At 40.3% G+C, this 543247-nt stretch overlaps 8 protein-coding genes and 4 long non-coding RNA genes across 21 annotated transcripts; 6 read left to right on the top strand and 6 right to left on the bottom strand.

The window, feature by feature from the left end:
• Nucleotides 1–49844: 49844 nt before the first annotated feature.
• LOC136014359 (uncharacterized) lies at nt 49845–51643 on the top strand. Of its 2 annotated transcripts, none has more exons than XR_010612655.1 (3): nt 49845–50016; nt 50163–50351; nt 51054–51643. It is a non-coding gene; the product is annotated as an uncharacterized LOC136014359 (long non-coding RNA). The 2 variants fall into 2 exon arrangements; XR_010612656.1 differs by having other exon boundaries at nt 50517–51643.
• Nucleotides 51644–85565: 33922 nt separating this feature from the next.
• ARMC2 (armadillo repeat containing 2) lies at nt 85566–149030 on the top strand. Its single transcript, XM_065681102.1, has 19 exons — nt 85566–85648; nt 90299–90520; nt 91848–91920; nt 94433–94601; nt 95911–96118; nt 99300–99350; nt 108975–109045; nt 112458–112550; nt 113560–113735; nt 115096–115198; nt 117747–117967; nt 122354–122499; nt 124656–124755; nt 136516–136837; nt 138358–138480; nt 140346–140459; nt 141798–141930; nt 144119–144276; nt 148592–149030. The coding sequence occupies exons 2-19, from the start codon at nt 90303–90305 to the stop codon at nt 148726–148728; spliced, it is 2616 nt and encodes an 871-aa protein (XP_065537174.1). The 5' UTR covers nt 85566–85648; nt 90299–90302; the 3' UTR covers nt 148729–149030.
• A 2615-nt stretch (nt 149031–151645) lies between these two features.
• SESN1 (sestrin 1) lies at nt 151646–230930 on the bottom strand. Of its 6 annotated transcripts, none has more exons than XM_065681095.1 (11): nt 230241–230930; nt 160801–160866; nt 159683–159883; nt 158449–158631; nt 157462–157704; nt 156073–156220; nt 155155–155267; nt 154728–154918; nt 154335–154479; nt 153142–153195; nt 151646–152757 (listed from the first exon to the last, which is right to left on the bottom strand). In XM_065681095.1, exons 1-11 carry the CDS (start codon nt 230520–230522, stop codon nt 152671–152673), a joined length of 1713 nt encoding a protein of 570 aa, XP_065537167.1. In that variant the 5' UTR covers nt 230523–230930; the 3' UTR covers nt 151646–152670. The 6 variants fall into 6 exon arrangements, with proteins under 6 accessions (XP_065537167.1, XP_065537172.1, XP_065537173.1 ...); XM_065681100.1 differs by lacking the exon at nt 230241–230930 and adding an exon at nt 167842–168014; XM_065681101.1 differs by lacking the exon at nt 230241–230930 and adding an exon at nt 166758–166834.
• A 187-nt stretch (nt 230931–231117) lies between these two features.
• Nucleotides 231118–255062, top strand: CEP57L1 (centrosomal protein 57 like 1). Its single transcript, XM_065679133.1, has 12 exons — nt 231118–231210; nt 241683–241790; nt 243794–243938; nt 245455–245634; nt 246218–246339; nt 246755–246871; nt 247164–247241; nt 248987–249085; nt 249825–249902; nt 250008–250243; nt 252431–252575; nt 254580–255062. Exons 3-12 carry the CDS (start codon nt 243797–243799, stop codon nt 254796–254798), a joined length of 1416 nt encoding a protein of 471 aa, XP_065535205.1. The 5' UTR covers nt 231118–231210; nt 241683–241790; nt 243794–243796; the 3' UTR covers nt 254799–255062.
• A 24585-nt stretch (nt 255063–279647) lies between these two features.
• LOC136014357 (uncharacterized) lies at nt 279648–329921 on the bottom strand. Its single transcript, XR_010612654.1, has 4 exons — nt 329774–329921; nt 294239–294317; nt 280880–281083; nt 279648–279720 (listed from the first exon to the last, which is right to left on the bottom strand). It is a non-coding gene; the product is annotated as an uncharacterized LOC136014357 (long non-coding RNA).
• LOC136014355 (uncharacterized) lies at nt 298391–321397 on the top strand. The gene is made up of 4 exons (XR_010612652.1): nt 298391–298551; nt 313378–313534; nt 318358–318475; nt 319013–321397. It is a non-coding gene; the product is annotated as an uncharacterized LOC136014355 (long non-coding RNA).
• On the top strand, nt 299692–303479 carry LOC136014356 (uncharacterized). Its single transcript, XR_010612653.1, has 3 exons — nt 299692–299772; nt 302303–302449; nt 302632–303479. It is a non-coding gene; the product is annotated as an uncharacterized LOC136014356 (long non-coding RNA).
• Nucleotides 329922–353154: 23233 nt separating the features above from the next.
• On the bottom strand, nt 353155–364863 carry CD164 (CD164 molecule). 2 transcript variants are annotated; one of them, XM_065681090.1, is made up of 6 exons: nt 364633–364863; nt 361992–362075; nt 360522–360599; nt 358326–358472; nt 357118–357198; nt 353155–356211 (listed from the first exon to the last, which is right to left on the bottom strand). In XM_065681090.1, exons 1-6 carry the CDS (start codon nt 364742–364744, stop codon nt 356051–356053), a joined length of 663 nt encoding a protein of 220 aa, XP_065537162.1. In that variant the 5' UTR covers nt 364745–364863; the 3' UTR covers nt 353155–356050. The 2 variants fall into 2 exon arrangements, with proteins under 2 accessions (XP_065537162.1, XP_065537164.1); XM_065681092.1 differs by having other exon boundaries at nt 357118–357201; nt 364633–364862.
• Nucleotides 364864–372089: 7226 nt separating this feature from the next.
• Nucleotides 372090–382127, bottom strand: PPIL6 (peptidylprolyl isomerase like 6). Its single transcript, XM_065681094.1, has 8 exons — nt 381875–382127; nt 380497–380592; nt 379869–380057; nt 378926–378988; nt 378610–378757; nt 377299–377355; nt 373709–373844; nt 372090–372261 (listed from the first exon to the last, which is right to left on the bottom strand). Exons 1-8 carry the CDS (start codon nt 381953–381955, stop codon nt 372150–372152), a joined length of 882 nt encoding a protein of 293 aa, XP_065537166.1. The 5' UTR covers nt 381956–382127; the 3' UTR covers nt 372090–372149.
• A 2422-nt stretch (nt 382128–384549) lies between these two features.
• Nucleotides 384550–398420, bottom strand: ZBTB24 (zinc finger and BTB domain containing 24). 3 transcript variants are annotated; one of them, XM_065681088.1, is made up of 7 exons: nt 398315–398420; nt 394970–395969; nt 394411–394578; nt 394169–394252; nt 393389–393472; nt 391256–391337; nt 384550–390648 (listed from the first exon to the last, which is right to left on the bottom strand). In XM_065681088.1, exons 2-7 carry the CDS (start codon nt 395940–395942, stop codon nt 389835–389837), a joined length of 2205 nt encoding a protein of 734 aa, XP_065537160.1. In that variant the 5' UTR covers nt 395943–395969; nt 398315–398420; the 3' UTR covers nt 384550–389834. The 3 variants fall into 3 exon arrangements, with proteins under 3 accessions (XP_065537160.1, XP_065537159.1, XP_065537161.1); XM_065681087.1 differs by lacking the exon at nt 398315–398420 and adding an exon at nt 398240–398290; XM_065681089.1 differs by lacking the exon at nt 398315–398420 and adding an exon at nt 398209–398287.
• An 86-nt stretch (nt 398421–398506) lies between these two features.
• Nucleotides 398507–471562, bottom strand: AK9 (adenylate kinase 9). The gene is made up of 36 exons (XM_065681093.1): nt 471440–471562; nt 469699–469832; nt 466596–466659; nt 462630–462682; nt 462449–462545; nt 457243–457355; nt 451413–451592; nt 450401–450526; nt 448218–448292; nt 446151–446249; nt 444150–444289; nt 443885–444065; nt 443289–443427; nt 441679–441806; nt 440829–440985; nt 438037–438145; nt 437566–437636; nt 427051–427257; nt 425985–426103; nt 424820–425032; nt 423957–424226; nt 420302–420420; nt 418700–418919; nt 416732–416794; nt 414907–415095; nt 412592–412810; nt 409593–409806; nt 408461–408662; nt 407136–407282; nt 405323–405543; nt 403982–404178; nt 403394–403563; nt 402589–402687; nt 402405–402507; nt 401750–401864; nt 398507–398842 (listed from the first exon to the last, which is right to left on the bottom strand). The coding sequence occupies exons 2-36, from the start codon at nt 469813–469815 to the stop codon at nt 398640–398642; spliced, it is 5139 nt and encodes a 1712-aa protein (XP_065537165.1). The 5' UTR covers nt 469816–469832; nt 471440–471562; the 3' UTR covers nt 398507–398639.
• On the top strand, nt 471091–539104 carry FIG4 (FIG4 phosphoinositide 5-phosphatase). Its single transcript, XM_065681086.1, has 23 exons — nt 471091–471345; nt 481148–481246; nt 482277–482400; nt 485190–485346; nt 486544–486594; nt 488587–488735; nt 491446–491574; nt 493120–493220; nt 493641–493803; nt 494433–494530; nt 496769–496902; nt 498795–498911; nt 499358–499403; nt 500634–500782; nt 504660–504826; nt 510846–510984; nt 514626–514684; nt 515672–515819; nt 516683–516766; nt 519461–519656; nt 522138–522220; nt 526600–526689; nt 537631–539104. The coding sequence occupies exons 1-23, from the start codon at nt 471280–471282 to the stop codon at nt 537806–537808; spliced, it is 2727 nt and encodes a 908-aa protein (XP_065537158.1). The 5' UTR covers nt 471091–471279; the 3' UTR covers nt 537809–539104.
• Nucleotides 539105–543247: the final 4143 nt, after the last annotated feature.

Raw genomic sequence — 543247 nt, 5'->3', positions numbered from 1 at the left:
CTCCCACCCTGATGGGAAGCCACAGATGTATATGGGGGTTTCAGAGTCGTTTTTCAAGAGCAAATGATACTTTGCAGAAAGAGGAGACTCTCCTTGCAGCAGGGAGGGGGTTCCCATGACCCCAGCGGGATGACCGCTGTGTCAGCCGGGCAAAGCCTGTGGGAGCGTTGCGCCCGGGTACTGCAGCATAAAGAGCTGCTTGGGGATATCCCTTGTTTAACATAGCCAAAGCTCTTCAAGCCTTGTCCTAACTAGAGATAGCCTGAAACATTACAACATCCAGTCAGGAAATAGCCTTTGACCAAGATAAAACAGTGCAGAAGCCTGCTGGAGTCAGACGGTGCTTGTCCAGCAGCAATTACAGCTGCTCCTTTGAAATGAAGCTGCTTTGCTTCATTTCTCTAAAGGCTCCTGCAGCAACGCTCTGGCAGGGAAGGACCTGTGTCCTCCACCTCATTGGCATCACCCCAGTGGTATTTAGGACAAACAATGAGAGCGTTTGGCCCAGTGAGGTGCCTGGTGGAAGCTTTGACCTGAATTTAGGCAGAAGCAGCAGTAGCAACGATGAGCTGATCAAATCCTTTGTGAGTTTTGTGCTGAACCGACTTGGTTGTGTTGTGCAATGCCTTAGTTGTGACCTTCAGTTCACCGGCCTTGGAATAGATCATTCTTATCTTCCAGTGTACTTTCAAAATAAGTCCAAACATTTTAAACTTCTCCAAGTTGTCCCAGAAGACAAAAGGCTTTTCTTGCTGCTGCTGAGACTGGTGAGGCAACCGAGAGCTATTCTGGGAGCTCCCCACCACATATGCTGAGTTGCAAGTTCAACCAGACCAGGGAAAACAGTGTTTTACAGCGCTTGTTTGGCTACCGCTGCCAAGGAAGTTTGGGGTGCTCCAAGAAGACGGAGATAAGCAAATCTGGGAGGCTGCCTCTTCTTCTGGTGGAGTCATCACGACTGGTATCTCCCTGTTCAAAAGAAGGACTTGTTGCGTGAAGTGGAGCCCGAGCCAGATGCAGCAGATAACCGCTCTTGCCAGCGCGCAGATTCATCCCCTGCCAGCGACTTCTGCAGTGTCTCATCGCTCTCTGTTTGCCTGACCCAGCCCACAGAGCTTTTTTTCCCACCGGCTTTGCCTGTGGAGCTTTTTTAAAAGTTAAAATACTTTTATCGTGTAAACACAGAGCCCAGAAAATTCCATTAGAGAGAAACCAAGAAACGCTCTTTTTCTCTTCTACTGCCGTCTCAGTCGTTGGAAAACTTTGGGATTCTCTGACAAAATTCAGAAACTCTGGGCTGGAATTTTTATCTCTGCACTTGGATTTTCTTTTCATACTAATGACACCAGTAGTTCTGCATGTGCCACAACATTTACTTATTAGAACAAAGCGTCTCCTGCTTTTATTGTCTGATGCTTTGATGACATACCAAGGAACCCATTTAATCTAGAAAATGAGATAAAATGTCTCGATTCAGTAGGAACAATTGGCCTAAATGAAGGTAACTGTTGTAACATTCTTTGAATGTTACATTATGCCATGCAGCCTTAAAGATATCTATATCCTGTGAATGGCATGCTGTGAAGTGGAGGGAAACAGTAAAAATATATGACATTTCGTAAAAATCTTTCCAACTTCTGAGACATACGATCCTGAATGGCTTTAAACTGACAGAGGGTAGATTTATATTAGATAGAAAGAAGAAGTTCCTCACTGTGAGGGTGCTGAGGCACTGGCACAGGTTGTCCAGAGAGCTGTGGCTGCCCCATTCCTGGCAGTGTTCAAGGCCAGGTTGGATGGGGCTTTGAGCAACCTGGTCTAATGGAAGGTGTCCCTGCCCATGGCAGGGGGTTGGAACTGGGTGAGCTTTAAAGTCCCTTCTAATCCAAACCATTCTGTGATCCCTGCTCTGCCTCAGTTTTCACCCTCTTTTAAGTGATAACCTTAAACTTTGGTTTTGATGACTTCAAAGCACAAGGCAATGATTCTCAAGTGCTGCCTTTCCCTGGTGCTGAGCGTTGCTGTGATGCTGACAGGCTGTGCATGCTACCCTGCTTTGCACACCCAGATGGGCACTGAGGCAGCTGCCAGCACCGTGCCATGTGGCACCATGTGCGCATCAGGCTTTGGCTCTGTTTCATGCCCTGGGGGCCACTGTAAGCCCTGTAAGATGTTCGGGCTGATGCAATGAGGTGCCAAGGCAAGAGGATGGGGAGGATGTTAGTGGGAGCAAAGTACAGCGGATGCCAGCACACTGCTCTGGTATTCATGTGTTGCTTGGGACCTTTCTAAAGCTTCTGCTGCTGCACGAACAACAGATCCTTCTGTTTGTAACCACCTTGGAAAAGGGCAGTATTAGGAAGTGCTAGTTAAGAAACACAGTGTATTCTACCTCTGACCTCCAAAGCAGAAATGGAGGAAAGCTGCATTGCCATGGCCACCTCGGAGGTCCTCTCTGGGGAGCTGCAGAGGATGCTGCTGCTGACACCTGCCCTTCCTGAAAGGTGAGGTCCAGCCTTTCCAAGCCTCTGCTGTGAACAGCAGGCCTGGTGTCTGGGCATCCTTTCATGTCACATTTGTGGTTTCAGTAGGAAATTCATACTTCGCGAGCTCTTATTTTAAATCTCTGTATGCTCCTCTTACTTAAGGCTATCCAGGCTTGTACACCACTGACTAAGTTCATGGATGAATGTCCTGGAGAAAAGTCAGTGCTTAGAAAGCAACTCATAAAAGACATAAAATAATAAACTCCCAAACTTAGTCCTTTTACTCATTAAATGAAACCCATTGTCGTTCACACTTCTCTTGAGAATCATACTCGCAATATCAAACTGTGTTATCAGCCTCAGTGTGCATCTGTTAAGCAGAATTTATGGTGAGGCTGTCTCATTTGTACAGAAGTTTTGCTATGCACTGCCACTCAGCCTAGCAGACTCCTATGGAAAAGCCACAATTTAAGTCAAAACTCTGCTGTGCCTGAATGGTTATAAAATTACAGGGCCTTCCAGAGCTAGGAGATATCAAAGTCTCTTCCTAGAGAAGGCAGCTACCCTTCAAGTGTCTGCTCTGAAGCTTCTGGCCCTAGGACTACAGCTGGAAGGAGAAGGTAGCACAGGGGAAGAAGGTCAGGGTGGATGTACAGGGGGTCTTCACTTTGCAGCTGAGCTTGCTCTGCAGTCCAGGTAAGGTGGGCTACCTTGTTGTCACCAAAGGGTCAGTGCTAACTAGATTACCACGGAATAGGAGCGGTTATGTGGGAACTTACCCTGGAGTAACACAGGGTATTGCTTCCCTTTATCTCCTCGGTAGCAAGTACTGCAGGGTGAGCACAATTCACTCTGTTTTTCACTAGAGGACATCCCAGGGACGAGTCATCTGCAGAAAGTGCCCTGAATTGCTGGGGCTTGAGGGACTTGGCTGAATCTGTCGACACATTTCCAGCCTCTTCAAGCTCCTGCCTGGATAGCTTTGTTTTTCCAGAGCCCCTTCACCTGACCTTGCCGAAGCTGCGTTCCTTTCCTGAGACGGGCCTCGGGGACAATGACATAATGTTGCTGCTAGCGGGAGCCTCTCGTGGTTTGGTTTACCCACACAAATGCATGTGTGGGGAGCGGGGGGGGGCTGCTCCCACCTTACCTGTCTCGTGGCCCATGCGTCTGAGTGGGCTTCTGTGATTCTCTGTGTGTGCAGAGAGAATGTCAAGAGATCTGAACACACAGGAATGGCAAATAAGGTGGCACATGAAAAAGGCCTAACAAGATGCTGTCCTTTAAATGATAGGTTGCCATGGGGGCTCCTGAACCGCTCCTTCATGCCCTTCAATCATTCTTCGATCTGTGTCTGAAGTCACCAGTGTTTCTCATTGCTGTCAGCAGTTGTCTTTCTTTGTAACTTTTGATCCCCGTGAGCCTTTCTTTGAAGTCTTTTACCCTTTTTTTTCATTCTGACTCCTTTGCATTCTCTGTTTTTCCAAGGCCAGGTATTGAAATGTTTGTGGGGTCAGGAATGCCACTTGTGGATATGATTATTTTTAATGATGTTTTTATACAAGCAGGAAAGCCAGGTAACAGTTCTCTGACAGCAGCTCATTGCCAGTACAACTCACTCCATTACAGCTACGCTGGCAAGAAGCGCTCTTTGTTTTGCTGCTTCAAGCTACATCTGAGTCTGCAGGCACAGTTTGCTGGTCTAGCTACGCCAGCCACCTTTTCCTAACACAGGCTAAACCTTGAACATTGCTTCCTGTGGAAGAGCGAGTTTGCAGCCAATGTGAACTGGTGGCTGCGTTAAAAGGTCTGCTAAGGTCAGGAGATGCAGAGCTGAGAGTAAGTACAAATGGCTTGTGGACCTATTACCAAGTGCAGCTGCTCAAAGGGACATGAGCGCACCACTTCAGAGCAAACCACTACAGCCAAAGGAATGGGGAAAAAATGATTGCTCTTTTTAAAGTGTTCCCCTTTGTTCATGCTCTGCCGAGTCTTTCTGTGAGAGATGGGTATGATGAAGTATGTTCATACAGCCTAGATGCAGCCTAGAACAACCATCTAGGGAGCTGGTTGTGGTGCCTGCCCTCTGGCAGTGCTGGTGCTTGTGACTTGTCATACTTCCCTGGGCCTTAATCACTGAATAGTTTGGGTCGAAGGGGTCTTAAGACCATCTGATTCCAACCTCCCTCTGCAAAATAGAACTGAAAAACTCTGCTTATTTTTCCTCTTGAAAGTTAACAGAATTTGAACATTTTATGCTGATCACCACATCCCTACACTGGCAAAAGGTTTGTCTGTTTCTTTTCCCCTGTAATTGACAGTCCTCTGTGGATACATGTTCAGCATTTCAAGACTAACTTAAAGGTCAAATTTATGATGCGGGCAGATTGGATGAGCTCATGGTTGAGGAAAGACCACCTAAAGGTGACTTGTCTAACATACCTGTACCCACACACAGGGCACATGCACGTGTCTCTTTGGTCTAGCTTTGTCACAGACATCACCTGTGTACCAAGAGTCTCAGGACGAAGGTGCACCAGAAGTGTTATCAGTGGGTTGAGTGTGGCACCTGGAACATAAGATAATAGTGAGGGTCTGACCAAGGGAGGTGTATTCAGAAATGGATAGAGCAGAGTTTCTTTCTTCTGACCCCTCTTATCTGAAATCTTTATTACACCAAACTGCTGGAACACCTTGTTTGTGTTTCTGCAGTTCACTCCCAAATCCAGTGTACCCAGGCATGGGTCTGTGCCGCACCAGAGCCCTACATCGCACTGCACATGTCTGTGTATCAGCATCAGCTGATAACTGTACTGAAACAAACCCTGGGGACCCTCGCGCCCCACACATGGGACAGTCATCTGTAAACGATGGCCTGTAACCCCCATGTACCCTGGGCATGTACTCAGCTTCTTCACACAAAATTGAGGTACAAAACTCAAACTGTGATAAAGCTGTAGGCGCAGGTGAAGGTGTGAACTGAGGAGGGGAGGTGCATAACTTCCCCCAGTTAAAATCAGTGCGTTCAGTGGCATCCTCTCCACCCTATGTGGTAGCACGTTACAGGATGCAGACTCTCCTGCTGGGAAGCGGTGATCCGCTGGAAGTCCCTTTCCCCAGGGGATTTCTCTGCTGTGTCCCACAGACTTTTTGGCTGAGTGCTACTTTCCATCCCCTGCACCCTCCTCCTGCCATAGCCACAAGTGGTGGCCACAGGAGAGGAATTTGGAGGCGGAAACTGGTTCTCCACCGAGACACCTCAGCAACTATCGGCTCTCGCACATGTGTTCCCGAAGCGGGACCTGCTCGCTATCTCCCCTCCCATCCTCCTCCAGGACCCTAATCTCACGCCACACTTGTCCCCCTGGTACCTGCAGGGCCGGCCCTACCCAGCCTTGGCTGGGTGCCCACGGAAACCCCAAAGCTGCCAGCAGCCTCTGCCTGCTGTGGGGTCAGCCATCGCCGCGGCAGGAGGACACGTGTCTCGCACCCCAGGCAAGGCCCTTGTGCGGAGCAGGGAGTGACACCATGTGCTGCCGCAGGGAGCTGGGAGGGAAAACCAGCCGTCCAGCAGACAAGTGCTAAGGAGCGATGGACGCCCCAAGAGGGTGTGAGCAGCATCACTGGAAAAGGTGCTGTGGGTGCTGAGCTAGAAACCCTCTGAGCTCCTGCTGCGGTGTTACAGCACTGGGGCAGCCCCGAAGGCTGGGTCCAGCCTGAAGAAGAGCAACAAAAGTGAGCAGGGTCAGCAAAAATGGGGGCCTATTGGAGAAGGCTGATTTTATTTGTTAGAACAGGTTGAGAGGGGACACAAACTGCCCTTCACGTGGAAGATTGCTAACTGAACCCCTTCCTGCCCACTGTGGAGAGGACATGGCTGTGTTTCATCTCCAACAAATGTTCTCTTAGCTACAAGGGTAATTAGCACATTTCCTAGACGTGTGAACTTTTCTTCATTAAGGGTGGTTTGGGGAGCAAAATGTTTCCCTGGAATTTCCTTGGCCCTGCCTCCGAGCAGGAGGATGCTCTCCTGAGGTCCCTTCTCACTCTATGCTCCTTGGAGTGTTAAGACAGCTTTAAAAACAAACAAAAGCACGAAGGCGCCTGCCCTTTCCTACCTGAGGCGCAGGTCTCTTTGTGCAGTAGAAAACTGTTCTCTCTCCTCCCGGTTTGAGTGTAGCCGCTATTGAGCAATGTTGTCCCAGTGTGTTGGTGCATGAACCAGGGTGTGCCCCAGACCCCGAGAGGTATTGATGCAGTGAAACCGCCTGCTAGATGTCTGCTCTTTGGTTCCTTCTGCTCTCAAAAAGCATCTCCCTTTGCCCCCGGGGAAGCTGTGCCGTGTCCTGACTTGTCCTCTAGGTGCCATAGATGTTTCTCTCGCCCATTCCTGGTGAGGCTCAAAGCTCTGAGGAGATGCCCTCCCCCACGGGTTAACTTCTGCTGATGCAAACCAGTGCAGAAAGCACTCCTCTTGAAGCGCCACACGCCTTGACATCTGTCGACCCGTCTTGTGGCTGGATGCCTGCAAGGCAAGGTCTGAAGGACCCGAAGTATAAATACAGGTAAAAAGGCAGATGTTTCTGCAGTGGGTCAAGCTCATTTCAGAGTAGCCAGTTTCCCCTGCTGAGGGCATGTGTTGGCCTTCCTGGTAGGGACAAGAAACTGGATCAGAAGAAGATGTAAGCATCAAAGCCCCGTTGACCATGAGCAGCGGGGCTGGCATAGGCAAGGATGTGGGAGACATGGCAGGAAGAAGCAGCTTTGGATGAGCACTTGCTTATTAGTAAACCCAGTAGCTGGAGAAAGACTCAGCCTAAAGCCATTTGGGGTATCCCTGTTGCTGCTGCCAGGGCACCAAGGCTGGTGTCTGGGAGGGCGTCCCTCTGGGGCTGGAGGAGCCAGACAGCCCATGCTGGCAACCATGGGCAAGACCTGGGCACCTGAGTGCTTGTGTGATGGGCTGTGCCAGAGGACAGCAGGGATGCTCGTCGGTGGGATCAGCCTCTTCTCCTGCTGGCAAAGAAGAGCAGCCACTGCCTCCTTGCCCTGGAGGCAATGGAGCTGCTGGCAATGGAGCCAGCAGCACCACACACATGCCCACAACAGGGTCCCAGCATAGCCAGCCAGTAACTCATACTGGACTTGGGCTCCCAGACAGAAACAACAAACCACTGTGTGTTCGATGTTTACATTAGATGTTTATTTTACAGTTCATTTCACAATCCGTTTCTCTTCTCCCTTTGCCAGGAGTTGATTTATGGTGCTGCAGATCCTATCTGCCTGCCCTGCCCAAAGCATGGGCTTGGAGAAAAACCTCATAGGGAGGGTCTTTCCTTGTCGTTGTTGCTGCTTTGTTTACAACTGTCTTTACCTGAGCTAAACTAGGGTGGTTTCTTCCAAATAGCCATGAATTATTCTCTTACTTCCCTGTGCTTGTGTTGGTGTTATGAGGGATGGGTGGCTCAGGGTCTCTGAAGAAAACAAGAGCAAAGCATCACGGGCAAGAGGCTGTCCTGAGCTCCCCTCTGGCTCACTTCTCCCCTGGCTGGACTGGTGAGGTGTTGAGGACTCCCGACGTGCTGTGGCACTACAGACCCTGTGCCCCATCCGCTGTGCCCTCCCTATGACAAGATGCCCTTCCTGGCCATGGGACAAGGCCCTGGGCTGCTAGGATGGTCAATGACTGCAGGAGATAGCTGGTCCCTGCCTGTGTCATAAGGGACTGTTGGGCTGCTGGGGTTAACCAGGATAACTTGCTCCATGGCACATTTAAATGTCGATTTTTGTGTCTGAGCGGTCCTGGGGAAGGTGGTTTAGCCTCGCTGGGTTAGTCAGGGCCTTTGCTCCGCAGCTGAATGTCCAAAAGAAATGTGCCATGGTTTAGGGAGCGAATAAGAGATCAGACGTGAATATCTGGTGGGAAATCCCTGGGTAAAGCTTGGCCTTCCTTGCTGGCTGCATGCTTTGGAGAAGGATTCACTGGGTGCTCCCCATGAATAACTGGACCCAACCTAAAAGCAGAAGGAAGTGTATTTAAAAAAACAGAGGTGTGGTAATGACACTGTCGTGTTCTAAGTGCGTTGTGTAAGCCATGAGGTGTGCGTGGCTCCTGAAGAGCCTGCTCCCAGTCGCGGCCAAAGCACTCCTTGAAAACAATGATAAAATCCTAAGAAGCTGACTGGCTACGGGGTTTGTTCCTGTTCCCCATGGAAATGGTACTCACCACAAGCAAATGTGTATTTCTGTGTGCTGAATTCTCATGTGATGGACACGGTGGCTTCTGTACAGCCAATGCAAAAGCTGTGAAAGGAGATTTCTTTCCTTCCAGTTTTCCTTATCACCACTGTTTGCCCTGACTACGGCGATGTGGATGGCTAGCAAGAAAACACGAGTTTCATGTACAGGGCACTGAGGATCTGTGATTGCTTAAATTAATAGCTAGAGAAGTGTCTCCCCACAAACTTGTTTAGCAATTCACACCTTTCAAATTGCAGTGGTACCAAGTGGGGGGTTTAATCTTGACAAATTGCTTTCATGTCCTACTTGGTGCGAACTAGAGTCTAAAAGAAGGGAACTGATTTGGCAATACATGCTTTCGAGCTCTAGCTCGTTGGTCTGAATTTAGCCTATTCCTGCCCTGGTAACTTGTTGAAGGCAAGATAAAAAGACCTTCTTTATTCTCCTTTCCTACAAAAAGCATATGTACTTTTCTTTAGCCGTGGAACGATTCTTTCTTATCTGTAATAATTCTGAAGCCACTGGAGAATGATGTTGGAAATAGAGAAATGAAACGGTTTTGTGCGCTTTTGTGCACACGAGGATTAAATACTTAAAAGGAAGATCCGCTACATTTCACCTTTTTATATGTCAATAACACATCCAAACAGTACATTAAAGAATAACAATCCAACTCTGTGAGTATAAAAATTGACCCTAGATTAGCCAAAATTGTATCTGATGAGCCCAAATAGAACCTAACCCATTTGCATCAATACTGTGAAGCTAGCATAGGGCTTGGGGGTTTCTTTTCCTCTGGTTGAAACTGAGCGGTTTAGGACAGGCGGCAAGGCTCACACTGCTTGGAAGCCTGCATGCAGACATTCCTAAAACCTTGTAAGCAAGTCAAAGGTTGAACTGAAAAGCTGAGGGGCAGGAGCACAACTGAGGGCAAGGATGATTTCTGCAGGGTGATCAGGAGGTGCATTTCGTAAGAGAGAAACCTTGTCCCTGGATAACTTTCCATAGCGAGCACCCTTGAACCGAGCCTTGCAGCCTCTGTCTTGCAACAGAAGTTATGCAGAGAGTTTGTCTCCTGTCTGAACTGTTCCCCCTGCAAGAGGGCCATGAAGCCTCAAGGGAAAGACCCAGCCCCTGGGGACTCCTGCTGACCCCTCCTCGCCCGTCTGTTGTCCCCCGCAGGGTACCCTGGCACTGCAGAGGTGCTGTGGGTACTCTAGCACTGCAGCGTCACCACAGACAGCCCAGCACTGCAGAGGTGCCAGGGGTGCCCCCCAGAATTGCCCATAACTTCTCCCGCCTGGTGTAAACTCTGCCCAAGAGGCATCGGCAGAACATGGGCTTCCTCCTTGCAAGCCTGCCTTCATGTGGAGCAGAAGTGGAGAGGTTGTCCCCGTCACCTCCTGCCAGCCTTGCCTGCCCAACCAAACTCAAAATCCCAAGGGAAAAGATTTCACTGGTATTTTGCCAACGTCCTTCCTCTGGTTTTGCTGAACTCGTTTCTTGGTCTGTTGGCTAAGGTCAGGCATAGTACAACCTGGTCCCATCCTCTGCTCCTCAGGAGGAAACAAGAAGGGTTGCGAACAGAGTTGAGAACCCTTGTTTATATTATTTTGTGATTTCTCGGCAATCTTCAGTGAAGTACAGCAGCCCATGAACTGAAAGTAACCCAAGGAAAGCAATTAGTAAAGGGCCTGTCAATGTACGCAATGGGGACTGAAACATGGCGAATGTAACTCTGCTGGAAAGAATGGAGACATAGCTGCTGGGGCCTGGGTTTCTTCAGTTTGTAAGTCGAATTCAGTGCCCAGCCAGTATGTCCAGCTCCCACGTCCTGAACAGTTTGGCTCCTGAAGCCCTGCTCCTTGCAGTAGGCTCTGTAGGTTTGGGTGTGCAGTTTTTCCCCACAACAGTTCTCGTGGTTCATGAGGAAGGAATTGCCAGCACTTTATTCCACCACACGTCCCAGGAACGCGGTATAGGATTAAGGCAAGTCTGCAATGTATCTTTAGAGCAGTTTGTACTTAGCGGTGCAATGCCTGTAGTATTTATGCAGGTAAAGATTCCCCTAAGTGTACGTGCTAGACATAGGACATGAGCACAGGGCTCTCCCAGCATCACCATAGGAAGGTACCCAGTGCAACATCAACAGGGCAGCCGACAGCACATCCCAGGGAAGGGCAGCTTCGTGCTATATTGCCATCTCAGGGGTCTGCCACAGGGTAAACCGTGAGAGCTCTGGACCACCGACACGCAGAGCAGATGTAATGGAGCAAACTGCTGGCATAAAAAGAGCTGCTGCTCTTTATTCGGCATCCAGAAATGGCCTCTGAAATCAGGAAGGGATGGATCAGAGATCTGTGGAGTGCTACTTTTTCTTGCTGATTGCAGGGGACTGCTCTAATAGGACTGCTGAATGTTGATAAGGGCTGTTATAGTGAGGGAAGCCAACTGATAGGAGAAGACATGTATTTTTGTGTCCTGTTTCAAGCCATTTAATACTGTTGGGGGGGTGTGCGGTGTGAACAGGAGCAAAAGTTGGGTTAAAAGATGCCCTTTATATTAAAGGAACCTACCTGAACTCACTTTCCTGTAGCTTAAATGAGAAAGTGGGTTAAATTAGTTCTGATAAAGCATTAACTGCATGAGGTATGTTCACAGACGGGAAAAGTGCAAATTTCTGCCACAGCTCTGCCCCTGCAGCCTTTTGGATTCGGGGTGGGTTTTGTATGGCCTCCTGTAGGACTGCACTCCAGGCTTTTCCCAAATAATAGCATCAATTGTAAGAAGCTGCATGAGGATTCTGCATTCCTGCTAACCCAGAGACAGGGATGCCAAACTTGATTCATTGCAGATGATTTGATTCACCTTTTATTGAGTCTGCGGAAGGCTATTGAACCGACTCACACACCCTTTCTGTGTTTCAAAGACCAGAGGTGTTTTTTACCCGATCCCTCCCTCCCCTTTCCCTCAGAGCGCAGAAAGCTGCAATTACAGGCAGCTTTCAAGGCTGGCAGCCCTCGCTAACAGCCAGGACTTGTTGGGGCGCAGAGTGGAGGAACTGAATTGCACTTGGACCAGAATGAAAGCCATTTCAAATGGTGCCATTCAACCCCCTAGGGCTGGGACCTCCCCTTATCTCTGGATGTGCACGCTCAGAGGCCAGGATTCAGCCCATCGTTCAGGTTGTAATCACTTGCTCCTCTGCTGTGGGGAACAAATACCTATATATGTGTGTGTGTGTGTATATATATATGTATATATATATGTATCTATCTCAAACATATATATATATGTATAACATATATGCATTTCCATGTCCTCTGCCAGCACCCCTACCCCCCTGGTCATGCCTCCCTGTGCAAACCAGGAAAGGGTAACATTTGCATGAAAACCCTCAGGGACTGGGTGATCACAGAGATCCTCACGTCCTGCCAAGCTTGACCAAAACCAGCCAACGGTTTCACAAGGTTCTATACAGGGAACGTCTGAGCTTATGCGTCTTGAACCTGTAGAGAACTGAGCTCGAACAAATCCTGAGCTGACGATGAAATTTCTTCACTTGTCTGCTGTTCCCCTGCAGCTCTTCAGAGGGGACTTGGGCCTTTCCACGGCTTTTTTTAAGCCCTCCCAGAAGCCTAACCTAAAGTACTTGAATATGCTTGCAAGATGGTGTTCTTCCCCAGGAGGCTATGGTAGCATTAGCATGTGGCAACATCTAGTGAAGAGCACGCAGAGGGCATTGCTGGAGGAAAGGGGAAAGGCATCGTGTGTGATTTCTGGTCTTGCCGGTGAACCTCAGGGACTTCCATTAGAAGGCTTGTTCTTAAAATGTTACTGTGATGAGGTGGCTCCCTTGTGTAGGACTCACCTCCTGGCTCTGAGGTTCCTGGATCTAGATTTGATCCTGGCTGTACTGCTGGGTGCTTCACGATGTCAGACTTGTCTCCGGAAGGGAAGGGCTGCCTCTGGCGCTGCAGGCAGCTCTGCCCCCTACAATTTGGGGAGATAGCTCATTTTTACACTACTGCACTATGTCGGGAGCGGGGGGGGAGGAGGATTTTTCCTCCTTTAGAGGCGATTCTGGGACTTTCTGTGGCATGAGGGCTGGCAGCTTTCTGCCTTGGCTCGCAGGGTTGTTAGTGTTATTAATGGTCATAAAGTTACTGCACCCTTTCCTAATATCGGTTGACTTTGGACTTGGAGCCAGTGCTACCCTTTGCATGTTAGCATTTCACAAGGACTTCAGATGCTGGCAGTGAGAGCTGCTATGAACTAATCTGGGCAGCAAGTTACGGCGTTGCTTCACTCAAGTTTTTCCACGTGTTGACTTGAGGATCAGCTTCTATGTGGCTCCGCTGTGTGTAAATGCGAGAGTTCATTTTTTCCCCTGCACTTGTTGTGACTGAGCTTGAAAAGTTGGTTCCTCTGGAAGCCGCCCTGCTTCAGGTTTTGCTAAAGTGAACTTTTCTTTCCAGGCAAGCGGAGTACTGGGCTGAGATTCACCTTTGTGATTCAATCCTTCCGCTCGCAGCCCTTTCTTCCTGTTGGCATGAGGCTGAGGTGACACGAAGGAGAGGCGATTCCCTTCAAAGAAAAAGCAAAAAGTTCTTCTAAGAAGGCCCAAAATACCTATGGCCCGAAAGCTCCTGCAGGAATCAAGTTATGGTGCATGTCTGGGGCAGGGAATACCAGGTAGATGTACCCCATACATCTTCACCTGTGCACATCTCCTTTCGTGATCCTTCACCCAGAGCTGTATTTTAATATTGCAACTGAAGACATGCATTTAATTGCTGTGGTGCCTATAAGAAACTACAGGCTCCTCTGAAGTCCTCTGAAACTGAGATGTTTCGCAATGCCTGAAGAGGTAATTTGCATTGAGAATCAATATGCTAATTGTTGTGTCAACACTTACTGTTTTGGCGTGTTTCTCGGCTTCTTGTCCCAGGGTATACAGCCGCGTACGGTCCCAGCTCATCTGCGAGATGTACGATGTGCCTTGGCTCTGCGACAGTCACAAGACTTGTTAAAAGAGATGCAAACTGAGGGAGACCGGCACAGTTTGTACTGTCTTATCCAGCCTAGCTTTATTCTGTCAGGGAACATCAATTAAATCAGATTAAGAAATTAGGGAGCTTTTGTCTAGCCGGGAAGTTAAATAAATATTGATTAAATAAAATGATCGTTAAACAGATGAGTCAAAATAACTACCATACCAATCCGTGTGGTTTATATAACGTCAAGTGCTGTTGGATTACAAGTGTCAAATATGGGCCCAAAGATGTTCTCCTTTTTCGCTGTATTTACTCTGGAGATGGTTGTGCCCTGAGTCAGGGACCAGGAATAGCCGTGCCCGGCACTGCGCTACCTCACAACGAAAAGGTGAGCTTTGCCTCGGGGCTTCTTCTGCAGCCTGAAGGCTGTTTGGGACACCGGGGCAGGGCACACGGGAGGAGCATGAGAAACAGGCGGACAGTAGGGCTTTTAACATCGCGGCTCCCAGCATGGAACAGCATAAACACAGGATGCACACTACGTGTGGCTGCAGCATGCTGGGCCGCACAGTTTGTGCTGTGTAATACTCCGTGACAGGGTTGAGAACCATCGAGGTCAGCCAAAACGGTCCTGGGAGCAACCAGAAAACACCAGCTCTCTGCTAGACTTGCTAGCCGCTCGGTGGTAACCAGTAACTAAATTGCATAGGAAGGATTGTAACGCAAACTTGGATTACGCTTCCAGCCTTTGTAAAGAAGTGCTTGCTGTAAGGGCTATGTATACGTTTGAGGCATGGGGAAGGCCACTGAAATGAAAAAGTGCTGTGGGTCGGGATAAGCAGCTGTGCAGGGAGAATGTGTCTCTTTACCCACCCTCAGCTTCTCTGGGTACATTGAAAACTGGTGCAGGCCAAAGGAACAGGTAAACACGTGGGAGCTCCTCGCTGTCCAAGTGTTCACAGCACAAATGAGAGTGGCTAGAGCCCAGATGGCCACTGCAAGCTTTCTGGCAGATCAGTTTGCATCTGGTTGTTGCCCCCTCACCTGGGAAAAAGGCTGCTGGATTATTGCTTTTCCAGACAGCGGCTAACCCAATAGCACACAACCAAGTCTGACCCCTCACTGGGCTCAGAGATGCTTATCAAGCACTGTTACACATCCCTGCAGCAACAAAATGGCTCTTAAACCCACCATCTGTATGTCCTCCCTGGGATATACAAGTATCTACTCTGGATCCCAGTCACGGAGGGCCAGGGACTGGTGGTGGGGTGGGTGATGCTGGGTCAGCCACACACCCTCTCTGGGTCTGGTCCAGCACAAGAAGAATAGTTATTCATTCTCTCTACTGCAAAGGTAAAAAGCAAAAGCTAGGAAGGGGTTATGGTCTATTGGTATTTACAAATAATTTTCAGGTACTATTTCTGTAAGTCTCTGTGACGAAGAACTAGGAAGAAAAGTGCTTGCAAACGGTGCTACTCCCCACCTCAGGCAGCCTTCAAAGCCTTTGTTTTTACTCCCACAAGTAGCTCTAGTTTTACTGTACCAAGGCTGCCAAGGACCTTCAGAGCCTGATGACAGCCTTTTCGTTTGAAGAAGCACATTTTTGGATGGGTTTTCTCCTAAAAGGTGAGAGACGACACACACGCAGGGTGAAGCGAACCTGGAGATGTCCTGCCCTGCTGCTGGCTCATCTCCTGGGCTTTTTTCTGTTTTGTTTTGGGTTTGTTTTACTAGCAAATTTCAGGGCTACACGTGTTAGGCTTGTGTTCTAACACCTCCCCTAATATTTCTGCTTTGAATGTCAGCTTTTCGCTTTCCCATGCTAGCTACTATCAGATAACTGAGCTTAACAGAGGTTTCTTTCATTAGCTGTAACTTAGTAGAAGAGCACTGAACTCTGGGTATTCCTGACAAGTCCCACTCAAAACACGGCCGTGCGTTCACTTATTTACCTGCAGGAATTAACCTCAGCCTCCCCGCTGCCCCTGGTGAGCAGCTCTGCCTGCGGGACCCTTCCAGCAGCGGCTCTTGCAGGTGGGCACAAGGGCTCACAAAGCAGAAATGCCTTTTGGCCCCAGGGGTGTCAATAGGTCTGCTCAGCTATGCCAAGTGTAGTCATGCATTGTAAGTTTCTTCCTGAACCAGGGTCTTGATTCTTGTGCCATTTTAATGGAACAAAGAGGTCGGATTATTTATAGGTCGGTCGCCTTTGTATGCGTGCAGCTAGCAATGCCTTCAGTGCTCTAGTTCCTGGGACTCTTTTTCCCTCTGGCTCTTAAGTCTCAGCTATTCTCTCCTAATGCAATAACAGTAATTATCCTATCGCTGGCCACTGCAGCACCCTCCATTAGCACCCGCCTCACCTAGTGTACAGCACAGGCTGGGAGCCAGGTAAAGCCTGTGTAATTTATAGCTCATCAGAGAAGCCAACCAGCCCACGGTCTTCCTGTTTTGTAAAGAGACAGACCTATCACCTAGACACCGCTGCGATGGGTGCGCTGGGAAGGCAGGAAGATAAAAGTAGTGCACAGGCAAGCTCTGGCCCCATCTCTGTTTGTGTTCTCTGTTGTTTCATCCAGGCATGCAGTCAAGCAAAATCGATGCAGCCAGAAGACAATATTGACGTGGTTTTTGCTCCCCAGTAGACCCGTGACATTTCACAATGTAATTGTTGTTTCATATTTGGCTGCTGAGAACAGAACAAGAGACGTAGAGCTGGCCCTGCTAAGTTTTCATCTAAGGCCAGGATTCAGCACAAGGATGACCTCGTACATGTTTTATTTGATTGCTGTCCTATAGCATCCTATAGGGCATGCTGGATGGTGCACAGACTGACTTTACAGCTTCTTCAGTCCTTCTATGTTTTCAGGGTACCTATAGCTCCTTTGGGCTGAAATTGCCACCTAATCCTCTGGTACATGGCTTGATCTCAAAACTGCAGAAAAGGGACCGAATGAAGAGAAAAACAAACTGCTTTGAAGGGACAGGGGAGTTCGGCTCCCAGCTGTCTTTCTGCCACCAAATCGCTTGGCCTGGGGCATCCTGGGGCCATCTGAAAACAAGACCCTGATTGTGTTCTGGCCTAACATCCTGCTCTTTTTATGGAGAATTTCTATTTCACTCTCCTCACCCAGGAAAGTGCTGTGCCTACAACAGCAAGTTGCTGCCTGTAGGGGACTTTTGTGCATCTCCCCCAAACCGAGCACGGACACTCTGTTGGGTGACTCGAACCATCAGCAGGCACCCTGACAGTCCAGCGTCCCATCTCAGGCACCAAAGAACTGCTGTCACTGTCAAAGATGATGCTTTCAAAAATGTAACCAAAAAGAAAGCCAGGCTCTATAAATAAAAGGCTGGACGGGGCTTTGAGCAACCTGGTCTAGTAGAAGTTGTCCAGGCACATCACAGTGGGTTGCAACTAGATTGTCTTTAAGGCCCCTTCCAACTGAAGCCATTCTATGGTTCTGTGAAATTCTGCCCCGTGGTAGCACTTGTGAGACATCTGCTCTTGGAAGGAAAAGTTATTTTTCTGTAGCTGCTAAGCCGACCCATTGAGCAGGAATTGGAGGGCAGAGCTGATTGATGTGGTTAGATGAAATGAGAGCAGATCTTGAGAGAATCACTGCTGACGCAGATCCCAGCCTCATGCAGGCAAGGCCAGATAGTCCTTTGTGCAGAGGATGCAACATGAACCTATCTGCACTGAGAGATTGGTCAAGGAAAATCTTCTCCAACACCATTTGGGCTTGGTAGCTCTAGGCAGTGAGGAGTATTTTCCACCATGCCTTAGAATACTTCGGGCTGATAACCATGCATTTCCAGCATTAGAGTGTCTGGCAATGTTTCACTGAGAAGATCTTGCACTTAAGATAGTCACACACGGCCTCTGAAAGTCAGCAGGAGCAAAGCTGCAGGGTCAGAAATACACTTTGTCTTTGTTCCTTTAACTGCTGCTCGTGTTTTTGACTGAGATAAGAACTCTTGGGAATTATTCATGTCTTCATTCAGTGCTTTGGCGATCTGAGGAGACTGCATTACTTGATTATGCTTCAGCTAGCACTGCTAGGGCACAAATATTCTTGGATTTGACAACCAACAAATGTCTTCATCAGGGAACTTGTACAAGGTGATGTTGTTTTGATGTGCAATTAAGTTACGAGGGATCTAGTCACAGAGCAGAGCTTTGAACTGAGTAGCTTTCGCTGTTTGAAGCAAATAGGGGAATAAACACAAATACATTTGCATCTGAGACTCTGTTTGCCAGAGGGCAAACTGATCAAGTGGGGGATACTCCTCAGCAAAGCTGGCTCAAGTGGAGAGGTGGAGGCATGAGTGCAGGGGAGGTACAGGCGTGGAGGTGAGGGGTCCCACTCCCTGCCTGCTCACTCCACGTGTCCATGGAGCTCAGTCCTCTGGTTAGTCCTGGGGAGCCTTGGGAAGGCTGTTAGGAAGACACAAGGGTTCACAGGCTGCAGAAAGAGGACCAGATCATTTAGAGGCTAAGAAATGCCAGTGGAACTGTCAAAAACAGCTGAAACTTGCAAAGTATTCCAGAGAAAAAAAAAAAGGGAACAAATTCTTCAAACCTCAGTGTAAGAAAGCAAGAAAAATAGAGTCAGGCTGCTGTGCAGTAAATGAGATTGAAGATAATCTAGGCATGGACTACAATCAAAAGAGCATTTTACCTCTGTTCTCCTTTACGGAAGACAAATCCTAGGGGCAAAAGCAGGGTGGTTAATGGGAACAGGGAGATGGAAATGGAATTGCTACTGTGCTCCAAGAGCAGACTGCGTTCCTCTTGGGGGGCAGTCCATGTCTGTTCAGGAGTTCTGGGAAGACCAGCGTGTGAGGTGGCCCGTCTAATAGCAACTATGTTCCTATGCATCCACCAAGTCAGTGAGGGACCCCATGGCTGCAGAATATCCATTGCAATGCGTCTGGTTGTGCAGGGTTAAAAAATAATCCAGCCAACCATTGTCCTTGTAGCTCCGACCTCACTGGTATGCGGGGCTTTGGAGCATGCCTTGAAGGTTAATTAAAAATGCAAAGGCACATCGAAATGGGATGAAATGCAACGAGAGCTGCATCCTGCCAGACTAACCTGATGGTTCTCTTTGATAAAACAATTATTTTTCCAGACAGGTAATATCTGCCAGATTTCCTTTATCTCGACTACTTTAATGTACTTGCTATGATGTCAAATGTGAAACTGATGTTGCAGGAGACAAAATAGATTAGTAGAGGAATTGCGTTGTTGGTAAGAAGAGGAGACAATGAGTGCTGAGGATGGAGATCTCAGGCCAGGAAGAGTTATCTAGGAGAGCTCTTCAAACAGGAGTTCTGGGACCAGTTTTGCTTCAGTGTTTGCATTAATGGCACACTCCTGACCCATGCGAGCATTGCGCTAATGAAATGTGCTGCACAAAGCTGTGACGCATTGCTGGCATGGAGGTGGTTTGCAGGCCAGGCAGAACGAGTGGGGCACCTCAAGAACGGCCGTAATAAAAGGAGGATGACATTCAAGTAAAAGACAAAGAGTCTTGGAGGTGAAAACCGGTGTCAGGGGTGACTTTTGTTATTAACAGGGAGTGAGTCAGTTGGGAAAATAATTGAGGGAAAAAGAAAAATCAGCATTAAATAGTCACAGAAGAGTTGTGCGTTGCCAGCTCGATCCTTGTGTTGCATCTATTTCCAGTTGAGATGAGAAAATATTAGTGCCAGAACACATGCCCCAGATCAACTCTCCTCCTTTCCTGCCCCTCCTTTTGGGGAAGATGCATTAGCAGCAGAGCAGCTGCAGAGAAGAGCTACAAGGGAGACCAGGGAACCAGAGATCCTCTCTTCGAGGATGCCACAGGAAGGTCCTGGAGCATATGTGTGTGGTGATGGGGATGGAGTTCGACAGAGCAAGTACTGTCCTGCAGTCTTGGGTTTAAGTATCCAAACGCCACCTGCACGGTGCTGCTGTTGCCTAAAGCCAGCTCACAGCCCTCTGCTAGCTGAGAGCACACTCACATTTGTTTTCTTTGGATGAGGGGCAAAAGCAGTCCCCTGGGGCAAGCGGCATAGGTTGGGTTGGGTAGAGGCTGGACCAGCTCAGTGGTCTCCCAGAGCTTTGGTACCCCATGAAGCGCCGGTGCAATGTCTCACACTCTGCCCAGGGAGTTACCAGCCCTTCCACCAGCACCTCGTGCTGCAGCCTGGCTCAGCCCGTGCCAGCGACAGTGTGCCATGAGGAGCGGCTCCAGTTGCATGCAATTACCTTTGCTTTAATATTTTTCCTCAAAGCTTGGAAAAGCAACTGAAAGCTGAATAAAAACAACGGCCTGTCTGTGCGATTCACAGCCAGAGCGATAAACCGCACATTGCTCTGCCCAGCAATTACCAGAGGTTTTTCTGCATGTGTTGTGGTGAAGGGAATTTTCAGGAGGGCCCCAGATGGAGGCTGAACAAACAGGTATGAACACAGTCCAACTGTCTCGTCATGCCTTAAGCCGGTCAGACATGGAGCAAACTGGGCCTGGAAGCCGCATTGCCACCTTTGCTGAAGACGCTGTTGGAGTGATGCTGTTGCTGGGGGCTGTCAGATAAGGCCCAGCAAGTTGCTAAGAGTAATGGTTTCCACCCGAGTTTGTCACCCCAATACTCAGGTCAGCAAAGGGAGCAGAGGCGCTTGGGGCTGCTGAGACTGGGCTGCAGGGCTGTGCCCTCTGTGGAGTCATTGCACGGTTATGTTTCTTTGGCTTCCCTAGGAGCTAATGTTGTCTCTATTATTGATGCCTTTCTAAAGAGGGGTGAGAGGGAAAGGCAGAATGTGAGAGCAGGGTAAATAAGAAAGAGAAGAGCTGGATGCCCACGCGAAAACGCAAGGATTGAAAGTGGAGGGTCTTAAAATCTGTGCAAGGCTCACACGGCATCTGCAGGTTTGGCAAAGCAGCCAGGAGGGCTCCTGCTCCTGTCGTGAGAGCAGCCGGGAGCAGGGCAGGACTCTCCCACCGGGAACCCCGGCAGCCTGTTGATAAACACGGCGGTGTCGAGAAGCTAAGTCAAATACAATTATTAAACTGATTATTCATACTGCATTCTGCTCGCTGTGGGAAGATACTCCTTTTGGGGTTAGGTTTATGGGCCACACAGATTGTCACAGTGAATCTAATTAGCAAAAGAAATCCAAATGGAACAATGACTGGTAATTGTTGTTAATGATGCAAGCGTATTATAAAATGAAACTTTGGGTTGCAAGCAGCACTGAAAGGCAAATGAACATTAACAGTTGTTCGCTGTATGTCCCTGCCTCACTGATGTCAAGTGTGGTTAAGATGAGCTTCCACATATAAACCAGCAGTGACTTGCCAAATGCTTCCCAGCGGCCACTGGAATAAAATGCTGCAAGAAATTAATGACCTGCAGAGCTTTTTTAGGAGAGGTGGTCTGGAACTGGTGAACGGGCTGAAAGCTATCCCCTGCCTTGCTTTCACCAAAGCAAACCTCAGCTGCTTCCAGAGCTGAACTGAAAAACAGGATCCTTTTCACTTGCACGGTCTCTGGATTGTGCCTCCCGCCTGGGAGTCAGACCATCCCAGGCTCCCCAGCTGTTGGTGCTGCTCTTGGCATGCCGCTCCAGCTCCACCAAGCAAGTGTGGGGCGGGCCGCCATCCAAATATTTTGGATTAAATTTGGATCGTGAATTATGCAATGCACACAGACGCACACGCACAAAACCTACATTGTTCTGCTGCCGGAGGTGGGCACGCAGGCCTCCCAACCGTATGGCAAGCTGTGCGGCTGAATTCATTGGAAAGATGTGGTCGAGAGCCTGCATTTTGGTTAGCAGCCCCCAAACTGGAGTGCTGATGACTGGTACCCTCAGTCTGCGGAAACTGCGATGCTTTAACAGCCAGTGGAACTGGGACAGCTCATAGCAGTTGTGGATTTGATCCAGCACTGAGCTCCAGCTTTCACATGGGATGGCCCTGGTCCCATGCCTTGTTTCTCTCTTTCTAGCTTTCAGAATGTTTTGGACTGGTCTTCAGTTAAAGTCCTATCTATTCCTCTGTTTTTTTGTGTATGATGGGTTTGTAAGAGGTGAATTGCATAGAAATGTTGTTGAGAAAGGTGGCTCCAGCTATATAATTTTGTTTTCAGATATTAAACACAAGTTAGCTGGGTTTTTTGGCAATACTGTGAATGTAACTCTGATGGGAAGCCTGGACAGTTGAAACATTTTCTGCTTATTCATCCTTCCAAATGTGTGTGGGCAAGACAACCTGGTACAGACAGAAATGCAGACTCTCCCTTACATTGTTTTACATTTTCTGTGGCATAAAAGAGGAGACTTATAACGGCCAAGTGCGGGCAGGAAAGCGGAAGGAAGAATGTGAGAGCGGGAGTTTTAAGACCATAGCACCAGCTAAAACCTCCTTACCTGCAGACCACTGCGCCCTCGACCAGAATGTGCCAGCTGGCTGTTAAATATCACTTCATTGATAGAGTGTTGGAGCTTTGGAGATGGAGCTGAGCGCTCAGATAAATGAAAATGTTTTCATTAAAAGAGAAAAAAAAAAGTTTATACTAACAGTTGTAGAACTTGAATCAAAACAAATAAAAGAGCTGGCAAAAGCTAATGCAGATACTTCTGCTTGAAATAGCATTAAAGAATGGTCTGAGACAGCTGGTTTCTTATAAAAAGCCTCAAAATTGTAACAATCAATCATTTTCATTAAATAGGTTCATCGGCATTTTTTAAAACCGAGAGAAAAGAAACCTTTCTTCTGTGTAGTCCTCCTTCTCCCGCTGCAGGTTTGAGTCATTATAATGAGTCCATTGATAGGCACTCAGTTTTGCCAAGGACGCATAAGGTTAAAAATTGAAAAGCTGTGAAAGTCCTCAGTACATGTAGTATATATTAAAGACTTTGAGGTTTTCCAATGACTGGCATAGAAGCTTTTTTCATATATCCAAATTCATACATAGAAAAGTATTTTCCACAGCTACCAGTGTCATCATAACTTCGTTTTTGTCTCTTAAAAATAATGATGAGATTTGACTTTTTCTATGCTTCTATTTTTACAGGAGTATAAATGGTGATTTTTTTTTTTCCTATTTCTCTTTGCTATTCAGATGTGCCAAGGAATTTCAAAGGAAAACAAAACTTTGCCATTCAAAACAAAATTCCTACGGTGTCAGGCACCCCTTGTTTCAAACATCAGGAGTGGATTGTTTCTTCGTAAATGATTAGAATTAAAGAATGCAGAAATCCAAATTCTCCATTTTTGCAGATTTTCAAAACTCAGTGGAACAAAGCACTGAAGAGCCTGCACTAGCGAGGAAGCCGGTCCAGCTCCAAGCAGGGTGTTGTACCACATAAGCGCCAGAGGTCCATTCCAACCCAAACTATGCCATGATTCTGAAATCAGATTTTCGCAGATTTCAGTATATTCCTTCTAGTCTTATTTGATTCCAGAGTTCTTCCAGTGAAGATTTGAATGCTTTTTTGTTGTCATCAGAACCTGGGTCAGAGTTCATTTATTTCTTCATTATTATCAGTTACAATAAATAAATCTGTCACCTTTAACTGGAAGGCTAAGGAATGATTAAAAGTTACAAAGAGACCTCTTGGTATCCCTTTAACAGACTGAACAAATGCTCAAGAGAAATCTTCACAAACCATTTTGCTAATTCATTTACAAGTACTGCGTAAGATGGCATAACAGAACCAGCAAGATATCTCTGATCATATTATAACCAAGCTTTATTCTGTAACAGCTTCGATATACTAACAAAAACCTTATGTCTTTATTGCCAAAAACCAGCACACTGTGTCTAACTTAAATTGCCTGGTGTTTTAAATATACTTTCACAGGCAAATCTCTGTAAAACAAGTTTCTCACATATATGCCTCGAAATTATCAATGAATGGAACATTTAAGAATACAAGAATGGGCAGAGTGTGACAGTATGGGCTCCCCAGTACAGAGCAAGACTTTTTTTTGCAATAACTTAAAGAAAACACAGTATACCTCACATAAAATCCCCCAAATACCCAAGAAGATTGTCTTATTTATTCTAGAATCCATGAACCTGCACAGGTAGAAATAGTTTATTTTGTTAAGCCATAACCTTCCAAGCCTTAGCATGGCAGCTGTGGGTTTTCAGGAACTAGAAGTATCCCACCTGTGACTCTAGTGATGGAGAATGGCTCTCAGTAGCACAAAGACTCGTTATCAGAAGGTTAGAGGGCAAAAATGGCAGTTGCATTTGTTGATTTAAACTGCTTCATCACTTTTTTCCTTGATGTACACTTGATGCTATTCTAAGGCATTGTCCAATGTCAGTGTCCGCTCCTCCTTTTTGTCCACGTTTCTTCTTCTCCATTCATTCGCTTCCCTAAGGGCTGATGTTCTGTCTTGTCTTTTAGTACGGAACTAGACGAGGCAGCAGCAGGAGGTGAAAAAACAGATGCTATCCAGGTGGATGTGAGAAAATATTCTCCCAGCATGTGAACATGGAAGCATGAGAGGAGATCTGCATCAGAGCAGGATGAGGTTTACGGCATCCAGATTACACCTGTGCTGTTGGACATTCATTCACCTCCTGAAAAACACTGATGAAGAAAAACCCCAAAGTGTTCTAACCTCATCTCCCTAATGCAATAAACCTTCTTAACCTTACAAAATGTGATTATTAAAGAAGAAAGAATTCCACCTACTTTACTTATTATGTATAATTTACATACTACCCCATCCTTCCAGTGCAGGTTAGTAATATTTAAAGGGCACTGAAATACGATAATAACAAGTCCTATGCTTGCTGATATATTATGATATGAAATGCATCCCATTAGTCACTTTGTATCTGAAAGGCAGGAAAATATCTACCTAGCAACAGTGAGGCTTTTAGGATTAAAAAAAAATATTTGGCAGGCAGTAGGCGTGCTGAACTACGCCAGGAAGAACTCAACCGGAGGCTTCTGAAGGCAACAGGAGCATAAATAAGTTGCCACCAGTGTTGCCCACCACAGAGCTGGAAGACAGTTCAAAGCTCTCTAACCTGAAGGAGCAGAAGACAAGTGAAGGGCAGCCCAGTGGCAGCCGTGTGTGGAGATCTCTGGGAGGAAGCATCGCCCTCCAAAGCTGCAGAGAGAAATGTAGCAGCAGACGCTACGGCTCACCTGATCCCCACTGTGCCATTATGCGGGCCACAAAGATGCCGTCTCAATTTTGTAGTTTAGAAAACAGATCCACCACCAGAAAGGCTCTATTAATTATGGGGGCAGTGAGAGAGATGGAGAGGTTCTTGCCAAGTCTTTCCTTTTTTTCCTCTTACATAAGTGCCTAGCTGGTGCAAGAGATGTGTCATGGTTTAAGCCCAGGCTGTAAATCAGAACCACGCAGCCCTCTCGCTCACTCCCCCCCCTTCCCCCCACCCCCACTCCCAGAGGAACGGGGAGGAGAATCAGGAGAATGTAACTCCCATGGGTTGAGATAGGAACAGCCCAGTAACTAAGGTATGACACAGATCACTGCTACTGCCACCATTAATAATAATGATAAGGGAAATAACAGGGGAAGAGAATACAATACCACCCGCCGACATGTAGCCTGATTGAGCACCGACTGATACCTAGTCCAACCCTGCGGTCCCTGGCCCTTCCGGGTAACTCCCAGTTACATCCTGGGCATGCCGTGCTGTGGTATGGAATACCTCTTTGGTCAGTTTGGGTCAGGTGTCCTGTCTCTGCTTCCTCCCAGCCTCCCCTCCTCCCTGGCAGAGCATGAGACTCACAAAGTCCTTGGTCAGAGTAAACATGACTTAGCAACAACTAAAACCATCGGTGTTATCAGCGCTGTTCCCAGGCTGAAAGTCAAAACCACAGCACTGCACCAGTTACTAAGGAGAAAAAATGACTGCTACTGCTGAACCCAGGACAAGATGCTACCACTGGAAAATGGAGCAAGCAGAACACTTTCATTTTGGACACAAAGCAAGCCAGACAAAGGAAAGGAACTTTCCCTGTTTGTTTATATCATTAACTACCTAGATTGTTTTTTCTGTCACCTGTAATTTATCCAGACACAGCAATGTTCTTGATGGGCCAGGCAAAACCTTTTTCCAAGAGGACAATGTTTCAATCACATTAAAATTTCCATTTGATTCTTTTCCTCCGGAGGAGGAGCTCTTTTAGCAGAACAGGAGTAAGCAACCAGCAACCTCCTTGCATAGCTCAAGAGCAGCACACTGAAAACAGGCAGCGATACTTCATTTCCCAGGTGCATCCAAGTCCAGGACGAGGGATTTCAGAAGGCAGCCAGGGAACTTCTGCAGGCTTTGAGGAAGATCCAGAATCTTCTGCCTCAGAAGGACGTGTGCCTCACCCTCACAGCACATTCACAGCAAGTCATCCTAAAATGAAGATTGGGAAATTGCTTTTCCACCTGTGAAGTGACACTGCTTTGACATCTGACCATGATGGGTAAAATGAGCAAAATGAATACAAGTGAGCATAGTGAATGCACGTGACTCCTCGCTCCGGCTTCTGGAGGGAGCTGGTTTCCTTACAGGACAATATTTCTGCTGCACAGAGAAGACCACCAGAGGAAGGAGGTCTGAGGAAGGACAAGCCTTGTCAGCCCCCACCTTGTTGAAGAGGCAGGCAGCCCACAGGAGTCAATGTTTCTGCCTTCTGCCTACGAGCCATTACATGGACATTGCTGGACATCTCTGGCTGTTCGTCTGGAGGAATGGATCACATCCTCAGCTGGGACTCACCAACAAGACGTTTGCCTTATTTTATTAGTGGTGAGTGACAATATCTGCGTCAAAACTTCAGGAAAGACTATGCACTGCCCAAGACAGCAGAAGGGTAGCTCTGAGCTGGGTGTTCAGCAAAGGAACACCATCCGTGCCTCCTGCAGCTTGTCCCCCAAATGGCTTCCAGAACAAACAGCACTGTGGTACTCCCATGAAGGGTGCCAGCAAGCAAAACAGTGCTGGGCAGTGGAAAGAGGTTTGCTGCTGGTTATCTAAGAAGCCTTCAGATGCTTTGCTCCTTATTCCCGTCTACTGGAGATGGTGCTGAGGCTGATAAACTTCTGCCTGGAGTAAAAGTCTTCCCACCCTTTACATTAAACAGAGCCCACTTTACTCTAGTTTGGGGACAAGCCATAAGCCATAATTTGAGGACAGCTAAAATTGCTGTGAACTTCCCTTCTGCTCAGCTCAGTCTTTGTGTTTCCTATCATGAATTAGGTAGGGCAAACGAAGCCAGACAAAACAAGGGCTGAAACCTGCCATCAGAGCTCAGCCCCATCACACAACCAGTGCCCGAGGCTGGAATTCGATCATGGGGAAGCTAATAATAACAACACACGGCAAAGAACAGAGTACTTTGCTGCTGTTGCTGAAAGCATGAAAAATACCATCTTCATTTAGAGACTTATTATGGCATATTATGGCAGGGCTTGCTGTTAAATGTGGAGCGAGGTAGAAGTGCTACGCTACGGTATGTGCTCTGATTGCAATAATAACATAAAAAACCAATAAACCAACCTTCTAAAACTCACAGAATGTCACAGAGTGGTTGAGGCTGGAAGGGGCCACGGGGGTCATCTGGTCCAACCTCCCTGCCCAAGCAGGGTCACCTTGAGCCCACTGCTCAGGACTGTGTCCAGGCAGCTCATAAATACCTCCAGGCAAGGAGACTCCGCAACCTCTCTGAGCAACCTTCTCCAATTATCGGTCACCCTCACAGCAAAGAACTTCCTCATGGTCAGGTGGAACTTCCTGTGGTTTAGTTTATGCCAATCGCCTCTCATCCTATTGCCTGGCACGACCAAGAGGAGCCTGACCAAAATACAGTTTGAAGAAAAGAAAGGATGTTCTGCTGTTTATTCAACAATCAAAGCAAAAAAAGCTATGACATACACAAAATACTCTCTCTTTAAAGTGACCGAATATAAACTAAAATGAATCGTTACTTTTCTGCCTCTGAAAACCTGTTCAATGTCCCTGCGGCCTGCAGAATATTCCACACAAGTGCTTGAAATCTTTTTCAGATTTTTCATAGTACTGGACTTGTCCTTTTCATCAAATTTCATGCTTAAAACATAACAAAGCTCACAGCCAAAGGAACACAGGCACTGCAAAAGCCTGGTGGTACTCCATAGCTTTCATTTGAGGCATTGCAGCCAGCTTGGTTAGGGGTACCAGAGGTGGGAGCACACATGTGGGTCCCACCATCTGCTCGTGTGCTGCTCCGGCTGGGAAAGCAGAGGTGGGCTGCAGACCTGCTGGAGGCTCTGGTGGTTAAAGGAAGATTTCGGATTCAGAAGGACCGGAATCCCTTGCTCCTCGCTGCCCTCAGCTACCTGTCAGACCAGAAACAGGCGAGGTGGAGAAACTTAGGCATACCCTGGAGTTGCTGTTGACTGACATCCCTCAGGACCATCACCTGTACTCTGTAGGCACCAGGGCACCCCAGTGCCAAGCTGGAATCAGACTGCTCTTTGCTCTTCCACGGCATCTCCTGTAGCACCATGTAAAACCACCGTGGTACAGGAGCAGGCTGCACCACCACCACTAGCAGAACAGTCAGAGCCTTCCACACGCATCCTTGGAGGTCACCTGTATTTCATTTAACAGGAGCTTATAATTACTATCCAGTAGGAGGGTTTCTTAGCAAAATACTAGAAAAATCCTAAATTTGGCTGGAAGATGATCAGCCTTTTCTGTTTGCCGTTACTTGGTAGAGAGATTATGCTCAGGAGTCATAAACCATTCTCCAGCAAGGAAGGAATGTTTTGGATTTCCAGCATTAATGCTTGTAAGAAATCATTTGGCTGTCACTAACGTTATGTAAATAGATGGTTCATGTTTATACTCTACAAAATGCATTTACAAGAAAAAGGCTGACTAATTCAGAGGTCACCTTCTAATTCAAGGTTAGTACTTAACAGGGGTATTTTTAGCCACCAAAGGCTAAATGAAAACCATGTGCTGTAACCTACCTTTATGTAGTTACTGATATAAAGAGGGTGGAAGCAGTTTTGCTATCAAACTTGATGCCACTCTGTAAGGAGTGAAACAAATCATCCCACAGAAGCTTTTACACAAGGACACGCACATCAGGACTGCCTGACCTAGAAAGTGTGAAGTGCTCAAGTACACGAAAGTCACCTTTCAGTGACCTGTCGCTGTTATGGTCTTGATTTCACAGGAACACATTGCAATAAAAAGCCGTTTAATCAACAAATCATCCTCTTCATTAGGAAGAGTAATTGGCCACAGGGAAAAACAAGTGATCAACACGATATTTGATTCTCTTTCAGGTGTTTGGATATCCCAGTCACGGTGCAGGAGGTGAGGCCCATTAACTCCCCTAGACCCACAGTAGGTGGTGATACTGAAGATGGGTGCCAAATTTCTGAAAACTGTCAGGTGCCCAAATTTGTACCAACGGTTTATTCTCCCTTCCAACCATTTGTTTGTCATGACTTGAAAATCACCTGGCGTTTAAAGGCTCACTTCAAGCGGAAATAAAAACTGAAGCCCGCTCGTTATTAGCTTCTCAAGTAAAACTTGAAGTTTACCCAATACCTTCTTAAAATGTTTTGCCTGGAGAGAGTGGGAGCGTTCACCTGAAAACCCGAGCAGAATGTCAGTGATTCTACTCAACTGCAGTGCAGCTGAGTACAGTGTTTCTGTTCAGCCCCATAAGCACGCTCCCAGACAATTTGAGGTGTGAGATGTATCTGGCCCCATCTCTCAATCCGCCTGTGTCTAAGAGATATTTGGCCCAGGGCTGTGAATGCAGGTCAGGGAGATAAAAGCCCAAGAAGATGCAGTGCTTGTCAAGCGGTGGGACTGCAGCATGCGGGCATTGTGCCCCCATGCAGAGCCAGCCAGACCAGGAGCTTCCCAACTCCTCCGCCACTGAGCTGTGGACCTTCTGGGGTCATGTATCCTCCCTCACAGTTCCCAAACAACATGTCTAGAGCTTACTGCTGCAGAAGAAATCCTTCAGTTTATGAATGGAGTATTCGGTTGTGCAGCATTCTTCCACAGAGCTAGCCAGCTCAGAGAGCTGATTTCTTTCTGGCAAAATCACTCTGATTATCTGAAATAATCTGCTAACTTTGGAGTATAAGATATAAGCTGAATTATGAAATAAACAAATGTTTGAACTTCATTGCCCCAGTAACAACAGTAATACACTTACATATCACAGTGGGTGACGTGTATAACACAGACTACTAGTGCTGCAAGGAAATACAAATAACGGCTAACTATAGGATGCGTCTTCAATTCAGAGAAGACCAGGAAATAAAGAGGATTCATTTATTTAACTGCTGCAGGCAGGGGCAGCATGGGCATAGGGTTGCTGTATACGGGGCTGGGTTTGCCGTGCCGGTTGCATGCTCCCACCCAGGTCCAGAAGGCTCCCCTGCCCCTCATGAGACTGGAAGGGCAGTGAGAGGATCAAGCCTGTGTCTACAGCCTGTAGCCAGTGCAGGGTGGATATGGCAAATGAGTTTCCCAAGTGCTGGGTATTTGTGTTACCTGGAGATGCACCTTGCCCAAAGTAGAAATAAGACCTGGGGCTCTTGGTTTAAGGAATTCTCTCTTATTTCCCAAATCCTCTTTTATTTCAGGCATTACATCCATATGGTACCTTTAAACCCAAAAGCTCCTAAATTTATTTACAAACTGAGCCATCACCAAAATGCAAAAAGATATATTTTAAATATAAGCCCAGACTAGAGATGGTGAAATGAGAAGAACTGCAGTTAGGTTCATTTCAAACGCAAAACTTTAGTATCCAAAAATGGTGACCACACACTTTAATAATAGGTTCAGTACTGCCTGTAGGTCTGGCACAGTGTGCAGGGGTGTACTGACCCATCAGAGAGTGGGAATAATCAGGATTATTATAACCTGACGTTGAGTCTATGTAACTTTAATCTATCGCATTGCATCTGTACCTGGATTCTGACGATGACTGTAGTGGTAACACGCCTTCCGAGAGGCAAGGTATGCAGTCTGGAAAGAAAAAACTTTAGGTTTTTGCATTAAGTGGAGAAATGGTTTTGAATGGATCAGCCAAGATAGCAATAATTGCCACAAGGCTTAATGTAGTTTGTGCAGAAAATGTTTCTGAATTGCTTATGGTTGATTGTCAGATGTAAGAGCAGACAAACTGAGCAGCTTGTGAAAATAATCTCAGCATAGCTTCCAACAACAGAAGCTGAACTTTTTTGTTGCTAAGAAATGTGAAATTATAAAAAATGGTAATACCAGTTGCTGCAGAACCAACAAAAGCATAAAATATCGTTAGATGCAATCATTCATTATGCATCATCTGATTAAAAGAACGTGCTAAGTAGCATTTTCCAAGACTTGCCCTTAGATAAAATGATACATTTTGGCAGAAAAGGTCTTCTGTATTGACACGTACAAAGTGAAGCTCTTTGCAAATTGAGAAAACAGTTTTAAAAACTTTGCTGAAAAGAGCATATTTTCCCCGCTGTTCACTAGAGACTCGAGTCATATTAAAACACTTCCAAAGGTTTTCATTATCCGAAAGGGGACTAATCAGTTGTTTTTCTGAGCATTTTCAATGTGGTAATAACACAATGTTAGGAAGTTTGGAAAAAAAAAACAAACCCAACCTAGAATACAACCAAATTAATTTGGTTTCAAAACTACCCGTATTTGGAGATGCCAGCGTTAACTTTGGGAGATGCTACTTTCTAAACAGAGAAAAATGAAAAATGAGAATGAGTGATTGCTGCCAGCTAACTGTTGAAAACATATATATTGCATACATCTATAATAGATGATCATTTAATCTTCACTTAATCTTGAGGGTTCTGCATAGCTTTCAATCATTTAGGGGTTTTTTCATCTCTCCAAATGTCAGAATTAGCAGCGTCAATCCAACAATAAGGCATGCCCTCACATGACAGTTTATCCCTACACCCTAAAGTTGAAAGTAAAATGTTTTCCAGCTAATAAAAGTTATTTTTGTCCAGTAGTTAAGAATTGCTCAATTGCCATTTTAAAATTCCTTAAGGATGAGAAAGACAGTGATGAAGGAAAGATGTTCTCAGTGACTGAATACTCCTTATCTTCATCTCATGCTGTGCTAAAAGTTTGACTGTTCTAATTTTAAAGCTATCTAATCTTTTATGTGCTAAAGCATATGAAATCATGCATTATCAGAAGTACGAATTACAAGAAGGGTTCATTTATTTGGTGTTATATATAACTTTTATCTAAAATGCATGTGGTTAAAAGTTTTTCATTTAGTAATACTCATTAAGCCTCAAACTTTTCTTTCAGAGAACAAAACTGCTTTAACCTGGTTCAGATATTTTATATGGGGGAAAAAAGTTACTTTTTTACAAAGTCTTATAAGCATTAGTGAATGTTTTGATGCTTGACAATGAGTTGGATGTGAATCCTGTGTATAAAGGATGTTCATTACTGGGAGATCCATTCAAGTGAGTGTACAGGCCTCAGGAGTCTCACACTGGGAAACAGTTACATATTCTTTCTTCAGAAATGCAAGCTTTTCAACTTCTTAGAACATGTGGAATATGTTAGATTCATTTCACTGTTCCATCTGAGCGAGGCATGTATGAATATTTTGTTTGTATACACATGGTTGGAAAGATTGCAGGAATATATTAAAGGCAAACTCCACTAAAGGCTGAGCTTACAATTTAAAGTGTTTTTAATTGTAGAAGAAGTAGTTTCATCAATTGATGTTTTAAAGTTGTGCTTAAATGCTACAATGATGCTTATCAGTTTACCAATAAACTGAAGCTTAGCAGAGTGGAAGGCCGCGCTTGAGAGCAGTGGACATTTCCACCTTGAAGAAAATCAGACAACACTTGAAAGGCAAAATAGCGTTTCCCCGAAGTGTTGCTTAAAATAACGTTCTGAACTCCTATCCAACCACCCTGCCCAGAAATGATGCTTTCAGGACAGATGGTTGGTTCTACAATGAAAACACAGTTCGAGTCTGCACCCATGCTTTTAGTTAAGGCTTAGGACTTGGGAGTTTGGTTTTTGTTTTCAAGTGTCACTAAATCTTTCTCCCTGCCCCTCCACTGCTAGATTAGTTATTTTCTGTGCAAGGGCCCTTCTTTCAAAGTCCTCCATTATTCTGTTTTGACCATACTGGGGAACTTATCCAAGTCAACAAAAAGGCAGCCTTTATCACAGAGAGGCTGTTCATGAAGTGGATAGTTTCATACATTACTGGGGGAGAATTGCCTTAACATTGCCTATTCACACTGATGTGCCAGGTGCATCCACTTACATGGCTCAAAACACTGCTACCACCACATCCTGCGCTGCCAAGACCATTATGTACTCTGAGTGATGGAGCAAGAGGCAGGACTTAGATCTTCTTTGCTGGGAAGTGCAGGGAGAGAGAAGTGATCTTTGTCTCAACAAAAAAAGGCAAACCTGCTGTAGGGAGCCTTTTAACTCTCTGCAGGTCTGCAACTGTGAGAGCTTCGGAAGATGGGGAGGAAAACAACATGAGTTTAGAGTAAGACTCTGCTCTGCATCACTGCCCCGAGATACTGTAAAGAGGACAAAGGGAAACTGGGATATAAATAGAGAATGACATTTTCCTTGCATTGTCCACAATGAATACATTTGTACATGAACAAAATCGTTGGAACGAGACAACATGCATGCCTGATGTTGAAGAAAAGCCTGTTTGTGCTTAGTACATTGGAGACATTGTTCGAAAATAGTTCATCCTTTTGTAAATATTGCCTCGGTATTGGTGCCAGGGTCACTGCTGCTTTGCGCTAGCAGCTGAGTGAGTATCAGTCATGCACATGCTGCTGGGAGAAATTTTAATACGGGCACCACATTTAAAAGGAGAAAATTATCCTCCTAAGGACAGTCCCATGCACTTGTAGCTAATACTCCCTGCTTTCCTCTTCTTCCTGTTTCTTCGGAACTTACTTACCCTGTTTTTCCTTACACCTAAAGGGTCCCTGGGAAATAAAACTTGCCCTATTCCTCAGGTGCTGCTTGTATGCGCACAAAAAGCAAATGCCCTTTGCAAACAAAACCCTGATCAGTGGAAGCTTTGCCTTTGTTTTTCATCTGTACTGGTACAGCTACAGCAGGTCCAGGCTATGCTCCCTCCTTGTGCAAGGCGGCTGATGTCAGCTGAGCGGCGCCGAGTTGAAGATCTTGGCTCTTTGGTTTGTTTGCTTGTTTTCTGGAAAGACATTTATGTGGCAACGCTTTCTTTTTCCTCCAGAAGTTTTGAGAATCCAGCAAAACAAATACTTGTATCTCATGCAAAACAAAACTTGTGAATGAGTAAAATATGTTCTGCACTCACTGAAAGCCTCCTTGTATCCCTGAGCAGAAGGCAAATCTGATGAACAAGATACTTTTGTATTCATCCCCACACCCAGCTTTTTTGGCATGAAATATAGAAAAAAAAAAAACCCAGAGTTCATTAACATACTGAGATAATGGACCACAACTTGTCTTTCAGTATGCTTGTGCAGCTTCACCGTTATTAGTAAGAACAAATGGGTGCAAATGAGGCAGACTTTAACCATCAAATAAAAAAACCTCTTCCAGTGATGCATCACATCAAAACACTTGTGATCCCAACAAATTGGGCAGCCTCCCTTTAGTCAGTAGGAAAAAACGGGCTTTCTGGAGCACAACTCCCATGACCTACTTCAGATCCCTAGTTCAGGGTGAGATGACCCGGTGCTTATTTCTCTCACACGAACATAAGGGGAGTTCAGAGAAGAAGAGGCGTGCGCTGTGGATGTTTAAAGGTGAGTGTGGTGAATCCAAATATTTTTGTTAACAGATCTGTATGAAGAGCTTTTAGCAGCAGCTATAGCCTTGGATGAATACTTAAATAAAACTGAGAATAATACTAAGAGAAGAACAATTGCTCCAAACAAGAATGTGGCTGTTGAGATTTCCAACGGACCATGGTTAGTCTGGCAGGTAATTCTTACTGCTAGACTATTAGTTTAAAAAGCCTTTAACTAATATGCTGGGTTTGGCAATCCGGGAATCATGCAGGTGGGAGGGACCACAACGGACCATGATGGATGGCAGAGTTAGTCCAGTCTTGGGTGTGCCACCTGAGACCTGCTTTCAGAAAAGTCATTGGAAATGGAAGGGTTTTAACTGAATAGTCTTTGGGTGACCCCCAACAGATGACTGCTGGTTGTAGGTGGCCTTGGCCTCTTCTTGAGCCCCAGCTATCCACACCCAATGGGGCTGGTTTAACAATAATACAAAATAGAATTTTATACAATTTGATTCAAACAATATTATCATTTTTCATATTTCCTTGTTGTCCAAAAAGCAAAGTTAACACTCTTACACGTGCACCTTGTATTAGATTTGCATCTATTTTGTCTCATTTTGGATATGCCATGCTGCCCTCATTTCCCTGCCTGATTAGGAATGGGCTTTTATTTCCTGAAAACCACCTGCTCCAGAAAGGAAATGAATGTATTTGTAAACTGAGGATACTGTTCCACATCAAGATAATCTGCAACCTGAAACTACAGAAGTTGCAGGGCCCTGCAGTATGCCATGCTCGCAGGCAAATACAGTTATCCCTATGATACTGACAAATAAATCAGGGGAAAGTGAACTACTGACTTGCCCAGAAAGTAGTCAATGGAAGAGCTGAAAATTATACCTTTAAAAAGTGCTATGATGTTCAGGCAATTTTCAAAACGTTTCTCTGCCTTAAAGAAGGTATAGTTCAAGTTCAAACGAGATGTGGTAGGAGCTATTGTACCAGGCTTATGCAGCATCTGACGATAATGATGCCACACATCCTGAAGATTACTATATTCTGCGACTCTGCTTTTATCTCTGCAGCCATGCTGCAAGGTTAAAAAGTGGCACCCTTCAAATCAGGCCTCTAGATTTTGCAGTTGGCAGTGGGAGTTTCATTAAGCTCCCTGACAGAACAGCAATGTGGTATTTGTATTTCAGCAGGCATTGCACCCAGTTTGAAGTTAAGTCGTGTTGCACTCACCCACCTTCACCTGGGCAAAAGGGCCAGGTGCTCAGTCTGCTCCCAGTTGGTGGGACAGGGCTCAGGGGACACAAGTCCTGCTCTGTTGCTGGCCTGCTGTGTGATGGCAGACAGCTTCTTCAAGAGCCCTCTGGAAGGAAAAAGACCATGGCCTAGATGGGCACCACAGGAACCTCAGTTTCTGAGGAAGTACATATACTTCAGTTCAATGACTGCTTTTTGTGCATTTGACCTCTGCCCAGGTTTATGGCTCAGATGTGCCCTTCTGGGCATCCACTGCTCAGGTAGACTTTGTCATATTACCACTTTCATTGAAATTGCTTAACTGATTGCTGTTTCCTAAAACCAAGAAAAATAATCTATAGGTCAAGGATGAATGTCCAAAGACTGTAGTAATCAATTAATAGAAAATTTATTTAATATCTGATAACAATGATGTACTGGAAATTAATCCATCATGTGTTGCTTCAGGCTTTCCTGATAAATACCTTAATGCAGTCAATTTTCATGTCTTCTAATTCAGGTCTGCCAGGAGCTATTTGAATTTTGTGGAATATTTGATATTTGTCTGCAAAACAGTTGCATCTATTTAATTTCTGTTTTCCAGAAGCAATGCCGTGCCCCCCCCCCCCCCCCCCCCCGACAAAGACATTTATGTGCTTTCACACATATAAGCTTAAACTAACAATGGTGATAAGTATAGAACTGGAAGAAAAGGAGACCACTAAAATTCATATTTTGTGTGGGTTTTTTCATTATTATTACAAAAACCCGTTCTAGTTTCACTGCAATAGTTGATGAATGGATTTTTTTCTTTTCTATTCTAGATTGGTTACGAACTTTTCTGAACTAAGTTTTTGAGAAGGCTGCTCAAAGCCAACTACACTACCCAAACAGCTCGTGTTTGAGCTTTGAAACACCTTGGGTCCTCATTTCAGTGTAGCTCCCTGCACGTTTTCCAGCACTATAATTGGGCCGGGATTCCATCCTACCTGGGTCAATGGTTCAAAAAGAATAAGAAAATCTAGGGGTCAAAGGAAAACAAAATGTTTTTGTAGTAAAATTATGTTGACTAGAAATGTGAATTTAAATGAGAACTAGAATCCATTTCTCTAGCTAATCACTGTTGTGATTGGCTTTCATATGTGGTAGAACTCGGCAGACTTTGAACATAAAATTTGTCTATTTGTGTGTTTGTACATTTTATACATTTGTATATTTTATTTGTATATTATTTAAGTAAAATTTATGTGTATATATATCTGTATAAAAGAAAAGGAGTAAAAAAGTTCCTCCATCCCAGCAGAAAACAGCACATCAAAAAGTTGCCGTTTTAGAAGTGTGGATCGATTACTCAAAGAAATAGATGACTGAGTAGTCAAGGAGACAGTACACTAATTGTAAATAGGCATAGTTCTCTTTCCTAGCTGCTCTCTGCAATGGGTACAGAGCCTTGACTTTGCACCGTATTTCTGATAAGAAGAAAGGAAGTTAATCTGTATCTTCACAGGACAGAATAATAACAAACCATTGTGATACAATGGAGTTATTTCAAAATACAGTTTCTCTCAGTATTGTGTGGTTTCTTCATAGACCATAAATAGGGAGTTAAATATAAATATTCAAGAGAAAGTACTGTCAACAAAGGAACATCCTACACCTTGGGCGTGATTTAAAGTAAATGTATTAATAGGATTCTAGCAGTAGCCTATACTACAAAGTTTTACTACTGTCTTTAGATGACAATCTGACATCAAAAACACCATATATTATTAATTGCAATTTGCTTTTATCATCCAGGTGTCCCACTTCAGACCAGGGACCTTTCCTCTAGGCACTGTGAAAATTCATTAGAAATGTGTCTGGAGAGATTAAGATGAGTACCTGGCTACATCTTGGCCTTGATTGCAAAAGAGCACACTGTCAAGCATCTTAATAACATATTTACTGGGTTCAATTAGATGCTAGAGAACAAAATTGATCACCACGCCTGAAAATATTTGCTGCTGCCTTAAAGTGGTGAAAAGTGTTACCATCCATCATTTATATGGCAGACCCACTGGCTGAGCACCAGTTCTCACAATCACTCTTCATGCCTTGCAGAGGAGATGGTAAGTGCATCCAGCCCTGCTTCCTCGTCGTCTTCAGTTTTCCACACATACCTGAGCAGCACAGATGAGGAAGGCTTTTGGAGTCAGAAACAAAAGCCTTTCGAAACAAATATCCCATCCCTGTCCATTTGGTTAATGACCGCAATGTTTTTTAACCAGTTCTCTCAAGTCAAATCAAGCTCCATCTTGTCCTGAACAGCTTTCTGCACATGATTACATTTCACATTTCCTGAGCACAGGTGACCCAGATCACAAATGATACTGGTCTGGAAAGCAGATACTGGTAATCCCGCATATGCACTTGCTACTCCCTGCACCTGCATCTGCTTCTTTCCCAGCTGCATCCCTCCAGTGCCCCACAGCGTCATCCTGTGACCTTTGGAGATCCTCCTGTCTGTCTAGGAGAATCTCACTTGTAAACTCCCATCTGTAGCTGAAACTCCTCCTAGTTCCTTAGTGTGCAGATATGGGCTTTAATTAATTTTCACCTGCTTTTATTGATGCAGTGGACACTACCATCCGCTTCCACTCTTCTATACTGCCACCGACTCCCAGCTCTTGCCTTGTTAGCAGATTTCTCCTGTACAGCTGATACATGGATTGTGTTGGTGGTACAGGTCACTCATAAATACATTAAATAATCCTGATCTCTGAGGTACTCCTGGTTGCTTCATTTAGGAAACCATGTCAACAGAGTCTGCCATCACATCTCATCTGCCCAATGTTTTCTGTGTGTGTGTAACAACCCCACTCTCTCCTGCTTACTGATGATTTTTAGTGCCGCATTGTAACAACTGCTTTACCATTATTAATAGATTTGATCTAGGAGGACAAAAGAGTGAAAGACAGGTGAAAATAAGGGCCAAACTATAATCTGATTATTCTACATACTCATATTCTACAGACTCACCTTCATTACTCCTTAGCGTGTTTCCAGCAGCGCAAGGGCTACTCTCTCACATTGTTTCTTTTCTTCTTGGCCTTTCTGAAGGTGGGGGAGAACCCTGTGAAGTGAACTGTTGTTTTCTTTTGGTACAGTGAGTTTTGTTTGTTTGTTTGTCTGATATTGGCTTTCTAACTTTGATTTTGTAATGTTTTGCAAACAAACACGTTGCCATGCATTGATGTTCAAGGCAGCCAGGCCAAAGAAACATGTACAAGATTTGGATAAGTGTTAGAAAAGTTTTAATAGCACCATAATCAGGTTGGGTTTTTTAAAATGTTGTTCCCATTCCCTTTCTTTGTAACTCCTAAGGTTTTGCTTGCGTTTTGAACCACTGCCAAGCAGAACATTGATGCTTTTGTGGAAGCATCCATTACAGCCCCATGACACTGCTCCGGAAGGGTACAGCCAGCTGAGACCCCATCATTTCCCCCTGTGTATCACAGTGCAGTTATCTGTGCTGAGGTTCTGCTGTTATGTGTTGCTTAGTCACTCAGCTTCATGGTGTATTCCCTTGTCCTGCCTTTGTGTTGACAGTAATCTGTGCAACTTTCATTCATGCCCCTTCCCAGAACATTTCTGAGCACACTGGTCGAGGAACTCTGCGGTTTGTCTCCCGTCACCATGAATAGTGAGCATTCAGTTCTGTCCTTTGGTTCCTCTCTTTTCATATGTCATTTGTCCACATGCGAAGCTGCCTCTTGGCCCATGCAGCTTAATTTCTTTGAGTGCCTCTCCCTATACAGAGGGACTTGAGGCATTGCTTCCCTTCACAAAAGCTGCCTGTTTCTTGCCCTAATCACACTTGCCCGTTTGTTCACTAACTCTTTTCTGAACTAGTTCACCTGGCTTGGCCATCAGGCCTAATAGTCTGTAGTTACCTGTATCCTTCTCTAGAGCCATTGCTAAAAATTAGTGCCACGTGAGCCAGTAAATTTTCCTTCCAACTCATTTTTTATATAGCAAATGGTGTTTTTACATATATAACCTGCCAGATAGGCATTCTTTTCTATTCATTTTCTTCATTTGGGTGTAGCTTCAGGTTTTCGAAGGATGCCTTGTAACCTGCAGGAGCCTTACCCAAGTTGTTTAGCTATGCTCTCTTTCTTTTAAAGTCTTTATAAAACCTCCAAGATATAACCAGCCCTTGGTGGACAGGTTAAGAAGTGAGGTGTGAAAATCCTGGAAGAATAAATTGCAGGATTTAAAGGCTTTTATGTCTATGGTCTTCTCATCTACATGCTAAAGTCTCCAAGAAAATCCATGTTTCCCTACCAACTCTGCGAATGAGCTTTTCCGTGAATCCTTTAGATGGAGGCGAAATGGCAAAAAAAAAAAAAAAAAAGACCAAAAAAAAAAAAAGACATTTTTAAAAGCCACCAAACCCTACTTTTCTACATCAAGGAAATGAGTTGACCAAACCTGACTGGACTTCAGGAAATCATTTGTTCATACGCTACTTGGAAAGCAAGACAAACAAACTAAACCTGAGACAGCAATTACTAAATTAACTCTTAATATGAATAAATGCTTGCAAAGTAGTTTTGAAGGGGAAGGCTCAGGCTAGAGAAAAGTAGATAGTGGACTTCCTTAAAGAATGATTCTAGACAGATCTTACTCATTATTTTCACAGACTACCTTAACCTAGGAATGATCAGCCAACGACACAAAGGTATTGTTTGCACAAAGTGGGGCTGGAATATCAAATAACGAAGGGCTCTAAAGTGATTTTACATGATGGGCTTGACTCACTATCCTGGAACTCAGCATACAGCGAATCTAGCAAAAGTTCTTCAGTACGGTATTTTCGCTATAAACCTCAGTGATCGGGTTTCTACAGAAGTAAAATATATCAAATAAAATTGCTATATAAGAATACCACAATACAAATTTTATACAGCAAGTTCCGAGGGAAGACAAAGAAAAGAAAGAAGAATAGGGTTTTGCTTATTGAATTAGACAGTCATTGTGTTATTTAACTTCCAGAAACACAACCACCGAAATCCTCTAGATTCTTCTCTAAAAAGCCAAATTAAAATCTGATTTTTACATGTTATTCAAGAGTGCCACACAACTCTCACAAATCCTGCTCTCCCGCCAGTTTCACAGGCACGTCCTGCAAACTGCAGATTAACCTACAGGATCAATGGAAACAATACAATGCGACACCGAGTCCATCTCCCCTGTTGATCCTGGAAAAATAACTCAGAATTTGGCCTCTTGCTCCCAGAGCTGTCGAATGAAGCCAGTGCAGGACAGGGAGTCAGAAGTCCTGTACAACTTTCTGAAGGCTTACCTGAAATAACACACCGTGTTGTGCCTGAGGTAACATAATACAAGAGACAACTCTGTTCCATGAGCCAAACTTGCTCACCTGTAAAGCCCTGTGCCGTATCATGTGCATGTGGCAGCTCACGTCCGTAGCTGTGCAAAACATAGTGATTGCTGAACAAATCTGGACATGCCAGAAAATTCACGGGAAGCCCATGCCTTGGATGAAACTGATGACACCCTTATGAAAAAGCCTTTTGACACCTGTGTCGTGCAATACCAGTGTAACAGTGCAAGGGTCAAGGTCACAAACTCGGAACAAAGAAAAAGAACTTGTGCTATCAGCATCCACAAAAAAAGGTAAGTTGGGTGCTTCGCTCAGTCCTCAAGGCCCATGAGATGTTGCTAGCAGGTAGCTCTGAATATAAACATAATTTAAAAAAAGCAAATATATCAGTTGTTGTATATCTGGCAGGGATGGGAAGGCACTTATGCCACCATGAGAGGCCCCGGTGACAGCTTATCTGGAGTATGGTATCTCCTTCTAACTCTGCATGTTAAAAGAGATTTACTGAAATTGGAAAAGGTGCAAAGGAGGGTTAGAAGAATGGTCAGGGAAAAGCACCCTCATCTACAACAGGTACTGCATGGCTGTTTTGGCTGAACAGAAGCTGAGCAGGTTTCAACAGTAACTTATGAAAGCTCAAGGGGTGACAGATTGGAAAGGACTTTACACTGGGAGAGAGAAATGGTGTTTAAACTGAAGTCAAACACCTCGCAGAACATAAAGTGTTCAGCTGGTCATGATACACATTATCTGAAATCTTTAACCATCCAGAGGAGTAGAAAATGAGGAGCAACCTCACGACAAGGGTATCCTCAAGATGGAGCCTGGTATCTCTGCACGGAAGTTGAACAGTGCAACACAGCTGCCTGCAGTAGCTGGGATCAGGCCTGATGGCTGAGGCAGTCCTCTCGCCTACATCAAGGTCAGAGCTGACTAGGAAAGCTCTGATTTTCAAAATGCATTATCAAATTTACACATTTGTCACCAGCCAGTTTATCACCACCTGCTATCTTTTATTCAGTAGTGTTACACAAGAGTATAAATTAACATGGAGTGCAATCCTCCTAATTATTACAGTTGGGGAACAAATGGGCTGTGCATATGCAAGTGTCTAATTAGTCATGTCGTGGTTGCATGTGTGTGGAAATACCCTGTTTGACTATGAAATCATGCTGCCTGCTTTGGCTTATACAATGATGTGTGTTGCTGTGACTCTTGCACAAGGAGAATTAAGCCTCCTGTTTTAATAATACTGCTCAATTCTGCGCCCTTAATCTTGCATCACAGTGAAACATGGTAGCAGCAACGCATAATTGTATATTTTTCCAATTTTCCATTTTGTAAAATGGTAGCTCCTGACCTCTGCTAAATGTGTACAGTGGCCTACCTTGACATAATACTAATCTTAACTGAAAAGAGTTCCAGTGTAGCTGTAATGGTAAAAAATAATATGACCTCACCTACTCAGGAATTTCAGTTTTCAGCCTTCTTTTCTCAGAACACCACTATCATCTTAATACATCACGTGTGTAGCCTCACAAGATCTGTTTGGTTTAGATCGAGATGACTTGGCCTTATTAGCTCCTTCTATCCCCTTCAGTTTTGCTGGGGTCCCAGGTGCCTCCTTAGCCGTATTACAAAAGGAAATCCCCATAAACTGCATAAAGCCCTAAAAAAAGCTGAGGGCAAAACTGAGTGAATCTCTGCTCTCACAGACAAGAGTCCTCCCCTCGTGCAGTGCTGCAGTGGGTTCAATGGCAGCTCTGCAAAGAGAAAGAGAAACACAGCCCACAGGTTTTGCTCGCTCTCCGTGTCTGAAACCTCACCCAGGCAACATCTTCTGTATTTGCTCCGTGTCTAAAGGAGTTTATTGCTGGGATTTCCAGGACAGACTGATGTCCCTGTAGTGCTTGTGTAATTTACAGATAATGGGTGCCAAAACAAAAATGCAGTTTGGAGGACTGGGTGCAGTACAGGGTCATGTTCTCTAGTGAAATACTTGCCTTTCTGCTCAATTTGTAGGCGCACTTGCTCATTTCTGAATTATCACTGTTTCAGTTGGATGAAAGTCAGCACTGGACACACAAAAAAATGATTTGCATGGTTTTAAAAATACCTGGATCTTTTCTCCAGAATATGACAATTCCTTTTGCTTATATACATAGCAATTCAGATTCCTCCCAATTACTAATTAATTTTAGGGTTGATTTTATCTCCTTTTCCCTCTCCAAACACACAGACATGCATATACTTACGTACATGCACATACGCATACCCCATCAAAATTATTTCAGCCCAAGTATGAATGCCATGAACGGAAAGTTTGGCATCCCTACTACAGTGAAAGCTGACTGCCACCTATGGGCAAGAGCTCATGTTAACATATTTTTAGGTAAAATTTCAATATTATTCTTTGTAATAAATTCAATTTGTAATTATCTAGCAGGACAGAGTTTTGATTTGTTTGCTATATAGTTTGTCATCAACCAGTGCTTATCCTCTGAAAGCTGGGTATTAAACCCAACTCTCTTACGAAGGAGCATCAGCTTTACGATGAGTAAAAAAAAATGGGGTATGACGTTCCTATTTTTCTTATTCTAAATAAGGAATACACAGAAGTACGTTAATTCCCTGTGCAAACAAAAAAGACTCAATGCTACACAGCAAGGTGCATCATATTACATAATGCTGTATTTAACGATTACTATAAAGTTTAGCCATCTCGAGGTTTTAATATTTTGCTTGCTGCTTTCTTTTACTAAACACATACAAATAGCTTGGCTATGCAGTCTCATGAAAATGTGTACATAATCAGTATGTCATAGAAATTTACTATTCAAAATCTTTCATTTTTCAGAGTAACTGCAAAGCTAACGGGGGGAAGGAAGACAGTAGAAAAATATATGGCTTGATTATGTAAGCCTCAATTTTTCTGATTATCAGTCTATGTAGCATTTACTTAGAAAACTCAAAAGGAAGTACAAGTTGAAAAGCCAAACTTATTGTATCAGAAATATGTGTCCTGATTCAGCCTTCAGGTACTTAAAAGCAAACAGTCTGACAGTTCTGAATATTTGAGTACCGAAGAGAAAAATGCTAGATTACAGCTGCTATAGCACAGAAAGCTGTATTACAATGGACATCGCTATCTATTTCTCAGAAATGCCATAGGTAAAAATGGCTGGAAGTCTAACAAATTAATGCATATATTTCAGTTTGGAAAAAAATCATCTTGCTCCAGTAAACAGAAGCTAATTGTAGCCTTTGTATTTCTCCTTTTTGGGGCAGGGTCATAACATTTCTGAAGGAAAAGAGACAGAAATAAATTTACAAAAGGGAAAATAACATTAAAAAGCAACTGATACAAACTAAAATGAGTCTGATATTCATTTTTTTAAAACCTCTTTTTTAAGTAATCTTATTCTCGGGCCTTCTTATTCATACTCCATAAAATATGATAATCAGCCCATCTAAAAAATCTGAAGTAAACATTACACTAGTGCTTGCCTCGTGCATTTTCACTAGGTTTATATTACTAAACTCATGCTATAGACTTATGAAATACTGTAAAAGCAGTCATTAAATGCCACTTCAGTATTAGAGGTTATCACATCAACATCTATGATTTCATGCTTGCTCCGATAGCATCGGTACCATTTATAATCTATGTAATTCAGATGTTTATGGTAAAATATTTGTGCTTCGTAGACAAAAGCATCTTGTATTTAAAATAACTCTGCTCCACAGCAATATATTTGTGATGTATTTTCCTTCTTACTTCTGATCTGACATATTTTAAACACCACAAAAAAATGGCATTCTCCAATTTACTTCCTTGCATCCACTTTCGCTACCGAATCAAGCTGTCGACCGTCCAGTAGCATTTCCCATATTGAAAATAGCCTTGTATTTTCAAACCACAGTTTAAAGTTAACCCATTTAGTCTCCTTGGATGGGAACTTCATATCACACAGAAATTACTCCTTATCATGTTTGATGAATCCAGCTTAAAATAAAACATGAGAACTGCATGAACATCTGTGACAAATGACTTGTCTCAGCCATTCTGCTCTTTCTTACTTAATCTCCCACTGGAGTACAATTTAGTAGGTATGCTATTTTATAGTGCAGACCTCCTGCCACCACCACACTGCTTGCAAAAGAAATAACAAAAATATTTCCCATGTGTCATACTGAAACCTAAAGAGAATATATAGCTGATCCTTTCAAAATAATTACAAGTATTTGTAACTATTACAAAAGGGAAATAAACAAATAAGCTATTACCCTCAAATTTACAAAAGCAACAAAAAGGTAAAGATAATGTAAAAATGCAATAGAAGATGGATAAACTAATAGATCTATTAGTGGAACATGAATCAAACCCCTCCTTTCCTGGTGACACATCGCTGAGCTACTACTTGTACACTTCTACAAGTATAAAATGAGAGAAAAAAAAATTCTTATTTTTTCAGTATATGAAATTTTGAGATATTCCTATTTCAGGATCTTTATAACTGCGGCCTTGTTTAAGGACAGGGTACTTGGAAAGATCTCCATGATTTGGAAAGCCGAGACAGGTTTCTCCTGATTTTTTTTTCCACCGATGTGCTCTGTGTTTGATAGAGGAAAAGTAAAACAACAAAACCACAAATCAGGCAGTGCACCTAATTCTCTACAGTGCTTGTCGTTAATTTTATGCCTTTACAAAAAAGACGGGGAAAATTCCACTTCCCAAACAAAGAAATACAGAACATCATAACATAACAACTTTAAAAGATGATTCTTTCTGTTCTATATAGATGTCTCATCAATTTCACTTAAATGCTGCTTATCCTGTATCACATATATTTTACTATAAATAATAGTACTTAATGCCTATATGGATTTTTTTTTTATCTAATAGCTTTTCTAGAACGGTCACAGATTTTCTACTATGCTATGTATTTTTTCAGTATCTAGTTACATGCCTGCATTTTCCAATGGACATTCACAATATTACTGCATTCTGGTCTATTCCACCGTGCTTTGACTCTGGAGAAGTGCGTTCAGATACTCATAGTGTAATATGCTTATAGAAACAACCAAACAAAAAACCAGATTACCTTGCGATATACTGGAATGAATGGGACTTTCTTCTAATGGGGGGAAAGCTGCTTGTTTATAATAATTTAGTTTATAGTTGAGAGAGGGAGCAACGCACCTGGAACTGACTCACTGTAAATGCCAGAAATACAAGGAGCTTCACAAAAAGTCCATGGTTACCTTGTTTTTTAAGTAACCATGCAAGGCTGACAGCTATTAACAGTAGCAAGGACTTGCATAACGAGGACTTGAAGGAAGCACTATCCATGCTGGAGTGATTTGAAGAGAACGAAGGCACGCATTTCTTTATGATGCATTATGTAACAACATAGAGGGCAATCTGAGGCATTGAAAAAAATACAGGACCCACATTTCAGCTTATACTTGTTTGTCACATGAATATTTAATAGTGCTTATACTCTGAGGCTTGTAAAACACCTAACTTAGGAACGTTATCCAGTACAAATGAGTTTGAAATGATTTAATGACATATTTTGTGGTTTGCACATCTTTAGAAAAAATATAATAGGTCCCACGATTAATTTTCTCCAAACTTCTGCAAATCATGAAGTCTCAGATAAAATAAAATTGTCAAAATCAGTGATAGCTGGACGTTCTGGTTCACATTAGTGTGAAGAGAAAACTGCTGTTGAGCTGACACATTGATAGATTATGAGTTCTGCTGAAGAATAGCTAAAAACGGTGATTCAATCTTGTCACTACTATATAAGAATAACAGAAGTGGAGATGGTACTCATGATATCGAGTCTTTTATCAAAACCCTAAAGGGTTCTGGTACATCGGACACATTCTCTTCCTGAGAGCTTCTGGCTCTAAAAAATACCGGTGTAAGTAAATGAAAATAAATTGGCCTAGTAAAAGAAAAAAAGGATCAGCTTGTGCACTAAATCTATTTAAACATGAAAATAAAGATCGGATTGTAAAAATACAATCGTTTAAGGGGTATTTTCCTCTTCCTCCTTTTTTTTTTTTTTTTTTTTACAATAGAGCTACAGAGATATTGGCCTTGTAATGATGAAATGGAGAGCTAGGAGGATTATGAAACACAAGTAACATGAAGGGCAAATGTGACTGGAAGAGAGGGAAAACATTATTCCAATTATTTAAAATTTAGCTGGGTTAGTTTCTTAACTAACTTTAATCAACACAGAAATCAGTAAGGTGATACAGGTTCACCCAAGACCTATCTAGCATGTAAGATAATGCAGACCATCATCTTCTGTTACGACAATAAACACAAACACATGGGGAGCATCATGTTTTCTAAACAGCTCCTTAATTTTTAGATATGCAAAAGAGAACTTTTAAAAGAGGCGTCTTAAGTGCTTCTGCTGTTCTAGCCCTGGTCCTCTGCTTATACTGAAGTCAGGTGTAAACACTGACTTTAGTCCCTCAGTGCTTCATACTTCTCTGTGCTGCCTGCAAAGCACCACAGAAGGCTTAAGATGGAGGGAACAGGGCCTTGGTGGTTTGTGCCTTCCCACGGACATCACCAAATGTGCTTACTTCCGATTCATCCAAGGAGTTCTGCAACAACAGAAGGCAAAACAAGGCTGCACAGTCCTCGTCCTTCACTGAGAGAGGTAACAGGTAAGGAGAAGGAGGAAACAGTAACGGGGAGGGGGGAGGTGGGGGAGGTGGGGGGGTGGGGGGGGTGGGGGTGATGTGTTCTTATGACAAGCTTCCCTCTCCCAAAGGGAAAAACCTTGACACAAACTTCATCACATCACACAAATATACATAGGTAGGCACCTCAGATTCCTGGTAACTCGGTGGTTTTGTTTCAGGGAAGGGTAAAGTACTCTTTTTATTTTTGCTTTTAGCAGGGCTTCTATAGTAAGTACTTGCAGCTTCTCCTACAATAATTAATGTTTCACGTTGCATAGGAATTTTTTTATCTAAAAAAATCTACCCAGCAAAACTGTGACTTAAGTTTTGCTCTTAATTTGAGGATAAATGGGGAAGAGGGGAAGAAAAGCAGCAAGGCAGGAAGTTCATCACCTTGTTCTAAAACATAGGCAGAAACCGAGATTAAATCCAAGAGATGGCTCAATCCTGCTCTGTTTTGCCTGCAGTTCTTACACACATATTTGCCTTTTGAGTATGCATGCCAACATCTTCAGGATATTCAGGCAACGTATTAACACATTGTGGATAAGGCAAAGAAACAAGTCAGAAATATTTGGAGGGTGTGAAGCAGTAAACAGTAACCATGTAGAAATGTTTTAAGCAATCCCGTTACGGCTTGATGGCACAGTGGAAGCTCCTTTCAAGCTTGTAAGCTTGGCAGCAAAAGAAATGAGTTCTTTTTTTCAGATTTTGGAATGTAACTGAATTTTGGTTGTTCCACAGTGCTATGCAGCTCTTAAGCATAAGAGCTGTTACAGATGAAAGTCTGCTTTTAGGACAGGCCCCGCAGTGACAGGCTGCGGCATGGCAGGGAGAGACCCAGGTAATTCTGGCGACGCTCGACCCAGCAGGTATCCAACTCGCCTCACTTAGGGATCTCATTTTCGTCACACTACATCTCGCCACCGCACAAGGCAAAGGAGAAGAGGCTATTCCATCTCCCCGTGCAGCACCAGGCCCAATATCCGCATATTAATTTATTATTTATTTATTTTCCCTCTCCAAACAGCACATCTACACAGCGGTGTTTACCTATTTGCCCGAGCCGTGGCTGCCATGCAACCTATCTGTGCGGCCGGCCGCAGACCCTGCGTTCACCGGAGCGTTGCCGAAGAGGAAACCCCCGTCCCCGGCTCCTGGCGAGCAGCTCTCCCTCAGCGGCGGCGGCGGCGGCGGCGGCGGCGGCGGGGCGACGGGCAGCGTCCATTGCGGCTCGGCGGGGAGCAAACATCCACGGGCTCCGGCTGCGTGCGGGGCACCCAGCCCCTCTCCGTCTCTTTGCCTCCCTCCCCTAACACCATCACTACCATCACCAGGTGCGTTTCTCTCTCACACCGTCTTCATCCCTGTGCCGTCTGTGCCCGCCAAGCCCCCGCAGCCCGGCGAGTCCCCCGGCCCCTCTCTCCCTTTCTAAGCTTTTCCCGGGGAAGCAGCGCAGCCGAGAGGACCTCCTCTCTGCCCGATGCCCGCCCTGCATTCCACCTCCCCTGAAGCCCTTAAAACAAAGGCGAAAACTGCTACTTTCCATGCTCTCCCCACCGTGCTACGCGGCTGGCCGCAGCAGCTGGCCTAGCAGGGATGAAAACCAAGGGGGGTTAAGGCAAGGGAGCGCACCCAGCCCGCCCCACGGCCGATCCCCATCCCCGGCCGGCGGCAGGATGCAGCTCTGCCCGCACACCTGACAGCGCGCCGCGCCGCGATGTATTTCCCTCCCTTAGCGACAGGGGAGGGGCGCGGCGGCAGCGGCCCTGCCATTGGCGGAGGGGAGAGGCGCGGCGCGGCCATAGGCTGCCACCGCCGCCAATGGGGTGCGCTGTATCCGGGAGGCAGGGGGCTGCGGTGCTATTTAAATCCATCCCGGTGATGTCAGCGGGGCTGGCGGTTGGCGGCGGGGAGGAGGAGGTGGTGCGGTGTGGGGGAGCGGGGCGGCCGTGGCTGCGCCTGTCAGGCCGCGTTAAGCAAGGGGCGGGAGGGGAGCGAGGAGCGGCCCTGCCGAAACATCCCCGCGTTACGGGATTCGGCAGCCCCCTGGCCGCTGGGCCGCTTGCTCCGTACCACTGAGCGCCCGTGTGGGTTAATTCTGGGGTGTTGGCAGAGCACAGGCAGGTGGGCTTGGTGGTTGTGGAATTTTATGCGAAGCCACCTCTTGAAGAGGAGGCAAAAGGGCTGCTTTCTGCATTAATACTTCTGCAACTGCTTGTGGGAGGGGTTACCTCACGGTACCTTTCTACGCTGCTCTGATTCACTTCTAGGGCCTCCCCATGGACTGCAGAAGCAATTAAGTGCATTGAATTTCATCCTCTGCACCATGCCGTCAGGAAGACACGCTGTGCTGGAGCTGCCTGGCTTTGACCCAGAGGGAGTGCCACAGGGGGGAAATCCCCAACGGGTGGCACTGGTTTAAAGGTGCATGTTTGGTCCACAAAGCATGGCAATAGTAGGTACAGACATTTGGCTAATTTTCCTTCTGCATTTCTGATTGTAGTTACAGCAGGTCATGTCCAGGTTGCCAGATTAGCATTAACAAGTCCAAGGAGGACTTTCAGGTGCTAAAACTTGATAGATGCTTCTGGCCACAAGTGGTCTGTTTTTGATTGTCTCCCCAGCACAGCAGTCACAGATAGAGTCAAAATATTGTAATGTTACAACAGAAGAAGATAAGGGAAACCAAGATCCAAATGCACCAGTCTGTCTTGGTAGAAAATGTAATTTGCTGTGTTCTTCAGTTTGCTGGGGACCTGTCCAGAAGCTCAACTTGTTGAGCTGAATGAAGGCTGAAAAGCAGGATTAAAGTCAACTTGTTTGACTTGAGGTATGTAATCATCCTGTCTGCAGCCCAATGTCCGATACCGAAATGCAGGCATCTCCCATCATACAGTGGTGTGTCACTTGTGATGGGAGTGCACACAAACATCAGGTAACACACTGCAAGTTTTTCTCAGTTTGCAGATGGATGTGTGCTATGACCATAGGTTTTGGTCTGTAACTACAGGTGTTTTGGTTGCCAAAAAGTGTGTATTCAGTTATATGGCTGCAGAAGGACATATGGTGTGGGGATCTGTGGAGGTGGTTCCTTAAAACCAATGCTGGGGTATGGTAAGCTGAACACAGGATGTTACTGACCTGAACATTTCTGGTGGCAGAGAAGATTTATCATGAGGAAATTGGGACTGGAAACCAGGAAGAAGGAAGTTGCTGACAACCAGGGGACTGAAGGTCTCAACAGCTTCCCAACAGGACAGCAGGAGCAAACAATCTATGCTGGTTTGTGGTGGAGTTTCATAAACTCACAGTCACGATAAGTATGAGAAGGCAGATTTGACCTAATACTTAGCAATTAAAGCTGGAGTGAGGAGCTGGTATCCCCAAGGAAGAATGAAAAGCCCTGACTAATGTGTGAAGGAGCTGCCATTAAAATGATGTTTCATCATGGTGGCAGGATGTGGCAGCAGGAAGCAGACATCAGAGGAAGGCTGACTGTGGAGGTAGCTTCTGAGTGGGGAGGGGAAGGCATGTCATAACTTTGGGTCCTCAAGGTGAATTTGATTTTCTTTTAAGGATGTTCTTTCACTGAGAGTCAGATGGAAGAATCTGAAAGCCCCTTTCAGGAACTCATTCTGTGCCTTTTCAGTCCCGCTGGCATTTCCTTGCTTTTTCCTATTTGTAAAGCTGCTTGGAATAAAGATTACCTCATTACACTCAGTATGCTGTTAACGTATTGTATTTGTCTATTAATGCCACAATCCAGATTTTCTGAGTTGCTTGCAAGGGTCAGAAAATATATATATATTTATTTATTTTGTTGTTGTTGTTATTTTGATTGAACTTTATCCGAATCTGGCTGTGTTACTTCTAGGGTGACGTGGTGTCATGGTTTAAACCCAACCACAAAGCTAGTTCACTCACTTCCCCCCCCCCTTTTCTTTTTTCTCCCTCTTTCTTTCCTTCCCCCACAACCGACCCTCCCTGCTCCTGGAGGGATGGGGAGGAGAATTGAGAGAATGCAACTCCCACGGGTTGAGATAAGAACAGCCCAGTAACTAAGGTATAACACAAATCACTGCTGCTACCACCAATAATAATAATGATTAAGGAAATAACAAGAGGAAAGAATACAACACCTCAACACCAGCCGACCAATAACTTGCCCCACTCCCCCCAGCTGAACACTGACCGATACCTCATCCAACCCTGCGGTCCCTAGCCCTTCCAGGTAACTCCCTGTTACATCCTGGGCATGCCTTGCTGTGGTATGGAATACCTCTTTGGCTAGTTTGGGTCAGGTGTCCTGTCTCTGCTTCCTCCCAGCCTCCCCTCCTCTCTGGCAGAGCATGAGACTCACAAAGTCCTTGGTCAGACTAAACATTTGAGCAGCAGCTAAAAACATTGGTGTTATCAGCAGTGTTCCTAGGCCAAAAGTCAAAACACAGTGCTGCACCAGCTACTAAGGGGAAAAATAACTGCTACTGCTGAACCCAGGACACTTGGGTAAGTGTCAGCTTCCTCTAAATTATCAGATCAGTATTAACAAGAGATTAAAAGCTGGCCAGAGGTGTTTGCGGTGGTCCTGCTCCAGACATGCTCACATGCTTGGAACTCAGCCTGGAGAAGAGAAGGCCCAGGGGACCTTAAAGCAGCCTTCCAGTACTAAAGGGGCTGACAAGAAACCTGGAGAGGGGCTTTTTCAAGAGCATGTAGTGACAGGACAAGGGGAAATGGCTTTAAATTGACAAAGGGCAGATTTAGATTAGATAGTAGGAAGAAGTTCTTCGCTGTGAGGGTGGCGAGGCACTGGCACAGGTTGCCCGGGGAAGCTATGGATGCCTCATCCCTGGCAGTGTTCAAGGCCAGGTTGGATGTGGCTTTGAGCAACCTGGTCCAGTGGGAGGTGTCCCTGCACGGGGCAGGGAGCTTGGAGCTAGATGATCTTTAAGGTCCTTTCCAACCCAAAACCATTCTATGGTTCTATAATCTTATGATCAGATTTGTATTGAGAAGAAAATTTTTCACCCAAATGCAACTTAGGCCATTGGATTTTGGGTGAAAAGTGGGAGGCATTCGCTCTCCTCTGCAAGACAGAACATGATTTGCTTTGTAAAATGAATGTGAGTATTTTGGGAGAGGAACTGCTGGAATGGACCTTGGCCATTTGGCCCTTGGCCTGGAGTAATACAAACCTGAAGTTTATTTTGGGGTGTATTAATATATGTGAGTAGAAAAAGGAAGGTCACTGAATCTTTCTGGATTTCATAGCTATGGCATAAACTTCCTGGGATAGAAAGGAATGTGAATAGTTCATCTGGCCCATCCTGTGATTTTACTACCATAAAGCAAGATGCAATCTCCTTATTTCTTTTCTGGTAAATATCCCAGTTATGCAAAGATCTTCAGGGACAGCATTTTATAATCTCCTCAGGCATCTCTTCTAGTGCTCCACTTTCCTTAGTATAGGACAGTTTTCTGTTGCCTCCAATTAGAAACTCCTTAGGTGCAGTTTAACCCCATTACTTCTTGCTGTGTCCATGTAGAGAACAGATCTTTCCCATTGTACCATAGAATTTATGTATTTTGAAGACTAAGCATGTGTACCTTCAGTCTTCTCTCTTAATCTGTTCAGCTTTTGATCATCAGTAATTTTTTCTAGTTGTCTTCATGAGACCCTGGGAGACTGCAGTCCCTGACCCCTCCTCATTTTCAGTCCTACATATCTGTTTAAGAAATGTCTGGAGAAAGAAGGCAAGTAGTGATGTCAACATTTCCTCATAGTCCTTCTTTTTTGTCCTGAACAACCATGGTGAATGAACAACATTAGTGTCAGGTGAAATTTACAGCTTCTAGGAAAGGAGTACACACTGCAGTGGAAGATGGATGGATGGTGCTGAAGTGGTGACACCAGCTCAAAAGAGGGACACAGGGGCAGCTGGCTGATAAACGAATTTGTGCAGCTCCCATGAAAAAGAAGGACCAAACCCCAGCAAAACCCTGACTTTAGGATGCTTAAGGAAAGGGGATGCTGAATGATGAACAATAAAATGTTACTGTAAATGACACTCATTGGAAATCATGGTGTGTTGCAGCACCTCAACTCCAGAGTTTCAGAGAGTGTGCAAAGATTGCTGCTAAAGCTGAGTAAACTGAGGCACAGCGAAACTGGGAGACAAGCGAGTGACTTGAAGTTTAGACAAGGTGGAACTGGAAATCCCCTCCCAGTCTTGACACTACTGCTTCCTGGCCAGTCTTTAGAAATCCTTCTGGCTTCAGGCTAGTAGTACATGATACCATGGTTTGTGTGTGGGGTTTTTTTGTTGTTGTTGTGAAGAACACATTCTGCACAAGGGTCTGTCTATAATACTGTGTCCGTTTCAGCTGAATTATCATTGATAAAAATCTATTTTAAATGTTCTGGTCAGGACTAGTGAAACTTTTCAGTTTTTAAATGTGTTTCATGTCCAAAATCCCTCTTAAATAATTAGCAAGTGCTGTAAGCATTACTGCATATTTTATATTTCATCTGCCTGGAAGAAATGGACAGTTCTGTTGCTACAGTTTAACTGCAATTTATTTTGTGATACTCTCACTGCTGGAAGAGAGACTTCATAGTTCATTTGTTTTACACCTGATTATTTGAAGAATGGGGATGGACAGAAAACATGTTTAACCACAACTTTTCTTCTACTCCAAGTCCCAGCAGACATTTGAGTTTATAAAGAAAAAATCCGCACAAGCTGAGAATGTGAAAACCAGAGAGCGAGTGGTTCGACAGCACAGAGGACTGCAGTGCTGGCTCTTATTTTCTTGGCTGGCATTGGCTATGATGGTTTATTTATTTTACCTTTGACATAGCCTTAGTCCACATTTCAATGTAAATTTTTCTCAGGTGGCAAAAAAAAGATAATCATCACTGCAGCTGCTATTGCATGAATTAGTCTTAGGTACCAATGGGCACTCATTGTGTTTAAAATTAAGAATTTGGCACAAAAAGCTGTTCAGATTTAACCTTTTCCTCACAGAAATGGATTTACAAATGATTCCTTTTATGAAATAAAAGATAAGATCATCTTTGAATTAATTTTGGTGATCAGATCTGTGTTCCTCAGGTTCTTTGAAGAATAGTTTATGTCAGAAGCATGTTCCTGGCTCTGCTGTGGGCAATTCTGTACATCTAGGTGCTATACCATCAGGCCTTGCAAAGCTACACAGGATGGTAACTGTCACTTCTGTTTTCCTAGAGAGTTGTTTTGTCCTGCCTTCAAGACAAAGTTTTGTAATTGGCAGCACCATTCCTGAAGGAATAAAATGCTTCTTTATGTGTGTTGGACCTAACAGCCCCCCTGGCAGTCAGCGGGAGGCTTCAGTATGCCAAAAAAAATGCAGACGTGGGCTCTTCAGCCTGAAGAGGTTGCCCTAGATTAGAGAGTACAGACAAATGTTGATTAACTAAATGTGCCTACAATACACAAAAGTTCTCCTAGAGTATGAGCTAACTTCTAAGCTTTCTCCTCTGGTGTAGCACCAGTAGCTCAGAGCTCTAAGCAGTCCTCTGTTCAATTTCACAGCCAATGCTTAGGTAGCAGATCTAGTTCGTTTTCTAAGATATGTGATATAGAAGGCCACATCAGCTTCTTCCACAGTGTTGCCTAGTGAGTACTTGCAGCAGGCATCTTGTGAAGCCTTTGGAAAATGTCTCTTCCAGCTTGCCAGAGACAAACACGTAGGATGCTGGTGACTGCCTGGGATTACAAAGAGGATGGCTGCACTAGTACTCAGTGGTCAATTAAAGGCCAGATCAGGCTAATGAGGATTGCAGGGAAAAGATCAAGAACTTGAATAAAGCTAGTTCTCCATTCTGGCAATCAAACAGGGGAAATGTGTGTTTTCTTGCAGCCCTGCTGAGGCTTGTAAAAGTTCTTCCATCTCTAAAATATTACTAAGACTGATGCCAATGAAAATAACACACAGAAACATTTTTAACTTTTATGCCACTCATTTGCAATTCAAGTATGGTGAACTCCTGCGTGCTGATGTGGAGGGAGCAGAATAGAACAGGCCAGTCTACGAAGTCTGAAGGGATTATTTACCATCACTGAGACTCAAAGGATTTTTAAATGTTATTGATCAGTATTCCTAAAATGGACTGAATTGTAGCTTTCCTGTTGTGATAAAGCTGTGTGACTAACATTTTGATTATTTTGTCTGTTAATAGCTTGGGACAGCATCTCAAAAGGCAGGGGACACCAAATAAGGCAATAAGAATGTGCTCAAAATAGCCCAGGGAGGTATTTTATGTATTTTTTCCTAGGTACAGTATTCCTAAGGCAGTACAAAATTTCATTATTTCATGAAACTTCTCTATACATATATAACAATGTCTGGTTTGTTAAGTATTGGGCTGTTTGGGCAACTACTCTTAGATTTGGGATGATCATTTTAGTAGGTAATACTAATCTCTGCACAATTTTCCATAAAGAGCAGGGAACTTGAGAGGAATGGCCTTTTATAATGAAGGGGGAAGCTTGTCAGCTGAATTTCATGTATATGGAGTAGTTTTGTTTTTAAAAACTAGCTCTCACATTTCAGAGTTGCCTTCCTTCTCTCCCCAGTCCTGAAGAACAGCCTATTCAGTAGCTAGCATGAAATTTTAAGTCCAGAGATGACTGTTCCAGTAAATACCAGCGTGACATTAAATGTAAGTTCTTGCTTAAAATATCTGCAATAAAGCCTAGATCCTATAGATATGTATGTGTATGTGTTGGTACTAGAGTATGATCTAGGTAGGGTTTAAGCACCACATTCCAAAAAAGCAAATTCATTTAAACCACTTGTCACCTCTTCATCATCTGAGCATATGCAGACACCTACCATCTTTGTGACGGCTTACTGAAGAAAGCTGCATCTTTGGCATACATGGAGTTTACAGAGTTCAGCACAGAGCTATTTCCAGTCAAGAATGCAAACCAGCAGAGATGGCTATTGTCCACCTCTTGTCCCATGGTCACCAATAGAGGCCTTGCTGAGGAAATGAGACTTTCGGCACTCTCAGTCAATTCCTGCTTACTAAATAAGAAATATCACCCTAGTGGCATAAGTGAAATCATGACACAGCCTCTTACATAGTCTTCAGAGTTGATTTTCATTCTCTGCCATGCTTGCATGGGACTTTTCTATAACCACTTAAAATGCTCTATTTCTCTGGTTTCTGTGGAATTCCTGGTTTGGAGTAAGAAAAGGGGTAATTTTAACACAAGAACTGAAATTGTGTCTGACTTCTGAGTAGACAGACAGAGTGCTATTACCTTAGGTCTTTAATTTCTGAGATAAAAAGTATACACCTTCACTCTGGTACGCATACTCTACTTCAACTTCTCTTGCATCCTTTGAATAATTATTCTGTTAGGAGTTGTAAGTTACATAGTGCTTTTCAATTTATACAATTCAGCATGCAGAAGTGTGTATCAAATTTATGGGCTGAAATGGAATCATCAACCATTCACAAGGCAACACCTGTAAGAAGAAGCATTCACAGGGCATTTCTTGTCCTGAGCAACACAGAACACTGAGCAGCTACTGGGTTAACTTGTTAACGCAAACCAAAAGCCCCTGGAGCGAATCCAGTGTTACTTATCTGTTCAAGGGCTGTGCCCATGTGTTTGGTTGGTATCATGTTTTGGTTTTGTTTTTCCAAGGGAATTATAATTCATTTGCACAAACAATCCTGGTCCATAATGAATATACATACCAGGATTTATAACAGATAAATTAAAGGATATGTGCTCATGAGACAGGAAGGCATGCAGAAGTAGAAAGGATAAGAAGTACCCTTTTCATGCTGTCTGATAAGAATGATCACTTAGAGCAGAATATAATTTTCATTTCTAATTTATCCAAATAGCTACATCAAAAAAGGAAAACAAATAGGCATTTATGGACACACTGATGTCACAAAGTGCTTTGGTATCCTGCTTTTGTACAATGCATTCGATATCTGGTAGGTAACGTACAGCACCAAAGTGCACAGCATTCATAAAGATGTCATTAAAGAATGTGACAGTCTAGGCTGCAGGATAAAATAAGAAAAAGCACGGTCGCACTTAATCATTTGCTTGAATCTTGCATGACTTTTTCCAGGGTAAATAAAATAAAGACTGTTAAGCAGAAACCGTGTCTGATGGCAAGTCAGCTGCTGCTCAAAAAAAGAAATGAAGCTCTGCATGGTGTCCTCAAAAAAATGAGAGCCAGGAAGAAGTTGTGATCTGCAGAGAGCTGAGGGCACATGTTACTCTTTAATTTAGGTAAATTTAATTTACCAGTAAATCAGCTATGATAAGATGTTGGGGAGAGATAACCATGTTGTAGGTGTGGGTGGTAATAACATGCACAGCAAAACAAGCTGGTTGGGTATGTGGAGAAACGTGTTGCTGGAAAATCTTGTAAGACTTTTCATACTAGCTGCAGTATCATATATTAACTTGTGTCACATGCTGTTGATCAGGCAGAATTCAAATGCTAACTTCTATTTTCTGCTAACTCTAACTTCTACTTTTTGCCTGTTATGACTACACAGTGCCGTTTCATGGCAATTCGGAAGTTATTTGAAGGACTCTGAGGAAGGGAGTCTGAATGGCATGCAGCACTGGAATGGACACAGCAACAGCTGGAAGGTGCAAGGATTCATCGGAGCAGAAGGCAATGGAGAGAGGCAGAAGTGAAAAAGCTTGGAGTGCAAAGATGGAACAAAAGTGTATCATTATGGTATAGTTTAAGACCCCACCTAGGGATACTAGTACCTGTGGGAAGCTGTAGAGTTTATCAGTGCTCTTTGCTTAGCATGGCGGACCTGCTTATCTAATAATTTTCTCTAGTATTTCTAGAATACAAGTAATGTGCAAGCTGTACTGCAATGTGGACACAGCAGTACAGGCAGTTCAGCTGCTGGGATCTGCAGATGCTGATCCCCCTAATTTGGTATGTGGCTGGCAGGAAGGGAGGAAGCTTAGTAAAGGACAGCCACGGCATACTTGGTTCTGTGGTTCAAACAGCTATAACTGTCAAACAATAGTGTTGCTTGTTTGGGAGTTAGCTTGGGTTAAATCTCTTCAGACCTACTTGCCTAGGGCAAGCCTCCAGGCTGGAATGCTGTTAGGAATTTGCAGCTTAAAGCGCCTTGGCAGCAGTTGCCATTTTTCAGCTTCTGTGGCAGTGGAGCAGGTTCCTGAGAGTCAGAAGGGAAATCTCAGAGAGTATTTGTGAGACATCTGGGAGATGTGTGTGCGGATGGAATCTGGGAGAAGCCAGCAGGGTGTCATGTATCTGTGGCAGACCTGGTAGGAGGGGGAGACTGTACTCAGCCTCTTTTCCATTTCTCAACCTGCCCTGTTTCTTCCTCCCAGGGGTGGCTCCTCATGTTCTTGGAGTTTCAGATTGTTTCCAAAGTCTATAACTGTCTCCTTCCCACCTTATAGCTGCCTTCCTCTATCAACTCAATTCTGCCAAGAAAAAAAAACCTCCTCATGGCTTTGCTGTAGCCTCTATCCTCTGCTGATAAGAGGACGATGCTGGTGTGACTCATGTTACAAAACAAAGAGGGGGCAGAAGGTGGGTGAGGATTATTTAGGCCAGAACAGCAGGTTCTATCTCCCATAGCACAGGCAAAGGAAGTTTTCAGCTGCCCCTACCTTGTCTTGGTCTGCTGAACTGACATCACTCAAGTAGTCCTGCTGATGTTAAAGGCCCACAGTTTGACCTTCATTATGTTGTTACATAGTTGTAAGGGATGTAGGTTTTGTTAGGTAAAGCATGACAGGTGAAGTTTTATGAAGAAAACATAACTGGTGGAAATAACAGAACTAACCTAATACAATAATACGTGCCCAGTCACTTGCTACATCCATCATCAAGCAACACTTCAGAGCAGATTACCAAGTAAAGATCAGCCAACTTGGATGGTGGTCTCTACGTCAGCCTGAAGGACAGTAATACAACCCTGCCTTCAAGGACACCTGACCACGGAGGACTTTCAGGAACATCTGGGACCAAGCTTGCATAGTTGGAACTAGCACACTTGGCACCACTCTTCCTGACTAGTGTCAACCACCAGTTCTGTTAGCAAAGAAGGGGGAAGTAGAGATAACCACTTTTCTGTAAATCTGTAGAGCTCTTTGCATTATTAATCACTCTTTCACAGAAGTAATGAATATCCACACTCCTACACATACATCCAGTTATATATAATAATTAATGCATGCATTTAGCTCATCCTGACCTAAACCACAAGATGCCAAAGTCTTTTGAGTCAGTTTAAGCCTGCCTTGTAAGTTTCTAAACCAAGGTCAATTAATGGTATGTATTTCCTGCACACTCTCTCCAAGCTCCTCTCCCAGTTTCTGCCCTTCAAAGTCTGTTTCCCAGTGCAGTGATACTCAGACAGGATCATAGCTCAATGGGGACTGTGACCTGGCGGGCACAGTAGTCTCTTTTGTTTCCACACCTTGGAGTGCATGTAGAGGTTACATGCATGCAACTTTGTGTCTAGCTAAAATGAGCAAGGCTGAGTGTGTATGGATGGAGTAAAAACATTTTCCTCTTTATTCCAGATCTGATTTCTGTCCAAAATAATTTCTTGGCCAGTTGACCTATCCACCCCATTGTCCTCTGTTTCCTCACATAAATAAACCACAGTTCTCTGTGTTTCTTGCAAGCTATGCTGACTTAGATGACTAATAATCTCTTTATTCAGGTGTTGCCTTTGGTTTCCTCAGGGTCCTCATATTCCTGCAGTGTGTAAAACTGGCTGATTCTTCCCCTAAGTTATCCCTAAAATAGTTCAGTCTTCTCAAATAATTTAAACTTATCTGGACTTTTTCCATCACATAGCTTTACTAAGGAAAGTCAGTTTCAATGGTCTGAGAAGCCTTTTGTTCCCTCTCCTGGTTTTCAAGGAAGCTGGTTCCTATCTTTACTCAGCCAATGCTTGCATACTGCTTTCACTATGTGAGTTTCAACTCATGCTCCAAAATGCTTTCTTCCTCACTAGTCTTGAAGTCTAAGTAGTCCTTCACAAACATGTATGGTAGACCACTTTAAATGTTACCTTTTTGCAGACACTCTCCAAAACTGCCAACTGCCTGTCATGATAGGAATCTAGTAGCAGACATTCTGGGATTTATACTTACCATCATAGCCACTCCTTCATAAATACCATCTCTCTCTCTCTGCATTCACCTCTATTTTTCCTAATAATTAGATTGCAAAATCTCTGTGAATGTTGTCATTTTGCTCAGTATTTAGAGAAACATCTAATGCCATTGGCTTATCATTCATGACTGAATTCCTAGATATTACAGAAATATGCATATTTTTTACTTTATGTATTCATTTTAAAATAACAGTGATTTTAGAGAGTATTTTAAGAGATTTTTATGGAATATTCCTGAGAGAAAAATCAAACTTACTGGTTCAGGATTCTATTCACAAAACTTTTTCTCCATTGCTCAAATTGCCATGGAGTCCCTCCTCTTACCTTGTTTGTAAACCCAGCACTTTTAGTGTTTATCTGGGCCCTCACCTAAGACCATAAACCAGATCAACCTTCACTGCAAGAATGCTGTGATATCAGGGCAGAGCAGTTTCAAAACCTCAGTAACTCTGTATTCTTTCAGATACTTAAAGTAATAGATTTTCTAAGCTGTATAATCTCACCAGATTCTTAAAGAACACCATCTGGCTGAGCCATCACAAAGTCCAAGAATACCCTCCCCCTCCCAAAAAAATGCAAGATGTTTTTTGTGGCATGATCATTGAATGTATTTTTACAATTAAAGGAATTTAATAATGTATTTGAAGATGAAGGACAAGACAACTAAGAAAGGAGATTGTGGGATTTACCTCTGGAAATATCTGAAAATCCCAGACCTGATGGGAATGTGGAACTTGAGCAATGCTTGTCCTTTGTTCCCCCAGCTCAGGAGTACCATTCTTCCAGCACTAGAGCCAAAAATCATAATACAGATCTCTGGATGTACCATGGGAATAACAGGGCAGGATACAGAAATTAAATTTTTACTTCTGACCAAGTCCCACTCTGTTTAGTGCTTGCCTGAATTTAATCTTACTAGCAGTAGGTTTGATGATAAAGATGATCTTTCTCATCAACCTTCTTTCTACTGAACTATGGCTTTCCTGTATCCTGCAAGCCTGTAAGTCACAGCCCAAGCTTTAGTCATGCTGCATCAGCGGCCTGGTTTATATTAAGATCCCTCATAGATGAGAAAAGCACTCAGCGTGTAGGGGAACCTAAGGCTCCATTAAAGCCTTATTGTGTGTTACTGCACATTTAAGATGATCTGCAGTGCTCATCTGGATGAGATATGCTACATCCTACCCGTGTGTTGGCTTGTTTTACCAATGAAAACCCCTTTTATTTTTGTGTGCTCTCATTATTTTCCATCAAAGAAATTTTGTTAGTATACTCAAGTTTCTGATGAGGTAAGAGACAAAATCTGTGGGTCAGTAACTGTTTGAAACCTATGCAGAAATGGATAAATGTACAATTTTTTAATCTTTTCACCACAGAGATTTGTTACAGTTTCACTGGTGCTGGTCTTTTATTACTACTTATATTGAAAAGGTGAAGAATATGGTGAGGTTGATACTAAGTTATTTAGGATACTAAAGTAAAAAGCCAGCTGTAAAGTGTTGCAGAAGGACACCACAAAAAGCTGAATGAAAAAAGAGCTGACAAAATTAGGTTTATTTAAGAAAATCTTAACTTTTCAATAGACTAATGGTTTCTAAACTAACATTTGCCATTCAAGAAAGAGGCCATGGAATCATTTTGACCAGTTTGATTAAAATAGTCACAGTTGAAAAGCAAATCCCAAAGAAAGAAATTGAGAATAAACAAAAAACACTGATATAGCACTGTACTTTTCTCTATCTCTTACTTCTCTAGGTTACAAGACAGAGCAAGAGGAATGATCAAAGGTGTGGAACTTTCCCATATGAGGAATGAAAAGTAAGCAGACTAAGATGTTTCTGTTTGGAGAATGGGTAACTGAGGGGCTACTATGAAATAAACCTATGAAAATGGTGACTGGTATTAGGGCAAACAGGGAGCAATCATGCACGGCTTCTCACAACAAAAGAACTGAGTGGAGTCTATAAAATTCTCATTTGGCAGGTTCAAAACACAAGGAAGTAATTTTTCCTGTAATGTACAATTGGATGTAGAATACATATACTGTTACGGTAACAAAAAAGGGAATGGGTTAAAAAAGGAGTCAGAGCAATCTCAGAGGCCTATCAAAGACTATTATACAGTGGTCCAGAAAGAAATCCCCAGCTTGGTACTATTGGGTGCTACAGAATATGCCCTGGAAAGAATCAATTTAGATGTCTAATAAGCTTTTCATAAGCACCTACAATTGGCCACTGTGGGAAAGAGGGAACCAAGCTACAAAGACCTTTGGTCTGTCCAAGTACAGACATCTCAACTTTTACTTTCCAAACAGAATAAATGAATTTAATGAGGCTTCTAATATCAACCACATAATGTGAGGCTAGCATAGGTGAAAGATATTTCAGATATTATATTTAGTTCCATATTGCCTTGATAACAGCAATGATATATATCCAAAGGGCATTACTGGGCATCCTTCAAGTGGCACTGGTCATATGCCATGAAGGCAACAAGCCTACATATGAGTCCAGAGCTCGTTCTCCTGGTAAACACCATGCCATATGTTTTTATCAGGCACTAATTTGGGGGAGAATTAATCTTTATATAGTTATTATGTTAGAGTGTCCTAGTTATGTCAAAGTATAGAGCTGGGGGCTCCTTTATTTATACAAATATTGCTGAACATTTAATTTCAGATTCTTAGTCTGCTAGGTAATAAAAAATGACTACCCACCAAACCTGTAGCATTAAATGGAGACTGTATTTTTGACAGATCATCAGAGAGGGGTGAATACTACTGAAACTGCTTTGTCTCTCAGCAATGCCTCCTTAAAAACAGCTTCCTCTGAACACATTTTTCTATTTTATTGAGAAAAGGAAATACGGTATTAGAAATCAATGTTTTTAAAGGGTAATTTAAAGAAATCTAATCTTGGCAGATGCTGAAATATTTTCAATTTACAACAAATAGTATTTCTGTCATCCAGTCAGCTTTTTAAAATTAGACCATTACTCCTTGATAAGTTAATTACAAAACAGAAAGAGACTCAACCAATATAAAAAAAGTATTAATGAAAGTATAGAGCACACATCTAAAATCTGCTTTTACTGATTTATTGTTGAGATTTTATTTTTTATATGAAAGACCTTGTCTCCAATGTCTTAAGTCATAGTAAAAAATGCTCAATTTTTCACCCAATCACAACTAATTTTTTACACTGGTACACTGATGGACTATTGTTTTTCTGTGCTACCATCCGTTATAAAAAGTGACAGCATCATAATTGAAGTTATTTAAAATATGGTGCATTTAGATAATGCACTACTTCAGTATAAATATGACTACATAGGAAATGCTGCTACTGGAAATCGCTAGGATGAGCTACCGAAATGGAACTGTTGCTCAGCAGGCTGGGACCGGTGCTGTTTAATATTTTCATCAATGACCTGGATGAGGGAACTGAGTGCACCCTCAGCAAGTTTGCTGATGACACAAAACTGGGAGGAGTGGCTGACACACCAGAGGACTGTGCTGCCATTCAGCGAGACCTGGACAGGCTGGAGAGTTGGGCGGGGAGAAACTTGATGAAATTTAACAAGGGCAAGTGTAGAGTCTTGCATCTGGGGAAGAACAACCCCATGTACCAGTACAGGTTGGGGGTTGACCTGCTGGAAAGTAGTGAAGGGGAAAGGGACCTGGGGGTCCTGGTGGATAGGAGGATGACCATGAGCCAGCAATGTGCTCTTGTGGCCAAGAAGGCAAATGGCATCTTAGGGTGCATTAGAAAGGGAGTGGTTAGTAGGTCAAGAGAGGTTCTCCTCCCCCTCTACTCAGCCTTGGTGAGGCCGCATCTGGAATATTGCGTCCAGTTCTGGGCCCCTCTGTTCAAGAAGGACAGGGAATTGCTTGAAGGAGTCCAGCGCAGAGCCACAAAGATGATTAAGGGAGTGGAACATCTCCCTTATGAGGAGAGGCTGAGGGAGCTGGGTCTCTTTAGCTTGCAAAAGAGGAGACTGAGGGGTGACCTCATCAATGTTTACAAATATGTGAAGGGTAGGTGTCAGGATGATGGAGCTAGGCTTTTTTCAGTGATATCCAGTGATAGGACAAGGGGCAATGGGTGTAAACTGGAACATAGGAAGTTCCACGTTAACATCAGGAAGAACTTCTTTACTGTAAGAGTGACAGAGCACTGGAACAGGTTGCCCAGGGGGGTTGTGGAGTCTCCTACACTGGAGATATTCAAGGCCCGCCTGGACAAGTTCCTGTGTGATGTACTGTAGGTTACCCTGCTCTTGCAGGGGGGTTGGACTAGATGATCTTTTTAGGTCCCTTCCAACCCTTGGGATTCTGTGATTCTGTGATTCCTCCTGGGGTAGGAAATGAAAAATATCAGAAATTCCTTCAAAATGCAAAATGAGAAGAGAATTGAAGGAACATTTTTTGTTGCATCTAAGGCCTGGTCATCTTTAGTCAAATTTTTACGCCAGATACTCAGTATCAAATGCTACAGTTACACACTGCACAGACACTTAGGCTCCATGCAGAAATGGGAAACATGGAAAATGCTTCAACTGGGTTGAAATATCCCCAGGCCTATCAGCTGAATTCTGGTCTCATTGAAATCCTTGGCAAGTCTTTCAGTCCAATGAAGTCACAATTCCACCTGAAGGATTTTGGGTAGACACAACAACAAAAAAAAAAAAAAAAAAAAAAAAAAAAAAAAAAGCATTGGGTGATTCACTTGGTAAAATCTTACCAAGGATGTCTCCCTAACTGTGCTGCATGGCTGCATTTTCTGCTTCTTACAGGAAGAACCAGCCAAAGTGCCCAGTGGAAATCCTTCCTGGTTATGTTTGAGGTCCCAAGTGTGCCTGATCCAAAGTCATGGCAAGTATCAGTCTAATAATTTAACAGTATGAATAGTGGCAAAACAGAACCCAGACTAAATGCCCTGTCCCTGATTAGTTTACAAGTATAGAAATTGTACCACAGAGTGAACTGTCCTGGCAACCTTTTTTGGAGCCCATCACTTAGCAATGCGTGCTGACTGGTAAACCCACTTCAACTAAAATACTATTTAGACTCAAATGAGTGGAATAAAATATAATGGAAGAGGAAAAGGTTTTAAGCCTTAACTAAAATATCAATACATATCTTCCTTACCCCAAAATGTTAGTGTCCTGAAGTGAAGAGGCAGATTTAGCCTTTTCAGATACTGTACAGTTTTGTATAAACACCACTCCCATAACATAGATTGGTTATCTTTGCCATTATTTTCTGTAGCTCCACAACAGCTGGCACACATAACAGAAGCTGATAATATCTCCTTGCATCTATTTAATTGCATACATAGTCCCGTAACAGCCCTCTGAGTTCATGGGGAATGATCTTAGCTCCAGTCAGTGTTTAATTTTCTGGCCTGTATTTCAGCAAAATGTATTTCAGCCCAGTATATCAATCTTCGAGTGCTTCCATGCTGCACATTTTTCCCTCTTGACTGAAGCCAGATCTACAACATCATCTGCATCAGGTTGCTGATTTTATTTTCAACACTTACAATGGCTCAGTTGGTCAAGAAGTGGTCAGAGTTTCATGTAGACAAGGTTGTGTGACCTCAACAAGGGCAAGCCAAGATTGTGATAATGGCGGCTGCTGCTGCTACATTGGCTGTGTTATAGTTAGAACAGACTGGAATGGAATGGACAAGACTAGAGTAACTATTTCAGTTGGAAGGAACCTACAGTGATCATCGAGTCTAACTACCTAATCAATTCAGCACTGACCAAAAGCTTAAACATGTTATTAAAGGCATTGTCCAAATGCCTTTTAAACACTGGCAAGCTTGGGGCATCAATTGCCTTTCTAGGAAGCCTATTCCACTGTTTGACCACACTCTCATAGAGAAATGCCTCCTAATGTCAAGTTTGACCTTCCCCTGATGCAGCTTTGAAGCCATTCCCATGCATCTTATCACTGGGTACCAGGGAGAAGAGCTCAGCACCTCCCTCTCTCCTTCCCCCCCTCAGGAAGCTGTAGAGAGCAATGAGGTTGCCCCTCAACCTCCTTTTCTCCAAACTAGACAAGCCCAAAGTCCTCAGCTGCTCCTCATAGGACATTCCTTCCAGACCTGTCACCAGCTTTGCTGCTCATCTCTGGATGCATTTTGACTACCTTCACCTCCTCCTTTATTGATGGGGCCAGAACTCCACACAGTATTCCAGGTGAGGCCATACCAACACTGAATGCAGTGGGATAATCTCCTCTTTTGACTGGCTGTTTATATTGTGATGCTTGCCAAGATGTGGTTTGCTTTCTTGGCTGTCAGGGCACACTGCTGCCCCATATTGAGCCTGCTGTCGACCAGCAATCCCAAATCCCTTTCTGCAGGGCTTCTTGCCAGACACTCCTTTCCCATTTTATACCTGTACCCAGCATTACTCCATCCTAGATACAGAGTATGGCATTTGGACTTGTTAAATTTCATCTCATTAAACACAGCCCAGTGTTCCAATTTATCTAGATCCCTTTGCAAGGCCTCCTGTCCTTCAAGAGTCAAAAGCACATCCCAGTTTGGTACTATCAGCAAACTTGCAAATGGTGCATTCATGCATTCAATACCTGCATCCAGATCACTGATAAATATAACGAACAGAACTAACCATAGAATTGAACCCTGAAAAACACCACTGGTGACTGATCACTAGTCAGATGTAGCCCCACTAAATTCAACACCAGGTAACATCATAAGAAATTTTAAAGAAAAAATGCTTGCGATTTCTATACTTCAAAGACAATTAAAAAAAAAAGGCATAGGATACAGTAAAAAAAAAACCTTCAGTGTATACTGTGTCGTAATTTTTTAACTACATGTGAAGATGTGAAGTCTCCTTTACACAAGGTTTTGTATATTACTCCTCACATCAGTACTATCTCAGACATAACAACCACCTAAAAAATGCAGTATTACTCACCTTCCTAAACATGGAGCAAAATTGAGGCAGACAATGGCCTTCATCTCTATCCGCCTCTCCCTTTTGATGAACAGCAATACAGGTACCACTGTAAAGTTTGTAACTTGATACTGTTGAACGAGAATGAACAAAGGGAAGCAATTATGTCCACTATCAGGAAGTATATGAGTATAGTGTCCAGAATCAGCTCCAGATCCAGGATGTATCTTAGATACAAGGAAGAAGTTCTTTACTGTGAGGGTGCTGAGGCACTGGAATGGGTTGCCCAAAGAAGTGGTGAATGCTCCATCCCTGGCAGTGTTCAAGGCTGGGTTGCCTTTGGCAACATGGTCTAGATAAGGTGTCCCTGCCCACGGCAGTGGGGATGGATCTAGATGATCTTAAGGTCCTTTCCAACCCTAACCATTCTATGATTCTATGATTGACAGTCTGACCATTTCTTTAAAAGTTGTATAGCAGGTGAACATCATTTACCATGTTCTCCTGTAATCATGCAGGTAACTAAGCAGCACATCCAAGGTGAGTCCAGGGAGCCCTTAAAATTAAATCCCTGAGCCTCACAGTGGTATTGTAATTACCTGACTTTCTTATTAGTTTTATTTGTTTTATTGCAGCTGTCCTGTGCCCTAGGGATAACAAACCATAATTTGACACAAAATACTTAGAATTGTTTATTACTAAGATGAGGGCCGATTTTAATTTTCCCAGACTACATGCTCTTTCTTTCCTTTGCTTTTAATCAAAGCAAAATACTCATGGCAGTGACACACAAAGTAATAATGTTTACCCCTTCTATTTAGAGGGAAAACCTGTCTGGTGATCTTTATTTTCACCTTACAAAGTGACATAGTCTAAGTACCCTGAAGGACAGGCATGTTAGCTCTGCAGTTTTGATTTGGCCTTTTTCCAGGTTAGACCATTTTTTAAACATCACTAATTACCACTGCAGAACAATTTGTATTTTGATATAAATGAAATCACTTTATTTAAGTGCAAACTTTAATTTTCACAGAGGAAAAATGGAAGTCAGAAGTTCTGTATGAAAAATAAACATAAGCTATACTGAAAATTGGACTTTGGATCATTATTCATTCGTTCACATTAGTGTGCAATAGGGAAGTTACTGTTAGCATGACAGCAGAGTTCTGAATCCAGGTTCCAGTTCTGTCACCTCCTTATGGCTTTTCAGCAGGAGTTTCTTCAGTTGCTCCACCACGTTGGGGCAATATGCAAGGTCAAGTGGGGAGCGTCACAGAAGACCTGTGTTAGGGATTGTGTCTGGCCTGGGAGAATGTAGTCGCCCAAGCTAAGTCCATTATCATGGGCTGCATTTGACTCTTGTGGTATTTATCATAGTTATTAATGCACAGACTCAAAAGGTCAAGTGACTCTCATGACATTCTCAGCTTTCATTTGAGGAAAAATGTGTCCCTAGCCTTGTACTTCTGGAGAAAAGATACAAAGGTTTAAGGAGTAGAAGAATACTTAAAAAGCAAACACGAAAAGACACAATAAACATGAAGAATTTTTTATCTGAAATTATGATCTGAGGGGCAAATTCATGATTTTTGAATGTCAGGGATAGGAAAGATTAGAACGGACAATAGCCCTGATGGACGGGGTAGAGCAGTTGATGTCATCTTACCTGGACTTGTGCAAAGCGTTCAACACTGTCCCACACAACATCCTTGTCTCTAAATTGGAGAGAGATCAGTTTGATAGATGGACCACTCAGTGGATAAAGAACTGGCTGGACGCAAGTTCCAGCGTGGACACACGCAAAGAGTTGTGGTCAATGGCTCAATGTCCGGCTGGAGACCAGTAACGAGTGGTGTCCCTCAGGGATCAGTGTTGGGACCGGTCTTGTTCAACATCTTTGTCGGTGACATGGATGGTGGGATTGCGTGCATCCTCAGCAAGTTTGCCGATGACACCAAGCTGTGTGGTTCAGTTGATACGCTGGAGGGAAGGGATGCCATCCAGAGGGACCTTGACATGCTTGTGAGGTGGGCTGATGCCAAGTTTAACCATGCCAAGTGCAAGGTTCTACACCTGGGTTGGAGCAATCCCAGGCACAGCTACAGGTTGGGCAGAGAAGAGATTCAGAGCAGCCCTGCAGAGAAGGACTTGGGGGAGTTGGTCGATGAGAAAATGAACATGAGTTAGCTGCAGTGTGCGCTTGCAGCCCAGAAAGCCAACTGTATCCTGGGCTTCAACAAAAGAAGCGTGACCAGCAGGTCGAAGGAGGTGATCCTGCCCCTCTACTCTGCTCTCATGAGACTTCACTTGGAGAATTCTGTGCAGTTCTGGTGTCCTCAACATGAAAAGGAACTGCTGGAACAAGTCCAGAGGAGGGCCACGAGGATGATCAGGGGACTGGAGCACCTCCCGTATGAAGATAGGCTGAGAAAGCTGGGGCTGTTCAGCCTGGAGAAGAGAAGGCTGCGTGGAGACCTCATAGAAGCCTTCCAGTGTCTGAAGGGGGCCTATAGGGATGCTAGGGAGGGACTCTTCATTAGGGACTGTAGTGATAGGACAAGGGGTAACAGTTTAAAACTTAAACAGGGGAAGTTTAGATTAGATATAAGGAAGAAATTCTTTCCTGTTAGGGTGGTGAGGTATTGAAATGGGTTGCCCAGGGAGGTTGTGAATGCTCCATCCCTGGCAGTGTTCAAGGCCAGGTTTGATGAAGCCTTGGGTGGGATGGTTTAGTGTGAGGTGTGCCTGTCTATGGCAGGGGAGTTGGAACTAGATGATCTTAAGGTCCTTTCCAACCCTAACTATTCTATGATTCTATGATAGAAAAAGGTGTGGAGGAATCTTCCAAAAGAAGATTTGCCACATGTTTAAAACATGGGATGATATTTTATTGCTGTTGATGAAAGAAAATAAGAAACCAGTCAAGGCAAGATAAAGAATCCATGCACTGTTGTAGGCTATGATCTTTCTGATTGTTATCTCTCTTTAGTCAGTTAGAATTTTACTGACCAGTAACTTGACCCTTGTTGTTGCAAAGTACATCCACAAAAGCCACATCTGTTCATGTAACACAGAATTTCTCTTCCACAAGGTCCTTGAGACCTGCTTCAGGGCTGGCACCTCCTACCAATTGAAGATGTTTAATTTCATTTTTAAAATGTAACCAGATTTTACATAATATATGATGGGGCTCTGCTCAGTTTCATTAACAATGATCATTGTTAATTAATGATGATTAACAATAGCCAGGCCTGAAATGGGGGAGGAATGGCTCTGCTGCCTGCATCGTCTGCAATAACCCAGAGGATCTCTATCTGCCAGCCTTTGCTGGAGGAAGGTTTCAGTCCTCACGTCCAATTGGAATGAAGGTGACACAGTGGGGAATCAAAACTGTGGCTGCACATCCCACTTCTGGCTTTGAATTATTGCACTGGCATTCAAGAGATGGGACAGTCTTCATCTTCTACTGTGTATTCTAATATATCCTTACTGCGTGATGATGGGGGGTATTATTATTATTTATTTTTTAATTCCTGTGCTTGAGGGATTTTTTGTGGTTGTTTTTTTTTTTTTTTTTTTTTTATAGATTCCACATTTAATTTGCAGTTTGAACTTCCTGGGACTAGAAAATGTATTCTTTTATTAGCACTTAACATCGCTGCCAGCGTATGAAGAGAGAACTTCTCTATTGAACTTGATGGCTCCAAAATTCCCTTTTGATTAGCTAGCCAGTGGTCAGATTTTCAAGGGAAGGGCACAGTTGCTTCAGAAACGATGTCTATTGGTTTTTCATAGATATCTTTCATAAGCCTGACAGGAAAAACCTCAATATCTGGGAAGAATTGTCTTCTAAAAATTATAAAATTAGAAAATTTGCTCTAAGTGACCAATACATTCTTATTTTTCACCTTGAACCCAGCTGAGGTTTAGCTTCATTTGTTTGCTTCATCTATCACTTGCAGACTAGTAACGCCCTGGAGTCCAGTCACAGCTAGTTCTTCACAATGTCAGATGATATATGAACACACTAGCAGAATGATGCTCCATCCCAAAGATGACATAGAATTGTTGTTAAACACAGTCCTAAAGATGCCTAGACACCCGAGGAAGTAGAAGTGTTGGTCAATACACTACATCACCATAAAACATGATAGGCTGGCTTTAGCTTGGCAGTAAGTTATCTTTTGTCACATATTTGTAGTTGCACCAGTAAAGTATTTCCATCTCACATTTCTTAATGTTATGTTGTTCTGCTTGTATCACAGCTGAAGACTGTTAAAAAGTATTTATAAGCCTACTGAACAAAACTTCTTGTATTTTTCCCTTGTGTGGGCTTGCTCCAGGAGCAGTGAGTAGAGAGCTGAAAGGTAGAAAAGCACTGTCTAAAAAAGTGGTGAGATAAATAAGTCAGCTAAAAGAAATACCAGAGATTTAAACCCCTCCCACCTAGAAATGCTGTTTCTTGTACCTTCAGTTTCCTCTGCTTCTCACAGTCTGTCCTACCAAATATACTTGCCTTTCAAAGTTACCCTGGTTTCGGAATGAAGGTGCCAGCAGCTGCAAGATTCCAGAGGGTGTGATTATCTTATTTCCTGTCTGTTGGCTATGTTTAAACATATGCCAAACTGGAAAGGTAATATTTCTAGTGTGACTCTGGAGTACACTTAATGATAGTCTTGTTAGTGACTGACCTCCTGTACCTACAGAGATTAAACATCTTGGACAAATTTTCATTGCTTGAATCTGTGCCAAATCCTTTTAATGCATGAAGGACTTGATCACTTTTAAACCAGCAGTATAGAGCAAACGAGGTTCTGTCATTTGATGCCCAGAGGCCTGCTTGATTTTTGCAGTTAAGAAACAGAAATTCATAATCATTATGGGAATAGCAAAAGAACATGTATCTGCACAGATCTTTGTTGATAATCTAATCTGATTGCAAAGTGCATCCTGCCTGGGCCAGGCTGAGTGACACTGCAGCAGGCAGTGGTACACAGTCATGCTACCTTGCATAATGAAAATACTTTATCTGAGTTCAATCTGTCTATGCATCAGAAGCATAACCTCAGCTTTCAAAATAAGGGATATACTTTTAAAGTATTTATATTGTGGAAATTAAAGTAAATTAGACCATGTTGTAGTGTTGGTTTTAGCAACTTGCACTTACTCTACTTCCATCAAATTTAGACTTAAATGTAGCTGAAAAACCTTATTAGATCTATAACAGGGCTATCTTTAGGGCTCTTTTTATCCAACACTGACTTAGCATTTCACGGCATCTGGCAATGCTAGCCTTTCTGATTATATTGAACCTTGCTGAATGGGAATTTTTGTATCATTTATGAGCACTTCTTTGCTCTGCCTGTATTCTGTATCTTCCCAGGGATGATGACAGGTGATGTCTCAAAAGATAAGTAATCCTCCACTACATACCGTCTGCCTACAGTAAGTTCCCTAGATGTTCTACATGAGGTTCTCCAGGAAAATTCATCATGGCATGTTACCTACTTTATTTATCCATGCCACCTGATACACCTACTATAAATAGCTGTTCTTAGATGACGGAGTCTTTTCGTCTCACATGTGTCAGTCTGCAGGACCTAATTCTGTAACTGATTTTACAACATTGGAGACTCATAAGATGAATGGGCTGCATTCCAATACTAACAAAACGTGAAATTGTATCCTCTAGGAATATTTTGATGATTTAAAAAATCCTAAGGATAGATGTCATTTAGAAGGAAAAAGAAAGGGGAGGAATTCCATCCCCCCTTTCACACTTATTTCTTCACCATATTTCCTTTTATCACTTCTATACTCAGGTAATCTTTGTGTCACAAAATTAATTTTGCCATTTTGTGCATTTTTTTTTCTTCTTTACTTTTGTGTAGTCGTTGTGGCTTAACCCAGCAGGCAGCTAAAAACCACATAGCCACTCACTTCCTTCCCCTCTCAGTGGGATGGGGGAGAGAACTGGGGAAAAAAAGTAAAGTTTGTGGGTTGAGATAAAGGCAGTCTAATGGGACAGAAAATGAACGGGGAAAAATAATAATAGAATTAGAGTATAGAATATATAGAACATAGAATACGTAGAATATAGAATATAGAAACAAGTGATGCACAATGCAATTGCTCACCCCCTGCTGACCGTCACACCCAGCCAGTCCCTGAGCAGCAGCCCCTGCCTGGCTTTCTGCAGAGTGTATATGCCGAGCATGACACCACATGGTATGGAATATCTCTTTGGTCACTTGGGGTCAGCTGTCCTAGTTGAGTCTCCTCTCAGCTTTTTGTGCCCTTCAGCCTACCTGCTGTCAGGGCAGCATGGAAGCTGAAGAGTATCCTGACCACTGCTTATCAACAACTAGAACACTGGTGTGTTATCAACATTGTTCTCATCCTAAATCCAAAACACAGCACTGTACCAGCTACTAAGAAGAAAATTAACTATCCCAGCCAAAACCAGCACAATATTCTATGTTACACTACCCCTATGTGAGAGAATATTTCTACTTATTTCCAGGTATTTTCTGTATTTTTATTATTAATAAGAATGAGATTGGAACCAAATTCAGCATCAAACAATGTCTGATCAGCAATCTTAGTATTTGTGATAAGAATGGGCAGATAACAATTCAATTCTGAAGGAGAGGTTAACTATTACAAAATTTTGTGCACACCCTGGACCTTCCTTGGTACCTTAAGTAGAAAAAGTACATGACTGAATGTAACCTAGCTTCTCACCACTAGAATGGTTTTCCTTACAGTATGACTGAAGGCTGCGCTGACAGGAGGCCACATTAAAGTTTGCAAAACCTGAGCTTGTGGTTTAACATTGACAGTAAATCCCCTGCGCACTATGACAGAAATGATGGCCCAGATCGTAGTTTGCATAGGGACAAGGACAACATTAAAAATAATTCACCCAACCCTTCCTTTCTGTACTCAGGGGCAGGTTGTAGAACACAAGAAGAGTTGAAAAACAGTGGCTGCAAAAATCCAAACCAGCCCAACCTATCTTTGGAGGTGGTGCTGAGCAGGCCAGCAGGGTGCAAAAGGAGGTGGGCTTGGCACAAGTATGAAGAGAGCACATGTACAACAGTCACAAGGTCATGCAAATACTACTCAAATACCTATGCATATCTGAGCTTCAGCTGCTGCCAGAAAGTGCTTTTTTGTCACTGTAATTCTACAGGTAGAATTATATTTTTACATATAGGATGGAATCACGCCCCACATGCAGGTTCTTGTTTCAAGGTAACAATGAATGTCTTCTTCCTTCGTTCATTTATCATGGAATGGAAGTGTCCACTCAGGGAGCTTTACATTCATAAATATACTGCTAGATTTTTACTGGTTCATTTTCAGCGTAGGCAAGTCCTAAAACCACTACTTGATAAAAAAACTTGAGGAAGAACAGGAATTGATGCTGGGATGTCCTGGGGATGTTACCTTCTTATGTAGAATCCATTGCTGTGTACGGATGAATCTGGACATTACACAAAATACTGTCAGCAATGAAACACAGTGTTTAGCAATTTAGGAAAGACATGTGAGGCAATAGAAAAGAATTCAGAAAAGCAACAAAGATGGTAGACACATGGTTGTGTGTTTCACAAACACTTAGCTCTCTTAAAATAACACGGAAGGAAGAAAGAAAAGCCAGAAAATTATATATCAGCAGTACTATTTCTAAAAATAATGGTTTTCAAACTTTTCCATGAGGCATTAACAGCTCTTTAAGGGATAATCTTTATTGCTTTGTAATGTACAAAGCAATAAACAGCTGCCTAGATTGATTAATAGCCAAAGCAAAGTTGAGGCATGTAATCAATCTAAAAAGCCATTTATTGTGAGTATACTACAAAGCAATAGAGATTATTGCTGTTGCACAACAAACCATAACAGAGAAAACACACAGACACACACACACACACAAAGCGAAAACAGTTGTTTTCTGTTCAAGGCTCATAGTGCTACACTGCCTCTTTTCTCAGCTTTCAAATGGCAATCCATTTGAGTAAGGCAGGCAACTGGCCTTACAGCAAGCAATCTGCTGGCAAAACGAATACCCTAAAAACTTCAGTGTTACCTGAGGGAGAAATAATATCTGGGTTTTTTTTAGTTTCTATAATTAGAAATACAAAATTCCACAGGTATTAATCTTGTCCTTGGAACTGGTACTGCTATCCATATTACCAAGTAAAACAAAGAACTGGCTCACCAACTGAAAAATTACTTAAATTTATGCTAATGCAGAGCTTGTTTAGAAATGAAGGCTATTTACTTTTGCTTTTTTTATGAATGGCTACTAAATCACTTCAAAGTTTTCACAGGAATACTGAATGGGACAAGTGGGTCTGAGCTCCAGCTATTTCGGGCAACTGCCTCACCCCATTCTTTTTATACAACTTTAATACAGCTCTTGATATATTTCAGGTTTTGCCTCCTCCAGTGTTCCAGGGAGGCTGTTTCAGAATTCTAAGTCTCCAGTGCTTTTAAACCTTTAAAAAATTTTGCATTTCCAGGTCAGATAATGCCCATTTGTTCCTGAATCAACACTGTCTTCTAGCGTAAACTGCTCTTTATCTTCTTTAAAGGGATTATATGGAGAGAGCCTCTCCCCCTTCACTTTGGCAGAAAAAACTGTGCCACTGTAGCCTTATGCCACAGTAGGCTTGTGCCTTGATCATTCTCGTCTAGCACCCATCCCCATCTTAATTCCTCTCACCTGAACACAGATGCTCTAGATGGCACTGAGTTCCAGAGGGGCTCTCAGCACTGCCTTCTCCAGTCACACTCACCTACCGGAAATAATTTCACCCAGTAAACCCAAGGTTCAAATTCGCCTTTTTCACATTCCCTTAGCATACGAAGCCAGTGGTCAAATTGCACTTCCAGGCACAACTTGCATATTTCTGTTTCTGAACTGATGACCTTGCAGCTTATAACAGAAATTTGTGTTAGTTCACAAGGGCACACACTTGCTATTTACACTATTAAGTTTCATTCAATTTCTATTACTCTAGTTCTCAAGGTTACTCAGTTTTTCCCGTATCACATTGCCATCCCCTTCCATACTAATCATGTCTCCCATTTTCTTGTCATCAGCAGATTTCATTAGCAAACTCCTTCTTCCTATTTTAAGGTAATGAATAAGAATACACCAGTATCCTTGAGCATAGTAAAATATCATTCAACGCCAGGTATCACAATAGCAGGAAGTGCATTCTTCAATTTCACACTTGCAGGAAAAATACAATTCAGCTGAGTGAAAATTAAATTTCATATCCTAGTGGATATAAACTTTCCAACCTCTTGCCTTTGCAAATCTGAACTCTTTCACACCTGAAATATTACTTGAAATTTAATAACACCTACTTAAAATATTAGAATAAGAATTTTCATAATTCTAAGTATGGCATATTGTATTCCGTAATTCCATACCTCTTTACAGCTAAAATTTGGACTGTATAAATTGTACTCACGGTGTAGTGATCACTTTGCTGGTTTCTAAGCATTTAACTCTGGTACTTAGAATATTTGTTTTAAAGTTACTTATACTGTAGCAGTCAATTTTACCCTCTAGCCGCTCTCATATTTAATTTCTTTTGATTTTCATACTATTCCAGCAAATAACAGCCTTCCTGGAACAGATGATCCCCACACTTAAGATCACATTCTCTGTGAATTCCTGTTCTCTGTGGGTCTGAAAGATCACATGTCCTCATTTTGCCACTTTGGGCTGCCATACCATTCTTCTCGCAGGGTACACTGGGCCCAGATTCATGACCTTCTTAGCCCTTCTCTACTTCTTACCGCTTTTTTCCAGCTGGAGAGTTCAGTATCAGCAAAATCAATCAAAATATCTCAATACTGATCAGCGATATTTCTTTTTTCCTGTTAGTATTTTATTTGCAAAATGACTGTCACTGCTGTACATGATCTTTTGTCAAAAATGTTGAAGTTCCACTTACAGCAATCAAACTGAAGTTTGTACCTGTCTCACTACATGTGTCTAGTGCTGCATTTGTGTTGCTGATCAATCTGAAAAGAGTGTAAGATTACTTTTTTTTTCCCCAACAAAGTGTAGACAGAGGCCTTTTATCATTTAGCAGAAAATGACCTACTGGAAGCTGGGTTTGCTGCATCGGCATAGCACTGCAGAGATGGGACTGCTGGTGATGAGACAGGAGTAAGCCAAGTAAGACGGATGGACGCACAGCAGCCTAGTGAGAAGTGCTGTGTAACATCAGTGTAACTGGACCTATGAAGAAGACCCCTGCAGATCAACTGTTGAATATCAAGAGTTTCTCCTAGCAGAACTTCTGACAGTAAAACTGCATTGTTCAGACACGGCCAGCAGCAGAAGCATACAGAGGAGATATGGCCTGCACTGGCCTGGGTGTTGGTGAGGAGAGGGGCAGCTGGGCTCTCCCCTTACCTCTTGCACTGCTGCCACTGTGCAAGCAGCCACCAGGATGCCTGCTCATGAGATGCACTGAGGCATCATGCCCTGAGTGCTACACATAGCACTGTTACTGCTGCTGCTGGCCTTGTTTGACCTAGAAAGTTTTACTGGCAGAAGTTCTGCTGGCATGTGCTACCGACATAGCTGTTTCGGCAGGATGTGTTCACGTTTGGCTGGTTTTTAAAGATGCAGTATGTCCCCAGAGCATTGGGCTTTTATCAGCAAAAGAAGTCTGGCATTATGGCAGGCTAGCCCTGAATACCTTGTGTCATGTTTGGTAGACTGCCTTCTGTTAATTTATTGCTGCATATTGTGGAGCAGCCGTTGTATACTGTGAGTTACAATTTCACATCACAAAGTCTGTGTCAATATTGGGTCAGATTTTAAAAAACTTCTATCTTTCACAATAACCTATTTTTATATGTATTGTTCCTCCACATTGCAGATTTCTCACTGCCAGAAACCTAGAATATATCAAACAGCAGAGCTCTTTTGTTCATTTAGGGCAGATGAAAGGATTCTTCCATATCTAAAGAGCAACCCAAAATATTGGGTACTGTGGACAAGTGCAACAGAGAGACAATGAATGGTAGCTAACTATTTGCAGTAAGTATTTGCTAAACTACAAGAACAAATTGTAGCTTTCAGTCATACTGTGAACAATTTCAGAGTTGAATGTCAAGTTTGTGTTAACCTCATAACTCATTCACCCTAAGTCACAAGCTGTTTTGAAAGGAGACCCTGGAGGAATAGGTGGTGCCAGCTTTTTGAAAAGCTGTTCCGATCTGGGCATTTTGGCATTATTTGGGGTGCTCAGTCTCCAGGGAGCTACACAAAATTAAGTATTTCCTGCTGCATGGTCTTTTCGTGCTGGGCAATGTACTGGAAATATGAGATATACCTGACACAATGAGCTTTGCTAACTGTGGTGGAACAGCAAATAAGGTTTGTGTCCAATTTGGTCCCACCTTGCTTTGAATACAAAAAATGAAAGCAGTGCTTCTCCATGGTAATCTCTAGACAGTATGTTACATGAATGTTGTTTGGGAGAAAGCCCATACTTCTCTCCCCATCTATACTGTTGTTATTAATAGTTACAAAGCCAACTCTGGTAACAGAGACGAGGCAGCTCTGGTTGGAAAGGTGTTTGTAAAAACAAAACCCCTGTAACTGAAAGAAAAAAAAAGCAACAGAAATAGCCACCGAACCAGAAAACTCTAATTTAGTGGTCTCCTACAAAAAACAATGAAGGGTCTCAGTGGGTACCTTCATTTACTGAGCAAAGTTTTATCCCGTTGCCTGAATTCAGCACAAAGCAGTGCTTTAGTGCTTTTTTTCCAATGACATTTCCAGATATTACACACAAATGCATTCCTTCTATCATATATGTAGAATAGATAGCTGGAAAATACATAGAGCTTGGAGACCATATGCATGCATGGAACCTGATGGCCTGAACTGCATAACCACATGTGTAATATGAGTTCCCAAACAATGAGTCTGACACGTTATCGACATGCAGCACCTCTGGTCTGCAGGCAGTCTGTATACATACAGTAAGTACAAATGTGTTCTGGACAGGTCCAGTTTATCACATATTCACAGATACTCTGCTTAGCACATGCAAAGAAGGTCTGGCATGACTGTATGCACTGTGCTGCACATGGACTGAGACTGCTGTTTTAGATTTCCTGGATATAAGTCAGGAATTCACATTTCTATGGTGCTATTTATTCACTCATTTGGTTCCACTGTCTCTAAAAATCATCTAAAGTAATTTGGGGTTTTTCCAATGATGCTGCATGTTATTGGTTTTAAAGCAATACAATGAATGTGCTCACTCACTGCTTTGCAATAGCTTCTGCTCTGTGAAAGTTTTGGTTTCGACTTTGACTTTTGGCAAATACTGACATTTCAGTACTCTTAATATACTCTTAATATACTTTTAATATTCGCCCCCCCCCCCCAGCAGTTGGCTGATACAGTTTGAGAAGAGAATGTGGCAGGAGGAAAAGTCAAAGAATGCCTATGCGAAAGAAACCCTGCAAAAGTAAGATCACTATGTTAATACACCAGCCCTATTACACTGATTTCCCGTCCTCAATTCGCTATGTGTGTTCAGCGAGCTCCCTAAGGGGTTCTGTATCTCAGTAGTTTTGACTCCATCCCTGTCTGTTCCTCAAAATCTCTTTTATTAAGCCAGTTCTTGGTATCCTTCATAAGCTTATGTGAATGATAGCAGTATACCAGCTCAGTATGTTCCCTGCAATGAACACACAACCATCAAAAGGCATGCACAATAAACCAGTCCTAAAAGGAACACCTTGGACCTCTAAACTTAAGGTTGTGTCCTGCGAGAAAATAAACCACCTTTTCTTCTTTACCTGGCACTGGGTCTTATCTCTGCTTTTACACTTTACATTGGATTGTGGCTTCCATGAGCTTCACATTTTCTTTCCATACCTATTTTTTATTGAGAAAAGGCTGTTTCCTCAAGCATCCATTAGAGGTCTGCCTGTAGAAATTTGGGTTTTAAATTAAGCAGCAGCACCAAAGTCATGTGGAGTCCTGTCAGTCTAGTCGGGTCAAAAGGCAGACTAGAAGAAAAGCAGGTATTCTGCTAACACGCCAGGGATTTCCAGTCACTCGCAGAGGCAGCAGAATTAACAGGAAATCAATGAAAGCAGTCATTGATGTAGGGACAATTGCATAGTGGGTGTGAGGCTGGTAGATTGCTTACAATGCTTAGTTGGTACAAGAAGTCCTTGCATGCTGTGTGTCAGCACAAACGTACCAACTGAAAGGTATTTCACCCAGGAAGCCAGCACAACTACATCAGGAAATCTTAGGGGTTTACTGATGGGACTGAACAGTGAGCATGGAGGGAATCAAGAGCTGGTCAGAGTGAAGGTAAGGTGCAGAGTTTGCAGGATGCTGGCACAGTGACCATATCACACTGAGCAACGCAAATCAGACATGGCAATTTCCAAAATCTTAAATTTCAGCCAAATCCGAGTAAGACTTTAAGGAATAAAAAAAATAAAAAAATAAAAAAAATCTATCACACAATATTTAAGGTTGGAAGGGACCTCCAGAGATCATCTAATCCAACCCCTTTGCTCAAAGCAGTCAACTAGAGCAGGTCACTCAGGGACTTTTTCAACCAGATTTTGAATACCTCCAAAGATGGAGACCTCTATGAGCAACCTGTTCCAGTGTCTGACCATCCTTACCACAGAAATTTGTTCTGTTTAAATGGAGTTTCTTGTATTTCCATTTGTGTCTACTGCCTCCTGTCCTATCACTGGACTCCACCAAGATGTCTGACTCTATCTTCATTGCACCCTTCAGATATTTATACACACAGGTAAGATCCCATCCAGAGCCTTCTCTTTTCTGAGCTAAACAGTCCCAGCTCTCTCAGCCTTTCCTCATACTAAAGACAGTCCAGTCCTTTAGTCATCTTAGTGGTCCTTCACTGGGCTTACTCCAGCATGTCTGTGTCTTTGTTGTATGGGTAAGTCTGGTCTCAGCACTCCAGCTGTGTCCTCACCAGTGCTGCGCAAAGAAAAGGTGCTCCTTCCACCTCCTGGCAATGGTCTTCCTAATGCAACCCAGGAGGCTGCTGGCCACCTTTGAACATTGCTGGCTTATGTTCAACTTGGTGTCAACTGGGATCCCCAGGTCTTTTTCTGCCAACCTCTTTTCCAGCCAATTAGCCCCTCACATGTACTGGTGCATGGGGTTATTCCTCCCCAGGTGCAGGGCATTACATTTCCCTTTGCTGAGATTCTGAAGATCCCTCTTGGCCCAGTTTTCCAGCCTGCCAAAGTCCCTCTGAATGGCAGCTCAACAATCTGGGGTAACAGCTACTCCACCCAGTTTTGCATCATAAGCAATCTTGCACACTGCTGATGACCGGCCTCCAGCTGCATTTTGTGCTGCTGATCTCAATCCTTTGAGCTCTGCAGTTTGGCCAAATTTCATCCAGCTCACTATCCACTTAAATGGCCAATACTCCACCAGTTTGTCTGTGTGGATGTAATGGGAGACAGTCAAAAGCCTTAACTAACATAAACAGCATACACCACTCTCCCATAACCCACCAACTGGTCATCTCATCATATAACCAGTGCTCTTTTCCGGTCACAGATTTCCCTGCTGCACATAGTGGAGATCTTCATAAACCTGTCTGATTGAAACTTACTAGGCCATGTAGTACAGGAGTTGTTTCTAACTGCTGTTACATGAACTACTTCACCTGCCTTTGTAATGAGCTATGAGTGATATGAAACACAGAGCTTACTTAACAGCACATACCAGATGGCCTATGCAAAGTTGAATATGACAGGAACATTTTTGTCCAGATTGGGGGTGGGACTGTTGTTTCATTTTGAAAAAAGAGGAAAGAAATAGGGGATTGCACTGCCACTTGTGTTGATGAAATTGCACTGGAGGCTGCTCTTAACAGGTCAGCAGCAAGAAGCAGCAAGTATGATAAACGAACACTTGGCAGGCAAAGTGTTTAACACTGTTAACTAATTCTGAATTGCACTGAAATATAGGCCTTGTATGCTTAGATATCCAAATAAGTTTCATTTTGAGACAGATTTAAGTTCGCTAAACTGAAAATGGAGACTGGATAGCAGCACAAAATCCCTTTCATGATTTTCAAATCTGAAAAATAATCTGAATGAATATGACATAACTGAGTACTTGTGTTATTTCATTAGTTAGACAGAACTGCTCAGAACACACTGCTTTCACCTCAGCAATCTCTTGAGCTAACACTGCTTGCCTAGACCAAATCAGTTTATGTGTTTTGATGATACTTCCATTCTAAAGCAGTGTTATTGCGAACAAGGAGATTTAATTAAGTATCTGGATTTCAAATAGGTGCCAAGAGAGTTCATGCAATAAAAAGCCCATGAGAAAAGGGATTTAAGTGAGAAAGTTATAACAGTTGAGACACAGCAGAGAAGCAGCACAAAAAAAAAAAAAAATATTTGCTGTAACTGCCAAAGCTCAGAAAATGAATAAAAAATTAACTCTTCAATTTGATGACTTAGAAAATAGAGGGGAAATAATGTGCATATGAAAAGGATTAAAGAAGATGCCAAGAAGGAAGGCTTAGTGGGTTTAACTGGGTGGATTTAAAATTTGTTTAAAGTATGATGAGATGATAACAGCTAAAAGAGCTCCAAACTGGCTTTACCAGGAAATAGATCTACACATTTTTCTGTGAAACTTCACTTGTATTACCTCAATAGTAGAAAGGTTCAGAAGAAAACAACAGAGAATGAGCTAACTGTGACTGATCTGAAAATAGCGTGCATGCACATGAACACATTCTCTTGGCTTTTGAGGAAGAATGTACAAAGAAAAGCAAGTACAATACTAACAGGGTTTTCATTACTTCTGAGGTATTGAGGTATTGAACTTGGCTGCAGAAGAAAGAGGACTAGATGTCTAATAATTAGAGATAATGTAGAAGCTAGCAGAGATAATGGCATGTGTCATGTAAACTGGGTAGGGTTACACACAGGGATCTTTTTACTGCTATCATAATGCCTGTCAAAATCAAAAGAGGAACTGTAAGAGGACATTCTTCTAGAAGAAAGGGGCATAACAGATGTATAACAGCATTCAGAAAGACAAATTAAATTTAAAATGTCCACAGGGCTCTTGTCTAACAAACATGAGGAAGCAAAAGTTATGATGTTTGTAAGCAATTAGCAAAAGGAACTTCAAATCAGAAATATATGTGTATTTACATACAAATATATACACAAGATGAATTTATTCTGAGAGTGCTTTCAGATATATCATAAGTATGTTATAAAGGAACCACAGAAGAAGGTTGTTCAGATGGAGCTGTATTTGTTGCGGCTTTCTATTATTCACACAAGGCAATAATCACCCTCCTATAGCAGTTTTTAGATAAATTCAAAATGCATTCAGAGATGGTGAACAAAGACTGTCTTTGTCAGTCATGAACAACTCACTTGCCACAACAGATCCATCTTGCTTGTTGTTACACATCTGGAGACTTCCTGACACAGGCCACAATCGCATTCCCCATCCCTGAAGTGGAAGGCATGCGAGGGAGCAGTTCCGCAAGTGTCTGGTGCACCTGGGCAATGGGAGCCAAATCCTGGAGGTGGCTGCATCTTTGGTAGGACCTTGCTCAGAAGGCACCTTGGGGGAGACACTGCAGGTGACCCCCTTGTGCCATGCCAACAAAGTTCTCCAGCCTGTGGGGATGATTTGTGAGGAACACTGCTACGGACATTGTGAAAATGGCCGCCCAGAGAACCGAAGGGGAGCAGGAGATGCGATAGCACTTGTGCCCTGGTAGGAAGCCATCAAGATGAGGGATCCGACCCTCGATGCCTAACCAGCGGGACCCAGGGAAGAGGTTTTGTGCCAGCTGCTACACTGTGCCCAGCTCATAGAATGGTTTGTGTTGGAAGGGACTTAGAGATCATCTAGTTTCAATCCCCTGCCATGGGCAGGGACAGCTTCCACTAGAGCTGGTTGCTTAAAGTCCCTTCCAACCTGGCCTTGAACACTGCCAGCGATGGGGCACCCACAGCTTCTCTGGGCAACCTGTGCCCATGCCTCATTGTCCCCCAGTTTTGTTTTACTGTGACAAACTTTCAACATCGCTGTGTCCACTCCGTAAATCAGACCTGAGAGAGAAGGTGTCATAACGGGTCACATCCAGCATTTCCGAGTAACTTTTGTCATCCTTAACCCAGGGTTTTGCCACCTGCTCCTACACTCCAAACGCGAGCCAGGACAGCGCAGAAGTGCCCTCCAACTGAAAGCCACCATTCTACAGGCCAAGGCTGCAACAGAGCCCCTCGCTGCCATCACCCCTGGGCGCGCAAACCCCACACCGAACAACCACGGCAGCATCGCCGCAACGTTACCACAAGTCCACCCGGGCCTGCGCCGAGCTGCGCATGCGCCTGCAGGTGTCTGCGCAGGCGCCCTGGCGGCTCCGGACTCCCCGACCCTGACCCTGCAGGTGCGGCTAAGGGGAGTTAGCGGCGCGTACCGGTACCGGCACTGGCGTTGCTGTCTCTCTCGGCGGAGGTGAGTGAGGGACCCGCTCGGCCCCGGCGCGCTGCCAGGTAGGGCCGCTCTCCTCCCTCTGCTCGGCGGCCATGGTGTGTACTGTTGCCATGGGAACCGCGAGTGCTGCTGCTGCTGCCGGGCGCGGCGTGGCGGGTGAGGGCTAGCAGGGTCCCGCCGCTGGGGAGGGCGTGTCGGCGGCACCGTTAGGCAGCAGGCCCCGCGGTCAGCGCCCGGTGCCGGCGGCAGCCCTGCCCTGCCCCGCCCCGCCCCGCCCGCCGGTAATGCTCGTCCTCGGGGGTGCCCCCTCGCCGCGGGGCGCGGAGGCCCGGGCTGGGGCGTGCGGCAAGTCGGCCGGAAAGGGAGACCCTGCGTTCGGTTTACCGGCAGCTTGCTGTCCACCGCGTCCGGGAGAGTCGTTTGCCGGGCTTGGTTTGGTTACTCCGCAAAGCGCCAGTCAGCGTGTGCTCCACGGTGCTGCTTACTTGGAACGTGGTATCTAAGGGCTGAAAACCTTGCTCTGTTTATTGGGGCTGTAGGCGCAATTTCTCATTACTTTGTCCTCGTTTCTTTCTGATAGTGATTGCTGCAAAATTTCACCATGCTGAAACCGTGACTGGTAGCTCACTGATGTTTAAAATTGTATCTAATAATACCCATTCTTAGTTCACTCTTACTAAACCTGTGTTTGGGTGCTAACTTTTCTAGAGATTTGCTTGGGAAGACAAAAGCTGGGTTCAGATGTTGGTGAGCAGAGTGTTCAGGGCTCGAGTGCAGGGTTTCTCCTCACTGTACGTGGTGATTGCAAGTATACCCACTCTATGCAGTAGCAATTAAGCGACACTGGTTTTGTGATGGGAGATAGGATGCCAGAGTCAGTGTGGTGCCGCATCTGGTGTCATCAGCCGTGCTTCTCTTATGTGCTGGTGGGCCCCAGGTAAGTGTTCAATGGGTGCAGCATCTCACGAGGACTAATTCCATGTTCTCTGATCCTGTACCCCTGTCTACTGCTTTCAAGCCCTCCTGTACAGAGAAGACCAGTCCTCTGGAGTAAACAAATGGGGAAGAAAAGGCAAGAACTTAAGTATGGCATTTCTGACACTGTTGTAATATTCTTACTTCCAGTTGAGTCAGAAAAGAGCTGTTCATGTGCATGAGTTAAAAGGTACCTGGGGAACAGTAACAGCAGTGGGCGATAAGATCTGTGTGTACCAATTATGCTGTTCCCATTGGCACTGTGACATTCCCTTTATCTGTCCCCTGCTATGACTGGGGAGCAAAATGGGAACAATAACGGGTTTTCAAGAAGAAGCACTAAGAATTAGAATTATTTCTGATTTGCAGTTGGGATACTTTATTTAAAGGATAGAGTTTGTGGAAAAAAATAGAAATTCTTACAAATAAATACAAAGGTAGAACTAGGCTTGTATAAGCAATGAAAGCCAAAGGTAAAACCAGATTGTACGCTGCTCAGCCAGCCCAGTAGTTTCCCGTCCACTCTTGTGCTGCTTCTTTATCCTGTACTTCTACTTTCTGCTTGTCGCACTCATTTGTTGCACCTTAATTTAAAATGGTATTTGGCATTGAGATTGAATGATTCAGGTCCTTATGCTCATCAAAATCAAGAAAGCTTCTGGTGACTGGAGGGTTTTTCCTGTATGCACAGATCTAGGTGGTAGTTTTCTAGGAGCAGAACTGGTGTGATATAGCTGAAGGGGCTTCCTCAAAGCTTCTGGGGTGTGGGATGCTGAAGAGCAGATGAAGCTTCTCTGTTGAGGGCTGCTGCAGCAGAGCAATTGCTTCATGCTTGAGTGAGTCAGCCTTAGGCCTACAAGAAAGATGCAGAAGGACTTATGAGAGCAAGTAGGAATAGAACAAGGGACAATGGTTCTAAATTGAAAGAGGGTAGATTTAGATTAGTTATTAGGGTGAAATTCTTTATTGTGAGGGTGGTGAGGCACTGGCACAGGTTGCCCAGAGAAGCTGTGGCTGCTCCATCCCTGGCAGTGTTCAAGGCCAGGCTGGGTGCGGCTTTGAGCAACCTGGTCTAGTGGAAGGTGTCCCTGCCTGTGGCAAGGGGTTGCAACTGGGTGAGCTTTAAGTTCTATTTGAACCCAAACTATTCTATGGTTTCAAAACAGTACAAATTTTCTTTCTCTAGCTGTCTTTTGAGAAAGAGACAGTGATTGCACAGTGATGGCACAGCAGCCAGACTCATTCAGATAAAAAAAAATTACTTATAGATCCTTCATGTTTGCAAGAAAGAGTAAGCTTTCTTGCCCTATCATATGTATCTACACATCTCATTTTGTGACACTGCTGACTTGTTATTCTGTGTTCTGTTACATTTTATGGCTAATAATTATGGGATATCTATGAATGATATATTTGTGTCGTATCACTGCCTCAATTCCGAGTGTGTCTAATTACGCCGAAATGACGAGGTGTTAATGCTGTCATCGATTCGGCGCTGTCCCAAGCTCTGCTCGGTGCCGCCCCCCGGTGATAGCTCCCACTCGGCTCTGCTCTCGGTGCCGGGAGCCGGAGGCTGCCCTCCGCCTGCGCCGGGGGAGGCCGCTCCGCGCCTCTCCACTCAAGTATCAATGCAGCAGTGAGCTCAGTCCAGCATCCGAACTAGGCCACAGGTTCCCTGTGCGACTTAAATTGTTTAAACTTTGTTTTTAATGGATTGGAAGGGTGACTAACAGGGCCCAAATAGTAAGACTTCACTAGTTAAGCTCATAGCAAAGCTCTTGTGACAGTTAAAAAGAAATAGGTAAGAGATGAAAGCTTCAACAAAAAGTTGTTATAATGGAAGCTTGATCTTAACTGTGGCAAATAAGTGTACTTCTAGGATAGAAAATTTGCAGTGGACAGTAGAATTAACAAAACCTTATGCTGATAGTATCAGTGATGTATCAGAAACACATCCTATGTCTCAGGTTGTTTCTTAGTTTAACTGTGAGGTACATGTATGTAAATCCCATAAAATATGTTTCAGTGTCAGAGCACAGAGATTTTAAGAACAGTGCCCTTCAGAGATTAAATGTAAGATAGTTGATTACTTGAGAAGATTTATTTTAAATTTTAGCAAGGTGGATGGAAATATATAGACCAGAAAAGAATATTTGTGAATTAATTCAATTTATGATTTGTAGAATCATGTTAACTATGGTTTAGTGTTTATTCATAGCTGTTGTTTCTACATCTGCTTGATACTAATAGTGTCAGACATATGGCCTATGCGGAAGACCTTCCACGTAAAGGTCAAAATCTTGACTCCCAGTAGCTGGGAGAATAAGGAATAGAAACCTGCCTTCCCTGTTCGGTGAGGAATGGCTGTTTAATTGCTCCAGACAGACTGCTGCAGTGGAATTCCTTACTTAGCTCTTCTGAATCATGTTGTAACAGAGGGAAGAGTAGGGAGCATAAGGAGCCAAATTCAGTCACAGAGATGTATCAATGGTAGTCAGAAAGATTAAAAACACTGATAGGCTCAGGCTCCTGTTCTGTTCCTGTGTTTTGTAATTGTGCACCTTTTAGTGAAAGAGGTTGGTGCACTGCTTCTTAGCTTCCAATTTTATCTTGTGTAGTTCAGCTGAAGGTGTTCAGTTGTGTATTAATTAAAGAAACTGTGCCAGAATGTACAGACTCTCAAAGAAAGATCAGAGGCAATTGGACATGTGAAAATGCAGAACAGGAAGAAGTGAACCAAGAAACTAGAGAAATAGGGTTATTTTTTTCCCCCCATAGTTTAGAAATAACAGAGATATTGGTGTCTGATCTACTGTCGGTTCATTGTCATAAATTATGTGAGAGAATAGAAATTACCAGATGGTCTGAGTCACAGGCAGTGCAGAGACATATTTTTCTTTTTAGGTAAGTTTGAAAAGCATAAGAGGAATTTTGAATGGTTTAAGGCTTATGATGAATTTTCTGTAAAATGACAAGGATGGTATCTGCAGAGAACTGCACCAGGATAGTGATTGATTTTGGAGGGCTCCAGAGACAATGAAGCAAGTCTTTCACTGCCCACTGCATTTACTAGAAGATGCAGCAGGACAGAACACTGATTGAAAGTTTGGGTTGACAATTTATCTTATTTTAGTGTTAAGTTCATTTGCATGTGCTTGAGGGTAGGTTGGGGAGGTGTTTCTCTCAGATTGGATTGCTTATTCTTCCTTGTCTCTGCGTATTGGTTACTGATAACTGTGCTTCTGTTACTGAGAATAGTACCTCTTTGACTTATTAGGAAACTGCCCTTGGTCAGGTCAATAACTTGCATTTGATTTCCTAAGTTCATTGGAAAGGAAGTGTCTCTTTACAGCGTATTACTGAATTCCTGTTGTGGCTATGATGGTTTATAAGTAATCAGGTGTTAAGAAACAGATTTTCTGTAGTATTGGAAGTATTCTGTAGTATTGGAAACTACATTTGGCCCAGAAAGCACTGTGGTACTGAGTGTGGTGTACTTCAGCTTCCTCTGAAAAACGGAAGGTCCTTCATGTCAGATGCTTTCTGCTCTTCAGTGTTTTCCTACAGAACTGAGAAATAGTGCAGGACTGTCTAGAATTTTGTTATAGTATCCTTTTTAACTGCACTGTGGGAGCATGACCTTTGATGAACTAATAATTTGTCATTTTGAACTAGCATTATATTCTGTGCCTTCCATATATGCTGTAGTGTTCTTCCTGTACACTACTTTACAGAGGAATGCAAGCTTCAAAGAATAAAAATACAGAAGAGGCAGAACCATTCTACGAGCTTTCAGTGCCAAAGCAGAAGACTAGTTCTGAGATTATAAATGAAGCCAGAAATTTTCTACAAACACTAAGAACTCAGAGACCATTTACACCTACAGAAGAACAAAGGAGACTTTTTGGATCTGAATCCTCACGAGCTCCTCAAAGTAGACCCCCTTCAGTTTTTAGGTACTGTGGCTTTAAGGTTTTTTTTTTTTTCCAAGTATGCTTTAACAGTAAGAGATTTGAGTCTGTAATTATGTTTCCGGTGAATTTTTTTCCCTGTATTAATCTGTATTCCTAATCCTTCGCCACCTTCTAATGATCATTACTGTTGGTGTTAATCTACATGTCCAGGAAGTTCCTGTGGATTAGAGGTACCAGAGGCAGTCTTGACGGTAGTTTTGTATGTAAAGAGTAGTATAAGAAAATAGTAACTCACTTTTTTCTTAAGGCAATGTATGTTTTTAATATATGTTTCAATTTTTTCCCTGTGAAAAAAAATGAAACTGAGAAAGCTTGCTTGTTTCCACACAAACTGTATGCTAGATCTTTTTTTCAGAGCTTTCTCAGGTATTTTTAATCATAAATTGTAGGTCTTGAAGTTTGAAATGCTCATTTTTAATCAAAATTTATACTACTTCAGAATTATTCGTGTGGCATTTTGTTAAGTACTATAATTCACAGCTCAATAAATCTGTCTCTTGTGACAAAAGAGAAAAAAAATTGTATATTGGGCTTTTAAAATCCATTTTCACAGTTATTTTTTTAGCTCCCGATACATGCCCATTCTGTAGTGACTGTAGGGAGGAGATATGGACTGTATGCATAATGTTAGGTGTCAAGCATGCCAGAAAGGATACTGAAACTTGTTGGAAAAGCCATACAAGTAAGTCAGTGTCCATGCTGTTTTCATGGCAGCATGACTTCAGGCACTCAATATATCTGATACTCCTTACTGCATCGTGTTGTGTCCTCAGAGGAGGTGAGAGCCTGAGAGTAACTTTATGTTTGTTGGTGACCAGGTAATGAGATCCCTCTGGCTGACATCCATGCTTGTTCTGCCTGTGCTTCTCCTGTGTACAGGAAGGAGCATGCTTATGCCTGCACAAACCTGGGGTTTCTGCCCTGTGGTGTTCTGCAGCTTGTGTCAGGTAGCTTGGGCACTAACCACAGTTAGTTTGTGGGTGGATTTAGGCTTGTGTTAGAGAATTGTTATAGATGTGTATGAAATAAGCCGTGTGATGGCAGGTGTGCAGGCGACCTTTTAATTCTTCTCCCTTGGTGCCGCTGGATTCCCACATATCAAAGTTAAATAGAATTCATGGAAGAAGAGTGATAAAGTGCTCTGTCAGTCTTCCTTTCTTCTTCCTTTTCGCCATATTCATTGGCAAATACAAGAAGCAGTAATAAAATAAAAACAAACCAACCAAAAGACCCCACCAAAACCAAAATCCCCAAAACACACAACGTTGGATCTGCTTTATTCATATTATGTTTAATTTCTTTATACTAGTCTTCATGCATCCAGTTTTGATTTGGCTGAATCAAGACCGGTGTCTGGTGTTCGTCTTAGCCCACTAAAACATGTAAGTACTTGTTCCAGAGTTCGAGGATTCCAGGTGAGAGAAAACGAGAGACAAATAGAGAACTCGCAACTTGTTTATTAATATAGGAAAATACAGAGATAGTAAAGGATATGGTCAAGGATACTTCTGATGTTTGGTTATCTTACCAACCCCAAGGACCCTGTTAAGACGATCAGGAAACCAGCTCTGAGAATCATTGCAGTGCAAGGTGGCAGTCTTAACCTTAGCGGCCATCCCTGCGGAGACAACATTGACCTGGGTGGTATAAGGTTCTGCCTCCCCTACATGGCATGAGGTTCAGGCTTTTATACTGACAAAAATGCACACTCGTTCCAACTCAGGGGGCCAGCCTAAGTCGGAAGAAGTGGCCAGCAATATCTAGAAAGGTCTCCAAGGGTCGAGACTTTTCCCGGGATTTCTAAAGCGGAACCTTATGGGTATGGACCAAAGCTGGCCTTTCCAGGGAGCAGCCAAAGCAGGACTCTCTGGGAAGAAGTCAAAGTGGGCAAACAGTACTCTTCTATCTTTGTGTGTTCACCATGAACATTAACAAGAATCAGAAGATGGATCCTTGAGTCAGCTTTCTTGTGTAAGATTACTAAAATAGAAAAAGGTCATGAGCATCAACATGAGCCAGCAATGTACCCTTGCCACTAAAAAGATGGCTAATGGTATTCTGGGCTGCATTGGGAGGAGTGTTGCCAGCAAGTTGCCACACCTGGAGTGCTGGGTTCAGTTCTGGGCTCCCCATTAAAAGAGAGACATATAGCTACTGGAAGAAATCCAATGAAGGGCTACAAAGATGATGAAAAAAGATGATGAAAGGCCTGGACCAAGGCTGGGAGGGCTGGGAACGTACTATCTAGAAAAGAGAAGGCTCAGGGGGATCTTGTACATGTATACCCAAAAGGAAAGTAAAAAAAGAAAAAAAAAACCAAAACCAACAAAGAGAGGGGGGAAGAGGGACAGAGGCAGTGTTTTCTTTCAGTGACAGAACCAGGGGCATGAACTGAAACACAGGAGGTACCCTTCAAACTTCAGGAAACACTTTTTCTGCCATGCGAGTGACAAAGCACTTGCACAGGTTGCTCAGAGATCTTCAAATCTTCCTGGACGTGGTCCTGAGCAACTGGCTCTGGGTGTCCTACCTGAGCAGGGGGCTTGAGCAAGATAACCTTCAGAAATCCCTTCCAGCCTCAACTGTGCTGTGGTTCTGTGATCAACGACTTGAAAGTAACTAGATTGATTGTGCTTTCTATTTGACTTGCACATCTATAAAATGTAATGATTGTAGTGTATTTAAAAACAAAGAGAAGTACTTGTAAATTTTTTCCCCCTCTGTGAAAGATTTTATTTTTTTTTTCAATTTATAAGCATATCTTCTGTTTCAAATTTTTTTACGTTTAATCTTTAAATATAAGATTGAGTCATGATCATTTGTTTAGTACCTGAGAGAACAGAGCATGCTAAAACAGGTAAGTATGCTTGCTGCATATATTGTTCAAGATAGTATTCTTTAGGAAATTAGGGAGGGGAAATCTAAGAAATGTTATACTTCAATAATTTTGATAAGGTAACATGTTTATGTGAATAAAATTTAAAAATTATGACCATACTTAGATTAAATGTATCTGCAGTTGTATTTAGTAAGTGGTGTTAAGTTTCCATGTATCTTGTGCATGATAGTGGAAGAGTATCTGTTAAGACCAATGCAAAACCTGCCTTTTCTACTTTACCAGTGGAGAGAAGTTAGTACATTGTAAATGAAGAGCTTGTGTTAGTCACGGTGGCTGTGTGGAGTGCATCTCACCGGTTTGCTAATGGGGAGAGCTCTGGAGGATTGGACTGGAGACTTTTGAATGGATCCTTTATTGTAAGGAAATTGGTAGAGAGCCTTGATCTTAGAAGGCAATGTCTTTATTTAGGGCAAAAGAAGTGTTCTATACCAGAGGTTCAGGGCCTTGGCACATCCTCAAATGCAAGGTACTGACATAAATAAAGCTGGAACTTGCATGTATCTGGATCTGCATGATTTGTTTTAGTGTGATAGGAAGTGGTACATGTGGTATGGACAGATTTGAAGTGTTTTGGAAATACTAGTTTAATGCTCAAAACCAAATCATGAAGAACAAATATGCCTCAAGAATTGTTAGTACAAGTCTTTGGAACAACATTATTTTAGATTTTACTTTTTTTTTTTTTTGCAAATAATCATACTGCAGATGATGCTAAATGAGTATTTATGAGGGAAATAAATGTTCCTGAGTTTCAGTTGCTCTACTCAGGCTAGTTTTTGTTTGTTTTCTGCCCCTCCCTGAATATTTGCTTTTAAATGACTTTCTGTAGTGATAAAAGGTAGTGGAATCTATATGAAAATTTCTTAATGAACAAATCTATAATACTTCTATCTGTCCTATTCTGAACATAATTTTTTGTGTAAATAATTTGCATTTTTTGCTTACTTGAAAGCGAAATTATCTGTGCTTTTATTAAAAAGTTGTCTTTGTCACAGAAACCGGTAGCAGTCACTTCTGCCAAAGGTGAAGATTCTTCCATTTCCTTTCCAAAAACTCTTGCTGATGCTGCAGAGATCAGAAAAGTCAGCAATGCCCGGGCACGCTTATTTAGAAGAACTTCTTGGGGAAATTTCCTCTCTGCTAAAACGCTGCCTCCTCATCAGAGTAAGAATATTTTAATATATATTATTTCCTAGAAAAATAACTGTGTGATTGGTTTTAATATTGTTACTTACATGAATTAGTCTATTAAATGACCTGCCTGTCCTTTCGTAAATTTAAAAATGACTTAAATGGCTTTAAGGCAGTTTTGAAAATATGATTTAAAAAATTATACTGGCTTTCACTTCTGAAAGTGAGTTGAAAGCTGCTCGTGCCTTTTTTTTTTTTTTTTTCCTATAGGTTTCTAAGTAATGGAATTTTTACTGGAAGTTTTCTTCAATGGGTAAAATTAATATTAACTGCTGAAATGTTTAAAGAGATAATGAAATGGCATCCTTTAAGGAGATTCCTGATGGATTATTGAGTGTAAAGGAGGAGTAAAAAGAAATGATATGTCTTGACAGACTTCCAGCTACATTGCATTTGTTGTTAAGAGTTTTGTTAGTGGAGACTTAATAAAGGTCACAGAACATGGACTTCAAAAGTAATTTTTTGCAGATGGAAATGTCTTGACATCTTTGTTTCCTGCACATTGGCTCATCATAAAATGTGCTGGAAATCTGTCTTTAATGAAGACTTATTTGTAATAATGACAATTCTTACATGGCTTGGGATTGTTACTTTACATGATAAACTGAGTATCTCACTTATCTACTGCAAAATAAGTCTTACACAAAAGTACTAAATTTTACTTTATTATTGTGTACATATTCTATAGATGTATATTTAGTAGTTTATGCAGTTTATCGTATATGTAGTTTAATCTATTAGCCTGAATAAGTTGATGTTACTAACTGAAGAAGTTGAGAACCTAATATACCTATAGCCTGAGTTTCCCCTCTTCTCGAGAGATCATGCAAATATTTATGTAAGGCTTTTTGGGCATGTTCTTGTCACGTGTAGATACCATGGTACAATAGTAACAGCTACTTTTTGATTGAGTTCCTTCATAATGTTTAGATCCTGAAATATAATAACTTTTTTCACATGGTACAATCCACCTATCTCTAAAAGGAAAATTAAAAAAATGATTAAAGAAAAAAAATGTTAAAACACAAAATGGAATGCCCATGGCAGGGGGATTGGAACTAGATGATCTTAAGGTCATTTCCAACCCTAAATATTCTATGATTCTATGGAAGGACTTAACAACTTTATACTTTGCTCTAATTATTCTTAAGCTTTCTCACTTTTTAAACTGATACAAGCACATTTAATGTAATATGACAAACAGTAGTTCATTTTAGCTCTGTCTTGTGTATTTATTGTGTATGAGTACTTCTACAAAATGTATTCTCTTTGGTTATTTCAGAGGAAGAGAAGCTAGATTCTCAACAACCAGCTATGATGAATAATCTTTGCAGGACTAATAATGACTGCTTAGCAGAGCAAAGGTCAAACACACCATGGAATGGTGAAAGCAGACAATTAATTTGTAATGAGCATATCAGCGGATTGGAAAGTAGAGACTTTGTAAGAGGGACAGCTGGAAAACTTTTGTTTCAAATGGGAGGAGAAAGGTCAGTATTGACTGAGTATAGTAATGTGCGCCTTCCGCACAACCCTCTTCCTATATATTTAGGTTTTTAAGTATCAAATGGGAGGAGAAAGGTCAGTATTGACTGAGTATAGTAATGTGCGCCTTCCGCACAACCCTCTTCCTATATATTTAGGTTTTTAAGTATCAAAATGTTTAAAATTGATGGGATTTGAAGGTAGCACTATTCATGCATTACAACAAAACTATGTTTAGGTTATTAATAAAAAAAATAAATCTTTACACTTCTGTTCTTAAGAAGTTTCTACACTCAAAAGACTTGATTTGTCCAAAAAATTGTTGGTAGTAAGTTGCATGATGTGAAATAACTTTGTTTGATCGTTAACATTTTGAAATTCAGTTATCTTGTAATTGCATATAGAATGCTCAAGTTTGATTTCAGTGTGCTTGCTCTTACAGTTCAAGCCTGTTGTTTTAAGGTACTATACATTCTTCCTTTAGCTCCACAGATGAGTAGAGCTGTGTTTTCAGTTCTGGTATTGGGGAAATACATGATCATACACAAAAATCAGGCTTAAACTCATTGCCAATACAGACAGATTTTTTTTGTGGCTTTGAATTTTTTTAGTTCTTTTTTTTTTTGATGACCAAACAGGCATGAGTGATTGATGAGATGCATGTACATGCTTGAATCTGAACCTAGGTCATTACATCCATTCTGCAATTCATAATTGAGTCTTTTTTTTTTCCTTTTTTTTTTTTTTCCTTTTGATTCAGATCTGAATTCTTGCACAGGAAGAAATAGTCCGTGGCACTATGTTCAGCAGGTGTATCAGTTGCTGCATTATTAGTTGGATGAACAACTGTTTTGTGCTAATAACATTGACAGAACTAACAATCTCTACAACAAAGAATAAATAGCAGTTTATTTTCAAAACGCATCCTATAAGTACTTGGTCAATGTTAAATGTAAATATTTGCCCATACATATTTTCTTTCTAGCATGCATGTATGCTTAGGAAAAAATTATTTACCTGGATATTTTAAACACCTTTGGTATTAATGAGTAGATTCTTAGCTTTATAAAATGAAATGTCTTTCATTTGCTAACTTGTTGATAGTATTGTATAGTTTAGAGGATGTTGCCCGTTGAGGCTCTTACAGCAAATGATACATAGCAGAGCTATTGTAGCACTCTTCCTGTATATTAAGCTGAAAGAGGACTTAAGAAAAGACTTGTAGGAGCAAAGAAAAAGTTTCTTGAGTATGGAGGGAGAGAAAATGGTTTTATTTTCATAAACCCAGCAATGAAAAATGTGGGTGAAGGACACATTTCTCTACTGACATATTCTTAGGAACAGGTGGAGAAAAAAAGAGAAAGGCCTGTTAGCAAAAAGACTGCTTGTTGCAACATGAGGTCTTATAGGACATTTTCTATTCTGTTTCTTTGTGTAAGAGGAATTTTAGAAAATATATGAGGAGTTAAAAGGGGAAAATGATATATTTTCAATTTTATATTCTTCAAGTACCATTATGGATATTTGAAGAATATTTTGTCAAGCTTTGTTTTGCATAACCTCTGTTGGCTTAATTTCTTTTTGACCTGTTTACTCACTTTCCTGACTCTTAAGATGATAGCTAAAATAATAATGATTCTAACCATAAAAGATGGATTGTTAATGCATGTAGCATTATGCATGGATTGTTAATGCATGTTATGTCCATGTTTGAACTAGGGAGAATACTTCTGTAAGTAGTTGGATCTCACTTAAATTAGTTCTCAAATTACTGGCCTTAAGATAATAAAATATTTTCCAATTCTGTTCTGACTATTTTTCTCAAAATAGAAGAGCAACATACTATTCCTCCCTCTTCCTGTGTTGGATGCAAGATCTGTATTTTTGAATGGTGCTTTACCTTCTCCTGCAAGTTATGCATGCTTTCTGCAGACTTGAGACAGAGATTATTTTTGCCGATGTTGCCTGTGCTGCTTTATACCCTTGTGCCAAATATCACTAGCAACATTTAGGTGCTCATATGGCTTAGACTACCAAACATACCTGCAGTGCTGCAGTATGCACAAAAATAATACAAATGCTTTCCCTTTAGTAAAGACAAAAATTCTTCAGGCAGATCCTGATCGATATTCTTTTCCGAGTTCAGAGATGCCATTTCTTGTCTGACAGGGTAGTTGAAAGATACCATAAACCTATCCTTCAGTATAGTTCACCGAGTTTGGTCTTGCAGGAGTTGTCTATAAAAGGTTCCAGTACCATAGAGGTGTTATTGCAGTAGCAGAGTTTTGTCATTCTTTCTCAGTATAACATATTTACAGGTACTAGATGATTGCTCTGATTAGATTGCTCCTATGTCATAAATACTTGAGGCATCTTGTATGAAATTTAAAGATACTTCTATTTAAAATGCATTGTATTCAGGAGTAATAGGATGAAGGCTTAAAGGAATGTGAAAACTTGTATCACCTGGAGTCCTGTCATTCTCCATGTGAAGCAGTTGTCAGCCTCAGTTCTGTATCCTAGTGATTTAAAATCCTTGCAGGAATTAAGAAGGAGAATTATAGAAACAGTACACTTCGTGCAGGAGAAGGTGCATGAGGCTCCTTACTTCCCTTTCCCCACAGTTCCTATATATGTACCAAAATAACTTTTCCAATAAAGCTGTTTGGTTTTTTTAATTATTTTTTTCTGATGGAACTGTAGAGCATGCCAAAATATCATGGTGATTCTTGCCTTTAATGCTATTACTAGTATTTCAAAAAGAACAGAAGGGGCGTATTCCACAAAGTGACTTGCTCACTTTCCATCTTGGATTCTTTTGTTGTCCCAAGGACTGATGAAGAGATGAGCAGTGCTGATGAAATCACTGCTGCTTTATAAAGATACTGAGGGGTGAAGGGGAGAGAGGAGGAGAAGAGAAAAAGACCTTTTGAGGAGAAGAGTTATTCATCATTTTGTCTGCAATTCTGTTTTTCAAATAGCCATCTAGTTAGAATAGGTAGATTAATTGAAGTAGATTGAATTTATTGACATGTTGCCTCAGGAAAGCAAGGAGCAATTTCTGACAACCATAAGGAAACTAAGTTTTGTTTATATCTTCATCCAGCCATTGTGCCTTGCCATCTATTGTGATTGCTATAGAAATGAAAGTTCTAAAATGTTTTCTGCATTCATATATTTCAACAGAAGTGTCAACAGTGATGGCAGATTTGCTGATGAAGAGCAACAGTTTCCCTGGTGAGAAAAAATGAATTTTATTCCTTTTTTTTTTTTTTTTGTCTTCCAATTTTTCAATGTTCTGAAAGCTTAGATGTCGTTGCAGGACTCTGTAGATACACAGGTGCCTTTGGTGAGGAAAAGCTTGGTGGCAAACAGTTGATTCCCAAGTGGCCTGCTCTACACTTTCTCTAAAGTGTATAAATATCTATGTATATAAAGTCTATAAATATCTGCCAAAGGATTAGAAGGTGCTGTAAAGAAGATATACTATGCCCTGTTGTCTTTCACCGTTGCTGTCCATGTTAAATGCCTGTTTGACAGATTCCTTGGGAACTACTTCCATAGGACTAGTTTCTCTTTTTTTTTTTTTTTGTGCCTTTTATAGTTTTGGAATGGTTCAGTAGAAAATGATAAAAGCAGGGGACAAGTGATTACTGGAAATCACTTCTGTCTGATTGCTTAAATGAGCTTCACATCTGTGCCCGAAATATTCATTCACCCTCTCCTCAAAGAAAAGGATTCCTATGGAGGCGGTAGATTTCTTTCCTGAAGGGAACACCCATTCTGTTTTGCTCTGAAATGAATGACATGGTGTGGACATTAGTTTGTTGTGTGGTTTAGTTAATATTGCTGCAAAGTCTCCAGACTCCTTTCAGGATTTGTCTTATTATGTATATTCACAATTTTTGGAGTTCTCATGAAGACATGGAAATGGGAAATTAATCTACTCCTAACTAATCTTTCTCTATTTCTGCCTCAGTTCCACTAGCTATTGAGGCCACTAATTTAAGAAAGAAACAATTGAGTGGTGGCAAAGCTGTCACAGGTAGAGCCTTCTGCATTGTTTTCCAAGGACATATGACACCTGTCCTAAGAAGGTACTTATGTAGGGTTAGGGAACACTGATAGAAAATTGGGAATGAAGAATTCTTTTTTCATAATTTTCTTTGGACTTCTGAAGAAAAGAGCAATAGGTAGCTGTTATCTCTGGTCTCTTCACTTGTGAAATAGCGGAGTTTAGGCTCACTTCTACTGCCTATGACAAAGGGAGTCTCTCCACTGTAGTCATTAATTTCAGGATAAGGCCGTTGGTGTCCAAGTGTGGGAGATCTAGATCTTGAGAGCCCTAATTGCCAATTGAATTTATCCAGTGATAGGACAAGGGGCAATGGGTGTAAACTGGAACATAGGAAGTTCCACGTTAACATCAGGAAGAACTTCTTTACTGTAAGAGTGACAGAGCACTGGAACAGGTTGCCCAGGGGGGTTGTGGAGTCTCCTACACTGGAGATATTCAAGGCCCGCCTGGACAAGTTCCTGTGTGATGTACTGTAGGTTACCCTGCTCTTGCAGGGGGGTTGGACTAGATGATCTTTTTAGGTCCCTTCCAACCCTTGGGATTCTGTGATTCTGTGAATGGCAATTGTAGAATGGGAAAGTGTGCCTTGCAAGGGGAAAAGAAGGAATGCCAGTTCAGTCTAGGTATAATAATGATGGATTTAGATTGAATTTTTGTTTAGAATGAGAATGCATATTCAAATTAGGAAGATGAAGATGCTGTGGTTTTCAGACTCAAATATATTTAGGCTAGTATTTTAGGTGGTTTTTATCGTTAGAATTAGGCTGTCAGTTGGCTGCTTGCTTAGAGATACTCCGCCACAAATAGATATTGTTACTGTTTTCTGTATTAGGCAGAAGATGCAAAGAAGAAAAAAGGATAAGGATATAGGTTTTTAATCAACCTCTATTATTCTTTTAAGCCATACTATTTAACATGTGCATGAAGTTCTTCATCAACAGCCTGTATAAATAAAATTCTATATTCTTTTTATCACTGGAGCTGTCATAGGTAATGGACTATGCCCATGTTTGTGTTCATAGAGAAATTGTTATTTGCTCATCTTTAGGATGACTCAGAGTGTAGTTGGACTATTTGTCAATGTATTTTTGCAAATTATGTTGCCTTTCTACTATTTATCCTTTCTCGTATCAGTGGTATCAGTCTCAGTTATAGTTTTCACTTCCTTTGTTTTTGTCTTTTCTGGTGGTGTTACTAATGATATAATCCTCTATAATTCCTCAAGTAATTTCAGGACATCTATATTATCAGTTTTTAAATTATTTGCATGCTTTTGAAAAACTGAGAAACAGGACTGACTAGAGGTTTGTGTAATTGGTTTAATACTTTAATTCATATTTCTTTTAGCTGCTGCAAGTGCTTTACTATGTATCCATTGTTTTCTGAAAGGAAAATAGTTAACACCACCCCCCCCCCCCAAAAAAAAAAATAAATCAAGCTGTCTGAGAAAATTAATTGCAGCCTCTCTTACTTGTTCCAGCTCTACATCTGACTCTTCTCCTTTGCCTTGGGTTCTTCCACCATCCTATGCCCTGCTGCTGACTCAGGATCTGCTGCATCTTGCTCTTATTCCCAGGATCACCATTAGTTTCTTTTAACTTTCCCTGGAGATGTCATTCTTCTTTTTGAGATGAAGCTGCTGAGTCTGGCTGTGCCCTGATAAACTTGATTATGCCTTATGCATCTTTGTACTGTGCTCCTGCCAAGAGATGTGATGGGCAGGTCATGAGACCACAGTTGTGAATAATTTAGAAAAATTACAACTGACAGAATATAAGCAACCCGTTGTCTCATACACCAGAGGGTTGTGCAGCCATCCAGAAGGATCTCAATAGACTGGAGAAATGGATTGACAGGAACCTGATGCAGCTTAACAAGGGCAAGTGCAAAGTCCTGCACCTGTGGAGGAACACCCCCAGGCACCAGTATATACTGGGGGACATCCATCTGGGAAGTAGCTTTGGGGAAAAAGACCTCAGGGTCCTAGTGGACACCAAGTTCATAGAACAGCTCAGGATGGAAGGGACCTCAGAAGATCATGTGGTCCAATCTGTTGGGGAAAAGGGAGCCTAGATGAGATTATCTAGCACCTTATTCATTTACATCTTGAAAGTTTCCAGCATATGTGAAGTGCTGGGTCCAGTTCTGGATTCCCCAGTGCAACAGAGATACAGAGCAGCTGGAAAGAGTCCAGCTACAATGGAGTCCTTCATATGAGGAAAGGCTGGGAGAGCTGGGACTGTTTAATTTGAAGAAGAAAAGGCTCAGAAGGCATCTTATCAATGAATATAAATACGTGAAGGGAGGGTGCATTATGACACCCTCATTAATTGTGTGGCAAGTGCTTTTCCTTCTGTCCCATGGCAGACACTCAAAAGAATTAAAAATAGCTGGTTACCTGTTAATATTCCTTTTAGAGACTTATTGGTTGAGACTTCCACTTTCATAAGTACTTTCCTTGTAGCTTTTCCCTTTGTAGTCCATACAGAATTTGGGAATCTTTGATTGAAAGGAAAATACACAACTGCTTAAATAGCTAAATGATTCTTATCAATAGAAGGTATGCCATCCTGGATACTGCTGTCATTAAAAATAGATGTAGTCACACTATAAATATACATGTCAGTAACATCTCAAAGAAGCGTCTTTCTAAATGACATACCTGTTTTGTGATTATGCATAGTCGGGGGGACTGAGCTGTGATCTAGTCTGAAAGAACACCTTTGTGCTTAGTAGTCCCTTGACACATCCAGCTTGCCTGAGCCAGGCCCCCAGGATCTTCTTAGCATTGCTCTAAATCTCTTCTTGATTTTTTTTTTTTGGGTGTAGATACATCATGTCTGGCTTTCCAATGCACACAACGTATGTTTGTAAAATCAGATGTTTGGTGCTTGTATTTATGTATAAACAGTCTGCATCTTTTACATACTGCAGCGTCTAGGCTGTTTTTAGAGCCTTGTGAGAAGTTGGAAATTGTTCTCCTAGACATTTGAAGACCTGAAAACATTGATATATCAATGATCCAAAGTAAAATTTGTAAAAATTTGAGTCGCATCTTGGAGTTTTAAATCAACTAGAAGAAAGGAATGATGTGGGGGCTGAAGGAGGTGGAATGAAGAAAAATACAGTGGGGAGAAATTAAGTGACTATAGGGGGGAAAATAGAAGAAAGTAGAGTGGAGGAATGCATCAAAGTGAAAAATGTGAAGGCAGAAACTGAAGAAAACTGAAGGTAGGGCAGTCCAACAGCATGCTCTATTGGCTGGAGGCATCTCAGAAGCTGTTAGAAGGCACTAAGAAATGTGGACTTTCAGCATGACCTGTTACAGCCTTTGTATGTTTTTGTTATGTAAATGGCTAGTGTACTTTTAGATAAAGTATCATTGGTTTTGTTTGCTTTATTAAATAAAGATGAAAAATAAAAGGGCTCTAAGGACAAACAATGAAACTATTAGGGGCTTAGATTTGCTTATGAGTAAGTAACTTAGGAGATTAGAATTGTGGTTCTATAGATACAAAAAATGCTCTGCCGTTATGAATGTGCTGAAATTGTATTTGCGTAATTGCAGTTTTCTGACTTAGAAAAAGGGCATCAAAGAAATAAGAGGAAATTGAGAGACAATAAATGCCTTATAAACTTATTTAAAAATAAACTGAATCCCACCCCAAACCAAATATTACTTTACTTTAGAAAATGCTACTAGAAGTTAGCAATGAGGCCAGCATTTTATCGAGAACAGATGGATGATAAGAGATCTTTCACGTGGTGGCAACACAGACTAAGGCTTCTTATCAGGAAGGAACTTCTGAAGAGGTTTTTCTGTGTCTGTACTTTCCAGTCTTATGTCTTCTTCTGATACAGTAAAAAGAGGTAGCTGAAGACAGGCTTTTGGGCTAATTAGACCATCCTCTGTTTTGTATTTGAAAAAAAAGTTTCTAAATGTAAATTTCAGTATTATTGTAGTTTAAGCAGGTGACTCCTTCAGGAGGCAGCGTGCGGTGTGTTTTTTCCAACTATCTCCAAGTTAACCTTTTCTGGTTTAAGTGTTGCTGATGTTTGAGATTTACTGCTATTTGGAAAATTTTGTGTGAAACTCACTGAGAGAAAATGGTGTTTTTGTTAGCCTCCATGAAGTCCTTGGATGTTAAGCCTAATACTCGTTTTATTTCTGTCAGTGGAAAGCAGTTTGGTGCTTCTGATGTCTTCAACCACCTCCTCCTCACCCCCCAAAGAAGTTGCTTTAGTCATGTAGAAATTGCCATCAAAAGATGCCTATAAATATAAATACAGATGCAGAGCACCTTATTATCTTCTGTATCACAAAACTGGTGATTAATTTTAATTTTCTATTTAAAAGTGGAGAAGAAATCTATTTCCAGACATCAGCTATTTTCTACTGTATATGGCTTCCTCATAGTATTTACTCAGGGCATGCTGTGTACCATCTGCATGTGAGTAGCACTCTGCCTTTGTAAGAGTCTCCCCAAACTCTTTTTAAGAGTTTACATAGGATAGTCCTAGTTCCTCTCTCTGCTTTGATAGAGAGTCCACACGTTTGGTTTATGTGGGTGCAAGAGGGTCATAATCTCTGGAGAAGCAAAGTCATGTGAGATCTTGGTACTTGCAGAAGTAGATAGTATGGGGCTTATGGACTTTTCCATACCTACTGCTCATTCCCCATTACTCCTACTCTTCTCTTTGAAAACTAACTCCATATTCTTCATCCTTTATTGCACTGTTTCCATTAACTGTGCTCCCCTGTTCTTCTCCCACTTCCATATTTTCGAGTTTTGCTTCCCAAAGTTGTAATAATATGTAGGTGTTACGAGAACTACTTTGAGTTCTCTTTTCTTTCTAGTTAAGCTTTGCTACCTCACTGATCAAAAGTGCTTGCTAGAGACAGTTCTGCAGAGAAGCATTAACTTGTTAACATTAGGCTTTGTGTCCCTCTTAACTGGTAACTAAATAATCCATGGGGCACCAGGGCTACATCTGTACTAATAATTAATAAAAATTAAACAAAGGAGTTAGTTTCTGGCTTGGTGGCCACCTGCTGTGTCATGGGTTATGTTACAGTGAAAGTATTTTTAACCCCCTCCCTACCACACAGAAGTAGGAATGTCCCTGCCTCTGCTTGTCTGTGCCCTATGCCCAAGTATTTGTCAAGGAAAGTGCTACCTTTCTTGGGCCAAAACTGCACCAAGGGCCATGTGAAGGGTCTAACTGTATGTAAGGCTGTGTGGGCCAAAATTCAGGCCCACTCCCAGACTCTGCTTTACAAGTAAAGAGGTAGCCAGGTTCTCAGATGTTTAAGGCTCTGCATTGTGAGGGAAGAGCCCAAACACTGTTCTTCTGTTGGGATCTTATACAGATGTTTGTGAATCAGACCTTGCTGTTGTGTGCAGCTTCTTGGAGAGAAATAGCCCAACTCTTTGCCTCTGCAATGCAATTGTATTTTTCCCTGGAATACCACTGAAGGTGAGAGTTTGCAGATTTACTATTAACATACGGCTCGTGGCAGGAACAAGTAAACGTCTAAACACACAGAGTTTCTGAAGGAGTGCCGCTTTCACTTAATTATGCTTTCTTTCACCAGGGAAAAATACTGAACACACGTATTTGGTCTGGCTGAAATGGAGTTAATTTTCCACACAGCAGCCTTCATACTGCTGTACTTTGTATTGGTAGCTAGAAAGGTGCTGGTGACACATTACTATTACGGCACAGCATTAAGGCTGTCTCTTCAGCGTTCCTCCCTCACCAGTAGGTTGGGAGGTGGGCAAGGTCTTGGTGGGGGACATAGGCAGGACAGCTGACCCAAACTGACCAAAGGGATTTTCCATACCATACCATGTCTTAAGCAATAAGAGAGAGACAGGAGGAGGAGTAGGGATATTTGTTATTATATTGCTTGTCTTCCAGAGCAACCTAAAGTCCTAATTCCCAGGAAGTGGCTGGATATTGCCTTCTGATGGGAAGTAGAGAAAAAACATTTTGTTTTCCTTCCCTTCCATGTGCAGCCTTTTATTTCACTTTATTAAACTGCCTTTATCTTTACCCATGAGGGTTTTTTCCACCTTATTTTCTCCCCGTTGTTCTGCTGAGGAGGGCAGTAATAGAGTTGCTTGGTGGGCACCTGGAGTCCAGCTAAGGTCAACCCAGCACAGCACTCTACTGCAGCCCTGGCTCGCCTTCTTTTGGGAAGTCCTCATGGTCTGTGTCCATTCAGGAAAGCAGTGTTCCACACAGGGGCTGCTATGATCTCCCTTATATGAGAAGGATAGAGATGATCCAGTTGCTAAGTTCTTCTTTCTCTATAAATCATCAGAGCCTCTGTCGGTTCATTTCTTATCAGATGATCAGATTTCTGCCAATTGACTTTGTTTCCAAGGCAACCACTCTCTTGACAAGCCAGTTCCCTTCAATAGTAGGTAACTTATTTTTTAGAGTAGGTTGATTACATTTTAACTGCATAGTTCTTAACAAGATATTGCTGCTTAAGTTTCAGCCTTGCATGCAAGTGAAAAGATAACAAAGATGCAAAAGTCTCTGTAGCTAAAATGGAATTGACAGCATGGTTAAGATACATAGAGGGATTTTATTATCTTCACGAAACTCATAAATTGTACATAATTCCTAAAGATAAGCCTGCTCACCAGTCATTCTCATTTATGGTTGTGTTCAGTATATTCTGGTTTTTCGAAAATAATGAGAGTTCCAGTTAAGCTGTTTAACTTACGAGGATGCTTCCCAAAAGTACAGATAGTTCTGTAAATACCAGCAATCTGCTTTCCTACTTGCATAGGCCTCTAAACTGGGTGATACTGGTGTTTAAGAGATAATAGGTTCCAACCAGCATTTATTTATTTTTTTTTTTACCCATTTCAGACTTTTACATGGTCTTGCCCTTCACCTCATGTATGTGGTGTTTCTCTGTGATAAGTGTTCAGGTTACCACATCCTTTGCTTCTGTCTTTTCTATTCGTCTACTTTTGTTTCTTGCAAAACTGGTAGGATTGTCTTTGTTGAGGTTTCTTAGATTCAGCCTTTGGATTTCTATCTTGCGGGAAGAGGCACAGGCAGGATATAGTTACAAAGCGCTTTTTTTCTGAGGAAAGCAAACTCAAACATCCATATTCATATAGGTAGATAGCACCATCATGCCTACATAAAATTCTGAATAATCTGATTTCGTAATATATCTGGGTTAGGATGAGGTGCCTGAATTTGTTTTTTCTCTTGCTTATCTAGTGTCCTTTCAGGTTGTAGTCTTGATTTCACGGATGGATGAACCTCGTACAATAATTTCTTAAACTTCTGAAGTTTGTAGGACAGGTTATTCGCATAAATGGAACCAAATTTTGCTTTATATTAATAGGCCAAACTGTATTTAATGTGTGCTATAGAAATCCTCTCTATTACAAATGTCAGTCTATTATTTTTTTACTATTTTTTTTTAAGCATTGCTTCCCCAGCAGGGTAGAAATTGCCATGTATGAGCTGAAATAATCTCCAGGTAGTTTTGAGAAAGCATTTGGGTTTTGGAATGCTTAAATTCTGTTGTAAAAAGAAAGCATTATTCACTGTCAGTGATGTTAATGAAGCAAGGGTTCCTTTGTAATGTGATTGCTTGGGAAATTTTTGACTGATCATAGTGAGCTATCCAGTCCCTTTTGTTAGGGAAGTGATCTTATAAGAGCTTTGTCTTTTATTTTGTCTCCATCTGTTGATAGGATGACTTACATCTTCTGTCTGGACTGGCAGACAGGATTTAGGCGCCAATCCAGCAAATCACTTAAACAACAGTTTAGCTTTAAGCCTTATAGAAACTAAATTAACAGGTAAAAAAACCCCACCAAAAACCAAAAAACACCAAAACTGAAAAAAAAACCCACTGCTAGCACACAACTGTTATCTTTAGAAGGAAATTTAGGAGACTAGGTTTTATTGGTACATGAACTATAAATAGAATTAAAAGGGTTAAACATACACTGAAAATAGAAAAGGTAGATTAAGACCTTTGTCTTTAGTACAGAATTTAAAGGAGGAGGGACCCCTGTTTAATAGCAAAGAGAGTCTCTATCTGATGTATTTCTTTAGGTCAGTGCTGCTTGAGTGTGTACCTAGGCAAATAGAGTAGGTTTATCATAATGTATGTGGTAGTTTCCTCTGGCCCAGCTAGCAAAAACTGTTGCTTTACAAAGAAATGACAACATACCTTTTTCTTGCACTAACAGAATTAGTGACCACTACTCAACAGTAGTTCACAGGCAAACCTGGATATTCTAGTATTTACATTAAAGGTTGCTGAAGTGTTTGTTTCTTTGCAAATTATTCTCATAATATCTTTCAAAAGTGTTAACTCTATCAGAAGAAATCACTGTCCTTGTGAATGGATGAACTTGCAAGTTTTAAGCTAGTTGAATTTATATTCATTTAATAAACTGATGATAAACCAAAAATCTGGTCTGAATTTAGTTTAGTTTAGCTTTCAGATTTATTGTACAAGTGTAAATGCTTTAGGTTTTGTGTTCTATAACGGTGACCTCTTGTGGTGAAAATATGTCGGTATTTCTGAAGGAGCTTTCTGTACTATATACTGGAGGAAGTTGTATTTATTGTCATTTTTGATGAGTAGATAGCCTACTAATTTAGTAAAATAACTTATAATCTTCTACAATTAGTTACTAATATGCAGATCTCATACTGAGTGCATATGAAGGAAGAAGCATTTTGAGCACTGTATTCTAATATACATTGTGTGTCTCTACTTTATCCTTTAGTGAGCAGATGAAAAAGCCAGGCACAAGTCCGTCACAGCCAAGAAGTACAGGCTGGAAGGGAAGAGAAACAGGTACTTCATAAGGCATTTCAATCTCCAGTCGAAAAAAATGTGAATTAAAGTAAAATAGAAATAATCTAATTTTTGTGATTTGAAGATCTTTTCCTTCTGTATTCACAGAACAATATTTTAGGTTTTCTAGGTGTATGTGGTTTTTTACCATTATTGGAAAAGAGAAACAATATTCAAGAGATCTTGACTCAAAATCTGTTGCTTTTTTCCCTCTTATTTTTCTCATATGTAGGCTTAAGAATTTGTCAGTCCGTTAACACCTTGTTTGCCCATTGCTTTTTGTAAACAGGCATAGTTGCGCAGAAACTAATGAAGTCATGCCAGGCAATATTGTTTGAAGATAGAGATTCTGCATTGCCCTGTAGGGATGCATTTTGCTGATTTTACATAACAGATTTTAATTAATTTTTCTTCATAGCTAGCACATTTCATACATGGCAAGTGCCTATTTGAGAGTCTGGTATGGAAAGCTGAAGTTTCTGCTCTGCTATTATTATGCTTTATTACTGTTTTTCTAGAACTGAGAAGATGCATTATTCTGGATCATTCTGGCGAAGGCTGAGAATATTTACATGTCATGGGAGTTAGTATTCTGTGGGGCTGTATTTTCTCTCTTTATAGGTCTTTTAATTTATTTGTGCTGTTTTATTGGTGCTATTGAAGATATAATATGTATTATTAGGATTGTTTCTTTTTTATAACATTATGTAGCTTCCTTAGCTTGTGCATACTTCATCTTTAATCCCAGGATAAACAGTGGGATAGCAGTAGGAATTCTCAATCATTTCTTCTCTATAGTTGGGTCCGGAGGGAGTGTTCATTTTCTGATGTGATTTATGTTTATACTTTCACATTTTAGAGAGGAGGTAGACTGTTTTAATATAGATATATTCATAGCCACTCAGTATTCCGTGAAAAGGCTAAACGTGATAAGTCAGGCAGCACACAGCTTTTGAAACTCGGTGTTGCTAAGGCTCTTGTATTTACATGCTAAAAACAGCAACCAATAAATGTAGACTGATTAGTGAGTTGGGTTGTTGTTTTTTTTTTTTTGACCAGAATGCAAAGCTGTGGTTAACCTATGAAAAACTGAGACAACGAACTTCAACTTGCTGAATGCTTTTGCTTGAATATTTTTGCTGTTGAGTTGTGATTCACTCAATCAGAAAGTTCAGGGCAGCTTCTGCAGTATCTTAAATGCAGCTTGTGCTGTAACTTTTCATCAGCACCTTAAAAATCTCCCAGGACTGAGCCATGTGCAAGTTTACAATTTCTTAATGTTGCCTTTTTTCATAATAATGTATTTTCTGATTATTCTTATTGCTAGGATTAATATTTTTTAGTAAAAGCTGATTGTTTGTTTTCCTAATTACAACAAAAGCTGTTACAACTTTTAGATTGCTATATTTTTCTGATGAATGTGAGGCAAGCGCAGCAGTGGCACAAAAAATCAGTTCTTTTAGTTCTGAACTAAAAATTGAATGGCTTTGTTTGGTTGGTTTATTTGTTTGGTTGGTTGTTTTTTTAAATTTTTTTCTAGTAAGGAGTGTGGTTGTATCTGCAAATGCATATGTGAGCTATTCTATTTCTTGCTTAATAAAGTTAAGCATGTGCATACTTAGAAAGTGAGTCCCATCTTTTAGTTTGAGAGGTAGCTACAAATTGGAAAGAAAGTAAATAATTGAGTCAATATGTGGGTTTTGTGGCAGGAAGGAACAGAGCAAACTAATCTAGTGTTCTCACTTTAGCTGTGCTGTTATATTATCCAGAGCTGAACTTTCACTTCATTGTAAATGCTGCGTGGTGTTTTATTAATTAAGCTACTCATTGATCTAAATAAGACTATTAACTCTCAATCTAGAAAATGGGAAAGGTCTGCAAAATAAGTAGTATTACCTAATAACATGTATTTACGCTAATACGTATATATGCACAAACCAATAATCTATGGCTATTGTAATAACATACTTACATAGTTATTACTTGTGAAACAGCAGCAGTTTTTTATAATCTGATGAAATAGATACAATTGATAGATTAATTCTGTGTAAAATATAGGTAGACAGTTAAAGTTAATAAGGATTAAGTTAATACAGTCTTGATTTTTTTTTTTTTAAGAACAAGCTTTTAAAATAGGAAGGTTTTAATTGTTTCAGTATTCCAAGAAACAACTCAGTAATTTTTTCAAGTTCTGTGACTGTTCTTGTGATGCAAACCTCTGAATGTGAGTGTTCTCATGTAGAGCATTCTCTCAGTATTTTCTGTGTTAATGATTATATTAAGAATTTACATTGTTATTTAAATGCAGGAGTTAGTGATGAACAGTAGGAAACACTTCCTTCTGACAAATCTGTCACTTAATGTATATATTCTAGTCTTAATGGTTTTCTTCATGTTATTTAGTGGAGCTGTGTGACTCTTACTTCCCTATTAAAAAGACAAAAAACCAAACCAAACAAACCAAACCCTATCTTAACTTGCAGGCAACCAAAGTTGTTGTCATTAAGGAACTTAACCTAATCCTGAACTCCAAAAATATGCCTACATACCCCTTGTAAGCACTTGTTAGATCCTTTAAAACTCAAGTTCTGCAGAAACTCTGGTTCTGTAGTGGGCCAATGGGCAAGACCAGGATTCTGCCACTTCACGTAGTGCCATGTGAATGTGAAAAGCATGTTCAGCAAGTTGGAATAATTCCCAGTGATAAGGAGGGAAACATGCATTTTACAAAATCTAGCTAAGAAGTTCTCAAAACTAATTGCATGAAGTGATTAGAATTTTAACAGGATGTAGTAAGACTGTTTTTTCTCTAACTGACCAGAATCTTAGTTAATGAAGCTTAATGTAATATTGTGCATGTGTACTAGGTAAAATTGTACAATCCTGGAGGATTGCCCCTACTATGGATGTTTTCTAACACAGAATAAGTTGTCATGTGGACACAGAGCTGAAAAGTAGCAGGACATGTTGATGTATAAGTAGCCATTACCTTCCAATTCAGCAATCAAATGAAACAACATCAGTAAACAAAACCAGATCTAGCTTTACAGTACAGCTTTACATATCACGGCCAGGTTGGATGAAGCCTTGTGCTGGATGGTTTAGTGAGAGGTGTCCCTGTCCATGGCAGGGGGGTTGGAACTAGATGATCTTGAGGTCCTTTCCAACCCTAACCATTCTATGATTCTATGATCACAACATTTATCCATCTAGTTTTGTTAGAAACTTGTTTTTGAGAAAACGCAAATAAAACCAAAAGCTTGAAGAGGCAGAATAACCTAGAATATAGCAAAATGTGACATTTTTTGATTATTTCTTTTTTCTGACTGATGAGTGAAGTATTTGTAGCTATTTGTGTAAAAGTTGAAACCTTTGCTGAATATGTGCTTTTGTTTTGGATGTATTTTGTTAGGCTTACAAGTTGAAACAGGAATAAATAAATCAGAAGAGGAAGAAATCTTTTGGCATGTAAAGGTTCTACCAATTCTTCATGAACTGGAAAAAGGTAGGTAACTGTTGTTGAAAAGGTGTATTTTCTATACTGTTTCCTGCATGAAACATGGGACTCATTTGTGTTTACTACAAAAGGATAGCAGTGGTTGAACTATGTAGCCGTTTATGCTTTCATATGTTCTGTGACTTTGCAGTGTAAAACTGGCCTGGGTACCTCTCTCTAGTTGGCCCTGGTTGAGCAAGGGGATTGGACTGGATGACCTCCAGATGTCCCTTCCAACCTCAACCATTCAGTGATTCTATAAAAAAAATAAAATACAGTACTGGTTTAGAGAAGACCTTGTCTTGTAAGAAAAGAAAGAAAAAAACCCCAACCAAATCTCTTGAATTTTAAAAATAGGCAAGACTTTTTCTTTTTCCTGTAAAGCAAACATGTACATGATTGCATTGTGTTGAGATGCAGATGTGTAATAATTTACTGCAGGTTTTATTTTTGTATTTTTTAAATAGTGTCTGAGGGACTCTGGTAAAGAGGTAGATGACTTTCTTATCAGTAGCCAAACAGTCCACTCAGATATATCTTGCACCTCTACTATTCATTGGAAAGTTGTAATGAATTTTTACATTCACTTTTTCTTAATCCCAGCAAGGTTTCACATATTAGTTTATGCATGTAGACAGAAAAATATTCCTTAACTGCAACTTTTTCACATGACATGTTTGGTGGAGCTTTTTAAAGAATATGTTCAGTAACAGTTTCCTGATAGGTATTTAGTCAGTGTGATTATTAAGCATTAAAGGTGAGTTTCATTTTAGGTTTAGGTATCATTTTGGCTTTGTGATTGCTTGGCTTGAGTTTTTTGTTTTTGTAAGAGCAGAATAAAACTGTTTCTGAGAATCACATCATTTTAAGAGATTCATTGGGTGCCTTATTTTTGTTGTTGTGTGTGCAACCCATTCTTTCTTTTGTTCTGTTTCTTTGTCTATTGAGATGTTCTGAAAAAGGTTGTACTGATCTTTATTTTTTCATTTTTGTCTCCCTTCCCACTCCCTTCAAATAGAAGACAATGTAGAAAATCTTTGTCTGGCTTGCACCAAGCTCTATCAAGCCCTGAATGAAGAAAATATGCTTGGAAAAAGATTTAAAAGAAGAAATATGCTTCTGAAGATATTATATAAACTTGTAGACATTGATTCAGACCCACTTTGCCTAAAGCTGGCAAAGATTATTCTGTCTGTAAGTGTTTTAAAATGTTGTTTGTTAGAATATGAAGTTCAAAATCATGAACTACAACTTGCATTTAATTTTCATTTCATATTTTTAAACTGTGTCTAAACTAATCCTTTCCTAAGCACTATTTCTTGCCACACAGATACTAGGCTCCTAGTCATCCAGATCAACACTTGTTGGAGCCTATTTTTTGCAAAGAAATTGCATCTGTGGGAGGAAGGATATACGTAAAATAGAATTACTGGTGTATGTTGGCAGGAATATTGCTTAGGCATGGAAAAGGGACAGTGTCCTAAGCCGGGATACGCATGCAGGGATTTAAACAAAACAATAATTAAAAAAATTACACATGAAAATGGGTCATAGAATAATGGTTTTGATTGGAAAGGACCTTAAAGATCACCTAGTCCCAACCCCCCGTGATGGGCAGGGACACCTTCCACTAGACCAGGTTGCTCAATGACACATCCAGCCTGGCCTTGGACAATTCCAGGGCTGAAACTTAGTTCTTTTAATAGCATCTTGACCATATTGAACATATGTATTTGAACACGACAAAATTGTTCTTTTAGAAAGTAGGTATAATTATCTCTTTTCTCTAGTATTTCAATTTAAAACTCTCAGTTAATTGGTACTCTTGAACGTATTGGTTCAGCTTCTAAGTATGTATGGACAGTCCCTGGTGAAAGGATACTAGCTAGCACAATATGTGTGTGTGTCTGTTGGGGGGAGGGTATGTGTTTCCTCTGAGAGGTATATGTGTTATTTTTATCAGACGATATAATTATAAATTTAAATACTACATAGATGTCAAGTGGTGCTTATTAAAAAAAAAAGTTCTGTCACAGACATTTTTCTGTGGTATATTTTAAAAATCATTAACAAGATAAAAAATTGTCCTTTTCATGATCTCTCAATGGCCATTAGTACATCATAATACTGTGTTTTCTGAGATTTGAGAACAACTTTCATTATGACGTGTTGTTGCACTGGAGTTCCTTATGCATGTCCATAGATGACAGACCAGTGAATATGTGCAGAATTTCTTTGTAAGAGTGAATTACAGAAAAAAATCTGCCAGTTATTAATATACTGCAGAGAATACATTAGAAGTTTTTATATCATCTGTTATTTTAAAGTCAGCCAGCACAGTTTGCTAAAGAGAGCTTAAACTAGCTAGGTTTCAGAGTCCTGTAATTCTGCAAACTTGACAGTTTGGCTGAGTGTGCTCTCAGGGTTTCGGTTAGAATTTAGTAGTTCTGTGAGAACACAAGTTGGCCATGGTGTCTGAACTTGTAAAATGTTATGGTACATTTTTGTGTGTAGATACTGGTTGTGATTTTTATGTGTTTTGCATGATTTACAGATGAAAGTGGACGGAAAAAATCTTCTCAGTGTTTGCAAGCTTGCATTTAAAATTTGCAGGAATGAAAAAAATGATTGCATTGTTCAAAATGACGGTTTATTGGGTATGTATTCTGTTCTTGCATGTAAGTTAGGGGTTGAAATGCAGTAGTCAGATCTTTCAAGAAACATTCTCAGAGTTAACTTAGTCATGCATTAAAAATTGCTTACTGCATCAAACTAACAGTCCATCTAGTCCAGTATTCTGTGTCTAATGATGGTGACAGGGAATGCTCTTTAGGGAGAGTATGGAAGCCCACGTGTTTTCTCTGATCCATTCCCCTTGTACTATCACAGCATCTAGAATTGTTATGTTGTATTAGGGACATTAGATGGTGCATCCTTGCCTAATCCTTCTGAGCTTCTGTTTATAGACCTCTTGTTCATTAATTTGCTAATTCGTTTTTGAACTTTCTGCTTCTGTCTGTCTCTACAATCTCATAGAGCAGTAAGTTTCAGAAGTTCTCTGTCTGCTGTTTCAAACCTATCTACTTTTCATTATGCCCCTGCTAAATCAGTTTTGCATGATTTAGAAGAGTTTCTACAGTCAACTGACCTTCCACCTTCATGTGATATGACTGCAGTTTACCAAATCATATCTTTGCCTTCTCCTTTTCAGACTTGGGCATCTCAGCCTTTTAGATGTCTCTTTGAAATAGTATTGTGTCATTCTCTTGGTTGTTTTAGTAGCCCTTTTCTGTAACTTCTCCAAGAAGTTACAGAATCTTCATCCAGAATCTACATCCTGATCCTTCTTGAGATATACAGAACAAAGCTGTCCATAGAAGTCAGAATGTGTCTTTACCAATTTTTATACAAGTGAAATAATGCTGTCTGTGTTGTTGGCCATCATTGGGAGGGGTATTGAGAGCAATCGTTGCCTTTCTAGCTGCCTCTGCATGTTTAGCTGATAGTTTTGGAGAATTGGCAGCAGTGGCTTTAAGATCTCTTTTGTTATTGTAACTGCATTTATATCATACACACACACCTTACAAATACCAGGAAAATGACAGTCTGTGAATGATACTCAGTATCAATTGGTGGTCATTCCTTCCATTAAAACTTCACTATGTTTTATTAATGTAGACTTTGACTTTGCAAATAATCTTTTTTTTTTGTAGCATGTGCATAAGTTAAAGCATGTGTGTATATCTGCTGTTGAGAGTGTTCACGGTCTTAGAGTTTAGTATGTAAGTGTTGTCAGAGATAAAGACCAGATAAACCTTTCCAGCAGTAAGATCAACAGGAAAGGACTTGGAGAAAAGAGAACAGCTCAGGTTGCTCAACTGACTTTGAATGCTGAGAACTACAGTTTTGTAGAGATGAGCATCATAAAAAAATATGGACGAGCTGAGTGGCTATGTCTGTTTAAGCACTGGGTTTTTTGCTCTCATTTCCATCTTTCCTCACTTTTCTTTCACTTGCTCATCTTTCCCTGGATTTTAAAACTAGTGAAGGAAAGAGGCTTTTGGTAGGGGTTTTCTTGTTTGTTTATTCAGTCCACATTTTTGACCCACCTTACCCAGGCTGAAGACATGGACCTCAACATAATCTGGGTTGTCATCATAATTGAGATTCCTTATATTCAATTTGTTTCTCTGGCCCTGTGAACCATTTATGTGCATCTGGAGTAGCTCCAGTAGAAGAAAGAAATTGTTTGTTCTAAAATAAACAACTACTGTTCAAGACCCAATCTGATACTGAGCAGAACAGGAACCTGAAACTGATTTCTCACATTGCCACAGCGCACTTGATTTAGCCAACCACTAGGCATTTGATGAAAGTGGGAGTTGGAGCAAGAGCCTAGAGTGTGTGTACTTCAACCATATGCACCCATGTACTTGGAGAAAGTTTCAGCTTGAGACTGAAAAAACTTTAGAAATCTCTTAAGTTTAATGAGGTGGGAAATTGTTGTTATTCAGCTGGATGGAACACAGGAAGCAGGAGTAAATATCAGTTTCAATCAGTTACTAGAAATTATTAAAAATTAAAAAATGGGATAGGATTACTTATTTAAGATACACCTACCAAATTCAGAATGTCTGACTGTGAAAGATGCATTGGGCTTGAGCTAACAGCTGTTAATTTTAACATTTCAAATACCTGACAGTGGTAGCATAAAGCAAAACCTTTACAGTAACTTTACCTACATAGAAAGTAAATCTAAAAAGGCTATGAACAGAATTCAGATGTGAGATTTCAGTTAGACACCTGTGCTTTTTAGTGCTCCATTTGAGAAGTTTAAGACATTTGACTTTTAAGAAAGTAGTAGAATAAACCTCTCAAGAATGTCTGAAGTTTAGTACTTAGAAGATTACACACGCACACACACACGCTTTTGCAAATCTTGACTGATTTTCAGTGTTTACTGCTATGTGTGTACAGCTGGTGCTGATTCTTGAAGCCTGAGAGAACAGAAGTCAGGCCCATTCTCTTGTTCATCAATAATTGTTTCTTGGTTTCAATCCAAATGCCCAAGTTTTCTGGCCCACTTATTAGAAATGTAACAGTTCAATCTGAGTTTTTATCCCAGTTGTTAATCTCTTCAGTAACGTGACTGTATCAAATATAAATGTTAATATTAGGCTTTCTGAATAATTATTTTCCTTTTAGATTGTTTGTTGGAGGCTCTGAGAACCGAAGATCTACAAAAAAACAATGAAGCTCTCTTGTATTGCATGGGAGCTATAAAATTCATGTCTGGAAATGCAGTACTCCTTAATGAAATGGTGAAAAAAGGAGCTGTTGAAATGTTGCTGCAATTAATGAAGCAGATTAATAATATAAGAGAAAATGACAGATATTTCTCCAACTTGGGGCACCTATTAGTCCAGGTTAGCATTTACTTTTATTTCTAAAAGTACACACTTAAAAAGTAAATTCGAAATTTAATTAAAGGTGATAAGATAACCCTGTGTGCCACAGACAGAGTTGTACCTGTGTTTGAATAGTCCTTAAGAAGTTTACATGAAGTTGTTCAGGACCTAAATTTAGTTATCATAGGTATTTTTGTGTAGTCAGTTTTAAAGGCTTTAGAAATTTTGAAGTTAACAAGTATTTTTATGTACATAATAAACCAGTTTCTTCTTATTACTTTATGGTGCTGTTAATAATATGGATATTATAGTAAACAGATAAAAATGTTTTCCCTGTCTAAATTCTTTAAACTGAAGTAGTAAATACAAACTGGTTTTACAATACTTTGGGAGGTGACAAAACACTTTTTATGACAAGAATAATATATTTCAAAGAATGCATAGGAAAATATAACTGTTTCTCTGACAAAGTGTTTTTGAAGAACTGATTTAAGGAAAAGGTATCTGTAAAAGCCAACACTTTTTGAATAATTTTGAAGGCAGCAGGCTCAAAACTATCTTTTCCCATATAAGGTACTTTGATGAGGTAGTGGATGAGATGTAGCTGAATCTTAAGGTATGTATAGGATGTAGGGTTTTTTTGTATTTGTCAAGGATTTGTCTGGTAGGTTCCTGGCATTTGTTGCTGAAATTATTGAAGTAAAAAGCAGCGAGTGGTATAATTGTAAGGTTTTGGGGGACTTCATAGGAAAATACACTGAACAACTTACTGAGGTCGTGTTTACATTCAATTTCTCTATGAATTATGCCAGGTTTTTTTCGTTCTCTGCTAATTTACAAGCAAGACATTTTACGCTACTTGAAATTATTTGAGAAACAGTTTACATCATCAAGTTACTATTACTGGTTTTTGTCTGTTTATTTTAGTGGAGCTATGAGGTGTGTCTCTCCAGGATAGTCATAAACCAAACTGGGAGATGCTAGAAAGTGCTGAATGAAATGGGAGATGCTAGAAAACGCTGAATGAAATTATGTGGCTTAGTACATACGTTTGGCTAAGAAAGTCCCAAAGTGGCAAATCGCTGAAGATTGGAAGAATATTTGATGAGACTAGAAATTTTGTGCTTGTCATGTTTCTGTTTTCTTTCCTATGTGGTCCTGTCATCATTAAATTCCTATATAAATCACAAAATTATCTTTTACACACTTCTGTTTTTAGAATGGGAATGTTAACTTTCTTGTGGCACTGTGAATTCTCCAAACAATTCTCCCCCTGAAAGACGGTAGATTGAGATTAGATATTAGGAAGAAGTTCTTTACTGTGAGGGTGGTGAGGCACTGGCACACGTTGCCCAGAGAAGCTGTGGCTGCTCCATCCCTCACAGTGTTCAAGGCCAGATTGGATGTGGCATTGAGAAACTTGGTCTAGTGGAAGGTGTCCCTGCTCGTGGGAGGAGGATTGGAACTAGATGATCTTTCAGGTCCTTTCCAACCATAATCATTTCATGATTCTATGATTTATAAAATCATCTATAGTAGTGCAGATACTTAAGTTTTTCTTCCTCCTGTGAGAAAAGCAGTACTTCCTGCTGCTATGTGACTTTTTCATATCAGTTTACATTAATGTGCACCATTTCTTACATGTGAGTTAATTGTTCAGTCCTTATAGACAGGCATGGGAATAGTTCTGTCTTCAGGTATATAGTATTGAAGTAAGTTTTGTTTGCGATTTATGTTTTCTGAATAAAGGAAATTTTTGTGGCATACTTAAACTTGTAGCAAAAGATCAAATATCCGGTGGCATACAGAAAATGATGAATAAATACAAGTCTCCAGGAATAAAGAGAAAATTATATTGGAGGAGAAAACATCTTAAATAGTCATAGTGGTCTCTGAGGGAGGCTCTGCCATCTTTTAATGTTGGTGACTGAAGGAGCTCAGTTAACGGGTACCAACTTTCTGTTCTGTAACTGTATAATTGCACAATCACCAGATGGCAGTGTTACACATAATCTCGCCAGGTCCTTTTTGTGGGAACAATCTCCCTCTCTGATTTCTTCAGTGTTACTCAACAGATTTTATGTAGAAATTCCACAATACAACAATAAAAATATTTGTAATAATAATTATTTTTCCTTAAGAGAGGACATGAAACCAAGATCATTTTTGACTCGTGTTACATTGCTTCACTTAATAGTCTGATTATATTTGTATGAAATACGGTAATGCTTATTCAAAAGCCAAGGCTTTTGAAGTGTTGCTGACAAGACTTAACAAGTATTCCATGTTCTTTAATTGAAAAGCACTTACAAAGTCTTCTCCTTTAAAAATAGCATTTGTCTGCTATGAAAATTTTCTGTTTGGGTGAATTTGATCTTTTGCATGGCAACATAAGGATTAGGGCTGGTGAGGATTACTAGAGCCAATTGTTATGCATTTCTTCCTGAATCATGGCATCTGCTTGAAGCAATCAGAGTTATCTCTGGAATTCACTTGCTGTCTGGCTAGCTTCTATTACTTTTTAATGTGTACTCTTCAAATTTCACTTGCGTACTTAGCTGTTCTTTTGAATCTCATTGTCTTGCACATTTAAATGTATACATTATTTTGCATTGCTTTTCCTTTCCAACTTTTTATTGCGAAGTTTAGCTAGACCTCAACAAGTATCATCCTAAGCTGAATATGAACGTCTTGTATGTGAGCGTTGAATGGAGTCTTCTGTGTCTATTCCATTTGGCAGGAGTTAGTCTGCTAAAACTTCTGAATAGCGAAGTATATATTGGAACATTTTTATTTTAAAATATTTCTCCAGTATTGTGTTGATTTTTGAAGCATTATGACTTGTGTTTATGCTTGTGAATGCATATCTAGAAATGTATTTTTTGCAGTTGTTCAGTTGAAATAACAAGAAACTCCAGGTGTCTTTGTAAAGTATGAGCAATATGAAGCAAATGGCTTCCACTGATTCAGTTTCTGTTTATTCTGAAGATAATGTGCATTTCATATTTAGTTCTGAAGCTAAACCCATTTATGTATCACGTTCACATTGTATCACTACTTCCCCCACACACCTTGCTTCTCTCATTTTGACACATTGTTCCTTCTCCCATTCCTCCATCACAGAACATTGAGCAGTAACTGAAGACATACACACTTTCATCAAATTTGTTGAAGCAGGACAGTGAATATTAAAGCAGTTTGAGAAGGGGCAGAGTAGTGCGTAAAATCCTATGAGCAAAAGCTCCTCAAACACAGCAACTTAACCTGCTCTTTGCCAGATTTTTCCTTTGAAATTAACAATTACATGTAACTGCACAGGAGGTCCAATTCAGTGATAAAATACTTAATTTCTAGAGGTTTTTTTGTCATAACAAAAAATTTAAACAAGCAGCTTTTGTGTATTATCAGGCTACATTTAAAACCAAATTGAAGTTAAATAACTTGCTCCTAGAATAAAGAAAATGTGAAAAATTCCCATATTCACAGAGATTAAATGGCTTCACAGTAATTTTACAGTAAATTCTGGTTTCGTTCAACCATTAACTTGCATGCTGTTGCCTGTCTGACCTTGCCATTTGAATACCCTTACCTTGGAAGAGAACAGGAACACTTCAAAATATGCAATAGATTATTCATTTTGCATATATCTAACCTACAAGTGATTAGATATTTTATGCTTAAAACGTCTTGAAATAGAACAATATCTTCTGAAAATATTTTGTTTTCTCCAAAATAAACTTGAGGACTTAAGCTTTTCATTTTTGTACTGTTCAAATAGTAAATTTATCTTGATTAACTTCTAAAATTTTAGATAACAATAAATTTTATTGCCTTTTAAAATAAATTTAACGTAGTTTGCAATTTACAGTTATTATAAATATATTATCAAATATATAATATATAGTTATATATACACTATATAACTGATATATATAACTGATATTTTATATATTATATATTATAATATATAATTATATGATATAATATACAACGTATATATTGTCAAAGGATTACTTTGTAAGACTTCAATGTAAATTTGCAAATTTGGACATTTTGCAAAAAGTCACTTTATCCACAGCATTTAACCTAATTTCCAATTGGTATATGCTTGTATAGATGCATACAAGATTTTAAAACGTATGGAAGTTCATGTTTCCCTTAGAGAAGGAGGCTGCATGCAGGGAAAGGCCAGTATCAAGCTTTCATTTTCAAGCACACAATTTTGTTACTCGCACATTTCCTTTTACAATTTATTGGTAGATACATCCCTGCAGAATGTTAGCAGAGCGTTCAGACTGCCTTAGACATTACGCGTGAGACGTGAGCTTTATTAAGTTTTCGGAACAGCGTGGATTCTGCTGTAAGCAGCTGTGATTAATAAATCTTCAAATACTGTGTTTGCAGCTGACAGCTACCTTGCGAAACTTGGCTGACTTGGCTCCGGCGAGACGCCAGCTCATTCGCAGTGGTGCAGTCTCTGAGCTCTGTGTGGCGCTAGAGCAGCGCATGAGGGATAAGGATGTGTGCACCTACATTGTCAGGATATTCAGGTATGTGTAGAACGTAGTCGTGTTTCTTCGTGCAGTGGAGTTGGTGTTACTGCTTCGAGTGACCCCGCTAAAATTGGAAGATTTACATTAAATTGTTTTCTTAAAAGCTCTGTGTAGATCTTAATGATTTTGTACAGTAATTGTGTCCTGGTAGAATTGTTTAATTATAGCCATACAAACTTGGATTCGTTATCCCTGTGAAAAATGTTTTGTTGTGTTGTGTCATTTTCTGATAAATTCTATAAATTCTGATCAAGTTTTTTTAAGTACTGTTTCTTATATTTTAAAGCTACATACATTTTATGTTAGGCCGTGTTTAATAAAAATAATGAGATCAATTACACAAGCTTAAATTGCATCAGGGACTGTGTTTTATGAAATAAAATGCAAAAGAGAGAAAATGTGACCAGTGTTCATTGTTCTGAGCTGTCAGAGGGTGTTTGAGATTAATCTGTGGGATCAGGGCTTGAGTGTGCAGATGGAAGCGCTGAAAGAATCTCCATTTTATGAGCAACTCAGTGGCTGCTTCCCAAGATGTGTTTTTTTAGAGGGAGATGAGTAGGAGTGAATCACCCCAAGAGATCCTTTTGTAGTCTGAATAGCTTCTCAATCAAAAATCTTCCAGCTACCAAGCACCAGCTTGCAGTATCCAATGCTAAATGAAGTTGCAAACAGTTTAAAGATTTTGAAGAAGCTGTGAAAGTAGTAATTTCAGGAGGAGCTGGGTTATAAGCATAGTTTATGAATGCTGCTCTGGATGAAATGTTTAACATTGCTGCTTTGTTACTGTATTGAGTCATGTCACCTGTGGCTCCGTGTTCATTGAGATTCTGCTATGGACTGCTTTTCCTGTTCAGCCCCTCCAAATTATCCATCGCATTCTCCTTGCTAGCTGAGATTGAGTTGGGCTTGGAAGAGCAGCTACATAAAGGGGTGTCATTCCTTCTTCCTCTCCACAGCTAAAACCAGGCAAATCTTGTCCTTTGCTGTACCTGTAAAGCATGTGAATTGCTTCCACAGTTCAAAGCCACATTGTCCACATCTGTCTCTCTAATTTTATTCCTAAAAATAAGTTGAGTTCTGGCAACAAATTACACTACTTTGAGCATATTTAGTTCTTCTAAGGAGAGAGCATTTCTTTTACTTGGAAAATGCCATGGAAAGTGGGGTAATGGGTTTGTACTTGTAATCAATGTCGATATTTATACTGTAATTCTGACAAGGACATTTATTTGATCTAGCATTCAATATGGAGCAAAAGCTATTGGTCTTATTTAAAGTTTCCTACTGTTTCACTATTTTTTTCTTAAGTTTAGTGAACTGCATGCTCCAAGGATACAAATTAGCTATAAAATCAGTGTAATTAGCTTCCTGGAAATTGCAGTCACATTACAAAAAATAATGTACCTTACAGAGCACAGATTTGAGTTCTGTTTTGTCTTCTAGTAATACAGCATGATTATTCTTTTCTCTCAGTCAGTTTACTTTAGGTAGCTTCCTTGTAGAGAATATGTTCCATCTGTTAGATGATTCATTTCTCCAAGTCTGTAGGTCTTGTTGTAATTGGTTGTAATTGAACATCAGCACAGTTATTTGCTGGTTTTGACTTTACGGGAAGTAAGAAGTTGTCCTAGTTTGTTCTGTCGTTGCAGTATTTCTTGTATGACCAAAGCACGTCCAATTCTCTGTTTTTGTAATGGTCAAGGTGAGCAGTGTAGGACAGCAGCAGCTGTTAGGGAATGCACAGGGATAAAATTGCAACTGCACAAAGGCGCATTCTTCATATTTGCTGGTGAGAGATGTGTTCTGTCAGTGCTGGGCTCCACGAGGTGTGCATTAGGAAGGGACCCTTTATTTCCTCTCTTGTCTGACTTTCTATGTCATCTTGAAATGACAGTTCTGCCATTTAACACTAAGAATACACATACTGTGCCCATATGGCAAGCAGGTTGGGAAGCTTCTTATGTTCACTTTTTCCTGTAATTCACTGTGGCATGGGTAGCTAGACTTCTCTCCTAGAAGTCAGTGTTGGCATTCATTTCATTTGTTGGAAAATACAGCTCTGAGAGTCAAAAGTAGAGTGATTTTTTTAAAAGGATCTTTTATGGGAAAAAAATGCTTTCATTCATGTCTGTTGTATTTTTGTATCTTTGTAGCAAACTTTCTTCCTACAATGATTTCTGCGCAGCTTTAGCAGACTGCTCCAGATGTTATGTCTTATTTTTAGCCCTACTAAACAAACACCAGAAACAGCAGGTCAGTTTTTAAATCTCTTGATTTTTATATATTAATCCTTGGATGTGTCTGTGTATTATTGTGTATAAGCTTGTTTTCAGTGACCTACTTCTATGCATTTACCAAATGAAAATTTTACGTGGTTGACGTAAATAATTGAAATGAAATAATTTAGATTAAAAATCCAAAGCAATACAGAGGACAGACAGTTGATTAACTTGTCTATCCTTTGCATGTGTAGAAAGCAAATTGTTTATCTGAGTATTTAATAATAGGAAATTACTGGGATTTCTCCTGCCCTCCTTCTCTCCAAAATGAGTGTGGGTTTTTCAGAGTTAAGCAGTCTGAAATCAGAGGAAAGTTTTTTCCTTGATAACTGCATTAAGGTATCAGAATGTATCATCTACCAGAGAAAACCATATGCCTAGGATAGTGCATTTGAAACATTCACCTAGAAATAAATGTTTAAGTTTTGACCCTCAGGGGTCAGATGTTGCTATATTGTCCTGCTGTATCAGTGATCTTTCCTATGTTTACTGGAGCACCAGGCTCAGGGGGTTTGATGTAGAATCATGGTTTTAAAGACCGCCACATAGGTAAGAGTGGTGTTCCCCATGTATGGCAAACGACTTAGCTCTATTGCCAGGTCAGATTTAAGAAGAAAACAATTTTTATGTAAAGCATAGATGCTCAAAGGTGGAATGAGGTTTCAAAACATAGAACCTTAAATTATATTCAGGTTAGTCTTAAAAGTAAGGAACTTTCTTGGCTGCTCCAGCATCTAAATTAGCTTGAGGACATTTGGTTATCCTATACAATTTCTCCCAGGGTTAGTAATTCCTGAAGAATTGTTGAAAGGAGGTCTTCCGTGCTGCTATTGTTAAAGGCAGAAGGTAACCAGATCAGCTACGCTGAACAATCTGTTCTCTCTCTTGCCAAATACAAAAATAATTTCTCCCTTTCCTGTTTACCTGCATCCCTGGTTTTGGTGGTAACACTCATGGAAAAGGAACAAAGATGAAGTTGTTTCTATTCTTCTAAATGCCTGTCGATTAACATTTCTTCAGCGTATCTGAGTATTTCTAGGTTCAGGCTGCTCTTGGATTGTATGGTCTTCAAAGACACTTTAGTTAAAAATGCTATGTAAATGCTATGTAAATAATATGAGAAATATTAAAGGTGTGATATTTTGCTAGATTTATAGGGTTTTTTTCTTGTGAGCACTGTATTAAAAACTCAGCAAATGATGGGACTGGGAATAAATAGCTTAAATCGAATTAAATCTTCCTCTCAGTCTTCATCTGTAATTTTAAGGGGAAGTTTTCTAGGCCTCTGAGATAACAGTTTTGCGTTACAACAAATTGTAGGCTCATACATAAATTCAAATCATTTGTTGCCAGATAGTGCTGAGAATTTAGCTTCTCATTTGTCTACTTTATTAAGTGGTCCTAAAATACATCATTCTTCACTAGATTAGCATTGCTTTTTGTGTTAAACTGTCAGCTGTTTTATCAAAATACAAGTTAGTAAAGAAATAGCTCATGTATTAAAAAAACCTTAGTTATTATGTTGTGATGATTATATGTGCAGTCTTCAGAATAATTATTTCTTGCTGCAGTTTTTAAACACGCATGCAACTGTCAGTTGTCAGCTTAGTGAAGCCCTGCAGAAACAAGAAGAGGGACATAGATAATGTAATGCGCCACTTTTTTCTGTAGTATATAATAAACACTTGAGCTGTGAGGAGTGCAAATGTTTTTCCTGAGGTGTAGTTGGCACTGCTAATCTTTCTTTTAAAATGCTGACAGCTAGTGAGTTATAGCATGAGTTGGGATCTGTTGAAAGGAAAGCAAGTAACAGCAGCGTGAGTAAAATTGCTGGGGAAGAAGCAAAGAGAAGGATAAATCAGTATTATTAACTCAAAGCATTAAAAATCCTCAGGACTAAGAACCAGTATGTTAAGAAAGGAAGTGTGTTTTCTGTATTTTCAGGTTGCAGAGTTTATGGGATCAGGTTTTTTTGCTAGCAGTCATGGCAGCAGAAATCTAATGGGAAAAAATAAAAGAAAATGAGCATTCAGACTTTCTCATAAGCGTGACTTTAAAAATAAGCATTAAAGCTTGTGAAAATGAAAATGTGAGCACTGGAAATAGGATTAATGACTTGCTCCCATACCACTCACTGAATTCCACAGCTGCCACCCAAATAGTGTCTGTTTTTCTCACCACACTGCAGTTTCAGCTCTATTCTTTTTTTTTTTTTTCTTTTCCTCAGCTCATTTTCTCTTGGGTAAAAGAGTCAGAAGGAATGGGAGAGTAGTAATTTAACTCTGAGAAAGACTTTTTGGGAAATGGAGTTGGCAAGACTTACTAAATTCATGTGTAATTCCTTGGGTAAGGAAGGATTGGAAAAGCTGGATCTGCAAGGTAGGACTTGAGTATTCAGCAGTGCTTGTCTACACATCTGAAGTACATATTCTGTTGGACTTCACTTGTCAACTTGGGGTTGGTTTTGTGACTTACATGTGTGGAATAATAAAAAACCCCTTGGTAGTTGTCACATGCTGTGAAACCTGTCAGAGGTGTTCTTGTAGAGCCTCTACCTTGAGGGTGAGCTTTGCATGCTTCTGTTTCTAGTCAGCATTGTAGGCTTTTGCCCATCTCCAGAAATCTTTTAACGAGATGCTGTTCCCCTTTCCCAGATCATAATCATCTCTAAGCTTTTCAGATAAGCTATATAAAGGATGACTTTCCCAGGCTGTGGTTAATGTCATAAGTCACAAGGAAGCCATGCTTTTGGAACAGGGAGATTGCCTAAACAGGGCAGTAGCTTCTGACACTACCCAAGCTTATGCGGCCTTCTGTGGCCCTGCCAGCTTCAGTGTACTCTTTTATCAGTGTACAGTTAGGAATCTGTTTTCAATCGTAAGTGCATAAACACAGGGTGTGCTGCTAATATTTGCATAGAGGAAATCTTGTCCCTGTTGTATACAAAAGCCCCTTTATTCTTTAGTGTAGCCTACTTTTTAATTAGGAAACGTTTGTAAATATCTGACAACGCTGGATGCAACAACTGCCTATTCAGCAAAAGAATAATCACATTAGGTCACGTGGAAGATTCATCCAGCCTACTATTCATACTCAGCAGTGGTGAAAATCAGGTGCCTAAAGAACAGTAAAAACAGAGCAAGCACATGTGGAACTTCCACTTCCTGTGTATACTTAACCAAACCTCCAGCTCTTTCCAGTTTGGAAACTTCCTCAGCCAGCTGTAGATTTGTGTGTATGCAATAAACCTCAATTGACTTCCATGAAATTTGACAGTCTCTCCTCTGCCCCAAAGAAACTTCTAACATGTTAACCATCCATTGGCAAGGAGTTGTCATAGCAACTGTCAATTGCACAAATAATTCCTTTTGCTTGTTTTGAATTTGGCCTTTACTGTCTTTATTTGATACCCTCAGGTTCTTGTATTGAAAAATTGGTAAATATTTAATCCTATCATTCACTTCACAGCACCTTTGACTTTCTAGACTTTTATCATATCCTCTCTGAGTTGCCTGTTTTCCAGGCTGAAGGGCCCTTGCTTAGTTAAGAGTCCTTGCTTCCGTAGTACTTTCTGATACAGAAGCTATTCCATACCATTGTGCATCTGTGTTGCTTTTCTCAGAACTTCTTACAATCCTGATTCCTGTATCTTTATTTTTGAGATGAGGTAACCAGAACAGGGCAATTAAGATGTGGCCATATCATAGATTTACATGCCTTCGCAAGTTTATTTCCCAAAAATTCCCAGTAGTTTATTTGCTTTATTTATCTCCTGTGAGCATTAAACCCCCATGTGGAATCTGTCATTGTCCCTAAGATTGCTCTCCAGGAGGTTATGGTTGGTTCAAAGGCTGTAATTTTATAAATGAAGGTATGTCTAGTCTATGTTTTTCCACATGCATTGTTTCATGTTTATCTGCATTTAAATTTCATCTGCTGTTTTATTACCAGTTGACTACAAATCCTTTTTCTGCTCTTCAGTCAGCCTTCATCTTTGCTGCTTTGAATATCTCAACATCAGCAGCAAACTCTCCCATGAAAAATATTTTTTCCTTTTGAAAGCAGACACACCACAAGTGCTTTCATGAAGGAGAATATCGTAGAATCACAGAATGGGTTAAAGCTTATCCAGTTCCAACTTTGCTGCCCTGGGCAGGGGCACCTTCCACTAGACCAGATTGCTCAAAGCCCCATCCAACCTCGCCTTGAACACTGCCAGCAATGGGGCAGCCATGGATTCTCTGGGCAACCTGTGCCAGTGCCTCACCACCCTCACAGGGAAGAACTTCTTCCTAATACATAATCTCAGTCTACTCTCTTTCAGTTTAAAGCCATTCTCCCTTGTTTTATCACTACATGCCCTTGTAGAAAGTCCCTCTTCAGGTTTCTTGTAGGTCCCCTTTAGGTACCGGAAGCTGCTCTAAGGTCTCCCTGGAGCCTTCTCTTCTCCAGGCTGAACAAGCCCAGCTCTCTCAGCCTGTCTTCATAGGAGAGGTGCTCCAGCCCTCAGAGCAACTTAGTGGCCCACCTCTGGACTTGCTCCAACAGGCCTATGTCCCCCTATGTTCGGGGCCTCAGGGCTGAATGCAGTGCTCCAGGTGGGGTCTCATGAGAGAGGCACAGAGTGGAAGAATCACCTCCTTTGACCTTCAGGTCACACTCCTTTTGATGTAACCCAGGACATGGTTGGCTTTCTGGGCTGCAGACTCACACTGCTGGCTCATTTTGGGCTTCTCATCAACCAACACCCCCAAGTCCTTATCCTAATGCTCTCAATCCATTCTCTGCGCAGCCTGTATTTGTGTGTGGCCCACCTCTCAAGCATGTCAGGGTCCCTCTGGATGGCATCCTTCCCCTCTGGTGTGTCAACTGCATCACACAGCTAGGTGTCATTGGTTAACTTGCTGAGGGTGCACTTGATCTCAATGTCCATGTTGCTGACAAAGATGTTAAACAGTGCTGGTCTCAGGAACCAGCCCTTGAGGAATGCCACTCATCATTGGTCTCCACTTGTATATCGAGCCATTGACCACAGCTCTCTGCATGTGGCCATCCAGCCAGTTCCTTAGCCACTGAGTGGTCCATCTGTCAAATCCATGTCTTTCCAGTTTAGAGAAAAGGATGTCGTGTGGGACAGTGTCAAATGTTTGCACAAGTACAGGTAGATGAAATCAGTTGCTCTTCCCTTATCCACCAAGCACTGTAACCCTGTCTAAGAAGGCCACCAAATTTGATAGTCAGCTTATCAAAGCAAAGAACTCATTTTTCTTCTCTGTAGTGACATTTTCCTTTCTGAGTGTTTCTGTCTCATCCTGATCATCAATTAGTTCTGCAGATTCTGGACAACTTCCTGGTCCTGGTACGTTTGAAAAGATTTGTTATTGGTTTTGCATCTCTTGCATCAGCTAGTAGAACTGCACTAATTTACAATTCTGATTTGCATGTTGCTTTACCTGTTTGAGTTAACAATCAGTTTGTCAGAAACAATTTATTAAATGAAGACTAGACTGATGTTGTCTTGGCATCCTCTCTAAGGATATGTCCTCATTTATTGGGTTCACTGACTGTTCCTGGATTTGCTCAGCTTTCTTCCCAAGTGCATGTACCAGGTAGCAGGTCCTAAATAAATTTATAGTATTCTGTGAGCGTGCAGGCTTCTGCTTGTGAGGCTTTTTCTTGCCTCCCTCCAAGAGAAAGACTCATTTCAGGGCTGTTGAATGTCCTTTTTGCTCTTAGGATTGCTGCAATGGGAAAGGTTGTCACAGATGGGGCCTGAAATGCATAGAATTTCCCCACAGGTGGGGCCTGTAAAGGCAAAGAATTTCTCCACTTTGTTTCTGGCTTTATTTGTTAGATGAAGGCTTATCTGCTTGCATTGACTAGCCTTACTGGCTGGTTTTTGGCTGGTTTGTGAAGAATTCTGTGATGAGCTCCCAGGAACGCTGTCTGTTTGTCAGTCATATAACATGTCACCCAAAGCAGCCACAAGCTCTTAACAACAGAGGCTAGTGCTGCAGCTATGTTTAGCTCAGATATACATGTTTCCTTTGGAAGTGCTGTGGTAGTATTATTGGTACTCTGCTCAGTGACGCCATAGTCTTATGAGATATGAATGAAGCCTTTTTTAATTACTGTTATCTTTATTGGGGGTGGTGGTGATGTTTCTGTATCCATAGTTTGCATTTAAAGAAATGGCCATCATTGGCTAATGCAAGTATTCTTTGTGTTTCGGTTACTTATTTTTCCCCTCTGTGCCGTCCCTCATTTGGGCTCAGGGCAGCTGTTTGTGTGACAGAGTGATACATCATGCCACAGAACTGATCCAGCTTCCAGTAACTTTAAAACTGGAAAAAACACCCAATCCCAGTCCTTTCCTGGATAATCGCATCTTGCTTTCCAGTGTAGTTTGCTGAACAGCCACACAAATAGCTCCTTCTTCACAGATGCTGAGGAAACAATATGGGAGAGGAACCAAGCTGTGAATGGAGGGTGGGTGCTATTTATGCCACCACTTCTGTTGAATGCTTGTCAAGATAAGCTCACGAAGAACTTACATAGGTAATGTGTTCTTTTCTCTTGCGTTTACAAATACATATTTTCAGTTGCATTCCGCCTTGCCCAATATTATAATAGTGCCTTGGATACTGAAAAAAAGCTATGAAGGGAACATAGTAATTTTCCTCTGTTATGTGTATGCACATGCATATTCATAACTCATAATTCATTCTCTCTGAATTAACTGTGTTTTCAAAAGGAATTAACCATTTTAGGATAAATATTCTGACAACTCTGAAGGAATTTTCCTGCTGATAAGTCTGAATAAACACAGAAGGTCACTCTTTCCCTATAGAATGATTTATGACAGTATGCTCAGCTGATGGTGTATTTGCATCTTCCTAATACTTTGATTGTGGCGGTTTTGTTGTTTTGGGTTTGGTTTTTGTTGTTGGGTTTTGGATTTTTTTGTGTGTGTGTGAAAGAAAAGGCAAAGGTGGTAAGGAAAATTCAGAATATGTGGTATGTACTCTGAATATAAAATGACCAGGAATGCAGAACTCAAAAGTTTGTGGTCAAGCAGTCTGCACTGGCATATATCATAAGAAACCTGCTGTTCTGATATATCAAAAGATACAAGAAAATTAATGTAATTACCAGATCAGTAAACATTAGAATATCAAATAAAAATAAGTAGATATTAGTGCTTGGTAGGACAGACGCTTTCACTAAAATATTTTGCCTTAGTTTTTTGGTATTAATTTCTGCAAAACGTTGAAAGATTTGGAACAGCTCTGAAAAGAGTTAAAATAATGATGTGTTAAAAAGACCCCAAGATTTAATCAAATTAATTTATTGGTGACAAAAGTCAGACCATTAGCAAGTTGTCTATTAGTAGAATGCACAAGGAGGACATTTCTGTTAGTAGACTGTTCTATAGGAAAAAAGGGAAAAAGAGAGAGTGGCTGAAGCTGTACAAATTTAAACTAGTAATAAGAATAATGATTTTAATGAGGGAGATCAGTAATCACTCGAGCAATACTATGGGGAGATAACAGTTTTCCACTTCTTTTTCAATTTGTGATTTCTGAAATGTGTTTTTAGAGAGTGTATGTTGCTTTTCAAATGTTGTTTTGGTGACAATTTGAGTGCTTTTCTTCATTTCCACATGTCCTCAAACAAACGTAAGTGCACGAAGTTCTTCATTGGTAAAAATCACTAAGTGCAGTTGAACCCTTTTCTGAAAAGTCTAACTAAATAGATTATATTTTGGGGATGTATGAAATTATAGGGTAGGGTCCTAATTGTGGTGCCTGATACACCGAGATATAACTATGTTCTTGTAATGGCCTCTTCTCAAATTCATTCATATTTGCAGGGGAGAGAGTACTTTACTGGCAAAGTACTCCCTGCTATCACTGTGGACTAGCTTCTCTCTGCTCCTTATTTCAGGTCCCACAGTCAAGAACTTCATTTGCTTTTGATACTTCCAATGTATTTTACATCCTAGTCCACCCCTCCTTTTTTTTTCTTGAAACTGAGTTTCATTTTGACTCATTTGTTATTTCTGGACTTGACCAGGAATTTTCACAGCCAGTTTGTCACTTCAAGATGAATCCTAACTGTGTTTGTAAGAGATTAGCTCCAGGATGCCATAACTACTGTTATTTTGTCTGTAAGCAGACTATCAGAACCTGCAAGGAAAACTCTCAAGTTTTCTTTCCAAGGTACATAATAAGGCAGAAATACAAATTTGAAAATGAAGTGTAAATTAGATTTGAATGAGAAGCAGTTCATACTGAATTTTGGCTACCTCCATTGAAGTCTGTGTAACATGGAAAGCACATTTCATTTGGAGATGGAGATTGAATAGGAACTCGGCTCCTGACATCTGAATATTTCTCTTTTTCACACTACTCCTCCCTTTTTGAGGGTGCAGCCACCCTAACAACTAACAACAGACTAACAACTAACCAGACTAAGGACAGGTACTTGGCCAACTTGTACAGACTCTAGAATGGAGTCCCCTCCCTTATTTATCTTGTTTAGTTAGAAATTGCTGATCTAATTGTCTTTCCTTTCCTACTGAGAAGCAAACCTGTGTTATTTGTATCTCTGTTCATCATGCTTTACACTGAAAGGCAGGTACACTTTCAATTGCCAATATAAACTGCTGTCAAGTTCTGTGACTCAGCAAGTACATTGGGTACCTTAGCTACTAGGGCAGTGCAAGTAACAGATTTTTAAAGTAGATAAGCAAAGAAATCTTTCATTTCAGTGATCAAATGTATATGTTCCAGTTGTCAGAAACATAGGAATGAAATGCTGATGAAATATATGGTGCCATTACCACTTCAGAAACAAAAATATCACAGTGGCTTTGCAGATTGGAAGCAAAGAAAAAAAATCAGTTCTCTTTCTCAAGCTTTTCTTGACTTGTTTCTTCAAATTTGTATAAGTGAAACTATGTGGTCTCATATATAACCTTCCAGTCAGGTTTTGGTGCACACTCTGGACAGCATGTCTCGCATGAATGCCTCCTTATAAAAAGAGGAAATGGCTGAGTGTAATTCCTGTCTTTAATCTGTCTTTAATGGCCTACATGTTAAAACCTCCAAATTATATAAATGAATGTAATAAATGTCATTTGTCTGTAAGTATGCAAGAATGTCTGAAATTCCATATGCAGTTAATATTCCAAACATTTAGAGATGCATAATAATCTCATTTATTGTACTGATTTTTTTTTTCACTGTGTACAGAAAGGCCTGTGGGCCTTGTACAGGTTTAGTCTTGCAAGCAGTTTCAGAATGCCATTCATCTTTACATGAATTTCTTCACACAGCAATTCTAAGCTGGTGTTTCTTACTCTTGTAGTGCTTACTAATGAGCATTAAAAAAATATATAGCCAAAAATAATACAAAACCTTAAGTATGATACTACTCAGGAGAAGTTGTACCAGCTTTTCTCTTTGACTCTGCAAGTGAAATTTTCACTGCAAGATAATGAAGCTTTGGTAATGTGCTATTAAAATTGGATGTGCTTAGCTAAAAAGAAGTACTTTATAAGTTTGTTTTGCTAGCCTGTAGGTGGAAAGCACAGTTGAGATCACACTTCTCAAAATATCAGTTGATTGCTGTACAGTACCTGTTTGTCTGTTTTCTGATTGGGTAGAGCTGTTGCTGGGCTGATACTGTTTTGACCAAAATTAGAAAGTCAATATAAACGAGTCAAACTAGACTGCCTGCTCTTTTCAGTTCTCTCTTCTGATTCATCAGTTGTTTGTTTCAAATTCTTACATCCTTTGTGAGCTGGGGGTTGTGCCAGCAAAGGTGAAAGCTGTTAGTGGTTAGTCAGTAAGAATGTTCATAGGAATTTGTCTCGATGACATTTAGATGCTAGCAAAAATATGGTGCCTAGTTAAAAAAAATAAGTGGGTCCTGTGGAATGATCATATTAAATACAGGAAAGTGAGAAACTTTTCCTTACTTAGGCAACTGCCTGCTCCTCATATTCAGGGATAGCATTCATCTTCTTTACCCTGTGATTTTGTGCCTCCTTGTCTCACCTAAGAGGATGTTATTGCCAATGTCTTATGGCAGAGGCTTAAGACCTGAAACGTATTGATAAAAGGCATGTATGAAAGAAGGATTCACTGCTGACACATCTCTTTTTTCCTTCAATATTAGTATCTATACTTGAACAAGTTAGGCTGTGCCTGGTTAGGTTATGTTGTTAGTACCAGGGAGGATTAGGATGTCTGTCAATATAATTATATTTGAAGATAACTAGCATGTTAATTGTTTAGTGAAATTCTGGGTTAGTGGAAGTACAGCACTTTAGCAGCCAAGAGTGGATGGTTGTGCTGTACTTGAAGAAATGTTGTTACTTTACCTGTACTGTTAAAATAAAGCTATGGACTTTTCTTTTGGGAAATGAGTAGGTTTTGATGCAAGTGACAGAGGAAATGTTGTAAGAAGTTTATACTTAGGTCAGTTCAGACTTCAAAATTGTATTTTTTTTCTTCTGTACAGGTGGGTAAGAAAAAGATGGGCATGTTGTTGAATACTGTTTCTCGGTATTCATGTCCCAAATGAAGCAACAAGAGATGTAATTCTGTATTCCACTGAAAGGCAGAGATAGAAAGTGCTTTAAGAGAGCAGCTTGGTTAAATCGTAAGATCGAGATACTATACAAAAATAGGAATAGGTCTCATTTAGCAATCGTAAGAATAAAAGGGTAGCAAGAACACATAAAATCATCATCAGAAAAGAAAAAGCACAAAATGAGATGCGACTTGAGAAAGAAACACAATAGCTTTGTATGGTACATTACTTGTGAAAAGAAAATAAGGAAATAATTGCTGCAGTGTTCAGATGATTATTGACAGATGCCACTGTGAATAGTGAAGTGTGGAATGCCTTTTTTTGCTTCTTTTTCTGAAGGGGTTAAGTATGATCAAATGATTAATCTCTACTTCAGCCTGAGTTCTTTTCTCACTAGAAAATGAGCTGAAGCATAATTAAGTGTCTTCAAACCAGCTAGGCCTGATGAAAGTTACCCTTTGATGCTTAAAAAAGGACAGAAAGGTTAATGTCTCTGGGATTCTTGTAAAGTTGTGTAGGATTGCAAGTTTGTAGGGCTCCTGTCTTTAAAAGAGGAAAGAGGAGAAATTGGGGTCTAACAAACCAGGCAATTTAGATTACATTTCTGGTAAAAATCTGGAAAAAATAATTCAGCTATCTGTAAGACTTAACAAGGAAATAAGTAAGAGCTAACATGGATTTAACAAATCAAGGGGAAGTAGTTTAACCTCTGCAATGGGTAACCGGCCTAGAGAAGAGAAGGTCATGGTCTTTGGCCATCCCAACTGACACTTGCTTACTTGAAAGATTAATAAGGTCTGGCCTGTATTATTATTCTAGTTATATAAAGTGCTGGTTTAAGATGTTTTAGGATTACTGTGGGCTTGGTAAAAATAGATGACCTTTACTAAGTATATCCCATTAGTAACAACCCCAATTCTGTTAGTTCTGTCAGATGTTTTTGATTTCTTCTGTAAACCGGTTTATGAAAAATAGTAGCATAAAAATTATTTCTAGTTGCTGTATTTGGCATTCCTTCAGTTGTTCTGGACCTGTTACTAAGTGAATTGTGAAGCAAATTAAGTAGTATCTTCTTTTTAAGCAGCTAATAGCTTGTGATGTTTTCTGTGTAATATGGTTTGGTTTATTGCAGGATTTGGTTATCCGTATTCTCTTCATTCTTGGTAATTTAACAGCAAAGAATGACCAGCCCCGTGAGCAATTTTTTCAAGAAAAAGGAAGCATTAGCACCTTGATATCATTATTCAAAGCCTACCATGAACTTGATTTGAATACACAGAAATGGTACCGAGAAAAAGGAAGGGAAGAAAAAAACCAACCAAAGCGTCCTTCAGAAGCAGAAGATATTCTGATAAAACTGATAAGAGTGCTGGCCAATCTCTCTGTTCATCCCAGCATAGGAGCAGCTCTGGCAGTTGCCCATCATGTTGTAGAATTGCTTGTTACAGTACTAGGTAATAAAATCTATGTTGTGTTTGTTACCTTTGTTCAGTCTATAAGAAGAGTTTAGGATTTTTCTACTTGACCTTCTTGGATCACTTTTCACTATGGATCAACACACAAGTTGATCCGTAACTAAATTGGTTCCATTGCTAAATAACAAAGTCAATCTGCTGATATTCATAACCTGTTTTATATAGGAAGCCTGTTTGAGACAGTGGAGGTGTTGCCGCTTTGCTACTGACTTTTCAGTTTCTGGGGAAAGATGTAGAAACATTCAATTCAGTGATTAGATTTGCAGATATGATCATTAGGGAGGAGTAAACAAATTTTACTTTAAATACATCTCTCAGAGTTCATATATAAGGGAAGTCTGTTCTTATCAGGGGCTACACTGATGTGTTTGGTAATAGTTGTCTTTTTTTAGGTTTGCAGGTTTTGTGACTGTTCTGGATTGAGTATTCTTTTTGTACCCATAACTTTCAGCCTCTTCTTTTTCAAATTTCCAACCTTTTATCTCTTTCAGGCAGAAGAAAATGGCCCTTTCCCCACAAACGGAGGCTTAGGCCTGCAGTTCCTTTAGCACTTACCGATCCCATTGTAAATCTAATTACAGGCTAGGACTGTGTAGCCTTTTCTCCCCATAGTTTAGCAGTGACAGGATGCATCACAAATAACTTAGTGTATTTTAGGATGTGATGAGAGCATTAAATATTATGCAAAGACAATCAACCTTATTATATGCTAGCTTACAAGTCTTAACCACCAGACATGGTGAGTTAAAGAAGGCAGACTTACAATTTTGTCTGTTCTGTCTTAATCCGTGTAGGAGCTTCCTGCATTGGAACTGTGTTAATCATTAAGTGCTTTTGAGCCTCAAAGCTTCTCTCTGCCACCCTCCCCTCTTCTTGAGCACTGTATCAGTTTATTACCAAATGTTCTCTCTGCCTATGAACTTAACCTTCTTTTTATTTCCTTCACTCTTGGTTTCTGAGGCCAGAAACCTCAGATAAATTGGTATACATGACTTTCAGACTTGCTGATGTAGTCTTTACACTGGTTAACATTCTGTTAGGAACTCTGAGAGAAAGAATCTTTCAAAATACTGTTAATTTCTTTTCCCCTCCAATTTTTCATGGTACCTGACACTTCAGTATAACAATCCTTGGTATTTGTCTATGACTGTCACACAGGCCTATTTCTGCATGTGGATTCTCCTCAGTTCCATCTTAAAATAGCAAATAGAATCTGTAAAATGTCTTAACTAAGTAGATTCTAAACCGTGTTGCCTTAGTCACAATGATTTCTGCAGATGAAGAGCTGGAAAGAGTGACTTTATATTGCCAGTTTTGGATCAGCTGTTCCTGTTAGCTTCTGCCATGTTACTGCAAAACAGAATAGTTGTCTGTAATAGTGGCCATGTAAACTATGATTTAGCTCGCTTCCGAGATATAATGTACAGCTAAGTTAGACTCATCTCTGTGTATCTGCATATGCATATGTTCATGTTTGTTGGGGTTTTTTTCACTCTCAGAATACAAGTCAGTTGATGAGTGTGAGGAGTTGGTCATCAATGCTGCAGTGACAATCAACAATTTATCCTACTACAAAGTGAAGAGTTCTGCTGTTCAAGAGAAAAAGCTACACATTGCTGAAAGTAAGGACTTTTAAATTAATACTTTATGTATAGGTTTTTGAAAGTGAAAATATTTTGACACTACAGGAAATAAAGACACTGCTAGTGTTTGGTGGTATCATATTGCATGAATGTAAACTTCATAGGACTAAACTCTTCCCATAATGATTTCTCATTCTTTTGGAACGTAGTTCTACGACTTGTCTGAAAACAGCTAAGTTGTTGACAAAACCACTTCTTTTACTTCCTGAAAGGAATCTGCCATATTGTTTTCTGTTCAGCAATTTTGCTAGGCTTGTTCAAAACCCATATGCCTGAGCCAAAATAATCATGTTACTTTTTACTTCTTATCAGAGTATAGTAAAAGTTTTGGGTTTTTTTTCTTCTTAATATCTTCTAGACCTGCAAAATCTGATTTATGTCTATTTCTGGCTCATAAATCCATTGGCAGTATAGGAGTTGTGTGATTCTCTCACCTCTGACAGTAGTAGACAATAGTCATATTTTAGCGATGTGTAGGAACTGCATCTGAGTTCTGGGACTCGTGTTACTGTTACACAGAAGGTAGAGTCTATGTCTTGCATATCTTTCTGTCTAAATAGACAAAACAAGGGGGAGAGATGGAGCGTGAAATTTGCCCAACAGGTAGAATGAAGAGTAGAAAAAAATATTCTGTCAACCTAGTGCCCTGACTGGTAGACATCAGAATCTCTTTAGGTAACATTCTGCTGTTCCGTCGTGAGTCATTTTATCACCCCTAAGCCAGCTGTCTCTTATTGCTACGTGGAGAAATGTGGAAACAAATGACTTCTCTGCCTGCCCCATTTGCTCTCCCTCTCCTGATTTTATTGTTAGCCTGTGGAAACAGCCCCATCACTTTTCTCTGCCTGAACTGAGGAGAGAGAAAGCCTGTTGATGGGAGACCAGCAGGCTTCCTCCTCCAGGAGATGTTTTGGGAATACTTGCTGTTTGATACAAATGGTGGATCCCAAAGAGAAGAAAGGAATCATTTCAGATGTCTCTTTAAGAGACATCAAGGCATGTTCAGTATTGCAACATTCAAAGATGGAAATAATGGAAGTGAAGTCAAATCTTTTCCTAGGATTTTTCTTTCTCTCACTTTTCTGTGGTAGAAGAGTTAAAGGTTGACTGATTTGAGTCCTTTACATTATAAACTGGTTTCAATGGTTCACTTCATGCTCATAGGAGAGTGATAAATGTAACTCCTCTGACACTGCTCGTTGCTGTGCATCAAAAACCTACATTAGTAGCTTTTCCTAGGAGGTACTGAAGGTCTTATTCTATCTGCTGAAGACATACACTAGTCATATGTGTAACCACTAAGCAGAAAAGCAGCAAGCAAGTAAATGCTTCAGACAAGGGGCAATATTAAGTAGCCCTGTTCAGAGAAAATGTATTTGCTTGTTATAGGAGCACTGAGCTAAAGTCAGAGAATAATTTGAGTTTTAGGAGACATCCCACCATAAGACCATCTGTTCAGGATCTAAATCAATTCTCTTATATATTACAACATTTTTTTTCTTCTTTGTCTTCCTGGATTTTCACATAAGCCCACTCAGAACTGTATAGCAAAACTGGCTCCCATTATTACCACTGTGTGTAGGCTGTCTTCATAACTCCTCATTTGTTCCTTTGCGTTTAGCCCCATATTGGAGCTCTTTGTCTCATCTTCAAAGCCCTACACAATTTAGCTCTTGTTCTACCATCAGCTCACCCCCTTCACTGCAGCCAGGCGATACATAACTGTTCCCATGTATTACATTTATTGCTGTTGCTGTTTGTGTTTTATATTTATTGATAAAAAGCCAAGCACATGGTTGTGGTATACAACTAATTGTTTTTTTTATTCCTCTGCAAACCAATAGTGCTTTTAAAGCTGTTAATGAGCAACAGTATGGATGGAGTTGTGGAGGCTGTGAGAGCATTTGGCAATCTTTCCCAGTATCATGAGATCTGTGACTTCATCATACAGAAAAAGAGTGAGTTACTTTTGCATTTGTAGGAGTCCTGTTTTTAAATGTCCATAGTTCTAAAAAGGGAGGATTGTTAATAAGCTGTCTTAGTTCAAGGGTAGAAGCAATCTTCTCTGATGTTTTGCAAAATTAGGCAAATGTTAGAATCCAATCACAGGCATTATAAACACCCTTTTATTTCAGTTTCATTAAAACAGAAATAGTGGAGTAGGAAAAATATGCCATGGTGCCCTTTCTCCTTCAGTTTTTCAAATCCTGCAGGTTAGTAGTGGTATGATATAAATGAAAATCCAACCAAATTCTCATTTAGGCTCATAATCACAGTTCAACAGCTTGTTAGCACTTTGTAATATGCATTTAAGATGTTCAACTGTCTCAACAAAGACATCTCCTGTTTGCCTCTGGGTGGAGTAGGATACAAGTCTTCTCAAGCCTCTTTGATTTTGGGTATCTGAAGAGCCTTGGGAAAAATGGCAATTGCTTGGTATCCACAGAGGATGTGCCATAAGTTTAATTAAACACCAGTTCACACGTACCTGTCAGTGCTGAAATTGAGGTGATACGCAACAATACACAACTCCTGCTTTGAAGGGTGGACGTATTACTGACTTTGGAGGAGAAGGTATCTGCAAAGGGCAAATTGACAATATCTGGTTGCTGATGAGCTGTCTCAGGCAAAGAACTGAGTTTTCCAACTAGGACTGTGGTATCAATGTGCCAAGCTGAGGAACAGCTGAGAGGCTGCCTCTCCATTAGGCAAGACTGAGTCCCTCGCTGGGGTTGCCTTTTACTGCCTCCTGAGTTCAGTGTCAGCAAGTGCTGCAAGATGCTGCATGTCTAGTGTCTGATTCTTGCCTGTCTCCTGCAGGAGCTCCAGGCTGCAGCACTTCCAGCTGGGCTTGGTGCAGTGTAGGGCAACCTGGCCACTCGCAGAGGTGAGAATGTCCCTCTGGGAGTACCAAATGCCGAATCCCAGCAGTTTCTGCTGACTGCAATGGAAAGGAGGGTCATACTTTTAAGAAATAAGGTGTAATTAATTTTGCCAATTTAATTTCTTCTGATTGGGTTTTCACATTGTGTCAGTGTATTTTTATAACTGTGACTCTGTATGTGATTTATTGAAGAAAGCTGGTGTTCAGCATGATGAAATAATCATGGCTGTTACAATGGGTCATGTGCCTACTCTACAAATGTCACAGTAGTATACTACAAGGTTAAATTTTGGGGTAGGGCACCCTGCATTTGACTGCTTTCTGAGTATACATGTTTAATAAGGATGTTGTAATGCCACTTGTAACATAAGTCCATCTTTCCAGTAATACTGTCTCCTCCTTTACAATACAGTACACAAGTTCATGATTGCTTTGCTTGATGCCAAAAAACAAGATGTCTGTTTTTCTGCCTGTGGAGTTCTGCTCAATCTCACAGTAGATAAGAACAAACGAGCATTTCTGATGGAGGAAGGAGGAATTGGAAAGTAAGTTCCTGATTATGTTTATGAAAAAAGGCAATTTTGAGCAGTTTGGCCGAAGAGTTTCAATCAGATTCTTATTTTTTAACTGGGGCAAATAACTTCTAATAAGGATATATACTAAATAGATCATCAGCATCTAATACTCTTCAAGAGCCTTTCATCTTTTTTCCTATGTTGTTTTGCAAAAGTATTAGAATGGTTTAGCCTACTGCAGAGCCAAACCCCATAAAATAATCTCCCAATGATCCTCCTGATAGATACAGCAGAGGAGAGTACCATACAACAAAGCAACTAAGGCATGGCTTATGCTTGACTTAACTGGATCCTATGTGGACTACAGTTAATAGGCACCATTAATGTGTATCATCTGTTGTAAGGGTGAAGATTACTTCAGGAACTAGGATATCCCATATGGTCTCTTGCAGTTTTTGTAACTACTTAGTATTGCAGGGAAAACTACCAGATGTGGCCAAGCTCAGCAGAATAACTCAAGTTTAAGGCACTTTTATTATAAGGGGTATTAGGTCTTGAAAACCCACTGTGGATGCAACACTTGTAGCCTTGATGTTCAGATAATAGCAGATCCAGCTTAACTGGAGCAACGTCAAAGATCATGTTGCTGTGCTTGTAAAGCAGTTGATACAACTTACGTTTATGCAACCGTACGCCTAACTTTGAAATGCTTTCTTGCTCATACATCATATAATTACTTTTTATTGCAATATAAACTATGCATAGTATGCTCATCCTTCCTTCCCATGTTCTAGTTACCAGACCAAATATAAAGCTGAAAAAGAAGAATAAAAATGTTAGAGGCAAATTGAATAATAAATGTGAGAAATTTATATTCTGTCAAATACAGAACTTTCTGTACTCTCTCTGAAGATTCGTGAAGAAGGAAGGGGAAAAAAGTAACACTATGAAATAAATCTAGAGAATTTGGAAGTGATTGTTAAGGAGGTCACCCTGACTATGCCAAACTGGCTCTGTGGATTTTTGAAAATGAGGTTATTGTATTAATATATGGTAGCCCTAATAAAACATGGAATTAGTCTCATCAGAGAGTTAAACTTAAAAAAGAAAAATAGGGCAAATCCATTTGGCTTTTCATTGTATGCCTCCCGGTCTTCCACAGTGCCTGCCTTCAGAGAGGAGAGAAAGAGCAAACCTCTTTTGGTTGCTTTTCAATTACTGCTATTTTCAGCCATACCCGAATGTAATAGTTATCCCGCGTTCCCTTTACTAATCACCAGATGATAAATCTCACAGTGCAGCAGAAAGAGAAGGTCGTAGGGTTGGGGAAAAGAGCAGCAGTGAAGGGTTACTATTATGAGAGGTCACTAGGGACACCAAGTGAAAAACAACATTTACTTCTGCTGCCCTGGGACTTGTGAACACTGCTGTTTGGTAATGGGAATTCTGGATAGCTGGTGCAGGCATAAAAGTTACAGCTTAATTTCAGAGTCCTGCTTATTATCGAGCCTGCCTTTGATACTTGCAAGGAAATGAGACTGGGAGTAAGGTCAAGAACCTAATGGTCCTTAATAAAACTGGCATTCCCAGTGGACGGGAGGAGCACAGGTTGAGGAAATACAATAAAGGGCGAGATCTGCAGAACAGTCAGGCTTCACTGAATGTTAAAGGTAATTCTGTGAGTCATGGAAGTAGTAAATTCCTTTGGATTTGTCTTCTGGTCAGATCCTCTGATGTGTAATAAGCTGGATATTCTGACCAAAGCTTTTTCTGCATTCATACCGTCTGTTGCAGACGAATTCTTGGTGCCTGATGAGGTTTGGCTCCCATTGCAGTCTGTGCTCTACTGGTAGCCATGGATTTGGGATGGTTACAGACAGTCATGAAATCTGATAGAACTTTAGTGTCTTTGAAATGGTTACATTTGTGATGTGTGTGATTGGAATTGGTCATTTGGGTTAAAACGTTCTAGGGGATAGACAGATACAGGCAGGCAAACGCACATACGTGTAGACAAAAGGCACGTTCACATCCCTAGGGAACTAGACTAAATGGAAAGGAGAAGTTACTCAGGGAGAAAGTAGCATCTTAAGTTTATTAATAGAGAATTTTTCTGCAGACTTCCATGGAGTCTGCATACATTTCTAGACTACCAGATTTTGAAGGGCTTAGAAGAAAACTACATGGAGCAAAACACTGGTTTTTTTTATACCAACAGGTTAGTTGACTGTTTACAAGACTTTGGGCCATCAGACTGGCAGCTGGCTTGTTTGATATGCAAAACCCTGTGGAACTACAGTGAAAACATCACAAGTTTGGCCTCATGCTTTGGAGAAGATACTGAGACGTTGCTGGTGCTGCTCAGATCACTCTTAGGTGAGATTCATAATCTTGGTCTCTTTTCCTTAATAAAGGAAATAAATAGAGCAAAATCAAGGCAGTATTCTTTTGGGTGGGAAGTCTGTCATGCAGCTTTAAGTGGTTGGCTGGTGTGGACTATCCCAGCAGTACACTGGTTCATTGCCATTCAGCACATTCCCCCAGATCTTACGGATTGCCAAGGTGGAATTGGCTGTTGTCACTCCCCACTATAGTTTGTCTAGTTAGCATGCTGCTAATGCTTGTCACCAGCTGCCTTTTTGCCTGCTTGAGCCAACTATCCCATAGACCTTCAGTGCAAAACATACTTTTCATTGGATGTGGGCCCTTCTGGCCTCAAAGCACTGCAGGTATTGACAGAAGCAGGGGCTCAGCTGTGATGCACCTGGTTACCGCACAGCACGCACAGGGAATGTGGCTTTTCCCCTCAGCCTAAGGGTTGAGTGGTAAAACAGGCTGAGCTTGCTGCTCAGCCCCTTGGCCGCCCTCCTTTCCCGTCATCATCTCCTTGTGGGCAAGGACAACGTCTTGAGAATTTCTCATCTGCTCCCTAAAGCAAGGGAGGCTGTGCCTCTTCACAGACACAGGCTGGAAGGTGCCCACAAGTGAATGTTAAGACCCTGATTTGCTTACCCACTTGGATCTTTTCATCTGCACATTTGTGTTTGCTTCAAATTTTACAGAGTTTAATTGCTATGTAATAGTTCTATATAGTCACTATATACGCAGTTTTTTTCCTTTATGAGCACTGCTTTGGATATGATTTTATTTTGGGTAGGCCAGTTGCAACTATCTTTTAGAACAAGATCTTTAAAATGTAAATGAAATTGAAGCAAACCTTAACTAATTTTGATTTTATATGAATTGGAAATTTAATGAAGATGTATGTATGCTTGCTGTGGAGAAGGCTGTGTTAGTCAGACCCAGACAGAAAGTGAAATCCCAGTGGTCTGGTTTGGTTCTAGACAATCAGAAAAGTGGGCGGATTTGTGAGGCCAGAATTACTGTTATTCTTGTTGTAACCTTTCCTTGCGTTACATTCCTTGCTTTGATGGAACATATCTTAATGTGAGCAGTAATTCCATCTATCTGTCTGAAAATCCTGTGTTTCAGGATCATTAGTGCACTTTTTAACATTCTGAAACAGAACTGCACACTTTACAGCCACTGTCATGCTTGAATTTTCTGGCATGCAGCAAGAAATATATGTCTTTGTCCAGGAAAGTTCTTACTTATTTTTGGCTCTGCATTTAACACTGCTTATTCCAGCAGTTAATTTGATTGCAGAATCTAGGCTGAGTAGTAATTGGAAGTCTCATTAACTGGTACAGCTTTAGTGAACTGGAAGTTCACGTAGAATTGCAGTTGCAATTGTAATGCAACTGTAATGACAATTAATTAAAACTAGGTCACAATTAAATGAGAAGGCAAGTCTGTCTCCACACTGCTCTGAAGAATAGCTGTAGAAAAAGTGCGTCTTATTGGATCTGGTTCTTCTATGTGTTAAGAGCCAACAAATTTTAGTAATAGCAGCTGGTTAATATTGTCCTACATCTTCCTCCTCCCATTGTATCCAGTAACAGCCTTGAACCGTCTTTGCTCTGATTCTATCATTCAGGAAGCAGGAGGCAACTGCTGACAGTCAGTGGACTGTACTTAAGCATCAGCACGCCCTCAGGAAACGGAAAAAGTGGAGCATGGCACAGCAGACACCTCACTTCACCTGCTGTGCTTGGCCTTGTCCCCTTTGTTTTCCGTTCCCCTGCCTGGCACAAGATGACAAAAGATACGAGGGAGCCAAAAGGGAGTGGAAATAGCTTCAAAAGATGTTGGGCCCAAGAAAGGTTGGACAAAAGGCACCCTTTGTTTTTCTTTTTTCCTGTCTGGTCCCAGCAGCTGAGATGCAGTGGCACTGCTTTTCAGTGACGCTATCATTTTCACAGCTGCAGGCTGGTGTTTCCAGGCCCCTGGCAGCAGCTTTGCTTTGCCCCTGTCCCTCAGGAGCAGCAGTGGAGATGAGCCTCTGTCTTGAGAACATTATTCTCTTTGGTTGTTCAGTGAAATCTCCTTTCTACCTCTCTTTTTTCCAGACCTTCTGTTCACCTTTACTTGCACTATCAATTCAAGGGGGTTATTTTGGACTCTCAGTACACATGAACTCTTACATGGCAGGATACCAGCTTCCAGGGCTTCCTGGCCCCTGTCTTGCCAGAGTTATAGGGATGGGTAGCCCTTGCAGGCAGTCTGTACTCTGGCTCTGTGCTTCCCTCATAGCGTGCGGACCGCATGTGCTTGTCTCACTCCTGGGCTCGCAGCCAAGTTCATATGCTGTTTGGCCAGTACCCAATTTTGCTAGTTTTGAGGAGGGTCGTGGGAGAATTAAATTCTCCAAGGATGCACAGCTTAGATGTGGGACACTGGGCCTTGCCTATCCCGTCTTACTTTCATTCTACTTTGGGAGATAGACAGACATACTGTTTTGGTTCCACATTTCAGCTTTTGAACTGGTTCTGACCCTTGTTCTGGTAGACTCGAATTCCTGACCTCAGTGATTCCATTAAATATTCAATCAACTTCTGGGGGGCACAGCTGTATCATAAAAGAGATTAATGTCTTTTGCTCCATGTTTGAAGATAGTTACTTTGGCTAGAACAATCATTCAGGAGTAGGCAAAGCAATTCTCCCTGAAAACAAAACCCATAATCCTTTATCTTCCTCTCACTTCTCTGCTGCTGAGATTCATTTTAGGTATGTTGGGTCGTGCTGTTAAATGGGACAAGAGGTACTGGAGCACAGGTTGCAGTAAGAAAAATTTCTATTAAATATTAGGAAGTTTCCACCATGGCAGGGGCCAAGCACTGTTACTTGCTGCCCAGAAAGGCTGTGGAATCTTCATCCTCAGACATACTCAGTACTCAACAGTGCATAGACCAGAGCATCCTGATCTCTGGTGGCTCTGCTCCAGAGGATCATTTGGGTTGGACAGAACCTATGATGTATCAAATATAGATCTGGTATCTGAGGCTGGATTTTATCTCTGATTACTGGGTTTCTTCCTGCAGAGGTATAAGTCTTCTTTCTTGAAATACTTTCTTTTTCCCTCTTTATCACAGAAATCCTCCATATGGCATCTTCTCCTTATGCAGAACCCCTTTTGGAACCTACCTCACAATCAGCATCTCTTTAATTTTGCTCATTTAGACACACTGTAGTGGCATAGAAGTCACGTATTGTTTGCAGTTACTGGTAACTGTCTGTGGAATGGAGCCCATCTCTATGCCAAAGTAACATCATCTCTTCTTTCATAGCCGTGGCAGCTCAGGCCATATGCTCTGCATAGGCACCTTGGCATTTGCTTAAATGGGGATAATTGCTGTTTGAGCATCTGTCTTCTACACAAAGTTTGACTTAAACTTGGAGCTGAAGATTCCCATATTTTATCTTCAGAGTTGTCTTTTACCTGCTGTCAATGTGCAGTGAGCTCCCCTTACAGCATTATTTATTGAACAGATTCACAGTCTAGGACAAAGATAAGTCAGAGTGCCCATTGGGTGCAGGGTTGTATCTTCATTTTAGGAACATTTATGGCCTTAAGGCTGTCAAATAGCCGCCTTCTAAACTGTATGAAAACATTTGTTCAGTGTTACCAGTCAGGAGCAAGCTCCGGGTTGCAGACTGGTTTCTTCTTTTCAGTGAGGGTTTGTTTCTGTGTTTCATCCAATGCTATGTGAAGTGGATGTGGAATAACGAGTGATGACCTCCTGTCATTCCTAACATGGCTTATCTCTCAAGAGTATCCTACTACTTTAATTATGAAGTTTGTGAGGAAGAGGGGGCATCAGTGATACAGTAACTAGTGTGTGGTTAAGTTTTTTAAGTATAATAGTAAATACAATTTGAAAGTCTTAATGAACCAGATTAGCAGAGCAATTTGTGACATGAAAAACATAGTGGTAGTCAGATTAACTGATTGCTTACATTAGCAAAATTGCTGTGGGTCATGTTAAAACTCCAGTAGTTTCCAGGCTGACAGCCACAGTAAATGCTTGATATTGGGGATACAGTTTAGCTACACCTATGAGGTGTGAGAATAAAAAGAACTTGCAGTCTCCTTTTTACCATGTTACTGACCTTAACCTCCTGTATTTTCAGTTAAGTCCCTCAGATAGTGATGCTTAGTTTGTCTTCCACATAGAGTTGTCTTGAATCCACCAACATACACAAATGCCAAGTTATATGTGCTGTGGCCATAAAGTACATAGTTGGGAATATTTTTACTCGGAACTGCTGATGGTATTTTCTTTGATTACAGATGCAGAACTAGTGCTGGATTACAGCCTCGACGGAGATGTAAGGGACTACCACAAACTGTATTGGGAAAGAGAGTTCAAGCCTGTGGCAGAAAAACTTCTTGATAGAATTCAAAATCATCAGTCCTTCCACCTGTGACTGGCTATTACTCCATTTTAATCAGTCATATTTTTTTGGTGCTATAGATTGACCAGCTTTACATTTCTAATATACCTGTACTTTGCCATTGGTAAGTATATTGGACAGTGTGGCAATTTAATTTTTAAGAAGTCAGTAAAGCCTGGCATTTATATACTGGATCCTACCTGTTGAGAAGCTTGCATCCAGTTTTTGCATGTGTAATTACTTTTTACAAGGTATTTAAGCTGATGAAGCAGCTGCTCGGTGTGATCTGTCTATTAATTGCATAGTTTCTTGGCTGGGAAAATGAAACGAAACTACTTGCTGAACGTTTCATTTTTAAAAGGTAAATTACCACTGAGTGGTACCAGTGGGCCTCTGTGGTACCAAAAATGCTGTGCACTGTAAAAGTGTGTTACGTGCTTGGAATCGCAGCTTGCCTACAGGCTTTGACACACTTTTACTTTCTATGAATTCTCCAGCAAGAGTAACCCAAATGCACTCTGCTCTTAAATCCTGAGCTTCATTCTCCAGATCAAGTGCTGCCCATGGCCAGGGGGAAAGCTGCTTCCTTTTTCTTTGCAAAATCCCCCTTTCTCTACCTGATACTGTGTGGCTCGGGTATCTTAGCTCCTGCCTTGGTGGTTGTGGGATGTAGGTCCAGCTGTGTTGGAAAGAGGCTTTTCTGAATTGGGACTTCAAGTCTTAAGGCAAAACACCCCTATCCCTGATGTAAGTGAAGATTTTAGGTAGTCTGGTGTGTTGTTCTTTCAGCTGTTGCCACGTTCCCAGGCCTGTGTGCCTGTACTGCTCAGACTGTCTTGGCCAGCCATCTCCCCTGGGCTCATGTTTCCATCCACAGGGCACAAAAAGGCTTTGCATCCTTCACGTTCCTTCTGACTGATGCTGTCTTATTGCTAAGTTTTCATCCTTTCAGAGTGTAGAAGTCCCTGCTTGTTGCTTGTGTAATTGCGTTGCTCAGCAGGTGCATCACTGGCCTCAAGCATTAACAGCCTGACTGGCTAGAGAAAGCTTCACAGACCTGACCCATTTGCTTCTTTTCTGACTGCAGATCACTAAGAACAAACCACTGAGCAGGGGCTGCTGGGCTGCTGGCTGTGATCCTGAGGGTCAGCAGCCTCGTGTTGTGCTGTGTGCATCAGGAGAGCAAGTCTTCCCCTGGCAATCCCCTCAGAGAGGCTGGAGGAATTGGTTTGAGGCAGCAATTTGGAGCTCCCTCAGTGGCATTGCTGTAGCTTTGACATTGCCTGGACCTCTGCTTCCAGGTGAGGAGATGAAGCGAGGAGGCTGGGAAGCACAGCTGTAGTAGAAGGGCAGGGAAACTTTCTTCGTAGTTTAGGTCCCTGCTTGTCAGGGACTTTGCTGTTAATGGGACAGGGCGGACAGATTTCATGGTCCTGGTTTTGGGAGTGGTGCAGAGGCTCTGTAAGAGGTGCTTGGTAGTCATCAGGGCTTACAGCCTGCAGGGGAGGCCAGCCCATACCAGTGGCCAAAGCAGCCCTGTGGCTTCTCCCTCCTGCCCTGCTGTCACACACGGCTGCTGTTGCCACTGGTTGCCACTGTACTTAACAGCTTTGGCTTGGTTGCTTTTGCTTAGCACCACAGACGCCTCAGCATGGAAAATGCCCAACCATCTTCAGGCCCTTTCTCCAAAGTAAGCAGCATGGTGTGTAGTTAGGGTTAGCTGCAGGTTGTGGTTACTGCTGCGGTTGAAAATGTGACCGTATGAAGCCACTGGCACACACATGCTGCAGTGTTTGCTGCTTGAGAAGGCAGAGTGTGTCTGCAGGTACCTGCATTTGCCTGGATAGCACAAGACAGAAACAGCCAGTTCAGGCTTCTCAGAAAATTTCCTGTCAGCCTTTGACCACCCCCAAAAAGCAACCAGAGTATCAGGTGCTTCAGAAACTCCACTTACAAACTGGAGAGGCATTGCTGAGTCCTTAGGCAGGCAGAGCTTAGCTTTATGCTGTGGCCTTACACAGGAAAGTTTTGCTCTGGCTGTGGAAAATTAAAAATCCTGCATTTTTAGTTAAGAGGAAACAGCAGATGCTTCCTGTTAGTCACATTTTTTGACAGTTTATTAATCTTTCTCCCCTCGATCTTTTTAGATATTTTAGCTTCTTGGACTGTAAACTTAAAACTGTTCTCAGAATGTTCTGTATTCAGAGCAACCAGTCTGAGCTAACTGAGAACCAGGCCAAGGGACAGGAATCTTAATTTCATTCTGCTGGTGGACTTGGGAAAATCTGTTTCTTTCCTGCCCTATGGATAAGGCTCCTTCCTGTAAGCAGGTGGGGTTTCTACACTTACAGGGTAACCCCCATCACAGCCAGCAGTAGGAGCGTGTCCAAAAGGCTTTGTCACTCACTTGTGGCAAACCCTCCTGCTGCCTGCTACCTCTTGCCATAAAATCCTCAGGGTAGCTGCTCAGACCTGGTTGTCCTTCCAATGGCAAATGCCCTTCTGGCACCAGGCTATGGAAATCAGCAGCCAAAGATGGAGCTAAGTTCACTACAAGAGAATTTTAAAATCAGTTTAATTCAATTCTTAAAATAATATTTAGAGCTGGTTATTGAAAATAGGTGACTATATAAATATACAGTTGTAATCTCTGCCCATTACCTGGGAGGAAAGAGAAAACCCAGTATGACAGAGTATTCCTCAACACAGGGTTGAAGACTATGGGAAGCATGAAAACACTGTAATAAGAGATTTAGATCTTCACTCAAACTATGTTTTTTTAAAACTGTGTTTTCTCCCATCATTTTAGACTCAACTGCACAAAATCTCCTTTTGCCATTTTCAGCAGGTTTCCTCAGTTACCAACAGTTTACAATGGTCTCTGAACCGTTTCTGAGTATACCAGCAAGAACGGAAGTGCAAAGTTCAACCACGAGGAAACGCCAAGAGAAAAAGTTGTTACCTTTATTTAAAAAATACCAGTAATACTGACAAATTTAAAAAGCAATTCACACTCATACAAAAGTATTCATGTGTTCTCCAAACCCACGGTGTATTAAACGTCAGCATTGTAATCATGTTTTGATTTGCTAAAAATAGATGGGTTTAGCCTAGTTATTTAAGCAACTGCAAAAATCAGTAAGACCAGCATTGGGCACGTAATACAGTAGGACTGTTTGGCAGCCTAGAACACATTCCCACACCTGTCCTAGCTCCTCCTTGATTATCCTTGACAAACAGGATGAGGAGCCACTCGACACTTTGCGCAGTTCCATCTCGAGAGAGCTCTGAGGACACGAGTCCCCTGCTTCCCACAGGAAGCCCATTGCACTTTGGAGCTCACCACACTATGCTGGGCAGCTGTCCCTTAGCACTTTAAGGCTAAACTATTAGAGAAAACTGACTGCTATCTTTCAAATGATCAGTGTGGACACAAGAGGTTTCGTTCTGATTAAAGAAGAAATCTAAATAACAAGGCTTTTCGAAACCACACACAAGGAAGGCTCAGACAATAGCAGTGCTCACTTTCACTTGTAGCTTAACTGGAACAGCCCGGGGCTGTTCGCTTCACCAGCACAAATAGCAGCATCAAGATTTTTCTAAAATTATTCTCATAGGGAAAGCAAATGTCATCAAGTCCCACTTTGTTCACGCTCCAACTCCCATAGGATTTGCCTTAACACAAGATCTATGCATCTATCGGTTGCTATATTGCCACAAGTTCACAGGGAGTCCTGTGCTGTCTAAAGCCAAAATACCAGGAGCAGGCAGCACTGCCACACACCCCTGTTTTTTCAACTGCCAAGCGTTCACTGCCGAGCAGCAGCAGTGATATTCCAAACACGGAAATAGGTGAAACTAAAGGAGTTATGGCACAATGGGCATTGTAACTTAGAGCTACCATTGGTCCTGAGGCTTCGTATCTTCCTCTGCCACGCTGCAGAACATTCCAACATCGACAGGCAGCTGGAGATATCAGGTCATATAGCGAGTAATAGCTCTCAGAGCATAAAGTAGTTCGGCTTGCATCCGAGCTTCTACCAGAAGCAAATTTACATGGACCTTTAGGAAAGAAAACAAGCTGCACTTTAATGGTGTGCTCACAGCGAAAGCATGGCTTTGGGGCTGTGGGTTTCCTATTAGCAGCAGCAGTGGGGCAGCACTTTGTGTTTTGGCTACCCAGATAATTAGTTCTATCTGTAAAGCTTGCTGAGGGAGCAAAGACTGAGCAAACATGTCTGTATCGGGTCACAGAGACCCTTAAGCGGGGCAGGGTCACAGGAAGAGGCAGTCCCCTTTAACAGACCAACTGGTTTAGCTGGAAAAAACAGAGCAGCTTTCAAACACACAAGCCCTTCTGCAGCAGCAGATTGTGCACAGCTTGGAAATAATTGTTCAAATTTAGCTTAAAAGTTAATCAATTAAAGGCAAAAGGGTAGTTGGTACCTGTGGAGCACAGGGGGTTGTTAACAAAGGAGGAGGTGATAAGGTCGTTTGCCCCTGTGGGACAGAGAGAAACACACAGGTAATTATCACCTGAACAGGATGGAGTGGTGAGCTGAGATGAAGCACAAGATAACATGCCATAAAATTATTGTCTTTATTGAGACAGTAGCTTTTGCAGGTAAGAAATGAAGTTCCCCAGGTCATGTCCTCCATGTCTTTACTGTGTTTCTTTGAGGATGATATCAGAAATTGTGTGGGGAAGAAGGTGAAGAATACTCTCTCACTGACAGCAGGTCAGCTGTGAGTTTGTTGTGGCATGGAATGGCTGCATGTGCTGCCTTCCATGAGGATGGATGGTGATGGCATTCAGTGACATGTCCATGTATGGTCTTTGGATTTTGATGGCTTTGGAGATGCAAAGTTTGGGGCTTTAAGGATTTGTGTGCTTGAAAAGCTTTTAGTCTTAACTAAAACACACGTATAGTATTTCACTTGAACAACCTTAAATCAATGTGGTTATAGTACCCTATTATAACTGGGTACCTCTAAACTATTTTCACAAGTTTAGCCTTTCACAAGTTTGGCCTTTCACAAATAGAGCCTCCAATGATATGAGCACTGAGTAAGGCACATTTATGTCTCAGCACTGTATCAGCATTCATTTTTAAGTGGGGCTTTTCTTCCAGAGAAGTTCTGGAGAATATGAACTTGATGGAGCAGATATCCTGAGAGTTAACAGCACAACATATTTCTGGGAGGTGCAATTCAGACTGTCACACAGCAGCAGGACTTTAGGCTTTAACACGAAGTAACAGCTTTGGGCCATTCAGACTAAAAACAATCACTGGACTGCAAAGACCCTGGGCCAGGATGGTGGCTGCTCTGGGTCTGAGGGCCTCACATCACCTCACAGCCTTTCTGGGGCACAGGAGCTAACAGCCAAGGGGAATGCTGCGCCACTTAGGTTTTATCCTCCCATACAGTTCAGAGCTTGTGCAGTCTGTGTCAGCTGTTTGCTTGCAAGCATGCAGTAGGAAATAAATTATTTCGGCCTAGGAAGTACTATAGCTCCTAAAGAATTTACTGGATCTGAGCAGAACCCCATTAACACCAGCTAAAAGCCTCAATGCTACTTGGGTGACTGTGGCTGTTAAGTGTGGCAAGTGGACCTACAGTTCATATGCAAACCATACCTTCTCAGAGTGTTCAAACTGCCTCCAGAAGCTATCATACATTCTTTTTGTGGTCTTTTCAGGAGTGCAAACCACAGTCTTGATATAAACTTTAAAGCTGCGGTCCAACAACTGATTAATTTCACCGTAGTCATAATCATCGTATCTGTTCAGAAAGAAAGAAAAACACTTTCATTTTCCAGAGCGAGTTACATCACTTGCAGTGGTTTTAAGTTCCTATGGCAAAATAAATTACTGTGTAATTTGTACCCTCTGTCCCTCTCCCATAGACAAAATTATGTTTAAAAATACCTGCATGTTTGCTATAACTAACTTTGCTTCAATCTGATAAAGAACAAAAGGCCAGTGCTAAAAAGTGATGTGTTTGCTTAGAACAGAAGCAGTAAAACTGACCTTATTCCAAACATACAATGAATATAGTTCCAAATAGCTCGTCGTAGCATTGAGGTATCCACATCTTTGTGCATGGCCATGGTGTTGTAAGTCAGATTATAAGCAATGTGAAACTTCTCATCAAGTAGTTGTCCCACATCTGGGTAAAGACGATTAACCAAGGAATAGCCATGGTCTTCCCAGGAATAATCCTTAAAATAAGTAAAAATGGAGAATGGAGCATTTCAGAAATTAACTTGTGCACACCTAGCACTTTACTGCAATTTATCTTGGGGCAGGTGATCTGTGGGGGGTGTTCATTTGCTTGCTTTGAGCCTTTGCATCCAGGGGGCACTAAGTTACAGCCTGGCAATGTCCAGGTTTGGCATCTGGTACAACAAACTGACAGCACCCTAAGCCTCCTGAGAGCAGCCCCCGGCCTTGTTACCTGAACACGAAAGGTGGGCACGTGCATCCCATGTCTGGAGAAGTCTTTGTAACCATAGCTGGTGTCCTCAAAGTGGCGAGACACATCTCTTGCAGGTGCTGATTCTTCATCTTCTGTAAATTCAAACAGAATTTCACACAATTTCAGTAAGAACAGACTGGACATGTACTAGCAGAACTCTTGCAGAAGAATGGGGGTCTCTGTGCTCTAAACTCACACTTTCCCTGGCCTACCTGTATTACAAGCTTTTGTTACAGCTCAGTGTCACTGCAGCTCTGGGTTTTTGAGGCAACTCCAGAAAAAACACTGATTCTTTCTTACAAACACCTCTTTCCCCCTTCTTTTGTCTGCCATTCTTCATCCTGTCCCCTATGTCTAGGGGACGCTTTGCTCCTAGCTCAAGAGGTCTGTGAAAATGTCAAGGGAAAAGCTCTTATTCCAGAACACAGACCTCTGAGACTTCCACACCAAGTTTATTTCAGAGGGAACTGCTGAAGAGTGAGCAACCCTAAACTTGCAAGAGATTAAGTACTGTCTCACAGTTGTCTGGAAAGCAACCTTTCACACGCTCTAATAGCTGCTCGTTGTAAGGGCTTCTTTTTACAGTGTCTTGTGATATTTTTAAATCTCTTGCAATCTCTCTCTCTTGAGATTCTATTTCTGTTGGAAATTTCTATTAAACATAATATTGGCCAGTGGGTGTTACAGCGTTTTTGAGAGAGGCCACAGATCTTGGCACTGCTTTGCTCTGAGGCATTCTCGAAAGAAAACAAGGCACCCCCAACCTTCATCCCTTCAAAGAAACTGTGGTGGATTTGACACATCTAATAACATTCCCCCCCCCGCCTTTTGTGGTAGTATTTCGTCAAGTGATTTGGGAAAGTCTAAGTACATACACACACACTGCAGCTGTTCTACCTGAAGAACAGACGAACATGCTCTCTCTCTTCTCCCTTTCAAAACGCGTAGCCATCTCTTCCTGGCTGGCTTCCTCTTCATCTCTACACTCTTGTAGCTGCTTCATTTTCTCCATTAGAGCTTCAACTTCACAGACAGACTCTGTAGACTTGAAAAGGAGTGAGAAGCATTTTATTTCCATGTCCCAAGAACTGTGACAGAAATCATCAGGAAATCGGATTAAAACACAACTTACATCCTTCAGTTACATCTTCAAGTACTGAGTTCCTGAGGAAAACAGTTCTCAAAAGAAATCTGTACTGACCCAATGTTCACATTTAGTCATTATCTTTTCTCAATTAGATCCCTGGTATTTTTTTAGCATATTTTTAGCTTCACAGCTTTTGGGAACAAGTGGTTCTCACACTAAAATTAATTTCTCTTACTTCATCTAAATGTTTAATAACTGAAAACCAAGGAGCTGTAACAGAAATTCTGATAGAGGAAGTAACCACAATTTACTGCCCAACTGAATTTTCCCTCCTCTCTGCTCACAACGAAACATATTGAAGGAAAAAGGAAGAGTGAGTGTAGAGGCAGATTTAACAAAGCCTCAAAGGAAAGCTAGTGCAAGATAACTGTATTTCACAAGAGCTCTTTCAACACCACGACACACTGTTAATTCAACATCTGGCCTTGTAAAAATCCATCAATACATAGCAAAGTCATCTCCAGTCTATACACTTCTGCCCCTTTCCCCTCTGACTTTTGCAGTTTGCTCCTTCAGAGAAGCAGCAAGCTCCAGCAAGTAACATTTAAATGCCACCCACAGCACTGCAATGACCTCTCACAGCAGGGAACCTGCACTGACGATACCCTGTTACTGCTGTTCTTCAGCCAACGCTTGGTTCACATTGTGCTCTTCACTAAGTGGAAGCAAGTACAAATCAGCTAGCACAACTGCTGCAGGCAGGGAATTTGCATTTAGGGACAGAGAATTTGGCGTGGTATGTGGTGTGATGTATCACAAAAACCTCACGGCAACAAAGTCAAAGACCGGAATCAAAGGGAGAGCCAACTTTCTCCGGCACCCATGGAACAAGCACTACTGCTCAGAATATACATAACAAACTGGCTGAGATCTGGAGTGATCTCAGTTTGTTAGTATGAATGACAAGAGACCAGAAAAATAGACAACTTAGAGACTGTATCTTTGTCTGGCCCTTTGGTAATTCCCCCTAGTTTAGCAGTGTCATTATAGCTTCTCCTAAATATGTTCTGGCTGGTACTCATGTGGATTAGGTTCATCGACCCCACTCTCACTGAATGCTGACAGGCACCCTCCATGTATTAAGTTTACAAAGAAACTACTGCAACTCAACAAGACTGCTTGTGCAGACAGGTACTTACTGGAATACTTCCAGTTGGGCTGGCATGAATTTCATCCACCCCGTGGTAACCATTTGTAATATCACACATGCAGTAGTTACTGACAGAAGGGGGCCTGAAGGTGTGACCCCCTTCACAGTCGATCTCTGGGCTGATTCCACAACCAAACGTGAAGGAAGCAAGGGAGTGGTAATGTGTAAGGAGAACGACTGCATGGATGAGCTCTGCCAGGGACCAGCTGTTCTCTTCGGTCTTCAAAAGTTGCTTTAAAAATAACACAAGTATTAAAGTCATTCAAATGATTCCACCTTAATGCAGTTTATCAACACAGTTCTTTACTAGGTAGAATTATTTCTCCAATGTCCGCACATGCTTCCTAACCCTCTGCTGCCAGTAGCATGCTCAGTGCCCTCACCAGGAGACCTGCCAGCCATAGACTCATGTGGTTGAGCCACAAAGGAGATGGCTTCTCTCCCCTCTCTGGCCTTCAGCTATTCAACCAGTTGGGGTTTTCACTTTGCACCATATGGTTTGTACAGGGGCCAGACTGACTGACATCAGAAATTTCACACCTCTGGTGGAAGAAGGAACCACAACAGTTGCATGTTTCTTCAACGGGCCTTTACAGTCTCAGCAAACCCTGGCAACTCCTTGTGCACCAGCTGTGTGAAAACTCAGCACCAGGGCTGGGCTCCCTCCATCATGTCCCTGTGGGTGGTGGAATGCTCTATATTTGACAAGAAGCTTCAAGCCCCAACTTCCCCTTCAGGCAGGAAAGAGTGGGAGGTTTGGGGCCTTCTGGTGGAGCGCACGCCCTCCCCCCTGGCCCAGCACCCTGCCTCACATGAGCTGTACAAGGGCACAATATCGCACAGTATCACAGTAATACAACACTGAAAGCCAGTATCACAGAACATCATTCACCCTGACTGGTTCTTAACCCTAAGAATCTGTGATTGCATTACTGATAACTAAGGGTACACTCACATTACCGCATGGAAGATTTACCTCAATATGCTCCTTGGTGATAAGCCAGGGTCGGTGAGCCAACATTTTGTTCAATTCTCCTAAATTTTGCAGTTTTTGAGGTGCATTTTCTAGACCATTCAACCATTTAGGGTCTCCACCGACATGAAGGAAGTCATTCACATGGAGGTTAACAAGGTAAGAGCACTGGTGTCGTGCTGCAGCCTAGAAAGGGAAAGGCAGTTGTGATACTGAAAACAGTTACAGTAAGTTGGTGCTTTATGACAAATACCACAAGTCATTGTTTCCTCAAAATATTCAAGAATAAGACTTGCAGTGATCAAAGGTTGAAGTAAGAACAAGTTGAGATTAACAGATCAGCCTGTTTTGATTATTGTTCTCACAACGTAATTATTCCTCATTCCTCACACATTATAACTATGCTGGCTACAGATGCAACGTGCCTGTATCCAGGGAGAAGCACAGACACAGCTTTATGGTGTGACCTGAAGTAAGCAATCCATACTGCACAGTACTGCCCAGGGGAAGAAGCAAAGCTGCCTCCTCCAGGTGTATCTTCACCAGCAAAAACAAAAGCAGGTTTCAGAACACATACAAGCAAGAAAGACTCAGGGCAGCTTTTCAGCAAAGAGCAGACCCAGTGTCATTCATTCAAAAAGAAACAATCACAGAATCCTAGAATGGTTTGTGGTGAAAGGGACCTTAAAGCTCATCTAGTTCCAAGCCCCTGCCATGGGCAGGGACACCTCCCACTGGACCACTTTACTCATATTAGGACACAGCCCAAGATTTTAATTCAACTTCAGCGAGCAAAGACCACTGAACTGGCAGATTGCAAGTTATGAAATCAACCACTTCTGGCAGAAAACTTGCTTAGAATGTAGAGGTTCAGAAACAGATGATGGGATGGACTATCTAGTTAGAGGGAGGTGTATTCGACAGGACACATACACAAAAAAGCCTTCCTGAAAAAGATTCTGAGATACTAAGGAAATCAAAATGAAAGAATTGTCTTATTTTTTAACAGGTTTGTTTCCCCCCCTCTTTCTCACAGTCCCACAAAAACTATGAACAAAAAGTGCTGCTCTTATGAAACAATTTGTAAACCAGACACAAACAAACCTACTCTGCTTTTCCCCTTAGCTCCTGATGAAATGCCTCTCCAACTAGAAACTGCAAAACACAGTAATCATTGCTATTAAACAAGACCCGACTGTTGCCAAAGCGGCTCTTGCTGCTTTCTGTTCCAGCATACCATTATCCCGATGTAGTGTCGGTAATGAAGCGGGAGCGGGCCATCCATTTGCAGCAGATAGTGCTGAGTTTTTAGAAAGCTCTCAAGATACTGGGGGTGGAAAACCATCACCAAGGTAACGTTGTCCAACCGGCCCAGCGCAGCGAAAGAATCCGCAAACAGTGCGTGCATCGTGGCGTCTTCGTTTCCCACCTGGATTGTCTGAGTGAACAGAAAGAGCAATCAGTAATGCTGTCAAAGAAGTACCAGAAAAATAGCAAATACATAAATTAGCCACAGCATCCCAGAGATCCTGGTGAAAGAAATTGTGTTACAAATCTGTTAATGGCATTAAATCAGTGCGCATAAGGCAAGGCATATAAAATCCCTTTAATACCTCTCATTTAGGAGATCACAAATGGTTTTATCAGCAAAAGGAGGTGTTTGGCTTTACACTTTCTTTTGTACAGCACTGACTTCTCATTTTTAACTGTCTCCACTTTCTTCAGTGCCCCTATTTGATCTAACTTAGTTTATTAAACAACAAAAAGCTAACTGAATAATCCTTTTTACTATGGGGAAAAGAAGGAAAGAAGCAAAAAAGCTACGATGCCAAGAGAGAGAAATAAAAGGAAATTGAAACTTTAGGTTCTAAAATTCCTAGAAAACCACAAGCATATTACTAATGTTTCCCCTGCTCCAAATTCTCTTACCAGATGATCCCAAGAGAAGCACCAGAAACACTCAGCCACAACACTCTGACACTTCTCAGATTATTCAGAACGGTAGAGGCAGCTCAAGATAAAGCAGCCCCAGAGCAGGGGGCAGGTGCTTTGTAGACCAGTAGGAAACTACATCCGGGTGTTCACAGGGAAACAGACACTTAAAGCAAACAGTATTGGGTTTCTCTTACGCTAGATAGCAGTGTTAAAGGAATCATAACTTTTCCAAAGCTCCCCAGGGCTCTCGCTGCTTCTGTACACTGGAACCATGGCCAAAGTCTCACCAGGACTGAATGTGATCACAAGTGAAAATCTTTGACAGCTCAGCAGCTGTCCTGAAACCAAGTGTGGGTTACTACTAAAAGGGTGTTCCTTAAAAGCATAAAGTTCACTGTGTACTTGAAAACATTACCACACCTCCTTCTCCGGGATGAATCTGCTTGGTCCGTGTCCCAGTGGTCTAGGAATTCTTACTCCAAGTTCCTAGAAAAGAAAATTACACCATCTCAGCATTTAGTTATAAACAGCTTTTAGCTGTGGCTGCTAGAAGGAAAAGAGTTCTGCATTCAGAGCTGGGCTTATCTGGGTACTAGTGGTACTCTTACACGGGTACTTCTACTAGTACCGTTTGTACAAACACAAATCATGTTTTATACAAGTGCTTTATAATTAGCCACACTTGTTTACGGTGTACTCCCCACTCCAGCAACAAAAACCGCAACAACAAAGGCCCTGCCAACCGAAGCAAACACACGCAAATTCATATGCACACTACAGCCTGGTTCACAGAAAATTCTGCATCGAGCATATTTTGGCAGGGTGTCCAGGACAAGGAGTTCAGTACACAGCCGTCTGCTGTGTGGTTATGCCACTGATACAAAACGAGACTGGTGTGTGTGTGTGTGTGTGTGTGTGTACATCCGCAGTACACCAGCACATAACACTCTGTGCATCTGTCAGGAAATAGAACAGCTGTAACCCTAATCAGATTTCTTTTTCCCAACCTCAAAGAGCTCTTAAACTGCTGAAAGTACCTGATCTACATTTGCATCTGCTTCTTTTCAAGACAGGATAAAAAGCTATTCACACTGGGAGGGAGGAAGGGGGTTTTGCTCAATCAGAACAGCAGCAGCCATGCTATGGCCAAGTTGCCTTGCAGATGAAAGGGAGGCTGAATAGGATACTCCTCCAGCAAGTTCTCTACTTGCCCTCTCCTTTGGCTAGATGAAGCTTTCTGCAAGCCTACAGTACCTTGGGCCCTTCCTGTAGCCAAGGAGCAAACTGCATAAAAGACAAAGACTTGGGTGCATTTGTGTCCCGCCTGTTAAACCATTCTGCTTGGAAGGGTGGGAGCCATGGGCCCAAGAGCAGCTTCTGTATTTGGCATGATCAGCCGTCACAGAAGACCCAGCAGGGTCCATGGTGCATGTACCAAAGCAGGACATGGCCTCACCTTGCATAGTCACACGTGCCCACCTCCCCATCACCACAGAGGCTCACTCCTTCATGTGCACAGCACTTGCTGCAAGCCAGCTCGACTGTGGGGACTGGTCCCCAGGCAGTGGCATGGCTTCCCCAGGAAAGATGGGAGCTCCCAATGGGGCAAGCTGATGGCACAGTGCTCTTAAAGACGGATGGAGACCTGGGATTAAAGCTGAGGATAGAGCTAAGTGCTAAACACTAGGCTACACATAAACTAACAGTCTGGGATACTTATCTGTTCTTCTCTCTTCCCTGGTCACCTTTTAAAACCTATCCATTGCCACCATTCCATAGCCTCCACACATCATCTTCTGATGATACCAACTCCATCCAGGTTCTCAACTGGGTTTAGGTTAATAAATATCTTGTATGGAGCATTGAGCCAGTTCAGGCCATGTAGAGCACAGGGACTCCTTCAGCTGCTTTAGGCCTCAAGAGCAAACCAAGTCCCTAAACGCTGACTGCAGTTTTTAACCTTGCTACATAGGCAAAGGCTGTTGTAACAAGCAATACCAGCTGCGCTCACTATTGCACTTCTTCTGTCTCAGCTGAGGTTTCTATTTGCACGAGAAGCAGTTTTATTAATCAGTTACTGTTCCCTGAACTTTCCCCTAAGATTAAAAACCAGCTTCAGAGAGCCAGAAACAATCATAGCAGATCTAAGGCAGAACTGCTGAAGCCCATCAGAGTCTGTCAGTCTCCTTAAATCCTAAGTGAGATGCCTTCATTTCTCAAGTCTTACTTGGATAAAGTGAGATCAAAGGGCAGCTCTCACTGCTTGTCTTTTCAGATTCTCCCTGGGACAATAATGTTTGTGATGTAGCTTTATCCTGCTGAGGGTCCCAACATCCACAAACAGATTCTGCCTGCCAACTAAGTCTCTAGTAATGTCACTCATAGGATGTATTTTTCATCTTAAAACCACCTTCTCTCCTCAAAGCCCTAGCACAGTACTTATCTCGGCTACAAGTACACCAGCAAATTAGAGAAACATCTTACATCCAAATGACAGCAAGGGAAAAAAGTCTGTACACGTCATTTAACTTAGCAGATGTCTGCAGTTGCCTGCAAATGAGGCTCTCCAACAGAAATACCTTGAAGTTTAATCCTTGAACACGTTTCAATCTTCTTTCCCAGAACAATTATAGGAAGAAAAAACCAAACCAGAACAACAGCAGAAGATTAAGAACCTGCTATCAGCAGGCTGCTGTGTTTTGCCTCACAATCTAAAATACATCAGTACCAATACACTTTGCATTTTTTAAAACCTTGCAGAAGTCAAACTACTCCGATTACACTGTATCTAACAGGTTACATTACTGAAGTAACCAAACCCTCTCTGCAAAGGGACTTAAAGAGGTTTTTAAGGATTGAGTGAGTTCCATCCCCCTCATGGCACCAGCCTAGCACCGGAGGCACCTGGGTTCACCTCTCTGTTTTGACTTAGACCTTGCCAGGGATCTGTGAAGATGCTCCTCAGTTTCCCATCTGCAAAACGTTTCTTCCAGAGGGTGCTCAGAACAGATTCTTATTGTGAGGCCCACGGTTACCACAGTCATGAGAGCTGTATAAAATCTGGCCCTTTGGAAAGCGTCTGAAAATCGTTATTCTTAGAAGCTGTGGCAGACCTTTTAACAAGTGCTTGCCCTCTTTTTCAGAAGCAGCATTTAATCAAATTCTCCTAGTACTAGAGAAATAGCAGATACCTCTGGGTGCCCCCAGTATCCCAACAATTCAAATACTATATAGACATAATACTCAAAACAGTGCTAGAAGTATCTTCCCTTAATTTTGAACATATTTCTATGCTCCATGTTGTCCTTCACTAATCAATCCATCTTCCAAATACACTCAAGAATCACCACTCTCCAGCTTTCCGTCTCCAAGGCAATACCCAAATCCTGACCAGCCATACCACCAGGTCTCTCTCCAGCACCTTCCCCATGAAGAAGCACCCGGGACACCAACAAGGACTTGGCAAAGCAGCTGGGGGGGGGGGGGGGGACTGGGGCAAGCAGCAGTTGTAAGCAAACAGAATCTATTTTGGTTATTAAAGAAGCACCTTCCATGTGATTCCAGACCAGGGAGTCGGACACCAAAGTGACCTACTTAGTGCCATGTTTTCTGCATCAAAATTCTCCTGGCTTCGTTCCTTCCCCTTCTTAGCCTTGCCCCTCCACCTCCATTCGGTCTAGAAACTCTGCAGCTGGATACAGCTCCAAGCTCAGCAGAAAACCAACCACAAGTGAGGTGACAACAGCAACAATAATAACAATGACAACAACAACAATACATCAGAGGCACTCCATCTTCAACGCCAGAACATAAAACTCAGATGACTGCAAAGCTGAGCACCAAGGGTAGAAGAGATTCTACTTTCAGCACCCAGAAGTTCTTGGCTAATGGAGGAAGCTGGACCTCGCCAGCTGGCAATCCACTCCACTGCCCACTTCCCAAAGGTACCTTGACAGAGAAGCAAGACTTTAGCCATACAAATGCATCACTGTGCTGGCAGAGACACTCGAGAATCACAGAAAAGCCTCCTCTTTGCTCTTCTGTGATGTAACTTCTATTTCTCTACAGCTACTATTATTACCTCCATGGGTCCTGTGGTCACCAGATACCTACAGTTTCTGAATCTACACATCCCTCATCACTGCCCTATCTGAGCACCTCACCTCATGCATTTAATTCATGCAACAATCCTGAGGCAGGGCAAGAGTATTACCTGCCATTAAAAAAACCCCACACCTGAGAAACATAAACACTACATGTCTATCAGAGGCTGCTACAGAAGACTGGCGGCTGGAGCTGAGCTCTCTCAAGTCGTGGGCTAATGCCCTAACCACCAGGCAGTGTGTCTTTTCAGAGACTTCTCAGCCAGGAAATATGCTTTATGCAAATCTGCACCAAGAAACAGCTCTGGAGGGCTGAGACAGAAGAGTTAATGAGACCAGTCTGCAAACTTCATTATGTACTTCCCAGTCACCATTCTGCCCCACCAGTCTGGCCCTCTTACGGTACGTCCAACTTCACAATGACAACCAGACCCAAAATCTGTATTGCATGCACATATGCACTCAGAGAAGACCACTCTAAAGCCACAAAGACATACAAACTCACTCTACTTACTTACAGCTGTTCTGTATCTTAAGACTCTGTCAATCAAGACCACTTTCAGGTAACTTTTTTAAGTGCCTTGACAAGAGCAGGATTCCCATGGAATTTAAGTAACAGTTGAACTGCAAACGCTTAGAAGAGCTCACCTCTTCAAGTGACAGAATACCATCTCCTTTGGTTCTGAACCTCTTCAAAATATAAGTGAAGAAAACAAAAAAAGGCACCTTTAAACAGACACCCAATATCAGAAATTCCACCTAAGAACACTGGAGCCAAGTTAAGCAACATGGCAAGATGCAGGATCTCTAGATCAGGAACAGTTCCCTACCTCAGGCACAGCTCTTGCTCCATGGGGCACCTAAACTGCATTTTCAGACCCCTGTTCCTCTCCACTGCTGACTCCTGGCAGCCAGAGCTCTTCCCACAAAACCTCTCCCAAACTCTTGAGTGTTGTCAGATGAGTATGGGGACTTGTACCAAACTGTTACTTTTCAGTCATTTGGGATTCAGGAGCTGAGCACCAGCTATGAACCACAACCTTCAAACTGCTTCCCTGGTGTTAGCACAGTGAGTCATTTTGCTCCCCTCAAGTACAGTCAGTACCAATATCAAATGTTATCTCCCAGAGAAACTTATTTACATACTTACTTAAGCCTCCTCTAAGTGCAGAAGAACATTTTATCATAGACAAGCCACAGGCAAAGTGAAAATACAATTATCAATTCACTAAACCACATTCGGATTAACATCTTCATCTGAATCATCTGCGTCCCCACTAAGCATTAAATACTGCTAGAGCCAAACAAAATTATATGAAAATCATGCCCTTATGCAATATAAAACAATCTAAAGGAAGGAAACAGAGAAGGGAAATTAGGTTGAGGGGACCTTTTTTGGAGGTAACATTTTCCCAGACAACATAATCTAAATGCATTCCTGCCCAAGCTTAGGGTTAAGAAAGGCACAATGAGCTGTGGCTTACAAACTCTTCCAATATAATCTCCTAGTAGAATAACCTCCTCCCCAAAAATAAATGTGCCAGCGCTGAAAATTCAGCTTAGTGTGTACTACGATGAATCTGAAGCTGACATAAAAAAAAACAACTTAGAGCTTTATATGCTTGTAAGACAAAATGTCCCAAACCACCCAAGGCAGGCTTTGGCACTTACCAGTCTAAGAGGCCTTGTGCTGCTGCTGCTTCACTCACTGTGTCTGGTTCCTATTTCCCCTTTAAAGGTCACCAACAGCAAAACCTCACTGTGGTGACACAGGCTACAGATCTGGACTTTTCTTGTTTAGAATCGAAGTGGCAAGTGATTCATCACTAAACTGATACATACTCAGCTCAAAAGCTGTTATCTTCAGTTCTGCTAAAGGCTCAGCCTATCATTCAGCTGAAGCACTGGACATGTCCACACTTGCACTGATCTTAAGAAGTGACAGCAAGTACTCCCTCTCTGTTACAAAGCACTTTGTTCCCCAGACCTACTGCTCTTTACCAAGATTAGAGCACAGCAAACATTGAACTGTTGCTGTTTCACAGAGAATACATTATTCTTACATGAATTTAAATACATAAATGACTCCAATTTAAATACCAGTAAGTGTACTTTCTCTGAGCATCTCAAAGTCCTTTGAAATACCAGGTTTTAAAAACATCCCCAACCAGTTTGTGTGATTTGATTCAAGACAGAAATCAAGGTGACTGTGTGCCCACGGTCACACACCCTGTTCACAATGGCAGGAATAAAAGCAAAGCCCAGGCTCCTCACCCTCAAACTCCAGCACCTCTTCTCTGGCCAGCTTCTGGCACCGAGCAGTACGAGCAGGTCCAACTGGAGCAGTCTCAAGTGCTACCTATTCTTCCTTAGCAGTAATAGCTCTTCCTGAAGTGGTTTTGTGACACAACTGCCTAGACACCACAACCCAATTTACTTTTGATATGAGCTCACTGAAACCAAGAGGGTGAATTTCAATGATTGGTGCTTGGCTTTTCTATATGCCAATTCTGTAATATGCATAATGACAGAAAAAGTATTAAAGGGGAAGAGATTTAGAAGACACACCTGCAATGTCCATGCCATCAACACTGTTTAAATGACAATAGATCAGTGACACAGAACAAGTTTAAACATGACAGTTACAGTATGCACTATGTAGACTGCACTGCTGGGTCATGTCAAAGCAAAGCCGTGTGTATCTAAGAGTACCAGATCTATACAAACAAGAAAAAGAGGATTTAAAAATATCTTTTAAAAGAAAAATCTTAACGTCGTGACACTAAGAAACTTACAAAAGAGATCCAAATCAGCACTTGAATTCCTGTCCAAAATGCTATTGACTTGCCTTTGTTTGCAGTTACAGCAAGCTCTTATCAGAAACACAACGCCGGCCCCACTGTTTCAAAAGCATAACCCAAGTCTGCGCAAGAACGAAATAAATACCGGGCAATTCATAGGCAAAAAGTACTTGGATGAGCCTAAAACCCCAGCAGACACCCCACCACCAGAGGCGGTGCACAGCCCTTCTGGGACCAGGTGGCAGAGGGGAGGCTAACGACAGCATCCGCACTGGTACTGCAGGCAGCAGCTGGATGTCCCCCAGGAGGGAGCTACAAAGGACCTGCAGATCCCCTAAAGTCACCTCCTGTTGCAGTGAACGTCCTCAGGGGTCGAGCGAGGAGCCCGCAAGGAAGCGCTCCCCCTGCCTCCCAGCTCGCTGCAGGGGGGCCCCGCCCCACTTCCAGCAGGGATCTCTCCCTGGGGATGAATCCGGACAGAAGGAACCACCGACCATGCCGGGGGGTCCAGCCATGCAGGGGTGCCCCGCGGCCCAACCCCTCTCCCCCCTCAGTACCTGCTGCTGGGGGCCCGACCTCGCCGCCCTCACGCCAGCGCTGCGGGGCGAGGGCCGGGCACCCTCCCCTCGCACCCCACGGCAGCTCCACCGCACGGCCCGGCACCGCCGGCACGGAACTGGCCCTCGGCTCCCCGCCCGGCGGCCCGGCCTCCTGCCCACCCCGCGGGAGGAGCGGCGCGCAGGGCACTGCCCCGACGGGGCGGGGCGCAGTGGAGCGGGAGCTGCGTGCGGGCGGTTGCGCCGTTTTCCAGCTGCGGGAGCCTCAACACGTTTCCCGGACAGGAAAATAAGCCCCGGTTCAGAGCCGGCCGGAGGGCAGGGCTGAGGCGAGGGGTGCCTCTCCCTCCATGGAACCCCGCTCTCCTCAGCTCCCCTGCGCTTCCGGCACGGAGCAAATCCTCGGACAACCTTTCCCCCTCTCCCCTGTTCCTTATGCAAGAGTTTCTACCTTCTCTTTAAGCAACAACGTAATTATGGGTTTTAAACTGAGAAATCGCAGGAGGTTAACGTTTTGTAGCTATCTGTGTGACTAAGTGTGCTGCTGCAGACATCTGGCCTCCTGCCTATTCCCAAGATCATAACAGTCCTGGGCAAACATATGTTTTGCAATCTCGTCAGCAAAACACTCAGCCTTTGTTTGCAGCAGGCTGTACTCCTCTCGCTGACCCCCCAGGGCTGTAAACTCTGCCAGATGCCTTACATCTCCCACCTCTTTTTGCTCTGGGGTTTTATGGCACCAATTATTCCAAAAGAAACAAGCCCCCTGAGCTGTCCTGTGTGATTCTGTTGTTTTGGGGGTTTTCCCTTCCTCAGCAATGTAAGATTTAGAAAGCTACATTTTGTTAGATCACTTTCCTTTAAATATTTTGAATGGAAATAAACTCCCATAGACCACAAGACGAGAACTTAGGTTGCATTTTTGATGGGAGTACAGCTCTGAACCCCTGAACACACTCATATGGGGGAGGAAGGCCTCTGTCTGCAATTCAGGCAGCTCATTTTCAAGTCCTACCAAGCTATCTAACAACCAAGCAGGGAAATTCCATGACACTGAACTTTACACTTCCGTTAAATGTAAAACTGAGCACTGAAAAATTGTTTACAGGCTGTTCCTGTTAGGGGTGTAAGAACCTTGCAGTGAAGCACAGAAAACACCGAGGACAGTGCTGTCAGGGGAATGTGGCAACATGACTCGAGGCAGCAGTTCTGCACATTTCTAATGCTAAAGCTTTAAAGGCTTCCTTTCCTCTCCACTTTCTAAATACCACCACCAACCACTCTGGGCTATACAATTAACTTGGTGAGCCAAGGGCTACTCTACTTCTGAAGGCTTAGCAGCAGCTATGAGGTTAAATTAGCTAGGGATGCCCAGGTATCACAGCTCCGTACCTGGGGCCTTGGCTTTAAGCTGGTAAGTCTTTCCAGAAGAAATGAAGTGTGCTTTACACCTGCTTGTACTTCAGAAAATGCTTACCAGAAGCATGGAAAAAGAAGAATGTGATACTGGCAAGGAAGGTTGCACTTTGTGAGGTAATAAAATAAACTAATGAAGAACACTGTTTCATTCCCACCAACTACTTCCTTACTTCAGGCCAAGACATAACAAAACTAGAAGGAATGGGCTCCTTTTGCTACACAGGCAAAGAACTGGCTTGTGCTCTGAGAAACTGTTGAAAAAGAGTAACTCCCTGGAAGCTGAAATGCAAGATGCCGCCTCACCATAAACAGTCTTCCCAGATGTCAGCTGAAAGGCCACCCCTTCCATGAACCCGTTAACACCTTTGGAAGGAAGGGGCAGGAGAGGGAGGGCAGCACTCTCACAGTTCCCAGAAGTGTTTTTCCCCACTGTGATGGCTTGCCCTGCCTAGATATTAGTTTTGGAAGCCTGTTTATGTTAACATTTGTTGCTATACAAAGAACCTTGGCAGATACAGATTTTTCTCTGACATGTTCCAAGGGAAATTCTCTTGCATTAACCAACTCAAAAGCAGAAGGTAGAGAATCATACCGCGTTCTTTGCTTGCTGCATCAGGATAAATGAAGGCAGTGACAGCACATCAGAAAAAGCAGGTACAAAGGGGAAGAGGAAGTTGCACAGCCATAGCAAACAAATAATAATGCTCTTAAAAGCTCTCCCATATGGCCTGAGTACACAAGCTCTGCTCAGGCCCCAGGTATTTCTCTGCCATCTCATCACCCCACTCCGCTGCATGTTCTCCACCCCAGCCCTCACACCACTACTTCCAAGGTGCGACTCCTTCAAATGGAAGAACACGCAAAACTGAAGTACTGCTCATCTATAAATTAGTACACAACTGGAGACTGAAATTATTTCCTCTTGGGGGCTAGTAAGACAAGCTACAGGAGCACCTTCCTGAGGGCATTATGGTCTGACACCTGCACAAAGCTCATTTGGGTACTAACAAGTGCAGACCCCAGTGCTGCCAGGAGATATGCGGAGAGACCTATGGTACTGTTTGCATAACTTGAGTGTTCCCCTGGGGAAACACAACGGTATGTTTGACCATGTATCGATGCAAGTAAACAGAGATCTAGTAAAATGCTCATTAAGGAAACAAACAGCAGCAAATGTTTAGCATGACAATATCGATAGATACCAATTTTCCTTTCACCCAGAAAGAGCATAGGATAGATACACATGAAGTCACCTAAAGCAAACACCACCTAAAACATGGAAATGTACTCTTTCATAGCAGGCACTTCCATAAAAGCTGCTTGCATAAAGGGATGACATTTAATGTCTGTGCAATCCAAGTGAAGTCATCAGAAACGCAGTTTTTCCTTATTGCTACAGTTAAAGAAACGTCCTGGTGAAACTAAAAGAAGACCAACCAGTTACAATGTGAAAAGCCTGATCCTGCATAATCATATGTCTGTACTTAGCCACTGTAACTGGAATAGTTCCATTTCAGTCCAATTGGGTGACTTATTTGAGTCAAGTGCAGCACAAACAAATGACTGTGAAGAACTGGCAAGCCAAGGTCTTAAATTCTTTCCATAGAAAAGCTATCCAAGCAGGAGCACTCAAAATGCCTGTTACTGCAATGCCCTGGACATCAAATTAATATCCCAGCGGATGATCAGACAGTCCTTTCCCAGGAACATTTACAAGTAAAACCAGATAATTCTTTGGGGCTCTGAGCTACCCCATTTGCATTAGTTTGTAGGACTAGATTTCTCTCTTGTGGTTTCATAGGGTAGTGCCAGCTGTGGCAAGATGTAGCAAGCTCAGCAGAATGGATGTAAATACCAGCATTCACATCCAAATGTTTTTGAACCCCCCCGAGATGAGAGAGGGCCCCTAAGGGCTGCTAGGGCATGGTGTCTCCCATGGCAACTAGCCCTCCAGCTGAAGAGGTTACTCATACTAACCTGAGTGTCAGTGCTCCTCGGGGAGAACAAGTCTCTCTCCTAAGACCTGCCCACCCAGCTGCTGCAAACAGCACGCCGTATTGCACAGTCAGAGTAAGCAAATGGAGGGCTATTTTGGGTTGGGTTTTCTTTGATTGTTTGGGGTTTTTTTAAATTGTTTGACTTTTTTTGATACACAGAGATTAGGTACTGCTAACAGTGACCAGATCTCAAGGGACGTAACTCCTAGCCAAGCAGCCGCAATAAAAGCATAGGGGCAAGAATCAATTCAACCAGAACAGCTCAAGCAGCTCCACTTAATAGGTTGCCTTAGTGAAGTCATCAGGTGTTTCAGCAATGACTAAGCAGCCCCACACTAGCCACTGTGAACACTTCCCTGTGGATTCCTCTCATTCCAAGCTGTCCACAGCCACTACCCTTTTCATCATGGATTTCAAATGTATCTCCTAATCTTTTCTGTACTATACACCTGTTATTTCTAAAACAGTAAAAATCTTTATCGTGATAACAATATGGCAGGCACAGCAATCAAACCATTCATTACAGTGATGAAAGAATTTAAATTAAATAGAATGTACCATCCTAGTATGCAGGGTCAGTAGTTCAAAGCATTCTTGATTTAACCTTAACAATCTGATCTGTCAGTCTTCAAAAAACTCACTCTATTATTAGAATTAGTACATAATTCTGGGAGGAGGATAAACTGTGTTCTCTGTACACTTCAAATTCTTGCTGTATGTGTCAAAAAGGATCAGCACTTAGGAAGGGCATTGCACCCGATACCTTTATAATAATAACAAAACCAAGTTGTTTAGCAGAATGGAGGGCTGACAACTGGCCACATCAGGAAATAAGTTTAAACCAATATACAGAAGTTTTCCTTTTATAGTCTCTTGGATTGCAAGGCTGGCTAAGACTGAACTTTTTACAATATTTAGAGATTATATTTATTGCCAGTTCTTTGAACATTATCCATCCTTGAAATGCTGTTTTTCTGTTTCTAGGTCTTTCTTACGTGCTGCTTTCTTAATGGCCGCACCTTCAGCTTTAATGGGCAAATGACTTCCAAGTAATTAAGGTGGTTTGTGAATAATTACACATCAGGTCATTCCTAGCCCACTGTATCCCCACTGAAAGAGACAGCATCTTTCCTCTCAAAGTTGCAAAAGGCTGTAAAACTCGGTTGTTATATCTGAGCTGTTCTCATAGCTGACTTCAACTTGCCAAGCAAGCTCCGAGAACTCCAGTGAACTGAACTATCTGCTGTTCCCTGAACTATCTGCTTCATCACTCAGGACTCATCCCCCAAAATAGTCATTCTTCTGGTAACTTCTGCCTTTAAAATTCCTACAGCTCACCCCCACCTCTAAACCACACATTGTTTTGTTTCTTCTCTCCCTAAAGCTTGCGCAAATTTAACATTCCCTTCTGCAGTTATTAGCTAGAAGAAGTACTAAGTTCAATTTAAGGAGCTGTAAGAGGCTGAGATCTTAAGATTATTCATGCTTTGGCAAGGACACAAAAACAGACTTATGGTTTCTCAGACTACTACAAATAGGTAGATGAAAGATGCATATCTGAAGTTTAGTAGATTGAAAGAATGTCTTCCAAGATTATTCTCACTCCTTTTTATAAGGGTACACAGCTCCTCCGAGGCTGATAAACAGCAGCTAAACTATGGAAGTTGTTTGTCTGGCACACTGTGAGTAGCCAGTATTAGAGAAGTGGATTCTTCTGCTTGTGTTCTGAGGTGGCCCCAGGCACACACACTATGCAGGAATACCCTGGTTAACCACTCCCCCCAGACCCAGCTCCCTCAGAACGAATGTCCATATTCACTAGTTTCAAAACTGACCATGGTAACTCACAGGTACCTTCTGATCTTTTGGTATCTAGAACGTGTATGGAGAGGGGATCAGTTGTCTATAGCTGCAGATTGCCACTCTCTGGAGAACAGGACATTTGCAGGCTGCCAGCCACTCTGCAGTCTCCCTCAGTATTAAATAAACATTAAGGATAAAGAAAACTGGTTTAACCTTATTAGAAGAGTATATCTGGAGTTCAGTCAAGAAAAACAAAATTTAACATAGTTTATAGGTGTCTAAAACTGCCTTGGCCTAAAGAGGTCTCCCCTCTTCCCTTCAGTTAGCAAACTGCTAACACCAATGCCCAAGGCATTTTGCACAGCTCCTTGGAGCTGGGATCCATTTTACTATCTTTTCTCGGGCCCTCTCTCCCCAGGACGAATACTGAAAAGGGACAAATATCCTTTATCAGCTGAGTGAAATTTCACCTTCGGGAACTTACTGCAACTCCTAGTCCTCAAAATTGACCCAGTTAAGAGCAATGAGACAATGCAATCCCTTACTTTCTATGTTGCCTGGAATGCTGTCTGACTGTGCTTCACCCCTGCTGTGGAAAGATGCTGTTGGAAGGCCTGTCCTACAAGCATGGAGGTTGTCTTACCACTCTGGGCAATCCACTGCAAACAAAACCTTTTACACAATGCAAGTATCTGCCTTCGTGGGAAAGGAAGGCCAGCTGAATCATCTCTATGTGAGTTTAAGGCTTCTGGGTTTTTTAAACTGCATTTGACCTTGGAAATAATCTTTACATATAAGGAGATGAAAAAGCAATGAAATGTATCTCCTTATTAGCTTCTGACAGAAACCTGACACAACAGCAAGCACACAGGGAAACAAATGCCTTCAGCAGTACCGGTATGTTAACACCTCGCTTACCGGAATTGGGCAAAACCATCATATTTGAAAAATCATGGCAGTCAGGTGAAGTTCCCAACGACTGGAAAAAGGGAAATATAACCCCCATTTTCAAGAAGGGGAAAATGGAAGACCCGGGGAATTACAGACCAGTCAGTCTCACCTCTGTGCCTGGCAACATCTTGGAGCACATTCTCCTGGAAGGCATGCTAAGGCACATGAAAAACAACAAGGTGCTTGGTGACAGCCAGCATGGCTTCACTAAGGGGAAATCCTGCCTGACCAATCTGGTGGCCTTCTATGATGGGGCCATGGAACTGATGGAGAGGGGCAGAGCAGCTGATGTCATCCACCTGGACTTGTGCAAAGCGTTTGACACTGTCCCACACGACATCCTTGTCTCTAAATTGGAGAGAAATCAACTTGATAGGTGGACCACTCGGTGGATAAAGAACTGGCTGGATGGCCGCACACAAAGAGTTGTGGTCAATGGCTCAAGGTCCAGCTGGGGACCAGTAACGAGTGGTGTCCCTCAGGGATCGGTGTTGGGACCGGTCTTGTTTAGCATCTTCGTCGCTGACATGGACAGTGGGATTGAGTGTGCCCTCAGCAAGTTTGCCGATGACACCAAGCTGTGTGGTGCGGTTGATATCCTGGAGGGAAGGGATGCCATCCAGAGGGACCTCAACACACTTGTGAGGTGGGCTGATGCCAACCTTATGAAGTTCAACCACGACAAGTGCAAGGTCCTACACCTGGGTCAGAGCAATCCCAGGCACAGCTACAGATTGGGCAAAGAAGAGATTCAGAGCGGCCCTGCGGAGAAGGACTTGGGGGTGTTGGTCGATGAGAAAATGAACATGAGCCAGCTGCAGTGTGCGCTCGCAGCCCAGAAAGCCAACCGTATCCTGGGCTGCATCAAAAGGAGCGTGACCAACAGGGCGAAGGAGGTGATCCTGCCCCTCTACTCTGCTCTTGTGAGACCTCACCTGGAGTATTGTGTGCAGTTCTGGTGTCCTCAACATAAAAAGGACATGGAACTGCTGGAACAAGTCCAGAGGAGGGCCACGAGGATGATGAGGGGACTGGAGCACCTCCCGTATGAAGACAGGCTGAGGAAGTTGGGGCTGTTCAGCCTGGAGAAGAGAAGGCTGCATGGAGACCTCATAGCAGCCTTCCAGTATCTGACGGGGATCTATAGGGATGCTGGGGATGGACTACTCATTAGGGACTGTAGTGACAGGACAAGGGGTAACGGGATAAAACTTAAACAGGGGAAGTTTAGATTGGATATAAGGAGGAAATTCTTTACTGTAAGGGTGGTGAGGCATTGGAATGAGTTGCCCAAAGTTGTGTACTCCACCCCCGGCGGTGTACCCCATCCCTGGCAGTGTTCAAGGCCAGGCTGGACAGAGCCTTGGGTGGGATGGTTTAGTGTGAGGTGTCCCTGTCCATGGCAGGGGGTTTGGAACTAAATGATCTTAAGGTCCTTTCCAACCCTAACCATTCTATGATTCTATGACAGCAAATGACCCAGAGCTGCATTGCAGTGAGTTACACTGAGAATGCAGGAAATGCTGGACGAGTGTCTTGTGGGGAAGTTGCAAGTAAAACCTACTTTCACGCTCTGGTACAGACAGACATCCAACCCAGAAGCTGTTCTCCTCACCAAAAGCATTTTGTGATCTTTACCCTTAAGGGCTCAGGTATATTTCTAGAAAATTTACTGAAACTCTGACCTGAGGTTCAGGCCTGACTTGGTTTTGTATGTACAATAAAGAAAAAGCTTATTTCTGCAGAGCCTTCACCAAGGAACAAACTAGCAACTTATAAAATGCTTGGTTAGACTTTAAGTCAGCCTTTAATCTCACATATATACACACTACAGCCAAAACCTAAGCAACTTTTTCTTTTTTAAATAATTGTTTTCCCCATGAAAAGACAAGTAAGAAGAAGAGAATGCAACAAAGGCATGGCATGTCATTTAATGCACTTCAAGAAGACTCACAGCTATTTTTCTATAGCTTGCTTCTTACAGTGAGATAAAATCAAGTGAAATATTACTAAATTAACATGGCAAATACCACTAGAGATTCGTGAACCTTTATATCAATTACTGCAGTTCGGGGAACTGTTTTGTGGCTTTCTTCTTACACTTGCCACTTTCAAGCGCATGCTCAGCGTGCCTCAGAGCAGCAGACAAGGGGAAAAAAGAAAAGAAAAATCAGGGGGTTTTTTTCCTGTTTTTACAGTCTAGCTGTGACCCAAATAATAGATGTTAGTTATCTGAGTTTGTGAGTTTTGGAAAACCAACAATGTTGTTGTTTTATTAGGGGAAGATATCCAAATACCTATAAAGCTCTATTCCCCTTCTGTAATGACCTATCTTGATGGCAAGTTTGCAAGTTCCTTGAGACAATCTCTCTCCATAGCTGTTTCATATATAGAGCCAAGAATAATAATATCATAGGATTTATCAACTCCTCTAGAACATTATCTTGGCAAAAAGTTAAGTACAACAGTAAGTAACATTATCCTAGAAGAGTAAACCACATCACTGATTTAATGATAGCAGTTAAGAAAACAGATCATCCTCTAGGTACTACTATTCAACACCTGGTTGTCATGAATTAAGGAGGTAATACCAGATCCGCCATTTTTGTATCAAATCTGGGTTTTTTCACTTTTATATTCCAACCCATGCAGACCTCTGCTTGAGAAGAAGCATTAACACCTCCCCTACATCCCCCCAAAAAACCCCATGAACAACATGTTAATCATGTATTTTTTGCCATTTTTGGGGAGTTATTACTAATGTTTTCTTTAAGTTCAGACAGTGCTGTAATCTTCATTCTTCCTGATTTGAGAAGATGACATGGCTAAGACACTTTGACCTGAATCAGCCTTTGCTTTCTAAAACAGCCTTTGCTTTTTTTTTTTCTGAAAAAAGCCTTGCTTTCCTGCTGATACAAATTCTAAAAGATCTCGTCTTCTATTAAGCAATCAAGACCACTTCCCAGACTGGGTTTTACTATTTTAATGCTCGCATTAATATGCTGTTTCTTTCTGTAAGTTGAAAGGACACTGACATGTGCCCAGGGGTACATCAGGAAGCAAAGCCCCTCTGCCCATCATGAGCCACCCCTGCCTTGTGATCCGCAGTAGTGGTAGCCAACACTGCTCCTACAAGCCCCAGGGTGGGCACAGCAAGCTGCAGTGCCGCTAGCAACATGTGCTTCAAGGACATTGTACATGTGCCCTGTTTAACACAGCACAACTTCTGCATCCTCCCAAGTACTGAAGTAGCTTGGAGCTTAGAGAGCTCCCTCAACACCACTGGGATAAGCTGGCCTGCCTTCATGCTGCCTGCAGGTCCACTTCCTTGTCCTCCAACCCCCACTGCCAGCCTGGTGCTTTTCCACTGTCCACAGAGGCTTTGGGTCTCTGCAGGACAACTGTAAAATCGCAGGGAGATCTCTGCAGGTGAGCTGCTGGGGATCTCAATAAACCCACAAACTTTTGTGCACTTTGCAATGCTGCTGTCTGCAATGGTGACCTCCAGACAGTGGAACTGCTAATACCTTCCCCCACCTACCTTCTCAAAAGTATATTTGCTAGAGAAACTAAGTCTAAACAGGCTTGAAACCAATTCTGGCACTTTCTGCTCAAATACTGTTAAGTGTCTTTGTTTGTTTTGATTTTTTTTAAAGTTAACCACAATATTGGAACTTAGCCTTAAATCTACTGTTTGTTAACAATCAGAATTTTAAATCAACCACTTGCTATTGTGAGAGAGGAAAGGCCACCTACTGTTGCTGGACCACCCTGACTACTTACTGTACAGCATTTTAAACATGCAATACTTCAGAAGTCCTGGGAAAGGCCAGCACTGTATGTGTAGCCCCTCAGATTCAAATGCGCCGAAACCACATACAAAATACTCACAGAAGTATGCTGCAGAAGACACAATGCTCTCAGATTTCCATAGCAGAAGCAATATTTTGCAATCGAGCTAGCATTAAATCCTGATTTATAGCAGTTTTCAAATGTCAGTAACAAAGTACAATAAACAAAAAATGCACACAAACCACAGTAAACACACAGAAATTTTAGTAAGTATTAAAATAGGGATAATGTCCTTAAATAAGGGGTTTGGTGCTTTCAGTTGACATTTGAGCTTATAAATCTGTTTTACCGGATACGAAGCTATAGCAAACACCTTCTCCTTTTGTCAGTAAAACTACAAATCCATACCTGTCCCCCTGTTTATCACCAGTGAGACAATTACTCTCTAACTGCTTAGCAGGGATTCCAAAGTCAACAAAACAAGGCAACAAATGAAAACCTGGGCAGAACCGGGCAACATTTCCACTACCAGTGTAAATGCAAGAATGATCACTGAAGTCTATAAACTGAACTACTAGCAAAAAACTCTGGTTCATTTGCTGACATGCCTTAATTACTAACAGCAGCAGAGAGGATGATTTCTCTTTATCAGAGTGTGTTTGAGAAGTCTTCTTGAGAAGTCCTCCTCTTGAGGGAGACTACCACAAAAATAATTCATTCTATTATTTTTGTAAAGATAAATTTAATTATACCTTAATGTGAAATGTGACTTCAAAGAAATTTGCAGGTACTGTCGTGCTCTGCTAAAGCTGGTACGGCTGAGGCTTAACCAAGTTTGGATCATAGCCACCAAGGGCCAGAGACCAACCCCTAGAGTCTGGAGTTGTCAAGGATCACTGCACAATGGCCAAAAAGCAAACAAGACTGGGATGAGTCCAGAATAAAGCATTTTGGTGAGCTTAGAGCTGAGGATCACAGAGAAACCAGAGCTAGTATATGCATTAGGATTTGAAGTGGTGAAGACAGGCAGGGCATGGTTTGGGCATTGGGCTAGGGAGAGAGAGGACTCCTGAGTATCATCTGCCTATATTTAAGCTTAAGCCTGGTGGGAGTCATTTTGTTCAGGCAAGGTGTTTGCATGTCCACAGCCAGCAGGTGAAGTTTAGAGTTGCACTAATCAGGATCCAGAAAGGGAGGTTCAGCTATGGAAAATGAGAGGGGTCCCTGGGCCCTTCTTGTTGTTTCCAAGAGGCTGATTCTCTGCTCTGTAAGAATAAATAAATAAAACCCTGTGACCCTGAATTTATATTTCAATATCATCTGTATTCTTTCTTTCACGTGCAAGGGCCAAGTTTTCTACAGTAAATTTGTTCTCAGGGCTATAGAAGATTAATGGAGCATTACACACACAAGCAGGCACTTTCTTAATAGCTGTCCTGCATTAATTATTTTGTTGAAATACAATCAAGAGATTGCTGGAAGGGAATGTTTTATGCTAGGGTCACTTGAGACTTCAGGTTGTTCCTGGCAGCACATTGTGCTGGCTGAGGGAAATGGTCCTGTAGAAGCAACCAAAATTCATCATCTGACCACGCCTAAGCTGACCTCAACAGGAGAGAAAGATAACCCCCATATAAACTTGTACAGCAAATAGGTTAGGAGTGGAGGACTGTGCCCTGTTTCCCATGACACAGCAACTGGACAAATTCTTCTAACGATTCTGAACCTTTCTAAAACACAGCTGCTCTGAGGGGCAGACAGAAGAAAGCAGCTAGTAGGCAAGCTAGGGAGTTGATTCACAGGGAGAAACTCAGTAAATGGAATCACTGGATAGGGGGTCTGCATTGCTGGATGGGAATGTGGGCATAGCATATATACATGGCGTTAAATCAACAAATTTTGAAGAAATATGAAAAGTAGCTGTGGTGCATCCAGAACACGTCTCACTGGGCAGTGACCTCTCAAGTATTGCATGTATAATAGATCTGAACCTGACCCAAACGGATCAGACACCTGTGTGTACACACACAGCATTCATTTTACACTGTGTAGCTAGCCACCAGAAGCCCCACATGACCACATTCTTTCTTATACTTGTCTATACAGTCTTCCAGGAGCAGAGGAGAGGGCAGGGGTGGAAGGGACAGGAATGTGTGTGGGTAATGACAGCACTATTTATGTAGTCCTAAAACCAGACTAACGCTCTGCATGGGTACTCACTGATTAAAAAAAACCCAGACAACTCCCTGCTCTGCCTCATAACAAGGCAGACGTTCACATAAAACAAAACACACATTTAGATTTTTGGCTCAATATTCTTGCCTCTGAATTGTTGTTCTACATATCAACAAATGATCCTTTGTTTTAAGAAAGCCTTACCGGCCACAAGTTTCCCAAAACAGGGACAGTACATTCTCAAGCACTGACAGGCCTGCCTGGTAATAAGCAACAAGCATGTATGGGATAGATGGCACAAATCCAGGTCTGAGTATAAAGGAATCACAAGCATACTCTGCAAGAGAGAGGGTGAATTAAGAAGGCATCTGGATACAAGAACGACAGAAGGGTACTGGCCACAGTTATCCTACACCCCTGCTATGCTGCCTGGCGTGCTTGTTGACATTTATGTGGCTATTAAAAAAGAGAGAACAACCACAAACAAGTCACAATGCAAATTTTTTTCTAAAAGCACAACACTAAGGAACATCAGGCACAGAGGGGTCCAATCCAGTTTAAAGCAATCAGCTTATGTTGAGAGACACTGGCTAACAATTCTTAGTCAACAATAGCTGAAAACATACTCAATCCCAAGCACCTAGAGCATGGGAAGGACTGCAGCCTATTTAAAAGTCAGTAATATCATCAAGAGGTGTAGCAGAAAGAGAGGTCTGAACTTTGCAAGTAAATGTCTTTTCCGCTCCTCTTTAGAAGAAACTCTCTTGATGGGAGTTGTCCAATTTAACGTCATTGAATTTGAGTATCCTACTAAATTCTCAACTGAACTATGTATGGTTAAAATTTTTATTTCTGTAAAATACAAGAATATAACTGGGTTTTTTTTGTGATCAGTTTGTTGACAGAATAAAGCAACAACACTTTACAGTATAGTTTTCAAACAGTAAATAAAACCTCTGAAAGCAAATTTATTTTCAGCAAATTATCAACTAAATGTTAATGGCATTTATCCTGCTATTTTGATCACTATCAGATTTGAAGGAATACAGCTCCATCCATTTTTCCCCATATGTTTTATACAAGTCTCTCCCTGAATATGTTTTCCTCCTCTCCTCACACAAAACTTCCACCAACTGCTGGAGAAGCTATGCAATTGCATTTGACACTAATGTGAACTTCCTGATCAGATCATCTACAACCTTCAGCCCATGTTCCCAGTTGTCTCAGGGGGCAAAGGGAGTGGGCAGCTGCTCAAAGTTTGCAACTAACAGGGCATTGTGAAAAGAACATGAAGGCAGCTAGAGTCAACAACTGAGGTTTGAAGATTTAAGGGAACTGCCCAGAGAAACAAGCACATATTTTTAGTCTGGTAACAACCTCAGTCATTACATAAGTGTATCATTACCCTGGAAAGCACACAGGTCTTGTGGTGGAAGGGTGCTTCATCTCCATGGCTTGCTGCTTACATGCAACAGTTTACATCAAGCAGGGCATCCTATCTTAGGTGCTGTTAAACCAGCGTGAAAACTTACTGAAACAGTGTTGCAATTAATGTGAAAAGTGGCTGGGGAAAGACCCAGAAAGAAATTTTCCAAGATTTTCAGTTAACTTCTAAGTGACACTTCTAAGGATCAGCTCGTCTGTTCCATCTTGAGAAACTTTTCCAGCCCTTTTTTCTTTGCCCAGTATTTTTGCAAAATGGCTAGTACAGCCAAACACATGCAGGAGACTCTGAAGAGTGCACACTAAAAGACATTTCAGCAGGACTCTAGGTTCATGACCTATTTGAAATAAAGGAAATCTGCTTAAATATGAATCAAATGTAGATACTGAAACTCCTTACATTTAGATTACATTGACCAATGTGCCTATTCCTTCATACACGTGTACAGGTAAGGCTTGTACACTAAGTTCTTCCCTGACAGGGAGCCCATTCAGCAAATACAGTCACAAAATTCAGTTACTGAAGGCAATACCTAAAAAGATGAGAATGTACAGAGAACACCTGGGTTTTTAGATGCAGATCAGTGCACACTAATCACAATTCAGTCACAAGCTGACTTTCTTCTTCCAAGCCGGGGCTCCCTCCTCCCTACAACATCGCCCCTTAATTTCTCTCACTCTTCCACCTTCCCCACCATTACTTGTCTGTTTAAATGCAAAGAACCAGACATTACTGTAGAGTGAATCTGATTTCCTTATTACCCTATCTTAAAAATTACTTACTGTCAGCCTGGCTGGGCTGTAACTAACTGAATAGTGCTCTGGATCTGTACAGCAGCTCTGCCTGCTTGTCTGACTCTAGACACTAATACGATGAGCACCAGTGATTACTTAGTGGTGCCATGCGCAGAACAGTGGATGTTCTCCCTGGAGAACATGCGCTAGTTCCAGCAAAGACCTTCTTTTATGGTATGCAAAAATCTGATTTCTGCTAAGTTACAGGTTGCTGCTATTTCCAAAAGACCTCTAGCTCTGCAAGAGCGGATGGCTTTGCTGACAGCTTGCTATCAAAGCCACTTGCAGGCTGTAAATGTCTGAACTGCCCCAGGAAAAATAAAGTCTGGCAGAAGTTACTGGGGCTTGATCTTATTACGCACCTGAAACTTGCATGAGTTCGCTGAGTGCAGACTGAGTTTCAACTAGCGCCACACCGCAACTTCCTTCTACCTCTGAACTCAGAGGGTAGAGGTTGAAAACTCTCTCTGTACATCATACCCAGTAAAAGAAAACAGGCTGCAACTCCAGGCTAGTGCCTGACAGCTGGACTCACTGGTCATTAAGGACAGGGGAGTGCAAAGCTGGAAAAGGCAGTTTCTGGAAATGAAGGATGGAAACCAGAGGCTTAGGTAGGGAAAGTAAGAAATAAAATCTGGGGCTAAGGACTCCTAGGGAAAAGCATCCCCCTACTTGTCTGGCTTAGGGACAGCCCCCTTAGTATAGGGACTCACCCAGGACTGCAGCTTCATAAATTGCTCACCATAATGCATAAATGGTCATCATCAGCAATGAGCAGAAACCACATCTCTCAGACTAAAAGCTATTTTCATGGGGTGAGGTTTGGTATGGGATCCAATTTCATTTCAAACAGTGAAAGTTCATACAGTCATTTCATGGAAAACATGGGTTACCTGAGTTAGTGACCAAACTGCAAAAAAATCCTTCCCAACGGCCTGAGAGCTTTGCTGCATAACCTCTGCAGAGGGATTCAATTCTTATAATTGAACTTTCAAGTTTTAGTATTAAGCAGAGCTGCTAGCAAACAGAAACACACAAATTTGATGTGAAAATAAAATGGTAGCCTATCTGTTCCTTCCACTGCAGCTACTTTAGTTGTTTTCTCTTTTTGGACAAACACTACCCCAAACTTGGGACAATTCCAGCTGGTTTTGTCAGTGGATCATACAGCAGCAGTTAGATACAAAAACTAGTCTCCAGTATAACTCTATGGACTTTATTATAATTTCCTTCTAAAATCAGCAGCATTATTTAGAGACAGCTTTATATGTTATTAAATCTATAGCATCTGAGAAGGAAAATCCAGGTGCCTGCCTTTATTTTTCCTCTTCAGAAAAAGTAGAATAAATTACAAAAAGCATCTATTTTTCACCCAGATTTTTCAGAATTGACTTTGCAGTTAACACTACAGGCCAGTGCTAAAAGATGTAGGAGCACCTGTTAACACCATTTAACAAAACCAATTAAATCCCAAAGTAAAGAAGGACTCAAAGTCTTTCAGTAGGCAAGCAATAGTGGACAGCTGGCAACACGAAGAGAGTTAATGAATACAGCGGCATTCAGCAGCAATTTCAAAACTGTCTGCTTGGGTAAGGCTGAGTTATTAAAAAAATCTCCATTTATAAACAGTGTTGATGGGATTTAAGCAGCCTGTGTAAGAAGGATTAAAAGTCAATTGAAAAGCCCTGTACAGATAAGAAAGCAAAAAGAAACTGTGCCCTTGAATTCTGTACATACTGTTTAACCTTATCTCTGTTTCAGTCTCTTGGCACACAGCATGGGTAAAAGAGGCTGCCTTATGCACAGCTGGTGAGGTGGGCTCTGTGTTAGAGCTATTCAATGCTTGTACAGTGCTTTATGCTATATTGTTCCTCACACCCCACCTCCCCCTTTAAAGCTGTATACATTTATCCTCCCCACCAGGTACAGCTAGCAGATACCAAGTAGAGAAATAAATTGTAAGAGTCTGTCCAGGCATGCTATCACAATTAGGTGTTTTCCCTCCTTTATGTAACAGATGATCTTGCTATTCTCTGTTAAACTTTTATAACTGTACACCTTCAATATAACTAGTGTAAATATTGACAGTGGGAAGGCAAGTGGGGGTTTCTGGGAGGAGGAGGAGGAGCTGGTGGGAGATGAGAACTGGGCTTTAAGGGTTTTTTTTCTTCTTGCCTCCAAAGTATCCTGGAACATTCTGCTTTACACAAAAGTTATTATGGTTTTTAATTTATATATCACTTCTTAGAATAAGACAACAGACAAACACACAACTAGCTCTTTTCATTCATTAACCCCTCCCCTATCCTTTCTCATCTTCCCATCATCCAAACTCCAGCCTATTCTGGTAATCTAAGTTGCCTATTTCTGATGTGCCTTTTGTAAGACAGCCAAAGCTAAAGAGCATTCAAGGTGAAAATTTACAATACCACGTCTTGTCTTGGTTTCCCTAGCCAGTAACATAGCCTAACATTTGATTTGCTTCCCTCAGTCTTGCCCAGGATACAATAAGAGCTTTATGAAAAAGCTCTGTAAGAATTTGGGCCATTGATTTGAACAAGGACTATTTAGACTTGACACACAGCACCAAAGAGAACTGCTCAACAAGACAGCTCTGGAAGCAGTATTACCATTTCAGTGCAGGGCTAGGGAGCAAAGCTGGACAGCTTCTGGGACCTGAGGTTATCTCTTGATGCAGTCCTTTACCACACTGCACCAGCCTGTCAGAGCTAGTTCAGGTGTGTCCAACACAACACCACAAAACATGTTGTAAACATACTCTGATTACTTATCTGTGATATTTATCAGCCTATGCTTTTTCCAAGGGATCGCGCAAACTATTACATAAACATAACCAGAGTATTACTTGCAGAAGGGGACAGCTATTCTATTGGGAAGTAGAGTCATAGTTAAGAAACCAACAAACAAGACACAGATATTGGGAGTACATTGCCTCCATGCAAATTTAGGGTGGAAATGAAGAACATCAATATACAATAGCCCTAAGGAGATTCAAATAGCTAATCAGCTTACTTGCTGGTTTTGTATAAACCACAAAAAACACACAAATGCTGTAGGACATACGCTTTCCTAACTCTTACGGCTGCAAAGTTAATCTTTAAAATGCAATTTTACTGTAAGTCAGCACAACCCCATTTCCACTAGTCTGCTAGAGCATGAAACTGCCATGATAGCAGCAAACTTCTCGCTCTCCCTTGCCTTCATGTAAGTGAGAAAGCTAAAGCCCTAGTACAAATACTGTTTGATGAATATCTCCAACAGATTTCATCATACAGTTATCTGGTTACTGTATGCTCTCTGTATTCATGAGTTCTCCTCCTTGTATTTTGCAAATATGGTTTTATGTCCTGCAGAGTAAGAAGGATATTGTCATTCAAAACACATTTGTGACTACTCATTTTGCAGAAATGTTTTCATTGTCTAGTTATTACTCTGGATGATATACCCAGGGAATCCCCACCAAGGACATGGAAATAAACACAGCAAAAGCAATCCCTCTTCAAAGCTCATAATTCTTCTATACAGCTTCTACTGCTGAAAAAGGTGGAGTTTCTCTGTACTTATTTCTGTTTGGGCTGCAAAGTCAGCATAGATAAGATAGTTGGGTCTTCCTATTTATTAGTGCCCCAACCTGTTTATATGACAACAAAAAGGCCTGGACTGCCATTTTAGAAGGGCTATGAAAGATGGGGTGAACCTTAAACACTGAAAAAAACACCTTGTATCTGAATATACTCAGGCAGCTGCCTTACTGAAACTCCTTACGAGTATTAGTCACAGGTCCCCTGCCTCAGTGCACGTAGTTAGAGAATTATGATCTAAAAAAGTGCAGTTTGGCTCCCTCACTGTAACCTCATGATGTTATTTGGGCATATTTATGAATAGCCAGATCTCCATGTAGCAGAGCTGCTAATAGCATGGCATGTACCAATCACACTGCAAAGCAAGTGATCTCACCTAGGCAGCTTGTGTAAACATATCACAGCCACACAAATATGACAAGCTTCTGAGTGTACTTAAGGTTATTCTATGAAGAATATTTATTGTGTTGCCTTGAAACATATAAGCAGGGCTTTTGGGGGGTTTCTCCTCCCCTACCTCCCCGCAAATCTTCTGTAAAGAAAATTTACAGAAACAACAAAAATTCCTTCAAAGAAGGGGTTTGCTATTGCAGTAATTTAGCATACCATACTTTGAAGAATAACTTTTCTAAACAGTATGTCCCAACTCAGAAATCTTGCTCTCTGAATACCTATTTCCATTAAGAAGTATTCTGCTGCTATACGCAAGAACTGACAGCAATTCAGAGTGTCCCGTTTGAATAAATGTACACTGCTGGAACAGGATGGAGTCTCCCCATTAATACATTTTGGAGAAGTACTCTTTAAAGCTCCTTGGACACGACAGTGAAACCGAACGTAAGTTCTGACAGAAAAAAAAGTTCAAACAGTTTGAAGGAAGTTATTGGTATTTGTGTACCTTATTCCTTAACCCAATAGATATTACTTGTTGGCAAACTGACAGGAAAATCAAGTCTTTGGTTATTTGCAAGGTCTATCAGAAAGTGACTAAAACCCAAGAATGGGTAGATTCAGTTCTAGTGGTCTCACACAGAAACAGCTAAATTCCAGTTCTGCCCAAATTACAAGAGGGTAAATCCTATTTGCCTGCATTTAGGCTCCACTATACTATGTCTTCCATTAATAATACTTAGAGCAGAACTTATTTCATGTGGAGCAGCATTCTAGAACATAAGTTCCATAGAAATAAATACGAAGATCACTGAATATGAAATTTCTGGCTTGCAAAATATTTACCAAATAAACCTGTAAATAAGGTTTATTTTTAAATAATGTATTTCATTAGATCAACTAATGCAGCTGGAAAACTACAGGGGGCAAGCTCTACTTCAGATCAGGCTTAAAACCTTATCTACTTTTATTAATTGTAGGAGCTCATCTAAGTAAAGCCACTACCTCTCCCCACAAGTCTGATTTGCTGTTATCACAGCTACAACTCTATTTTTATTTGAAGAAGAACGAACGAATTTAGAACACTTGCTAAGAGGTTTTAGTTGTTTTTTCTCCCTACGAAAATAGCAATTCTTTCCTTAAAGGCTCTACTGATACAAATATCAGAGCAGGAGAAGAAATACTGGTCAGACAATTAATTCTAGACATGCATTCTCAGCATTAAATGGGATTTCAGAGAAAAACTCTGTAGCAGCCAAGTGATAGCGAGGTTTAGCCAACAGCTTTGCTATTTTTCAGACAACTTTGTAAAGTGAGCAGCTATTTAGTTTCACTACGTAGTTATTGTAGTTATGAATATAACCCCTATTTCCCCTTTTATTTGTCAATCAGTGCTAGGTTTTCTTCTCTGTTAAACTGGCTGTTCATTCATCATTATGGCTCAGTTTGAGGCAACGATCAGGAACTTCAATCTACATGGAATAATTTCCCATGCAGATGAAGTCTTAGAAAGACATTTTTCCCTACTTATAAGTTTATAATCTCATTTGAAAGCAGCAGAAAGAAAACATCATGCTACAGCAGTTACCACAGTGGGAAACCCAGTCAATGACAACTTCTAGGAGCTGCTATAACATAATAGCAATAAATGAAAACTAGGGAAAAAGACTGAAATCTGTTATTTGTCAAATTATATGAATTAGTACACTAATCCATGACGGCAAAATGTCTGCATATGTAATCAAATGCAATGTGAAATCCCACTCTACAAATACCTGATAGAGATTTATTACTATGATTATTATTGTCCTCTTTAAATATGTTAATCTTATTTATAAAGCACTGTACTGAAGCTCAGAGCTTACTTTATCACGAGAGGCAATTCTTTTTCCACAGTTTAAGTCTAAAAGAGTCCTTTTACATCTGCTTTAAAATATATTTGTGTTCAAGCAGCATTATTTGATTGCCCTTACACAATATCTCAGTAATTCCATATGAAATATACTGCGCCCATTAACAAAGGGGTTTTTAAAAGTTTTATACAATTTTACAGCTGGGCTTGCAAATTTGTCCAGGTCCAAAAGTCTAAAGTGCAAATGTACAGAGTGAAGTCCTACACTTACTGTGCCAGTGCAAAAATGTGTCTGAACACAAGCCAGCTCCAGTGCAGGAACTGTATCACCATGACACTGTTTTCACCATTTCAGAGCTAATAAACCCTGCCTCTTAATGTGAGAAACAGGTCTATGCCTCCTGGAAGACACCCAATCATTATGAAGGTCAAGTTACATCCAGATACATACTTGTAGTATCACTCTGCTCAGATCAGTAACAACCATACAAAACTAGAAATTATATCGGATTTCAAGCAGCTAAAATGGCTTTGCTGATGCTGCTTAATCCTGGATCACCACCTGATTCATTCTTACTCTACTAGAGAGTTCACAAACTAACAAGAGTCAAAAGCGAGTATTCATGCAAATTGGTATGCTCAGAAAATAACTATACTGAGAGATGAGACAAGATTCATTGAGAAAGCAGTCTTTTCTAGCCTCAACTATATGCAGTATTTGTAGTTAAAACTGCTACCAGTTATTTAAAATGGGTTTGGTTAAACTGTCACAAACTATATGTGTACCTTTTTAAACACTGTTTACAAGCGGCTTAAGAAAGAGATAAAACCAAATCAATAGGAAGCTTTTATAAACCAGTGTACATTTATTTACATCAGGATTCAAACCAGCCTGTGTATCCCTGATGAGCTGGGTTATGTATGGAACAACATTTGTAAAACAGACTACTGACAAAGCTATGCAAATGGCTGCTGTTGTTCTCGCAGTACTGTCAACTCAGCTTGGGAACAGCTACTGCTGTGGTTTCCTTGTGAAAGTCTAAGCACTTTACAATCTGATAAGAGACACTGTAGGAGTATATACCATAATAAAGACAGAAATTCAGTTTCAACTCTTCATCCTCATACATACACTAGGATAACAAAAGCTCCTTATGACATATGTGCAAGTTATTCTGCGCTTTAAACATGAAAACTGCAAGTCTGAAGCTTAAGTATTTGAACTTGACACTGCCTGTAAGTACTGAATGAGCCAAGCAAGATATCAAATTTTGGCCCTTTCCAGCTTCAGACATTTATGAAAAGTTTAGCTTCCAAATTAGCAAATTTAAATATGCATAATCCACATATCTGCATGTTACTTACCTATAATTCAGAATCAGGTACAGTTCTCTGTAACAGCATTCAAAAAATTCTGCTGGATTACTGATGCCAACTTATTGTTGAAATGTTAATTTCATACAGAGAGTATAAATGGCAGAGGACAGAGTGGAAACACAAGAATCACTCACTCAGCCCTTACTTGGTCATCCACAGAGTTTGCATGCTGGAGACACAGCCTTCTTTACTTCTCAAATATGGTAATATACCCTCTAAAACAAAAAACACATTACCTGAACTGTAATAATATGGTTTCAGAGAGATGCATAAGGAAAGCATGAAGGGGAAGTGGCTCTCTCCACTGTGTGTCTTCAGGTACACGGAGAAAGTTCTGGAACTGACAAATCATAAACCTCAAAACCAAAGAAACCTGCTTGCTGCATAGGCTGTGTGATAACAGCTCAAAATGATACATTTTGGTATATTCTGTAATTAACCTCTGTCTACAATAACACCTGTATAACATGAATACTTCAATGCATGTCATTTTTCATAACAATAATTGGCAGGGAGACACTGGTTATGTTACTCCAAAAATGCACGCTACATGGCTTAATGAGACTAGCAAAAAAAAGCTTAAATAGATCTGCAACAGTCTTTAAAGTAGTCAAGAAAGCCTCCCCTTTCCAAAACAAAACAAAAAAAAAAAGGCAGAGGTAAAGGATGCTTTATTTGCTAAGCTTGGAAATTCTGGTCTTGTCTACCTGAGCCACTGGAGAATGAGCACAGCTACACTGCAATTTTAAGCAAATAAAACTCTGGTCATAAAATATAGTGTGTATCACCACGCTTGGCATGACTCATTCCTTTTGAAACTGTGCCTTAACACCTAAAAGGCCCTGCCAATCAGCTTGTTTCCAGGAATACCATCTTTTTTGTACACCTGCCTAATGGCTTACAAGTAGGTTTTGTTTGCAATGAGAAAAGCCCAAGCTGTAGCACAGGTCTGCCTTTCAGGGCAAGCTCCTTCCAGTCATATGACACAGACATACAAGAGTAAGCATCTCTGGTTTAAATGGTAGCCTTGTTGACAAGGCACTTTACTCCAGACTCTTTGGTCCTCTGGTCCGGTCTTAGGCCATATGACTTGACTGCCAGAGACTAATACTCATCTTGATAAGCACAAGGAGAAAAACTGAAATAAAGAGTGGCTACAAAAGGATTTCATTCTGGATTAAAAGGGGATTTACAGAAAAGGAAGGAGAAAGGAATCACTGGTAAACTGTGCTTCTGTTAAGAAAAGATTATTTTCTTTTTTACTTTGTGTCACAGAATCACAGAATGGTTTGGATTGGAAGGGACCTTAAAGATCATCTAGTTCCAAACCCCTGCCATGGGCAGGGACACCTTCCACTAGACAAGGTTGTTCAAAGCCACATCCAACCTGGCCTCGAACACTGCCAGGGATAGGGCAGCCACAGGTTCTCTGGAACAGCCAGCTGTTCCACTGCCTCACCACCCTCCCAGTAAAGAGCTAGTTAATAAACAGAAAAATATTACAAAGATTAGAGGTAAAATACACAGACATATCTAAAATATTTAAATGTGCTTACAGTTTTATTGAGTTTAAATTAGCATGATGCAACCATTCAAAGGGAACTTTCTTCCTGACTTTGAACAGGACATTTCTCTTTTCATTTTCAACTTAATCAGACAAAGATTGTCAAAGTCTATCACCATGAAAATTTAGCTGTCTTTCAAATTCTGAAATAAACATTCACCTTTTCAAATATGTCTGAACACACACACACACACGCACACACACACACAACCCCCTACCTCTTTAAATAGCTTGAAAGATTCACCTTAATTAATTTGATTACAAATTACTGGGACTTTGGTAAATAATTCACAGCTATTTCATAAACAGAGGGACTAGTGCCCTGCTTAAATGCTATTCATAAATTGAGAAGACCTTCTTCCACAAAAATGGCTAAAAACACTTGTATTTCAGAGATCCTGCTTTAAACCTTTTGTGTTAACTGTAACATAATGTGTCAGTATGTGTGTACACAATATGCATGTTTTAAATAAAAGCATTTTCCTGACAGGGAAACTGGTCTCAGCTACAAAAGCCATAGCAGACTTCCTGCTCTTTCATTAGTCCTAAATGAGAAGTCAAGGCAAATAAAAAAAGAGTGTGTGTTGCTGCTTCTCCAGGAAAACTTTGGTACAAGCCAGTTAAAGAGTTTCAAGTTAAAAAGTATCAAGGCCAAGCTAACTTGATATTATCTTAATAAAAATCCTTGCCTTCTGCCTTGTCTTATGGATCTTATGCCCATATTCCAATTAGAAACAACATTATCCTTGCCTGCTGATCATATGTCTATATTGTTAACAGTCAAAAATAGCTTGAATTATTTGGTACAGCTGCTATTTCCATTAACATATGCAATTAGGACCTCACAAGATGTTGTGACATAGGCAACGCATAGACATATGGCTATATATAGGAAAGGTGATTGTTTGTTCTACCTGATATTCCTACTTTCATGCATTTTAGATCGAATTACCTTTCTAGGCACTATAAATGCACAGTAGAGCCTGATTTTCAGTTCCCGATGTTCTTTTTGGAGATGTTCTTAGGGATGCTGAGGAGGGACTTCATCAGGGACTGTAGTGACAGGACAAGGGGTAATGGGTTAAAACTTAAACAGGGGAAGTTTAGATTGGATATAAGGAGGAAATTCTTTCCTGTTAGGGTGGTGAGGCACTGGAATCGGTTGCCCAGGGAGGTTGTGAGTGCTCCATCCCTGGCAGTGTTCAAAGCCAGGTTGGATGAAGCCTTGGGTGGGATGGTTTAGTGTGAGGTGTCCCTGTCTACGGCAGGGGGGTTGGAACTGGATGATCTTGAGGTCCTTTCCAACCCTAACTATTCTATGATTCTATTCTATGATTCTATATCATGGAAAACCCACTTACATCGCCCTGAAAGGTGAAAGACTGCCAAAAACTCAAATTCAGAAGGTCCAGTATTTCAGCATCTATTGTCCTTCTAACCCAGAATTAAAAGCAAATATTTTTTTAATAATATTTTTAAATTATCTCATTTGGAAATGAGATAATAAGTGGAATGGAAAATAACAAAAAGGTAACAGCACTCATACAAAACCATCTGAACTTCCTTTTCTAACCCTCAGAGCTCAACATCAACACAAACTGTCAGAATAGAAGACAGAAAGTCAGGCTAGAGAGAACTGAAATAATCTTTTTAATTGGCTGTGATTCTTTAATTTCACCTTAAACATATAAAGAATTGACTGAAGTGGCAAGTGTTATTTTCAAGAAGTACCCAAAGAAACAAGAAACATGGTATTTTTATTTAAAGAAGGAAACAAAAAGGGAACCAGTTCTGCCAGCTGAATTTCAATTCCTGAAAAAAAAATGGAACAACAAAAAAAAAAAAAAAAAAAACACAACCAAAAATTTGGCAAAACAGCTTGTAAGAGCCTGGACAATAATTGCAACTTAAGGAAAGCCAAAAATCAGTTTGACATGCATGTTGAGGACAGGTCCTCAACAAATTTTTCTACCTTCCTTTTTTCAACAGGAAGATACTAGTATATGTTACAAGTATGACCATAACTCTTTTTGATGAAACTACAGCACTATGAACACAAAACTGTTGAATGCTCAATGGCTCACTGCCACCATGACAGGACATAGCACATGGGATTCCAAAGCAAATGCCCACTAAATGTGGTTCTACATAGAATGGCAGCTTGAATTATAGTCAAGAGAATGATTAAATTTATGAACCCGTAATACAAAGTCTGTAAAGACTGAGGGAACCTGAGAGGACATACTTGGAACTTCTAAAGGTTCTTGAAAAATTAGGGAAATGTTCTAAAATCATCTAAAAAAGAGAACACAGTTCTTCGGGAAGATATTTAAATTATTACTCTGGTAGAAATTATGAACTATACAAAGATAAGAAAGGGTAACAAGATGTAAGAGACATCTGGCTTTGAAAAGAATTAAGGGTATAAAGGATTATGGCATCATGAGGTCAACATGAAACAAACAATCAACAAAACTTTAATATGATTCATGCACAGTAATTTAGCTTGCGAGACAGGGGAAGCAAACCTTTCTGTTCTACTCTGCAGGAACACCCCATCGTTGGTCAACACATATCAAAGTTATCAACTGAATGCTGTCCTCCGCATTCTCACCAACAAAAACAGTCAGATGCCCAGAAAAGGTAACTTGAAAGACTAGGAAAAGGGAGTAAAGCATCCCTGGCAGTGTTCAAGGCCAGGCTGGATGGGGCCTTGAGCAACCTGATGTAATGGGAGGTGTCCCTGCTCATGGCAGGGGGTTGGAAGCAGATGATCGGAAGGTCCTCTCCAACCCCAACCATTCTAGGATTCTGCGATTTTTTATAAGCAAAACCAACACAATGACATTTGATCTAAGGAAGAGGAGACTGAGAAGAAAGATTGATTCTTGACTGCTGCTAGTCTTTAAAACAAGCAGCTAAACTTCTCATGCACAACTTAGATGTGATAATTGGTTCTTCCCCGCTGAATCTTGATAGATGTAACAGATCTCTAAAGATCCTTCCCTGTTCTGTGGGTTCTATACAGCTAGCTATCACACACATAAGGACAAAATAAATAATCAACATGTCCATATGGGAAAGTAATTTTGAAATCACTGTCTCCAAAAAGAACATTGGGAACTGCAAATCAGGCTCTACTGTGCATTTATAGTGCTTAGAAGGGTAATTTGATCTAAAATGCACGAAAGTAGGAATATCAGGTAGAACAAACAATCACCTTTCCTATATACACTATGTTGATCTGACTTTTTAAGAATAGGATGACTTTTCTGGTGTTAAAACTATCTGGAAGTACTGGAAAGATTTTAATGGCTCTTGTTCGCTTGATAAAGAAAAGGGCCCCTTAATACACAGGTTAAAAACCTCAGTCTAGGCAAATTCTGAAAGAGAAAGTTGAGAGATTACTTCATTTTTTTCACATATATGGACATATATATTTATATACATACATACTCCTAAGACTCATTAAGATGTCTGAAAAGGAGAAAAAGACGGGGGTGGGGGTGGGGGAAGAAAAGGTTTTTTTTTTTTAGGTTCATAGATCAGCTCATAGAAAACTACAATGAACGGAGACTGACATCACACGAACATATCTTGCAGGGATATCATTTCCTATCAGCAAGAACAATTAAACTCTGAAAGCTCTTACTACAGGAAATGGACATCACTGCTTCAATTTTTTAAGGTTAGATATTTTTCAGAAAGATATTCTTATATTCAGCTTTTGGGAGAAAAACAAAACTCCATAGCTTCCATATACAAAACATCGAATCAGATTATCACAATTCTCTAACATGGCTTAGCAGCCTCACAACATCTTTCCCTCAGCTATTCCATTAGATACTTCCTAGTGTATTCATTTTGCAGCAGAAGAGAACTAAAGGAACTGAATACAAAAGTGACCTGAAGCAGAAATAGGTAGAAAGAATACTTTAGGGTACCTCAAAGGCAATAGCCATATAAAAATCATTCCTTAAATTCCACAAAGAAAGGAACTTTTAAGACTTGGCAAGTAGAAAACTCAAAAGGCCAAGAGAAAAGATGCAAGGAGAAAAACAAACATAGCGGGAAGAAGATGCCCACTGTCTATCAGGGAAGAAATGGTGAGTTGCCTCCTGAAAAGGCTCAGGGCACGAAATATGTGCAAAAAGAAATTAAACTAATGTGGTCCCAAAGGCTATGAAAAAAAAAATAAAATTACACTTTTCCTAAAAGCTGCTTGACATGTTCCATGTTAATTGTACCTGAGGCTTTCTGTTGTTCCTCCATAAGCTCAAACTTGCCTGATAAAGCAGTTCCAAAGTCACTTTGCTTTCAGGAATGTCACAAAAAGCAAGCAGGCATTTTATTGTTATTGCTGTACTGACTAATCCATGTCTAAGCCTACCCTGTACATTACATACAGTCAGCGTTTACATTTTAATTACTGTACAAGCTGTTCCAAAGGAATCTTTCCCTTCCCTATAGTAACAACCAGGAAATAAATTTCCAATAATAGACTGTGTTTCCAAGTGTGGTTATTCGTCATGACAATTTAACCTTCAGGCCATCCTAACAAGTACTGCTAGAACAAATTCTCCCAGCAATGCACCAAGTCGTACTCCAAAACACTGTCAAGGCTGCTACTGGATCCTCAGCAGAACACTTCAGCAATGTAACTAATTCATGCTGCCTATCTGCTAAAGAAAATTTAAGATTGCTAGCACAGCTGGACCTTTTCTGTGACAGCAAAATAGCATATCTGACATTATAACTTACAGGTCCCAGGCTTAAGGTCTCAATATTTTTGCCACTAAGTTGTCATAAAAAAATTAATAATAATGACATTTTGTATGTCAAAATAAATTATAAAGTGATTGGAAATCAGAACCTAAGTTAAATATAACTAATTTTTAAAAATTGAGACATTACTGTAGAAAGGATTCCTTAAAATCTAATAACATGAGAGATTAAGCTGCAAACACATATATGACTCCAGAGTACCCAGACATTTACTTATAGAACAGAAGAGGAGAACCTTAGGACTCTTTTGCTGTTTTGCAAGACATGTCAGAGTAAGCTAAGTTGAGAGAGACAGAATACACTCATACTCTATAGCCATGAATAAATATATTTGTGATGTTGAAAGAAATCAAGCCATATATACACTTAAATTAAATTACAGTTAGTGTGCTGAAGCTTGGACAGAACATTCAGAAAGGAGTCCTAAGGGATGATGACATGGGGAGCAGAGTGTCCCCAAACATAAGAATGAAAGGATGTTATAATATAGGGTTATCAAGCTTTCAGAGACTGCTAAGAGATGCAGGGGAATGCAGGAGGGACATACGAAGATAAGGAGCCACCGACAGGGTTAAGTGTGGTACATGTTAGATGAGAAATCAGCTACGGAAAGAACTTTGTGATCTGGAGCTGAAGTCATGTGGAGGAAAATAACACGAGATCGCAAATTTCTTCAGAGTAAAATTGTGATTTCATAATACAAGCCAGGCCTATGGTTGTCTTACATCAATCTCAGTAATAAAATATTTAGGATTTGGAATCATATGCATATCTACCACATCTTTCTAAAACAGTGCTATAAATCCACAGAACAGAGGGTGATCTGGAAAGGTGCCCTTCAAAAAAACAGGCCTAGAACAGCTCAATCCTGAAGTCTCATTTCTGCCTGAATAAAATTCTAAGTTCATGGAACTCAGAAAATATAAAAGAAATATAAAAGCTTGTTCTATATGTGATATGGAAATAACAATGTGGAGTTTAAATATGTAAAGAAATATATATATACATTTATTTATATATATATGTAAGAAATTATAATATATGTAAGAAATTATAATACGGCACACATCACTGACCTGAATTAATGAAGAGAATGAAAATGTCATCAGCAAGGCATACAAGAAAAGAACAAGCTGACTATGCTAAAGCACTTCTGGAGCTGAGCCATCTAACAAACACGGGAAACATTCTGGGAGATAAAACGCTCTACCAAGCATACTGAGACAAAGGGTTTGTTTATAAGGTGGAGATTTTTCACAGTATTTTAAGGTAGGTTCTGCTCCTCTTTTCAATGTTTTGGTTACTTTACAGCCACTTCAACAGCTTTCAGTTTAATATTATGAATTCCTAAAACTGCAAGATTATCACAACCTCTGAAATCCTGCTTTTAAATGTTCATAACACTTTAACTGAACTTCAGATATCTTATAGACAGTGCTTCCTACGCAGAACAACAGTGTGGTATCACTAAAGCAGAAGCCTGAGTGATAGTACAGCAAATGACATTAAAAGCAAAGCATCACTTTCTGAGGTATTTTGGATAATTGCTTTTAAATGTAGATATTTAACATTAGTTCATATTAACTGGACTCCAATTAAATGCTGTAAATATTCTTATTTTATTTTTAAGCTGAAGGCTGAATTTTAAATTCTTGCTAACTTATTATCCAGAGGATGCATTAGCAGCAATACCTCCTTACTGAACTATGACATATACATATTACAGGGTATTTGTCAGCATATTAGAAGTACTTATCAGCTGAACAGGCCAACCAGGAGTTGTCTGCTTTGGTCAAGACTTAATTTTCACATGGAAGCTAAGAACATATGCAGCCTACCTGGGAAGAACAACTCTAAACTTTGCAAAACAGTCAGGCTATTGGTTTATTTTTTACCCCAGTATCTGTACCAATGCCAACACTGCATAGGTGTTCCCTAGTCAAACTACTTCAACCAGCCAATATAAAATTCCTGGGAGATCAAATGCTCGGTCCTACAGAATCCAGAGCAGGTATGAGTTTTTTTACGTAACATAAAATTCATGTTGCAATGCTGTTATACTAGGAAGCAAACATTCCACATACTTTTCCTAATACTGAGTCTGTGGACAAAGAAGCAGTACTGTATTGTACTGTATAATACTGTATAGGCTTGTATTTTAATTGCTACTACAAAACCATTCAGCTTACCATTTATTGATTCATAGTGCTCTGATAGTCCTAGGAGAGGTTGTAACATATTCATATTTCTGATTTTCATATGTAAATTAGATTTTTAAAATAGGGCTTAATTACAACTTAAATTCCCCCTCCTTCCCCATGATGAAGAGATACAGTACACAGCTTTTACTGTAGGATAAAGCTGATGAAAATGATTAAAATAGAACTTGCTGTACAGTTGCTCAGAACCGTGCTCTTGTTTTCTGCAGCTTCAGCATTTCCAGAACTTGCAGGAAGGCATAAATAGACTACAACAATGAAACAGAGCTCCACCAGTGAGCTGAGACAATGTACGCAAATACAGGAACTTCCCTTTTTCGACTTTTGATAGTCCCTAACCCATATAATATCCTTCATCAAAAAGTTTAGAAGATACAATCTGGACAGGGGAAAATGCTAAACTCACCCTTGACTAAAATTTTAGTTTATATTCTAGAATTTAACTGGGCAGTGATTGTGGTGAGGATCACATTTCCTGTGTAACTGAAGAGAATGTCAAACCTCAAGGGGACATAATTCAGGTTGCATGAATGATTTCAAACACAAACAGCACCCTGCATAAAACCCCACTAAGCTGCAATCCTGGAAACTGTGGCACAATGCTGCTGCCCCATGGTACAGGGATAACTTTATTCACAAATAGAAGTTTCTTTACACATCACAGGCTCTTAGGCTCCAGAAGTTTTGGTGAACAGCAATTTTATACCCATATTCTAACTGTAATTTTACCCCATTTCACCTCCAGGGGAAAGGAAAATCTACCATGACTACATGACTAGACTGCAGATTTGTGGACAGAGCCATTTTACCCTCCTACACCTCCACTCTCACAACTAATCTGACAGATGCCTCCTATTCCTAGGCAATACCCATAACATGCTGTTTTCATGGGCATGTGACTGTGCAAAGGGAAATCCTTCTTTTTAATGTTTATACCCCTGAGAAATCTGAGTGGTAGTCATGGTAAAAAAAAACAAAAACCAAAAGGCCTCTTGTGTAGTGCAACTGCTGCCTTCAAATATCAAAAATCTGCTGCAAAAAATGGACAGATTCTCTCAAAGTCATAACAATCCTTTCCAAGGAAAGGTTAGGGCATATCTAGAGAGATTTTGCATATAATGTTACCTCAGCAATACAAAACAATGCTAATTTAGAAAGAGATACAGATATAGCTATAACCCCCAAATTTATAGTAACAAGAAGACATAAGTACTTCTATTGCTACAGTTTATAGCTGTGGATAAAACGGAGAATTTGTGATGCTGACATTTTAGACTGACAGAAACATTTCTGAGCATTATAAATAAAACAGGTAAAAAAATAGGTAAAAATTGTAAAAAAAAAGGGGGGGGGCAAAACCCAAGAAGCAATAGAAGTTGCAAAAACACTGAAACCTACCTTGATGCAAGGTGATTTCCATCTTCTATTTGATCTATAAGCCAGCCAACCAACTCAATTTACTGAATCATGCATTTTCCTCTAAATCAAACCCTACTCAGTGCTTTTTCCATCCCTGATTTAGCGGCCTCAAATGTTAGATTACTCGCTTGTAATGTATCTTTTTGCTTCAAGTCCTTCTTTACTCTTAAGTACACTTACTTCAGGGGATTTTATTCTTTTCCTTCAGTTTTTTTCAATACAGAGAGGTTACAGCCACCTGTCTGCATAAGTAAAAACAGAGAAGAGGGGGTTTATGCTACAGTGTTTGGAGTGTTTACAGTGACTGAACAAACTGTTTACATATATTTGCCTTAGTTTCCACTTGAAGCAGAATGGTATAACTCAGTCCAATCCCTCTGTGCAAGAGTCAATTATTTATCAGCTTCCTGTTGGCAAAGATTACTTTCACCTCTTATTCTAAGGCACTGAGGGTACCAAGGTGTTTCCTGCTTTGTCATTTATCAGAGCAGGCTTATGATTTATTTTAACAAGAAACAAAAGGCTATCACAGAAAGTGTAATGCCCCACAGTACAAGGAATATAATTCTAATAACTACCAAGGCAAGCTTCTAACTCCAAATGTTCTCCTACCAAAGCAAGAGCTGTTAATGCATGCTTATCCACAGCATTGTACAGACTGCTGGTATATTCAGGCATTACTTCCCCCCTCTCCATTCTCCCCAGTGGGAATGTTCACAGTATTATGAATAAGTTACACCTAACCCCATAGAGATAACTCACAGTTTTATTTTTGTGTGCATACACACATGTGCGCACACATGTACAAACACTCCACACCATGTTACTAAAACTCAGGGTTTCTCCTGTCAGGTCTCACCTTCTAAAAGGTGTGTACATGCTGTTCCAAAAGCTAGCCTGAAGAAATTAACTCTTCTATGGCTTCCACCTCCATTTCTAGATTAAGATTCTTCATTCGGCTAATGAAGCTAATGCTTTGGTTAAGCTTTGAAATTGGTACCACACATCTACTATGAAGTCACTAAAGATTTGATAAAATCTATTTCTTTATTTAGCTTTTAGTTGCTGACACAACAGATATCTTCCTAATTCCTCCAGGAGACATGTAATTAAATTCCAGAATTCATTAAATGTTTGTGCTTTGCCTATTGCCTGGGCTGCATGACAAAAGATCCTGAATAAGAGAGCACAACTGAAGCTAAACATTTCCCTCATTCAAGGATAAAATTCTGTCCTCTATCTTCTAGAAGAAATCCCAACTTTTTTAAAAAATTCACCTCTTCCTTGAAGATTTAAAAGAAGAAACTTACACACAAGAGGACTTTGCACTTTTTTCCTCTTAATTTTATCTTTATTATTTGTAAACTACTGCACCCTCTCAGCATAAGGAATTAATCAGTTCTCTGAGCTACCCAACCAATCCACTTTGTTTTCCCACCCAAGCATCTGTACTTGCCGTTCCCCATCTGCTGTTCTTACTCTTGAGTTAGCTTACCATATCAACCGCTGCAACTTCCTTTACAGTTTCACAATAGATGGGTGCTTTCCTGAATGAGGATGCCTTCCATCTTTTCTATCACTCCATCTTTTCCTCATGACTAAACTGAGGTGATAAGACAAAACACATTATACAGAGGCTTGTTCATCTCTTTTGTTTAAACGTGGGTAAGTCAGGCATGCCAGTTTTTCCAAGATTAAAATTAAGATATTAAAAAATTAAGACAAATGCAAAGACAAGCCAAGAGCAAGGACTCAAAATATACATACATACACATCTATATAAAAAAATATATAATATATAAAACCATATATATGCTACATTTGTTCTAAAGCAGACTATGGAGAAGGCCATTTAGAGTCAACATGAACACATTCCTCCAAACCACTGTAACAGTCGTTAAACATTTACTTGGTTTTGCCTGTGTGCAGTGTTACTCAATTGGCCATTTCCATTTCATTTAATAACATAAATGTGATGAAATGCTACAGAACCCAGTGTTGTCAATTCATAACACATTTTAGTCATATATGCATTGCCCAGGTTAGAAAAACCTGCAAATGTAAGAATCTTACAGGAATAAAGAAATTACTGTAGTATATACATCCCACAGGCTGAAGAACCAGAAGGAAATAAAACCTAGAAGTCTCACTGTTTTAGGAGGCTGCTGGGAGCCAAGACCAGACTAAGAGGTCAGACTGAGGAACAGAGGTTTCCCTACAGCAGAGTCAACAGCTTCAAAACCAAACCACTTTAACATTTTATCATAGTGATCTGACATTAAAATGGAAGACTTAAAATAATTTTCTTAGAGTAAAACAAATGTAAGTAATTCCTGGTTTTCTTGCATCTATGGACATGGCCAAAATCTGACATGCATTTCTCGGGGAAGGAAAAAAACCTTTTAAAAGAAAGCATCTCATTTTGCCTGCAATGCTCATTTCGCTACCACCCAGTAATGCCACTGAGAGCTCTTTATTCTTCCAAATTAGGAGGAGTCAGAGAAATACTGTTCCTGTTCTCAACACTACTGATTTAATAATGTGCCATACCACTACTTCACTATTCTATTCCACCCTGGCTCTCTGTTTAGTTTAAATATTTTCCCTCCTTCTGGTCATCCTTGCCCCACTCCTCCATTCACCCTTCTTGTTATTCTATTTTTTCATTTTATTAACTAGAATACACCTTGCGTTACATTAATTGTTAACGATGCTTCTTTATTTCACGCTTTGCTGTTTGACCAAGAATGGAACAGAAAGATCTGAGTAGTAAACACAGAGCACAGCCCACCACATATGTAAACCGAGAATTTGTTTTCCCTTACATGCCTGTCTTGCACTTGTCAGTACAAAACGCCATCTGTGATCCAATCACACTTTTTGAAGCTCTCTGCTACCAGCTTCCAGTTTTATTAACCAACTTATATTTGCAACCAGCAAATATTTTCTGAGGTTAAGAAAGTGTCATTTAAAATAACAAAATAAGAACTTTGAGGATTTCCTCACTAGTTTTTTTAAGCCTAGAAAGAAAACTTGAAGCCTAGATTCATACTTCAAGCTTACCAAGACCTAAGTTATGCAAACATAATGCTGGTAAATTAACAAAGCCCTAAATAGTTTTATCAGCAGTAAAGCATAGCTATAAAAAGTTTTTCTCAAGAGTCCCTACAGCTTACATGAAAAAAAAAAAAAATAGGGATGCGGTAAGCAGCAAGAGAAGCCCCTTTCTTTAAGCCGGTCTTCAGGAACCTTTGCATCAGCTAACAAGCTTCCCTCCTTCACATAGCTATCCTTAATTACACTAATTTAAGGATTTCCAGTCACCAGTTATTAAATTGAGCATAAAAGAAATAAGGTTGCTAGCTCTCCCATTCTATCCAACAGGAAAAATACTTTCTCTATAGCAAAAGTCACTTCTCACTTCTGGTTGTTAGATAGCTTGTAATTAGCAACAACAAATTAGAAATCACAAATACCATTCCCATTCTACTCCTCCATTTGTAGCTGCTGAATTAAATATTTATTTACTTCTTCAGCTTCTAAGGAAATCTCAGTCACTTTTCCGGGTTAAGAATTTAAACAAAGACACTTGTGCATCGCAATTTAGAATCTCTTTGCTGGTAATTCCTCCATAAGCACAGGTGTTATTTCCTCATCACTTCACTCCAAAGAGCAAGGAATTTTAATGGGATAATGTGGAAGCTTATAAAACCATCACTGAGGGTGCAAATATTTAAGAATGGAATGCTCACTACTGGTTAAACAGCACCAATAATGTAACAAGGCTAATCTTTTGAAAATCTTAAAACATTGATTCTATTCAGATGAGGAAAATGTATGTGCTTAACCAAAAGCTGATTGGCAATTTAAATATTACCAATTACTACCTTTATCCATATTTAAATACAACAGAAGCAAAACCAGTTATTCAGGGTGGATGGTGGGGGCGCTGAACTGGGGTTTAAAGAGCTTTCTGGCAGTCAGTTTCTCTTGTCTTTAATCTTCCCTCTGGATCCATTTCTGTTCTCATTCTCCTGTGTATCTTTCCTCTTCCTTCTGAAGACAATAACCCCTATGGTCAATGTTCCTGTATTTTATGCTTGTTCAAACCCTTGCTACTTGATAAACCCCACAAGTTCCTGCTTCACAAACTAGCTTTTCACAGCCTTCTGGTTCTGCATGCATCTCATCTGAACCACAACAAAAATCCTCTCTACTTTCTATATAATTTTCTTCCCTTTTTTTTTTTTTTTTTTTTGAGAAGAAGTAGGTTAATGAGTTCTGATGTAATTAGTTATGGTAGATACTCCATCAGCTGGAACATGCACTGCAGTTTATCAAATCTCTCTTAATACAGTTATGGTCTGAAGTTACTGTACAAAGGACTTCACAGGGTTTTACATCCTTAATTGTTCTTTTTTTTTGGGGGGGGGGGGGTGGACGCAGCAGCAGCAGTCACAGCTCACTAAAACATAATCAGGAATGGTAACTCGGTATTTACAGGAACAATGAAAGACCTTATTGCAAGTAAATAAACAAAATTTTACAGAACAGACATAAAAACAGTTTTAAATGAATAACTGCTTTCAGTATAAGCTGAAGTCAGTACATTATGAAATCTGAAAAACAACTTTCAGCTCTAGTTAAGACACAGGAAAGTTCTTCAATACCATACATACCCACCCAGCAAAATACAAAACAGATCTAGACAACTCACACAGGCCCCACTGTACTCAGACGAAAAAAACAAAACCACCCCAAAAATAACCCCCCCTGAACTCAGTCTACTCATTTAGCTCAAGCATTACAGCTGTTACAAAGCGGTTAACTGTGCTCATTCAAGTTTATTTGGATATTAAATGCAAGATAAAAGATCTCTAGATGAAACGTAAAAGATCATATCTTATTTTTAGGAGATAAACAGATTCGAGAGGTGTGTTCCAGCCCAGCCAATCCCGAGGCTGTTGTGCAGCTCTGCCACCTCTCTAAGCCCAATCGCAGCTCTGAAGGGGAAACTCGGCTTTGCTGTTTGTCTCAGCCGTGCTGATGATGAATGGCTGCTTCAGGGGTAGAGATCAAGCTGTGTGGTAAATCTTTCTATTTATTCCATTTGCCTTTCTATTTTAAACAGCTGCAGTGGTCTGTCTGGCACCCTGCATTAAGTACATGTGAATTTCATAAGAGAAAACATTTATGTAAGTGAAACATGGCTTTAATTTGTCCTCTCATTCTCAAACTGAACACTGGAACTTCTGTAAGCAGCTGTGGAAATTTACTATTATTTTGTATCCACCTTCCAGAAAAGGTATAGCATAACATAGCTTGATTGTACAGTTTTTAAAAGGTCAGCTTTGAAGTGATAGCAGGTTTTAAGATGATGGTGTTCTCCACCTTTCTTCCTCCTGCCACTGCGACTTTGCAATATGACTTTTAAGATGGCAGGAGAAATAACATGCAAGCAGAGTATGTTTATTAGAGTATGCCCTTCAAATAGACAAAGACCTAACATACAAGCCTTGCTTATCTTCCAGTTGTGCTGAGGTTGTGCTAGCATAATATATGCCAATTGAGCCTGGCACCAAAGGTCACCATTTTAAAGGAATGCTTTACACAAAAAGCTACTACTGATTTCTAAACTGAAGAGACTAGCAAACACACAGAGACAAGCAATGGGGTTTTTCATTTGTTTTGAAACACCACTCTTGACTTCAGTTAAGACCAAACTTTCTGGCCAGATTACAGTTCAGCCAAATCCTGCTTTCTCTTATAATCTCAGTATGTTGTTCTTTGTATCCTGACTTCTCAAAGCTAGTTAACATTTCAGTGGCCAACAAAAAAAGCTCAGTGCCTTGATGGAAATATCTAGCTTAGCACCAATTTCAAATGTTTTAGGATTCTAAGGAAAGCAAGTGCAAGCACATATTGATTCAAAGCCTGTAAAATGGTTATTTTCACCTCCTTTTATTAATCATACTTTAGTTCTCTCCCCCAACTTCCATTCAGTTTCTTTGAAAGCTTGAACATGTTTAGTCACTTACGAATTAAAGCAAATTAAAAGTGAATGAAAGTAAATTAAAAGTGAAATGCCAATAAATTGAAATGAAAAAGCAAATAGCAGCACTGTAGGTTTTCTGTTCATAATATCAAAAGAAATTATTACATCTCTTATTTGAGATAACTTCCACCAAATTCCATCTATCTGTAACTTTGTTCTGTTTTCTTAAGCACAGTAGTATATAAAACTTCTCTGGAAATACTGCAGTGTCAAGTAGACATTTCTCTAACTTTATCCAAGCAGCTTTTCGTATAACTTAAAATTACTGTAAAGTTCCAAGAGTGTTAATTCCATTTTACAGATAAGCAAGCCGAAATAGGGCTATTAATTCATCCAAGATCACACAGCAAATCGGTGAGTGACAGGGCCAGGAACAGAACTCATCTGTACACCCAGGCCAGTCTCAGAACTGTTATGCCCATTTCAGTATTACTAAAGAAGCAGAAGGTACATTTCTGGGGAGAAAAGCCAGGGGAAGATTTCTTAGTAAGGAGTCTGGAGAAGCCAGTGAGAACACTGATGTATCAAGTCCTTGAGAGATCAAAGTCTCCATTATACTTCCAGTCCCTTCTTACAACAAACCAACACACTGAAGTATCTTTCAACAGGACACATGAATGGGAATGTAACACCAAGCTGGCAAAGCCCTCAGAAGTTACAATACGATCCTAAAGGTTACCTACAACAGCTTTGATTACCAGAATTTGCAGCTGACAAGTTCATAGATTCACTGTAAAACTTTGCAAACACAATGACTGAACAACAAAATAACCACAACCCCAGTGCTAATCTCTTAGGAAGAAATCAAAATAATTTCATTAGAGAATTGTCTGTTTGTACAGTTTACATTACAGTATCATGTAAGTTTCATTTTAGAAAGTATTTTAATCTTTAAATCAGTTTTAAGATTGTTCAAGGAATTTAGCACCTTCAAGAACAATTCCAGGACAGGGATTGCATTCTGTGTTCAGACAGGCAAACTAAAAATTTTGAATGATATTCTAATGGTAAGACAAAACACAGTTAAGTCATGCTACCAAGGGGTTTTTGTTTGGTTCACCAGTAAGCATTGGAGAAATAGCGCAAAAAAGCTCTGCACAAGCATCTTGAATAAAACACAAAGTAACCTAGCAGGAAAACAAACAAAAACCCAAAACACACACAACTAAAAATGTACTACTACGTTTGTCTGCTTTCAGCCCTTAGAGCTGTGTTGTCATGCTCCGTCAAGGAGCTGCAACTAAATTGTGACTTCATTCTTTCATTTTGGATTTCAGACAGTTAAACTTTGTTTGCTTTATTTCCTCACACACACACCCCCACTCCCATGTCTTGCCCCAGCAATACCTCTTCTGTTATGCTACCATGCGTCAGAGGGATGCGTTACTGCAGCCACGCATCCTGTATGATGCAAGTATGTGCAATCTGGAAGGACTGTTATTGATATAGGCCCAGTATGTTATGTGCTTTATAGGCACACAAAGTTAGACAGATTCTGTCTGAACAGTCAACACAAAAATCAATAGCCTCATGTAGTAAGTGCCAGTAAAAGCTGAACAGATGTTTAAAAAACAATGTTTTGATTTCATGACACATCAGTTGGCAGCATGAAATACTGTAGGAAAATAGTAAGATGATGGCAGAGTTGTAAAGAAGAGCAATGAGAAGTCTTGATGAGAGACAAGGGAACAGAAAGACTGAAAGAAGTTCAGCTTAGGATACTCTAACTATGGTAGTCACCAAGCACAGGCATGAATTTGATCTATGCACAGACTGCTAAGATGGAAAATGGAGTCTGCAAATCAAAAATAAGAGATGGTGTACCTCAAAGAAAATTAATATGGAAAACATTGATAAGTTTGATGGTGTAAAGTGCAAAAAAGGGCTAATGATATGATTTTATTTGGCAGTTGATACAAAATGGGCATTAGGGTTATGATTCACTACTTGGTTGTCTTAACACTGAATGAACATCTTTCTCCCTGACATTTTGTAATTGGACTATTAAAAGGCTAAAACAGGCAAAAAGGTTTCCAAAAAGTTCTCTACAGAAATCTGATATTTCATGGGGCACTTTTCAAGGACAAGAACACCAAACAATCAGCCAGGGGTGTCTCAATTCTAAAGCAACATTTATCATGTTACTAGCAGCTATACTTTTTCCTCATACCTTTTCCTACTGGCCCATTTAAACACTCCCATGAAACTCTAACTTAGTGAAAAATGCTGGTTAGTTTTTAATATATTCTCAAAGCTTTATGTTCTCACAGCCTTTATAGAGTACAGAATTTTCTGAAAGGGGAAACCTAAGGGTACCAGTTAAAGACAGATAACCCTGAACAAGCTTCCAAAAAACCTTCCTAACTTCACATGCTACTGTGTTGATCCCCCTCACTCTTTCCCCCTCCAGAAACAGTAACTAGACTTGCTCAGCTCCATCTTTGTAGAAGCCAGTAGGATGCATTACAATCCCTGCTTGATTCTGAGCACTATTCCACCAGCACTGTTGGACAAGGCTCCAAACTCACATGAAGCAATGGGCCCAAAAGCCTCTGTCTTCCAAAAGGCTGGATCTTGAGCCAGAAGTGCAAACTGCTGGACTGTCATAAACTGAAAACAGCATCTCAAATTCTTCTACCCTAAGTAAGAAAAGGAATTACTAAAAGGAATGAGGTTTTTAGAGCATGGACCATCTCCTCATTCTGTGAAACCTTATGCCAAAGTTAATGTCTGGTTTCCCCTTCAGCTTATAAAATAATTCTTCTAAAAGTTAAAGCTCATAAGCCAGCATTCAGACAATGTAAACTGTAGGAGCCCCGAGAGCTTTTTTACTCTTTCCTTACATCTCTGCTATTTCTGGGCTCTGTTTGGTCCAGGCAGAGGTCTAACTACAGTCACTCAAGTCGCTATAGATCACCCTCTACCCAAACAACTGGGTCTAATAGACAAGGCCTGACTGAGCAAGATCTTAGGACCACAGTGAAACAAGCCAATGTGGAACAGGTTAATTAATATACATTGTCTAGGCTGGGGAGATTCCAAGGTTTCCAGCAGGAAGAAATCAAGCAGTGGATCATTACACAAGCACAATGTCATTAGATTCTACTTTGCACAAACTGCTGCATTCCCTGGTACCGCATGCTAGGCGTAAAAATCCACAAGCAAAGGACTGAATGGAGTCTGTCCCTGCTTTCAAGGATACTGATAACTTAAAAAGAAGGCTACTGAGTTTTGTTTTCCTCTGGTTTTGTTGCTTGTTTCTCCATTTGATATTTGAAGATTAAAACTTTACAGAAGAGGGAAGGACTCACCGCAAAGGAAGCCTGCTAACCTGACAACAGGCCAGCCTTTAGTTTTATGCTAGCTATTCCAGAAACAAAAAACCCTGCACCATTTTGAAGTTCTGTATGTATAACTCTAGGCTTCTGAACATTCATAAAAGCTTTTACAACTAGGAGGTCACTAAACAGTCACCCCAGGAACTGTGTAACTAATTCATGTCACTTGGGGAGGTGAGGGAAACTACTAGCCCAGTCTTGTGGAAAAACAGGGAAAGAAGCAGCCATCATCTGCCACCTTCTTTAATCTACTGCCAATAGATTAAACCAATAATTATCTACAGTACCACTTGATGTTTGGCATTTGCTACATTTCCTTCCTCTTCAAAAATCTTTTAAGAAGAAGTTTTGAAAGTGATAGAATATATGCCTTAGCATGCAGGCATGTTTTAACACAGAAGGCAAAGTAAGCATTAATAAGAAGGCGCTGTTACCAGAGTGAGTTCACACAACTGCAAACAATCAATTTACTACAGTCTTCTGAGTTAGATCTTGTCGCTGCAGCCACAACTACTGACAGTGTGCTCCCTGATTGACATGTTTTACACAGTAAATCAGACAAGTCAGTTTTTACAGATGAGCTACTCAGAAGTGCATGGTAATTTAGTTCACGTGCAGTCATGTGAAGTTACCCTAAAATCAGAAGGCTTGAGTATGAAGTGTTGCAGCATACCCTGTGAGTCAGGTCACAGATTTTCACAGTACTGTTCACAGAATCTCTGGCATTTCAGGATGCTCATGGCCATCCACTATGAACAAGATTCAACTGCACACAGATTTATGTTTGAATGAAGTTCTGTTAAACAGAGTTGAAGCACAGTGTCACTAAAGAAGCATCTCCTATTGTTTGAGATAATTAGGGGATAAGAAACAGGAAGGCCTCTGCACATTTAATATATGTTATTATGCCATCTAGTTGCATGTCTGCTAGAGGCTTACTTCATTTGGCCTGAATACAAACTTGGAAGAACTTCAGGTTCTTTTAATGGTAATGATCTAATTCCTGTACAGTACAGTCAAGTAAAAAAGCCTGGCATGGGAAAACTTAAATAGCAACAAGAATATACATTTCTTTTCAATAAGAATTTAAGCTTCACTCTATTAAAAATCAACAGAGTGTACAGTACTTGCTGACACTATTTTGCTCTTCCTCCAGACTGTTCTGCTGGTTCTGTAAGCCTGTTAGCTGCAGCAGTGCAGGTTACACACATCTTGTTGCACCTGGGTTCTGAAAGCAAGTTGCAAATCCACCTGAGACCAATTATTTACTATCCAAGGTGCCAAACTTTACTATGAAGTCTTACATTTTAAAGAACTATTTTTCTTTTCATTCAATGTAAATTTATAGATCATAACATTTTTCTCCAAAACTAAAGATAAAGAAAACTCACAAAATATTCAAGAGATACCCAGTTCTAGTTCAAACCTTCACTACAAGCTTGTAGAGCTATTCAAGTACAAAGGAATAATGAAACCACAGTGCCCTCAAGTGTGGGGGGATGTGAACTGGAAGAAGGCTAGAGATCTACTGGGAAGGGAAAAGCTCTCAAATCTTCAGAAGGAACCTTGACTGAAGAAAAACCTGCTTACTTGAACAGGGGAACACCACAAAGGTAGTTTAATAATGTAGTGTAGTAGCCTTTAAATGGTATTTAAAGGAAGAAATATCTTAGTGGAAGGCCAAATTTTACCCTGCAGAAATAAGTCCAATGATGCTCAAGACAACAACACTTCAGTGCCTGCATCTCTTGGCAAAGATCACACTTTGGTCTATCAACAAGAAACACATAAGTTATATTTATTTTAGTTATATAACAATTGAGGTGGACGGTACACCTTAACTAGCACTCACAAAAACCTGTAGGTCAAGTTAGAAGCCACCTAAATTAGCCAACACCACCCACCAGAAGGCACCTGTTTCTGTTCAAGACCACAACCTCAAGACCAGAGACTGGCTTTCTCACCTCAGCTATTACATCACTTAAACAAGACAGAGCCCAAGTTCAACTCATTAATAAGCCTGCGGTGATTTCAGCTTCCCCTGCCTAAACAAAGTTAAGCTATTTAATGATGGCAACACTGTCAGCACTTCTAACTGCACTAGTCCTGCTTTAGATGTAATCCTCAAGGTGCTCACTGGCCCAGAAGTGAGCACAAAAGCTAGTCCAATTCTCTTGTCTTGGGAGCCCAGGCATGCATGAGGCATGACTTTGAATCACCTCAGGCAGAAAAGGTGCTGAACCTAGAGTCCTCACTCTTTGGGAATGCTCTAACCACTATGCTATTACTCAGGAGTGGGAGGGGTAGCTCTGGTTTGTTTTGTGCAAAGCCCATCTGATAGTTCTTCAATAAACACACTGCGAGAACACTATGTTCTGTGAGCTCTGAGAGGAGATAGAGAGGGAAACATTTAATCTCTGGATCCAGAGCAAGTTTGAGCATAGGTGTGGAACTGTTGCCCACTTTCAAAACTCAAATGCTCTTACACATGGCTGAACATCTGATGGAGTTGTGCCTAGCTGCTCACTGACTTTACTTACGGGGTTAGAAGAATCCTGAGTTTTGAAGCTCTGAGTTGGGACATAAACACAAGCTTTCTGAATTCAGCTACAGTCTTTGGGCTGCAGAATTGTCTTTCAGAGACTTAGTGAAAACCAGGACCTTTGCCTTGATGAGTAATTACCATACAGGACAAAGGAATCCCCATGTTGCTGACTGTAAGTGCCACAAATCTTAAGGTATCTTATTCCATTAAAAAAACAAACCAACCCTGTATTATAAAAGCATCGCGTTTGGAAAGCATGCCATTCTGATGCTAGGAACTACCAGAAGTTGAGTCTGCCTAGATGATTCCAGCTTTCAAGTTTACATTCTATTATTACAGGGAAATCTTCTGTTGGGGTTACCTTTTCCTACAGTTCCACCTGTTGCAGAACCTCACCTCTTACGGTTACCATGAGCTATGTACCACAAACAAAGCAGGGACAAATCGGTCAGTGAAAACACTGCACACTAAGGTCACAATCATGATCTAAATGTACACCAAGTGGCTGAATTACCATTCAAATTATCTTAGGAGGCTATACAATGCACATCCAGAGCTGTAAGAAGTATTACAGTATTGTGTATGAAAATGCCTCAAAGATAGAAGCTGTGTAACTCTTTCAGTTGCATATATGCATGAATTGAAGCAATTTGAAGAGTATTTTCATCTAAGAGGCCACAAGCTCCAACACTTCACCCTCCTTCCCCCCTTCTTTAATTCAAAACACCACCTGTATTCGGATACATTAGAGCCTGGTAGTGAAACTTTCAGCATATATGCAGTCTGGTGGGGCACTGCTACAGCCACAGCTTAATTGAGTAGAACACCCTTCTACCTGCAGCAGGAGAGAAGCTAAAATGCAGCACAGCAGCCAGTAAATTTTACTGTGCAAGGTCCCTTTTAGCATGCCCGAGCAAGTCCTTTGTAATGGACCACAGTCACAGAGCAAATAATGTAGTTTCTTCTAGCAAGCGTGAACTGCCAATGACAAAGAATTACCTTTTCCACTATCTTTCTTTATAATAGGAGACAATAAACAGTATTTAAATAGGTTTTTCCAAAACTCAGCCTGGACAATGCAGTGGTTTTACTCTGCTTGTAATGGGGGGGGGGGGGGGGGGGGGGGGGGGAGCGAGCAAACAGCAACACTACCACACAACACATGATTTGATTTTACAGGTAATAGAGTTCAGCAGAAAAATTGATTTTATTCTAGAGATAGCTTAAACTCATTCACTGGTTAAGTTTTGCTTAATATGAACTAAAAAGTCCCAAAACATTAAATGTCAGCCCACTCCCCTCAACCAGAATCTATGCTTTTGTAATCTGTCAGTTTAAAGTATTAGTTAGCTGCCATATGCTAATCTAAAACTCTTCACTGGTAAATTCATTATTAAAGTTAGGAGCTACCTAATTTCTCAGAGAATTTCATTTCCCCCTCTTACTAGATCACTCAGAAAAAGAAAACAGACTGATTATGGCTATTATTGTCTTCTAGTACCTATGCTAATATTTTCTGACTGTCAGGATAGAACAACATTCTATCATGTTGTTGCCATGGCCAGCAACAGAAGACACCATCATACATACTCAGAAGACTGATTTTCTTCACAGACATCTTTTTGAGTCCCAACAGTTTCAACTATTAAAATGTCACTATGATTGGGAAGGATGCTTATTTTGTTTGGGTTTGGTGGATCTTTTGTTTGTTTTATAATATATGGGAATGCATGTCTCCTGTGTTCAGAAGAGGAATATGGGAATGCATGTCTCCTGCTGTTATGTGCATTATTTCATTTTTGTTTTTAAAACACATATTGATGCAATATCTAATAACACTACAGAGATAAATTTAGGAAGTGTCCATCGAAGATAAATTCCTTATAAAACAGAGCTACCGAGAGTCAGGAATTAAAATGGAAATAGGCATGCAATTTGAATATAACCGTGAGCATTCATAACTACAGATATATGAAGTGCTACAATGATCTGGTTCACCTACTATCACAAACTTCTTATTCACTCATTACACCTCTTTTCCCTTCCCAACAACTGTATCACTCATCATTGCTTTCATAACTAGGCAGTCACTCAGTTACAATTATGTAATTTTTAAAGAAAACCAGTAATATATCATCACCAACAAAAAATACATGAAGTCTCCCCCCAGTGTTCCTTCAAATTCATTACATCTTTCTGCAGTGGGTGCATCAGCTTCAGTTCACTTAGATCCCCTACACATTAAAACAAACCTATGTAAGAAACAAAAGGATCTGGATACTATCCAAAGAAAATGGTTTGCTCCAGTACAGCTTGGAATCTAAAAAACTGCTATTCCTTTCTCCAAGAAGCGTGGCAGAGCTGAACTGTAGCAGCTTGTCATCTCAAGACTGCTGTCTGCTATCAAACCCTTTCCATGTGGAATTCTGTGAAACATGTTCAAGTGAGCAGAAGTTTTCTTAAGCTAAATTAACTGCAAGCACTGGCATGGACTTTTTATCTATTCACTGCTATGGTAACTGGCATATCTGGTAGCCAATTTGGTCCTGAAAACATTGCACCTGCATTCACATGACATTACATTTAACCTCCTAGGCCCTGCTAAAAGGTACCCCACTACACAAATAAACACACTGTGCTTCCAGGCTCATTATGGCATATTCAAAACCTTCTTCCTACATCTTCTCTACTCACAATATAACTTCACAGATTAAGAGACAACTGTGACTGTCAGCTTGGCAAAGGGAGCGCAGAACTTATGGCCACAAAAGGTCCAGGAAACCTGTAAGAGGAAACACACAATTGTTCATAATAAAAGGAAGTACTAATAACATTTTGAAATGGAATCATGCAGCAGGGTATCAAGATGCTTTTGGACTAACCAACTAGCACAGAGCCTCAATCCTGCAAACATGTATATGCTTCACTCTACCACACGAGCAGACCTGTTAATTCAGGGCTGCTCACAGTAAAAAAAAAAAAATTAAGCAGTTGTGATTTTTTTCAGGATAATGTGAAAATTGTCTGAAGTACACAACATTTTTATGAAGTACCTGTTGGTTTATGAAGAAATCTGTTAGTTTATTTTTCATCCATAGTTCTTTGATCGTCAGATGATAATAATGTAACTACCCGTAATAAACTGTTCCCACTGCAAATGTGAGAGTAGGTGGCCAAACAACTATTGCTAAAACCACAAATACTCCAGGTCAAAATTAAAATATCTATGTAAAACAAACAAACAAAAAAAAGCCATTCACAACAAAGTTCTAATTAAATAGATATGTTTAATATCATAGTACGGGATATAGGGAAAGAAACCTTTCATCTGAATAAATTAAAAATGCTTTGCCCTTGTGGTACAAGAAAATCCTGACCTATTTCTATAGTACAAGATAACATTTTTTTCCTCTCTCCAAAAAAAGAAAAAGATCCCAGTAGCTGAACTTTAAACAAGCCATATAAACATAGAATTGTAGAATAGTTAGGGTTGGAAAAGACCTTAAGATCATCTAGTTCCAACTCCCCTGCCATGGGCAGGGACACCTCACACTAAACCATCCCACCCAAGGCTTCGTCCAACCTGGCCTTGAACACTGCCAGGGATGGAACATTCACAGCCTCCCTGCACAACCCATTCCAGTGCCTCACCACCCTCACAGTAAAGAACTTCCTCCTTATATCCAATCTAAACTTCCCCTGTTTAAGTTTGAATGCATTACCCCTTGTCCTATCACGACACTCCATAACGAAGAGTCCCTTCCCAGCATCCTTATAGGCCCCCTTCAGATACTAGTTTTCTGAAGTTCATGTATTTAGAAGTGTTCTAAAAAAGAAACAGGAGATAAATACTGAACATTATAATTGGCAAAATAATTTTAGCATGTTTCAATCTTCACCAAGATCAGCATGCCTCATTAATTTAAAAAATAATTTACAACTACTTTGTCAGGTAAAATCCTTCATCCCACCTCATTGTGCCTTAGAAACTTCCTCACCACTTTGGCTTTAATATAAAGTACTTTTGCACTGAGGAAAATTAATTTCACTTTAGAGAAAAACATGAAATTTATACTGCTTGAGAATATCTACCTTGTCTATTCAACTGCCCTCTCAAGTCAGTGATGGGAGAGGGGCAAAGCACGGACTAGAATACAAGACTTCAATGCTCACAGTTTCTGGCTATTCTAAGTCTATTTTTCTGTTGTAGTCTTCACAGGACTTTCACTTGTTACTGAGAAGACCTTCCCATGCAAGCCCTTTGTCAAAAGCAACATGTTTTCACATAAAACATGATGATATACTGATCATCTTTGAAACAACCAAGCAAACACTGATATCCCAGCAAATTCTAAACTTCACTTTCTAAAATCACACCAAAGAAATAGCTGAAACACTGTGGTAGGCTGACCCTGGCTAGAAACTAGGTGTCCACCAAAGCCACTCTATCACTCCTGTCCTCAGCTGGACAGGGGAGAGAAAATATAACAAAAGGCTCAGGGATCAAGATAAGGACAGGAGGAGATCACTCAACAATTAATGTCAGAGGCAAAACAAGACCTGACTTGGGGAAATTACAATCACATCAGAGTAGGATAATGAGACAATGAAACCAAATCTTGAAACACCTTCTCCCCCTCCCTCCCCTCCCTCCTTCCCAAGCTCAACTTCACTCCCAGTTTCTCAACCCCTCCCCTGCAGTGGTGTAGGGGGACAGGGAATGAGGGTTGTCATCAGTTCATCACAGGTTGTCTCTGCTGCTCCTTCCTCCTCAGGGGAGGACTCCTCTCACTCCTTCTCTGCTCCAGCATGGGGTCCCTCCCATGAACTTCATCAACATAGTCCTTCCCATGAGGTGGAGTTCTTGAACTGCTCCAGTGTGCCCCCCTTCCACAGGATGCTGCCTTCAGTAACAGTCTGCTCCAGTGTGGATCCCCCACAGGGTCACAAATCCTGCAGCAAATCTGCTCCAGTGTGGGCTCCTCTCTCCATGGGGCCACAGGTCTTGCCAGGACCGTGCTCTAGCATGGGCTTCCCACGGGGTCACAGCCTCCTTCGGGCATCCCCCTTCCCCAGTGTGGGGTCCTCCAAGGGATGCAGCTTGAGATCTGCTCCCTGGTGAACCTCCACAGACTGCAGGGGCACAGCCTGCCTCAGCATGGTCTGCAGGGGAATCTCCACTCTGGCACCTCCTGCCCTCCTTCTGCACTGACGCCGAGGTCTGCAGGGCTGTTGCTCTCACATATTCTCACTACAGCTGCTCAAGGCTTTTTTCCCCTTCTTAACTCTGTTATCCCAGAGGCCCTACCACCGTCACTCATGGGCTTGGCCTTGGCCAGCAGCAGGTTGGTGTTGGAGCCGTACGGCATTGGCTCTGTTGGACATGGGGGAAACTCTAGCAGCTTCTCACAGAAGCCACCCCTATAGTCATGTCGCCCCCCTTCCCCCTTCCCTGCTACAAAAACCTTGCCACACAAACCAAATTCAAATACAGAGAAAGGGGTACAGGGGAATCAATTCAATAACCAGCCCCACATGCCTCCTAGGCTTAGTTCTACTATGAGAGAAATAAGAAACTGTTTTAAGACATTTCTAGAGCTTCATAATTTGCTCCAATAAGAATTAAGAATTCACTAAGAATTTAGAGTTCGTTCTTAGATCATCTGCCTCTTACCATATTGTATATGCTTAACAACAACTTACAGCACATGCCATTTCCAAACTGATTATCTTTTACATTTCTTGAAAGTTTGGGACAACAAAGGAACCAAATGCTTTTTGCTAGTCCTACTTAGCTTGATTGTCTATTCTGTTATTTGTAAACAAATATTCAAATATTATATGGAGGAACTATTTAAAGATTAGTATTAATTTTTCTGCTGAAGTTATGGAAACACTCACATGATGATACAGATTTGTATATTTGTATACCTGATGGTATCTCCTCATAGCTGCCTAAGCCAACTACACATAAAGAAAAATACAACCCAAACCAAAAGCCCCCCCCAAAAAACCCCACCACAAATAAACAAACAAACAACTGAGGTTTTTTGTAATGAAATTTAACTCCTTTGGAAAAAATATAGCATACCCAGTTAGTCCTAACAGAACTGGCAACAAATGAACTATTTTCAGCAGCAGCAAGTGACAGGATGTGTCTTAGTTCCAAATTTGCCAAGCTCTAGACAGCAGAGCCCACTATGCTTGATCCTATATAGTTCCATTCAGTTCAGGACCACTGCAGCCAAGGTGAGACTGTAACATCCAAGGGACTAATTCACAGCTTAAATATGCTTGGCAAATCTAGAAAAAGTTTTGGAGTAACTCAGAAGAAAATATCTTTCTCCCTAGCCTATCCCTCCACAATAACAAGCTATTTAGCAAGTGCACCGAGACAAATTTTAAGCCATTGCAGACAACGCCAATCTGGCCGGATTTCTGCTTTGGCTGGACTGCTAATGCATGAGGGACTGGATGAACGCAACAAAGGTCACCCTAACAGATTACCACTCTGGCATCTGGCCCATTTGATCTCCCACCAAGATACCTTTCTGGCAACTTCTGTGTGCAAATATGAAATAAGAGATGTAAGGTGTTGCTACTGCAGAATCTCCACGTACAGACTAGACTTCTTCACACAGGTTATACTAGTGAAGGATGACCTGGGTTGCACCCAAGCAGTATCTTCAGCACAAGGCTTTCACTGAAACATACTGCTTTGGATGTCCCATGACTGCAACCCTGAATAAAGTGCAAATGCTGTTACAACTGCCAGCTGAAACCTGCCATTACAAACCAGGGTTAAACGGGGCTAGCACTTAAGAGTCAGCTGTCATTGCTGCATTGATGGATTTGCAACGGTATTCTGGTTTATCAGTAAGAGGTAAGCACTGAGGCATCTAGGTAACAGGTACAGAATAACAAAGGTCCCAAACAGGCCCTAGACAGCACACCATTTAGTCCTGAAATTGAGAAGTTACAAGGATTTAGGGATATGTCTACATTTTGCCCATTTACTTCAGAGAAAGCTTCTCAGGTTGCATAATAAGCATTTACAAGAACTCAGAAATTTCTGATGAGCTGCACTGAAATGAGCTGTTTCAACCAACATGAAAAAAATCTGAAGTCTTATTTCTGAGGTGTGGGTACTTCAAAGGCCCATTTCGTCCAGATTTTTCCTCTGTAGTCATGCAAGTCTACAATTACAGTAAATTTTTAAGTTAACTGTAAAGTTTTCTCAGAAAAAAAAAAAAAAAAAGTATTTTTGACCAGTATTTTACCTTAATGCCATTTCTGTTTATTTAACTAACACTGTTACTGAAGTATATATGCCACCACAGATCTATTTGGAAGTTTACCAATATTAAAAATTAAAACCCAAGAATCTTTCCTTCCTGACTGAACACATTAACTGGAAGGACTTCGTGCCTTGCTTCATATGTTAAGTTACTTCTTAAAAAAACCCAATTCCTCCATCTGGTCTGCCCCCTACATAAAATCTGATGCTATATCTCAGAAGACATGTTTATTCCCGAAGTCATCTTTAAACAGACGATTTGAAAGTGTACATCTATAGAAATCCTCAGTTTCCCAACCCCATCAAGAACAGGCTAGGGAGTTGATATTAAAATCTGAATTTATTATTTGTAAATTACTTTGGATTTTTTAACCTTAAGGACACTTTCAAAGTATTTTTTTAGAAACTATTTTTTGAGGGAACAGCAAGTAATTCAGCTTTCACATGAGATTTTCAGAAGAATCTTCTTAATCATTTTACCATGATTAATCTTCATGCATGAAGATTTATTACTACTGGGAACTAATTTTGAGACATGTGGCTACGCCACCCCAGAATATCCGAGATACAGGAATTATACCTCTCCACAAACTTGCAAATCTATGAGATACATTGCATTGCTGAGCCCTCTAACGCAGACCTCTGGCTCTGAGAGGAGGAACATGGGTGTAAGCCACATACATAGGAAGCACATCACAGCCTGTCATTATAAAATTAATTCTTGCACTAGAAGCACCATGAAGCAGCCATATTTTCCACTGGCCCTAGATGCAATGAATGATTTTCACCCTGGATTCAGAGTCTATGAAGACTGCACTTCCCCCAAGTCTCTAATAGCACTGTGAGCAAACACACTAGCTAACTCTAAAAGTAGAAAAAACCACAAACCAACCTATGCTTCAGTATCAGGTATTCATTTAATGCATAAGCAATAACAAGTTAACTACTACCTTTAGAATCTAAAATTTCAAGGTATTTTACACTATGCAATACAATCAGTACTTTCTGCATTAAAAAACACAGCTTTTATTCCTGGTGAAACCTTACCCAAATACTTGAATCCTTTAACAGAAATGTCTGACACCAAGTAATGAAAGAAAGAGAAGCATTTGACCTTTCGGATCTACACATACTCTTCTTCTGACAGATTCCAGAAAATATCAGCCAAGCAGAGTTGCCATGTTCTGAACAGTTAGAAAAGCGGAACACTAGAAGCCAAGATACCAATATGTCGTCTAAAAGCCAGACAAAAACATTTCCATTTGGCTTCTTTTTCTCCACCCTGGAACAGAATAGTAGCAATAAAAATGTCAAAATAAAGCTTTTCTTATAGAAAATTATTTAAATATTAATTTCTAGGTAAATATAAGCAACTTTTATAAACATAGCTCTTTTTAAAAAAAAAAAAAGTAATCAAGGTAAAGTTACAATGCTTTCAAATCCTTTTCTGTAACACAAATGGGAAGGACAAAATGGATACATATGAAGTTAGCTCAAATTGTTTCCTGATAAGGACTTATCTTCATAACATGATGAGCTTCAGAAATCCTTGCATGCACAGCAGCTGCCAATTATTTAGTACTGTTAAACAGACATAAGTTGGCACTCAGCACTGATTTGAAATTCAAAGAAATATAAAGTTTTTCTTAAACTTTTTTTCTCTTCAGTCTTTCTACATGGAAATCAGTGCAAATCTAGATTAGAACTAAAACTGAAATAAATAGAAAATCCAAACAAACAGTTTAATCTAAGTGGAATGTGCTGTTGGCAAACAGGCTGCATTTTAAAGCTAAAAGTTTTGTTGCACCAAAACACCCAGGAACAGTGGAGGCTCAGCAACAAGCTGCAATGGAAAAAAGTCTTTCAGAAAAGAGGTTCCCTTCCTCCTCCAAAAAAAAAAAGTGCACAGGAAACGCTTAAGAAGTTCCAAGTAAGTTTCCATTTTCGACGTTGTTCCTCCTTTGAACAAATATCGTATTATTCCATGTTTACTCTATATGAGCTAAGGAATCCTTGACTAAAATACCTATTTTTGAAGAACAGCTGTTTAATCAAATAGCAATTAAATAGCAAGCAAGAATATGCCAAGCAGAACTAAGAGCTGTTACTTTGAATCTCAAAAGAGGCTCACAGAGCCAAGCAGATATTTACAAAGACAAAAGACCTGCGACTGCAGAAAATTTATTACTGACTCCAGAAAGCATAGAAAATTTAAGTTACAATTTCAAATTCATTTACAGTAAAAAACAACCGCATGTTTTCACAGAAGCACTGTGCTTTCCTTTAGCACTATGGCTGGATTGAAAGTAAATTCTTGTAGCTGCACAGAAGGAAGACTTACATCAGATTACATAAGTAGCAGTATGTGTTCTAGCATCACCTCTATTTTTAAAATACCAGCCCGGTATATTTTGGGGTAATATTCAGGCACTAATACACAACACTGGGTGATACTTTTGACCCAAAATGACTTGAAAGAACAAGCTTGGTTTCTACATAATGCTGGAGTAAGGAAAATGGTTAATTGTTTACTAGGTTTAAATATAACTAAACCAGTTCACCTTCCCAACCCAGCTTTTGGCAGCAATCTAGTATAAGCTTTCCAGAAGAAAACACAAAGAAAAAAAATAAAGTCAAAATAATTGGAAACATCATGAAAGTGGTAAACAAGAAAAAAACCACCACTTAACTTTTTGGATTTAATTCATGTATATAGCTCCAAGTGAAGATTTCCATGTTTCACTTGATTTTTGGAGAGAGAGCTAAGCTTCCCCCTTTCCTCCCCCCTTAAACTGTAAACAACTTACTGGAATAGAAAACCATACTGACAGCAAACCATATTTTTGGAAATTTAAACACTCAGTATCCACGGGAAAATATACTCAAGCCTTCAAAACTATTTTTCTGTCCCACAATGGTATATTCAGTACTTTTCCACTATGTTTATTTTAAAAGGAGAAACCCTGACCTGGAGAAAAAGTCAAGAGTATGATGACAAAACAGCAAGTATTTCTTCAATGATCACTTCACACTTGTCACAGTAGGACAATATCATTTTCTTTTAAACAATGTGCTTTGGTCAAGCTAATGGAAGATGTATTTTACACAACCTAGAAGTCCATACTTTTTTTTTTTTAGTTAATATTTGGCATATTGCATGCTAATTTCTAAACCTTTCCAAATTCTTAGTGGTTTTCACTTTGTTTGAACATCTAAAGATGAGTAAAATTTCTCCTTATGTTAGCAAAAAGCATGCAAATGCATGCTAACGGCCCAAAAGGAAGACAATTATTTATATACTAAATAGGAAAAACAAATAGTAAATTTTTTTATTTATTTTTTTTTTAGAAAATCAAAAAATGTTGGCTTTTTGGCAACTGAAAGCAGAGCAGAACTTTTATCAAAATCAATGCAAGGAGAGGAAAAATCCCTGCTACCCATACACCACTATTATCAGAGTGAGAAAAATAATTTTAAGATAAGGGACTAAATTGACACTGCAATACATAAGACTGGAAGGGATCATCTCCAGCTATGAGTTTAAAAGAACAGCTAGCTTTTAGAATTACCTCTAGAAAGAGAGGCAGAATAAAATAATCTAAACCAGAGCTGGTGTGATTCAGCAACTGTTAGATCAGGAGAACAGATGCTGTTATTTACAAAATGCATTCAAGCTGAAGCATTTCTTGTTTCTATAGATTTCTAGATATTACCTCCTATGGAAAAACAAAAAAAAAAATCAGGAAACAAACCTTTTGTTTCATGTAAGCCACTAATGCACATCCTACAGCTGCTTACCACATTAATAAACAGTAAGAGATTAGGAAATGTTTGTGTTCCATTTCTTCAGTTTAAAACATTTCTATGAAGTAAAAAATAAAAATCAATGCAGCCACATTATCAAATGTGTGCTTCATTCTTTGCTTCTTTTAAAAGTAAAAATTCTAGTTATGATGTTCATCAGAATCACATAAACCCATAAATTATGTTACCCCAAATAACCATAAGAAAATGTTGACTAAGCAATGCTCATTTCCATATACAAATGGCATACAGCTAGCATGGAAAATTATGGAAAGGCTCCAAACACAGAACCAGCATTAGAAGCGACTCAGCTATCTTACTACACATCATTTTGAGAACCTTCTGGTTTCAAGCAACTCTTTATTCCAACCAAAATGTTCTCAGGTTCAAGCAATTCTGCAGTTGACAAGCTCAATGAAAGAAATTTTCCCTTCATCTCTCTCAACTAACAGACTGAAACCCTCAGAAAAGTGGCAAGTAGGCTGAAGGAGGGAGGAGACAGATAGGGAAATCTAAAGACTACTGACAATTCCATCCTTTTTTTAAATATGCTCACAACCCTGCTCAGAACATTCCCTGACATGTCAAGATTAAGTCTTCTTCCTTAACTTCTCCAGCCAGCCGCACCCCAACACATGTGATATTGACCCATCATCAAAACATGTTTACAATAAATACTGCAGAGAGGCAATTATTTTTGTAGCCTGGCAGAAGCTTTAAATAAGACTGATCACTTAAGTGCATCATGTCATTACCTCGGTAGCTCTCCTGATATTAAGAACAAGAGTATCTGAACAACAAAAAAAACCCCACCATAACAAACGTTTTTTAAATTAGCAGTCTGTCAATGACATGTGGCCTTTGAAGGGAGCACCCTACAGTACATAATAAACCCATTCCACCTAAGGGCTGGAAGAGACAGAACACACTTCTGCTCTGAAGTGACCTCACAATAAGGAAAAAAAAGAAAAGAGGGGTCTTTATTCACTTTACGTAACATTGCTATGGGAAACAGAAAATTTGCATTGTGTAAGGACAGTAGTCAACTTCCAGATGGATCAGATTCACCACCACCGGCAAGAATACTATATTGGAATTCATAGGCTTGAATAGACTATAAATTTCATCTGAGACACAAGATGACTGATCAGCAGTAGGCATCACAGGGGAACATCACTGTCACGCATTAGGACCCAGTCAAATTAACTGAGAAAAATCCCACAACCTAACAGATCTGCCTAGCTACAGATTCCAAAGTTCACTAAAGAAAGTTACTTCCGTTGTGCAGGAAAGCTAAAAGACAGAGTCATGAGGTCATTTATCATAGATTATGCCAAAAGCAGGCTAAAGATCTGGAAAGTTAGCCAGACTCCTGTAATACTGGACTAATCAAAATAAACCATTTGAGAGTAAGGAGCCTATCTGAGTTTCATTCTTACTGCTCTTAAGAAGGATGCACCACAGAGCTCACACATGGAGCATAGATAAAGCAAAGAGAAACTAAACTTCATTGTGAGAAAATCTAGCAATGAAACAGAAAAGTAACCCCTATTTTATCTTTTATGGACATGCACAAGTGAATTACTACCTCCTCTCCTCGTAGAGGCTTTATTTGTCCCACACACTGTGATGGAGGAAGAGGACAGGATGCTTGCTCTGGCTGTGCCTTCCCATGTCACATTTTAGCATGTCTTCCTATCCTTTCTGGATGCTCATTTAATTTAAAACCATACAAATATTGTGCCAGGATTAGGAAAGGTAAGGCTTTTCCACTCCATGTCCCCTGCCAAACAAGCCTCGGTCACAGGTAGTACCCAAAGGTCATAATAATATTTGGCTGCTGATATGACCCCTCTTGTTACCTGCCATAGAGCCCTCTGCAAACTATGGGATTCTGTTACATTTATCCACTAGACCAGTAGGCCTAAGAAAACAAGAGGGTACTCAAAGTCCTCCCCAGCCCACCTGCTGCTTTTTAGTAAGAGACAGCAGTTATAGACCACAAGTTCGAGTGCTACATATTGGGTAAATACAGTCTCAGAGATCAAAGGGAAAGAGAGCACTTAGTGAGTCCCTCCAAGCAGTTACCAACACAAAACACAGGAAAAGAGGCTGGAAGGAAATATCATCCAGTCAGCAATGTTCTGCCTTTCCCAGGGAGAGATCAAATAAGCATATCACTCCTGCCTGATGTTTAAGAACAGTTTAGACAAGGGTTCTAGTGATGAACATGACTGGATAGCCTATGCCATCATCTTACTATGCTAAGCCTTGAAATTTTGCCACAAATGTCTAACCCAAGTCTTGCTGGAATTCAGATCAATAATCTTTCATTCTAGTTTCTTTCCTTTTTGCAGCAGTCTTTTCATCCCCTTCATCCCCCATTTATTTGGAACATACTATGTTAGCCTCCTTTTTAGCTGACCATACCATCATCACTTTTCTTCAAACTTTCCTCAGAAAAAAAACCCAGAGGTCTAGAAGATATGATCCAAGCTCTCATTAACTATTAACATAACTTTAAACTCTATGGCTGCTGTCCAGTATTCTTACTCTCCACCCAGCTTGTAATCTGCAATTCAACAAGTGCAAACCTTTGTTAATCAAGATCATGCTGGACAAGACCTTGTAGAGTTTGTACCAATCGCTTGTTACCTGACCTTGCTTACTCTCTGAGGATAGTTTTCCAGCTAAGTTTGCTTGCTACACAGTAGTTTCTAGATCATAATTCCTTAGCTTGTTAATGAGAATACCATGTTAATATTGAGGACCCCAGTATATAAAAATATTAATGTTATAGCATCTCTCTGTACCACAAGGCCTGTTACTCCACCATAGAAATAAAAGAAATGCTGGATTTAAAATAATTTATCTTGAATATGTCTGTTCTGGTTGTTGCTCAACTTCTTTTTCTAGGCACTAAAAAAGTGTTTCATCACTGCTCCAGTATTTTTCTTTGAGCTAAAGTTAAAAAACATCAGTTTAGTAAAGACACATAAATTTTTTTCATTCCAATTTGCTTCTTGCTGATGATCTTACTAGCAGGGAACAGTCTGTTTAATGGCTCTTCTGCAGTTGTGACATTTCCAGTCTTTCTTTTTCTGTATCTTTTTTAATGGTCATAGCATTAAAAACTAGGAAGAGGAAATACCACATCAGGCAGTGTTCAAGGCCAGGCTGGACAAAGCCTTGGGTGAGATGGTTTAGTGTGAGGTGTCCCTGCCCATGGCAGGGGGGGTTGGAACTAGATGATCTTAAGGTCCTTTCCAACCGTAACTATTCTATGATTCCCCTTCATCCCATCCCTTTTATCCCATACTGAAGAGATATGCACCATTATTCTTTTTGAGTCTGCTACTTCCCTCCACTATCTTGAAATTGCTATCCACTATATGAGATTGCTTCAGATAGTTGTTTCGGGGTTTGGGGTTTTTTGTTTGTTTGTCTGTTTTATTTTTTTGTTTGGTTCTTGTTCGGTTTTTTTTAAGCACCTCAGAACGAATTTCATCAGGCCTTAACAGACTGAAAATCTTGTTTATCCAAGCAACCCACAGGTTTTTTCCCCCCCTAGCCTAGGAGAGTATTTATACTTTTATCATGACTGTTAACTACAATGGCTGGATTAACCATTTCAGAGAACATTTTAATCACCTCAGCATTGTCTGTTAATCCATTAACATGAGGATCTTTTATTTCTTGCTTTCTTCCAATATCCCTTTTAGCTACACCTCATTATTTGACTGTTCCAGTTTTGTTCACGCATCCTCATGCACTTCGTGTGCATCTTCATGCACTTCATGTGCATCTTCAGCCAAACACTGGTTCCCATTTCCTGTACGTTTCTGGTGTTTATGTCAATGAAGATCAACAGAGATCAATAGAGAGCAACGGTCTTTTTCATTACCAATTCCCCCCCCCCCAATGAAAATCTCTGGTACTATTACAGTACTTCTCAAAGAGGTTGAGACCAGTTTCTTTCTTCCTTATATTTGGCCCCAGTCAAGCTTTCCATGCCAAATTCTGAGCTTTTTGACATTTGTGGGTTTTATTTTACTATCTGTCATCTTTTCTTTTCCTATGTAGTTTAGCATCCTGTCAATCCCGCAGAACCTCTCTTCCATCTATGCATTCTCTTTGTTAACCTAAAATACCATCAATTTACTTACTTCAGCAGAGCAATATGATCTGCTCAGCCTTTACCAAAAGACATTGGATAGTTATGACAGATTTTAAGTAGCAGATCTCACATTTTCAATGATTCTTCTCTCCAGTTACTGACATACACCATGTATTTATATCCCAGTCACACACATCTACTTGACCTGATTGAGACTGCTCAGAATATTTTTAATGATCACATGTTAAGACCTTCCACTGCTGTTCATTTCCCATATACCTGTTAATGTGCAGGCACCTAGCATGCTAGGTGGAATGAACCGCTGTTCTGCAAGGTCATAAGCAATATGCTGTAAATGCGTACAAAATACCACATGTGCTAGAAGTTAGCAAAAAGCTATGAGATATATTTGGGGGTTTAGCTCAAAAAATATTGTCATATGCAAACATTCAAACTCTTTTCACTTGGTTAACACGTTGCTGTTGAAGTACCTATATACATATGTGCTCTTCAGCAACCTCACTGTTATTAATAGAAAGTTTCAAGAAAGTTTCAATTAGGAACAAGGGGGCTTGGGGCTAGTTTGCTGATACTGTTTTTGTAATAATTCTTACAAAAACAACTTCTCTAATCTAAATGAGAGATATATTTTCTCAGGCTAAGAAAAATATATTATTATATATATAGCCTGCAATAAGAAACTCATTATCCTCAATACAGGTCAAAACAACAGGAATTTACGTTAAATAATAATTTATTTTTGTAGATTTTTATACTATGGTAGTATTGGAAGTAATACCAGGCATTACTATTTGTTAACAATGACATTAATACTACTATATATTGCTACTTATTAACAGCAAAGAAGAAAGTTGCACACTTAGGATTCCGCCATATTCCAGAGGAATTTTTCTCAAAAAGAAAGAGACTACAGGAAAGACAGGCTTAGAGCTATGCTGTGCTGACAGTGGCTGCCACCAAGCCTGCAGTTTACACCAGCCACATAAGGCATTGTACCACCTTGCTCCAGACACAAAGCTGCAAAACCACCAGCAGCATAGTTGCTCATGGAATATTATTTATTTAGCTCAACAGACAGGAGGGCAGTAGCCCCAGAAAGAAACAGCTGTCAGACCACATGGAAAATTCAGTTTTTTAATTTCCTCACTGACCTATCCTGGATGCAGGGCAGAAAGATGAAGAAAGCACATTTTACAATTCTCCATTTCATAGGGTGTGGGGTGTCAGTCTAAGCTCAGATGACCAGTCCGAGTTGGACCATCCCACAGGCCAGAGGAGGAGGGCAGGACAAGTTCCTAGGAGAATCTTTGGGTACAGAGTTGTCTCTCCTGCTCTGGGCTCTATGTCATTGAATAACTTGGAAGACAGTAGTAAGGTTTAGACATAATGGTACATATTGCTGTGAACTTGAAGATTGTTTTGTACTCCAAAACAGGGAGATAAGGTAGTACAAGTCAGTCCTTTAAGTATGGATACTGTTCTGAATAGAATTTCACATTTTTATAATGTCACTAAGCTATTTACCTTTAAAATCACTGCTGAAGGCCATGAGTTCTATGGGATAATTATATTTAATTTAATAGTTTGCTTTATCCACCATCTTCATTGCAGAGATTTGAATAAAATTCCTCTTGGCCATGAAATCAACAGAAAACCATTTCAAGCCTGACAGTAGCCCACAGCATCCAAAATGGAATACTTGGATGGGATTATTTCTTCCACAAATATGGGTCCAAAGATTACAATGAAAATTTAATGTATGAGTACCGCCATAAAAACTAAAACTTGCCGTTCTATATTCAAAGAATATAGAATACTTCTCTCTTAGATCTACTCCTAAAGAGAAGAGTTACAAAAGCAGTTTTTCAAGATTTTTCTTAAGGTAATGATGTATTTCATTTTATTTTGCTTAACTTGTTGTTAAACCTTTACTGCAATTGGTATGTACACAATTGGTTTCATATTTATTATATCTTTCCATTTAGTTTCACTAATCAAGCTGGGTATGAGCACAGGATTTGAATTTGCTTTATCAAGATGGACTTCTTTACTGCCGGAACTTTTTGACCTATTTAAAAAAAAAGCTAGTAACAAAGTTCCTAAACAAGACTAATAGTTGAACATGCCAGTAACTTCATATATAAAAATGTGGAAAGGGAGTCATTACATCATGTATTCTGACCTCCTCCAAGAGTTACGTGAGAGATCACCACCTGCTTGGCCTTTGAATAGGCTCTGATAACTTGTACCCGATAAAGGCAAATCTTCCCTTAGCAGTCTGTTCACTGATATCATTCTCACTGCTAATGGGCTCACTTCCCATTTGAATCTTTAATAGGGAAGATGCTGATGCAAAAGTGCCAGATTAAGTTTTCAACTTAAAGTTTTTGCTTGCTTGTTCTTGTTTTGGTCTTTTTCTTCTGTTGATTTGGAGTTTTTAAAGAAAAGCAGTACAGCTGTGAAGACTTTCACACAAACCATATACTGTGTTTGTAGCTTCCACTGGCAAAATCTGCTTTGAGGAAAATGCCCCAATACAGCATTTTCAGATTTTCTCTGAACCACCTCAAAATAGGACAGAGCAAATATGAATCTATGCATCTCAAGTTCCTTTAAAATACTAATATATATAAGAATACATGTATATAAGTGTATCTAATGTTTTATATTTAATACATATTTGTGTACATCATATATAATATATTCATAATGGTTTTATATATTTTATTTTTCACTTAGATTCCCCTGTATTAGACCTGTTAGTGTTCAGGGAGAAAAAGCACAATAGTGGGAATCAGGCACTTAACTCTGAGAACAGCTCTATGTATCCACTTGTGATTAAAAGATACCAGAATTTCCTTTTCCTACTCTGCAGCAAGTGGTATTGTTGGCAGTGCTGGGGACCCGTTGATACAAGCCCTTCACCAGAATTTCAAAACCGGCACAAAAACTTTAGGTGAGCACGAGAACTGCAATGCAAGTAACTATAATTAGACTGTAACAGTGGAAGAGTACAAAGTAACATTTATTTTTGTTAGCATAAAAGGTCAGTAAATGTAATCCTCTATTGGATAGACAGCCTACAAGCTATAAACAAAATATTTTTGATATTGCCGATTCCAGTGGAGAAAATATTTATCAAGAAACAACAAAAAGGGAATTTTTACATGCTCTGCCTTAATAGTCTTGAAGCTGACACAGCTTTTAAAAGCTAAAAAAACTTCCCATACCGATTTACATTTTTAATTGACCACCTCGAACGTTTATACCCAAATCTTTCCTGCTTTTGTCTTAAAGCAAGCTGGTCACATCACAACACTGGTCGTACAGACCAAAACCAGAGCACTACAGTTCTCATTTTAGCGCTCCCTTCGGAAGCCCCGAAGACCAGCTACTTTCCAGCCATTCATCGCTAAATCCTCTCCGCGGGATTACACTCAAAAACTTGACGCTTCCCCTCCGCTTTTTAATGTTTTCCCAACTGTTTCTTCGCGAAGGAAGGAGAAGAGAAGGGGGGCAGTTAGCACGTATTACTGCACTAATCAATCGGACCAGCCCGGGTCAGGCGCCCACCTCTTTGCACAGCTGAAAGCCGAGAGCGCCCAGTCCCACGGCGGAGGTGGGGTTTGCCGTGCTTACCTGCACCCCGCTGAGGATCGCTTCGCTCTTCTCCCTCACGTCGGGGAAGGGGCAGCGCTTGGAGAGCATGAGCAGGCGGGCCAGCACCTCGCTCAGCCCGTCGCGGGCGGCGGGAACCAGGAGCCCGTCGGCGGCCCGGGTAGGCGGCACCGCCGCCGCAGGAGCGATGGTCTCGCTACGGCGGAGAACGGCTTGCCCGATGGTGTCCAAGGCGGCGGCGCGGGCGGCAGCGTCGCGGCTGCACAGCCCGTCCCAGCGCACTTCACCTTCCCGCTCCTCCATGGGGCCGCCGGGCTGCTTCCCCAACGCCTCCTCAGCAGCCCCGACGCGGCCGCCCCATGGCGGTCTCCCGGCAGCAGCCAACCTGCGCACAGAGACGACAAACACGGCGGCGAGAGGAGATACCTCTGCCTGCACCGCATAGGGGCAGAGCGGGAGGGAGCTCCCTCAGCCCCGGCCGGCGCCCGCGCCAACCGCCGGCCACCGACGCCGGGGCTGCCGAGCGAGCAACGCCGCTGGCGCTTCACCTCTCCCGGCGGTGAGCGGGGCAGCCACCACCCCGCGGCGCCGGCGGCTCCTCCTTCCAGCCCCAGGCATGGAGGGAAGGGGACGGCCCCAGCCCTGCCTCTCCGCTGCGGGGCGGCCCCCTCAATCCTCCCCGCCGGGCCGGCACAGACCCCCGACGAACCCCTCAACCGGAGCGGGGAGGGGGCAGAGAGGGATGGCCGGGAACCCACATGACGGATGTGCCCACTCGCCAACCACCCTTCAGCACTCGCTGCCGGCAGCCCAATCGCAGCGGGGAGCACCAGCTCCTGAAGGGGGTGTTGGGATGTGTAGTCCGGCTAAAGGGCGGCCCTGCCCCCGACGTGGAGAACTACGCGTCCCGGCGGGCAGCGCGCAGCGGGCCCGAGCCGAGCCGAAATTGCCACCGCCTCCCGGTGTCAGCGCCCGGGGCTGCCGAGGGAGGGTAAGAGGGAGCGGTCGCCGCCGCTTCTGCGCAGGCTGTGCCCGTGCTGGTGTTTCGTTTTGTGTGTGTTGCACTGCAACAGGTTATCGAGAGCAGATACCTGGCTGGCTGCAGCCGGGAGTAAAGCAATGCCGGTGGTGGGCTTGCCTCAGAAATTTGCATTGGCAAAAAATGCAGGAGACGCGTGGTTAGAGCCACTGCAGAGGCTTGTCGGGTGTGGGCTTCAGGAGAAGCCTTTGATGTAGCCTAAGTAAACACACTGTGGAGCTCTCATTCATGTATATTAATACATGAAGGGGGTTGCAAAGAGAATGAAGCTAGGCTTTTGCGCTGACAGGACCAGAAGCAGTGGGCGCAAACTGAAACACAGGAGGTTCCCTCTGAACTAAAGCAGTTTTTCTGCTGTGAGGATGACTGAACCCTGTGTGAACCCTGAACGGTTGCCTAGAGAGGTTGTGGAGTCTCCATCCTTGGGAATATTCAGAAGCCTATGTCCTAGACATGGCCCTGGGCGACCAGCTGTAGGTGGCTTGAGCAGGGAGGTTGGACCAGATGGCCCTCAGACATCCCTGCCAACCTCAGCCATTCTATGATTAAGTAATCTACCACCAAACTGGCTGGTATTGGTGTTTCCCTTGCTTTTCCTGCAGGGAAAAAAAGGCGCTTTTTTGATAAGGTTAATTTTCAGCCAGATCACTTCCTTGATCCAATTCACCTCTTAGCAGAGGGAAGAAGGAAACAAAGGCAAAACCACCTGTTTGCAGCTGTCACATTAAAGCAGTCATAAAACCATAATTCTGAGTATACCGAAGCACAGAAGAATGCTTCCAAGGAAATTATATGATCCTATGAAATTGGAAACAGGAATCAGGCCCATAGGATCTTGCAGAATTCTTTCAGACTTCTCATGTATACACTTCCCTCTCTAAAATTTAAACCTCAAAACTGAAGTTAGATGGAGAAGCAGCAACTCACATACCACTAAAAGACACGTTTCTGAGTCAAGGAACAACGCCTGGACAGACTAACCAGCACCACCCATCAACAACTTTAAAGAATCTGGTTTCTTCCTCTGACATTCCTTTTGTTTTCTGGCACTGTATCTCTAAAGCTCGAAAAATAAGTGTCATTCTGTCATTACCTGAACCTTTCAAGGAAGACCAATCTCTTTTTTCCATAAAATCCTTTCTACAAGTAGTCTGCACTGCCTTTGTTTGGCAGCATGGACAGGCCTGGACTGCTTCATGCAGCTGCTTCCTGTAGGCCTTTGGCACCCTTGTGAACAATATATCTACTGAAATCATCACTACCTGTAATAATTGTGAGTCTTGACTTCTCTAAGCACTCAAGGCCTCCACCCATCGTAACTGATGGGTTCAAAGAAAATAATTCTGCCAGTGCCTTTTAAGTTTTTACATCAGCTACGACATCAGTTTCCTGTCCTGTTCTGTCGTCACTCGTTATGGTCTCCCAGTTTTCCTGTGAATAGGCATGTCATGTACGCTTGCTTTATTTCTATGTTAATCTTGGTCTTCAGAAGTTGGATAGATCTCCTATTTCCCATTATTCCCATTTCTGCATACATCTGAGATAAATAAAGTCAACCAGAATCATAACTGAAGCATTGGTATTAGACTTTAGTACAGCTAAATTCCCACACTGAATGCTAAGATTGATTGAAAGTCACGGCAGAGTCTTTTATCTTTTGGAAGTTGTTTTTTCCACAGGCTGCAAATGAACTCTGGCTACAGGAAACAGATTGCGAAACTGGCTCCAAGGCCTAAACTTCAGATTTCAGCCCTTTGTTTTATAGATTTTAATGTAGTACTTGGTAATGGAGATGGAGGTGGCTTTATTTTTTCCAAACAAAATCTCTGCAGTTTTCCAATACCAGGTCAAGCTTCTGTATGTGCTGCAAGACACTGTGGAAATCAAGGTCAAAGGCTACCAGTGGAATTAATCAGAGCCTGAAGTTAGGGGAATGTGTTTGTTTGATTTGTGTGTTCACTGACTGAGGTTAATATGCTTGGTTTTGATCCCTAAAAATGGATAAGAGAAAGGCAGAATTATGAAGGAAACAATCTGGCAACTCATCCAGAATTACCGCATTTGAGTTTCTAAAATGATAAGCTGACAAAACCCAAATTTGTGGCTGTTTTAAACCTCAGTATTTCCTTCCTTGATGATTTATCAACTTCCCTTTTTTTTTTTTTTTTTTTTTACCTAGATAAGGACTTCTATAGCCATGTGCAACAGCAGAATTATTTCTTGATAATACAATACATAATAGTTGTAATTGTATCTTTTCTAAAATATAAGATCTGAATTATATTTACTTTTTAAGATGTTTTCCAGTTTCTGTATGTCACAGAACAGCACTTTACTGCAGAATACACTTAGTCAGTTACTGGAGAGCTAGTAATAACACAGTGAAACTTGTGCAGCTTAGAAGGAACTGCTTTTTAAATTAGATACCTTCAGCTGCTTTCATTTACACCTAGTTTTGTTGAGGCTTGTTTCATTCCAACCAGTAGATACCAATAAATATCTCTTCTAAAATTTCACCCTCCCCTCTTAGATCTGTGTTTTGGCATGTTGCCACAAGTGGGCACTCCACAGTGTTTAGTGCATTTTTTTCTTCAGAGCAGCCCTCTGAAGAAGCAAAGTTCTGTGACTGCTGTTTCCAGAGAGACACCAGAAAGCCAGAGGCTACTTCTCTACTGTCTTTGAAGCCAGGCCCAAGCTTGGTGTCAAGCCGAGGCTCATGTATCATCCCACAGACTGACCTCAGTGATTGAGCAAGCTACAGCATACGATGTGGGAGAAAGCATCGCCTTGGTTTACTTCTCAGCACGTTTGTACATCTGCCATGTGTTCTGGCCTATTGTGCCAGAACCCTGCCTCCTTAGATGTCACAAATGCAGCAGGGATGGACAATTTAGTCACTGGCTTCTTTTTAGGAGAGCAAATTTTTCTAGCAGAAAGACTATAAAGTAGTTTCATGCTGAAGGGTGGGTTGCTTTGAGAAGAGCTGAGTTATCATGTACCAGAACTACAGGTCACTTAAAGTCATGTTGTACTTTGCCAAATCCCTGACTATACACCATTTAACAGTATAAATGTAGCCTAAAAAGACTAAGGGCTAGACTCCAGAAAAGAGTATGGGTAAACTAAAAATTCAGATCCGAAAACTACACTGAGCAGCCACCTAAACTCTGTTAGTCTGTTTCTGGATAGAAAACAAGCTGGGCATCCTGGCACCTTTGTGCCCATTTGTGGTCTAGGAACTAGGTAGAGCAGTTCCAAAAGAGGTCCAGCTGAGAGGAACGTCTCTGAGCTCAACAAGTCAGGTTCTTCTGTTATAGCCACAGTTGGCTTCAGTGCTCAGCCATATTTGGTAGAATGCACATCATCAGTGCAGTAACTCAGTGATGATAGAATTGGCTTTTAGCTCAAAGGGATTTACATCAACAACTTCTAACTCCCTGGAGAGTGTCCCAGGTGCTCTGAAGGACTGCAAAATGGAAGGGGAGCATTCATCACCTCAACTGTTGAAGTTGTGTCCCTATTAGGAAGGATGGCAAATGTATGACACTGGTGTGAGATAGAAGGAAGGAGACTCAGGGAACTGTAGGCATTTACTCCTGGTTTCTGGTAGTTATTCCCAAGCCAGTGCTGGTTTTTATCCATGAACTATTTACTACAAAAGTGTATAAGTAAAACCCAGGACACTTTCAACAATTAAACTAGGGGAGAGAGACACATCCTTTTTTTACTCTTTCTTTTGCCTCAGCTGCTTTCTCCTTGTCCTAGACTCTCACATGCCTTTCTGAACAGGGTCTTAACTTCAGATGAAAAGGTGGTGACTCCCCGTTTCCTTCCTGCTCGTCTTCCTCCCTGTCTAGTATGGTGGTCAGGGATGCAGCATGAATACTTCCCAGGAACTCCCACTTCCTGGCCATTGCTTTAACCACAGGGTAGCAGCATAGGAAGATAGACACTATTTCTTCCAGCTACACTTTAAAGGAAAATGAACATTGCTTATTGGAAATTTTTTATCTGCTGACAGCCCAGTAGGCCTTTTAAACACCTTTGGCAGGCTCTCTGTTAATACAAACCTTGGTGATTTCCAGTAATAACACAAAGAAAAATGTTGTGACCAGCAGCCATATGAAATGAAGTCATATACCAGAGAAGCTAGAGAAGATACGGGGACTCTATTCATTGTTCTGAAGAACAGATTTTGGCACTCACTGCTAGAAGAGGACTCCAAATTCTGAGTCCCAAGAGGAAAAAGGTGCCAAGTGCTAGTATAGGACTTCACGCACATCTAAATTGGTAGAGTTTCCCACACAGCTTTTGTTAGCTTCTCTCTGAGCATGCTGCTTGTTTTGGCCATATACCTGCACTTCTTTTACATAAAGGGAATGTAAGCCTATCACTACCAAACTCAGGATTCAGCAATGAGGCTGGAAGGCTCAGGCATCCTGGAACATCAGTCCTAGTCCCATCTCTTGGTGATTTACTAAGGTCACACAGACTAGCAAGAATTTAAGTCAAGTCCCTAGAGATTCACTAAATTACCTTGCAGTCGGAAACTGTACATCTAGTTAATAGGGGAGGAATGTCTCTTAAATAATTTATAATCAATTTAAGTTAGTTTTATATCTGCAACATTGTGCAGGAGTTCATAGCATCTTATGCAGATTTTCTTTGCATCTCTGAAGTCATGGAGGTTTAAATATACAGATTACATGAAACAGAGATTCTATTGCATGGCTCTGAACATTGTAAGTTTTCCCAGACAGTTTAGGGCAGAAGCAGTGATAGACCATTTTTAAGTATTCATTACATAGCATATGATATACAGACTATTTGACATTAATACTTAGGTTATTGTGCCTGTTCAGGATGCACAATGTAGATGTGTTGGAGTTGCTATGAATATTCAGAGTCATGTAAACAAATTAAATTATTTATTCTTCAACAAAATAGGTCTCCAAAATAAGATTGAGGACTCACTCTGACTCAGATCTGCTTTCAGATTTTCTGCCTCTTTAAAGACTCATCTGTTGCTGGGAAGCGGTGACTTTGGGAATCATTTCTTGCCAAGAGTGAAACATCTTTTCCTTGTTAGTACTTTTTTTTTTCTCATTCTTGTTCTTAGGTTGCCTGCTGTATAAATGCAGAATGGATTTCTTGTTCCCCACCAGGTGCCTACCTATCAGCAGCACAGAAATGAATATATGAAAAAAAAGGGGTGGTAGTAGGTAAAAAGAGACAAATCCTGTGAATAATTACCCTCTTTGTGTTTCTCTGCTTGTCCCTGCCATGCTCTTCCTGTTATCTGGGTAAAAATCTACCTTCTACTCCATCTTCGTGGAGCAGGAGTTAAAGGATGTTGGATGAAGAGACTGACACTTTCTCTGAAAAAGTATTGGTAAAACCAGAAGTTTACTTTGAAAATAAGTTCCAAGGAGACAGTGAGGACACAATCTGTCTATTTCATTTGCCTAGAGGGCAAGTTGCAATGTTCAGAACTATCTTTCAGTGATCCCATGAAATATTTGAGACATAAAAGGTGACAATTATCATGCAGTAGAAGTGTTTACTGTGGATAAGTTGGTATCCTACCTCATGTTATTTCTTCGCTACGATTGTCATTTTAACCCACTCTTACATTTGCCCCACCCTACCCTAATATGTCTTTTTGCATTTGCCCCTCTAATCTCTAGTTGTTCTGCCTGTGCATAGATACACAGTCTTCTATTCTGAATATACCCTTGAAAACCTTCCCTTTCCACAACAGCAAAGTCTTTCTCTTTTTTAATCAAAGGTCAAGAACCAGAGCCAGTAATTTCCTCCTGCTTTCCAATCTATCAGGACACTACGTGCTCTGCTTTGCTCTCTAGAAAGCTGTGATAGCTGCTTCCAATCTAATGAGCAAAAGCAGATTTTTTGAGAAATGACCAAGCTAAGCAAACTACATATGTAAGAGCATGATGGCATCATCAGCAGAAAATGACAGTGGGGAGAAAACGTAATTTTTTACATTCTTCATGTAGGGTACTGAGGAGAGCAAGTTCAGTTTCTACATCAGTCAGTGTACTATGAGCAAACGGCATCTGTTGAAACTGGGTTCTAAGTATGAAGGGAAAAAACTTGATAGTTACTCTCATGTGGGAAAAATAATTGGATCTTTTTATTTTGTAAAAAAAAAAAAAAAAAAAGAAAAGAAAAAGACAACTTTTTGTGCTGGAAGAGGGAGCGGGAGAAAAAGAATACCAAAGGGAGAAGAGCAAGCAACAAAGCTGTAGGATGATGTAAGTGCAATGAAAAGAGAGGCGATGAGGGACAAAAAGCAACTGTAACACGAGGGTGATTAAAAGGAGAAGATATGAGGAACAGTACTACAAGGGAAGCAAGAAAGTATGTTAGTGGCCATTGACAGCATTTGGTTTTGTATTTCATACTTATTACAAAAAGATTATATTTAATTACTTTGGACTGATTAAAGACTTATAAAGGTAAATATTTTGATAACACTAGCTTTCATGCTAATGTAGCAATTGTTACTAGATAGGAATTCGTGGTCTTGCTCCTCTGAATGCTAAGTTCAGTTATCATTTGCTCATCCAGGTTAAAGAAGTTTGCAACCACTCTATTTCCCCACACAATATTGAATCTGAGTTTATTATGCACTTATGAACGAAAGCCCAATTTAATGAGTAATTGGGTCTGCTGTGCTCATTAAAGAAAACAGCAAAGCTCTAATGACATTATGACCCAAGTTTGCTTTATTCCTAGAAATGTTGTCTTTCAAAACAATCTGTTTTTTTTCCCGCACAGTTATTTCTTCGCCTTGTTCCTAAAGTACTTAGAAAGAAAATGGAATGACTTACACAATTCTCTTTTATCTCTAGCAATAACGAACTAGAGAAAAATCAGTATGGATGCTTATAAGGTCTCACACAATGAAATAAAAGCCTTAGGAATTTTTTTTCTTCATTGAAATACCAGGTTTTATCATACTTCACAGTACATACAGTGTCATGAAAAAACACCACATAATGTATTTTCCTTTTTTTCCAAGACTGAAAAAAAAATTATTATATGAAAGTTCTGCATTTGAATTGAAATTCAGGAATTAATAGGTTTTGTTATGGTAGTACCAAAAAAGAAACCAATCATTTAACCTTTATATATCCAGTTCTGAGACTGTCAGTTTGTATGTCACAGCCTGTACAGCAGACTAATTCCCATGGATCTGCCTATTTCCATTTTTTAAAAAACTCCCAAGTTCCTTGATTTCTCTAACAAATTGTATTCATTTTTTCTAAACTTATTTAAAGTGGGACTTGACAGAACTTAAAAACACATTAAAATGCTTTACTGATTCAGTGAGGCTTCACTTCCTATTAGTTTTGCAGCTGTCACCATTTCATTTCTAACCCTCTTAGATTAAAGAAGGCACTGGAGTACCTGTTACTGAGATAAAGTTCTGAGCAAGGTCGTATGTTTCAGGCTGATTAAAGCAGTTGTGTCAGGATGCTACAGACTGGGTGTTCCCAAAACAACAAGGCAGTTTGCCTAGAACATTATTTCTTTCTTTCTGTCAGTGGAAAAGCTGTTCTTTGTCTGGCGGGAGTAAGGCTTGAAAGAGAGTTGCAGCACAGCTAGTACAGCTGACCAAGCTTTTTCCCTGGTTCTCAAAGGAAAATGAAAGGGTAAAAACCAGACCAATTTGGATTGTGTCATGAAAATGGCCTCTCACATAACCTTTCACCAGCAAGGCTTGGCTTGAATAGACAAAGCAGCAGCCAGCATTCTGGGAGTTTCTTGGTATAGCCTGTGTTGGGGCAAGTCTTAAAAATTTCTCTTATGTCAGATAAACAGTGAATCACTCCTTGATTCATGTGAAACTTTGTTTTCAGTTATGAAGAAACCCACTATAAATTGTGCATGCCCACTGGGTCAGGTCAAAAGATTGGTATCTGTATTGCTTTCTGAAAAATGCTTTGATCTGGTTTTTTCTTTTTCCTTTTTGAAGGAGCTCTGACAGCACCTTTTTGGTTCTAAAAGGTTGCCCTCACAGCGATTTTGAATGAACCAGGGTCTCTGTGAGATAACAAACATTCAAGAATTCAGTGGAAGCATCCCTTACATTATCACATTATTGCTGTAGTGTGTATCTTTTGGGAAGCTGTTAAGCCAGAAATATTCCCCAAATCTGCAATAGTTCGCAGTGGAAAAAGCCTTTTCCATATGCTGCTTTACAATATGGGACATAACTATATACGTAGCAAAATGTTTTTGAACTTTAACCTCAGAGAAAATTTTTTTTAAACTTTTGATGATGTGGCTAGGAATAAAGGGAAGGAATGGAAAGGAGGGGAGGAAGAGGTTGAGGAAGTCACAGCTGGCCTTTCTGTAACATTTAGCATTTCAGCGGTGTTCAATAACTCTCCTGTTGACATGCTTACTTGTGCTAGACAGAAGTAACTACAATGTCAATTGATTTTTACAGCAACCTGATCCAGTACTCTGGCACTCAATGCAGGCTGCATTCAGCAAAAACAAATATAAACAGTGTAAAGGTAAATCACATTAGTACTTACATGACCATGATGAAATGGGAAATTCTGTTTGTCTTTAGGTACCAAACTCCAGCTTGCTTACTCTCCTCTGGGGCTTTAAAGTCACGTATACAGGTATGGATCTGATTGTGGAATTGCTTCCTAACAGCCTTTGTGCAAGCTCTCTCCCAGCCTGCATGTGATGGTGAGCCAACAGGCAGAAGTGGTCCCACTGAAGGGACCAGCGCTGCTCATGCTCACATCCCAGGGGTGAGCACACCAGCTGCAGCAAGGTCAGAGGTAGGCAGTGTAATTGCATTAGTGAAGTGCTTTTACAGAGCAGTTTGCTGTGCCTGGCACCATACACAGGGTTGCAGCTGTGTGGCCCTGCACTCCAGGAGCCTCCTGGGTCAGGCTTGGAGTCAAACAAAGGTGGCTTGGCCAGGTTGATGGTTAATGGCAAGCCCATGGTCAGTATTGAGTTGCCCCATGCTTGTTGCTGCATATGTATGTACTTTGTGGGTTTCTTTGTGAATAACACTGGACATCTGAGCATCACCACTGCATCCACCAGCACAGACCGGGTCATTTCTGGTTAAAAAATCTAAAGGGCCGATGCTGATTCCAGATGCGACCTGCACAGTGCAAGTGCTTCACCCTACTCACCACAGCAGTGCAGGCTACTGGGGTGGGAGAGGAGTATTTCTTCCTTCTTCTTTACCTCCAACCCCCTCTGCCATAAGTGGGGTGTTTTGCCAGCTCTGTTTAATATGCATAGTTCTACCTTGGCTGTTCCCCAGGCTCAAGTGAGTGCACTAATTTGCTCAACGAAGGACTTGTCTAAACAACGTGGTTTGGCTGCTTTAGCGAGTGTTGTTCAAGTGCTAAATTCCCCTAAGCCTCATGCAAGCCTTAGTACAAACATCACTACTGGGGAAGCAGTATCTGCTTTAAAGTATCTCTCTAGGGCTGTGTACCGTCATCCACAGTAGCATGGAATAAAAGAGTGGTAGGTTAAGCTGGCGGTGGATTTGGGCTGTGAAACACTTTTTAGAAAACAAACTTGTCTGTGGTGCTTTTATAGAAACTTAAATACTTGTGAGGGAAAAAGCTGATGGCAGGACAGTTGACGTCCAAACATACGTCAAGCTACTTAATTATTTCCTAATAGGTTTCTTGTCCCAGTGGTCTGAAAGTGTCCAGGATGTTTGATGATGTCTTGCTGAAGTAGAGTGACTTGGTCCTTTTCCTGGCCCATGTCCTTCCTTGCAGACTGCAGTGTTGTCAGCTTTAGTCCTGTGCAGGATGGTTGTTATAAACTGTATTTACTGGCTAAGATATTAAAGGACTCATCTCCACCAGAGCACATCTACTAGAGTAATAACACTGACAGAGCCCCTAAGCATTACAGCAACCATTCCCTCAGCCTCTGCATCTGAGAAAGCTGTGGCAGAGCAAGGCGTCTGTAACTATGTCCACAGCAAGAGTTCTGCAAACATAGGTGTCTTGGTCATGCGGTGTTGTATTCCTTCATGCCCCTTGCGAAGCCTGTGCTCTTAGGAGTAGCTTGAGGAGCTCCCCTCCAGCTGCAGGGTGCATATTGCCCTCTGCTATGCTGGCAAAGCTGGGGGGGTTTATACTGAAATCTACACTATATTAGCTGGATCATTATCACCAGGGCTGGTGAGCTGGCCTCTTTCACTTTCCTCTGGCTTCACTTGCAGAACAAAAGGGGTTTGCTTCCCTTTCTCCTGAATAGAGTGTCCCCCATGCCCCCCCCCCCCCTTTGTGTTACTGATCTTGACCACAAACTCTAAAACCTTCTGGTGCTTTATTCCCTCCCTCTCTTATTCATTACTTGCTTCGAATCACCGCCCTCCTTACAACTGTCCACAGACTCATCTCCTTGGAAACGGCAGAAGTTGTTTATATGAAAGTCATAAGGAAACTAAAGCAGCTGCAGGTGTGCAAGGGAGCCATGTTCCACTGGAGGGCATAGGAAAGGTGAGTCTCCACTTATTCTGACTGACAAAAGGTTGAAGGCTGAGGAAAACCCACCATTTTCCTCAGAAGTTTCCAAAGTCGCCTTCCTCTGTTCATGGAAGCGGTGCAAAGCTCATTGCATGCACATGTGTGTATTTATACGGACCCTTTTTTGATTGTCTTTCATCACGAACATGTAGGGGTTGAGAAGCAGTGGAAATTTGGTAAGTCTTGCTATTTGTTATTTTGTGGAACACCGTGTTGGTGCACCATACCATGCCAGGCCCATCTCCTCTCCTGCCTTGACCCTGTAACCCCCTCTGTGGCCACAGGACTTTCCCATCCATATCTTGTGATTTCTGCTGCTCCCTGCTTTGTGCCCTTCACCGCCACTGCCGCCTGTGCTGTTGGAAATGGCCGGTAAACCTGCCTGGCCTAGCCAGCTGTTACCGGTTGGCTGTCCCTGTGCGGTGTTTCCCGGTCCTCCTGGACAGAGCTGTGCAGGGCTGTGAGCAGCCTGTGTGGCCACAGATGTGGCAGGGTCACCAGATGGGACCCCTTGCCAGTGATGGTGGCATGCCTGGCTGCCTGCAGTTGCAGACAAGCAGCCTGGGCTCGGGCAGGAAGACAGCAGGGCCCCATAGGGAGAAGGTCTGTTGTGCAAGGATAGCCTGGGCAGCTCCCCTTTTGTGGGTCTGGGTGGGACGTGCTGGTGCCAGGGGGGGCCATCCTGAGCTGTGGGATTTGCTCTGGGAGTGTTAGTCCCTAAGTAAAGAAAACCCTGGCGAAGAGATGCCCATGTCAACATCTCTGTGATGACAGCTTGGAGGAGGGAGGAAGGAAGGATTTCTGTGTAGCTTTGGTTGTGTGGATGGTGGCGTGGACAGGTGATACTTGTTCTCTCTTACACAGCCTCTGAAACTGTGCTGGGAGAGCTGTTCCTGGAAACTTTTTTCCGTTATCAGAAACTTTTTTCCCTGCCCACCCAATATGAATGGCTTTTCCTGGGGTGTGCTTCATCAGCAGGTTCCAGTCTTGGTGTGGGTTTCTTCCTCCTGTTACTAGATACCTCCTTTTGAGTGACTTTCTCGAGAACTAGTGTCTGTAAATAGCTTTGCCCACATGGGAAACCTGTTCCAGTTGCATGCCTAGAATTTTAAACTCAAGGGATACGATAGTTATATCATTGAACCTTCAAATAAGCTGGTTTTCTGTAAGCTGAAGCTGTGTATAACTCTTAATTTCTTACACTGTATCAAGTGAAATGCTTGGTCCTACTTTACTAGGTACCTGCTGTGTGATTTAAAACTTGCTTTACCTTCCTAGAGGTTGTATTAAACTAAAGCACTTTCTGCAATTTCACTGTCCATGTCTTGAGTGTCAAATAAATCACTATGTGACAGGGTGTAAACTATCTTCAAATGTGATTCTGATAAAATAAAGATTGTGAAAGGAGAATGGAAAATTAGGACTTAATACATACACTTAATAACAGGGAGAATGTTGGCGACATTGCATGTTAAATATCCTTTTGTTATCTCAACACTAAATGTGGAGAACTATATTATGTATTATATGTAAAAAGATAGGCAGTAGAGCAGTAAGAAGGCTGCAAAAGAAAACAGGCTGTAAAACTTGGAATGCTTGCTCTGCAGGGACTACTGAATGGGAGATACTGAAGTTTATAAAATAGATAATATAAAATGTTAATCCTTGGCTTTTAAAAGGACAAAAATCAGTAGAAATTATTAGAAAGCACCAAGAAACATCTTGGAAAATTTTGGGTGGTTGAGGAGAGGTATGTTTAATGTTACGAAAGGCATCATTTTGGAATTGCATTAAAATGCAGGATTCATCTGAGCATCTATGTTGTTTTTTTGGGTTTGTTTTTTTTTCAAGTATTATTTTGTTGCACATGATCTGGTTTGATATGAACAGGGCCAGGGACAGCACAGTGACATACTTTGAAAACTGCAACATAGTCTGTTAAAGACCTAATAGCCTTAAATAGCTCTGTTTTACAGGCTATGGATTCCGAATCAAAGAACAGTTTCATAGGAAGCATTCTTCAGCCACCAGATAGGATGCTTCCTGCTGGCTTTGCTTGTATAGAATCAAAAAAGTTGGCAGCTGTTGGTGGTGACAGGCCTTCTATCTCCAATAAGCAAGGTAAAGCCAAAATATGTCCTTAAAGTGTTCTTTTTAATTGTTCCATGTGAAATCTCTTGAGAAAACTCCCCGTTCTGTTTTACTAATTTCAATGACTTACTGCAATTATCAGACTGACATTGAGACAGGATGTATATGTGTCCTGCCGGAGTAGTCTCCCTGAAGTCATATGTCTGGAATGGAAACTACTGCAAGTCTTCTAACATCCTCATAAACTTTGGCTTTGAAAATTGTTTAACTTAGAGTTGTCAGACTTCCTCTAAAAGCAAAGGAAAATGCTTCAAACTCAACCGAAGCAGTTAAAGACTTCAAATACAGCAAAAAAAAAAAAAAAAAAAGAAGATAATTTGTGTGGTAGTACACTGACTTGAAATTGGCTTTGTGTAGTGCTATTAGACTCCCTCTAGCTTAAAATCACTTCTAAGGTTATTTGTGTGGAATGACTCCTTGGGAGAACTTTTGAATGACACAGACTCCCAGGAAAGTTAGCAGCATGTAGTCTGTACGAAATACAGGTCTATTATGGTTGTCACATGCCTTAATAGGTGATTAGTCTCTGGAGCTTACCAGAAAATGCTTGGTGGTTTAGCATATCCGGAGAGCTCCATGAATCGCAAGGATACCATGCTTGGGTTTGCTATCATGGAGAACTTTACAGTATTGCACAGCCTATGTGTGTGCATGTGTTCATTGTTCTTCACTTGAAGAATATGTGACTTATGTAGTAATCTTTTGTCATACAGAGCTTGGGCTTTTTGGATTAAAACGGTCAGTTTAATGCTATGCTGCTAAGTGCTCAAGTAAGGAAAAGTTTGGCATACCAATAGAAAGATGGAAAAAGATCTTTCTGCTCTCTGGTTTCTGCTTTTTTTTTTTTTTTTATTAATTATAATGGAGCTATGATAAGCTGATGAGAGTTGTTATGGAGCTAGCAATATTTGCTGGGTATTCCTTTACTGAGAAAATTGGTACTGGGAAACTATTAAGAATTATATGTCAGAAAAGAAGCTTGAGTTGTTACAGTGTATGTCTTAAACTTACAATGGTGTGTGTACCTTTTGGAGAGCTAGTAGACTTTTTCTGTAGCTGAAATTGGTTTAAAGGGTCATCAAATACAAGAAACTAGACATTGAATCATTAGCTTTTGAAGCAATAAGCTTTTTAAATGCATCATCTACTGACATGCCCCTTTGTATCTGATTTCCCCCGTGACCCACCAGTTGCATTACACCAAAACTTGTGACCTGACTTGGGTACCTGTTGTTCTCTGTGCCTGTGTAAACAGAAGTCCCAGGGTGTTACACTCAATTTGCCGCAGTTTTTTTTGTGCTTGCTGTCATTTGGAGTGAAAACAGTTTTGCTTATAGGACCTGTGCTTTACACATCAGTTATGCAGTAAACATACCCATTTTCTCCCAGAAAAGTTCTGTATGTGTTAGTGTATTGCTTGGGAATATAATTCATTTTATGAGTGATCCTGGGAAAATCAGTCATAAAATGAAGCACTGTTTGCTAGCTGTAATGGCAGCCATGAAGACTCTTCAGGAAAAGATGCACCGTCTACAGTTGGAGAAGTCAAAAGCTGAAGATAATCTGTGGAGCCTCTCCATAGCAGCTGCTCAGTATAAGAAGGCAGTAGAGCATGAATCCTACAAAAAGGACACAGTACATGAAGAACTAATGCAACAGAGCAAAGGTATTTCTCTTGAGTGATAAGGTGTAACTACAGCAACTCCAAGACTGCGTAATCCAGGGAGTGTTTGTTTTAACAGACTTCTAACTAATGCACTCCCCCTTTCTTTTTTTGATTCAGAATTGGGGAGGAGCAGGAACTTGATATCTCAATAAAGTTGAAATATTTTTTTGCATATATTAACCAAGTATTGCATAACCCATAAAGCTATTTTAAACCATGAGTAGATTTCAGGTGGCATATTTAACTCCTACAATAAGCAGGCAGCTGCTTATGTGTATTACACTGCTAACTTGAGAAAAGTGAGGAGAAGGGAAGAAACCAGATTCTGGTTAGATACCTGCTGATATAAATCAAAGTAACTGCAGTGCTCACACCTTTGGAATCCAAATTAGGAACTAGCTCTGGAAAAACTTTTTGATTCTCATGTTTTATATATAAAATGTATCTTAAACACACGACTTGTTCAGACTAACAAAACTTTTCTTGCATATTTTGAAGACACAGAATTTCTCAATGAGATGACAGACTGGCTAACTGTGTAACTCCCATTGCTGTACTGAATGTCTTTTGTTTCTCTCCTTAGATGTAAGTGTGCAGTTAAATGCAGCACAATCCCGCTGCTCTCTGCTGGAGAAACAGCTGGATTACATGAAGAAAATGGTCTCCAGTGCAGAACTGGAAAACAAAATGGTTTTAGAACAACAGGTGAAGCCCTTTAACATGCTAACAAAGTAGTAATATAGTTAAAAAGTGTAGAAATGTGTAAGATCTGAACTTCTTCATAGACATAATTTTTCCTCAGCTCTGATCAGCATGCTACCAAACACAAGCAATTTACTGTCTGACTGGTTGATGACAACCATTCAATGAATTGTATGAAAAGACTCCCTAGGTGGAACTCCTAATGAGCAAAACCATGCTAATGCTTGCACATTTGGTAGACAAAAAGGCTGCTGGAAACTTGAGTCTTCTTTGTCTGCCTGGTGTTTTTCATCACTTAGCAATTTAAGAAATATGAAATTTAAACTAGTTAAACACCTTAGGGTAGTGTGTTTGGGGTTATGCTGCCTGAAACAATTTGAGTCAGCTGCCAACTCCATTATTGCTTACTTTTTTCTAGGCCCAGCTTCAGAAAGAAGAAGATCAGAACTGGTTGAAACTGCATGCAAAACTTGAAAAGCTTGAAATGCTAGAAAAAGAGTGCCTTAAACTTACTGCTACTCAGAGAATTGCAGAAGTAAGCATGCATGGAATGACAGTCTGAAAGTCATTCATTTGATATAATTTGTATGTCAGACTTTTAATAGAACTAAGTTTTGCAAGAGTTTCCTCTGTTAAAGCTAAAGGTCATAAAAGCATACCTGACTGAATGCCATGCTGGCTTCATTTGCATGAGTATTTTTTCAGTCTGGGCTTTAAAAATTCCTACAGTCCTATTTTATCCCAGGTTACAACTGCAACCTACTTCAGACTTCTGATTCAGCATGGCAAACAGAAGTGTGAGTAATCATTCTTGCCTTCAAATGCAGGACAAGATCAAATGCTTAGAAGAAAGGCTTTGTAAAGAAGAGCATCGGCGTAAACTAGTACAAGACCAAACTGCTCAGGTAGACTGAAAAGGTTTTATTTTATCTTATTTTTTATGACTGAAGAATTCTATTGTCTGCCTAAAATACCCTTTTTAATTACATTAAACTGCACATGTTTATTACCCAAGCAGAACTCCTGGAATACTACCTAAACTACTTATAAACTACATAGTATAAAGCTTGCTAGGTGAATTGCATATCCCAGTCAAGGAGGATTATACTTGGTTTTGTATTAGTAATACAGTTCATCAGCCTAAAAGCTGCTGTAAGTGATCTGGGTAGAAAATTAATTTCTAGAGAATCTGCAACTAAATTGGGAAACCTAAACTTACAGTAACTAGAAAGTGGTCATATAAGAAACCTTATAACCCAAGCAAGGTTGGTTATTCTGTTTGTTTTCCTCTTTTTGCTCAGATCTGCTGAAATATAATATATTGGACTGTACATGGAAAAGTCTTTAATCAATGATTCTATTACATTGTTCATTAAGTGAGAGCTTGAATAATTCATTATTCTGTGAGGCTGTAACCAGTTTGTTGGACCACTATCCAAGAGAGGAATATTTGCCAAAAAAGGCAAAATCAAAGAAATCTTTTGTTAAAGGGGCAAAGTAGTAGTATTCCAAAACTCACTTCACTGAGAAGGACCAGCCATTTTAAAAAGAGGGCAGTTGTGGTGGCATTCTCGGAGCTAGAGGGGAAGAATTATACTGGAAGAACACAGCCATAAGCAGAGCTGACAGGTTAAATTAATTCATCACTGCTGGCAGTTTTTCTACCTCATCCAAGGACGATGGGCTTTCATCAGTCCAGGAAGCTTGAAATAAATTGCAGATTGTAGCCCAGGTATTTGACCACCTCCGGAATTCAGAAGAATGACACAGTTGAAAACTTGCAGGTTTTAGGCTTCTTGCTTCAGCTGTTTGCTGATGCAGAGCAGAAGGCCTAGCATGGAGATTTTATTTTCTGAGAAATATAGTAAGAATGACTTTCACAGATCAGATAGTCTGACTTGGACAGTAGTATAAACATTTGCTCAAGAGAGGACAAACCAAGTCCTAGTTTAGTATTTAGTATTAGTACCACCTTAGTTCACTGTAGGATGGATTTCGGTCTGTTGGATCTGGGTTAGGAAACATAGTGTGTGGGGTGGTTCACTTCCTTTTGATGACAGAAAAGCCAGAATTACCTCATTCTGTATTTTGTGATGGTCCTCTAGCATTGTTTAGCTGGAACTGTTATACGTGCCAAAACAAAGTCCTAGTCCTATGTATGACTGAGAATAGCTGTTACCATGTTTATCATGGGACTTTATGTCAGCTAAACTAGAGAGCAATCTGAGGATTGTCCAGCAGGTTTGACATCAGTGTCAGACAGATGCGCTCAGTTCTTTCTGCCCCCAGATCGTAGGATCCAAATGTTCATATTATTTGGATTTTATGATCAGATCCCCAGTGTGTGGCAGGATTGGCTTATCTCAGTTGCTGGTTGTCACAGTGGAAAAATACGGCTGCTGCAGCTGAATTTAAAATTGAGGACTTCTAAGATAGAGCAGAAGATCTGCCTGATACCCTGCCATCCTAGTAATCTGTTCAGTTTTTAAGTGTATTTTGTGTCTTCTTAGCAGGGCAGTTAATAGTGCCCTTAACTGTTTCTTATCATCTCATCCATGAGAACCTTAATTGTTTCTCATCCATGAAAGAGGAAATTAATTAAACCATGTGGTTTCATACTTCATTTTTTCTTTGTTGTTTATTCCCACAGTTCCAAACAGGATTTAAGATAAACAGAATTTTGTTGTCTTCAGTGACATCTCAAAATGAACCTAAAAAGGAAAACATGAAGAAGAAAAAAACTAAGAAGGTGACACGAAAGTTTTTATTTACCATACTGTTGCTGATAGCATCTGACTCATACAGAGACTGGAATTTGTGAAAAATGCTGATGTAAGAGGCACTTGGTGTGTTTTCTGCACTTTACTCCATTTGCAAAGGAAAACAGTGCTGAATACCTCTTTGTTTTGGGTTTTTTTTTTCCCCCTTTGATGATTAAGACAGTCCTAGGGCTGGTAGGTAGCACCTCGCTAGAAAACTTTGCCTTACCAGCATGACAGTAACCTCTGTTACACTCTCAACTGCCACCGCCCATGTCCTGTCTTAGCTACCTTTCAGTTTATCTGGCAAGATTAATTTCCAAAGCAATTTTAACTAGGCATCTTAAGATGGTGTGTTTTGAGGGGATTGCTGAAATCAAGCACATTTATTTTGTAACACGTTACAGGTCAGTCAAAATTGTGCAACTGTGGTTTTGCAAAATTAAGTAAGCAATGTTCAATTTCTTTTAGGTCAACCTAATTGTCAAAATATCTGCTAAATGCATCTGGAGTAAAGTTTTCTTGTCTTGGCTGTTGAAAAGTATTACTCTTTCCACTGACAGGTGGGAAATTGTTTTTTAAACCAGAGGGAAACAAAGGTGATACATTTCACTGCTTGTTTATTTGAATTTTACTTATTAGGGGAAAGAAAGAAAGAAAAAAAGTTCAAGCTGTTTGGTCACCAGTTTGGAATTTCTTGTGTTACTTTTTCTGTCTATGTTATGGCAGAGAAATCCTACAGTGAAGAAAATGCACCTTTCACAACTACATGTAAGGGCTGGTGAACTACCTTTTGTGGCTGGGAAGGTGAGTGAAACCAAATCTTGCTAAATTAGCACCTACAGTTTGAATAAGTCTCTTTACTGTAATTGTTAATCACTTATGCAAACCACTTAATAATTCTGCTTTAAGTCTGTCAGCTCCAGCCATTCTGTTAGTGCAAATGTTCAAAGTGTGTTGCACATTATGAAGCATCGCAATCCATGTATCTCATCACAAAGTCAAAGAGGAGCTACATCTGGGATTTCAGGACACACAGCCCTTTCAGGATCTGTATCTGTATCCTCTTGTTCCGCATCACCTATTGCCACCAGAAGCCTTTCTGACCTTCTGTTGGCCATGCAAGATGAGCTGGGCCAAATGAGCGTGTGAGTACTCATCCCTAATGTTATGAGTAAAAGTGACTTCAGTGGTAGCCCTGTGAAGCTACAGGTGTGTGTCATGGTTTAAGCCCAGCCGTAAATCAGACCACGCAGTCCCTCTCTCACTCCCCCCCTTACCCCACTCCCGCTCCCGGAGGGAATGTAACTCCCACAGGTTGAGATAGGAACAGTCCTGTAACTAAGGTGTAACATAAATCACTGCTGCTACCACGGTAAGGGAAATAACAAGGGAAGAGAATACAACCGCTCACCACCTGCCAACCAATACCCAGCCGACCCCGGCAGTGATCTAGCCCTTCTAGGTAGCTGCCCCCAGTTCTACATCCTGGGAATGACGTGCTGTGGTATGGAGTACCCCTTTGGCTAGCTTGGGTCAGGTGTCCTGTCTCTGCTTCCTCCCGGCTTTGCCTCCTCCCTGGCAGAGCATGAGACTCAGAAAGTCCTTGGTCAGAGTAAACATGACTTAGCAACAACTAAAAGCATCAGTGTTATCAGCGCTGTTCCCAGGCTAAAAGTCAAAACCACAACACTGCACCAGCTACTAAGAAGGAGAAAAATGTCTGCTACTGCTGAACCCAGGACAGTGTGCTATAGTTGAACCTGGCCTGTTTTAAGTGTAAGACTACTTGTTGACAGAGTGGCCTGAGCAGCCCTGACTGGTAGGATTTTTCTCATTCAAAAAATTCTTTGTCTCCTGGTGTTTAAATGATCCTGTGAGCAAGCAACACGCTCTTCAGCGGGGTTTTTCTGCTCCCACATCCTGTACTTAACCAAGCCACTACTGATGTAACAGCTGCAGCAAATGAAAAGTCTTTCAAGCTTGTGCTTTTCAGAAATTTCGAACATATTCTGAGACTTACGGAGTAGACCAAGGATGTTTTCCTGGAGAAGGTTGCAAAGGTGATGTTAACGTTGAGTAGGCCTGCAGCATGCAGTCAATCTGGGTGGTAGAATAGGTTAGTTCAGCTATGGCAGGATGAGGCCTGTTACACAACATGTAGGCTACTCCTTTGTACTCACTGTTTCTGGTATGTGGGTACCTGATGGGTTTTTGTTGATGAGACAGTCTGGCATTCATACTCTTTCCTTCTTGATAGCAGAAGAACTTGCCAGTCCTGTAAGGGGGTTATGGAAGAGGAACACTCTCCTGCCAGAAAATGGGCAGGGTGTGGAAGAAGCTTACTCATTAGACAGGAGTGTATGTATTTTTCTAGCCATACAAGTAAATGTGGATTACAACAGCATCTTCTGAGGCATTTTCTTAGGCATCTTCCCGTTAACGCAGGCTTGTAGGCCAAAGCTATATAGCTGGTCATAGAAGACATGTCAACATTATGAGCTGTGGTTTGAACAGAGGAGGATGTGTTGGTTAAACCAGTTAGGGTGTCCACACTGATTTGAAATCCTTGATGTGGCAACCAGTCTCTTCTTCAAAAAGCAGTGTTCAGCTTACTCATGGTAACTCAAGGACAGGCATTATGGTTTTTTATAGCAACAACCAGTTGCTTCGATTAACCTGTCAAGGAACAGCACTTACCAAGAAAGCAGAAGAGAAGCTGTGACCTTTGTAAAAAGATTATCTAAGGGAGTATCTCTGGTTTTTACTAGTTCAAATATCTAGGTATCACAGATATAATTGTGTATACACAATTTCTTTTAATTAAGCTGGTTAATTAAGCTGATTAAATTAATTAACCAGCACACTTCACTGCAAATCTTTTTGAGAAGAGTATTTTAATTTGAATAATCCATCAGGAAAAACTATAATTTAAATGTACTAGTTTAAACAATACTTTTCTGTATTAAACTAAGCTTTCAAAGGCTGGACTAAATGGGACAGGAAGTGAAAATACCATACTGTATAGCTGTTGTTCACTTTCCAAATTCTCATTTTGCACACTGTTTCATATGTAGCTGTTTTGGCTTGGCAAGAGGGAGGAATTAGATGAACATCAGCTACAAATGTGGAATAAGCAAATTAGTGGAAAAGCTTCTCCTTTTCTGGTGTGAATACATTCCACATTAATGTGTATTGTATGAGAGGGTAAATCGTGCTAAATTGATGTACTTTGGAGAAAATGGATAGCAACTCCTGGAATACACTGAAAATATTGGAAAAAGTCTCAGAGACAATATCATGAATACTTTGTGTGCTATTCTTGTCTTTAATAGTGAGCATCAAGAACTTCTGAAGCAGATACAGGAGACTCAAGACTCCACAGTTCGTGAACACCTAGAACAGGAGCTGGATTGCCTTGTAAAGCAAATGGAGATTAAAGGAAAACAAATATCCAAGCTGAAAAAGCATGAGGCTACTGTAAGAATAAAATGTAAACTCTGTGTAGTGATACACTAGTAATACAGTAGTGCTACAATCCTGCGTCCTGTTGTCATTAACTAGAGTGTGTCCTGGGTTTAGCAGTTTAAACCACGACAGAGTGTCACTGAAATGCTTAAGCCAGGGTGTTCAGTTCATGTGTTTGTAATTAGGCAGCTAGCTCTGTGTTCTTGTACCTCCAATTCCTTCTTTTGATAAAGAAAAAATGCTTACAGCTGGCAGCTAGGAATGTATGCCAGAGGGAAAGCTTTCTGCCCTGTGGCAGTTCTGCAAAACAGAGCTAGGTTGCTCAGTCTGTCAGTTCTGCTCACTACATTAAGACAAAACATTGAGATTTCATTCCTTTGTCTCTTGTCACTTTGGGGAACGAGAAAATAGAAGCTATAGGTCCCATACAAACTGTATTAAATGTCTTTTATATTACTGAAATATTGAAGCTTTTTATTAACCAAATAGTCTGTTGATCACATCTTCTCCAAAATCATAGCCAGACAAGTCTTTCAGTTTTGTTTAACTCCTAACCTGTATGCATTCTATCAGTATGTGTTTTAGAGCCATAGAGACATAAAGCCATAGAGCTTTTCATACATGCCCATACAAAGTCACACTTCTGTAGATGAACAGCTCAAACCCTTTTGTAACAGTTTGGTGTGGAACATATGATAAAAATGCAATCGCTAGTTCTGTCTGACAGTTTGCTTATCTTCCGTCTTATGTTTCCAGATAAACAGACTCACCTAAGAACTTTGCTTATACAGAAAACAAAACTCAGAATGAGACCTTACAAAAGGGAGAGGCGAAAGTTAATTTAAATCTGACCAGTTTTATTCACATTCATTCTGTGATAGATGTTACTTAAATCTTTTACTGTCCACATAACTGCAAGCACAGACATGTTAAAGTAGAATTGTCAGAATTGCCTGTTAGCGTTATGGACAAAGGACACTGACTTGCATCTTCACTACCTGTCTTGGCAATGTCAACTGTTTTTTTGAAAAATCTCTGGTATTCTTGAGGAGCCAACAATTACTGTGTTATCCCTTGCCTCAGAATCTTTCTGACTTCATCCTTCGGGAACCTTAGACAATGGACAAACAACTGCACCTGTGTTTATTCCTTTTGTATATCTTTATGGCTACAGTCTGCCTTCCTTTTCAGATGATGAGAAGAGGAATAGCACATAAAATGTAGTGCAGCCTTGTTGTCATCCTTGCCTATTATCAGCCTGCAGATCTGCTGGGAAGTTACCTGTGCCCTTGTCAGACCATAGCACATTCTTCATCTTTGTCGGATTATTGTTCATCATGCCCTGGTTATCGATTCATATTTCTGCTTTTAGAACCTGTCACACTAAAACCGCCATAGTCATCTCTGTGTTTCAAAGTTAATAATATGTTCTAGAATGCAATACAAGTTAATTATTTTTAGAAATTGACTTAAAGCATAAATTGGCATGTGGAATGTTTCCAGCCTAATTTTATCTTTGGGAGTGACCTTTTTATGCCAAGTGCAAGTCAAGACTTATTATTTGTCATTAAAAAAATGTTCTTCATCAGTCAACTCTATTTTGTTTTCCAGTTTTGTTATGAGGCTTTGAAGTAGGCTGCTTAGATACAGTAAACAGTAATAAACAGTGTACATTGTATAGGTTGGTTGGGGAAGAGGTTGCTTAGGGTTGTACAATCTGAAATGGAAAAAGACCATTGTAAACATAAATTGTTGACCGATGAAGTTCCATCTCTCTCAAGCAAGCATTTTTACCTTAGGGAGTTCAACAACCTATTAAGTGTGTGTGAGGTCAGTTTTCTGTAGTGCTTTCTGTTACAGTGAGACAACTGTGTGCAAGATTAGTAGGTTTCAATTTTCATTATTTTTGTTAAATGTTCCTTAGACATCTTTAGTTTGGAGTTGAGAAGTTCAGTAAATTCTACAGCTGTAGGTCTTCTGAGTATATAATATTCTGATCAGTAATCTTTTTCCTAGGTGCAGAAATTAAAGAGAAAAACTCAGAAATGGAAGCAAGGGGCAGCTCAGGTCAAAATGAAGTGTGATGACCAAAAGGAAGGAAAAGAGATTGCAGTCACTGTAAGGAAAAGTATGTGTACATCTTGTCCTGGGCAGAAAAGCAGGAGCTCTCTTCAGCTGCTAAAAGATGTACAGAAACTTCAGTCAACATTGAAAAAAGATGGTATCATGTGGTAATAATAGTTCTGAAGTTTACTGTGTTTTAAGTTTTTAATTTCACAAAACACCTTTAAAAAATAAAATAGATATAGCATAGACATAGATACACATTCCAAACTGCCTACTCATTAACAGGCCAGTTTGTTCACCTCAGAATTAACTTTCATGCAGAGTAGCTATAACTCAACTACACTGACTTGTAATAAAGTGTTTTAATGGATTAATGAAATGCATACTTGTCAACTTGTATAATAAAATGTTATACTTTTATTACACTTAGAATAGTATGCCTTCTTTGGTGTCTCATTCCCTGTGCTGCCAAGGAGACACTCAGAGCTTACGTTTTGAGAATGACTTGGGCTACTGATTTTGTTCAGATAAAAACAGTAGTTTTCCTTTTCCCTAAAAACTGAAGATTCAGATCATTGCAACTGAGGCAGAAGAAGAGGTATTGACTCTTATTTGTATATATTTTCATTATAATTAATGTTATTACTCTATAAGTGTTATTGACAGTTTAGGGACAGGTAGGGACTGGCATTCCATGACTTGGTGAAACCATAAAAACATGACAGTGTTCTTGATAATTGCGTGGAAGGGGCCACTACCAAAAGCTTGGGTGCTTGTCTTCGGAAACTGTTTCTATCACAATATAAAATAATTGAGCTGTCTCAAAGGAGACCTTGAACTTCTAGCAGTACATGTGGAATCTGTATGCTCAATACAAATGCCAGATGGATTTTTATGCTAATGATGAGTCTGCTCGTTTCCATCCCCCTCTATGTACATATGCTAAAAGGCATAACAGTGACTTCAAATCAACACTGGTTATTTAATTGCAGTAAGTTTTTGTCTTGAGGCTACTGACTGACACTGATTTTCCTGGGTGTTTGTGTATGTGAGAAAAAAATAGCTTCTTGGGGATACACCAGTGAGGTTCTGCTGCAAGAAAGAGAGAATGTGGTGATAAGAATAAAAATTGGAGTCATGCTCTGTTACCAAAGTTTTGAATGAAGGCTAGTAATGATTTATGGTCCTAATGGACAACTGGGCCTTTGGATTAGTAAATTTTGCTCTGCCACCTTTCAAGACAAAGGATTAAAAAAGGAATAAAATCAGAAAATTAATTCAAATTTAGAATAGACTGTTACAGTCTTTGACAGGAGTTGATTTTGTGAGCATTTAGGGGTGAGGGGTGGAGTTTATATGCCCTAAACATCTTCAGCAGAACTCTGGAAGACCAGGTTGTTCAGCTGATATTTAGGGATGTGTTTCCTTCACTTTGTGAAATTGTATAGACATCTTTCTTACTTATGAGTTATCTCTGGCTGAGAAGAGCATATTTTATAGAATCATAGAATCATAGAATAGTTAGGGTTGGAAAGGACCTCAAGATCATCTAGTTCCAACCCCCCTGCCATGGGCAGGGACACCTCACATGAAACCATCCCACACAAGGCTTAAACACAGTTCTATGAATGGTATTTTCCTGGTATAGATAGCATTTCTAAGGTAGGTTTACACATTTCTGGACACTGGAATCACTGATACCAGGGATAAAAGAAAAGTAAGCATTTCTGCTATTAACATTTTCAGAATGTAGGTATTCTGCTGCCACGAGATAAGCCTTTGCAATTCCAAGGGGTGGTTAAATAATCTCTGAACCTCTGTGCCTCTGTGTGAGAGCGAGCAAAAAGGGCCTTACTGAGCCCTAAGGAGCATAAAACATCCAGAGGTCCATCCTTCATCAGCCATTGGACTGAGGGAGAAAAACTGCCAGCAATTTTCTCCAAATGCATAAAACCAGTTGGAATGACTTTGTGCGGGGGCAGTGGCAGGAGTGAGAGCAAGAAGCGCACCTGGCTTGCAGCTGTGCATCTTCTATAGGTTGGGGTTGCTATAGGGACAGCTGGGACTGTCCCATCAGGGAGCTGGCACGTCAATCACCTGCTCCTTCTGTGCCTTGACCTGTTTGGGTTTTTTTTTGTTGACTATAGAAACTCAGGGAGAAGAGGCCATTTTGGAGCTAGAGCTGGAGAAGGAGGGCCCTGGTTTCCCTCTTGGACAAGGGGCTGTGGTGGAAGGCAAACAGCTTTGGGTTGGTCAACCAGGTACTGGATGGGGCAGTGCTTAAATGATGGAAGCATTGAATAGTTTACTCTTCAAAATGTGTATGCCAACAGGGACTGTCCAGTCCCAGAATAAAACTGCTCTGTTTGCCCTTCTGTGGGGCAAGCTGCTGGAGGGAAAGGGAACGAGCTGAATCTGGTCCTGTCTGCAGGTGGGCATTTTGCATCTTTGCCTGCTTTGGAGTGGGATGGGGAGCTGAAAAACCTGTTTTGCTCAGAGCCAAGAGCTGTTGATTTGAGAGGGAAAAATATGAATGAATGATACGTGAGCTTACAGTACCTGATGGGTACATCACTTGTATTTCAATTTGGAAGATTTCACTGTATTTTGATTATTCTTTGGTACTTTTTTTCCTGGAGCTTGTCTTTCTTTAGCACATATGTTTTTAAACAAGTAAAGCAGATGCATTTTGGTGTGGGCTGGGAGAGTCAAACCGGATACAGAGGAAGTGTATCCCAAACAAGTTTTCTTGCTTGAAGAAGCACAGAAAATCTGTTTTCTGATTGTATGTTGGGTGTGTGAGGTGTAGGGTAGGAGATCAGCTTGTGTGTGTATGTATGTATGTATCTGTTTATTCATTTATTCATTTATTGGCATATTCAGAGTTTGAGGCAATTGTCAATCACATAAAGTAAGTCTTCAAAGAAATACACAGCAATCAGTAATGCTGCAGAAACCTCAGTGATGAAGTTAAGCTTGTGCACGAGTGTTGGCAAAGTTCAGCTCCACAGGAATTAGGCAGGCACATCACAGTGAGTTTTGCTGGGATCTGAATGCTTCATGTCTTATGTTCCAAAAAAGTTTTGGCCTGGAACCGCATAAATGTACATTTGGAGAAAGCACAGTGGGTAAAGCAGGCTTCTTCACAAGAACAGTATGTTTTGGCTTAAGAAGTGCTTGCTCTACTCTTTTACAGATCCTCATTTTGATTTATATCCTGCATGATTTTGTTTGTCATTTCAGATGAAACTGCATAGTTCTTTCTTTTTCTTTCTTTCTTTCTTCCTTCCTTCCTTCCTTCCTTCCTTCCTTCCTTCCTTCCTTTCTTTCTTTCTTTCTTTCTTTCTTTCTTTCTTTCTTTCTTTCTTTCTTTCTTTCTTTCTTTCTTTCTTTCTTTCTTTCTTTCTTTCTTTCTTTCTTTCTTTCTTTCTTTCTTTTCTCTCTTTCTTTCTCTCTTACTTTCTCTCTTTCTTTCTCTCTTTCTCTCTTTCTTTCTCTCTCTCTTTCTTTCTCTCTCTCTTTCTCTCTTCCTTCCTTCCTTCCTTCCTTCCTTCCTTCCTTCCTTCCTTCCTTCCTTCCTTCCTTCCTTCCTTCCTTCCTTCCTTCCTTCCTTCCTTCCTTCCTTCCTTCCTTCCTTCCTTCCTTTCCTTTCCTTTCTTTCCTTTCTTTCTTTCCTTTCTTTCTTTCCTTTCTTTCCTTTCTTTCCTTTCTTTCCTTTCTTTCCTTTCTTTCTTTCTATGAATGTTTTGGATCTAGCTGTACAGGACAGCAGTCAAAAACACAGTGATTCCAAAAAACACTAATTGGTTTATTTACTCAAAATCCAGGTTCTTTTATGCTCTATGCAAAATTGCCACAACAGGTTTTGTTAGAATTTGAATCTAGGGTCATATTTTATGGCTAGACATTAAGAAAATTGGACTAAATAGGTAGGTCAAACAGTATAATTATAAATACAGACCAGCAAATTGTATCCAATAATAGTTCACTTTTCTGCTGCTAATCAAGTATGCTAGCACAAATTAATGGCTTGTTACTTAAGCATGCTTGAAAGACTTTGTTCTAGTACAAAAGGCATTCAGTTTGAGAGTGTGTGCTACAATCTTCTAACCAGCAAAGCTGGAGGTTGGACATAGCTATAAATCCAGTGTGTTCTGGGAATAGAAGCTGGCAAAAACACTCCCAGCAAAATAATCAGAGCAGGATCTTGCTGAGATTTGGACACTGGCTAACATAACTAAGTGCAGATGTTTGTGTGGACTGAAAGACATTCTCAGAATTAGAGTCCTGTACAAACACACGGTGATTTTTATAGCAGAAAAAACCCAAGGAAGTGGGGATAATAAAACATATGCTCGTATTTCTGATAAAGCATTTTGTTTTCCTCAGCTTGCCTGTACCGATGTGGTCAAGGTTACCTCTGCCACATCCTCAGCTGAGGCCTGTTGAAGCTTCTGTGAGTCGCTTGGGTTGTGGCTCTAGTGCTTACCTGAAGGTCTCCATGGGTTCTCAGTGTGGGTACCATAGTCTCTTTTCCATCAGCAGAAAGGAGTAAGCATTTCTGAAAGTGCTAGCCTAAGGTAACAGCTAAAACAGGTCAGGTTAATCTTATCCTAAATGCCTGGTTTTCTCTACCAAATACAAAGGGAGTCTGGGGATACTGGTGGGCTTGAATGAATATATTTATACTGTACAAAGAGTTTGGCCAGATAAATTCTGAAGAAATGTGGCTCTGAAGAAATCTTGCCTCTGATTTCTGTGAATCCTGAGTTAGCTCTTCAAAATCTTCTGGGGTATTGGGTAAGTCCTGGGCTGCTGACAGCCTGGCACTCCTGTGCATTGCCCTGCATGCAACCATTTTTCCTCCTGTTTTTGTGATGGCCTCTCACGCTTACTGTAACTTCACTGTGATGGGTAGTCTGACTGATCCAAAACTAGGAAAATGGGGTTTCAGTGCTGTATGGTTCAGGAGGACATAGACTACTATAGGATTTTATTTTGCTCGTGCTTGAGATGACTTCTCGTTGTAATTCGGATTTATTTATGGACAGCTTTACTCTTTTGCCAAAAGTTTTGCTCTGTACCCAGAAATAGTAATTTATATTCCCACTGCATCACTCTGCTACCCTAAGTTTACTTCGGTGTCCTCAAAAAGCTGAGCTAAGTAATTGCCATTAGTTTTACAGCCATAACTGAAATATTTTAATCCTTACTCCACCGCCTGCATGGTGACAAAATTTCTTTTCTCTTGGTTTCTTCTTATTTATGTAGCTAAAAAAACTGCCTGCTCTTTATTTTCCGTAACAATTTTTAATTTAGATGGTGTTTCTTGTTTTAATTCTGGGCTTCCTGGCCTTCTGGTTTCGGGGGTTTTCTTTTCCCTCTTTTTGGTTTGGTTTTTTTGCTGCTGTGCTTCTCTGCCTACTCATGACTTTTTGGTTGGCTCAACCATCCTCGCTTCCAGCTTCTTCCCCCTGCTTTTATTTTGAGGGTAAGTTCCAGTTCACTTTTTACCATTGATTTAAAGATTCTCCAGATTCATCAGTGTTAAAATCCTTGAGGTATTAGTTACATTTGAGTTTTCTAACTACTTTTATTAATTTCCCTAAATTAGGGTGTTTTGGATGTTAACACTTTCCATTCAGGTCTGCTTTTGTTCTTCTATTCTAACACAGATTATGATCACTTCTCTAATATTCTCACCATTTACCAAAACTGTCCGAAATATCACTTAGGTTCAGTAACTAATTGAAGGCACTTGTGCAGCACAGCAGACTGGTTTTTTTCAGTACTAATCTAGTAAAAATGTTTATCTTCATTCCCCGAAGTAAGTAAATCTAATGCACATAGACTCCCCTTGACCTTTGAATGGGGCTAGCCATTCATAAATGTCAATTCATTAAAATACCAGACTATCCCATTACCTTTACCATAAATTAGGTTTTTCCAAATCATTCCGTATCCTGCCAAGGTGTGGTTGCTACACTGCCTTGTTTATATTATGCCCACAGTGTCAGATTTCATGATTTACATTGTTAACTCAAGCTCTCTGTTTGTAGTGTATGAATATACTGGCTTCTTATCATTGATTTCACCCAGATCCCTGTTTGCATTGAGTAAAATCTTCTATTTTTTTTTTAGGTAATCCTTCCTCATTTTAGCCACCCAGTCCGCTGCTGTTTCTTTATATTCCTCTTTACCTGCATTTCCTGTTTTTCTGAGCTGTGAAATTCAGGTGCAGAGATCTGAATTCTCCAGTTCCTTCCCAGAGTTGCTTAATTTACAGCTCTTATTATCAGCAAGGCAAGTCCCGTGACAAGAGACAAGATTTGCCCAAGACCTTGGGATACAATCCAAGACGATCCCCCGAACGCTTCATCCTATACTGCTGTTTTCAGCCTTTTGACCATCTCCTGTGTTTGTCAAGTCAAACCTGTGAGTGGACCAACAGCTGTTATCTTTCAGTGTTCTGTCATGAAAGAAAAAAGGAGAAATTATGTGCCCAGGGCAGCCAGAGTCTGCAAACCTCTGAGAAACAGATCTTACAGATGGTTGTTCTGTGATTGATTAAAAATGAAATAGCCCATTCTTCCCCTTTGCTTCCAAGAAACAAACACCAAATCTTTCCACAATGGCTTGCTTCTTCCCTTGGAAAGACAATTTCCTTCTTTTTTTTTTTTCTTTCTAATTGATTATGCCCCTCACTGACAAGTGAATAGAGTAACTGTAATTCCAGATGTTGGGAAGAAAGCATGGTTATTTTAGAAATTCTCACAAAGCAAGTGTTTCCCATTAGATCTGAGTGAATTTGATATAGTAGTTTATTTGCAGACAGTACATTTATCCAAAAGTGGCATTTCTTGCATATTCTTTAATTCCTTTTATTCTGGTCAACTTCAAATAATAGCTTAAGGTGAGAGAAATGGGGAGAAAATTGATTCTGAATGTCAGCTTCTTTTGTTTCAGAAAAAAAGTGAAGGCAAGTTTTCAGTTCTTTTGTAAAAAGTTTTATTCAGCACATCAAAATTAATTATTAATTACTTAATCTTCCTGAAGTGTCCTTACGAAACAGGGTGAAGGAAGGAGGAGATGGCACTTGTTAGCTGGATGCAGGAGTATACTTGAAAATACTGGCTAGAAGCATTTTTCTTCTATTTTCCTCTTCTTGTTAAAGGAGATGCTGAATAAACAATTAGTTAATGAAGTTGCCACATACTATATATTGTCTATATAGGGAATTTGTGCTTTCTACATGGACAGTTCTCCAGGACCAGAATTCACAAGTGATTTGCTCTTGAGAAAGGAGCTTCTTTTCAACTGATTTGTCTTTTGGTCTACCAAACTGAAATACGCAAAATGGATGAAGTATAATAAATCTATTGTACTGAGAAGGTCCAGCAGCTGGAACAAGAACTAGCAGCACAGCTGGCAGAGGTGAAAGCAGAAACAGGAGACAACAGGATACTCCTGAAGGGAATACCAAGTAGGCCATACAGGTAACAAAAATTTTCCAGGGAGTGAAGGAGAGAGTCAGATTATAGCAATGCATTGCATCTCTTCTTGGGTTTTTTTCTGTCATGATACAAAAGTTGTGTCTATATAACTGTTCAATTTCACATTGGGAGCCAGGAATAGTAGCTTTTTCATTGTGTATTTACCACAGAATTACAGTTGAAATGAAAGAGAATGTCAAAACAAACTAAACTGATTTCATGTTCTATAAGCAAAACTTTAAACCTCCCTAGCATGTCAAGTATTCCTTCTTACAGTGAGGAGGAAGTAGCTTCAAACATAACGCTGGGATATATAAACACAATGATCACATACAAGACAAACGCTCTTGCTTTCCTCAGTGATGGTGAGATGCAAGCTAGCTATGACAATGTACCCAGGTTTGGCATAATGCCTCAAGGAAGCTGCGGACTACTTGGAGAATTTGCGGAGGAAAACAGGTGATGAGCATGTGAGTAGGACACTTAAAAAGGGAAAGAGCTGGACTTATGTCTCCAGTCCATTTTCTGTAGATTGTAAGTCTTCGGACAAGTGCACATGAGAGATTGCTGTAAAGATGAAGGGAATAAGCTTCTGTTTATACTTACGAACATGACAAAAAATAATGGGCTAAAATTCAAGCTTTCCAAAGATGGAACAAACACTGATAGCCAGAATAGGAGCTTGCTGACCATCCATGATGGCCATCCATCTTTATGAACAGAATAGACAAACATCTTTGAGGAACAAATTTACTTTTTCGTGTCTTAGAGCAGTGGAAGTAGTAGTTGATCACAAAACCCCTCCCAGTCTTACCTCTTCAGGGCTCTGAAATGTTCCAGCAGTTTCCTGTGTATTGCTTTTGGACAAGACTTAGGAGCCCTTTTTTTGACAACCGCATTTCACTGATGTTTTTCATTTTCATGCATTCATTTTATTCAGTTACATAAAGACTATGAACTGTATTCTTCCTGTGAACATATTGATCATAGAATCATAGAATATCTTGAGTTGGAAGGGATCCATAGGAATTATTGAGTCCAACTCTCTGCTCCTCACAGGACTACCTAAAACTAAACCATGTGCAGAAGAGCATCATCCAGATGCTCATTAAACTCTGACAGGCTTGGAACAGTGACCACTACCCTGGAGAGCTTGTTCTAGTGACCAACCACCTTCTCAGTGAAGAACTTTTCCCTATTGTTCATTGTTGATGCATGAGAATCAAAAAGTAGTTCTCCTCCAGAAGTTTACTCTGCCCTTCCTTCTGTGATACTGGGATATTAGGAAGTTAATTAAATTGTGAAGGATGCTTGTCAAGAAACTCCACTGCATAGTTATGGGTTGTACTATGTGTCCATAGAATTGACAAGCATCCAAATGAACTTTTCAAGGGCTTTTTATGAAAAGTAGAGGTGGAGGAAAACAGTTCGCCAAAAAATGTCTGCCAATTAAATAAATTCTGCTGCTGTAATGTACAATTTTCATACCATTAAATTTGCTTACTGGTAGCTTCACCATCTGTTGGGCCTGACAAATGTTTAATTTATACCAGCTTGTAACATCCTGCTGAGCATTTTTTGTTCCTGCATTTCTGTTGCAATTCCCAAGGATGCATCTTATTTCAGGAAAGAAAGGGAGGTAATACGAAAGAAAGGCTTACAGGTAGGTAGCTAAAATGTGTGTTGGCTGAAGTCTATTTGCTCTTCACTAAGTAGTAACTGAAAAGTAAGATCAGAGAAAGTGATATGGTTTGGGGAATCTGGGCCTGTAAAGACAGAATGGAAAGGATCATGATGTTGTTTGCCTGGTAGTAAAATAGCAATAGCATAATTTTCATTTAAATAATAACGTGGCCCTGGCTCTGCAGCATTTGGTTTTGTTGTTTGTTTGCAACTCTCAATTAAATTCAAAGCCTGAACATTTTCCTATATTTACCACTTGGTTTTTAATGTATTTTTATATGTATAGATACACAGCTCCTGAAAAAGAGATTTATTCAGCCCGTGCTCTGTTTGCAGGCGACAAAAGCAAAACCTCTTGTTATGCAGGCTGATGTCATGCAGAGGGAGTTAGAGAGCTGCTGGAGAAGAGAGCATGCACTAGCGAACTTGCCGCTGCCGCTGCACCAGGTAGTTGCTCCCGCTTGCTGCGAGGATCGGGGAGCTTTCCTCTGGCCTGCAGGTTGCACTGTGCACACTTGAAAGTAAAAACAGTATGAAACTCCTTCCTTAAAACGGGCACGAAAATGTTAGCGCTTGTGGCTGCCTCATACGATGTGAAAATTTCTTCTCTTTCTTTAAAGGACAGGAATCTAAGCCAGGACAGGTGGGCTGGGGCAAGAATTCCTGACGCTTTTGTGCTGTTCTAGTCTGTCTGTCTTGTGGGTTATTTTCTTTTTCATTTTTAAACTGGAGCTCAAGTTTCTAAGTCCATTGGACTGAGTTCTGCTATTTTCATGGTATTAATTGCTTTTCTTAATTCCCACAATGATGTTTTTCACTGGTACAATTTAGGGGAAGTACCCTTCATGGATAAATGTAACAGCGCAGTGGTCGTTGGTGTCTGATTAGGCATTTTGCTGTTATTCTGTGATGCTAACTGTGATCTATATGCTGCTTAAGTTTCCTCTAATGCTAAGGTTTACAAATGTGTGATTTGCTGGTGATCTCTGATTTGATTCAAGCATTTTACAGACAGAATTACTCAGTCCAGAATAAATATTTGCACATGCTTAGGTGGAAGAGCTTTTGTACGCACAGCAGTGCTATGGAACACCTTTATTCTATCGGGTGGGAACCAAAACCTAGGATCTAGCACATATATATCTAGCAAAGTATCTGTTCATGAAAAAGAGATATGTTAGCAATGGCGCTTTTTCCACCCAGGTATGATTTATCTCCAGGCATTCACACTCAGCTGTCTGCTTTCCGTCAGTATTAGCTGCTCAGAGAGATTTACTGTTTGGACTGAAATTCTCCTTTCCTCACTGGGTTGGAAATACCATTTGTAAGCGTTTAGGAAGGAAATAAGCCTTTGAGATTACACTCAAAACTAGAATTCCTCATGCAGTGGGAATGTAACCGCCTTCTAGCTAGTAAGGGAAGAAGATGCAGAAATGCAAAAATTGACAGTGTCTCCTTTATATACATAAACAGGAATGAGTTAGGCACATCACGGAGGAATACAATGATGCAGTTCAGAGGGCTGCAAGACCTTCAGCAGCAAGGGAAGGTTTCCTGACAGGAAAGAAAAATCCAGTGAATGTAGTGACACAGGAAGATCAAATGATTTACACCCAGTGCTTAGTGTGTTGCCTGCACTCTCTGGAGGTCATTCTCCATTTTCTCCAAGTAAAACAAGCATTTTTTGAGCAGTGAAATATATTTTGAAACATTCAAGTCTTGGATAAGAAACTAAACCTAGGAAGATAAAATTCAATGTCAGAGAAATCTAAGGTTTGTAGGTAATGAACTAGATTGCATACATACGACTTTCAATTCTTTTAGCAGATTTTTACTTGAAATTAAATAACACAATGGTAATACTGAATTTTTGTAAGTGGAATAATGAGATCCCTGGGTACAGTGTAGATAGTGTTGGGCTGCTTTGATTTGAGGAGATCCAGGAGGAGAAAGAGACAGCTTGAAGAGACCTTTCTTGTGTGTGTTATTACTGTGATGATGTTTTGATAGAGCAGGACACTGTCAAGGAGCTGAGTCATCTCAGTGAATAGTCTACAGACTTGAGTATTTGTTTAAGTGTCTCCTTTTGAAATCTGAATACTTGCTTATTTTATCTAGTTTCTGTAGTGATTCTATGAGTACTACAAGTCATTGGCAGTGAATAAGCTTCTGGAGTTACACATAATGGATAACTATGGTTTGTTTTTTCTCTTTTGTGTCTTATTTTATTACTAAATTTGCAACTGAACAGTTTGTATGCTTTCTAGATGATTGAGAATAACAGGTATGTTCGTAACTCCAGGTTCTCCAGCATTTGCCTGTTTCTCACAAAATGAATGTGGCTGATCAGAAACACCCTGATGTGGCCCAAGACAACTGGGACAAATTAAGTGCTTTTGATAAGAATTCAGATATTTTTAATATTGATGTGCTTGCCCTGTTCAAGAGCTTTAGGAAGAAATGGTGAGAAATTATCAGCTTTCCTTTAAAACCAGAGGTCCTACAGATAATGCACCTGTTGATGGATAATCTTTGAGAAAGGTTAGAAGTGAAAATGTTCCCATCTTTGTTTTGAATGCTTAAGAAATTTGGAGTGTGGTTTTTAAAGTCAGCAAGAATCCTGGAAATCTGGTGTCCACATTCCAAAGTGTGGAGCCCTGAATCTGCAGCAGTCACTGCTCTGGCCTTACTGTGCCCTGTGCTGCAGAAACAGGGAGTTCAGAAGGATACTTCTGGGATCGGCCTAGTGGAGAACACAGGATATTGTATGCCAAACCCTGAAACTCATCCTTCCAACTTTCTGCAAGAATATTACTGAAAATATTTTTGTGGGTAGCCTGATTCTGGAGAAGTTAAGGAGAGAGAACTATTGTTTTAGGACTTATACTGAAGTATCTCTAGAAAAATCTCCTTGTGGTTACTTTCAAGTTCTCCTTCAGTTTGAAGGAAGGGAGTGATGTTTATGTAGTTACCCTTTTGAGTGGTACTTAGCAGGCAAGGCAGCATTCCTGATGCAGAGTGTTTAAATCCTATGATTTAACCCGTGCTTCTCAGAATGGGAATGGCGTAGAACTGTGGGAGCTCACAGGATTGTTTCTGGAAAAGAACAGAACGGTTGTTCCTCTCTCCTAGGAACTAGGCAGGATGTGTGCCTCCTCCTTTGCAGTTGATGAAGGGGGCTGGCTAGGGTAGAGGAGCTGTGACTTGTCTTCCATGTCTCCTTTCTCCACAGGAAACCTCTACCACAAGGGATGTGCCTGGGGGTCTGCACAGGGGAGCAAGGCACAGCCCTAGCCTGGAGCTGCACTGCCCAACCACCAGTGGCAATGGATTGAGAACAGTACTAGAGAAAGTGCAGATTACCTGGGATAGATAAGGGGTCTTTAGCCCTTAGTGATCTAACTAAGTTCTAACTGGTCTAACTGTGCTGGTGCAGCCCTCTTTCACTCCTTAGGTTCAAGGGCGTCCCGTGGTGGTGAGCTACAGCCTCAGAGGTGCAGCGCCACCAGAATTAAGGTACAGGAAAAGGAGGGTTAAACTCTTCTCTCCAAACAAAGTCCCTTGAACAGGCCACGTTTCTTTATATGAGCAGGATGGGAGAGGGAGGGATGATCCATGATTTTAGATACCATGGGCTAATAATGTACAGGAAAGGACACAGGCCTACAGTGTTAGAGTTCAACTATGCCATTTGTTTTGCCATGGAGTAGACATTTATTGGTATTAAAAAGCAACTCAGAAGTGCTCTAGTTCATTTTGATCTTCAGTATCTAGTTATCTAATATTTGAGGAACAGTATCATATTACCATCATAAGCTTCATTCATCTGCTATCCAGATCTAAGCTTCATGGATTAAACAGCAGATGATTAAACAAGACATTAAAAACAAAGCTGAAGTAAAGCATGGAATGGAAACACAGATGGCCTTTTATTGCTGAAACACTGAGATAATAAATTAGATTATATGTAGCTCCACTAAACCCCAGGAGTTTTGCTGAACTTTAGCAAACTGTAACTTACCTGTTAGGATCTTTGTGTGTATCAGCAGTACCTACCAGTACTGGGTAAAGCAGAATCAATTGACACATATTTGGACTTGAAAAAATCTTTGGGAAGTAGTAGCAGAAAAAGTGCTGCTGTTTGTTATGGCTTGGCCTAAGACAAAACCCAAGCAACCAACTAAATACCCAGTGTTAAATATACCTGTCAAAGAGCTGAAACGAGGGAAGATGGTAAAACTTACAGAAACACAGTAGTTTTTGCTCTTCAAGGATGAAGGAATACTGATATCCTACAAAGCCTTGAGCAAGCCTGAGATGAGGTAAAGAAGAAGGAGAAAACATTTCAGTTCTTCTAAAAATGGGTTCTATGTTGCCAACAGACTTTTCAACACTGATACTGGGCCAAACTCAGCCATCCCCAATACCCTCTTGTTTCAGAAGTCTGTGATAGCAGCATCATGCCAGAATCAGATACTGTAGGAGTGATAACCCTGAAATAGTAACATACTTGAAGTTCTTTTGGCATGTGAAGACTGGGGAGGTGTGTATGTGAGAAGAATGTTGTACACTCCTGAGCCAGGACTCTGTTCAGGCAGTAGAATTTGTTAGCTGTGGTAGAAGATAGGCACTCCTCCAAGTACCGTGGAGGTGCCCTGACCTGCAACAGCTGTTAGTCTTTGGGGGTCTGGGGTAGAACATTTATAAAAGAGAAATTAAAATAATAAAAATCTATACAATGTGTTTTCCTCCCAGCCCTTCCATTCTCTGATATAGATTTGCTCAGGACAAAAAAAGAGGAATTATGGAACTTGGAATTAGATGATCTTAAGGTCCTTTCCAGCACTAACTATTCTATGATTCTATGATTAGGTGGATGCAAAGCAAAGGGCACTGAAAGCATTGCTTACAGTCATCTTACAGTCATGTTGCTTAGTGTTGATGTTCTCCAGCTGGTCTGATTGTGGCTTTTTGCAGAATCCTGCCACAAGGACACTGGATTCACTTTGCCCGACCACAGCACTGAAATCGAGGAGCTGAAACCTCAGCTCCAGCTTCTGCTTTCTCACTTTGGTATTGGCTATGACCTTAAGGACCTCAAGAACTCAGCTGATGAGATGCAACTTTTATCCTGGTAACTGAAATGTACTTCTCAGTACTAAAAACAAACAAACAAAACATCGTTAGAAGCATGGAAGGAAGTTCCATTTATTACAAGTCAGTGTTTTGTGTCAGGGAAAACTAAGATTGTTAGTCCAGTTTTGCTCTTGACAGGAAGCAGCAGGAAGGCTCAGCTTGCTCCCACTAAACTACAGTTAACTGCTGATGTTCATCGTGTTTTCAGCATCATGGCTCTGAGTCCGTACCTTTGTTCTTCCAGCTGTCACTAGTGCTTTTTGTGTGTTTTACTCGTGTTTCCCTGCCCTTGTTTGGTGTCTCCCTGAACTGTGGTCCTTCCACTAGAGGCCGGCTGCGACACACCATTATCTCCCAGGACCTCACCTTGCCTGTAGCTCAGGGGTTACCAGCAGGGAGACTCTGGTTTTCGTCTTTTCTGTCATCCAAAATCCAATCGAAAATCTCCAGCCTGTGTCCAGTGTCCAAAAGAGATGCTTAACTATTAAATGGGAATTACATACTGCTTTTAAACACATGGCTTGCCTTGCAAATTGGGCCTTGTATAAGAACAGGTGGTCAGCAGAAAAGTACAAAGGTTTGGTTGCATAAATTGGTCTGTAAGTCTTTCGTCAAATTAACATTTGACTAGTCCATCCACGATAAGCACAGGCAGACGTGTTTACACAACTAGGCAATAATGTATATGACCTTCATGGTCAGCTGGTGGTGGTATACTTATTTTTGAACAGGATTTTCACAGTACATCTTCTCACCTAATCCTATTCCTACTGAAGCCAGTGATGATAAATCTGCCATTGACTTTGACTAAAAGACAGTGGTTTTGAAAATCCTGGTCTTCTTTTTGGAAACCTCAGAGTTAACAGCAGGGAGTTTCATTATGTCTGATAGAAAGGAAAGAAAACACAGGACTAGAGCATCTCCTTTGTCACTCCATTTATTTATTTACGGCTGATAATATGCAGTATTACTTTGCTCTAGGATTTAATATCCAGCTTGGGACATTTACAGCAGTAGCATCTCCATTATGCTTTAGGTTGTCTGAAAATTTAGAAACTTCTTCTGCAAACAGCAGATGATGAGAAGGTTTCCAGTTTATGATACTGAGGTTTCTTGGTCAGAGAACTGGGACATGCTAAATCCTCCCAGGGCTTTTAAGAAGAAAGCCAACTGGATCCTTTTTCTAAAGGTAATTCTGAGGAAATTTCCTTTTTCGGTTTTGTTAGTCCTATCCAGTACCAAGATACATTTCAGTTTAAATTGCTTCTTTTGACAGAGTGATGATTTTTTAATAATTCAAGCCATATTAAACTACTATATTTCTGTATAGTCAAGAGCTGCTTTTCATGTCTGTTGAGAATATAAAATGAATGAATTGCACTCTTGCCTCCTATACCACAAACATGTAGTGATACTCATAAGTTTTGTGGTTACTTTTATGTCAACCAAATTAGGCCTAAAGTAGATCTCTAGCAGCAAAGCTTTTGGTAAAACTGAAACAATGGAAATTCAAAATTTGTAGAAATAATAGAACATAAAGTGTTTTAATGTTATTTTAATTTATTTATTGGACTTGAAATAGAAATTGAAATCTCTAGAGATAAGTTGCTTCAGGTTTATGTACCGTGTATATGCCTGATTTCATTAAAGATCCATTACTAAGGTGCTATGAAGATCCCCCCACACTTCTCAGTTCAGCAGTTTCAAAAGACAGCTTGAACACTTGCATAAATATTCAAAAGCTCTGAAGTTCAACTAAGTCAGATGAACATAAGCCCCAGAATTTGTGCCCAAGGGATTGCTCAGAATGGAGTTTTTTTATAATGTGGCCTGTGCTCAAAAGACAAGGAGTGATACTTCAGTAGTGAGGTACAAGTCTAAACCCTGGTATGGCACAGTGTGCCCTAGGGAGAAATTACGGAATGTCTATAGTTTGGTTCTAGCTTTACAGGTTCTCTTGGTCCTAGTGATGTATTGACATTTGTGGCCATTTTGAGGATGTCCTGCAGGACAGCTCTGTCTAGTCTGCCTGCCATCTAGCCTCCTTGGAAAAGTGTAAAGGTGCATTCACAGTTCAGACCTGCTTTGCATCTGCAATGAGCCTGAGGCATCCCTAACAACTCACACCATTGTCTTGCAAAGGGAGATCCTCTATGAAGAGCAGCATTCATTTGTCCTAGTTGCATCTTATTCACTGAATGTACCCTGCAGGGCTGACTTGAGTGTGCCCAGGGACCTTTGCTTATTCACGCCTGCTGCAGATGCATGAATGAACTGCAGGGTCTGATGGGCTGGTCAGGTGGACTGGGGTCTTGGCACATTTTTCCAGTGAAATTTGAACAGGTCTGGTATCCTCACCTATAAAACTGGTATAATAGGTGTTCTCTGCTTCTCAAGGATGAGGAAAACTAATGCAATTAAGATGATGAACTCCTACTGTAGGACTGGGTTTGTATAGATATCTCAGCCAGTTAGACTAATGTGGCAATCAGAGAATGAGATTACTGCATCTTATCCCCCAGGTGAACCTGAAGCACTACAAACAATAAGGAGACCTTGTAGTTCAGCTCCCAGTCTTACACAGTAACCAGAAAATAAATCCCTTTTATGATGCTGTGGAGGAGTTGTGCCCCTGTCTGCCCTCTTCTACCAGTAATCACATTCCTGCCAAATGGCAAGTCCTTGGCAAGCTCTAGCTTTCTTCCTTTAGTACCTGGGCAGTTTTGGGAACACCAGAGCAGCCTAAGCAGTGTCTCCAGCTCACGTGAAGCTATTTCATTACTGAAATGTTACTGGGCTCCTTGGTCTTCTCTCCCCAGGGAACCACTGCTGCAGTCCATACAGTTACCTCTGTCCTCAGGTTTAAAGAACCCCTGCTGTCTAGAAATGGAGTAGTGGGCATGTCACAGAGCCATAGATGATGCTGTGACTATGTTCAAGTTCTGGGCAGCCCTTGATTTAGGACCTTTACAGGGGTTGCTGCCTTCATTGGGGGTGCTAGCTGGAGAGGGGAGGAAACTTCCCATCTGCATGGGGACTGGGGCAGAACAGGGGAGAAGGTGTCAAAAAAGCAACCAAGGCAACATGAAAACACCCAGCAAAAGGCAGAAGCAGTTAGTGCCAGCTCAGCAGGGTAAAGCCCTCGGTGCTGTAGCCATGGTCCACATGTGGGGATGGTGCCTGCTCTGTTGCCAAGCCATCTCAGGATTGCTCAGGATCCCATCAGCCCCTTGTATCCTCTTTCGGCAGCTACTTGCTTTGCCTACACCTGAAGCTGACCTCAGTGAAATGTCAACAAGGGAGCCTTTGTAAGCAGTTTTGGTTGGGCTGAAGTGGTGACGGTCAATGGCAGCCTTGGCTGCAGTGACCATGAGATGGTGGAGTTTAGGATCCTGTGTGGGAGGAATAGAATACCTAGCAAAGCCACAGTTCTGGATTTCCGAAGGGCCAACTTTGGCCTCTTCAGTCAACTGCTAAGGGAAGTCTCATGGGAAAGTGTACTAGGCGGTAAAGGGGCTCAAGATAGTTGGTTAGCATTCAAGGACCGCTTCTTCCAAGCTCAGGATCGGAGCGTCCCAATGAGTAGGAAGTCAAGTAAGGGATCTAGGAGACCGGCGTGGTTAAACAAGGAGCTGCTGGGCAAACTCAAGTGGAAAAGGAGAATCTATGGATTATGGAAGGAGGGGCTGGCCGCTTGGGAGGAATATAGGACAGTTGTTAGAGGATGTAGGGAGGCAATTAGGACAGCTAAGGCCTCCTTGGAACTCAATCTTGCTAGTCGGGTTAAAGACAATAGAAAGGGCTTCTTCAAATACATAGCAAATAAAACTAAAACAAGAGGCAATATAGGCCCACTGCTGAACGAAGTGGGTACCCTGGAGACAGAGGATATAAAGAAGGCAGAGGTGCTGAATGCCTTCTTTGCCTCTGTCTTTACTCCTGCAGACTCTCCCCGAGGGCCCCGGATTTCTATAGCCCCAGAAGGAGTCAGGACAAAGGAGGAGTTTGCTTTGGTAGATGAGGATTGGGTTAGGGATCAGCTATGCAAACTGGACATCTGTAAATCGATGGGTCCGGATGGAATGCACCCACGGGTGCTGAGGGAGCTGGCGGAGGTCATTGCTAGGCCACTTTCCATCATCTTTGGTAAGTCGTGGGAAACGGGCGAGGTGCCTGAGGATTGGCGGATGGCAAAGGTCACACCAATCTATAAGAAGGGCAAGAAGGAGGACCCGGGTAATTATAGACCGGTCAGCCTTACCTCCATCCCTGGAAAGGTGATGGAACAACTTATTCTTGACTCCATCACTAGGCATATCAAGGATGAGGGGGTCATTAAGAACAGCCAACATGGTTTTATGAGGGGGAAGTCATGTATGACCAACCTTATAGCCTTCTATGAGGAAGTGACTAGGTGGAGGGATGATGGTAGAGCGGTAGATGTAGTTTTTCTTGATTTCAGTAAGGCATTTGATACTGTCTCCCACAGCATCCTCATAGATAAGCTAAGGAAGTGTGGGCTTGACGATCAAGTAGTGAGGTGGATCGAGAACTGGTTGAGAGGAAGAAGGCAGAGAGTTGTGGTCAATGGCGCAGAATCTAGCTGGAGGTCTGTGACTAGTGGAGTTCCTCAGGGGTCGGTGCTGGGACCGGTGCTGTTTAATATTTTCATCAATGACCTGGATGAGGGAACTGAGTGCACCCTCAGCAAGTTCGCTGATGACACAAAACTGGGAGGAGTGGCTGACACACCAGAGGACTGTGCTGCCATTCAGCGAGACCTGGACAGGCTGGAGAGTTGGGCGGGGAGAAACTTGATGAAATTTAACAAGGGCAAGTGTAGAGTCTTGCATCTGGGGAAGAACAACCCCATGTACCAGTACAGGTTGGGGGTTGACCTGCTGGAAAGTAGTGAAGGGGAAAGGGATCTGGGGGTCCTGGTGGATAGGAGGATGACCATGAGCCAGCAATGTGCTCTTGTGGCCAAGAAGGCAAATGGCATCTTAGGGTGCATTAGAAAGGGAGTGGTTAGTAGGTCAAGAGAGGTTCTCCTCCCCCTCTACTCAGCCTTGGTGAGGCCGCATCTGGAATATTGCGTCCAGTTCTGGGCCCCTCTGTTCAAGAAGGACAGGGAATTGCTTGAAGGAGTCCAGCGCAGAGCCACAAAGATGATTAAGGGAGTGGAACATCTCCCTTATGAGGAGAGGCTGAGGGAGCTGGGTCTCTTTAGCTTGCAAAAGAGGAGACTGAGGGGTGACCTCATCAATGTTTACAAATATGTGAAGGGTAGGTGTCAGGATGATGGAGCTAGGCTTTTTTCAGTGATATCCAGTGATAGGACAAGGGGCAATGGGTGTAAACTGGAACATAGGAAGTTCCACGTTAACATCAGGAAGAACTTCTTTACTGTAAGAGTGACAGAGCACTGGAACAGGTTGCCCAGGGGGGTTGTGGAGTCTCCTACACTGGAGATATTCAAGGCCCGCCTGGACAAGTTCCTGTGTGATGTACTGTAGGTTACCCTGCTCTTGCAGGGGGGTTGGACTAGATGATCTTTTTAGGTCCCTTCCAACCCTTGGGATTCTGTGATTCTGTGATTCTGTGAAGGCAGGAGGATCATAAGGCTGTGCTGGTGCAAACTATGCTGTGGCTTGGGAAAGGGAATATGGAAGCCCCTGGCTTCCCACACAATTCTTCCACAAGCCTCTTCCCACTTCCTGACTTCTGATTTTGTGTTTCAGTGTCTAATAAACCTAACAAGCCTAACAATAACTTTAAGGGAGGAGAGGTTCTTGGCAGTGGAATGCCAGATAGTAAAGGTGTTTAGTAGAGAAGCAGTATGGATCAGAAGTTGTTGACTACCAACTGGTAAGAAAATGAATGAAGAAAATGCTTGGGAAATCTGTAATTTACATTTTCATTGAAGGCTGCTTGCTTCCGTGCCCTCCCATCTCCTTTTTTTTTTCTTTTCTTTCCCTCCTGTGTTAAGCAAGGCTCCATTCGTTTTGACTTTTTAGCATCTTTGTTCAAAACAGACGGTAGATGTAAAACTCATGGTCTTAATCCCCTTAGAATTCCTATCAATGATTTGCTAGAATTCATGTCAACAGAATTTTACTGATGCCAATCATTGCTGAAGCATGACCATGTTCTTCAAATTATACTTCTGATACAAGCAGCAATTAAAGAAAAATCCTGTAAGATTAGATGTGTTTTTCAAAACTTACTTTTGTACTCCTGCTGATGTCGTTTAACCTGATTTTTGGCAGTACTCTGTATATACTTAGTCTCCCAAGCTCCTATTTAACATTCGTTATTTACTTCCGTGGGTCTCACAAAGCATTTGAGAGAGAACTCTTCTAAAATCACAGAAATCAGAAAGTGGATGTGTAGACTTTGCAGCTGAAGTTGGCTTTACAATATTTTAAATAATTGAATGGATTTGATTCTGACGATACTCTCAGAAAGATCAGCCACTTATGGGGTGATATTGTGGGTTTGGTTTTTTTTTTGGTTTGTTTTTTTTTTTTTTTTAATTTAGGACTGAAATAAGCTTTCTTTTATGATCTCTGTTTTCAGACCTTTTCCCCATGCCAGATATTTCACAAAGAAACCATTCTTTCAGATCTTGCCACAGCATGTAATCTTTGTGGAAAGCTTGGGTGAAAGCCATCATCACCACTAACAAAAGGAAAAATGGCATTGCAGCCATTGCTCTGAGACAATGACAAAAAGATCATTCTCCCTGTTTTTTTCCATAGTGGCTTCTCACCAAATGCAATATGTTTGAGTTTGGTCAAAAACCATGTACACCGCATTGAGGGTGAGGGGTAACAGGAGACAGGGGATTACCCAGCAGTCACACTCCTCCATAAATCTCAGGAAAAAAGCACTTTTGTGTTCTTCTTATCTGGTGTATTTTCTCCATATGCTGTGACAGGTTAAGTCCATTGCTACATTATAACCTTGGAGAAGGGGCAGCAGACAATTTTCCCAAATACAAGAAGTAATGAGCAGTGATGAAGAGGCTCCCTCCTTCGCAAGATGCTCTGAATTGACCTTGACTCACTGTGGGATGGGGGCTGGCGCAGTGACTTGTTATCCTTGTGAATCTTTTGTTTGTATTTGATGTGGTTTGAAACAAGGTCTCAGACATAGAAAGGGTGATGGAGGGTATCCAGGAACATGCAGCAGCAGTGTTTGAACCACATCCTCTGTGGTCAAGTTCTACCATTTCTTCTCAGGCCTCTGCTACGATTGTGTCTGGAAGGAGATCTGTGCTTGCACTGAGCTCCACCAGGTACTTAGAAAGGGAAATGACAAATAACAGTCAACTAACACATCTAGCAGGCATTTGTCGACTCTGATCGAGGGCTATAGAGGGCTCCTCTAGCAGTTTTCTGTTTGGATACCGATGTTCCCCCTTTTCAAAATCCAGTCTTCTGCTACTGCTGTTAAGCAGGAACTGCCAAGCTGCAATGTATGGTTGCATTCCCAAGCCAGATGCTCAATGTCATCTTCTCCTTGGTACTCACTAGCTGCTGTGCAGCCACTGGTCCAGTCATAGCACAAGCAGCGTGAGATTGCACCTGCCTAAAAATAACATGCATACATGCCCGCAGCAGGGCTTGGGTGTGGATTTGGCCACCAGAAATAGGAGTCTGCCTTAGTATTTGTTGGAGAGTAAATTAGTGGTATTAGGGAATGGGTTAGCATGTGAATATGGAGGGGAGGAAGGATGGCAGGACGTCTTGGTTGCTGAAGGCTTGTGGACCTGACAGCAAAAGTCTGCTTTATGCAGGGGCAGTTCCTCTTCTTGGGGAGGAAGTAGCATTTGCAGGCATGGCCTCATGGAGGTTCAGAAGCTGTGAAAGTGGAAGTTGTGAGAGATCTTCAAGTTTTGGAGAGGAAAAAAAAGAACCCGCAAATGGCCTAGCTGTCAGGTTAGCCAATGAGAAGTAGGATCTATGTCTCTGGTATCTGGGGAATTTGTAGTAACTGTGGCATGCCTTACATGGTGAGCTTGATAACTGATCTTCTGAATCTGAAGCTACCCCTTTGATGAAGATGGACTTTGATTCCCTATTTCTTTATCGTCCTTCTGACTCAGAATTCATTCACAGATGCTGCTTCGATGAATATAAAAGCATTACACACAGAGCTGTTACATCCCAGGAGTTCCTGTACCTACAGCCAATCTTCATTTGGCTCACTCTACCCATGCTCGCCTGCCTGCAGCAATAGGCCCTGGTGGCAAGTGAAGAAAGGACTGAAAAATCTGCTTGCTCCACTTACTTTTTAAAGAGGAAGGGCCTTAGCTGCTGGGGCTGGATGCAGCCCTAACATTAATGAGAAGGTTTTGTACCCCTGCACTTGGTCAGGACCAAACAGAGCAGCGAGTAATACAGAAGCAGTAGAAGGAGAACAAAGGGAGAGAGATAGATAGCACTTAGCCTGTCCTCATTCCCTCTTTCCTGCTGAATAATCTGCCCCAAGCCTGACACTAGTTCTGTGTTCAAAAATAAACCCACATTTTTCTGTCAGGAAAAGCTCCCATATGTAAAAACATACAGTTTTCTTACCTCAAGCTGACCCTGACCAAGAAATATTTTATTACTTAATGAAAACTTCAGGAAATAAAACCAACATTGGGTTGAGTCATGCCAGCTACATGGTGATTAATTTAAGAAGAGAAAGACAACAAGATTGCGCAGTACATCTTCTGTCAAGTACACTGAGCCCACGACTGGGTTGAGAAAGAAATACCTATTTGGAGGCAATGCAAGGGACGTGACTGATCTCAGTTTTGAAACAGGTTAGTCACGATGGTGACTGGAAAACTAGAATTAGATCCTCCACAAAAAAAAAAAGAAAAGAAGTGCTGTCCAGGTCTCAGTGTTTTCAACATAAAAATTCAGCTGCTACCAACAAATGTGGCATCACTTTTTTCCCCATTTCACTCACATTTTTCAGACAGCATTGTCTGTATCTTTTTTAATTAGAAATTTGAAGTGGAAATGCTTCATCCCATATAGTCCATATACTTATTATGGTATTTAATAAAGATGTACAATTAATGCTGTTGGCTCAGGAATATATATATGTTAATCCTATTTGACCTCACATTATTTTAAATAATCTAGCATCTAGTTTTTCTAAAATTTAAGAAGTTAGACTTTTGGAGTCAATGAGGACAGGATGAGTAAGGATGATCATGCTTAGTAAGGATAGAGAAATCAGTTAACAGGCAATCTATCATTGCAAGGACTCTGTAAAAAATGCATTGTTTGACAGTTTGACAAATCAGATTTGTTTGGCTTGAAGGAATTTTTGGAGATGATACACTCACGTCAACTTGAAAATTTATAGAACAGCCAACATAGTCCTGAGTTTATCTGTGTCACTTCTATGAGTAGCTTTGTTAGGATGTCTCATGTTGAACAGGATGAATTTGACAAGCACCAATTTGTGAAGATACATTAGTAGGTTTTTCTCTAATCAGAAAACAACAATGCCAAAATCAATGCTATAAAACCATTACCACACTGAAAAGAATTCCAACTTACGCCATCCAAGTTCAAATGAAGTGGTAAAATCAATTGGGATAGAGAAGCAGGTTAAGAGGACAAATTTTTCTTACGTACTTGACCGACTGAGGAAAATAATTGGATAAAGCCTAGAAATCACTGTCCATAATGTTCCACAATTAATAAATACTGTGTGACTCATAATGATCTTCTCATTTACACTGGTATTAATGCCAGTTTAATGTCACTGATGTTGCTGAAGTAACTCCTCATGCATGTGAGCAAGCCTTGACGGAGTTGGTAACATGGCAGGTGTAGCTGTTTCACTGCTTGCCGCTCTCCTGCTACTCTTTGTATTACATTGTTGAGTGTGATGGAAAGGAGTGAGAAAAAAACCCCACAGACAACCAATTAATGAATTTCATTTTATGAACGTTAGCTAGAATATTTAATATATGCTTGTTTTGGGGTAGTTATGTACACATCACATTAAAGCTTTTCCATAGCCTAGTCTGATGTTCTTGTTGCCACACTATCATTTTGCTTCATGCTCAGCCTATGATCTGCTGGAGCCCAGAAACCAGTTTTTCATTTAGGGCAGGAGGATAAAGGATGGATTAGGAAGTCAGACATGTCACTGGCCATAGTTGGGTTGAGATTTTGATGAAAGTGATGTTCTGAGTTTCTTTGGAAAGTTTTCTCTATATCTGACCCTTGCCACAGTCTTGTCAATGAAACAGGGAGAGCTCTTTCATACAGCCCAGAACTATGTGAAACACTAAGGATTGAAAAGCAATCAGTTATTATGGAGTCACATGTCACAATGATTTCACTGCTGGATTAATCATGAATTTCATCCAGCATGGCACTTCCTTGCTTTTTATTTTCCTTTTGTTACGATAAAGCCTATGCATAAAGCTGTCAAATAAGAATCATATGTGCACTTACCACACCAATTTTTAACAACATGTATTGGAACTAGGAACTAACTATCGAGGATGATAACACAGCTGTGGCTCACAGTGGGGAGGATGTAAGAAATACCAGGTAAGACTCTGGCGTCCTTCAGAAAGAAGACTGAAAGAGGGTAAAAAACTGTTAATATGTGTATACATATATATATATATGAATGTATTTAAGAAAACCTGAAAGAAGTAAGAAAAATTATATCAACCTACTGTTTTTCTGACAGAAGCAGTAATGCCATCCTTGTCCATTATTCCATACTGCAGGTTTCCATGACAGTCAGTCCTGTAGGCAACAGCAGCCTTCTCTTAGACAACAGACATAGCAAAACTGTCTCCTTTAGAAAGGTTTAGAAATCTCCTCAAGTAGCAAAAATGTAATTACATTTTTCCTGTCTGGATAAAGGTGTAGTTATATGGGCAGCTTGGAGCTGCTAGGATTAGAAAAGCACACAGTGTCTCTGCCCACAGGGAGCATGTGGTGAGGAGAGGAGCATACCTGTCCCTTCTTTTCTTATGTCACCCGAGACTCCAGGAGCTAAAGGTAAAAAAACCCTCAACATAAAATTTGCAGAGATTGGAGTTAAGTTTTTTTTAAGAGGGGAGGTGTTGTTCAACTGAAAATGCAACTGTCCATTTGCTCTGGTTTGGTTAAGAGAGTGTGCCTGGGGATCCTTTATTACTTCAGGTCTGTGGAGAGAAGCCTGACCATCAGGACCACTGGTCACCTAATTCCCAGTACAGAAGACATGTCCTGGGTTGGTGCTGCCAAAAGAGGTGCTGGTGTTTCTGGTGGCCTGAGTTCTCAGCCATATATTCACTACGCACCGGCTGACTACAAGGTGAGGTACCACCTAAGACTTCCAAAATGTGTGCTTCAACAGTAGTACATAATCCATTTCTCTCTTCCATGTAAACTGTGTCATGATCAAATGCTGAACCATCTGAGGGATTCAGGTTAGCTTGTTCCTCAGAATCATGTATCATCTCACCTTAATGGGCTAAATACCTGTACCTAACAGTGGCTTGCAACATTCTAAGAAACTTCAGGTACAAGGAAATACCATGTCAATAAGGCCTGCCACATAGTCATCTACTTAGGTGCCACTGGCTGTGCTTAAACTGGGACCTTTGGAGTATGGGACCATCACACAGAGTAGATGTGATGTGAGAAATTGGAGGCATTTTGCAATTTATGGCGATGCTTGTTTAAGTAACAAGACTTCCCTCCCACTCCAAAAAAATACCAAACAACAGAAAAAAACACCTTCATATCCCTAAACATGAAAAACTGTAAACCTCTTTGGAAATAAATAAAATGTGTGGGGAGGACATGGATATTTTTAAGGCAACTTTAGTTTTATTTCTAATATGGCCACATTTATCCTTTACAAAATATAATCAATGTTCCTAAATCTAATCAGTGTTCCTAAATGAAAACCTACTTGGAACTAGAAATTGTGGTTTTCCACTAAAGGAATGTTGAACTGGGTGGTCCAGAATCGTCAAATTTTCAAGTCAGAAGAAGTAATTTCAAATCATCTGGTTTCCAGTGGGAGGCGTCAGATTTCCGGGAAGAAGGGGTTGTGACAAAGTCTCCTTTTGAACTCTGCATAATATACCTTCATTTTCATTCCCCTTTTTTCCTGCTGCAGAAGAAAGGATGTAAAGAGCAGTTCTGAGCTTCCATCTAAGCATTCTCAGATCTGGAGATTAGCTGTGAAACACTTTGGAGAGCCCCTAGCTATCAGAGAGACATCATTTCACAGTAGCCTCTCTGTTCCCTGGACTAATACATACATAGAGATATATACACTTGAACCTCAACTAGATAAATATTTACTAATCCTATTACAGTTTAAAGGACAACAAATTTAGAAGCAGGGGCAATAGTATTTCCTTAACAACAGTTTCTAATGTGTTGGGGTTTGTTGTTGTTGGGGGTTTTTTTTAATATACTGCACAGACTGTCTTTCAAGAACTGAAATAATAATTGAGCCATTTTACTAGCAAGCTAACTGAGACCTACCTAACATACTTGTTGGCATGTGCTATAAACCTGAAATGGATGGCATTGCTTTAAAAATATTTTTAGCATCCAATCTATGCCCCGGACTGGAGGAGTGTTATGAAACCCTCAACGCTGTAAGCTATGAGCCAGTATGATGGCTCAGGACACAACTATCTGAAACTGAGATTCTGAGGCACTGTTGCACCCTCCCTAGCAGACTGCTTGCAATAGACATCATCAGAGGTGTGAGTTTCAGTGACAGAAGGCCCTGCGAAACAATACATTATGTGAAATCAAAACTCTTTTCTGTCCCCTGTTGAGATTCAGCTTGGAAGAAAGTAGATAGTATATGTAGGTGCATAAGTGTTGCTTTATAACCCAGAAGGGATTTGTTAAGCCCCAGTAAACCTGAGCAGAGCTGGAGGAGCAAAGACAAAAACTACAGACAAAAACCATAGCACATAAATATCTGGTTACTTGCTTTGTTGCTACAGACATATAACTGGGCATTAACACTTTGTTATAGGCACAGGTAGTATTTAGAAGGCTTGGGCAGTCTCTTTAATATATGACTCCCAAAGCAAACATGACAGGGAGAAAGTCTTCATTTCTTTTTGGTTTTGTTTTTGTAGTCACATGCTCCCTTCTGCAGAGTGCAGTAGCCTTTACTGAGATTTTTAGGAGAGTGACAGAAAACGCTAGAAAAAAATCAAGAGCTTGAAAGTTGAGATATTTCAATGAATTTTCTCCTTAAGGATGTTTAAAACCACTAAAACATAACCTTCTACGTACTATGGTGAAGTCAGCCTAGTATTTGCTCAGCTATTTACCTAAATCAAGTTGTTATTCTACAAAGGGCTTTGATTTAACCTTTAGCAAATTCTGCACCCCATCACTAAAAGCAGTGAAACAAATAGCCTGTTCAGAAGCGTAAGGGAAGAACAGAGAGTGCAGAACACGGCATTGAAAAAAGATCCAACTTAATGTTGAAATTAGGTGTATATTTTGCAGGGCTGCCTCACGAGCTTTATGGTAAAGAATGATTTCTGATCAGCATAGATATGTGAAGCATATTTTTCTTTCCTCTGTTTTTTCTTTTAAGAGAATTTGAGACAGCCAGGTGCTAGCAGGTAAATGTGAGTAGCACTGGGGATCTTGTAAGGGCAGGTGTTAGGAAAGTCAGTAAAAGGAGGAAGTTCCCAATACGCTGTGCATCCTTATTTGGCACTGAAGTGAGAACAAAGGTTCATTACATACCAGGAAATAGTAAAAGCAAACAGTGGAAAAAGAGAAGCTTATGTTTGCTTGCCAGATTCTTACAAAAAAAAAAACAAAACACATTTCTAAAGGCTTTTATGACTATATCCCTATACCAAGTGTTTGTTTACGCCAAGGATTTAACTTCTGTAATAATACACCTAGAGATAGATGTATGGAATTCATTTTGTGGCACTCCTAGTCAAGACACAGAATGTTCTGGAATCTAAGGTCACTTCTGCTGACTGCAGTACTGGATTCTTGCCTGGGGTGTCACCAAGCTAACCAGTGACTCATGGCTAAGGCAGATGATTCTCTTTTAAAAATGCTGATGGTTTTCTTTTTTTCTTGAAAAGTAAGGTCATTGCTAAACTATTCTATTGAACAAGTGCTGATATCACAGCCGTTCAGGACTTCAGTCAATGGGTGTTCCTTTTAATTAGTGCTGAAGTCTTTGTGTGTGTGAGCTTCTCTCCAAATCTTGGAAGTGTAATTTGCAAGTGTAACCAAGAAGGCTTTAAAAAAATAGGTTGACATAGTATTTAAATATCAGAATTTAAGACACCTTTTGCCAAATTTGAGCTAAATTAGAAAAAGGAAAAAGAGTTCTACCTTAGTTCAAGAGCTAATCTCATTTTCATGCCTTCATGGAGTTTTTTTGTGGAAGGAAAAGCTAGGCACAACAGAAATTTTGTACAGTTTATCTAACTATATAATAGTATAAATAAACCTACAGTGTAGGTGTTACCTGTAAAAAAATGGTATTTTGGCAATATTCTATTTTACTGTTCTTTGCTAATGACAAAATACCATGTTCCTAGGCCAGGGCTCCCCTAGATATGTTCATTAGACAGAACTGCAGTCCTTGCAGCATAGGTCCACAGCACTCAGTTCATGGAGTTTGCAGAGGTGGAAAACTATGATAACTTTCACACAAGATGGATATGTTCACACACAGGACCAGCAAGACATTTATGTAATGTATGATGTGACTCTAGAGGACTTGAAGGAGCTTGAGAACCAGCTGCTGCTTGTGGCCAGCCAGTACAATGAGAAAGATAAGATATTTGCAGGTCCAAAACACCTGTGATAATTTGGTTTGAAGGCAGGCCAATCCTATGACTTCTTGAATGGTTGCTGTATTTCTTCAAGACCAAATGGTGACTGGATTTGGGGGACCTTTCTTTATCCTCCTAGTTAGCTAAGCGATAAATGTGTTTCAAGGACCTAACCGAGCATGTGAAATTGTTTGTCACATGTTGTTAATGTCGCAATTTTTGCACTTCTTCAGGGTCATAGACATCAAAGTCATCCTGGAGGGGAAAATAACACAGAAGGGACATTTACTGATTTAGTTAAGTAATATAATGAGCAAGCACATCTTCAAGGCACAGAGAGAAAGTCAGAAAAGAAAAATGTTAATTGTTTCTGAATGTCTTTTAATTAATGTATTGGACTGCTTTTCTCCAGAACTACATTTACCTCTGACCACTTTGAAACTTTTGTCCGTTTTAAGTAAGATATGGGAAAATATTTGAAGTTCTAGATTCTAGACTTCCTTTTTCTCCTGCTACGGTTTCTTTTTTTCAGTAGTAAGAACTGAGCTGAGGCAGACTGTATTACACATTTCTAAAAACAGCAGCTGTACTTCTAGAAGAGTGAAGAGGAAGAAGCTAGTAATTGTAGAAATCAGTGATTAAATCAGCACAAACACCTGTGGTATCCAGAGAATTGCACAAAATATCTCTTACAGTACTGGAATTACTTTCTGTATGGCTAGGATAATGTTTTTGATGTTTCAGTATGCTTCCCTAAAATTGAATGTTCTGTCATAGAATGCAGGGCCGAGTTGAGGACTAAGATGACCAAAAATCTTTACAAACCTCTGAATGCCTAAATGCCTGCTAGGACCTCCTCTGAAGTAACTTGAAGGTCTCACTGCGGACCATTTTATGGATCATCTTTCACGTGAGGAGAGACTGAGAGAGCTGGGACTGCTCTGCCTGAAGAGGGCTCAGGAGGGACCTAATCGATGTGTATAAATAGCTGGTGGGAGGGAATGAAGAAGACAGCCCCCACTGACAGGACCAGAGGCACTGGGCACAAATTGAAACGCATGAAAATCCATCTGAACACAATAAAACAATTTTGTTTTACTGCAGAGGTGGTCAAACACTGCCACAGGTTGCCAAGAGGTCTGTGGAGATACTCAAAATCTGACTGGACAGTCCGAGGCAACTCATCCTATGTGATCTTGCTTTAGAGCAGGGGGTTTGACTAGAGGTCTTCAAGAGATCCCTTGCAACATCAGCCATTCTGTGATTCTGGCATTACAGGAGGCAGACTACTGAATGAGTCTGGCATAGCAGTTCTTGTGTTTATAAGCCACTAAATTATTACCCTTGCGCATTACACTTGAGGACTGATTATATATAACCTGATTAGGTTCCTCATGCTCCTTCTTGTTATGGCCTCTTTCTGTGTGCCATGAACCCAAGCACTTTTAATGCTGACTTCTCAGTGATCGTGGACTTCAAATAATTCCCTTATTCAGCTTTTGAAAAATAAGATACTTAAAGTCTGGAGCTGAAGAGTAGCTGCTGAACCTCCTGGCCCATTTTTAACTCTGTAGCTCCAAACATTTCAGATTCACACTACCTGAGTCATCATTTATTGTCAACATTTTCTCAGTTTAGACAGTGTTATAACCAAGAAGCCAGCAGCATGACTTTAATGATTTCTCATGGGCTGTTAGTGTAGTGATCTTTTTGCCTTTCTTCACAGTCATTTTTAAATTATGAAGACTGACTTTTCTAATAGCAAGCTGTCTGAAAAGAAAGCCCACCCTGGGGTCAGCACTCTGCCCTGCTGTATCTCTTTATAAAATGTATCTTTGGGTAGTCTGTGCTGCTTTTCTTCGATCTGAGAGTGAAGGTGAGGAGGTGAAGATTATCCAAACATGATTTGGTGCCGTGAGAAATTAAGTTTCTCTTCACTTTCCTCCCCTGGTTTTATTGGGGGGTGTGTGTGTGTGCTTTCTCTGGCTTTATCTCTTGATGCAGGTCTTTTGAACTCCAGCTTCTCAAGGAATATTTGTTGTGCTTGTTCTTTGCCTTGCAGAGTACTCTGGGTCCCTCCAAAGCTTATGGGACATGAAATAATATCCTGGTCTAAGGTTCCCTGGCAAGCAAAAACCAGAGCCCTCGGCTATAAATAGAATTACCACAAGCCCTGGGACTCTAAGCATATGGAAACCCCTCTGATACTGGCATCTGCTTGTTTCCTACTCTTTTTCTCATCTTAGGCAATGTAACTTGTGAGAAATTCAGTGGTGGCAACCTCCTTGGCTGGCCATGTGCCTCTGTGGATCAATGTGCTGTGCTGCTTTACCTTTGGACCTGTGAAGCTGCTCTCTCAGAAGAAAAAGGCCACGTACAGAAGCTTTTTTTGGTCTGAAACTGGTGGTTTACAATCAGTTCATGTCAGGTTGTGTGATGTTCCCTTTCATTTCCCGTTGTGTATGCACATGGATTCCAGGGCCATCAACTGTGGTTGGTGGTATGGGTTTCAGATGCTTTGGGAGCCTGGTGCTGGGCTGGGTGCTGTGAGTTGCGTCCAAAGGACAACATGGTACGGCCTTTGCAGAAAGGGAGCAGACATTCCCTGGTCAGACAGCAGCCTCTGTAGCTGCTGTGTCAGGGGCTGGGAGCATTTCTGCAAGGCCTCAGGGAGAGTCCCCTGCCACTGGAAAGGATGATTTGGAAAGACAAGGCCATCTCACTCTTGTGAGATCCCACCTGGGGCGCTGCATTCAGCTCTGGGGTCCCCAGCAGAAGAAGGATGTGAACCTTGTTGGAACAAATCCAGAGGAGGAAGACAAAGATGATCAGGAGGCTGGAACACCTCTCCTGTGAAGACAGACTGAGAGAGCTGGGCTTGTTCAACCTGGAGAAGGCTCAGGGGAGACCTTAGAGCAGTCTTCCAGTACTTACAGGGGGCTACAAGAAAGCTGGAGAGGGACTTCTTGCAAGGGCACGTAGAGACAGGACAAGGAGTAATGGTTTTAAACTGACAAAGGGTAGATTTAGAGGAAGTTACTCTGCTGAGGCACTGGCACAGGTTGCCCAGAGAAGCTGTGGCTGCCCCATCCCTGGCAATGTTCAAGGCCAGGTTCAACGGGCCTTTGAGCAACCTGGTCTAGTAGAAGCTGTCCCTGCCCATGGCAGGGGGTTGGAACGAGATGATCTTTAAGGTCCCTTCCAACCCAAAATATTCTGTGATTCTATATCTCCAAAGCAAAACTGCAGAGTGCTTTTTGCCCCTACTTGCATGCCAGGGAATGGAGCATATGCAGACTAAGTAGAATCAGGTCCGGCCCAGAGATGTCTGGGCCACCAGGAAGTCCAAGATGCAAATATATTCTGAGGTCTTGTCTGTTCCTGCTTTCTGGGGCTGGTGCAGGGAACTTCGGATGGTAATTACTGCATCTTTGTGAGGCCCACGGAGGAGAGACTCAGACTGCAGCTGGCTAGGGCCCCCAGTTGGATTACCCTTTGTCAGAGGGAACCAGAGAAGTATTTTTGTATGTTATTGCATGAAAATAAAATTCTTAATAAAGCCTATATATATGATTATATATTACAAATTTATTTCTTGTTTGTTAGTTAATGTGTTTGAGAAAAAATGCCATGATTTAGTATGGAGCTAAACAGCAAACAAGCCAACATTAGAAATGCAAATCACATTAAGTGATTTGTAACTTTGTGATTCACAAGGGCCGCTGCACATCCTGCGGGCTTTCCCCTTCCTCTCTCTGAATCTAGTCATGTGTCTGTATTTTTTGCCAATGAGACACGAAAGCACACAGGGTTTCTGCTGAAAGACTTCAGTCTTGAAAGATGAAGGTTAGATGAGTTCAGCAGAAAGGACCCAGAGGAGCCTGGAAGTGTATTTCTGTCAGAACCACCAGTCCCAAGGACAGTGCTGTGAGCATCAGGAAGTGGAAAGGAGCAGGTAGTCCACTTCAGAAGCAAGAAGAAATGACACTAATTGAGGTTGCCTTCACACACTTGAAATGTATTGTTCTCAGTCCTAGAGCAAAACAGTGCAGCCCTCAAAATAGGAAGAGTAGAGGGTGTTAGGGAATCTCCTGTGTACCACTGAAGAGGCTTTAAATAGAAAAGCTTTTAAAATAAAATGGTGGTATGTAGTTCAGGAAATCTCCTAAGGCCACTCGCCTGTTTTCAGAGGGGCTTTGTGTTGCAGAGGTATATAAAATACCATCTAATTGCATAGTTTATGTAACTTTCTGCTCTCATCCCAATAGACTTTGCTTTCCGTTGCTGTATGATCATCCAGCCTCTGTGAATCTACCTTTTATTTTTTATCACAGACCTTCCGTATAAGGAAACTTCCTTTCTTTTTTGGAAGAAAAACTCCCACTGGAGAAGAATGAAACCTCTATGGCAACAATATATTACGTCTCTTCCAAAGCCATCAAAGAGTATATTCTGGAACTGCTCTCACAGCCCAGCTCTCTAGGCAGGATTAAATGTACAGATGTGCTGTTGCTGGATGTCTTTCACTTTTAGCTGAAATTAAATGGAAATGGGTCTTGCTAGTTTTGTTTCCAGCTGGGACAGAGTTCTTTCTGAATGAGGAAACAACACTTTGTTCAGCAGCTGAGACATCTTAGCTTAACCGATATAAAATTTGCTAATGGCCTATTGCTCAAGCACTATCCCAGCTTCCTTCAGAACAGTTCAGGTCAGGCAGGTCTAAATCAGCAAATCTGTCTGCTGAAATCAGAATTCTCAGCTACTGGGTTATCTCCTAAGCCCTTCTTCATCTTCCTCTTCCACAGTTTTCTGGTCTCAGTATGGAAAGTAACAGATGCTTTTCTACTTCCGTGTCTATGCAAAATAGCCAGACCTAGATCATTTCATATTAACATGACCAATTTGTCCAGAAGCAAGAGCTCTGGATGTTCATATTTTCAATCCCCTAACTGCCACCTGACCAAAAAGTACTACAGTGTCATCGTGCGAATTCACGCATGCTGTCATGCTTAGCACATTTCATCTTCTGTCCTAAGCTGTGGGTATTTGCAATTACATTTTTTTGTTTAAATTAAAATTTACAGCTATTCTTGGTAGAGGGGCCTGAAGAGGGCATGTGCCTTTATACATCTTTAGTTCTCCTAAATTAATTTGGAGTTTCTCCAAAAAACATTAAGTAACTGTGACAGTCATTGCCAAATGAGATAACAGAGAGACTTGGATGAGTCTGCAGCTTTCAGGTTGGGGGAAATGGAGTTTTTTAATGGTATGTAACCAATATGTGTCTTGGAAAAGAAACAGAGAATAGATTAGTCATGGAAAGAAGGAGGTGTTTTTGAAGCAGTAATTACATTGCCTTGTTACTTAAAGAAAAAAATATATAGAATGAAATCTTCATGCTTTAGTAGAAGAAACCCAACATTAACTATCCAAGATTTTGGAAGAAATTCCTCCTGTGGGTGGTTTATTCTACGTTCTGTTCTTGAGCTTTCTGATGAAGGTAATACCCTGTGCCAGAAACAAGATACCACACCAGCTCACTGTTGGTTTGATATAGGTAGCAACCTTAGTTTTCAGAAATTTGTCCCCAGCAAAGAATGAATGTTTGGGTGAATAAACACTTCTAAATGTGCTTCTGAATATCAGTTCGGCTTCTAGATGTTTACTTCGAAGCTTACTAACATGCTCTGGACCCAGAGGAAAGAGCTGCTTTGGCCCAAGCAACTGACATAATGTACGGTTTGGTCTCAAGCTTGAATATTTTGTCAGCATCTACAAAGATGAATGCATCTGTTTGCAGCTTCACCTCCGACTGCTGAAGGACACAGTAAACCAACAAGTAGGTTGAATTTATGGTATATCCATCTTCAGCAAGTGAGAGGTGAAATCCACAATGGGAAACTGATTAAAGCCTGCATCGGTTTAGAGTGTTAAGATGGGTCGATACTGATTTGGATGGATGCTTTGTAAACTGAAGGTCTCAAGAGCAGAAAGCTATCAATTCCTCAGCATCAGAAATAAAATGTTGGAAAGATGGCAGAGCATTGTGTCATGTTAAAGCTACATCTGTTATTCAATTAGAAATAGTTGAGAGATGTGGAAGATAAATAAAATGATAATTTTTTTTTTTTCCTGTAATGCAGTGGATAAGGAGCTAGCCCTGTTTAAAGTAAGAGAGAAGAGACCTTAAAGAGAATATAAACAAAGCTTTTAGTTTAAAGTGCACTTTGAAAAGCAGTATATTTCAGATAGTTGTGAATTCCTGTGCTAATAATTAAAGCACAATATTTGAAGTCCTCACATTTTTCCCTGGCTTAAAAGTCTGCCTCAGCTTTCCTCTGCTTCCTGCCACAGGGTATTTTGTTTCTCTGAGATCTGCATTTCAGAGGCTGAAAGTCGGGAAGTTTAATTAGCTAACTTTTGTAACTGAGCTTTTAGCCCACAAATAGAAGTTTGGGGTTTGGTTCAAAAGGCTACTGTTGTGCTGCTGTCACCACCAATGATACCATACTGCTAGCAATAGAAAATGGAGTGTTGTCAGCATCATTGGAGCTCTAATTTTTTTCTGAATACATATGAAATATTCAAAATGATCTTAGCAGGAATAATTAATCTAGAGTGGGTACATATAGAATTAATTCAAACATTTATATGTCTGAATAGAAATTTTTGCAGCTTGTGTTTAAATGAAGAGTAGTTGGGTTTGCCTTGACTTCTAGCTATGTATTCATTTTATTGGCTAATAATTTGTGTTTATTACTGAGTTTTAGAAAGATACCAGATTTAGATAGATTCCAGAAGGAACAGCTCCACAAGATTTGTTGGGGAAGGTCATAGAGAGGTGGCATCAGTGAATTTGGACTTCCTAATAATGTAATTATTAAGCAGCTCATCTCTCTTAACACTAGAGGATGGGTAAATGATACAGTTTCATTTTTCTGGAGAGTAACTGTTTCTGTTCTAGTTTCTGTGATTGCATTGGGTTTGTGTATCAAGGTTTTAGTAGTGGAATAGCTACAGGGGTGGCTGCTGTGCAAAGTTGCTAGAAGTTTCCCCCATGTCTGATAGAGTCAATGCCAGACAGCTCCAACACAAACCTGCTGCTGGTTCATCAGTGACAATGGTAGTACCTCTGGGGTAACATATTTAAGGATAAAAAAACATGTGCAACACCAACAGCTGTCAGAAGAGAGGAGTATGTGCTGCTCTTACATACACTATATATGAGAGCAACAACTCTGCAGACACCAAGGTCAGTGCAGAAAAAGGGAGGAGGTGCTCCAGGTGCCAGAGCAGAGATTCCTGTGCAGACCGTGGCGCAGACCATGCTGAGGCAGGCTGTCCCCTTGCAGCCCATGGAGGTCTACAGTGGAGCAGATATCCACCTGCAGCCCATGGAGGACCTCATGCTGGAGGAGGGAAAGAGTGTGAGGCATCCTCCCCTGAGGAGGAAGGAGCATCAAAGAAAACCTGCGAGCTGACCACAGCTCTCATTCCCCCTCCACCTGTGCCACTGGTGGGGAGGGAGGAGGTAGAGAATTTGGGAGCGAAGTTGAGCCTGGGAAGAAGGGAGAAGTGAGGGGAACGTGTTTTAAGATTTAGTCTTATTTCTCATTATCCTACTCTGATTGGTAATGACTTAAGCTAATTTTCCCAAGTTGAGTCTGTTTTGCCTGTGATAGTAATTGCTGAATGATCTCCCTGTCCTATGTCAACCCACAAGCATTTCGTTACATTCTGTCTCCCATTCAGCTGAGGATAGCTTTGGTGGGCCCCTGGTGTTCAGCCAGGGCCAACCCACCACACTGATTGTAAAAATTTGGGATCCAGAGCTTAAAACTAAGACTACCCGAAAAAAAAACAGCCTTAAGGTGGATCAAGCAATACACAGAGATCTCATGCTACTTACAAAGCCTGAAAAACAATTAAGGAACAAAGTAATTCCTGCCCCAAAACCTTTAACTGTCCTTCCATGACAACAGATTTGACAGTTGCATCTTGCAGTGCACTGGGACATTAATATTGCTGTGGGTGCGGAAATTAAGCAGTAATGGTGAAAATAGGTACTGAGGTTAGTATAACTTGAGGCTCGCTGCACCAGGATTCTGATCAGGCTTTATAATTTTCAGCAGCTCCTAAACAGTCTATTATTTTTTTGAGCACAGCTGCCTAGTTGGATGTGTGTGTACTGTGTTTCCGCACATGGAATTCACACATACCTGCAGTGCAGACCTGCCCCATGTTCCCCATCCTGCAGTTGTACACCAATGTGGGCTATGTGAAGCACTCACACAGCAGCTAACACACACCCAGAAGCCAAGAGCCCCTTGCTATGGTGCTCTGTTTGAAGCCCCTTGCCGTTATTCCTCCCCCTACAGACATTTTGATTTTGTATTGGTTATCTGAGGCCTTATTTTCAAGTGCAGGCAGTTCTAATGGGTGGGCATAATAGACATGAAAATGTGGTTAATAAAACATGTCAGGTAATGAAAAAGAATTTTAAGCATTTTCTGTTTTCATTACCAAATGAGACTACTTAAATGTGTTCCAACATAATTATGTTTATTAAGGCTTCAGTTCTATTTTCAGATTTGATGATTGATCTTTGATGTGCACTAAAGCCATTGCAATTTATGCTTGCAAATTAAGCAATTGCAATGTATATTTATATATACATCTTATAAAAGCCTTATTTGAGAGTTATTTATTCTTTGTTTTTGATACTTTTAAGTCCTACTTTGAAGAATATTTATTTGCTGGAGTTTCACTCTTTCCTTGGTCTGCTGTGCTTGATACCCAAAGATCTCAAGTATATTTATCAGGAATTCTACAGCAGCTGCAGATGAAAAACAGCCAGTAAAGCCATCAATCTAAAAAAGCAAGTACTTCAGCTAGTAGCTGATGAGCAGCTAACTGTAAAAAACCAGAAACTTTCTACAGCTCTCAGATTCAAAAAGATGCAAGTTCCATTTTTGCTTATGGTAATAATCTTTAGTCTTTAAAGTAAAATGCCCAAGAATGTGATCTTGCTAGTTCACTTGCTGGCTAAAGTTCTAGTGACGCCATTCTTAATCCAATATTTTGTTTAAGATTGGTGAAGATCCACTCTATCCACCTTTAAAAGATGCTTTTTTTCCCCCCTATGAATGACCATGGAAAGGTATCTAGCAGCTTGATTTCACATTGGTCGAAAGTAAGAACAATCAGCACACTTATAACTGCTGTGAGATCACAGTAAAGCCTCCAGGTTTCGTGCTTGTGTGTGTGTGTACAGTCTGAAAAAAAAACAAACAAGACTGGACATTAAAGCAAATGTTGTTATAGGAGGAACCAGTTAATGTCCACCATTTCCTGGTGTAGGACTTGGAATTTGGTTGGTTGCAATTCTGATAAATGGTAATTATTGTGAATGAAATTACTGATGCTGGATGTCTCTATTAGGCTGAGGGTTTGTTTTGTTTCTTTTTTTTTTTATTAGTTGTTGCTGAGAGCAACAAATGGCAAATAAATTATTTGATATGTTTTCTGTACACAACAGTAATACAGCTGTGCTTTGGAGCATATATTTCAAGTTTGGGAAGGCTCATTAGGTAATGATATGCCAAGTCTGACCAGCATAAACTAAACTAAAATACACTATTGCAACATGCTCAGTTGGAAGACATTATATGAAGTTGCTGTGTGCCCTGGTATATCTATAACCTGAGGCAATCAGGACTTTCCACTGCAATAATAGCTCTGGTATAGGTGATCCATACTTGATTTGGGTCTGAGCATTGAAAGTGAGCATGAGGAGCTCTTAGCCTGCACTGTCCTTTGTGTTGCCTTCACCAAAAGCAGTGGAGGAAGCTGGTTTAGCAGATTGCAGAGGAGATGCAGCAGCTCTGTTAGTGGAGCAGGAGCTGGACAGGAGTGAAGAGAAAATCAGCTGGCTTGGAAATTGGGGTGGCAGCCAGTTAATGGGAATGAAGACTGAAGTAGATGAAAAGATGGGAGATACAGAACTAAGACCCAGTGGGTTCCTTCCTTTTAGAAGGAAAATATATGGGGGAAAATTAGTTACACTGCAAAGTGGGACTGGGACAAGGCAGTACCTTGGGTGGTGGTGGAGGGTCAGGAGGGGTTTGGTAAACAGGTTGGCACAAGCTGCCAAAACCTAGTGGTAGAAGGGCTTTCTAATCAAGGGAGTGGGAATGAAAATTAAAAGTCTGAGGTGTGGAGGGAGAACTGGTTAGGTTAAGAGACTGAAGACAGTGAATGGTAAAAGCAGAAGGGCACAGCCTCCTAGGATGCTCCCCTCACTGCGCTAGAGCAAATCCCAAGAATTACTTATCCATCATATCTCTGCTGCCAATAAAATCCACTGCAAGAGTTCCACTGCCCTCTTCTCCACAGCAGACCACAAACAATTCTTTACTTTTAAAATTTTAAATCGTAAAAGTCAGGGGCAGGGATCTGTGCATTGCTCATAAAGTTACCACAGTGCTGTTGTCACGGGAGAAAGGGAAGGATTTTGTTGTGTTAACTTCTTGCCCACTCCTTTTCCTCCGACAGAAGCTGCAGGTGAGATAAACACACACAATCAGACAACGTTTAGAAGGCATTAAGGTTGTAAAAGTCTAGCATTTAAGTTTTAGGAAATGTACTTTTCTCAGAGCAGATTTAATTTGGATTCCTTTTGCACAGACATGATGATGCAGTTTTTACATGATCACATATTGTTTTTCTCTATGACAGTTCTGTCATTCATGGACTGTTCCTTTTGTGACCTTGGACCTTATTCTTCCATGTTTTCCCAGCCCTTCACTAAGGATGGTTTTACAAGCTCCAATTTTTATTCCCCATCTGACTTCATAAGCATCTTTCAACTTCATAATAAACAAAATACCCAGGGGTGAGGTACAGATGCTGCCAGACTGGGAACGGGTGGTTTTCCTATGTAGAAATATCAGAGGCCATACAAAAACCACCACCAACAACAAAAGCGAATTCTGAAATTACAAGACTAAATGATCCCCAGGAAGCGGTGAGATCTTTCTCTCTCACTCCAAGCCAGGATCGGCTATACTTATGTTCTTCCCATGAGATAAGTAGCTGTCCTCTTCTTAAAGACATTATAAGACTTCTCCAAGCAGTCAGTTGTAGTGCTCCACCAGCTTCGCCATTATCAAGGCACAGACCTGCTTTGTTACAGTCTAAGCTGATTACCTCTTCTCTTATCCTCACTGGAACATGCTATTCTTCTAGCAGCTTTGTGAATAAGCGCATGAGGATGGGTTGTCCTGTCCCACCCATCCAGAGCCATAGAATTACAAAAGCATGTTGTAAAGTACTGGGTAAGAGGGACAAAATAAAGTCGCACAGCTTCTGACACTGAAACCTCAGGGTGTTCTCTTTAAAGAAAAAATTGCTCGGCTTTGTTGTTTGGTTTTGCAGTGTAGCTGTGAAGGTGTAGCAAATGGCAGGTGTCGAAATCTGGACTTCCATTACTAATAACTGCATAGCTGGGTTCAGATTTCCTCATGATTTGTGATTCATTGGTCGTAAGCAGTGTGAAGGCACTCAGCTATAGCAGCGGCCACATCCATCCCGTCTGACATGAGCAGGGTGCGCGGCTGTACAGGTTGTGACAGCTGGAGACGAGGACCATCTGTTCATGCACACAGAGCCAGATGTTCCTGCCACCACTTTCACAGCACAACAGCCAATAGGCCATTGTCTTCTTTCCAGCTTTCCACATAACTAAGCTGCAGCTTCTGATCATTTTTCTTTCCTGGGGTTTCTGCTCTTCTGGAGGCTTCCGCCATGCCAGCAGAAAACGGGTTCAGCTCCGTTGCGTTAGCTGACCACGAGCTCACTGCGCTCATGTTGGGAGCATCATATGTGCAGCGGCGCATGCGCTGAGACCTTCCCGACGGCGGCGCGGCTCGGCCGGTCCTGCCGCCCGAGCAGGGCCCAGTCAGCGCTCGCCTGGCAACCCCGCTCCGCCCAGCAACTGCGCCCCGCAGAGCCAATGGCAGGTTCCGCTCGGCAAGGCGGCGGGACCCGGCGGCCAATGGCTGTGCGCGGCAGAGCCCTGCGGGGCACCGCTGTGGAGCATGGACGGGCTTAGGTGTTTACGGTGAGGCACTGCAGCGCGCCCCGTGCTGGCAGGGCAGGCACCGGCCTCATCCCACTGCATGGGCAGCACAAGCCTGAGAGAAGGTGTCGTGGTTTAAACCGATCCACACAGCTCGTCCATTCACACCCCACCCCCGACCCTCCCCACTCCCGGAGGGATGGGGAGGAGAATCAGGAGAATGTAACTCCCACGGGTTGAGATAAGAACAGCCCAGTAACTAAGGTGTAACACAAATCACTGCTGCTACCGCCAATGATAATATTGATAAGAGAAAATAACAAGAGAATACAATACCACCACCGAACGAGTTCGACCCCCCCGAAGAGAGACCGTGCCCTTCCGGGTAACTCCCAGTTACCTCCCTGGGCATGCCGTGCTGTGGTATGGAATACCTCTTTGGCCAGTTTGGGTCAGGTGTCCTGTCTCTGCTTCCTCCCGGCCTCCCCTCGTCCCCGGCAGAGCATGAGACTCACAAAGTCCTTAGCCAGAATAAACATTACTTAACAACAATTAAAACCAATCGGTGTTATCAGCTCTCTGCCCAGGCTGGAAGTCAAAACACAGAGCTTGCACCAGTTACTAAGAAGGAGCAAAACGGCTCCTGGTAAACCCAGGACAGAAGGCATGCACCCTGCCAGGGGGGACAATGCCTGGAGAGGGACTAGAATCGCAGGACAAAGGGGAACGTTTTTAAGTTTGAAGAGGGAGAGATTTAGATGAGCTATTAGGAAAAGCCTCACTGTGAGGGTGGTGAAGCACTGGCACAGGTTGCCCAGGGAAACTCTGGCTGCCCCATCCCTGGAGCTCCAAGGAGCAGAGCAGCTCTGCTTGGAGACAGGCTGAGAGAGCTGGGTGGGCTCTGGCTGGAGAGGAGCAAGACCAGCAAGACCTTAGAGCAGCTTCCAGTGCGTAAAGGGCTACAAGAAACCTGAAAAGGGACTTCGGACAAGGGCTTGCAGGGACAGGACAAGGGGGAATGGCTTTAACCTGCCAGAGGGGAGACAGAGTTGAGATCGTAGGCAGAAGCTCTTCCCTATGAGGGTGGTGAGGCCCTAGCACAGGGTGCCTAGAGAAGCTGTGACTGCCCTGATTAAAACAGCATCACCTGGACACTGCATTGGGACCAGCTGATGGATAGAGCAGGGCTTCAGAGATGCTGGTGGGAACATAGCCAGCTTCAGGTGCAAGTGACCAAGGGGAAGTGGTATGAGAACCTTGCTGGAAGGAGTAGGACTTGGAAGAGTTCAGCATCAGGTTTGGGGGTTCCCAAACTTGGGGGTTGGCTGTGCGATTGGGGCTCACCTAATGGCCCAGCAGCCTTTCAAAGTATGTCAGGGCTTCACAAGTTGTTCTGGATCAGGGGGATGTGAAGGAAAGTCATCCCTTCCCATGTGCCTTCCTTGTCCTTCATATTAACAATATACTTCCTGAGAGTACCAGGAATCTCTTAAAGCCCCTGGGACTCTCCACAGACCTAGATCTTCTCTGGTTCATTATGTGAGGTGTGGAAAAAACTTCACTCCTCTGCAATTGTTACTGATATCTACCTAAAGATACAGCCATTGCAAGGGAAGAATGGTCAACAGAAGGATGTCCTCAGTACTCGGTTGTGACTGATTACATGAACTTAAAAATGGACTTCAGTATTCACATACTAGGGTTTGGTTTTTTTTATGATAGAGATCTGCCAATGTTGGTATTACTGCAAATGCAGGGAAGAGTTAACTTGAAAGTGAGCAGGTAGAAGTACTGTATTTGTGATGCTTTACTGCCTCACGAAAGGCATCTAATTTGGACGCAGAACATTGTTGCAGTGAGTAAGCATTTCTGTGGATTTCAGTGTACGTAGTTCCCCACAGATTTAAATTTTCATGGAAAGTTGCACATTTCTGAGTGGCAAATACTAAGTGTACTTAGTTAACAGTCTTATAAGCAGCTAAGTTGTGGTGGCTATCAAGTATCATTTTCTGCGGCGCACTCTTCTTTAACTTCATAGCAAGTGTAAAAGTTGTTCTTAGGAGAAAATCACCTTTCCACTGAGAACTAGCCTTTTGTAAGTTCTTTATTATTGGCTTCTCTTTGGCTGCCTAATGTTCTGCAGCTGCACCGCTCAGGTTCTGTGCAAGGTGACTGACACGTTGAGTGCCCCTTCCTTCTCTGGGTTTTAGTAATAAAAGGTTTACAGACATAATGATTTGTTTGTGCTTTTGTGCATTTTCTGAAGTGATTTTTTCTTTTATATAACTACCCTTCTCCACTGGTTTGGACCACCTACTATATTTGGGGAAAAAAAAAACAGACAAACCAACAAACAAACAAAAAAAAAAAAACCCCAAAAAACACAAAAAGAGGAGCCTGCATTTGTGTTGCAGGAGGTACACTTGCTTGTTATGTGGAGGTGGAGCCCACCTGGGATTTGCAGGTGTTCATTAGTTTCAAAAGTTGAGGCCACGCTGCTCCTCAAAACTAACATGAGAGGCCCTTGGCCAGTGAAAATGATAAAATTTTGTCAAAAGGAGGAGGAGCAGCAGGAATTCACTGCCGAATGAATACAAAGATGCCTCCTTCTGCAGAGTTTTAGTGGACAATTGTTTTAATTGCCTTCTTATGAAGAGTAGTGTACTGTAAGAAAAGGCATACAAGAATTACAAGCTTTGTTCACCACCAGAGGTAGGAAAGCATAAAAATTGTTCTGGCTATGCTGATTTTTACAATGATAATCTACACAAGGGAAGTCGTTGTCATGTGTTTATGGAGTTATCAGCTGAAGAAGATAACAGTTTGTTCAGGAAGACAAGGAAGATAAGGACTGAGGTAATGGGGAGAATGGAGTGGCGTTGAACTATAGGCTTGGAGGCAGGTTACTGGTGAAGTTCCTATTGTTCTGCTCCATATTACTTGACATTTTCATTAATGTTCTCAATAGAAAACACAAGAGTGTGTTATTAAATTCAGGACATTGTAGTGCTGGCAGATAAAACTGATACGGAAAATAAATGGAATATCTTACAGGAAGAACTCATGGTTCTAAGGACTGGCATAGTAGAAAGGAGATAAGCATCAATAACACAAAGCTTGAGGTTCTACATAATAATAGGAAGTTCTCCTGTGAACTTTGAGCTTATTAGTTGGAAGCAACAGAGGAGGAGAAAGAATTGGGTGTATAGCTGGCCATGGGATTGAAAACTGCAAACATGTTACAACTGTGTTGAGGGGAAAAGCCCTTATACCTTGGTGTGTAATGGGCAATGAGTTTTTGTTTGAGAGAGGGAGAATTGGTGCTGTGTACATGAATCTGGTGATGCCTTACCTTGATTGGTATGTATAATTTGGAGACTTGTGTTCAGGCAAGATAAATTCAGATGGGAATGGGAGCAAAGTTGATCTAATAGCATGCTGAGGGGAAATACAGAATGCATTTTACAAAAGCAAATGAAATATCCTGGCTTTTTTATCCTAGCAAAATGAAGGCTGAGAGAAGATAAGATTATTCTCTATAAATACACCAGGAAGATAAGCACTGGGAATGGAGAGGCGCTATTTAAGCTAAAGGCCAATTCTGGCAGCAGAAGAAATGGATCTAATCACTGTGAATAAATTTAAGCTGAAAATTAATTGGGGGTTTCTAAGAATCAGACAACAAAGTTCTGGAAGCAAAGAGCAAAGGGTAGAAAACTAGCAGTTTTAAAATGAGGCTTGATGCATTTATGAAAAGAATTCAGTGGATATGATTGCTTTCAGTAGCAAAGTTGCGTGTATGGGATAGATGACATTCCAGTCATGGTTTTTCTTTGTCTTAACCTTTTCTCTAGTTTTCTTCTTGAAAATTTAGAACCAATGTCAAAAGGTCAGCAGCATTCATTTTCAGCAGCTGAAATAGATATTTTTAAGGTATGTGAGCCACAACATTTTAACTTAGTTTGGTGGGAAACCTAATTTTCTGTCACAATTCTTTTTCTTTTAAATAAGAACTTCCTGAACTATAATTTGATATCTTGAACTTTCCTGGGCAAACTAACAAACAGGTTAATTTACTTCGACCCAAGCAATTCCATGAAGAAAGAAGTTTTCCTTTCCTGGCAATTTGTGTTTCTTCTTTGGATACTCAGCTTTCTAATAATACAGATTCTAGTTAAACTTTTTCTGCTGGTTGAGTTATCTCTGTGTTCTTTCACTCCTACACATACATAAATACACACACATGTATTTTCTGGTAGTCAGTGAGGCATCAGGAGACCCTGCAACATTTCACTTAGCTGAAAAATCAATATCCCATTACTTTTTATTTTTCACAAAACCTGTAGGAAGTTAATATCTTGGAAGCCCTGTCTGCATCAGATTCCATTAATATTCACCAACAGATTTAAAAGTTATCCAGAGGAGACAGATGTGCAGACCAGATCATCACATGGCTGCATTTGGGAATGGGGCTAAGATGACATACTCATCTGAGGTGACATACTTAGAAATCCCTGAAAAACAGCAGTAAATTGTCATTTTCCAGGATGGGAATTCAGTGGGAAGTTACGAAAATAGTAAGACATCATGATGCATATGTAAGGCATATGTAAGGCTATTAAGCAAAACATTATCTTGATTTAATAGAAGATGGTTGTCAGTCTAAATACCAATATAAACCTATTTATTTGATGTGACATTTGGAGGTGCTATTTTTACATCTTTTGATGTGAAAAAGTTCACAGTTCATTACAATATGAACTGTTAGAGACTCAGATTCAAACTGAAAAATCAGAATGTTAGTAATCTTTTTTTATTCCTGCTGTGCAAAAGTTAAAAGGAGTGAGTGCACCTACATTTGTGGATTCCTCTACCTCATACCATAGCTTCTATCAGACTTCTGGGGGGTGACCTGCCAGAATTACTCCCGTTACTTGACTGTCTCTCCATTCCTGGAGTGGGAGGTCATTTACATCTAAAAGTTCACATTTATGTTGTACATACTGCTCCTTACAGTCCTTGTTGCTTCTCTCGCTGTTCCTCCGTCCTCAGTTCCTCAGTATTTGTCTTCTATTTTCTGTTTATGAAAAGGGGCATCACTTGGTGGAATAGTAGAGCTAGACAGTGCAGGTTTAGACTGAATTTTGCTGCTTTCTGGTTTTGTTTGACACAGTCACCTTTTTAATATCTTTTCTTTTTCCTTATTTTTCCCCTTTACAGAGTAATAATAGGCTGATTCGTGGGCTGATGTCTGTTCTGTACAGACTGTTCATATATCTATACTGGTCAACTGAGAGAGCAACATTTACAGTAGTTACACAGACTTCTGTTTTAAGAACTTAGAGTTGATCTTGGCTGTGCACCATATGATTATTGGTTGATGCCACAGTGTCTTTAATATATTACTTTGCCTCCTTCCCTTTTCTTTCCCTTACTTCACAGGAAGGGAATGCTACCTGATTTTAAAGGACTAGGAGCTATGTCTTCTAGGTCCTATTTGTGTCTTTATCACATCCTCACAACACAGCTTCTCTGTGACCTGATTTCTTAACAGATAAAACACCTGTCTTTGATGTTAGGAGGAAGCAAGGGAGTATCTTACTCCTTCACAGTATCAAAAAAATCAAAGTCTTTCTTTTTAACATCTTCTTACACTATATGAGAAGAGCCATCACAGGCCAGATCAGTGATTCTGTGGTCCTGCATATGAAGGAGTGCAGTGGTGGATCTGTAGGAAAGGAATGCAAAGAGCAAGACAGTTCCCAACTTCTAACACTCTGTGCATTAGAGATCTCCTGAGCTAGTGGTTGCATCTACCATGTGTTTACTGTCTGCTAATATGCTGCCCCAGAATTTATTACATAAGAGAAGGTGAATTGGGGTTGTGTCATACTGAGGGCTTCTAGAATATATGTTTCTTAAGTTATGAATTCAACTGTTTTGATAGCAGTAATGTGTGTGAGCTCTGCTTATCTATTGAAGCTTCCTTATTGGCATTCAATTCAGTGGGCTTCCCTGCCCATGGCAGGGGGGTTGGAAGTAGAAGATCTTAAAGGTCCTTTCAAACCCTAACCGTTCCATGATTCTATGATTCAGTCTTCTTCCCAATTTCTAAGCTAAAATAGTATTCATCTGTCTGCCAAATGCAGTCCTTTCTAAATAGGAACAGTTAACATATTTCCTTGTTTGTCCCTTATGACATTGTAGACTAGCAACTTACTATCCTTTGTAAATGCTGTCTTTGTCAATTGGATGGGTGACGCTAAGCAACCATCAACTGTCTGGGTACAACACTTGTTTGCTTCATATCCATCATACCACTTCAGATGCCAAGAAACGTTTTAAGTTGAATGCAGATGTCTCATTGAAATTAAGTGGATGGATGTAAGTTTCTAGATGTGTATTGCTTACAGCAGGAAAAAAGTTATTTTTTTCAAACGCGTCCGTATGTTTTTGCTTCTAGGTTGTATAAGGCTTTTGCAATGAAATGTACCTTCCATTTATATGTGAGGCCTGTGCTCTTTGAATCTGCATCTCACAGGGAGAAAGCAGAGCACTTCCCACCAATATTTATTACATCTCTCCTGGAAGATGACAGCTGTGTTAACAGGTAGATTGAACTTTTTGGGAAGTTCACTGGGCATAATCTCTTTAGATTGGATGGGATCAAGCTTTTGGTCTGCTTGGGCTCACATGTAGGCCACAAAAATTTCAGTGTGTAAAATACATAAAATTATTCAGGCAGAAAATGTAAAAAAAAAATTGAAAATGATTTGTTTCCTTTTTGTATAGTGTCTGGGACTGAATAATGCTAATAGAAAGCTGATGAGCAGTGAAAGTGAGAAGACAACAGATTTGTGTGGAATGCTGGAAATTCAGAGCTAAAGCGCTTTTTCTTTTGAAGTGAGGGATGCCTGATGGGGCTGTCCTGAAAGTGATTGCCCCAAACACCATAGGTAGCAAAACAAGACCTCAGAAACTGTTGTAAAAATGTTCCTAATTCCGAGCATGAAGAAAGCTTATTCTCCTAGAATCATACTGCACTTCATAAAGTGGCATCTTTGATCTTTGTTTCAACTCAGTGACTATTGCACCCAAACACTGCACAAGGAAAAGGCTATTTGTTGTCTTCCCTTTTCCTCTGGGGAAAGTGACTGGAACAAGTAGATTTTACAGTTGCTGTGATTTAATCCTGAACAAGTTGGTAAATATGTGTGTATACACATACATAAATACATCAGTTTGTGTGTGTGTTTTTTGTGTATTTTAGATCAAGGTTTAGACAGAAGGAAGGAAACAACCTGTGAATTCTCTTGCTAGATTTAGGGAGGGCATCCTGTCAGTCATTCCTGATGGCTAACACAGGCAGCAGGGCTTCATTTCAACCTGTACGTGTACCACCTGCAGTCCTGTGCAACCTGTTCACTTGCATACCCTGCTGTGAAAATTGGACTGGTCCAAATAAGTTCAGGAATTGAAAGCAACCTGGAATGAAACTTCAGCTGCTAATTGAATTGCATCAGTGATGGATATCGGGGCCCAGAAAACAGTACACCACCCTCCCAAACCATTAGGAACCAATACTTAAAACACGGCATGATTAAAATGAACAAGCAGATTTTTCACTGGTTTAGACAAAACTTATCTAGGAGGAGCTAATAAGTCATAAAGTCTACCACAAATCATCACAAGAGTATATATTTTTCTCACAAAGCTACTTCTGAAAACTAAAGCAGTGTGCTAATATCTCTAAATTAGGGACTTATTAGTTTATTAGAACTACTAGGGACTAATTATTGGTCCCTAATTAGTCTATTATTATGGGCTGACCAATTCCATTATGTGTTCTAAACATGAAGTAGAAAAGAAACGAATAGTCTATTATTATGGGCTGACCAATTCCATTATGTGTTCTAAATGTAAAGTAGAAAAAAAAAAAACTAATAGTATTTTTAAATATCAATATTTTCTTTTCATCCTCAGTTTGTCTTCTTTTTGTGTCATACTCCATGTTTATAGATAATTTTGCTTTTATTTCAGATATATTCTGTCTGGCTTACCATTAAACATTCAAGAAATCGACAGACATAGTGGAAAGTTTAGTTTCTGTACAAGAGATGGTACTAAGCAGGTGAATGATTTAATTTGCAGAACAAGAAAATAAAGTGTATTATGTTATTATTTATTTGCTGGAGTATGCAAGGATCTCAGTCTTGTGTTTACGAGAGTATAAACTTCTCTACTATTTGTCTTTCTCAGAGTCATAATATACAATCACAGAAATATAGAATGGTTTGGGTTGGAAGGGACCTTAAAGATCATCTAGTTCCAACCCCCTGCCATGGTTATGATTTAATCCATTGTTTTATAAAATTGCACAGAAAATTTGATTGTTAATGTGGCCTAATCTAAGAATCCTTACTGGGATGTGGTGTAGAGAGTTCTGTAATGAAAGAAAACAACCTTAGTCTTCAAAGTTATTTTGCATACTTCATCTCTCTTTCTTCGTACGAGTGTATAAAAACAGTACCACAGGCTGCCAGGCCGTGGAGATTTCTTCTTAAAAGCTCTCCACAAAGTCTCCTTCTTGCCATCAAGGCAGTCATGACCTGTACTCTGCAGCAAAGTGGTGTGTAATTAAAAATGCGCCAAGGAAAACCAAATGTGTTTTACTTGGTATCTCCTGCTTTCCTGGCCTGCTTGCACTTGGCTGCAGTGCCTGGCACCATCCTGCTCTACTGAGTAGAGCTGAGAGTACATTGCAGCAAATACAAATGAATTAAATCATTCCTCAATCTCTGCATTTACTCATGTTTCAATGATAACAACATATACAAATAGGATGCTCCCTTACCCCTCCTTTCATTAAATTGAGTTGCTGAAGTCTACAAGACAGAGAGCAATGCCTGTAAAGTAACCTGGCTTTTAAATGTCAGAGGAAGTGCTTAACACATTGTTTTCCCTCTCCTTAGCTCTTGTGTCCATCTGGAATAAGGAAAATGATGGCAAAGGTCACACCAATCTATAAGAAGGGCAAGAAGGAGGACCCGGGTAATTATAGACCGGTCAGCCTTACCTCCATCCCTGGAAAGATGATGGAACAACTTATTCTTGACTCCATCACTAGGCATATCAAGGATGAGGAGGTCATTAAGAACAGCCAACATGGTTTTATGAGGGGGAAGTCATGTATGACCAACCTTATAGCCTTCTATGAGGAAGTGACTAGGTGGAGGGATGATGGTAGAGCGGTAGATGTAGTTTTTCTTGATTTCAGTAAGGCATTTGATACTGTCTCCCACAGCATCCTCATAGATAAGCTAAAGAAGTGTGGGCTTGACGATCAAGTAGTGAGGTGGATCGAGAACTGGTTGAAAGGAAGAAGGCAGAGAGTTGTGGTCAATGGCGCAGAATCTAGCTGGAGGTCTGTGACTAGTGGAGTTCCTCAGGGGTCGGTGCTGGGACCGGTGCTGTTTAATATTTTCATCAATGACCTGGATGAGGGAACTGAGTGCACCCTCAGCAAGTTTGCTGATGACACAAAACTGGGAGGAGTGGCTGACACACCAGAGGACTGTGCTGCCATTCAGCGAGACCTGGACAGGCTGGAGAGTTGGGCGGGGAGAAACTTGATGAAATTTAACAAGGGCAAGTGTAGAGTCTTGCATCTGGGGAAGAACAACCCCATGTACCAGTACAGGTTGGGGGTTGACCTGCTGGAAAGAAGCGAAGGGGAAAGGGACCTGGGGGTCCTAGTGGATAGGAGGATGACCATGAGCCAGCAATGTGCTCTTGTGGCCAAGAAGGCAAATGGCATCTTAGGGTGCATTAGAAAGGGAGTGGTTAGTAGGTCAAGAGAGGTTCTCCTCCCCCTCTACTCAGCCTTGGTGAGGCCGCATCTGGAATATTGCGTCCAGTTCTGGGCCCCTCTGTTCAAGAAGGACAGGGAATTGCTTGAAGGAGTCCAGCGCAGAGCCACAAAGATGATTAAGGGAGTGGAACATCTCCCTTATGAGGAGAGGCTGAGGGAGCTGGGTCTCTTTAGCTTGGAGAAGAGGAGACTGAGGGGTGACCTCATCAATGTTTACAAATATGTAAAGGGTAGGTGTCAGGATGATGGAGCTAGGCTTTTTTCAGTGATATCCAGTGATAGGACAAGGGGCAATGGGTGTAAACTGGAACATAGGAAGTTCCACGTTAACATCAGGAAGAACTTCTTTACTGTAAGAGTGACAGAGCACTGGAACAGGTTGCCCAGGGGGGTTGTGGAGTCTCCTACACTGGAGATATTCAAGGCCCGCCTGGACAAGTTCCTGTGTGATGTACTGTAGGTTACCCTGCTCTTGCAGGGGGGTTGGACTAGATGATCTTTTGAGGTCCCTTCCAACCCTTGGGATTCTGTGATTCTGTGATTCTGGCCTGTCAGGTCATTTAGAAGAATGCTGTTTTGGCAGCTGTTCAGCAAGCCTCCTTTTGTCACTTGGTCCAGCCACCCCATACCCTGAACATAAAGGTTAGCACCATCTTCTTCCTCACATTGCACTAGTAATAGTGGGTTTTGTCAGACTAAGCCCAAAGAGGGCATCTATTAATTCTGCTTATAATCAATTGGATGACAGTTCTAAGCACTTGGAACACCATCACTGATGACTGCAGGAACTGCAGCGATTGTGTATTAGCATATGACATAAAAATAAATGGTGTCACATCAGTGATTTATTTAAAGTCTGTTAGTTGGGTAAGTGATGAAGCATAGCTAAAAACATACCCCAAGAGAGGACTGAAAGAGGTTGAAGATTAATTGGATTCAAAAGGCATGGATGAAATCTTACAGCCTGTGGTATGCAGTAAGGCTAGCAATCACAACCTGGCCTTGAAATATGTATTCTTCTGGGATGGTGAAACCATCAGCTCCTGCTGCTTTCATTTGTCCTGTCTTCTGAAAACAGAAGTATGGTCAACATTATTTGCAGTGGGAAACATTCATGTCAGCCTGATGACATAATGCTGGTTCAAAAGCTACCTGCCATGGTCACCAAGCAATTACTGTTCCCCATCTATTCTGCCTTTTCTTTTTTTTTTTTACCTTTTTCTTTTTTCATCCTGTGTTTAATATATGGTGCTCAGGAGTTGTCCTTGCTTCATACCTGCAAAATTACTGTGGGGTTCTAGACTGCATTTTCTTACGCAGCTGTTGTGTCTCTTCAGAGGCAGCTGCATTACACTGATGAGCTAAGTGAACTCACATGTGATTTTGAATTCATAAGTGAATAGTGATGCTTTAGGGATTGTCTTGCCTTCTCTGTGCTTATACTGACATCTCTTTCCATGTTTGTTAGGACACCCTATTCATCCTCCCTCAGCCCCCTCTTGCATCCCCAGTGCTCCCCGTGCTCAGTTCCTTGCCACCAGGCAGTATCCTCAGCTCATTCCTGGGTATGGGAAGTGCCTATGTTTTGCTGTCTAGCAGGGCAAGAAGCACTGTGTTTGCAGCAGGTTTGTAGCTATGCACACTGACTGCCTGGCTGTCATGCTGGGAGCCCAGCTGGCTGCTGCCTCCTGGGAGCTGAGTGAGCCAAGCTAAACAGCTAGGGATCAAACCCTCCTTGTCTCTTCCTGGAGCTGAGTGTTCTCCTCACAGGAGATTTGCTGATTTTGCAAAACGGGAAGGAGCTTTATACCCTTGAGATCTCTTTTCTTATGTCAAATGTATTTAAAATTAGTCAGAGGGTTCAAAAGTTGTTAGAGATGGGTTGAACAGTCAAGGGAATGGGGCTAAAGCATTTCCTGTGTGACACCACTTTCTGAGTTTAAAAATGAATAGATGTTATCATGGCTCCCTGTTGTCTCATTTTGGGTCACTCAGGGCTGCAGTGTGAAGAGAGAAAGATATCTCATGCAGCTGTGACTTGCAAGGTTCTAAGCATGGATTGCTGCTCCCAGAGCAGTGCTCTATACATTTTCTTTCCTTATACCTGAGGGGTATACAAAGGAAGTCTGTTGTGGTTTAAGCCCTGTTGGCAATCCAGACAAAAACATGCCGCCTGCTCTCACCCCCCCCCCCCCCCTTTTCCTCCCCCCTCTCCCGGAGGGATGTGGAGGAGAATCGAAGGGATGTAACTCCCACGGGTTAAGAACAGCCCAGTAACTAAGGTATAACACAAACCACTGCTGCTACCACCAGTAATAATAATGATGAAGGAAATAACAAGGGAAGAGAATACAACCGCTCACCACCCACCGACCAATACCTAGCCCAACCCCAGCAGTGATCTAGCCCTTCTGGGTAACTGCCCCCAGTTCTACATCCTGGGCACGACGTGCTGTGGTATGGAATACCTCTTTGGCTAGCTTGGGTCAGGTGTCCTGTCTCTGCTTCCTCCTGGCTTTGCCTCCTCCCTGGCAGAGCATGAGGCTCAGGAAGTCCTTGATCAGAGTAAACATGACTTAGCAACAATTAAAAACATTGGTGTTATCAGCGCTGTTCCCAGGCTGGAAGTCAAAACCACAGCACTGCACCAGTTACTAAGAAGGAGAAAAATGACTGCTACTGCTGAATGCAGGACAAAGTCTTAGGGCAGATAATCACCCTAGAGACGGTCAACTGCACAAGAACAAACTTGTTTCACTGCTGCATGGTTTGCAACCCATCCTAACATGAACAGGACAGTGATTCTGCACCATGTAGCTGAGATCCATTGGCCCAAACAAATTGATATCCTGACAGCCCAGCAAAAAAAAGGTTAGTATTGTGCTGTCAGAGCCACCTGCTTGCTGCTGAGCGGAACCTTTCTCACCACTATCTTGTGCAACTTTTGGCAGCACCCAGGCCATGTCCCAGACTGTTTCTGCCTGTGAAGCCACTTGGTGGGCACCCAGGCATTGGCACCTGGATGCCCAGCAGTGCAGCCTCCCAGGGCTGGTCATGGTCTATTTTGTCCCAGAGGCTAGTTTGCCTCTGGGACAAAATCTCTTCTCTTCTCTGAGAAGAATCTCTTCTCTGAGATTCTCCAGCTTCATTTCTAATCAGGTTCTGGAACACTGAAATCCTCAGTGGAACTGAGCAACCTCAGTTTCTTTCCCAAATCAATCCTCTGTGCTGCCATACAAAGTGCTGGTGTTGTGTGTCTCTGCTGATAACCATGAGTAGTCTTACTCTGGAAATGGCTCTTCATCACTCATTTGAAAAGGACTGATCTCAATATTCGGAGCTCCTTTACTGTCTAAATGCTGAATGGCTTCTTTTTCACAGAATGGCAGGGACTGTATTTTTTCATTTTTATGTCTCCTCTGCAAATCATTTAATGGCTGCTGCATCAACATGGATCAGTTTTTGCTGATTTACAGTCAGTGGGTATTAGCTAACTAATCAAACTCACACACAGAGGACAATTAATATAACCAACAGAGGCTGTTATCACTGAGGTCATGCATCTGTTATTCCATATTAATATGTAAAACTGGAAAAAATCTTGTATAACCTCCTTACATAGGAAAGGGAGTTGGTTGCAGGATGTCACAGGCTGCATCTGCACTGAGGGACCCACCAGTTGCCCACTCAACACAGGCCTAAGTCTGTGGTGTCTCCCTTCAGCCCATGTGAAGGAGAGCTGGTTGTGTGATGCCAAGGGGGCTGTGTGCTCTGCAACCCAGTCTCACTGTGCAGTAAGCCCTGAGGCAGACCAGCCTGTTTGATACTGATCTAGGACCTTCAAAATGGCAAACTCCCATGTATTTGTAACCTCGGTGCCCAACGTTTCTATACAGACTTTGCTTATAGGCTGAAATATTTCTCAGGAGTGAAGGCACTGCTCTTATTTGCCTTTTTACTTCTAAGGCCTTAGCTGACCACTGTTTTTTTAATACATGTTGTATGCTCCCTGTGCTCAGCCAAGCAGGAAAAATTGTCTCTGGCCAATAAGTCCTTTTTCTACTACAACAGAGCAAAAGTGTTCTTTGCTAGATCTGTCTGCAAGTTGACACTAACCCAAGCCAAGCTGGTACTTAGTTAGGGGAAGGAACTCGGCTCTTAAAACCTGGGCTGGTTTTTTTGTTTGGTTGTTTGGTTGGGGTTTTTTTCCCAATCTGGTCTTTTTCCTTCCCATTATACAAAAGACAATAGCTCTCCTTGATTTGCAGGGGAATTATGTGCTTTTTTATCTCCCCTGGACTTCAGAGTGCTTGTGCCACTTTTTAAATATGACTTCAAGGACTTGGAAAAGTACCACTCATTCCTATTTGAAATTTAGGATTATTTTTATATAAATATGCAGAGATTTGTGAGGTTACTTCATGCCAGGATCCACTGGGACTTAAACAGGCCGTGTAGAGGAATGAGTGTAGTTTTTTGTTTTCGTGGGGAGGCAAACTGATTTTGCAGACAAGCGATCTAAATATACAATTATTTGCACATATTTTAAAATGTGAATCTCTGTGAATATTCATGTTTTATTTGCAGCTGATTGAGTGTCGAGAATATTGTCTGATTTACAAATCAGTGCTGCCTCTGAGACTGCTGCTGCTACAGTTTCATTATGCCTGTGCTCAGTGAGAAATGTTTTTTTCCTGTGACTTTCAATGATCTCAGTGAATTATTATAGCATAAAGCTAGAGCAAATGAAATCATATAGAACCGCAAATCTGCATTGATTTAGTAGGAAGAGCAGCCAGTCTTTATGAGAGCAAGCACAGAATTGATATTCATGATATTTTAGGAAGGAAATGTAAGTCTGACAAGTTGGAGCAATTCAGCAAGTGGAAGAAATTCAGTCTCTGGGAGCAAAACAGGATCAGCTGCTGCAAACAACCCCACCAGCCCCTTTATTTTCTCCTGGCGTTCACCAGGCTTATTCTGTACCGTTAAAAGGTATTTCTTACAGACTGGCCAAGCCCCCTTTGCTGGGTAAGGGTCACTTTGGTTCCTGTGCCTGTGGAGACTCAAGTGAACCTTCTTTCACTGTGCTGTCTCCCTGTGGTCTCCCATGGGTGTGGCTGCAATGCTTGTGATTGAGAGGTGCATGGAAAATAGCAGTGGTCTGCGGACACATGGCTAACTAAAGTTGTCGATGCTAGTGGGCATTGCTCCTAAACTATTTCGCTCCTACGTAATGAGGTAAATTCTGGCTATAACTATGCTGATAGGTACAGAACTGTTCTGGGCTTTTACATAGAAAGCGTCCAATAGTGGTCCTAGCTAGAGACAGACACTATGTAAGGAAGGCTCTTTGAATAAGTATTTCTAGCAGTTTTATTATTTTACTTTGGAAGAAGATGTGATAGTTAAAAAAAAATATTTCTAAGTATACCATCATGGGTATAGATTTTGCCTTTTACAAATTCCTTTTTATTCAGTGTCTAAAGGTGAGAAAGTATATCCTGTATTAAACTGCTTGTGACCGTGTAACTTGCGCTGAATACATTACGGGTTAGGCATGGCCTTTAGGAGTTTACCAGTCAGTAAAATCAAACTCATTCTACTCAACCCCTTAATGGCTATTCTGGTTTTTGAAATTGCGTAAATTATTTAGTTCAATGTACTCATAAGCTTCTTGCCAGCTCAGTATGCTGTGTGAGTGTATGAGGAAATAACTGCTAGCTGCAAACTCTTTTGAGAAATATTACAGAATTCGTGAACAAAATTATATGAAAGACTTGAATAAAATAATTCTGAATTTATTTACAAGACTGCCTTAACTGTCCACTGAGTCTGGCATACTGGCTGAAATACTTCTGGATGTTTAACCTCCTTAAAGTTTTGGAATTTCATAGTTCAGATATTTGTAGTACTGCACGTCATCTGGAGGGGTTTTTTAAAATTATATCAATAGAAAAAAATTACAAGTGTTTTGGCTTTGTTAGATTCTCAGTACGTGTAAGTCCCACGTGATGCTAAGGAAAAAAATATTGTCTCATTATAGGATGAAGTTCTAAAACTCAAGAGAGACATTATTGTTGAATATTGCTGTAAGTAAGTATATCTGATATAGACATTTACTGTATGTCTGATATATGCTTAATATAGATCTAGTATAGACATTTCCATACAAATACGTCATGGTTTAGAGATAACTCTTGCTCTGAGGGCATCTTTTTCATATGGATAATATGAACTCAGGGGCTTTCTATTCAAAATATGATGAATATACCTGTAAGCCATTTTGCAAGCTGAGGAAAAGAACATTTTCAGTGGGACAACAGTACAGGCAGTACAACCCATGTTGCTGGTGAGTAGGAAATATGCTGCTTGCCTTGCCTTTATTATGAGAAGAAAGGATTGATGATGGGGTTCTAAGTAGGGGCACAGAGCACCAATGCTTTTTTGGTATTTCAGCAGAAATACCAGATAAACATAATTGACAGCAGTGATAAATTGTAGTGGAAATAATGTGCAGTAGATCAGAGAATGAATGAGTGGGATGTACTGTCCTCTGAATTCAGTCTAGTTTGTAAGGCAGCTTGGGAGAAAACAGAACATTAAACCAAAGTGGACTTGATTTTAGTTTTTTTTAATCCTGTGTTCATATGTCAATGTTCAGTGTTTTATGGATTTTATTTCACTTAAGTTTATGTTTCTGGGACCTCTGTCTTGCACACAATATCATGAGGTTGAGCACATATGACAATAAAGAAGGAAAAAAAGAAAAAAAGGAAATGGGCTATTTCTAGTTTACTTTTACTGAGAAACAGACCATCCTTTATATACCACCCTAGATTAGTTTATGTGTTACCTTTCTACCAAAGTGCATATCCTGTTATGAAGCCACCTAAGAGCTGTATGTTGCACATCCACTCTGTCAAAAGACTGAGCAAGAACCTGGCATGTGGCCAGCATCCACATCTGCCTTGTCCTCATATGCCCAGGTATGCAGAGGTGCACCCAAGCAGTGCTTGGAAAGAGCAGGACAAGCAGCAAGCTGCAAGTAGGGAAGCAGTTTCAGTAAGCTGTGTTTTGCAGATGACGTAGATTTGTGTCATTCTGCAGATGCAGACTACCTTTAACCCAGGTACAGTTTATCAAGTGTGCAGGTAAGGCCAGAACAATGGGTCTGGAGGCACCTTGCAGCCAGGGACTGGGGTAGAGTTTCAGCACATTGCAGTGACAATGAAATCTGACTCAGAGTCACACTGATTCCCAGTTCTGTAATTAACTTGTTGTCTCACTTAGCTCCTTCCTGCTTCTGCCTCTTTATTGTAAGTATTAACATTCAAGTTATTGTAAGTATTGTAAAATTGTAAGTGTTGTAAGTATCAACAGCTACCACAAAGCAGCTGCTGAATTAATTTGCAGATATTTCTAAAGCATTGTAAAGGTATCTGTGTGATGAAAAGCATTAGATCTAAAATTTACCTTAGTTCTTAAATGCCACTTTCATAACTTTCATCTCACTACATCTACGGAGGAATCATAGCTTGTAAATTTTGCTGTAGGAAGATGCCAAAGATGTCCATATAGAAAGAGAGAAGGTTCAACAAAGGTAGAGCTTATACGGACTGATAACACTTCACACAATGCTACATATTTTCATTATACCTTTTTAGGCTGAATCAGCATGCCCCGAGAGGTCGGCTCATTGGGTACTATAATAGCCTAAGAAGCCTCTTAGATGATTTCCCTGTCATCAGAGACAAGTCCTTCGTAATTGAACAATCTCAAGGTAAAGAAGAGGAGCATGGAAAACCTTGCGGCTGATCCCAGGTTTGTAACATGTTTGAAAGCATGTTCCTAGGGTCCAGAGTCCTCAGTCAGCGCATGTAAGTAAAGCTGGATGTTTGTTCCATGTTTGTAAAAGGAATGATAGTCCAAAAGTGCCCTAAGCAGTGTGTTCTGCCAGTCTTCAGGAAATTTTTGATGGATGAAGAATGTGCACAGTCAGTCTCCTGCAAAAGCCAGCATATGGAGAAGGAAAACTTCAGAAATTTGCTTGCTTCTAATCCCAGCACTACGTGTAAAGGGAAAACAAATGGATAGTCTCATTTTCAGGATGTAAATCCTCTGCTTTAATGATTAAGCCTAGGCAGTGAGGGTTGCTTTACCTTTTACACTGTATTTAGTTTAAGATGTAAATGAAACCTGTTAATAAGTTGCAGGAATGTGACGTCATCAGAAGCTAGGAAAGAAGAGGAAGAGCACACCACAGAGTACCAGATGATCCTATATCACCTGCTCCTTTCAAAAGAGGCATTGTTTTGGCCATGTCACAAGGATCTCCTTCCTCAAAACTTGTGGCTCACAAGGCAACCCCTTCTGCTGACTGTAAGTCTCTGGGTTGCCCATGTTAGCACCAGCAGGCAGATGGTTTCAGATGTGAAAGTAGTCCCCGGCACACTGGTTTTGCTCTTGATCATCTTGTCCCCCAGCAATAGAGAGGCTCAGCAGCAAACACAGGAAGAACATTTGATAAGGTCAGGCAAAAGCTTTAGTTCTGGTAACAAAGGTTGGGAGCATTGTTACAAACCCAACAAATAAAACATGGTTCAACAAGATACCTGAGAAGGTGATTGTTGCCCCTTCCATGTTCTTTAATCTCATGCCAGCTTCAGGCTTGTGGAGCTACACTGGTTTTGAGGTAGCTCTTACCTGGCTAGTAGTAGTTGCTGGGAAGAAACGCCATCACAGTCCCATGGTACAGGCCATTTTTCTTCCTTTATCTGCCTAATTTTATCAGGTGTTGTCTCAGCTACTGTATTTTTGTACTCCTATCTCAGATGCCCTGAGAAGCTTTTAAGCTTTATAGTATTTTGCATATTATTATAAAAAGTTGTACACGGGCCATATGTAACAGATTCACTCTTAGTTTTAGAAGGGGCCTTCTCTGGACACAGTAACAGAAGAGGTAGTAGTAATCCTACAGCAAAATACTTTAATAGAGTTACATTTCAAGCTCAAGCTACCCCCCACACCAGTCTCAGTCTGGGGGTTCATGATTACGCAGTGTCCATCTTCTGCCCTGAACCTGTTTGGGCATCAGGACCAAGAGTGAGACTTGTCATAGCAACTGTTTTAGTTTCCATCCTAGTTTATTAGTAAGGACTGAATCAAATGTGATTTATTTGCACAGAAGAGCTGAGCTCAGCTGCAGAACCTACATTTCTGCAGTTCATGCCACACACTGCCTGCTACTCTTGTGTCAGGGGGATGCTGAGCAAAGAATAAAGCTATGGTGCGTTTCAGGAGTAGCCATCGTGTAACAGAGAAAGTCTTGCAGAGCATTGACTGTTGGGATGTTCAACATGCAGGTTTGTGAGTCCTAGTGTTGTGTGCCCTCATCAGATTCTGGCTTGTGCCTTTTGGACCTGTAACTTTTCAACAGCAAGAAAATATTTCAGTACCTTATAATACTTTATTGGGTTATACTATATGTAATGTATATTATACTTTTTCAAAAAAATATAAGCATATCAACTTATAAGCAGTTACACATTGTCCTTTTGCGCTTTAAAATGAAACATCTTAAACAATGAAATATCCTAGAAAATAATCATGTATACATATGTGGGCCCTTTTCTTTTTTGAGTTAAAATAAACCCTGAATTTTCTGAGCTTGCTCTTTCTCTTCCTGTGCTTTGACACTGTCCTGGTTTCAGCTGTAACAGTTACGTTTTTTTCCTTCCTAGTAGCTGGTACAGGGCTGTGTTTTGGCTTTAGTCTGAGATCAATGCTGAGCTCCCCCTGCCTTTCTCTCCTCATGGAGAAAAGCCTTCCTGCTCCTGGTGGCTCCCAGGGGGTTGCCTGCACATTGTCTGTGTCTCTCCAGCAGCCTGCAGCCCAGCCACGCTCACTTTCATATCGCTTGCTATAGCATGCTGCTTTTCTGTTTGACGTACAAAGGAAGTGAAGAGCAAACCCTTACCTGGGGGAGGGAGGCAGATGTGCAGGTGTTCAGAGAGCAACAAGCATGGGGACCACTGCAGTGTGCCCTTCACACCTGCATGCACTCCCCTGCACGGGCCCATACCGAAACTGGTGTTGGTGCCAGAAAGTGAGCTGCAGGGAGCTGGAGAAAAGGCCTTAATTAAAAATGGCTCCTGCCCTTTCAGCTCCTCTGAACTTTTTTGTCACCACCTTATCAGTTATTACCAGTCAGTGTTTCATTTTCTGTTGTTGTTTAACTGAAGCTAAGAAGCACCGTGCAGACAGCAACTGTCAATTAGTTATGATGAAAGCACAAATCTAGCTTCCATCTTGCCTGCATTTAGAGGGTTATAGCAGGACATTAATTTAATTGCCTTTTTATCTTCTGAGCTAATCTTGTTGTTTGCATTTGTGGCTGCCAGGCGCTTGGAGGGTGAGCAGGTCCTGCCTTCCCTGTCCCTCCCTCCCTCTGAGAAGGACCTGCAGCTGCGTGGAAGAAACAGTGGATGACTTGGGGGTGAAGGTGGCTAGTTACAGTGGAGGAAGTGGAGGGAGGAAAAAAGATAGGTGGAGAATGAAGAGGAGGAGAAAGAGAAAAAAAAAGATGGAATAAAGAAGAAAGCAAGCAAGCAAAGAAGAGACTCTGGGAAAGCAGCATAGGAAATAAGAATAGTTATAATGAAAAGTTTTCTGCAAATACATATATATGTATTTCCATAAGCCTAAAATTCATGAACATCAATGGGAAATGTTTGAGAATAGCCCACCTAACTTTAGACACCTGTATCAGACTAAGCTCCCCTAATAACAGGTGCTTCAAAGGGATGACTTATTTCAGATTCTGGCTTTTGGATTGGATTAGTTGTGTCCTGGAAGTGTCTCTTTCTCTCTCTATGGACTCAATGGAGGTGCTCATATTGTCAACATCCACATTTGGTCAAGTGAACCCCCTATCCTTCCTGATTTTGATATCTTTACGTTATATACAGTCCAGCTGCCATGGAATGAAGGGAAGGCTGTGGATACATCTACCTTTGCTGGCTTACCTAAGCCTTGGCAGTATCCCTTAGGGAAAAGCAGAAGCAGTGGCTACAGCAGAAATGCTATCTTACAGAAGATCGTAAAAGGCTCCCACGGTAGCTGCTGACTTAAACGTTAGGAGCAGGAAGAGAGAGAAAATGTAGCGCTGTGGGTTTTGTGCAGTGGTGCCATCCTGTGCTTCCCTTCCCCCAGTCTTCTTCTTTGTTCCCAGATTTCACAAATGAAACCAGGTTGTAGCTTTTAGTTGTATGTATTTTAAAACTACTAGTCACTCTGTGAGTGTGACGTGGCATCCATGGGGTGTTTTGGGAGGTTTTAGACTTTTTTTCTAAATAATGTAGAAAATCTGTTTTATTTGGTGTCAAACTGTGTTTTAGCTGTTTCTTGGGAAATGGCACTGCAGATTGTTTACATGTTGCTGGGCTGGGCAGCACCTGGCCTTACCTGGATGTGGTGAACCGCCCTTATTTTGTCTCTGAAGAAGTTAGGTGCCACATCATAGCATGGTGATGTAGGGCTGGGACTCCTTTGCAAACACGACTACCAAGAAGCCACCCTTAACATCCTGTGGTGAGGTGGGGAAGTACAGCATTTATGGCAGGCTGCCCACAGTCTGTGTCTGCCAAAGTCTGTAAAGATGAAGCACATCTGGACAGTGCTTGTGCTTCTGCCTTCAGAAGAAACCCTGGTCATGGTTTTTGCTCTCTCCCTGGTGGTATCGTTTATGGGCTGTGATGTAAAGTGGAGGAAATGGAGAGTGTGAATACTAATCTCACCCTGAAAAGCGTCACTTGTGTGGTTTCCTTAGGTGCAATTTGTGCTTATCATTCTTGGGCAAAAGTTAGTAGGGCACAGCTGGTTAAACAAACCCTGCCCCAATATAATTTCCGTGCTTACAACACAGAGTATTTAACCTTTCATTACTCCATCCCACCCAAACCAAAGGTCTGTTTTCTGCATTCAGGATTGCTTTTTTTTCAGACAAAAGGAAAAAAAAAAGTAAAAACCCTGCAAAAGTTACTTCAGAAAGAGCTGAACTTAATCTCCAAGCTGAATTTATATCTCTTATTTCAGAATTTACTAGCTGCTTATTATACTTCATGTATGTGAAGACAAGAAATGGCACATTGTATATAAAACCAGGGAAATACATTATTAATGTAATAAATGTTGAATTTTCATATCTTCTGGCAAAAAAAATGTGGGCTGTCTACTAGTAATTGCATATCATAGTTTAAAATAATGAGACAGACTTAATGCCTGTCTGCTTCTTTGCCCTGCCTGTCTCCTGTTCTAGACAGCAAAAGCATGTTCGCAGGGTAAGAGATCCTGAATGTCCTCAGCACAGCGGCTCACATCCTTGATTTCTGAATCAGATGCTTAAAGAAAGTTTCTTTCCAATTTCTCTCAAATTCAGCAAGTTTTTGAGGTCAGACCTTTACTTTGTGTTCTCACATCAAAGCTAAATCATGTTACATCTAAAAGACATTTGCTCCAAATCTTCGAGGCAAATCTTATGTTCAAATAACTGTTTTATCAGACTTAAAAAAATATCTTTCTGGGAAGCGACAGGCAGCAAGAAGCCTCAAAATGCTAAACACCTCTCACTTCTCTCAATAACTCAGATCCTTCCATCCTCGATCATTGTCTTCACTATCTCCAGATGGATACACCTTCCTCAACTTGTGGTTCAGCCCTCACCCTACTGAAGCATTGATCATGTTCAAAACATTTCCAGAGAAGGTCAGTATTTGCTAATCCTAAAAGAGATGTTTTAGGGAGTAAACTGCACACATCTTTTCACATGCACTACAATTTAGCTTGTCACTGGAGATGGGGAAAGAAGTGGCAGGCTCTCTGACTTATTTCTGCTGAAATAAGGAGAAGAGGGACATGAGGGAGAAGGTACCCAGGCTGCCCCTGGCACTGCAGGAGCTGGAGATGGTGCAGTGCAGGAGGGAAGGACTGCGAGGGGAAGGCTGGCTGGCCATGTCTATCTATTTGAATAGTTATAAACACTGGAAAAAGTGGTTGTAAGAGACACTGGGGAAGCAGTTTCTAAACCAGAAGCTGTGACACCAGATGGGACAGTGACAGCTGGGAGTGATATACTAAGCCTGGACAAAATCCAGAGCTTGGCCTTGCTCTGGGAGCCCCAACACTATCCCAGGAAGGTCTCGTTTGGTGCCCAGGAGCAGTTGGTGCCCAGTGCTACTTTGATGTGTTTGCTTAGGGACAATCATCTGAATGGTTTTATTTGTGTGTTTGTCTTGTCTGCAGACTGCTCTCAGAGCTCTCCACCTAAGCCTAGAAATCATTGGTGCATTTCACAATGTGGTTTCGTATCTCCTGGCTTCTGCTCAATTAGGAAATTCCCCAAACTGAAGAGCCTCTGATCCCAGACTGAGGGAGGACCAACAGGACTGCTAAGTAACAAATACTGTGTGCTTAAAGTAAATGGTTCTAAGTGGAAAACGATGAGGTGCTGATGGTGAAAAAGCAACAAGAGGAGTATGAAGATAAGATTGACATCAACTGAAGAATAATGACAGAATTCTATCATTTTTTTTTTACTCTTTTTATGCTCCATTTTACTGATGGAAGACTGTGTGTTTTGGGAGCATGCCCACCGCATCATATATCTGTCACAATCTCACAGAAAAGCAATGTACCTACAGGGCTTGGGAGGTCTGCTCCAGCAGGGAACAGAAAATATGGTCCAAAAATTGCTCTTCCGCCTCTAGCAAGTGTCTGTTAAGCCATCTGGTCAGCCCATGTTGATTTTATCTTTACCAGAAGATTAAAAAAGGCAGGCTTGGGTTCCTCCTCTGGTAAATCTTGATCCTCCTTCCAAAGGGTGAAACACCTGAGGTATGTGTTGTCCCGCATGAACATGGATTTGTGCAGAAATAGTACTGGTTTCCCCAGTAGCTTTGACCTGTTGTTCAAGTTAAGCTGTGCTGCAGGAATAGGATTTACCAACCTTTCCTTTAGTGAGGTGTGTAACTGCTGGCAGCTAACCACCATCTAGGTACCTCTGCTGTCTCTGTGCTGGGCACTGTTACAAAGAGGCCTTCAGAGGAACTGGTTGCCCCAGACTAAAATGTATTCAAAGTGAGTGGAATGAAACCCTCTTTAGAGATGCCCAAGATTGCAGGAGCCCAGTTAAACTTGATGCCTGATAATTGAGCAACTAAAGCCACAAGAGATAATCCGTCCTAAGTGCTAAAGTGCTCTTAGCGTTTGACTTTTGAGCCCCTGGATTATTCCCACAGTAGAGTGAGCTGGAGTTTCAAAACATGGCATATTGTTCATACCTCCCACTCTGTGCGGGTGTGTGCTGCATGGCTGGACTGTTTTCATGGCACCTAGAAATGACCACGTTTATATATCTGTACATTTGGTGCTGCTCAGATGCAACTCGGGAGAAAAAAGTTTACCCATATGGCTTCCCTTCTGTCCTGGTAGCTTTTAAAAAATGAAAAATTGATTATGGCAACTGGGTAATAATGCTAAATTCTTCAAGAACTGGGAAAAATATATAAAAGACTAGCTTTTGTCTTTTAATGTCTCCAGGTTTTATGTGCTTTTCTTTTTATGTAAGGTTTTTATTATCAGTTCTGAATTTATCTCTTGAAATTTCATTCTGGAAGAGAAGAGAGGACTCAGTGAATCATAAACACTTGTTACAGCTTTTATTTTAATATTGTGCTTGCGGATGTTTGATTTTGAAGTGGGTTTATCTTCGCCAACAGAAAGCACAGCCTGGTCTGTGGTGTGTGCACATTGCATCACCAAATGCGTATTAGTAACTCCATTTGTATATGGCTGAGAAAGCTCATGTAAATTAGCATGTTTAATGAGCTTTGAAACAATCAGGAAGACTGAGCTCAGAGATCAGTGAGAAAACATATAACCAGATGCAGGAGGAATATTATGTGCAATGTATTTCAATTTCAGACATATCTAATACTTTCTTAGCTGCCATACTTTCAAAACAGAAGATATGGACCAAGATGGAATCCTCAGTACTCTGCTATATTTATAACGCATCTTGTACAGACAATTTAACTTCATTGATCTTGACCAAGAGATCATTTTCGTTGCTGATGCTGAGGAAAAATTTCCATCTAACCCAAATCAGACTTTCTAACTTCTTAAATGATGGCAGCTCCTGCAGGCTGACAGAGAGAACACTGGGTTTCTCTAACAGGTGGTTCCAAGTTAAATCACTTCTGCAGGGGCTGTGTCTTGGAAGGCAGTCAAGCCCTGTGAACACAACTCCTACAAACACGAGGTAAGAGCAGGGGCTCTTGTAAGGCTAATGACTTGTAGAGACCCACTGCTCTGAGGAGTTTTTTGCTAGGCTTGAAGGGGATAAGAAAACTTTACAATCTCAGCAGAAAAATATTCATTAGCTTGTAGAATTGATCCCCGATAGTATTTTATCAAAAACAGTTGGGAAAGTTGTCCTTATCATTCTTTATTAGGTTGTAACTAGTTTAGGACATTGGAGTAAGTAAAATGCCAGCTGAGCCCTGATTCTGCTCCTATCTGATGAATCAAATGTTGATATGATAATCAGTAAGACACACCATCATGCTTGTTGGCATGTTATAATAATTGATGTTTTAGTGGGAAAGATTAATAAAAGAATCATTTTGAGTTGCTTGTAATTTTTAATTGCTATGCCTCTTCCTCCCTGACCTTGCTACATCCTCATAATTCTCCACCCGCCACAACCTCTTTTCTTAAAGCCTGGATTTGTAGTATTGAAGGGGATGTAAACACATTCCTCTTCTGCCTCCCAGGGGAGGGATGAAAAAGAATCCTGAAGTACAAAGCTCCTGGAGGGAAAACGAGTTTACAAAACAGAGCTTTTTACGTGCATTTTCTGGCACCTTACCTGATAAACTTACCGTTCTTGGGACTCCAGGGACTGAACTTCAAGACATACAGAAAATGGTTGAGAGCCTCCAGAATTTGGCGGATCCCAGGGAAGTAGTGCAGCTCCTAGCCATTCACAGAGAAGTGATCTTTCTACAGTTTGATGCTGCAGTGAGGCATCTACTACGGTTGGAATTACAGGCAGCTAGGGATGGGTCTGGCACCATCTGTATAATGAGGCATTTATGTTTTGTTCACAAAGAAAGGAAAAAATGTAGAAAAGATGAATTTTGCCCATCGTATCTGCTTCGACATTATGAAATATGCCCTGTAAGTACAGACATTTTCCTTTCACTAAAAGTGCCCGTTTTCCTTTAACTAAAAGTGGTGAGAGGCATTGTATGCTTCATTGAGGGATCACAACACACTATGTTGAAGTATAGCTGTCCTTTTATCTGAACATTATATCACTATTATGTTGTGATTCATATTTTACTAAATCAGGGAGCTTGGTAGCTGCTACAGACAAACTTATGAGTTAATCTTTTTGTTTTGCTATGGAATCTGCATTCAATTTTATATTTTCCTCTATCAAAGAATGCTTAATATGGGACTTACTTGCATATACCAAGATCTAGGTTTACCATCCTGTAAAATATTGTTATTTACCCTATCACAGAAACACAACTAAGATATACTTTTCAGATCTTTCTAAAAAGTAACTTGTCTTCCTTTTCTCACCCCCCTCCTCCTGTATGTTGTCTGCCAATAATGGTCACAGAGTGGTTTGAATGTACCCAACGAAATAACCTTGGCAGAACCAAAGCAAGAGCAGGACATGCAAAAGTAAAGGAAATTTCAACTGTCCCCCGCTCTGTAGATGCCAGGTGGTGGCGTGGTGCAAGACTGGATTTGCAGGTGTAGCTTGTGTGGGGTGGGCAGGCCATGCAGTCCACCAGAAGAAAATCAGCTCCTGGACTTGCTTTTGGGTAACATGCAGGACCGAGTTCATAATGCTGCAGTTGGAGAACTGTTCTATAAGAGTAGCTATGATGTGTTTGCATAAAACATCCCTGAAGGAACAGTGAAAGCCAAATAAATATCACCATAGCTGAGCTCAGCTTCAAAATGTGAACCTACAAAAAAAGGAGAATACTTCCAGGAAAAAAAAAAAACCTAAACTAAAAAGATTAGCTAGGGGAGTTAAATCCTTGCAGATGGCATGGAGACTCTTTGGGAACATACTGGAGGCACTCAAGAAATGCATACCACATGTGAAGAAAGAAAGACTTAAGAAAGGATAAGAGGATGCTGGCATAGCTAAACAGTAGGATTAAATAGATTATTAAAGCAAGAAGGCATCCTTCAAAAAGCTGAGTTTTCATTCAAATGAAAAAACAGAAAGGACTATAAACTGTGACAGGGTAAATGTAAAAGGATTCAGACAGCCTGGCAAAGATTTTGAGGAACAGTTTTGCTGAAGGCTTCAAGACTAATAAATCTTGTTTCAAATATAGCAGGAGCAGAAAACCTGCCAGAGTCCGAAGGGCCCACAGGTGGTGAGGGGTGTTCAGTGAAGATAAGTCAATAGCACACTTTCTAAAAAATTATTTGTTTGTTTCTGCATTCGCTATGGAAGAACCTGAGGAGGTTCCCCCACCAAAACCTTTCATTGCGGGAGACGCATCAGAGGAGCTGCTGCAAGTGGAAGTGTTGCCAGGGAAAGCGATGGGACAAGCAGACTGAAATGAAGATGAACAAGTTACCCAGGACAGGCAATGTGCGAGAATTCTGAAAGACCTCAAGGATTTATAGTTATTTATTTATTTATTGATAAAAGAAGCCAAAGTACTACCTATGGTGTATAGCTCCTTGCTTACACTGCCTTCATATCCAAAGACTGAAGTGGCTGGTGCGTTGCCCGTTGTAAAAGAGGATTGCAAGTGTGATCTGGCTAATGATAGGCTGATAAATCTGATATCCGTAGTGTTCAAACTAGCAGAAACTGTAATGCAGTGGATGCATGGACAAATTTAATGTATTTGGGAAGAGGCAACACTGCTTTAGGGATTCGCAGCCATGCCTTACAGACACATTGGTCTTTTCTGAAGGTGTTAACAAGCATGGATAAAGGGTTAATACAGTTTTTCTGGATACCCTGAAAGCTTTAATAGCCTCAACAGAGGCTCTTAAGGAGACTGAGCAGCCGCTGGGTATGTGAGGTTTACAAATGTAAATAATTTGTTGGTATTTAGGAAGGAGAAGGCTATAAATGGGCAACTTTTGAGTGGATAAGGAAGATTCCCAGTGGCTTCCCATAGCATTTTAAGTTTTCTCCTGTGCTGTTCAGGTGCTCATCAATGACATTGAAAAGGGACTGAAGATGACGTGGCACTGTGTGTACATAATACCGTGATACCCAGATACCCAGGGCAAGGAGTGGCTGGAGAAAGACCACACAAAACAGAGTGACTACAAAATAAAGCAGCAGGTGGAGTTCAGTGTGTTGGTAACATGATTCCCCTGGCAAAGATGAACATGCAGACAATCCCAATGGATAAAATGACAGCTTCTGACTTGGCAGTACCATGCGGTAATGAATTGTCAGAGTAATGACAGATAATTCAGTCAAAATTTCACCTCAGTAGTGATCAGAAAAACCCAACAAAACCCAAACCCAAACCCCCGAAGAGGGCAAATTAATTCCTTTTAGGGTAGCAAAAATAAACTATTGAATAAATCTATGTTGATGAGTCTGCGCAGTTCTGTTCCCCACTTGAGGAAGGACAGAGAACATGGAAAGGTTCCCAAAGGGGCTACAAGGGTGATGAAAGGTTGCTGTGCAGAACAAGTAGTACAGCTGGGGGAGAGCTCTGTAAAACTGTCCATCAAAGGCAGGCAATAAACAGGCTCACAGTCTTTTCCAGTGTAAGTTGCATCCCAGGTGAACAGCAGGTACCTGGTTCTGAACAACAACAAAAAGGTGGTTCTTGCACATGGCTTCTAATTAGACTGTGGGATTTCTTGCTGCAAGATTCAGTGAGTGGAAAAAGTTCATAGGACTCTGAGGGAGACTGCACAGGCTCATAAATGACAAATCTACCGAGGGTTATTAAACATCTAGCAATCCCTTCTGACTGAGGAAATGCCTGAGTTACAAATCCTTGGAGATCGTGAGAATATCAGTGGGAAATATCAGCGTATGCTTCTTCTGGAGATTTTTGTAATCTTCTCATGAATTCACTTTTGATCACTGTGGGAGACAGGACTCTGAGCTGGAAGGACCTCTGCTCTGACCCACTGTGACCATTCTTGCGCTATCCAGTAGAGTTGTGATTGTACGTATTTGTAGTCTGAAGACTTTTTTGGTGACTCACAGGAAGATAAGACTACCATGTGGTTTTATTTGTATTATTTTCCTGATTAAAATACTGTGAAGGCAATTGGTAAGGGAAATGTTACCCTTGGATAAGGAATTGTGAGTTAACAGGAAGTAAGAAGAAATGCAGTACGTCAAATACTTGTTCCTCATTGCCAGTGCAATTAGTTTCCATTCTCTCCACACCAGGGTTTACAATGTGACACTAAATCATATTTAATCCCTTTTGAACTTCTCTGCAAAGTTTGGTCCTGGAAGCTGTTATTTGTCCCTCTAATTCCTTTGCCAGTCCTATAACTGATACAGACTCCATGTAATTTTTAAAAGCATTTGTGTGTGTTTGACAAAAACGAAAGAACAAGATCTTTGTCTTAGAGCTACCATGCAAAGGAGGATGCCCAGCTACAGAAGGAGTTGCAGTCTAGGTTGCTGCTCATATTGCAAGAACTGTGCTTATATTGCAAGAACTGGTTGAACAAGGGCTCTTAGTTTCAAAAACATATGAATAAAGTGAAGGAGAATTGAGGGTGACAAAGAGGCTGCAATGAAATGACGAAGTCATGCTTGGTTGTGCAATGTATTTACATGATGCATAGAGTATAGTAAAAAGTAGCTTTATGCGTGAGATTGCACAGCCCAATCCAAGCCCAAGGAGCCAGCTGGGTCCCAGAAGCACTGTACAACTGTGTTGGAATAGCTCTATGCTGGTTTAACTGGGCTCTGGCGTCACATGCGTTGCTGCATGAGACCAGGTTTCATGAAAATCAGTGGGGAGTGTTGTTGCTAAACCTAGCTGTGGACCCCACGTGCCCTATAATTCAGGTTTCAAAGCTTCACAAGCACTTTTGAAAACCATGAAAAGCTTTAGTGGCAATCACACTTTGTATAGGAAATTATCCTCGTATTGGGAATAGGAGGCAGTAGAGCTCTTGAATTATTATCCAGTCTATTACTTATCTGAGCATTCCTCTCTGTTAACATATGCTTTGCTGTAATTGTCCCCAGTCAGATGCATCTACATCGTTGACATTTGTGTCTATTTGTTTTAACTGTCGTATCTGCCGCTACCCCTATCAGTTGCTACCATGTTAGCTTAAAATGAAGTACAGGTAATTTTGCTATAACCATTTGGAGAATTTTGAATTCATCTTACTTCCTTTTTAGTACAAACATTTCGTTTCCTTCACAGAGAGACATTTTTGTTCTCAGGGAATGTTTCAGCCTACCAGAGCGTTATGGACAGGGTATACCATGCACTGCCTCTACTGAGTAACTCTGGGATTCAGGGTGCATTCGCTTCACAGATAAGGCTCCACAGCTTCTGAATCCTCAGAGCTGCAGGATGAATAAAGGCACTCTTCTTCCGTTTGCACTGAGCTCTTTGGAGAGTAAAGTCCTCTGCATTCCTTGCTGGTGTGCTTACTCCTTCCCTACTACGGCGCAAAGAGCCTAACCAGTAATAGCTAATTAAAGAAATTCCCCTGATCACAGCTTATTAACTTGATTCACCACAAGGAGTTCTAGAAAACACTCTCTACAGAAATGAATAATAAAAATACGAGGTGGAATGTAATCACACTGATGTCACCAAAATGGAATTATTCTGCATGATAGATGTCGGTAATTCTACTAACTTTCAGGTTTGGGTAATTACCCTTCTGAGCTCTCTCATTAGCTGGCAGCAGTTTCGATTGCCCAACATGTCTGTCACGGTTGTGTGCAAGATATTTAGGTCTAATGGTCTTCTTAGATATAGCATCACAGACAGTTACATAATGCCAAATTACAAGCCTGTGTGCTCAAGAGGCACCTTGAACGACAGCAGCAAAAAAAAGGTGGTGTCGTGTTAGGGAAGGGAAAGATGAGTTTTGCTGGTGGCATTAGCATGCTTGAAATAATCATTCTAACTTCGTCTTTCCTCATTTTAATACCATCATGCCAATTATCCAATATCAGATACTATCATTTCACCTTTTATAATGTCTTTCCCAACCAATGAGCTCTAGGAATAAAATTTTCTGCCACCCCTGCCCTGATTTAGGTGACTATGACACATAGGATATCTTTGGCATATCTGAGGAACTGAATTTGTACTGGCATGCAAAATCTGGATCTCCTGATGCCTCTGAGATAGGACCAGTAATAAATGATTAAAAGTAGGTAGGTAAGGACATGGGAGCTATTCCATGGAGGCAGAAGTAACACAACATCTTGGTAGGAAATGTATTCTGGAATTAATCTTTGTTTCTTTCCCAAGGACTGACAATGGATGCTTCTCTCTTTTCTAATACATGAACTACTTTCAAAGTCAGAGCAGAGTGTATCACATATCAAATAGCAGCTTGGCCTCTGAATTGCCTTTTCCTGATCAGATTAGATGGGACTCTCATAACTAATTGAATGTTGTTCTTATTTAGAATAGAATCATAGAATAGTTAGGGTTGGAAAGGACCTCAAGATCATCTAGTTCCAGTCCCCCTGCCATGGGCAGGGACACCTCACACTAAACCATCCCACACAAGGCTTCATCCAACCTGGCCTTGAACACTGCCAGGGATGGAGCACTCACAACCTCCCTGGGCAACCCAACTGGTCAACAGTTATCTCTGTTCTTTTAGACACTCATGCATTTTCCTTGGAGGACATTTCTAATGGATAGAGGATTGTTTCCAGTCACTATCAACATCATAATTAATATAAATTACAACATGCAGGTACAGTGAGACAGCAACCTTATGCTTATGTCCAAAGTCATAAAGACAAGATGAATCTGTGATGAAGGAGAAAAAAACTAATCATAGAATAGAATCATAGAATAGTTAGGGTTGGAAAGGACCTCAAGATCATCTAGTTCCAACCCCCACTGTCATGGGCAGGGACACCTCACACTAAACCATCCCACCCAAGGCTTCATCCAGCCTGGCCTTGAACACCACCAGGGATGGAGCATTTGCAGAATTCTTGGGCATCCTGTTCCAGTGCCTCACCACCCTAACAGTAAAGAATTTCTTCCTTATGCCCTATCTAAACTTCCCCTGTTTAAGTTTTAACCCGTTACCCCTTGTCCTGTCACTACAGTCCCTAATGTCACCGACAAAGATGTTGAACAAGACCGGTCCCAACACCAATCTCTGAGGGACACCACTCATTACCGGTCTCCAGCTGGACATTGAGCCATTGACCACAACTCTTTGTGTGCAGCCATCCAGCCAGTTCTTTATCCACCAAGTGGTCCATCTATCAAATTGTTGTCTCTCCAATTTAGAGACAAGGATGTCATGTGAGACAGTGTCAAACGCTTTGCACAAGTCCAGGTGGATGACATCAGCTGCTCTGCCCCTCTCCATCAGTTCCATGGCCCCATCATAGGAGGCCACCAAATCTGCTGCCGTCCCTGCTGGCCCCGCCCCCTGTCAGTCCCTGCCCGCCCCGGCGGAGCTGCCGGCTCCTGGGCAAGGCCTGACGAGGGCTCAGGGCTCCCTCGGTGGCTCTCAGCGGTCAGAGCTGAGGCTCCTGCAGGCAGGGTTTCCCCTCGCCCATGGGGTGAAGGCACCTCTCTGGAGCCACTCACTGCGTCAAATGACCATTAGTGGCCAACAGTGACAGGTTTGAATCTGCTCCTCACCTTAGCAAAACCACTGTTATCTTGTTTCCTGCCTTTGTTTTTTGAGAGCAGATATGAACAAAAACCATCTCCCACTTTTTTGTCCAAAAGCCACTTTACCGTTTACTTCACATTTGAGCTTTCTTCAAGCAGAGCAAAGCATTTTTATTGATAATAAACTTACACCTACCATTTTCCTAATGTGTTAGAACTAGAGAATCAAATAATGTTTAATCATGAGCACGTGTTTTAGGACCATGGTGCTAAAATCCCTATATCCATTCGTGTTTATATCACAAAAAACGCCTGTGTGGACAGTTACCTGAGATTTGCTATTCCTGGTTAACCTCTGTGCAGCAGACCTTCAGAGACTCTCCCTTCCTCTGCAGCTGTGCCTGTGCAGCGTGAGTGATGCAGAATGAAGAGTTGCTCATGCGGAGCTGGTGTCAATGCAGTTCTAGTGGAGGATATACTGCAGAACAGCTGCAGCTCTTCTGTGGGAGTTCGTGCTCGCTGTCAAACCTTGTTAGCTAAGAGCAAGCAGGTACCTCTGACAACTCAGTTTGTTTGGGACTGTACAGCTTCTATGTAGGACTTCCATTAGTTTTTGCAACCAATTCTCTGTGATCATAATTGACCTAGACATGAGATATGCCACAATAACCTTATCTACTCCTGGCCATCTGATAAGAAGCAAAAGCAGCAATGTTGTCTCCTGTAAACCCTGAGAGGCCCTAGTGATAGATGCCCTTAGAGGCCTGTTGGTATCACCTGACTTCTGGAGAATAGAGACTGTCCCGGCTTCTCCCCACCGCCCACTGAAGGTCCAGTTCTTTATAAAGAGCTACTCAGTGCAAAGGGGAAAGGAACAGCCTGGCCACTGTCTGAAACCAAATCTGTTCAAGGAGAGGCAAGGCACTTCCAGGCTGTACTTCCCTGTACATCACTTATGGATGTGATGTGAAGAATGATTGCTGGGAGCACCTAAAGCCAGCCAGAAGCCACACAAAGATTTGGTTCAGGGAATGGGGAGACATTCAAACGGTTTGTGGTGGAAAATAGATACGCTAATGGATTTGTTAGATAAGATGAATGGAGAGAAGAAATTCACTTATTTTAAGGCCTGCTTCCTTCAAGATCTGACCTAACAGTTTGATTTATGTAACAGTACCTTTAGTAGAGACGAAGCAGAGTGATGCTGTTGAAGAGATTCCCCTGATGAAGGCAGCAATAAAACAAAGGATTTAACTTCCGTGCAGTTTTATTCCCATCTCTGCTGTATGTGAGTACTCGCTTCAATCAAAAAGCAGGCTGGTTTCTTTTCCTGTACTGTGCTCGGAATGACACTGTTGTAAAGCCCTGCTGCAAGTTCTGATTGTGCAATAGCCTCGTCTCACTGTATATTTCATGAGGTGGTATTAAGCAAAGAAAATCATGTGAAAAGCTTGTCATGGCTTTCTGAAGCGAAGTATTTCTGTGTGACTTCCAGCAGAATTTGGCAGAAACAGCTGAGTCAAGTGCTAACCGGTTGCAGAACAGCAAAAAGATGTGCAAACTTCTGCTGGGGCATCATGATCCCATCATATCACTGAACTTGCTGAGATCTTTTCTAATACTATGGAAGCAACTAGAAATGTTAAAGGCAAAATGGGGCTGGCTCAAGCTGAGGACTGAGGGTATCGGTAGAGTTCCTCTCTACAAAGAGTTCTGTGAGCAATATGGATAAGTTACTTCTGTTGCAAGAATATTCCAGAGTGACTGAAAAGATGAAAAATAGGCTGCCTTCTCCATCCATTTTCCTCCTTTCCCCCTTTTTCGCTTGCCTTTTTTTTTTTTTTTTTTGGTATTTCCACCTTTCTTTATGTTTGCTTATAATTATCCTGGTGAATTCGCTTTTCTCTAAAGGCTTGGGAGCTACCTTTTGTTTCTTTGTGCTAGTGCAGTTGTTTTTTCCCCTCTTTCAATGTCTATTCCGACTGTTTGCTGATGATGTTTTCTAAGAGCATTATCCTCAGTCGTGTGACCTGCCTCTGTATTTCAGGCTCCATAAACAATGTTAAATACAGTACCTGAATAAATGGAAATTTTGGAAGCCCATTAGAGGCATTGTAGCAGAATTCCTCCCAGTCCTCCTACTCGGCTCAGCTTTGAGCAGTCAAGAACAGAAAATTGGAAGATCTCCATCAGAGAGGCCCTTCTGGAAGCAGAACACGGAACATCACTTTTATAAATCCTTGTCCCCCAGAAACCACAAGAAAGGAAGTGAAAGAGCAAGATGACATAGTAAGGGTGAAGTCTGTGCATAGGGGCATTGGAAAGTGCCATTGTCATGCAACGGAGCACGAGGAAGCAATGTTCAGTGGGCCTGTCCCTGTGAGGCTGCGGCATTTTAGATTGACAAGTCTGACTCTGTCACAGAAAATCTGTGTGTGTATGAAGAGCTGGTATCAGATTTGCTCCATTCTGGTCTCCATTTGTCTGCATCCCAGTGTTACCTCCTATGCGCTTCCTCCAGACTGGAGCAGGCACTGTCCGATGCTGGGCCCCACAGTCTCTACCTCTAATTCCTAAACTGCAGAGGGAGCAGCTCCAGGGCAAAGCAGCACTGAGGGGCAGGAGGGCTGGGAGTCAGGGACACAAGTTCCTTGTGCAAAGTGAGCAGCAGCTTGTGCTTCCACCATGGGGCTGGGCAGCCGCAGGAGAGCCCCAGCAGCAGCATTTCCCAATCCCCCCACACCCAGAGCTTTCTTGTGGTGATGCCTGCGATTTGGCTTAGCAGTTACTGTCTCCTGGGAAGAGAGGTGATCTCCTTGCCCCTGGCTTTGCCAACACTGGCCTTTGAGCAGGGGGAGATTCTGCAGCAGCACCCGGAACAGCTCTTTCAAGCAGGCAGTGCCTTGCCAATGGCTTCTTTGATTGTAATACCAAAGTGAGTGAGTGTCTGCTTTGGCACTTAGCACTCAGAAGCACTCAGCAAACCCATGGTCAGATATGAAGGAGGGCAGGGGGAGGAAGTGGAGGGAATTTTTTGGTCTATTTGAGCAATGATGATAGTTAGGGTCTGAAGTCAGTAAATGTCAGTAACTTTGAGAGAGAATGTGTGAAATACCCATGTCTCAATGATTCTAGCACAGATATCCTGTACCTGCCATGAAAGCCATAGTCAAGTAGACACAGAGGGGCTTGGGGAGCCCATTACAAGCACTCAGCACATACTTCCCCACAGAGGAGCATCCGAAATTGAAATGAAAGTGTGCCAGGTAAGGTTAGGGCTACTGGTGGGGTATTGTGGGGCACCACGCAGTGGCCATGGTTTCCTGCAATTTTTGGTAAATGGAGCCCCAGGAGGCTGTCATGGGGGGAAGCTGGGCAGATGCGGGTGACCCAGGAGGCTCTGCAATGGCAATTCTGCTGTGTGGAGCCAGGTGTGGGTCCTGGGAGTCACCAAAGAAATAGGGGAACCTGCCTTTATTCCAAGTATCTGTGGCAGAGCACTAAGCGTACAGTCACGCCTAAATGAGATTAACCTCGCTATTGTATCTGACAGTACTGTATTTCAGAGAAGAATAGAAAGAGAATAGCTGTGGTTTAGTCTGCTAGCTGACAATTTGCTTTATAAGCAGTATAGATATTCAGTAAGAGTTAAGTACTAAACTTGATTCTATCTGCAGAAGCTTCTGGAAAGCCTAGAAATCCACATGATCCATGACGTGTTGAAGAAAATTAACTAGGTGATGAGCCTGGTGACATCTGAAAGAGACAGACAAGAGAGCAGTCTCCCCACTGGTAAGGAGACTTAAAATACTCTTCCTGGGAAATATGGGAGCCAGAGTCCCAAGTGGGAAAGTAGCCTTGATGCATAAAGGCAGCAAGGAGTTGTCCTGAGTGCGAACAGGAGAGCATGTTTACACTCAGCTCCCCACTGTCCTGTGCACCCATCTGAAGGCCAGGGACAAGCTGAGGTGTGGGGAAGGTATCGTGGATGAAAACCAGCTCACCCTCAGGAAACTCTGGTCTGGTTCGGAGAGCCCATTGTGAGAAATAGTGTGAGGTGTCCCTGCCCATGGCAGGGGGTTGGAACTAGATGATCTTGAGGTCCTTTCCAACCCTAACTATCCTATGATTGTATGATTCTATGAAATTCCAGAAATACACCTCGTAGGAAGCCACAAGGAACTGTGTACCAAGATGCCATACACCTTTCCACATGGACCTGATTATTCTGTCTGTTCAACAGATTCAGATTCCCTAAATCTAAGAGGGCATTTGCTCTTTATAAAGCGAATGTTTAGCCATAATCATTGCAAAGACACTTGTGCAGAAAAGGCTGAACACTAATTATTCTGGAGTTTGCAAGCAGCCTCAAACAGACTGATAGGAAATGACTTCCTTACTCCTCTGTGTTGCAGTATGAATATTTTAGGCCTAGCAGTGCAATTTAAATGCCAGCCTTTTTAGTAAGTTAGGTAACTTGGTACAATTACTGCATGGGTGCGGGCAATTTGGGTATTCACAGGCACGAACAGCAATAGTGCAAAAAGAAAGGGAACTAAAATGTACCCTGCTACTACTGGTGGTAGTTGCGGGCAACAAAAATTAGTGCACAGAAATGTTCAATTTCATGCAAAAGCCATGTTCTTTACTCAATATTTACAGCAAGCTCCAGTACACAGCTGTGGGCCAGGTCATTATTATCAGAACTGGTGGTAATGAAATTGCATTTTGGCTTTGATACCAGAACGAATTTGCTATAGCTGCTCAACACAGGCTTTGCAGTCTGTTTGCGATGACATTTACTTTCTGTTGTAAACGTTTCAGGAAAGCTGGGAAAGCCTAAGCTACAAAGCACAGCCAGTGTCAGATCGCAGGGATTACTGAAAGATCAATATTCTGCGACAGTGGTACTCACTGGTCTGTGGCTTTATCTGGGTTTTGTTTCTTGATTTCTTTCCTCCCTCCGTTCCTGCGGAGCTCTGGAAGCACAGGGTAATGCAAGAAAATTTCCCGGTTGTAAAACCTCAGACAGTTGAAACGTATTCCAAGGCTGATGGAAAACTACCAAGAATCGGATACAGAGAGAGGTACGTATTCTGCATTTCTGTCTAAGCAACAGCGAAATCGTGTTTACAGCTTCATTTATTAAAGCTCGTGTCAATCAGTGACCTAAAAGAGAAACACATTTCTTAAGCTTATGAGTTTAGATTCAGATTATGTTGGTTTGTAATAGCAGCGTTGGCAGCAAACTCACGTATTGCCCTGCTGCCTTCTGACAGGTTTATTTCATCTCCCAGGACTGTAATAATGCGAAGATGAATTAGGGCTGGAGGTTTATATGCAGCCGCAATGCAGGATTGCAGGGCTCTGTTCACTGATTCAGTAGTGAGAACTCTTCTTCCTGAGTCATTACTAAATCAGGGGTCCAGCACAGTGTTAAGAAGCAGTTTTAGGGTTTTTTTCAGTAAAATGTACAGAAAATCTTATGCAAATATGACCATTCCTAGTTAAAACCCACAAAACATGCTTTTTTTATTTGAGAGAAGGGGTGTTTGGGTCCAACTGCAATCCCGGCAGTGTCTGAGCTGCTGATTTAATTTCTCTGCTGAAAATGATCTTTTAGCTTCAGATGTACAAAAGAAATACATTTTACAGTTGCAGCTAGAACCAGTCAAGAACCTGACAAAAATCTGTTTTCTGTGAGATCAGTGAAACTGTCGATTGGACAAAAACATTTACATTGAATAATTTTGGTTTTGTTTCATTTTTATATGGCAGAAGCATTTCATTTACAGTAAGGTGGCCATGCTTCGTTTTGATGTATGCTGTATATAGCCACTCTTGTGACTCAGGCCACCTGCCAGGTTGCTTATTTGGTTTTCCTAGGTTACTTTGAAAAGAAGCCATTTACAGCAGTGTCTCACCACCCTGGGCTGTGGCACCATGGGCAGAGAGAGCAGCAACTTCGAGACCTACTCCATGCTTTATGAAGATATTCTCCAGCAGCAGCAGCATGTATTTGACTTTACCAAAAAGAACTGGTGTGCTCAGTGTTGATTGTACTCTTTGAGATCAGGGGACAGCGGTTTCTCTGGGTGGGAGGCAGTTGTTAAGTAAAACCTAAAGTCAAGCTGTCAGGCTGGGAAGTTGTTGAAGTGGAGCTGGGATACACAAGCATAGTCACCATGCATCTTTGTGCTTTGCTTCAGGAGCTGCATGCAGTGGAAAGAAGGTGGCAACCAAAATGACACGGCTGTAACACAGGTTGGTGATAATGGTCTATTCATTGGTAGCACTTAGTGGTCTCATTTGGGACAGAACTCCACTGTGATCAGTGACAGTCTTTGAGAAGAAAGGTAATGGAGTTCTAGAGCTGCTGTTTCTGCGCTCAATGCCAGAAGTCATGCCAGGACTTGTAAACCGAAATAACCTGAAGGCAAAGGCAGTGACCTGCCATTCTGTGGTTCATGTTCACAGTGGATGATGCACTCACAACCTTCTAACTGAAACATCTACTGATGGGTCTCTTCCTTCACAAAGCATTTTTTCCAGAACAATTCAACCCTGTACATTGACTGAGATAGAAAATATAAGTGGGTCAGGCACACAGGTTGCACTGCAATGTAGGTGCTAGGTATACTATATCTTGACTGCATAACCAACTCCTCTTAAGTTCTGAGTACTTGTCTTTGCAGCTTCAGCTGTGGTTTTTAGGGTAGTCGGTACGTGTTGGTGGAATTTTTTAAGGAAGTAAACCAAGCCAACAAATCAGAAACGCTATCTTGTGGAATCATGTGATATCCATGTAAACTATTAGCTGACCTGGAGGCTTGGCTCCATTAATACAAACTCCATTGCTAGAGACATGTCAGCTTCTACAGACACCTACACTAGGGAGAAGACTGCTTGGGTTTCAGGGATGTTCACACAGCAGTGTAAGACACTTGCATTTTGAATTTCATTCATGGGCTGCTGTTCTCATCTGTCCTCATCACTGTCTACAAGATTTCAGTTATTTTCTGGGCTTCTCAGCAGTTTCTTGCCATGCTTCCTCGTGTTTTTTTCCCTTTTTTTTACACACACCACCCCCCCATCCTTTTCTGTACAGTGTCTTGTCAGCAGCCTCTCTGCTGATTTCACTGTCCTGTCCATGTGTTTGGGAAGGCTGGAGGGAGAGAGAGCAAATGCGAAACACATGTGAGGTTTCAGCTGTGTGGAAAGAGAGGAGGAGTCAGTAGGGAGTTCCTGGAGCCTGTGGACAGTGGAGCCTCTTTCCCCCTCCACTGTGCTAGCCCATCACCACCAAATCCCTCTCTCATCTGTGTTGTACTCGAAGGAAGTGGCCCAGGGTCATCAGCTGCCTGCTGTCTCTGGGCTCTGCTCCAGCTCCAAAAGAGACTTCCTGCTCCTAGTTGCACTTCTCACTAGCCTAAAGCAATGAAGAGAGGTCATTGCAAGTCTGAAGAGCAAGCTCAGCTGCTCAGTGTTAGAAACCATGAATGGTTAGAAACCAGCCAAAATGGGACTGCAGATAGTTTAAAAACTAAAAAGTCTCTAAGTAACACACATGAACCATGCAGGCCGGGGGGGGGGGGGGTGGTTCTTCGACAAAGTCTTAGGTTTTGACAGACTTTTACAAAAAAGATACCCCAAACAGGGAAAAGTTAGTGCTGCTCTGAATAAAGATCCCAGAGTTTTTCAGCAGGGTTAAAATACAGGTATTTCCCCCCACATTCATTTTCAAAAGTCTCTCAGTGATGTTTGCTGTAAGACAAAACCCAATTGACACAGAAAACTTCAGCAAGAACCTGGTGCAGTTATTAGCATTTATTATTTAGATCTGGCACGCGGAGGTGCCAGGCAACCTTGAAAGCAGACTGTGATGTTGGCTGTGCCTACAGTCTGCCGTCAAGCCTATTTCTTATCTGAGTAACGTAATATACTAAGAATGACTTTTAGCTTTTCTCCATTGTGTTCATCTGGTTGCAAATGCTGTTCAGTGGTACGAAAATGACTAGACATTTATACCTAGCAACGGTGTGCCTATGTAAAATTTAAATCCTGTCATTTAAATCTCCTTAAGTTCTGTCATGTACCTTCCTATTTGTGCTAACCTGCGTGCCCTTTCTAAGGGTATGTTGTTAAATATCAACAAATGGAACACATAATTGTTTTTATCGCATATTAAATGGTCTGTATGTACAAGCTTATCAGCAGACAGCATATTTGCTCTGATAAATGCATTACCTCACAGCTTACTGAGAGAAGCTTGGTCACAGTTGTTCTGACTTTCTCTCTGCAGGCAAGGGACATTATGCTACGGGAGGCCAGCTCACTGACATAGCAGAGCCATGCACAGGGTCTTCTAAAATCAGATTCATTAATTCTAGCCCTCTGTCCTCTGCACACATTTCCTTATGCCAATTTTCATACCTATTAGCAAAGACATCTTGCTTTCCTGATGACCAGAAACAGACGTTTTGAGGTTACGTATGAGACTTACTTAGGCATTTGCCCTTTCAAATACTGGTCATGAACGGCCACAACTTTTCCTACTGCTTCCAGTTATTTTTGCTCTACTTAATGAAGTCTCATGCAACATATGCAGAGCTCCTAGGCTATGGTGTTTGCTCACCCCTAGCTTTGCTCATTCCCTTTCTCTGCTGTGATAGTTTGTGGGGCTGTGCCATGGGATGATTATGGAAATAACTGCCCTCAGAGCCCAGCTTGGTGACTTACTTAGAGGAAGAAAATCTTGGTCTCCAAGAGAAGATTAGAAAGGAAGTACAGGATGGATATGAATCATTAGTGTGGAACCTATTTCTGACTTGTGTCATCTAAAAGTAGGTACAGCATAAGAGGGGGTACTCAATCGGTCTTTTTCTTGCTGCTGTATAATTTGCCAACAAGTGTAGCACTCAGAGGAATAAATTGCTGCAGTGTTCCAGGTGGATGAATGGGTGAATCATTTATCTCCTGCTGCTAGAAGCATCTTGTAAAAATGTCTGGTAGAAAAATAGTGTCTCTTTTCCAAGAGAGGAGGCGTATTCTCGGTGGAACAGGTACCACATTAGAGAGAGTGATGGAAGATCTTTTTACTTACAGTGGAGGGAACTTTCTGGATATAATATTTCAGTTTGCAATAGTTTGCAGTATTTTTCTTGGAAACTTTATGCGCACTGTGCAGTTGTGTTGCTCATTCTAACAATGCCATTGTTTTCAGGCAGTTCGCAGATTTCTTTGGAGTGACATATATCATTACTTACAAAGATACCCAGTCTAGCCTGTAAAAACTGACCTGATTGTAACTGTGTGTATTGTAGAGCAACTACCTGCATCGGATTCCCAAGATTTTAAGTGCCCATTAATGTCTGTGTCCAGAGCAATAGTGATTTGAGGAATATTGTGTTTTATTTTGCAGTCCTGAGGGTGAGTCCAGTTTTCACCAGAAAGCCCATTTTTTCACCATGGTGTTGCTACTTTCATTGAATACATACATCCCAGGATTGCCAATAGGTTGCCTGCAAAGGATACAACTAAAATTCCACTTCTTGTAGTGTCAGGATTCAAGAAGACTATTGCTCTGCCTTCCTGATGCACAGATTCTAGGAAAATAATTATGGAGAAAGACCAAACCCAGCCCTTAGACCCTGAATAACCACAGGTATTTAAACTGAATTTTGTTCTAAACTTATAAACTCTCCTTTCAGTCTTTTCTGAGGGCAGCTAACACCATGCACAGGTGAACATCAGAGAGAATGAACTTGGAACTGAAGAAGCATAAATGTGAACTCACATTCAGTCGTATGTCACCATTGCCATGTGTTGCCATGTCCCTTTTTGGGTGGGGGAAAGGGTATGTGATATGTTCAGTTACACTGATAAATGTGTTGATGGGAGTTCCGCCTTCATGTCCTGCAAGCTGGTCGTATAAAACAATGGGACAGAATTGGCTTTTCCACTTGGAGTTACTTAGAATAAAATATATATTCAGCTTTATGTTTTGAAAAAGTGCCCCCAAACCCGATGTTCTGGGAGTTATAAACTAAAGCCTGGAAATTACTTTCCAGGCTACAATTCCCAAATCAATCCCTTCTGTAGTCAAAAATATTCTTCCTCGGCAGAGTTCAATTTCTACTGAAATTACGGTAGTCAGTCAGTGAATACAAATAAGATCAAATGGATAATGGTTAAATACTTCTGTTTTAAGAAAATATGCCTGCGGATCTCTCGAGCAGAGCAGTGTGAGAAGCAGGATATAACTGTAAGGCCAGCAGTGAACCTGGGGGATAGGGACACCCAGAAGTAAATGGGGAACCAGCGGACACGGAAGAGGTCTGTGTGTGAGAAGGCTGCAGGGAGACTCCCACATGCCCTCTTGGAGATGGGGTTGTGTGTGCAGAGGCAGCAAACAAGGAGAGTGCAGTCAAAGGGCTGTGGTTTGAGCTGAGGCATGGGAACTTGGCGGGCTGGTGCATACCATGGTCATGGGTAGTTACAGGGAGTTTAAGAAGGATCAGCAGGGAAGAAGAGGAGTGAGAGTTGCACTCTGTGGAGTTCATTCCCTGCACAGAGCTCATAAATGAAGGTGGAGATGTACTACTGGAAGCCTCAGTCAAGGTCAGAGGAGGGCGGAACATCAGTGATGATTAATGACTGGTGAGCAATCTGTTACAGCAGGCTGGTCAAGAGAATAAATTGGATGGGCCTGTCTGTAAAGGGCTAGAACCACTTCTGAATCCAGGCCATGGAATTTGGAGGTTTTATCCACCTGGAAATCCACTGGAAGGGGAACACAGCATTGTGAAAGCCTTGTCAGTTCCTAGACAGCATTAGTGATAACATCCTAAAAGCAAATGCCAGAAGAGCCAACCGCAGTAAATCCCTAATTCTGCAGCTCACAAAAAGGGAAAAACCGGGTGGTGTCATCTGAAGCTGCAGTGACGGTGAAATGATTTCAGGATCAGGAGAAAGGCTGCAAAATTATGCTGCAGAGCTAAGACTTGGGACTTCAGGAAAGCTGACCGTGACTTAATTAGGGAACTGCTAGGTCGAGTCCCCGGGAAACTGCCAAGAGGGGAAAAGCGCCGAGGAAAGCTGGTTGGTTTTCAAAGAAGACAGAGATTTCAAAACCAACCTGTTACGCAAGACCAGGGAGCGTAGCAGAATCTTGGCCTTGCTTGCCTTAGCAAGGAGCTTCTTAAATGACTAAAATACAGAAAGAAGGATTGCAAGTAGTGGAAACAGATAGGCAACAAAGGTATAGCATCAGAGTGACGAAATTAGGAAGGTCACAGCCTGGCTGCAGATAGCGCTAATATGAGACACAAAGAAAGTGACACTGAAGGGTAGAACTTCTGTGTCATTTGGCACTGAATGACAGAACTTCTGTGCAGAAGGGCCAGGAACTCCAGCAGTCCTCTGTAACTTCTGTAAGAGTTTTTAGGAGGAAGTCTGCTACTTTTTAACAAACAAGAAAACCTGATGACTATACCTGCCGTGAATCCACTAATTTTGTTTTTATTAAGGACATTGCAATTAGGGTGAACCAGGCTACTGGAAACAGTATGAACCAGAATCCCCATTTGGCGTAATATCACCATTAACAGTGATTTTGGAGCTATTAACAGCTATTTTGGAGGTGTTTTCCTGTTTGCTATTTTGGATTAAATTTCTTCCATTTTTTCCCCAGTTTCTGGGCCATGTTCACATTTCCTGTTTCCCTGGAGACACAGTGATAGAAATTCACCGCCAAAGGCTTCGCTGTTTCAAACTGCAAAGTATTTGAAAATTAACATTAAATACAAATACATGCTTTTACAATTGTATTTACTTCCAAACCATACATTTCTTTCTGTTGAAAGTAATCTTTGTGAGTTTATTCTTATCAACATCTTCTTTAGCAGCTCTTGCAGGATGAAAATGTTAAGCTAAGCAAGCTGGTGTGTAAACTGGAGGCTCTGAATTGCTGGAAGCAAACCACCCAGAAGACACAGCTCTCTGCAAAGCTTAGAGGTGCTGAGAAGGTGGTGTTTCCCTACCATTTCACCTGTTATTGATGTCTAATTGTCTGAAGACTAATGGTCAGAATAGGCAGGCTCACTCTTACTCAGTGAGCCTCTAGGAGCTCATGGAACCTGCAGATTTTGGGTAGACATTCTAAACTTCTTCCCACTTATATTATGGATATAATGGTGGTCTTCAAATCTGAATAGTATGAAGCAAATCCCTGACGCCTGCTTGAAGTAAGAGTTTAGGGAGTATTAGTATGTCTAATTCCGATGTCAACTCAGAAGACTAATTATGACACTGCATTGAAATCAACTCTTTCAAACCAGACCAAATCAGGCAGACATGAAGTGAAAACGAACTGGGTTGTTAGCTTGGGAGCTGGCTGAGGGTTTGGGGTTTTTTCAGTTTTATTAATTGGTATCTACTTAAACAAAGCAGAGCACAGGGTGAGGTTTATAAAACCTAATTACAGAAATACAAGATGAAGCACAAAAATTGCTAAATGAAACAGAAGTGAAGATGGATGGAAAGAAAAGCGCCTCATTGCTTTAAATGAGGCTGATTAGAATGGAACAAAGAGGTTATTGATTGTTATATAGGTTAATTAGCTGCACACATCAAGCAAAGGCAAGGCAGAATGGATCATATTTGTTAACTTGAAAGGCAGGAAAACATAGTGGGGGTTGCGCGCTTGTCAATGTCAAGCCAAACTAAAATTGGATGTGCACACACTTAGTTCAGTTTTATCCAGGGGCTGCTAAACCGTTAGGATATCTTATTAAACAGATCAGTCAAAGATGACTTGAATTAGTGAAAATGTTTGGATTTAAATAAGAAATAAGAGCTATCATCACGGGATTTGAAAGAAAAGTCTGAAACTGAGAAAAATAAATGGGAAAATTTGGCTGGTTTAAAATTGAAAACTTGCTCATCTTGCCCAGACAGAGCTTTCTTGTTTCTGACTTTGGAGTGATCCTGAAGATGTAAGAGCTTGTATTTCTCTGCCCTCTGGTCCAAGTGCAGAGGATCCTTCAACTTTGCTTTTTCCAGTTTAAATGGATGGGAAAGGAGAGAGGGCTGTTAGATCTGTGCCTGACACTGTAACGTGTGTGTACATGCACATTTATGTTTGTAATTTAAAACAAGCAAAAAGATCCTGCCCAGAAGGAAAAGAAGCTTAATGACACGCATTTTTGCTTTAATGAAAGAATAAGCAGATTAGTAGATGGACAGGTCTTTCTAATGCCTAAGAAGGATCAAATTTTGCGTTGCTCTGTGCATGTTTGCAAACAAGAACTGGAGTTGTTCACATGTGAATATAATTACAATTGTGCAGTTGTACCCACACGAAAGATTATCTACGTTTTCCCCTTTAGAGGACACCTCTTGTCCACCCTGTTTCTCATTTTGCCTTAAAACAAGATCCAGCCTTTATTACAAAATAAGAACAATTCAATCCCACTTTACTAAAAATCTCCGAGAGCTTTACCGTTCAAGAAACCCACTGCTATATAAACCAGGGAAAATCACTGCTCTCGTAATTGTTTCTGTTACATACTTTCTGTATACAGGAAGCTCTTCAAAACAAAAAAGAGTGCCTGATTGCTAAGATGATGGGAGAACAAGAGGTGGCTTTATTTCAGGGGCAGCTCATGGTGGTAAGAAAAGCTCTTGCAAAATCTCTAGCAGGCAATGACAAGCTGAAGAAACAGCTGCATGAATAGGTGTTTGAATTCAGCAGGTCCTGATTCATCAGCGCAGCAAGCTGAATTCTCCTCCCCATCTCACTTGCTTTGATGAGGATTTTGCCTACTATTATTCTAGGAGAGAGATGGATTCAAAACCCATTGCATAATACAGTTACTGAAGCTGGATATGTATTTTCTGGCATTGAAGCAACACGTTTATCTGCATGTTTTTACCATTGCAGGTAGAGAGAACTATGGAAAAAACTATAGTAACTCGGATGGAGTTTGAGTCATGTACCAAAATGACAGCTACAGGCACTGTATTTACGTGTGCTATCAACATCATTGGATGTATATTTTAGTAGAGGCAAAGACACTATGAATATTTTATTCCACAGACAGATAAAAAAAATTAAATTGCACATCTTGAGTTATTTCTCTTCCACCCAATCATTAAGTTTCAAGGAAACATTCAGGGATGTTGTCATTAAATGCAGAACAAATGCGTTATGTACCTGGGTTGTTTTCTGAGCACCTTCATGAACACATCACCGCCATGGCAAGCTGCCTTCCGCTTCTACGCACTGAAAAGCATACCGTTGACTTGCAGTATACTTACCACCAAGAAACATTGTATGGAAAATAAGTCTTGTCAAACCAACCTCATTTCATTCTGTTGATAAGACCACAAGTTACATAGATAAATATAATGCTAGAGATGTAATATATATTTGGGAGGGCCATGTAATGCTTGGGTTAGCAGCACATAACTTTTATATTTTAAATTTTAGTATTACATAGTACCAATAAAAATGCTAAATGGATTAAGAGCTAGATTTTTTGACATATAAAAATGTGCTATTTTCATTAAATGAAGATAGTTTCTGATGGATTTCTGCAGGGGTTGGTAGCAGAACTATCAGTATTCAACGTTTTTGTCAGTGGCTTGGAAATAAATATACAATTCTAGATTATAAAATTTACCAGTGACATATTTGGGGCGGAATGCTAGTGAATTTGATAAGGTACATTGAGTGAATAACGATGTGGGCAGAGCAGGAGTACAGAAACATACAGATCGCTGTTATCTCCCTGAGAAGTGTCTCAGTGCCTGAGTAGATGAAGAATGAGAAGAAAGCAGGACTTGTGCAGAACAGGGTGACCGCATCCCCGGATAGGATGAGGACTGTAACAGGCTGGCCATGTAGAGTGGTACTGGAAAGGATGGATGCTGCAATATTTTTGTTTATAAAAAGGAGACTAGCAGAAATCTACCAAAAATGAGTTTGTAGCTCTGTGTGCAGCACACAATTACTGCTGCTGGTTCCAGAGTGTACTACTTAAAAGAGATGAAGAAAAAAATTGAGAGAGTGCAGAGAAGAGTTATGAAAACTGTTCAAGGGCTGCAGGTAATGCTTTCTAGCCAAGAGCTCTTAAAAGGCTCAGTCTGTTTAGCCTATCTGAAAGAAGAGTAACTTGATTACAGTCTACAGATATATTTTGTTGGGAGAGAATAGCAGCTATTAAAGGGTTCTTATGGAAAGGTGTAACAACAAGAGGTGGTACCTAGAAGTTGAGGCAGACAAACTGAAAATGGGATATTAGAAACAATGTTTTCAAAATGTGACTAACCATGGAAATGACAGTATGTCCAACTGAGTATCTTCAGGTCAAGACCTGATGCCGTCCTGGGAAACATGGTTTAGCCAAAACAACTTGCTCATTCCGGTACAAGGGTAACGAATGTAAATGTGATATTAAAAAGTCACATCTGATGGTTTGACTGCTCCATTCTGAGCCTACTGGTCTTTGAAACTCCAACCTTAATAAGGCTTAGTGAGCTCCCCAAGGAAAAATGTTTGGGCTGTGACTGCTCTTAGCTCTGTGTGTTCATATTTTTCACCCGAGTGGAGCTGCCTTTGGCTGATAAATTGGTTTTCTTCACTGACAAGCTGTCAGTTTAATTCCAAAAGGGTCACTGGATCTACTATCTTTCTAGCTGCTGCATTTGTGGTTGGTTTTTCCTTTTGTTTCTGACATCAGCTTCTGATTCTTTCTATTCTTCCTAATTTCTTTCCTTGCTACAGATTGTGATGATGGTGTTTATAAATAGCAGACTATGTTCCACGACCCTTGGCTGTACAGGCGGATTTGGTCTATTATGGGTGGCTTGCAATACCATCGCATTCAATTGTGATACAGATTCCAAAACGCAGCCATACTTACTGGCTGTTGCTACACACCTTGTATAAAGAGCTATGTTTGAAAAAGCTGTGCTCATTTCCCCCCATCCCTTTCCTTGTTTGTATGTTGTTTTAAATACAAGTTCCACATGCAGACCAGAGGCTGGCTGCAGAAAGCAAACTGCAGCAGACTGAGGAAATTGGAAGCAACTGCCTTCGTGTTTGTTCGTAATTGAATGAGTTCTACACATGAATGTTGTCTTGAGGCTTCTCTCTCTAGCGAGCAATGCCGTAAGTACAGCATTGTGCTCCCACTCCCCATTACCATTCCTTTGCTCTCCCCAGTCCTAAGACCCAGATTTTATTTTGGGTTTGGCGCTGGCTGTGGTCCTTTCGTAAGATCATAGGATAATTCAGATTTGTTTGCCAACGTTTCATAGTACCAAGTCATGCGGGACGGGGTCTCTCCTCATTCAGCTCAGCTGGGCACGACATCCCAGGACTGGTCATCAAGGTTTAAAAGGAAATATAAGAAGGTGTGTGTAGGAACTGGGGGTATGTAATTTAAGTCTGAAGCTTTCATGATTGTATGTTGTAGAAACAAATGCCATTGGAAGCAGTACAGAGGAAGACACCAGAAGCCAAAAAGAGACAAGTACTGAGTGCAATGAAAGCTGAAAACAGAGAAGATGCTGGAAGAGGTGGAAAAAAAAGAGTACAAAGTGAAATGCCTAACCAAGGAAGCTGAAAAGTCTTCTGCAACATGCCGTCTTCAACAAAAAGGAATCGAAAAAGAAACGTAGCAGGTAAGCTTATAAAGTAGAGTTGAAAAAAGACCAATAGCATTTCTGGAGAGGTGTCTCAGGTTTTAACACTGTCTGACCACACCTGAGAGTATCCCTTCATGTCTGAACTTCAGAGTATCTCTGCAGCCTTCCAAGGGCTTGGGATGAGGGTCTTGCAGCAAGAGCCTTGGCACTGTGCTGGGCCCTGCCTGCTGGGCGCTTAGGGCTGTGCTCCACATACCGGTGGCATTTCGTGGTTCTGAGGCTTCTCAGAGCTTCCTCTTGAGCCTGGTTCAGTATCTTTGCTTTAGAGAGTGAGCATTTTTCTCCTTCTTTTTGAGGCAAACTGCCCAAGTGTTTGTGTAAGGTACTAGTGCAGGGGGAATGGGTGTGGTAGACAGGACACTTGCACCCCTGGGGAATGAGGGGGTGCAGCAATGAGAGCAGCAAGTGGCTGAGCTCAATGCCCTGGAGGCTCCAGCCAGCCGTGCATCCCCTGTTGGGCTGCAGCCCAGTGGTGTGCCCCATGCTGTAACCACCATCCTTGTCACCAGATTAAAGTGGGAGCTTTGGAACCTCACTTGGCCTCTGCTTCCCTGTTGGGGCCATGTTCCTGGGTTCGCAGTGTCTGTTGCTTTCCTGGCTTCCCCTGTGATGTTTCCCAGGGAGTGCTTTGACACCAGTGTTCAGAGCTGACAAACTGCTCTCCTTTTGCTCCATCTACTCTGCATTTGACAAACTCTGCCCTTACCTCTGTTTCACATGTTACACTGCTTACCAGATTCTGGACTAATGAATGTAGTGGGAAGGGACCTGCTTTAGTCCACAGAAATGACATTAGTTTTCACTAAATTGATGCCGTTGCACCGAAGTGATGTATTGAGTTTGAATCTGTTTGCTAATCATTGATCTAGTGTAACTGAGTAACCAGGTCCACTTTTACAATTTATCTCACTGTAAAAGGGATCAGTTTAGAAACTGATTTGGCCAAGTAAATACACCTTCTGTGTTTAGCACACCTGATAGAGTGGGCTTTTGGCTGTGAAATGTGCAGTGCTTTTTTAGTGTAGCCTGCAGAACAAAGTATTTTTGGCAACCACTTGATGAGACTTTAAGTAAATGAATCCATCTACTGACAACTTTGCTGCCACTTAAGTCTCTTTGCCCTTGCTTTCTTGGTCTAGACAGAGAAAAAAGTTTGTGAATGTGTCTGAATGCCTCTCCCATGGACCAAGCAAAGTATATTCTGTCTTCAGTCTGCTAAAGCACCAAGGTGAAAGCATAGGCTGTTTGTTTTCCAGGCTCAGGATGACAAATGCCACTGTGCCAGGAGTAGTTTCTCAGGGTGCAGGCATGTTTTCTAAACAAAATCATGAGAGAGACTTTCACACAGCCAGAGCAGCTGGCGCAGACAGTAGACCACTCATTTTCTGTCTTTGATGGGGCTCTGAACTGTTTTGCTGTGTTTACAAAATAACCCTTCGAGAGATCAGAGATGTCAACAGCTGCATCAGCCTTCGAGGAGAGCAGAATGAAAATGGCACCTGCAGTGTACAGGCTTTTATTGCCACTCAGCAGTCCCAGCTGCAGCTAGCACCTACATGGTCATTAATGCTAACTTTATATTTAAACTTAGGAAATTACAGAGTCAATGGGAGAGATGTAGGAAGAGCTGCTTGTGTTCCCACATACCTCTGCCCTGAAAATAGAGGTAGGGTCTTGTCTAATTAGGGTCACATGCAGAGAGAATTGTGAGTAAAGGCCTCTGTATTGTTTTTGTCTTCCTCAAGGAATGCCTGAAATGCAGATTCCTATTAAACAATAACGATAATTTGCACTGTTTGTGCTGTATTTTGTATTCAGAGGGATTATGGGTATGTTTAGCAAAGCTGTGATTACAGATTTCAACCAGCAAGAACTGATGGCCTCTCATTCACAAGAGCATATAGGGCAATAACATCTTTTTCCTCTAAATCTAGGCTCCTGCTTTGAGGCAGAGCTCTCAGATGATGAATTTCTGTTGCTGTCATTAATCATTTTACTATGTTTTACGTAAGAAGATGGTTAACCCAAGGGTGCAGTTTAAAATGTGAGGCCTTCCAGCAGGCTGATGAGCTGCAGTGCCAAATTTATTACAACCTGGAAGCTGCAGTTTCCCAGGGGAACGTGACTGCAGGTAAAGACAGGTTGTGTGTTGTAACTCACTTTCTTGGGGAAATAAGTCTTAATGAGCAATGTGTCCGTGTCTCTGAATCCCTCCTTAAGCTTTGAAGCAATAGGAAACTTAAGCCAAGTAGGAAAGAGAAGATGTCCTCTGTAATGAAAGCATTTAGGCAGAGGAGAAAGTCTGACTTTTCCTCAAGCTGTTTTAAAAGCCATATGGCTTCTTGCACCACAGCTGCTCAAGCAGCACAGGAAACACTGACTTCCAAGTTAGTAACTTCAAACCATAACCTGTGTTGTCTTTTGCACTGTAGGGATGTAATGGGGAAATATGAGGGGAGCTGCATTCAGGGGAGGGGGCAATTACAGGAAACAAAGGATCCCAAGTTGCAGAACATCAGGTATCATTAATGGTTTTGGAACACCTTAATTACAGATTATGTGGGGAAACCAAGCAAGACTGTGCCCTTGTAATTCACCTAGGCGCATGCCTATGATTGCAGGTATTTCTTTAGAGGATCTCATAGCAGCAGTGAGAGCTTTCTAGCCCTTAATTGAATTAACACAGAACTTAAACATTTAGCAAAAACCTTTCTTCTCAGATGTTAGGTAACTTTTTAACACAATGCTTACATAATTCACGTAGCTTAAAAAAGCCTGATTAGGGATTTCTGCTCCTACCTGCCTTAAGTTGCTGCTTCTCTTTGGGTTACCAAATCCTCCTGTCAGTCTGACAAACACATGCAAGAAAAATTGATGGGTGATACCTAAATTCCTAGGAAATGGAATAAACATGAAAAACTCCAGTGGTCTTTCAAGGTGCCATGAAGAATATAAAGCATTACAAATTTAATTATAGTTACCTTCTGCAGGAAAATGTTAGTTATTCCTGCCACAGGAACCTGGGAAATGCCCATTAGCACACTGCTGAAGACATGAGTCAAACATGGGGAAATAAAGAACAGGGAAGTATCTTTAATTAATGCACAAATAGATTTGGTTTCTCTTGCTTTACATGGATGAAGTTCAGGGGAAAAGTTGGTGCAATACTTTTAAGTGACATTGACGCTACTATGCACAAGGAAAGCAGCTGTGACAGAAAGGAGATTATTCCCCCCACCCTGTGCGGTGAGCTACCATTGTAAAGCATGATGCAGAGCTGGAAAAATTGGCTGAGGAGCTTGGATTTCTCTATGCTTAGCACAGAAACTCCACTGAACTATATAAACATCTGGTCTGAAAAGTGTTACAACTCTGTATTGTGATTCTTTTTATTCCTGTGTCTGTAACAACAGATTGATGCTGTGAAGGTTTGGTGGTATTTTATTTTTGGTTTTGCTTTCAAAAAGGTGAAAGGAAGACTTCAGAGCTGTTGGTCCATAGTACAAACACTATAAGAAGTAATTTTCCAGGTAATAAGTCAATATTAAATAGGTATAAGTTTTGATGCATTAACACTAGCACTTCTCATAAAGCAGTCCAGACTTGCATAATGTAAAGATTTGTCTTATCTATTAATCTTGAGTTGCACTATATCTGACTTCAGACCTATCTGTGTCAGGGTGGCAACTATGACTTGCAATAGCCCTGGTTTCACTGAAGGTCATTTTGAAACAGGTCATGTCAACTCCAGGAACTGTCCACAGACTAAGACTTCAGCCAGTTTGTAACTGCTGTAGATTAGCTATTTGAGCCACATCTTCTATATTTTTCTTTATTCCTTCTTCTCTATCCTCACATCTTTCTCTTCTTCCCTCTCTAAAATGCACTAGGCCATGACCTGTCTCAGTTGCTGCACTTCTTCCTGGGTTTCATGTGACACTTGTGTAGTCAGCCCGCTCAAGCTCCTTCTTCAGGATTCATGGATGCTGAACACAGCCTGACCAGACTGGGTAGTTCTGAGCTCTGGGCAGCTGCCAGCTGCTCTCCTGCTGCTTCAGCAGAAGGCCTGAGCCCCTTGGACATCCACCCTGAAATAATGCCAAAACCAGTAAAGCAATGTGGTCTGAAACATCTTTTATCATACCTGGGAAGGAGGAGGAACACTGTCTCAATTAACAAGTTCAAGATTACAGCTGCACAGCAAAAACACCCTCACCTCCTTGCCCAAAGCTAGTGGGAAAGGTTAACACAGGTTTAAGAAGTGGTATAGCAACACCACATTGTACATAGCTACAAATCAGGGTTGAATCACATTACAGCCTATAGGAAGCATAGCATTTGATACAATGAGGATTGCTTTAGTGGCTGAAGGTTTAGCATTAAGTGGCTGCATCTCTGCTTTTCAGAAATCTACAAAGATAAAGACTGGAATTCACGAGGGAACTTAGCGTCCTACGTTGGAGATATTCAAGGCCCGCCTGGACAAGTTCCTGTGTGATGTACTGTAGGTTACCCTGCTCTTGCAGGGGGGTTGGACTAGATGATCTTTTGAGGTCCCTTCCAACCCTTGGGATTCTGTGATTCTGTGTCACTGGGAACAGATGGTTAACACCCATCCACACACACCTTTTAATCTTGGCTTTCAACAGGACCTGGAAAGACGGAGTTGTGGCGAAAATATTCACATGTAATGAAGTAGACTTGGTGCAGCAAGAAGTTTCTGCTTCCCTGAGATGGCTCCTGCTGGAAGAATAAATGCTGATACGCTTATTACTATGAATGAAAAGGAAATGGTATGAGCTGTAAAAATTGCAGATAGCTGCAAATAGGCTTTGTTCTAATTTGTGTCAAGGTCATCCATGAGCTACTTTCTCCAGACTAAGCAACCTGTTATTCTATCAGTACCATGCAGTGTTCTCTGTGTGTTCGGTTTTTCGGTGGGGTAGTTTGTTTGGGTTTTCTTCTATCTTAACATTCTTCTTAGAGGTCAGAAACAACAGCTTCTGCGTTTACTTGAGTTTGGCTTTAACTCTGTGTTGTTGGTAACACAGCATGCTCTGCCACTCAGGTCCAGGGCAAAAGCCTCCAGCATCCACTCAACATGGGGATTACCAGCAGCAACACAAGAGTTAAAACCAGAAACATTCAAAGACCACAGACAGCAAGTGATGGCATTGGTAATAAGCTGATATGGGTGCAAAATGAGCGAATTCTTCACTGGTTTGCAAGCTGTGATTTGTATATATACCCAGGCAGGTGTCATCTGGACAATACAGCAAACCCCTCTTGAGATTAATCTTTAAGAGCAAGGTGAAAAGTATGTATGACTCCCAAGTGTTCAAAAAATCAACCAAGGAAAGCAGGCAGTAGGAGATATTCAGTTAGCAAAGGTATGGAAAAAGACTCTTCTTTCTGAGTGCCATGCCATGGTTGGTGACTATTCTTATGTTACCTATGCTTTCAGGTGCCTAGCAGATGGAAAGAATGGTAGATAGGCTATCACCACACCTACATGAAAAGTCTTTTCCTGCTGTCTTCATGGAAAAAAAGGCTGGTCTGGAAGTAAACCCACATGTATTTTTAATCAGTCCAGAGCATTTTAGAATATGCCACTGAACTGGCAAGCTTGAAGAAAAACATTTTATATACAAGTAAGAGAGGCAGCAATATTCCAGTGTGGTGTCATATGTACTTCAACATATTTGGATGCAGTGTTCAATACCAGCTCCTGTCAGGTTACTTGACAATCCATTTTAAGCACTGGGTGATGCAGATCCTCCTCCGAGTAAGAGCAGCACTGCATGGGTTCCTGCAGACAATGTACCACACTACAGGAAGGGCAGCAGTTGGGACTAAAAGGCTTCCTTTTATTGTTGTAACCTTAGAACATGGTGGTGCAAAGCACAGCTAAGTGCTTAGAGGAAAAGCATGGGGGTCTGGTGGGTTTTGGTTTGTTTTTTTAAAACTGCTTTCCTATTGCACCCCCCCAACCACCACATCCTGCCCAATGCAGTGCCCTCACCCCCAGAGGCTGCTGCCTGTACACTGAACCTTTGATGCTTGTTTGAAGATGACTCATCAAAAGTACCAATCTCCACCTTCCCCAGCACCTTCTCTCCCCTCCCCCTAGAAAAGGGAAGGGCAACTCTGTGCTCAGTGCTACACTAAGTAGAACAGGAGGAAAATAAAAAAAATAAAAAAAAGCATAACCAAGTCTGCCTCTCTCTTGAATGGAAAAAAAAAAAAATCTTCCTTTTAGAGCCCAGCCATTAAAGGACTCAAAAGTGTCTGTCAGAGATGTGTCAAAATGTATTGCAGCTTTTAATGTGTTAGAATACCAGCTCTGTGCCTTTTAGCATCATCCACATGCCTGTGAGCACTGAATAATCAAATACCTCAGTACTTGTTTTATAAATAACTTAAGAACTTGGATTAAATTCAGGCAACCTTTAACAGCATTGCACTGGTTAAACACTGAGTAAAGAACTTCAGTTAGAAATGCTGTAGCATTTAGAGAAGGGGGATTTCTAGAATAAGATTAACATCATTACTGAAACAAGCTTTACTTCATTTATGCTTGCTGCTACACCAAAACAGGTCACAATATAGTCAGAATGCTGTGGAATCAGTTATCAAATAACATTCGTTTTAAGGTATGCCTTAAATGAAGGACAAGGTGACTGATAACTATCCAAGGTCAGCTGTCATTAGAGAAGCCATCAAATGTTATTCTAGCACATTCCAGGAACCAGATGCCAATTTGGAAGTAGAACAATATCATCAGTATGAAGCACTTCTGTACCATGGCAGCAGTAAAAAGGGCTCTCTCCAGCTAATTACAGCTTCTTGATAAAACACTTCAAATAGTGCTCCACTTAATGCAGCAAAATTCAAAGATGATTTCTGAATGAATGCTGTACCTACAGAAGACTGCCTTCAAGGAACAGCAGTAAAGTCAAGACTGGTACTACACAGATAAACAATTATGCAGAGGCTTCCAGGGCTGCACTGTAACAAAAATATAACTCAGTCCTTGACTGTACGTAGTAAATGGATGCTTTTCCAGAAGGCACAGCCATTTTAAGCACACCAGGTTTCCTCTATTTCCATACAGCTTTTCCCAAAACACTACTGGAGTTTTTGCAGCTTCCTGTATGAGACCGAGTTATGTCAATACTACTTAGTGACACATTCACTGCCCACAAAAGTGTCAAAGCCTTGATGTAAAGCTATTGAGGTCAGCTCACTCAGAGCCAGTTATCATTATAGTCAGTCTGTAACTACAGACTTGTACTCGGTCTGTTCTCTTCAAGCACAGTTACTCCCGAACAAATATCCTCCTCTTTCTCATGCCATCAGGAAAGAAATAAGGCTCAGAGCAATACCTTTTTCATTAAGGTCAAAGATCTTAATGTGAAAAGATGCTAAAAGTAGGGGTTATTTACAGCCTCCCTGGAACAACAGTCCCTTTTCCACTTTACAAGCTGACATCCAGTATTATTACAAGGTCTGCTATTGGAAAGAGGAGCATTAAGCCTTACAAGTCACTGCAACTGGAACGCTTAAATGCCTTGCTGTTTGCCTTTAAGGGGAAAACAAGGTTAAACATGGAAAACATGGACTACAGAATTCTTTTGGAGATTATTCTAAATCTAAATCAGTATTGTTGCACGTAACAAATGCAGAGTTAATACTCTACTTAGGAGAGCTAACAATTCTTCAACCTTCCATTCTCTCCCTTTCCCTACAGTGTTCCTCAGTTTCCATGGAAAATGGCTCTTATGTCCAGGAAGTCAGCAGACAATTCCCTCTGGGACTGCTCAAATTAAACTTTACAAGAAAAAGTCCGTTCAACAGATTTTTATTTATCAATTTGGTTTTGCAATTATAACTGTTTCAGTTTTCTTCCACTGAAGACAAAATACAAACTTTTACAGCAACACTTGCAGAGAACATTCATAACAGCTTGATATTCGCACAGGTTGGCTTCAAGAAAAAGCCAGATAACTTGAAGAGTCACTACAGTTCAGTGCCTAAAAATCATGTAGGGGCAAATACAACTACAGATCTATGAGCTACCTTCCACTTCAAAACACAAGGCCAAGAAAAACTGCAAGTTGTTACCTCAGGTTTTTTTGCTAGTACACAGCACGGATCAGCCCATCCTGATGTTTCACAAAGGAGTAATTACTAATCATAGTGAGGCAGCCAAGCACATGGTGAAGACTTATAACCCAGCCCCTCCTCCCCCCAAACAACCAAAAGGGAAACAATCCTATCCAGAACTCTGTAAAGCGGGGATCATACCTTGTTGGCAAGGCTAACAAGCAAGCGGTGCGTAGTGCAGGCCTTCCAGAACATGACTGAATCAATACCGTACAAGCTTGAGTTTTTCAGATTGGCATCTGTACATGTCAAGAGATCCTGGGTTTCCTATAGTCTTGGAAAGTAGCAATTGCTGGCACCAAGAAAAAATTAGTAACTAAGGCAAGGTATCCCTTCTACCCTTTTAAACAAAATTTGAGGCAAAAGATTAAGTAACTTTAAGGCACTTTAAAAATTCTTTTTAGTTTGCTTTACCAGCAGACTTTATCAGCAACCTAAATCAGGGTCAGCCTAGCTCATGAATAAGCATTTTAGCAGTATTTTATAATGTCTTCCATGCCATGAAGTGTTCTGTAGCAATTTTCTGCAAGTTACCCAGAAGATAGCCCTTTGAGGCCTCCAAAAATGATGTACTAGGCATAAGAGTTTGCTTTGCTGAGCTGAAGAACTATCACAATTTAGCAGGTTATTTTGCTCACTGCAAAGCAGAGAATACAAGCTCATGGATATCTTGTTAAACAAATGTAGTAGAACAGTTCTGAGATAAGGAAGGGACAGATTAAGTGACTTCACAGTAAGGCCAAGGATATACCATCTAACCCACACACATACTGTTGCTGGAAACTGGCTGCTCACTCTGCTGTTTTAATAAACCTGAGCTGATTGTCTTAGTTTTGTTTAGAAAAATCAAAAGCTAATAAACTCAAAGATACAGTACTGGTGAGTAACTTTGTAGCAATTTCAATTTTCTATGCAGCACAACAGAAACAATGCCATTTGAACTAGAAGAACAAAAGAAAGCAACACTGTGCACTTGAGTTTCCAACTGAAGTGCACTTAATTCGCTTCATATTTAAGCTCCACTGCCAATGACTATTATCTGCATTAATGCATCATTTTCTACTGGGTGCCAAATTCCAGCCAAGTCAGAGCTATCAACAGTACTACAGGTTATCCTGAAATTGATGATAAAAGTGTATCATCAAAAGCTACGTATTATGTGCTACATCCACCACCTGAATTCCATCTTTACTTCCATTCTTCCTGTGGGTTTACTATCACAAATGCTCAAGTCACTGGAAAGGACGTACCTTTGATATTCAGATCACACTGGCTGATCCAAACAAGTTAAAAAAAAAAAAAAAAACATATACTATTTGGCCAAATAGATTTCCTTAACCAGTTCACTGGAGGGTGACACCAACCTGATGCCAGGAAGGGTGGAGGGGTAAAGTAAAAAGGTGTAACCCTGGCAATCCCAGGAGTACAGCAATCCTGACTAGGATCAAATCAGCAGATCCTCTGCATTATGCTTAACTGCTCCTTCAGCAAGCAGACATACCGGAGGGTAAAAAGAAACAAACCACCCAAACCTTGAAATTAATTGCAATGAGTCCAGGAACTGTTCGAATAAACAAGCTCCCAGGATTTTCCAAACACCAGTATTTCAAGTATAAATCTAAATTGTTACCTTTTTATACAGGGAGTGAACTGAATTTTATCACTAGTTTTATGGTTTGTAGGCCAGAACAAAAGGTAAACAAAGTTTCTGTCTGTAGGTGAATGTTACTGTACCGTGCTTCTTCACCTCACAAGGTCAATAGGGGACAGTTAGTGTAGAAAGTTTTTAAACTGTAATGCTCAAGTCCCTTGTATTCCATTATCCTAATTTAAGCTAGTATTTAATAGCTTTATCTGTCTTTGAGATAACTGGGACATTTTTGCAGCCTTTTGTTTACTCTTTTAAGGCACTGATCTTCATTTCCCCTTTAAAAGGATTATCCTTACAACCCCTCTCCACCTGCAACATTAATTGAAAAGGGTGTAGGATATGTTTGGAATGCAATTTTTAACAGGCAACCTTTATTCTTGTATATAAAAAAAAAAGAAAAAAGTTACGTGATTCTATTAAGACATCATCTACTTCTACAATTTAGTTTATCTTTCTAGCAGCATGCTTTAAGAGCCATACGCTAGTATAAATGGTATTTCACTCCCTGAAATCAGTCACCAGTAATTCACATCTTGACAAAGCTGAAGGGATACTGTATCAAATGTTGATTAAATTAGCCTTCACAAGTCATCACAAGATTATCTACTCAAGACAGTGTTGCCACTGAATAAGAAACTCTGAATGTCTACATTTGGCATATCAAAAAAAAAAAGTCCCACAGCAGCAGCCGCTAAAGGAAAATAAGACAGCCATTAGAACCCATGCAGCATATTCCAAGTACTCCTGTTGAAAAGATTAATGTCACATCTTGCCAAGTATAATGTTGCAAAAATATTCTTTTAAAGTCTTCTTTTAAAGATTTAAAGGATATTATGAACTGCTGTCTTCCATGAGCAACAGAAAACATTTTGGTTCAGTGAACTACAGGTGTTGGGCTACAAGTCCATTACAAAGTGGCAGGTCCTAAAGTGTGTGGTAGTTTCGGTCTTTTGACTTGCAGAATTTGTACAGAAAGAAAACAACAGCCTGCAGACCCAGAACAAGGACAATTCCACCTATGAAACTCGCAGCATCAAAAGTAGATTTGCGTGGAGAAGGTGCAGGAGTCACAGTAGCATTTGTACCTGTTAAATAAGACATTAAGAGTTTGTAAGTGCACAATGCTCACAATAGCCTTCCAGGTTCTAGTACTGGCTTCCTGGTACCAAGATTACTCACTGTATCAAATACCAATAAGGAAACAAACAAAAAATAAATAAAAAGACATGTCAGCAGCTGCATTTAGAATAGTGATACTGAAATTCTGATTAAATACTGTTTGTTAAAGGCTAGAGCTATTTATAGCTGCACTGCTCTGGACATCAATACTGAGCAAGTCCCAGCTGGACTTTTTGTACTTCAAAAAGCAAAAGCTTTCCTCCTTTACACAGAAATATGTTATTGATATACCCAGATTTGAAACGCATTTTCCAATCTCTGCAGCTTGCTCCAATTTTGTGTTTAAATTCAATTATTATCTTCCATCTACTAGACAAGAATCTAGCTTAAAGAAATTAGGTGAAGCCACAACATAACATGGATTTGGAAGTAACAGCCATCTGCTGATGGCTGGTTTTAGAGAGCTTTACTTCTTCATGAGAGCTCTTCATGAAATTGCATATTCAGGACTGACGCAGAAATAAAATACCTCAGCTTATTTCCATCATTATTATGCTGAAGTGAAAAACAAAATGCCACCTCCCAAACATAAGTGAGTTAACAAGTGACTTCCAGCCACACTATTAAAACCAGCCAGCTCATTTAATGTGACCAACACATCTGACTTTTAATATCTCACCAACAAGCTCTGTTTCTCACAGTTCTACCTTGCTACATACACACATCATCTTCAAATTACAGACATGCCACAGGACAGCAGATATATCAATACTATTTTCATGTTGACATTTAAGTCTTTCAAGATGACACTTTTAAAATGACACTAATTTCTAAATACTTAACACTTTAATTATTCTAGTAGTAGCAGTTACCTGGAATACTGGGTGTCGTGGTAGCTGAAGTAATGGCAGTTGTAGGTACAGGAGGATGTGCAGTTACACTGGTGACATTAGCTGCTTGAGAGAAGAGAGTATATGCATACCATAAACTTCAAGAGCAAAGTTCTTATGTAAATCACTTGTTTTGCTTAACAAGAATAAGCCTTGACCTCAGACTGTACCCCACACAATTTAGATATTCAGCTGCATGGCATTCAGCCAAGTTTTTTCAAACTTGCAATTAGCAAGGTTTTTTTCAAACTTGCATACCAGTGTTATACAAATATTTCAAGGTTCTTCACAGATCAGACACTCATTCTTCATTCAGACAAAACCACTTTTCTTTCAGGTACCAATATAATGGCTGGTATTTGAACAAGAATCAAGACAGTTGTTTCAAGACAACTGATAACGTGCATCAAGTCAAAGGACTTTCATCAAACAGCCCTCAGAATCAGTTAGTGTTTATTGTACTAAAAGTACTTAATGTGATACCTTAAGGTGTAAACACTTAAATGATAGCAAAACTTCCTCTTTCTCCCCCTGCCATCTTCAAAAACACTAACTGAATAACATCACTGAAATAAGCAAACACTCACCTGCAGATAGATTGTCTCCTATAAGCTATCAAGCCAGAACACTGGGTCTCTGACACCACCACCCCACCCCGAGATCAGCACTACTAAAATTTAATCAGTATTCCACTATGTGCCTGGGAGAAGTGCCAACATCTGTAGGTTTACTCAAAGCTAAACCTCCCTCTGCTGTACATTAGGCCGCTCTGAGCCTAATCAAGTGCCAGCTCATCACCTCCCTGCTCCCTTAAGCAGATGCTGTAAAAAACAAAAAAAACAAAAAAAAACCCCACACCCAAAAAAACCAAAACCAACCAAACCCCAACATTTTTAGAAAACTTCACTCTTAAGCTGGCAGCACATGCAACAACAACAACAATGTGGAAATGACTAATCGAATTTAAACAATTACCACTGAGCTAATGCTTAATTATATTGTAAAGAAGCATTTTCTGATAGTTTTATAAAATCCCCTTCTTCCAAAGCTTGGGACCATTTATGCATTTCATACATCAGATGTTTGGTGGTCATGTTACCACAGTGATGTGTGGAAAAAGCCTTGTCCTTTATTTCATTCACCAGTTCCTAAGGTTGACTGTCATTCTATGTTCAGAGGCACTGTATTACCTATGGTAGTATGAGCTGTTGTAGCAGGACTGGCTGTGGTCGTATTGGAAGATGCTGTGGTAGTATTGGAAGATGCCGTGGTAGTAGTATTGGAAGATGCCGTGGTAGTAGTATTGGAAGATGGCGCAGGACTACTGGGAAGAGCAACTGTAGGAGCCATGAAAAAATGAAGAGTTAAAGAGAATAATCACACTATTTAACTAAAAGAAAAAAAGTAATAAAAAAATCTCAAAACAAAACCAACAAGCCACAAAATGTAACAGCAACAGGCTGTGTTTTAAGGAATTCAGCACCAAGTTTTATTGCAGTTTTGTTCTGAAACTGCAAAGTAGTTGAATGTTCAATTCACACTAATGGCAAAAGTTGCGTAAGCAACTACAAGGAAAACCTTGTCACAGGCAGCCCAGTCAAGCTAGTGTTCAATTGTCAACTCAAGATTCCTCAAAGCAAATAGAAGGGAAAAGAGTCCTACTGTACTAGCAGTAGAACTGCACATGCTTTACACAACAGGACACTAGGTATTCAGTACTGCTTCCCTACCTCACTTCAACTAAAAGTGAATCTGACCTATCAAGCTCAACTAGAAATCAGCAGTTAGACTGCTGAAGTCATATGGGGCGGGGGGAAACCAAGACATCCTTATGAAAAAGCTTTCTGTTCCAGGAACTGTTGCTGGTTGTATGTGATCCCAACCTCAGCATGTGCTGTAAAACAATCTCCACTGACCTCATAACTGTGAAGCCTTCTGCAACTTACTGAATTAACAGTTAATCACACATGGACAGCTTATCTAAACAGTTGCTTAATCATATAGCAATACATCAGCAAGCTTTCTCCTGAAATACCATTATGTCCAGAAGTGAGCTCAGGCTCGCTTAAGTGTGGTTATCTACACCTTGAAACAATTCAGCATGGTGAAAAAACAGAGCTGACTGTTTCTATACAGACAGGCTGGATACATCAGAATATACATTCTCTCAGGTCACATTCACATCAAGCCAGGTTAGGGCCACCTTGATGTTCTTCCACATCAATCCTCAATCCTCAAATATAGTGCTGAGCCATGACACTGTAGGAGCTGATAAGGTATACTGGCTCCTGTCACACCAACAAAGATCCTCTGCTAATGGTGACAATTAGGTTTCCTTGAACATCCAGAAACTAAAACAACCTGATAAATGTCACTACAAGTTTAACAGGAACAGATTGTAGAAATTCTACTCTTAGATACAGAACAAGGCACTGTAACACCATGCTCTCTTTGCAAAGCACTTAAAAATAGTACTTTTAACACTCCTGATTAAAAGGAGATTGTTACAATTTTAGAAAAAACACAGGAAGTCCAAGTGGAATCATATCTGACTGGCTGCCACTGCCACCAGCACCACAGTAGCATGGAAGCTTCATCTCTGTTGGTGCAAGCCAACCTCTTTAGCAGCACCGTTGAACTCCTCTAGAGTATTAAGAATTTTCATTTGCTGTTCCAGATCTTAAACATAGAAAATCCTATTTTCAAGTCCATTTCTTGTCAGCTTTCAGAAAAACTAAAATTGGTGGGCTTTCACAACAGTGAATGTCAAGATTTGATCCGAATTATTCATATCCCACATATCTGCTTTGCACAGCAAGCACAAATTGATGAAAAAACTGAAGTAAATTTTCAACTGAAAATGTTTCTAGCATCAAGGATTTACCTTACACAGTTCTATAACCCAGACTCTATACTTCAGGACTCCATGAAATGTTGTGCTAGTTAACAATTAAAACTGGAAGGTTCATAAGCTTTTCCTGTTTTCTGCATCTCAGATGAAGCAGCAGACTTAGCAGGTGAAAGTTATAGTGACCATTAAAGCTGACTGTTTTGAGGATGAATAAAAAAGTTCCTTAGGATGTGCTACATCTAACAGAAAACACCACCCATTTTAATTCGAGAAACCAAGGCAGCAGCCAGAGAGACATGTGCCTAGTAAAGTATGTCAGGCTGCTTGAAACAGCAGCAGTAAGCAGTAAACTGAATGTACAACAAAACTGTGTATTTTAGTTTAATCTATCACAGGTTTAAGCTGGCAGCAAAGTGCTTATTTACATACTTGTAAACACGTATGTAAATTGTAGGAGGCACATTAACAAAGGTCAACAGACGAAGGAGTTGTAAACACATTAAACAATGTGAAAACTGAGTGTCTAAATACTTACAAGAACACTGTTCTTCAGCAGTACAGTTTTGACTCCTTGAAGCTACTTCTGTTTCATTTACACACATGCCTACGTTTCCTGTCAGAAAAGAGCCACGAATATTTACAGCAGCAGAACTTGAAGGTGTTTGAGACATTGTTCATAAATACTAATAAACTGTTCAAACACATTAAACATCATCTTCTAGCCAGGATAACATAAAGCCACTTCAATACGCATGACTTAAGTATTGTATTAATAATTAGAAAACTTTTGAGTATTTTCTTAAACTACAGCTACTTTACCACTCAAATCAACACTTAGGCAACACTCATACATGGTTATGCACCATTCTACAGTAACTGTATAGCTTGGTATTTTTTTATTCATATCCTGTAAAATTAGAAAGTGTTCCTGCTATTTGTGACATTTTCCAAATTGAACATTTTGCATTCTGGTAGCTACATGAAAGCAAAACTGAAGTTCTGGCTTTTTAAACAGATCCTTGACCTTGAAATTGTTGAAGACAGTTTCTTATTCTCTGCCTGCACACTTTTCTCCCTCACCTCAGATTTTAACTTCTCCTCGAGAGGTTACACAGATTTTTTGCGTGTTTGCATACGTGCCTGTTGGTCAGACAACACATGCAAAATTCAGAAGAGCTTCTTGAAGGACACTCTTGTACTGGGTAAGTTAAACCCAAACTACTTTTCATTAGTTCCGAAGCACCTTAACCTTCATATGTAACCTTGCTTGGTCATCTACAATCACATACTACAAAATCACTATCACAGTTAAGCCATTCTGTCTTCATAGAAACTGTTTCCACCTCACATAAGAGGTACAAATAATCTGCCCGAGCACTACTTACCTAGTCTCTGCAAGGCTTTGTCAGCAGCAACTTCACCTCCTCCAGGCCTGAGTACCAGAGGCCACCTCAATGTAGTTATATCCAACTCTCCCACAATGAGGAAAAACAAGGCTCTGAATGAGACCAGCTAATGCTTCCTTGGCTCTGCCATGTTCCCATTAGTGGGTTGACAATTCTTAGTTTTAGGAACACTACTCTTCAGATAATCTTATTTAATAGACTTCTCTCCCTTATTGCACTTCAATTCAGGAGTAGTCCCTCAAAAAGGACTGAAGCACAGTGATGTCGCTGCACATCAGAACCCCCTCACGACCCTTAACAGCAAACACAAGTGACTAGTTTGTTCTACAAACATTCTGAGCCATCTGGAAAACATCAGCTTATGCAGAGCACAGATATAAATTAAAAGCCTTAAAAATCTGGGATTATTTTGAATATGTTCAGCTGTCTCAGTGTAACACCTTCACATGCTCAACAACAGATAAACCTTACAGTTAATGCTCCATTAGATTATCAAACAGAACAGTGTATTTGCATAATGAACATTAATATAGTACATCTAGCTTGGTTTAAGGTTCTGCATGGCATAGTAAGGATCTGCACCATTTAGTCCTCCTTACCTTCACATCTTACCCACTTGCAGCCTGTTACACTCGTGTCATCACCAATACACAAATCGCAGTTAGAGATATTTCCACAGGTACCTAAAAAAAGGATAAGAAATGCATTGATTAGGACAAAATTGCTACTGTCAAAGAGCATCTTCACCCACAGAAACAGCTCTGTACCTTCCCCTGTGTTCATCTGTGTTAAGGCACAATCCTTCTCACCGAACTACACACAACCAAAAGCTAAAATTTCAAGATACATTCGACAGAACACATTTCCCTTCAGACACTACAATACTTTGAAACCAGAGTCCACATGTACACCAAGATCTTGCCTGATACAACCTCTAACCACAGTAAACTCAGATAACAGAGGAGGTACTACTCTAGTGGAAATTACCAAAGTCCAAATTAATTTTGCAGAAGTTCACTGAAACCTCAGATGGCAAGAACCTTGCTCCTTTAGGTAATAATTTTTCCTTTAGGTAATATACATTACCTAATAAACATTTTTCCTTTAGGTAATAATACAGCCAGCTACAAATAGTCCTACAGTACAGGAAATAAAGAGCCTAGAGGACTTAATCTACAAATGTATATAAAGAAGGGCAGAAAGAAAGTAAATTATTCATATTTTGATCACAGCAGAAGCCAGAAACATAACCAGTCCAGCTGCTTTTATACATCCATCTCAGCCAAACACTGTTGCCTTAAAATCACAACACATCCACTACCTCGATCAAGTAAGATCTTCTCCCAATCTACAATTTTACCACAGTAGTTTTAATTAAGACTTACTCATACAGCTACAAGATGCAGAAAACCCACACACAACCCACAACTCCTCTCTCCAGCACATTTCACATCATATCCACCTACTCCAGACACCTTTGGGTGACCTTTCACTTTTCTCAGTTCTGCTCTCCAGTGAAGGGAAACTGCTATTCACAGATCTTTGGCAAACAGCGTGGCAATTTACATCTCAAGATAACAGCTACACACACATCAACTAACTTTAGTATTCTTGTAATGCGAGTTAAGTCTGAATCCACCTGGCCTTTCTCTTGTTTATGGTAATGTGCAGCTAGAAATCCTGGCACTATTTCTTCACTTTTAACAAATGCAAGAATATGTGAAAAGACCTTTGTCAGCTCGCATCAGTGAGGTATGAAACAGACTTGCTTGTTCCCATCAGAAAGAAGCACTTAAACCACTTTAAGAGCTGTGTGACAGTTTCTGGATAACAGATTTCAGAAAAGTCATTTGTTATTCTGGGTATACATCTGAGGAACAATCACAGCATGCACCACACTTCTGGTGAATAAATGTTCTTTTTTGTAAATTCCTTACCGGTACAAAGAAAATCTAGCACAGTCTGTCTGTGGAGACAGTAGAGTCAGTACAGCCAGCTAATACCAGGTGCACTAGGATGTTTAGTTTACTTTCAAAACAGCTTTCTCAGATTAGAGAAACACATCTACAAGAGTAAGGGGGCTGAGAGACCTTTTCATCACAGCAACAGGTTTCAGGAACGAGCTGTTAACTTCAGAATCAATGGCAGACTGTCAGATGTTCTCCCAGTGCTAATAAACCTGCTGTGAAAGACTCTCTTAGGGTCTTCATATGGGATAACAGCAAGGTCCCCACCTCTCCGCATCAGCGGGTGTCTGCTCCTCACTAAAGAGATGACTCTAGTACCACACACTTGGCTCTTCAGTGCAGGCAAGCCCGCGTTAGTTCGCAAGATAAACCTGACTCTTACACTAGCGTAAATTCGGATATTCCCCTTATACTTGAGGAGGAAACCTGGAAACACTAAACAAGTCTGTCCTGCTGAATCAACACTGCCCTCTCCCGCTGCACAGGAGAGGTTGTTAACCTCCGACTCTCGGCAGTCCTCAAGCAGCTCACGGTTCCGACAGGGCGCCCGATATCGGCTTACATCGCGTCGCCGGTGGCTGGGGTGAAGAGGAAGTCTAGAAGGGCTGAAGGAGAGGTTACCGGACAGATTCAAGCGTAGCTGCGCCCAGCGCCATTACGCAGTGCGGCCAGAGAACACAGGAGTACCTCCTGAACAGCCTCCTCCCTGGGCGTTTTGGGGCACGCGGCACGTTTTGCGGTTGTTGGCCGCGCAAACACTTCAGCAAACAGCTCACAGAGCCAGAGGGAACAGGCAAACACACAGGGCGAGTAACGCGGCTAGCCTGGGGACAACGGGCGGCAGAGGCAGAACACCACTGCTTACGTAAGTAACCCCCGCAACCCGACCCGCATTAAGTTAGCAAGAAACGAACACGCCGCATACGTTGTACTGGACACAAATGTACCCGCTACTCGCCGCGGACGAAAGGGACGTTTGGGGCGGCGTCGAGCCGCGCTAATGGCTTTCACACCGCGCGCACCCAAGCCCTCCACAGCGAGGGGAAAGGCGAGCACACAGGAGCCGAAGAGAAGCGGGTAAAAGCTCCCCGCTCCCCCTCACCCCCGCCGGGCACGGAGGGCCGCGCTGCCGCCCGGCAGAGCCCGGGGCGCGGAGCCCGGCCCGCTCCCCCCACAACGCTGGGCAACGGGCGGGGCGCGGGAGGAGGAGGGGCTGCCCCGTCAGCAACTCTTGCCGGCGGTGGGGGGCTGCGAGGGGTCACCTGGCACTCACCCACGGTCGCGGCGCTCTCTGCACCCAACGCGGTCACCAAGCCCCCCGCGGCCAGCCCGCAGAGGCAGGCCAGGCACAGCGCGGCGAGAGGCAGCACGGGTGTCCGGCCCATGGCGGCAGCGGCAAGGCCGAAGGCGATGTCGGCTCTCCTCCCGTCGGCGCTCCGCCGCCGCTGCCTCCGCGCACCCTCTGAGCGCCGCCGCTCCGTCCCGCCCCGCCCTCCCAACGTCACGTGAGCGCAGCCGCCTCAGGCTGGCCCCGCCCCGGGCCGAGCAGGAGGGTGACGTGGTCCGTCCCTCCACCCCTGGACAGCCGCTCCCGCGCGCTCCCCGGCCACCTTCCACTTTGCCCGCCCACCCGCTGACTTCCACAGAGTGGCGGCTGCTCATTGGCTGGGAGCGAGGCGGGGGGCGTGGCGACGGTGCTCTTCCTGCGCAGGCGCCGTGCGCGAGAGGCGGCCGTTGACCTAGCTGTGGTGCCGCGCGGGCTTGTGGTCTTAACGGTCACGACGTGGTGGGGACGAGGTCGTCCCACAGGTACCAGCGGTGGACTGAGGGCTCCCTCCTTCTTACACTGCTCTCAACGTACTTCAAGCACCGGCTCCTGTGCCTCTGCCGGCTCCAGTGCAGTGGTTTTTGTGGTGGGTTGCTACTACTGTGAGGTTCATCTCTTCACACTCCTCCTCCCCCTTTTCCACCCTGGAAAAACTTGGAAAATAGTACGTAAGGGTTTAAATGATTACCTGGTAATAATCACACGTGAGGTTTAGTAGTGGGGATGTTCAGCAGGGCTCCAAGCCACTGCTGGTCTGTGTTGGGGGTATGGGTATATAGTGAAATGTCTATTACTAGGAAGCATTGTAACAGCTATAATTCTTAACTGTCACCATCTCCATCTGCCCTACAGCGAGCATCTGGAGAGGGCTGTTTGGTGACCCCATAGGTTATTTTGGTGGGGTTGGCAGTGCTGTTGGATTTGTTGATGTTCAAGGTCTTTTCCAACCTAAACAATACTATTACTCCTTTCTCATAGCGGGGGAGAGTTCCCCCTCTGCTGCCATGTTCTCTCTCTCTTTTGTTTTTTTCCCTAAGGCAGCTTGAGTCAATGTATATCATCAGCAGTGGACTCTGCAAGTAAAAATTAGTGTAAATCTGTTTCAACAGTTTGTGCAGTGCCAACTCGGGCAAATGTTGGGAAACCAAGACAAACATTCATGCCTGCTTGTAATCAAGGACAACAGCCAAGCTAGAGCTATAAAGCAAATTTTAGTAAGGTTCTGCTGTGAAGGAAGGTGCCATTAGAATGAAGAACAGAGGGAAGAGGAGTTACAGTCAGGAAAAGTCTCCTGTTTCTCCTAAGTGTGACCTGGACTTGGGCAATAAAGAGAAAATGGTCAAATAAATCCCTAGCTTAATCTTCTGTTTTACTTTCTTTCCTGAAGGTGTTTTATTGCCAAGAGCTCAGAGACCAATACAAATTCAGCAATTTTAAGGCAAGCTACCCATCATGATTACTGTGTGAGCTCCAGAAGGCTCTGTAGGACTGTTAGTAATACACAATTTGGGTATAGGGCTTTCTGTGCCATCTTGCATAGTGGTGCTCCTACTGGTGGGCAGGATGGCTAATGCTTTGCCTGCCTGCAAAGGAGTCTTTGAGTGAAAATACAAAGAAAGGGCTGCAAAGGAAACAGCAGAGAAACAGTTTTGCAATACAGGAACCTTGTAGCCACTGAGGTGAAATGACCAAACATTTTGTTGGGTGTAAATATCAGTGACATCTGAATTTAGTTCTGAAATAAGGAAGGTGTGAATGAAATCACACACTCCCTTTAGTTATCTGTCGTTCTGCCTGTACTTTTCACTGGAGTGTTAGTGTGAAGTACTTCAGTTATTCCTGCAGTGTCATTAAAGTTGCTGGCTTTTTAATAAGAAGTATTTTCCACATCCATTATTAAAATGATTCTGTTCTAACTTTGAATAAGTAGCACTTAAAATAAATTGAGGAGCAGCATAAACAGATACTGCAACATAACTGAAGCTGCAGCAAGCATTGAATAGAGGCATTTCCTATGGCTAAGGATCTCCTACTGGGATCAGGGCTTGATTCACAGAACCTCCTGTGATTTCACTAGATATGTGCCATCATTTGAATTCAGGTTTTCCTTTCTGCAGCTCTTGTAGGCTATGATATTAAGTATCTGTATAGCAGTTATCGCAGTGTTGTGTGAGGGATGCAGCAGCAGTTCAGTTGATGTGCTGGGCCCATGAAGTGTCACGGTTGCTACAATCTGCATTTCATGAGGACTCCATACCAAAAATCTCTTTTAGAGACAGAAAAAATAGGACAAATGTTAAATGTGATTGATAAAAGACAAGACTCTAATTAGTGTGTATATATATGGAAAAAGTGGCAGAAAAGGAAGTACCTAATAAAACAGAACTAAGCTTACCAGCAGGGCAAGAATTACAGCTACAGCATGTCCCCACAAGCGAGTGCAAACATGTCTATTGTAATCCTGGGGGCTGGTGGAGTCCAAGTGAATGATAAATGTGGTTTGTCTGTTTTTTCTTAAAGTCAGCATCTTGGGACTTTGTTGCAGCATACAGTCAGCAGGATCATGGCAGTCTGGGTTGTTGTTGCTGGATGTAAAATAACACATTCATCACTGTATTTGTTTTTCATTCTGCTGTTATGTATTTAGCGGTTACTTAAGGCATTTAACTGTGGTTTGAATCTATAAGGAATTCCAAGCACTGCATTACTGGAAATTTATGTAAAGTCCTTGGCAAAAATGGGTAAAACCTAAGGGTCTGCAGATGTCCTTTTTAGGGAAGCACATAGAGTAAAAGCACGTAATGTACTAAATGCCCAGGATTCACAGCAGATTGTGTTATATCATAGAACTGTGGAATCATAGAACAGTTTGGGTTGGAAGGGAGCTTAAAGATCATCTAGTTCAACCCCCCACTGCCATGGGCAGGGATGCCTCCCACTAGACCAAGTTGCTCAAAGCCCCATCAACCTGGCCTTGAACACTACTAGGGATGGGGCAGCCACAGCTTTTCTGGACTGTTGCAGTGTTTCACCACCCTCACAGGGAAGAATTTCTTCTAATATCTAAACCTCTCTGCCAGTTTAAAGCCATTTCCGTTTGTCCTATCCCTACATGCTCTTGTAAGAAGTCCCTCTCCAGATTTCTGGTAGGCCCCCTACAATTATCCCTATTATTATTATTATTAACCCCTATCAACTGGTGTGTGTGGCAGGATGTGATAATGGGCTTTTAAGTAGATTCCAGAGGAGTGTACTGCAGTTTGGGATGGTGGCAATAAATGAAAAAAAAAAATAACAATTTAACAAATCAGTAGATAAAGGAAATGGGACATATGTTTGTTTCAGTTTGTAACCACTTGTTCTCATTTCCAAATTGCTACTTCACCTGCATGCAAAGAAAAGTGTGTGAAGTGTAAATACATGATGAGTGTTTTAACAAGGAACAGACACCACCCAGAGAGGTTTTGGGGTATTTCATACCATTACATAGTAGTGCATTATTGGATTATGATGCCATCCACCACTTTTGTAATCTTTCAGAAATAATGCATCAATTCCTGTGCTCAGAGATTTATAACCTGAGTTAATCTTTGCATTGTGAGACAGGTATGGTAGTAAACCCTGCTGCAGAGGTGTGTCTGATCAGGGCTGGATACAGCCCCAAGGTGCATTCAGGGTGGTGCATGCTGTGCTGTGTGATGTCTGTGTGTAAGCTGCTCATGTGTCTGTCCCCAGCTGAAATTGTGGGTGAGGACATAGGTACCTGCACTGCGCAAGCTGCTTGCCTGAGGCCAGCGAGCTGGGGCAATGTCTGTCTGCTGGCTTCTCATGCGTGCCGCAGCACAGGCAGTTCAGCCTCACCACATGGGGTGGAAAAGTCTACTTTCAGTGTAAGAAACAGAAAAATATATGCAGAGTGATAGTGAGGATGTAGTAGTGGTAAATTATTCTTCTTAGATCTTTTCAGAGGTAGTGGTAGAGGCCACTGCTTTTAGCCTAAGGCAAACTGAAGAGATATCATGAGGACAATAATGGAAGGCAAGAGGCAGAGGTGAGATGGGGTGGAAGGAATAAACATTTCCCCTGCACAGCTGGTGCCAACCACAGAATGAGGTCAAGCTGGTTTAGGTAACTCAAGAAAAATAAGGCTAATGTTTAGATGGAGTCTTCCTGCAACGGTACATCCCTTTACCATATTGTAACACACTTTCCTGTGGGTGATGGTGTAATTCAGCAGTGGGCTCTGGTCTGCATCAGGGCAGGTGCACACCTCCTGCCTCTAGGAGTTCAGCTGTGTGCTCAAAGGTGCCTTGGCCAGCCTGGGAGCTTCTCAAGAGAAGGAACCTCAGCAGGGCTCCCCAACTTTTCCTCACTAGATGCTTGTAGACTGAGGCTCTTGCATCTGGCCCCTGCCTGAGCTGCAGCCTCACGGGTGTTGCAGCCCTGCCCGTCCCTGTCCTTGGGTCATGTTGACTTGGCCTCCAGCATATGAGGTACAGGCATGATTGAGCTTTGTTCAGCTTGCCACCCGTTACTGCTTCTTCACATCCTAAACCTTATCAGAATTACAGTAAGAAGCTCAGTGTAAAGCTCTAATAGCAAAACTTGTAAGATACCAGTTTTTCTCACAGAAGTGACACACTGCATAAATAAAACACTCTGTAATCCAGTAAGATAATTTTTTTTTCCTCAGGGTTCTGGTTGCTGCCATCTGCGCTTTGTAGAAGGGAGGGTTTTTACATGATTGCTGGGAAGGGAACTTCTCCAAAACCAGCAGCTGGCAATGGAAATCTTCACCTCCCTGTCTGCAGGCTGACCTGAATTTCCTGGCTTTTTGGAAACTCCGTGGCTTGCCTCTGGACTCGTGTGTCCCCTTGAAACTTGCGCATGCCACTTCTCTGGTCTGGCTTTCTCAGAGGAGGCAATGCATTCCTAGTGACTTGACCAGAGATGTAAGATATAATAGAAAATATGGCACAAAACATCATTTTGGATTGAGGTTAAGACTATTTTTCCTTTCCTGTTTCATTCTTTATCATTTGGCTCCTTAAGCATACCCAACTTGCAAGCACTGGAGAGCCAAGTTTGAAAGACACACTTTCTTTTAGGTGATCTCCTTAATAGTGGATGAAAGATTTTACCATGTTTTTGCTGGCAGAGAGTCCTGTCCTGACCAATGCAAATACAGTAATTGTGGCTTGCCTGAAGGATCATTATGCCTGAAATTGGAAATATTTCCTGGTTGTACTTTCCTCTTCTTGTTACAATGTTTTCCATGTGGTGTGACTTCAACCAGTTGTCCTGCCCAGTCACCCTGTGCAGCTCTTGTAGACCCCAAGTGTATGATACTCTGTACGTCAGTCATATTTTGATCCCTCATACTTGTACCAGGTCTGTGACTTTGGGCACAGGATCAGTTTTCTGGTAGTTGATGCAGTTAGGCTTTTGTCTGCCCTGAGGGATCATGAACACTGCCCATTGCCAGAGCATGGGTTTCTGGGCTCTGACTGCTGATCAGATCAGGACTGTGCTCTGGCTCAGTCACTCCTGCGGACTGGGGTGCAGCCACACTGAAGACTGGACCTGCCATGGGTGACCAGGCCATCAGCAAATAAAAATCAATTGGTCTTTTAACATTGTCATCTGTAACCTGCAGAACTAAAATTAATCTTCTGACTTTTATCTTTAAATATCTGAATATAACTTTAAATCCTTGCGTAAAATAAGAACCACTAACCTCTGTCCCAGGACTGAGTTCAGAAGTCATATCCTTTCATAGCAGTAGTCTTTATTACTTATGAAAGTAATTTGTCAGGAAATGTGTTGTTTTATGAAGAACAATACTGTATTTTCATCTTTGACCCAGAACTATGAAGTGAAAATAATTACTGTCTAGGCAATTTAATTGATTTGAAATGTTCCTACAGAAGACTTAGCTCCTGTGTTGATACAGTCTATGTATAGATTGCAGAATGCTTTAGAAAATAGAAGGATAAGATGTGTAGCTCCTTAGCTAGCTACAAACACATACAGATATTGTAGGTTAAATAAACTTACTGGTTTGTACCATAAGTAAAGAAAAACCTAAATCATGTTGCTAAAACTAAGACAAATCTCTACACTCTCTCAGAGCCTGTGGTGTATGCTCTCTTCAGGCATTCAGTTAAATTCATTTTACCTGTTTGTTAAATTCATTCCCATTTAGCAAATAGACTTAAGATTGTTATTTTCATTAAATCCATGGTGTTAAGCTTGGGCAAAATTAGGTCTCTTCTAATACTTCTGTAATTCAGTCTTTTCCATCTTACACTGGTGCTGTTTTGTGGGGTTTAGCGGCTCATACAGTGAGCTGAGGAACAAAGGTCACTCAGCACAGTACTAGCAGCGCTGGAAATTGAGGTGAGAGAGCTGTATACTGACAGCATCTGTGGCCCTGGCACAGCAGGGCTGGTTTAGCATGCTCTTCCCTTTGAACTTCCAATGCATTTGGTTATGACCTGTCTTTCCAGGCTGCATTTTGATCTTCCACATGACTTCTTTTAATGTTTACCTGCTGTCATCTGCTGAAGCCATCCGTGCCCAAGCTCTTCACTGTACATCAGAGAGATCTTGCATGTAAGAAATCACTGACACTAGCAATCATTGTGTATTATATTGTGTATTTGGGTGACATAGTCTAGTGTGAGGTGTCCCTGCCTATGGCAGGGGGGTTGGAACTAGATGATCTTAAGGTCCTTTCCAACCTTAACTATTCTGTGATTTTATATATCTGCATCCACACATAACCTTAAAATTTCCTGTTTTGCAGTAACTTTATAAACATATTTTTCTCTGTTTTATTTGCAATAGTCGCATTTTTGTTATTAGACATAATTTGCCAAAAGTAGTTACTTAAAGCTTATTCCTGCTGTAGCATTTTCTGGTTTTAGCCTGATGCAGCCCTGCTTGACTTCAAGGGTGTTACTTTTAGCTTATAGTAGTCAGTGCAGGATCAAACACATGACATTCAGAGAGACCACAGTCCTGCAGACATGTTTTTTCCTGCTTTCTGGGGCAAACCTGGCAGGGCAGTTGTGCTGTTGAGATTGTGGTAGAGGCAGAATTTAGCCAGGAACAGTTAGCCTTATCCCTATAGGTGTGTATCCATCTGTCCATCCATGTTTTAGCCATATATACATTTTATCATATCTGCTTGTCACTGTGTAATCATATGAACGCCATTTCCCATAAACAGTAGATGGGTACTGAGATATGTCCACAAGTCTTTCTACACTCCTATAAAAATGCTTTTTAACACCTTATGAACACTTTTTTTTTTTTTAGCTAAAAGATCACTTCCAAGCCACTCACATGTGCAAGAAGTGCTTTTATTTTTGCTTTAAGTGAAAGCCATTAAGGTCTGTAAAAAAGCTGAGTAGAAAACTGTGCTCTACCTTTCAGCAGACAGGAAAACCAGCTGGTGATCATGGCTGAAAGGTCCCACAGTTTGTAATCTTGCAGGGTACCTTAGGCCTTTCATTATCCGTAGGTACGGCTTCCAGTCTCTGGAGGACCTCTGTGCCCTCGATCAGTTGTCTACAGGAGGGAGAAGGTGCATTTACGATCTGTCTCTATCTGGAGCCAGATCTGCAGCTTCTGGCTTGTGCAGGGCTGTAACATACCCAGGCACTGGTTTCCTATTGACAGGCTGCACCTACTCTGATCTTTAAAAAGTTGGTCTTTGCAATGGAGTTGCAAACGCCATCGCTTCTTGATTAAGTAGCCTCTAGTTGGTATTTTAGAAGTGGTGGAAATACTGTGGCTTTATGCAGCTGCATTTATTTAAAGAAGTAAGTGTTGTACCATGTGACCCAGCTACAAATGGCCATTACTCTTGAGGAGAAAGAAGTCAGGAGATGCTGTCAAAAGTGATGGTATTAAAAGTGACTCCCTTAGAAGTACTTTTTGTTTTCTTCCTTCACAGCACCAATCTGAATCCTGAAAACAGTCCAACATTTTGCAGTCTTTACAGTTTTGAGCCTGTCCTGCTCCCCCAGTGTGGGAGCATGAGCTGTGCCTTCTGCAGGTACCATTGCAGCAATGGATGCCAGAGTACTCCTGAAAGCTTTATACCATATCCCAGCCCAGCCCAGCCAGCACAGTTGGGAGGACATTGCAGGTGGCCCTTGCCCAAGTGGAGACATCAGAAGGATTGAGCAGAGCAGAGCTGGAAAGTACCAGGCTGTGCTCATGTGCTGTGGCTACCTTTTGCTCCCTCAGGATTAAACTCCCACTCTGGTTTAGGAGGGCCTGGCTATAAGGTCATAGATCCTGCACCTTTCAGATTACACAGAGCTCTTACCAGGGCAGAAACTTTATGTGAATGCCGATGGTTATAAATATGTCCAGCCAGTAATCGCTTTGGGATTGTCTGTGTAGGTTAGACAGTTACACTTTTTGCTTCCTTCAAAAATCCTTTCTATGGTTACAGTCCATGATGTGGTTAACATGGAAACTGCACTGCGAATTTCTCTGTCTATGGTAATACATATATATTTTGCTCTCTTACATCAAGCAAACTACCCAGAGCAATCATCTTCCTTATTACATTATTGAACAATCTAAAAACCTTAATAGGGCCAGCCATATACATTAACCTACTGAGAACAAACTCCCAGCATGCATTCACTAAAATAATCTCTTTCATCTTGTGAGGGCAGAACAGAGCCTGAGGCTTTGCTCAACAGCCCCTGTCCATCAGGGCACACCTTCAGCTGACACCAACCTATGCAGCCACAGGTTTGCAGCCTTGGTTCAGGAGATGCCCTAGGCTTAGCTTTGCCACTGGGTTTTCCAGCTTGAGAAAGCCAGGCCAGCATAGAGAAAGGAGGGATGGGTGTCACTAGGCACCTCAGATTTGACTTTTCTATCCTCCCTCTGGCTAGAGGCATCTGTATGGCAGCTGCTGTAGGGATTTCATGGATACTTATTCCCAGGGCAACATCCCACACAGTTCAGTAGTGTCAAGCTTATGTGTACCTACCCAAAAGCCACGTATTTCTTGTCCAGGTAGGGAGATGGCTGGAAGGTGATGTAGAACTGCGAGCCATTGGTGTGGCGGCCCTTGTTGGCCATCCCAAGGATCCCTCTTCCCTTGTGATGAACAGAGAAGCTTTCATCTAGGGAGAGAGTTCAGGGATGAAAGGCTGCAACTGTGCTGCTCTCTTTGCTGCTGTTCACTGGCCTTTTGCCAGCTCCCACAAGTTCTCCTTTCCTCCTTCCCCACTCTCTCTTTCCCTTCTCTTTTTCCCCAAAGGTCTCATCGAGTCTCATGCAAGCAAAGTCTGGTTTGAATCAATGTCCTTCCTAGAAGGAGCTTTCCACAATTGTCTATTGCTTAAGCCAGTAAAGAAGCTAATGAAAAAATACCCATAAAAAAGCACTCTAGTGAGTATTAGAGCCACAGCAACAGTGTCTCTGGCTCCCCTTTGTCTGGGATGCGTTTCATCAGAGCAGCTCAAGGCACTTAGCACAGCATTTCCCCATGGCTACTTGGGATTATTCCCACTGTACAGGTGAGGAAGGTGGGAGGCAGAGCAGATGCTCCAAACACAGCCTCTGCTCTGCCTCCCCTCATGCTGCTGCCTGCAGTGAAGAGAACAAAGTCCCCTGTGAGCGCAGACAGGGCTGTGAGGGCAGGACATGCAGGAGGGCAAGCAGGAGACTTCTTTAGCCAAATAAAACGACAGAGCTGAATGAATGGAGAGCAGATATGTAGTTAAGGAGGCCAGGGTAGTCCCGGAGCAGAAGCTTTGTTCCAGGGTGAGGAGAGGAGGCAGGTGATGGGAGTAAGAGCTGCAAGGAAGTGAAGAGGATCCTCTGCTCCAGCTGAGGAAGGACTGGTGAGGCTCTCAAGAGGGGTGACTGTGGAAGAACAGGCATTAGTTGTGCTTGGGTTTGGGGGATGATGGCAAGGACTTGATTCCATCTTCTCCACGGAGGGGAACCTGATTATGAGGTGTGAAGCAGGGAGTCCACTGGTCCTGGCCTCCTCTGTCACTTGTCTCAGTCCTGATCACACTGAGCAGTCAGGAGCCCCACTGAGTTCTCAACAGACTTGAAGAAAACTGTAGAAATAGTTAGATCTTATAGTTTTTTTTTTCTTTTTTAAAATTCTTTCTACCCTGTTTGAGAACCACTTCTCAGAAACTGGTTCATAAAAATGGCAATTGAATTTTAACTGAATGGTACTGCCTGACTGCTGCCCTGTGGTTTGCAGGATGATTTCAGCAGACTCATTTTGGAGCAGGATGTCATCCTATGGTATGATGCTCCAGTCCAAGTGATTTTCTGTAATCACCTCAGCCCGTTCTGCTCATTACAGTAAAGTGCAGTTGTGTCTCATTAATTTCAGCAGGTGTTGGTTGCAGTGCCTGGCCACTTGCCAAGCACGGAGCCTCCCAGAACATTTCCAGCTGACGGAACCTTTTCAGGTATTGAAGATATTTCTGTTCTGCCCTCAGAGTAGAATAGTTTTGCAGGAAGAACTGGGAAAGCAATCTTAGCCTTAGAATAGAAAGGTATACCCAAGGGAGCACCTTTCTTGATGAAAATCGACTTTTAGTTGAAAAGGGGGCCGGGAAGAATTAGCAATCGTCTCCTTTAATACATCAACACGCGGAGTATGTGCAATATGGGTAATAAAAATCTTCCAGGGACACTTTCAAAACTGTCAGATTCCAAATTAAATCCACCTTAAAATTACTTCAACAATTTTGACGCATTGTCACCTTCCCACATTTCATGGGAGCTTCTTTCCTGGGTAGCACAGAGAAAGCACAAGCCTGGAGGAGGAGGATGGAGCTGGGAGCAGGACACTGCACGTGGGGTTGGGGCTTCATGCCACAGCCTGGGCAGCATGCAGGGCTGCAGCTCTCCTGTATGCAGAGGTGCCTATGCATGCTCAAACTCATTTTCCTCCATGGATGATTTCTACCTGACCAGAAAGCGCAGAGAGTGTAAGATGTGCACTGTCACAAATCTACTGGGTAGCACTACTGGAAAAGCAATCATTGGTGACATCCACCTTGCAAACAATTTAATAGCCAGTCCTGTTTTTTTCCAATATCAGGTTATGTTCTTTCTGAGGCGTGTGTGTCCCGGGAGTCCAGGCTTGTTGCTGTTTCAGGAGTAGTAGCATCAGGGAAGTGATTTTCATCCCTTCCTCCCCACTCTAGGCAGCCCAGAACATCAGTGCCTGAAGGGGCTGACAAGAAAGCTGGAGAGGGGCTTTTGACAAGGACAGGTCATGATAAGACAAATAATGATAAGGCTTTAAACTGAAAGAGGGTAGACTGAGATTAGATATTAGGAAACAGTTATTTCCCTGTCAGGGTGGTGAGACACTGGCACAGGTTGCCCAAAGAAGCTGTGGCTGCCCCATCCCTGGCAGTGTTCAAGGCCAGGTTGGATGTGGCTTTGAGCAACCTGGTCTAGTGGAAGGTGTCCTTTCCCATGGCAGGGGGTTGGAATGAGATGAGTTTTAAGGTCTTTTCCAACCCAGACCTTTCTATGGCTCTATTATTTACTGCCTTAAATCCCCCAGACTGCCACTTCCAGCAGTTTTCCAGCACACCAGTGCTGAGACATAGCTGGGTGCCCCCCCTCCAGCTGGGTTTTGCTCTGTCCAGGGCCTCAGGGTGAGAGCAGCTTCCTCTTGTGATCGGGTTCTTCTGCATCTTGGGAAAGAAAATTTTCAGCCACACGTGGCATTTCTGATCTCACTGTTGGATGCTGCCCAGACTGCTCAAATGTAACATCATTTGCACCATTGGCAGTGGGAAAGCTTTTATATAAGGGAACATAAATCAGTTTCAAAAGTGCTTTAACTGTCATAAAACGTCTTTATGGGTAGCATTTAATCTAAACAGAAGATCCCAAATGTCTATGTCAGTTATATGGATTGTTTTTCTTAAATATTGCAAGTTCTAATGTTCTTTTTTTCCTTTACATTTTATTACTTTATATCATTATAGGGGAACATTTTTTTGTTAAATTTAGCTCATGTTTGTAATTTCTTGACTTTCTTGGTTTTATGAGATTCAGAAGCATCTCCCCTTAAACCCACAGAGTCACTTAGCCTCTGGCAGTGATGCCTGTGGTGTGCCCAAGCCTGAAATGTTGCATGAGGTCTAGGAAATCTAGAGTTAAAGCCAACTTACTTCCATTACTTTAAATGCATTTAAGTGGGTGGTATCGGGTGCCTGGAGATCTGTAGCTAATCCACTTTTGCATTTCTAAGGTCCTGCCCACGAAGGTGAGTATTCACACTCTGAAGTAGGCAGCAGGTGACCATCAGCCCTCATTTAGGCAGGGAGAAGGGGCTGGTGGAGCTGAGCCTCTAGCAGGGGACATCAGGGGAAGGGGACAAGGTTACAGATCAGTAAGTGTCCTCACTAAAGCAGTCTGCTCTTACTAGTGCAAGCAGATAATAATTCTGACTGAAAAGCAAACCGTTTTGCTTTAGGGAGATGAAAGGAAATTCCCAGGTTATTCTGTGAATAAAACCAGATCAAAAGCCTGATTTTTGTGAAAATGTGCCGTTTGCGCAGTAAAATAGCTGAGGAAACATACCTTCAAAGGTGGGACCATAAATTGACTCTCCTTGGTCTCCCTTCCCAGTGATGATGTCTGCAGGGTAGATAAAAGTATCCATCAGAGACCAGGTTTATCACAGGCATTACTGGGAGCTGTCAGTGAGCAGCTCGGCCAAGGTCAGAGATGTGGATTGTGCATCAGCCTGGGGGAAAACTGCATCCATCTTTCTGTTTTACTACTGAAATTTCAACAGACCTTTGGGGAAAGCTCTGCTTCTGCCCCAAGAGATGGTCTCTCTGTGGAGAACTATTTAACTCAGCACATTTAATGTCTGCCCCTCTGAGAAGTTCCAGCATCTCCTGCCAGGAGAGCTCTTAGAGTGGCAGCAGCAAGGAAGGGGCACCCTGGAAAAGCATATCTGCCACGGGGAGTAGGGTTAGAAGAAGAAGGGATGAAAATGCAGCTGTGATGCTATGGTGAGTTAATTCCACTAACCTTTCTAAGAAAGGAGATTTGATAATAGAGAAGATCCCGCTGAACCAGATTTCTGATGAGTGAGGCACTGAAGAAACCTGATGCATCTATTTTTTTTTTTTTTTCTAAGAAATCTGGATTTTTACTGTATTTCGACATTGTCTTATACCATCAGGTTATCATTAGTCCTCTACAGTAGCAAACTTGTAATTTTAGGTTGCTTTTATGGACTACGTAGCAAACACAGGTAAAAAGAAGTACAGGCAGGCAAGATGTATGATAGACCAAAGGGGTGTAATGAAGGAAATGCCATCTGATACACCTGTCTTGAGTTCCCTGGGGATGTCAGTCAGGCAAGCTGCACGACTGTCATTCATAGTACCTTTCTCCTCAGTGCTAAGCTCCAGGTATAGCACTGGCTTTCAGACAACTCACAACAAGTATGCAAGGGCTCTGATGTTTCCCTAAATGCCTCCATACGCTAATCTCTCTATAAAACAAGTAATATGTTTTCCTATTGTTATTATTATTTTGTTCGTGTTTCTCTAAGTAGGAAACCAAAGAATTACCAAACTTAACCAAAAGGTCTTACAAAAGAACTTCTTGGAAGAGAGTTTTAATGTTTTCAATTAGTTTCCTAAAGTTTTTTGAAAAGGTCTTGGATAAGCAAAAGAACAAATTATTCAAACTTTTCCTACATTTAGAAAGTGAGATGTCTAAAAGAGAAAATGTTTTCTGGTTTCTGTATCTATATTAGTGAAGAGATTAGCTTTGTCCTGGAGTTCAGTTGTGTCTCTGTGGATGAAGACTGTTATTCATCACCCCCCGGCTTGTGCTGTAGTTTGGTTTTACTTGGGACACCGGGAAACGCACCTCCTCCTTGGATCCACCCATTTTTCACTATGCGATGAAACAGGGAGTTCTTGTAGGTGAGCTCTCGGCCGTCACAGCGTGACTTTGCTCCTCCAATGCACAGAGCCTGGAAGTTCTCACAGGTCCTGGGACATGCATCTGAAAAGAGCTGCAAGAGCAAGAAGATGAGAACACATGTGAAATTCAGAGCTGACAACGTATGAAAGTCCTTGCTGACATCCACCGGCCAGATTTCTGTCCCCCACTCTTCAGCAGATGAAACCACTGTACTGGGTGGACTTGTTCCTTGCTTTTCCTTTCCTCCTTTCTTACATACCTCAAAGAGCAGCCTCCCGATGGGCCGTTCCTCAATGGCTATCTCCAGGTACACGAACACGTGCTGTTTAAGGCATAAACACAACTGCAGTGAGGGAAAGGCCAGCTCTCTTTGCTGTGCTCACTTCCTAACGCAGGCCTGGGTCCAGCCACCCAGCGCAAATGGTCTCAGGAAATGCCTGTGGGACTGTCAATGCACAACAGCACTCCTACTATTTTGTGTAAATAAAAAAGTAGAGCATGTTTCATTTTGTTCTGGAGAGAAACAATCCTAACAGTGTATTAAAATGAACTACTGGGCAGGGCCTGCTTCTTTATCTTGAATTTATTTACATGCCTATCACAGCCCATATAATACAGGCAGAAAGAAATGAAAACACAGGATTACCAGCAACCATGCCAAAATGGACATATCTGGCTATTCCCAGCCAGACTGGTATTCGTTCTGGTATATTTTTCCCTGCTTTCCATACTGTGCAAGGGCTGGCAGCACTGTACCCAATCCCACCATGGCACTTCAGGGGGTCTTGGCTGGGAAAGGAGAGGTTTGGCTGTTGGGCTTTTGGTACCCAAGAATAAGGGTACCCAAGAATTTTGGTATCCCAAGAGCTGGGTGGTTTGGGATTTTTGAGCAGCACATTTGTACCATAGTCAGCATTGTGCTTTTGGCTGTTCAGCCCTGACACAGTTAATAGGTGTCAAGCACCCGGGCTAGTGTTTGCCCCTTCCTGGCTGCCGATAGTGCAGAGGCTCTGCCGTCCTCCCCACATGGGATGCTCCCCATCAGCCTCTCCAGCCCCAGCTCTGGCCCCCCAGTCACAGGGCAGAAAACCAAAAATCTACCACCTCTGTGCTTGTTCTCCTTCCTCGTGGTACTTGGCTTTTCATCAGGCTCCTGCCACTTAACAGACCTTGCACCCTTGTCATAAAACAGTGCTACTTGCCTGGGTGCTTTTCAGATATTTGCTGTAGAAATCCTCAGCAATCGCTTGGTAAAGTGCCTCAGGCCTATGGTCACGATAGCCCCACTCATGGTAAGACCACTCAAGCAGAATCTTCTCATCCCCCAGCAGCCGGCCATCAAGGAAGCACATCACCGAGGAGGTGTATCCCCACACCTCACCTCTCAGTTCCTGCATTTCGATGGGACAGCAGAGCCTCAGGGGATTAATTACACACTTGGTGAAGAAGCAATCAGTAATAAAAAGTTGTACTTTTATGCATTTCTTACTTTCGAAACACCAAATCCCACCAACTGGAAGGGATTTGGCAGCAGCTTTTGGTGAAGTGTGTGCTGACATTGCACTGTTAACATGGCCTAAAGATCTGGATCCTGATGCTACAGGACATTATCGTGGCAAGAGTCATCTGGGTGTCACTTTGGGGGCAGCTTAGGCTGAACAGGAAAGGCAGCTGGAGAGCCCCATCCTGCCTCAAGAGTCTCTGAGAATGTTAAATAAACTGGGGTGGAAAAGCTTACTTCTGACATCTGTGGATGTCACCAAGCCGGGAGAGGCTGCAGCCCCGGGGAGAGGACTCATGTCTGAAACAACCTGAGGACACAAAAGTTACCTTCTTTTTCTCCTGTAAATATTCATGCCATGCAAATTCGACTAAAGGCTGTATTACAGGATCTGCAAACTTGCTTGGAAACTTCAGCTTCAGAGCCTGTATTTTCAAGGTAAGGAAAAAAATACTTGCTTACAAGCGGTTTAACACCCTCCCACTCTCTATCCTATCAACAGCTTGTATTCCCCATGTGAACTACAACCTAAGCCATGTTCTAATCCAGTTACTGCTCTGCACCCCTCATGCCTCTGGCATAATTCCCAACACTTGCGGGAGTACACGCAAATCTTTCTGAATCTCTGCTTGTGGAGGTAGTGAGTGTCTTGTTTCCTATGATGGGCTGCTTCACAAATGCTACTGAAGGTACACTGGTAGTCCCCCTGCCTCTCCCCACCATGTGAGATGCTTGTAAGCAGTGATGTATTCAAAGATGCTGCTGAGCATCTTGTACTGCTTTTCTTGCATGTATTTTTGCATGCATGGGGCGTCACAGCCCTCTTACTGCAGCAGGAGATTGGGCCTAGGGCCTTGGGGTGAGCAAGTGGCTCGGTGAAGGCTCAAGGTGAATGTTTCCAGTCCCTATTGCTTGTACCATTGCCTCAGGAGCCCACTGCTATTTCAATGTGGGACATTCGTGTCCATCAATTTAGCTTCATCTCCATGTGGGCTGTGGTGCACAAGTGCCACAAGCTGTGGCTTAAAGACAGCTGAGTAGGCCTTAAAAGAATAAAGGAAAAAAGTGAGTTTTTATGCAGGTTATGATCCTTTTTGCTATTGTTGGGATGGTGGCTGGGAAAAATAAAGGGAGAAAAGCCAAGAGGCACACACCCCCTGCAGTTATTGGCTTGTCTTTAGGGCTGCTGATAGATGGCATTGCTTTGTCAGCTGTAAATAACACTGGGGAACAAGCCTGGCAGGTAAACAGTTACAGGCAGCGCAGGACACCAGTCAGACTGGGAACCCCACAGTGGAGTGCATGCTGTGCATTTGCTGCACAGCCAAGCTTCTCAGAAATAGTCTGTGAACCCCCGTTTTTGCTTTCTCATTTGCACTGACAGAGCTGCATAACAGGACTACTCATAAGCTGCTCAGCAAGTGGGGCAGAGCTGTGATGTGCATGACATCTCACACAGCATTGCACTAGGAGGTGTAGGAACAAGGAGGTGAGGATGCTGCAGCAGAGACCCCTGCCTTAAGCAGCGCTGAACCAGAAGCCCTTAAAGCCTCTGTGCCTGTGCCCGGCAGCAGACACCTGAAAGTTGCAATATTTTCTTCTTCAGAGCTGCTGCTGGGCACAGGCATTCTTCTGCTTGTTAACTTCCAACCCCCGCTGCTCCCTGCTGCTCCCAAAGCAGTGCTGGGGTTGAAGACCAAGCCTTACCTCTGCCGTGCACTTGGCCACGTGGAAAGCTGTGTCCTGGAGCAGCCCCACCACTGTCACCTGCATCTGCTGTGAGCCCATGGCACCCTGGCCCACCCAAGTCCAAGTTCATCAACAAAACCTGGCTCCATGGCAACACTGGGCACCAACACACACAACCCCCCCTGCATTTGTAAGCACTTCCCAAGCCTACTGTAAGCAGGTTTCAACCCTGACAGAGGATGGAAAATGCTCTGATTTCTGTTTTCCCATGAAGGAAGGAAAAAAGAGGTTACGGAGTAAGCGTGTGGCAGAGCAGAGGACTGAAGCCAGCTCTCTCCAGAGCTCATGACAGGTGCTGTCAGTACAGGACCATTTAAAAGAATGAAGATCCTGTTGCTAATCCTGCAGTGGGTAATAGCAGATGCCCAGCAAAAAGAGGAAAGTAGAAGTGAACATGAGAGCAGCGCTTCCCTATTGGTCTCCCAGCCCCTGGTGAGCCTTTGCTCAAGGATTTCCCAGTATCTTTGTGTTTAATTCCCCATGGTGGCTCCTTTTCATGTGAATTTCTTTGCTTTGCGGACAAACATAAAAATCCGGCACCCATAAAACCCTGTGGCAATGAGATTTCCAGCCTGTGAGATTACAGCCTGTGCAAAGCGTGCATCTCCCTTTAACGCAGAAACTCCAACCTGCAGCTGTATTCCCTGCACATTGCCGAGACGCCATTCCCGCTGGCTGCATGTTACAGCACATGGATGGAGCCGTTCCAGAGGAGTCATGGCTTCCGCAGCAACGCTCTGTGCCTCCGCAGCAGCTTCACTCCCTTTCCTCTAGCACAGCATGTGCAGAAGGGGGTTTGCAAAACAGCCGTAAGGCCAGCACAGGCTTCTGGCAGCACAGCTGGGTCAGGTCACTGCACCTCTGAGCAAGGTGCATTTTAAAAGGCAGTCGTGTTAGAAGTGACAAAACTGAACAGTGCATCACATCAAAAATTTATGTCAGTTTTCATGACATTGTGAAGCAACGGAACAATCATCACATGACCAGGAAAAATACATCCTTGACATGTATAAATCCTACCGCAAATGAGACAGTTGTGATTTTAATGTAGCAAATACGTTCTGCAGAACAAACCTATGTTAAATACAGTAAAAATTGCAGTGATTTCTCATCTTAATAACAATATGCACTTTTTCAATTTTATATCCAAGTGGCTTCATAAAACTATACATTTGTACACAGCTAAAGAGTTGGAATGAGAAAGCCTATAAAACCTTTGAGCTATATTGCCTGTGAAAAATTCAGACTGAGAAAGAAAGCACAGGTTGCAGAAGGGCTCTGCCATGTAGCCCTCAATTTTCTCTGACCTGTGCATGGCCCAATGGTATTTTCTTACAGCGATTCATCAGAGTAACGCTTGTAACTATTGAGATTTGCAGCAATATTGAAGAGCTGCATCCTCACGGTATCAAAGACCATGAAGATGATCAGATTCCGAATGTTTAGTGCCCTTGCCTGGAAGACCTATCCACAAGATGTTATCGTTTCATGTCATGATGCTGTCCTGCTGAAAAAAAACACAGTAAACTGAGGGAGATGAAACAGTTTGGAGAAGGGGACATATTAAAATGCTCTGGTAGACAAGGCAGTTTTGAGTTATCCACAGGTACTGGTAGCACAGACAAGCCAAGGTGTGACAGCAGCAAACCACAATGAGCAGCACATGCAACTGCTGCTATGTGTCGTAGGCTGTGATGGAGTGATGCAAAGGACAGCCCCTTTCTCCTCCTTCTTCCAAGGGCCGGCACAACAACTGCCCAAGCCTCTGCAGGCTCTGACAAGCAGAAGCTAATTTTAGTAGCCAGGCCATATGGCTTCTGTTATAGCCAAAAAAAGTCTGTACCACTCATATGTAAAGTCAAGAAGAGAAGCAGCACACCCAGAGTCAAATATAAAATGAGTAATGCTATTTTTCCTTTACATCTGTATTTTTAGCTTGATACAGATTAATGCAGCTGAAGCTCATCTTTCCTCCTGTCTTTCCTCCTTTTTGTACTACAGGACGTAAGTATTAAAATCAGAACAATCCACTTCATATTAAAAAAAACCCCAGATTGATGTCTGCATTTTAGTCAGGCTTTGGAACAGGCTGCCCAGAGAATTGGTGGAATAACTATCCCTGGAAGTGTTCAAAAAACACATGTAGATGAGGCCCTCAGTGACACGGCTTAGTGGTGGACTTGGCAGCCCAGGGGTAACAGCTGGATTTTTATGATCTTAAAGATCTTTTCCAACTGAGTTGATTCTGTCATTCTATGATTTTATAAATGTGCTCAAATGAACAGACAAATCGTGTTCCTGAAATTTAATCCTGCATATACATACACGACTGGTTCCTGTCACTTCTTTTTCAAAACCAGGATTTATGTGTTTTGGGTTTTTTTACTGATAGTTTCTAGGCATGGAAATTCTTCCTGTCATTGTGGGCAAGAAAGGGAATTAACCAGAAACATGCTGCTGATAGCCAACTAATAATCAACATCAAGAAGAAAAGCAACGATTAGCCAAACGAGAATAATATTATTAGCCAACAAGCTAACAACAGTATTAGCTGGACAGGACTGTTTGCTAACATTTATGATGGACTTTTTTCAAACAAACCAAAAAAAAAAGAGTAAGCCAAGAGCCACCAATTCCTTGCTGTCTCTATCCATTCTGGGTTTTATTTCTCCCCTTCTTTTCCCATCGCGTTGTAATTCAGATGCATGAAAACCTATTCAACAGGGTTGTCAATTACCAAAATGATAAATATTAAAATCTTGACTATTACCCATTTCAGCCACTTTCTGTTGCTTGTTTATAACAACATGAAAATGTTCTGCAAGCTTATTCATAGGAGTTAGAGAAGCATAAATGTTTTGCTGGTGGTGAGTTAGGCAGGAGTTTGGCAGTACCGCTCTGCTCGCCAGCTGCAGCAGGTGTGCTCTGCTGTGCTGTATTCTGTGTGGACAGAATAACAATTACTGCCAATGGAAATACAGAAAGCACAGGGGGTTGTGCAGTACATTTAAATTACAATACTGAAACCCTTTCAAAGGCCGTGCAGCTAATGTTCTCAGAAATGAAGCCTTTTGGAACATGCACTCGTGCCCTGATACAAGGCCCTAGAGTTTTGCTTCTGCATGATTCTGAGAGGGCTTCCTCACTCTGAACCTCTCCACCTGCTATGGCTGCAGCCATTTCAGTTCTTTTCAGTCCAAGATAGCAACTGAAAGAGACTGAGAAAGAGAACAACAAAGCATGATGTGCTGAGAATAGCATCATGCTGTGATGACTAATGGGAGGGCCACTGCTGCTGTGTCACACCAGGCCCTCATGCTGCCACAAGCCCTTCTCCGAGACACGAAGGGAAAATGGAGCCATTCCATCACCCAGCAGTCAAAAACAGCACCAGGAACTTCTAAAAAGTTCTTCCTACTGCCAGGGAACAATGGACAGATTCAGGTCCAGAAAGAAGGAAGACCTCTATATAAGCTCAGTTTTCCAGGTGGAAGGCAGAAACTGACATCACTTTATCAAGAAGTTCAAAGCAAAGCCAAAGGGATAAGCTGATTTTGAAGATGACGAGATGCTAAGAGGACTGCCCACAACAACCGGAAGATCTGCAGGTGACTGCTGTAACAGCCACAAGGTGCTACCTTTCAGGGCAAGGAGGATCCAGTGGCTTGAAGGAAGACCCAGGAACATGGAATAATCAGTCCCCTTGAGGAAGGGATACAGTTGCAGGTTGTCCTGGGTTCAGCAGCAGCAGTCATTTTTCTCCTTCTTACTAGCTAGTGCAGTGCTCTGTTTTTGATTTTTGGCCTGGGAACGGTGCTGATAACGCCGATGTTTTCAGTTGCTGCTCAAACGTTTGGTCTGACCAAGGACTTTCTGAGCCTCATGCTCTGCCAGGGAGGAGGGGAAGCTGGGAGGAAGCAGAGACAGGACACCTGACCCAAACTGACCAGAGGTATTCCATACCACAGCACGTCATGCCCAGGATGTAACGGAGAGTTACCTGGAAGGACTGGGGGACTGTGGGGTTGGAGGAGGTATCGGTCAGTGCTTGGCTGGAGGGAGTGGGGTGAGTTATTGGTTGGCTGGTGCTGAGGTGTTGTATTCTCTTCCCTTGTTATTTCAATCATCATTATTATCATTGGTGGTAGCAGCAGTGATTTGTGTTACACCTTAGTTACTAAACTGTTCTTATCTCAACCCGTGGGAGTTGCATTCTTTTCGATTCTCCTCCCCGTCCCTCCAGGAGCAGGGGGAGGGCAAGAAGGGGGAGTGAGTGGACGGGCTGTACGGTTTATGGCTGACTTTGTTTAAACCACGACACAGGTGTTAGAAAAAAACTGCAGGAGAGGATAGGGAGCTGCTAACTAAATATTTAATATTATTTTAAATATTATCAGACTGGAAGACCCCACCAGTCTAATCCACACGGCCAGCAGCTCGGCTTCCACACATAGCACAGCAAACCCCTGAACTTTCGAGTGCCAAGGTCAGGAAATGCTATTTGCAGCCAAACCCATGAATATTACTGGCAGGTAGAGCAGGTATACACGCAATAGTTGAATGCACACTCAGAGTGTTTGCTCTGCCTCTCAGGGATTTATTTTTTTTCCTGAGAATCAGCCAAAATCTTCAGAAAAAGCCAAAATTTCATAACCTTGTATTTAAAAGAATTTTACTCCCTCCCCGCCTCCAGTTCAGCTACACTGTGTAACTTACAAATGGAGTAGAAGAAATACAATGGTGTTAATTGATCACAAAATGGATCTTTCCATAGTTATTTTATTGTTCTGTGTTTATGTCCAAAATCCTAATCTCATTTTAACATACTCAGCAGTGAGATGGATTTGCTAAGATTAGTCTATGTGAAAATGAGACATTAAGGTGTTTACTAGCTAAGGATTAAAGATATTTAGAAAGCTGCTTTGAAATGTAGTTTTTAAAGGATGCATTTGTTTGCTAAATAGTTCTTAGTGGCAGCTGGACTAAAAACCAAAGATGAAGGGATTTCCTTTCAAATACAAAGCTTTAAGGCTTCAATTGCAGCCTTAACAATGCATACACAGAAAAGGGATTTATTTTCATCTTTAATACAAATATACTCCCTAGAAAGGAAGAAAATGGTGTCAAAAAAGCAACACTTGTGGTATAAGAAGTTCGTGTGGTTTCTCAAGTGCAAGCCACGATGTGTGCTGATAGCTTCAGCGATGCAGGGTGCAAGATGAGTCACTGCTGTGCTAGTCACAGAAGCTCATTTCTTCACTAGTAACTTGTAGAAAAGCATAAGAAAATTCCAGCCCTGAAACTTCTTTTTTTAAGTCATAGGGAAAGCATTGAGCAGTAAGTATGTGATAGTGTGTAACTGTAGCATCGTACTTAATTCTGCAAAGATAACTTCAAGATGAACAAATCAAAGTTCAAAAAAGGAGGAAAGGCATTAAGAGTTACTTTACTGGCAGTCTTAGAATTTAGGTTGTAACCAGCTTTTAAGCATTTCATGATGAGCATGATTTTATGATGAGCAGACAATATTATGGCTGCACATTACAGTACTTTAAGATGAAACCACAGAATATTTATTGTAAGCTTAAAGTTATATGATTATCAGCAAGATTTTCTTAGATGTTGTAACAAGCTTTACTGTACTTTTTAATGCTCTTACAGCATCAAGACGCCATCAAGCCTCTGAAGTACAACTGCAGAATACACTGGTTCTCTTTGGTGGCAGAAAGTACACAAATCATACTTCTCCATTTTGAGAGGAAAGAAAAGGTGAAAAGTCTAAATAGGGGTTTGCTGTGGGATGGTTTGGGGCTCTTTTCTTCCCCCCCTCTTCACTGATTTGTTCTCACTGTCTACCATTCTCATGATCCATTTATATAAAACCTGATCTAGTACTTCGAAAAACTGGAGGTACTTACTCAAACTCCTGCAGCATGAAGTCAGAAGCCAGCTGAGTAGTCTGGACTGGAGTGAGGAATGTCGTCCAGAATATGGTCTCTCCAGAATAAGACAGACATAGACATACTGGACTGAGGGCAGCAGAAGTCCACCGAGGTGAATAAAGAACTGGAGCACATGATAGAAAAGGCCAAGAACTGTGTTTGCTTAGGCCCTAGGTGCATGCAACGTTCGAAAGACCTTCCTGCTGTCTTCAACTACCTAACAGGAGGCTGTGGAGAAGACACTTCTTGGAGGCACAATGGTAGGATGAGAGGCAATGGACATAAACTGGAACACGGGAAATTCCAATTAAATACAGGAAACATTTTTAACACTGCAAATATGGTCAAACACTGGAACTGGTGGCCTAGAGGGGTTGTGGATCTTCATCCCTCAATGCATTCAAAACTCAACCAGACCACAGCAACATGATCAAGGTACACCTGCTTTGAGGAACATCATGGACCAGGTGGCCTCTGGCAACCCCTTCTAGTTTGATTTATTCTATCATTCTATGCACTGGACTTTTATGCCAGTGACTCCCTGGGCAGTCATATAAGCCAAGTGTGTATAAAGACCTTTTGTTTTGCTTTTAAATTCAAATTAATTTTTTGCATTTTTCATTTGTTAAAACACAAAATATCAATGTAAATCACATTTTTTTAAAAAAAGGACACTTTAAAACCACAGTGACAACTGAGCACGTTCCTTTAAGTACCAGTTGTATTTGATCTGGTTTTTAACTCACTAGTACACTACGTGAGACATGTCCAGTAGCCAAACTTGAAAATGCAAAGCATATACTCTGGCATAGTATTTTATAAAGATGCCAAATCTTTTTTGTTAGCAGCCAGTCAATGAAAATAATTCATACACATCTAATTTAGTCAGCGAAAATAGCTGTACACCTTTAACTCAATATGCCCCATTTATGTAGCTCACTATGTTCTGAAGTGATTCAAGTCCCCACAAAAAACAGTTACCAGCTTTAACACATATTAAAAGTAACATTACATTCCGCTCTCCCAAGTACAAAAAATAACACTTTAAATATACACTGGCTCCTAAGCTTACAGAATCCTGTCAGGAAGACAAATTTGCAGTTCAACAGACAATGCCTTCAACATCAAGAGCTCTTCAAAGTGCTTGACAGAGTCTGAAAGCACTATCCCCACTTACTAGATGATGAAATAAGGCACAGAGGTTAACTACCTTGCCCACAGTCACACAGCGAGTGAGTGAGTGGTAAAGCTAACAGAGCAGAATTTGGGCTATTCAGTTGTCCAGTGTAACCACCACATCTCATTGCCACTATTAAAGTCTAATGGCTTAGGCATTTCTGAGGAGCAAAACTTGTACAGCACACAGTAAACAGGAGGGGTCATCCTGGGCCAGTCAAAGGCTGCAAAAATTCCAACCCAAACCAAACAAATTTGGTAGTCAGTAAATCAAAATGCACTTCAGGGAATGATCGCATAGAAAATTATACATTAGCCTGCAGAGAAAAAGCTCATTAAACGTAAGACATACAGTGTTAGCTATGCAGAAAGTACTGATTATCTTAAGCTTGACAGTAGTTTAGGTAATCCTGACTTCATCAGAGAAGTCTTACTTTCTGATCAGCAGGCATCTTGAACACCGTTCTTCTACCAGCTAGGTATGCTTCTCTTAAGAGTCACACAGGAATGTGACTAAGGGGCCAAATAGCTCCTCAGCGGGCATGGATGTGTATGAGGCACAAAACCACACACCGATCACATGTGAGGTGTGGACTAAGTGGTACAGAAATACCAATCTGGAAAAAGAAAAGAAGTCCCAAATAAATAAGGTTAAAAAAGCCTGAAAGTCATCCATCAAAATCACCAAGAAATGCATCTTCAGATAGATTATGCTGTAGAAAAGACAGTGCAATGTGTGTTATCACTGCTTGGATGAGAAGCAATGCTATAGCCCAGCCCTCTGATGACAAATAACCATTTCAGAAAGCCTGTCCTTGAACAGGATGCTCATGAGATGACTCATTTACTGACAGAGACTGTTGATGTGATTCAGAAACATGTACACTTTGATTCTGTTCTTCACTGTTTTGATGGGAAGGAACCGTATCTTGGCTAGAGTGAGTATGTTGACTTGACTCCTTAGTCAGCTGCACATGCGGAGCTGGATGTGAAGATTCTGCTAAGTGGATTCCTTCATTTTGTCCTTGATGAGCATGGAATTGTTCTAGTGCTTCCTTTGAAAGAGTGATGACATGCATTTGTTCAGGCGGGGCAGCCTCTATTTGGTTTGCAATCATATTGATACTTTGGATTTGCTCCACTTGCTCCTGCTGCGCTGACAGCAATAAGTTTTGCAGCTGCTGTGGTGGCTGAGCAAGCAACGTGAGGTTAGCAGCCTGCTCTGTTGTCATATTTGAGGCATTTTCTGCAGTGACAATACTAATGCCTTGATTATGACTAGGCATGAAGTTTATATTATGTACTGCATCTGTAACCAGTAGCTGAATTTCCTGCCCTCCAGAGGTGGCAAGTTGATACTGCTGCAGCTGAAGAATGTTTCTCACTTCTTCTGAACTAGTGTTGGTGCTTGGGGCAGCACTGGCTTCCTGAAACTGCTTTTCCTTGCTATGAATTTTCAAATGAGCCTTCAGGTTGTCCAGACGAGCAAACTGTAAACTACATTCTGGGCAGGAGAAAGGCTTTTTGCCTGTGTGTAAGATACAGTGTCTTCTCTTGGCACTGGAATCGGAGAAGGACTTTCCACATATACCACAAGAATATGGCTTTTCTCCTCTGCAAAACAATGTATTGATCTCATTAAAATATTCACTCGGGCAATGCTGCTTTCTGCAACTCATTATAGAATAAAAAGCTTAAACGATTATTTTATTTTGCTGAGTCATAAGCACTTAAGAATTGTGACATAAAAAACATTCTCTAGTTCACTTCCTAATTATTTCTACTTGACTTCGCAAACTGTAGACACTTCCATTAGCATATACTCAAGAGCTACAGAGATAACATAACTGCCCTCCTGTTACAATATCAGAGGTACAAACTCTTGTTACACACATCATGGCTACTGTTCCGCGGTAAAACATAAACTCACAGTAACATTCTCACATAAATAGTATAACAGTAAGTACATTGTCATTAAACAGACACAATACACCAAAATAGAACCTCACAATGTCCTGGCACACTAGTATTTAACAGTGAAGTACTTTCCAGTACCATTTCTTTAAACAGATCAAGGAAAAAAGTTTAAATAGATCTAGCAAAAATACACCCAAAACGCAAACAAGCCCTGACCATTCTACAATTGAAGAAGCACTACACATGGGTATCAGATTAGAAGTTACTTTTTTAAAGAATGTAATAAATGTTAGACATACTTTACCTGTGAATTCGAATGTGAGTCTGAAGAGAACTTTTAGCGGTAAATGATTTGCCACAAATTTCGCAAGTGAAGGGCTTCTCACCTATCAAAAGAGGTCTGTTGTCACTTTTTTTATATAGCACTTCCCATCAATGTATTAAAAAAGATTTTCTGTTTTACCATACACAGTATCAAGTGTGTACTGGCAAATCGTCACACTTCTGCCACGGGTCAGGACAGACATCTGAAACTGAATGAACTCACTAGTTAAATAAGGGTACAGTATTTTAAACATACATCTCTGATGTTTCTCCCCTTTGAAGATACTCAAGAGTAACAAAACCCGCATCTATGATACAGGTATGGGTGTTCCACACGGAACAGACAAGTTAGAAAAAGACTGACCCTGAACTAGTAGGCATTAATGCTAAACTCAAGTGCAGCACCATGCAGATGAGTAAGCCCGAGTTTCCAAACCTGAAAGTGAATCCATTATCTTAACAAGTTGGCTGGCTTCCTATAAGGCTTCATCATCCCAGGTTATGATATCCTGGGAACACTAGTCAGAGAAAAATTAAATTATGGTGGGTTGAATAAATTCTGTTTGGTTGGTTTGGACTTTTTTTTTTTTTTACTGCATTTAAAATTCTTGTGTCTAATTGAGTAGAAGCAGAGGAGCCAAATTAAATAACAGAAAGGTTCACAAGAAACAGATACTACCCAACCAGAGCAAATCTTAATTCACACCATAACATATCTAGTTCCAGCCTCTTACTGAAAACGAGAGTAACTTCCCAAGCAGGCTGTATTCACATGACACAGTGTTACAAAAGTGCTGCCGTAGCAGAGCAGTCATATCAATGCTAAAATAAAATCATAGCACAGTCAGCATTGGAAAGGAGCTTAAGATCATCTATAGTTCCACCCCCCCTGCCATGGGCAGGGAATATCTGTTCCCCAAACTCCTTAGAATTTTACTTCTTACTTTTGAGATGGGACAGATCAAATACCGGTGTGTGGCCTCTTTTCTGGAAGCAGAATACAGGGAGTTTCTGCTAGAACTCATCTTGGTTTACCTATTTTTGCAGTGTACTTTGCTAGTATGCTTCCTCTTCTCATTTCTCACCACCAAACTGATTTCCCACTGCACTTACAGAGCTGTACCAGCTTCAGATACAAAACTGTTGTGTGTGTCAACAAACACTGTGTTCTCCTCAATAGAAAATGAAGTACTTGTAAGTACCACAAGTTAATGCTATTCTGTACACACTAAAAACTCACAAAAGCACAAGTTTTGACCTGGTTACACCCCAGGGAATTTAAAGCTGGGTTATTTTCACTGAAAGAAGGAAATGAATGAGATACATAACTCAGTCTTGTGTGTATGTTATAACCACAGGCAACATGCTTTAGAACAATTTGATGTGGAGAAAAACACAATCACCACTGTTTATAACTATTTTAAAAGAAAAAAAAATATTCACATGTCATCTTATGAACTTACCCTTCACAGAAAGTTATTTTAAGAAGCTTATGCTTTGTTATCACGAGAGGGTAGATCAACGTATTTATCTCTGTTATCCAGCCATTTTGGTATCACCTTGCCCTCTAAATCTCTCAGAACACCCTCTGACACACTTGCATTAAATGATCCCTCCCAGCACATCTCTTGCAAACGTCTGGTTTATTACAGTGCAATGAAAAGATACAAGGAAATTACTGTTCTGGTTAGCAGCACTTTTCATAAGCACACATCCCTCACACACAGAGGTGCCCAACTCATTTAAGACATACACTTTCTGTTACTAGTTAGCTCACTTTAAGCCCCACACATGCTGGATGTGTCTCGACTGATAAACTGAATTCCCAGTCCAGGATTCTACCATAGAAGAACATGCATTTTCTGCAGGCTGTATAAGAATGGGGAAAAAACCCCACTCTTCCTACAATAGATACTACTTCTGCACTATTGTAATACCAAGTTTTTTGTGCTCCTGCACTCTAAATCTCTTCATCAGCAACACTGGCATCATTATGTACAAGTAGAGCAGAAGTTCCTCCCACAGAGATGAGGGTCATTTGCCCAACACTTTCTTGAAGTCTCCATTACTTCAAGAAAAACCAGAACCCACAAAACATGACAGACAATATTACCTGTATGCGTTCTTAAGTGTTTCTTTAACTGGGCTGCATCCATGAACTTGCGACGACACTGGTTACATTCCGGCAGCGAATGGCCTTGTCGCAATAACAAAAAAAGTGTCAGTGCATAAGTGATCCCCTGTATCTCTTCAGTGACCTTTGTTAAAGCACTTTCCTGTAAAATAACCACTTTGATATAATATAGAGAGAAAACAAAAGGTGTTACACTGCCTCCTCCCTATCTCAACTGTCACACTCCTATTCCTCTATTAAATATCATCATGGGAAAAGAGAGGCCTGGCACCTGCTCCCCCCCAAACTCGCCTTCTCTTGAAGTTCCATGAATTCTGATTTTTTTCCACTACTTCCTGTGTGTGTAGCTTAATCTCCATCATGCTCCAGAAGCAAGGACACTTCTTAAAAGCTTGTTTGCCATTACTAGCCCAAGGTAGTGGGAAACTACAAAGCCATTTGCACAACAGGAAGTGGACACAATTGTTTATACAACTCCTAGCTTGTGTGTAACACAGACAGCAAGGCTAGAGCAATCAAGCTGTATGTTAAAACCAGCCTAGCTGAGTTTTAGTCATCATAAGAGTCCTTCTCCATTAACTCTTTTTCTAAACATTCAATGTATTACATGCCATTTTGTCTCTTTCCTCCTATTCATTGTTATATCAAGACACCACACACCAGAGTAGCATCACTAAAGAATTTTCAGCCTTAGTCAATCTTTAGGAAGATAAATCAGCATGGACTGTAAGCCAGCTCTTCAACCCAAACTTGTTATACCTGTGTGTACTCGATAGTGGCTCTTGAGCTGTCTCTTTTGGCTGAAGTATTTCCCACACTGATCGCACGTAAAAGCCTTCTGCCCTGTAAAGAAGATCACTTATTAAAAAGCCAGCCACATTCAAAGCAAGCATAAAGAAATAAATATATAAGCCAGCACACACAAGCAAGAGCAGAAATACTTTTTTTCAGAAAGGCAAATCACTGGGGGAGAGGGGTTCCATTCACCTTGAAATATTTACCTGTATGCAGGCTCATATGCTCCAGAAGAGAATGTTTTGTTGTCAGAGCCTTATTGCAGACAGTGCACGTGTACGGTCGCTCTCCAGTGTGCATCCGCTCATGGACTTGAAGAGAATGCTTCTGGGAAAAGCCTTTTCCACACTCGCTGCACTTAAAAGGGCGCTCCCCTAAAAGCAAAAGATGACATTTTTAAGTATGGAGGCATTATTTCTCATTAGGCATTCTGAGAGGGAGATGCACTGCAGTAAAGTAGTCACTAAAAATGACTTTTGAATAGTGATAAGGAGAATTAAGAGACAAGCTTCACACAGCAATAAAATAATTCTTTAAGCACTGCCATATAATTCAGCATTTAAACAGTTTCATGATTAACTAAACTGCAATCAAGGTAAGACATAAAGGCTATGAAGTCTGCTGACAGGAATAAAAGAGCAAACATAGGAGACACCGTAATTTGAACCAGTATGCTATTCTGGACAGTTCTTGCTGTAGACAACAGCCCACATTTCAGCAAGTCACTAAACCCTGACCCAAAAGCAGCAGTCTCTTAATGCCTACCTGTATGACTTCGCTGATGAATAGCTAAGAAGTGATTGTATTTAAATACTTTGCCACAGTCTTTACAGCGAGCTTCAGAACCTGCACGTTTTCTTTTTCCATCAGCTCTCTTTACCAGTCCTTTTTCATCCTCATCACCGAGAAGCTTATAATCTTTTAGTTTAACTGACCTCCTTATTCTACGTTTGCTGTAACGGCTCCGAGTGCTCTGTATTCCTTCTGATTTGGGATCATAATTCTCATCTTTCTCAGCTGACAGATCGACAGCAGCTTCTGAGCCACAAGCATGTTCATTTTCTTTTGCATCCCTCCTCGCTGGAGCCTGTTCGCTGGCAACTGTTTCTTCTGTTGCAGTGTCTTTTGTTGTAAAGTTCTGCTTATTTTGCATGGAGTTGTTCTCTCTCAGCTGCACATCTTCAGCAGAATTTCCTCCTGATTCTTCTTCTTGGACATTCCTGACTTTCCTCGGTCGCCCTCGTTTTCGCTTTGGTGGATCTTCATTTTTCTTGTCACTTGCAGTAACAGCTACAGCGGCTCCACTATTAGCTGGAGCTGGTAACACACTACCTGGGCTACGGCTGGCCTGATAGTCTGTGCAGGCCCACACCAGGTCAGTCACCTTCAGCAGCTGTGCAGTAGCCAGAATTTGTTCTGTGCTTTTCTCACTGGCACGGAGACAACCAGTGTAGATAAATTCCAGCAGTGCCCCAAAGGTGTCTGCAACCATTCCCTCCAACATGTAAATTGACTGTCCTATTTCACCCTCATCAACAAACATCATTGAGAAGTACTCACTGCTGGCAGCAAGCAAAGCTTTATGGGCTCTGAACTGCACATTCTCCACTATCAGAGTAATGTCACAAAGAAAATCCTTTTTCCTTTGTTCTTCAAAATTAGCTAGAATGGTATCTTTGTGAGCTTTGGAGTGGATGATGACCAGTTTCTCAGAAGAATCAGGAGTCGTTTCTGCCATTTTTATTGCAAATATGAAAGGAGGTGCCTACAACAACAGAACAGCTTTAATTGAGGAATATTTCAGAACTTTGCATTATAAGACACCAAATATCATTTGCTTTACCAGCCAACAGCATTCAACAGTTACTGAAGCAATTCTCAAGCCTCTGAACTTTCTTTAAAAAAAAAAAACAACACTGATGCCAACAGATTTTCTTTGAAAAGTGTTTTTAAATCATAAGAAATGGCTACAGGTACCTTCTTAGATGAGAACTGCTGCCTATTATTTCACTTCTTTATCTCTGATGTACTGCGAACTGTACAGCATCAAAAAAAAAAAAAAAAAGAAAAAAAGGCTATCCTTTCTGAAAACTCCTTTCAGAACTACAACAACTGGATAAAAAGAACTCTAGGTTCACAGCTCCTAAATGGTATATTTGGCCTGCATGGCAAGGTTCTGGTAACAGAGGGGCTGCAGGGAGAAGCTGCTATAAGAAGCTGCCAGAAGCTTCCCCTGTGTCTGTCAGAGCCAATGCCAGCTGGCTCCAGCACAGACCCACTGCTGGCCGAGGCCAAGCCCATCAGTGATAGCAGTAGTGCCTCTGGCATAACAGGAGGGGAAAAATCCTGCGTACAGCAACTGCAGCTGGTGAGTGAGAATATGTGAGAGCAACAGCCCTGCAGACCCCAAGGTCAGTGCAGGAGGGCAGGAGGTGCTCCAGGTGCAGGAGCAGAGATTCCCCTGCAGCCCATGGAATAGCCCACGGTGAGGCAGGCTGTGTCCCTGCAGGTCCATGGTGCAGCAGATCTCCACCTGCAGCCCATGGAGGACGCCACACTGGAGCAGGGGAAGAGTGAGAGGAGTCCTCTCCTGAGGAGGAAGGAACGGCAAAGACAACCTGTGATGAACTGATGACAACCCTCATTCCCTGTCCCCCTGCATCACTAAACTGGGAGTGAAGTTGAGGCTGGGAAGAAGGGGGGGAAAGGTGTTTTAAGATTCGGTTTCACTGTCTCATTATCCTACTCTGATTTTAATGTCCCCAAGTCGAGTCTGTTTTGCCTCTGACGCTGTTAAGTGATCTCCTGTCCTTATCTTGACCTATGAGCCTTTTGTTATATTTTTTTCTCCCCTGTCCAGCTGACTTCTCTTTCAGAACTTACCTGCTAAGCTTCAGCCTATGGAGGTGGGCAATAAAAGCAGAAAACCAGCAGCTTTTTTAGCTCTGTCTAAGATAGGTCTGGCTATGCTAATTATTAACCATTGATTTGGTGTGCTGAGCTTCTTCAACAGTAAATAGCAAAAACTAAAAAAAAAAAAAAAAAAAAGGTTCCAACCACTTTAGAAGAATCCACCAAACACTACAGAAGAGGTGTGCCAAAAATGTCCATTTCAAGAGGATCAAATGAACCAAAGGTGAAACAAAGTAGCTACCTCCCATCCTAATTTATAAGTATCATATTAAATACAAATACTTGTATTTCTATTTAGTGAGCCCAACAGTTCCAATCACTGTAATGGATGCTCTAAGAAACAACTTATGCTACGTACAGATGATACCCAAACGCTGCTGAAGTGGCCCACAAGTGATTTTTTTAGCTCCATTCAGCTACCAAACAGTTCATGATGGAACCAAATTGTTTCAACCAGTAGCTTTAATTTCTGGAAGATGTGAGCCTGGTGCTGCTGGGGCACCCTAAAGCAGGGTTGCAGGTCTTGACTCCACAGTGCCTTGCCGCGCATTAGGGAACTGGTAGTAGATGTTCCAGAGGGTTTTGGCATTTAATCATGAGCCGACATTAGTATTTTGACTGCAAAATCCAAACCAGCATGTAACTGAACCCCCCCTCACAATTCTAGAGTAAGGCTGCAGAATGACAGAATCAGCTAGGTTGAAAAAGACCTTTCAGACCATGAAGTCCAAGCGTTACTCCAGGACTGCCAAGACCAGCAGTAAACCCTGTCACTAAGGGCCCCATCTACCCGCTTTCTGAACGCTTCCAGGGACGGCGATTCCACCGCTTCCGCTGGAACTGCTGGAACGCAGAGGGGAAGGCTCCCACGCCGCCACCCGCTGGAGCTGCGCAGCGCTCCGGGGCACCGCGCGCGTCCTGGGCTCTGGCTCCCAGAAACGGAGCGCGGCCCAGGGCCGGTTCTGCACACGCACGGAGACGGCGGGCACGGCCCGGGCCGCGGAGAAACCGTAACACCCGCGGTGGGCGGGGCGCGGGAGGAGGCTGGCGGCACCACAACCCCCGCACCCGCAACTCAAGGCCGCCCGCACCTTCGGCAGGCGGTGCGCCGTGTTCCCTCACCCGGCTGCCCATCCCCGCCCCAGGCCCGGCCGCTGCGGCCCGGTGCTGTGCAGCAGGAAGTCGACCGGCACTCACCGCTCCCCCGACGGACCCCCCTCGGCGCAACCGCCGCTGCACTTCCGGTCCGGGCGGCAGCAACGGAGGCGCGCCTTGCGTCCTGACGTACAGGGCACGGCACGGCGGGTTGGCCCCGCCCTCTGCCCGTGGTGCCCGCGTGCCCCGGGTGGGCCGGGGTGTGTAGTGAGCGTTAATCGAGGCTTGGGATGAGAGACTTTAATTGTAAGAGCTCACAGTTAAGAAGCTGCGCCTGGAAAACTTGGCTTTGCTCGCTGGCCGTGTTGTACTGTCCCTGCGTTACGAGAACGATGCGGGTGTGCGGGGTGAGGACGCCCAGCCTGCGCTATGCAAAGCCAGGGCGGGCATCTCTCAGGGACAGGAAGGTCTGAAGGCTGCCGTCGAGGCCGAGCGGCCGGTGCTGCGGCTCCTTGTAGGGCCCTGCCATGGCGGCCCCCAGGTAGGGCACGAGCTGACAGTGCTCCACAAACTGTGCCAGCTTCCTCCGGTAGGCCTGCCGCGTCGGCTCCGGGCTCCGCGGGTTGTGCGCTGCGGGGAGTTAAGCGACATCTCAGTGTCCCTTCTTAACTTCATGGTATTACATTACCCCAAATTAAAAAATACTCCGATCAAAGCTTTTGTAAACCACAAACGTACTCAGCTGCCATCAGCTTCCTGTTCCTTGGGCATAAGGGGCTGGTGATACCCCAGGCAGTGCCAGATTTGGAGTCACATACCGTGACATGGCACTGCATGGTTATGGCTGGCACCGGCATGGTGTTGCCACATCCATGGCACAACTGTTCCATGATCTAAATGCTTTGCCTGTAAAAAATCCAGAGCTTACTGACAGTTTGGAGGAGGAAGGAAATGTCAGGGCCAGGAACTTCACAATGAAGATACTGTTTCTTTCCTACCTCTCTGCCCTGAGTACATTAGTACTGAGTGCCAATTCTCAGAGCATCCTTTGTTATTTTAATTGACACAGAGGCAAAGGAGAAGGAGTGATTTAAGACAGCCAAATCATAACCATTTTCCTGTGGATGGTATGTATATCTCATTACAAAAACTGGACAACATGAAGAACTGTGCTATAAGACACTTCATCCCACTGGCTTTAAATTGTAGGCAACTGCATTTTACAGCTTCTGAGTGATTTTTCAAGGATAACTGTATGCAGAGCTCTCACAGGAGTCAAGTTTGAAGGGCACTGAATCACTCTTGTGATGTATGGTTCATTATTCTTTTTCCAGGAGTAAATCTGTCTGCATCTATGACTGATTACCTGTATCTTCTGTTCTTGGATACTGAAAGCAATACAGTATTGTTATGAGAAAAGCTGCAGGAGCAACTAAACCACTGTTTCTTGTGCTTTCTAAATTTCTATTTAAATGTGAGATTAGAGAGTGACGTAAGTTGAAGGTGAGAAGCCTTACTTCAGATAGAAATAGAATATAAAAAGTTTCCAGGGGACCACAACATGAAGCACTTTGATCAAGTTTTTGATCAGGGGCTGCGTGACTACTTTGAAGACACACAATAGTAAATAATGCTGTATTTGCAAAGGAGATAAAAGATAACCTGTTTTTCAGGATTCCTGTGGTCAAACAGTCACTGTGTGAGGAGATTTGTATAACCTTTCCAGTGCTAGTACTGATTTAATGCAATACATGTGCAAAGCATTCCTAGTGTAGACATTGTTATGTTAGCAAAGCTGTGCTAACAATAGAATGAAAACAGCCTTTGTGGATGAAACTACAGTATAAAAGCAGTTTGCTGGCTTCAGAACTGTGCATTTATGCAGGGGCTTATCATGTGCCTGCACTGTTCAGTGGTCTTCCCTAACAAAGCTATGCCAGCAGAAATCTGTGATAGTCCAAGAATATTCTGGAGGGCTCTGGAAACTGCATGAGGAAACATGGGATGTGAAGAACTTTAGACAGATAATAAAGATTACTATTATTGTAGACCTGCAGACTGGCTTGGGTTGGAAGGGACCTTAAAGCTCATCCAGTTCCAACCCCCTGCCATGGTCAGGGACACCTTCCACTAGACCAGGTTGCTCCAAGCCCCATCCAACTAGGCCTTGAACACTGCCAGGGATGGGGCAGCCACAGCTTCTCAGTGCTAAAAGAATTATCTAAAAGAATAATTAAAACTGTAGAATACTAAGAGGCAAGGTAAAGTTTGTCCACTGAACACATTGTCAAAACTGGTAGGTTGAAGAAATGGAAGCTGTGCTTCAGAAGTCTCCAGCAGTACTGGAAACCAACCAAAGGCAGAGCACAGCTGCAAAGTAGGCTGTTGAAATCCGAAAAGCTGTCACTATTCAGGGTGATGGCAAATTATTAAAGATGATTGGCTGCAACTGCTATCTTGGACTGCAAACAAGCAAACAATCAAAATTCTAAAAACCCAAAACCAAAAATGAACTCAGGAGACAAAGCTCAAACGACTTCCCTCAGTGGAGCAGTCCTAACCTCTGCTACCCCCATGAGGTGTTTATCGTTATTTTGTGGGTTGTATATAAAACACTTGATTTTAATTTTCGACTCCCTATCTTTGTTATGGAAAAGTAAGGTCAATTGGGCTGTTGATTAATAAAGAAGTTTAAAATAACATAATGATAGTCTGAATCACATTATTATTCATATATTCCCAGATAATTTCACAAAGAAGCAGACTGATAAATAACATTTCATTTCTTTGTGCTAAAAACTTAAAAATCTAACTAAAGCTGCAAGAATATCTATTTTTTTCGTACTGTGTTAACTTAGTGTTTCCATGGAAAAGAAAGGCTTTTTTGAAAACTGCAGGTGTTCTATGTGCACTTAGACTGTTTTTCAGTACCATTAGCCCTTCCATTTACATATTTAGCTGATGTGTTGTTGTTGATGTATATGATCAGAAAGCTTTCTTCAAGTTACCTGCAAGGCAAGGCTTGTTAATAAGTTTTATTTGACCACCTGAAACGGCTGAAGAAAGACAAGCATTCAGGCACCTGAACTGTTCCTCAGACAATATTTCAGCTGCTTTTTATTACAGCAGTTTTAGTCAATTTTAAAGACAGTACAGGTTGTCTGTGACTAGTTTAAAATATAGTACTGTCCAGATTATAACATTTTACTTTCCATTTAAAAACTCCCAAAAATGCATGTTAGAATTGTTTTTAAGGTCACCAGGGTGTTGGTGATAAAATGTCATTGTTGCATGATTTGTGAGAGATCACTTACCTATCTACTTATCCTATTAACCTTACTTTCCTTCCTTTCTTTAAGTTCACATCTCCAAGAAACTTGGCAGTTTGTACTTAAATCAGTATAGAATAGTATTTTCTCAAGTTGCACATAAGAAAACTACACAAATTGATTATCTGTGTTGTATCAGATGATTTACTGCATTTATATAATTCATTATTTTTAATAGCATATTATTTATACTCTATTTATACGCTACCTTTTAAATGGCAGGCAACAAACAGCAGAGCAGTTTTTTTTACACTTAGGAATGGAAACTTCAGCTTTAAGCAGCCTACTTCGTTAAGAGCTTTTATTAGAGAAGTCGCTACTCCCTAAAGAAAGAAAACAGTTATAGAAGACCATTAGAGAAATCTTAAAGCCTGATCCTGTTGTCATTCAAATCTAATAGTACAGGATGATATCTAAGTTATGAATTGTAGAAGATAAGAAATAGTATAAAATAGGGAGGGAAGTGAATATAAATAATTTTGTGTTTCATGCTCATGGCTCAAAATGTAACCCACTGTTCTTAAATGATTCCAGATAGACTTGTGTCTATCCTGGTTTTAAAAATCAAAGCAAAATGTAATTTTACAATATATGGAAAACAACAGAGTCTGAAAATCCATTGTATGATACTGCAGTTTGTTGTTCCCCTCTGATGGTCTTACTCACATTTTTTCCATTAAAGCTACAAATATATATTATTATAAAGCTTTAAAAAAAATCCTCTCAATTGTAAATACACATTTTTCAATTTAATCATCCCATAATAAACGTAAGACTTATATTGCATTAAAAATTAAATAAACTGGGTGGGATATACGATACATTGCAAAATTCTCTTTTAAAATAGAAATGCAAAAACTGGCCTGTTCAAGGTATCCAGGCAAAGGAAGTGCAGTGAGTAGTAGTGGCTCCTTTACTGGAGGACGTTTACGTGGAAGCTTCAGATTCCAGTACTTCTCTGGTAACCTAAAGAGATAAAAAATAAGCACTTTTCATATGTCTAAACAGTGACATGATTAAAGATTGAAATGCAGTTCGTATATTCACCTCATAAACTTAAGAAGTTTTTCTTCACTTTCAAAAACATATATTTTCTCCTTATATTTTGCTGAGTACTCCATGTTGCCAGGCACCAAAGCTTCGTATCTGAGGGGACAGAGCAAGAAAGAGTATTAATTCACAAGAAATGTAAAACATCATTTGTGCGATGTAAATTCAAGAGCTACTGGGAGCCTTCGGTACTTTAGCAAATATAGGAACTGCAAAAAAGTAGCTACTAGGTCATCCAAGTTTCCACCACATGACTGGCACTTACAAGGCTCAAAATCCGAGAGTCTCTACCTCAGAATCTATTTATTATGTGGCTTTTATTGTGTTTCTTTAGAGCTCTTCTAGTAAAAATGCCAATCATAGTTGCTCAGGAGATTAAGAAGGGACTGCATAGAATCGACGTACGCTTCTACCTTGATGAGAAATTCCTGCACACTGAGGAAATCAGTGGTGGAACTTTTTTAATCTCTCATGAAAATCGTAATAGGTAGTTTTGCATCTACAGAGTTTTTCTCAGGTTTGTCTGAACCTTTGAAGGCTTATGATAGAGAAAACAAACTATACCCAAGCAGTCTTCATCACAAAACAGTAAGGCAACACAGATCCTTGTAGAACGTGTAGCCATATGAGTTTTAAAAGGTGATTCTACATTGATTTCCAAAGCCACAGGCACAATATAGAGAATAGTAATTGCTTTTCCTGTCCAAACCCTGAACACTATTATTGAAAGTGTTTCCTCATTAATGTGTTAACGTAGGACACGTAGCCTGTAATTCAGATTATGAAAACTACAGTGATGTACCTCTGTTTTCCATCCAGGTAAGTGACTGGACAGCATCCGTGCATTTGAGCACTTACAGGGAATGATGCCTTCACTTCTGCTGCAGTCAGTTTCTTTGGTAGCATATCTGAGGGTGGGAGAGGGTGAGGTGCCAGTGGTGACACATAAACCTCTGGTCTGCTCAAGAATTTCTGTAGAAAAAGGAATGAAATAGTTTTATAGTGAAAGAAGCACTGTTAAGACTGTTAAGACAAAACTCTAGAGAACTGGCTTACACAATTTAGATAATTGTTTCTTGTACACCACCTCTTTTAGTGTGCTGGCACTGCTGCTACTGCTTTCAGGTAAGTAATTTCTTTCCCAACCCACTCTCCATTGAACTCATTACTATCCACCCACTATCCATTGCTATCATTAGCCACTCTCTACCCCCAGTCTCCCCAAACAGATGGAGAAGGGAGGGAATGATTGTTTTAAAATGAATGTTTGGTCTATGATAATTTTAAGAGGAGCTTTGGTTTGAATGTGCTCTCTGCTGCAATCAAAGAATCTAGGAAAGAATGTTCTCTTTTCCCTTAATCCCCTCCTGACCTGCTTTTTGACACTTACATCCAGTTCTTCCTGTGAAGCCATTCTGTAATAGTGTCCTCGAAATTCTGCAGCAAACTGCAGTGATGATGTTACAGAGCAGTCGACCAGTTCGCCCTTTTCTGCAAGGCTTACGGGGCAGTACTGTCCAAACTCCCCCAGCCGATGCTGCAGCTCTTCGGGAGTGATACATAAGTCAGCAATGCTGGCTGCTTTGCCTGGTAATAAAAACAATGTTTTATTAATGAAAGACGTAGAAACATCAGTCATTTTTACTCAGAAATGTTACAGTTTGGGAGATACTGCAATTCATCATGTGAAAATGATATGAACTAATGAGAATTAAACCAGCAATTTTTATAGATTGATATTAAAATGAAGTTGTGACCCATTTTACCAATTAATAACATTTTTCTAGCAGTTATTAATGATGTGGGATGCTCTGTATGCTTAACTTACACTGTTTTACCTGGCACAGTTTTATTTATTATTGATTGTTTTACTTGTTTCTGTTGTTAAGGAACATTTCAGCTATTATTTTATTCCTTTATATTGGTGAAGAAGTGTACAAGGTATGCTAAAAGCCTCCCCTTTACTCATCCATGTTCTGCAAGTGCTACAGTCTATCTGGATGTTATATATTCAAAATCTTGAATACAATGTCATACAAAAACCAAACTATTTTAAAATTATGCTTCTCAAGCTTGATGTGAAAAAGTGGTTTGGTTTTTTTTGCTTATGACTTTTAAGAAGGTTGCAGCCACAGAGCTGTAGAAGTTAAAACTAGAAGGTAAATATAAGATAAGGAAGTTTGTTTGCCCTTCAGATGCACAGGTATGTTTAAGCCTGACCAATGCTGACACACAAAATTCAAGTGGAAAGTGTGTCATTTAAACCAAAGTGGGTTTCCACGACACAGAATTTAACTTGGATGGAATATTTAACCTTAATTCCAAACTTAAAATTAACATTTTCTCCTTCCTTCCATCTTCTTCCACTGACACTTAAGTGAAGCTGCAAGTTATAGTCCCCCTTGTATACTTTGAGGTATCCTTTGTGATTTATCACTGAATGTTGAGGAACCTGCAATGGACCATGAGACCTGTGACATCTTTCAGCTGTATTCTGTTATCACATTTTTTGGACAGTGACCTCAGACTGTCCTGTAGTTGGTTTTGTCTTTACTCTTTTCAAAAAGAGATCTCTTCAAGAACTTTACAGATGATATTGGAGAATTTGAGGCTATGTATGTGCTCAAGAATTAGCTTCATCCAAAGCAAGTTGAAGTTGAAATGCACTCGTTACATTGCAGCTTCTTAAAGAAACAAATACTCTTCTGAGAAACATTGTTTTTTCTTTTACCTTCTCTTCTTCTTTCCAGGTATATCTGGATTTTTTTAACAACCACTTGAACTTCCTGCAGTACTTTGTTCCAGACCCACCACTTGCTCCGAAAAGCATCAATCACACACCAGTTCTGATGCTCCTTCGTATAGTAAGTCCTGATTGCATTAATGTGCTGTTCATAGCAGGATTTTTTAATAGCTAGAATCTGTGAGCTGTCATGTTCAGGGTAGGGAGGCCTGAAGACAATGAAAAATAACACTGATCTAAGTATGAAGATTAGATAATTTAATTGAATTTCATTTGCAAATTCTAGAGTTCACTTTAAGTCCTATTTACAAAATTCTGCTTATTTGACACTGTAGAAGGTATTTGAGAAATACAAATTTCTCATTGAGTATGTTACGATTTACACTTCTGATCAGACAGCTGTGTTCAGAAACAAAGAACAAAACTTTTGCCATTTAAGTCACAGATACGAATCAATAATTTCATAAAGGATTTGGACTGTATCAGCACATACTAACTGACACACATTACTAATACACCATTAAATGGTATCCTAGACAAAATGCTGTGTGATTTTTTAAATGGAAGTCAATTGTTAATGAAAAACAGGCTTGGTTTTGAATTGTGCCATTGTTTGAAGACAAGAATTAGCCACAGTCCTTGGATATATTTTGAAAATTGTCTGTCATATTTACATATACTAAAATTAAAATAATCCATCTGACCGCTAAAAATATTATGCAAGACCAGGAGAGAAATTTTTGCTAGAACAATGGAGCATTTACCATTCTGATTCTTAATTTAGATAATGCCAAGAAAAAAAAAACCCACACCAAAAAAAACCTTCTGTTTTAATAGGATTAATTTCTCTGTAATTTGTACCTTTGAGGAATATCTGATAGTGCACATTTGATTTGTATTTAAGCCAATGAAATGTAATTAGTTTGGGATTTAAAATGAAAAGTTTGAAGTAAATACTTTTAAAAAGACAGCATTAATTTAATTTTTTGCAATGGAAACAGTCTTTAGGCTTTCAGTAAACACTTAAGCATTATACTAATTATCTGATAAAAAGAAAGAGGCAAAATGAAGGAGACATGCAATAATGCTCTAAGGTATCTGGAACTTCTTAGAAACACTTCCTCTAATGAGAACCAGGTTCTCACACAATTTAATTTTAAGGTGAATGTTCTGTTCTTATTAGTTCTCTGTCCATTTATAAACTACTTACTACTCTTCTTCAAAAACAACCAACAGCTCTTTTAACCAGAATGTTTTTATCTCGTTAGAAAAACAAAGAAGGGACTGAGTTGAACGGAAAGTTTTGGATGAGTAACTCATTAATTGTATACATTATTGAAATATATATTATTTTCATCTTTTAAAAAGAACTTAAGACTGAAAAGAGAGCTTATTAGATGAAGTATCAATTTCCCTTATGATGGTAATAATTGAATTGATGAATAATAAACTTCAGCAGCGGAGTGAACTAGTAACATTTCTGATGTATGGTTTCATTAAAACTGGTTTAACTAAGCAGTGGGTGCACAGCATTGCACGTCTGTGACCTCAGTTATACTATCGGCAGATCTAGATAGAGCATGCCACAAATTCCTTATGTCTTTATTTCTGGTCTATGGAAATCAGTGTGTTAAAATGCAGACAGACTGGTGCCCACATCTTCCCATACGTGGAGTTTGGAGACAACTGGGTTATGCACCAGCTTAGATATAGCCTCTCTGGGTATAGCACTTGAGGCACATAAACAGAGAAATTACAATACTGTGTGGGTAAAAATATTGATATCATGGAGCATCACTACCTGTTCATGCTTTCCTTATCCAACAGTGCTCTTCTGAACACTTCCTTTGTATCCATTTCTAATTCAAAGATCTTCATTGGAATTATCCTAGCTGATTCCAACAGGTTTACTTGGTTTGTTGTTACAGGGTATCCATCAATTACAACTCTGCATACAAACAAAAACAGAAAGACAGATTTCTTAAGAAGTCAGTATCTAATTAACCATTAAGACTGTATATTCTTAGTACATTCTCGATCGAGACAAAAGTCTATAGCCATGCCATGAAGTTACTGTTTGCCTGACTTGACAGACAAGTCTTCACTCCTTAGGATTTACAATCAAAAAAAAAAAAAAAAAAAAAAAGAAAAAAAAAAACCAAGGAAAAAAAATCAAGTAGCTAGAATAAGAAATAGTAAAGAAAATACACAAAGAGCAAAAGGTATAGGAATGTAAGTGGATGGCTCTGACTTATAAAAATGACAGACTTTAAAATTCTGACACATCAGTCTTTCAGAAACATAATTTTAAGTGTGAAAATCTCCATATGGATTGCAAGGAATAGTTTTTCAAGTAGAAGTAAAATGATATACAGTACTTGAAGAGTCTTTTTAATCATATTGAAGAAGAAATGCTTTTCACTTATTAGGCAATACTGGACAAAATACATTGAAACAATATTCCGGTGTTTAACATGAAAGAAGTGTTGAAAGAATTCTGCTCTCAAGCTCAAATACTTTTCAGAGATTATTCCAGAATTGCCTTTCCCTATAAACAATTCTCCTTTTCGGATAGAGGAGTTGAATGTCATAAGATAATGATCCTGAAGCTTTTTAAGTCTGCCCAGTATGGAAGACGTTTTAGCGGTGGAGAAAGAGCCGAGGAAATCAGGATCACATAGGAATGAGGTGGAACAACTTGCTGGTTTCAGTTCCTCCTTAATAACTTCATTTGTAACAAAACCAGAAAAAACAATGAGTACTGAACCAGTCTGTGTGACCAGAGAGAATCAGATGCCTGAGTTGGTACTAGAGGTGGTTTAAGAGCGATAAAATGGTAGTTCTCAAAGAATAACAGTGGCTTATTGCCTAAGAAAGGTAACTTCCATCAAGCGTATTATTTGGATTTACTGGAATATACTTACTTGAAAACTGCAGAAAATTAGGCTTCAGTCTGGTTTCCCAGAGTAATGCGAAGAAGATTATTTTGTATGGATTATTTTGTTAATGCATAAACCACTGATGTGTCTCAGTGAAATTGTTTTAGTGATAACATGGGAATCACTGCCTGTGAAGAGATATGAATGTCTTGAAAAAGAAAACCCAAAACCCAAACAAGACTCTTACCCGGTGGTATTACACACGTGGTTCATCAGAGCCACATCTAGAGCCTGGATGGCCAGTGCATCAGGTACGGTCAGTCCTTTCTGAAGGTGCTGGTTTAACGTAAGTGCCAGCTGACTCTCAGGCTGATTGTTTAACACGAACCGCATGGCATCTCCTATACTCAGACGCAGTAACCCATATACACTTGCAAATTTCTTGGCAACTGGAAAACATTTTGATTTAAGCATGCAACTTTTATGTAAGCAACTTCACAACTTAGTTTCCTAAAATACATCCTTAGTCTTAGAAGTTAACTGCTCAGCTCATTCTGTGGGTTATTGCCAACGCAGAATCTTGGTAAGTGGGCACTCTCAAGGGCCCAAACCTTTGCATGGATATGTGCAGAGCATGTCCAATGCACTAACAGCATTCAATTCAGCACTTCAGTTGCAATTGAACTGCAATTCAACAACTTCAGCAGCAGTAGTCAGTATTACAAAATATTTTAGAAAATACGCCCCTTTTACAAAACAGCCTAGCAGTAAGATCAGTTTTCCAGGAAATATGGTTAAAATTTCCTCCTTAATATGGGATAATTTGAACCCATCTCTTGTTTTCTAATATCTTCTTCTAATCATTAAGCTATGATGTAAGCTTCCCCAGTTAAAGGCAGGGACCTGTGGATTGAAAGAGTCATGGAGAAAGAAGGAGAGGGGAGAAAGAAAATCTGCAAGTTTGGAAACAGACTAGGGAAAGTGAGATTTGGGTTTGGGTTCTGTTCCTATATTATAGGACCAGAATATATAGAATAGGAATATTTCTTCATTTTACATTAGATCATATTGAGAGAAAGAAAGAAAAAACAATTAGAAAATAACAGAAATAATACAGGATGTACAGATAGTGTAAGTCCACATTTCTTATGTGCTAGTCCAGGTCACTAACTTCTTAAGAAGCTGGGATAAAATTCAGATGGACAATGCATAAGTATCCGATTGTCAAGACACTAGAGAATGGAACTGAAAGAATCTATGCCCAGCAAGAAAAGCAGGAAGACCAACAATATTAATGGTTTATGATTTTTTTAATAGCACTAATGACAGATACATAGTTATTAGATAAGGCTTTGTTCTATAGATAATACTTGTCCTACCTGTAGTCTTTCCAGATTTTGGAGGTCCCACAATTGCAATCTTAACTGGCACAGTTGGTTTAGGTTTTGGCTGACAAATATATTTGATGGGATTTTTCATAAATGTTTCTCTATTTTCTTTACTTGAAAAGAAATAAATATATTGTCGATGGATTACAGGAAAGACTTTGTTTCCATAGCTTTGTGGTGGCTTCATTACATCTCCTTCACTTAGCTGCAGAATATACAAAATGGGAAGCAGTTGATTAGGTTTGATATAAGGCCTACTCTCCTTCTGTCCTACAGAAGTGGCTTTATAAGCAGGTAGAGGAGTATCAAATGTATGAAACAAACCATTAAAGCATTCTGAAATTCATACATATAGGCCTAATATTTTGTCTGAGTCTGAGGAACTTCCGTACATATGCAATTCTTATACCAAAAGATAAAGTGAACATTGGAGACACCAAGAATATTCACTGTTTCCAGTAGGTGGTACCATAGCACTTTCTGTCCATCAAGAGAGTGCAGTCAGAGAGATATAATACCTTTTTAATTTTCAAAGAATAAAATAATTTTATTTCTCTATGAATTATGAATTACTTATCAGCTTGACAGTGTAAGATACACTGAGAATATTGTATTCAGCAGAAGTCATGTACAAATGACAGAACCAGAAAAGAATATACTTAGAATACTTAACATTATGGTGAAGTGTAAAACCACGACAAGGCCAGCCAAAAAAAACTTTCAGTAAAATACATACACTGCTGATGAAATCTTTCCAAACACATCAGTCAGCCTATTAGAAAGTCTGTACTGTTGATGGACCATTGAGCTGTGAGAGGAGCACTAATGGCAGAAATGGTCATTGCAGAACGCAATGCATTCCTTGCACCACGGTTCACTATGAAAAATCTTAGTTGTGTCCCTGTTGCAGCCCTTCTTGGAGGAACTGCCTTAAAGTGTCAATAAAAGATGTTTTAGAACAAACTGTTGACACCTGTGGAAAAAATTCCCCAGACCAGATGTCATTCACCTTACAGTTCTGAAGGGACTCAAAAGCGAAATTGTTACGGACTGAGTAACCTATTGCTTACGTTAGCCTTCCTTCCACAAAAAAGGAAAGCAGAGAAAGTGATTGTTTTTTTGAAAAAGCCTCCAGGATAGATCCTGGCAAACAGTCCAGTAAATCTGGCCTTGTATTGCGCAAATTGAAACACATTAAGAGGAAAAAAACCCGCAGTAGTTACAGGCATATATAGGAAATAATGGGGAAGAGCCAACTCAAGCTTCTTGTAAAGGGAAATCATACCTCACAAATCTACTAGTATACTTTGAAGGAGTCAGTAAATACATAGATAAGTTGATTTGGTTGTTAACAGTTGGAGATGTGACTGTTTTACTGTGTGGCATTACCTTGCCAGACTCTTCTCTGATTCTTAGGTTCCTATTCTGCATCAATTCATTTCAGGGTGTTTGCCCTTCAATTTATAAGATGTCAGGAGTCTGTTCTACTGTGTATCTGCCCCGTTCCTCCCTCAGGTCATAATTTTTATTGTCTGCTTATCTAATCAGTTGCATAATTCCTTTCCTCCACTCTAAATTTAGTCTAACAGAAATTGGCATGTACTCTGTCTATGCAAAAAAAAGTCCTGTCTGTAATCAATTTCATAATTTCTATTATATCTTAAAATACTCTCAAAATGATCCTATTTTCCTTTCATTATTGTCAGCATATACATTTCCACTGTTAGCACATCACTGATTTTATCTACTAGATTTCAGTGATGTCTTTCTTCTAACTGAATTGTACTTTCTGGTTGGTAAAAAAACACTATACAGCATGAATGAATGGAGAAATGGGATGACAAAAATGTAGCGAAATCTTAAGAGAATGAAGTGCAAAGTCTAGCATGCAGGGAAAGTAAGAATTAAACATACAAGCTAGGGTTTAGTAATTGGAAATGACAGATATCTACCTCTATCAGTATGTCCCTAGATTATTAGATGCCAGTTTGATGCAGCCATGGAAAAGGCAATTCTTATCATAAAATATTGTAAGAATTTTGATTCTATAAAGCTGTAATAAGAGTTGATCTGTATACAGTTCTGATTGCCAAGGTTAAAGAAAAATAAATGGGATCTGGAACAGGTGAAGACCCAACATGAAGTCTATAAAAAATGGAATTAAAGTTACTTGATTAAGTAGTGTAGTAAAATGAAGGCCAAAGTATGTTTCTTTCAGGAACTTCCTGATTTCTGTATCTCATTCAGTAGGGTTTTTTAAATCAATTCTCCTTTTTATTTCTCATTTATTCACAATCCAACCTGTTTTTATTTCTAGCATTAAAACCAAAAATATACTTGCTAACATTTCACTTGTTACCTATAAAACTGTATCAGCCCACTTTTGGGGACAGATATGAGTACTTTCTGACCTTGAATTTTCAGATCTGAGTAAAATACTGTGGAATTAGATTTGTTGCTCTTCAAATTTGTAAATTTTAACAATGAATAATTATTTCTGATGGATTATATATATTTAACATTTATTGGCTTACTTTTTTGCCACTACTAAGGTGTGACCTTTTTTGCCACTACCTCTGTGACCTCTTACAAATTCAAATCCCAAATCTTTTCAGTTTGTTTTCACTGCTTCTGGAAGGCTTTAAGACCTTCTCTGTTTTCTAGTGTTTTGTGTATCATTAAGAGTTAGGTATTTCTTTCTGATTCGGTGCCGCCTTTAATTGTTTCACCAGTGCTAATCTAACAGATTTTGCTAAGTGCCTCTCAGCCTTAAGTTAGCTGCAACACTGAAAAGACTAACAACTTTTATTAGTTACAGTACTTGCTGTATTTTGTGTATCCTAAGTGGTGTAATTTTGATTCAGTAATGTAGTTTTTATGGCATATTTCTGCTATTAATTACTATTATATAACAATATTTTTTTAATGTGAAATTTATTTTTAAAGGTGCTATTTCTTGAGAGTATTCTTCAGCTATATAAGAACATTACCTTGACTGGATCCCACTGACCAAAAGAACTTGGAAATTTATATGAGAATACTAGCATCTTTTGTGCAAGTGAAAAACTTATTGGGTAGCATTTCTCAAAAATGCTTCCACGATTTTCCATTAGAGAATTCAGCTTGGTGTATATTTGGTAGTGTACGATGCGAGGCTTCTGTCCTCCATTGATCTCAATTAGTGGTATTAACCATTTTTCAAGTTCCTCCTGGTTAATGAAAAAGAAATTAAATATTAGAATTATAAACACAATCAGATTTTTAATAATGGCTGACAGCAGCATTTTCTGTGAACTATCAGGGGTTTCTTGAGCATGTTCTTGGTCACTGTAAATAAGCAAAATTTGATTTGAGATAGGAATTGGTTTTCCTGCACACTGAAGTTTAAATTAGCCAGCCTATATGAAGTATCACACTATTAGTAAAAAAAAAAAACAAACAACAAAAAAGGAGGCAGTTTAGCTGTTAACCTTAAGGAATCTCCTATGATAAAGCTAAAGCCTGAAAAATATATTTCATTCAAATAAAAAAAATCATATATAGTTCTTTCCCTACTCCCAACGATTTATAATGGCTTACTTATTTTTTGCTGCTCTCTGGTGACTTATTCCCCAGTTTATTCAACTAAAATATAAACCAAATCCATTTTCCACAGAGTTTTTTTCTAGGAGCCTAATACTGTTACAAGTGCTAACATGTTTTAATGTCATCATTTAGTTTTCCATAAAATACCAAGATTCCGCAATGTCAAAGAGGATCAAAAATTAAAGAACCAGAGAACAGTAAAGAAGTCTTGAGTAACGAACCAGAAATGCTTACTAACTATACTTAAAAGTTATCTTAAGTTTTCTATAAAGGCATATATGTTCTTGGAATTAAAAAATAATGAGAAAAACCTTGAGTAAACTGTAACTAGGTGATACTAGTAGTATCTAGTCCCAGCTCCCAGTAATTTTAGTGTATGATATTATTTCTGTGTAATTCCTCAACTTACACATATCTATATGTGTAATATCCACAGTCTTGGATATTTCCACTTACTGTCATAAGCAGAACTCAATGTAATAATGAATCCTAAAACACTATTCGCCTCTTTTGTTGCTGAGATGTATGTACATTTTGAAAGAAACAAAATTTGCTGGCTGTCTTAATTGCCTGTTCCTTTTCTGATCAAATTTTTCATCAGTTTACAAGTGCAAAAAATCATATGCTCCCAAGTAACATAGAGGAAAAGTGCTCCAGGAACTATGATATTCCACTAGCTTTAACTTGAAACATTGTATTGTTCATGTAAGGAGCTAAGGCTATTCCTGGGTTTTCTTGCTTATTGCCTCTTGTGGGCCTTCCCCTAAATTCTTTCCAATTCTATTTAGCATTTACTCAGAACCCCTAAATTTTTTTCTGTGATTATCATAAGAATACATGATTATATGCATTGAATAGTTTAATAAAATTTTGACACTTTACAGTCACTTTTTAAAGTTGAATGTACTTTCAATTCACCTTCTTCCAAAATTAATGGAAAAGTGAATCTCTTGAGCACAAAACATTGATCTCTTCCATACTGCTTATGCTTCCTTGTAGTACAAAGAGCGTTAGGAGTTATTCTTGATTCATCTGATATTTAACTATTAAAGCAAACCTTCAATGAGTTGTACTTGTGGTATTGGTAAAGGTTGAATTCACTTTACAAGTCTTGCATCTGTCTTGGCTGTCTAATGCTGTAAACTTTTTGTCAGTGGATAGAGTTTCTTCTAAGTGATGATTAGTTTCCTCCTGAAGCAAGATACTTAGTCTATAGTAAAAAAATGGCACCTCTCTACTTACTGGCTTAGATGTGGGCATTAAAATTGCAGATACCTAAAGTTAGATGAGGTTACCTCACCATCAGTAATTGCATTGATTTCAGGAAAATTATATTACTAAGAACTGTATAAAAATCAGGGTTGTCTAATAAGAATTTTGTCTTAAAAATTATTTTGAAGTACTGTTCACATATTTGTAAATCTCTAGTGTGGTTGCCTGCATCAAATGACCTGTCAAAAAGGAAATAAGGACCTTAAGACTAGGTAGGTCTGCCAAAAAGTTCCCTTTGTTTCTTTCCCCACAACATTAGTCTTATAAATTATGTACTTTTTAAACTAAATACCGTCTCACTACGGACTTCATCTGGCTCACATATTTAGATCATGGGCACAGCAGCACGATTGTTTAAGCACTATAACTTTTAAATCTGACAAGTAAAACTGAATGTTCTTTTATTATGCATGGTAGAATTTAAAAAAATAAGCAGTGGGATAGGTACCTGTACACCTTGTAAACCATCCATGTCTGAATAAAACTTTTCTATAATTTCATTTTGTATACGGTCAACAGCATCGATCTCCTGTTCTTCTTCAGCCTCTTCTTCTTCTTCTAAAGACTCTCCTTCAAGTATAGCTTCAGTATCTTCAGTTTCCTCTGCAGCTTCATAATGCTCCGTATTTGCTAAAGCCTAAAAAGGTAAAATATTTTGTTGTTTTATGTCAATGATAGAGATGTTTTGAATAAACATATGGTATTGTGTCTTTTTTTCAGTGATATCCAGTGATAGGACAAGGGGCAATGGGTGTAAACTGGAGCATAGGAAGTTCCACGTTAACATCAGGAAGAACTTCTTTACTGTAAGAGTGACAGAGCACTGGAACAGGTTGCCCAGGGGGGTTGTGGAGTCTCCTACACTGGAGATATTCAAGGCCCGCCTGGACAAGTTCCTGTGTGATGTACTGTAGGTTACCCTGCTCTTGCAGGGGGGTTGGACTAGATGATCTTTTGAGGTCCCTTCCAACCCTTGGGATTCTGTGATTCTGTGATTCTGTAATTGAACAAAACCTCATTTTTGGGTATCTTTATCTAAAATCTAGTAAATTCTAGAAGAAAAATACAGACATATTGCATTCTGCATACAGTGAAGCACTGTACCAGTTCCAGGAGTGCTTGAAAACCTGAAGTGGTATACTGCAGTCTTGAGAAAAGGAGTATTTTTTTCATATATGCTTTTGTAATTTGTCAGGGCTTTGTTAGAAACAAGCATGTTATCTGAAAGCTCAGTTGACAGAATTCCATGAGCAGTCAAGTAGTACATTAATGAATTTATAAATATACTATGTAACTGAGTTTGGGCAGAAATCCTAGTACAGTCCTATTCTGGATTAAGCATGGATTTGACAGAGTACTTAAAACACATGCCTAATTGCAATTAGTGGCACTACTGTTGTTTAACCCTGGTTTAACCCCAGCTGGCAACTAAACCCCACACAGCCATTCACTCACTTGCCCCCTGGTTGGATGAGGGAGAGAATCAGAAGAATAAAAGTGAGAAAACTTTTGGGCTGAGGTAAGGACACTTTAATAAGTAAAGTAAAAGACACATGAGAAGCAAATCAAAACAAGGAGTTCATTCACTGCTTTCCATGGGCAGGCAGGTGCTCAGCCATCTCCAGGACAGCAGGGCTCTGTCACATGAAATAGTTACTTGAGAAGAAAAATGTCACCACTCTGAAGATTCCCCCCTTCCTTCTTCTTCCCCCAGCTTTATACACTGAGCATGATGTTATATGGTATGGAATATCCTTTTGGTTAGTTGAGGTCACCTGTTCTGGCTGTGTCCCCTTCCAACTCCTTGTGCACCCCTAGCCTGCTCACTGGTGGTGTGGTGTGAGGAGCAGAAAAGGCCTTGGCTCTGTGTAAGCACTGCTCAGCAATAACTAAAACATCCCTGTGTTATCACACTGCAGAATAAATCCAAAATGTAACCCATACTGGGCACTGTGAAGAATATTAACTATATCCCAGCCAAAACCAGTACAGCTACTTTTACACTTACAAGTAGATACATTAAACATATTCATAAGTATTTTGCTGAATTGGAGCACTGAAAATTCTTTCAAAATAGTTTTCAGTGTTCATTAATAAATAGTTTCTAAAACAATTTAAACATCATGGCAGATGATTTTTAGAAGTAAAAGTTTCTGATAGTCTGTCACATTTTTACTTTTTTACATTGCTCTAAAAACTCTTTAACTAAAAGCTCTAGAATTTTCTAAAATACAAATGACATACCCTTCTATTTAAAAATTAGCTTTTCTTACCTCCTCTTTCTTCTGTTTTTGTTCTGTTAAAAGTTCTTCCCTTCTTCTAGCAATCTGCTTACCCTGTTAGTGCAAAAAAGATGTAACAAGACAATGATATTTCCTAATGAAAGTTCTTTTCTGAGAACTGGTAATGTGACTTAGAATTAATGTTCTTTCCACCTTAAAGCTCTGTTTCCAGTTACTTCCGATATTAAAAAATACTGCAGCTTGAAATTCTGCAGACCAGATATACCTCTCTACTAGGTGAACATGTAAGTAAATTTTAGTAAAACTAATAGGGCAACTTCTGAGACTGAGATTGTGGTGGGGAGGGAAGACTCTGATTCTGACCATGCTGAAAATGTAACACTCTTACTGGTAAACTACAGAGTTTCTAAACTTACAGGTGTTTTGTACTATTTGAGAAAGAGGTGAATGAGCATCGTATTAAATGTGTGCTGTTCCCTATGCCTGCTAAGAACTGCCTAATTTTGACCAAGTTGTAAGCATTTGAAATATATTTCCCCATACATATTCAGTAGATATATGTCGAATACCTGATGGCTAAATCCTAACTCAGAAATAACATGCAGAAGAATTCTGCTTAAAGCCAGTGGGTTTGATGGGGATTAAACCTGTAATTGCTATTCTTGCACACTTGTAATGCTGCCACTTGAACTGAACAGTACACTCAGCTATGCTGCATTCTCACAGCACCACCTGATTTGCTCACCCACTGTATACTGTGGAAAAATCTGTAACTAAAATCTATGTATTGCAACACACACGAGCAAGAATATCAAATTACTGCTAATTTGGAAATCCTGTTTCTGATCTTCCTTCTTAATGCCTTTATCAATTTGTGTCACTGTTTTGTGTATCTGTTTTAAATGGGAACCTGTTGTTTTCCTTGTTATCAGGAGCTATTTGATACCTAAACGATTCATTAGACGTTTGAACCCTAGGATCTGTAGTACAGGTATTTGCCACATGAATTATCAGAGTAACTGCCTACAGGTTGAGCTTAGTACAGCAATAGTCAGTTGCACCGTTGGTCACTAGGATGCACCTTTTCCAGCAAGATTTCTAACTTGCCTCAGGAAAGACTAAATTGAAAAAATATTTTTACTGTTGTATATTATCTGCATTGTCAGAGCCAAACCCTGGCTCAGGCAGTTCAGAAAATGTACTGGTATTGTATGATCCTTGTCCCAGTTTCCATTATACTAATTTCCTGTGTGTCAGCTGCTCTATAGTAACTTGTGCTCAGAACTTTTCTGACAGTACATGTGAAGTACTTTATCTCACTTTTACAGAAAGTTAGGAACCTTGAATATATTGCATGTCCTCATTGTAAACATCTGCACAGACATTTCAGGTTACTTCAAATAACTTGTAACCTGTTCAGTAGTAGGCACAGGTTTAGTTCGAATGGGAGACTCTGCAGCTGCAACGGGACTGAGAAAGTGGCTTAGTGCTATTACATTTCTATGCAGAGTATCACAATTGGAAAAAGACACATACACCATACAGTACCTGTGAAGTCAGCCTGTGGGAGATGCAGATCAACTCATATATGTGCAGGGAATATGAGATGCAACGACAGTATGGTGCCTGAGCTGTGTATTTTATTTTATATGGCCACATTCACACTCTCCATCTAGTTGCCTTTTGTCCAGCACTTTCCAGATGTCTGGCATTCTGTCACACTGCCAGCTGGCTGGCAGCACAGCTATTTTCTTGGGCTGCAAGATATCTAAACTCCTGCATGAATTAATTGCACAGAGGAAGAAAGCAGCCCTAAATTCTTTTTAGTGCTTTTTATTTTCGATGGTAGATCTAGAAATGCTGTGAATGTGTGGACTGTGTCTTCTGGCTTCCATATCTATTTCTCTGTCTGCTCCTCACTGCTTTGTGAGTTTTAGAATCTGTGTTCAGACCCATGCTGCTGAAATTACAAAAAAGGACACGGGACTGAAAACGTACCCTTATTTTTGCTTTCAGGTCTTTTAGTTTCTTTATATTTTCCATTTTCTTATGCTGTCTTTCTTTCCATTTTTGCAGACATGAAGGAAAAAGACGGTCAAGAACATCACTCTCTTCTACTTGAATATAAACTGCAACATCAGGACAAAGTCCTCGTTCTGACAAATACTGGACTTCATCTGAAGTACGAGGGAAACCATCCAGTATAAATCCTGTGGACCTAATTGGCAAATAAGATATTTATCATGACACGATATAGTTTAAAGCACAACACAGGGAAAATGCACTGAATTTGAAAAAATAACCCAAAACCAAACGAAACAAAAAGCAACCCCAAAGCAACTCCCTTATTAAATGTATATACTAGAAGTAAACAAAAAAATACTTTCAAGCATTATCTTTTTACAATGTAAAGAACTTGAAAAACTCAAAACAAACTGTGTCCCCAGTATTGCTTGTGTGACTCTAAAAGCTGTACTTCTTAGGTGCTGCTCTTGAAAAAAATAGAAGGTGTCCCAAAGATCGCTTTGGTAACATCTGCTGCAGGAAGCTTGTTGCCTGAAAATTTGTTTTTCAGCAATGCCTGTCAGTTTCTTCTCTAGTGCAGAGAGTTTTGCCCCGGCTTTTTTTGCCATTCAGCAGATTTTGCTACTGAGCATGACCTACATCTCCCTTCCTGCAGATACTAAAACCTGGTCAGGTATGTCTGGAAAGCTGTATGGCTTGTTGGAGCTCTTACAATCTCAGATTAGATGAGTAGTTCTATAATGCTGCAAGTTGTTAGTTAAGAAGTTAATATTTCTCTTATTAGTTTTAAGAGAATGTTGTGCCGTTATTTGTGGGCTGCAGGACAAAAGTTTACATGAAGATATTGTTTATTCTTTTTAAGGCATTTCTCATACTGTTAGGAATTGAAATTAAATGTTCAAACATTAAAAAAAAAAAAACGGCAGCTATGACTTGGATAGAAATGGGTGGAAGAGACAGGACATGAAAAAAGGGATATTCCATGCTGAAATTACATCCTAAAAAGCCGGTCTGCTTTCTAGGAGCCAATGATCATACTTATTCATTCAGCAATAATCCACATTTATCAGTGTTACAGATGTACTCTCTGATATGAAAAGAAGTTTGTTGTGGATACATCACTGTAGACTGTGATGAATACACAAGATAACCTGATTCTGTTCTACTTTGGAGTCCCTTAATACTTTGCTTTTGCTTTACACACAATATTTACAATGTATGTAAACTAATTTTTACAGCTGGATTCCAGCTTTCAAAGTTTATTAATTACATAAAAACACAAAAAGGTTTGTTTACATATCTAGCCTGTAAACCCATGGAAACTACCCGGCTGTTCAGGAGACTGAATCCAAATCAAGTGCACCAAGTTTTTTTGTCCAGTCTTGTGTAGAGCACATGAGACGACGTATTACTGTCAAAATGCCAATCAAAACAGAGCAATAAACCAAGACTGAGAGGTAGGTCATGATTCGTAAGAAGTACAAGAGCACTTGAATAATCTCTGCAATTTGTAATTGTGGTCACAATGAATGATATCTGTATAAGATTAATTAAAGAGAATCTAATTACAGTTACCGGAATGGCTCTTTTTTCCACCAGTCAAGAACAATGTTATCAAGAACTTCTGGAGGCAGAGGGTCTTTATCCATCAGATTTGCTTTGATTGCCTCTTCCTCAGGAGTTAACTTCACTTCCTTTATATAAAGAAAATCCACAAAATAAGAAAAAAAAAAAAAACCACAACACCAAAACTAGAAAGAAATCAAGATCTACCTGACGTTTGTGGTTTGGTTTTGGTGTTTGGTTGTTTTTTGGGTTTTTTTTTGGCTGAGTAAGGTACTGTTTTAATTTGATTTAAAACACCAGAAACAAACTTATTTGCCACATTGCACTGCATTATAAATTTTGAGATATTTTCAAATACTTGAGGTTGTATTTAATTATACATATGCTTAATAGCATAGAAACTGAAATGACTGCACTTTCTCCTAATTGCCTACAAGAGTAGGCACTCCACTGAGTTATACATGTTTTCATGCTGGAAAACTGTCTGCACTACATCAAAATGTGGGGTTTTTTTTCACTTTTTCAAAAGCAACTTTTATCTTTTGAGACAGTCAGAAGATTTAAAGAAAGATATGTCAGGTTACTGGGAATAAGCATATGACCAGAAGTCAGATAAATAGCATTGTTCTACAGAGAAGTGGTAGTGTTAATGACTAGTCAAATACAGAGCATTGGGATATCAAATCTAGCTGTTAAATCCTTGTTTTCTTCAGAAAACCTGTTTTCTTCAGAATATGTAACACTGTGAGATTCATATGGCTCAGGATGAACTTTTCATAGAATGGCTTCCTGACACAAACTGCAGTAAAAAAGAATGAAAAAGGATTGGTGATTCTGGATTAGTTTATGTCAGTCACAGTAAGTCTACTGGATAAAAGACAATGTTAGAAGTCAGACAATATCACTGTTCCTGACCTGTTGTGTTATTTTTTTCCTGGTAATATTCATAGAAGAAAATATTGTTATCTAGCTAGTTGATTTTTCCCCCAATAAAACAGAATGACAAAGTTTGTAAGAGAAAATGTATCTATCTGGTATCCTTTAAAGAGTTCAGTACTTTTTATAAAGGTCTAATTTGTAAAAAAAATATCTAGATTTGTTGAAGAAGATGAGATATACACTACCAAAAGTTTGTGTTGTTTAAATGTCAGTCATGATTACACATGTACCTAAGCTGCATCCAAAGTCACTTGGAAAGAAAACTTGATATGCAGCTAGGTATTCTGTACCTCTCAGCAAATGGATTTGTCCCCTGACATTCTTTTGAGCATTTATTATGAAGTTCTGCTGTCCTTTCCCTATGTAGTACTCATATGAACCCAAATTGCTCAAGAATTTGTTAGCATAACCTGTCAGAAAATAACCCTTTTTGACAAAAAGATCCAAATGATCAAAAGATCCAAAGAAACCTCAAAGTGACTGTAGGGAACTGCTTGATGCAAGGACATGTCTGAGTAAGAATTCCTACGCTTGACACCTATTCTGATAATGTAGCCAAAAGAACTTCAGAATATGCTAGAAGCCACGGGTCTAATGTAGCATGTATATGAGTAGTATTTTGTCTAGTGCCTGACACAGCATGCATATTAAAAAATGTTAGTAGGACATAACAGATACCTAAGCAGGCAAAGTGTTAGCCAGATCTGTAACACAGAGGCATCTTGAAGAAAATGTGTGAAGTGGAAGAAACCAGTTAAAGCCGTATATATCACTGACACTCATCACAAGACCAGATGAGCTCTTGAAATGGCATTTGTAGCTGATAAGAGAAGACACACAAGATGCATATTCCTGGTACAGGAAAGAGAACACCCCACACAGCGGTGGTTCAAAGAGCAAGGTTGCTCCCCAGACCTGTCAGTGCTGTGAAGGTTTTGGTTGATACATACTAAAACAACCAGCATGATACCTTCTTGCTAAACTTCCCAGGCTGTGTGGTATGTTTTCTGTGCCTTTAGTATTTTTGCTTGGAATATTATAGCTGACCTTTACCTTAAGCTTTGATAGATATGCTTCTAGTGCCTTGTGATAAAGTGAAAGAGAATGATACACATGAAAGTAAATGACATTTTGGAGAAGTAATGGGTAGGTGAAAAACTGGATAGTCAGACAGTGGTAGTAGTTGTACTCAGAGAAATGCTTAGGGACTCCACAGCCTTGGAAATGATCCACAAGAGTTCTGTGCGTAGACTAGTGAATGAGTTTCTAAATTCAAATTGCATCAGCTGTGCTTTGGTAGTACCATCAGATAAAAGCACTTTACAAGAATTTTGAGAAAAAGATACTAGTGTAGAAGAATACTTACCATCAGATAAAAAGATGAGGCAAAAATACTAACAGAAATGCCTTAATGTAAGACATGCATTGATGCCCAAAAAAATTAAGCTTAGTGAGAACCAGCCATAATCATCACTGCCAGGAACACTTGCCATATTTTTGGCAAAAGAACCTCCTCTTAGATTTAACTGATGAAAAGCTGAATTTTTTTGCTGACATCCACCTGTATTGAAGCATTTGCTTCCAGTATTACCTGCTCTTGCATTATTACATAAGGAATACTATTTTCCAGCTATCAGGGACCTCCCCTGCTTTTCAAGACAATAGAGAGTGGCCTTGAATGCACCTTTGGCATCTTCCTTGGCACCTGTGAATGCATCCCATTGACTTGTATATGTCCAAGTTACAGAAACAATCCCAAATTTGATACTATACATGTTCCTTCAAGTTAATAGTCATCAAACACATCCTACATGGCAGGTATTGGAAGAAAAAAAGGCAAAAAAAAAAGGCTCTTAGAATTTGGTGCAGAAACTTCTTTCTTCCTGCAGCTTTGCAAGTTGGATAAACCCTTATTTGTATTGTTGAGGAGGCAGATTTTCAATTGAAAGATTTATATGCTGTGTATCTGTGTTGAGACTTCTCCAGACAATAAAGGCTTTTATCACATCCAGTGCTATATAAAGATGAATTAATTTGCATTGAAACCTTGTCTATTTTTCCCAATAAATCACTGTCTAATACAAGAAATCACTGTCTCCTGATAAACACTTATGGAAATATTTATTGCTCAAGGAAATTACACCCTGTAAGAGACTGGGTTTAGAATGTATGTTTAGAACTATTTTGAACGAGTATTCAATCTACTTTTCTGAAAACTATCATTAGTTACTTAATCCGTATCATGAATATCCAGGTATTTGAAAGAGTTTTTTCAACTACATGACATATTTTATGCTACCTAAGAGCTTTCTCTGGTTTGAAACTTTATGGTCAATATGCAAAGACAACACTACAATCCAGATTACAGAACCTACTGTATTAAAAATTACTATCTCACCCTGTTATGAACACTGAAATATTTACCTTCACGTTATCATTCTGACCTTTGTTTTATTTTTTTTTATCTCTATTTTTCTTCTTTTGCCCCATTTAGCACCTATCTGTACTATTTAGGAAAATCACTATACATAAGTCTTGAAAATGTTTTGAAGAATGTTTGTAGCATTCATAAGAAAACATTGTCAAGAACTAGTATTTCCAAATTTTATCAAGTAAATAATTTAACATAAGTGATTTTTAATCAAACAAGAATTTTATAGGAAATTCCAATTGTGGCCTGAAAATGGATATTTTGTGTATGGACATTAAAAGATCAGATCATTACCTGTTCGCTTTTTTTAGTTTTTTCAGTTTTAGTCATGGCCTGAGAAAAGTCTTCCAGTTCCTGTGATAGCATTAGTATCTTATTGTCGTCTTCTTCGGGTTCTTCATCAAAATGGGTTCCAACTTTCTCTTTAGTTTTGGGTAGGATCAATTCCTGTAGATATTCTTCAAACTGAATATGGAAAATACCCAATTTGTCTGCTACCTGTCGTGCACAAATAGTTTTACCTGCTCCATGAGCCCCAATTAAGCACACTCGTAATGGAGGAGCCTATAGGAAAAAAATGAAATATATAGTGTAACAACTCCCCACTGTTTTTCAGTTTCAAAATATCATAAAAATTGCATCAAAACCTGTCACACAATTTTTAATTTTATTTGTTCCAAGCTTTTTATTGATGTTCCAAACAAATTACCTGCTCACTGGAAATACTGAACAAATACACTATGGTAGTCGATGCCAGTAGGTTAAAATGTAGTTTCATTACACAATTCTGGTGAATCTTCCCTTCTTTAGCTTTCTTCCCCTTACAAAAAAGCACCCCCCCCCCCCCCCCCAAACCCTTAAAGATAGTAAAAACCTCCCATACCCCCAATATGTGTGATTTGTTAATCACATTTTAGGATTATTGTAAGCCTTTATAATCTTCCTCTCTTTTCTGCTTTATTTGCATCATTCAATGTGTGAATTTAAGTGTACACTAAAAAGTCACTAAGGAAATTGTATTTGTTTCAAGGACTGGCCTGATATTTTATTATTACCTAGAAGAAAAACCCTTGACAATAATAAACCGTTATAAATGAAAATGGGAAATAGTGATTTTAATGTTATTATCTGCTTCAAGCAATTTTGAAAATTCTCACTTGTATTGGTTCATTGTGAGCCACATATTCCTCAGGGTTCTGCAAAAACTTATCTCTGCACTCTGGAGTTGAAAAGTAGTACATCTTTTCTTGATATTTAGCTGCCTGATCATGGAGTCCTGGGTAAAGCACAAAGTTCTCTTTCAGACTGACTGGACAGAAGTGTTTTGTGTCTCCCATGTGCCTTTTCTTTTCCTTAATTTGTTCTTCATCCTGAAAATATTAAGAAATTTAAAAAAACCCAAACAAACCTGTTTGAATTCAGTAGTTCACTTAGATTTTAGGTAGACCAGATTAAGCAATGTCAAATACATCAGCTGAGCATTAAATGAGAATGGTGTTCTCAAGGGAGTTTGTAAGTCTATAAGTCTATGAAAATACACACTATTTAGATTCAGAGTTAGAATACAAAACTGCCCAATCCAGTGAGAAAAGAATGACCTTTTTAAGTTTGAAATTATAATATCATAGGTAGCTGTTAAAGACCAAAATTAGGCTAGAAGTATCTGTGATAAAATCTTTTCCTGCTGTGTTTTTGAAACTCATTTTCTGTTGCTGCTAACGTGCATAAGTAGACCTCCTTAGAAAAGGCAATGAGAGCTGGTATTGTGAAAACAGATGACTTATCCAATAAAATTAATGTCTAAAAAATCTACTCAATACTGCTCCAGTACAATATATGGATATCCTGTACTGTTAAATTTGGGGATGGGACTTTTCCAGTATGGGATAAGAATGAAAGAAAGACAAAGTTAGAACTTTAACATCATTAAAGTGGGTGTTCAAAAATTATCAATAGCTGAGATAAAACAGAGGATTGCACATTAGGACTCTGTTCCTTCTGATGTTTACGTGATGTCTCACAGAATCTGACAGAAATCAAAGTTCACATTTGTGTCTCTAATAACCCCTCTCTTTGTCACCTGTACATTCATTCTCTCTATTAGCATGGGTATTTATGATTCTTGCTGGAGTAAAACTATTATCAGTCAGAACATAGAAATACAAGGAAAGTGTTCTTGAAGCATATGACGATATGTATTCTGTAAGGAGGCTAAAACTAGTTCATACAAAATCCAGCACAAAATCTGACTTCTCTGGGATTATGCTGAAACTGGAAATAAATGAGTTAAAATGAAAGTATAAACAAAGCCAACATCCTTACTTCTTCATTCTCATTTTCCTCTTCTTCAGCTTCTTCATCTTCACTTTGTGCAGCCATATCTTCTGCTTCCTCATCCAAGTCTTCAGCAGATAATTCCCAACCATGATATTTAAAAGGTTCTGGAAAAGGTTAATTTTAAATTATATTTTTTCTGCTTTAATATTTTTCATTTGGCAATGCCAGAGTATATTCTCTTTGTCCATAAAATAAGCAAATCATGCCAACTGTATATTGCATTTCTCCTACTCAGAGAATAAATTGTTCTCCCTGGATGTAGGAATGAATATGCTGCTTTCTCCAAAATGGAAATTCTACTGGTTGGTTTTGGTTGAAGTAAATCAGTATTTTCAACAGGAACTTATAGTACAGAAGTATTATACAAACACATACAGATAGTGTCATTACTGTTTGCAACAGGGTTTTTTTTTTTAATTTTGTTCATTGGGGAAAGTCCTCAGTCAAATTTTATTTGATTATAAAGCTAGCACAACAGATATTTTGGTTAATAAAACACTTGCACTGTAGTAATGATAGAAAAAAAGTAATATTATTTAGCTGGTACTCAAAATTGAGAACACAGGTGAAGAAAGGTAACTGGCAAAAAAAAAAAAAATAAAGTATCAATACCATAAAAAATCTAGTCTTGAAACACAGTCTAGGCAGATGGGTAGGTTATACTCTTACATACCCTGAAAGTCTCATTGACTCAAACGAATACTGTACATTAATGAACCTTTGTTATCTGTTCATTTCTCAAACCAGTATCCTGACATAAACAGACACAAGTAACTGGGTAACTATATTGTCAGAATGTTTAGGGAGCTGTACATACCTATATGTAGAGTCACATATATATATATTTTAAATATATACCCCACTTTTCCTATGTCTTAGAGGCTGGCTGTGCGCTTTTCAGCTTGCCCACATAACACAGCCATGTCCTGTTCCCATTACTTGTTAGTAATACAAAACTGTGTATAACCTACACCCAATATATTCATCATACAAGCTCTCCAAAATCCCTCTTGTTAGGTGATGTGTAAATCACATAAACAGTGTTACTTACTTTCCATAACCAGAACAATTTGATTAAGCAGACTTTCTGGAGTTTGCTCAGCAATCTCTAAACCAGCAACCTGAATTAGAGATGACTGCTTGATCTCTGACTCCACTGTTTTCCAGTCATTCATGAAAAGGTCAATCTTCTTTCTAACTGTTTCCATTTCTGGCATATCTAGAAGATCATCCTCTGTAAATTCGGGTAGTATGATTTCTGGAAATCAAATGGTATATACAAGGCAATGCCACATTATGCTTTAGGTTTATTATTTTGTTCTACAACTATGGTGGCTTTTTTTTTTTTTTTTTTTTAATGCTGCTTCCTTCCCTCTGCCATAATTATGAATTATTATATTACCGGTTTACAAAGATACTTTAAAAATGCCAAATTCATTATGTTGATGCAGTATACACAAGGTCAAATTGCTTTTGCATATGGTTATTTAAATCGCCACCCAAATGAATATGACTCTTTCTGCAAAGAAATACAAGGAATATACATTGATTTAAAAATTAAAATTTAATCACGAACAGTTTCTGACAGGGCATCATATGGTCATGCCTCACCTGGAATGTGCCAGTACAGATAAAAATAGAGCAGGAAAACTAACACACAGTGCAAAGAAGCAACTTCATGTTCTGACCTGGTTCAGGTTCAGTTACTGAAGCTATTGTGGAGCGTTCAGGTTGCATGTTAGGTCCCTAACACATATTTCAAATGCAGCATGTTCTCTTTGCTTGAATAGAATAATACATACTACTAGGTATGTTTCCTCTTCAGCATAAGATCTCAATATACAAAATTAAGCCTTCATTTACTCAAAGGCATGCAGGTATATAAGGGTCAACACGGCAAAACCACAGAGAAAATACAAAATTTAGGAGAGAAAGGAAAAAGAAGGGACGAAACAAAGAAGACCGCTTCAGTGTAAATGTCAAGGATATGAAGGACAGTATCGAAGACTGAAGTCCTAAATTTATAAAGGCAAAGCAGTGAGCCACAACACTTACACAAATGACAACTTATGCCTGAAAGACCCTCCTCTTAAGGAAGTCTGCTGCCTCCCTGGGGTCCTGGTTAAAGACATCACTAGGAAACTTCCAAGCCAAGCCTCAGACTATTTCCTATTAAAGCTCTTCCATACAGGTGGCAATGAAGCAGCATCACATAGTCCAAGGGTGACTTCAGGGCCTTGGGACGGTTGGTAAGGGAATTTGGAGCATCCTATCTCCTTCCTGTTGCAGGCAGCAACATTGGAAGAAAGAGATACACCCAGTCTATTAACACATGGCTCTGCGTCTGGTGTCACCACCACAGTTTTGGGTTTTCTGATAATGGGATGACCTACATGGCACCAGGCTTGCCAACATCAGATGGGATTCACCTTCCTCAAAAGGTGAAGACGATCTTTGCTCATGACCTAGAAGGGCTTAGTGAAGAGCTTTAAACTAGACTTGAAGGTGGAGTGGAATAATACCAGGCTTGCTTGTGACAAGGTGTGGAATGATGCACCAAGGTTAGAGGGATGGGGTGCTAGCGAGGGCCCTCAGCCTATTGCTCTGAGATGTGCTGGCTACACTGGAGTACACTTGAAGTCTTACAGAGATGGGCCAGCAGCTCCTGAGGTAATAGGAGCCAACAGGGAAACACCTGTGAAATACCTCAAAGGAATTAAGGGGTATTCCTCTAAGAAGGTGACAAAGCTGACATCTATCAATAAGCTGTTTAGAAGGGAGAGGAGAGGAAGGAGGGGTAGACCCTATAAAAAAATGGATACAGTGTGAAGAGCTGTGACAGGACAAAGTGCAATGGTTTTAAACTAAAAAAGGGCAGATTTAGACTAGATATAAGGAAGACATTTTTTACAGTGAGGGCGGTGAAACACTGCAACAGTTTGCCCAGAAAGGTGGTAGATGCCTCATCTCTGGAAACATTCAAGGTAAGGTTGGACAGAGCTCTGGACTAGATGACCTTTAAAGGTCCCTTCCAACCCAAAGTATTCTATCAGTCTATGACAGGTAGTCAAAGATTATGATCACATTTTAAAAGTGATCTGTGATGGGAATGTCTCAATTCCTGGGTAACTGATGTTTCACCTTTGCAGAGATACTGACAAACTTTTGCCAGTTATATGAAACAGAAACTGTCAGTGTTAAACAGCTTGAAATCTAGTTTTATTTGTTCAGAGAACTGGGGTACTTCCATTTCACAACCAAGTCTGCAAAAGAATTGGAAAAGGGAATTCATTTCTTCTGACTTTCAAGCCTCATTTATGTGATTTGACCACTAAACCAGGCCTCATAAGAGTTATGAATGCACCTTTCCAATTGTGCATTGTTAAAAATGTACAGAAATTAATGAAGAAGTGATCTGTTATGTATTTACAGACAACTTGGTCATACATGTGTAATAAAAAATTAAAGTTTACAGCAGATAATGGCATAAATTATGCACTATATCTCCCTTAAAATTATACTGCTATTCCCATTCCCTGCACACATGTAATGTTCAATCCTGATTTTCTTATTTTTCTTATCAGTTTTCTGTTGTGTTCTGTTTAATAATTGTGTATCAGTGCTGTCAGACAGAAAAGCAGTTGAGAGCAGTAATTTAAACGGTCTGATATTACTGTAAGTTTGCTAGGACTCACAGTGTATGCTGTTTGTCTCTTACCAGAAAGAAAGCTACAAGAAAGAGCTTGAACAGCGGATGGAGTGATTTTCTACTTTGCTATAATTTCCCTCTCCTCTTTTTTTTTTGTCTTGTTATGAATTTGAAAGAGCAGGAACAGATTTTGACACAAGCAACAACAGGTTCAGTCTAATCCAATGAACTTTTGCTGATTTTTACAAAAAAGGACCATTAGTACTCATTTTCCTTATATAATTTCCTACACTAAAAAAGGAGAACCTTACATAATGCCTTGTGTGTTGAAAGCTTTGACCATTTTCTTAAAAATATAAACCCCCAAAACATTAAAAACCCAGTGGCAAATGGCTACTCCCTGGATTAAGCAGCTAATGCTCGCTATGTGAAATCGCAGCACTGTAACATTCATTTTGAGTTTGCCCCAACCTGAAAAACCTAAACAAGTTTTCTGGCTCATGAAGTTAGATTGCCTTGTTATAATTTAGTTCTTTAAGAAAACTAGTATTTCCTCACAGAGCTGAATGGCTCTCAATCTTCTCGTGTATTGTTGAAGAAATACACAAATGCCACATTTTAATTCCCAAAACAGAGCCAGATCAAAAAATGCTAGTAGCAAGTACAAAAATTTCAAGTAGTCTGATCTTGAATTATAAATTATTTTTTTCTTGAAAATGTTTATTAATATTTGCATTTTACTAAATTACACATTCATTCTATATATATAATATTAGTTTTTTCATGCAATGACAGTTCTGTCTCTTGCCATGATTCTAAATAGGAACATGAAAATACCTTCCTTTTTACGTCCATTAAAAGATGTTGTGCAAATGGTGCAATTAAGTATGTTATACTCAGTAGTGATGTATTCCAAATGAGACAGAGACGTAGCCAGGTAAAACCTGCTTAAATCTGGGCAGTTCTAAAGTGTTATGAAATGATGGTTCCACTAGGAACACAGATTTTAAGAAAATAAGCAAAGGATACATTAATAACCAGGTTACGTGAGCTGCTTTATTTCTTTTTTTCACGTGCTGTCCCTGGCACATTCACACTGTAGAAATCACATGCACTGCCTTGTGAACCACAGCCCCGTTCAAAACAATAATGTATGCAAGATGGTAACACGTGCTGTCTGCATCTAGCCAGGTCGTCTTTTATAATCCTGCCCTTTAAAAACTCTCAGTTCTGAGTAGGTCATGGAACTTTGGAAATATACACGCAGAATAATGGATTTAAATGAATATTTGACATTGTCTAAGACAGAATATTGAACATGGTAATGAATCCATTCAATAGAGTGCTTCCCATATGAACCTAATCTCAGACACGCAATTCATGTCGCAACACTCCTGACAGCCCGTATTTAGTAAATGGTGGACTAGCATGTGTTCCAGCCCTGATTCTCTAGACACAAAATTACAACATACTACGTTTCTTGTTTAAGGAAACGTACCCAGCATCATTATTGCATGCTTACAATCATTTTTGCATTATTGCATACTTATGGAGCTTCTAAATAAATTATACAGGCCTAAGGGAACTGGAGAAACTTTCCCCTGGAAAGGGGGTGGAGTAACAAAACAGAAAAGGATTACATTCTTAGGGAAAAGGAACAACCCCCAAAACAGACAACTCAAATTTTATTTGGTTTAGATTCAGGTATTGAACCTTATTATGACAAAAATGTTGCCTCTCTGGCATTTGGTTTGTTTCAAACTGGGTCTCAGGGACTAAAGATACTGAAAATACTTTTAAGTAAGTAAGTAAGGCAGCTGTACCTTTGCCACTAGATACAGGTTATAATAATTCTCCTTGCAGAGGTGATTTACGGTGAGATGATATTTTCAAAGAAATAAGAAGCACAGTCAAGAAAAATACTTGAAAAGACAGTAATGATTTAAAAATAAAAGGATCTAAAAATGCAAACAAGCTTCCTTCAGAGGCACTGGTGCTCGATCTAAGTGTTGTTCGTAATTTCTTTTCCTTATCACAGAGGTGATAGAAAACAATCCTCTCCAGCCCTCAATCTGAAGCTTTCACAGAGAATGCCTATATTGCAGTCTCTCATATTATTTTGCTCTGTGTCTTTGCCATTACTGAGCATAGTTACCATAGAGACAAACAGTCCTCAAAGGCTTTCTGCCCCCACATTCTCCAAGTGAGTTTCGGGGGAATGAAAGGCTTTAATATCTCTTTTTTTTTTTTTTTTTGAGTGTTCTGCTAGTATTAGATATGACTTGTTCTGCCCTCAGTCCATATTCAGCAACAAAAAAGATGAAAAAATCCTTCTTTCCTCCCCTCTCAAACCCTGCCAAAGCTGAGACAGAAAGATGAGAAGCCAGCATGTCTTCTTCATTAGAGCTTAGCTATCAAAATAAACAGAAAGGCAAAATGTAGGATAACAGTGACACTTCCATTCCTTGGAACTGATATGTATTTCATTATGAATGTATTTTCATTTGTCTTTTTGAAACAGACTGTGTAGTTTGTTTATACAGACTTTTCATTGCATATTTTTAAATGCTTCCAAATAATTTTTAGCTTATTACAGTGAAATGTACTTGGGAGACAAACTTATATAGTGTGTGCTGATTTATGGTGTCTGGGGAAATAAATAAAGTTCAGTTTACAGATGAAATTTACTCTTTCTAATGCAGAAAAATGTGTATATTTAACAACTTGCGATTTAAAATAAAATGTTTTATGTTGGATTTGTTTATCTTCTGGACTTTAACATATTCTAAACATTCTAGTAGATAAAAGCTAAAATGCATATTAAAAAAACTAAAACAGTCTCCATTAAAGATGAGTTGCCTTAAAAATGTTTTCTGAGAGAATGCTACTATAGGATTTTGTTTATCTTTTCATTAGCTTATGGTTTTATGGAAGTCCATGTGCTGCACAATTATGCCTTACACCAAAAAGAAGTACACATGACTCCATGTGAAATCTAGCAAGCTGTTAGCAGGACAACGGGTGACTAAGGAAAATACAGGACATAATCATTTACATCCAAAGTTAAAATTCATTCATTCCTATTTTTCCCAAGATCCCTTGCCACAGGGAATGAACTAGTAATTTCTGATTGATGTAGGTATAATATAAATTTAGAAATGGTCTGTAGGACAGGAGTTTGTAAAAACCACATGTAGGTGTTTGTGAATACTGCAATATGATTATTTTCCGCACGCACACCCACCCCATTTTTTTCCTGGTATTTTCTTCTTGCTACTTTTTTTCTACTTTTTTCTGTACCTTCTACATAGCCCATGACAGTGACTTTTAAAAGTCTTTTGTCTCTGATTTCCTTCCCTTACCACTTCATCCTGTAGAGAGTGCTCATGGATTTCTGAAGAGGTTACGACAACCTGAAATTTCAGGAATTCTCACTTTGTTATTTCCTTAGATCTCTGTAGACATTCATTAATTTGGTATTTAGGCACTAGATGCAATAGTGGGATTTTGTTGTTTTTTGCAAAGTGCAAATACCTGGTGGATTATTTTTAACATGAAACAACAACATGCACTGCATGTTTAGTTGCATTTATTAAGTGTTTAAATACCTTGAATCTGACTATTCCATTATAAACTTCTTTAAAATAAAAAAGTTAGGGTAAAGGAATGATATTACAGCTGATGGCTCTGATCATAGGGTTTTGTTCTTTTCTTCTTCAAAGGAATGCATAGCTGTACTAAACCAATCTCAGCCTTTATTTCTCTGAATGAGAGATTAAAAGAATTGAAGAAGTGAAAGTATTTGGGATCTAATTGAGAAAGTTGTTCATAACCTTTCTGGTTTAAATTTTGAAATTTTGCTGCCTAAAATGCTGTGATCACAGGCATTAGAATGTAATTGTCATATCTGGCTTACAAAGGAGGGTTGAAAATGGTTTTGAAGATCATGCAACTTTGCTCAAAAACTGAACTGTGAAGTCAATATCACTACGGCATGATTTGAAGTTTGTGGTACGAGTTTGCGATCCCTTGTTTGTAGATAAATAAACTGTCCTTGTTCAAACCCTCTCACTGAAAAGCCTCCAGTTAGAGAAGGAAAAAACCACAAATCAGGATTGAAACCAACCAAGAAAAACAAAGAAAATACATTCAGAGGCTGCAGGACTGAGCACACATCAATTACCTGGTCAATGTTATAATTACAATTGATTCCAAAAAGCATCGCTTTTCAAGCCTAAAAAGGAAATGTCCCACCATGTACAGGTTTAATTTTTCTTTTTCTGTTTCATTTTGCCAATTTGTCAAAAAATTCTTTTTGTTGTTTAAAATATCTTACTGCATTTAACACAGTGATAAAAATAAAAAAGAAAGAACATAAGAGCTCAAGGGATAGGTATTGATTCAACCCTCCACCGTCTGTAATACGAGAAAGGGGGTGGGGATATCAATATTCAAGTGTTATAGCAAACATTGATATTAAGATCTGAAAAAGACAAGCATGGGAGGCGACAGTGGAAATCATCAGCTCCAGCTACCCATTACTTCTTGCAAGAGATTCTGCCCAAAGAGCAAGAGTAGCAGGAGAGACATCAGTGAAGATGGGTTTGTACTAACGCACCCCCTGAGCTACTGAGGTGTAGGCAAACACACTCCAGTTGAGTTTGCTATAAGAAAGGGGTAATCTCTGGCAGAAGAGAAGCACTGACAAATAAACTACAGAAAATAAAGTCTTAAACCATGAGAACTGTTTGCTTTAATGGACAAGATCAATTTCATGGGATATTTTATTGCTGAAATATGTCAAGAAATAAATATGCCAGGTTTTACTTCAGCCAGATTGGAGTGAAATCACAGATCTACCTAAAGTTGTGTAATTCTCTATAATGCCTGAAATATGTTTTCATGAAGTCATATAGCTGTCTCCTAGCACAAATAAATCCATACACACACAAAGCTGCCGCAAAAATGTTTAAATACAGTAAGAAATTCCTGAAAATAATTTAAGCTCAGAATAATTGTGTGAAGGGACATGAAAGAATATATGTGGCTCTAATATTCAGCTAGACACTGCAAGCGTTACCAAATACAATTGTTTTCATACCTTCAATAGATATTTTCAGCACTGAAATTATCTTACTATTCAAATACATTTGTTAAATTTATCCAGTCTCCTTCACCATTTACTTTCACTCTCATTAAGACAAGTGTAAGTACCTCATTACTGGAACCACTTTTCCCTTTTAAGTACAAATGCTATTATAAATTTGGTTATGTTCAGTCCTGAAGCAATCCCAGCTACTTCAATGTCCCACTGATGTTACATAAACTGCAATTATTGAAATGCACATTTATTTATATAGAATAGAATAGACCCTGCCTTGGCAGGAGGTTTGGAGTAGATGATCTACAGAGGTCCCTTCCAATTCTGTGATTCCTGTATTATATGACACATGACACACCAAAAGAGCATGATTTGGGCTCTGGAGTATTATTCTGAGTTTTCATTTTTATATCATAACTACTATATAAAAGCTCCCCAGACTGTGAATATAGCATTCATTTATATTTTTGTAAAGATATGTCACATGGGAGAAAAGCTGCAGTCAAATGTGCTGATGGCACATGTGAAATAAAACTGTTGTCAGGCTAAGAGCAGTATGACTAAAGTGTTTTGGTGAGTCAGTATTTGATTATTGAAATCAGTTGTAGGCGTAGGAAAACATGATTTTCTCTGAACAAGGACTTAGCACGTGTTAAGAGCACAACTGTGTATATGATATTACTTCTCTCGTTAATAATTGTTTTGATGTGCTCATATCAAAATGAGTTAGATGTTCAAAACCAGGATGAACTTTGTTGTTTGAGACAGAGATAATAGAGTATCTGTGTACAACCCTTTGTTTTTAATATTTTAGAACTCATTCACTTTGGAGAAGATTTATGTGTTTTATTAGCAACAATAAAACATAATAACAATTTTTTTTTTTTTTAGAAAATGTATATGCAATTAAAAAACCCTACAAAGCTTTTTTTTTTTTTTTTTTTCCAGAGAGTAGCTTAAATGTTACCCAATTAAAAATTCTAAGCATTTATTAAATTCAGTCTATTTTATATTACACTTATGACTCAGGCTATGTTATATATAGGTAAAATAAACATCAGCCTAGATAATGAAAGGAAGTGTATGTGAGACATACTGGCAATACACAACTTAAGCTTAGCCATGACATTTTTCTACAGAAGCCGGTGTGCCATGTTTGAAAGGAAGACAGTAATGGCATTTTAGGACCCCACCACTGGGGGGGGGGGGGGGGGAGAGAGAAAGAAAGAAAATGGGAATTCATGCCCTTCAATTTTTAATTTCAGCTCCAGGCCTTAGGTGATAATTTAGGCTATGATGGAGAAAACTTGAAATGCCATAGCAGAGGAAGAAAACACTACACAGTTTCTATTCTTAATATAGAGACAGATAGTTGCACACAGTATTTCATCTTGACAGCAGATCTAAATTAGACAGCAACATTCTTCTAAGAAAATAAGCAGTGTTTGAAGAAGACAAAAACGAAAGCACAACCCTGAAACTTAATTTTGACTGTTGAGGTTCTAAACCTGGAGCCAACTGACAGAATTTTCTGAGGTTCAAAAATTCAGCCTGTTCGTGACAGTTGACCTGCCCCCATAATCTCATGCCTCACGGATTATTCAATCCTGCCCAGGACAACTATATTTTTATTGCTGGAAACAAAGTATAGCACAAATCTGATAAAAAAGTAGGATCGTTACAGGAAACAAAGAGTGGCTAAATAAAAATAGTATGTGTTTTTGTCAATACAGAAAGAAGCAAAGTAAGAAACTCTTTACCCAAATATTTTATTAATACTGTTATTAGAGGGGAAACCTCATGTAATATCCATAATTCTGTTACTTTTTTATGTTGTTAGGTCATATTATTAAGGGCTCCGTCAGCACAAAGGAGAGGAAGCATAATGACAGGTGGGAATACTCCAGGAATCTAATCAGAACTGTCATAACCTTGAGGCCATTAAATGTTGATGATGAAGGCATTGTTTGGGGGTGAGATCTACTGAGATGAATCAACTAGAGAGGCTTTCCCTGGTTAAGGGTGATTACTGCCTACAGGGTAGGTAAGTCATTCATTCGGGGATGCCAAGAAAAGCAGTTTGGGATTGTGAGAGACTTATAATATCATGAGGGATTTCTGAAAAGCACCAAAGTGAAGGAGAAAGAGGGATCAAAGTAGATTGGGAGGAACAAGCATGAATAATCGTAAGAGAATGAAAGCTGAAATAGGAAGATACGCTCAGACTCACTACTGCATGGTACTAGGGACACGGAGCTTCAGCAGCCTCACCTCTACTGAGCTTCTGGATTCAGTAATGCATAACATATGTTGTTACTAGATTCAGCAATTCTTGCAAGTTAAGAGAGCCAGTCCTGAAATAATTATCATTCCTTTCCATTGCTTCAGGCTGAGTTTCTTGGAGCAAAACTAGAAATTCAGAGTTTTGTGATTTTCTTATCAGCTACTGGTGAAGTTCTAACAACGTTTCCTAACTTGTGAGCAGATACAGATTTTTATATGAATAGGAAGCTTCAATACAGTTAATAACCCACTTAGAAAGAGGAGATAGAGAGTCCTGTCCTTCGAATTTATTGAAAAGCACAACGGTGCTGGCTGATTTACTACACATCTCTATTCTGTAGCACTGATTAAGAATGATACATAGAAAACAATACCTGAATCAGTGAAGGAAACAAAGATAGTAATATGGAGTAATTTATTCTAGATGCTGAATGTGAAAAGGAAATCAAAATTGTAAAATCTGCATAAAAAACCAAATTGCTAAATGATTTGAAATACAGAATTAGATTGACTAGAAGTAAAATTATACACACTTTCACCTTTCTCCTCAGCAGCCCCTAGAGGTTGTTCTTCCTCTGATACTGGTTTTTCTTGTATTTCTCTTCTGTAAGTAAAAGATAGTTCTTCTTAAGACTAACATAAATACTGCTGAAACAAGCTGCAGATACATTAAATGTAAAGATGTGGAAAAACAACATTGGGAACTGATATAATTTGGGTTGTACAAAATAAAAATCAAATATATTTTATAATTTAAAATGCTATTGTCTCATTACATCAAAAGGCTGGAGTAATGAAAGGCATTTAGCAAGAGAATCTTCAGCCATCATCTTTACTGATCTAAATGAGTTATTCCTCAAAATTGACACATATTGGCTTATTTCTTGTACATCATAACTAATCTTAGTGTACTGTTTTACTACATTTATGTTGATAAATGCACTGATAAATTTAACACAAAGTAAGGCTAGAATTTTCTTGTTCAGATATTTGGAATAGTTTACCTTTCTTCTTCTGTTTTCTTTTCTAGTGTTTCATCAGTTAGTCTTTTCAAAATCTTAGGATTAATTTCATCCCTATTTGCTGAGTATGTTCTGTGTATTATACAGACTCCTGCAATACAAGTATAAAACAATATTGAGTTTTATGTGTCTCTATAAAATTAAAGTTATTTGAGTTAGGAAAATTATTTAATAAATGATACACAGCTTTCTAAAGCCAAGAAAATGCATATATACCACTTAATTCTTACTATATACTTGCTTTCTAAGGTTTTAGGGCTTTGATTTCAATTTCAAGCACCTAATAAACTGAGTCTAGGATATGGGAAGGTTATGATGAAAACTAAAAGGACAGACCGCACTGAAACGATTTATCTTATATTTCCAAATATTAAGCATTACTCTGGCATATATTTTCTTTGTATGCATATGAAGAAAACTATGAGGAAAAAAAATAAAAACATTAGAATAAAAATATAAAGAACGTACACACAGTGTGCACCCACAGCCCAGAACGCCAACTGTATCCTGGGCTGCATCAAACGGAGCATGAACAGCAGGTAGAAGGAGGTGATCCTGCCCCTCTACTCTGCTCTCGTGAGACCTCACTTGGAGTATTGTGTACAGTTCTGGTGTCCTCAACATAAGGACATGGAACTGTTGGAACAAGTCCAGAGGAGGGCCACGAGGATGATCAGGGGACTGGAGCACCTCCTGTATGAAGATAGGCTGAGGAAGTTGGGGCTGTTCAGCCTGGACAAAAGAAGGGTGCGTGGAGACCTCATAGCAGCCCTCCAGTATCTGAAGGGGGCCTACAAGAATGCTGGAGAGGGGCTCTTCATCAGGGACTGTAGGAAAAGGACAAGGGGTAATGGGTTCAAACTTAAACAGGGGAAGTTCAGGTTAGATATAAGGACGAAGTTCTTTACTGTGAAGGTGGTGAGGCAGTGGAATGGGTTGCCCAGGGAAGTTGTGAATGCTCTATCCCTGGCGTTCAAGGCCAAGTTGGACAGAGCCTTGGGTGATATGGTTTAGTGTGTGGTGTCTCTACCCATGGCAGGAGGGTTAGAACTAGATGATCTTAAGGTTCTTCCCAACCCTAACTATTCTATACGTCGTGGTTTAAGCCCAGCCAGTAACTCAGAACCACGTAGCCACTCGCTCACTCCCCCCTGCCTTCCTCCCCCCTGTTCCTGGACGGATGGGGAAGAGAACTGAAAGAATGTAACTCCCATGGGTTGAGATAAGAACAGTCCAGTAACTAAGGTATAACACAAACCACTACTGCTACCACCAATAATAACAATTATGATTGAAATAACAAGGGAAGAGAATACAACACCTCACCACCTGCCAACTGATACTCAGCCCGACCCGAGCAGCGATCTAACCTTTCTGGGTAACTGCCCCCAGTTTATATAGTGGGCATGATGTGCTGTGGGATGGAATACCTATTTGGCTAGTTTGGGTCAGGTGTCCTGTCTCTGCTTCCTCCCAGCTTCCCCTCCTCCCTGGCAGAGCATGAGACTCAGAAAGTCCTTGGTCAGAGTAAACATTACTGACCAGCAAATAAAACCATCGGTGTTATCAGCGCTGTTCCCAGGCCGAAAGTCAAAAACACAGCACTGCACCAGCTACTAAGAAGGAGAAAAAAGACTGCTATTGCTGAACCCAGGACAAAAGTAATGACTCGAAATGCTGTGAAAATGTAAACTTCACAACTTAATTATTATTTGACAGAAATTAATGGGAATCAAATGCAAAGTTATCACAATTGCCCCAATTAAAAATGAAAAAAAGAGAGAGAAACAAACAAAACCCTAAACCCAAAATGAAACAAAATAGATAATTCAAGGAAATATCCATAAGCATTCTTATGGTTATAAGAAAGCGCAAATACTGTGTCCCAGAAACCAGGTTCATGAACATTTCAATATACTTGAAATGTCTGGGAAGCAAAGATGAGGCATGGTAATGCAGTTTGTCCTTTAGTTCTTTCTGAAAGTATCTGAGATGAGTTCTTAAATGATAGAAGCAGCAAAAAAGATTTTCTGTGAAACAGTCTAAAACTTCCCCATAGAAATGTTGAGTCTGTATTTAGTCTGTATAGGAGCTCCAGCCACAGTGGAAGAATTTTAATTAAGATGTTTGAAGTGTTACAAAATTTGACAAGGCTATGTGACTAAGTTCAGGTACTGTAGCTGAGCTGTGAGGATCATTAGCTGATCAGATTGCATGCTTTTGAAAAGTTGGTTTGGGTTTGGTTTTGCTTTAATAAGAAATCTGTTCTGAGTAAACTGTGTAACCTTGATTTGCTCAGATTGATTTTTATATTCAGGGACACAGATTTGAAAACCTTTCTGGACTGATTCCAATAATCGGCAAATAACTGAGCTTTCCTGAACTAAGTATGAGTACACCTATCATTCCTTTCTTGAAAGGGAAGTTTCTACTACTGAAAGACCTTTGGATAATGGACTTGGTTGAACAGGTAATGACAAACATTGCCAAAGGGAATGAAACTTGTGGTGTGGTATGAATCAAGCAGGCAAAATCCATTAAGATGTGATTTGAAAGGCAAAATTTTTAATAGCTTTTCATGCCCAGTACCAACCTTTCTTCCAGTTTGAAACAAAAAATCCCTCTCTCTAATTTCATAGGTATTAAGCTATTGTATCAGTCTGGATAGAAAGTTGCTCAACTTTTTTTGACCTCATGATAGGGAACGCTTTACATATAGCTATCAACACTGAAAAAAAGAAAAGATCAAGTTTCATTAGTGTGCATTTACTAACCGTTTTTTTCTGTATCCTTCAGACAGACGACAGTGTCAGGTAAAAGTCCTTTTTCTGATAAAGCTGACCAGTGATCTGCTGACAGAGGATAGTTATCCACCACCCATCCTCCTTTTTCTGGAGCACCAGGAAACCTGCCTTTGTTATTCTTGATAAGCTGTTATAAAATGTCAGGTCAAGTAACATAAAAAGACTAAGATAGTCTGTGAACTGTTCAAAAAGATTGCACAATACAAAATGATTTTCTAAACATTATGATTTTTCCCTATTGTCATTTCAGGTCAATAAAAAGTAAGACATTTATAACTTTGTATGTCTGAATGAAAGAAAAACATTTTAAACAAAAAGAGATTAATGTGCCAGTGATTTTTTAAGGTTGCCTGTAAAGAATTGAGATTCCACTTCCAGTAGTCATACAGTGAACAAATCTTAAACAATTCAATATTCTTGGATAAACATTCATATAAAATTCTTTTCAAACACCTGTATCTGGCATTGAGCTCTTTAATAGTGACTATTAAGAGTATAAGAATAAGGCAAGCATACAGTGATACTTCCCTGAGATAATTCTCCCAAGCTTTAACAATTTGTAGCCCAGGCACTTTGCATGACCGAAATAATTTGTGTGTGTGTGTACGTATATATATATATAGATATATGTCCCCATAGATTTGTCTTTCATGATCTTGCTCAGTCTCTCCTTAATCATGTGTAAGCTTTCAGACTATGTGATATAAACAAAACTGATCTTTCTAATGGAAAAATTAAGAACATACATCAATAATGTATAAGCTGTTACAGGTTGCTCTTAGAAAACAAGTGCTTTGCCATGTAGCACTTGTAGTTTTACCTCTGCAATAGCACTCTCCAATACTTCAGCATATATTTCAGGCGGCAGTGTAACTTCAGAGACTGATGCACTTGTGGCTTCTACCATTGCTTGAACTTCCGGGTGGTCAGCAGTTATCCCTGCCATTCCTAACAATGCAAATTTTTTTAAGGTTAAAAATTCACAAAATTCTGGAACACTTATTTCCTCTCATCAGGAATAACTGCATGACATGGATATTGAGTCTTAAGTACCAACTCCTTCAACTTCCCGACCTATTCTGACAATAGACAGAAACTCTGCAGACTTCAGTGGAGTTTCATAGCCTCGCTGTTTAGGGCCCAACTGGACTTGGGAGCACTCAGTGCAGCCAGGAAGCATTAAACTAATTATAATAATATATAATCTTTTGCATAATTTTTAGTGATTCTCTCAAAAGGTAGAATTTACTAGGTAATTAACTAAATAATTTCCTTAGGAATAAGAAATACTTTCTGGGATAATTATCTCTAGATCTAGATTCAAACTTCCAAAAATATTTTATTTCTCCTTCTGAAGCTTTCCTCCTTTGTGTGACAATTTACATTCTTCATCTTTTTGTAGTTCTGCTTTGCAATAAAATCGCTGGAGCTTGACAAAGTTATTAATTAGGATTAAATTTTTATTAATCCTAATTTGATTTCACATACTATCCTGAAAAGTATTTACATAGCCAGGAATCTGGAACATGAAACTGTTTAACGATTTTTATTTTGGTGTAATAGTTCACCACTATTCTTACTGCAATGCCAACATTTTTTGTATCACTGTCAACTTCTATGTTTTACAACACCAAAAGAATATACCAACTTCTTGTTAGATATGTATCTATACATGAGTAAGTCAAACATGGTGATTCCTTGCTAGCTGAATAAGGAAAAATGGTTTGACTGTCCATTGGAACCATAGCTAGAGCTAACTGGAAATGCAATTACAATTCAGTGGAAAATTTTAATTTCAAAATAAATAATTTTGAAAAAAACCCAACCAAACTGATTAACTTTTCTAAAAAAAGAACATCTAAATTTTGTTTAAAATATGTAAAAAGAATATGTCATTTTCACCCTTTGAAAATATTTTCTGAATTCATCAAGCTGCAAAAACCTGGGCAGCTTACTATGTCTAAATGTGACCACAGCTGGAGAGTCTTGTGAATGTGCCATCTGAGACAGCATGCTTAGCAGGCTGCTCCAAAGTGGAAAATATGTACACTGTGGGTTCACATCAGGCTAGCTGACTAGGTGTTTTCTTGAAGAAAATTTCAATTTTTCAGAGATTTAACTTGTTAGAAAGTCATTCAAACGTAAAGTTTTAAACCAGTATCAGTCAGAACCAATTTCTTCTTTGAAAAAGAGCTCATAAAACCCTTTCTTACATTCTCATGGTTTTCAACTTCTGAGGATTTGCATATAATATTAAAAATACTGAATTTTACTTAGCTGTCCCCTTCACTGTATGTTTAGTTCATATTTAATGCACAACAACCGTAACAACTTCTGTAATAATTTCAAAGTCAAAGTGACAGCAATTGCTTCATTAAACAGCCTAAAGCAAATAAGATAGCTTCAAAGACCATGGAACACCTTATTCACCTGATTCTGTTGAGTGTTCTTCCATCCTGTTTTTCACTGCTGTTACAGCTTTTTCTATTGCATCCCTTCGCACTTGCTCCAAGTTTTCTTCTTTTGCTTTTTCCAGATGGGGTTGAATGAGTTTGGCCATATCAAGAACCTAGTGAAATTATTTGAAAAAGAAAAAATATCACAGAAAGGAAATGTAGCATCAGATACAAGTTCTATACAAAAAATGAGTTTGGAAAAGCTGTGCAAATTTAAGGAAAAATACATATAATTCAAGTGCAGGTTTTTTTTTTTTTTTGTGGAAAAAATATTTTCTAGTTTGCATTTACATTTCAGTATCTTAGATACAAAAGTTATTCATGGTATTATTATGCTAAGAATATAGTATTTGTTATATAAAAAACTGACACAAATACTTGTCTTACACAGAGAGTAAATATTTTTAAAATTTAGCTACTCTTATATAAATGAGTTTTACTAAAATACTGTATTTCCTCTATAATCCATGTTTGCAATGTGTATGTTAATAACACAAGAATATGAATGGGCTTAACTGTTTTCCAAGCCTCAGCTTATACCCTTGTTACACAAGACATTTACAAACCTACCTTTCCTTTGTATTTGTGTGCAATTAGGTTACAAATAGTTGTTCTTCCAGAGAATGGAGGACCAAATACTAGTACTTTACAAGGAGGAAGTGGCATTGGTGGTAACAGGTAAGGCCTTGGATTCAACATAAATGCTCTCAATGCCGCTAGGGATGACAGTATGTACATTTTACCTAGAAAACTTAAAACAGAAGAGAAGCTAACAGACATAGACAGTTGTCTTATAAAATAGAAATAAACATTAAAAGTGACAAATTCCACTAACCTGACAGCCAAGTCTGGATTTCCCATTACAATATCACCTTCCTTTAGAGCCACAGGACATGCTTTCCCCCATCTGCTTCTACGCCAACGATAGCTCTGTGCTATTAACTGGGAAGATGACAGAACCCGGAAAAGTTCACCCTGTTTATTAAAACAGCAAGAACAGCATACATAATTTTTGTCTGAAGCTACATATGCCATGTTCTTTGCCTCTTTTGAAATATTTTGTTGGAAAACAAGCAAACCTGAATAGAAAACCACTCTTCTTAGTATTTTTTTAAAAAAATCACATAGGTAAGAATTACAGGACAATTTTAAGGAAAAACAATTTGGTTTTTCAAGTTTATTTAATAAAAATAGTACCTAAAATAGTTCCTCTATGCTTCATGTACTATTTTCAGAATTTTAAACTGATAAAGAGGTACAAATCAGCCACTTACTGAAGATGACAGAAAATGGCCATGATTTCTTTTAAATGGGATAAAGAAAACTACTGTCTGTGAGGGGAATATCAAGGTCAAAGTATCTCTTTTAGGCACACAAAAATATCATGTGATAGGAGTAAGTTTAATAGACCTTTACAGAATATGAATAGTGAGTGAATCCTAAAATTTATGGTGACTCTAAATTATTCAGAATAGTACAGACAGATGCTGGCTGTGAAAAACTGCGAACAGGCCTCCAGAATCCAGGAAGCTGGTCATGAAAATGGCAGGTTTACACAGAAAATGATGAGTTGTCATTTACTGCCACTACTCAGGAATAGATCTTGGAATTGTAACACAAACTTCCATGAAAGCATTTGGTCAATACCCAAAAGCAGTCAGAAAACCAACCTGAATGTTAGGAATGATTAGCAAAGAGAGCAGATAATGGTTTAGGTTTTGAATTGTATAAATCCTGCCCTCATCTTTACTGCTATGTGCATTGTGCTACCCTCATCTCAAAAAGTACACAGTAGAATAGGACAAGTTAAAAAAAAAGATAATATGACTGATCAATCACACAAATATATTTTCATGTAAGAATAAATAAGATTAAGTAGACTGGAACTCTTCGGTCCAGGAATAAAACAGCTATGTAGGAACAGACAAAAATCTGAAATTGTGAATTATTACAGTTACTAACAACTAGAGGACACTGAGCTAAAAGGTGGCAGGGTCAACACAAAGGGAAGCAATTCTGTATATAATTTCCAGTTAACCTGCAGAACTCCTTGCCCCAGACACTGTGGATGCTAAAATTTACACATGGATTAACACAAACACACAGACTAACTAATAAATACAGATGACCTCTGACACATAAAGTCTTTCACTTGCAAATTTTGTCAGGCACTGAGAAAACAGAAAAGCAAAGGAGGGGCATTTCTCTGAAAATGTGTAGTGGGGTGTCCCCGTTACAGTACCATTTATACATTCAGAGTTTTGTTTAAGAAATAGGAAAGATAGCTGCAAGTGAACAGAGGTCAAAACATTATGCAAAGATCTAGTTTTTTATTTTTATTTGGAAGGACAAAGAATAATTGTCATGATTCAGAAAAATTCAGCACTAACTAGTCATGTTTCTAATTAATTATATGTTGCTAAATTTGTATTAGCATGCTGTTTCTCATTCAGGAAAAGAGCAAGCAGAAGTCAGATGCTGAGACTGCAATCTTTTGGCTAAAGCTTCTTTATTTTCTTGGAAGGAAATAATTCTTCCTCTCTTGCTAAACAAACATTTTGCTCAAAATCTTATTACAATCATCTGACTTTTTTTTTTTTTTTTTTTTTTAATGCCAGACTATTTTCTTTTCATACTCTTTAAGTGGATTTCAGTCCCAGAATTAGCCTAAATTCACATTTCTGGAAAATCAAGGCTCAAAAAATGCTCTTATTGCATAGTAAAACAAACTGGTTGCTGTGAAACAGAGATTTTGTAATATAAGCTTACAGCAGAAAAGAAAAAAAATATTTTTGTGGTTATTACAGCCAAACACATTTTAGAAAAGCACACTTACATTTTCCAGTCCCTCCAGAGTTTCTTCTTGATCATTTTGAAGTCTGGTTATAGGTGCTCCAGTTCGAACACCCAGAGACTGAAGTTGAACTGCCACTGACTGAAAAGAAAATAACTCTTGACTTAGTCCCAGTCAAAACTGCTTTTGTGTTATCCAAAAGGACCACCAAAGTATTTTTAAAATTGCAACTTATCATCTATATAATGGCTACCTATACACTAAGGCCCAGTTTCTAGCTTGGAGTCATGCTAGTTATTGAGCTGACTTTTATTTGGTAGATACAGGCTGTGCAAAACACTGAATCACACATGGTTTTTACGTCTTCTAATTATGCTGTGAATCACAAGCTATCTAAAGGAATAGGCTGTAAAAGGCTCATTCCCAGACAGAGCTGGAAGTATTCAGATGAGCTTTAATCAGAAAAGGAAGAAAGTCTCTTTAGGAGATCAGATTATGCACACTTGAAGTAATACAGCTTTGGGTAATTCCCTCAACATAAAAAGGACATGGAACTGCTGGAACAAGTCCAGAGAAGGGCCACGAGGATGATCAGGGGACTGGAGCACCTCCAGTATGAAGACAGGCTGAGGAAGTTGGGGCTTTTCAGCCTGGAGAAGAGAAGGCTGCGTGGAAACCTCATAGCAGCCTTCCAGTATCTGAAGGGGGCCTACGAGGATGCTGGGGAGGGACTATTCGTTAGGGACTGTAGTGATAGGACAAGGGGTAGCAGGTTAAAACTTAAACAGGGGAAGTTTAGATTGGATATAAGGAAGAAATTCTTTCCTGTTAGGGTGGTGAGGCACTGAAATGGGTTGCCCAGGAAGCTGCATCCCTGGCGGTGCTCAAGGCCAGGCTGGACAGAGCCTTGGGTGGCATGGTGTAGTGTGAGGTGTTTCTGCCCATGGCAGGGATATTGGAACTAGATGATTTTAAGGTCCTTTCCAACCCTAACTATTCTATGATTCTATGATTTAAAAAGATACTTAAACAAGATGTCTGACAATGAGAATCAGATTATATTAAGTTTAGTTGAAGTATTTCCTGAATGTAATCTTGATTGAATGCAAGTATTCTTAAAATAAAAAGCAAATTTTGCCATGTTTGGACTAGTCGCATAATAGGTCTTTGCCTTACTTATAGGTAAAATGTTTGGAATCATTACACAACCTCATAGCCTTCAGTATAGATTTTCTGTTGTCATGTTCATAAACAGATCATAAATGAGGAAATTTTCTGTTCCAACTCTACAAAACTGGTGTGGGGTGGGGTTTTTGTTGTTGTTGCTTTTTTTGGACTTTTTTTTTGTTTGTTTATTTTTTGTTTGTTTTGGTGGTGGTTGTTTTTACTCCCCATAGGACCACTCTTGGTGGTAAAGTTTAGCACAAAATGAAATAATACATACAGAATTATAATAGTTCGAACAATTTTGTTCAACTTGCTTCAAACAACAGTGGGGAAACTGCAGAAGCAGCTCACTTCCTACATTGTCAAAGACAATCTCTCACTTCATTTCCAGCCCCATACTTCAGGTTCTGATTTGAAGCAATTCTTATTTCTGAAGCAGAGGAGAAGATTATTTATATTCAAATTTTAGCATTGTATTTTTTTAATAGGGAGAATGAGTTGCTATGTTATGACCTAAAAAGCAAGAAACGAACACCCAGAATTATTACAAGAATTAAGTGTTTTCTATTACATTGTAAACCAATATCAAATCTAATAAAATTCCTCTCATTATTTTAGACACCAGCACAAAATAAGCCAATTTTGTAAATATACTGAAAATATCTTGATTCCTCATTTTAATAATATGTTACACTAATATACAAAATAAAGTGCAAAAACCAAATGAGTTTGTAGCCTGCCTGAAAATATTCTCATGTAACATATACGTAAGTCTGGGGCAATGCAGTGAATCTTATTATTGTTTTAATAAAGCAACAAAAGCAAGAATTTCAGAGGTCATGCTTTCCAATAGCAATTAAATTAGTTTTATACACAATTTAAAATTTTGTGTAACTTTAATAAAGGTTACACAACACCTTAATAAAGGATATTAAAGCTTACTACTAAGAGATCATCTGGTTGCTGATTTCCATCCACTTCAATAAGACGCTCACAATCCTGTTCAGCCATCAAGTCCTGTTTAAGAACAAAGCCATACTCATCAAATCAGTATAGTTAAAAAGATAATGACATTGAAGCTCATTCTGTTCCTGTACATATCAAAGGCTGGACTCCTGTGGACTCAGCAAAACCAAGATTTTTGGTATAAGTCATACTAATGACTTATCAAACCTTCTAAAGAGAAACTTTTATTTGGTGATGTGTAAATACAGAGAGAATTAAAAAATCGGAGTTACAATGGATTCAGAAAACAAATTAAATATCCTAGCTCAAAGGCAAGGGAGCTACAAAGAATCAAGACACAGTAACATTTTGCATATGAATTCAACTTCTAATTGTCTAACTACCCCAATTCTCTTCTGGAAAATGGTGGCAGTGTCAATTAACAGATATCTTGGACATACCAGCAATGAGACCAATGTTTTAATTTTCATCTCGACGCACAATTTCTATGAAATCTGAGCAACACCAAATTTTCTTATTTTCAATTTTTCCATTAATAAATAAGATATTAGACTAAAATAGACATCCCATGTTAATTCTTTATGTCTTTGACTGAGGATTGAGAACATTTACTCCATTTCTGTCAGATGCTATCCGACCCCAGCTCTGAAAAAGCCTAATGAAGGTGACTTTACAACTTTACAACTTATACGCAATCTGTTCTGGTTCTTTACTACACTCACAGCCAGAGTTTATTTCCCTGCATCTAGTCTAAGTCTTTTATACTATAAATTAAACTATTTATCATATATCTTGTAGAAATAGATCACTAATTACTTCTTTCTATTACTCTTCTACAGAGAAGATAATAGTTTGGGTTTATCTTATATACAATGGTCTTATTGGTACATCCATAATACTTGCTTTTGTACAATAAGATCACATTTATTGACTCAGTTTTCAACTAGTTATTTCACATGTTGCAGTTGTTCATTAGGTTTTCCCTTAACTGTAGTATTTCACACTTATTTCTCCTCAATTTCATCCTAACAATTTATCAAGAAATCAAAGTACCTATCCCAGTTCAGGGCAAACAGCACATCTCGTTACCTTTTTTTTTCTAGTTTCATCATCTCAATCTCTACCTGAGCCAGTGATAGACTCCTATGTTCTTCAAATGTACTAGTGGACAACTAAGTATATTCACTAATACATTTCTCATTAATGAGTCAAAGTAAGACCTACCTACTAGTGTAACATGTTGAAAGTGCTGAAGTTTGGTGTGCAGTGTAAAGTCAGTTAAACAACTTTCCATTAGTTCACTTATGAGAAATCCATGTGAGATTGTGTAATGATTAATGATAACAACTCTTTGCTTTTCCCTTTGCAGCTGTAACAAGTTTGTTATGCTGGCAAAAAACATTGAACCAGATTTATACAATTTTATCTACAAAGTTATCTAAACTACAGTGAAATTGATGGGGATAGATAAACAATAATTGTCATGTGTGCAGTAAACATAAGGCTTTTGCATTTGTTTGTATCAGAAGGAAAAACAAACAAAAGTTGGGGAAAAGAAAACAAATTATTGCTTTGGACATGGTCTGGGGTTTGTCTTTGCAGGGGGAGAGGAAAGATACATAGTAAATCCAATTTTCATGAACCCAAAGAAATTAAAGAGCAATATCAAGGCTGCAGACATAAAATAGGTGATAAAGCAAACTGATGGACTAATTAATGTGTATATACATCTGCAGGCAATGGAGCAGGTGAGGAAGGGATAAATTGGAGTGGAAGTCAATGGATGAAAGAGCAGATTTGTTATAGGACTGCATTCTAGAATGGACTCCAGTAATGGTGATACATTGGGCTCTTCAAATACTTCACTTCCTTGATTTAGGAAGCATCTGTGGTGGCAGGTATGATTTCACTTTTAGAACTCAAAGTGGATTAATTTGTCTTGACTCCAGAGTAGAAACAACACCAACAGATGACAACTTTGTATCATTGATTTCAGTACGAATTTCAGAACTTGCAGGTATGTTCTAACATGTTTTGTGCCCGTATCCATACCATAAATCTCAAACTAAAAAAAAACCCAAACCCAACAATGAAAACCATGCAAGATATTTTAAAAAATATTTTGCTATGTATAATCACATTATTTTGTTTTTTCTTACTTCTAAAGGATGAAGCATGATATCCTTATACTTTCCAACTCTTTTCTGTGCATTTTCAAGAAAATCTTCAGGCCTCTGCACTAACTGATGCAAAAATTCTGACTTCTTAAGTGGATCTTCTTCAGTCTGCAGAATGAAAGTTAAATATTTAAAGATACAGAAATAATATCTAAACTAATTTTTGTCTTTATTCAAAGGTAAATAAAGTAGATTTCCAGTGTATTGCAATGAGTATTAGTCCAGTGATTGTTGACTGTGATCCTGTACCAATGAAGCGTAGTTTCTGCAAATTCAGAGGAGTGTGACTAGAACTTGCAGCGGCAAGTCTCTGGCCAGTATTATAAATCAGAACAATTCAACCCAAATTCAATATTAATCCCTTAATAAAAAGAAAAAAAAAAAAAGAAAATCCATATGTAGTAGTCTTAACACCTAAATCAGAAAACAAGCTACTATCCTGCGAATACTAGTAAAACTTGCTACAATAAACAAAATTCAAAATTTTAAAACTCTTTTTTTTGCTTAGACCAAGAAATATGCAATATGGAGTCATACTTCTCCTTATATACCCTTTTATCTTATGGAAAGAAAAAGTTCAGTGCCTTCTGAGTTAGAGACTGAATCCAGGTTACGCTGCACAATAATCATCATTTGCTCTCATTTAAACCTACCACTTAAGCACTATGCCACATCTCTTAAAGCAGAACAGAAACTGAATTAAGGTTAAAGTTGAGCAGAAGTTTCTTCACTATGAGGGTGCTGAAGCACTGGAACAGGTTGCCCAGAGAAGTTGTGGCTGCCCCATGCCTGGCAGTGTTCAAGGCCAGGCTGATGGGACTTTGAGAAACCTGGTCTAGTGGCAGATGTCCCTGCCCATGGCAGGTGGGTTGGAACTAAATAAAGTTTATGATTCCTTCTAACCCTAACCATTCTATGATTCAATGAAAATTGTTCTGCTTTGTCAAGAGTATATTATAATACTTTGCACTGTTTAGGTGTTAGCAATATTTACCTGTTCTTCTTCCAGCTCTTCATCTTCTTCTTCTGCTTCATTATCTTCTTCCTGCTGACCTTTCTTTTTCTTATGCTTTTCTATAACGTCAGGATCCCACTGGTTCCTCTGATACACCTGCCCTGAATCAGGGAGTTGTCTTTGTCCTGATATTCTTTGGCATAAGTCATAATCTGAACACTAGCAAGAAATAATTAAAAAGAAATCATGTACTTATTCTACTGCCATAATAATAGTATTTTTTTTCTGAAACTGCATAATGGGGGGTAAGAGTCTGACAAATGCTTGGATTCATAAACTTCTCCAATGACATTCTGAGTAAACATGAAATTTTCAAAAGCAGAAAATATTAAAGACTTAAACACTTGCATAGTTTTTCCCCCATCAGCATTTTACATTCTGTATCAGGAGTGTAATCACTACATCAGCACATTTTACCATGCAAGTTATACTTCGCAGTATAACTAGTGTAGGTGCAGTTTATAGATAAAAGTACTTTGCAGACAGGCTCATGCTTGCTCTTTCAAGTAATGGCAAAGTGGTTTGGACTTGAGCAAGATTAAGTTAATTTTACAAGGTGCCTCTGACCTCTCAGAGCTCTACTATTACTTGAAAGCATAATGCTATTGTGTCAGAGGCTAAAGGAGTTCAGCAGTTTGGAGCTCTGGAAGAGAAAGGAATGGTCTTTCTATAGTTTAACAGTTATTTAGTTTAACTTCAATTTAGTTTAACATTAAACACAGATAAATCTGCATGTGGTATGTGGTGGTAGAATTATTAAGACATAAGATTTCAGAGGTTTGCCTAAAAAGTTTACCCTAACTAGAACATTCCTAACTAAACATCCTAACTAAAACATTTACCCTAACTAAAACATTCCTTTCAACTAAAAGCTAACAATCTCTGAATGTTTCCACTTCCCTGCTTCTGAGCTAAGTTAATACTGGCTGTGCCACTAATATATGCTCCATAAGAGTCTTTTTCCTACATTGTCACATTATGTACTGTTTGATTCCTCCTTAGAATTGTGGCTGTTAGCAAGATACCTGGACTTTGGAGACCTGATTTTGCAACCCTGAAGGTTTGTTTTTCCTCAACTCTTTCTTTTCTCTTTTTTTTTTCCCTGAAACAAAAAGCCGGCTTGGTCATTGCAATCACTCAGCAGAGGACAAGGGATCAGAAGGAGAGATACCTGAATGTTCACTGTGATCATAGTTAATAAAGCTTCTATCCCAGCTGTCCTGAACTGTACGTGCATTAATACACACTTAAAGTCCCCAGATCTCCAAAAGCTCTTAAGATAGATATCGTAAAATTCTACCATGGAATTGGAGGTGGGCCACAATAAAAAATACATAATCTTTCTTCCTTTCTAATAACTGACACCAACCCTTCAGACATATATGAAAAAAACTGAGATAACACAAAAAACCTGTACTTAGAATCGTAGAATAGTTAGGGTTGGAAAGGACCTGAGGATCATCCAAATCCAACCAGCCTGCCATGGCCAGGGACACCTCACACTAAACCAGGTCACCCAAGGCTCTGTCCAACCTGGCCTTGAGCACCGCCAGGGATGGAGCATTCACAGATTCCCTGGGCAACCCATTCCAGTGTCCCACCACCCTTACAGTAAAGAACTTCTTCCTTACATCCAATCTAAAATTCCCCTGCTTATGTTTTAACCCATTACATCTTGCCCTTTCACTACAGTCCCTCATGAAGAGTCCCTCCCCAGCATCCTTATAGCCCCCTTTCAGATCCTGGAAGGCTGCTATGAGGTCTCCACGCAGCCTTCTCTTCACCAGGCTGAACAGCCGCAACTTTCTCAGCCTCTCTTCATACGGGAGGTGCTCCAGTCCCCTGATCATCCTCGTGGCCCTCCTCTGGACTTGTTCCAACAGTTCCGTGTCCTTTTTATGTTGAGGACACCAGAACTGCACACAATACTCCAAGTGAGGTCTCACGAGAGCAGAGTAGAGGGGCAGGATCACCTCCTTCGACCTGCTGGTCATGCTCCTTTTGATGCAGCCCAGGATACGGTTGGCTTTTTGGGCTGTAAGCGCACATTGCAGCAGACTCATATTAAGTTTCTCATCGACCAACACCCCAAGTCCTTCTCCGCAGGGCTGCTCTGAATTTCTTCTCTGCCCAACCTGTAGCTGTGCCTGGGATTGCTCCCACCCAGGTGTAGGACCTTGCACTTGGCATGGTTGAACTTCATAACGTTGGCATCAGCCCACCTCACAAGCGTGTCAAGGTCCCTCTGGATGGCATCCCTTCCCTCCAGCGTATCAACTGAACCACACAGCTTGGTGTCATCGGCAAACTTGCTGAGGGCGCACTTGATCCCACTGTCCATGCCACCGACAAAGAAGTTAAACAAGACAGGTCCCAACACCGATCCCTGAGGGACACAACTTATTACTGGTCTCCAGCTGGACACTGATCCGTTGACCACAACTCTTTGTGTGCAGCCATCCAGCCAGTTCTTTATCCACCCAGTGGTCCACCCATCAAATTGATATCTCCCCAATTTAGAGACAAGGATGTCATGAGGGACAGTGTCAAATGCTTTGTACATGTCCAGGTAGATGACGTCAAATGCTCTACCCCTGTCCATCAGTTCCATAGCCCCATCATAGAAGGCCACCAAATTGGTCAGGCAGGAAGTGAAGCCATGCTGGCTGTCACCAAGCACCTTGTTGTTTTTCATGTGCCTCAGCATGCCTTCCAGGAGAATCTGCTCCAAGATTTTGCCAGGCACAGAGGTGAGACTGACTGGTCTGGAGTTCCCTGGATCATCTGTTTTCCCTTTCTTGAAAATGGGGGTTATATTTCCCATCATTGGGAACTTCACCTGACTGCCATGATTTTTCAAATATGGGCAGTGGCTTAGCAACTTCATTCGCCAGCCCCTTCAGGACCCGTTGATGGATTTCATCAGGTCCCACAGACTTCTGTACATTCAGGTTCTTAACATGGTCTTGAACCAGATCCTCTCCTATAGTGGGCACAAGGTCTTCATTCTCACAGACCCTGTGTCTGCCTTCCAAGATTTGGGTGGTGTGGTCAGAGCCTTTGCCAGTGAAGACTGAGGCAAAGAAGTCATTCAGAGCCTCAGCCTTCTCCAAATCCAGGGTAGCTAGTTCCCCTGATAGCTTTCGGAGAGGGCCCATGTTGTCCCTAGTTTTTCTTATTTGCTATGTAACTATAGAATCCCTTCCTGTTACCTGTCACATCACTAGCCAAGTTTAATTCTAACTGGGCCTTAGCTTTCCTAACCTGGTCCCTAGCTTCCCCAACTACATCCCTGTATTCTTCCCAGACCAACTGTCCTTGCTTAACCACCTTTTATAAGCTTCTTTTTTCCTCTCAAAGTTTCCTCAGCAGCTCCTTATCCATCCAAGGAGGTCTCCTGACCCTCCTGCTGCACTTCCCTCTAGCTGGGATGCAACACTCCTGAGCTTGTAGTAGGTGATCCTTGAATATCAACCAACAGTCTTGGGCCCCCCTGCCCTCTAGGGCTATATCCCATGGAACCTTACTAAGCAGGTTCCTGAAGAGGCCAAAGTCTGCTCTCTTGAAGTCCAGGGCAGTGAGCTTGCTGCACACTCTTCTCACTGTCCTGAGGATCTCAAATTCGACCATCTCGTGATCGCTGCAACCAAAGCTGCCCTGGAGCGTCACATTTCCAACCAGCCCTTCCCTGTTGGTGAGCATGATGTCAAGCATGGCACCCTTCCTTGTTGGCTCCTCTATTACTTGCAGAAGGAAGTTGTGTTCCACACAATTGAGGAACCTCCTGGATTGCTTCTGCCAGGCCATACCATCCCTCCAACAGATATCAGGGTGGTTGAAGTCTCCCATAAGGACAAGAGCCTGCAAGCGTGAGGCTGCTCCTATCTGTCTGTAGAGTGCTTCATCCACAGAGTCCTCTTGATCAGGCATTAAGATCAAATTGTTACAGAAACAGAAAATTGATTTCTTCAGAGAATACAAAGCTTTTGAGATTGCATTGCTAGCAATAGGCCCACTATACTAATTTCCTGAGGTATATCTTGAAGTATTACAATAATTTAGGGTATTTCTATATTTCTACAGTCATGCAGCTGACATGACTGCTATATGACATAGCACATTTTGAAACAGGGAAGGAGAAATTTGATCTGATATGTTTTTTGCTTTCAAAAGTGCATTTTCTGTCCCTTTTCTTGGAGAGAAAATATTTCTCTAAATTGGTCTGCTAATAACAGTATTTCATCATTTTCAGAGTTATCTAGAATCTCCCTTCTCCCTTTCTTTTTGATATAATGAAACTGGTTACAATTCTAACATACCTGTGAAAACAGCTTGAACCCACTGAAATCAAAAGCAAGATTATACGTTTGACTTTGGGACAAGGATTTTGAATGAGCATTCAGTCTCAGTTGTCTTCCCAGGGAAAAGATGATGTAACTACGTGAATTCAAGAATTCTGTGCTCTTTCTAGTGTAATTAGTATCACTCTTCTATTTGTACCATTGCACATGAAACTATATAACATATCGTCTCAAGAACTAGGATTTCTCGGTATCTGGTATTGAAACAAAGATGGACTTTCTGTAGCTGAAAAAATCAAAACTGCCAGAAAAACAGCACACAGATATGTTTCTCTGATGTTTTAAGATCTTTCTGTGAGCACAGAAAGAAAGGTTTAAAATAGGCACTCAAATTTTCATTATGGTCAAACAAATTAAGTCTCAAAAATATGACTTTCACAGAATTAAATCTTGCAAAGTCATAGACTAGGTCCATGCATTGGAATTTAGCATCTGACTAACCACATAGACATTACAACTAAAATCAAAATCCCAATAAGAATGGAGCAAAACACCAGAGGCTGATTATTCAGAATTGGCTTGGCAGCTCTTTCTGCACATAGTAAAAGATAGAACTACTCTAGCTGATAATAAATAAAAAAAATTGCAAGAGGAAAGGCCTGAGCCCTTGTTCATTATTATATATACCACTACTTCATCTGCATGGAATCTGGCAAAACTTGGTGTGGGCCAGCTAGTATTCTCCCCTGTTAAATAGCTGGGCACAATCTGCAGAATGTCACAAGCCTGGGTGTTTTCCCACCAGGCAGTTTGGACACGGACACACCATTCTGGCTAACAAGATAGATGAGCTGTGTTCTGCCAAAGCAGTTGGCTTGATGCCTGAAGAGTCATTCTTGATTCGTTTTATTTACTAATATGGACATAGCCGGCAAGTCCATTCTTCTAAGTTACACTGAGAAAGTCTTCTTAATTCTATACTAACAAAGATTTATATTTCTCTCTCTATGATAATATCAGAGTCACTTTTGTAAAACATCTGGTCTGTCACATTACTGTCATGAAGAAATTGAGATTTGTGAGAAGAACTAATAATGACTAAGAAGCAGTTTCACAATTATTGAGTAAAAAATGAAACAATTAGCTAACATCCATATATGAAAAGGTTCTTCCAGAAACGTATGCATGGCAGACGCACATGTATCCAAAATTCCATAATAATCATGTTATTCACATTTTTCTTGAAAACCTGTGCCTTCTATTTGGTAGAAGCGCAAAAACTAAGTGCTACTGAAGTTTTAGGAAATGTTCATTATTTTACATGAGTAATACTTATAATGGAGTGAGCTAGCGTAATTTCATTCCAATACAAAAGAGAACAATTTATTATTGCTCAATAAATACTATATGCAAATGCAAAGGGAAAAATATTATCTTTTGACTTGTGCAGCATATGAGTTCAATAGTAATTAGAAAAATTACTAGCAAGTTACTGAAAATGAAATTACCTTAATGTTGATCAGGAAATCTGGTTTTAATTTTAGATTCTTTATTTTCTCTACTTGCTGTGAAACAGTCATGTATTCCTCTGAGAGAGAAGGAAATCCACTGAGAACATAACCTGCCAAATACAATATTAAATATATCTATTAGAAGGTTATGACAAATATAGCACTAGTTACACTCACCTCCTTTAAACAATACATGCATTTAATGGCATAATTCTAAACCATGTACATGACATAACACTATTAAGAAAATTCTGCACCCATATCTACTTCAGATGAAATACAAACAAAAGGCTGTTTTCAACTTGATAAAGGGCTCTCAAAGTCTGTGAACTCAGATAAGAAATACAAGAAAGATGTAGACATCAAAGATCATGCTCAGGCAACCTGCTTCGTATGTCTAGCTCAGACACTGGAGCATGAAAAATTAATAAGCTTTTAGTGACCACTTTTGCTACTATAAAACTATGTAAAAAGCATAGAAAAAGGAAGACAGTCTATGATACAAACCATTTTAACTAGGAGTCCAGGTTTTTTATACAGCCTTTACAGATCTTCACTTCTATGGACAATCATAGAATGATAGAATCATAGAATAGTTAGGGTTGGAAAGGACCTGAGGATCATTCAAATCCAACCCACCTGCCATGGCCAGGGACACCTCACACTAAACAATGTCACCCAAGGCTCTGTCCAACCTGGCCTTAAACACTGCCAGGGATGGAGCATTCACAGATTCCCTGGGCAACCCATTCCAGTGCCTTATCACCCTTAAAGGAAAGAATTTCTTCCTTATATCCAACCTAAACTTCCCCTGTTTAAGTTTTAACCCATTACATCTTGCTCTATCACTACAGTCCCCAATAAGGAGTCCCTCCCCAGCATCCTTACATAGCCCCCTTTCAGATCCTGGAAGGCTGCTATGAGGTCTCCACGCAGCCTTCTCTTCTCCAGGCTCTTCTCAGCCTATCTTCATATGGGAGGTGCTCCAGTCCCCTGATCATCCTTGTGGCTCTCCTCTGGACTTGTTCCAACAGTTCCATGTCCTTTTTATGTTGAGGACACCAGAACTGCACACAATACTCCAGATGGGGTCTCACGAGAGCAGAGTAGAGGGGCAGGATCACCTCCTTCTACCTGCTGGTCATGCTCCTTTTGATGCAGCCCAGGATACGGTTGGCTTTTTGGGCTGTGAGCGCACACTGCAGCAGACTCATGTTTATTTTTTCATCAACCAACACCCCAAGTCCTTCTCCGCAGGGCTGCTCTGAATTTCTTCTCTGCCCAACCTGTAGCTGTGCCTGGGATTGCTCCCACCCAGGTGTAGGACCTTGCACTTGGCATGGTTGAACTTCATAACGTTGGCATCAGCCCACCTCACAAGCGTGTCAAGGTCCCTCTGGATGGCAATCCTTCCCTCCAGTGTATGAACTGAACCACACAGCTTGGTGTCATCGGCAAACTTGCTGAGGGCGCACTCAATCCCACTGTCTGTGTCACCGACAAAGATGTTGAACAAGACAGGTCCCAACACCGATCCCTGAGGGACACCACTCGTTACTGGTCTCCAGCTGGACATTGAGCCATTGACCACACCTCTTTGTGTGCGGCCATCCAGCCAGTTCTTTATCCACCGCGTGGTCCACCCATCAAATTGATATCTCCCCAATTTAGAGACAAGGATGTCATGAGGGACAGTGTCAAATGCTTTGTACATGTCCAGGTAGATGACGTCAAATGCTCTACCCCTGTCCATCAGTTCTGTAGCCCCATCATAGAAGGCCACCAAATTGGTCAGGCAGGAAGTGAAGCCATGCTGGCTGTCACCAAGCACCTTGTTGTTTTTCATGTGCCTCAGCATGCCTTCCAGGAGAATCTGCTCCAAGATTTTGCCAGGCACAGAGGTGAGACTGACTGGTCTGGAGTTCCCTGGATCATCCATTTTCCCTTTCTTGAAAATGGGGGTTATATTTGCCTTTTTCCAGTCGTCGGGAACTTCAAATATGACGGACAGTGGTTTAGCAACTTCATTTGCCAGCTCCTTCAGGACCCGCGGATGGATTTCATCAGGTCCCACAGACTTCTGTACATTCAGGTTCTTAACATGGTCTCGAACCAGATCCTCTCCTATATTGGGCCCAAGGTCTTCATTCTCACAGACCCTGTGTCTGCCTTCCAAGACTTGGGTGGTGTGGTCAGAGCCTTTGCCAGTGAAGACTGAGGCAAAGAAGTCATTCAGAACCTCAGCCTTCTCCAAATCCAGGGTAGCCAGTTCCCCTGATAGCTTCCAGAGAGGGCCCATGTTGTCCCCAGTCTGTCTTTTTAGTGACTTTATTTTTTTTTTTAGTAATTTTTCACAATAAAGTGAGCCTAAATATCCCTCTGGGATACACAGTGCTCCTGCAATTTAAATCCTCTCAAAAGGAGGCACCAGGCACACAGTGTGCATATTGAAGCACCTAACTTTGCAAGCATCCATTTACTCAGGATTCACAATGCTGAGTCTTCTTTGGCAGACAGACACAGAATGTCTGGTGGTAATAATACCTTCTCTAGTATTAGAGTGCTCAGCCTGACACATGAACTTACGGCTTCAAGTTCCTGGGAAAGTACTGTAACTACTAATGGCTGCATGCAGTGCAGTAAGAACTACCGTATAGCCAGGAACTCAATATTCATGAGGCCAGAATGCGAGACTAAACAACAATCAGGTGGATTCTTTAAGTCTAATTGTGAGAATATTCCCTCAGAGAAATGGTTCATGTTCAAAATGCTTAGAATTTTGTGTAATAACATTAAGGACTAGTACATAAACATAGTAGTAGTCTTTGCAAGAGGTATTAGGACTGAAGATGACTCTTTCTTTGGGGAGCTATTATCTATATATGCAAAATTTATATCGTCATTCCTCTAGGAAGCACACAGTGACCCACACCTCGAGTGTTTCTATGCAAGCTCATTGGAGCTTTCTCACTGGGGTGTGGATTAATAGACTGCAGGAAATAATGGCACACACAAAGCTAGAGCACCCACCTTTCCCACAGAAAGTGTGTGTAGATAGGTCAGTATGCATTCTCAGAAAAGAGAATGTGTGCTTCTAAACTGTCCGTCTTTGAGAGAGGGTTTGCATGTTTGAGTATACTGTTTGGAATTAGTTTTAGGAGGGTGTTCAGAAATTTGTAGGTGTTGATTAATATTTGGCAAGAACCTAGTGCTGTGGACTGTCTGTTTTGTGGCCAATATTGAACCCTTTCACAGATCATCAGTTCATTGATTATCAGTTAATTGCTTGTGATTAATAACTCTATAAACAACTTTGGTCCTGATATAAGTCATGCTAATTGAACAGTTTCCCTGTGACATAGATTTTTAATTTGTAAATATTATTTAGGTTAATATATGAACTTCTGGTTGTTTTCTTACTCTATTCAAAAAAATAATTAGCAAGCATGTCAGCTACATAGGGCTTACAATTCTGTATTTTCTTACCTACAATACCCTAAGTTATAAGTATGCTTGTTATTTTCCAGTCTCTAACTTATTTTTTAAAAAGACATTGATTATCTCAAGAAATAGCTTCCTATCTGACCTTCAGAAGTACAAAAAAAAAAAAAATCCATTTTTAGTGACTTACAATTTTTTAAATAATTTGCTTTAGCATTTCCAAATAACTTTGACAAATCAGTCTCCAACATGTGTGTATTATTTGAGTCAGAAGAATATAATTGAAAATACCTTACTGCGTGCTGTTTGGAAACTTCTATTTTACAATGTTAAAACCAAATATTCAAAGTAAAAAACTCAGCCTCTCATGCAAACTGTTTCTAAAATCTTTAATGAATAATTAATAGTGAATTGACTGATTAGTTCCTGCTGAAAGTCTACTTAAGCTTTCCAAGGATTATATTAAGATCATTGTTGCTAAATAAAAAATCATAAGAATTAGAAAATACTTTACAAAAATAGGTTTTGGAGCTGAGATCTAGTTGGCAGGATAAATAGTGAGAATTCTATTCCTTGCTACTTTGGGTCATCTGTAATATAGAAAATGGCTTGGCTACAAAAAACCAGACTTTTATCAATTCCGTAGACATGTTTACTGTCTCTAGGATCTTTATGGTACTCTGTGATAGGCACATTTTAGGCATTCAGCACCAGTGTGACTCAAAGAGGGGAACTCAAGTAACATACATCTCTTCATGCTTCTAATAAAGACCTGACATGGATTGAGAGACTGGCAGTTCCGCTATTACTTCTACCCTCATAATTTTGTTTCTTCATAATCCCCTTTTTAAAAAAACTCTCTATTTCTCTTTTGCATAGTGTTTTTAAAGCCTAGTTTCACCAGGTAAGGCTGCAACTTTTGCAAAACTCTTGAGTCTTGGACTAGGAATGGAACAAAAGCCATTGCAACTGAAAGCTCATAGAAGTGTGCTAGTTTTCAGAGCAGTAGAATGTTATGTTTGTAACATTTTCTTGTCACTATATCTGTCTCTCTCCTATAATGGAAATTTGAAATAAAAGCAGCAGCAGGAAAAATAAACTACATTCTCTTTTACTTTCTTTCCACTTAGCAATATATTTGTTTTCTCTTCAGGAAAGCATGTTCAGATTCTAGCAAAGATCTACAGCACTAGATGTAACAGCCTCAACATCATCTTTCCTCAAAAAGAATTAGTATCACTACCAACACTATTCTCATCCAACTTATTCCCAGTGACAAAATGCAAAGTGAATAAACAATTTCGTAAGAAAAAAAAGAAAGGGCTAATAGTTTGCATTTTCAATTTTTTTTTTTTTTTTTTGCTATCTTGTTTTCCTTCTACATTATTTTAAACGTTCAATATATTTTTGCTGGTGGGATTTTGTTGTTGTTGTTATTCCAGAAATATTCAAGAGAAAAAATCTGTATTTTAAACCATAGAACTTTTCTAATCAGATACTACTGTTAAACGAGAGTCATAGTAACACTTAAAATTTGGGGCAAATTCACTTTCTCAAAATTAACACTACATAGGACTGGTATGACACTTTCTGATCTCCCACATTGGTAAATTCATCCTTAAATATATTCTCAGTTTAGAAGTATTCCACAAGAAAAAGTTCTACTGTCTAAAATAAATTATATTTGAGCAGTAATGGATGCAAAGTGTATCATAATTGTAGCTAGCTCATTCTAAGAAGCTTAAGTTATAAATATACTTACCAAAATGAGCAACTTGTGGTGACTCAATCCTTTTCAGAATCATTTCTGTAGCCAGTTCTTCTGAAATACTTTGACCTTTAAAAAGCAACTCTTGACACTAAGGTAAAATTCAAAACATAGTCTTACATAATATATATTTGTCAAGAATGTGACAAAACTCACTAGAAGGTAAGACATTTACCTTAAGCCCATACTCTGTTTTTTCTTGAATATTTGTTTGGATTACTTCCAAAGCTGAGGAAAGACATCAGATGGAATAAATTTAAAATAATTAATAAAACGCATTCTATAAAGACATGTACATGCAGATACATACATACACACTCATATATAGGAGTATGAGTGTATCTTTCATCCAGGGATGATATTGTATTTAACCACAGAGTGTGCCTTTCTATGTTACAGTACCTCAAATCTTTTCTTTCATTCCCTTAGTAACTTAGCCCCAGCCCCAGTATTGGAAAAACTTAATATTGCAAAGCCTTAATATTGATCTTAAAGCTCCTGGGCTGCATCAAAAGGAGCATGACCAGCAGGTAGAAGGAGGTGATCCTGCCCCTCTACTCTGCTCTCGTGAGACCCCATCTGGAGTATTGTGTGCAGTTCTGGTGCCCTCAGCATAAAAAGGACATGGAACTGTTGGAACAAGTCCAGAGGAGGGCCACGAGGATGATCAGGGGACTGGAGCACCTCCCATATGAAGACAGGCTGAGAAAGTTGGGGCTGTTCAGCCTGGAGAAGAGAAGACTGCATGGAGACCTCATAGCAGCCTTCCAGTATCTGAAGGGGGGCTATAAGGATGCTGGGGAGGGACTCTTTATTGGGGACTGTAGTGATAGAGCAAGATGTAATGGGTTAAAACTTAAACAGGGGAATTTTAGATTGGATGTAAGGAAGAAGTTCTTTACTGTAAGGGTGGTGAGGCACTGGAATGGGTTGCCCAAGGAATCTGTGAATGCTCCATCCCTGGCGGTGTTCAAGGCCAGGCTGGACAGAACCTTGGGTGACACTGTTTAGTGTGAGGTGTCCCTGCCCATGGCAGGGGTGTTGGAACAAGATGATCTTAAGGTCCTTTCCAAGCCTAACTATTCTATGATTCTATGTATGTGTGCTCCAAACAACCAGACTGTTTTTGAATATACAGCTATTATATTTAGGGCCATGATTATATTTTGTCATCCAGAACTTGGTACCTTCTGGCAATGTCTGGGTAGATGACTTCCCTACTGTCTAATCCTACAGATAATACAGATAAATGCATAACAGCAGCCTTGCAGGATTACTTTAACTACTGATTTATAGCAAATTGGCATTACTGCTGTGCAATACAGATGTGTTTTTGAGCTCAAACACTTCACAAATTTTAAAAGTAAGTTTTAGAAAAAGAACTGTTTAGACACACAGAACTATCTGATTTAAAAAAGCTCTTTAAAAACATTCTTTATATAGTCTAATTATCTAAAATTAAATAAATACTAAATTTAACACCCATTAAATTCAAAGACCTGCTCTCTGACCTGTCCGTGAACAGCGACGTCATAGCAGAATGATCCTGGAAGTCTTTCACACTTCTATACCATTGAAAGAAGCAAACACTTAAAAAAGTTTTTAAAAACCTTTAAGACCACATCTATCTTATTGATAAACTAGGCCAGGGAAAGTTCCTGAATCCAGGTGACTGATACCTATATAGCTAAAATCTTTCTTCCTAAGACCTGGTGGCTGTTTTCAAACTTCCTAGTAGTAATGATGACTTGCTCATACTATCCTTCATACTGTGAATAGGTGCTTAGGAGAGCGGTATTTGCCAAAACTGAGACGGGGAATGTACTAAGCAATACAAACAACTTAAAATCAGCACTGTATGCTTACCCTGACACTGATTTATTTATGAGTATAAATTATTTACCTATTAATTAGAGAAATGGATAGAAAGTATTTTGTGAAATTAAAAAGACTGCAAACTATTCCATTGAATAATTCTCTAGCATCTTGGGTTATTTTTTAACAGATACTGATGCACACTGGAGTGAATCCATTGGAGGGCACCAAGATGATTAGAAGTGCTGTGCATACTAGGAGCAGTCAAAAGAACTGACCTTGTTCAGCCTGAAGAAAACAGGATAGCTCTTATTGCTGTCTAAAAACCACTTACCGGGAAGGCACAAAGACAGAACCACTCCCTTCACAGAAGTGTAGATAGGACAGGAAGCACCACACACAAATAGGAACATGAGGAATTCCAGGGGGGAAATTAGGAAGCAATTTTTCATTCTGAAGGTAGTCAAACATTGGCAAGTGTTGCCCAGAGAGGTGGTGGAGTCTCCATCCTTAGAGATATTCCAGATTCAGCTGGACATAGTCCTGAGCAACCTTCACTAGTTGATCCTGCTTTGAGTGGAAGGTTGGACTCAATGACCTCTGGAGTTCACAGAATCATATAACAGTTTGAGTTGGAAGGGACCTTAAAGCTCATCTAGTTCCAACTTTATGCCATGGGAAGGAACACTTTCCACTAGACCAGGTTGCTCAAAGCCCCCTTCAACCTGGCCTTGAACACTGCCAGGACATGTAGAGGATGACTAGCTAAAAATTGCTTCTCCCAGATTCATGTTGATATATGTTAAATTTCTTCATTTCTTTGGTTTTGTTTTTTTAATGTGGAAAATTAAAGAAAAAAATTGGCAGACATTTGTTAGTAGTGGTTTAAATACATTCAAACAGTGTGGATTGGCTTAAGTACGTTTCTAATATCACTTTGAATTTCGTTCTGATCTATGTTTTGGACCAAGCATTAATATTTTGTTGGACAATACTATGAATTAAAAATTTTATATTTACATAAGTCAAAATAGAACTTTATTTAAACAGAATTTTACCATGTTATAATTCAAAATCTTCAAAATAAAATAAAGATACACCATTTGATAAATAACCCTACATACTCGCAGGAATACAAAGTGTTACACTATCCACCAGAGGGATTTTATTAGAATAATAAAAAATGCCAGGGGACACGTTTAAAAGAAAAAAAAAAAAAAGCAATGAAAATTGATACATAAAGAGTTATTTCATAAACAGAATAACTGCACACATACACACCATAAAATCAGATTTATAATTTGGTGTTCCCAAAGAGGCACTCAAGAAACTGCTTCATAGTTAAGGTTATGATGTGCTTTCAGTCTTTCCACTTAAAAGATTATATTAGCCTTCAAACTTCTAAGACAAATCTGGTGGAAGAGTTTTCTTTTTTCATAAAACTTAAGTGAATAAATCAAGATTTGTGATTTATAATGTCACAGATACAGGGCTTTATAAAAAAAACAGATTTGTTTACTGATGACAAAACTAGTGCAAAAGAAAACTGCCAGAGAATTATTTTTTGTAGGAAACTACTTTCTTGCAGAGATGCCTCAAGATATATAAAAAATAACTCCCTAGTGATATAATGACAGGGAATAAGATAATGTTACAAACAACAGGTTTTACTCTACAGATCTTCAAAAATCTTTGATGGGAGAGACTGTCTAAAATGGAGCTAGATAGCTTAGAAAATGAAATTATATCTTCTATTCTGGTAAATGCATGGTGGAAGAAATTAACTACACCTTCTGAAACAAGCCATCAGATAATTTTGTTTTAGAAATTTGAAAGTGCCAGCTCCTATTCCTTCCATTATTACTCATGCTGATCCAAAAACTGCATTTCTGGTTCCTGGAGTACATCCCCCTTTGTATTAGTTACTGCACAAACAGAAAGGAAAGATCCTTCTTATTTTTCATGGTCTGTACTGAAAAATCTCTGTGCTCTCTGGAGTTGAATGAGTTGCCTCCACGTGAACAAGAAGGGTTACATGAACCATCTTACAGGACTGGGAACAGAATTTAATCATGTGTTATGTATATGCCCATCTGAAAAAATTAAAAACAGAAAAATTAAAAATAAGCTGTTTTCTAAGCCTCTCTACAACTAAAGGCCATTTTTCAGCAATTGCATTTCTGGAAGAATGGTTACTTGGTCCCTACCAGTAGTCCTTACCTCATTCAGAAACCTGCCATTTTGAATTACAGGCAACAGTGAGGACATTCTGAACCAAAAGCTATTATGAAGCCAATGCAATGTTCAAAATATAGTGTACGTTTACCTTCTATGAAAATGCATTTCCATATTTGTGCCAATTTTCTAGCCAATGTTTTCTTTCCAGAACCCTTAAAATGAAAAATGCACATTTAAAAGGAAAACAGGTACAAGGGAAAAAAAAACCAAACAAACAACCTAAAAATATTACAGAATAAGGAATATATTTTCATATGCTAAAAGCAATTAAAAGCTACCACCAGGATTAGGACCTCTGAGTTATGCATAGACACATGGGCAAACACAAACATTCTTTTTAATACCATCCTTTATTTTAACTGCCCAGCATTTCTAATATACTGTTACTGCCCTTTGCAGTTAATTATCTTCAAAGTAATTACATTGACTTTGTTTCTGAGTATCTCTATCTAAAATTCATCTACAATTTGCTCATAAATTCCTATGAGAAGTTTGTTAGGACTGAATTTTATTACCTTCAGTCTCAAAGCAAATTATGACGTAAACCTGTTCAAGCCGCTTTTGAGTAAGATACAGAGGGATAATATTCTTTGACTAAACCACTTAATATAAAAAAACTGTTCTTGTTAGTCCAAAAACCTGGTTTAGATACTGACAAAATGTTTATTTTATCGCTTACATGAACCCTGAGGAACCAACAGAACCAAGAGTAATGAGGTCTCTAAGGTCTACCTGCAAGGCACAGCTACATAAATGGGATTTTGCAAAACTCACCATCTTCCACCCTTAGGATCATGCCTTTTTCTCAAGGACATACAAAACCACCTTTTTTTGACAGTCTGTTTGCCCTAGATAAATTCCACTATTAAAGAATAGTAAAAACCCCACAAATAAATCACATTCTCAGTTAAGAGTGTATCAGTAAACACTCCAGCCTACTCATACCTTTTATCTCACAGGTGTGATGAGAATATATACATATGGTTTTGCTTTAACAGCAATGTGATTTAATTTAAAAGATGTATCTTAAATAAGATAGATGATCTACACAACAGCTGCCATATAGATATTATCATAAAAGCAGAATTTAATTCCTTTCTCTCCTGGCCAGGCCTGTGCAATTTCAACCCTTTGTTAAAATTTGTATTAATATCAAGCACCTACTGAGGGCACTGATTTCAGATGAGAATATATATTTATTCTATGGTTTTTGCATTGTCTTTTAATGAGTATTTTATGCTGGTTTGGTCTCCTCTGGTGTCCTCAACATAAAAAGGACATGGAGCTGCTGGAACAAGTCCAGAGGAGGGCCACAAGGATGATCAGGGGACTGGAGCACCTCCCGTATGAAGAGAGGCTGAGGAAGTTGGGGCTGTTCAGCCTGGAGAAGAGAAGGCTGTGTGGAGACCTCATAGCAGCCTTCCAGTACCTGAAGGGGGCCTATAGGGATGCTGGGGAGGGTCTCTTTGTCAGGGACTGTAGTGACAGGACAAGGGGTAACGGGTTAAAACTTAAACAGGGGAAGTTTAGATTGGACATAAGGAGGAAATTCTTTCCTGTTAGGGTGGTGAGGCACTGGAATGGGTTGCCCAGGGAGGTTGTGAGTGCTCCATCCCTGGCAGTGTTCAAGGCCAGGTTGGATGAAGCCTTGGGTGGGATGGTTTAGTGTGAGGTGTCCCTGCCTCTGGCAGGGGGGTTGGAACTAGATGATCTTGAGGTCCTTTCCAACCCTAACTATTCCATGATTCTGTGATTCTTTGTGTAAAGTTAGAAATTCAATGTTTAAAATGAGGCAAGTCGGTCTGCTGTAGTTTTCTACTGAGCTGAATGCACTGTTTCATCATGAACCTAAGGCACACTTTTGGCTATTACCTTAGATAGTCTCACTTTGATGTTTGCATCTCATCCACTTGCATAACACCACCCTGCCTCCTTTCTCAGTTTGCTCAGATGTAATGATTTGCAGTCAAGCATTACCCAGCAACTACAGCCAAGGAGAAAAAAAGGATGTAGAACTGTGCAAACACTAGGGTTGGAAGCCTTCCAGCCCACTGAAAGTCTTTAAAGAAAGGAAACATAGCCGCACCTTAGCACTATGGCCATGTCCTATGATATAACTTGCCACCATCATGTGACTATGCGCTGCCATACTGCACCACAGCATGGCTCTACTTTAGTGCATGGTGTAGAGCAGAGAGGGACTGGGGCTTGATTTGGTGGGTCAACTGTCATCAAAGTTTGCGTTGATTGCCAGTTTTAGGGGCACAGTGTCTACCTTTCTACCTGCTAGGCATAGCAAAGTAAATTTCTATATTGTGATTTCAGGCTCTGTTGTGGTATCTAACAGAATCACACACAAATGCAGAGGGCAGACTGCTAGAGGACGTTGCTTTCACACTGGTAGTAGGGTGCTCTGAAGGCATCTTTCACAGGCAACTGCAACATTCAAGAGGAAACCAGCTTTCAGGGCATCAGTGGTATGTTTAAGTGCATACCAGATTGAGTATAGACATTAGGCAACCTTGCACCACAAAAGAACCCCCTTCAGCAAACTGAGGTACTAATGTAAAACCACATATAGAGTCTTCTACATTTAGAAAAAAAACCCAACACAACAGTATCAAATGTTCCTAAGTAAAGGAGGCCACAAATTATCTGAGAAAAAGAGACACCTTGAATTATAGTTAAAATATAGTACAAATCTCCTTATTGGAACAGCTTTGTGTATTTCAGTTATTCCCAAATATATGATATAAAATTATGTCAGTGTTTTTAATAATAAAGTTAAAATATTTACTATCTCATTGCATGTCTGAAAGTCAGTACCTGATGGTTCTTTTATGCCTATTTATGTCTTTAATCTGTCAAGATTTTTAGAAGTTACAACACTGAAATAAGATAAAACCAATCCAGTTGCCAATGTGAAAAGAGAAGAAACTTTTTGAGCAACATGTGACTTTTAAGTACAGTTATAACAATTTCAATTGTAACTGATTGGTCACTCAGGCCAAAATTTGGCTTCATTAAATGAGATCAGAATCTTTACCAAACTCTGCAGGATTTGCAAAGTGCAAAAGAGAAAAAAGTAGGTCTTCGATCATTTTGGCCACGTTACTAAACTAATGTTTTGAAGTGAAAAGTATAATGGTTAGCAGAATATCTGAGGAACAAATTTCAATCAGACATCTTACTGGCTTTCCAAGGATAATTAAACAAGTGGGCTTGGACAACAGAAAGGATTTTTCAGCTTCATCTTCACTGAAGATGTCCGCAAAGGTCTGAGCTTGTTTTTCCTCTGATGAAGCCATAAATATATTAGCCAGGACTGGGGAAAAAAAAAAAAAAAAAAAAAAAGAAAAAAGCTTGCTATAAAATACATATGTGTAAAATGACACACACTTACAAAAGGAACTGAATAATAATGTGGTAAAAGGTGAATTGCTTTGTGACAAAAGCTGTTATACAAAGAGCCCCATCACTGTCAATTGAACTACTTGCTGAGTCTACAGCCATGTATGTGAATAAGGCTTTGTAGAATTAATTCACGGTTCATGATCTGTTCTGTCATCCTCACACAAATCCCAGCTCTTCCAGGACTGAGACTGCACATCCAGCGCTATGCAAGAGTAGAACAGAAAGCAGTTTCTAATCAAGGTAAGCTGGAGCAAAAATTGAGTGGGTCTTTCCAACAAGTGGAGTCCAAAACCATGAGGTGCCTGATGAAGCTTTTTTGAACAAGGCAAACCAAAACTTTGCTTTCTTTAGAGAACCACTTAAGTCTCAACCCCCCGCCCACCCCAGTCATTTTAAAATTAAAATACTCTAGGTTGAAAATTTGAAAATGTTTGTTTTGAAACTTTAAACTGAAACACTCAGATACTTTCAGAATAAGACCTGAATAACAGGGGCAGTATTTTAGTATTAAGAAACCCACCACATACAAACCAAGCCTCCATTTCTCTCACAAAAACTCACTGCCTGAACTTTAGTGTTTCCAGCAGTTTCCCTCCTTCCCAAACCTTGACAACGAAGGGGCAATTTCCTAACGACAAACACCACCCCAACCAAACCAAAGACATAAACTAACCCCTCTACCCCAACTAAAAGCCTGGTGGGGCTTTGCCCCCCCCCCGCCCCTCCAGCACTCCTCAGACCGGCGCACCTCAGGAAAGGGGTGGGTGGGAGCGGGTGTCACTTACATAAGAGGAGCGTGGGGAGGGGGCAAAGTGTGGGCGCAACGGCCGCCGCGCGCACCCGCCGCCACCGGCTGTGTACCCCCGTTACTCGGGCAACCGAAGAGCACCGCCCCCCTTCCCTTCGCCCCGCCCCCTCGGGACGGGGTTGAAAGCGGAGAGCCCCGCCCGCGAAGGAGTGGGGGCTGCGGAGCTGTTCCTGGTGCTGACCCTGAGGGGACACAGCAGCGGCTGACAGCAGCGGCTGACGGCACCGGCACCGGCACCGGCACCGCCCCGCCCCGCCTGCCCTGGTGACCGCTGCGCCGGCTCCACCACCCCGCGGGAACGGCGGCGCAGCCGCCCTCTGCCGCCCGCCGGTGGGCGCGCCTGCGCGGTGGCGCCCCGCCACTTCCGGCTTCCCCCCGTCCGGTCCGTGGGCGGCTAGTGTTAGTCCTTAGCCCCCGTGTGTCCCGTCCCTCCCCACGCCCCTTCAGCAGGAGCTCGGCTGCGCTCCCGGTTGCTGGCGGGCACCCTTTGCCTCTCCTGCTCCCGCAGTGCTTTGGTGCCGGGGTGAGGCTGGAGCCCTGCGCGGCCGCCATGCCGGCGGCGGCGGCCCTCATGATCAGCTCAGTGCAGAAGCTGGTGCTGTACGAGACCAGGGCTGTAAGTAGCACCCTTCCCGCCGCCGCTCCCGGGGGGCGGGAGATGCGCCCCGCGGTGGAAGCAGCCGCGCCGCGGGTCACACATGAAAACCTACCAACGACTCATAAAAGTTCACTTCACCGTGTCCCTGCTCGTGAGCGAAGAGCCGGTTTCTGACCGACGTGCGGCTGGCCTGCCCAAGCCAGCCCTCCGAGCTCCGCCGAGCTGTAAGCGGAAGGCCCGGTCAGCGGGGCAGGCCGGGGCAGCGTGAGTGCTGCGGAGGGTGAGGCGACGGAGTTTAGGCCACGCATGGCTCCTGCTGTTACTACCTGCTTGTTTTGTGTGGCTGTTGTCACTCAGACAGGGTAATAGTGCTGATTTGTGCTCTGACGAGTTAAAACTGGACAGCTGGAGTTGTCCAGAATTAAAGGTTTGAATTAAGAATTTAAACAGTATGGCTAAAGTGGTTGCCACCTGCACCCATCTGTTTATTGCTTACGTGACATTTCTGGTCTCATGGTCTAAACAGGCTGTGGAGCAACTTCCAGAGTCTTCCAAGCCTGGCCTCTGGCAGTAAGCTTCTCAAGATTTTTAGCATTCCTTAATCTTCTGTTGCAGAAACAGTAGGGATGTGTGTTTGCTACGGGCAAAGTGGACTGGAGGTTTGAGTGGTAATTACTGCTTTAGCCATGTGATGAGCACCATGTGAGTCAGAATCTGGTGGTGTAAATAACCTGAGATAACACTGCTGTGTTCATTACCCTTTAGCTGCCAATCAAATGTCTTTATGTGGATTTTCTTTTCTCTTAATATGTTGGGTTGTTTTTTTTCCACTGGAGGTAGTTTTGGATGGAGTTAGATACCATGGCTTTAAATGCAACAGTTAGTTCTAAGTTCAGTTGTTACCTGCAGTGGTAACAGAAAGGCAGTTTATATACAGAAGTCAGTGTAGGCTCTTGAAAGCTCGCAAAAGTAGCACTGAGGGGAATGAATCGTCACCTGTGAGAATGGTCCCAATACAAAGAAGAATCTGACTTGATTCTGTTAGAAGTAGACTTGTTCTTTTGTGTCAGTTCCCCATTAAACAGCCTGAAAAATGGAGGGGGAAGGTTAAAGCGTGTAGAAATAATGCCAATAAATAAAAAAAGAAAATTGAGATTACTCTTGGTTTCCAGAATATTACTTTTTTTCCCCTGTGCCTACAGGAATTTTGATGGCTGCCTTAATAATCTTTCTCAGCATTGCTGGAAAACACAGTTGTTTTATTTTCAGCTAAATTAATGCTGTATGGGAGGAGTGCTGTGGAAAAATACGATTCCTGAATTTAGTTGTTCTTGGCTCATAACTCATGCTACTTCTCAGATAGCTGAGATTTGGCTTTTTGTGGCTGGCATGCCTGGCTATCTGGTGTACTTCTCTCTGAGCTGTAAGATGCAAATGCTGAGAGACAACATGCTGTGTATAGAGACAGTACGATGCTTTTGGGTTCTGTCTGATAGCTACAATTCTCTAAGGCCTCCCAGGCTGATCTGCTAGTTCAGGAACACACAGATTTTACATCTGGCTAGTGGTAGCTAGCAATATCCACCCAAATGGACAGGTTTGCCCATGCTTTCCTGTGTTCAGAATTCAGTAAGGGGCAAATCCAGCAGTCCTGATCACTTCAGGAGGCAAGACAGCGTTGAAATGATAGCTATGAAATGCAGGGATTTATATGTGCCATCTGAAGTACCTCAGCTGACTAATACTGTCTCAAAGCTGTTTCTTCAGTCGCTTCTTGCAGGTGATGAAAAATGGAGTATTTTCCCTCAGTGTGGTTATGTTCTTAAAAAATAAAAAGGTGTGAATTGCAGCTTTTTGAGTTTTGATATTAAAATTCTAGTCCTTTTTGTAGTTTTTTGTTTTGATATTTGGGGTTTGGGGTTTTTTTTGCTTTAAAGGAAAAATGCTATGGGAATGATTTTGGTGTAATTACTTGAAAACAGCTGGTGCACTAAAGAAACTCACAAACTAATCTGGCTTAGAAAGGCCTTCTCGAGATCCTCTAGTCCAGCCTCCTGCTCAAAGCAGCTTCAACAAGAGCATGATGAGGTTTGAATCCTTCCAAACATGTAGATTTTACAGCCTCTGCAGACATGTTTTGCTTGATCACCCTCATGGTTTAGAAAAGGAAATTCCTTATAATAAGTTGGAATTTTTCATGTTTCAGCTTGTATTTGTTGCATCTTGTCTATCCAGTGTTCACCCCCCGGAAGAGTTTGGCTCTGTCTTATCTACACCTTCTAATTAGACTATTTTAGAGAGCAGTAGGATCCTGCCAAAGCTTTCTGAAGGCCGAACAAACCCAGTTCTCTCAGTCTTTCCCAATGCATCATGTACTCCAACCTTCTGATCATTCTCGTAGCTGTCTGCTGGACTGACTCTGCTATGTCAATGGCAGACTTGATCAGGTCACAGAGAATTTCAGAGGGAGATTTGCTGTTATAGCTGATTCAGTGTCATGGTGGCTGCTGACTGAAGTTCCCACTTCTTCTCCCCAAGGTACTTGTCATGCATCCTTCTTTGCATTAAATCCCACAATCATGCAGTTGCCAGCTGTGACAGTCTCTGATAGGATGGAAGCATCACCCAGACATAAAATTTAATAGCTTTCTCCTGTTTCAGGTTACTCTTCTGATTTTCCTGAGGCCACATACTTGCTAGATACAGTGAAAGTACATGGGACCTGGCATTTTATCAGATATAGTGTAACCTGAAACTGTGTCCTAAGATTCTTTGTGGAGACCTTGAATGGGCAAGGAATGACTTACATTATCAGCAGTGGGAGAAACAGTGGAGATTACACTGATTGTACTGCTTATTCGTATTAAAGCAGAAAGAGGTGACATGGATTTGAATGTGGAAATGGTTTACAGAGGGGTTTTGGGATTCATTTTTCTTTTGAGTTACGAATACAGTAGCATTATAAGTCAAACGGGAGAAACTCTGGTAGTGTTATTGTAGTCAAACAAGGAAGAGTCCTAGAGGTGAGAACTGAATTCACAATGTCGATTGAAGCAATGGAGAGTAAAATTCTATATTTTCTGTTAACATTTATAGCAACATAGTTGCCGAGACCTCCCTTTTAAACTAATGCTTTGGGTCAATAAATACCATGGAGCTGTGAATTGTATCCCCTCTTTGTCCTGGGAAGTTGAAGGCTTGTTTAGAAGTAGTCAGAAACATGAGCTGAAACAGTTGTGTTCAGATCAATGCCAATTATCTTTCATTTTATACATACATTTACTGCTGAAATGCACGCCAGAGGGCACTAAAGATATTTCAGCAATATGACTAATAAGAAACAAAAGATGTTTTCCTCTCTTCTTCAGGAGAAGGTGGAGTTCTGTGTATCCCCTAAATGAAGCCCACCAGAAAGCCATAGGTTAGTTCATTGGAAATTATCATTCCCCATAGGAAGTATGACGTTGAACAAGTCAATTTGTGCAATTGTGATAAAGGCATATCACTTGCCTATCTTTCAGGATATTATGAGGCTTAATTAATATTATTTTATTCTAATCATGTTCTTCTACAGTCTCCATCTCCACAGTATTCAAATGACTTATCCAGGCTTATTAAACATTGTGACTAGCATAATTACCTGTAGATTTCTCTGCCTTTTACCCAGGGAAAACTGTTTGTTTTGTCTTATTTTGTTGTTTTAAATTAATTTTCTTCTAAAAAATAATGCATTGGTTTATATAGGTGGTTATCTGATGCACTTAAAAATGTTGAAAGTAGTAAGCAATCTACAGGGCAAACATTAGTTACCATAATTTTCTAGCTAGAAGTGGCTGTGAGATTTGGTCTTTCTGGAATGATTTCATTAGCAGAAGACAGCCCCTCTCTGCTGACTGTCCTATTCCCTCTGTAGTGGTGTTCCAGGAATAGTAATGATGTAATAGAGTAGAGGATGGAGTAGAAGCAAGGGAAGGAGTTTTGTGAAACTTAGGGAAATACTTCTTTTGTCTTAAACATCTTGATGTACTGCCAGATGTATGGCAAAAAATAGATAAACTTAATCAACTAGTGTATGTGGGATCTGAGACCATTTATGATTATGACAGATACTTGGTGGAATAGCAGTTATAGGAACAGAAATTTTGAAGGGTATATGCTATGGAGGCAGGACAAATATAAAGTTCAGAGGTGGTAACACCGTGCTGCATGTGAAAGATGTGCTTTCAAACATCTACCTAAGTTGTTTTAGTAACTTACATTTTATTTCTTTTGTCCTGAGTGTCACTACATAGTCACTAGATCAACAGGATGAAGAAAAATAGGTATTTTCTATCAGTATTTTTTATTTTCAAAACAAAATTTGTTATGGTCCTAAAACTAAATGAATATATGTGCTTATTTAGAGTAAGTATTTACTTTGTGTACAACTGTACAGAATAAGGGTAAAGATAAAATGAGTAACAAGAGTAGGGTTATGAAAATGGGATCCATCAGTGTTCGGGTAGAAATAAAATTAAATATATTCAACATGCAAATTTGAAGGTGTAAGCATACTAAACAGTGGAATGACTGTAAATATTTTCAAGCTGCTCTAGTCAAGGGTGGTGCTGAGACTGGAACATGACAAGTGGAATATTTAATCCATTTTGAAGTCCTGTACGAAAGTAATTGAAAATTGAGGTAAAGTGCATAAAATACAGTCTAGACTTACAAAGATGCTATCAGATTAACCTGCTTGTTTTACACATCATCATTTAAAAAAATAGGTGGCCTTATGCATTTAAACCAAATCCTCTATGGAGGTGCAGTGCCATAAGGAAAATCTCTGGCTTCGCTAATGGAAAAAAGGAGGTTAGTAGAGAATTTAGTGTATAGTGAATAAGGAATCATCTCATAGGTAGGGTTGATTTTTTATTTTTTTATTTTTTTAAGTAATGGTTTTAGGACCAGTATACTTAAGTATTTTCGGTAATGTTATAAACCCAAAATGTGAGTCAGCTCTGCTTAGAGTTTTGAAATATTGTAAATAATTAGGATACTCAGAGCACAAAATAGCAAGAAATTATGATGACCTTCAGGAGTAGGTAAAAGAACACATTTTCTGTCCATATTCATTTGAGAAATAAGGCTGTAGGATGCAGAGTGGGTAGCAATTTCTGCATGCCTTGAGAGTGGTGCTTGGCAGCGTGTATTCTTAAAATTTCTCATCTTGAAAGAGCTTCTTTTGAACAGTTTCAACAGATTACAGGAAGTAGACAGCACACCAACTGAATTTTTGCTATTTTTATGTACCTCTTTTTGCCTGACTTACCATCTCTCCCTTTCTTCATGTCATTCTGCCAGATTCTATGAGATGAAAGAAATACTTCCTGAATTGCTGAAGGTTCTATAGAAAGAATGAACACAGAGTTTTTGCTGAACCTTGCATCTAGGTGTAATTATTTTTCTCCCCTTCTTTGGTGTAGTAGAGAAAAAAGGCTGAACCTATATCTTTTTTAACACTATTTAATACCTTGTTTGTGCTTTGAAGATTTCTGATCTACGGTCAAGTTCAGTATTTATTAAAACTACCACAAAAATTTGAGGAAGAGGCTTTTTCTTGCTTAACTTTATGCTCGATAGGAAGGAGGGTGGAGGTTTGATGGCAGGTGACAGCTACCATTGCACTGCCCAGTTAAGCATAAAATAAAGTAGAGAGATGATAATGTGCTGATCCACAGTCAATGTTTACATGAAGGTTTTTCACATCTGGCAGCCCACCGTGTTGACAGTGTGATTAGCTTGTAAATGCCTTCATGTGTTGGGTGCCCAGGTACTGGAGGGATGCAGGGTGGCCTCTGTGAGCGGAAGCAAGAGAGCAGCTGGGTGGGGGTCTGGCAGATGTCCAAGGGCAAGGACGGCACCTCCTTAGGGCTTTGTGGTTTTAGACATATCCTTGGGCTCACTGGGTAACTTTTGCAGCATTTTGTCTAAGTGTTTTCTCTCTGCTATTTTCAGGTTTAAAAATTGTCTGTGTTAGTGCATTGCCATATTTTTTAAATAACTTCTAGTGTATTTGCACTTTTATTTCCTGCTGATTGAGCTGTGTGTTACTTTTTATCTGCTGAGTGAAAAAATGTTCTTTACAGTGCTAACATTTATTAGTGATAATTAGTCTGTACAAAGAAGCTAATAATAGTTTTAGACCAGGAGTTCTAAGACGTAATCTTTTTAAAGAAAAAAGAAAAAATGTCTGGAGGCAGAATGTTTGATTTGAGAACTATTATCCTGCCATTATAAACAACAAGTTGCAATAAGGTTTTTTATTTTGTTTAGACTCCTTTTAGAAGGAGCAATTTTTATTGGTATGGCTGAATCAAAAGGTTGATAAAAGAGGGTGTAATGCCTTTCAATTAGATTGCTTTGGTTAAAACTCAGTCCCAGGTGGAAGGAACAAATTATTTTTCCTATTTTGTGGTTGCTTAGTGATAATTGTGCAATAAATTAAGCTTCAGTACAGATCTCATAGCTGCGTGGTGCACTGCTGCGGTTGGTAAAGTGCACTTACCAAGTTTCATCAAGGGCCAAGGGCAGACTAAACCTGGAAACAGCATGTTTCATCTCGGGTGATGATTGAAGGGCTTTGGCAGAGTAATATGAGGAAGCCTGTGCAGTTTCTCCTTGTGTACTATTCTGCAGAGAAAGTACTTTGTTGGTCAAGGTTGTCCATTTATCTAAATGTGGTGGTTTTGCTGTGGAGTAGAATTGTGTGGGACACATGAAACATGCTTCAATTTATTCAGTTCAGCTTGGTTATAAATGGAATAAGAGAATAAGGATAGAAACTCCCAGAAAGGTTTCTACAGCTCACCCGTGGTTCTCATTTCTTTAACCAAAATTACTTGTATTAATTACAATAGTTGTAAACAGTACGATGCATTTGAGCTTTGATTAATTTTACAATTATATTACAACTTCAGAAATTAATTTATTCGATGTTACATGCTCAGTGTTGTGTTGATTTGGTATTTTTCTTTATTCTTTCCTACTATTCATGTGATGGCAAATTTAATTGTGGTACATGTCACTGATAATGGTTTTATTTGTGCTCCGTATCATCCAGTACGACAGACTTATTTATTCAATAGATGCATACATTAGGTAGCAGAAGCAGCTAATGCTGAAATGTCTTGTTTGTTTAATTTGTTGGTTGTTGGTTTTCATATCATCTTTGTTTTCATTTCAGTCTTGAAAGTTGAATGTGAGCTAGCGTGTCATGCTGTTTTTCAAGTAATTCTGGGTTTGTTGATTGTTAGTCAGTTCTGAAAACTTCCCAAGTAGAAGTCCAAAACTAGTCCTAGTTTTGAGGACTAGTCTAAATTCCAAAGTTCTTGCAGATGTTTCCTTCTTTATAACTTCCACAGGAATATCCTCTAACATACAGTGGGTAAGATTCCCATTTGCTAAACAGACATTTGCCATTGCCTGGCTTTCTAAGAAGGTAGCCTTTTTAAGTCCATGGATCCTGGGTTTTGATGCTGTTCTTAACTGACCTTCCTAAATACATTACACAGCCTAGCTTTCTAGTGTAAAGCAGACCTGCTAAATTAGTCTTTAAAGTACTTCAGAGAGACCTTGTTAAGTACCATTCATTATGATGGTTGCTACCATAGTCTGTGGATACAAATACTTCTCATCAAATCTAACTCTGCTGCTGTTCTGAGCAGCAGCACCAGCGCTTAAAGCTGGCACTGTAGCTGTGTGTAGCTCACTATAGCAGCTGCTTGTGATGTGGGTGGTGTGTTCCTCATAGCACTTCCTTGTGTTTTATTGGTCTATTAAAATGAAAATGGAGAAATATTCAGCTGAGCTTCTTAAGTAATAACATTTGCAATTCTGTATCCATTTCTTTGTGTCTCTCTTTGTGTGTGTCATGTGTTATGTTCCAATTTTAAATGTGGTCTTTGGTCCAAACTACTGTTTGGACAAGCATTTTAGAGTTGTACTGTTCTGTTTTTATTCAGGATGATTTGTTGGTAACCATAGGTGTCACTTTGGGAAGAAATTGTACTCATTTAATGAGCTGGACATCGGAGGAGATCACTGAACTGTACTGTAGTATTATGGACTACTTAAAATTGTTTCGCTCTAATTAACAATTACTACAAATAGAGAAGCGGCGCTCTTAAAATGCAAGCTAACTTATCATTTCTGTTACAAGTGAATATGGTATTTTCCTCTACCCACTCATCTTCTACCATGGTATGGTGGAATGGTCTAAGCAGGTGTCTGTCTTCGTGATTGGGAATGTCTTGGTGGTGGGTGATACAGAAAAGCTCTATCTTCTGCCTCTGTGCCATTCAGTGCCATGCAGTGGGGGCTCCAACCCACTCCATGTTGTTATGATTTCCCTCCTGGGAAGGGCAGGTTTTGGCCCTAAGGGATCTCCTGTGCAGGGTACTCTGAGTGGGCAGGCTGGGGAGCCTGGGCTGTGCACAGCAGCACACTACTGCTAAAAAAGAGAATAGGATGGTTTCCTGTGGTTTCCTGTGCCAAAGTGCTGCTTCAAGGCCTTCAATAAGTGCTATGATGCAAATGGCTCTGAAGGGCCGCCTTTACTATTATTTGGGAGTAAACAGCAAAACTTGCCACTCGGTAAGCATTTTAATGTCAGTGTACAAGCTGAAGCCAGGAGTTGGTAGTGTTTCTTTTATGCTTTTCAAGTATTTTATTTCCTTTTTTAGAGCTTATTGACTAGATATTTTATGACTTCAAGGAAGCTAAAGAGGGCTTAAATACCTTAAACATTTGGACAGTTAAATATGTTTCTTGACATCTGATTGGTATAACTCACAAAATTCTGAGGTTTGTGTTGAATGTCATTGCTTTCCTTTCCCACATCTTAAATCCATGTGACTTTTGAAGTTAAGAGCTGGCTGCATAGATCCACATGAATTTGCCGTTCTTTCCTGTTAGGCTGACTGTTATAATGAGTTACACCTTGCTGTGTGGTAGCACCACACTGATTAAATGAATTAGTAAAATGAGAGCTGCTTCTAGCAAGTCAGTACTGCAACTTGTGCTTACTGTTAATTCCTCTAAATGTAAAAATTCATTTATAGTTTGATTCACTTAAATGAGAAATTGACACTTTATATGTGTATCGGTGGTCTTTCATATTTTAAATGAGAAATAAGGCTAAACTTCTTAAACAAAAAGTAGTGGTTTTAACCAGGATGGTTGGTGAAATTAAACTTGAGTGTTGTGGAAGAACATTGGTGAGAAGTCTATCATAGCAAATGTAAATAAAAAATGAGGAAAACTTGCAGTACTTAAGTACTTAAATTTTTCCTGTGTTTAGTGTAGACTAAGAAAGACCAGTTGTCAGAAATAGCAATGGACTATAACATAGAAACAGTAGGTTTAGATCATGAGAAGTTACAAACTCATGTTCATAGACCAGCTAAATTTTGTAAAGCAAATGAGAAGACAGTGATGGCTGGGACAGAGTGTAGTCGGACAGTGCCTGGTGTAAGTTACATTTTTCTCCTCTCTACACAACTTTTCACCTTTTTTGAATTTTACGTTTTTGTCCTCCTTGTACAGTGGAGAGATTGAAGTCTTAAGTTGTAAAGGCTGATTGTATACAAATATGCCTTCCTAAGGTACAGATGTCTAAACCAGTTTTTTAACAGTCCATATGGAATATTACATATTTGATGTTAGTTGAAATGGATCTGGTCTAGAAACTATATAAATTACACTGTTGATGTCTTGTGTTACAATAGGCTTTGGTTGCTTTATCTTGTATAATATTCTGACTACTTTTTTTTTAATGTAGCGGTATTTTCTTGTCGGAAGTAATCCTGCAGAAACCAAATACCGTGTTTTGAAAATAGATCGCACTGAACCGAAGGATTTGGTTGTAATTGATGATAAGGTGAGTGCCCCTCTCATTTTTTTCCTGAGTTATTCCAAATAAAATACCCAAATTAAGCTGAATTAAAATATTACACGTTTAATCTGTTTCAGCAAAGGTATGTTACAGAATCAGTCATATAGCAGTTGAGATTGAAGGAGATCTCTGGAGGTTGTCTAGTTCTGTCCTCATCCTCCAAGCAATGTCAACTAGATCAGGTTGCTCAGGGTCATGCCCAGTCATGTTTTGAGTGTGGCTGGAGACTCCATGTCATCTCTGGGTAACCTGTTCCAGTGTTTAACCATCCTCACAGTAAGAAAGGTTTTTCTTACGCTTGAATGGAATTTCCTGTATTTGAATTTGTGCCCATTGCCTCCCATCCTCTCATGGGATACCACTTGAGAAGAGTCTGCCTCAGACTTCTTTACTCCGTTCTACCAGGTACTCATAGACATTGATATGATCCTCAAGCTTTTTCTTTTGGAGGCTGATCAGTCTCAACTCTCTCAGCTTTCCCTCATGTCAGATGCATGTTAGCATGAAAATGACAAGTTACAGTGAGACAGTGCCAAAAGATCTCCAAACAGCTGGTTCACTTGAGATTTTCCCAGGTTTTTTAGTTTATTATGTATATGCTCCCAGTGGTTTTCTTATGTTCAGCCTTGCTGTTTTAAGTGCAAAATACGTTTGTGTTCTAGCCAAATTTTTAGTGTTTGTGGTATGCCATATCTGAAGCAAAATAAATAGCAGCAGCAACAGCTTTAACGTACACAATAAAATAAAGCTTGATTTCTTTCCAGAAAGTTTATGGTTGAGAATCTTAACACTTAAGATTTAGAAATGCTTGGATTTACATGTGACCATGACTGTTTCTATTGTAGTGGATGGTGAATTTTGTTCTTGTTGTACTTGTTGGTAGGACTGGAAAAGGAGACAGAGGATGTAGAGCAGATACTTGGTTTATTGTATACTAAATAAATTCTACTATTCTTTGTCATGAAATACCATTTATCTACCAAAGCAGTAATTTAAGTGACTTTTTAATTTAAAGCATGTATATACGCAACAAGAGGTGAGGGAACTTCTTGGCCGTTTAGACTTGGGAAACAGAACGAAAATTGGACAGAAGGGCTCTTCTGGATTATCTCGAGCTGTCTCTGCTTTTGGTGTAGTAGGTAAGTGTTTTGTTTGGTTTTATAAAATCTTTTATTTCTTGACGTGAGGTTTACTGTGTCACACTGTATCTTTCTGTCTCCCTTCCTTTATTTTTATTTTTAAACTGGATTAGGATAGAGAAATTTCTTTCTTAAAGATAAGTAAGTTTCTATCTGTTTTGTGAAAACAGGTGGCCAGTGCAAGGGTGAGATTTATACTGTTACTAATCTCTTCTTTGTTGTTAAGGGATAGATCTAGGAAACAGCCAAACTCTAAAAGCTTGGCTGAAGATCTCACCCAACTCAACACATTGTAAGCTACAAATCATGTGGAACATTGCCTTCTGAATTCCAGAGCTCATGGAATGCTTTTTAAAAGAAAGCAAAAGTTGACGTTCTTTATTAGGTTGTATTTCTTCATCACACACTATTCAGAACAGTGATTTAATTTTCTTTTTGGTTCCTTTTGGTTCTTTTGGGGTTTTTTTGGTGGTGTTTTTTTCAGTGATGCATGTAAAGGTGTTTTGTGTGCGTGTGTGTATTCAAACAAGTATAGCTGATTGGTATGTCAGCTGAATTTTTAAATGCTGATCTGTAATCCTAGAGAATTGCTTCAGGGATTTAACAGCTTCTAATTTCATCTGAAGGTCACTACTCTCCTGCCTGTTGCCAGATGCTGAGGTCAATATATTGATGGGTGATGTCTCCAAAGTAAATGTTAATGTCTGCTCTGACAGCTCCCAAGAATACTTTGTGCTTTATCTGTATTAGTATATAACTGGACATCTAAATCCAAAGTTGCAAAAGAGGTGGAGAAATCAATTACTTTAAAAGATGCTCCTGAGTTTTTCGTAACACCCAAAGTGTAGAAAATATTATTGGTATTTTAACCTAAAGTGGCAGATTAAGCAAAATTTCTTCTATATTCTTTTTGCCCATGGAGTGTTTTGTATCTTAGCAGTGGATCCTTTTCAGGAATTCATGAGATGAGGTTTATATTCCTTATTAATTGAAGAGTATTGGTAATACAGGTAAACATAAAGAAGCCGCTGACAGTCTTGCAGCATTGGCTTTTTTTGCACAAGCTATCAGTGCTCACTATCTAAATATGTGAAAATATATTTGGTTGGAATCTGGTTGTGTTCAGTGAAGAGTTACCATCCCAACTGTGTATTTGTTTATATGTACTCGTTGTAACAGAACAGTTTCTATCCTGTAGCTGGACAAATGCATTGCTTATCAGATACGGTCTATTTCTAGATGATTTATTTAGAAGTAACATGCTGTCTTATATGCTTTAGATGTCTTCCATCTTGATCCTCTCTAAGCTGTATAAATATGTAATTTGAGGGAGTGCACTGGTTGTTTATTTTCTCCTGGCTCAGGTCTGGTATTTTTTGTAGAATTGGAAAAGACGTCTTTGTTCTGTTCTCCAGTTACTTTGTCAGCCAGAGGCAGTGCATTCATTGCACTCAGAATGGGGGCCTTATAGTCTAAGTTCTGGTTCACTGTATAGCATTTAAAAGTAGAAATTGCTTTTAAATTGAGATAATCAAGCCAAGGGGAAAGGCTGGGTTGCCTGTCAGACTTTAGTATAACATTTAGTAAAATTCAAAGGATGGAGGCTGCCCATATAAGTGATTTTAGTACCTGGAGGATACAGGAAGAACTTTGCTATTTAACAACTGAAATTCAATAGTCTGGCTGCTTCAACTGGAAGATTTGTTTCTCTTGTCAGCAGGATCTCCTGTCCTTGTGCAGGTGAGAGCATTTTTCCGAGGGGGGCTAATAAGGCAGAAGAAAATATCGCAGTTCATTCGATCACATTGCAGACTCCAGCAGTGACAGGGAGTAAAATGTGTGCTTTGCTCATCCTTCTTTAATTCATAATAAAACCTAAAGAACTGAATATAAATACAACTGAAAATGTGAATTGTGAGTTGTTTACCCACACCCCTCACCCCCCCAGTTAATAGACTAAGAAGGACATGGAGCTATGAAGACAGGCTGAGAAAGCTGGGGCCGTTCAGCCTGGAGAATAGATCCTAAGAGATGATCTTAAGGTCCTTTACAACCCAAACCATTCTATGTTTTGATGACAGTGCAGTAGTGAATGAGTTTCAGTCTGTTCACTAGTAGCAACCCATCAAAGCAGCTACCTCCAAGAGCTAATTTGTGTGATTTATTAGTTATTACAACTTAGTACTGCTGTATCACTGTCTATACTGTATTAGAAACATATTTGGGTTCAGGGATATTTAGGTATTTCTATTTCTATTTTTAATTTACACATTTATATTGCATTGGAAAGTTTGTTATGATGTTTCCTAATTATATGTAGTAGAGACAACCAAAGAAGCAACTTGGTGAAGAAGCAAGGCTATGCCCTGTAGTGTTAGGGAATGAGGGTGAGGGCTTCTTAAGCCTCTGGTTTTAGGCAGTAAAGTCAGACACTGCCTGTTCTTCTTCCTGTAAAAAGCAAATATACACGTCTTAAGTAGGCAGCAACTTATTCTGAATTTTCAATGCCTTAACTCTGCTACCTAATATTAAAAATATTTACAGTGGAAGGGGGGAAAATAAGTAAAATCTGTGTACTTCATTGGTTGACACCTACTAGGGGAAACCGTAAAACTGTCTATGTGTATCTGTATTTCTGTATGTGTATATATATGCACATTGTATGTAATATTATAAACAAACAAAAATTCTATGAAGTCTTGGAACAATTCTGATGCCGTTTTTCTAAATATATTTGATCAGATCAACACAAACATCCAACTAATACCATTTTAATGCTATTTTAACAGGTTTTGTCAGGTTTTTAGAAGGCTATTACATTGTGTTAATAACAAAAAGAAGAAAAATGGCAGATATCGGAGGTCATGCAATATATAAAATAGAAGATACAAGCATGATCTACATTCCAAATGACTCTGTAAGAGTCACTCATCCTGATGAAGCCAGGTAAATAATGGTGGTACTCTGATCATTTTCTAAGCAGTGGTGAACTGTAACTAGAAATTTCAGTCATGGATTTCCTTCTGTTAGTATGTTATTCAAGCCATTTTATCTTAGTTGATAAATTAACGTGGAAGGATGGAGAATCAGTCACAAGTTCTGTGGCCTCTAGCCTGGAGAGTAAAACAACTGTTACAGCCTTTCAGAGTTTTTTTTGTCCACGTCTTCATGTCACCTATGTGTCAAAGCTACATCCTAGCAAATATGCACCTGGAAGCATCCAATATAAACATTGTTTTTATAAAGGCAAAGTAGTGCTAATGCTGGTTTATACTGTTCAGAGTACAATTCTTCTATTAGTATCTCTAGCATCATGTTAATCTCACTTGATGAGATTTTTTTTTTTTTGACTTTTTTGTGAAAAAAGAAATTTGAGCCTTTGCAAGGTAGCCTTGTAAGAAATGTACAACCATATTCTGGTGGTGTTTTATCAGGGTGGGGGAACTTTACTTCTATGAAATACCAAGCACATGGTATCAATAAACTGCTTTCCAGTCTGTACCAAGTGTGAATAGTCCAAAAGTGATGGATTATGATAAACTGATGTCAGGTAATAAAATCAAGGCAATGGGTTTCCACTTTATTGTATGACTGATTGTAAACCTCAGTGTCCCTCTTAGAATGAAGCGGACTGTATTCTTTAACCTATATCTTTATGGTATTAGCCATTTTTTCATTCATAGAGTGTTACTGAATTTGCAAATTCTTTTCTGAGAATTTGCAAGAGTACAGCATCTTGAAATAGGTATTTCTTTTCTTGTTCATTTATTTGAAAATAACTGTGAAAATCTTTAATTCTTAGATAGTGCTCTTGGGTGTTTGCTTGCATAAGACCTAGAGAAGTTGACTCACATGTGGAAAACAGCGCTACAACTTTATCTGCAACTGCCTAAATAAGCAGAGTACATACATGAGTAGACACTGGGTTAAAAAAAAAAAAAAAGAAAAAACCACTATTTGATTTATTTAATCCAGATGTTGACATTCTAGGGGAATTACCTGTCAAAAGAGTTGCAGTAAGATATGAAGGGAACATATGGCAAGAGTCAATATTTATAAGTAGTTTAATTTCTCAGATTCACTGACTGACTTCTTGGAACTGTATGATTAAACTAAAAATTTCACTTTGAATTGTTTTGCTAGGTATCTGAGAATCTTTCAAAATGTGGATCTTTCTAGCAACTTCTACTTTAGGTAAGTATTAGTTACTAATTCCTTTAAAAAATTGTATACTTACACTTGCTATGAAATTCTGCTTTTGGATTTTGATAACCAACATCTTTAGTATTCTGGGAAAATAAGACACATGATCACTCTGTTTGTCCATTTTCATCTGTGTCTTTTGAACCTGCTTTCTCCTTCAGGAAATTGATTAGAAATAGTCTTCATGAACTATAGAACTATTAGTAGCATGGCAAAAGGTAGACACTGAAATTACTGTTTCCACTGATTGTTTAACCTTGCCAGATTACGCAGATTATCTCTCTATGTGAAAGTATTATAATTTCAAGGGGTTTGCTTGTCCTGTCATTTTGTCTTTTTTGATCTCATTCTCCAGAAATAAAGCTTTGCTTTGATTCACAAAGATAGAGAATAGGTCCTCATCCAAGATACACCCTTCACAGGGTACATCTTTCATAGGGCCTTCTAGGCATTACTGATACTCTTGCTTATTTTTTCATAAATACCATACCTAAGACAAGTTTCTGTGTCCTAGCTACTATAACACATGATGCTTTTGGGACAGCAGAAAAATGGGGGAAATATGGTGGTAAACCTGGCAGTACTAGTTAGAAGCCTTTAAGACTTAAAAAGATAAATGAAAAAAACCCTCCTGTGACTACCAAAAGGTGTGTCATTCTAGAAGATACTTCTTGGAAAATAAAGGCTTCTTGCCGCAACTGTATCTGTGAAGACAAACCTACCAAAGTTTCATGTCTGTGTCATGGTTTTGCATGAAAAGGCTTTTTCATAGTATAAAACCTGAGTTTTTCTTCCACGCTTTGTCTCAGCCTTAACACTATACAACTTCCTTTTTTTATTATCCTGCTCAGAGATGATCAATGTATACTGTTTCTGTGGTCATGTATAAGGGAAAGGATAAGGTTTTTATACGACTCCCTGATAAACACATTTATCAGCTTCATTTAAATTGTTCTTGGCTGAAATCATAGCATATTTTTCTGCATGGTTTTCATATTAATCTGAACAGAATTAGAGGATAGTTACAAGAAAACATTTGGTCTAAGGGGAAAATGGAGGACTAGCCTGAGCAAGTCTTTTACTGGGATACTGTTTAAAGATTCTGTTATATGCAAACTAAGCATGTAACAAACTGGGTTCATTTTTCCTAACAGATAAGCGTGTCAGGTTGTTCTTATGAAAATGTGGTGAATATATTGGTTAGGCTTTGTTATCATTAGTGATAAATCTAAATGTCCAATGTTTAAAATTATTTTTGTAAGTCATTAATCGTAAAAGTAATTACTGATGTATTAGGCTAAAATGGAAATTTGTGTGTATTTCTGATTTAAGTGTTGTGTAAATTTAGTTTCTCCTTAGGGAGATGAATCTTAGTGGCTTATAAAATTTAGCAATTAGTGTAGAGTGTTCTCAATATAAAAGCCATGAGAAGCATAATTTGTTACTGTTATGGAACTAATTAAACAAAACCAGCTTTTGTTTATTCTGCAGCCACTGTCTTAAGATGCATCTGTGCTGCAACCACAAATTTTGAGGACATACAGTTTTTGTCTACCAGAGTTTTGGCTGCTTTGACTTCAGGTAGCAGTTAAAGCATAGTACTTACTTAAAACTCAGAAAAGTGAGGTTGTCTGTATGGGTATTTCCAGTGGAATAGCTATTTTTGATCTTCAGGACTGTTTCTTGGGACATAGTGAATTATGTTTGATATACTTTGTTCAAAAGGCATATTCAGTTTTCAGTTATAAGAATATAAATACAGTTTCAACTATGTACTGTAAACAGTTTCTATGTTGAAAAACTTATTTTAGAAATCCATTGTATTATTTGCCATTATAGAATCTGAATCTGTATATCTTGTTCAAAAGTCTTCTTTTAATGGATAAAATAGTAGTGCTAAATATAAATACAGATGGAGAAGTAAGGGCTTTCAGAAAAGTCCCATGCATCTATAGTTATTAATACATGGTAACTTTCTATCAGTTACAGCTATGATCTGTCTCACTCCCTTCAGTACAATCTTACTGTCCTGAGAATGCCACTTGAGACATTAAAAACTGAAACAACCCAGACCCGACAAGAAAGTTTTGATATATTTGAAGATGAAGGACTTTCAACACAGGGTGGAAGTGGTAAGCAGATATGCCTAATTAAACTGATGTTGGTCAAGAGTACATTAGAGTGTGTTCCACTTAAGTTTAGTTTTGAGAAACATTAGGGTTTTTTGTATTGATCACCAGTCTCATAACAGTTTTGAGTTAATAAAGATTACGTAAAGTCCCAATTACAGGCATTTGAATAATGCAATTTCTAGAGGTGATTAATCATTGTTTTGTTAATTTACATTGCAGCTCAGGGAGATAATTGAAGTTGCTGACATTATTCAGCAATTGATTATTCAACTGACTTGTAAAACTCCCAATAGGAATAAATTACAAAGCGTGGGAAGAAATGACTGATTAATATATTTTTTTATTTGTGTTGGAAAATACTGATGACAGAGGAATTACATGATGCTAGTATCAATTTGATGTAGTAAGCAGTATCAGAAAGTCTGGGAAAAACTATTGATTTCAGTTTGCATCACTTCGGATCAACATATTCATAAGAGTGTAAAGATAACCAGTCAGACAGGAAAACTTTTCTCTCCCTTTTGCTTTGCTCACACTCGCATACAAAAGTTCTCCTGAAATTCTTAATAATGGATTTCATTCTGTTAAGGTTGATGGTTTTTAGTTTTATTGCCCTGTGACTAATTATCTGAGTGCTTGTCAAAATTATGTTTGGGTTTTTTTTTTTTTAACTATTACATATGTGATGCCACATTTTCCTTAACTGTGAAGTACACTGCTACGCTTGATTCATTATGAATACATTGCTCTAAAAGTGGTCTCAAACAGCTGTGGAGATTCAAGTAGCCTTTTTAGTAATAGAACACCATGCCTTTTAAGTACATCACTTATAAGCAGAAGAATAGAGTAGAGCAAGTCTGCTGTGCTGTACTGTCTACTGTAGCAAGTCTGCCTGCTATTTTGCTTAAAACTGTGAACTTGATATGGAAGCCAGCTTAGATGCAACACCTGGATCTGTGCTTATTGTATCTTACTGGTTGTAGAGGCTCAACAGCCTCTCTGTGTTACCACCCTTATTTGTGATCACCTGCTGTGTAACTTCTGTTGCACACAAAATATAATACACGGAGAAACATGATACAAAATCCCACTTGTCCTAAAGTAACTTTGGTTCTTTGAGATACTGTGAATTTCATGTCTTGTCTTCTGCCTCTTTTAACCAAAATGAATCTTCCAAGGCATTGAAGAAAGAATTTATTAGTCCTGCCTTCTGTGCCTGTAAAGGGGACTCTGAAGGTCTGACAAGCACATAGTTAAAATACAGAAATGCTTGAAACAGCCCCAGACCCAAATTTATGCAAGATAAACTTGGACACTCTTTGTCCATCCATTTTTCACACCCTTTTATCACAATGCCTAGAATAGACCTACACTTACTGCAGCTCAGAGAATGGTAATAAACATTAGGTAAGCAAGTAATTGTCTCTGATGCAGGAACTTTCCATGTTAAATAGTTCTAACATTTTTCATACTGTCATTTAAAAGCCTAAATGTAATGCTGTATGCAGTAAACTCTAAATAGTGGAGGGAGCAATAATTCCTCTGCTGTAAAGGCTCTTATCTGCAGGATCCCTCAGGAATCCATACAATGTCATCTCTATGTCTTCGTGAAAACTTTGGAGAAAAAGACTCCATAACCTTGACTCAGCAATGTGCTGATTTCCCATAGATATTAGTAACATATCCTTCATATGATAGAATATGTATAAGAAATAGCCATCTGTCATTCAAGAACAAATTCTCACCAAAGCAATGCTGCTAGAAATGAGAAGGAAGACAAACTGCTAACCAAGTGCTTCACCAAAATGGTTGTATCATTTTTTCCTGGGCTTATGGTAAGTTTGATGACTAGGTAGCAACATTTTGTTCAACAGCTGCATTTTCAGTTTGTCTGTTAGGAGAAATCATCTTTTTCCCCCAGCAGAGGCTATGCTAATTGACATACTGCTATGATATAACTTATCGTGCCAGAAATTTCATTTGCTAAAACTACACAAAAAAATGTAGGTAATAGAGTTCTTGTCCTCTTCCTTTTCCTCAAGACTCATTCAATTCCTTTCACCAGCTTTTAGTGCTAGTTGTCATCTTGGTCTTAAATTTTGAAACAGAAAAAAAACTAGGGTTCCAGTTATATCAGAAATTGAATTTTAATTTGCAAGTTTACAATAGCTCATTTCTTGTGTCAGTGCGTATCAGGAAAACCACTCTAAATTATGTGACAAGGGGATTGATGTGCATTTTGTGAAGGTGGCCAGGGATATACGTGATCTTCCAGAGCTTAATAGATTAACTCCAGAGCTGACTCAGAACTGAAAAGCTTACAAAGTCCTCCTGTGAGGATATGACTATGTTTTCGCCTTAACTGGAATTTACAATTGGGTTTATTTCCCTTACTATCAAATCCTCTGCTGCTACCATGCAGAGATCTCTTTTCAGTACTGTAAATATCAGAAACTTCTGCATGAAGGCACTCGCATACTTAAGTGACTGGCAACCGTAGAAAAATTGCAGATCCTCATAAATGCTGAACTTCATTCAGCATGTGCCTGAAGTTTTCTGTGTTTGGCAAACTTCAAACATGTGGGTAAATGATACGCTGAATTACAAAGGAAAATCAAAATGAAGGTCCAGTGACCTGGATTTTAAATGTCCAGTGCAGGTAAGCTTGCTTCTTAATTGCTAATATATTTTCATTGTAACAACTTCCTAGGTGTATTTGGAATTTGCAGTAAGCCTTACGAAAAGTATGTATGGAATGGCAAGCTCCTGGAGGCAGTGAAAAATACTGTTCATCGTGACTGGCTGCTGTATATTATTCACGGATTCTGTGGGCAATCAAGCATCCTTTTACTGTTGTAAGGAATGTTTTAAAACTTTTTTTAAAAGTTTGAATATGTGAGATACATTGAATGATTTCTTTGTCATGTAAATGCTTTTCAATTTTAGAATTATTGGCTGGCTTTTATTTTCATTACTTTTCTAGGTTTTATGCTAAATAAAAAACACAGTTATGTTGTTATAACAGAATTCTCAGAGAGACACAGTTTATAACCATGGGGTTTAGTAATAAAGAACTTGGGAGGATTTTAAGGCTCAGCTGTATCTTTCCACGTATGTTTGAGGAAAGTGGAAAAAAGCTGAACAGAACTGAACTGCTGACCTAGAAATGTTCTCTCAGTAATCTTTAAAACATTGTTTAGTAACTGAGATTTGCAGAAATTCTTGTATTTATTCCGTTTCTGTTGAAGATGATGATAGAACTTTAGGCCTGCTTTTCGAGTAGAGTCAAGTAAATACTAGGATATCTGAAAATCTTTTTTTCCTGGCTATGTATTATTTAAAATGAGTAAATGGGTTTATGTATATTGTAGTATTAGCAGAAAAAGCCCACATGCATATCACACTCCAAAAAAATGCCATCTCGACATCTTGGTAAGAATTTAGTATATTACAGACACACTCTAATTTAATCATCAAGAGCATAATGTTTGTTTAAAAGCCTGTCAACAAAGTATCTGGGCAAGCAAATACAATTGCGAAGTTAAGGTTAGTGGTGTCCGTAAAATTTGATTTTAGGGTGTTTTTTTTATGATTATAAGGCTGCTGGTCATTGGCTTAGTCCCCACACAGAAAGCTAAATCCATTTTTTATATACCACTATTTCATCTGTGGTCTTACATAATCAATGTAGTAGTAGAGGATCTTACCACGAGCATTACGCCTGCAGCTACTTCATGTGTGGCGTTAGTCTTTGCTCTAAGTATTTGATGAACAAATGTCTTCTTTCCTCTTTCTTGTGCCTCCCTTGCACTAAGTAAGTAGTGATAGTCATGCTAGGCATCTCATTCTATCTTTTTTGTTTGTTTTTAATTAATAAAAAGAAAAGCCTAAAAGGAAGCCACCACTGCATCTGTAGCTGTTTGTCTCTGGTTGTCAGTTGTTGTTACCTAAGTAGTTGCAAATTTATCTACTTTTCCAGACAAATAATTAGAGGGTGACTGGTGTACCTGATCTGAAAATAGAAGCTCCTAGACTTCTAGGAGCTTCAATCCCAGTATTCACTAAAGCAGTATTGGTGGCACATCGTGAATCTTGGGCCTATTTCACTTCTGTTGCCACTTCATAAAATAGAAATACTTCTGTATGATGCGAGAAGTGGTTGATGTAATGTAGATTCCATTTTCAGAGTTCTTAAAAACCATTGTTGAAAAAGCCTATGCTCTCTCCCAGCTGCAAAAGAAGTTTGGAAGTGGTACTCATCACCGTTAAGGATATGTCAGGAAATCATATGTTTCAGTTTTGTACACTTTTTTAAAGAATTTGTGCTTAAAGTAAGTGAATGAAAAATTGCATGTGAAATGTAAACCTTAACTTCTCTCTCAAGAACTGTTAATTTATGGTCGCCCTATATACGTCACTCTGATAGCTAGAAGATCAAGCAAATTTGCTGGAACACGTTTTCTGAAACGAGGAGCAAACTGTGAGGTAAATTAAATCTGATTTTAGGGGTTCGCTCGTACCCTCCCCAACTATATGAAAGCTTGAGCTTGACTGAGTGGAGAACTGAAATGTTTTAGAGGGTTGTTACAGTTTTGGCTGTAAATTCTGCTATTAGATAATGTTATCATATTCTTAATTGAGATAATAAAGCTGTTCTTAAGATAATAAGTCTTAACCAGCAATAATTCTTTTACACTTACAGTTAATGTTATTTCTAAAATAGAGGGGGGGGAAAAATCTGATAATATGTATTTAGGGACAAATGGGAATTTAACCTTCAGTGGTGTTCTCACTACTGTGATATGGTGTCTTACAGTTTAATTGTATGTAATGATCAGTTCTCTATAATGCATGGAGCCCTGAAGTGTCGTGTCTATACCATACATATATTTCTGTTTGTTTTAGGGAGATGTTGCTAATGAAGTAGAAACTGAACAAATACTTTATGATGCTTCAGTTATGTCATTTTCTGCGGGAAGTTATTCATCCTATGTTCAGGTTCGAGGATCTGTCCCTCTGTACTGGTCACAAGATATTTCAACTATGATGCCTAAGCCACCCATAACATGTATGTACAAATTCTTTGTGGTAGATTATAGCTAGCACTGTCCCTTACAGGAACACCGGAGACAGTAAGCAAAAGCTAAAAATGAACAAATTGTCTATGCGTTTGTTCTTTGGGAAGCTGTAAGTTAAGGTAGATCGATGTTCTTTATAATAAGCATCATGGCATACAGCTTTTTATACGGTTGAATGTTTGTATTTGGTGAAACTGAATTGAAAACAATCTCTGTCTTAGACTTCACATTCAGAAATGGAATACAAAACCTTCTGTTTGAACATGTCAGCTTTCTTTATGCTTATTTTGTATACAAAATCAGTTACATGTACCTTTGTATTGTGAATAAAATTTTGAGCCTATTGAAAATTGAAAAAGTCTGGGCTAACTTTAGTGGGGCCAGAATAATTGTTCTGTGTAAGCATCTCATTAAAGTTTTGGTGAAGAAGTTGCTTCCAATTTGGAAAAGGGAAGGTTTTTGTTAACAGCTTTTGCATGAAAAGAGGGGGAAGTATGTAATTGTATCATTACTATCAAAGAGTTAGCATGTGTTTTGTGAAGAGTAAGTTTAGGGGAAAGTTATCTGAGTGACTCTGCAGCTCACTTAATATTGTCCTGAATTTATGTATTTATTGCAGTGGACCAAGGAGATCCTTTTGCACATGTTGCTGCTCTTCACTTTGACCAAATGCTTCAGAGATTTGGCTCTCCCATTATTATTTTGAATCTTGTGAAGGTACAAACATTTTAGTATGTTCTATATGTTTTCTAATTTTAATATTATACTTCTGTAGAATCTGTGTAATTTTTCATTATGTTCATCTATGTTCTAAGCTCACAAAATGCATTATTTTCTTCAGAAATTTCATCCTGTGCAGTACAGTACGTAACTCTGCTGCCACTACCACTTTTCAAAACAGAAGTTGACCATGTTTGTAGCCCTCTTACAGTAACCTTTTGCTGTTGCTTTCAGGTTTTTTCTATTACCGTTTAGATGTAAGTCCAAATAAATTTACCAATAAATTTAGTTGAGCACCAAAACCTCTAAAATAGTATGGTTTCATGCAAAGTGAGGTTTGTAGGCTTCTTGACACTGATGACTAAGTTATTTGAAAGATTATGATGACGACTTCCCTTCTTTATTTTGCTCTGCCTGGTAGAGTTATGGAAGTATGAGCAGGATAGAAAACTGAAGCTTTTGATGTTAGCTGGTGGGCAGTGCAATTGTCAGCCTGGCTGAACTAATTGGGGGAGCTTCATTGATTGCTGCAGTAATTCAATTCACTCCTGTGTAACAGGTTGAGGTACAAAGCCTGGATTCTGGGTGGCACTGTAATTTTGGTTATTACATCTTGTATTTGTGTTGTGGTTTTTTTCGTTTCATTTTTTTCTGTTCTGGTCCAGCCATTTTCTGTGGTGGTGGCTGGTTCCGCATTTGAATGTAATATATTGATTGTTTTGCTTAAATCATATCTTAATTCTTTTTTGTCTTTAAAAAATCATTTATCGTGTTGTAGAACTATACTCAGCAGAAAAAAAACACCTTTTATGTGCATGCAGGACCTATTCCTGGTATTAAAAAACAGGGAAAATTCAAAAGGAATGGTTTTAAAACCCTTTAAGTTATAATAAATGGAACTAGTTAATCTATTTTCTATTTCTAGAAGCTTTCCTGTGTAGGAGTGATTTTAAGACTGTCCAGGAGTCTGTGGAATCAACACAGGGTAGCATTTGTTGACAAAATTATTTTATCCTTGCAGCCATAGATTTCAAAAGCCATTGTTATAGGCTCACATGACCTTGACACGTGAATCATTATACGCTTTTATTCACAGGGCTTTTTACACAGTGGCTGCAAACGTGTCTTTCCCTCTCTAGATGCTCAATATTAAAACGTTAAAGTTCATGTTCCTTTATTACTGGACTAGATGATCTCCAGAGGTCCCTTCCAACACTAATGATTCTGTGATTAGAATCATAGAATTATAGAATAATTAGGGTTGGAAAGGACCTTAAGATCATCTAGTTCCAGCCCCCCTGCCATGGGCAGGGACACCTCACACTAAAATATGCCACTCAAGGCTCTGTCCAACCTGGCCTTGAACACTGCCAGGGATGGATCATTCACAACTTCCTGGGCAACCCATTCCAGTGCCTCACCACCCTTACGCTAAAGAACTTCCTCCTTATATCCAATCTAAACTTCCCCTGTTTAAGTTTTAACCCGTTACCCCTTGTCCTATCACTACAGTCCCTAATGAAGAGTCCCTCCCCAGCATCCCTATAGGATATAAATCTATGCCTTCCTCTATCTGTCTGTAATGGAAATTTGTTAATTAGTAATGAATGCATTAGGTTATATATTTAAAGAAGTTTTTATAATGTAGGTTCAGTAGAGGTTTTAGTTTGGATGAAGTTAAGAGGAAAGCCATGCTAATATATGGAGTACCAACACATATATGATATTTTCAGAGAATGGCAACAAAACTAAATTACTTTTTTTTTTTTTTTTTTTAATTATTGCAAAGCTGGGAGATGGTAGCTGTTGTTCCCCGTCTCCTATCAGTAGTGGAGAAGAATTTGCCTGCTTTCTCTTGTACCCCAGAAGTAAACGGGACATTTTCATTTTTTGCTTGTCTTTTTCTTTCTCTCTTATCTTTGTCCATTTTTTCTATTACCCCTTCTGTTTCTGTGTGCCCTTCTTTGCTGTTACTGGGTTCCATTTTTCAGCCAATGATTATGCACAGTTGAAACAAGTGACTTTTGCTACTAATACAGATCAATTGTTAAAACCCCAGAATGTTTAGATTTTTCTGTCTCTTAATGACTTAATTGTAGTATTTATGAAGAACTGCCTACTGTTACAGCTTCCACTTTAAATTTCTGCTATATATACGTACATGTATATGTATATGTGTTGCATACATTTGTTAGTGAAAATTGTAAATTTAACTTCCTTCTCTTTTTGCTAAAGGAACGTGAAAAAAGAAAGCACGAAAGGATTCTTAGTGAAGAGCTTGTTGCTGCTGTGACATATCTCAACCAATTTTTGCCCCCAGAGCATGCAATTATATATATTCCCTGGGATATGGCCAAATACACGAAAAGGTAGAAAAGATCCTTCTTTGTACTAGTGCTTTAGCCACAGTGAAAATAACTATGCTACTGTGTTGTTTTCCAATTGAATGTACTGTCAGTGAATGATGGGAGAATTTTATAAAGACCTACGGGCAGAGTAAACCCTCAACTTTTTTGGAGGATTTTTAATGTTTTCTGTGTTTTCTTATGAAAGTGGAGCAAGGCCTGAAAACTTTTAAATTCTCTGCAAAAGAAAATTTTTAGAAAAAGCTATTAGAAAGACATAAAAATTCACTTTTTATTTTGAATTAGTCAAAACAGTGCATTTGTCAGATACTGCTTCTCAGTCACTGAATTTATTGAGTTACAAAATTTTGAAAAACAAGGGGTTTCATATCAGTCACTCTTTTCAGTTTCCTTTACCAAAAGGAAATGAGGTCATTAATATAAATTTTTTAAAACATTCATATTGTTAGAAGCATGTATTTTAGAAAGGCAAAATATATTCAGTAACTTTATTTTACACTTTTGCACAATAGAATGCTGTACTAGAATTATGTGAAAAGGGTGAATATTTTCCTTAAATGTAGAACTATTTACAAGGCACAAACGTTTTAAATCTGCAGGTATAGATTGCTATTCTGAAGTAACACACAATTCGGTTGTAAAGTTCTCCGATCTGCATATGTCTACTGTATCTTATTAATGCCAGAAACTGTAGAAGGATAAGAATTAGTGGGTCAACTTTCAGGTATTTGTTACTATGTCAGTCTGAGTAAAACAATGGGAAAATTGGTATGGTTCAAGGGGCAGGAATAAAATTGTGTTTTCAGTTAAAATTTTATGGAAAAGCTTTGCAAAAAATCCCTATTCGCTATTTGAAATTACAAGTTCGTTGATACAGTTGGTCATGGGGGTGTGAAACTTTAAAGTTTGACTTAAAGAGTAGTGCTTTCACACTACTTTTTTTGTTCTAAAATGGCATTGTGTACTGTTGGATGCACACACGATTGTTTGTGTTACCATGAAATAGCAAATCTCAAAATAAGGCTAGATTTCCTTTCAGAAGATATGCTAGTTCCAAGTTCTTGATGTTCCTCTTGAGTGATGCTGATGAAGCTTTGGGGTCTGTCCTATCTGAGAAATGATACTAGGTGATCCAAGGATTCCCGCTCTATCTTTAGGTTTAATGTATGTTTATCTACCCTACTACAGATATAAATATACCTGAGGTCTTTGAACAAGATTATTTATAAAAGCAAAAGATATTCAGGAATGGAAGATAATGTATATGACTGCTTAAGGAACCGCCAGTTTCAGGAATACTGAGAACATGTTTGCTTTAACATGTAGTTTTGAAGGTCTGCTGGAAAGCAGTACTAGTTTTATTACTTGAAGTGTAAACACTGTAATAAAAACTGAGTAAACTTTATTTGAATATAAAATTGAGTCAGCCGAAGTTGAAGTCCCTCACAATGAATGGTTGGATGCCCTAATCTGAGCAGGAGGTACAAGAAATCATGAAGGCCACACACAGAAAAAAGCTGAGCAAAACAACACCTTGCAAACAAAATGTATTTTCTGCCTCATTCTTAATTTGCAAAGCACTGAAAGTTTGTTAGGGGAAAATTAGTGTGATATGAAAGTGAAGAAGTTTCAGAGTTTTTGAGTCTTCCACTTCTAATTTATGTAATTCATTTTAATAAAAGTAAATAAAATTGCTCAGATACAGTCAGTGTTTCCTAAGTCTGTAAAATCTGAGAAAACTATAGACATAATTACTGTTGGTTAAATAAAGCTGTGGTGTTAATCTTTATTTAAATAATTTTTGTTATTGAAAGACCTTCCAAGCAGTGAAATTTTTTAGTATAAATGTATCTTGACTATGTTTTGTTTTGTTTTGTTTTGTTTTTTCCTCTTAGCAAACTTTGCAATGTTCTTGATAGACTGAATGTGATTGCAGAAAGTGTAGTAAAGAAGACTGGATTTTTTGTGAATCGACCTGATTCCTACTGCAGTATCCTGCGGCCAGATGAAAAGTACGTATAATTTAATTGATGCATAATGAATAACATCTATTCCTTGGAGAGCTGTCGGCGATTTCTGTGCTGTTACTTTATTTCTTGTGACTAGAATCAATATGAGGGGAGATTTAAATCAACTAGTTTGTGCTACCATGTATGCTGGGCCTCTCTACCTTCCAGTTGCTGGCATTGTACCTACTTCAACTTTTGTGCACTGAAGAAAATTTGTATGGCTTTGGAATATTTCCAGGAGATTTTGGTTGGTTGGTCATGATGTTATTTAAATACAACATCTTACTGTGGTGTAGAGTTTTCACTGCCTTTGCTATTCAGGGACATCAATTTTGCTGTGTGGCAGGTTTTTAATTGCCACTGTTTTTCACTGAGCAGATCAATACATGGTATGACATATCATTATTTTAAACTTACTTGTATGACATTCTCTTTTGTTTCTCTTTCAGATGGAATGAACTGGGAGGTTACGTTGTTTCCACTGGTCGCTTGCAGGTACTAAATTGTACTTTATTAATTCACAGTTACAGTGACGTAGATCAGTACTTCCAAACCAGCAGTGAACCATTTAATTTAAATATACTTGATGGGTGTGTTTAAATTAATAATTATAGTAAAGAGCATTATTGCTGTCCATCCCAGAAATCCAATTGGAAAAGAGGTCTTAGAGTTCTTGCATGGTACCACAACAGTTCTTGCTGTTGGAATGTAATTTTTGCTGGAGGTAGTCTGAGAAATGTTTGTATTTTAAACAGGTTTCCATTACTATTTAGTCTGCAGTGTTACCAGTGCATTGACAGTTAAAACAGCAGCATTTTAGCAAACTGCATAATATCATGTTACACAGAGAAGGTGAGGAATAAACATACTTAAGCCTGGTGACATTCATAGACGTTTTCACCAGTACTGAATAATCTGTATTTTGTTACAATTTCCATCAGTAAAAGAAAATAAAACTAGAAGCACTGCTTAACACTGGGAATGAGTATTTTATCTACCTCTTAACTTTAATCACTTGTGTATCACTGTTAGAATACATTTAAGCATTGGGATCATAGTTCATCTCTGAATCTTGAGTCACACCCAAAAGTGCTACTTTATTAAGGCAATGAATTTTAGTTGACTAGTTTGGATGTAGCCATATATGTTTAAGCACAAGAACTTCCCATGCCTGATATAGTAAACTATGTTTCTTGCAGTTGTTCATAATATAAAACAACTTTGTGTGCATTATGGAATTGACAAATGGTGATGCAAACTGTGTAAAAGAATACGTGCATGACTGTGACCTTGAGTTTGCGTGTGTTGCTCCAGATACAGAAACCTTAAAAGATAAGCACCATCACAGTAGAACCATGGCAAGACATGAGTGCTTATTTTTTTGCAGTAGTCGCAACATAACTTGAAAATAAGACCTCCTTCACTGAAATAACGTAGTTTTTCTCATTAAGGTGAATCTTTAGGGCTGTTTGTGAATAGGAGAGACGTAGTTTGTGTAATGATAAAAGCAAGAATATTTTGAAAGTAGGCATTACAGCAGTCCGATGTAGCTTGCTAGAGATTGAGTTGCTTTTCAACATCTTTAGAAATGGCTTACCTCAAATTTTTGTGAACTGATTTAATTTGAGATTTGGCCAGTCTTGGATAGTAGAAAAAAAAGTAATAATTGTGCGTATAGTAATTTGTTAATTAAGAAAAATCTGTTTATTTGGATTGCTTTCTCAGACAGGAGTTCTGCGAACCAATTGTGTGGACTGTTTAGATCGCACTAACACGGCCCAGTTTATGGTGGGAAAATGTGCTTTGGCGTACCAACTCTATTCATTGGGATTGATTGATAAACCAAATTTGCAGTTTGATACGGACGCTGTTAGGTAAGATATATTAATAAAGTGTGTCATGGTTTTATTTTTTTAATTTTGTCAAGAGATTTAGAAAAATTCTATAGTAGAAGAGTGCAGTTCTTTCTGTTGGAATGATTTAATAATATTTATTCATCCAAGTTTAAAAGGTCTTCCGTACTTGAACTCTTCTTGAGAAAATCCAGTAATGCTGAAAATTTATTATTCTGGAAAAGTATGTTAATCAGATTTCTTTTAACATAACTGCTTGACTTCATTCTCTTTGTTTGCCTAAACTTACAGCTAAAAGTTTTCCTTTAAATAAGTGTAACAAAACCCCCACCCCAGTCTTTTACTTGCTTGGGGCAAAATGCTGACGAAAAATGAAAACTGAAATAAGTACATGCTTTTATGGAGAATGCTAAACTGATACTTGTATGGCAGTCCATCTTACCTTGCTATTTCTTACTTTTCCTTTGGATAAAATGTTGTGCTTTTTGACTTATTGAACAGAAGTTTTCAGCAAAGTTGTTCTCTCAGATCAAGTATCCATGATACTTATCAAAGCATCCTCAAACCATTTAAGAAAACTGAGCATTTAAATTGAAGTGCTTTGGGGGTCGTGGGAACTAAGCTACTTAATTTGTGAACAAGCTTCAGAAAATAACATAAGAGTGCTTGAGGTGATGTGGTTTTATTCCTTAAATATGTTGTCATGACTGTGAAACTGAGGGCTTCATTTCTGGTTTTGAGTAGTGGCTTGATAGTTTTAGAACATGGAGATGTAACTCATATTTCAGAAAAGACAAAGTACTCAGTCGTACCTTTACTCAAGGCATACCTTCAGCTGCTCTTCTTTTCCCATTAGCTTCCAGGGGTTGGTAGGTGCCATAGAAATAACCTTACTTGCAGCACGTTGGCTCACTGTGCAAGCGGTGGCTGCTGGCTGCCTGATGGCCAAAGAGAGCACCCACTGGCTGGCTTCCTTATTGTGCAGTACTTGTCATCCACAGTGTCCCAGCTGCTAGGTGCTAAATGTTTAGGTCTGGAAACAGCTGCTGCTACACATACCAGTTGCTGTGCAGCCTTCTGGAGACTCAGCAGTCTGTACTCTTGGATTCTAACTAAAGGGGATCCAGGAGGTGGACAGGTCTCTAATACCCGCTCTGGTATTTCCAACATCTACCATTTACTTCAGCACCTCAGACTGGATTTTACTGTCTTTCCTTAGGCTTCACAACCTCCCCCATTCCTACCCTATTTTGGGAGACCAGATTTCCTCTGTTGTTTCCTGCTGCAATAATCCTATGTTTCCTGTCTATCTTTTCTACCTCCACTTTACTTTCTATGCTCCGACCACCCAAATGTCCATCTCTTACCATTGTCTCTCAAGAGTACAGTGGTTGCTTTGTCTATGAATGTCCTGATATCTTATTTCTCATTATTCTCTGAAATATGGCTGTTAGCCTGGCATAAAATGTTACTTTCATCTGCCTGCATTTGACTTTATTTATTTTTATTCTCTCTTGCAATAGATGTCAATCTGAAACAGATTTTGTCATCTAAGACTTGTTTCTGAATTAGTATATTCAGAATAATTAAAAAATTCTCCATAACACAACAAATTCTGATGACAAGCATGTGCTAGCTATACTGTCTCCAAGGTGCAGTCTTTCACTTTGGGCTCCTGCATTCTTGTTCCCTGCATTGCCTTTCATTGAGTATGTGCTTCCTGTATGCTGTCTCTTCATTTACACTTTTCTAACTGGCCAAACAGGGTAATCAGTAGCAGCCTGTCATCCTTAGTTTAGCTAATGTGTCTGAAAAAGTAACTGATTTTCATCACATTCTTTAACTGTCCTTATAATTCTGACTTCTCTCATGTGGTCTCATGGGCTGGCTACAATTCAGGATATCTTTTGAACTAGATTTCTGAAGTCAGCATTTTATTTTGTTTGGCCATTGTGAAGGGTATGAACAGGATATGCATCTTGAACAGTGCTATTTTGTGTCTAGCCAGATTAATCTTAATGAGTTTGTTGCACAAGACCATTTCTGTAAGCTGTATTTCTCAGTGATTCCTTCACTTTAACTGTTTCTTATGTGGAGAATTTCCTAGGCAAAGTGTATCTTAGCAGCTCATTTTATCACATGTAGTTAACTTCTCTTTCTACAGAAAACCAGACTTTGACTGCAGGCTTAGTATTTTGAGGCTGTGGAAGGTTAATTTGTTTCTATAGGTCTTTTCCAAATCAAGTGGATCATTGTCCTTAATGAATTTAAAAGTTGTCTGTTTTCTGTGAACCTTTATTGCAAGGTCATTGATTCATCAATACTCCATAGCTGACTGGGAAATTTTTTGAGAGGTATCATCCTTTTACCTGCCAGTTTTTGTTTTGAATCAGTTATTTAGCTTTTAGTTGACCAGTCGTCCTTCTGCTTGTATTGAAAAAACCCAACAAAATAAACAAAAACCAAACCAAACAACAACAACAAAACAAAACCCAAACCCAAAACCAAAAACAAGAACAAAACAACCCAGAAAACCCAAAGAAACAAATTAGCATATATGATATCATAAGCTCTGAACAGTTTGTTGTTTAGTTTATTTCTGCTGTTGTTTTTGGGTTGTGTTCATTGTAGTTGGGGGGGGTTAAGTTAATAAGCAGATGTTTCCTCGTAATTGATCTTTTCGCGCTTGAACATAGGCAGAAGATTTGCTGGACAGGTATTTTGTTTTTGCAGAGATTGACTGGCTGCTTGGATAAGTGTTCTTCATTCAGTACCTTTGAGGACTTCAGTCAGATGGATGCTTTTGCTGATTTGATTTGATCGTTTTTTATTTTTGTTATTTGTTCCTTCCCTCCTTTATGCTTCTTAAGTATTACAGTGTATCCTGTGCAGATGCCTGATTTCCTGTGTTTTGCTATATTCATGTGAAATGCATTTTCACAGATTTGCTTGTGGTTTGGTGGTTGTTGTTGTATTGTCCTGGTTTAGTTGGTTGACTCTTAACTAAAAATTCAGCCTCTTTTAGTAAGATGTTATGCTTGTCATTGTCTTGCTCAAGCAAGAAGTATTTTTCAGTCTGTTATTTTCTGGGCTAGGATAGCCTTATTTTCTGGGACTGTGTTTTTGTCATTGTTGGGGAGCTCTTGATAATTTTTGCTGTTTCGATTGCTCTCAGTTTGGAGTCTGCTGTCAACTTATTGATGATAGCGGACTGTCCTGGTTTTAGCCAGCTCTCCTTGTTCATCTTAGCAGCCAACTCTTTCTTACCTTCTTCTTACATCATGTTTTTCCGGCTCCAGCAAACGGTATTTGCCATTCACATTTCTTACAAGTCATGTTTATTCAGTTTGTGCCTTTCAGCCATCATTATTGTAACTAGGGAGATTTTGGGAAAATTACGATAACTTCATTCCCAGTGGCTGTGACGGTAAACATAGCCTTGAGTTATTGAAGTGTTCTGTCCCATTTAGTGTATTTAAAATACCTTAGTTTGTGAAGGCGTACAGTTTGTTTTCCCCCTGCACACTAGTAGGACATGTTAATCTTCTTGAATCTACAGAAATGTATATTCTGTAGTGTGAGCACATTCTGACACATTATAAATTAGTGAAAATCTAAGTTTAATGATTTTTAGTGATTATTGCATCTGAATAAAATGTCCACATACTTACCTCAATAAAGAATAGAGATATCTTGAAATTTGAGTGTTTGTAAGTTAATAGCTTCATTACTATCACGTTAATGAAATACCAGTTTTTGTAAACCGGCAGAAGTACTTAGGAGAAGAAAATGCATTGTTAAACGGAAAGACTTTATTATTACAGTACTTTATTTTTTTTTCTGCTAAAAAACTTTTTTTCATTAGTTTGATAGATGACACATTTTGCTTTTCCTTCAGATTGTTTGAGGAATTATATGAAGATCATGGAGACACACTTTCTCTGCAGTATGGAGGTTCTCAGCTTGTCCACAGAGTAAAAACCTATAGAAAGATAGCTCCATGGACTCAGCATTCCAAAGATATTATGCAAACACTCTCAAGATACTATAGTAATGCTTTCTCAGGTAAATTGAATTTCAAATGCCTTTTTTTTTTTAAGCCATTATTTAAAAAGCATTTTACTTGTGATGCTTCAATAATCCATACTGTGATCTTACGACAGAGATCCTCTGTATTATAGTTTCCAAATAATTTGGTAAAATATGATGGCTGTTCTGATTTGATGAAGTATTTATATCCTACGTAAGTGGAAGTTGTAGCATGCAGCATTATTTGATAAAAGTTAGTGAAATGATGTAAGAAGTATTTTGGAAATGTACACATGTAGCACTGACAGTGTCAGTGGCATCTGTAGAGCTGTAGAGAAGCAGGTAGCTGTTACAGAGCTGTTAAAGTGATGGGCAGAATGACTTCAACAAATAAAAGAAAACTGGTAAATCTAAACACAAGTAGAATGCTTTGAATAGAGTATTTCTTGTGGTATTTCTTAGGACTTCAAATAAAAAGCAAGCTCTGATGTATGTAATTGTTTTGTATGAATAGAAGTTCCAAACTGTTGAATCTGTGGTAGAGAAGACAAAATTAAACTAAAAAAGCAAGATCAACCAAGTAAACAACCTATTTTTGTGGGGGTTAAATAAGTTGTAAAATACTAACTTACTGCTCTACTAGCTTGTATCAGTCACTGATACTGTTCTACTTCATTCTGTACAACATTGCTAAGGAAAAAAACTCTTTGAAAAATGCTGAGCCATTTCAAAATAGCTGAAAAAAATGCTTGAGTGCTGCTGTGTTCTAGGTTTTGTGTCAGTCCTCTATTACTCTTTTTCACAAAAGCTGCGTAGCCAGGGAAGAATGTAGCTTTTTTTTTCCCGGTAGACTGCAATTATATAGAAACTATATGAACTTTAAACAGTAAGTTGGACACTGACTAGAAATACATCACTAATCTCTGGTCTCTTTGGCTGAATTTACTGGTTTTGTTAGTGACAATTCTGTGTATGCAACAAAAGGTGAGAGCACAGTAGTTACTGTTTCTGAATGTAGGTCATATAATTTGTGTATCATACTTGCCCAAATTAGATGAGAAAGGCAAGCCTGTTTATTTCAGTGATACAGTCTTTTACTGTTTGCAGTGGCAATAAGGCATGACTTCCTCAATTCTTATGAGCAAAAGGAAGTACACTTGCAGGGTATCACCTGTACCGATAAGTACAAGATGAAACAGATCTCTGAAGCTGTTCACTTGTATGCCAGCCACTTAAACAATTGGATGGAAGCTTGGGCAAAGTTCTAGATCCACATTTGGGGTTGTGGTCTGCTTACAAGGACAGTCATGCTTATACATATGGTTTAGTAATAAAAGAATTTGTCCTGGAAAAGATGTTACAAAAAGAAGGAATACACAATGAAAGAGTCCATCTTGTCACCCTGATGAACTTGTAGCTGAGTATACAGTCTTTAATGAGGTCAGTATGAAAAATGAAACTTTCATAAAGGTGTTGCACACTTTCCCCAATTTACTGATGGCTTTGGTTTTGAACGTGTTTGAGCCATGTATTTTTGGTGCTTTATGCATTTCTTGTATTTGAAGATTTCATTGTTGAAACATGGCATTCAGAGTTGTATTTACTGCATTTTTAGTAAAAGTCCATTCTACAACGCTGCCTGTTCAGGTAGCATCTGCAAGCCTGTTAATGTCACACATTGAGAGAGATCATTTTATTCTTGAAATTTTCATAGAAAGCAGAGATGAAGGAAGCATTTTTAGAACAAGATTCTGAGTTTCTAAAGTATGTTACTTAATATTGTTACATACATAAAAATATAAATAAATAAAAATCTGAGGGCCAGGCAGTTCAAGAGCCATAATTTGTGTTTCTGATCTGAGAAACGTTTTTAATACTTACGAATTTTATGTACTAATGAACTCAGAAAATTTTAGTGATTTGCTTGAAGTCGTATGATGTATCAGATTCAGAACAAGACAGTGTGGCCTGTTAACAGTGCCTGCTAAATAAATCACTCAGCCACACTTTTTCTGTCTATGGTAAAAAATAGATACTATATATTACATTATAATTATATATTATATATATTATATAATGTATATGATCTAATTATATTTATTATATAATTATATTATTAATAATTATATGTTAATAGTATAAATTATATTTTTATATATATTTAATAGATATATTCTAAAAATAATTTACATTTTTAAGAAAACTGTTTCATCTGTTGACCCCAAAGCTCCTTGGATAATCATTACCAATTAAGTTGTACAGAAGAGGAAAAAGTAAGACAAGTATCAGTTAAGTGACTTGCCTGAAGGTGCTAATCTAATAGATAAGCCTTGGACTTGTAAGAAAGATAACTTTGAATGCAGTTCAACCCTAGTTCATGATGTGTGGCTTAGCTTTTCTGTAGATTTTTCTGTACCTATAAATTTGTACTATGTTGCCTATATAATACAAGAGTGAAGAATTAGAAAAATGTTCTCAGGAGCAAGTTAGTGACTGAAGCTTAGAGGAAAACCTGTCTTTCCTCCTAAAAATATGGGACAATTATTTTTATGGTGACTTGAAAAAAATCTTACCAGTCTAGGCAAAAATTCTGACTTTTTTCATGCATTTTTTTAATGATAGCATTTTAAAGTATTAGAGGACACAGTGTAGTTTGGGTGGTCAACTTTTGGTTTAAAGAACCCTGGTTATAAGCAAATGAGTTGTCCCAGAAAAAAGAACATAATCTAGCTAAGGTGTTCCTTCAACACCCTCTCCGGCAGGCATTCTGATTAGTTGAATTTTAACATTTTTATTTCATTTGTGATTGTCAGAAATTAGGAAATGGTATTCCAAATAATACTTTTCCAGCTTTTATGCCTTTTAGAAAGTAATGTGATGTTGCAGACTTCAGTGCTAAGAGTTGCAACATGCATAATAAGCTTCTGGAATCTGGAATAATTTATTTATCCACAAACAAGACTGGGTATAGTAAACTACCTTGTAGTGTTCAATAAAAGTAAACTTAATTACTATAACCTTTTAGTCATGGGACATTATAGTCACAGTTGTGTTGAATCTCTCATGACTGGTAATTTGTCATGTACTGCAGTTGCAAACTCAGATTGAGAGCAGTAGATTATTTTAGACTAATTGAATTAAATGGCCCCTTCAGTTCCTGTTTTCTCAAATGGTCTTAAAAATGTGCCAGTATACACGTACATTGCAGTATCTTTTGAAAAATCAGTGCAGTCTTTTTGCTTGCTTGTACATAATTACAACGTTTGATGCTAACAATGAAGGGAGAAAACCTGTTTGTGCTTTTGTCTGTGCTCCACAGTGCATTGACAGATTCTTATTTGTTTACTTTTGAAACCAGATTTTTTTTTTCCTATCTAAATAAGAAAATTGATCTGAAAAGCTCAATATCCTGTTTTCTTTGGCCAGCATTTCAAAGAAAGACAAAAGCTTTCATTATTTTTGTTCAAAATCAAGTCATAAAATTGTTCAACCCTTAAAGTAAGGCAGGGGGAGGACTGTCACCTTTCAGGTTAACTATCTGCTTGTCCAGTCACATATGTTTGTGCCTGCTTGAAGACTTGCATACAAACAATCTTTAAGGCTAAGGGGTTTTACCTACTTTAAAATTATGAGTTGAGAAGTAAGACAGTAGGAAGACATTTAACTGATAAATGTCCTGTATTTCTGTTAAGTTTAAAAACACAACTGCACAAATGAAACAATAAATGCAAAAGAGAGTTTGAGTCCTTTTGCAGTGTAACATTTGAACACCAGTCTTTTTTTTCTTTTGCTATGGAGCAAGGTAAGAATGCTTTAATGAACTGCTGCTGTTCACCATTTCAGACAACAAATTGGTTAATTCAGTTGGTATGAGTTTAAATTCGAGCTGTTTTCCACAGAAGAAATTTAATTTAGTTTTATTTAATTTTAGCATCTGTCATATAAGTAGTGACATAGTTTGTTAACTGAATTATCTTGTTTTATTTTAATTGTTTTATAGTCATTTAGTTAACAGTGTCAGTATACCTTCTGTTCCTGGCAGGTGAAACAATGGTTAATGAACAAAGGAGGCTTATCTCTTCATTTGGCTTTCAGAAATTACTATCAATTTTAACCTCTTGCTCATGTTAATTAATTTTGTCTTTAGGGCTCCTTCAGTTTCTATGCTTAGAGAGCTTTCTTGGGTTTTGTTTCTTTAAACCATTAAACAAATAACATATCAGGAAGAAAGAATACATGTTACTGCTTTTGACTTTTCCTTTCTTTTTAATTCTCAGTGTCTTCAACAATCTTTTAGTTTTTCCAGACCTTTTTACTGGGTTTTGCATAGCTTTCTTACACTGTTCCCAGCCTTCCTAATTCTCTCCTTATGTCTTGGTTAAACTGTGACACTACATTGCAGAAACAGTATGGCCTACAAACCATAAGGACCTCCATATGCTTTTGAGTATTACTGTGTAGAAGAGTTAATGTTCATAAAGTGATCCTCCTAGAAAATTGAAAAGGTGAGGAGCAAGAAAGAAAGTAAAATAAGTATCTTTCTGCAAGAGTGCTCTGGAGGGACAGCAGAAATATCTGTAAGGAGTATAAGTGGGTAGAAAAGGAAGAAAAAAGTTATGTTCCAGATGAAGGGTCCTCAAGTAGGAGAGGGGAGCCAGGTACCATCCAGAGGTTTGTCTTTTCCTTCCCTTTTTGCTGTACCTTGACCTGTTTTACACCCTGTGGCTGTTTAAACAGAAGATTCCACTTCCAAATACTGACCTCCATATATGCATGCTTCCATAAAATAGGATACTTTTCTATAATCGTATTGTCACCAAATTTCTACATAGAATTTCATTTGGTTAATTCCCTGTAAAAAATATTGTATGTTGCACAGAGGAAAAGAGACATTTGAACTCTGGAGAGAAAGATGTATTGATTGAAACTTTAGTGGTAGACAGGAACCAACTTTGTCCTTGCTGTCATACTGCTGCTTTGTGGATTCTACCTATTTCTTTTGCCTGCTTTCTGGTATACTGAGACTTCAGTTTGTCTTTTTGATGCAGTGTGTTGCTAAAAGGACACTCAACTGTCAAAAGTACTCTTTCTGAAATATGGAAAGAACTGAAGGAGTAACGCTGTCTATTGAGCTAGTCTGAACTATGCCTGTCTGGTGATTACTGAAGTGCAAACAAGTGGAGACAAGGGCTTTCTACATGCTAATTCCTCAGGGCATGAATAGTTCTCCACATACTCCCCTTATCTGAAGCTTCTTTGTATTTAAGCCTTCCTCTGCCCCTAGGACTCTGCTTGCAAAGGTCTTTATCACAGTTCACCACCCCCAAGCCCGCATCTGACTCCAGCTTTTTTTCATATCTGTTGTAACTAATCCTATCTGCAGCTAAGTAGCAAGAGAGGTTTTAAAGATGTAAGTGAACAACATTTCTTGTCTTGCTTCATCTACCATGATACGTAACTACTGGATTTTAGCACTGGCCTTGGTGAAGCTTAGAATATTGCAGGAGAAATTGATAACTTAAGCCAACAGGAAAAAAAGCCCAAATTATTAGAAAGTGTTTGTGAAGTTTAATCATTTTGCTGATTATGTTTTGGCTAGAAAACCCAAAAGAATTCATACTTTGTGTGTTGTGTGGGAAACGTGTGTATTGTCTGGATACTGTTTAACTCCATTAAATCATTCCTCTGTTAATTAAACTGCAGTAAATTCATCATATGTCACTCTCCAATACAAGCACATGCTTCATGCATACACATATATATGCAGAGGTGGGAGACTGCATGAGGTCTTGCTTCTGCAAAGCCACTAAGCAGAGCTGCTGCCTCAGCTCCTTGTGAAAAAAAGCCAAGGAAAGAGGCAGTACTGGTACCACCCCCATATGTGGCAGAAGTTCAAGTCTAAAGGAAGTTTCATTATGGTGGTTGAAACCCAGAGGTCCCTGTAGAAGTCATGGGAAATACATGCTTTGTGAGGAGCAAACATAAACAAGCTGATGTCTGAATGAGCTTGTGCTCTGCAGTGTTCCTCGTGTTAAGTGTACCTCTTGTCTAACAGATGCAGACAGGCAAGATTCTATCAATCTCTTTCTGGGAGTATTCAAGCCTACAGAAGGAAAACCACATCTCTGGGAACTTCCCACTGATTTTTATTTGCATCACAAGAACACCCTCAGTCTGTCACAGACCAGGCGAAGGTATTTTGCTGTTCATTTTTTCTGTTTGGTATTGCTCTAATAAACTCTAAAAAATATATGTTGTTAACAATATAATTTGCTCAGCCTGTCAAACACTTGCTTACTGGTTTTTAAGTTTTTATAAAAACTTAAACCCCGAAACACCCAGACCTTGAAGAGATTACCAAAAATGTTGGATGTTGGTGTTTCGAAGGTTTTGGTTTAGTATGTTGTTTTCCTGTTCTACTAGGAAAAAAAAAAAGTTTCGTTTAATATAAAATTCTGTCATGCAGTATGAAAGGCCGCCACTATTTTACCAAAGTACAGTTACCAGTGTCTCATTAAGCAATATGCAAGTGTATTTTTTGATGGTTAGATTTAGTAAATTGTTGTATTTGAGATTAGGTGATGAGGATAACTTCTTTTGTGTGTGTAATGCACTTAGTCTGCAGCTGTGTATACGGAGAAGCCCATGTTTTTCTGCCTTCTTTTCAGCCATGTCTAGACTATTTTTCTTCATTTACATTCCACTGTAGTTGCACTGTAATATGCAGAAGTAATAGTGCTAAAGTGTAAAGATTTTAAAGTAATTTAAAGTGCTTCACAATATGGCATAATTTTAAGGATTACAAATACTGTGTGTGTAAGGGAATAAAAAAATTCCATTTTAAGAAAAAGAACAGTACTACTTGTTAACTAAACCATCTCTCTTGGGAATTGTGCTGTTTGTATCTTTGTTCATTCTGTGAGTCTTAAAGCCCTATTACATATGGTAGATCTGAATATCTGAACTTAGATTTTTGTCTGGAGAAAACTGCAAGGTTTAAGCAGTGCATTCATGCCCTGTTGACTGCTTATTCCATTAACCCATTGTGGCAGCTGGCATGTTATATGACCCTTTTTAAATTTCAGTCCTTTTGTATTGCTTCCTGTGGCTTCTCTGAATGCTAGCTTATCTCAGCTATACAGCCAAGTGCTATTTCATGCACACATGTGTCGTGGTTTAAACCAGTCAGCCATAAATCACACAGTCGCTCTCTCACTGCCCCCCTTCTTGCCTTCCCCCTGCTCCCTGGAGGGATGGGGAGGAGCATCAAAAGAATGCAACTCCCACAGGTTGAGATAAGAACAGTCCAGTAACTAAGGTATGACACAAATCACTACTGCTACTACTAAGAACAATAATGACAAAGGAAATAACAAGGGAAGAGAATACAACACCTCACCACCTGCCAACCAATAACTTCCCCCCCCACCAAGCCCGACCGAACACTGACCAATACCTAGTCCAACCCTGCAGTGTACTAGCCCTTCCGCGTAACTCTCCATTACATTCTGGGCATGACGTGCTGTGGTATGGAATACTTCTTTGGCTAGTTTGGGTCAGGTGTCCTGTTTCTGCTTCCTCCCAGCTTCCTCTCCTCCCTGGCAGAGCATGAGACTCAGAAAGTCCTTGGTCAGAGTAATTATTACTGAGCAGCAACTGAAAACGTTGGTGTTATCAGTGCTGTTCCCAGGCTGAAAGTCAAAACCACAGCACTGCACCAGCTACTAAGAAGGAGAAAAATGACTGCTACTGCTGAACCCAGGACAACATGAAACATGCAACTTTAATTTTATTGCCTGCTGGTTCTGAGCATTATGTCAATAATTAATTCATCTGATATATTCAAATATACGAATGTCCTGGTCTCCCTGTCATCTTTTACTTTGTAAAACTGTGTCTGTTAGTCACAGATACTGTTCTCAAATGAGGTGGAACATTTAAAAAAAATAAATTGATGGTATTCTTCATTTATTTGTTAATTATTCATTCTGGCCAGAATTCTTCTGAGCACTTATAATATACAACCAGGATGTCTTCTTATATGAACAAAATGACACCTCCATCTAATAAGTAGTAAGGCAAAAAAAGCTCTTCCAAGTAATTTTTGGTTTCTATCAAACTGTTGGACAAATTCTTTGTATAACTTCTTCCTGCCTCTCTGTGCAGTGCCTCTTTTGTATTCCTTAGGCACAGCAACAAAGGAAATAATGAAAACTCATAATGAAATCAAGGATAGAGGAAGAAGGAAGATGTTGTTTCCTGTCATTGAAACATCTTTTTACTATATGTGCATTTCCTATATTGTATTTGTCTCTCCCTCAGAATGAAGAGGTTTCATAATGAGTTTCATATACTACTTTTTATATAATTTGTGATTCACATGAAAGGACAGTGAATATGGACATGTAGACTTTCTGTTACCATATTACGTACTATTTCTGAAAAAAGTACCCAGCAAAACTGAGTATGTCTGCATAGTTTCTGAAAGTACTGAGTAAAATGGCTTGCTAGCATGACCTGATATAGAGCTGCAAGAGGAGATGGGACTGTCAGGCGTAACTCATTCCTTTCTTTCTCTGACATATATAGTTCATATAATTGAAGTGTGCTGCTGTCCCGGGTTCAGCAGTAGCAGTTATTTTTCTCCTTCTTAGCAGCTAGTGCAGTGCTATGTTTTGAATTTTTGGCCTGGGAACAGTGTTGATAATGCCGATGTTTTCAGTTGCTGCTCAAATGTTTGGTCTGGCCAAGGACTTTGTGAGCCTCATGCTCTGCCAGGGAGGAGGGGAGGCTGGGAGGAAGCAGAGACAGAACACCTGACCCAAACTGGCCAAAGAGGTATTCCATACCACAGCACGTCATGCCCAGAGAGGTAACTGGGAGTTACCCGGAAGGGCAGGCTCTCTCTGTTTGGGGGGGTCGAACTCGTTCGGTGGTGGTATAGTATTCTCTTGTTATTTTCTCTTATCAATATTATCATTGGCGGTAGCGGCAGTGATTTGTGTTATACCTTAGTTACTGGGCTGTTCTTATCTCAACCCGTGGGAGTTACATTCTCCTGATTCTCCTGCCCATCCCTCCGGGAGTGGGGAGGGTCGGGGGGGGTGTGAGTGGACGACCTGTGTGGATTGGTTTAAACCACGACAGCTGCCCTGCCTGTTCTCCACCATTTGCTAAGTCCCACTAACAGGTCTACCTCTGGGCATGATGCATGATGCTGATTTACAGCCCTTAAAATATTTTTAATACATACATATTTGAAATTAAAAAAATCAATTGAAGATAAATGTTTTTCTTTTCATCTGAAGTAATGAAAGAGAAGAAACTATCGGAATAATTTAGAAAGGACATTAAAGTAAATTTTGATGTGTAGAAGTCAGCTGCTTTGACAAGTCTTCTGATTTTATTATCATTAACCTTCATTTCTTCATACCCTTTTCCTAAATTTTAGGATCTGAATGACAAGTGGTGGGTGGAGTAGGGGGTGATTTATTTCTTTTTTTTCTTTTGAAGACCAAAACAAGAGAAATACATAAATACCTTCTATATGTACTGAGTGCTTAACTTTCTGTACTGTAGAGGTAGGCACCTAATACAAACCACTCTTCCCTCTATACCTATATTGACGTTCATGTGTTTTAAATTTCATGACCTGAGAGCAAAATAGTAGGAAGGGGGCCTGTTGAAATAAATCCTCTATCCGCACTTGATTTATAAAAGAAGTGTTTACTGAAGTGACATTCTATGGCTGGGTAGTTGCTGTTACGTGTAAACGTTTAGACTGGATACAAATCAAACCTGCTCTGTCAATTGAGTGTCTGTTTTTCCTGTACAGTTACACTTACTGGTGGACCACAGGTGTGCTAAAGCATTTACCTCTTCCTTTTGATGAAGGTAGGAACTACGTTTGCTCCTTGCCTTACAGTGTATCTCACAAAAAGAAGTCTTAGTCACAAATGCTTTCTAACTGGTTTAGATCCCAAATCTGAAGAAAAAAATAAATGTTTCAGTAGTGATTGCTAAATGCCTTCTTTGTTTATTCCCCCTCCCACCTACCCCCAGTGAACTATGATTTTTTAAATGCAGGATGCAAGACACCTAACTGGCTAAAACTTGACCTCCATATGTTTATGTGTTGAGGGTGCACTTCATTATTTTTTTTTAACTTATATTTAGCATATATTTATAGTCTATGCTGGTGGTTACATTCCTGTTGCAGGGTATAGCTGGTGTGTTTTATTCCTCTGGGATACTGTTTTATTAGGAATTGTCATCATGAAGGGAAATCAATTTATGGTGGTTGATCATGCATATTTATTAAAGATGTGCTATGCATCTTCTTCGTGTCATATTTTCTTGTCTTAGAGGGAAATAGGCTGAAAAAGTTGGGGCTGTTCAGCCTGGAGAAGAGAAAGCTGCATGGAGACCTCATAGCAGCCTTCCTGTATCTGAAGGAGGCCTACAGGGGTGCTGGGGAGGACTCTTCATTAGGGACTGTAGTGACAGGACAAGGTGCAATGGGTTAAAACAGGGGAAGTGTAAATTGGATATAAGGAGGAAGTTCTTTAGTGTAAGGGTGGTGAAGCACTGGAACGGGTTGCCCAGGAAGTTGTGAAAGCTCCATCCTTGGGCGGTGTTCAAGGCCAGGTTGGACAGAGCCTTGGATGACATGGTTTAGTGTGAGGTGTCCCTGCCTGTGGTAGGGGGGTTGGAACTAGATGATCTTGAGGTCCTTTCCAACCCTATCTGTTCTATGATACTATGAATATGTCTGTAGGAAAATGCCCGTTAGGGTGACCAGGTAAGCAGGCTGCTGTTTGTTTAAATTTTTGCAGTCAGTAATTGTTAGTGAAAAGATTATTTGATTTTTCTTTTCCCCAGTGGCATGTCCTGAAAACAGACGCAAGTTGACAGTGAAGAAATTCCACAAGTATGAAGAGGAAATTGATATACACAATGAGTTTTTTCGGCCATATGAGTTGAGCAGTTTCGATGAGACCTTTTGCTTGGCAATGACGAACTCTACACGGTATATTGGGTTGTTTTGTGACTATAAATCTTTACTGGAAATTGATTTGGTGTGAATTAACTGTACATTTGATGTATTTGGTTACATCTGCATAACATGATGAGCTTTGGCAAGCGTTTGTTTTCTGGGGACTTTTTTTAAGCTACAAATTTAGAAAATGTAGAAATTAAATTACAATACTGAAATGGAAATGCTACTGTAAAAAATTCTAATAAGGTAGCATTTAAGTTTCCAATTATTTTCCATTAGGGGGTACCAAATGTTTGGGCACTTGGCTGAGAAATGAGCTTTTCTCTGTAGACTCGGATCACAGAGGTTTCCTTCAAAGCAATTATTTTCTAATTGTTCTGCTTTCAATTTACAATTGTTTTCTTCAGTTCATCAGCTTCTCACAGCTGGCCAGATAGTTTTGGTTGTGGTTTTGTTTTGTTGTTGGCAGCAATCAGATGGATATTCTGAGAATAATCTTAATCACTCTTTAGCTAAAGACTTCCAGGCAGATTATGTTTCATGTAGCTTTTTGACCCAGTTTGAGTGTTGGCAGCATTTTGAAAACAATATAGCTGAGTTACAGGCCTCCTTCATCAGGGCAGTGGAGCAGAGTGCTCGAGCCTCCTTGGCAAGTGGTAATGTTTGCAGTTGTTTCATGGGACTAAAAGCAACTGAAAGCTTTTTAAGTTCCTGGGGGTTATATTTACATGACTCTTAACTGGTAACGATGAAGTTAGAACTTGATGTTTATTTTATATATATATTATATATATATATATTATTTTTAATTCAGAGGTTGATGTTAGAGGTGGCTCTTCCAGAAAGTTTTAAAACTTCCGCTCATGAACAGTTTTTCCTTTCTTTTTTGCCAGAGACTTTATGCCTAAGAATGTGGGGATTGATCCAAGTCCATTTACTGTTCGTAAACCAGATGAAACTGGAAAATCGGTGTTGGAGTAAGTCTGAAATACAAAATTTTGTTCTAGTTTTAATAGTAGTGCAGTAGTAATGCAAATATATAAACTCTTTGTGCGTGTCTTTGCAGCATATTTTCTGTTACATGGGAAATAAGTCATTGATGTTACAGTGTAGAATCGTATACTTTGAAAATCATATAAAATTTGAGATTCTTACTTGACACTGGGAATTCTTTATTCAGACTTGTTTAATCTTTTCTGTTTTCTTATACTCTAAGTGAAACCCATGAGAAAATTTTATTTAGAATAAAGATACAGAGTTTGTTTTTTTTTTAAAAAGTTAATTTTGAACAATAGAACATAACCCAAACCAGCAATAAACTCCAATTTCAGCACAGTTGTTGATAAAAAATGTTATTAAAATATTTACAGATAACATTAGATAAAGTAATTGACCTTTTAAAGTAATCTATGATTCTATGATTCTAATTCACCAAGAGTTATTTGGACAAATTAATGTTTCGTTTAGCTGCATCTTGAACTTGCTTTGTTACTTTATGCATTCTGTTGTTGTGTTTGGTCTGCTGTACCATACAAGGGCTATGCGGATTACTCCTGAACCAATTCATTCTCTCTTTGATACCTCATATTAAAGAAACCTTTTGTCAGTAATGACTGAACTTGTGCTGTCACTACATTATAAGTTCATCTGAAAACTTGTTGTTCTGCAAAAAGCTACAAAATTTGACTGTGTCATAAATAACATCTGTTGTGCCTTGACCCTGAGGGAATCACTGTCAATAAATGTGACAGTAGACTGTGCTCATCACTAGTAGAACCTGATTTCGTGCTACTGATGGGAATACTCTGGGAATGAGCAGAATGACTGTTCAGCAGTTCTACAGTTTATTTCTGCTAAGAATTGTGAGTTTATGGGTACTTTTGAGGATAAGCTTTATTCTTCTGCATTGATATAATGTCAGATTTTGGGTTATCTAACTTCTTGACAGATATTCTATTAAATACTTGACCATTATACATTTTTCTCAGGCATGTTGCTTCAGGCCCTCCACTGTGATTTTTAGGGATTTTTATCAGGTGGAGAATCAGCTAGGTAAAAGCCACATTCCAGGGTTCCTTGGGTATTGCTCCTAAAGCTTCTCATGCATTGGCTGTGCAGTGGGGTAAAAGATGGCTTCAGTCGTCCACCTTACCCATATTTAGCTCTTGGCAGATGTGGTATCTTTGCCTTTGTAAGTGTACTGGTTCCCCAGGGCAATTAGATTTTGGCCACCTTCTGAGTATGTGTTGGGGGTGGGACTATCACTTTTACCTGTATTTGACTACATCCTTCATTCTGCAGCTCTCAGAAAGGACTTTTTTTCTTGTGACCTCTACCTCATTTAGAAAAGCAGGGAAGATAACCTTAATTTTCTCCAAAAAGAATGCAGTATGTCTTAGTAGCTGTCTGTAACTTTCAGTCTAAGGGGATGTCAGTTTCTGCATAACTAGAAACTAAACTTACCTTAGGGGAGAAAACACTACAGGTTATTTGTTCCATCTGTAGGAATTATTCTGATATATTAAAGTCCTTGTGGGCAGGGTATGCTCTCAGATCAAGAACCTTTGGGAGGATTCTGCTACTTGCTTGTATGTGTTCCTAAAGGATATAGAGTTTAGCCAGTTCACTACAGGGATAAATTGCTATATGAGTTGGACTGCAAAGGGTGGAGTTCTTGTGACAGTCATGATATGCTTCACTAGAGCTCAAGGGATACTGGTGACCTCCATGCATTTGCTGATTAGAACATTAGACCTACAGTTCAAAATAGCATTTGCACCAAACTGCATGCTGTTGTCAAAGTCTCTTAGCAAGCTGCTGTCTTCCTTTAGGGCTTTCCTTCAGAGTGCATCACACACAGCGTCAGTGTATATATGGACAATCACCTCAGTAAGGAGGTGTGGCTTCCCTGTTTCCAGAACATATTTGTGTCAAATGTATTAGTTGCCTGTCTTCCAGTCCGTCTTTCTTCAGAGTCCCTGAAAGATTGTGACAGTGTCTGAGAGGAAAGTGCAACTACATACCCGTCTATGACCAGTAGGAAAGGATGTAGAGGATTAAGGGTGGTACAATTTCTGATGGGTAAAATAAAAGTGTACCTTTCAGGGTTTGTACAGTTAGACCCAGTGTTATTCTACTGAATATAGATGCTGTATCTTGAACAATTTTTGCAAATAAGGCAGCTCTTTATATTGCCTAGAATTTCTAGAGGGAGAAATACATTCCACATAAAGAAATCTTGCTGATTAAAAAACTCAGTTGAGGGGAGATGTATGGAAAAGGAAGGGGGGAAAGTGACATTATGATTAAGACTTTGGGGCCTCAGATTAAGAAAGCCAGAAAGTGAAACTTTTTCCAAGATCAAATCCAAAGATGTTATGTCTCAATGAATTTTTATTCCTTTTTATTCATTCAGTCTGGGGAAGGGATTTAAGTAAGAAATCAGAGAATTGATGGAGAAAAGCTGACATGATCCTTTGAGCTTTCTTCAAATGCTCTGAAATAAGAAGAGATTGAAAAGTATATCAGTCGGGGGTTTCAAAAGATTAGCAAGAAGTTGCTTCAGAGCGTAGAACTCATTTCCCCCAATAAGATTGTAACCAAATTTGGGAATTTTAAATACTTGTTAATGTCACACTAATTTCATAAATACGCACTGTTTTTCTTAACAGGAACAAAAGCAATAGAGAAGAAGCTGTGCTGCAGCGCAAAACAGCTGCTAGTGCTCCTCCACCCCCAAGTGAGGAAGCAGTTTCAAGTAGTTCTGAAGATGATTCTGGGACAGACAAAGAAGATGAAGGTGCTGTGTCACAGCGTTCAACTCCAGTAAAAGTGACTGATGCAGGAGACAATACAAAAATCACAGAGGTAAGAAATTATTGTAGCAGGCAAGAAGGCTAATCATGGACTTAAAATTCACATTTCCTTAAAGAAAATCCCCAGTTAATGTTATAGAATGGTCAGAAGTAAAGCACTGAGAAATTAAGTGAATAAGGTCTCCATTGTAATTTCTGTGTGTAGGTATTAGTACAACTGCTTATAAACCTTTGCTATTATTGTTACTGTGTAATAGTGAAACATAGCAAAAAATATTTTTCAGAAAAGGTGTATAAAACTGTATTTCAGTTGCAATCCTTTTGGTGCTAATTTGTATGAAAATATTAATTTGTAATTCATGTAACATTACTTCAAATTATTTCTTGTGGGTATCCATTTCAGGTACAACTGAAAATGTGTTAGCAAAAGGGTATCATAGAATCATAGAATAGTTAGGGTTGGAAAGGACCTCAAGATCATCTAGTTCCAACCCCCCTGCCATGGGCAGGGACACCTCACACTAAATCATCCTACCCAAGGCTTCATCCAACATGGCCTTGAACACTGCCAGGGATGGAGCACTCACAACCTCCCTGGGCAACCTATTCCAGTGCCTCACTATCCTAACAGGAAAGAATTTCCTCCTTATATCCAATCTAAACTTCCCCTGTGTAAGTTTTAACCCATTACCCCTTGTCCTGTCACTACAGTCCCTGACGAAGAGTCCCTCCCCAGCATCCCTATAGGCCCCCTTCAGGTACTGGAAGGCTGCTATGAGGTCTCCACGCAGCCTTCTCTTCTCCAGGCTGAACAGCACCAACTTCCTCAGCCTAAAATGCTAATGGAGACTATACAAATTTGGAAAATACTTATGCTATTTTGGGTTTATTGGGTTTTTTGCCTGTTTGTGGTTTTGGGTTTTTTTAGTCACAACTAATTTAAATTGTTATAGTGCTGTGCTTGTGCACAGTATCACTTTTAAAGAAATGTCAGTATTTACGACCTCAGTCAGTGTAAAATGCCATGTCTGATAATCAACAGAGAATAAAACTACCTTTTTTTCTACTACAATTGAAATTTTCATTCTATAAAATAACTAAGAAAGTGTAGTATTATTTTGGGCAATTTGGCTTGTCATGCCAATGTAAGTACATTTGTTTCTGTCTATGCAAGATATTTTATCTGAAAATTTTCCATTATCTCTGAATAACAGAGTACCCTTCAGAGCAAGCCACATTGTTTCTAGATGTTTATTGGTTTTTTTCTTTAACAAAAATCTAACCTGAAATTTTATTCTTGATTCTTACCATTGCACAAGTGCTCATGTCAGTTTTTCCACCTGTATATTGAACACAATTCAACATTCAGACCTAAGATACCTTTTTTTAGATTTTTAAGATGCTTAAATGAAAGATGCATGTAAAAACAAAGTAAGATAGTATTGAATTTTAATGGCTTACAATTGGGTGAGCTATTCTGATTGTTTCAGTAATGCACATGAACAAATATTTTCCTATTTATTAGTACATTTTCATAGTGCATTGGATTTTAGTAATAATTTGCATTGTTAATTTGTGTCATTGCTTATTAAGGTTGCAGTGCTGAAAAGTATTACCTGTTCAGTTATGCTGAATTGCTGTGTTAGCAATTAACTTAGGTTATTGATAATGTCTGCCTGCCTGTTGTAAATCTGTTCTCTTCAGAAGTTCAAAGCTTCTCTTAGATGCATTATTTTTGAGGGCATAGTATTTATGGAAGCTTTCTTTTCAGAAAGAACCCAAACAGCTAGTTCCTTTCTGTTCACATCTCACAGAAGTCATTTTATTAATTTTAAAGCATTTTACTAATGCTTTAATACTTGTACTCAGCACATACATTTCTAAAGTTGTTCTTTGACTTTGGATCTTTTTTTAAACGAGAAGAAAAATATTTTTACAGTTGACTTGCAGTCACGTGTCTTGTCAGTAAACCCCCTCAGTTCAACACTGAATCATTAGACATTGTTAGTGAAGCATTGCATATGCATTGGATCCTTGTTATGGTTGACTGACATAATTTTGTAATGTATGAAATAAAAATAGTTTTGTTCAACCTGAGGTTTGTAATTATTTCAGAACTGACAGCAGGAAATGTGAAGGCAAATGTGGGAGCATGTTTGGAATGAATATGATTTATTCTATATTAAGTTTCAACACAGAGCAGAATTTAATACCTACATCATTATATATATCCTAGAAATATACTTTATTCTCCTAATACGTTGTTTTATCTGATATTACCTTTCAAGAATCCTTTCCTTTATTTGTTGAACAAATGTTTTGAATATTATTTTTAATTTAAAAAACCCACAAAAACAGAACAACCCCCCCCCCAATCAATCAAACAAAAAAACCCAACCAAGAAACTTGTTTGGTTTTGCCTGTGCTTTTGAAAATATTTTCAAGTTTAGAAAGAATTCTTTGCTTGAAACCAAACATTTCTTTGAATATTGTTATGGTATTCTCAGTGTGAGCCTTTCTTCTTATGTTCCAGAATGTAGTGCAATCAACAAAAGATGTGTATGGAGTCAATCTTTCAGATGTTCCTTCAGAAGAGGATCTCACAATATACACTAGGTGAGATAAATTTCCAGTGGTAAACAGTAAAACATAATTGGAGCAAGTTAAATGTAGCTTGTCAAAGTGTTGCTCTAGATTACCTTTATTTAAATTACAAATTTTAGACATATTTGGATATATACACTTTTTGTAAAATCAAACTGTTTTCAGATGTCTGTGTTAACTCTGATTTCAGTGAAAGTTATGGAGATGTCTCTGAATGCAAAATTTGGAACTTCAGTCAAATGAAGGATGCTTCAGTAGAAATACCTATCACTTAATATAGTTCTAGAAATTAATAAACACATTCCATATGAGGAGTGATTTCATGGTTCTAAGCTGTGTAATGAATTTTTTGCATTTTTCAAATGTTGAATTATGCCAATTCATATCAGTCATTCATGAAATAGCCTCTTCTATAAAAATGCATGCAAACCAAGAGAAGTTAAGTTTCTTCTAACATAACACATCTCTACAAATAAGACATTAACTGTCAGCTTTTCCTCAAATTTAAACAGTTGTGTGACTTTGGTCAAGGAGAATTACTTTTCTGAATAATATGTAGCCCTTTTTCTTGAAGTGCTTTGGCCTTTTGAGCTTGAAATAGAAAAATTGTGGGTTTTATATGGAGATCTTGGGACTGTTACGAAATATATGGCAGGTTATGAGGAGAAAAGTTGAGAAAAGTGGTCAGAATAACTCGCACTGTAGAAGCATGGATATCGAAGTGACAGATATTTGCAGTGTAAGTTTCAGGAGAGGGGGAAGTCCGTTTGGCCCTTGTCATTATTGGAGTTCCATGAAATAATGAAGTGCAAGTGTATGTGGCATGTCGGTTTACGTGTGCCTGTGTGTGTGTATATTTATATATGCACAGCATTAAGCATAGTGTGCATGGTAATGTGTTCTTAAACACCGCATTGTGAACAGCCACTTGCTTTTAATAAATGGATTTGTGAATTCAAATCATACGTACTTGAAGTGAGTAAGATACAGCAAAGTACAAGACAAAACACAGCTCCTAAGGTGGTCCGGCAAATTCCCACTCGGCTTCTACACTTTGAGGTAAACTGCTAAAGTGTGAGGCCACATGCTGCGCAGCACCTGCAGGCTCTCCTCAGGACCTGGGAGCTGCTGGCTTACTGTGAGCAGTTGGAGATAAGTGTTGGTGGGAAAGCATCAAGGTATTACCTCTGAGCTCCAGCTACACCAAAACTGGTTCTATTCAAGGGTAACTTGGAGTTTTATCCTCTACAAGTCAGTTATCACCATTCCTGCAGGAGCCATGAACAGTCAGCTCCCTAGGAGTGATCAGCAAATTAATGGTGTGCTTCTCCAAGAAAAAGCAGTGACTCCCATTGTATCAGGAGTGCTGTTTCTGAATTTAACCCCATACAGACTGCTGGCTATGTGTTGCCATTGTTAAAAGATGTGCATTTAATGCCATTGTTCTTACATTCTTTCCTTGATACCAGTATCTCACATTATTTCCTCAATATTTTGACTGAAGTAAAAAAGAAGCTGGTTCAAAATGTTTGGTTTTTTTTGTTAAATCAGAAATCAGTTTGAACCTTTTGAGTTAGCTCAAACCAAAACTGAACTAGAGTAATTTCAGTAATAGATGAACAGAATCAAAAAGTTACCTGTTCAGTTCCCTGGTGGAGAAGATTCTTTACTGTAATCTTTTTCTTTAAAAATTAGTCAGAATAATGGGATTTCAATTCTGGAGATCAGTTGGAGAAATTCAGATCCAATTCGAAGACCCTTTTAATTCCTAAAGGTTTATAATGCTGTTACCAAGAGAGCGATTGCTTATGCAAGACACCAGAAATGCAAAACAATAACATTTGCTTAATAAACCAGTGCTTCAAACACCTGTTTAGATTGTACAATTAATGGAGTTTGAGGAAAGGGGTGTAAGAAAACTAACACGTCATCTGAGAAGAACGCTGTACGTTGAACACTCGTGAGGCATGCGTTGAAAGGGGCTTGTATACATTTGTTTTAATTTTCTAATGTCTAATAGCAGTGATTACCTTTTTTACTTGACACCTCTTCAACTTGTGAAGGAAGTTTTAATTCACTATGATACCTTCTCATTTACTGATATGTGAGGGTTAATCCTCACATACTGATATGTGAGGGTTAATCTTCACATACTGATATGTGAGGGTTCATTAAGCCTCTCAAAACATTTTTTTCCTTTTTATTTGAAAGTCCTTTTCTGTTACTTTTTCTTTAGTGGTAGATACTCCTCTTGCACTTTTTAGTTCAGTGAAATTCCCATTTCTATCTACTTCCCACATGCTGAGTAATTTGAAGATAGTGCTCTTGAATAGGGCTGAGGAGGATGTGTCTCATTATCTCTGAAATTTTTTACTTTCCTTATGCCTCTAACTTTAGGTCTTTATTTTTAACCACTAGAAAATGGATGCCAGTTTGACAATTACCCTTTGGTATACTGCATAGTTATTGTTCTGCAAATGGCCCAGTGCCAGCTGGTGTCTACTACAAGTCACTTTATGCAGATGAACAGCTTCGTGACAACATCCAGAATGGCAGCTACTTCCCATTTAATCATTTTCTCAGGCTGGACATTCGGTCTATTGTTACAGTAACACTATAACTTCATGGGGGCTTTTTAGCTCCCCATCCATATCAAGACAAAAAAAAGATTGCATTTATTTTATTTTCCTCAAAAAATGCTGGTTTAAAAAATATATGACAATTACAGATTCTTTACCTCTTTTAGCTAACAAGACATAGTGCTATTTATGGTCTCGTGTGGAAAGTATAGATTTTACTGACATCCTTTATTACAATGTACATCACTTGAGAATAGCAGCAATTTATTTCACAGTAGGATTACAGTTCTCGCTTCAAGTCTTTTTCTATTATTATAATAAGGGAAATGGAGATGCAAGATCCTGACTCTAGTTGACATCATTGGACATGTTATGTATGTTTTTTCCTTATTAGCATCAGGGACTTGCAGATTTGAAGTACCTCAGGTTAGGTTACTTTACATTGACTGATCTACATTAATTCTATATGCAGATGAGAAGTACTTTGAATTTGTACAGCAAATTTTCACTGAGATAACTGTGTTAATTTTCATCAAAATAGAAATCACAGAAGCCCTGATTGGTTGAGGTTGGAAGGGACAGGAAGATCTTCAAATAATTTGAGGATGTGTGCTGCAGATCAGCTGTGCGCAGTATCTTATTGATGTCTGGTTGCATGTGTTAATCTGGGCCTTGTTTGTTTCAGAATATTGGATAATTTGAAACAATTCATTAAGATACACTTTTGGTTTGCCTTTATTTGGTTTTGGTTCCTTTTCTTTTAAACTTGTTTCAGTAGTAAGCTCCCGCACCAGAATATCTTTATTTCCACTTATAATTTTTGCATTTAGAAATGTAAGTATTCCTTCAACATCCAAAGTGATGTTGCATATTTCTGAGACTTTTGTTTCTACCAAATAGAATCTGAATGGAGCAGAAAGAAAATAATAAGTTGTTTAAGGAATGTATTGTCCCTTTATCTTCTATACACTCTTCCATGCAGTTGCTTTTGCACTATTAACTGTCCCCTGTTCAAATGTAGTAAATATTTCTGAAATAACCAATAAGACTATTTTAAGCTAAATGGAAGCTAACTATTAGGAAAGACCCTCCACATCAGAGAACTGAAGTACTAAATCACAACTAACATTTACTTCTGTTTTCAGTAGCATGGATGTGTTGGAGAGCAAAGTTTAAGTGTGGGAGAACTACATTTATGTATATTTGAAACTGATTTTTCCTATTAGGCTGACTGAATAAGATTAGTGCTTAACTAATTTTGCTCCTATTCATTGCCAAGAAAAAAAGCCATAACAGTATTTTCCATTTTCAGTATTTTCCAGCAAATATTTGGAGATGGGGGAGTTTTCCCAGAAGGTTGTGCTTGTAAATAACAGATCTGGACTAATCGCATTTCAGCTGAATAAACTAGATTGACTTTGGCTGAGGACCAACCAAAATCTGAAACTTTTCTGTCTTCTGCTGAGTTTTCCCATAGGCTATTTGCTTTGAAAAAAAGGCACAGGAAGTTGACTGTAGCAAGCTGCCTGTTTCATAGGAATGGAGGTCTGTTTGTATCCCCGGACATACTTGGTGACACCTGTTAACAGGCAAATCTTTTTCAAGCTAAAAGATGCTGCTGAGTTTTCACATGCAGCTACTGTAATTTTTTTAAAATCACTTTTGTTTATCAGAGAGGTAGATCATGATCATTGACTTACAGAACATGATTTAAAGATGCATTTTTTGTGTCATCTTCTTTCATTTGATGAATTTTGGGGGAATAGTTCTTTTATTTATTTGATTTATTCTCCTGTCTACTGCTTTCCACAGGTTTGTTCAGCTGGGACAAAGTCAGCATAAACAAGACAAGATCAGCCAGCAGTTGTGCTCAAAACACCACTTGGATAGGGTTATAAATTTGTAAGTATTCTTTTTCTTTTTCCCGTCAGCTTGTTTTTTGTGTTTTTCATTAGACCTGGAAAACCATCAGGTAAATTTGATGTTAAATTGTTGGAGAGTCATACTTCTGTTGCTTTTTTGTTTTTTGTTTTTTTTTTTTTTTTTTAGTTTCACCTAGGCAGTTTTTATTTACTTTTGTCTCTGGAGTATGTCATCTCTTACCCAACAGCACAGCTACTTCATAGTACTGCAAGACCTTTACTGCAATCCACTGATTTACAGAAACTTCACCTTTGTTTCTTGTACTGCCTGTAGTCCACCCCCTCCATGCTGATGGAGTGAGTGAGGCTTGAGCACAGCACTTAACCCAAGTAGGGGATAGAGACTGGGTGTGTCCCAGTAGGGCTGAGGGAGCAGGATAACATGAAACAGATTTAATATCTTGTATGAGACAGTTTTGCCTAACACCAGTGCTTTGTCATTTGGTATTGTATGCATTTAAAGTGATGATACCACTGTGCATGGTTCATCGTTCACTTGCACTTTGAAGGTAAATGTCCCTGTAGTTTTATAAAAAAATATATCTGATGGGTATTAAAATAGTAAATTAGGTTGGCAAACTGTAAAACTGTTTTTAAATGTGAAGGAATAACCCTGAATGTTTTGAAGGGAAATGGTTATTAAGAAAATATTTTCAAATAATAGGAACACTTTTGCCATGAGCAAAGGCAATTGCTTTTATGTAATGGCATTTTTGATTGTGTTGGAGATAATCATTCCTTTCTTGCCCCCTTAGAGTAAATTATTGCCCATGCTATGCTGCTGTAAAATGAACACAGCGTTCATTAGAGAGTCTATCCACATAATTCTGATGGGTCAGATGTTCATTTTTCTCCTTTCCCAGGTGTAATTTCCATGTGTTTCTGAATAGTGGAAATGTGAAGTCATAGAGCACATAAATCTGTCTCCTGTCAGTATTACTGTTCAAGTCATGCAGATCCTCCTCCTCTGCCAGTTGTACGAAATGTGCTTTTCTGTGCAGATCTGAGAGGAAACAGGGTATCTTACAGTAGATAATTTTTTCCCCCTAAAATTCTGTCTTTATACAGCTTAGGTTTTTTTTCTTCAGTTTTTGTTCTGCAGCTTTTTAAAAGCGTTTAAATACTGTTTGAACAGTGACAGATTTTTCTTTCAAGAAAAGTCATAAATGTAGCCATTTCTTAAAGGCATGTTGTTTGGTTCTGAAATGGGGAAGCTTTCTCAGAAATGGAGTTTGAATTTCTGCTCTGAATCAGAAATTTCCTTGGAGAATACTAACTTTTTAGAGGCAAAATAACATGAATGTACTACACTCAAGATTAGGTCAAGAGAGAGGGTTTTCAGTAATAGCAGCGGAGGCACATCTTGCCCTTGCTGGGCTGTATATTTCCTTGTTTCTCAAGGAGCACTTGAAGAAATTGAAAAATTATGGTAACCTGTATTAATTCGATGTTAGGTGCATTTTTAATTGAAAAAAAAAAAAAAAGGCAGATTTGATTCTCCAGTAGTTCCTTTGAGATACAAATGCAATTAAACCCCAGGTTTTTTCATAGTAAAATGAATCACTCAATCTAAAGCTTAGGTTTCTCATCAGCACTGAGATACAGTGTGAGCTTAGGTTAGTTGCTGTCATTTCCACACTTTCAAAGAAAACTTTTTTTTTTTTTTTTTTTTTAAATATCCTTTTTCAATCTTAAAAGCCCCTCACAACTTTAACAACTTTGGGCCATTTTTATCAAATACATAAAGCTAATACTTCTTTTTGTATTTCTTATGTTTACAGTGTCACTTCAGTAATATTTATGAACTTAAATATGTATTGTAGAAGTACAGAAGAGAAGCTTCTGGCCTAAATTAAAGGCTGTAAGCACAAATGAGGAGCAAAAAGTAGATATGTGAACAGGGACTACAGTGATGCAGTGAATTAATATTGAGGAGGAGTGGAGAATGTGGAATGATATTGAAGTTCCTCTTTTTGTTCACAGAAATTCCATGAAGGAAAAAAAAGAGTAGAATTCTAGAGCTAAAAAGAGCTAAACAGAGCTGGATTACTTTTAGCACAATCTATTATCATGTATGTGAAGACAGACATTGAGAACTGTAGTATAATTACTGTTGGCAGACACGGTGCGCTTGTTCCTAGTTCCCTAGGACTCATTGCTGTGTGGTATAAGTAATGCTGTTGAAAAAGATACTCTCAATAGCTTTCTAAATGTACTTCTTGCATTTATCATGGAGTACAAAAAATTATCTCCTGAACAGGGACTTGGAATGTTTTGATTGACTACAGCCCTTCTGGAGAAGAGTGTGGAAATGCTGTAATGCTCTTATAATAGAGTAGCTGGTTACGTACATCAGGGTACTAGCTGTCTTCGGTGCCTGTACCCATTGTAGCCTATGCAGTATAGCAGCAATGTTTGTGCACCAGCTTTAATTCATCCATAGGTATCTACTGTCCTGTTAGGTTTTGTGATGCGCTGATGATGCTCAAGCAGGAGAACACTTCAGTGAGTGATACCTGCAGCATGGTCCAGGGCTATGTTCTCCTTAAATGCTTGAAAAACATATCCTGTCTTCAGAGATAGGCCGTACAGTCCATGTTTTCAAAAAACTCCCTTGATATTAAATGTGTAATCGAGATAGGCCGTACACTCCATGTTTTCAAAAAACTCCCTTGATATTAAATGTGTAATCTATGTACAAGTAGTATACAGGCTTTTTTTACTGTTTATTCCTGTGTATATGCACGTTATATACATTATTTTCTCAAGAAGATAAAAGTAATTAAGCAACAATCAGTGAACAGTGAAACACCCTGTGCTTTCCACTTCTTTATTAAAGAAGTGGAAATTAAATGCGCTGCTGGAGTATTTTTAATCTATAATACCGTGTTAAAACATGAAAGCAGAAATAGAGCAGTACAGTTTATAACTTCAATGAAGTATTTTAAAATATTGGCTACTTTTGAGAACTCCTGCCTCAGGTTAGAACAATTCTCTTGTTAATTCAGTACTTCCATATAACATTGTTAGTATAATGACTTTCTTGGAGGATTAGATAAAAATAGCTTTATATTTGTAAACATGGCATTATTACTCGTGACTGTACTATAAAGAAAAGGTTGATATTGAACTTGTAGTTTTTCCATGTATTTACATGCTAGGACTTCTTGGGGTGTTTTGTATGTTGAAAGGCAGAAGTAAATGAATAAAGTTAAATAAAGTTAATAAAGTTAAGTTTAATGAATAAAGGATACTTAAGTGTTAAGTATATTTATGTTTTACATTAAACCCATGCAAAATATCAAAATAGTTTCTTGACACTCCTGTGGAAACAGTGAGTCAAAAGGTGCCGTTAGTCAACAAGCGACTTTGGAAAGTACAGGTTATCTTGGGTTCTGAAGTGTGTCATTAATTTCACAGTACAGTGCTCTTTTGCAAGCTCTCTGCTTCAAATATGCACCCCAGTATGTTGCTTCAGGTCAAAAAGTTACATGAATGTCAGTGAAAGTGTTCATATATGATATAAAGAGTTGTTAGGAATATTCTTGGAAATTATAAGTGAAGAAATTGTTTATATTCTGTCATCTGTTTACACTGAGCTTATATCACAAAGGTATCTTACCTGTCTTCTCCTGATAGGGTGGCAGTCAGGATTTCGTTTTATTCTATACATATTCTGCGCTTCAATAAAGTACTTTCTTGCTAGGCAGACCCTTGCTTTGTCAGAGCAGCACCTAGTCTTCAGCAAAGGTGCTTTGTAATTTTTTTTATCCATAGTCTGCCCTTTGAGATCTCCCAGAAGGGTCTGAATAGATACTGTGTTTTTACCTACAGCTCATTTTATTTCCTCCTTTTCTTGGAAACAGGATAGCTATGCCTCTTAATTAAAACAAGAACTGCTTCAGCTGCTTAGAGATATAAATACCTGTGTTAAATTGGGAATCATCTTCCTTACTTCCCTCCTTATCTAAAAACTCTTTGCTTCTACGATGGATTAAATTCTTTTCTGTTTGCTAACTATTTGGATTCATTTTACTTTGAGATGTCCTGTACTGGATCTCACATTCTTGAACAGCTGTATATTAAGAAGCACATAGGACATAATTAACCATTTTGGATTATCTGATCCAACATAGATGTGTTACTGTAACTTTTAATTTCTGTTTAGACCCACATGTATCCACTGTTGTGGTATTCTAAAAATAGCTTTAAGAATTAGTGTTTCTCACTTAATTTGACTCTTTGTGACTCTCAGTATTTTAAACAAAGCATTTATGTGATTCTTCAGCATTTCCTGCCTGTGATAATTCTCTTGAAATGTACTTGTCAGCCTGTTTATAAATTACCTGGATTTTGTCTTTTATCTGAAGATGAAAGATTGCCCTTCACTGGGATTCTGAATGGCTTTAGCGCTGTCTTTGTGCTTGTGTCTTGCAAAATGGCTTGACTAAGATGACTGTTATTGAGAGTATCTTAATTTTATATTCTGAGGAAGTGGCTTCAAAATCGCTGTGGGCACTTTCCCTGAAAGCACTTAGTACTTCCGGTTGGCTAGAAAAGACAAGAGAGTATCAAGAATCAACACCACATAAAAGGAATAATTTTGTCATTTTGGGCTTGAAGGTTCTGTTCATTTTTGGTCACACGCCTCAAAAGATTTCTACTGGGAAGGGTCTGGGGAAAAGCAATAGCATGATTGGAGTTGTAGGACCCGGGAAAAGAGCTGGCTGGGAACTGAAGGTTGTATTTAAGTCCATGTTGTGACGGTTTATTAAATGGAGTTTGACAGGTGAAATAGTTTGGTATAATGTTTTACGTCACAGCACGACTGGGTTTGACAGTAGAAGTTAAACTGAGACAATTCTAACAGTTCATTACCACCAAAAGGGGGAGGTCCTGTTCTTTCACTTCCTCCCTCCTTACCACTTGCTCTTTCTGTTACTTGTGCAAGCTTTGCTGCTTGTTACAGTGCTCATAAATCAGTTCAGCTCATCAGTCTGCAGCAAACTAATTTCAGCAAAAAAAGCAAATAGTTTCCTGGTAGATTAATGAGTTTATTTAGACCACTGAAAGTCACCAGGGCAAGCACAGAAGAGACAGAGCCACAGGGTCAAATGCAGCAGAACTTTCTTGTGTGACTAGTAGCAATTTGTTAGGTTGGCTCAGTCGTCTTGTATAATGCCCTTATGACAGATCAGGGAGCAGAGTATGAGCTGTTTCCAGGAATCTGGGGAAAATGGTTTGAACTCCTTGTGATTCAGATCACTGTGTGTAGGAGGAACTGTCTTTTTCCCATTCATCTGTTCTGTCAATATTAAGCTCTGAGCTTTTCAGATGAAAAAGCTTATGTGCCTAGCATTTTTGGTAGAGTTGTCAACTGAGATGGTGAATATTATTTTAATAATAAAACTGTTAACATTTATCTGCCTCATGGTGACTTAGCTCATAATTTTGATTTATTTATATCTGTTTAAAATTTTAAAAAATTACATTTTTAATACCTGAATGTTCATACTTGATCTGCGGGTCCTCCGTATGTCCTCGCTGTTTACAGTGAATCGCAAATGAAAATCTACATGTCAAATCTCATACCTTCCATTGATGTAAAGCTTGCAACAGTGGAATGCATACCTTCAGAATGATACATGAGTTGTGATGAAATTTAGCCATCCTTTTTCAAAACCCAAGGGTGCTTTTTTTATACTGAAAAAATACTTCAAGCTATAAAATAGTAGTTAGTGCAATTCTGACTTGACGGGGACTTTGTTGTTACTGCAACACACTTAAAAAAATCAGTTTGTATCTGCTGTCCACCTGGTTTAGCATTTCTGTGTAGTGTGTGTTAAAAAATTAATGTAGTCGTCTCAGAAGACTAGGAAAAAAAAAAACAAACCCACAAACCAACGTTTTGAGTTTTATAACTGGTCTCAGACTCTTTTTATTTTTAATGTGTGAAAATATGTTCTGTTGTGTTATTAAATTTGCCTTTTTCCAAATTATAAAACACTATTGTATCATTTAAAGTAGTCATCACTGTTAATGCTTCAGAAGTTCTGCTACTTAAAGCTTGGGAGAGTTTTGTTGGTTTTTTTTATTTTGGGGTTAGTGGGCTGGTGTTTCTCACTTTTGCCTATGAAGTCCATTTTGAACATAATGTCAGCAGCATTGAAATCATATTCTCTAAAAATAGGACTGTAACCAATTCCTGTGGAATATAACAGTAAATCTAGCTCTTTCTTTTTTCCCTTTGTTGAATTTGGAATTTTGTAGTATTAACGGTTTCTAGCAAAAAAAAAAAAAAAACCCCAGAAAGTACTGAACTGCATGCCACCTTCGCCCATCAACTTTTAGACTTTCTTTAATGAAAATTCTCAGGACCCTTTTTCAACCTGTCCCTCTGTCTTCTCTGTGAAGTGATAAATTTCTATTCATTAGTTTAAGAGAACTGTCTTCCTCAAGTAATCCTACTTAAAAAAGTAAATCTGAGCTTTCCCCTTCCAAAACCAAGCACGATTGTAATTTTTTTGTTTTTATTTTTATTTTTTTTTGGTACTTGTTTTGTTGTGCCCTGCACTACCCCTAGGTTCCTTTGTGTGTTCGAGCTTTAAATTTTGAATTAGTTTGAGCTCAGCATAAATCATCCCTATTTAAAAGATTGATCATTCCTCAGAGACCACCTTTCTGTATCAGATGTTCTGACCTTCTCTCATGTTCCTTCTGTCTGCACTGTAGAGAAGCTGCTTCTAATTTGGACTGCAAAATGCTCATTTAGATGTATACCTATGTAGAATGAGTCTCTTCTTTCTCTAACCTTTGAAACCATACATGCTGCTGGAATTTCAGATGGTTGTTGTAGGACCTGGGTGCAGTCCAAGTTTTGCTGCTGGTTGTTTCTGTAAGATACAAGTAGTAGTATTGGACAGAGGAGGTTTCCTGTCTTTCAGTCCTCTCCACTCACAAAGAATGTAACTGAACCTTTGTTATATGGAAGTGTTGGTGTCTAAGGAAGGAAAATTCTCTTGAAGGCTTTTTCAAGAGCACAGCAAGCAATTTAAAGTTTGGGGGGGAGGGAGGATCAACTAACATACCAACAACAAAAAAACCCTCTGGTTTTGTTGAAGTTTTGTAGGTCAAATATACTTGCTTGGGATTCAAATAAGGTGACAGTACATTTTGTCCTCTTTAGGTATGCTTTAGAGACTTGAGGAGAACTAATCAATATTGAAACAAATGCAGTGGCTTTCTGGTGACTGCTGTATTTCTGAGAGCTCTGAGCTAAGCACATCACATGCACTTTTCCTTCAAAGTGTGGTACATCCTCATTATAACTGAAGATTTTAGCTATATATTCTTTTAATGAAGAGATAATGTTGCTCTTGGTGAAACCATAACACCATAGAGCCTGCTCACAAGTGGGATAAAAATAAATGCACTTTACATGTCAAAGGTGCTGTCCTTCATGACATGTTTATGTTCTTATCTGTGCAATTTTCACTGGGAGGCCATAGAGATACAGATCTCTGTAGAGAGCTGGTAGTCAAGTCATAAATAATGTGCTGTCCTTCATGACTGTATTGTAAGATATTAAACTTATTAAGCAAATTAGATTTTTACGTGTATAGTGTTAAAGAAAAGACTTTAATTAAATGGCTGGGTAATACAGGTACTCTACAATAGTTACAGCTTAATACAGGGTTATTAATCAAAATTGGCATGCATGAACATGCAGTTCTTTCAATATATTTTTATCATGTTGAAGTAAGTAGGTGGAAAATTGACAATTAGTTACTAACTATTCAAAATTATATACTGTTCGCTGCCCAGCTTCCATGAGCCTAAGGAAATGACTTCTGACTCATTAGTGCTTCAGAAATGTCATGTCTTAGGAAAACATCAATAAATAGAGAAGGCATCAAGTTAGTGTGGCTTTGGTTTTATTCTTTTACTTCGTTATTCACTTGCTAGTTGGCTAGAGAGGGCAGCTCTATCTGAGTAAATGACATCTTTTGGTGTTACATAGTGACATTGCTAATTTATTACACGTGCTAGCGTCAAATACAATTGCTGGAGTCTCAGCTCAGATGCTTTCATCTAGATAAGTAAGTATCTGCAAAGTTATGGGTGCTTTGAAAAACAATCTACTTTTTAAGCATTTAGATAGAAAGTGAGACTAACTAATGTTTGGTATCAGTTCTGCAAACACCCACCTTAATATTTTATAATAAACTAGCAAGAAAATGTTAAGTATCATAGAATTTCCATAGTGTTACTCATACAGTTTGCCAACAAAAACTAAACTAAAATGCTGATTTTAGTGAGAGTAAATAGAAGAGGTTGGACTCTTCAGAAGAGCTTCCACTCTTTTGAAATAAGAGTTTTGTGTTAAACCTCTTGAAATTTGTTGAAATAAGAGCTTTAAGAAAAGCATAAAAATGGCAAGCATTTTGGAAACTTTATCCTAATTATATGGGTAGGTAACTTGCTCACATTTTTAGTATTTATTTACTTACCACTGTAGAGCCACAGAATTCCAAGACTAAGAAGCCTAAACAGGAACTGAAAAGAAGGAAAAATAAGAATATGTTGTAAGCAGTAATTTTTGCAAACTGTTTAGCTTTACTTTTTTCTCCAATTCTAGAATAGCCAAATGTTTCTATGATATAACCTAGCAAATTCCGTTGACATCCTGGTAAAATGTAACTTGCTTTTAATTACGCAGCCAGATGTGGGTGGCCAGTGATTTTATTGTCTCAAATTCTGTAGTTTACCTGTATAAGTAATTCTGTTGTTGCAGTCAAAGTATAATCAACTTAATGTATTGCTGTGTGTGTTGGAAAATTACAAATTTAAATATGAAATTGAAAAATATGACTTCATCTTGAAAGTCTTATTTTATTTTTTTTTTTTAGATACTATATTCCAGCTGTAGTGGAATATTAGGAATACTATACTGTATGATACATTGCAGTCATTTTATAATGATGATATAATGTTTATATATGATGTGTCATCATCCAAAATACAACATATTTTAGTGAGAAAAAGGGCTACAAAGTAAGGGAACAAGGGTTTTTCAGTCATTTTAAGAAATCTTGGATTAGAAAGTGTCAAAACGTTAACTTGTGTTCTTAATGTAACTAGAAGATTATTACTGCATTTCATTTGTAGAAGGGCTCTGCTTTTGTTTGGGTGTTCCAGTTCTCCCTTGTTTTTCCCTTTAAAATAGATTCTACACATAAAAATACCTCCTTGTGCCTTGAAGAGCACCCAGATAGTGAGTCGTGACAGTGGCATCTATGGAATCATAGTTCTGTCAGTTGTTTTTTTTTGTGTGTAGTTAATTTCAAAATTTGATTTCCTCTAAATTAAATAGATGGAAAAGTTAATGCGTAGCTTACTTCAGATGGCCATGTTCAGTTGTGGAATCCAAACTGTTCTGCTATCACACAGGTAAAACCTCTGTACTGTTCAACTCTGGGAGTATTTTATAAATAAATTACTAAAATATTGCTGGGAAATGTACATAGTGTATTTCTGAATACAGCTCAAGTGCTCTAAAATGAAAATTGCTACACAGGTACTTTTAGTGTTCGTTTATTATATATTGACTATAAATAGTTTTGTTGTTACTTTGCTATTGGTAGTGGAGAACACATTGCTACTGAAGAGTTTGGCTTAGAACCATAGAATATTAAGAACTAGAAAGGACCTTGGAGGTGATTTGATACAGTCCTCTGCTAAGAGGAGGATCAAATTAGATGAGGTTGCTCAGGGCTACATACACTTGACTGTTGAATATCCTTAGGGAGAGAGGTTCCACAGCCTCTCTGAGTAACAACAGTGACTGACAACCATCACAGTGGAAAAAAAGTTCTTTTGTATCTAATTGTAATATCCCATGTCATAATTTGCATTCCCTTTCTGAAATTTGTCTTTTCATCCCACACTTCAAGTAGAGTCTGGCTCCACACAGACCCCCTCCCATGAGGCAGTTGCAGCTAGCAGTAAGGTCCCCTTAAGCTTTTCTTCTCCATGCTGGACAAACACAATGCTTGCAGTCTGTGTTCATATGCCATGTGCTCCCACTCTCTAATCATCTTGGTGAGCTTTGGCCAGACTCATCCAAATATTTAATTGTCTGTCTTGTACTGGAGAGCCTCAAAGGGGAAACACTGCTCCAGGCATGGTCTCTCAAGCCCTGAAACATTCACTTCCTTGACCTGCTGGCTATGCAGTTTTCAAGAGTTACAGTCAGAAGACAAGCTTCTACCTTACAAGTGAGTCTGATTAACAGCATTGCTTAGAAAAGGTCTGACAAACTCACGTTCTTATAAAATTTCAAACGTCATGTTTTTCTCACGAGTAGGTTTAGATACTAGGATTCAAATATACTATGTATTTTATAAGGCTATTTAAAAAGCATGCTTTCATAAAATATCAGCCGTCCCAATGTACAAAGTGCTATTGCTGCTAACAAGTTGTCTGTTTCTTTGTAATTAGATGGAAATTTCTTATCTGATAAATCCTTTCTATTCAGAGCGTAATCACTTACTTGTTATAATTGCTAATACATAAACTTTGCTCAACAAAGTTTTTCTGTTTTCTGCTGTAATGCATGGCACAGATCTGTTTCAACTGGGGTACTTACTCACCGAGGAAGGATGAAGAAATGAGGGCAGAGTGGAGGGAAGTGAGAAAGTATTCTGTAATGCTATTAGTGACAACTTACCTAATTACCCTACTTGGAAAGCTGGGTCTTATCAGGTCTGCAGTAATGATAAAAATCTAGGTAAATGAATTATCTAGTTGGAAGTTGCCCTTTCATTGACTGTCATGTATATTTCAAGGAAAAGAAATACTCTTTCTGTGGAAAATTTTTACCTGAAGTTCCAAATATTCTCTATGCTTGTTTTTTTTCCAGAGTACCCATCTCTGCCTTTTCTCAAGACAATATTTATGAAGTTCAGCCTCCAAGAGCTGAAAGAAAATCAATAGAGATTTTTCATGCGCACATTCAGGCTGGAAGAGGAGACATGCAGCCCCTGGGAAAAGATGACTTCCTCATGTACAGAGAGTACATTAGAAACAGATACCTGTAAATACAAGCTGGATTCTCCTGTGAAGTCTACTGTACTGATAGGTCATAAAAATAATTTTAGAAAGCAAATCTAGTTTTATTATTTTGCACTAATAAATTTATTATCTAGCATTTATATTTATTATTCTTTACTAACATCCATTTAGTTTGTGCTTTACAGGATAAAAGTGATTTAAATAATCTGCTTTTCAGATGAGAGAGAAAGTGTATCTTAAGAGACTAGGTAAATACTCAGAGCATCTACCGTCACTGAAGAATATATAGCCATTTATGGTAAAGAAAATTCTGCAGCTTTAGGTTTTTATATTAATTTCTTACATTGTGTGCTAGTAAAGCTGAAGTGATTCTCCTACATAAGAATCAGAATAGTTTTCTTCCTCTTTGTCCCATGACAGCATTTTTTATTTTTTTTTACAGCAGAATGTTTTCTGATATTTCTTTAGCTTTTTAGCGAACTGAGTGCTAAAATGACTTCTTGTAATTTGCTGCTTTCTAAGCAAAGGTGAAAAGTATGCGGCTTTTGTTAAAATCTAAATTTGCATCAAGACAAATCAGCTTTATAACCCTAATTTGTGTCAAAACCAATCTTACTGGTGCTACTAGCTACAGAATCTGTGTCACATGCTGGTGAAGATGGTTTGTGACAAATTGTCATGGGCTTCTGGTAGGAATCTGAGGTAAACCATGTACTGACTGCACGTGCAAATGAAGGAATGCTCTCCACTTTATTGGGTTTAGTCTCTTAGAGGGCACAAAACCATCCTGTCATTTTTCCGTATGACAGGCATTACCCTTTTTGCAGCATTGTCTTTCCATCCCTGTGTCTGTGCTTCTGCAGGATGCGGGGTGCTAATGTTACCTTTTTACTAGGCATGCATAAAAAAGAAAACAACACACAAACCAAGAATTCCAGTTTAACACTGCCTGAATTATAAACTTGTAACAGTCTGAATAGATCTGCTGCTTTAATGCATGTAAAGGGTTAATCTAAAAAGAAAATACACTCATCACCCATCTAGCATGTTCAGTTGTACAAAAGACTCAGGGATGCTGCCTCTGTAGCTACCTATTTTATTTCATTCTTGTGATAGTAAGGTTCAGGTCTCAGCCATGTTGGAAGTTCTGAATAGATGCATATATATCCCTTTCAGAAGCCAAGGAAAAAGTGTGTGAAATATGTATAAACACAAAAAGAATGGGTTGTGTTGGCTCTGAAGGCTAACATGGTGTTCTCTTTAACTCTTCAGTGCTAATAATAATCTTTAAACTACATGGACAAATAAAATAGTTATGAGAATTTGTTGGTTTTCCTCCAAGATATATTTAGATTGTTTCAGTGTGTTTGAAGGTTGCACTGAAATACAATACCAAAATGTACACCTTACAATGATGACTTTGGTTCTTGTGGAGTTCTTGTTGAGTCAAGAAGTACAAATATCAAATGAGAACTGAGCCAGTGTTCCTTGATGCTTCTCCCAAAAGCTTAAGCTTTGCTCTGTGACCCTCTTTAGACTGATACTTTTGTGCCTTTAGGAGCAGTTATTCCCCAATGTTTTCAGTGGAGGTTTCATTCCCTTGTGAGTTTTGCTTCTGCTTGCAATGCCCACTGACATTTTGTTCTCTCACTATCATTCCTTTCCAGAGAGACTCACCTGTGGTGCTGAAATAGGATCCTTTTAATGTGCACACAGCTGTAGCTACCAGAAGGGAGAAAACAAAAGAGCTGTAGGTAGTTCTGGGGTGACATTTGTGGCACCTTTTTGTTTTGCTACTGACTTCTTGAGAATTTTGTGCAGGATCCCAGGGAAGTTCTGTTGGTTTTCACAGGCTCAGGCCCAATTTCACTTGTATAAACTCCAAAGCATGTGGCCTGTCAAATAGTCATGTTCTTTTTCTTCTGATGTTTTGGTAGTTTGATTTCCTTTTCTCTTTCTTCTTCACCACCTGTGGTTCAGAATTGTTTTTCTTACCCAGAACTATGCCAGAAGTTGTAGATTTCCCACTGTATCAGTATTCTCCTTTTGGAGCGCTCACTTTGTGGAAGAAAACTATGTAAATTTTATCCTTTTGTTGAGAAAAAAAAAAAAAATGACTGTTTCTTCAGCAACCCATATCCCTTCTTTTTAAATGCAGGCTGTGGCATTATCTGTCCTGCCTGATTTCCTACTTCCTGTGGTGGTGAAAGATGTGTGTATTGTTTCTCTTGGGTTCTCTGTGTCTTTGTAACATTTTCTTGAGAAGTAGTTGGCTTGGGTACAGGATGTTAGTGCTTGAACAAATTGTAGACATCACTTAAAATCTTTTTCTCTAGAGAAAGTCAAGCGCTGCTCTGATTAAGAAAGTAAGAGAACATTTAAAGTGGTCCCCTCTGATTGTCTTAAGTCCTGCTACAGCAGCACTCTACATCCTACTGCATGGGTCCATGGAGAAGAGAGCCTTTTTTCCTTTTCCAAGGAAGTGGATCCAGCCTTTTTGAATAAACTGGTATTGGCACATGTTGAGGTTCACTGGTGTGTTCAGTGAGGGATTTTGCAGTGACAAGGCTCGCTTAGGTCCTTCAGGAGTTCTGATCCTTTCAGTTCTGATGTCTCTATTCCCTCCCAGTGCCTCTTCCTCAATATTAATGGTGGGCTTAGACATGCAGAGGGCTGGGACTCACTTCACCACCTTCTGTGACTGTTACCTGTGCTAAAACTGACATTAACCGTGCCGCAGGGTTAAGCTCGAGTGCAGGCTCTGCTCGTCCCTGGGCCGGGGGGACACAGAGGACACCTTGCATACAGCTCTCCTGGTGTGCTGGTTACAGCAGGGAGGATTCCATTATTTCTCAAAGAAGGAAGATTAATGCTGATGAAGTTACTGTCTGATTATACCCACTCTCTTAATCCTGGAATATAATCAGGATGTTTGTTGGCTTTGGGAGGATGGGTGTTATTAACACGTTGACTTGTGTGAGTGAAAGCTCAGATTGAAAAGCAGATTCACATACTTAAAATCAGGGACTGATGACCTTCATCTGAGTGCTTTCAGAGAATACTGATCTGCATCCGTTCCTTAAAGCATATGTTACCATATCTTGGATATCTTGACTGCATAGGGTTAAAATGTCTCCAGGATGCAAGGAAAAGCAGCTTACAGGCTGTGTTATTTATTCTTCTTAAGATAAGCAACATGTTACTTTTACACATTACTTTAACACTGCATCAGGAGCCATTCTTTCTGTGACACAGATCTTCCTGTGCAAAGTGGGATCCCATTACCCATCACCTACATACACTCTCCTTCACTAACGCACTATTAAGGTGACAGGCAACAGCTTATGCTGTGTCAGGTTCATAGAGGTGGCAGTATCTTATGCCTGCCGCAGATGCTTCCTTCAGAATTCAGTCATCCAGGCGTAGTTAGCAGCATCGTGCGTTGACCTGGTTTTGCAAAAGTACTGGTGCTCAAAATCCTCCTGAAGTTCCAATATTCTCCACACATACAGCTACTTTATATCCCAAATCCAAAATCATTCAGACCTGGGATTTTGCTGGAAAATCCTTTAGACTTGCCATCCGTGAGTCACCTGTCCTGGCTGTGTCCCCTTCAAACCTTTTGCACAGCCCCAGCCTACTCACTGATGGGGTGGTGTGAGGAGCAGAAAAGGTCCTGGCTCTGTGTAAGCACTGCTCAGCAGTAACTAAAACATCCCTGTGTTACCAGCACTGTTTCTAGCACACATCCAAAACATGGCCCCCTTCTCTAGGTACTGTGAAGAAAATTAACTCTATCCCAGCCAAAATTATCCCTGTCATCTGGTAGAGAAAGTATTTTTCCCCAAAATTTTCATAACCTTTCCACAGCATGGCCTAAGTGAGCTTTTCAGGTATTTTTCCTTTTGTTCTCCCTTTTCTCCACATAAATCACAGTCCCTTACCAAGAGTGAGCAGGAGCTCGCATCTTGGTGAGGCAAGGGGAAAAGGAAAAACGCAAGTACGAGAAGAGCTAGGGTAGTCTGGGTGAAACTAGAGGGTTGGACATCAGTGAGATTTATTTGAACAACAACAGGAAGAGCAGATCTGTGGGGAGGCCATAATTTAGTTGCTAGGATCTGTGGAATTGCTGTGCATGAGCCTGAGCACATGCACATCGTTTGCTTTCACGTTGTCAGGCAAGTGGGCAGGTTGACATTACAAAGCTAGAACGCACCCTGTCACAGAGCCCCAGCTGGGTGTGTGAGCATGGGTCCAACATGCACTGGGACACGTGGAGCCAAGGGCTTGCACTGCCATGGTGGGGAGGAGGCTGGGTCGTAACACATGTGAAACAAGCAGCAAGCCTGCAGTTGAGACATATTCCATACCCACATGAACCCTGATGGTAGTCACAGCAGTCATTTGGAGGATACATGTGCCAAGCCTAATTTGAATTTCCAAAGGTCACATTTGTCACTGTCAGTGTACCAGCATTCTCATTAACAAGTGTCTCCAGCTGTCCTGTGCAATGGCCTCAGGGACTTGCTGTTGTAACCAAGCAGTGCAGCACAGGGCTACCACTGAGGCCTTGGGCTCATCTACTCTGCTCGCCGCTTAAGAGGTGTCATAGGAGAGGGGGCTGTGTACCAGACACACTATGACCAGATTTTGACTTAGCAGGCATGTCTTGCTGTGTGTTTCATGAAACCTGTCGAGCAGCTTTGTGGAGGTGCAGGTTGGTCTGCAGGAAACCCATTTTACCTGATGTCAGTAGCTTCAAATCCAGGTAGGCTGTAAACAGAGAGGAGGGCTTCCAGTGGTGAGCCAGCTCACCCGTCTTAGAGTAGGATGAGTCATCCCTTTGCAGGTGCTTGTTTCTCCCCATTGTGCCACCTCAGAGGAACCTACACAACTGGCTTAGCCAAGACACCTGCAATTAAAAGGTAAAATTAGATTAGTTCCTTGGTAGCCTTTATAAAACCTGGCAGAGCTGTGAGATAAGTGACCAGAGTTATGACATTGTAGTCAACAATGGATTCCTTACAAAATGATTTTATGGCTTCAACCTGTGTCTCAACCACTGACACACATAGGTACATCTCTGGTACAATGCTTCTCTGAAAATACGGGCATATACTACTTCAGGGCTACCCGCGTGGTCAGGAGTAGATGGGGCTTCTATCTATGGCCAGCCAGGGCAGAGAATGGGATGGTCTGGTTCAGCAGAGCTTGTCAGTCATCAGTGGCTTGACCAAAACAGGGCTTGTCTGTGTCTCCATCACTGATGGGTTGTGGTTACCTCTACCCACATCAGGAGCCTTGTCCAGGAACCAGCTCTCTTTGACTCCTCTGAGACTCTCAAAGTGTAGCTCTGCTTCTCCTCTGCATGCTTCCAGCATGTTCTCCATCTGCTGTCTTGGCTTGGATCTCCGATGAACACTGTGTTATGGAATGGCTTTTCCAGTAACATTTATACCATTGAA

Source organism: Lathamus discolor, chromosome 5 (genome assembly GCF_037157495.1).
Source record: "Lathamus discolor isolate bLatDis1 chromosome 5, bLatDis1.hap1, whole genome shotgun sequence".
NCBI lineage: Eukaryota > Metazoa > Chordata > Aves > Psittaciformes > Psittacidae > Lathamus > Lathamus discolor.
Note: the sequence above shows the minus strand (reverse complement) of the source record. Positions and strands in the feature narration are given on the sequence as shown.

Excerpts from the sequence above, each read along its gene's own strand:
- ARMC2 (XM_065681102.1), top strand. The coding sequence starts at position 90,303 with ATGCAAGCTTCAAAGAATAAAAATACAGAAGAGGCAGAACCATTCTAC. Across the intron at positions 91,921-94,432 it reads GTCTTAGCCCACTAAAACAT|AAACCGGTAGCAGTCACTTC; the intron begins GTAAGTACTTGT and ends TCTTTGTCACAG. Across the intron at positions 109,046-112,457 it reads CTGGAAGGGAAGAGAAACAG|GCTTACAAGTTGAAACAGGA; the intron begins GTACTTCATAAG and ends GTATTTTGTTAG.
- SESN1 (XM_065681095.1), bottom strand. The coding sequence starts at position 230,522 with ATGGAGGAGCGGGAAGGTGAAGTGCGCTGGGACGGGCTGTGCAGCCGC. Across the intron at positions 157,705-158,448 it reads TCACCAAGGAGCATATTGAG|CAACTTTTGAAGACCGAAGA; the intron begins GTAAATCTTCCA and ends TTATTTTTAAAG. Across the intron at positions 152,758-153,141 it reads CAACCCCCTGTGCTCCACAG|GTCCATGTAAATTTGCTTCT; the intron begins GTACCAACTACC and ends TCTTTCCTAAAG.
- CEP57L1 (XM_065679133.1), top strand. The coding sequence starts at position 243,797 with ATGGATTCCGAATCAAAGAACAGTTTCATAGGAAGCATTCTTCAGCCA. Across the intron at positions 246,872-247,163 it reads CTACTCAGAGAATTGCAGAA|GACAAGATCAAATGCTTAGA; the intron begins GTAAGCATGCAT and ends CTTCAAATGCAG. Across the intron at positions 250,244-252,430 it reads GAGCTGGGCCAAATGAGCGT|TGAGCATCAAGAACTTCTGA; the intron begins GTGAGTACTCAT and ends TGTCTTTAATAG.
- CD164 (XM_065681092.1), bottom strand. The coding sequence starts at position 364,744 with ATGGGCCGGACACCCGTGCTGCCTCTCGCCGCGCTGTGCCTGGCCTGC. Across the intron at positions 362,076-364,632 it reads AGAGAGCGCCGCGACCGTGG|GTACCTGTGGAAATATCTCT; the intron begins GTGAGTGCCAGG and ends TCCTTTTTTTAG. Across the intron at positions 360,600-361,991 it reads CAAGTGGGTAAGATGTGAAG|GAAACGTAGGCATGTGTGTA; the intron begins GTAAGGAGGACT and ends CTTTTCTGACAG.
- PPIL6 (XM_065681094.1), bottom strand. The coding sequence starts at position 381,955 with ATGGGCTCACAGCAGATGCAGGTGACAGTGGTGGGGCTGCTCCAGGAC. Across the intron at positions 378,989-379,868 it reads AATATCTGAAAAGCACCCAG|CACGTGTTCGTGTACCTGGA; the intron begins GCAAGTAGCACT and ends TGCCTTAAACAG. Across the intron at positions 373,845-377,298 it reads TTATGGTCCCACCTTTGAAG|ATGAAAGCTTCTCTGTTCAT; the intron begins GTATGTTTCCTC and ends CTCTCTCCCTAG.
- ZBTB24 (XM_065681087.1), bottom strand. Across the intron at positions 393,473-394,168 it reads CCACTATCGAGTACACACAG|GCCATTCGCTGCCGGAATGT; the intron begins GTATAACAAGTT and ends TATTGCGACAAG. Across the intron at positions 391,338-393,388 it reads ACACTTAAGAACGCATACAG|GTGAGAAGCCCTTCACTTGC; the intron begins GTAATATTGTCT and ends CTCTTTTGATAG.
- AK9 (XM_065681093.1), bottom strand. The coding sequence starts at position 469,815 with ATGGCTTCATCAGAGGAAAAACAAGCTCAGACCTTTGCGGACATCTTC. Across the intron at positions 451,593-457,242 it reads ATTTCCTGATCAACATTAAG|TGTTCAGATTATGACTTATG; the intron begins GTAATTTCATTT and ends ATTTCTTGCTAG. Across the intron at positions 398,843-401,749 it reads TGTTGCCTGCCATTTAAAAG|CGCACAACCCGCGGAGCCCG; the intron begins GTAGCGTATAAA and ends AACTCCCCGCAG.
- FIG4 (XM_065681086.1), top strand. The coding sequence starts at position 471,280 with ATGCCGGCGGCGGCGGCCCTCATGATCAGCTCAGTGCAGAAGCTGGTG. Across the intron at positions 493,221-493,640 it reads AACGAGGAGCAAACTGTGAG|GGAGATGTTGCTAATGAAGT; the intron begins GTAAATTAAATC and ends TGTTTGTTTTAG. Across the intron at positions 504,827-510,845 it reads CTATAGTAATGCTTTCTCAG|ATGCAGACAGGCAAGATTCT; the intron begins GTAAATTGAATT and ends CTTGTCTAACAG.